We start from the raw sequence: 451,746 nt of genomic DNA, 5'->3' as shown, positions 1-451,746 counted from the left end.
GATCAGTACAATTGAGTATTTTTAAAACAGTAATGAACATCATCAGGCTTCATGTTATAATATTTCTAAGATGCCAGTGTGGTAGTCTGTTTTATAGAGAGCAGGGCTTGATTTGGTTGAATTGGGGTGGATTTTAGACCACAAATGGACAGGTGCTCTTTTCAGTTTATCAGATCATGTACCTCAGACTTATGACATGAAACTCATCTTGATCTTCTCCTCCTCTCAGCCTTTTAGGGGGGTATTTCGTGCTTGTCTGCATTTTAAATAAAGGGGTAATCTGAGCTGTTTCGCCTGCATGGAACCTGTGATGATAATCATCATGCCGAAAAGTCTGTTATTGTGATAAAGCATTAGAGCCACAGACTTTTCTGGTCTGCTCATAGTGCTTGGTTTCCATTCAATATTTAGTATAGTTTCTTGCTCAATTCCATGAAAGAACAAAGGACGTGTTACCAAAATGGCCTCTCGCCTCTAGAACCTACTTCGCACATGTTATATACACACACACACACGCGGTCACATGTCTCTAAAGAAAGACATGTTTGTGTCAGCATTAGTGCCGTGTCCCAGATTTCCCCAGGGAGACTCATGGATGAGGCATTAGCATGTAGCAGCTTCAGCTTCGGCCAGCACTATGGCAACCCCGACCCATTCACAGCAGCAGAAAGACGTTCAAACTTTGAATCTGTAAAACAAACAGCGTTTTGTATGGGATAATATGTACCAGTTTCATTCTGTTAAGCCCCTTTCAGGACCAGGATTACATTGGAGTGCGCTTTTTGCTTTGAGTGAGGGGACCCATTGCAGCCCAACTGAGAGGAATTTATACACTCGCTTTCACAGTTTTACACACACAGAGGCTTTAAACTTGTATTTGATGCAACATACCTTGATCACAAAGGTCTGAATGCTATCTAAATAATTTCACTTATTAAAGCATGAGGTCTCTAGTAGCAACTGGGGATTTCTGATGTTACCATGTGAAAAGCTGGCGCTATGATGATGTTTATTACTGTTAGTAAAATCTTGTACCATTCATAAAAATTAATGAGAAATGTGTTTACTGTGATACTCTTACAATGGAAGCAGAAAAGTGGGGTTTAAAACTAGAATGTTTTTAAAGCATGAATTATTTATTACTGTTTGTTGATTTAGTTATTTTTTACTTTTCTAGTAGAACTGACGTTATTCCTTTAGGTGGAGGTTGGAAAACTCCATTTCACCTGCTTTGCAGTTACTTATAACTTTGCACATTATAATAGTCTCATGCTAATCCAAGTTATGGTTAGGCTTTTGACCAGTGTGATGATTCCATATTTTCAATGTTTATTTACTGTGCCTCCCACTTGACTTCTAGGCTTCCATAGTAAGTTTATGACTGTAATGGTGTTTAATCGACAGCATGACAACAGATGGAATCCATAGAAATTAAACGACCTGGAATATTCATATTTGTTATTGTAAAGTACTAAAGTATAAATAATGTGCTGTTTCCAGAGAATTGTTTGTGATGTAAAATTCACATTGATAAAAATTAATGTTTTACAGATTAGATTAAGGCTAGTTAGCAAGCACAATATGGTAAAGAGCGTTAAATGGATGGCACTAACAGTTCTTGCATTTCTTGTCTTCGAATTGACAACGCACAAGTCTAATTTGAGCCTCTTTTAAGTTCCTAACACATCTCAGCTAATTTACAGCTGTTATATAGGCTGTACATTCAGTTTTGGTAATAATACGGTGATGGTGAAAATGACCGTCACTTCTGTAAAACTGTGTTCATGACTGAAGCACTGAAAATCTCCTTACCATGGTGCTATTTGTCACTGCTGCGAATCATTGGATGCTCTTGTCATTTTGTAGAATTTTCATGTTCAAATTGTTCTTTTGTTTAGATATTTACTGTGATACTCACTGTCTTCCACAAAACAGTGAATGTATCCTTGCATTATTTGAATCTGCTGTTTAAAAGACCTGTGTGTTTCATTAAGGGAAGTTAAGCATTGATGTCTCAGCACAAACTGTATTTGTGTATAGCTATTAAACCCAGCTTAGAGCTGCATATGATTATGGAAATGTAACACACTTGCAAGGTTAGCACAGACTGTTCAAATGTGTATCTATGTAATCCACCACACAAACTTTAATTCTGGAGTTCAGCAGGAAAACAGTGCCTGGGGACAAACTCCAGGAAGCAATGGCTTTTGTGCTGCGTATGACCCTTCAGCTAACCGTTTCGCCATCCAGCCATTTCTCTTCACCGAAAAGGTGTGATTTTAGAAGAAGTGAAGAGAGCACAAGAGATCATTTTTAGCTGAGCAGGTGTGAGATGTTCAGTTTTCACCATGTCAGTCACGCTTTGTAATTCAGGTCCAGGTAAAACAACTGTTTCCACTGTATTGGAAACACTGTTTTTATCAGTTTGTCTGTAACCCTCTCTGACCACAGACGGACAGGGTTGTGTATGTACATATGCATATATTGGTATGTGTATATGTATATTTATATAAAGAAAGAATACTAGACCGTTTTTAGTGGTTTGTATTGGTTTAGGGTTCATTGTGAAACAATGTTAAAAGTCAATAACAATGATGACAATAAACTAGTTCTAGTTTGATAAAATGAATACTTTCTTTGTCAGTGACTTGAATTGTCCTGCATTTATTCACAGCTCATCTTTTCCAGAGTGTTCCAGTGAATCTGTGTCTGTACACATTACTGTTCAAAAGTTTGGGGTTGGTAAGATTTTGATATAAACATTAATATTTTGAAATACTGCAATTTAAAATATGTAATGTGCTGGTTAATATTTTTGTGGAAACAGATAGATTTCTTTAGAATAATTTGATCAATTTAATGCATCCTTGTTGAAATAAATAATTAATTTCTTTCCAAAAAAAAATCTTACCCGCACCAACAGTTTAAATCATTGTGTAGCCTCTGTTTGGATACAGTATGTTTGCAAACATGAATGAAGCATTTACATAGCGTTTTCATATGTACTACTCTACACCCAAAGTGCTTTACAATCATGTCGGGATCTCTCCTCAACCACCACCAGTGTGCAGCATCCACTTGGATGATGCGACGCAGCCATAGTACAACGGCGCCAGTGCGCTCACCACACACCAGCTATATGTGGAGAGAGGAGAGAGAGTGATAGAGCCAATTCAGTGGATGGGGATTATTAGGAGTTCATGATTGGCAAGGGCCATTGGAGGGAATGTGGCCAGGACACCGGGGTTACACCCCTACTCTTTACGAGAAGTGCCATGGGATTTTTAATGACCACAGAGAGTCAGGACCTCGATTTAACGTCGCATCCGAAGGACGGTGTTCTTTGATAGTATAGTGTCCCCATCACTATACTGGGGCGTTGGGACCCGCACAGACCACAGGGTGAGCGCCCCCTGCTTGCCTCACTAACCCCTCTTCCAGCAGCAACCTAGTTTTCCCAGGAGGTCTCCCATCCAGGTACTGACCTGCTCAACCCTGCTTAGCTTCAGTGGGCAACCAGTCTTGGGCTACAGGGTGATATGGCTGCTGGCCCACGTGTATCTATGTTTGTGTATGAGGATCTATATTTCCCTCGTCAGCTCTGAAATCTCTGCTAATTGACTAGCTGCAGTGTAAGTGTATTGCACGTGGATTGATTACACTGCATATGGAAATGCATGAATTATTAACCCAGATGCACAGGCAGAAACATTTATCAGACTATATTTCCCAGCAATTGCCATGCAGTATCCCAGATCTAAAACGTCCAGTCACTTATGCATACGAATGATGGTTTATTTGGGCTCTAATTCATTGATACCAGATTCAATAATGTTGTCCCCCCCTCAGTTTTTTAATAAAAATGGAAAAAACATTAATTATCCTAATTCATAGCCATGTTAAATTGTACATTTAACTTACAAGGGAGCAAAGAAAAGAGTGGAAGAGAAACTTCCCCTTTTGCCAATCTTCCATTGTCTGAACTGAACACATAAGCCACTTCAGTTCCATTTCATATTCCACACTTAATACCGTTTATGTCCTCTATAAATCTGAGACTGTTCTCTCTTCTCTTTAATCTCTTTTTCCATCTTTGTTTTTGTGTGTGAGAGAGAAAGATGAAGTGTGTGGTCGTTATTGTGCTGCTTTCTTTTTTCTGCAGCTAGAATGTCTGTTCCTAAGACAGCCAGACTGCCCATATAAGGCAGCAGAGCTGAGCCACTGCACACTCCTGGAGAAGAGCTTCAAACTGAACAGACCAGGGCTCACAGATACACTACCATCCACACTTGTTCTTTCTTTCTTTCTCTGAACATTTTGTCCTGTTTCTTTGTCTCTTTCATCATTTCTTTCTTTTATTAATTTCATTTTGTTTATATAATTTCTTTCTTCTTCATTTCTTCCATCAGTTTTCTTTCCTTAATCACTTCCATCATTTTTGTCTTTGTCATTTCTTTCTTTCCTTCCTTTCATTGCTTGCCAAGGAATTTCTTTCTTTGTCACATTTCATCTTTTTGACACCTTTTTGCGTTCGTCATTTCTTTATTTTTAAATGTCTTTCTTTCCTTCGTCACATTTCATCTTTTTTGTCACCTTTCTTTATATTTCTTTCTTTTGTCATCTCTTTGTCACATTTCATAATGTTTATCACCTTTTTTTCTTCCCTTTCTTTCTTTCTTTCTTGCTTGCTTGCTTTCATTCTTTGTTTTCTTATTTCTTTCTTTGGTCATTTCTTTCTCTGGTCTTTTTTTTGTGTTCTGTTTCTCTGTCTTTATTTTCATCATTTCTTCCAAGCTTCGTGGTTCCCAGGTGATTGCTAGGGAGAGGGAGGAAAAACATCCTCCTAACGTTGCTAATCAGAATCACCCAGGCGGTTCCTTCTGCTTTGCTCTGATATAGATCGCTGTATGTGTGAGGGCATCAGTGTGTTTGTTTGTACTTGAAAATATGACAATGTCCATTTGGGGGGCATTGTGTACAGGATCACATCCCAAGAAAATGTCATGTGGCGCGTGCCCCTATTTCAGCCGTTCCCCAAGTCCTGCCCTCTGTGCTAAAGAGAGAAACATCAGAGCCTGTTTTGGATATGTGGTTTTTGTTTTTTCTGTATTAAAATGTTGCTCTACATTAGATTTGCACAGTAGGATGTGATGTAACACTGTAACAAAAAAGAAGAATTTTTAAGATGAGAATATAAAGGAAGTGAGGAATGAGTCCAGGGTGTCGCTTTGGGCCACTCCAGAAATACTATTATATATATTTGCCAGAAATAAATCTACTGACCTTTATTGCGGCTGACGGAGATACAGAGTGCTGATTCCAAAGAGATCCACGCACCCATTCACACAATTTGTGAGTGTGATCAAATCCCAATACACAAACACGCCGTAAAACCCATGCACTCCCCAAACCTGTTGGGCTCTCAGGGGAGGACAAGGAGCAGAGATGAGGTTGGGGAGGAAAAGAACCTTCATGGGCACCTGACAATGGTGTGTGAAAGAGAGAGACAAATCATAAAGCCAGTAGTATCTACACGTAAAAATCTAAAGAAAAGAGGATAATCTGTTGCAGAACAGTTAAAATGGAGAAAGGAGGGTATGATTTGTAGTCATGCTGAATGTCCAGTTTAAGACCCAGTAGTAAAAAGTAGCCTTCACACAATAATAAAATATTTTTTATATTTTAATATGTAATATTTTTCCAATTCATTCCTGCAAGGCTAATCATACTCCTTTGTGTGCAAGTCAAATTGCTTTTCCCTGCCTCTGTTCCTGCTATACAGAGAGAAAATGAAGGTTTTGCTGCAATGAAGCACATCAATGGAGAGCTGGGGGAAAGGGGAGGGGAGGGGGGGGAGGGGGTCAGCAGATCTATTTCCTCTGTATAAACCTTTATCAATACAGCAACAGCCCAGCTCCCTCTTTTTTTACATCATATCCAGCTGTTACTCTCACTCTGTCTATACAGTAACTTCAGAGAGGAGTGCATAAGGTAACCTTCACCTGGACAAACCCACAGAACCATGACTGCTGCACACTGTCTGTGGAACTATCACTGATGTCAACATGTCTTTGTGGGTGGGTCTATGTCACCAACAATGCTCCAATAAACATCATATTATCAACAACTGTCTCGTTTGTGTCTGTTTTTATTACTCCTGAGGAATCTATAAAGAGGATCATCTGAAGAAAGTTGATACTTGACTGAGAATCACCATTAAGTCCCGTGACATAAAAGAGCAGCCCTTCAGCTGGGTAGTTAGCATGTGTGTCACTTATGTTGTTCATAAAAACATGTTTTCTGAATGTACAATATAACACATCAGTCTATGTGATATATACAGTTCATGTAAAGATGTAGGGATATATTTTGAAACCAGGGCTTTGCAAATGTTTAGTGAAGCTGATGCTAAAGTTCACAGTAAACATTGTGACCTAGATAGCGTAAAATAGGTTAGAGAGATTCATGTCCCCTGTGTCGTTATGCATGATGCAAATGTACCCCATGTCAAACACAAAATTCTGCCTGTAAATTAAATTAAAAAAAACATTGCAGGCAGGTTTGAGGGAGTTATAAAAAGATGTTTATGTGTCTACAAACTCAAAGAGCTTGTATTATGCATGACACCTGCTGAACTTCCAGAGATTTTTCTGGGTACATGAAAAGGAAGCACAGATCCACAAAAACCAAAAGCTTTCCAATGATGCTTTGCTCAGCAGAACTGAAATGAACTTGGTGACAGAAAAGAAAGAGAGAGCATAAAGAAGAATGTATAAGTGTGTTTAGAATTTATGTATATCTCTTTATTTTTGTAGCTGCTGGACCCTTGTTTCCTCCACTGGGATGCAAAGTTACACAAATCTACATTACAGTCACCTGAAGAAAGCATCTGTTTCCTAAAATAAAAGCTTGACTGCGATGAGAATCGCAGGAGAGCATAATGATCGAATGTGTCTTTGAAATCCTCAGATACCAGTTAGACAGAGAGAGCTACTGAATGAGTTGTTTGAGAATCTTTGAAAAATGTGCAATGTATAATATGAGAAAATGAAAGTGTTTATTTTTTTTTTTTTTTACCTTCGATGTACAGGTATGTAAACCTGTAGGAGACCTCAAAAACAAAATTAGGAACCTTTAAAATAGTATAATAGGGGATCTTTAAATCTTGAAGAAGAAAAGCGGGAAATTCTACAGCTGACCAAAACCATATAGATCAGACTTTTTGCCGATACTCAAACGTCTGCAAGACTATCAGATTCATGAATCAATTTAATCTTCATTGACCCTGTCTCATAAGCAGACTGAGCGCTAAAATTGGGTGGGCATCACAAGTGGCCCGCCGCTAGTTCTAAGAGCTGAGGCCCGGGTTCAGACTCCAGAGGTCATGGTGAAGAAGAGAGGGATATGATTGTTTGCCCAGCTGTCTGCTGGTGTTGAGAACGACAGGAGTAGCTAGACCCTCTTCATAAAGATAAAAGAAGATCTCATACAGGAGCCAGGGTAGAGTGATGGTGGTGGTACAGTATTGTTTTCTCAAGCAGCAGGTCTCCATCTCTCCTCTCATCCTCCCTTCTGGTTTGTGTCCTCAGTCTGTGTCTTCTCTCGTCTAATGCGAGAGACAAACTAATCCTATCCCACAGGAATGCCATTCCTCCCTGTCTTGGCCTGTAAATCCCTCCTGTCTTTTTTTAATTTGCATTTCCACCAACATCTCCAGAATAAACAACTGAACACTTAAGGTCTTCTTACACGTACAACACATCACTTTGTCAGCCCCTAAGAAATGCATTTATATACAATCCATGTCCTCACCAGGACTAATGTGTAATTCAATTTACTTAATGCTGACATTAAAAGAATGCGACTTATATGTTTCTAGTTAAATTCATCCAGCCCTCTGGTATGGGGAAACCTTGAGGAGTAAAATTTTCCATTTGCCTTGTCATTTGATCTGTGTGTATCTGATGTGTATGGCTATCTTCTTGCAAACTAACACAATCGGAGATATATTTAAAAATATCCTGGCTCTTCCAAGCTTTATAATAGGAGTAAATGGGGGCGAGATTTTGAAGCCCAAAAAATGCACCCATTCATCATAAAAGTAATCTATATAGAGGTGGAAGGTCCAGGTTCAGAAAGTAAAAGTCCTCCTCAGTAGTTTGTTCCAATCACCTGGATTTGCTAATTAGCAGTTTTTTAGCCTGTAGGTTGAACTAATTAGTGAGATCAGCTGGCTGAGTTCATGGGTGGAATAAATTTATGGCAGGACTTTTACTTTCTGACCTCTGTCCATATGTGATAGGCTATATTGAATACAATCTATGTTTATGTTTGGACAATCTCTTTAAATTCATTATAAGATTTTTATTTTTATAATACTGCTCAATATTGTTAAATTTCTTATTTGTGCTTTATGCTAAAATAGTGTTATGTGCATTTAGTGAAATAGTTATTTTCATTTGACATACCTGCATCATGACTCATCGCTCGCACGCTTCAGTTGGGTGCGCGCATGCACTTCGTAAATATAGCCTACCATGGACTCCATCGCAGCGCTCTTCTCTAATTCCTCTTTAATCTTCTTTATTATACTTCTTTTCAGGTAACTATGAAGCATAATGCACAAAACACACTTGCGGTTTGAGTATAAACACTGTTTAACATAATACGAATGAGTTATATGTGTTGAAAGCAGTTATATTTTACTTTAGTAATAGTTTGTCATGAGTTTAGCATGCCTGAGAACATGGTTAGCATGGGTACTATAACGTTAGCAGCTACATGATAAATGGTCATTGTGTCGATGTTATTTGAGTGTATAAGAGTTCATGATTTATGAGTTATCTTAAGCTTGTGAATTTGAGCAATTGAACTCCCTTATGTAGCCTATGTGTATTCTGGAAATCTTATTCCGTTTGTAAAGGGCATGAGATTTGAGTGTCTCTGTGTCAGTTATGAATGCCACTGCCACATATGTCTTTTTGGGGGCTAGATCATGTGAACTGTATAGAGAGTATTCGTTAGATAGCCTGTTGATCGTATTTTCTTATTTCTTCTAGAGTGGTGGAAAATGTCTTTAAGTCACTTGTTTACAGTCAGTCATTACTGTGCGAAAAATTATAATTGTGTGGATAATGTAATTTGCTGAGCTTTTGTTATGCATATGAATCATATAATGACATAAATGTTTTTCTCCAAAACACATTGGCCACAATTATTGGCACCCCTAGATTTTTTTTATGAGTAAAATATCAATGAAGTATATATTCCCATTAATATTTACCAATTTTTAGCACACCAGGGTGATTAGGAACATGATATTGTCTGGGTATGACTTCTGGTTTCACAGGAGTTCAGATATAAGGAAACATAAAGGCCAAATTCCCTTAATCATCCATCACAATGAGTACAACCTAAGAATATAGATCTGATGTGCATCAAACGATTGTTGAGCATCACAAAATAGGAAATGCCTGTAAGAAAATAGCTTAAGAATTGAAAATCCCGATTTTGACCATCAGGGCAATAATTAAAAAGTTCCAATCAACTAAAGATGTTACGAATCTGCCAGGAAGAGGACATGTGTCTATATTGTCTTAATGCACGGTGTTGAGGAAAGTTTGAGTGGCCAAAAACTCTCCAAGGATCACAGATGGAGAATTGCAGAGATTACTTGAGTCTTGGGGGTCAGAAACCCTAAAAATATATATATTGAACAACCCCTACATCAGCACATGTTGTTTGGGAGGGTTTCAAGAAAAATCGCTCCTCCAAAAATAAACTCCAGCATATTCAGTTGTCAGACATTACTGCTTAAAGAGGAACTGGATTCTATGGTCAGATGAAACAAAATAAGGGCTTTTTGGCAGCAAACCCACCAGATGTGTTTGGTGCAAACAGGGGGGATAACAAGTACCCCATGCCTACGGTTAAATATATTGCTGGATCTAATATGTTGTGGGCTTATTTTTTTGCTGGAGGTCCAGCTTTTCAGATACGTGGTGTTATGGATTCTAGCATAAAGATAAAAAATAAAAACCGGACTGCCTCTTCTAGAAATCTTATAATGGGCCATGGTTGGATCTTCCATCAGGACAACGGTCCAAAACAAACATCAAAATCAACACAAAAATGAGTAACTGAGCACAAAATGAAGCTTCTGCCATGAGCGTGCCAGACCCCTAAACTGAACCCTATACAAAATGAGTAGGCTGAACTGAAGAGAAGCACCAACATGAACTTGTGAATCTGAAGGATCTGGAGAGATTCTGTACGGAGGAATGGTCTCTGAACTCTTGTCAGTTGTTCTCCAAACTCATCAGGCATTATAGGAGAAAACTCTGAGCGGTTATCTTGGAAAAAGGAGGTTGCAAAAAGTATTTAATGACAGGGAGCCAATAATTATGGGCAGTGTGTTTTGGAGAAAAGCATTTATTTCATAATGTGATTTACCCCCCACTTTCTATTATTTTACTTCAATGAAAGGTTAGATTTTGGCGAATTTTTTGAATGAAAGATCAAAACTATAAACGATGCAGATTTATTTTTTACAGCCATTTTTGATATTTACCATGGGTGCCATTAATTCTGACCGCAACTACATAGGAAGCCATTGGAACAGCGCTCTTCTCTAATTCTTCTTTAATCTTCATTATATATTTCTTTTCAGGACTATGACACATACATCTCCAGGGGGATAATAAAGCCCTTTTGAAGCAAAGTGATGTGTTTGTGTAAGAGAAAAATATTTAAATTATTAGCTATACTAACTGGCTTCTGGCATTTGACTGTACGCATACTGTGCAAGTCGACTTGCCCCACAAGAGTAACCCCTGACACGATGTATGACGTAGGATGTAGGAGTATCGTAGCTTAGACACCTTTTGAGGTTTTAGGGCTGTCCAACAAACTCATGCTGCTCTTCTCTTAATCATCGAAATCCTCTGACATTTCCATTTAAAATTTCTCGTTTTAGACTTATCATTTTTGACTAGTGTTTTGTTTTTCTCTATCCTCTGCGCTTCCGCGTTCGTCAATATGTCATGTGTCGGGTTAGAGGTCACTCTTCTGCCACAAATCGTTGTGTACGGCCGTCTGCTGGAAGCAAGTAATTATAGCTAATAAAGTTTTAAATATGGATATTTTTCTTACAAAAAACCATCGCTTCGCTTCAAAAGACCATTATTAACCCCCTGGAGACGTATGGATTATGTTTTATGATGGATGGATGCATTTTTTAGGCTTCAAAATCTCGCGCCCCATTCACTACCATTATACAGCTTGGAAGAGCCAGGATATTTTTAAATGTAACTTAGATTGTGTTCGTCTGAGAAAGAAGATAGTCATATACACCTTGAATGACTTGAGGGTAAGTAAATCATGGTATAATTTTAATTTTTGGTTGAACTATCCTTTTAAATTAAAATTCAATACCTTACAGTAGATACAGTTTGATGTTGAAAAAATATGGCCAATAGAAAGAAAGATCAAAGAAAGGCCCAAGAATAGAGAGACAGAGAACCAGAGGAGGCTTTTGCCATTGTTATAAGTCCAGCACAAAGAGACTTGTGGTCAGTCAATCCCTGGATTTCTGTATGAATCTTGGGAGGATTTATTGCATCACATTGCATCATCCTCTATGGTAGTTTTATGACTGCTGCTTTTGTGCTGAAATACTATAAAATGTCTCATGAAGGGTCTCTTGTATGAACATCTCTACTGAGGTTCAAGATGTGATCATGAGTGTACTAAGAGTAGATCTGTGACCTGGTTCCATCTGTCAGTGGTTCTGACTTTACATTAACATGCAGGTCAATTGTGATTAACTATACGGGACTCATCATGGTTGGGGAGGGGGCTGTAAAAGGCTGGAGGAAGAAGATCATGTTTGGCTGTTAATCACTGAATCAATATTAAGTCTTTAAATAACCAGATCTTGAGAGGAAATCAAAGGTTTATTGCTTTTTTGCTTTGATCAATGAGTAACGTTATAGCATGGCTGATCAACAGAGCACGAGGCAAAAGAAAAACACACGGTTCTTTGCATAAAACGTTCGCTGCTTTGATTTCATTGTAAGTTAAGCCCCACATGTTCTGCCTGGCTTGCTTACTCAGATTTTTTTTTTACATTTATTTGATTTGATTATTATTTATATTAATTTGTCGGGTCAATGAGTAGTCAAGCATTGTTTTTTAGCTTTCACTAAACAGTCACATCAGACTCTTTCTGATTGAAAGGAATCGAACCATTCAAAACAATGCAGTGAGATAAAGCATACTGCCACCTGCTGGCGGAAAGCGGGAACATGTAGCCTGTAAACGGTTATTTTCCACATTTTATGTGACATTATATCAGTCAGTATGTTATGTCAATAAGAAATATTTTATTTATTTAGTTGAATTCTATGTGTTATAACTTTAGAATAGATCATTTATTAAATCTCTCAGCGCTCGTATGGTGCCTATTTTTATCAGTGGAATTGGAATTCTCTTTTTTTCGTTCCATTTTTGTTTAAAAGTTATGAATACTAACTTCATTTTACATCTATTAATAAGATCAAGATGATTCACTCACTGTACAGGAGTCAAATCTCAAAATTGCTCGCTTTGCTCTCATCTTTGTTGTTGCACTGAACTAAATTGCCATCATTAGTGTGTGCACAGAATAACAAAGAAATATAAAAGCTCTCTGTACTGTTAGTATGAGGTCAGGACTCTTCCTCATCACACTACTCAAACACACATACGTACAGTACGAATGCAAAAACATACTGTGTGCCTCTCCAGCTTCCTGATTACCCCTAATGCAAATTAAGGTGCCAATGCACTGTTTCTTAAGCAAAATCCTCTAGCTTAGTTCCTTGAACTTTTGTCGACATTTAGACAAAATCGCAGATTCCAGTAGTCTGTCTTCTGCATTTAATTTTATGTACATTATATTTTTTCAATGTAAGTCATATTCAGGTCATGTTAAGGTCATGCATAATCATACGAGTCATATTCAGGTCATGCAAACATTGGTCTGCCACTGTTTTGGTCATCTCACCTCCTCTCTGTTCAATATCAAATTCAGGCCATTGTGCCCAAGGTGTGTTTGAGCCGGAGTGGGCGCTGGGTTTATTTAGACATGTAGAGGAGCTCCAGGCTGCACTGGAAACCTGTCAACATCATTCAAGCCAGCAGTCACTCTACTTTGCAGGGACCCACAGCCTGGTTCTCTTCTGCACAACACCATAGTATCCTCTTGTCTTCTCTATCATATTAGATTTATAGAAGGCAATGAATAATTCATTTGGACACATTTATTTTTTCCCATATTGTTTTTCACCTACTATTTAGTAGGGAAGTATGCGATTTTGGATGCAGCCTGTGTTTATGAGTCAGTCATTGAATAATTTACTCATTATCATCCGATTGATTCAAAACTGATTCATTCTAGAAGTAAACAAACACCACTTCTGCGAGTTACTCTGAGACGGTCTGTGGTCACTTTATGCTGTGGCTTTGTGTGGGTCTATTTTCGTTAGGGTGTAGCGAAATTATATAAAGTAACTGGAAATATTATGTACAAAATGTAAGTTAATCAGTACTAACATGTTTATTGACCTGTTTTATGAAAAACAACATGAGACGCACACAGTCATGCTGTCAGTCTGAACTCTTGAGTTACACATATCAAACCGCTGCTGCCTACTGTAAATGTTGACATTGTGTACATTATGACACACACACACACAAAGCTTTATGCCACTAAATTCTGCTATCTTCATATCAGCATCCCCTGTGTGCGGTTATAATGGTGTAAAATATTTCAGGCATGTTTGTGCTTCATACCCAGCACTCCCTGTAGATCAATAAGCTGCTAATCTGTCACCCTGGGGAGAAATATGTGTGTTTGTGTATGAGGATGTAGCTACATGTCCTTGTGCAGGATTGCACACTCTTGCAGCTCATCCTAGAGTAGACTGATTTGCACTGTGTCTCCCCATAAGCTTTAATGAAAGGGCAAGGGAGACTTTTCCATCCCGTGTTTGTGGTTGTATGCAAGCCTTGATTTGTGTCTGTGCCAGTGTTTACATGTAATGGAAAAAGTCTTTGCTTTGTCCTTGTGCGTTAGGGTGGTGTGATTTGTACATGTGGAGGTGTGTGTGCATGTGTTTGAGGTCATCATTGGAACGGCGAATAAAAAACAGGAAGTCATTTGACGAAACTGTTTGAAATTAAAATTCACATGATCATTACTCTACTCTGTTATTCTCCCTGGCATAAAGTGGATGAAAAGCAGAAGTTAATTTCCAGAAAGGATGCAATCATGTGCTCTGTGTTCAGTGTCTCAATGCTTCCACAAAGCACATCAAAAAGACAAGCTGTCATTTTCAAAGAACATCTAATAAGACCATGTACTCACCCTTGGCAGTCATGCACATGCAGACAAAAACAAAAACATACTTTAGTTAGTGTAATGAAACTAGCATATGAGATACATTTTAGTGTAGGCTTATATCTCAGCTCAGACAGAAACAGTATATTTTACTTATAATATTGCTCTGCAAATAATATCTCATTGCTGAGGTATATTTTGCTCTGACAGAAACTTCCGAAAAAAGATAAGTGAGTAAAGCATCTATACATTTCAGAATCTTCCCTTAAATGGAGAATACAGTAGTCACTAAGAACTGGGATTATCTGCACTGCGTCAGTCTGCATAATAATGATGACCGCCTCAATTAGCAAGACACTTCCGCTCTTTGTTATGCTCAAGTTTGGAATCACAGGTGTGATTGTTTGTGGACAAATATGCATGTTAATATACTGTATATGTATGTAAATGTTTTTTGCTTACGACTGCATAAATGCATAGCAATGAGATATAATTTCTTGGGGAATGAAGTTGCCTGTTCTTCAACTCTAGTCAAATAACTGTCATTCCTGTCCTGTTAAATGCTGCTTGTCTGACATGCCCCATCACTCTTTTTATTGCAGACTTGAAGCATAATGCAGTAAACAAGTGTGATAGGCTGAAAACCAGGCTCGATTTTCATTGGCACTTTGCCAGAATAAATGAACACACTTGATGCATAACTGACACTCCATGATGTATCCATACTATATTGAAGGTAAACTCAATATTTGCAGGCAAGAATTTCACAGCATTTGTAACTAACATAGATTTTGAGAAATACTATTTGCTAGTGGGACTAGGAAAATAAAATTCAGTTAAACTTAATTCAAAAAATATTCTGTGAAAACAAGTCCTAGTGTCTTATGCACTTCTGCTTCTAAAGTAAATGTACTTTTTTAAGGATGTGTAGACATTTGTACTGGAAAATTAGATAGAAATTGTTATTAGAATAGTGATTTTTTTAGGATAAGTATTTTTTTTTGTATTTTAAGTGCAAATCTCCCTGAAATATATTATATTTATGTGTAAAACAACAACAACCCCAACTTGAATTAAACTTAATGTAACACATAAGGCCCTAATTTAATGATCTAAGCGCATGGTCTAAGGCCCTGTCCCAAATGGCACACTCCGGACATGTAGACTTCCTCAGAGTCCACACTTTGGGGAAGTCATGTAGTGCGGACCTAATAGGGCGCACGTCCACGAGGGCGCATTGAGATGTATTTTGGGGACAGACTCGATCATCACGCCGGAGATAGGAAGATGGTCTGGTTGTTGTTATGGGCAGGAGCTGCAGGTTTGGGGAAATATGCTGCCTATTGTTGTTGTTGTTAAATATGAGTCAGTAAAGCCCTGACATTCGGTTCTTTTTATTTAAAGAATCATAATGCGATCGTATTATTCAGCGGGCTATTATTAGCCTATGTTTGAGACATCAACCACTGGCCGATGACCATAATGTTTTTAATATTTTTTTTCTCAGCCATGTTAACAATTGTCCGTGAGCAAAATCTCCTCCCATCCGTTGTCTGACTGGCCTTTCACAAGGATTCCTGGAAGTGTGGGGAGTCTGCATCAATGTGGGCTTCGCAGAAGACCACTTCAAGGGTACAAATGGGGGCGCTGTTGAGCACACTTCAGAGCGTTACGGACGTGAACTAAACCAACCACAGTCTCATCTACCATTCCTTTTAAAAGCCATTTGCGCCCGCGCCATGGCGGATTGCTATTTCCATGACCATTTACATCTCCAGAGCGCAAACAGATCTGCTCGTGCGCGAGGTTGAAGCGTGCAACCAGACCATCTATGGAACAAACCGGATTCCGCCATATCTTTATGTACTCATCTTTTACAGTGTAACCCTTTTATTTTTAATATTTGGCTAGTTTGTGTGCTGCTGCGATGTCAGGGTTCTGTCACTTCTGTCTAGTCTATTTCTTGGTTTTGTGACAGAGCCCTGACACTCCTGTTTTGTCTGGTTTGTGTGGCTTGTTTTATGTGCTTTTATGTCATGTTTCCTCCTCGGTCACCGTGATTTTGCCAAGTAAGACATGTTCCTGGATCAACATATTTTGTTGATCCTGGAACAACATTCCTGTCCCAAAATTTAGTCATTACCCTATCCCTACCCCTAAACCTAACCCTACCCATAACTTTTCCCAAAATTCAGAATAACACTGATGTTGAAGCACCTTACCCTGGTTCTAAGCCTAAACTTGACATAAACTCTAAACTTGTCCCTCAAATCTGATTGGTTGATCCAGGAACATGTGGTACTTGGTGAAATCACATTCACCTTTTGGGTCTTGTGCTGTGTTGCATGCAGCTTGTGTTTATCACTGGCTGCGTGCTTTCATATTGTCTTGTTTTGTGTGAACACATGGCTTATAAGTGTTCTCATTGCCTGTGTGTTCATGGCACGTTTTGTGTTAGCACATGGCTTGTGATTTGTTTTACTGGCCATGTGCTTGTGTTTTTGTCATGTTTGGTGTGAGCACATGCCTTGTCATGTGTTTCCTTGTGCCATGTGGTCTCCTGTCGATTGTCTAGCCCCTCCCATCTTATTACCTGATTATTGATTCATTTACCCCACCTTTACTCCCTTGTTACCTCCTTTGTTTGCTTTCCCTATTTATTCTTCCTCTGTTTGCAGTCCTGTGCTGGTTCGTTGTCAAATGTACCCCTTGTGTCCTGCTTAGACCCTGTTGCCAAGACCAGTCTTTTGTTTTCCCCCACGGGGTAGTTTTGTTTGTATTCTGGTTTATTTTTATTATTAATAAAAGCCCATTGTTCTGCACTCGAGTCCTAGCTACTTCCAACTACCCGAAACCCTGACACTGTGCGTCCCTGTGTGTGTAATAAGCAGAGTGTACGCGCATTGTGGACCAGCCTATAAATGCACATTACTAATGGGCTCTTTAAATAACAAAACAAAAATTTTCAAAGGGCCATTATTCTTTTAAAACAAGTCCTAATATACGCTTCTCCTTATAAAGTAAATTTATCTGTTCCTTTTAAGGATGTGAAGACTATTAAAATACTAATTAGGATAACGATATTTCCAGCAAAATCCTTAAATATCTGTAGCAATGAATTCAACATTCCACAATAACGTATTGGCAGTAAAATTAAAAGCTTTTGTGATGTCAATAGCTAATTTCCTCCCCAATAGTTCCAGACTCAACTGAAAGCTCCCAGAAAGGATATGTACACTTAATAAAATGACCCTGGTATGATTCACAGGCACGTGCCGCTTTGATTAGAAAGTACAGAGCGAGGGAGATGAGAATAATTAAGGGGATATTACAGAAGCAGGAGGGTAGTGTGACAAAATCATCATTATTTTTTCTCAAGGGCAAATCAGCTTCAGACTTCCCTATCTAACTCTACTTCCTGCTTTCTAAAGGAAGAAACTATGTCATTTTTCCCAGCGCACTCTGTTTCGCCTGCCTTCCCCTGTGCCTTTCATCACATACCAGACAGAGTAAGACATTCAGTCCAATCAATTCACCTTCTGCCCTCTATCTGAACGATTTTGACATAAATCAAAATCTGGGGCAGTGCACACCCTTAGAGACACAAACATTGGCATTTATTCTTATCACAAATATGTATCCTACACACATCTCAAAAGAGAATAATAATTAAAGAATAACATTCATTAAATAATATTATTATTATTATTGTTGATGTTATTATATCATGCTATTGGGCTTCACACTGCCATTTAGAAACATGATGCATAAGTTCTATCTTTAGTGCAGGTTTTAGTGCTGTTTTACTGTTTATCTGCTGTGCTCACTTTATAACATTAGACCTTGTCAGAGGCAATATCATGTCAAAGGTCATATCATTAGTGTCCATGGCAGCAGACAGACGGCCTGTAAAGACATGTCTCTGCACTCATAGAAAATCCATCATGATTAATAGATCATTACTGAGTAATTGCAAATTGTTCAGGGAAAATATCCCTTGTTTGAGATCAATTAGCATGCAGTACCAGAGCTGCAAATTGACTATCCCAGTTCTGGCCTCTGAACCTGTAGTTACTGAAATGGCATTGTGATCAATTAGAAAAATAGAAAAGGTCTAAATAGAAAACCAGTCTAAATGGATTAAATTGGCATGTATTAATTATGTCCTCATTTTAGTGATGGTCTAATAATGGGATTGTCACTGGAGTTATTGAATGTTCGTACATCTCATCTTACTGCTCTTATTAAGATAGATAGATAGATAGATAGATAGATAGATAGATAGATAGATAGATAGATAGATAGATAGATAGAAGCAGTAAGACAAAGATGCAGGTAAAAAAAGAAGAGAGAGGTTTGTGTAGTAAAAAAATATAGAAGAAGACAGTAAATGAGCTATGGGAAAAGCGAGTGAGCGCCAATGTGTTAATACGTTAATACAGTCAGAACAGGTCAGAGGAGTTACTCAATCAGCCCTGTGTTGCTCTGAAGGACAAAATAAAAGACCTGAAGAAGTAATCTCATAGATAATGGACTCCTGTTGAAACTGGACTGGAATCAATGTTGGGTCAGGCCTTGCTAAATGAAAAAGAGTCATTTCTCCTCGCTTCCTCTGCTTCTGCCAGACATTATGGTAAAGAGAGTGTTATTCATAATCATTTGTCTGCACATACTCACACGTGTGATCTAAGCATTCCTTACCCATATATGCAAATGGTTACCTGCACACATTTCCGTGTCTGGAAAATGTGTCATTCTTACGAAAACACATATAGCACAATTAATACATTTGGGTATATGTGAAAAAAAAATTCTTTATCGGCTGATTTGCTCGTAGAAAGAGAGAGACATTGAGGTTGTACATTGAGGTTCAACATTGTGTTCACAGTTTAGTTAAATCTAACTGCAGTTTAAGTCTTTACATTATGACACCCATACTGTATATTACAAAGGAACTGTATAGCATTTCACTGAATTCCCATTGCAATTCCTCCTACCTTTCCTGATGAACACAAGCAATTAATTTGTAAGTATTGTTTGGATTAAAACAAGAGTTACAAAAGGACAGACAGATAGAGAAAGTAAATAACAGTTACAATAGTATACCTGCAAAACATTAGTATAAAAAGCAGACTCAAAGACAGGATCAGTGAGGCCAGTGAGAATGTACAAATGGGACTCAATTGAGAGTTTTTCTTGCTCTTTAATTCCCATTAATTCCCTCTTTTCGTTCCCAGAATCTCTTCCACTAAACAATAGATTGAGGAGATCCAGGGAATCATGTTCTCTATAGAGGGACAGGGGCCAGATGGGAGTCTATGGAAAGAGAAGTAAGCGTTTATTGTAGTAGAGAGGGGCAACGAGACAAAAGTGCAGGGAAACCACACAGGTCAAGAGCATTGGATACACTATACACCAGCAGCTTGTGCTAACAGATTCTACTTTCATTTACTTTAGCAAAGAATGGGGAGGAATAGGGAAAGGAATGTTGAGAAAGGAGTATTGTGCCGGCAACTGTGTCAGTGTTATGGAAATAGCTGAAGAGAGAAGCTGGGTTTGCCAGTCGTATCGGGGATGTTGATGATTTCTGTCTTACTGTGTGGGATTGAAAGGCGTGTATGGTTAATTTCAATTTGACAATACAAGTAAATCTGTATCAGGGTGTCAGCCATTTAAAAGGAGAGCTCATCATTTACAATTATTTACTCACCCTCATGTCACTCAGAACATCCATATACATTGAAAGTGGTTCAATGTTATTTGGGCCCCATTGACTTTTAAAATTTCATCTTTTGTATTTAAGAGAATCATTATAGCTTTAATAATTTGATCATGTTTGCAGTGTTGTATTTTCAGGTTGTTGCTCTTTGTTCAATTAATGACAAAAGACTCCTGTCTCTTCTCTCTAAACACGTAGTTCTCTTCAGGCAAGGCTGATGGCACGGGGAAAGCAAAAGAAAAGAAAAATGAATCTATAATCAAAACAAAACAAGCATAAAAGAATATGACACATGTGAGAGGAAATAGAGAATTAAAGTGAAGGTGAAAGAGAAAGAGAAAAAGTATCTCTTACACATCCTCATTTTTCTATCAATTTTGCATCTCTTATTTTTCATCCTTGCTGTTGTTGTAACGTGTGATCTTGGGATCAGGCCCCTACGGCAGACTCCGCTCCGCTCAACAGATGGCCCTCTCTCCCAGCAGTCTGTACAGCACTTCTGGAGCTCACTGAGCGGCTAGGAACCCTAGCGGGCATCCAGATCTCTGCCTGCCTGCTGTGCCTCCATGATCTCTCCTGGGCACTGCAGCTGTGAGGCATGTCTCAAGGTCCAGGGTGTTGCCCCCCTTTACCGTGTAATCACACACAGGCTAGCTCTCATTTCTTTCAAGCACACACGCATACAATCTCCCACTTGTTTCTGATAATCCATTTCCAGCTGCTCTGTGCTTCCTCCATTATCACATACAGGCTGCAGACCTTACTAGATCGTCATTAGAAAATCCTGCACAGCAGAGCAAACCCTCTACAACAGCCACCCACCTTAAAAGCAATCAGCTCATTGCACAAGGCCTCATTCAGTCGTGGGTAAAGCCACTGAGCTCCACACGGAATGGATGCCAAGCTCTGATATCAGGTGGCTTTCAGAGGGAGGTTAATTCTGGAGTAATATTTTTGTTTAGAAATAGAAAGTGACAATGACGGTAGTGGGATGTAATCTTGTGTGCTAGTTAATATCAATAATCATGTGTACTGCATATGTGTTAAATTGGTCAAAACAACATATTTAAAGGGAAAAAGATTGCAAAAAAAAAAGGTTAACTGTAAATGATTGTTGCATTATGTCATTTTTATGTGAAATGTATAGTTTTAATATAACTACCAAAATATGCTTTGTACCAAATACAGTTGAATCAGAGTTGCCTATCCATAAACCATGGCCAGTACTCATATATACATTAAAAGAACGCAATAACCATCAACCGAATATAATAAAATGTAACACAAAACACCCTAAGTACATAATAAGATAAAATAAACAACAAAAAACAAAACTGTTTAAATAAAATATTATCATTGGTAATGTTTCACACATGGCTCTTTTACTGTTTCACTAAAAATAAAGATACAAACTATTTTAAACATACTTTACTGTTAAAGTATATGTATTTTCTTGATTATTGTGTAATTTAAATTTGTATTTTATGTTCGTTCATACTTTTTACTTTTAACCCTCTGGGCCCTAAGGGTATGTACCTGCTAATGAAATGTATTATCATTCAAGTCGTCACCATTATTTATATTGCGCTTTTTACAATACAGATTGTTGCTTAACAGTGATAACAGGAAAATAATGCAACAAAGTTTGTTTCGGCTGTACAGCAGATCTAGAAGAAAATAGTATCATTGTCCGGCTTAAGTTAGTTCAGTGCGAATTCATTTCCGTTGTAAAAATCATTAGTTATTAATTTAGTTCATTTATCTATACAACAGATCTGGAGAAAACAGTGATGCCATTGTCCAGCTCAGTTCAGTTCTTATGCAATGGTGTCCATGCAGTCAGATCAATAATATTGTTGAATATTAAGTGTAAATATATCATAATAAAATATAGGCACCGAAATGGCATCCATATTTTTTTCAACTGATTTCTAGAAACCACAGCTACCTTTTATTTTTACCATTTAGTTAAAGGTGCAGTGTGTGATTTTTAGCGACATCTAGCGGTTCGGCTGCGAGTTGCACTGAGGGCTCAGCCCACTGCTCACCCCTCCCTTTCGAAGAAGCTACGGTGTCTAACATGGGACAAACATATCGTTGTCTGAGACAGCAGAGAATATCCAGAGTAAGCCAAGAGTGTGTAACATTGTCACTGTTTCTGTACCACAGTCCATTATAAACCACACCATGGATACATTTTACAAAGCCATAGTCAGGTGAGGATCAAGGGTCTTAATATATAATATAATAATAGTAATCAGCTGATTGTCTCACAAACGTAACCAGCACATTTCCCCCACATAGTAAACCCATAATACAGTGAGGGAGAAGAAGAACCACATGAAACTATGCAACTATATATTTTTTTCTAACAGGGTAGTAAAAGTTTAGCTGGCTAAATATGAGCTGTTACTGTGGCTGAGCTGGTTAAAGCGTAAAGCCTTGTTTAAACTCGACGCGTCCGCATGAGCCCAAAGGTCCGCGCGGCAAAAATGGCATGATTGTAACAGGGCGGCGCCTCCGCATCCCCTAAACACCATTTATTACACACAATAGGCTTTTTTTCTCTGATTTTGAAAACTCTTCGCGATTGACTTAAAATGCTTCCAAGAACGACTTGTCGACCGCGATCGACGGGTTGGTGATTCCTGTAACTGTTTTACGGTCAATGACAAGAGTACTAATCAGCTGTCTCACGAACGTAACCAGCACATTTATCCCCACATAGCAAAGCCATAACACAGCGAGGGAGAAGAACTAAGTTACATGAAACAATCCAACTACATATTTTACACCACTGACAAGGGAAAAGTCACTACTCACGGTGTTTATGGCTAGCTTCTAGCTTTCTGCTGCTTCTCTTTGAAGGTAGTGACGAAACGCGCTCTGTAGCGTTGTTTGTTCGCGTTCAGCTACGGTAGAAACATGACGTCACAATATGTCGACCTTCATAGAAGGGGGTGCCCGCGGTTATGTAGATATAAATGTCTCATTCTAAGGTAATAAAAACATTACGTTTTTTTAAGTTCTTTATACACCACTGAAAACATAGTTATGGATGTCATATTGCATTTCTGTTAATAGATACTCAACAATTTTACACATTGCACCTTTAACAGGATTTTTTTAACAGTGTTGGCTGGTAAATAGCAGGTATAAGAGTTGATTTTCTAATAATGCAACTTAAGCAGCACATACAATCATCATCTCCACGTACTTCTACAATATCCCACACTTCCCTTCCCACACAAGCTCACAGTCATAAAGCAAAGATAATGACACATTCGACTAAATAAGCCTTGGCTGTTTTATTCATGAATGTTGTCATGCATACAGACTGCTTTCTCATGTTAATGCAACCACCAATAATGCATGTTTGGCTTATTTCATCCTTCCGTGTATACCTAATTGTGATGAATTCATATACACTGATGTCAGTTGTGACTGCTGGGTGGAACTGTCAGAGAATGTAAAATGTAGAATTTGTTATCCTACCACTATTATCCTATTAGATACAATAGCATAATGTCATTTATCAGATAACTTTAATTTTGTGACATGACAGTTTTAAGTCTGTGGTCGTCTGTTCCTCTCCCAACATGTACTGTATCATAGGTTGATCAGACAAATTTGCTCAAACCACAAAATCCATGTAAGCCAGAGCTGACTTTTTATTTTTTCACAATCAAATTCCGGATGCAATTAGCATGTTCATGCTGACGACATGCTAATTAGGTACCAAAACCAAGTGTCTGTATAAATGTTCTCAGTGAAAAACATTCATATTAAAGGGGTGCTGCAGGAGTGTCAATATGATGGTCCAGAGAACGAAGGAGAGCGTGCCAGAGAGACAAATCTGCAGAATAAGCTTTAATTGGGTAATTACCCAAAGTGGGAATGAGGCATTTAGAGGCTTAAATGGAAGGCAAATTGCCCATTATCCAGTGATTGTCCTTTTCTATCTTATTGCTTAGTGCTAGGATTTTACATCGACACCATCATATACAGGAGTTCAGATTCATAAATTAGATCCATTATTCCTTGTAAACATGGGACTCCACACCTGTACAAACACCCATAGACAACAATGACACAAATCACTGAGTAGTGCTTGCGGAATAAATGTTCCTTCACACACTATGTTCTTATTTTGGAAGAACATTAATCATGGCTTTTTAATTATGGCCTGGCCCTGATAGTTAGTTGTAATATTTAAACCAAATGTCTAATCATCTCATTTATTGAAACGCATGGCTGGCTTTTCTTCCTCAGCTTTCATCTTGACCTTTAAATCCCAAATAGCTTTTTCCTTATTACTTTTTAACGAAATGCTGTCTCCGCTGATGGGCTCGTATATAGTATATATGGTTTTGCCTGTGTTTATGTCAGTTATTTTTTTTTCTTAGAGCGTATAGAGAGCTGTGGGTGAAAATGATTTTTGTTTGATTGATGGCTCTCATCTAATAAGAAATTTGTCATTTTCCACAGGTGCGCAGGATGCCTCCGGCACTTTGGACAGCATCCATGCATGCACCACCTCACACTGCTACCCAGTGGTGAGTCAGAAGAATTACACAGTTAAGCTGAGGCTTTTCCACATGAGAATGAAAAAGGATCTGAATGTATTAAAGTGACATTGTGTAGGAATTTCTCCCATCTAGCGGTGAAATTGTATTTTGCATTCAAACTAATTGTGCTCTCCAGCACCTTTCTTTTTCTAATGCGTGTTGCATCTACGGTAGCTGTTATGTACCAAAAAGAAATGACAGGATGTCTTCTAATAGCACTTTGTCGAGTTTTCCTTCGGGTGAACAGGTTTGTTATTTCAAACAAACTGCAACTTGACACAACGAACAAACGAATGTTACAGTATGAATAATAAAAGTGCAATGCAGCCTTTTAAACTTGCAAGGGGCAGTGACAAGCACCTCTCACTGCTCTGCTCTTCCGTTTCTGCTGCTTTCAGTTATGTGACGCTGGCTCTCAACGAAAACGCATTGTGGAAACGTTTGCCTAGTACTTTTTGACCCTCTCTGCTATTATAGTTTTTCAAGATGGCGGAACGACATGGAAGCCTCCGTGGACCTACCCGTCATATGTATATAAAGATAATACATTTTTCGTTTACGTGGATAAGTCAGATAATTGGCAGAGGTATTTGTACACCATTGAGGACATATTTATGAATAAAAATATTGATTTTAGATAATAAAATACCTTTAAAACTACACACTAAGCACTAAATGAACAGAAAGGCAAAAAAGTTCAGGCTACTGAAATTACATTAATCTAAACACTGTAATCACCTGTTCACAATAGACCTTCTCTTGTGGAATTTCAGACAATTTCCATATGATAATGTGTCTTGTTTATACAGTCTTCCATGTGACACTCCAGATTCAATTCAATTCAAACTTATTTGTATAGCGCTTTTCACAATACACATTGTCTCAGAGCAGCTTTACAGAAAGTGTATTTCGGAAATGTACATAGAAAAATACAGTCAGTTAATCATGTATTAATTTAGGGCATAACATATCGCAGGCGTTGAGTCGTCTCTTCACAGGCGTCGAGTCGTCTCATCTCACTAGCGTCCCGAGATAACAGCAGAAAGGCAGATGGGAAATAATTATGATAGCTGATGTTCATAATGTTCATAGATTCGAACTGATTCAGCAGTAGTATAAAAGGTAAGCATTAAGTGAAAGCTTGGTTAAATAGATGCGTCTTTAATCTAGTTTTAAACTGGGACAGCGAGTCTGAGTCTCGAACAATATCAGGAAGGCTATTCCAGAGTTTAGGAGCTAAATGTGAGAACACTCTCCCTCCTTTAGTGGACTTAGATATCCTAGGAATGACCAGAAGCCTCGAATTTAGTGATCTTAAAGAGCGCGATGGATTGTAAGGCGATAGAAGGTCTGTTAAATACACAGGAGCTAAACCATTTAAGGCTTTATAGGTCAGTAGGAATACTTTGTAATTGATACGTAACTTAATAGGTAACCAGTGTAGAGATGATAAAATAGATGTTATATGATCATATTTTCTTGACCTAGTAAGAACTCTAGCGGCTGCATTTTGCACTAACTGTAGCTTGTTTATTGAGGATGCAGGACAACCAGCTAATAAAGCATTACAGTAATCTAGTCTCGAGGTCATGAATGCATGAACTAGCTTTTCTGCATCAGAAACAGATAGCATGTTACGTAGCTTAGCAATGTTTCTAAGGTGGAAAAAGGCTGTTCTTGTAACATATGAAATATGATTTTCGAAAGTCAAGTTGCGGTCTAGTATAACACCCAGGTCTTTTACTGTAGTGGATGAAGTAACAGGACATCCTTCTAAATTAAAGTTGTATTGTAAGGGATTTTGTGGGTAGTTTTTTGGACCAATAAGTAATACCTCCGTTTTATCTGAATTTAATAGCAGGAAATTACACGTCATCCAGCATTTTATATCATTTAGACACTCTGTCAAGTTAGATAAGTCAGTGTTTTCATCTGGTCGTGATGAGATATATAATTGAGTGTCATCAGCATAACAGTGGAAATTAATTCCATGTTTTCTTATAATATTACCAAGTGGCAGCATGTATATTGAGAATAGCAGAGGGCCTAGCACAGATCCTTGCGGCACTCCATAGTCTACTGACGTTATCTTCGATTTTTCCCAATTTAAACAGAGAAAATGATAACGGTCTGATAAGTACGATCTAAACCAGCTTAATGCCTGTCCCTGAACACCAGTGTAGTTTTGTAGTCGATCCAAGAGTATTTTATGATCTATAGTGTCGAACGCAGCGCTAAGATCGAGTAGAACTAGTATTGAGATACAGCCTTGGTCAGAAGCTAAAAGTAAATCATTTGTAATTTTAACTAGCGCAGTTTCTGTGCTATGATGCGGTCTGAATCCCGACTGAAATTTTTCATAGATATCATTTTCTTGCAAGAAAGAGCACAGTTGAGGGGACACAATTTTTTCTAGTATTTTAGACATAAATGGAAGATTTGAGATGGGTCTGTAATTTGCTAAGTTATTTGGATCTAATTGCGGTTTCTTAATTAGAGGTTTTAGTACTGCAAGCTTGAATATTTTTGGAACATGACCTAAAAATAAAGACGAGTTAATAATATTAAGAAGAGGCTCTTCGACTACAGATAACACTTCTTTCAGTAGTTTAGTGGGTATTGGATCTAATAAACATGTTGTTGGTTTAGATGCAATGATAAGTTTATTTAGCTCTTCCTGTCCTATATTTGTAAAGCGGTGTAGTTGTTCTAGAGGGGCCATAATTGAGGCTGAATCATAAGACATCATAGAGGATTGTATATTTACAATTGTGTTTCGGATGCTTTCTATTTTCTCATCGAAGTAATTAATAAAATCATTACAACTATATTGTAACGGAATATTTTGCTCTGGTGATGTCTGTTTATTTGTTAGTCTAGCCACGGTGTTAAATAAAAACCTTGGATTATTTTGGTTATTTTCTATTAGTTTGCGGAGATGCTCAGCCCTGGCTGCTTTTAGAGCCTTTTTATAACGTGACATACTGTCTTTCCACGCGATTCTAAAGACCTCTAAATTAGTTTGTTTCCATTTACGCTCTAAGTTACGAGTTTCTCTCTTGATAGCATGCGTAGCACTGTTGTACCATGGTGCTCTAGTTTTCTCTCTAACCTTTTTTTTGATGGCTGACATTACATCTATATCACAATAACAAATTCCCATTTAACCCATGCTGTAATAAAGAGATGCAGGGAACTACACTGCGACCAAAATGGACCTTTTGAAATGCCATTGCGACCCTAATTTTTAATGGGTCGCAAATGTATCACTGATTATTTTTGTACCTATGTTTTTAGGCAATATGCTATGCTTTACTATGAGCATTTATTAAAACAGAAATGTGTATTTTAAGAATACGTTTTATAACGTGCTCTGAGCATTCAACACATCAAGTTGGCTTCAGCCCCGCGACCGTTACTTAGATTAAAACGTACCATTGTATCAGTGCTGCGCGAGCTCTCTCTCTCAGAAACACGGACGCGCGCACACAGAGAGAGAGAAGATAATTGTAAAATGAAAATTGGCTATAGTTTAAATTTTGTTCTTGCTTGTTTTTTTTATGTCAAAATGTCAGAAAGCATTTTGTATTATCCATCCGTGTTTTTAAAATTCGTTAAATGACGGCCGTTTTACTGCTAACACAGCCCTCATTATAGGCCTATGTCGGATTCATTTAACTTATACTTGATATTATTTTTATAATAAGTGATTTGTTATGCTATTATTGGACTTCTTTCTATTCATTGTCAACTGTTTTCTATAAATATGTTTGTATTGGCTAACATTTATTCAGCTAATGCGTGTCCTGTTTAAAATGTGCAATGTTCAAACGCAAAGACAGCACGTCACAAATAGAAGCCGTTTTCCCTGGATATTGGAATAATAAATACAACACTTTTTTTTTCAGCATTTTTTTTTTTTACTCTTTTCTAGGGGTTTCTTAATTTTAGACAAGTTGACCAGCACACATTATATGCAATGCAATATAATGCATGCGTGTCCTATGTGTGACATATTTTGCACACAGGTAAAGGTGCCCAATATCAGTCATTTCTAAAGTAAAAAAAAGAAAAGAAAAGTGTTTTTAAAAATATCTCTTTATTTGATTATCAGTAAAAAAAAATTCTATACAGAGATATCGACCATAACAGCAATATTAATATCGGTTTTCGGTATCGGCCACAATTTTCACATCGGTGCATCACTACTTACGAGTTCACGAGTCTGCCCATCTGTGCAAACCATAGCATGTTGAAATCCATTTTGCTCTTTATTGTGTACAGTATTTTCTATTGCAGTAAATCTATCCCAACCAATGTTAAAGAAAACAAAAACAAGGCGGCATGTGGTTTAAAACATGGCAAGTAAAATAAAAAGCACATCTGTATGCAATACAGTTTCATTATTGTTCATTATTATCCAGAGCGGCTTACTATAAATAATTTGTGCGACCAAATCATATTTTGCGCTAGTAACTGAAAAAGTTAGTAGTGCAAGTGCCACCAGTGGAAAAGGTTAGTGTAGTTCCCTGAGATGACTCAATTTAAGATTAATGACAGAGTCGATTGATGCCGATGATAAAGAGCAGTGGTTTGAAAGGAGACTGCACACCTGATAAAGTGAATTCAGCTTTTTGTATTCTGCCTATTATTTTTATGTGTATAGAGGGCTTATAGCATCATTTGTTTTGGTTGGTTAGTTGATTGGTTTTCGTTTACAAATTCGTTTGACATTTACAGCTGCAAATGGCACCTGCTCAACATCTCTTTACAATGACACCGAGTGGTGATTTCTCAATAGTGTAACATTTCTGTTACTCCAAAGATTTTATCCCCCTGTAGAATCCTGTCCCCCATTGGACCCCACGGCCTTTTCTATTAGCTGAAAGAACTTTTATCTGAATGATTCATGACAGAACATCCTTTTAGTAACTATTAACTAACGGCAAGGTCATGGGTTTCATTCCCAGGGAATGTATGAACCAATAATATAGTTCATATGCAGTGTATGAAAGCATCAGCCAAATGCGTAAATGAAAATAACACAACGCCTTAATGCATACAAAGGATTCTGACAGCTCATTGTTTTTAAACTTTGAGTTCTGGGTGTTCATGAGTCTTACAGCATGTCTTACATCTGTTACAGAGTCTGGCACATATAGCCTAAATGTCTCAGTATTATTTTCCAGATGGCAAATGAGCGATTGAGTCCATATGATGGGTGAGAAAAGCCTTGGACTTTGATGACAGTCTTGCAGATGCTTCTTTCATTGTAGATGTAGAAAAAAAACCCTAGTGATGTTCTTAGCTGTTTTAACTATTGTTGTGAACTTTTTCTTCTAAAGTGTAGGAACTCAGAAGCGAAGACCAGGAGACTTGGTTGTATCTTCAGCAAGATTCTTTATTGAGAAACACGAGCTGTTGGTAGCTGCAGTCCTCATCAAGTCAAGTCTAACTAAGGGAAACGTTCCCTTGCAATTTATGTACATTTAGGGGCAGGGCTTAACATTGTGATGAACAAAGCATGTAAATGAGCTGAGACATGAGAAAAGAACGGGCAGGATTTCCCGCACCGAGACAGAAACTCAAAGACAAAAGGTGTAACTCAGAGCCTTGAGATGCTAATCCCATCCGTATGATTAGATCAACAAAAGCCCAGCTGAACTTTGAGAAGTGACAAGAGGTTAATGTCCGACACCTTGGTTGCCTCAAAAATGGAAAAAACAGTGTGCAACTTTCTCAGTTAAAATACTATAGTATTGGAAGCTCAATTAAACATTTTAATACATTTGTAACACTAAACTATCATCTTCAACAACCTGTGGTCAGAAACCACAGTTCCGATACCAGACAGTAACGCAGCTGGACAGCACACTCTGTACCTCCTAGTGCCACATGATACAAGAACAAACACTTTCCACATATCCTCTGTTCATGCATAAAATGTAATATGTCAATCCAATAACAAAACAGTCAAGTAAACATGGGAAATGTTTGTAGCAGTCATGTTACACAGTTGGCTTGGTGCTGACACTTGTGGTTTTCTTTGTTCTTGGATATCCTCTCCAGAGCAAGGAGGTATGTGTTAATGCGTGCGTGTGTGTGTGTCTCTGTTCTATGGAGGAGGAAATCATGGGGATTTCATTGGCTCTGATGGCTTTTACAAAGCTCTGCCTGGGAATACATGTCTGTCTGTTTGCATATGTGTGTGTTGGGGGTCCATTTATATATAAACAGATGATAAGGGAAAAAGTACTTTGTACTTTACAAAGCACTCTAATCCCACCTTTCACCCAATTACACAGATCTTTATAAGCAATAAATGATGGTATCAAAATTTCTTGTCTTAGGATAAATCCTTTCAGTATCGTCAACTTTCAGTATTATCAAACATTTTCAAAGTCGAATTTATTCATATTAAATCAAGAAAAGTTGACCTGTGTTCTGCACAGCAAGCCAGATTAAAATCACAACATTAGAAACATAAAAATAGCTCAGAATGACATCTGTGACAAATTCAAAGAACAAGTCTTGTAAGTCGAATGGCTCCCGTCTCATTGTCGTTGTTTCCTGCCCTTTATCTTAATTATTTGCACCTCATGTTTCCTGATTACTTTATATGTGTAGTGTCCTTATGGTTAACTAGCATTGCTTGTTGAAACCTGGTTTGAGGAGGCTTTTGACATTGGTTTGTACGTGTTTGGTATGTTGGACTGACTACAGGCTAGACGGGAATGAATGATAGGGATGACTTCTCAGACCTCATTGGGAAGGCAAGCAATGAAGAAATTGTCTCTCACGTGTCCTGCGACCGATTGCGACATGCCAGAGTTTGTTAGTATATTTTTGAACAAAACGTAACAGTTTTGACATAGGGGATCAGGGAAGATTTTCAGCTTTTAAAAGATTAAAGGGGTCATGAAGTAGCTACATTTTAATGAAGTGCACCAATCCACCTTATTTTACAACATAGAAGCGACAGTGAGCTATTTTTGTGAATATGCAAGATTTCTGATTCATTATAGCCGCTACATGGAAATAATGAGAAGAATAGCAAAAAGCAGTAAATGGTAAAACTGTTTGTGCTACAAATCAGTGTCTTTATAATTATGACAATATATTACAATAATATGGTAAGAAATGCCAACTTGCAATATCAACCAGCAAACAAACTGTTTTGTACAGCTACAAATAACTTGAAGCGGGTGACACAGGAAGCCAGACACATTCATTCTACAAATGGTCGTGCCCGCTCTTACGTTAAAAATAAAGTGGATTTAGAAATAAAAGGCCATTTTCTACCCTGATTTTAAGTTCATGTTCAGAGTCCTTGCATATCAAAAAGCACTGATCACAGATAAGCATTAGAATTTAAATATTTACTTACATGTGGCATTATTGTATCTTTCACTATAAAGTCTGTTTGCAAAAGACTGTGTCAAATTGGTTCACCAAAGAATCCGCTGTGAAAAGATGTATTAATATCTGTGTACCCCAGCTAACAAAATTATGTTCTTAGAATGTTTTTCTAACATTCCCAGTAGTTATTTCTGAATGTTTTTTAAACGTTAAAAACAGTCCACTCTATAATTTTGGAAATGTTATAAAAACGTTATTTCTGAACGTTCAAAACATCAGTTCCCTTTCCAGAGGTCTCTCATATTGCGCAAGTAGCTTACGCTATGGGAAAAACTCCTTTTCTCGAGAATATTGAAGCCAAATCTTCGCCGCTGTCAAAAAGCTTTTCAGCGGAACAAGCAACTGCAAAGCAGTCCGAGGGCGCCGGCTCCTGTTACAACTCGACGCCGCCTTCAGCTCGGTGTTCTGCTGTGCCATCTGGTGCGCTATATCCTTTATACAAGCTTAAGAGTGTTCGCCGCTGCGACTCTCTTTCCTAAAAGAGCAAATTCAGGCGTTGTTCAAAATGCCTCGTGTCAGCTGCGCCTCGTGCAGAGGCGATTCCTCCATTTGAGGAAATGGTGGCCGCTCACCTCTGCCCGCCCACCGCCACGGGATGGAAAGCTAAAGCGACTCACCTGTCCAAGCCTTGCCCGTCCAAGCCTTGCCACACTTCAGCTCTCGCCGGCCATGCATACACCTCCGCTGGCCAAGCTGCTTCGGCACTTCACACCATGGCTGTCTCTATAGTTTTTCAGGCTAAATTTCTCCGCTCAATGGACGAGGCTCTAAGAGACCTGCGCAGCGCTACTAACCTAGCTCTGCGAGCTACCAAGGCAACCGCACAGGCGATTGACAGGAGCATGCCGAACTTGACAGTGCTTGAACGTCATCTCTGGTTAAACTTAACAGAGATGAAGGATGCGGATAGGGAAGCTTTTTTCGACTCCCCTATTTTCACCACTGGTCTGTTCGGGCCAGCAGTCAAGGCTTTCGCGGAACGTTACACCGAAGCTCAGAAAGCGTCGCAGGCTATACGTCACTTCCTCCCTAAACGCTCCAGCTCTGCTTCAGGCTGCCACAAAATGCCGCCGCCCCGTCAGCCTTTAAAGCCAATGCCGCCGGTCTCCCAGTCTCGCCCAGTGACTGAGGTATGTCAATGCTCTCGTTCAGCGCACTTGTCCGTCTGTTCTCCCTTTCAGCTCTTGCTGGAAGTGTAATAAATGTTGGTCTTGTGCCCACAATCAAGTATGCAACCCTGCACATAAGCACTGTTTCCACAATGCTAGTTTTCTCCCCAGCTCGCGCTGGAGGTGTAATAAATGTATCTGATCTAGCTGAGAATAACCTTAGCTCTGCCTGGTCCTGTATGAAAATGATAGCAGGTACCCAGAAGCACAGTAATAGTAGCCATGTCTTTCCAGAGGGTTTTGGATCTGATGTGGAACTTGCCAATGCTTTTAACTCTTTTTATACACGTTTCGACAAGTATGATTTCAGCCAGGAGGTATATGAATAATCAACATTTCAACATCACATATAAAGATGTTGAAAATGTCTTTAGTAGGACAAAGATTAATATAAGTCATGGACCTGATAACATCTGTGGGCATGTGATCAAAACATGTTCAAAAGAGCTGAGTCACATATATCCAATATATTTTTAATAAATCCCTGCAAACGCAACATATACCAAAAATTTGGAAAGATGCGGTAGTGGTCCCAGTTCCAAAACACAGTAGTTCTAAAACTCTAAATGAATTTAGACCTGTCACTCTCACCTCAATTTTAATTAAGAATTTTGAAAAATTGATAAGGCAACATATTTTAAGGATAACCAAACATGCATTAGATCCTATGCAATTTGCCTATAGGCCACGCAGGGGTGTAGAAGATGCCACTCTTGCACTGCTTCATTTGGTCCTCAAACATCTTGAAGGAAGTGTGTCCCATGCACAAATTCTTTTTATTGATTTTTCATCTGCTTTTAACACAATTCAACCGTATATTTTAGCTAACCATCTTATTGAGCATTTTAAATTTTGTCCTAATCTTGTTGGTTGGATTTTGGATTTTTTAACAAACCGGACACAGAGAGTAAAGGCGAATGGAGCTCTGTCTGGTCAGCTTTGCTCTTCTACAGGTTCACCACAGGGGTGTGTACTTTCTCCCCTTTTGTTCACTCTATATACAAACATGTGTCAGAGCAAATATGTAAATAGGACCATTATTAAATATACGGACGATTCCGTCATAGTAAGTTTGCTCCATAAAAATGAAAGAGGCCATGGCCCAATAATTGAAGACTTCAAGTAGTTGCACCTTCAATTGAACATATCCAAAACGAAGGATTATGTACATTGATTTTGGAAAAACTCCAACTATAAATGGTCAACTAGTGGACCAAGTACAATCCTACAGATACTTAGGGACAATTATCGACTCTAAGATAAATTTCCTGGAGAATTGTGAGGTTGTCTGTAAAAAAGGACAACAGCGTCTATACTGTCTGAGAAAATTGTACCATTTTAATATAGACAAGACTATAGTGACATTATTTTATTTTATCGAAACCATCATATCTTTCTCTCTAGTAGCAGGGTTTGGTTGTCTCTCAGTCAAGCACAAGAACGACTAAACCAAACTGTAAAATGGTCAAGTAAGTTGATTGGGGAGCCCCAGTTGCACCCCACATCCCTGTATGTTAAACTACTACAGCGGTTAGCTATGGCTATCAAAAAATATAGCCTACATCCTCTGAATAGGGAATTTCAGTATCTCCCTTCTGGACTGAGGATAAGAGTTCCTGGTCATAGAACCACAAGGTTTAAAAACAGTTTTGTACCAGTGTCAATCACTCTGTTAAACAAACGATAAAATTATCTGCACAAAACGTCATGTACTGTTTACTTGTATACCTGTTTTTACCTGTTTTTATATTTTTTAATGTTTTAAGGATGTCCTGCCTCGCAGACTGTAAGACTAGTTTACCTACGGGAAATGGCCTGTGGGAAGAAACTGTTCCTATGCCGAGATGTTCTTGTGGCCAGTGATCTGAGACGCCGTCTTGATGGTAACAGTTCAAACAGGTGGTGTCCAGGGTGAGTGGAGTCTGTGATGATTTTACCTGCTCTCTTCCTCACTCTGGAAAAGTACAGGTCCTGGAGGGTTGGCAGGGGGGCACCAATAATCCTCTCCTCAGTCCGGACTGTCTGTTGTAGTCTCCTGATGTCTGATTTGGTAGCTGAACCAAACCAGACAGTGATGGAAGTGCATAAGACAGACTCAATGACGGCTGAGTAGAACTGAATCAGCAGCTCCTGTGGCAGGATGAACCTCCTCAGCTGGCATAGGAAGTACAGTCTCTGCTGGGCCTTTTTCACAATGGAGTCAATGTGATTATCCCACTTCAGGTCCTGAGAGATGATAGTGCCCAGGAGTGGGAGTCTAGGAGGGGATGGTGAATGTGTGAAGTGCAGATCAGAGCGGGTGTGTGGTGTGAATGAGGGCTTTTCAAACCTGCAACAAAATGAGTTTAAATCATCAGCCAGGTGTTGATTGTCCACAGATCGGGGTATGGTGACTTGTAGTTGGTGATGTTCCTCAGGCCTGTCCAGACTGATCCCGGGTCGTTGGCTGAAAACTGTTTTTTCAGCTTTTCAGAGTAGCCTCTTTTAGCAACTCTGATCTCCTTTGTCAGTCTGTTTCTGGCCTGGTTATACAAGATTTTATCCCCACTACTGTAAGCATCCTCTTTGGCATGAGGAAGGTGTTTGAGTTTCCCAGTAAACCATGGTTTATCATTAGTGAATAGGGGTGTAACGATATTCGAACCGAACCGAAGAACCGTGATACAGAACCCACGATTCGAATCGCGATACTCTCATGACATACCGAACACGCCCCGCCCCCTGATACCCCGGCCCCGCCCAGCCCGGCTCAATGGACCTGGAATGTGTACACAACGAATTCAGTTTTGTAGCCTAACCACCATTAACACCAAATAGTAAGCTCCGTGTTTTGTTACTTTCGATAATAAGGAAGGTGTAAAGTTAATGCAAAAACTGCCTTATGTTCAGTTTACATGTTTTCATACAATGTGTTGGGTGTTGATTATTATATCTTAAAAATAAATAGCGTCTGAATTTAGGCTCTGTTGTTAACCTTTAATGTTATAGTAATGTGCGGCTCCCAATATAGTTTACAGCATTAGCAGATTTTTAATCCTTGCAAAACGTTTAATTGTAATTGAATTAATTTAAAGACAAAGACACCATTTTTTCATTAAACCACTGTTTAAAATTTTTTTTTTAGCTTTTTAAACCGAACCGAGACGTCAAAACCGTGGGAAAACCGAACCGTCAGTTTTGTGTATCGTTACACCCCTGCTCTGCTTCATTTGTCCATCTTTTTACAGTCCTTATTACAGGTTTAGCTGATTTCAGTTTCTCCCTGTACTCATGCGGAGTGCCGAAGGTGCTCTCCTTTTTACAAGAGCTTTTGGACGCAGGGCGTTCCCCGTCTACGCTCAAAGTATATGTACTTTTCAGCCAGCTTTAGATATCTGTGTGGCGGCCGGCTGGGCCTCGCCGTCCACATTTATGAGATATTATAACCTGGAAGTTCCCTCTTTGGAAGCAAAGGTACTTTCAATATAATAAGTGTGAACCACATAACTATAAGGCCAATGCTTATATCTAGTCCTAGTTCATACATATTATATAAGGACTGGCCCTCTCTAGGCCCATTCCTTGGTTCCCTATAGAAGGCTCAACATGGGTTTGGCCTCTATTAGGACTCATAACTTTACTCTTATATGGGCTTCAGGACTTCTGCCCTGGGCTATAGTGAGGGCCGAAGTTTTAAGCACGCCCATTCTGGCAGGCTATGACGCGCCAGGGCGCGAAGCGACCTGATTGTTTCGTGCTCATGAGCCACCTCGCCATAGGTTCGTGCAGTTGCCGCAGCACAGCCAATGACCGCTCTAGATGCTCAGCTTAGTGTCTGCTGTGCAGCTGCACTGCATTTCAAATATTTGGCTTCAATATTCTTGAGAAAAGGAGTTTTTCACATAGCGTAAGCTACTTACGCAATACTCATTCCCTTCTCTCTGGGAGTTTTTTATAACATTAAGAACGTTTTTTTCATGGTTTATGTGAACATAATAGTAACATTCCATTCTATCTGTTCGACGTAAACCCAACTTTTATTTCCAACCAAAATCCAACGTCTATTCGAGGTCAGATGTTGACGTCAGTCTGACGTTGGATTCTGACGTCAACCCATCTTTCGGCACTGACACCTAGAGTACAAATAACCGCTATAAATAAATAAAATGTTTCTCATATTAAAATTTTCATTCAGTTATTATTATAATTATTATTTTACTATACTCAAAAGTAATTCATATTAATAAACGTATCTGACAACAGAAGGTTACATCAATGTTAGCTCATGTAGAAAAACTGTTACAGGCATAATATAATAAACATCTGTTTCACTTCAAGATATGGTATAAATTTGAAAAAATCATGCTGCAAAATATAATTTAAAAAGTTTAAATAAATCTAGACAATTGAAAAATTAAATGCAAACATGGCAAGGTTTTAGACTGGTCTTGCAATAACAGTTCTGTAGCTAAATGGTTGAGGTTTTAAACCGATTAAAAAAAAACCTCACTCGTTTATACTCTGCCTCTTTCTGCAACTTTTTTGCAAAGTACAAGGTGAAAGTGCAAGGCTGATGCTCTGTAATGGAATCACACATAGGCTACACATGAGCGTCGCGAGGCAGTTTCATTTCGATTGAAAGGACGCAAAAGATGTGAAACCGCACATCACACTACCATAATCTGTATGATGCGTTTCCACTAGCCTATCGTGAGCAGAGAGAGTGCTTTCAGTTCATATATAAATTAAACTTCACACTCAAGCGCGAGCTTAAAGCTCAACTTCCAACTTTCATTGGAATTAATTGAAAACACTCGATCTGCTCCGTGCCAGTGGACACGTAGACCTTATTCAGAGCAGCGGCATGTCTCATGACAGTACGAAACCGAGGCTGGAAGGAACCGACTTACTGTGTTTTCAATGGGATCCACTGTAAAAAGCTATGTAAAACTCCTAGATCACTTATAATTGTCCACAGCTCATATTGTCTGTTTTTTATTTTATTTTGCGGTTGTTGTTTTTTTTGGTCTACTGACATTTCTTGTAAAGATATTTTTGCAGTGATTCTTTAGCAGAACAATCCAAAAACACATTAAATAACCGTACAACCCACTGAAGATATGCATGCCTATCCATCACAGCCACACTTGCATTCCCGTTAAAAATCAAAGATTCGCCGCTGCTGTGAATAAGGTCTATCAGATAGACCTTATTAAATAACCTAATTTCAATAATAATTATTAAGTAACTTATTAGATAGACTCTCTATATATGGGCGTTAAAATGAAACGCGCGTGCTCACGCAGTAGTGTTAATCTGGCTGGTATAGATCGCGCGTCCACACACATAAAATAATGAAAATACTAAACTTTCAAGAAAACATTCAGGGAATTTAGAAGATTCCGAACGTTTAGCCTAGCCTAGGCTATACATAAGTTTGAGAATGAATCGCTTGTTTTAAAAGAGAAAAACATTTGCGTGCATGGTGCCCCCCTGGACGTGGTGTCCCTGGGCCCACTTGCCCAATTGCACAAGGTTAATTCGCCTATGGAAACTGGAGTAGCCTACCTGAAGGAAATCATGAAAAACCTGTTAACTCCTGGCTCAGCGTGGACGCTTCTTGCTGTGAGGTGAGCGATGTGCTGGCTGTCCTGTTTATATTTTTGTTTATATTAATTCAAGTGATAAAAATAGATAAAATGTAAGCAATTAATGTCTTACAGCCACAGGTATGGATTTCAAAGTACCAAAAACTGAGTTGACATTTTTCCAGAGTGTTTCAATTTTCCAGAGTTTAAACTCAAACTAGACGGCACACAAGTCAAATCTGACAAGACATGTGGAAAACAACACAATAGAAAAGGAAAAAAAACAAAATTGTGTTCTGTGTATATTAATTGTTTCATATGGAGTTTCAAAAATTGTCATTTTACAGTGATGCTTCAGGCTGAAGAGAGACCTTAGACTAGAGTTTGTAGCTAACCCACTGGAATGATGGTCAATTACTCCTTAAACTGATGTATCCATTGGCGTTTTATTCGTGACACTCATGAAGACACCGTAAGAGCTACAGCAAAACAAACAATACAAACAAACACTGTATCACTCAAACCCGTTAACCAACATCACAATAAAACGATACAATTACAAAAATGATTAACATTAAACTTAGTTACCTTTTAACCCTCAAGTGGGATGCGCAAAAACTTCATGGGGAGAGAAATCGTCGTGTATACAAGCTGCGTCCTTCACAGAAGTGTGCGCACATGCACATGCACATAGCGGAAATAGAGCGTGCTTTAAACACCCATGATGGCACACATTAAGGCCGTATCAAAATAAAAGTCCTTCAAAATAGCTATACAAATAAATTGATAATGACCTTGTAAATTCAGACAATTTGGCCATCACTTACACTCCCACAAAATCATGAGTTATAAAAAACGACTGATTTCAAAATTACAATGACACTTCAAACAATAAAACCCCCCCAAAAAATAATAATAATAAAGAAACAAACAAACATAAAAAAAACTTTAACAAGTCTCCAACAGTAAAACCTAACTTCTGAACAGGACGTTCAATAACAGAAGGCTTCCCTAGACATTCTCCTTTCTTTCCCATATTTTTATCCCCAAGATAAACCCTAACTCTCCGCACAAGTCCATCCGAGTCTATAGTCGTTTCTGCAATCCTACCTAATGACCAATTATGTCTAGGTAGATCATTGTCCTTGACGATGACCACGTCCCCTATTAACAGATTTCTCCTAGGGGTGTGCCAACACTGTCTAACTGCAATATCTGAGAGATACTCTTTGCGCCAGCGACTCCAGAATTGTTCAGCAAGATATTGGACATGGCGCCACCTTTTTCTGGCATAAAGATCTTCTCTAGTGAACTTGCCTGGCGGAGGTAAGGCATTGGTGGATTTCATGGTAAGAAAGTGATTCGGCGTTATGGGTTCAAGGCTATTTGGGTCGCTTAGATTATTGACAGTAAGTGGACGACTGTTTACAATTGACATGGCTTGGTAAAGGAACGCTCTTAAAGATGAATCGTCAATCCTTTCAGAGGCAATTAAAAGTGTAGACTGGAGGACACTTCTGACAGTCCTAATCTGTCGCTCCCATACACCTCCTGCATGACTTGCGCATGGTGCATTCATAACAAAGTCGCACTGATTTGAAGCCAAGAAGTTATTCAACTTCTCCGTGTCAAGTTCTTTGAGTGCTTCAGCCAACTCATTCTTAGCCCCCACAAAGTTACTCCCCTGATCAGATCTAATCTGCCGCACAGCCCCACGTATGGCAATAAAACAGCGCAAGCTGTTAATGAAGGAATCTGTTGACATTGAATCAAGCATCTCAATGTGAATGGCACGGGAAGACAGACAGGTAAGGATCAATCCATATCTTTTCTGCACCTTTCGTCCTTGTTTCACAGAAAATGGGCCAAAACAATCCATACCACAGTAAGTGAATGGTGGAGAGGGATTCGCTCTCTCTGAAGGCAAGTCAGCCATCTTTTGCTCTTCTAGTGGACGCCTGTGTTTTCTACAGGTAACACAATTACGCACATGAAATGCTACAATACGATTGATGCCTGGGATCCAAAACCCCTTTGAACGAATTTCATTGATGGTAAATCCTTTGCCTTGATGTTTAACTCTTTCATGGCAGTCAGCAATGATCATCTTAGTAACGTGATGGTCTTTAGGGATAATTTTAGGATGTTTGAGTCGACTACAAAGAGAAGAATTGCGAAGTCTTCCTCCCACCTTAAGCACACCATCACTATCAAGAAATGGATCAAGGTTGTTTAATTTACTGTGTGATGACAATTGGATACCTTTACCTAATGCCTTCAATTCAATTTCAAACACATGTCTTTGCAGAAGTTTGATTATGAGGCAGTCAGCCTTTTCTCTTTCTTCAACCGTAGAAAGTCTGTTTGACTTATCCTTACGGATCCATCGTTGAATGCGTGCGTTTGCTCCTATTACCCGAGACCAAGATGAGAACTTCAACAGGCGATTTACAATAATTTCCTGTTCTCTTACCTTTGTGTTAAGTGTTTGAAAACATCTGACTTCTGAGTCAATTGGTTGTAATTCTGGAATCTCATTGACAGGAATAACCATTTCCTTATTCCATAGGAACCTTGGCCCTGTGAACCAGTCAGATGAAATCATTCATCAACGGTAAGACCTCTTGAGACTTGATCCGCAGGATTCTCCTTTGTTGGAACAAACCCCCATTGCTGCAGAACTGTACTCAAATGAATCCTTTGAACTCTGTTAGCAACAAACGTATGAAATCGTCTGGCCTCATTATTAATGTATCATAGAACAACCTTGGAGTCAGTCCAGAAAAACTCTGTGATGTCAGTATACCGAAGTTCTTGCATAAGGATTTTACTGACATTCACTGAAACCACTGCAGCCGTAAACTCCATCCTTGGAATAGTTGTAATCTTTAAAGGAGATACACGAGACTTCCCCATGACAAGAGCAACATGGACATCTTCCCTTTCATTTTTCAATCTCAGATATGAGCACTGTCCATAGCCACTAGTACTAGCATCTGAAAAATGATGCAGCTCTACTTCCTTTACCTTTCCAAACCCAGGAGGAGCACATATGCGGGGAATATTCACTTTCTTCAAGTTGACCAAATCTCATCTCCAGCACTCCCAACTTGGCTGCAACTCATTTCTCAGTGTCTCATCACAACCTATACAATGTCTGCATACTTCCTGAAGTATTTTCTTTCCATGAAGAATGAATGGAGCTAAGAAACCTAGTGGGTCATACAATGATGCAATCGTAGATAAGATTCCACGTCGAGTTGCTGGCTGTTCCTTGAGAGAAATATCAAACTTAAAACAATCAAGTTCCATGTTCCACTGAATCCCCAATGTTCGCTCTGTCAAGGAATCAAATGAAAGATCAGGTTCTTTTACATTTATTGCTCGTTCTGAGGGAGGAATACTTTCCAGCACAGCATTATAATTGGACACAAATTTGTGAAGTCTAAGGCCACCAATGGCACAAAGGTCCCGTGCTTCTTGATCAAGTTGAATTGCATCCTCTGTTGTTTGTACACTTGTAACACCATCATCTACATCGAAATCATTCATCACAAACTGAAATCCCAAAGGGTACTGATCCTTGTTACCTTTAGCCAAATGCTTCAATCCGTAGTTCACACATCCTGGAGATGAAGACGCTCCAAAGAGATGAACTGTCATTCTGTACTCTCGAGGTTGTTCTTTCAAGTCTCCATTTTTCCACCACAAGAAATGCAGAAAGTCTCTGTCTGTTTCGGGCACGTGGAACTGATGAAACATTTTCTCAATATCACATATTAAGGCAACAGGGTGCTGGCGAAATCTGAGAAGAACCCCGATCAAATTGTTCATCAAATCGGGTCCTTGAAGGAGATGATCATTTAAACTCATTCCGTCATACCTCGCAGAACAATCGAAAACAACTCTCAGCTTGTCTGTTTTTTTCGGGTGATAAACACCGTGATGAGGAACATACTATTTTCCACCTTCACTCCCTCCATCCTTAACTTCCTCTGCCTCTCCTCTGTCAATGACCTCCTCCATAAATTTCACATAATGCTCTTTGTACCTTTGGTCCTCTGTCAATGACCTCCTCCATAAATTTCACATAATGCTCTTTGTACCTTTGGTCCTGTAACAATTTTCTCTTTTGATGGTTAAGTCTCACAAGAGCAAGTTGTCTGTTGTGTGCCAAATTAGGTCTCTCTTTAAAAGGTAGAGGCATTTCATAGTGTCCAGAACTATTTCTCCTTATACCATCACTTAACTTGTTCAAAAAGGTGATGTTATCTTGGGAAAGAATTTTGTCATCATCATTAGCATCCTTAAAATCAGATTCTAAATTGCGTATGGCATCTTCTGGAGTCAACGGAGGAATTTCTTTAACAGAAAGTCTATGACAGAGACTAGTGATACCTGAAGAGTCAAGCCTGGGTAATGAAGGTCCAACAATGCTCCAACCCAAATCAGTCTTGACAGCATAAGGTTCATCGTTCTCTCCTAAAATCACTTGTCTTGGTGCCAGTGCTCTAGCACAATTATAGCCAATCAAAAGACCAGCTTCACAGTCCTTCAAAGAAGGTATCTCTTCAACAATTGCAGAAAGATGATTCCAAAGTTTAGCGGTTTCACACGTAGGTATATGTGCATGGTTGACAGGAATACAGGCTTTAGTATAGACAGGGGGGAGTTCTATATAAGTGGCAGAACTATAACCCCTTACACGAAGTCCTGAAATCATTTCACTCTTCACTACGGTATCCTTTCCAGTCATGGTGGTCAGTTTTAACTTGACAGGAAGTTTATCTACTTGCAAGACATTGTTAACTTCTTGGTCGATAAAGGTTCTATCACTCTGTGAATCGAGCAAGGCATAAACTAGTTTTTCCGTACTTGCATTGTTGCTTGATAACCATACTGGCACAACCATTGATGTATAAGATAATCCCTTTCCGGCCACACTCAGAGACAGAACAGCTGTTGACTCATCTTCTGACCTTGGAGCAGATGCCGTTAATGGAACTAGCCTTTCTCTTTTGGTGAAGTTATCATCATGAAGGCAAGTAGTTTCCTTTTACATGAGTTACAAGAATGACGATGACGACAGTCTCTTGCTCTATGGCCAGTTTTCAAACATCCATAACAAAGATTAGTTTCCTTTATGTATGCCCGTCGTTCTGCTAGTGTCTTGGTCATCAGTTTGGAACAGTCATAGAGCTGATGTTTAGGATCTTGAAAAAATACAATAGGAAGGTTTGACAGTTTTCTTGATGATCTTTGGTCTATTAAAACCCAAATCAGTCTGAGTATTAAGTACATTAGCCTTATTTCCTTTAGACTCTCTGAGATTTTGTTTGTTAACAGATGTTAAACTGAGAGCATAAGATGACGTGACTGGATTACAACCAATCTCTGCTTCTAATCAAACGAATGCTGTAAAGGTCTTAAAGTCAGGAAATCATTATTGTCTCTCAAGGCTTGTGTAACTTGTCGATTCCAAAGTGAAGCAGCCCATTCAGGTAGTTTTTGAACTAATTTTTTGTTTTCGTCACAGTCATTTAAGATTTGTAGACTTGCAACATGAGGTATGGCATCTTGGCAGGCATTAAGAAAATCCGAAAATTCTCTAAGTCCAATAGCATCCTTTGATTGAATTTTTGGCCAATTTGCAAGCTTCTGGCGAAAAGCACGTTGAATCATAAATGGTTGACCATACCTTTGATCCAATTTACTCCAGGCATCCTTATAAGCTTCGTCGTCACTCCTGTAGAAGGTACCATCCAAGGTTTTGCGTGCCGATCCACCCACATACCTTTTTAGATAATACAGTTTGTCAGCAGCAGATATACTCTTTCGATCAATCAAGGACATGAAGGAAGCCTTCCACTCAACATACTGAATGGGATCACCATTAAACACAAAGGGCTCTAGAGCTGGCAATCTGTTCAAATTTATACTGTCTTGTAAGGCTTGAACAAGAAAAGGCAGTTCATTTTGAGATGGAGATATATAAATAGCAGGTTGGCTAGAAAGGCTTGGAGGTAGGCAATGTTGTTCTCTGATTACATGGTTTGTTAAAAGATCAGCAACCTCTTGCACTGCTATCCGATTATAGGCCTCGAACCTTGCCTGTGCTACTTTTAAATCCTTTTCTGCCTGTATCTGCTCTAGTTCACGTTTTTGAGCATCTAAGGTTCTTTCTTAGCTTTCTTGCAATTCTTGAATTTTCTCCTTCCGTTTATTTTCCTCCATTAACATTTTGTACTCTACTTCCTTAGCCGCCAATTCTGCGGCTGCTTCAGCATGTTTTGATGCTACACATGAAGATGCAGTACGATGACTTAATTGAGCACTAAACTTATGGCTAATTCGAGAAACAGTGGAGCCATAGATAGAACGAGCTTGGCTAGATTCAAGTAAATCTTTTAAGCGATGTTTTACTTGTTCTACATCGAATTCATCAATGCCTGATATTCTTTCATAAGCAACTTTTATTATTTCTGTTGTCACCGCCTCACAAGCATCAATACGACGTCTCAATTCAGTAGATGGCGTGACATAATTTCGAACTTCAACATAGATACGCATAACTTTCTCCTTTTCCTCTTCCAAGGTATCAATAAGAGTTGCTAGCTGGCTCTCAGTAATATCAGAGTTGAGTTGATCTCTAGCCTTTCGTGCCAACATTTTCCATTGTTCGTACATGGAAATTATCTTTCTTTCTTTCTTCTGAACTTCATCTTTTTGAAATGCAAGCATTTTTTCTGTGGGATTTCGTGGACGAACAGAACGTCAGGGACCTAGAGATTCTGCTAAATGTTTCCATTGGCGTTTTATTCGTGACACTCATGAAGACACCGTAAGAGCTACAGCAAAACAAACAATACAAACAAACACTGTATCACTCAAACCCGTTAACCAACATCACAATAAAACGATACAATTACAAAAATGATAAACATTAAACTTAGTTACCTTATAACCCTCAAGTGGGATGCACAAAAACTTCATGGGGAGAGAAAACCGTCGTGTAAACAAGCTGCGTCCTTCACAGAAGTGTGCGCACATGCACATAGCGGAAACAGAGCGCGCTTTAAACACCCATGATGGCACACATTAAGGCCGTATCAAAATAAAAGTCCTTCAAAATAGCTATACAAATAAATTGATAATGACCTTGTAAATTCAGACAATTTGGCCATCACTTACAGAGTTCAATGGTTGTCTGCAGATGCTGGATGTTTGGTTTAAAGATGACATGAAAAGGAGCGCATGCGCAATGGACTTGATTGATTAGTGTAATGCATTAGGTTAAATCCCAGCTAACAAGGAACCCAACAAACACAGAACTTTTCCCTAATGTTCCCATATGGTTTCCATTTGATTTTTTGGGATTCAAATAAGAACGTTCTAGAAACGTTCTCTGTAGCCTAGGTGAATTTTTTATAACCTAAAGAGAACTTTCCAGAATGTTCCCTGCAGGTTAGTTTTAGGTTTTATTTTTGTACCCTAAAGAGAGCGTTCCCATAATGTTCACTAACATTCTTTAAAAGTTATGTAAATGTTAGGACAAAACGTTCTTAAAACATTTTAAATGTTTAAAAAACATTCAGAAATAACGTTTTCATAACATTTCTAAAATGATAGAATGGAATGTTCCTGTAACATTCACATAAACCAACAAAAAAACGTTCTTAATACTTAAAGGAGCATTGCGTAAGTTCTGAGAACCCTGTTCACCAGTGGCCGTTAGAGAAACTGCAGCCAGTCTCATGCTCGTTCTCGGTGCGCACACTCATATGAGCACGACCACAGCAACCAGAGAGTTGTAACTATGTCTTACCTTTGCAGTAAAAAGAATGCCAGCTCGGGGTCTGTTTTTATACCCAGCGCTGACCTGTGCTCCCTCCAAGAATCAAATGCCGCTCCGATGTTGACTCTTGTCTTTGCCCGATGGTCACTCTCTATTTTGGCCGCACTAGATAAGGCTGTTTTTTTTTTTACTTACGAGGAGTTTCCGTGGGTGTCTGGATTGTGCTGGAGGCTGCTCGCTTCTTTCCGTCCGCAGAGTCCATTTGAAACACTAACGTTACTGCTAGCGATTGCCGCTGCTTACTAATGGCTGCCGTACGGATGTAAGCCCAAGTAGACGAGAACGCGCATGACGTCACATTTTGTGAATTTTCATGCAATTCGAACCCGAACCAGAATCCTCCCCACACAATTGAGCCTACAGGCTTATAGAGGCAACCGTGGTGGACATTAAGGTGTCATTCTTTCTATTACATTATGGTTGGCTCATAAATGAACAAATTAAAACTCTATCTTAAAGATTTTTTTAAATAAAAACCTACACATAGCCCCTTTAAAAACACGGATGTTTTGAAAGTTCAGAAAACATTCAGAAATAAGGTTTTCATAACATTTCTACAATTATAGAATGAATGTTCCTCTAACCGTTCACATAAACCAAGAAAAAACTTTCTTAATACTTAAAAAAACTGGACATTTTCGGTGCCACTGTTCATACCGGTGTCTGTGTCCGTCTCGTTGTCAGTGCTGGTGTCCGTGCCGGTGTCTGTGTCCATGTCAGTGCCAATGTCCTTACCAGTGTCCGTGCCCGTGTCCGTCTCGTTGTTAGTGCCCGTGCCGGTGTCCATGTTGGTGTCGATGCCGGTGTCCATGTTGGTGTCGATGCCGGTGTCCGTGTCGATGCCGGTGTCCCTGTCGATGCCGGTGTCCGTGTTGGTGTCCCTGTCCATGCCGGTGTCCGTGTTGGTGTCGATGCCGGTGTCCGTGTCGGTGTCGATGCCGGTGTCCCTGTCGATGTCGGTGTCGATGCCGGTGTCCGTGTCGATGCCGGTGTCCCTGTCGATGCCGGTGTCCCTGTCGATGTCGATGCCGGTGTCCGTGTCGATGCCGGTGTCCGTGTCGATGCCGGTGTCCATGTCGATGCCGGTGTCCGTGTCGATCCCGGTGTCCGTGTTGGTGTCGATGTCGATGCCGGTGTCCGTGTCGGTGTCGATGTCGGTGTCGATGCCGGTGTCTGTGTCGATGCCGGTGTCCGTGTTGATGTCGATGCCGGTGTCGGTGTCAATGCCGGTGTCTGTGTCGATGCCGCTGTCCGTGTTGGTGTCGATGCCGGTGCCCGTGTCGGTGTCGATGCTGGTGTCCGTGTCGGTGCCGGTGCCGGTGCCAGTGGCGGTGGCGGTGCCAGTGTCGTGGCGGTGCCAGTGTCTGCATCGGTGTCCGTGTCGGTATCCATGTCGGTGTCTGTGTCCGTGGCGGTGTGTCTGTGTGTCCGTGTTGGTGTGTCTGTGCCGGTGTGTGCGTGTCGGTGTCCATTCCGGTGTTGGTGCTGGTGTCGGTGTGTCCGTGCCATTGTCGATGCCGGTACCGATGTTGGTGTGTCCGTGTCCGTGCTGGTGCCGGTGTCCGTACAGGTGTGTCAGTGTCTGTGTGCCCTTGCACCCCGTGCCCGTGTCACTCACACAATAAAAAAAAAATGTTTCCACAAAAATGTTTCTTAAGCACCAAATCAGCATTTCTGAAGGATCATGAGACACTGAAGACTGGCGTAATAGATGCTAAAAATTCCACTTTGTCATCGCAGGAATAAATTATTTTTTTCATTTGTAATAATATTGTCACATTTAGTTTTGGGTTTTGTTTAGTGTTCATGTTTCATGTCTATTATTTTGAAATTCTCATAGGCATGTTTCCTGTTTGTCATGTGTTTCCCTTGCCATCATGTGATTTTTAAAAGAAGGAAGAAACTTATTTGGGTTTAAAACAAATTGAGAGAGTAAATGATGACAATTTTCATTTTTGGGAGAGTTATCCATTTAATGTTAATAAAGCAACAAAAAACAGTGAAGTCTATGTAGTGTATTATTTTTATATTTTTTCATTTAATTTCTTTCTTGAATGCTATTTTTGCCATATCGCCCACCCCTCTAAAAACACAAGTAGAAAACAAGTCATTTTGGCAGCTTGGTTTCAATGAGCTGTTTTTTATCTAATTAGATTTCTCAATTAATGACCCCATTAAATTACAAGCACTATCTTCCTTCAGATATTGTATGCTTTCAGAGCCCATGAGTAGTTTAAACTACTTTTGAAGTGACTTGTTTCTTTTCTTTTCTTTTTTTTGGAATAAATTATTGTGACTAGATTTTTATCTGCCTACATTTATACTGTTATTATGAAATGGTTAGGTTGGGATGGTAAGGATAGGAATGCAGTTGTCACAGTTATCGTCTGCACTACACTGTCATCGTCTGCACTACACTTCCCAGCATCCCTCTTGTCTTCTTCACAACTGCACTCACTCCCTCATTTACCCGCACCTGCCTGTCATCTTCATCATCCTTGTCACCTGTGCTTATCTCGTTATTGTTCATTTGTGTCTGTGTTTAATTCCCTTCTGTTCAGTTAGTCTTTGACGGTTCTACGTTGTATTGTGGTGTGTATATCCTCCGTCCGTCTGCCTGTTTGCACCCTTGTAAGTTTATATTATTTAATATAAAATAAATAAATAAATCTCTAGTGATGGGCAGATCGAGGCTTCGTGAAGCAATGAAACAGTCGAAGCAAATGTGCCATTTTGTTTCGAGGCTTCGAATCAATCCGAAACCCGTCTCCACGGTGACACCTAGTGGTCACTTGCAGGTGTTTATCTGAAACAACCTTTACAAAGAGCTAATAAAAAAATGTGTTGGTTTTTTTTTTTTATTATTGTATTTTTGTAATATATGATGCTTGTAACCTGTAGTCTCTTCACATTGCATAATGTGATTTTGTTCATGAAAAATGAATATTAATAAAAATAAATCAAGCCACAATGTCTCCCTTTCTTATAGATTTTTATTCAAAAATATTAATTTCTCTGCTGTTGAAGGACTCAGCCTACTTCTTTTTTTACAGATAATTTCTCCAGCCTTTGAAAAAATTCTCTCACAAGGGACACTTGTTGCTGGCATACAAAGATATTTTTTAGCTAGGACATACAAATGAGGAAACATTACTGCTCTCTCTTTCCAGTAAGTTAGAGGATCATGAGTTCTGGGCAAAAACGCATCGCTGAGGTATTTTTTCACTTCCACTGTGGCATCAGCTGTAGGATTGTGTATCATCTGGGTCTCACGGATACGATTGTCAAAATGTTCCCATAAACTGTCTTGTGTTTCAACTGGTGTTGATGATGATGGGCCTGATGTTGACATTTGTGGTTCTGAATTAAAAGAAAACGGCAATTAGTAACAAATCATAAACTGACAACACATATGAAGTATAAATTTCATGAATCACATTACATAAGATAACATAGACTGAAACTCACCAGGAGTTGTGTTTGAACGCATCAGTGAAGCACACTCCAGTGTGATGTGCTTTTCAGCATCCAGGGCTTTGGCAGGATTTCCAAAAGCCACATTTTTAAACCTTGGGTCCAGCAGTGTAGCCAGTGCCAAGGCTCTAAAAGTCTCGTACCCTCCACATCTGGAGTGCAGACCTTCTTGTAGATGTGAGCCTATGAGCCAACACAAGAGAAAACCATATTAATTAAAATAATGACAACAATATGAGAGTTATGGCCAATTACACGTATGGTCATTGTGTCCTACCTAATTGTACAGTTGATTCCTGCGTTGCATTTCCTTTTTTCTGTGCAAGCTTGTGCTGCAACATCCTGTACAATGGTATGAGCTTTGAAGCAGACACTCTCTGTTCCTCTGACATCTCTGTTGTTGCTAGTTTGAATGGTTGAAGAAGTGTCAATGACTGTTGAATAATGTCATACTCAAGACTTGTCAGGGGAGCAGTATCACTGTTTAAATTGGCAAGTGCAGCACCCACTGGCTCACGTTGCTCATACAAGCGTTGTAGCATGTCGAATGTGCTGTTCCATCTCGTTTCAACCTCCTGTATCATTTTCAGACTTGGGCCCATCAAGCTCTGCATCTCCACAAGCTTGTCCTTTGCTTTGCAGCTGGATCTGAACAACCCCACTATCTTTCTGGCTTTCTGGCGAATTTCATTGATGACTGGGGTTTGATCCAGGGCCTTTTTCACTATCAAATTCAAATTATGAGCAAAACATGGGACATGGCGAAGGTTGAGTAGCTGGGCACTTAGGATCATGTTGGATGCATTGTCAGTCACCATGCAGTGAACTTTGGAGGTTATTCCCCACTCAGCCATTAGCAAGGCTTTAGCCTCCGTGAGATGCTGGGCTGTGTGGGTTTGGTAAAACCTCCTTACACCCAGTAAAACAGTTGCCATTGTTGCCTCTGGTGTTATGTAATGGCATGTTACACCAAGATATCCATCCATATTAATGGAAGACCACGTCAGCCGTAAGGCTAACAAATTCCGCCTTTTGTAGGTCCTCCATTGTCTTCTCCTTGGTTGTGTTGTACCTTTCGCTGACCATTGTTTTAAGCACCTTCCGGGATGGGAGGACATAGCTTGGATCAAGCTTGTTCACAAAGGCCCTGAAACCCTCATCTTCCACGATGGTGAAGGGCTGCAGATCCTTCACCACCATGTTCAGAAGAGCCTCATCCAATTCCCTCTGTCTGCCTTTTAAAAGAGAAGATAAAACATACTTTCAGACCAATATATTGGAAAAATAGTAGCCTACCGTGAAAGTAGTCTACTGGTTCATTTGGAAACCTTCCTAAACAAAGTTATGTTATGAATATTTATGCTCAGTGTGCAGAGAAAGATAAAGTACATTATAGAAATACAACAATTACAAAAAAACAAAATGATGTCTTGGCTGTAGATTGGGTACTCATATGTAGACATATAAAATGTATATTCACAAAGTATAATATTATATTGACAACATTTGTTTTTAAAGTGATTGGCAGTTGTGATTGGGATGTTAGGCATGTCTTAGTCCATGGCCTTTCTAAACAATGGCCCAACACTTAGTTATTATATTTCACTTATAATTAGCCTATATTTCAAACAATGCATACCTTGCTTAGATGGCCCAGCAGTGTCAGTAGCAGGCCTTGGTACAGGGGGAACACTACCATCCTCTGCACCCTGCAGAATGGCAGGATGAATGCTCCTCAAATGGCGCATCATGGATGATGTATTGTTGCAGTAGGCTAGCTGCCGATCACAATACACACATCTCACTTTATTTGGGGTTTCCAAATGGAAATGCTCCCACACCACAGATGTACGGCATCTCTTCTGTGGAGCCTCCATTTCTATCTATCTATCTATCTATCTATCTATCTATCTATCTATCTATCTATCTATCTATCTATCTATCTATCTATCTATCTATCTATCTATCTATCTATCTATCTATCTATCTATCTATCTATTTTATATGTAGCCTATCTATCTAATAATCTATATGTATCTGTAATATATGTATCTATCTATTAATCTATATATATATATATATATTTCTATCAATGCATCTATTAATGTGTCACTATATGTACTCTGTGTGTCTCTAAGTCAATGTGTAAATGTAAATTAAATCCTAAATATAACTAAACAAATCGCACTATAAATGTCACTATATCACCAAAAATCCGCTATCTCAAAACCAAACTCCTCTCACAAAAACCCACGATATGAAAATGCGTTGACAAAACTTTTATACTGTGTGATTGTGTGATTTGTTCCCGAACCGACCAATCAATGAAACCCTGATTCGGAGGAGCACTCCACCTGATGAAACACTTAGACGCTTCATTTAGCCGTTGTCACATGACGTGGGTGTTTTGAATCACGCTTCGGATCAGTGTTTCGAATCATCTTTGCTTCGGGATCTCGCAAAGCTTCGGAACGTCTGTTTCGCGCCAGCCATCCTTATAAATCTCCACCATGGCCGCCCGAAGGGCCCTCTCCGCCATGGCCACCTGAAGGTTCCTCTTCACCAAGACCGCCTGAAGGGCCTTCTCCGCCATTAGCACCTGCACAGCCAGCTTCACCCTGGTCCCCTGAACTGCCAGCTTTGCCCTGGCCACCTGCACAGTCTGCTCCGCCCTGGAGGCTTCCTGCCCCGGATAGACCATGCCCTTGTCAGCATTCGGGGCGCCCACCCCTGTTGATGTATTACGGCGCGAGGTCGCGCCTTTTTGGGAGGGGGCGTACTGTCACAGTTATCGTCTGCACTACACTGTCATCGTCTGCACTACACTTCCCAGCATCCCTCTTGTCTTCAAACCTGAAATATTTGTATAATAGTATAATGTCCTCAGAATGGAGTATTGAGTTTGGATTTTAGATTGTCTTATTATTAAAAAAATATAAAAACATAAGGTTTCAGGGGTCACACTCTATGACTAGGACAGAGAAATACAATATGCTTTGATTATTATTATATTTTAATATATTTAAGAAGGCCTAGAACGTGATTAAATACTGATACCATTAATTTTACTAATAATGTCTTAAGAAGAGAATGTCAGTGTTGTTGTTAGGCTGGTGAAATGGGTTTTAAAAGCAGACCTAAATTTGTTTAAGCTCAGCCATCTGATTGTGATTTCGGAAGCCCAAACATTAATTGAGAATGAGAGACAGATGTTTACCTAGAACCTAAAGGCTTTTTTTCTGTTTCATGTGTCTCACTCTCTGTATTCTTTTTCCAGGTTTTTGTTTTTTGATAACGTGAACGCAGGAAAGGAAAGAAGGAGGCTGGCCTGGAGGTCCCAGACAGTGATGTAATCTGTTTTGTGAAAAACACACTCAAAATGTGATTGTAATAGCCACATCTTAAAGAGGGTCACTTTGAGTTTGGCAAGAGACAGACTGACTCACCACCCTGTTCACAGTTTTGTTTGGTGTTTCTCCCATCTCCCCCTCTCCGTCCTGCTATATCTCTCTCTCTCTCACACACACACACACACACACACACACACACACACACACACACACACACACACACACACACACACACACACACACACACACACACACACACACACACACACACACACACACACACACACACAACACACACACACACACACACACACACACACACACACACACACTGCTTTATTAGCCAAAGATTTGGCTATTTGGCTTTTCTAACTTTTGATTCCCAAGACAAATGTGAAAGTGCAGACAGAATGTCCAGATCCTCATGCAGAAATCCACAGGAGGTGAGCAGATTTGTGGCCAGTTTTAGCAAAGTGTGAGAATGCTGCTGTAAATAAACTGTCCAGCATAAAAACGTCTTAAGGTTGCCTTTCATAGCCTTAAAACAGCCATCAACAGTGCTGGAATTTCACTTCAGACTCATTAACAATGTGCAAAAATTCAATAATGTGTTTCAAATTCAAACGTCAACACATCTTTTAAATCCCATCACAACATATTTTCTAAACCAATGAAATAGATTAACAAAGAAAAAATATTATCATTGGTCTGAGAAAGGACCAGAGAACTATCAACAACTGTACATTTTTCGTTCACACATTTTGACATTTTTCATGCAGACTGTTTATCAACAGGTTTTATATTTCTCACATTGGTATTTCTTTTCAAAACACTTATCACTAATGATCTGTTTCTAAACACTAACTCCATTCTTATAGTAATTAGATATCAGGAAAAGCACATAAGAGAAACACTGTTTTTATAAAGGGACAAACAGCAAAATTATTTTTGAATTCTTTTCTTCAATTCAATTCAATTCAAATTTATTTGTATAGCGCTTTTCACAATACACATTGTCTCAAAGCAGCTTTACAGAAAGTGCATTTCGGAAATGTACATAGAAAATACAGTCAGTTAATCATGTAATAATTTATGGCATAACATATCGCCGGCTTTGAGTTGTCTCTTCACAGGCGTCGAGTCGTCTCTTCACAGGCGTTGAGGCATCTGAAGTCTCCGTGAGAGGCTGGATACAAACTGGAGCTGACGAACGCTATTTACCTCGGGACTAGCGTCCCGAGATAACAGCAGAAAGGCAGATGGGAAATAATTAGCATAGCTGATGTTCATAATGTTAATGCATTCGAACTGATTCAGCAGTAGTATTAAAGGTTAAGCATTAAGTGAATGCTTGGTTAAAGAGATGCGTCTTTAATCTAGTTTTAAACTGGGACAGCGAGTCTGAGTCTCGAACAATATCAGGAAGGCTATTCCAGAGTTTAGGAGCTAAATGTGAGAACGCCCTCCCTCCTTTAGTGGACTTCAATATCCTAGGAATGACCAGAAGCCTCGAATTTAGTGATCTTAAAGAGCGCGATGGATTGTATGGCGATAGAAGGTCTGTTAAATACACAGGAGCTAAACCATTTAGGGCTTTATAGGTCAGTAGGAATACTTTATAATTGATACGTAACTTAATAGTTAACCAGTGTAGAGATGATAAAATAGGTGTTATATGGTCATATTTTCTTGATCTAGTAAGAACTCTAGCGGCTGCATTTTGCACTAACTGTAGCTTGTTTATTGAGGATGCAGGACAACCAGCTAATAAAGCATTACAGTAATCTAGTCTCGAGGTCATGAATGCATGAACTAACTTTTCTGCATCAGAAACAGATAGCATGTTAAGTAGCTTAGCAATGTTTCTAAGGTGGAAAAAGGCTGTTCTTGTAATATATGAAATGTGATTTTCGAAAGTCAAGTTGCGGTCTAGTATAACACCCAGGTCTTTTACTGTAGTGGATAAAGTAACTGGACATCCTTCTAAATTAAAGTTGTATTGTAAGGGATTTTGTTGGTAGTTTTTTGGACCAATAAGTAGTACCTCCGTTTTATCTGAATTTAATAGCAGGAAATTACACGTCATCCAGCATTTTATATCATTTAGACACTCTGTCAATTTAGATGAGTTAGTGTTTTCATCTGGTCGTGATGAGATATATAATTGAGTGTCATCAGCATAACAGTGGAAATTAATTCCATGTTTTCTTATAATATTACCAAGTGGCAGCATGTATATTGAGAATAGCAGAGGGCCTGACACCGATCCTTGCGGCACTCCATAGTCTACTGACGTTATCTTCGATTTTTCCCCATTTAAACAGACAAAATGGTAACGGTCTGATAAGTACAATCTAAACCAGCTTAATGCCTGTCCCTGAACACCAGTGTAGTTTAGTAGTCGATCCAAGAGTATTTTATGATCTATAGTGTCGAACGCAGCGCTAAGATCGAGTAGAACTAGTATTGAGATACAGCCTTGGTCAGAAGCTAAAAGTAAATCATTTGTAATTTTAACTAGCGCAGTTTCTGTGCTATGATGCGGTCTGAATCCCGACTGGAATTTTTCATAGATATCATTTTCTTGCAAGAAAGAGCACAATTGAGCGGACACAATTTTTTCTAGTATTTTAGACATAATTGGAAGATTTGAGATGGGTCTGTAATTTGCTAAGTTATTTGGATCTAATTGCGGTTTCTTAATGAGAGGTTTTAGTACTGCCAGCTTGAATATTTTTGGAACATGACCTAAAAATAAAGATGAGTTAATAATATTAAGAAGAGGCTCTTCCACTACAGGTAACACTTCTTTCAGTAGTTTAGTGGGTACTGGATCTAATAAACATGTTGTTGGTTTAGATGCAATGATAAGTTTATTTAGCTCTTCCTGTCCTATGGTTGTAAAGTGGTGTAGTTGTTCTAGAGGGGCCGTAATTGAGGTTGAATCATAAGACATCATAGAGGATTGTATATTTACAATTGTGTTTCGGATGCTTTCTATTTTCTCATCGAAGTAATTCATAAAATCATTACTACTATATTGTAACGGAATATTTTGCTCTGGTGATGTCTGTTTATTTGTTAGTCTAGCCACGGTGTTGAATAAAAACCTTGGATTATTTTGGTTATTTTCTATTAGTTTGCGGAGATGCTCAGCCCTGGCTGCTTTTAGAGCCTTTTTATAACGTGACATACTGTCTTTCCACGCGATTCTAAAGACCTCTAAATTAGTTTGTTTCCATTTACGCTCTAAGTTACGAGTTTCTCTCTTGATAGCATGCGTAGCACTGTTGTACCATGGTGCTTTAGTTTTCTCTCTAACCTTTTAGAACCTCTAACTCACTATTTGTTCTCTTCAGAGTGAACTTGTATGAAGGAAATAAATTTCTTTATAAGGGTTTCACATTCTTTATAAGGTTAATAAGGTTCCGATTTTGAGGGGCACATTCTGCTCTGCGTGCTTGGGCTTGATCACGCTAGAGCAGCGTTTGTGGATGACTCACCTTCTCCCCACGGGAACGTGACCATCGCGTCATTACGGTCGAGACTCAATTATCTCATTAGAGAGAGAGTCCCCTCATCCACACCCCGAACTAACACTCTCCACGTGAGGTGCTACTTCAGCTGGTGGCCAGGGTGACCTGAGGGTGATGGTGTGGAACAAAGGCGCCGACTATCCGTCCGTGCCCCACGCCCCCCTCTTCATTGACGCAACCTGTGAGCGATCACGGGACGCTCGCGGGCCCGTCTTCAGACCCCCTGCGGGTTTCCTTTGACGTTCCAGAATCGGATCTGTTGTCCATCGCAGCATCACAGGGCGGGCAAGAATCTTCAGGAAGTGAAGATTCGACAGTGCTGCCACTTTCGGGTGTGCATATGGCATTTGTCGAGAAGGACGCATGTCTCCGTTCTCCTTCGACTCAGACCGTACCTACGGTTTCCTGTCAGGGGGGCGCGCATATCAGTACGCTGTTCTCCCATTCGGGCTAGCCCTGTCTCCTCGCGCCTTCACAAAGATTGTCGAGGCAGCCCTTGTTCCTCCATGGGAAAACGGGGTTCGCATCCTGAACTATCTTGGCAACTGGCTATCCTAGCTCACTCTCGAGGCCAGGTTTGCGAACACAGGGACCCAGTGCTCTGGCACCTAGCTCATTTGGGCCTTCGGGTCAACTGGGAAAAGAGTAAACTTTGCCCCGTGCAGAGGATCTCTTTTCTCGGTATTGACTTGGTCGCCTTCTCCACTCAGCCACTGCTGACTTGCCTGAGACAATCAAGCGCAAGAGTGCGGTCCACTGAAGTTTTTTCAGAGGCTCCTGGGGCATATGGCGTCCGTAGCCGCAACATCGCCGCTCGGATTACTCATATGAGACCGCTTCAGCTTTGGCTTCGTGACCGAGTCCCGAGGTGGGCACGGCAACACGGCATGCTCCGAGTACCAGTTACTCCGACCTGCCATCAGACCTTCACCCCGTGGTCGAACCTCAATTTCTACGTGCTAGTGCCCCTGGAACGAGCTTCCAGGCATGTTGTTCTCAACACATGCCTCCACCACGGGCTGGGGCGCCATGCGCAATGGACACGTTGCCGCCAGCTCCTGGACAGGACCTAGCGCCCTTAGCATGTCTATTGCCTCGAGTTGCTGGTAGTATGCCTTGTTCTGCACCGCTCTTACGTGTCTCAAGGTCAACGCGTACTAGCCCACTCTGACATTACCGCGTCAGTAGCGTACATTTACCATCAAGGTGGTCTGCGCTCCCGCCGTTTGTCGCAACTCGCCCGCCACCTCTTATGGAGTCAGAAGCATCTGAGTTCACTTCGAGACATTATTCCTGGAGCCCTAAACTGTGCAGTCTACGAGCTCCCACGGCTTCAGCCCCTACCTGGAGCATGGTGACTCCATCCCCAGTCGGTTCAGCTGGTTTGGGACCAGTTCAGGGGCGCACAGGTAGATCTGTTTGCCTCCTACGACTCGACCCATTGCTGTTTTGCTCCCTGTCCAAGGGCACGCTCGGCACTGGCGCACAGCTGACCACGGGGCCCCGCAAGTATGCATTTTACCCAGTGAGATGTCTTGCACAGACCTGTGCGAGATCAGGGAGGACGAGGAGCAGGTCATTCTGGTCGTGCCGCACTGGCCCACCTGTACCTGGTTCTCTGAACTAGTACTCCTCGCGACAGCACCTCCCTGGCCAATTCCTCTGAGGAAGGACCTCCTTTCTCAGGGATGGGGCACCCTATGGCACCCTCGTCCCGATCTTGGAACTTCCACATGTGGCTCCTGGATGGGACGAGGCAGGTTTGAGTACCCTACCACAAGTGGGAGACGAGATCGTCCGCGAGACATGCCTATGTGTTGAAGTGGAACCTCTTCGTCAACCCGTGCTCTTCTCACCGAGAAGACCCCCGGAGATGTTCGATCAGTGTCCTGCTTTCCTTCCTTCAAGAAGGGTTGGAGCGAAGGCTGTCTCCCTCCACCCTCAAAGTATACGTTGCCATCATTGCCGCACACCATGATACAGTAGAAGGTAAGTCTGTGGGGAAGCACAACCTGGTCGTCAGGTTCCTGAGAGTAGCGAGGAGACTGAATCCTCCTCGCCCTCCTCTCGTTCCCTCTTGGGACCTCTCAGTGGTTCTAACCGCCCTGCAGAGTGCTCCCTTTGAGCCTTTGCAATCAGTGGAGGTTAAGTTCCTGTCAATGAAGACAGCGCTCCTGGTTGCATTGGCCTCCATCAAGAGGGTAGGGGACTTGCACGCATTCTCCGTTGACGAAGCGTGCCTGGAATTCGGGCTGGCCTACTCTCACCTGAACCTGAGACCCCGGCCTGGATATGTGCCCAAGGTTCCTACCACTCCCTTTCGGGACCAGGTGGTGAACCTGCAAGCACAGCCCCTGGAGGAGGCAGACCCAGCCTTGGCACTGCTCTGTCCAGTACGTGCTCTCTGCGCCTATGTAGACAGAACGCAGTGTTTCAGGACCTCAGACCAGCTCTTGTCTGTTATGGTGGGAAGCTGAAGGGAAAGGCTCTCTCCAAGCAAAGGTTGTCTCACTGGATAGTGGACACCATTGCTTTGGCATACCAGCAGCAAAGTCGACCGTGCCCCCTTGGTGTAACCGCCCACTCCACCCGGAGTGTGGCGTCCTCTTGGGCTCAGGCGCATGGCGCCTCGCTAACAGACATCTGCAGAGCTGCCGGCTGGACGACACCTAACACATTCGCCAGATTCTATAATCTCCGAGTGGAGCCAGTGTCCTCTTGTACTCGCTTCAACCAGCTAGTACCGGACCCGCTCAGGTGTCTTCGCTTGCTCGCCATTCCATTTAACGGACTGGATACGTCCGATATGCTCCTCATGTGAGCTTCCCCGAAAGCCCTGAGTTCCTCCAGCACTCCTGGCGTCGGCACCAGTGTCTATTGCCTGCGCTTCGGCTAGGTGCCTCCCGTGTGCATGGTCCCTCCCCTGAGTGACCCCCACATGTGTATTTCCACTGTAAGCCTCTCTGAGCATGTGTCTTTCCCTTGGCAAGCCACCTTGCCCCCCCCCCCCCCCCCGGGTTGGCAATAATTGCATATTTCCTCTAAAGCTATGGGATATGCTCCCCAGTGTACCTTGGTATTCCTGTGCTAAATAGGAGTCCTTCATCCGTGCCGGTCTCACGACAGGGATCTTAGATTTACGCAGGGCACTGGAAGACAGCCGAGAAGGTGGCGTGAATAGACTGGTAACCCTATTCGTCGTCATCCGACGTATCTCGGAGTGACAACGAAAGGGAACGTCTCGGTTACGTATGTAACCCTCGTTCCCTGAGTAGGGGATTCCTTGCCACGTCTTCCTGCCACTTCCGCTGTACCGCGGGGATCGCCTGAGTTCAGTCTCGGCTCCTCAGCGAAGAAACATATCTGCATGTTGCCGGCGTCCTCCTTTTATACCCACGAGGTAAGGCGGAGATACGCTATGTAAATTCCGCAGACCCATGGCATTTCTTTGCCATCGGCTCGTTTTGTATATTCAAAGTCGATAGGCTTTCTAAGCGAAACCCCATTCGTCGTCATCCGTCGCAACGTCTCCTTTCCCTACTCAGAGAACAAGGGTTACATACGTAATCGAGACGTTTCCAATGCTCGTGGAAATATCATGGAATTTAAAAATTTTGTTTACCAGTCATAGAAAAGTCATAATTTCTATAGTGAATTTATATGTTTGTTTGTGTTTTTTAGTTGTTTTGCCTTAAAATATTTCACCAGATAGTTTGCTCTTGCGTTGAGTAAAACCTTCTCGCTAGCCCTATTAAAGTTTAAAGCATTATGGAATTTTTTTTTTCAAAATAGTTCACAAAATAGTCTGAATGATTCATTAGTGAAATGGACTGAATCAACATGATTTTTTACAAATGTTTATCCAGTAATAACAAATGACTGGAAAGGTCATTGAAAAGCCATGGAAATTCATTAATTCATCAGAAAGAGGGTGGACGATGCTTACTGATGTTCAGGAAGAAATGACATATTCTTGGAGCTCAAATAAAAAGGTTCAAAAGGCACCCTTTGACTCTTCAAAGCAATTAAAGTGTGTAATTTTATTCCCTTATGTGAAGACAGGAAGATTTGAAGCATATTTTCCTTGAAGTTTATCCTTTTTCAACTTTTTTTAGGGAGAGGGAGAGGCTGAGTCTGAATGAACAAATGGATGTTAGAAAGTTGGAAGATTTCATCTCCTCTGTATGGTCTAAGCACATCTCATCCATCTTTCAGGTCTGCCACATGTTTTCAATCTCATGGACCATTCTGCATGTCTTTGTGTTTTACAGCTGCAGGGTAGGTTCATGCTAAAAAAAAAAAGCTCTCATTACTTTTGCCTCAGGTCATGTGCTTGTGTGTAAATGTTGAACATGTCCTTTAAATGTTTATATGGCTATGTGTCTGATCTTTGGAATATTTCATACACTCCCAAGCAAATCTGGAACAAAACTTAAATGCCGGCCCTACTTATCTGAAACAGAGAAAAAAGACACAAGACAATGTCCAACAAATCTGTTTCATATGTTATTGATCCACAGCCTCAACCGATTCTGGTTTCCCTCTCACAGTGAATCATGCTACTTCAGGGAATGTGTGCATCATTCTGAATGGCAAGAGGAAAGAGGTTAACGTGTTCTTCCTGGGGTCCAGGCCCCTTAATGACCCTACCAGAAGCTACTCTGCATACTTTCACTGGTGTAGTCATTAAGACAAGCTTCCTCAAGAACCCCAGTCCCATATGATTCAGTTTGGGTCCAGACCCACTGAGTTTAGCCATCACTTGTATCTGACGGTCACGATTAGTTTTGCCTGGATAGCCACAATGAAACGTCTGGAACAGAGACCTTAATCAACACTAGTGAAAACTATTTGACCAGACACATTGCATTACTACAAGAAGCACAACAGAAGCTTTAATAAAGTCCAGTCTAAAAAGAGGTGTCTTTAAATGCTTGACTTTACCGTGACTTAAATGGACACTCCACCCATTTGCATTAAGATTTCCATTATTAGAAATCCAGTCATATTATTGAATGGTCGTGCAACACTCTTTCATTTTCCCCTGAAACGAGAGAAATCCTTTTTCCTTTTTCACTTCCTCCTACAATGACGCAAAAATCGTAATTTTACGTCATTGTAGGAGGAAGTGTAAAAGGGGGGGATTTCTGTAAAGACTACAAGCTCTAGTTCCCACCCTTTCAAACCCCCCCATAGGGGGTTGGACCAAAATGCGCTAACAGACCAATCACAGATCAGTGCCAGTGCGTTTGATTTCACCGGCAGAAACTTTTTGAAAATATGGACGAAGTTACTGAATACGCAGAAGGATGCATTATGGAGGATCTGGATTTTGACGAAGTTATGGTATAAACGGATGTTCGTGGCTACCTTTATGAGCCACGGTATTGCGACGAGCAGCTGAGGGCTATGGAGGAACAGGAGGCGGCTGAAGCTGCTGCCACCACAGCCGATGCAGACGATCTGCCTGCCGCGGACGCGGAGCCCGCAATGGCTCGAGCTGGGGTAGATTGGTGGTGCCTTTGCTCTCACTGTGCGCAAATGGACACAGAACAAGAGTCTGTCTGCTGCTGAGAATTCCAGCAGTGCCAATTTCTAATTGACGAAATTACGGAATCGGAGGATGACACAGACGTGTGTGTTGTTGCTCACCCGAGTTTCGCACCCCATATGGATAGTGGCGTCCTGGAGACCTACTTTAGAATACCTAAGGTCAACTGGCAACGTCAGCCAAAGCCTACAGGGTCAAATGGTCGTCTTTCTGTAAAGTAAGTTTATTTTCATTTTGTTAACACGCTAACGTGGCAGGTTCATTGCACAAATATCTTGCAGTTATGCTAGCTACTGTGGCACGGAGTAGTGGGAGTGGCCTGCAGAGCTGAGCATTGCAATGCACTATGGAGATTGTTGTCTACAATCCACAAGCACTAAAAAGTCATTTTCTGCCTTTTATCGGCCAAGAAGGTCCCAAATTAGAAATTTATGATACTATTCTACTACATATATGACCCACTTTCAATACATATTCATGTCTCCACCGGTGGAATGACCCTTTAAATGATAAAAATAATCTTTACCCAAATTACAGAAACTTGGTTTGAACTGAAATTATTCCATTCACTTTTCAAATGTGTTCCTTACTGAGGTATTGACGTGTGCTATTACTTGTCTTGAGTCTTTGCCTGTTGCTAGGCAACTGGCAAACCTTGTGTGTTTGTCTGTTTTTGTTTGTCTTTCAAGTTTGTCTCCGTGAGCCCACCCTTCAGGTCCTGTCCTGTTCAATTAGAGAGAAATAAGTTGTTTGAAGAGCAGCAGTCCACTTTAAAAGGCCTCATAAAGAAACCTCACAGAAGATTACAGTGCAGTACAGTTATTAAACTGCTGCTGATGGGAAGAACTGTACTGTACAATGCGTGTTCTGAATAAACAAATTCCATTATTTTATTTTTTTCACAAAAACATGGTAGTACCATGTTATTCTTTGCAGTATCTTGTAGTGCACTACATGGTAATCTTTCAGTGCCATGGTATTATTGACAGCTGGCACCACACCACCATTGTAGTGCCATAGTTATTTTAGTAAGTGATGAAAGATGAGAAAAAGAGTGTGTGTGTGTGTTTGTGTGTCTGTGTCTGTGTGTGTCTGTGTGTGTCTGTGTGTGTGTGTGTGTGTGTGTGTGTGTGTGTGTGTGTGTGTGTGTGTGTGTGTGTGTGTGTGTGTGTGTGTGTGTGTGTGTGTGTGTGTGTGTGTGTGTGTGTGTGTGTGTGTGTGTGTGTGTGTGTGTGTGTGTCACCTAAGGGTTGATTGTGGTTGTGCTCTTCATAGGGAACAACAAGAAACTCTAACCCTAAAATTCATAAAAGTGTCTTCATTGTTACTTAATTTACCTTTATGAACACTGGTATCTCAGCTGGGACACTAACTACTTCCTGTTTTTACACTGTTCTATTGACCTCACACTCTTAACAAATTGCCTTAACACAAGACGTTCATGCGAAATTTAGTGTCCAGAAACCCTGAGGTAAGATTTTATTGGTGCCGTCTACTTTTCCATTCATGCATGCTGGGCCTAAACGTTGCCTATGAAAAAAAACTGTCAACCGCATGCCTCTGTTTGCATTTAGCCATTATGTATCAGGAAGTTGAAAATGGATTTCAGCCATTTCTGTGTTCCGATCTGTTTCACAACCGTGCTCTAGTGCTGAATATTAGCCTGCTTGTGATTATCTGTAGCTGAATCACAGCCATCACCACCATAAAACAGCACTAACACTATTGCTCAAGTGAAATGTCTTAAACACATACTAATAATGAAATAATTCTTCAGGCATAGAAAAATAAAACACCACAAATCAGTGTGGCTATTTCTGGTTGTGGACTAGTAATTGCTCAGGCATCTTGCTCGCTCTTATTAACATGAGACAAGGTAATGAAGGTCATTTGAATTCCAGAGATACGAGTATACAGAGACATTCATTATGAAGTTGATGAAACATATTTTTTAGAATATGCTCTATGTCCCAGAACATCTGGTGTTTCTTAATTCAAACAACTTAGCCAGCATGATAACGGCATCACAAACATTAATGTGTCCCATTATGCCCTACATAGATAATGAAGAAAGTTATTTAATTTTTTTTTTTAAAGACCTTTGGATTTTGCAACAGTAAGTTAAAATGTCGTTATATTATGAGACTAAAGTACCATGAAAAAAAACTGTCTGTGCGACTGACTAAAAATGACTGTCCATTCTGATATATCTTAAAGGGGTCATATAATGGTACATGCACTTTTACAAGTTGATATTACTGAAATGTGTGTTGGCAGTGCCTGTACACAACCATCATATAATGATAAAAATCCATCCAGTTTTTTCGTTTTAATCTCCTTATATGTTTTCCCCTGCCTTAAATTGAGCCGTTCGTTTTTGTGACATCAATAAATCGGACGCCCCTCCCACGATTGTTAATTGACAGCAGGGTTTCAACACAGACCCGCCCTAAGCAAGCTGTCATCGTAGTCCGCCATTGTTGATACGCTGGAGCAGAATGGCGTCTAAGCGATTGTGGTGTTCTGTTCTTGGGTGTAATAATAAACACAGCAGTCATTTTAAAGGGGCATTCGGCAACTATTTCAACTTAATAAAACCGTTTAGAAATCATTTGGATGGTTTAATAACCTGTTCTGGTGGGAATGGTGACTTTCCCCGCTCCCCCCCAACGTTCCTGGGCGGAAAACCAACCTTGCAACATGAGGATTAACGTCCCGGTAAGTTGGAAATAGGAAGTCTCGTGAAAATCGAGAACGAGCGAGAAACATTAGCTGCTTTACGGCAATTCGACATAAACTCGCACGCCGCTCTCAATGTGTATGATGTATTACCCACCTCGGTAGACATAGCTCCACATGATAAAGTTGGCCGGCTCCGATAATAACAAATGCATATGTGCAGCGGTAGAAAGGGGGAGGAGGGTGCTGCAAGTGAATTTTCTTACGACATTGTTGTGAAATATACGCCTCACAGCTGTAGGGGGAGCTCGTTGACAAAACATGCGACAACAAAAGTGAAAATAACTGAAGAAATAGCTAGAGTTGCCGAATGCCCTGAATTGACAGCAGCGTTTCAACACAGACCCGCCTGAGCAAGCTGTCATCGTAGTCCTCCATTGTTGATACACTGGAGCAGAATGGCGTCTAATGGCGTTATTGTTGAAGGGAATATTCCCAACGATCTACGTAAATGCTTTTATGTTTGCGCTAATAATTTCTCACCAGACTGCTTTCTAAACAAAGGTCAGTGTAAATCTGGTTCTCTTTCATAGGTTCACTCAACGCTGCGGAAAGCGCAGTGGGATATCCTCTGGATGTGCCGATTGCCTGAAGCCCTATAGAATCACGCCAATTCATTGGCTGATGGCGCTCGCGCAAGCTGGCTCCGCCCCGACGCACTTACGTCGTAGCATGACGAACGCGCGCGCGCCATCCTCTCCTCAGATTTCTCTGCCTTCACGAAGCGGTCACATCTTTCCCTTCGTTCGGTTTTTCTGAGCCCGAATTTTTCTAACTCAACTACAGCTTTCGTCTCAACACTTCAGCGACTGGCATAAGTGGAACTCTGTTCTCCTTTCAGTGAAGTGTCATGGATTATCGACGCTGTTCTCCGCCATGCGTTCGTTTCATTTCGAACGACGACCCTCACAGTAAGTGTGTTAAATGTATGGGTTTTTGGCATGCGCGTGAGGCTGTATTAGGATTGTCAAAATGTAAATTTTGTGACAATCTCCTTCTCAAAACCCTCCGCTCTAGACTCGCGGTTTTTGAGGAGGAGTCATTAGTTTCCCCCCGTTGCGCTCCCGAGACCGCTGAGGCCTCTCGTGGATCCGCGGCCTGGGGCTCGGATGTTGAGCTCGAGGATATTGAGTACGAGCAGACGGGCCTCGCCCTTTCTCTCCCTCCCTCCCCCGAGCACGCACGTGGCGCGGTTGAATTCGCGCATGATTATTTATGCCCCAGCCCGGGAGCCCGCGAATCGGTTTCTTTCGGTCTGGATGACATGATTTACACTGCAGCTTCCGACTCCGAGGATTTCGGGCCTGCTTTGACTGATGACGTTATCCCGCCTAGCGGCCAGGACGCGCGGCCTACTCCGGCCTACACTGAGCTTATTGACGTGCTTTCGCGCGCTACAGAGAAGCTCTCTATAGACTGGCCTGTTGAGCCCCGCGAGTCTCAATCGTCCAAACTCGACGAGAGATTCCTTAGTGGCCCTAATTCTAGGCCAGAGCGAAGAAAGCTGCCCTTTTTCAGCGATCTGCATCACGAGATCTCCAGATCCTGGAAGCAGCCTTTCTCCGCACGCCTAACTAATGCGGCAGCCGCTGACTTCACCAACCTTGTGGGTTTTGTGGAGCAGGGTTATTCCGTTATTCCAGCGGTCGAGGACACGCTGGCTAACCACCTCGCCCCGTCGTCTGCACCGTCCTGGAAGTCGCGTCCCCTCCTTCCTTCCAAGGCTTGTAGGACTACTTCCTCCCTTATTGGGAAGTCTTACATGGCGGCTGGTCAAGCAGGCATGGCCCTGCATACCATGGCCATCCTTCAAGCCTACCAAGCGGACGTCCTTAAGGACATGGACGAAGGAGAGGGACTGACGCCCGAAGCTGTCAAAGAGCTTCGCAAAGCCACAGATCTGGCCCTAAGAGCCACCAAACACACTGCTCGGGCTGTAGGTCGCTCTATGGCGGGCTCGGTTGCCGCAGAGCGCCACCTCTGGTTGAATCTCACGGAGATCCGAGAAAAGGATAAGAGTTTTCTTCTGGACGCCCCTATCTCCCACTCAGGTCTTTTCGGGGAAGCGGTCAACACGGTGGTTGAGAAGTTCCGTGCCGCTAAGTCTCAGTCGGCCGCGCTCAGGCAGTTTTTGCCCAGGAGATCTAGAGAGCCAAGAGACTCCAACCCTCCCCCTTCTCAGACCCGAGAACGCTCTGCTCATAGGGTTGAATTCCCTACTAGAAGGAATGACTCGGCTCATCCCCCACCAACTACGGTTTGGGGAGCCCGAGGTTGTCCGTTTCCCCGCCAGTGCCCTCACAAGCGCCTTCAGCTGAAGCGGTCTAACAAATCGGCCGCTCCAGCCTCCTCGAGCCGTTCCTGACCCGCAGGTCAGAAGGAGGAGAGCCGCACCAGATCTACGAGGTTGGGACAGACCGCGCAAGCGTTTCTGCCCTCCTCCAACCGGCTCTCCTCCTCCAACCCTGTCACCTTCGCCACCCAGTGTGTTTCGAAGTGCAGGTCCTGTTTCACTCTCTTCACCCAGTCCGGAGCAGGAGGAAGGAGACGCGTCTTGCTTTCTCCCCTCGCTCCCGGCGCACGTTATACCCGCCAATCGCTTCCTCGGAGGCACAGTTCGTTTTCCTCTGAAGCAGGCGGACCCAGTTACTTCTATGCAGGTGGTGGTACCCCCCAGTACGTGTCAGGACGCCAAGCACTCTCCTCCACGGTCAACCACGCCTCCCCATGGACAGCGCGACACCCTATCTCAGGTATGTCCCCTGCACTGCAACACTCCTCTCCCTCTATCACATTTCGTTCAAGAATGGGAGCGTTTACCAGGGGTATCGCCTTGGATCCTTCGCACAGTTCGGCTCGGCTACACGCTTCAGTTTTGTCGCAACCCCCCCTGCTTCAACGGGGTCTTTCCTACTGTAGTCGACAGCGCCGCTCAGGCTTCTGTACTACAGCAGGAGATTTCATCCCTTCTGCTGAAGGGGGCGATAGAAGAGATTCCTTCGGGGGAAGTCGAACAAGGCTTCTACAGCCGTTACTTCCTGGTCCCGAAGAAGGGAGGCGGCCTGCGGCCGATACTAGATCTTCGCCGGTTGAACTTCTCTCTTTACAAAGGGAAATTCAAAATGTTGACGCTGAAGGCCATCATATCTCATATCCGGCTGGGGCACTGGTTCGTGACAGTAGACCTCAAGGATGCTTATTTCCACATCCAGGTCGTACGGCGACACAGGAAGTTTCTCCGGTTCGCCTTTGGAGAGAAAGCGTACCAGTACAGGGTCCTCCTCTTTGGCCTCGCTCTAGCGCCAAGGACGTTCACAAAGTGTATGGATGCTGCTCTGGCCCCGTTGCGGCTCCAGGGCATCCATATACTCAACTACCTGGACGATTGGCTCCTCTTAGCCCACTCCAGAGAGTTGGTGACTCACCACAGGGACATTGTCCTCCGTCATATTCAGTCTCTCGGATTGAGGTTGAATACGGAGAAGAGCGTTCTTACTCCAGCTCAGAGCACGGTTTTCTTGGGGGTACACATGGACTCCGTTCTTATGCAGGCCCGTTTGGCTCCTGCACGGATTTCCAGTCTGGAGACATGTCTGTCCCGCTTTGCGCTAGGCCAGCATGTGTCCGTGAGCACCTGCCGCAGACTTCTGGGCCTTATGGCCGCGGCCTCCCCTGTGCTACCTCTAGGGCTACTCCACATGAGACCTTTTCTGTGGTGGATGAAGCTCTCAGGGGCTCGGCCCACGGGGCCAGCCCTTCGCCTATTGAAGGTGTCGCGCAGTTGCTTTCGCGCCCTGTCAATCTGGCGGGACCCCCTCTTCCTTCAGAAAGGAGTCGGTATGGGTGCGGTATTCCGTCGTCAAATGGTTACGACGGATGCCTCTCTGACCGGCTGGGGAGCGGTTTTCGAGGGCAGGCCAGCGTGTGGGGTTTGGACTGGCGAGAACCTCTCGTGGCACATAAACAGCTTGGAGCTGAGGGCTGTCTTCCTGGCTCTTTGCCACTTTCTCCCTTTCCTCGAAGGGCACCATGTCATTGTCAGAACGGACAATATGGCAGTAGTGTCCCATGTAAACAGACAAGGGGGTTCACGTTCGCGCACCCTAGACAGGCATGCGCGTCACCTTCTTCTGTGGTCCCAGGACAAGTTCCTCTCTCTGAGAGCAGTTCATGTCCCAGGGATTCTGAACCTCGCAGCAGATTTCCTGTCGAGGCAGAAGCTCAGGTCTGGGGAATGGATGTTGAACCGCCAGACGGTGGCCCTGATCTGGGAGAGGTTCGGAAAAGCGGAAGTGGACCTCTTTGCATCTCAGGAGTCGTCCCAATGCCCGCTTTGGTTCTCCCTGAGCCCTCCAGCTCCGTTGGGGATAGATGCATTCGCCCACCCTTGGCCGATGCAGAAACTCTATGCCTTCCCGCCCATCAAGCTGATCCAGGCGGTTCTGTCCAGAGTGAGAGAGAGCGGAGTCCGCCTCCTTCTGGTAGCCCCATTCTGGCCGTCCCAGCCATGGTTTTCGGAGCTGATCCCTCTGTTGGTATCCTCCCCCTGGGAGATCCCGGTCAGGGAGGACCTGCTTTCCCAGCTTCAGGGCAGGATATGGCATCCTCGCCCCGACATTTGGAAGCTGTACGTTTGGCCTATCAGAGGCCGTTAACTTTAAGCTTTGATCTCCCAACCGACGTTCAGGAGACCATTGCGAGTGCTAGAGCCCCTTCTACGAGGAGGCTGTATTCCTCCAAGTGGAGGGTATTCGAGGCATGGTGCTTAGCACATGATAGGGACCCGGTTGGCTGCCCAGTAGGCTCAGTGCTGGAATTCCTGCAGGAAAAGTTTGCTTCCGGAGCGGCTGCTACCACTCTCAGAGTATATGTCGCAGCTATTGCCGCTCATAGAGAATCAGACGAGATTCCCTTGGGGAAACTGAGGTTAGTTTCGGCCTTCATGCGTGGGGTTAGGCGCCTGAAACCGGCTCGCCCCCCTGGTGTTCCCTCGTGGGACCTGTCAGTCGTCCTGGAGGGTTTGACAGAGGCTCCCTTCGAGCCCTTGGAGTCAGCCCCTGAGCGGATTCTGACTCTTAAGGTTGCTCTTTTGTTGGCTTTATCTTCGCTAAAGCGGATGGGGGATTTGCAGGCTCTCTCTATTAGTGAGTCATGCTTGGACTTCGCTCCTGGCCTGGTTAGGGTTACCTTGAGGCCAAGGTCGGGGTATGTACCCAAGGTTCTTTCCACGGCGTTCCGCTCTCAGGTTGTTAACCTTAACGCTTTCCACCCTCCTCCTTTTGCCTCTGAGGAAGAAAGGAAACTTAACCTGCTCTGCCCGGTCCGTTCTTTGAAGTTGTATGTAGATCGCTCAGGCGGTTGGAGGAAATCTAACCAGCTCTTGGTGTGTTTTGGTGCTGGCCGCCGCGGGCTTGCGGCATCAAAGCAGAGGATTTCCCACTGGGTAACGGATGCTATTTCGCTGGCTTACGAGGTGCGTGGTTTGCCTTCACCTCTTAGCATCAGAGCACATTCCACCAGAAGTGTGGCTTCCTCTCAAGCTCTTTTTAGAGGGACCCTCTTGGAATACATTTGTGTGGCGGCAGGTTGGTCCTCTCCGCACACCTTTGTGAGGTTCTATAATTTAGATCTTGACATGACTCCAGGTTCCCAGGTTCTATCTGCTTGAACCAGTCATGGTTATCATTATTTGGTCTGTTACCAGTTATGGCAGCGCTTAAGCTTGGCGAGTTTGGTATTTCGTTCCCACTGCGCTTTCCGCAGCGTTGAGTGAACCTATGAAAGAGAACGTCTCTGGTTACTTGCGTAACCTATGTTCTCTGAATAGGGAACGAGACGCTGCGTTCGCTGCCAAGCTCCTCGGGCTGCCGACAGTTCTTCTTTTCGGCAGAGAAATCTGAGGAGAGGATGGCGAGCGCGCGTTCGTCATGCTACGACGTAAGTGCGTCGGGGCGGAGCCAGCTTGCGCGAGCGCCATCAGCCAATGAATTGGCGTGATTCTATAGGGCTTCAGGCAATCGGCACATCCAGAGGATATCCCACTGCGCTTTCCGCAGCGTCTCGTTCCCTATTCAGAGAACATAGGTTACGCAAGTAACCAGAGACGTTTTGCTAAGAAGCTGGTCCTGAAAACAGAATCGGTGCTATTCGTGTTCCTGCTGCACCTTCAGATGAAGTGAGTGTAACGTTTATTAACTTTTAAATATTAATCTTTGCAAATCGCTTGCACACTTCACGATAAATGCGCCTAATATTTACACTCAGGGTATATTACGGCATGTTTTCTCTGTACGTTACGACGTTCTTAATATAATTCATAATCCCACGTTTATAATGAACAGCGCGTTATGGTTAATGTTTCAGCACTGACAGTTGTACCTAACACTGCGATAACATTACGCATCACTGACAAGCCTACATTTACCAAAAAAATGTTTTTCAACATCAATCTGTCAACAAACTAACCTATACATCAGTACACATAGCGTCTGTATCTCACTACTCTAAGTTACCCTGACAGTACATAAGTTACAAAAATAGATCAAAGTGACATTACGTTAACCAACCATTCAGAAACGTCCTGTTCGAGCCTTAACTGACGAACTTCTTCGGGGCCGTCATCTTGTTCTGGGTTCGACTCCGGTTCAAATTGGTGCAGTTGCACAGATATGTCCACAGAAACTCCTGCTGCCATTCTTGTTGCAAAATATACCCTCAACTGTTGTCAAGGCAACGTGCATGGTGTCAAAATGCCCAAAGAACAGAGGGGTGGAGTGAGCAAAGCTCATTATCATTTAAAGGCATATGCACTGAAACGGCGTGCTGAAAACAGAGCTGTTTTTGACAAGGTAAAATTTGTGTTTTCTTACAATACTAATGATAATTTTTAATAAAAGTATTACAAAGTTTTCATTTAGACCCTAAAGATTCTTGTACAAAAATGCCATTATATGACGCCTTTAAGTTAATATACAATAAGTGCTTTGAATTGGTATCATGTACATATGTGAGTATTTTGCGTAGAGAGTAAATTAGGCATTTAAAGCTCATCCTCAAGAAGCAGTTATTAAATATTGAATTTCAACAGGGCCAATAGACTGAAACTAATCTGTTTTAAACCACATAAACTTGTCCATTGCTCTGTTTAAAGTTTGATTCAATAATAAAGTCAGATTTAATTTAAGTAGGTGAGTTATGAAGGTGAGATCCTAAAAGATCTTGGTGCAAGAAGTAACACTTTCTTTTACCTAAAGCAAGACCTGATATTTTCCATCTTGCTATATTTTAGGCATATTTTGCTCTGACTTCCCATTGACCCTAGGGTCTGTTATTTCTTACAGTTTTCAATCAGACAGTTTTATGTTCTGCTGATATGGTGTATTTGTCCTGCAGAATCTGACATCATGACTGAAAAGCCACAGTGTATTGCTGTTGGCTCTTTAGTGTTACAAATCACTCATATTGTTTATCAACACATTCAGAGGGACTGATGGGAAAGAACATGCTAATGTGTTTGAGAAGGAGTCACATAATGGCTTTCATATGTTTGAAATGCATGGATGTCATTCTTGAATGGCTTTCTTGTGAATGTTGCATAACTGAACATACTCCCAGCTATGAATATCTCACCTCAGTGCTGACACAACTGCGAATCATTATGGGGAAAAAACACTGTTTGTGTGTGTGTGTGTGTGTGTGTGTGTGTGTGTGTGTGTGTTTGTGTGTGTGTGTGTGTGTTTGTGTTTGTGTTTGTGTTTGTGTGTGTGTGTGTGTGTGTGTGTGTGTGTGTGTGTGTGTGTGTGTGTGTGTGTGTGTGTGTGTGTGTGTGTGTGTGTGTGTGTGTGTGTGTGTGTGTGTGTGTGTGTGTGTTTTTGTGTTTTTGTCTCTGTCTACTTACTAAAAAACCTGACATCTATCAATAGAGACTGTTTCATTTCTTTAAGAATATTGTTCCAGGATAGCCCTGGCTGTGAAATCCAGCCCTTTCCTCAACTGTACAGGAGCAGTAGATAGTGCTAGCCTGGTCCCATGATGTTATTTCGTGGCAGAGAGCCGAATCTATGGCTAAGGGCTGAGCTATATAAGTACTGAACACGGACCTGACTTCACTATCACTCTCTCTCTCTTCTTCTCACTCCAACTATTTAGCAACTGCTCTGTAAATACATCACAGAAACAAGCAGGAGTACAAAAGCTTTCCATTTCACAGAGAAACATTTGCTTTGGTAAGGTATCATTTTCTCAGATTTTCAGCTTTCTTTTCTGTAACCACATTTTGAGGATTTGGATTCAGACTCTAATGCTTTCTAAATTTTTTACAGTGGAAAGTAATTTCCTTTCTGTAGTAGATTTTTTTTTTTATTGGTCATACGAATGTTTGAGAAAAACATATCTGTTCAGTCATGAATTTGGATGTTGTTGCTTTTGTTTTTGTATGTACAAATGATTTTATCTACATATCAGTTACAAATGCTGTCACTAGGGTGGTACCCTTCAAAATGGTACACTTTAGGTATAACACTTTATTTTAAGGTGTCGTATTTACGTTACATGTACCTAGTAATGACAGCAAATTATGCATAATTACAAGTAACAAACAATAACCTTAACCCTATAAGTACATGTAGTTAATTAATATTACTTAGTACTTGTTTGTGTAAGTACACTGTAACAATGTCTCCTCAAAATAAAGTGTAACCTGAAATGGTACTTCCCCTAGCTTTTGCTTTTGAGTGTATAGTCTGATTTTGACATCAAAACAAAATGTTGCATTTTGAAGTTTACTATTAAAGTAGTATTTTTGTGTGTAGTCTTTTAAAGCCGTTACAAATTTTAATATGGAGAGAAACTGTTAAAATTGACTGCATTTTGATTTTCCATACAGAAATTGTTATATGTGCATATGGAATGTGTAGTTAGGTCTGAGTTTTCTGGCAGGATGTAAAAACAGTTGTGCATTCCCTTGACACACAGTGATAGCTCTCACAGATGTGATATTTGAGAGCAGCTAAAATACTTTAAGCTCTTTCTCTGCAGCTTGTCTTTGTTTTAGTAGGAGTATTCATGATCTCCACTGTATTACTTCATCCTGTCTAAAGTCTTTTGGTTGTTTATGTAAAATGGAAAGTTTTTCAGTACACTAATTTATAAAACATTTTTGGTCCATTTGAGTCTGGAAAGGTTGAAATGAGTTCATAATCAGCTAAAAAAAAAAGACACATAAGAGTTTCCTGTATGATTTACAGAAGTGAAAATACTGTGGTCCATTTCTTTCTGTGCAATTTACTAATGATCTTTATATTCATATCTGATTGGCCTAGGATCTGTGTCTGGCCTATTCTTGTGTCGAAGGAGCTGTGTGTGAGAGGGTCTTTACCAGAGGTCAGAGGTCATTAACAGGGAGCCAGGATGGGCTGCCTCTCAGCATGGACCTTTCTTCTGTTTCTTTTGGAAATTACAGGCACTTTTTCTCAAGGTTTGTTTTGCAAAACTCCTGTGAACGTCATTTGAATCAGCACATTTCACACTTAATTGCTAATGCAAGTTATTGTTAATGCAGTCATCTGCGCGTCATTGCTTATGGCAGAAGCTGAAAGATTTCAACAGAATATTGACAGCTGGCTCTTAGAAACATGACTCTTCCAATACCCCAACCCCCAAACCTCTCTTCAGCAAACTCATTACTGCAGGAAAGGCAACATTGTTCTGGTGTCCCCGTATATCCAGAAGCTGGGGGTTTTGCGAGCCAGCGGCAGAAAGACACCTGCTAGCAATTGGTTCTACTCTGTGTGTGAACCACTAGCGGAAATTTCTGTTGTACTCTGCATGTCAGGATAAAGAAAAGGGCTCTTAAATAATCTGAAAGGGGGGAAATCCCAGGAAAATGAAAGGAGTAAAATTTCACTTCCATAGTTAGGCTCCTGACAATAAACCTTGATTAATCTACAATATGCTTTTTTTTTCTTAACCACATCAAAAGTTAGTTAAGCCCATCACTGGACTGCATCATAGAATTAATAGAACAATTTTTTTTCTCAAAACTTTAGCTGTCCAGAATTAGCAAGGTAAAACTGAGATACTGTGCTAAGATTTCAAGAAATAAACCTTTTGTTTCCTTTATTAGGGACATGGAGGAACATCATGGGGACATCATGGAGACCAAACCCAGCTGTGTACCATAATGAAGGTAGGTGTATATGTTTCTGACAATATGTAGCCAAAGAAATATTTCAAAAGGTGATCCAAATGGATGTTTAAAGCCATAAAAATTTAATTTTCCTCAGATAATTACGAGTGGACCACATGGTTCAATGTAGATCACCCTGGAGGAAAAGGAGACTATGAGAAGCTGAATGCCATTCGTTTTTATTATCGAGCGCGTGTGTGTGAGGTTCCTCGAGCTCTAGAGTCACGCACTACCGAATGGATCCCAGCTCGCAGCACTGGGGAAAGAGTACATGCTGACCCGGTTGTAGGCTTCTGGTGTGTCAATGATGAGCAGCCTGTTGGGAGGAACTGCTCAAACTATGCTGTACGCTTCCTATGTCCTAGAAGTAAGTAAATGCGGCTCTATAAGCCAAATGTTGTTTCAAACTACAACTGTTCCCTGCTTTTAAAGGGAATAATGCTTCTAACAATCATTATAAATATATAGTGTAATGTTCAAAGTTTTATTGGGCACATTTTCTCTGATAATAATGGTGAGCAGATTATGTATTCAAATTAAATATAGAAAAGGTGGATTTGATGATGATGCTGCAGAAATATCTTTTCAGAAATCTATTGTCAGCCTAGAAAATACATTGTAAATTAATTTATATTATCCCTCTCTCCATTCAGACATTGTTTCAGATAATGAAGAACTGATATGGGGTCCATGGTCAGACTGGAGTGTGTGTCCAGCCCAATGCAATCAGGTGGCAACACAGCATCGCTCTAGAAGCTGCAAATCCAATTCTAAACAATGCAATGGCCAAACAGTCGAGGACAGGTCATGCCAAGGGCCACCTTGCCCACGTAATGCATTTACTCAGTTTCCTAAAGATTAAAAATGATAATTTTCTTGTATAGTTAGACAAGAAATCTTTGAATCTTTAAATCTTTATTGTCATCCTTCCATTTGTTGTTAAAAAATCTCTTTCCCCTTTTCTTCCTTAGGCTGTGACCTGCAGTGCATGATGGGCAAAGTAAACGATGAGTGTGATGGCTGCATGTGCCAGGATCATACCGTTTTAGGATCAGTCCGTAGTGCCGGGGGTCTCCCTGCACCTGGAGCTGCCATTCTTCATGCTGGTTCCACGCCTAAACTCCTCACTGTTACTGATCACAATGGGCACTTTCAGGTCCCTGGAATCTGCCCTGATGGCAACAGTACTCTGATGATCAAGCTGAATAATCACGCTCCACACCAAGTCACTGTGCCACCAAGCACCGAACGCACGTCCGTCCTCCTTTTGAAGCTAGAGAGAGCAAGTAATGATTCTTTTAATGACCTTGAATGCATTTAACCTATTCTGTATTAGCATTAGAATACTACCTTAAGAAATTTCTTTTGAAGATGTGTGTGAGAATTTTTATTAAATGTTAAGTTTTTTCTTTCTTTTTCCCCCACTAAAATAATTTATCTTTTTACAAGCTAAAATAAAATACAAGCTATAAGTATGCAGCTGTTATGTAACTCCGTAAATTCAAAAACACACTTTTGCTGAAAAACAATGGCATACAATGGAAAACATTACTGATTGGTTTGTAGTTTAACACATTTGAACTGATGCTTTCGAAATGATCACAATTCCTTTTTACTATTTAGACAAAACCTCATCCATGTTAGCTAGCTATATAACATTATCTTGGTGGAAATTCTGCAGAATTTGCAGCAATGTAGAATACATAACAGAAACCAATTATTAAAGTTCATCAAAGCAAAAAAATGGGTGTACTAGATGTGTGCATATGTGTACATGTGTAGATGTGTACATGGGTGTACATGTAACACAATATCACTGTGTTCCTCAGAAAAACTGTATGTGCTGAAAAACCCTGAGAACAAGGCCAGAAGGGAAGGTCAGACAGCTGCCTTCTGTTGTAAGGTTGATGGGACACCTGAACCAAACCAGTATGAATGGTAAGATTATGCTTTCAGATATGAATTGATGTTCACTGTAGAATTTCAGCAAAACACAAGGAAACCATGTTGCCTTTTAGATGGCATTAAATGAAAAAGTAGAGAATCACAAAGAGCATTTAGTATCTAAAGTCAAACCCCTCATGTCTTATGTTCCTTCAAAAGAATGTGACAGGTGTAAATGAAGACAGTTTAAACAAACCAGGTTAACATGAAGTTATTTCTTAGCAATTAAGAATTGGTCCCCAACCCATCAATCAATCAATCAATCAATCAACTTTTATTTATATAGCTCAATAAAAGCAACAGTAGTTGGCCATTGTGCTGTACAAGAGAATAGATATCTTAAAAACAAGATCGACCGCAAAGCAAAATGATAAAGGGAGTTTACATCAGAAACACCAATTTAACAATTCAACATTAAAAATCAAGGACAATTGTAAGCTAGTGAAAACAGGTAGGTTTTTAACTTAGATTTAAAAACAGACTCTGTGAATATTAGTCTTAAAGATACAGGAAGACTATTCCACAGTTTTGGACCAACAACAGAAAATGCACGGTCACCTCTCGTCTTCAGTCTTGATTTTGAAACCATCAACAATCTTTGTTAAGATGACCTCAATGATCTAACACAGTCGTTTAATTTCAATAGATCAGAGAGATAGTTTGGAGCTAATTTGTTTATGAGTATTGGGGTAACATGTTGGGGTAACATGCTCAAACTTCCTTGTGCCAGTCAAAAGTCTGGCTGCTGCATTCTGAACCATCTGAAGACGATTAATATTGGATTGACTCATTCCAATATAAAGAGAATTACAATAGTCAAGTCTAGATGAAATGAACAAATGAATCACCCTCTCAAACTCTGCAAATGTTAAAAAACTCTTAGCCTTAGATAATAGTCTTAATTGGAAGAAACGTCTACGGTTACGTATGTAACCCTCGTTCCCTGAGTAGGGAACGGAGACGTTACGTCGGATGACGACGAATGGGGTTTCGCTTAGAAAGCCTATCAACTTCGAGTATTACAAAACGAGCCAATGGCAAAGAAATGCCATGGGTCTGCGGAATTTGCATGGCGTAACTCCGCCCCACCTCGTGGGTATAAAAGGAGGAAGCCGGCAGCAAGCAGATATGTTTCTTCGCTGAGGAGCCAAGACTGAGCTCAGGCGATCCCCGCGGTACAGCGGAAAGTGGCAGGCAGACGTAACGTCTCCGTTCCCTACTCAGGGAACGAGGGTTACATACGTAACCGTAGACGTTCCCTTTCGTTGTCACTCCGAGTTACGTCGGATGACGACGAATGGGGTTACCAGTCTAATCACGCCACCTTCTCAGCTGTCTTCCAGTGCCCTGCGTAAATCGAGATCCCTGTCAGCCTGGACAAAGGACTCCATATAACACAGGAATACCAAGGTACACTGGGAAGCATATCCCAAGCTTAGGGGAAGTATGCAATTAATGCCAGCCCGGAGGGGGGGGACTTAGAGAATACACATATGACCCGAAGGAAGCATATGGGAAACACTGGGGTGTCCAGCCGCAGGTGGAATATTTCAACCCCAGGGGTGGCAAGGTGGCTTGCCAAGGGAAAGACACACGCTCAGAGAGGCTTACAGTGGAAATACACATGTGGGGGTCGCTCAGAGGAGGGACCATGCACACGGGAGGCACCTAGCCGACGCACAGGCAATAGACACTGGCGCCGACGTCAGGAGTGCTGGAGGAGCTCAGGGCTTTCGGAGAAGCTCACCTGAGGAAAGTATCGCACGTATCCAGTCCGTGGAGTGGAATGGCGAGCAAGCGAAGACACCTGAGCGGGTCCGGTACTAGCTAGTTGAAGCGAGTACACGAGAGGACACAGGCTCCACTCGGAGATTATAGAATCTGGCGAATGTGTTAGGTGTCGCCCAGCCTGCAGCTCTGCAGATGTCTGTTAGCGAGGCGCCATGCGCTAGAGCCCAAGAGGACGCCACACTCCGGGTGGAGTGGGCAGTCACACCAAGGGGGCACGGTCGACCTTGCTGCTGGTAAGCCAAGGCAATGGTGTCCACTATCCAGTGAGACAACCTTTGCTTGGAGAGAGCCTTTCCCTTCAGCTTCCCACCATAACAGACAAAGAGCTGGTCTGAGGTCCTGAAACACTGCGTTCTGTCTACATAGGCGCGGAGAGCGCGTACTGGACAGAGCAGTGCCAAGGCTGGGTCTGCCTCCTCCGAGGGCAGCGCTTGCAGGTTCACCACCTGGTCCCGAAAGGGAGTGGTAGGAACCTTGGGCACATATCCAGGCCGGGGTCTCAGGATCACGTGAGAGGAAGCCGGCCCAAATTCCAGGCACGCTTCGTCAACGGAGAATGCGTGCAGGTCCCCAACCCTCTTGATGGAGGCCAGTGCAACCAGGAGCGCTGTCTTCATAGACAGGAACTTAAGCTCGACTGATTGCAGGGGCTCAAAGGGAGCACTCTGCAGGGCAGTTAGAACCACTGAGAGGTCCCAAGAGGGAACGAGAGGAGGACGAGGAGGATTTAGTCTCCTCGCTCCTCTCAGGAACCTGATGATCAGGTCGTGCTTCCCTACCGACTTACCTTCGATGAGGTCATGATGTGCGGCAATGGCGGCAACATAGACCTTCAGGGTGGAGGGAGACAGCCTTCGCTCCAACCCCTGTTGAAGGAAGGAAAGCAAAACACTGATCGAGCATCTCCGGGGGTCTTCTCGGTGAGAAGAGCACCAGTTGACGAAGAGGTTCCACTTCAACGCATAGACGTGTCTCGTGGACGACGCTCTAGCGGAAGTGATGGTAGCCACCACCGCTGGTGGTAGGGTACTCAAACCTGCCTCGTCCCATCCAGGAGCCACACGTGGAGGTTCCAAAGATCGGGACGAGGGTGCCATAGGGTGCCCCGTCCCTGAGAAAGAAGGTTCTTCCTCAGAGGGATCGGCCAGGGAGGTGCTGTCGCGAGGAGTACTAGTTCGGGGAACCAGGTCCGGTTGGGCCAGTAAGGGGCAACCAGAATGACCTGCTCCTCGTCCTCCCTGACCTTGCGCAAGGTGTGCGCAAGAAGGCTCACTGGGGGAAACGCATACTTGCGGCCCTGCGGCCAGCTGTGCGCCAGAGCATCCGTGCCGAGCGTGCCCTCGGTCAGGGAATAGAACTGGGCGCAATGGGTCGAGTCGTGAGAGGCAAACAGATCTATCTGCGCGTCCCCGAACTGGTCCCAAATCAGCTGAACCGACTGGGGATGGAGTCGCCATTCTCCAGGGAGGGGCTGAAGCCGTGAGAGCTCGTCGGCTGCACAGTTCAGCGCTCCGGGAATGAAGATGGCTCGAAGCGACCTCAGATGCTTCTGACTCCATAGGAGGAGGTGGCGAGCGAGTTGTGACATACGGCGGGAGCGTAGACCACCTTGATGGTTGATGTACGCTACAGTGGCGGTATTGTCTGAGCGGACTAGTACGTGTTGACCCCTGAGCAACGCCCGGAAGCGGTGCAGGGCAAGGCGTACTGCCAACAACTCGAGGCAATTGACATGCCACAGCCGCTGGGGTCCTGTCCAGGAGCCCGCAGCAGCATGTCCATTGCACATGGCGCCCCAGCCCGTGGTGGAGGCATCTGTTGAGACAACAACATGCCGGGAAGCTCGTGCCAGGGGGACACCGGCCCTGAGAAAATCGAGGTTCGACCACGGGGTGAAGAACTGACGGCAGGTCGGAGTAACTGGTACTCGGAACGTGCCGTGTTGCCATGCCCACCTCGGGACTCGGTCGCGAAGCCAAAGCTGAAGCGGTCTCATATGAAGCAATCCGAGCGGCGTGACCGCGGCTGCAGATGCCATATGCCCCAGGAGCCTCTGAAAAAGTTTCAGTGGAACCGCACTCTTGCCCTCGAATTGTCTTAGGCAAGTCAGCAGTGACTGCACGCGCTCGCTCGTAAGCTGCGCGGACATGGCGACTGAGTCGATGTCCATACCGAGAAAAGAGATCCTCTGCACGGGGCAAAGTTTGCTCTTCTCCCAGTTGACCCGAAGGCCCAGACGGGCTAGGTGCCGGAGCACTAGGTCCCTGTGTTCGCAAACCTGATCTCGAGAGTGAGCTAGGATCAGCCAGTCGTCGATATAACTCAGGATGCGAACCCCTTGCTCTCGAAGGGGAACAAGGGCCGCCTCGACGACCTTCGTGAAGATGCGAGGAGACAGGGCTAGCCCGAAAGGGAGAACCGCGTACTGGTATGCCTGCCCCTCGAAAGCAAACCGGAGGAACGGTCTGTGTCGAGGAAGAATGGAGACATGAAAGTAGGCGTCCTTCAGGTCGATCGCTGCAAACCAATCCTGGGGCCGTATGCATTCGAAAACGCGTTTGGCGGTGAGCATCTTGAACGGCATCCGGTGAAGGGAGCGGTTCAGCACGCGCAAGTCCAGGATTGGCCGTAACCCACCGGTTTTCTTGGGGACAATGAAGTAGGGGCTGTAGAAGCCGGACCTCATCTCGGCTGGAGGGACAGTCTCGATTGCACCCTTCGCCAGCAGGGTGGCAATCTCTGCTCTCATGATAGGGGCATTGCCACCGACCAAAGTGGAGCGGACTCCCCTGAAGCGGGGAGGAGACCGTGCGAACTGAATCGCATAGCCGAGCCTGACGGTACGCGCGATCCAGTGGGACAGACGGGGAAGCTCTAGCCAGGCTCCCAGGAACTGAACCAACGGGATCATGCGAGCCACAGGCGTCCCCCCGGAGGGGCAGCGAGGCGGAGTAACTGGCCCAGATGTGGACGGCATAGCGGCCCGGAGAGGGGGCACAGTTAGCAACCGCACCCTGGCAGAGGGGGCCAGGGGAGGACCAGGCTGGTCGTCCCGCGGGGGCCTGCTCTGCCAGGGGTCTGGCGACAGAGGGGGACAGGGGCGAAGCGGTCCGTGGACGGCACGCCGTGTCAACCGCCTCTGGGACAGAGGGGGGCGAGGAGAGCACGGCTTGTGGGCGGCGCTCTGTGTCGCCCGAGAACTCTGTGAGCTCAGGGAAGAGGGGATTGTTTCTGTCTTTAACCACATTAGGGTGCTGCCCACCCGTGGGTGAGCAGCGGGGAGTGGAGAACAAAAGATTCTCCCCCGGCCCTCCACCGGGGGAAGGAGTGGTCCTGCTACCACCTCCTGAGAAACAATCATCATCCCTGAGCAGCCCGTCTCAGGAGCGCCGCTTGGCCCGGCGTTTAGCGGGGGGCGGGGCAGGAGAGGGCTGTGGCGCCTTCTTACGGCTTCCTCCGCGACCGGCCCTGGGTGGAGGCTGCTGCGTGGTCCGGGCGGGAGGGGCGGGAGCCGCAGGAGGGCGCCCTCGGCGGGAAACAGGTCGAGGCGTCTGCCCGGCCGGCAAGGTGGAGGCAGCAGCGGGCCGGCGGGGCAGAATGTATTTGATGGCCTCGGTCTGTTTCTGGGCAGTTGAAAACTGTTGGGCAAAGTCTTCAACTGCACCGCCGAAGAGGCCGGCCTGGGACAAGGGGGCGTTAAGCAGACGGGTCCGCTCAGCGTCCCGTATGTCAGCCAGGTTCAGCCACAGATGTCGCTCCTGGACCACAGCTGTGGACATCACCAAACCCAGGGAGCGCGCGGTAACCTTCGTCGCCCGGAGAGCAAGGTCGGTCGCGGCGCGCAGCTCATCAAAGAGCCCTGGGTTTGTCCTACCCTCGTGCATGTCTCTGAGCATCTGGGCCTGGTAGACCTGCAGAGTGGCCATAGCATGCAGTGAAGCAGCCGCCTGTCCCGCCGCTCTGTAAGACTTCGCCACCAGGGTCGACGAAAATCTACAGGCTTTGGATGGGTGCTTAGGCTCGCCCCGAGAAGAAGCACTCTGAGGACATAGTTGCATGGCAACAGAGCGTTCAACCGGGGGAAGCCCAGTGTACCCACGGGCAGCTGCCTCATCGAGGGGAGGAAAGGCGGATGAGACCAGCGAGCGGTCCCGAGAAGACAGGGGGGTCTTCCAGGACTTCGAGATCTCATCATGCACATCCGGGAAGAAAGGTATTGGGGTTTGCCGAGGACGAGGGTCGGCGGCCTTACCCAAAAACCAATCGTCCAGCCGCGAGCGCTCAGGACAGGGTGGAGGCCTCCACTCAAGTCCGATGCTCGCGGCTGCCCGGGAAAGCATGGCCGTCATCTCCGGATCAGACTCGAGCACAGCCGTATGCACACCGGAAGGTGGCAGCTGTGACGAGCCCTCACTTCCAGAAGAGTCAAACCCGCCTAGTGATGCTGCAACAGACATGGCATCTTCCTCTGTAGCTTCAACTGAAGCCCGCGGGCCACCAGAGGGTAGACCCGCGGGAATCAGCAGTTCACTAGCGGGCACCGTCATTGAAGAGGGGGGCTGGGGTCGCGGACACATAGTCGGCGCCTTGTTCCAGACCGTAACCCTCAGATCACCCTGGCCACCAGCCGCAGGACGGGGGGTGGATGAGGGGACTCTCACTCTTGCGAGTTCACGGAGTCTCGACCGTAATGACGCGATGGTCATGTTCCCACAGAGAGAACATGAGTCATCCACGAGCGCTGCTCTAGCATGATCAATGCCCAAACATACTATGCAACGCTCGTGCCCATCAGAGTCCGATACCAATCTGCCGCAACCAGAAGTACACGGGCGAGACATCTTTAAAAAGACGTGCCACGTGTAAGCTCTTTTAGTGAGAGAAAACTCAAGTGTTGAAGCACCCGGGGAGAAACGCACCGACTGGCAGACCACTGCAACAGATCAGCAGGAAGCACGCTCTCGCCGTAGATCGCCGTCACACCAACACTCGAGGTACTCGTTTGTAAAGCTGACAATTCAGAGATGGCTTGTGGAGAGAAGAATACACTTGGCTCCGAAACGAAAACATATCTGCTTGCTGCCGGCTTCCTCCTTTTATACCCACGAGGTGGGGCGGAGTTACGCCATGCAAATTCCGCAGACCCATGGCATTTCTTTGCCATTGGCTCGTTTTGTAATACTCGAAGTTGATAGGCTTTCTAAGCGAAACCCCATTCGTCGTCATCCGACGTAACTCGGAGTGACAACGAAAGGGAACTAGATTTAACTACGGTACTTATCTGTTTGTCAAATTTAAGAGCAGAATCAAAAATAACACCCAAGTTTGTCACTGAGTGTTTTATATAGGGGCCAAATCTCCCAGGTCACCATCGGGAGTAATAGAAACACCTGAGGTACCAAAAAACGATAACATCAGTTTTGCTCTCGTTTAGATGCAGAAAATTTGAAGAATTTGAAGAACCCATTTGCAGAATGTGAAAACACAATCACAATAACTGTTGTAAATCTTTAGGTTCCACAATGGCACTCTGCTGGACAGGAGTCAATATCAGTATGATGAGACACTGGTTTTGAGGAATCTCAGTTTGGACCATATTGGAGAATACTACTGCAGAGCCAGTAATGAGAACGGAGCCATCAAATCCAAACCAGCCACCCTCACGGTTATTGGTGTGCCCTTATATCCTACTTTAACTATAAATATTTTATATTAACCTAAAAGGTATCTATCAAAATCCTTTACAAATAGTGTGATCTTAGTTTGGTATTTATCTGTTTTCTATCTAATTTTGTGTTAAGGTCAAAAGGCACTGTCATGCAACCCCAAGCCTGGTTCCCACCTGATCCGCCTACCTCATGACTGCTTTCAAAATGAGACTAACTCTTTGTATTACGATGTGGGGAGATGCCCAACATCCACATGCACAGGGAAGCTGGATAACGGCATCAGATGCAAAGACTCAGTGTCCTACTGCTGTGGAATTTCAAACATGGTGGAGAAAGTGATAACTTGTCAGGGATATCAGTTGCCCATCATGGTAGTGACTCAGTGTGGTTGCAAAACATGTGTGGACACAAAAGCTATCATTCGTGGACGTGCTATTTCTGCAGACACTGATGAGCCCATGAGGTTTGGACACATCTACATGGATGGCACAAGAGTAAGTAGAACTGGATACAAAGGCACATTCTCAATCCAGGTACCAACAAACACAGAGCGTCTAGTCCTCACATTTGTGGACAACATGCAGAAGTTCGTGAACACCACAAAAGTTTTACCATTTAATCCTAAAGGTGGAACTGTGTTCTATGAGATCAAGTTATTGAGGAAAAAGCCAGCTGTGACCATCAGCTCAAGAGAAACTAATAAGCTAGATCTTGGTGAGGTAGAAGGCCAGGATCCGATTGCTGAGATTGAGATCCCACCCAATGCATTCTATAAAGAAAATGGAGAAGTGTTTATGGGAAATGTCAAAGCCAGTGTGACTTTCCTCGACCCCAGGGATGTATCAACAGCAGCTGCTGCCCAAAGTGATCTCAACTTCATTGGTGATGAAGGTGACACTCTGCCCTTGAGGACCTATGGAATGTTCTCAGTGGACTTTAGGGACGAAGAAGGAGGCGAGTCGCTCAACGCCGGAGAGGTGAAAGTGCGTCTCGATGCAGCACAAGTGAAGATGCCCGAGCACTTGAAGACCATGAAATTATGGTCTCTTAATCCTGAGACAGGTTTGTGGGAGGAAGAGGGCCAGTTCCATGCTGAGAAGAAGCAAAGGGGGAAAAGAGAGGAGAGGACCTTTCTCATAGGTAACATGGAAATCCGTGAGAGGAGGCTATTTAACTTAGATGTACCTGAGAACAGGAGATGTTACGTGAAAGTGCGGGCTTTCCGTAGCGACCGTTACATGCCAAGTGAGCAAGTTGAAGGAGTCGTGATGACTTTAATAAATATGGAGCCCACACCAGGGTTTTCAACCAACCCTCGGGCTTGGGGTAGATTTGACAGTGTCATCACTGGCCCAAATGGTGCGTGCCTTCCAGCCTTCTGTGATGAACAGAAAGCAGATGCATATTCAGCATATGTCATGGCCAACCTTGGGGGAGAAGAGCTAGAGGCAGTAGCATCCTCTCCAAAGTTGAATCCTAACATAGTTGGCGTCCCACAACCCTATTTGAATAAACTTAACTATAGACGTACGGACCACGACGATCGCAGAATAAAAAAGACAGCATTCAGCATGAATGTGGCCAAACCCCGGTCAAACACGGCTGAGGAGGCCAATGGTCCAGTTTATCCATTTGACAAGCTTAAAGAGTGTGAGGAAGCTCCATTCAGCGCAGCTCACTTCCGATTCTCGAGAGTTGAAGGAGATCGGTATGATTACAACACAGTGCCTTTCAATGAGGACGATCCTATGAGCTGGACTGAAGACTATCTGAGTTGGTGGCCAAAGCCCATGGAATACAGGGCCTGCTACATTAAAGTAAAACTCAACAGTCCCCATGAGATCAATGTTCGTTCTCGCAATATGGGGGGTACCCATCCAAAAACCGTTGGCCAACTGTATGGCATCCGTGACACCAGAAGCATCCGGGACATGGACCAGTCAACTGTTTCAGCTGTGTGTCTGGAGTTTAAGTGCAGTGGGATGCTCTACGATCAAGACAGAGTGGATCGGACCCTCGTGAAGGTAATGCCTCAGGGCAGCTGCAAGCGAGACAGTGTAAACAGTATGCTACAGGAATACTTGGTGAATCACCTTCCACTGGCTGTCAACAATGACACAAATGAGTTCACCATGCTTGCACCTCTGGATCCTCTGGGACACAACTATGGTATCTATACAGTAACTGACCAAGACCCCCGGACAGCCAAAGAAATTGCGCTTGGCCGTTGCTTTGATGGTACATCAGATGGCACCTCTCGAGTCATGAAGAGCAATGAGGGTGTGGCATTAACATTCACCTGTGGTGATAAAGAGGTCACTAGGCAGAGTATGTTTCAGCAGATGCAGAACTCACTGGGTCAAGCCACAGCTGGAAGTGCACGGCAGGGAAGAGGAAACCGGAGGCAGAGAGGCGGCTCAGCAGTACCTCGCAGCAGTAAGAGGAGGAGTACTCGTAATTCCTACACACGTGCCCAGACCGTTGGTTGATATTCCAAGAACTTAAAAACTCTACATGAGACAAGACAGACCCAATCTCTATGGGGCTGCTCTTATGAGAGTTACTGGATTTAAGCCATTTTCAAACTTGACAGCAATAAGATTATTACAGACATACAGTACAAGGCTGGGGAAAAGTCTTTTCAAATTTCTTCAGTAATTAGGTTTGCTGATCACATTACCTGGCAAACAATTTTACAGATTTTATGAATTGCAAAGCAGATTCACATGAGAGTGGATTTTTTTATTATTTTAATAAATCATTTTTAATAATTTCACCTATTAAAAGACTAACAAAACTAAAAGCACTATTTTTTTAAGCAATTTAACTCCAAAGGAATGTGTGATTCATGTCATTTTTCATTTACATATTGTCTATTCACTTGTACTGTGGTAAATATTTTACAACTTGAAATTGTAAATAGTCAAATATTTATTGCATACTCCAGACAAAGCAGTTGAACACAACATATCCAGCTAAACAATCAGGTATGCCCTTTATCATTCATTCATTAGAAAAACTATTTAAGATGTCCAAACCCTTTAGAAAAACAATGCATTCGAGTTTTTGTATTGTCACTGCCCAATTTAAAAATTTGTAAGAAAATCCTCTAAGCTGTTTTCTTATAAACATTTTTACTTATGTTTCATTTTTATTTCATTTTAGTTCATACATACCTGTAGAATATATAGTATAGTAAAAATGGGTGAAACAAAAACATAACACCTGTTTGCTTCAGCTAGTGATGCAAATTTACCATATTATGTCATATAACCAGCAATATTAAATACCATTAATCAGCTGATTGAGTGTGCAGCAATACTGAATTAATTTAAAATATACTTTGGTGGAGAACAACTGCACAACAGGTAGACTTCTGCATTTATATGATGACAAGGTCAAAATTCAACAGATTCAATGAGGCTATCATTTGTTTTACTTTCATTTTCCCATTCATTCATTTAATCAGTGTGCCACTTCTGGGACCAGTTGCATAAACATTATGCAACACACCATTATGTTAAGACTGTGAATTAAGTCCTAGTATGACCAACTAACAATTAGTCAAGGGACAATCAGTCTTACTTCTTTGTTACCAATCTGTTTTTATTAAACTGATTTAAAACCGTTATGAACAGTCTTAAAGGAAAATAAAATGTTTCGACTAACTTGTAAGACTAGTCTTGGCAGTTTATGCAACCTGGCCCAGCTGTTAATTATGCAATGTCGACTCCAAGCACTGTCAAACTTTGATTTCAAATGCTGAATTACACTATAGTTCACATTTGGAAACTGATACTGTTTCCAAGTGTGTATAAATATGCAAGAAAAGAATAACCATACTTTCAATAAGGACATTCTTGGAAGAAAATAATTCGCATAGAGCATCACTTTTTTACTTATGTGTAACAAACTGCACAGCTTTAAAAACACTTTTAATGAAATCAAGAGACATTTTCTACAAAGTTTCCTACAAGGCATTGAAATTCTTATTTAGGCCAATCAGAGGAAATGCCTCCATCAAAGATGTCCCACATCATACAGTAAGTTTTTGAAAAAAATTCAAGGCCATCTGAATAAATTTGCCTTTCCCCATTTGCCGATTGGGTACAATGGGCTGATAGCAGCTTTCTGAGGAGTCTGTCACCACTGGAACGAAGTAAAGGGTTGACACACTGTTCAGCGTTCAAGATGGCACTGAGTAGCAAGAACGGGTAAATGTTGAATGTCTCCAGAGGTGTCTGTGCACAGAGGGAATGGGAAGGGGACGATGAACCTTCGTCACATGAAGTCATCATATTCATTGCCGTAGCCACCGTCAAATTCACCATAATCAGCAATGTCATCTTTCATTTTTGCTTTCAATCCACCAGTAGGAAGTACACCTTTCTTCTTTTTCTTATTTGCCTTCTTTTCCTTTGAATAATGCAACAGCAACAAATTATGATTGTTATTAAGAGTATTGACCATAATGAATACTTTTTTATAGAACTATAAAAAAAAATGTGTGAGGCTATACATTTCATTCTCAATCGAAGGTCCTCTAAAACCAAGTACACAAGATTAATAACAGTAAAATCATTCAACTAACCTTTTCTTGCTTTTGTTTTTCATTGAGCAGAACAGACAAAGTAGTATTTATTTTCTTCAGGTCATCTACTTCCACTTCAGGCAGACAGACAGAGAGAGAGAACACAATGATTAGCATTCAGACATGCATGCATGGTCTTATGTTTACGCTAGACACGTGCTGTATACGGTAATACGATATATCACAATAATGAACATGCACAATATTGTAATCATGGGCACTTCAAAATAACGTGAATAATTATTTATTACGAATTATTCCGCTTTTTGGAATGCATTTTAAGAATACTTTTCCCATCAACAGGTTAAACTGCACAGCACCGATGTATGCTGCGTCAAAAAGGCATGCGTGCAGTCTGATGTAAACAAGGCCAACACGCATGTTAAGCGCATGGCGGAACGAGTAAAGAGAAGCGGAGAATGAAAATGCAAATTCACTCTCTGACAGCAGATGGCGCTGTGATGGAACATCAGACATGCAGCGACAACCCAGGTAACCCGTAAAAAAGCAGCTGAACTACTTTGTTTCTGAACAGTATTTAAATGTTTCTAACCGACATTCAGATTTTTGTTTTCGAAATGGTCTTAATCGCAGCACCGAATTCTTAAATATTTAAAGATATAATAGGACATTTATTTTAAAACTTAAACATTTTTACATTTGATTTTAATCTGGACTACAATATGCCCTAGATATTGTTTGAAAATGATTTGATTTTTTATTGTTCAGTCACACTTTACAATAAGGCTTCATTAGTTAAAAAACTGACAATGAAAAATACTTCTAAAGCATTTATTTATCTTAGTTCATTTTAACATTTAATAACACAAAAGTTGTAACTGTTCATGTTAGCTCAGGTCCATTACATAATACAGTTAACAAACGTTAACAAAGAATGATAACTTCTGCCACAAATATACTATTGCTCATTGTTAATGTTAGTTAATAAACTTACTAACATTAACTAGTGAGACCTTACTGTAAAGTGATAATACCGTATACTGTGATTAAAGCTTCAGAAACATAAAAATTTGATACAGTCACATGCCTAGGTTACGCAACTCACCATATAATCTAAACAGCTGGAGATATATCAGCTGGAGATATAAATTCCTTGTCACAAACATCCAATTTTTCAGAATAAAAAAAGAAGATAATTATCTACATACAACTCAAAATATAATTCTGCACTTACATGAAATACAAAGCTCTCGAAACAGTGACTCCAAAAAGCTGGAAAAATGCACTGATTTTTCAAACTGTGTTATCTTATCTTTCAGTAATTTTTCAAATGCAACAAAGTCATCTTTGGACGAGGGGCACATGGCTTCAATTCCAGAGTCATTTTTTGTTGTCACAACAGTAGTAGAGGAATTTGCAGCAGCAGGATCAACACCTGAAATCAAAAAGCTTGTTCAATGATAAACTGTTACATTTACAATATGGACTATGAAAGATTTCAAATAAGTTTCTTACCAAAAGCCTCACGGGCCAATTCCAAGTCTGCCTCCTCCTGCAACTTTTTCAGTCGAAGCTTCTCTGCTATAAGCTCTTCTGGTGATAGATTCTCACTTATCGGGGATTCTTGTTTCTATTCACAAGTTTCAAAAACAAAGGTTATAAACAGTTTGAAATATACAAAAGAAATGAGTATCAGGAGAGAATGGGATTCATTCATTAATGAGTAAATATACAACTAATAATATTGTTCTTACCTTCCTTAACTTGTCTTGTTTTTTCTTTTCAGCAATTTCTTTCTCTTTTATTTTATCACTTAATTTTTTCTTCTCTGGAGGTTTCACTTCTAAAGGAAATGTAAATCAAACCATAAGAGTACTTTCCACATGGGTTAAAGAAAAACAGTAATAAAACACAAACAAATAAAAAATAAAACCAAAAGATCTACTTGCATACAAATATGCTATTGTTCTGCCAACAACATTTAAACTGTATAAAAATGACAGCTCAACAGAGATCAATACCGGCTTTTATCTGTTCAACTTTCTTCTCTTCCTCCTTCTCCTCCTCCTCCTCATCATCCCAGTTATCCTACAGACAGAAAGATACAGTTGTTAACCAACCATATGCAAACTAATAAAATAATTTTAAATCATATTAAATGTTTTCTTGTTCCTATTTACTTGTTTGCTAAGCAGCCGTGTGATAATTGGGACAATATATTGCCTCAACATTATTCCTTACATTTGTAACTCAATTTAAAAAGAATAATTTCTTCATCATAAAATGAATAAGAGCACAAGTGTTTTTGATTAATTTGGCCATTATAATTACAGTACCAAAGACTATAAAACAACATTTAAGCCCCATATTAAAGACCATCTTACATGGCATCAAGTTAAACGAATTCTCTTCTGCTAATAAACGGTTAATACTGACTAAATTGTTAGCAATGGTTATGTAGAAATTTAAAACAAAACTGATTAAATATAGCTTAGATTTCAGCTGAGCAATTCTACAGAAAGTTCCATGGCTTTTTAAAGATTTTATTTGAAGGCACAGAAATGATAAAATGTCAGTTCCCTGACATTTCCAGGTTTTCCATGGCCTTGGTTTCCATGAATGGTTCTTCATGGGAGAAAAGTCGATTTGAACTCTCGACGCCTCAGTTAATGGGTTCATTTAGCGAGGCATTTCTAGAGCTGCCTTAGTGCCTTCAAACAAAACAACTCGCAGTAAACGACGATAACACGTGCGCGCTCATAGATCAGACGATGGCGAGCGAGAGAATTCTAGATTTGCGCGTCAACACGACACGCAACGTGACTCACTCGCGTAATGACGTCAACAGGAACTCAACAGCAGCTGCTGCTGCCTGGCGCAAAAATGACAGCATCCACATGACAGCGAAGAACACAAACTCGTATAGTAAAAAGAAACGAAAACCTATTTAAAAAAGGATTTGTTACAAGCAAAAACGTGACATGCATGTCTTCCCTTGGGAAACTAAATTGAGGCGTACTATGTTCTCTGCTAACTAGTATATTTAACAAGTTAAAGTAGCAACAACAATTTTATTAACTAAGATTAGCAAAACGTTTAAATGAACGAAAACAAACATTAAAAGCTGCTAATCAAGGTCCACATGGCCCGGCATTTGTTCGTTGTTAAAACTGGATTCATATCAGTCAATATTAATACATTTCAACCACAGCCACTCGCAAAAAATGACGTGCTGTCAAAGCTACTATATTAGATTGATTAATCCGTAATGGACTGGCAGATTATTATTGATGAAAGAGAATCTGTCAGATAACAGATCTGTAAAGCAGGAAGATGACACGATTGCTGACGTAAACACACAGAAACTGTCAGTGTAACAGAAGTACTAAAAAATCATGAACACGCAACTTGATACAGCTGGTGAATCTCTAAATAAAACGGGCCTATTCCAGGTTAGCTAAACGGCTAAAAATACACCATGATCGCCATATTAGTGCTGCTACCTTTAGTCACATATTCGATAAGTATTTAAACGCTCATTATTGATAAAGTTTTGATTACATGGGTATTCGCACGTTACCTTCACGTCTTCCTCCTCGTCCTCGCCTTCCCATTTATCCAGCAGCGCGGCGGCAACTATGATCGGCTCACTTGGATCGAAGCTGTCAGCGTCTTCCGAAAAAAATAATAATAATGTCGTGGTTAAGACAGTGACCGACACCCTCTCTCACACACATAACCTCAAAACATTGAAAGTAATCCTTACCCCAGTCGTCGGCATCCGCCATCTTGGCTTAGTGTGAGTTAAAGTACTAGCTAAGAGAACGCATGTGCACAGACCCTCTGATCTACGCGCCTCTGTCTTTCATGCTGACGGGATATCGGAGGACTGGAGTCCGCGCGTGCTCCACTGCGCTGCAACGCCCTCGTGTGGTCGTTACTGTTCTACAAACCCGATGTGCTAGGTCATCATCATCATAATTATAATAATAATAATTTCATTATTATTAAATATACTGTTATTGTATTATGTTTATGAATATTGGTGGTGGTCATAATGATTGTTGCTGTCGTATAAATATATGATAGTTTTATAATTATAAATCCACTTATAATGTCTCTGCAATACTTTATTTCAAAGGATACATGCCCTGATTTATGCACAATACAAAATGAAAATACAGTCAATACAGTCTGACATTAGGTGGCATGAAATATGACAAATAGCCAGATTTACATAAGTAGTCAGAGAATATACATGGGTGAGTTTATAAATCAAAGAACAAGGACACTTCACAATCATGTTTTTACTTTGTTAATACAACACATTCTGATATTTTTCCAGCACTTCATTGTATGAAGTCGACTAAGTTAAGCAGTTCAAAAAGTTAATAAATAATATTAATAAAAACTAGACAAGTATAAGTCAAACTAAATACAGATCTAAAATGATATATTAATCTCCAAGCAAGCAATTATTCAAAAACAATCAAACAAAATCACATTATCATGACTGACAAAGTATTACTAAGTTCTGAAAGTAGTATTTCCATGAGTTATTCTTCTTGTACTTTTTCCAGTTTCATGTAACCCATTTTAAATTACATTCAGCATTTTAAAAGTGCTGAATACACACATTTACAGTATTAAAGTTACATCTGTAACACTTTAGTTTATTGTGTCATTGTTACACGTTACATGCAGTAACTATAGTAATAACTATAAATTATGCTTAATTACATGCAACTTACCCTAAACCAAACCAAAACCCAATCCTAAACCTATAGTAAGTACATGTAGTTACTTAATATTACGCAGTACTGAAATATTACATAATGTTTATATTACTTAAATAATTAGTACATAATTACAGAGTAACAAAGACACCTTAAAATAAAGTGTAACTGTTACATCATATTGCTCATATTTTGGAAGGATTGTTCAACTGAACAGCGACAAACTCATCCAAGAGAATCAGCATGAGAAAGCAACAGCAGCGTTATCAGGATGCTGGAGAGGTAGAGAAAAGGACAGGACTGCACTGCAACTCCCAGTGACCTGCCTGAAAAGATACACAAATACTGTGAGACATTTAACATTTGAGAGTGACTATTCTCAAAATATCCAAATATCAACCATACAACTTTGAAACTGTATATATACATAAACAATATTATTTTAATTAACGTCGTGGAATAAAATTACTTTTCCTTCTTTCACAACAGGAGTGAAAGTACCTCTGTAATCAACAGGTTTGTCCTCCCAGGGGTTGAGCACCATGTACAGGGCCGTCTCCTGAACTGGAGATAGAGCGGAGCGCTGGGCGTCAGTTACAGCAATGGCCTGATCATAGGTGAACATACGAATCTGTGCCTGGTTAAAGACTACCTGTGAAGAGAGAAAGTAGAAACGCCAGATAAGAACAACTCTAAAATGACTTCAAAATACTTTTAATCCTAATCTTAAAAATAGAGGACATCATAAGAGTATTTGCCCCCTCAACCAGACTATCCTGCCCCCTAAGTCAAGATGAATGTGGTAGGAGATATTAATTATGGAATAGAATAGACTATTTTTTAAAAATTACGTTATTGCCAAATGCATTGGCTTTCTAGAATTAATATTAGGTTACTATAGCAACATTTTAGTTAAGGATAGTCTGTTTCACAGTCACATTTTGATTGACACGTTTGACACATAACCTACATTATGCTGAACTTCCCACGCCACGAAAAATGCTGTTAAAGCTATGATGAAACATTTTCCTATGTTTAGGGCTAGATAATTGGTCGTAGTTAGTTGATTATTTCACTGTATTGTTATTGTTTACCACCGGCTGCAGTTCAGGCTGTATTAAAGGTACAATATGTAAGAATTTTGTATCCAAATATCCAAAAACCACTTGCACAGTGTTATATATTTCTTTTCATTGTGTACTTCCATTATCCTAAATGTTTCCAAGAATTTTTGTACATTCAGAGAAATTCACAATTTTAAAAAGTGCCCGTCCCTGTTCACTTGTCGCCCGTCAATGATGTAATGTCCTTGTTATCCCTGGTTTCCGCTTGTACTGCCATAGCAAACATGGCGACAGACGTGGACAACTGCGTAGTGCGTAATGTCTAGCGCCACGCTCACACTGTTGTTGTTTCACTCAAACATTATGGACCATGGCAAGCAGATTTTGGGACAAAAGTAGAACTAAAACAAGGATCAATATCAGCGTGGCGTTTTCGAGATGCCGAGAGCTCCATATCCGCGACTAACTTCGACTTAACAGAGACGCCAATCTTGCATGTACTTTATTAGACAGGTGAGCAAATGCACATAAAACTAATCAATGTTATATAGCTCAACATGATGAAATGTTAAAATTTGATCAGTATGTTATTCTAATGTTGATCTAGCTTACTGCTAGTCTCATACAGCTAACAAACTAACACATAGAATAACATTATAACTTTCAACTCACTCAAATGCTTAGTATGATAGTGTAACGTTAGACCAAGTGAAACAGCACTGCGTTACCTCACAAGTTTAATTCATCAAATAAACTGACCTGTGTGAGTATTAATTCAGCACTTGTGGGTAGTTTGGTAGAATTAAATGTCCTTATTACTTTATATCCGCGGGACTCACGTGTGGCGCTGATATCTGTCTCTTATTAGCATCTGTCTAATATATCTAGAGTATTTGTCTCTTTTTAAAATACATGAATGTTTTCACTCATCCATAAACATTTTTAGATCCATCAGCATGACAGAAAGTCCCATCATTCTGCTTATCACTGCGTCATCAACCTGCGCCTTTGTTATTGTAAGAGGTTAGCGACCCCTAGTGAAAAAAAATGCATCTGTTAAATTGGTCGAAATGAGTGTGTGTTACGTTGGTCTCAATGAACTACATGCTAAATCCGCTGAAATTGTGTATCTAACATATTAAGTCGTATTTATATCTAGTGGTCTTAAACTTGTTTATATCATGGATATAGAGTCAAATTTGTTCGATTATGTTGTTTTCCTTTTTTTTTATGTATCAATATTATTTATTGCTCTTCCATCTGCAAGTTGCTTGGTAGCTTTTAGTTGCATAGTTGTTGTAACAAGGTTTGTTTATGCCCGGCAAGTACGCAAGTAAATATGACACTTCCAAGTATAGCCTAGGATACTTTGCATGACGTCATCGCCTTTTTCATTACTTCAGACGCCCCCTCGTCTGTGCTGCGCTGGCGCCGACTCTGTCCCAATAGCAGCTATGGACACAAGCAAATAGTCGCCTGCATGCATCATATGCTTTAGGGTGAAGCAAGAGAAAAGAGATACTAACTGCAAATTTGCCCGCTGGGATGAGAGAGATGGCAAGTGGGGTGATTCCTTCAATTTGTTCCCTCACCAAAGCAGACATGGCTATATCAGGCAGCCCCGCTACAGAAAGGGGGAAAGTGCACAAAAACCCCATGTATAGACAAAACACAATAACTATGAACCAAAAAGAGCAAATAAGGCACAATGCTCTTTATGCTATTGATGCTAATAATTCACTTATATTAACTATATATGTTAATCTATTAATAGACTCATTTATCCAAAGCTACTCCCTAGCTTGTCCCTGGAGCAGCCTTGGGTAAAGTGCCTCACTCAAGGCCTCAGTGGTGATATCCGTGGGGATCAAACCGCCAACTTTCTGATTACAAGCTCTGAGCTGTACCTGCAATCGCTCCTATCTCAATAAAGACCTCTGATCCCCAGGAGCTGACCGGTCCAAATGTCAAGGTATGACTGAGCAGTCCTATCAAGGCCTGCAGCTGCTCCTCAGAACAGGACAAACGCAAACGGCCCAGCCACAAAACTGCCTTACTGGAAAGAGAAAAACACACATTTCACATGCAGCACAAGAGTAAAAAAATGTATTGTATGAACCATACAAAAAACATATTAGAGTTTGTTAGGTAATTTAACCTGAACTCCACTGGATTCAAACTGCGCATGACTGGTGCATCTATCCCACACACAATGTGCCCCAAAGCCACAAAAGTGCTGGAGTCTAACTGGCTAGGAGACTTTCTGGTTGAGTTCAGGACCGTGGAGAATAATGTTTTCAACTGCAATTGTAAAACAAAGGCCAATCACGTATACTACAATAGTTTGATGTCAATAACAGTTTGATTTTTTCTTAAAGAATTTAATACTTTTATACACATTAAATTGATCAAAAGAGACAGTAAAAACTATTTCAAAATAAATGCTGTTCTTTCTAACTTTTTATTTCTAAAAGAAAATCAGTTTACCACAAAAATACTAAGCAGTAGAACTTCTTTTGAACATTGATAATAATAAGAAATGTTTTTTGTGCACCAGACCAACATACTGGAATCATTTCTGAAAGATCATGTGACACTGAAGACTAGAGTAATGATGCTGAAAATTCATCTTTGCCATCAGTGGAATACATTATTTTTTTAAATATATTTAAATAGAAAAATTGTTATTTAAAATTGTAATAATATCTCATATTATTACTCTTTTTCTACTGTATTTTTTATTTAAAAAATGCAGCCTTGGTGAGCATAAGTAATTTCTTTCAAAATATTTAAAAATCTTACCAACCCTAAAAATTTGAATGGTATAGTGTACATTAATATATGAAGGAATGAATAAAAACATGATTCTCAAAGTCAAACAGCATATTTCTATTAATCAGTGGGATCAGTGTTGTGTCTTACAAATGGCAACTGTATCAGCAATACCAGCAAACAATGTTTTCATCAAGATTTTACCTGTCTGCTGGTCCATGTGTTGAGAGCCCCCATAGCTGAAATTGCCTGAATTTCATACAGTCTAAGAGAGGCCAATTCGTCAAGTAAGAATTGAGTGGCAATGCGACCCAACTGAGAGATCACAGAAGAGTTAAAAGAGGAAGGCATCCCATATACCTACAAAAAAACAGCCACTTATATTATATTGCAGGTATGCAAACATTAACTGAATACCACCAACATATTAGTGGAAAGTAGAAATTCAAAACAAGGCTATGTCTAATGGTGTGAAGCATCAAATGTCTCCCAACTCTAAAAAATATAAAACACTTGTGAGAGCGCCATTTAGAAACATATGAGCTGATGGAAAAAAATCAGGCACCTCCTTGGTCTTTGTAAGGAGCACTGACAGCTGGAATGGACTGAAAAAGGGATCCTGGCCAATGAGCTCCAAGCACCTCCGAAATGAGGCTAGTGGCATGTTTCTAAGGCTATCAATACTCCAGGCAGCAGGTTGTGTCACATGCAGGCTCTCACAAGTGGGGATCAGCCCAGAAACTAAGAGACAAAGAGGAAGAGATAAAATGAAGAGGGCTAAGTGGTCAAAAGTGTGAGATGAAATGGCATACTGTCGTATTATATCCATTCACATTTAAACAGATGACATTCTGTCAAGGCAGAAGATTACACTTACAAGTGGCGCGTCCCACTCTGAGGAAGCCGAGGAAGAACTGAAGTACAAACTGCTGCTTGTCAAACAGCTCGGAGGGTTTCTGACACAGAGAACCAAGCTCTCCTCTCTCCCACTTCTGCTGACTCAGGAACAGCCTCTCAATGCGCTCTAAGCTCATCAAACCCTGAAGACACATGTAGATAGGTCAAAACACAGACAGGTAGTGATCGAAGATACTTGGTCAGCTGGTCATGAGGTACAGTATGTGTATTTAGATGATGTCAGACACAAAGAAATATTGGGCTACTTACTAAGGGGATGAGTTGAATAATCTCCTTAGGAAGAAAAAACAAGAAACGGCCCACTTGGTTCAGTGTCTCTGATGTCCAGTTTTGTACATGGCTTTGTGGAAAAAAACAGTTACAGTTCTTTGTTATGAGGCATGTAATATGTTTTGATGTCATTTTAAGTTCCAGTAATTTAAGTTTTAACTGTCCTTACCCAAATGTCCTCGGTTCCTTTAGCATGTTTGCCACAAGGTTTCTTTTATTGGCATTGTAGCAGAAACCTTGTAGGAACTCCAGACCATCAACAAAGAAGCTCCTATCCAAATTCAAAAACATTTCATCTGCCACAAACGTAGCCATGACACCTAGCAAACGAAACTCCTCTTCAGTGTACAGGCCAGTGTACATATTCTGATGAGAAAACCAAAGAAAAAGTGGTTGGTTACAGATTTAAAGAGACTACTTATACTTAACCAACTGGCATTAAAGTACAGGTCACGCAATATCTTAAATTTGTTAAACAACAATGTACAACACAATCAGGGTTGTTAACCCTGTCAGAATCATTAACTGGGAAGGTCCTAAACAAAAATATATACATGACCCTTTGACCGTAAAATATGGGGTCTTTACCAGTCTTTGAACCATCTTGTCCACCAGGACAGCTTGTTTGGTGCTGGAAAGCAGTAGGAAGAAATGTGGCTTCTGTACAATCATTTTCCTCAGGGAATCCATCTTATCTGGTGGAAATTTCTTAATGGTGCTCAGCCTTTAGATAACGACATTAAATTTAACGTGTGAAGACATTATTATATGCACATGTACAGTGTAAATCCATTTAAACTGAGTTTGAATCTTGACTCACGGAAGTGACAGCGCAATCTGAGAGCCCAAATCTCCAAGTAACTCTGAGATGAAGTCAAACTCATACAGTTCCTCAGTTACACACTTTATCTGTAGTACAGAAATGAAAAAGAAACTTCTGTAAAGGGAGTGTTTTACTTAATCTACACAGTTTGTCCAATGCTAGATCCAATATTCAGGGTTCAAGACATCTCTACTCAATTTACAGGTAGGCCTACATTAAATTTTATAGATTACATTAACAATGAAATAAGGTTGACCTTAGTGAGGACTTGATCAAATAAAAAAGAAACCAAAACTGGTAATCTGTAACATTTAGGTCTTAAATTTGAATGTAGGTTTACTAGCATACCAATGAGGGGTGGAGTGGCACAGGCTGCTCTCTCAGAAATGTCAGAATGTCACGTAGAGGAGATAGAGATGCCAGGTTTTGGAACAATCTTCTAAGGTCTGTGCAATTCACTCCCACAGCCACTGTCCCCAGAGACCTTTCATGTCAGAGAGAGAGAGAGAAAACATGATTACTTAACCCTAAACTTAAACAATCACTCAATACTTCACTGAGCAGTGCCATGATTCATGTTGTAGACCTTGTTTATAATCACAAAAAGAAACTCACAAATACATAAAGTCCAAACTTACATATATTCGTGTTGTGAGAGACTTGGGTGGGCGAAGATAGCTTCTTTAAAGAGAACTTTAGCCTATTGAATAAAAAAATCAATCATAGGTTAAAGATTTTAATATAGCCTTCATTGTAGACACAAATGACAAAGCATCATTGCAAATGTTTTGTATATTAAGGCTGTTTTGAATGCTTCATATTTAGGTGTTGAATTATTCTGATGGTAGGGAAATGACTTAAGGAATTTACTAATAGGTCAGGTGGCACAATTACTGTAACCTGTTCAATATTTATACATACATTAATAGTGAAATCAGGGATTTCCTGGCTCTGTAAGCTTATCTTTAACATGAAAAGGGGATGACAAACACTTTCATGCTTAATGTCCTGGAAAAAAGGGACTGACAGTACTAGAGCAACTCAGGTTGGTTTCCATCTTATTTTCAGATAGGGAACAACAGAAGATACTGTGTCTAGTGTGCTAAACCAGACACAACAAAGAAGCATATGCTCCATTATTAATAATTAAACCAGTAATTAGAGACTGTAGTATTGTACTGATCTCTGTGCTAATGGAGTATAATGATGAAAAGCACACTTATTATGCTAAAACACAACCTTAATCAGACCAACTATATCTGAAAAATATATTTCGCCATTCAGATCTGAACCAGATTTGTAGTTCCAGAAGGGAATACTAACCAATACTTGAAAGACAGCAAATTAATAATGTTAAAAGTTTTACATAAGGTTATGTTTTAGGTTTTGGTACTGTGCTAATGAAATGCTGCATTAGAGCAGTCGTCTTCTTATCTGTCGGGTGAGCACAAGAACCACACAAGAACATTACATTGTCTATGCATTTCATCAAAAAATCCTGAAACAATATAGATCATGGTTTCCACAAAAATATTAAGCAGCACAACTGTTTTCACCATTGATAATAATAAGAAACGTTACTTGAGCTCCAAAACAGCATATTAGAATGGTTTCTAAAGGATCATGTGACACTGAAGACTGGAGTAATTATGCTGAAAATTCAGCTTTGTCATCAAAAGAATAAATTACATTTTAAAATATATTAAAATTGAAAAAAGTTATTTTAAATTGTAAAAATGTTTCACAGTATTACTGTTTTCACTGTATTTTGATCCACTGTCATCTCTGCCACAGTAAATAGGACACTGTCAAACGTAATAAAATACATCTTAATTTATAATAAAGCACAAATATGAAATGTATTAAAAGAATATAAAATTTGCAAAAACCTTGCAAGTTCTGTAATTGTATTTGATAAATGTGTATATGACTAGACTAGAACATACCTGCTGTGTGTTCCAGAGGCGAGTGTTTACAGCAGTGTCTCTGATCAGAAGTAGAGGTACTTGGGGAATCACACTGAGGAGTGGAGTGCTTGAGAGCAAAGGTTTCACTTTATCCATCCACTGGGACACAGAACTAGAACCCTGAAAGATGGGGGCAGAACAATTTACAGCATTTGTATTACAACGATAGATGCTAACATTTCTTGTTTCCCTTAACTGAATGCTCTAGTATAAGCATGTTTGAGCCGAGACATCTGTGTTCAGAAGCCTAAAGGAAATATCTGTTAGAGGGTGATTCTTACCCAGAGTTTGCAGATGACAGCGTTGACCTGAGGGGGGGTGAGCCCAGGTGTCTGAAGGCTCATTCTAGGTAAGGCTTCCAGCAGAATATCAGATGGTAAAGTCCATAGAGTCTCCACCTTTACTCCACTCACAAGAGACCCCAGCATAGACAAATGGCCAGAGCCAGGCAGAGCCAGCTGAGAGGGAGCACAAAATATCACACGTTTAATTTTTCTACATATTGTTGAGAATTTCACATAAACTGGAATCCGGTGAATCCCGGGAGACTGCAAATCTGAGAGGGAAAAAAACGTTTTTACAAAATGTATTTTAAGGGCTGTTAAATTTACATATTAATGCAATAGTCTATGCATAATTATTATTATTTTACATTCACCAAACATGACACTTTTTCATTCTGCTTTCTAAAGACTACTAAGAAATCTTGAGATTAATTGCAATTATTTTACTGTATTGACAGCACTGTTTTTTTTAAAGAAATAAGACTTGACCTTTGATACACAGTCATTTTAATAAAAATGATAGATTTTCCAGATAATATATTAACATTGTGCAATATAATAGCCATTTATTTATAAACATGTCATCTTTATATTATCACACGTAACAGTATGAATACGTTTTTTATATATATATAAATACCCTATCATTCAAAATTTTGGGAACAATTTTTTAAATACCTAATTAGCAGTTAAAGGGATAGTTCACCCAAAAATTGTCATCACTTACTCACCCTCAAGTTGTTCAAAACCTGCTGAACAAAAAATATATTTTGAAGAATGTCTGTAAGCAAACAGTTGATGGACCCCATTGACTTTCATAATAGGAAAAAAATACTAAGGAAGTCGATGGCAACTGTCAAATCATTTTTATTTTTGGGTGAACTATCCCTTCAACATCCCTTTTTCTTTTCAAAAAGAATGTATTAAATTGATCAAAAGTGACAGTAAAGACTTTTACACTGTTAAAAAAAACCTTAGAATTCAAATAAACGCCATTGCTTTCAACGTTCTATTCATTAAAGAATCCTGAAAAAAATTCAGTTTCACAAAAGTATTAAGCAGCACAAGTGCATAAAAAATAATAAGCAATGTTTCTGGAGCAGCAAATCAGCATATTAGAATGATTTATGAACAATCATGTGACTCTGAAGACTAGAGTAATGATGCTGAAAAATCAGCATTGCCATTAATAATAAAAAATAAATTCAGATAGGGAACAGTTATTTCAAATTGTAATATTATTTCAAAATATTTTTGTTTTTACTGTATTTTTTATCAAATAAATGGGAAGCATAAGACACTTTTTTTCGAAAACCTAAAAATAAAATGCCTACCCCAAACTTTAGAATGCCAATGTGTATGTATAGCAGCCTTTGTATTTTAGGAATGGGGTCCCTCGGAAAGAGATCATCATTATTTGGGGGTCGTTGTCATCAAAAATGTTTGAAAATCCCTTACAAAATCAATGTAACTAGCTTTATGTTAAATGAATTAACATGTGCCATATGTAGTCTATATTTCAAAAACAGATGCTTCTTTAGGTGTCTAGTGACACCCTATCTGACCCACATCACAATGTTCCCTTAAACCTTAGACACAAAATACAAAGGGCCAATTGATAACTTCCTTGTGCCTGGTGTAATCCTATACCTTGAGGAACTGCCAAATCACATGGATCATACGAGTAAATGTTACATGCACTTTCAAACAAGCAAAGTAAATTATAAAGAGTAACTGACGGGTCTGTGTAAGTGCGTGTGAGGCCAATGCAATTGTCCTTGGAACACCCCAGAGTTGATTACGCTGGGTTGTGGGCCAGCTGGCTGAGGAAAAGTGCCGACATCTCAAATGCAGGCACACACATGTACGTTCACAGGGGCTAGAAAATTGGCCATCTTCTCAAAAAACATCAGAGCAAACAGCTTTTCTCAACCTCACTGCAAAGATATACTTACACTCAAATTGGCTGAGATCTTGTCGATGATAACACCAGCCTTTTTGAAAAAATAAACAATACAATGATTAATAGGGAGTGAATAAGGCAGTGCATTATAAAGCAATGAAACAACAAGATGAAGAACAAATATTCTGATAAAGACTAATTAAAGTTAATTTGTAGTTACTTTTATTTAATTACAACACATATATTGACTTATACAAGGACATTCTCCCTTTCAACCAATAGTAAAGTCTACCTATGGCCATCTGAAGCTTTCTGTTTTTCCATTGTGCTCACATCCTCTGCCTTCCTTATGTTTTGGGGGCACATTGAGATGGACATTCAGAATTCACGTTTGGTCATGTAGAAATAATTAAGGCTGTTGAGCAGTGAGAATCCTTTACCTATATCAGATACCATGGCTCCTCTGACAGCAGTCTTCCATCTGTTGCAAAGCCCTCGAATTTAAACCCACTGGTCTGTTTGTGACCTTTGATCTCTACTTAATTTTAACATCCACTAGGGTTTACTCAGTGTCGAAAATTAACACAACTAATGCCAAATGCAAGTAAAAATTGCATTAGGCAAGCAAATAATACTAAGTTACATGCCAGTTGGCTCATACAGCTTTACAAGGAACTGCGACATTACATGGGATAGATGAAAATGTAAGAATGATATTCTGACTCTTGCCAATGTAACATGAAAGATTCAAATGAAACTGTGTGACTATGTTGAATATTTCTCACACTACACAACCAAAATGAAAATACGAGGAAGCAAAATCAAGATTTTGTGATAGTTTCTCAGACACAATTCATTTTGTGTATGATACGGTTTCATTTTAATTTATTATTTTCTTCAAATTTTCTTTTTTATTGTATTTTTATATTTTTTTGAGCCTTTTTATAACCATAACCATTTATAAGCATAAGCCATATTTTATAACCATGTCATAACCATATTTTTAAAATAATTTTTATGTAAAACACTTTGCATTACCACAGTGTATGAAATATGCTAAATAATTTGCCTTGCATACTCCTTGCATAAATATGCTAGAAAAAAAGAGCTCAATATTCCCGTTGTAATTGGGGCAAATAAATATTCTTAATAAATACAAAATATAGTTTCAAAGCTGGTGAGAAATATGTATGGCCTGTAAACTTCCATTCGCTATTGGAAGCTGGTTCAGAAAAATTTAATTTGGCCCCTGGATATGGTATAAGACCAGTTCACACCAATTACCAGTTACTGATTTTACTTTTTTAAGAGACCATGTTAATACTGTAAGTGGTGTACCTGTGCTGGGGTGAAAGGCACAGAGGCGAGGGTGCTGAGGGCAGGCATGAGCTGGGCTGAGGTGAGCTGCTGCAGGACGCTGGATCCTAGCAGGGGCAGAAAAGGGGCAAGCTGAGAGACTCTCTGAGGAGAGAGACTGGAGGGAGACTGTAGCTCAGATGCTTTCAAGACCAAGCTTGATATCTGGACACAAAAAAAGGAACCAAAAACACCAGAGGCTATTTTAGATGAACCACTGAGGAACAATTAATTAAAACGGGTATCGTTTTTAAAGAATAGGGTAAATATAAGAGACAATAATAACTAATGAGACCACTGATCTGGACCATGTTCACTAACCATATTGCTAGGAACACTAAATCCTTGGATAGCACATGTTCTAATGTTGTCCTGGATCACTGAAAAGGCTTCTGTTCCAGCATATGCCATCAGCTCGCTGGGGTGAGCCAGACAGGACAGATTACCTAACCTGGAGGGGTGTGAGAGGAAACAAAAATGGTTGTGCTATAATACTTAATGTCTTAATCTTTTTGCATTTCCATAACCCAAATCAGAAAAATACAAGATATTATATTTTTTTGATTTTAATGGAGTAAAACAATTCCATATTTAGCTAACCTTCTGAACTGGTCTACTGTGAGATTATTGAAGGCTCCAGTGAGACTCTGAGCGATGAACTGCTGCTTGAGGAGACCCAAGGTGTTACTCTTTAAGACATCCAAACCATCCAGCAGCTAAGAAAACAAAACACAAGAGTATGCCATAAGTCATAATGTCATTCGGTCAAATTATCATTTTAAATATGATCTAAAATGGTCGTTTTAAAACTATAATGACGTACATTTCAAATTAAATCTATTTGTGAATTATGTCCTTTTTATATGGAAAGCAATGAATATATGGAAGTGTTAGCACGACAGTCTCATTCAATGTCCAGTACACAGCCATACTTAATGTATGCATCTCTGTGTTTATTTATTGAAAACAGACTACGAGGGCGTGTCTGTTAGAATGAACCAGTGGCAAGCATTGGCATTTTACCCAACTGAGCTGTCTGAGGGTTAACCGGAGCCAGATGGGTTCAGGTATCTTTGTGAGGTGTTTGGGCTGTTACCTGAGCAGGTGAGAGGTACTGGAAGCTCTGGAAGGGCAGATAGGCGATCAGGTTACCAGTGTCTCTGATGAAGGATAAGCTGCCGGCTGTCATGTTGGGCAAGCTCATGGACCGACTGAACCATTGACCAAATGCTTGCCGCTGCTCCAGGGAAAGGTTTTTGATGCTGAAGTTAATGATGCTTAACCTGGAGTAAAGTAGGGAAGGGGAGATGTTTTAAACAATTTGAATGATGTGTAAAACCCTTAATATTTTGCAGTTAAATGTTAACTAAAACTATTAAAATCCTTTTCACTAACTGAAATAAAATAAAATATAAATATTAGATAAAAAAACAAGAAATGTGGCCTTGCCAACAAACTGACATAAAGTTGAAGTAAAAAAGCTACAAAAAACAAAACAAAAAGACAAAAAAACAAATAACAAATTTACTACAATTAAAATGAAAGCTGAAAATATAAAATAAAAGCTAATAGTATATATATCAAAATGTAGTAGTATATATTATAATGGTATATAAATAATATGAAACTAACACTGATATTCTAGTGGTTAGAAATACAAAAATTATATTAATTGTATTAACACAGTAAATCCACATTAATTATAATATCAACATCCCACTTTTTATAAAGTTTGCAATTCAAACAGCCAATAATCATAATAAAATATCATAAATAAAACATAAAATAAAAAAATAAAAATACCAGGAATTTAATGGTGTGATCAATAGACAACCCTTTTAAAGCTCTTTAAACAGGTACGTAGGTGTGTCACTCACGCATTGATATTGTTTTGTAGCGGTGGCATTGACATGATGTCTGAAGGTGTAGCCCGAGCCAACAAAAGGCCCATGTCAGGGAACAGGCTAATATCCCTAGGCAGGTGTATTTGGAAAAGCACAGACACCATGGTGCGCAGGTAATCATCTGTTAGCTTCAGAAGAGGAAAGACTCTAAATTATATCAATGCATGTAACTTCGATTGTGTATCGTTTGTACCCTCTCGGTTTTATTTGATATACAATGATGCAGTAGTGGGGATGGTTTACCTGCAAAGTGGCATAGTTCCTATTATAGTACTGCAGAACCTCCCTTACAATTATGATGTCCGCTGCACTGAGCACCGATCTCAGATGAGATAGAGGAATTCGAAAATACTCCTGTAAACCAATAATGAGAACTGTAATTCAAGCTGTTACTCTCACAATGATTTCAGAAAACAAAACCATATAGTGTATGAATGGTATGAATGCGAATGGAAGAAGTAAAACATGAATTTTGCTCCAACACCTTTAAGAATTAAAGTGCAATGCCAGTTAATTAAAAACATGCAAAACAAGATTTCCATCCAACCTTGATCAGAAAAAAGTTAGTGGGGACATCTCTTCCTGTTTGCATCAGACTGATCAGAACTTTCTGAAACACACACATGCACAGTTTCAACTGGAAATACGGTATCTGAACCATAATGTCATGTAAAATGAAAAGGGCAATGAGATCTCAACATTGATTGAAACAACAACATAGATTAGGTATTTGTATCATAGTACCAATGTAGAGACAAATCAAATGACTTTGAGTTAATATTAAATGCTAAGGAAAATAGTTAAATTATCCGGTGTCACAGCTAACACCTTATACCTTATGTTGATGAGCTAGTTCATGAGTCAATTACAAAATAGTGGTGAACCCGGTAAGGGAAATGTTTAATTAATAATCAGAACTAGAAGAACTTCCAGAACTAGTTCACAGTGTCTTTTTTTGGGGAAACACTGGTCTAATGAAAACAATGATATGAATGATATCCCCTGTTCTGCCATAATGTTCTGAATAATAATACCAACCTCAAAGCACTGCAAAAGCACACGCTTCTTGGCAAAGTTGGCCTCATTGTCCATGTAGACGACAATTGACTCCAGCACACTAAGCCGAATATTCTCTGTCACCCTCAGAGAGGTCATCTGGCTTTCTTCTAGAGCCAACAACAGGACAATCCACAGGCTGGTGGCTTGCTTGACCACTGATGTCACCTGTGTAGTCATGAGATTCTCCAAGCGAGGTTGGAGAATCTCTATCCCACAGCGCAACAGCATCTGAAGGCCCTGGACTTGACTGCCACCTGGTTGGCAGACAACGCTGAAGTCTGCGCTGCAGGTCCAGTTTAGCCTCTTAGCTAACTCCCTAGGTAGACACGGCGGGGCAGCTGTGCTCCCATTTAGACTGTCGATATGGGGAGCTGTGTACGTGGCACAGAGAGTGCCGACCCAGAGGCTGGAGGCCTCCTGAGTGATGTGGGTGAGCATGAAAGAGTCAGCACAGACAGAGGAGATAAAGTTGGCCTGGTCATAGTCCCAGCAAAGAGCGAGGAGAGCAGCATCCGGGAGGACCAAAGCCCAACTGGAGTATTGACACTGCTCAGCTGGGCGGAAACCCATCAGGCTCCCCCCGTTCCCAGCCCCACCGCCTGGGCCAGATGCAGTCAGGTTTGAGCATTGCTCCAATAACCAGGTGTTGTCTAAATTGGCCAGCAAATTCTGGAGAACTGTAACATTGGCACATACATTTCGAGTGAAGTTCTCAGCATCAAGATCGGCACAGAGAGCAAGGTCGCTCATGTCTACAATAATAGGCTGGCTCCAATCTGAATAGACACAAACTTGCGACAACACTTTCGTGGTGTCATTATTGGAGCACTCTCTAATCAGCCATTGGTTGTCGAGATGAAGAGACAACTTCTCAAACAAGTTCAAGTTGCAGCAGACGTTCTGACGAAAGCCTGTTTGATCGTAGTGCCAGCACAGAGCGACCACAGTCGGATCCACAGACATGTTAGTCCATTTGTTGTAGTTACACCAGACTTCAGTGCTTAGCTGTGGTGGGCTTGTGGGGGGATTGCGGATAGAGTAAGTGCAATATTGCGCTACCCAGGTATTCCCGCTGTTAAGCACAAGTACAGTGACGAACGTGTGGTTAACACACACCTCATTAATGAATCGAATCTCATCATTTTGGATGCATATAGATATCTGTTCAGGGGTAACTGCTCTTAAATTCTTCCATTCTGAATATTTGCAAGACTGAGCCACAATGGTGTTGATGTCGATTTGTTGAGGAGGTTCAGAGCAATTGGGCTTCAGCCAGTTGTTTTCTTCACTGGAGTACACAACCATTAAGAAGGCAATACTGTCACACAATAGCCCCTCAAATCTGTCCATGTCATTGTACCAGCAGAATGTCACTATTGATGGGTCGATGGTTTCAGTAGTCCACGTGTTATATGAACAATACAGGTTCACTATGTATGTGTCTGACGTGTTTGCGCAGAATTCCCACACCCAGGCATTAATGGGATTTCTTACCATCACTTGCATAGCTTCAACATTGTTACACACAGCAAGGATGAATGCAGCACGATCATTTTCACTGCACATTGTGACCAGAGCCGGGTCCACGGAACCACCGGCAGTCCAGTTCTGGTAGTCGCAGAGGAGTTCGCTGAGGCTAAGGGTGGACCTCGCAATACGGCTTAATTGTGCAGTGGCAGGATCACTGCAGGGTTCCATGAGAGGTAAGACGACGTTCTGGATCATGTGACACGTGCTCCTCCAGACCTTTGTCACTTCGGTCTGAGAGAGTGTGCGGAGTGCTTGACACATCTGGTAAAGGACGTACGATTCCTGAGATGTTGCTGTTAAAATTGCTGCACAAAGGGTTTCATTGAGTTGGTTCAAGTTTTGTTGGTCGCAGGTGAGACTGGATGTGCGGATGTCCACTGAGGGTGTACCAGTACGACTGAACTGGATGCTGCTTGTGGTTTGGCATTGTGGACCTGGGAAACTGCAAGGAGGTGATTCAGGAGCCAAAAACATATCTAGGGATGATTGTCCAAAAGACCAGGTCACATTATGATTCATGCCCCTGAATATAGAAAACAAGAGAAATTATTTATTATTTTAGAATAAGATTAATGATGCATCATTATATTGTAAAGTAATGTTCTTTTTCAAAAGTGTAACAGGAATATGGGCTTCCAGAGACATGAAATGCAAAAGAACCGGCACACTGCTATTTCTGCTTTAGTGACATACCACATGATAAGCTGTTTGAGGTCACCTGCGTATACAAGACAGAAGGAGAGTTGGAGAATCACTTATTGCACTAAAAAAATTTATTCCAACATATGGGGGAAAAAAACAGTATTGAAGTAACGAACTGAACCTATGACACACCTTGTTGACACTTCTTACTCTCGTCTAGGGTAGGGATCTCAATGCCGAACTGTAATCCGAGTTTTAGAAAATCCACTGGAGTTTGAAGCGCACTCAACAAGAATTCAGACACGAAGGACATCACAGGTGGAATTGTCATGTCCATAAAACTATCCCATAAGGCTAAAAAGTTGTCTGAGAGCAGATAAAGCGGGAGGTCTGAGGACAAAACATTTGTCAACATCTCCAGAACAGAGTTTAACTGAGTAATGGAGGAGTCTGCCATTCGCAGATTAGATGTTGACATGCAGGCTTGAGATTTAACAGAGGAGATCACAGAAAGTATCTGTTCACTCAATGCAGATGAAACGGTACTAGTTAAATCTGCTTGCCAGCCACAGTGCTGTCTGTCTGCCAAAACACAAATTAAAGCCTGAGGAAGAGTTTCAATGAAACTGTCAATCAGCACTGGCTGGTATATAGTGAATAAACTGTTGAATATTGTGAAGTATGTGTCTAGGTTAGTGCTGTCAATTGCGATTCTTTCACGGGGTGCTGTCATTCTGCTCATGCTCTTTTCTTCTCTTGACAAGGATCTGATGTTCTCTATCAGGACTTTCAAGTTCCTCTCAAATTCATCCTCGCTCCTGGAGCTCATCTCACTCTGTCTGATGATGGTCTTGGGTAATGAGGGTTTTCTGGAGTCACCACATGCACTCCCTTTAAAGAAGAGGCAAATATGGTTCACACTACCTTAGTGTTCATGCATTTATTAAAATACTGGGTTATACAAATGAACATCAGGTAATCCATAAATTATTAGCAGAGCTTGTTGAAATTATACATTACTTTTATTGCTATTTAAATTATATGTAATATGTGTAAAATGCCAACTATAATGTAAAAAAACACAAATGTTTATTTAAATATATTATCTTCACCCTGACAAATGACAAAGTTCACCTTAAACATTCAGAGATGCCAGGCATTTTAAATTGTACAAATGCTAAGAAAAAAAGAAATACTAAAAAGGAAACGGAAAATAAAAGACAAGGCAAGAAAAATACTCTTACCTAAAATGATGCCAAGCATGAGCAACATTAAACTTCCTCTGTGGTGCATTTTTACTGAGAAATATCCATATGTCGCTACTGGTGGTTGTTAATTTAACAAAAGCATGGTCACTACCGGCTGTGACTTCATTCCCTTTAATTACGATATCGTCGTAAAAACCAACACAACTACTTGTTCTGTAATGAAGACTCTCTTTGATTCCTGGATTTCGACTATGTTCTATCACGGATGCAGTGTCACCGCAACTCAATCCTGCATCAGTCACCTAATTAAACAACAGCAGAAAAGAGGTGCGAAACACGGAACGGATTTGAGATTGGAGAGACGGCTGAAAGTGCTGAAATATTAACATGTCGTGTTGACTGTCAGCATGTCTGTCACAGTAACATACACCCGATCAGTGACACAGGTAGAAACAAACGGTAACAGAAGTGGGTGTGTATAAGGTGACGCAGCACGACCGCGTTTACAACACAATTAACTTTAAATGTGAATAATATAAAACTGATAACGACGAAAAGTTAACCGTTGTGCAGCAGTGAATACAGTGACTGAAAATTGCGAAAAGTATGTATTAGAGCAATATTTCAAAATATGTCAAGCAAAGTAGGTTCATGTTTGCCCACAACAGTTATAATAAATTAATAGCCTCGATTTATCTGAAACCACTGGGTATAAAAGTAAAAATTTTCGTAACTTTAATCATTTAAAAACCAACACCATTTGAGGCCAATTTACATTCTCCATATTGTAGCTTATGTTTAAGTAGACTTGAAAATGAGATATGAACTTCTACATTTTGATTGATTCCTGATATTTAAAAGGTAACCCATTTAAACTTATATGACCCCATTTAGCTGAAACCACCATAGATAAAATCTATATTTAATAAAGGATCGACCAAAAAAAATGGTGTAAGATAATGCTCAGTTCAAAGTTCAGGGTTCCCACACTTTTTGTCCTCAAAATAAAATAAAAAAATCAGGCAGATGGCATACTGGAAAGCAAAATAATCTATAACTAAAAAGAAAAGACATTTCTTCCTTTTTTCTCTCTCCCATGACTATAACTGACCTGAAAAATCACACGGTTCTGGTTTCATGGTTGTGGGAACCCTGAAACTCCTATTTAATTAAAAAAGAAAATTTCTATAGGCCTCAATTTAGATATTTTTATATTCACCTACTTTAACGTTCTCTCATTCAACAAAGGCTTTCATTTCTCATTTGTGAGGTTGCATCAAATTGCATCAATAAGATGCCATTTATGTTGACAAGAGTCACACAAAACTTATACAAGTCATAATCATAAAATCTCCTTGATATTACACACCATTTGATGGTAAAATGAAGTAGCAGAAAAAGACATGAAATACAACCATCCATTCATAAGTATCTAACATGTTGTTTTGACATAAGCTAACATTAAAATAAAAGAGCATGCAATTTTCCAAAGACTTAATTTCCATTATATGAACAATCTTAAATAACACTTTTCAGGAAATGACATTTAGACCAAGAGTGTTTTTCCAATGCAGCTCAAGGACAATCGCAAGCCATATGGTTTTTGAAGATGAAGAGTATGAAAAAACAAACCTGAAACATTCATCTGCAAAAAAAGAAAGAAAAAAAAATGCCTCGATTAAACTCCCAACTCTCACATAACAGGCTTTTTACATGCGGAGAATGTTCAGTGATTGTGCCAACTACATATAAAGATACAGAATGACAGAGAAAAAAACGAAAGAAAAAAAAAACAACAACATCCTGATGACAAGTTAGATCTGCATTAATACATTTGAAAATTAATTCATTTTGAAAAATAGATATGACATGCCTTTCGAATTACAAATAATCAAAAATACAAAAAGATTTTCCTTTAACTTTTTTTTTTCATGAAGCTGCAATATGCACAATATGCTTTGTACAAAATTAATGAACATTACAATGAACTGGTTGTACATATGAAACAAACTTCTGCATCATGTTACACTTAATTCACGACTGCTTTTCGACAATCATACAAAATAATTTTCTTTGTCTTTGTAAGAAAGTGCCAGGGCCTAACAGTAGATGCAACCCGCCTCCCAACATCTAAGCTATCATTCTGGACTATTAGCATCATTCAACTATTTTGCATCAATGTAGGGAGAAGGAATAGTTGACACTAAAAAAATGCTACTTACTATGTAACACTATGTTTAACCATTTTCAAAAAGTATGTGTAACCATTATCAAATCAATCTTTGCTATGAGAAAAATACTGTGTTTGTGGCTTGTGGACTCTGTCAAAAAAACTGTCAGTAGAGCAGGATCCTTGGGATCACACTTTTTCACTCCTATTTTTCATCCTCTCTCCTTCAATTGGGAAGTACCAAAGGAAATTTAGAGTTAAAGCATGAACACCTTGCAAATCATTTTTATAGTTTTATAATTTTAAAATGAATAAAAAAAACACTACATGATCATTTCTTTACTGCATACAATATGTGTTTTTTTTTAGTCAACTAAAAGGCCTCAAATATTTTTTTAAAGGTATGAAAATTATATTTTCTGAAAAACCCTACTATGACAGGGTGACAATCCAATTTAAACAAATGATGCATTCAGTGATTGTCCATTACTAAAAATGACCAATTTATCTGAAAACAGCACACTAAAAACAAACAGCATAAATGGCACCACTGGCATGAGTAGAAAATGAACTTGTTCATTTTGTCAAAACAAAACCATTTACAGAGCAGAAAAAGATAAGGAAAAGCAACTAGCCGGGCCCTGCTTCACTAACCCTGAATGGCACTACTGTAGTTTCAACTCTTACTCTGTATTACTCAATTTTAAGTATCGCCTATAACAGTGGAATTAAAAAGGCAATATGAGAAGGATCGAGAGGAAGAAAAAAAAACATTTCACAGAATAAATATCCCTTTCTCCTCAGACAGCGATGCACACTCATTCATCTAGCTTGCATCACACAATACTTCTTGACATAGCCCCCCCCCCCCCCCACAGAATCTCAGTATAAAGAAAAGCCAGAACGTCGGGCAGTAAGGTTTAAACCACAGCGATGAGACTGGCTGTTGTTATGCTGGTGCTATAAACAGGGCTCTCCCAGGATGCAGCCCCCTATCTTCTCCCTTGCAGTTCGGTTTGAATAGATTAGATCTGGGTAATGCTACATTCACTTCAAATTTTAACATGAAAATACTTGCTTGTAATCTATCACTATAACAGAGGTAATATCTTTTTAAAGAACACCAGTAATAATAATAAAAACTAAAATATATATAAAAATACACAGGCTAAATATGAAACAATAAGCAAAACAGTATTTTTTTAAACAGTAGCTGAAATACTATTTTGAGGTGCTACTAATTAAGAAGTAAAATGTTAAAAGGTGAATAAATATCTGTGGAGAGACAATAGCAAGAAGCTGCAGAGCTCTGATGCGTCGGTAGGAAACTTCTTATTTAAACAATTGGAGAATTTAGTCACTGCAATTCTTTTTCTATGAAACAGCCATCACTCTGGTTTAAACCATTCTCATTCACACCACATAAAAACGAACGATTCCACTGTGCTGTTAAAACACCCAATTCAAGAACTGAACAATTTTCAACCAGACCAGTTCTGAGAAATTAACACATTTTGGCAAACAAAACAAGTCAGGAGTTGAGAAAACATTGATTTGAAGTAAACACCAACCAAAACGTACAGAAGGAGAGGAATGCATACTGAAATCATTAATGACAAAATGAAATTTAGAATAAAATTAAAAAATGAACAAAAATTAATTCACAAGAATCTAACTTTTGTCAGACCCTACTATGACAGGGTTTCATTCTGTTTTCTTACTGGCCATTCCTGATGAAATTGGTCAAAAGACCAACAGTGTCAACCAATCCCATTGGAGCACCAAAAGACAATCTTCTCCTCTGACTGCTACACATTCACTTAGGACGGGATGAAACAACCGAAGAGGCGACACGAGAAACTTCAAACCTCTCTGACTGCGCAAACGGCAAAAGTGCCAAAAAAGAGAGTCAAAATGTTCAGACAAATTTTTTTTGATGTTATCTTAGCAATGAAAATTTGGGGGAATAAAAAAAAAAGTTAATTTGACTAGTAATGGCAATGATGTTGTAATGCAAAATGTTTATCTGCATTTGTTGTCTTTTTTACTGTCCTGTTCCACTATGTGCACTCAGTCAGGGGGAAGGAGGTCATGCAGCCGAAACCGTTCACGGACATGTGGCCGCACATCCTCATTCTGTGGACGAATAACAACGAAAAAGTACAATTTGTATTAAGACAGATTAAAAGCAAGAAGAAATAAATATTTTTACACTTTTTTTTATATCACTTATTTTTATGTATCATAGTACTTTCTGGTAATGTAAAACAAAAACAAAGAAAAAAAAACCCCATCTAGGGCTGGCAAAAATACATTAATAAAATAACGAATATTTATGAAATTTGTGCCTTTCAGAGTACCTCTGATTAAAAAGAAACTTCATTTATTTATAACTTTATAAAAGGATATTTATTTAAAGCAAATGAAGCAGTTCAGTTAATGCAGTCAACATACTTCATGTCACCACTGAGAAACGTAGAAGCAAAAGTCACGAAAACTAAGGCCCTGTCCACACAGAGACGCGTTTAGCTGTATACGTACACATTTTTTATCGGATCGGCGTTTCGACCAGACGGATCCGGCGTTTTGGGAGACTGAAACCGCTATTTTTTGAAACCGGGTCCCAGGGTGGATAAATCTGAAAACGACACCATTGCGTCTTCGTGTGTACGGCCAATCTGTATATTTTGTGAAACGATGATGTCATCACCCCACGTGTCGACTAGTCAGACGCACTAAATCAGTAGGCTAACAGCAACAACAACTGCGACTACTTGCTTGAGTTCATGCTTCAGAAGCCACTGAGCCGCTTTTATTTCTTTATTTATTATTTAGGCCTACTTTAATGTATTTTTATTTTATTTCTTTATTTGTTTATATTTCTTTCTTATGTTATGATGCTTGTATTTTGTCTAATTAAGACATTTCGTATTTTGTAGGGATTTTGTAGGCATTTCAAGCAAAAATAATATTCGACGATCGCTGGGAATTATTTGATTATTATTCAAAAAACGCACTTCTGCCCCTCATGCTCACCGGTAACACGGCGTTCGCTAGGACATTAAATTTCTCTGTACTGTAGGCCTACATGTTGTAGCCATTAAAGAAAAGTTAGTTTCATATTTATGTTTAAATAATATGTTATTTTTTCCATTTCATATATGTTGATTATATGAAAAGTGAACAGCGTGAGTAGCCTAATCATAAAATGCGCAATATCGAGACACATCATTTTGACCACTTCATTAAGTTTTGTTTTATATAAAGCCTTTCTTTAAAGTGAATTTCGTTTTTTGTATAAATTGTATCTTAATTTTAATCAATGTTTCATCAACCAATTGCCTGGATTTAATAAATATGAAGCAAATATAGCAGACAATAGTCATTAGGACACAGAGGCGCCGGCGCGATATAACTTGCATCCCAAGTGAACTGGAGCTTGTCTCATAAATGAACAGAAACTCAGAAATATATCTAAGCTTGAAATGTCTACTTTTAAACAAAACAATTCAAAACGAAAAGAAACAGACAACTCTCTTATAATCCGTATGAAGTGTGCATTTATCTCTATAAGCACCTTCATCTACTGCGAAGGTGGCGAGTCTGCATAGTCACAGAAAACACTAGTTTATTAATAAATAATTAAAATGTCAATAATTGAATTAAAATAGGGAAAGCTCTGGCTTTGTGTGGACGTGGCCTGAGAGATGAAGAACACATTACAACATACCAATTCCACCAGTTTCTCCAAGAAAGGGACCAGCTTCAGAAGTTCGTTGTCATTCTTGTCCATGAACCAGCTCTCAATAGGGATCCCATTGGAGAGCTGTGGGTGTAACACATGGGTTGATGGTTTTATTTATAAGGATTGTCTTTCATCTCACTAAGGTATTTCTTTATTGGGTAATGTTGACTATGAGCTCAGTCACACACCTGAACACTCTACTTATTACAAAAGTAACAATGAAAATGAATACTTTGTCACTTTCTAAATTACTACATAATTACTAATCCTAATTACATTCTGGGAGGGGTAGGGGGTTGTGGCTGAATATAAAAACTTAACGAGGAGATTTTAAAGCCTTACATAGTATATTAAAAAAGGGAGATTAATCTATATTATTTAAAATTGTGATTGTTCTATTCATATATTATATATTAATATATAATATATCTATTAATATATAACATGTACTTTTCAATTGTAATTAAAATACAATTAATTTTACCTTCAAGTATGTTTTAAGCTTGATTCTTTTAATGGAGTAAGATTTTCACACATTTAACTTAAATATTTTTTCTCTGTACTTGTTACAACCTTGGGTAATATACAATAAACTGATATAAACATGAAGTGAAGTGAAGTGAAAGTGACATGTAGCCAAGTATGGTGTCCCATACAAGTGCACAACACACACACACACACACACAGTAGTGAACACACACACACCGTGAACACACACCCAGAGCAGTCCGCAGCCATTTTTGCTGCGGCACCCAGGGAGCAATTGGAGGTTAGGTGCCTTGCTCAAGGGCACCTCAGTTGTGATGAAAGAGAGCAACGTTCATTCACAGCTCCCACCTACATTTCCTGCCGGTGCTGAGACTTGAACCTGTGACGTTCGGGTTACAAGTACCAACTCTCTAACCATTAGGCCACAACTGCCCCCATGTGAAAGTAATGGTGCAACTTTATGCAAATTATGATTATGCAACCTTGGTCCGCTCACCTGATAAGCAAAGGCTTGTGGCGAGTTATCGATAATTATAGTCTTGGATAAATCCCGTCCGAGGATATTCAGATCCTTAATGTAGTTTCCTTGCACACAAACACAGTGCTCACGAAATAATCGGTGCCTAGAACATGTTGGAAACGCACACAGAGAGAAGAATGAAATAAATCTCCAGGACTAGAATAAATAATGCATTTGAAGCAAAGGGTTGACACCCTAGGATGGTGTGGAGTTTACATGTGCCGGAGACCAAAGATCTCCATCTACTGCAATCCCTCATTGTAACCAAACACTACAGAGAAACTTTGCACAGCAATGACTAATCAGAGGCAGGGTTACTCAAAAACTGACACCCTGCCTAAATTTACATTTACTCTTATGACAAAATCTGACAGAATTTCTAAAAGAAACAGAAGCAAACAAAAAGATAACTTGGTTTTACTTTGAACACTGTCAAGGAAGAGTCTTCAAAATGATTAAAATAAAGGTAAAACAATAAGAAGTCCACAGACCGCACCAGCTGTTTCCTCGGATCGAGAATGTTCAGCAACTTGTCTGCATAAACTTTCTTAGAGGCAGTGAAGAGAATGATCTATAAAAAAAGTCAACAATGGAACAACTTCAGTCCATTATGAGGAACAGATGTTAACTCAAGCGAGGGTAAAACTTTTCCATGTAATATCATCATTTATTTGGAGAAAAAGGATGAGATGTAATGTGGAGTAAAGTGGACGAAGGCTTACCTCATAAATCTGAGACATGCGTTCAAGGAACTCTCTGAAAAATGGCCTCAATCGCACATAAACCTAACAGAAATTGTGAATTAGAATTTAGCCCATAAGAACACAGGGTTTTAGCCCCCCAAAAAGAAAAGAAAAAACCCTACAAAATTTTACAAATTTCAGATCACTTAAAATAAGACAATAGCTTGAGACAAACTCCCAGCCAGTTAGTTTCTTATAATGGCTCTAGAGGCCCCTCTAGTGGTTTGTTACTGACAAACAATGTATTAACACAAAGACTGCTTGGATACCTACCTGATATATGACATCTTGGAAGAGGACAGGAAAGGTTAGTGCTGCATCATCCAGCTCATTCAAGCTACAATGGACAAGGGTTTCATCCTGTATAAAGAAAAATTAATGAGATCTATGCCAAAATTAATCCCTTGTAATAGGAGCTATTCCCCTGTGGTGTTAAAGACTGACCAGGTCAAGCACCAGGGAGAACTCAGGAGTGCTGCGAGTCTTCAGAGGGAGTGCGGGTTTGCGAGTTAGCTGCTCTTCTGTTAGCGGAGGTACATGTTTGATGAAAAAATACCTGAAAAACATAACATAAATGTTTGCACGGAAAAAGCCTTGAGACAAACACTGATGAGACATTTTTTTTTCTGAGAGGGTTTCCAAATTACCTTAAAACAAAAGCAATATTTAACTGTAATATTATTAATAAACATTCCACTTGTCTGAGGGCTCAACAATAAGGATCTGCTGGGGCCAAATCTCGCATTTGTTTATCTTGTACTTGCCGTTTTACTTCCTGTGAATTTAAACATTTGTCGTTTGTTTTGTATTGTTATAAATTAAATATTGTTCAATGTAACATTATAGAATGGAATAATCATTACTAACAAACAGGGGAAGCAAAAATCTGAACTAATGGCTTGCCCGGGCCAGCAAAAAAAAAAAAAAACCCTTATTGTGAAGCTCTGAGCACAAAGCACAGACATTCAGTAAAGTTCATCTCACGGGTCAAACACTTCCCACTCCTCCTCATATGATCCTTCAGCTGGGACCGTAATAGAGGTGTCCACATACCCCACTGTTGCAGGAGAGCCAGGAGCTGAGATAAAACAGGACAAAGAAAACACAATGTTAATATATTCTTGCCTGTGTAAATATACACGAGTTTGGGGACGGTAAGATTTTTGAATTGTTTTTTAAATGTCTCTTATGCATACCAAGGCTGGTGGGCTAAATTATTACAATTTAAAATGTTACACATGTTTTCTATTTTAATATTTTAAAACATAAGCTGAATTTTCAGCATCCTTACTCGTCTTCAGCATCATATGATCAGAAATCAGTCTAACATGCTGATTTGATGCTCAAGATACATTTCTTATTATGTCTTATATGTTGAAAATGAAGCTGCTTCATATTGTTGTGAAAAGGCGATTTTTTTTCTGGATTCTTTGATTACAAAAAAAAAGTTCAAATGAACAGGATTTATTTAAAATAGAAATCTTTTTTTGCATTATATTGTGTAATCGCTGCTAAATAAAAGAATCCATTTCTTATGAAATAAAAAACCTAATGTGACTGGTAGTGTATAATGTGTTTTAGGCTGAAAGTAGTATTCACCCATAGAGAAGTCAAGCAATGTCATGTCTTTCAAACCTGTAAGAGGAGGAAGGTCAGAGTGGGGGGTGTTTTCACTCTCCTCTGCAGGTGTGTGAGTGGAGGATGGCGGTCTAAAGGCAGATGGCATGGCACTGGTATAGAGAGGGACACATAGGGGCTCTCTAGATGTGGCAGTACTGGTGGGCATCTCTTCTACTTGCTCCATTTCTAGTTGCTTCACAATCTCTTCCGCCTCCACCGCCTGGCCAGGGGAATCCGAGGCTGACATGACAAGATGGGATGTAGGTAAGGAGAAGGAAGGGTGAAAAAATATTCTGGGTTAGGCGATGCATTATTAATCTTCATAAGGTTGCAACAGTGTTTTTTTTTTCAATTCATAATCATCAAAATAAACATTATCTGGAATCCAAAATAAGCTTTTGATATTGCCCATTATTTATCCTAATGGTAACCCTATTGTGAAAACGTACCAAACATTTTAGTACCATTGCATTCATATCAGCAGCAAACTGCACCGGAGTTCACATGAACCGTACCCCAGATCGCCCTTTTTAAGCGGACTCGGGTACGGTTCGTGGGTGCACACTCGAGTTTGGAAAACAGCATTCATATCATCCAGACAAACAGAGCTCGAACCCAGGTGCGCACCAAAAGTGACAGTGTGAAAGCACCCTTAATTTCACACAAGTTGTCCTCCTGATGGGGAACCAATTTGCCTCAGGCAGTTTTTTAGTTCAGTATTGACATTTTAGGCTAAACTTTCTCGCATGAACTGCTATTTTGCTAAATGTAAATAGATATGGGTTTTTTGTAATCATAGAAATACAAAGTAGCAACTCCACAGATTCTGCTAATCCGTCTACATTAGCATTTAAACGTTCAGGATCAGTAAGATTTTTTATTATAGAAATTAATCCTTCTATTTTACATAAATATACACCTTAATTTGACCAAATGTGACAGTAAATACATTTATAAAAAAAGATTTCTATTTCAAATAAATGCAGCAGATTAACTTTCTATTTATCAAAGAATCCAGTTCCAGAATATATATATTCTGAAAATTCAGTTTTACCATCACAGGAAAATTACATAATTAAAAATATATGAAAATATATGAAAATAGGAAACAGTTATTTCAAATTGTAATAATATTTCTCAAGATTACTGATTTTACTGTATTTTTGATTAAATAAACGCAGTCTTGGTGAGCGTAAGAAACTTCTTTCAAAAACATTACCGACCCCAAACTTTGAACAGTAGTTCATATGAGAACACACAAACTCCTCTTTTACTTTAGGAAATCTGCCATCATTACCAAGAATGATAAATGAAGAATGTTTTATCAGTCAAGTTTATTTAAAGAAAAAGAAAAAACACTGAAAAACACATGTACACTTGAACAATATTCTAAAATGAATAGTTGTTGGAGCATAAATGTTAATGTAGTAATGTCACCAGAGGGAGAATCTATTTATTATCATCATTCAAATAATTTTCAGTCCATTATGTCCAGAATATCTTGTGCATCACATCTTTAGTGTTCGGTTCAGAGTTTCTTACCATTTTTATTTGCTGGTGAGAAGAAGTTGAAGACAGGAGAGAAGATGGTTCCAAGCAGGGTGGTGCGGGGTGGACTGTTCACAACCTCCTCAGGGTCCTCCAACTTCCCATTAGGCTTGACAGGTTTACTCGTGTCATGGTTAGTGGTTTCTATAGGAAAAAACAAAACAAATTCACACAAAGTGAGCGTAATCAAATTACAAATGCAGACTATTTAAATGTCTAACTCCATATGTTGTTTGGGCAATAAACTACTGTATGATGACTACTACAATACACAAGAGAAAGTGATGCCATTGCCAGGTGTCCGCAACCATGTTCTTGTCACATATAATCCATGTCAAGAACACAGACAGGTCTGATACTTCCAAAAGCCCTACTCATTTATGATAATATTTGTTATATTTTTTTGACAGTGTAAGGCATTACACTGAACCACCAACATCAAACAAATATACACAGATGCAAATATGTTGTTCTTAGAAGTGTCACAATATACCGGTATTAACGATAACAGTGACAGGGTTGTCAAAAAAAAAAAGCAAATCAAATAAAAATTCCAGTAGTCAGTACCAATACTATACCACCGAAAAATCTGTTGGAACTTTTTTACTATTTTATTGAAATATTTGAAAAAAGATATAATTTTATTAAGCTATTTGAAATGATAATTACATTTAATAAGTTTATTATTTATAAATTTAACTGCAGCACACAAGTACAGTGACTCACCACCATTGACCGAACTTCTTCGACGGGCCCTGTAGATGCTTTTCCTTTGCAGGTCATTGTTCCTCTGTGGGGTGGAGGTGATCAGCTCGCAGCTCAGACGATTCCTCTTTGCTGGGATGTCCTGCTCCACCTGTTAAACACCACCAATCACACAAGCATGAGTTTCTAGATTTTAAACACTTTAGTCTTGTGAGGGGGACACTATAGTGAGTCTGTTTGAGGATGCTGGGGGACACTTGAACAGGACTTTCAGAGGAACAAAATATCAAAACTATAGGCACTACATGTTTAAGGTTAGAGATTATTAAAACCCTATTATAAACATTAAAATCAAACTCTAAATTAAAATGCTGGGGAAAAAAAACAATATATTTTTATATATATAATTTCTTTCCCCCTACCCTTCAAACACTTTTATTTGTATCGAAGAACAAAGTTTTTGAAACTTCTAGAATCATAAATTGTAAATTCAAACAGCGTTTCATAACAGCCGAAATACTGGAAATATTGTGTGGGTGGGTGGGGGTCCAACAATTTATTAAGGCCCCCTATATTTAAGTTAAAAAGGTTGAAAACCACTGAATAAAAATAAAAAAATGCTTTAAATAATTATCCAATTAATCACAAACTGCTGTAAAAGACATGGGGTCTTTGAATGTTGTTGTGGACAATGGGGGAGTTATACAGAACCCAAAGAAGAGAGCCTAATATCTTTACTGGACATAATATGTGAACCCCTGGTTCTTCTGCCGCAGGCTGCATGCCTGTTAAAGCCAGCCCCACCTACTGTCATTATGTGAGCGCTGTGGAACCACAGCTAAAATTAGAACAGGACTGAGCTCCTCAGACAAGAAAAGGCATTCCACCACGCATTTCTGGAGGGAATATGATACCAGGTCTTGCTTGCATTCCAATATAGTACATTCTGGTCCACGATCAGCAGGTCTGGAACTGCCACACTCAATGAACCCATAATAAATGACAGGGAGAGGGTGCTAGAGGCTCACCTTGATGGAACTTCCATGGATGAACTTCTTGATGCTGGAGAGAAGACCCTTGCTTTCACCTGAGCACTCCTCCATCTCAGTGTGCTTTCGCTTGGTCCGGGCCGGGCAGGGCCTGCGGGCGAGGTTTGGCTGCTGAGAAGCCTTGCGCATTCTCAGCCTCATTTTGTTTAGAGTTACATGTAAGACTGGAGAGGGAGAGAGAGAAGACAATACAGAGAAGCTCAAACAGAAGGTAAGTACACAGAGAAAGAGAGTAACACAGGAGGAAATCACTACGTTTAACAACGACCTTGAGAAGTCCAACTTTGCTCGCTGATTCTCACACGCAGGTAAATGAATCACACTTTTAGTAGGTTTTGAATGAGTTATGGCTCTTTTTTTATTCGGTTTTTAAAAGAGCGCTAGCCACAGACATCTGGATGTATTCAAGAAAGACACTATATATTCCAACATGGTTCATCATTCAGTTGAAGCACCTCCATAGCGAAGCACTCTCAACTACAAGCGCACTATTTCCTACATACAGAAGAATTCGGAATGGACACACTTTTATTTAAAAGACAAATCTGTGTGATTCTTTAACACAAGATTACAGATTAAGCAAAACTCTGAATTAAACCGATTTTGCTCACCCAAAAATGAACATTCTGTTATTCTTTATTAAGCCTCATGTCATTACAAACCTGACTTACTTTCTTCTGTAGAACATAAGAGAAGATATTTTGAACAAAGTTTCAGCTGTTTTTGTCCTTACAATTGAAGTCAATAGGATCCCAAAAAATAAATAAATACACAAAACTACTGGACCCGGTTGACTTTCATTGTATCGATCGAAATAAATAAATAATAATAATACTTACCATACAGGTTTGGAATGGCATGAGGGTGAGTAAATTATGACAGAATTTTCCTTTTTGCTTGAACTATACCTTTAAGGCCTACTTGAAGTTTGGCAAAAGTTAGCAAAACGTCACCATCTTTTTCACTCTTATTTTTCGTTGCTGGATCTGGATAAGTCACTAGAAAAGAAAAAGAACTACGAGGATATTGCAGATCAACAGCGAGCAGCAGTTTCTTACAAGTCAGAAAAAAAGAGAGATGAAAAAAGGATAGGGAAAAAAAGTTAATATTTTCCTGATGTGGAGGAAGTGTCCCTCTCTTCTTTAAAGGAAACCCTGTACATCAAGGGGGTAAAAATTATCCTGAAATTAACTACAGTGCATGGTCGTGTGTCCCCCTCCACAAAGCATGCTTGCGTAACAACTGTTAGGTGCTCCAGCATTTGTGACCTGTCAGGCGTTACGCCAGCCCGACTGTACCTTCCCAATACTCACAACAAAGAAATCTAACTCACATTAAATTTAAAATGAAGAAACACAGGAAATACATTTTTAGGAGAGGCAAACAGAGCTCCTTCTGTAATGGCAGAAGTGTTAGCCAGAGAAGCGAGATGACAATGAGACATACTGCAAGCATGGAAGAGACAGGAGAGGAATGGCAAAAAGTAGAGAGAAAAGGGTACAGCTAGTAATACATTTCAGCTTTTTCCTTAACCACCAAAATGGTGACTCATCCACTGCCTCGAACAGACATCATGCCAAGTCAGCTACCTCACAACACTGAGGAGCTAAGGCCTTTCTTCTACAAGAACAGAAACGATGAGATTCAACAGTCTTCAGCAGCCCAGTAAGATTCAATGAATCTTGCTTAAATGCCAAATTCCTGGTTTAATTAATATCAGTAGACATTAAACACCATTAATAGCAGGAAATAGTTTTAATACATATGATATGACAATGGCAACAATTACTCCTGTGACCCCTTCTGACCTAGGCTTGTCCATCACAATCACTTGCAGGTCATGTTCTGACAGCAAAAAGTATGTGTATATATATATACACTACATTGGTTTTAGGCATGTGACGGTATAACATTTTCATTTTGCAATAATTGCTGAAGCTTTTATCACGGTAGGGCTGCACGATTTTGGAAAAGACTGACATTGCGATATTTTGCTTTTCTGTGATGTACTGTATATGGCGATATGAAAACAATTTCACCTGATAATTTGGATAGCTCAATTTGTAAAGAATTAATCATTCTATAATGATTGGGGTAATTTTGTTGTGTAGTGCATATGCATAGAAAATAATAAATGAATTACAAGCATAGATAAATACTATAGAACAAAGACATAGATGACATAGGCAGTGCTTTATGTTTTTCAGGTAAATTAACTGTAGTCAGGTACAGATATTGAATAATCAAATGTAAATAACACTGCATAGTCTTTACTGTTTAAATTAAATATGATTAATGTTACTTAATTTTCCCTGCACAAAACAGTGCACGAGTTCCAGTCTTTTTGCACTTGTTGTTTAAACTGACAAAACTCAAAAACACAAGAAAATGATAAACTGTCAGTGTCACTCTATGATGGTTAAACTTTGCAATTAATCCGCGAATCACAAGCGTTATGGATCGGGGAGCAGCTGGCCTGTATGGATCATGGATCAACTACGAACCCTATACTACATCGCACATACTGCGATGTGTCTATCGCGGAATCTAAGCTAAAATGATATATTGTGCAGCCCTACGGTATGTGGTATTATCACGATATTGAAATAAGTTGCAAAAAAAGTGGTCATCTTGTAACATTTTTTTTTTTATATAACAAAAAGAACAATATTTAAATACAGTAGCTGGGTTTCCATCGAAACATGAAGCGAATCTTTTCAAAGTTCACAAAAAACACACACAAAAAACAACAAATGCGAATAGACCCCTTTTCAGCTGTTAAACATGGTGACGGTTTTTGTGGGTGGAGCTTAGGTGGTTACAGAACGATCCCTCTGGCCGCTAGTTTGCAAGTTTTGTTAGCTTGTTTTTTTAAACAATCACTAGAGAAAATCCGATTTTACCTTAAATGTGCAAGGTCACTCACTGACCAGGACCGCGATTGTTATTTGCAAAAGTTAATTTTAACGGACGAAACCAGATTGGCTGACCCGTACACGCTCACTCAATGGATGGACGATCTGACAGGATTAACGTTAACGCTAGACTACCTCCGGTTGAGTGGCCTGACTTCTACACCTATCCGATAGAGAAACTGAGCGTAAAGAGAAACTGAGGGCATATAAATCTTTAGATGCCTATAACTATGTGCTGAATGGTCATCTACAAGACTTGTGTGGTACGATCCGTAGTCCTGCCAAGCCAGCGCCAAGAAGACGACAATGTAAAGAGTAAAATTGCACCGTAATGTCAATGATGTGAATATTTTCTAGAAATAAAAATTCCAGATACAGCATATTCATTTTTTATTGATTCTTGCACCCAACAACACAACATGACATTTAATAATAACATTTAATCTGTGCTGGTTTTTTATAGACCAACGCTACTTTTGCGTCATCGAAGGGTAATGCCCCTTTTTTGGGGAAAACAAACGCATTCCGCTCTGAGAACAGAACTCGCTCTAGATCTGCAAAGTTTCTTGATAGCAAAAATGGCACAAACATACACGCTCTTTGCCGACCGAGGACCGTGAGCGGTATTTAAAGAAGCTTCAACTTTTGAATTGGCCGAGAAAGTTTTATTCGGTCATAAAATTTCTACGAAAAATTTCCCCAGAGAAACTTTGGAGAATGAAATGAAGAGCTGGGAGGAAATGTATAGCCTATATCAACACAAAAGTTATGCAAGTAAATACAAAACCTATTATAGACTAATCTTTCCCTGGCATCTCATCTTTTCCCATCACTTTAGGTTTGGTTAACATCTTTAATATATAATTTCACAAGCTATCTTGAACGAACAGAGGCATGGTCTGAGATAATAGTGTATTTACCGGTGTTTGATTCTCAGAAGATGAAGAAAATCATTTCTTCATCAAAATACAAACCGCCACAATGGAACATCCCTCATGGCCTCATCGTCTAGTTTGTCATACTGTGAGTGTGTTGACAAAAAAATAGGCAACATTTTGGTGATTCCACGAGATAGTGGTAGATGTCTGAATAGTCCATATTTGGTCACTGCGTGGAGTCATTAATCCAGTTTTCGACCATTTCAAAGGGACACCTGTGTAACCCCGTATCCGTTTGTTTTCCCCCCAAAAGGGGCGTTACACTTCGATGACGCAAAAGTAGTGTTGGTCTATTGGCCGCCTGCAGTTTTGCCTTTGTTTAGCCTCCAGCTAGCGCCGTGACGTAACTGTGACGTCAGCTCGAAATTGGCCAGGTATGTTTCCATCATGTTGTTCGAGCGGATGACTGTGGTATTATGCCGCGTTCCAGGCAACCTGTAACCCGTGTTTTTCCAACCTTATACCCATCAAAATGCACTAGAACGGCAGTCATACCAGTGACTTCCCACCCGTGAACTCGTACTAGATCGATGTACTCCCAGTTACGAGCTCTGACGTCACATAGCCCGCGAAACCATACAAAACAACAATGGCAACAATGAAGTGCGTGTGGTCGAGCAGTGTGGTGAAAAGATCATCCTTAATAACGGGTCAGAAAATAAGATGAGTAACAAATGCAAATGAAGTAGCATTTGGATGGATTTTAATAACAGTTTTATCTTAAAAATTCTACATTCTGCTTTTATTTTGTCTATCATATCGAGCAGGGACTAACGTGTGATTTTAAGTGTTATTTGCTTGGAATGGTTTTATTTTGGATAAAATGTTCAATATACGTGTAATACTATTTGATGGTTTTACATTAGCCTATTTACTTTTTTGCTTCTTATTACAGAGCTGAGCCAATTGATCCAGTTCCCTAAATGAGCAGGAATTCCCATAATGAGGAAACAGCTGATTAGCCACGAGGGTTTATTGTTCACTACGTCACAATTTATTCGTTTCCATCTCCCATTATTCAATATTCACTTTTTTGCAAATTAAGTTTTTATCCCCTGAAATTTGGCATTTCCAACTTTCCATCACTCGTTTCTGATGAGATACTTCAAAATGCGCATATAAACAGGGTGATAGAAACATAGCTAATAAAGCTATACACAAAAAAATTATAAAGTAATCAAATGTTTCAAACAGATTAAATTCCAAAAGAATTATAAAACATAGGTAACACTTTACAATAATGTCTCAGTAGTTAACATTAGTTAAAGCACTTCATGTTCATTATTGTGAAATCGTATTACCATATGGCATATACCAGTGTCTAGTTGGTTTGAGAGAGGAAAAAAGCAAAAAAAGCAAAAAAACAAACAAAAAAAACCCATTGACACACTGGCAGCAAATCCAAGGCTACTGACATGTTTCCAAGAAATGATCGCGAAGACTCAGTGTCTGCTCAGTTTGACTCTGAAATATATTAAAATGACTATTATTTCTCTAAGAAATCTAGAACTTCATAGATTAATAAATACACTATTAAACCGGAAAGTGTAATTTGTTATTTAATGCATTTGCATGGCATGTCAAAGAACACCACAAAATGCTACACAATAGCTACCATTGCACTTTGTTGGTAACTTGTCCCATTACAGCTGGACAACTGAGCAGTGCTTCTCTTCTCAACTGGGGAACCTGGGCCCACAAAGCAGGGATCAGTTAACTTACAATGGGAAACATGTCTTAAACTGATTTTTAAAAAGTACGTAACATTTTGCTTTGCACTGCGTCTGTTTTTTTAAAATAGTTTTTATTAATATTTTGAACTAGAGTTTATTTTCATATTTCAGTTTTAATTTTAGTAGTTTTGTTATGTGCATTTGATTAATTAGTTTTCAAATATTTATCTATATTGCTGAAATTGATTCTTATTTCAGTTTTAGTCATTTTATTACTTAACAAGTTTTCCCATCTATTATTTAGTTATTTTCAGCAATATTTCAATTAACAAAAAATATTTACAAATCAGCTGAACTTCAAGAACACAAACTTAAAAGCTGCATAGATAGCATCAATTTTGCATTTCTAAATTTGGCTTTTTACAAAGAAGAAAATAGGAATGTAACACAAACCACTGAGCTCTCACTCAGACAACTGTCTCACGGCAGGGTACAACCTTGACAAACACAACTTTGCATTCACTACCTCAAATTATCACAGTAGATTCTAATTTGTTGCATTAACTAATTTTTCCTTTAGCACGTTACAGGCTAGTTTAGCAGAGTGAGTAAATAGTTTGAGTTACAAAAGTATATTTTTTTGCAGTCACAAAATCTGCATCTAAACTTCTGCAGAATAATAATTATAAAAACAAACATGTGTTGGTATTTTGCTTTCTTTCCCTATAAAGAGGAAGAACACATTAAAATATTGAGATTTATCATGTCTAATTATTTTATTACCGTGACAGCGTAATTTCTCATAATAATAATAAAGGTTTGGAAACAAGCTTCTTTGTCGTAATTTCATTATAAGTACAAGAAGAAGAAGAAAAAAACATCCTCTGTTAGGGGCCTTCAAATATTGACATGACAATGGGGAACCCTTGCAGTGATAATGGTTGAGAACCACTGCCCTACAGTCAACTAACTACAGTCAGTCTTTAAAAGGGAGGAAAAGAAAAGACATTAAGTGCTTCCCCGCCATAACCGATGAACTTAAACAGTAGAGTTGTGACGTTCGTGAACGAACCGATTCTTTTGAACGGCTCATAAACATGAACGATGGGAGCCGAGTCGCGGCTGGAGGGGAGCCGTTCTTTCTGTCGTTCTTTTTTTAATATGCGTGTTTCACACAGATGCACACAAATTAGCTCCTCAGTTATAGGGGAAGGGGCGCACCCAGCGCAGGGGTACTACTGCCTAACAGCATGATGATAGTAGTTGTGCATGCGCGCCCATCCTTTACGTGAGTACTCCAATGGAAAAAAAAACCTACGTGCCTTTGTCATTGGGTAGGAGCGGAGTTGTGCGCGCTGCCGTCAAGCTGGCTTCTTAAAACTGACTAAATATTTAAAAAGAGCCAAAAGAGCCGTTTTTTTTAAATCAAAATGTTCTTGTGTGATAACAATGTTCTTGTGTGGAAGTGTTACTGTTTGTAGTAAAAGCTGATTTGCACAGAAATTCATTGCAGCCGGCTTTGTTTTTTATGTTTATTTGTGAGTAGGTATTGTATGAATAACATAAGTCAACATAGCTTTACACATACACACACTTTGTACTAAAGGTGAATCCAAAATAGTGATGTCACTTTCTAAACAGAGGGATGTTGTGCAACCCTATGGTATATAGTCCACACATGACAAATGAGGTAATAATCTATATTTCAGAAAAATTCAAACTCAGATATTGGTGTGTGATATCTGAGTTTAAATTATTTGACTACAAATCTCACCTCATCATTCCTCCCAGTGATTATTTCCAGGATAAACTGAGATGCCCTTAAGCTGGCTTCTTAAAACTGATTAAATATTTAAAAAGAGCCGTTCTTTTGAACGGCTCTTTGTAAGGAACGGATCGCCAAGATCCGGATCCCCTCAAAGAGCCATAAATCCCATCACTATTAAACAGACAATTCGAAAATGAAGTTCAGTGATTCACGGGAAACCTGAACAGTGTCGTGGTGGGCGGGAAACACACGCTAAAGAGATTCTCTACGGAAGACGAGCAACTTTCTCACGATTTCCCTGTTTAGTCAGACATTAAGAATAACTGTTTACACAATGATTACACGACTCAAGAGCCTTAATTGTGAACTGCATTTTTACATAGAGCAATCGCTCTTGACACATCTGTGCATGTCTATTTTCAATGTAGGACACATGCAAGCATTCTCTCCGTAGTAAACCTGTTTCTCGTGACCCGCTATTACTAGAAGAAGCCTCTAGTCTAGTGCCAGTCAAAACAACCGGCAGTATTCTAATGACAGATAAAGCGCGGGAACGACTCGCGAAGACGGCAGCTGCCTGTCCGTGCGTGCGTATAGGTAAAACAGGAGCGAGCCGAACCATAGCGAAACATTTTCGACCGGAGCGAACGGACGGGGTGTTATGGGGGGGACCCTATCACCACATGCAATTCAGACTGGGGTAATAACTTACTGGACGAAGCTCCGCGGGATCGAGTCGCAGGAAAACGGTCGATTTCAGAGCTGCTGACACTTGCTGTTGTTTGCGTGCCTCTTCAGACGAGGTTCACCTCTGTCCTCCCTGCACCTCTGGACGCCATTTCCCGCCTCCGTACCCACACAGTCAACTGCAGGTACCCGGATGAAGAGAAGACTGGAGCGAGCATGCGTCCTGCGGCGCGCGTCCCACACCCCCTTTCTGTTGTTCCGAGTATCAAAACAATATTGAGGCTTCGCAGTGCGACAGGTTTAGCTTACAGTGTCTATTTAAAACACAATCACACACTATAGGTTCGATAGTCACGCATAAAAGGTGCTTTAAACAAAAACAAAGAGCAATTCCGTTATCATTTATCAAGCAAACTAACAAAGCTATCAGGAGCGATATCAGAATACATTATTTTCTGAAGGGAATGTCTCTCAGATGAATTAGTGTATTACAACACGCCAAAGGTAGCAGACTAAGCTACCAGCTGTATGCTAGCATAAGCATCGGATTTACTTATACATTGCAAATCAACAAGAAAAACGTTTATAAATAAACAAAAATTAGAACGAGCGCGGGTATGAGATGAAAAGTAAAGGCACGTTCTGGTTGTCGTGGCAATATCGTTACAAAATCACTTCGGCAGACTGTCTGTATATTTTTGAATGAAGAGATATTTTAGTTCCATAATACTTCAGATGCCATCACATGATACGAGGGCATTCCCTATAAAGTTACAACTAAACCGATCGAATCTAACCATTCGTATGAATTCACAAACATTGTTCCTGAGTTGAGCGAAAAACTAAATGCCAACAGCCAGTAAAACTACAGAAAAAAATCGTTTATTGTTACAGTAATGTAGTCATTTGTTTGTAAAGCAGCCTGGGATAAATTAATGAAGATTTATGGGTGCTCTTTTTGATGGTACTACTTTCTATACTTCATTCACAGTGATAACATTTTTACTTTTTCCAAAACAGGACTAGTTAATTTGAAATATAAAGAATTTTGTTAATCGTTATCCTTGGATTGCACTGCACATCTGTGTAAGAGCCCAAACACCCATGTGACAGATCTCAAAAACTACAAGCTATAAGACTACATTCAGTATGCCAACCCTACCAAATTTGCTTGATTATGAAACAAACACAAACAGTTAGGTATATGATCATTATTTCCATTTGAGAGTTTAGCAATTACACAGCATCCCTTATCACAGATTCCTCCTCATATGTACTGTACATCTACCAGTAAGAAAGGAAGCAGGCCGACAGCTGTGGTGAGTTTAGTCTGTGGCACGGAGTATTGCTTTTTTCCATTTTTTAGATGATCTACAGGCTGATTTACAAAGGCTGCTGTTTGCATGCAACAATGTCCTTACAAGACTCAAATGTGCACGCTTGAGTGCTCCTTCAGAATCAGAACACAGTAGTTGAGAGAAATAAAAAAGAAAAGATTATTGTCTGGCCAATTAGTGTCATTTTTTTACCAGAGAGAGGTTAAAAGTTGAACAGCAACTTAATTGCATCTTCCCATTGTTTACACTTCCATTTAGCAACATTTGTCCAAAAAGATAAAGGGAGATTTTGCTTTTCAGCAAAAACAAAAAACTGATGTACTAGAGGTCCTTTCCATCAGTAATAATCAATATGTTCCACTTTGTGAATCACACAAAAGAGAAAAATTATTTCCGTATTATCTATTCACAGTCGCGTCCTCCAGTACCTAGAGAAGGCAATTTATTATCCCACCGAAAAAAAAAGAAAAATTACAAACAAAAAGACATTTTTACAAAATAATAGTTCCAAAACTTACTTCTGTTAGACATGTGCTACAGATGGGGGCAAAAAAAAAAACATGAAAGTAATACTCTCTAATCAAGCAAACATGTGCAAGCAAACATTTGCAGAAGATCATGAAATCACTTTCGCATTTAAGTTGAAAAAAATCTCATCCACAGTCATTGATTTCACAGTCGTAACCGCTGAAACTTGTTCGTCTCTGAAGACTGAAATAGTTTGAATAGTCTCAATCTCTCCAATTGTACATGATATCAAAAATCACAACTGAAATCCAAAGTTCTTTTTCATCTCTTGGCTACTTCATTGTCAGAAACATCAAAAACTCAATGTATGGGATTTTTGAGAGATGGGACAGGACTACAGCACATCAATGGCTTGATGTCGCTTTCCGTAATCCACAGCCCTTTCACCTGGAGCTTCCCGGTCTTCATCGTCTGAAAGATACAACAACAAGGATGATTACAATTCAGTGTTTATAAATCACAACAATGGCTGACTAGCTAACTAGCTTAACTTTCACGGCTTTAAGAAAATATACCCAACTTTTAAAGAAACATTAAACTAATAATAGTAAAAGCTACTAAAGCCACATACACACTGCAAAGTGTTGGGAGTAACAACCACATTTGAATGCGTGAATGTTGTAAACTATTCTGTGTTCATACAGAATACAGGAGTTATTCTGCCAGAAGAGGCAGTATTTTTTGCTTTTAAAAGAAGTTGGTTTCACACATATTTTATATAAATGCGGTTGTCACTGCCTGATCTTTTGGGTTTACGGACAATTTTTACGTCTCTAGTTGGTAATATTTATTTAGTCAAAAATGGCTATGCTTATCTACAGCTGCCAAAATGTTTCTATGCTTATCAATATATCAACTAGGGCTGCATAATACTCAAGAAAGATATGCGATACAATAATGCTCCAAGTGTGTAAAATAAATGTAAACTTACATTTAAATATTTAAAATAGTAAAATTATTTCACAAACATGTTTCACAACAACTTCTGAAAGTGAACAGCAGTGTTTTACTATAGCACTTACAAAAGTAAATCCAAATTAATGTTAAATCTGAGAAAGTCATTTTAATATCAATGCAAAAAACAAAACCCCCCTAGAAACTGGTGTGTCCAAACAGTCAATGTTTCTAGTGATTTTCTTAATTCATATTTTCCTATCCATACTAGTCATTCATTTGTTCTTTAGTCATTTTATCTTTGAATTCATGCGTTCCGATATTCATACTTAAGGTGCTCAAAGCGATGTTGAGTGACGTCACTTCTTGTTGACGTTCGAAGTATTGTCAAGCAAAACGGAGGCTAGCTAGACCCTCCCCCTCCTCACCCGCGCACTAACCCCTCCCAACCCCACCCCCAAATCCTTCTTGTCGGTTATTGGCTGGAAAAGTTTGTTATGTTTCGTGGTGCGGGTTAACCCAGTTTGTTTTTGTTCCCGTTTGTGGAGCCCGGGGTGTCTGCAGAGACCGTGTTTTTTTACAGTGTGTTCAGGGGACAGGCAGCTAGCAGATAGTGAGGAGATGTTTGCTGTATGTGACAAAAAAATTTTGGCCTAAAAAATGCGTGACATCGCTTAGAGCACCTTTAAAATATTAACCTCCATCATATATTCAAGTATTTACTCATTGTCACTCATTTACACATCTTTTATTCTGTTTGATTGACCTTCATTAGTATTCTACAAGAATATGCATGTTCACATGTGCATATACAAGAGATATATCTTAGTTACTTGTGTTTTGTTAAATATTGGACGCATTCCAAGGTGTCAAAACCACACCTCTATCTATTTTCATCTATCTTTGCAACCGTAGCATTTGACTGGTCACTTCGACTTAGACTTATCCATAATGTCATAGTTGGTGTAACGGCTGTTTGACCTTTTCTTATCAAAACAAAAACAAAAGTTTAGGAGGATGCAAGTTTTCCTGAATATATATATAATCATTGCTCTTTTGTTGTTCTTCTGCTTCTCATATTCTGCAAACATTTTACTTCATTTGGGCCTTTCCTAAAACTCTGATCTTCACAAACATCATGTTACAAGTCAAGTCACCTTCATTTATATAGCGCTTATAACAATATGGACTGTTTCAAAGCAGCTTTACAGTGAGAATAGCAAATTAAAGTAACAGATTGTTTTGGCTTTACCGCAGCTCTAGAACAAAGTTATTGTCCAGCTAAAGTTAGTTTTGATTGATTCACTTCCGTTGCAAAGATCATTAGTTATTAACTTTGGGGTCACTTACACGACACCGTTTCTAACAAAAAACCCTTAATGCGATCCGGCCTGCTCACCCGCACAACAACAGTGCCTGGTGGCTCAAAAACGCAAACCTTGAAAGAGGTTCCAAGGTGCAAGCTTTGAAGAGAAAAAAATTTAAAAAATTCTCTGCGCAAACTTCAAAAAGGTAAACCTGTGAAAATGCTGAGGGCGTGCACATGCGTATTATGAGTTTAGTCTATAGGTATGCGCGTTTTAATATATATGAGCGCAGGAGAGTAGTCCATCTTTACAAATTGACCTCAACAAATTACTTGTCTGGCCTTAAAAATGTATAATACTGAATTATTTATCGCTTCCAAGTACCCGTTTGTACTGGAATTATTCTGACAGCTTTTAAATGTAAACTTTTTTACATACAATACTTTGGATATTAATTCTTAGATTTAGCTTATTTGCTATATTTTAATATTATATTTATATATTTATATTAATAATTATATTTATATTTCCTTATTCAAATTTGATCCCTAACATTATCATTGCTAGTCTCCCTTGATCCCACTACATCAAAAACAACTAGGTAAACAAAAACACCTGAAACGGAGTTGTTTATTGTATTGCCTTCCTCCTATTGTCTTTCCTCATGTGACTAGCTATGAGAGCATCACGATGGCTTGTTAATTGTCTTTCCTACATTATCGGTGTACACACTCATGCACGCACACACACACACGCAAGCACACCCAGTTTATTCTCTGCTTCCTGTTTTGACCTGAAACAGACTTTTCGCCAATATAAAATTTTCTGTTATCACAAAAACACTGGCTATGTTGAATTATCACGCAGCCATAATATGAACGATGGCAGACAGACAGAATTTATTCTTGCACTTACATGCAGTTGTCATTCCCTAAACTTTGCATTGTGAACATGGCATATGAGATGTAGGGTTTACAATGGTCACAAGTGTTAAGCAATACAGGAAGCCGATGAAAAATTGGCAAGATGAAATAAGATGGCCAAGTCAGTTAACAGTGATTTCAAAGTAGCCCATTTAAAACCCCAAGCCCTAGTGAAAAGGATTCAACACAGCATTATGCCTTTCACATGCACGGACAACACAATAACTCTACACACTAGCACGCTGATTAGTAAAGACAATGACTTGAAGAGCCGAATGAGGCATGCTGGGAGAGAAGGTTCAGTCTCATAACCACATGGTCCCGAAAAGTTAGGGATCTCACACTCATATCTTTCTTTCTCATCCACACATGCTTTCAGCACACTGAGGTGAGGGCTTCGCCTGTGATTGACGCCTTCCATAAGCATTAGGCCAAATGAACTGACAGTACTTCAGTATGCTGTGAGCCCATGATGACTGAACCATCAGCTTAATATAGCAGAACAGCACCAGCACAAGGGAGGGGGAGAGGAGATGGAATAGCAAAGCAGTCGCAATCCCCCTGGCTCACCTTGGACGTCTTCCTCCCCACCATCACCATCCTCTTCCTCATTGTAGGCCAGCTCGGCCTGCTTGTCCGCCTCATACTCACCTACGTTGCCATCATCCCCATTATAGTCTGCTAGCTTATTGCCGTGTTGCGGATCTACAGGGGACTCATTTTCATCAAAAAAACGGCCTGCAGGGGCAGAGATGGGCCCCATCAGGAAAGAGAGAAAGAAAGAAAAGAGGGGAAAAAAGGAACAAGCAAAATTTGAAAGAGGTAAAAGACCGAAACAAGGGCATTAAAGGAAAAGGAAAAGAAAGTACAGAAAGGCAAACAGATCAGAAGCATATTTAAGACCATAAAGAGCAAAGAGAGAACAATAAGACTACACTGAAAGTAATGAGGTTAAAATAAAAAGACCAAAAAAAGGTATATTCCATATTTTAGTTCCAAAGGAAATGGAGGAATGGAGCTGGTGGTAGAGGTCTTTACACAGAAGAAAGAAAGGCTGGGTGGGATGGGGTACATGGTGGTGTGGAGGAGTTTAGCAGAGGGAGCAAAGTCAGGCAGCGCAGTAATCAGCAGAGAACCAAGTCTACTACCTTCTCTGTCTATTTACAGACACAAACACTACTGCTTGACTTTATGCTTGCCCAGATAGCCCTAATAGTAGTCATTTTATAAAGGTGAAAGTATTCTACTTAGGGAAAAAGACGATGACGAGTCATTTTTTGGTGCCCTGTAATTTAATCCTTACTGCCTGCATAGTAAGTATCCGTGTGAGTGTATGTCAGATATTCACAAATGCCCAAAATGCAGAAGTTTGTACAGCTTTAGAATCTGCATTTTAACACAAATATACCTCAAAGGGATTGATTTAAGGCTGTGAACTGGCTTGAATGGTGCCAGCTACTGCAGCATCAACCCCCAGTGAAAGTCTTAAAGAGATAGTTGCCTAAAAATGAAAATCACTTACTCACCCTTATGTTATTATTAAACCTTATCCATTTATCTTACGTGGAACACAAAAGATTGACAGTCTGAATTACAATCAACTTATGTTGTTGGTAATTTATCAGCAACTTCGACATTCTTTTTTTCTCAATTTGTGTTCAAGGCAACAAAGCTTAAAATCAGGTTTTAAATGACAATTTAAGTGTGATATATTCTTTTAAGATGGAAGAGCCTATAGACATGAAGGTAACCCATAGAAACTTTATGGAAACCACCAAATGATAACATACATGAAAGTGAAGACTGAGGTTCAGAGAATCTGGGAATATCAGTATCCGGATGTTAAGTCTGAAGTGTAGGTCCAAATTCTCTATCAGATGCCAATGGTGGTAAATTACACTCACGGTGTGCTGTTGTACTACCAAACAATCCTGATCCTACCTTTGTCTGGCTATCTGAAATTTCGGTATGAGAGATAGCAATTCATCTTTTCTGAAGTGTTAAATTAATGGTGTCTGGGACGCTATGAGCCCGGAGACTGTAGTGTGCACTGAGTTTTTACAAAGAACGTAGCTTAAATGTGTGTTGCAAATGAACAGCATACATAAAAAGCTGTTGAAACTCAGTATTCTCACTTGAAAGAGAGTGGAGAGTTATACCCCGAAACAGTATTTGAAACATCATGACGTAACAAGAGGATAGCTGACGATTTGTCTTGTAATCTTCAGAAACAGCCACAGCCCCATCCCCACCCCTGTACGGTTTAATACTCACTCTGACGGTGACGCGGGGGGTCAGCGTGCACAGGTTCTCTGCCATTGTGCGGGTCAATGGGTTTGGGAAGAACCTGAGCCTGGTTAAGAGGAGGAGGAGGTCCAACTCCCTCTGCCTTCAAGCCTTCAGCTAATAAAAAAAGGAAAGGACAGAAAGAGCACTTGACATTAAAGAGGTACATTTCTGTAAGTGGAGAGATTGTGTTATATGCCTCTAATCTCCATTACTTCCTGGTGAAAAACAGTAAAACAATTGAAAAGTGTTATAAGCATTGATAAATCATGACCTCTTACCTCCAAGCTGTCTGCGTTGCTCCCCAAACTCATCTGCCTTTATGCCTGCCTTATTATCCTCGTCAAACAGCATGGGTTTGTCAGCCACTGCTTTTGGAACCTGCTGCAGCACAGGGACGTCATGGTCCCCCAAACGCAAGTTTTCATCATGGGGTATGTCTGGTCGGTCCAGCGGTTGCCCACGGGCCAAATCATCCAACGGTCTGGCACCAGCTCCAAACCCTGCCCTCTCCTCCTTCAGCAGTGCCGCAGCCTCCGCTGGCTCCATGTGTTTCTGCGGCGTGATGGCTGGCTTCTTTAAGGCTGGAGAAACATTAAATGTATCTCTGAATGAAGTAACTGACACGCACCCTTATTTTAAGCATGCTGCACAGTTTATTCACTCTGTTACTCATCAGCACTGAACAAAGATGACTTGTTGGTTCTATGAAATCCTCTAAAAATGTACTTTGTGATACTCACCAAACTGTCTGTCTTCTATCTTGCCCACTTCACTATCCTCAATGCCAGGCATGCCAGCATCGCTACCAGGTTTAACCATTTCATCTTGAGTGAATGTGATAGAAAAAAAGCAAGAGACGTCAATAGTTTTTTTCCCCCCCAACCATAATGTATATGTATCTGCACATTGGGTTTTTTTCTGCTACCTTTAGGAACTGGGCCATCATTTCGCTGTGCAGCCACTGTGTGGCGCTCTGCAGTGTCCTCTTTTCTTTTGTTGGACCGATCAAGATCCATCTCCACCTTCCGATCCCCTGCATCTGCTTTACGATTCTCTAATAAACTCTGAAATGCAAGTTTTTGTTTTGTTTTGATGAAGTTGGTGAGTTAAAGGGATAGTTCACCCAAAAATGAAAATTACCCCATGATTTACTCACCCTCAAGCCATCCTAGGTGTATATGACATTCTTCTTTCAGACAAATACAATACGGAGTTATATATAAAAAAAAAAATCCTGGCTCTTCCAAGCTTTATAATGGCCGGTTTCTGTTAAAAGTCCATAAAAGTGCATCCATCCATGATAAAAGTAATCCAACCGGTGGGTTAATAAAGGCCTTCTGAAGTGATACGTTCATGTAAGAAAAATATCTATATTTAAAACTTTATCGACTAAAATAACTTGCATACGGCCGTCTGCCGGAAGCGTCGATTTACGGCAGTGTTACTCATTGCGCGGCTCGCCAAGCTTTCATTTGTGGCTCGCATGGCGGTAAATAATACAGTGATATGATCAAGCAGTCACTACAGATATTTCATAAAAACATTTAAAAAGAAGTAGGACTATAACATAACCCATGAAAAACTCAAAGTGTCAGCTCTATTTTCAAATAATTTTGATTGGATTGAAAGGGGTGGTTTATCGAGAGAACATGTTTACTTGATCGATTCAAAACCGAAACTGAAAGGACGCCGTCCGTCGCGCTGAACGCGCTGTTCTTCTGATGAATAAAGTGTCGTATAAACGAGTGTCACGTCGTTCTATGTAAAGTGAAGCAGGACAACGGCTCACCAGTCCTTGTTTCAGATTCTCATCCACAGACGACTGATTTTGGGCATTTTTACTGCGTGATCAATACAAACAGCACGGCATAACGGTTCATCATAGTCTCCAAATTATGACCAGAATTTGATATTAAGTCTGCTGTTTAAAACAAATAAAGAACCAATGTAGTAAAATGGTTATTACGCGACAACAGCGGGAAACTTTGTACATTTGTGCAGTGTGCGAATGTCAAAAAACCTATTTCCAATTTGAATCTTTTGACTTATAAACTGTGCACATCACCACGATCATGCATCATATCACTATGTTAAGCATTCATGTAAACTACAACACATTCATATTAATCAATCACAATGAATTCAGACTGATTGAAACAAAAGTTGTGCATGTAAACATATCCAGTCCCTGCGGAGTTGCCAGTTATGGCGGTATTTCCAGCTCTTAACGCCGCATGTGCTCTTGGATGAGATACATGATGGGCTAATGTAGAAAAAAATAACTTAATGTCATTCTGGGATGAATCTATTCTGGAAATCCTGCTTTTTTTGTCATTAAGGGAAATCATCTTGTCTCAGTTACAAATTTGACTGGTAAATCATTAAAAAAAATGTATTTATTGCATTGCATATTGAATGTTCAGGGGTGACATTAATAAACAGAAATGGTATTTATGACTGGATGTAACTTTTTATACTTTCCTGTAAAAATGGCTCTCCTACTGACTTTGTCCTATCAGTGCGGCTCTCATGAAAAAAATAGTGAAGACCACTGATTTACGGCGAAAGAGAAAACTTTGTCCTGACGCATTGACGATAGCGGAAGTGCAGAGGATAGAGCAGAACAAAACACCCGTCACGAATTAGAAGTCTAAAACGAGAATTTTTAAAGAGAAATATCTGAGGAGCTTGGGTTTGTTCCTCAACCCTGTTTGTTTGAACCACGAGAGGTGTTAAAGCTTACGATACTCCTACATTATACATCGTCAAGTGTTGCTCTTTTGGGTTAAGCCGACTTGCGTAGGCCGTCTGCCGGAAGCTAGTTATTTTAGTCGACAAAGTTTTAAATATGGATTTTTCTTACACGGACACATTGCTTCGCTTCAGAAGGCCTTTATTAGAGTCATTATAAGAGCCAGGACATTTTTTTAATATAACTCCGATTGTATTCGTCTGAAAGAAGAATGTCATATACAATTAGGATGACTTAAGGGTGAGTAAATCATGGGGTGATTTTCATTTTTGGGTGAACTATCCCTTTAAGACAAGCCAGAGTTTACACTATTCAAATCATTCACAGCATACCTGTCTGAGTTTTGCTGCCTCTTCTTCCACTCTTTTCTTGCTCTCCTCATATTCTGCCTTCAGTTCTGTGATTTGTCTGCCACACTGCAAGCTGCAATGCATGTTACATTTATATTATACATGATCAAGTAGTCGAACATCTTAACCATTATTACGAAGTGTACAGAAAACAAGACTCCTTCTGGGTCAGGGAAAGTCCACCAGTGACTATATTCACCTCTCATATTCCAGCTTCTTCTCCAGATTGGTGCTGTTTTTCCGCACTTCCCTCAGTTGGTCTTCCTGTCGGATAATCTCCTGTCTCAACTCTTTTACCTGTTCTGTAAATGTACACGCAAACATGATTATATGCCCCAAATCAACAGTCAAACACACTACAATCTAAAAAAAATAATAATCAGCCAACAGAATACCATGATTGGTTAACATCAGGGTGGAATAGGAAGGAACAACCCAACCGAACAAAAGTAGTAATGTACTTGCATATCCCACAACAATCCTATTTCATTGACAAAGATGCGATGCTGGGAAATAGCACCCTCTTGTGTGCACTTCTTACCCTTCAGTCTGTGAATCTCAGACATCTGGGCACTGACATCATTCTGCAGCTTATTCTGAAAAACACAAAAATTGAGTGAAGACAGGAATAGAGTAATATACAAAACATACTTTAAGAAAATATGATGACCCATGTCATATGACAGTTTAAAGGGGTGGTTCAGGATTTTGGACATCGGACCTCATTTCCAAGTTAGCCTGGGTGTTATTTATCAGTGGAGACAGTTTTCAAAAATTTTCATCCAGTCCTTCCAGTTGCATAGTTCGCTGGTGCTAGGCTAACGCGAGTCAACGGTATCTGCTAGCCTGCAATTAAAAACAGTTTTACCCACTCCACAGAACACCAAAAGCAAATAAATTATAACGCCAGACTATTGATGTAAATGTCTGTTGAGAAAATAATGTTAGAAATCAAACTACTCTTGCATCTCAATGATCGCATTCAATTTAGAGGAACTAGTTTCTCAGCAGCGGCGGAAAATTATTATTTTTTGCTCCGGTTAGTAGTACTGCGCCGAAAAGAAAACACAGAACAGAAGCGCACTACAGTCGGGACGTCTAGCTAGCTAGTATTAGCCTTGAACAACGATATTGAAATATTCGATTGTAAACGAAGGAATTGCTAACATGGTGACATACTCTGTATTTACAGACACTCATCACTACAGAAGCACTTGCGTGATTGTCATGTGGACCGGCTCTCTCGGTTGCCTAGGTAACTTAATATCACTCCACCGCTGCTGTAGACTGTGCTAATAAATACAGGGAACAAAGTCTAACTATTGCAATGCGATGAAAGGGTAGTTTGATTTCTAACATTATTCTCTCAACAGACATTTACATCGATAGTCTGGCGTTATAATTTATTTGCTTTTGGTGTTCTGTGGAGTGGGTAAAACTGTTTTTAATTGCAGGCTAGCAGATACCGTTGACTCACGTTAGGCTAGCACCAGCGAACTATGCAACTGGAAGCACTGAATGAAAATTTTTGAAAACGGTCTCCACTGATAATTAACACCCAGTCTAACTTGGAAATGAGGTCCGATGTCCAAAATCCTAAACCACCACTTTAAGGGCTTATCCTGGAAAAACAAAATTTTTTTTTTGGTTCTCATAGATTTTCACTTTCCCCCAATTTCTATGCTTAACTTCAACTACCCAAATTTGAGTGCTATAGATCAATGTTTGATTATTATATATCCATAGTCAACAACTCACATTTGCAGCTATGGTTGAATAATCTCTAAATCTAAACTTTACACAACAATTCTAAAGTTTTGGGTGAGTAATATTTTTTTTTTAAATGATTTTGAAAGTCTATTATGCTCACCAATGCTGAATTTATTGTACAGTAGAAACAGTAATATTATGAAACATCTATTTCCTGTAGGTAAATGTCCTACATTATAATATTTTAAAGTGTAATTTATTCCTGTGAAGGCTGTGATGGTAAAGCAGAATTCACACAATCCTCCAGAAATCATTCTAATAAACTGATTTGGTGCAACAAGAAACATTTCTTATTATTATAAATGTTGAAGGAGGAGAACTATTCCTGCTTAAAAATATAGTTCACCCAAACATGAACATTTTGTCATCACTTACTCACTCTCATGTTTTTCCAAAACTGTACAAGCTTCTTTCTTCTGTTGAACACAAAGAAGATATTTTAAAGAATGTTGGTAACCAGACAGTTGATGGTAGCCATTGACTTCCATAGTATTTGTTTTTTCCTACTATGGAAGTCAATTGCTACAGTCAACTGCTTGACTACCAACATTCTTTAAAATATCTTCTTTTGTGTTCAACACAAGAAAAAAAAAAACTCATACAGGTTTGGAACAACTTGAGGGTCAGTAAATGATGGGTGGAAACACATTTTCAGGATTCTTTGATGAATAGAAATCTCAAAAGTACAGAGAAATCTTTTAGTATCAATTTAATGTGCCATTGCTGAATAACAGTAGTAACTTCTTTCAATCAATCGATAAATTAATAAATGTATAACATTTTATTCCCCCAGACTGAAAAATAGCTGTCTGACTTTATTAATTAACTTCCTTCTTTTGAGATCAGTCCCTGCATTTAGAAATCAAACCATCCTCTGGACAAAAACCCATCATGTGGAACCCAGAAGAAACTTTGAAGCTGCCAACAATACCACACATTCTTTGGCATAGCCCGTTTTATCACCCAAACAGTATTGTTGTCCGAATCCTTTTCACTGAGCCACAGTAAGAGAATTCAATCTCCAGAGCTTTACTGCTGTAAGAGAGGCGGCTGTGATTTTTGCGATGGGATTGATAGAGGGAAGCTCAGAGGGAACTGTGATCCAGATGACAAATTCACTGAGGGGGACATGGACAGAGCTTGAGTTTGCTGAGAGTAGAGCCCAGTCTCAAAGCAGAAGATGATAGTCAGCACAGCAAAGTAAACTGCAAGTGCAGCGGACATAAGGACTGAGCAATGTGCAATTAAAGAGGCCCGATAAGCTTCGACCTACTGCTACCAGCAGAACAGCAGACAGAAAGACAGCTCTTATTCTATAGATTTTATACTGGTGCTTCATCTAATCAATATCAATTTGTTAAATGTGAGGGAGCCAACTTCAACAGTTAAAAGCTTCCATTGTGTTTGTTTCAAACCCATGCCTCCAACCATTACTCTTTCTACACCCAAACAGGAAACAGGGGCTTTGAGACACTTCTTGCGGTTACTCTCGGACGCAATGGAGCAAATGAGGTCAATAATATCTGAACACTTTGAAATTATTCCCATTCATCTCAGTGGCAGTTGCTGGACTGGCATCTACCAACCGTAAGCAAAAGCCAGACCTCGAGCCTTAAGTGAACCCCTACTGATAAACTAAACGGTAACACATTGCTACTGCTGATTTCACTATTGGGATGATCAGTCGCCAGATTTAAAGTAGAAAAAAAAAAATGAATTGCACAGGAGATGGGCCAGTAATTAAAGCATCAATGTCAGTCACCCTGTAGGAGAAAAAAGCCCTCCCATCAACAGGTGAGAGAGGGACACACAATCAACTTCACACAGTATTGCAAATATTCAAATGATCACAGAGATAAAAGTTTATAGAGGATTGTTTATAAGGACTGTACCAATAATATTGTTAATTCACTAGCTGGCAACAAGTTATTTTAAAAAAATGTATTTGTCATTGAATCATTCATTCAAGAGATTTGTTCAAAAACACTGATTCATCCAGTAATGAAACAAATGAAGACTTTATGAGTGAGTCATTGAATTATTCAAATGGATTTTTTTTTTTAAATAATTTGTTCAAATTTAACATTTTTAAATAGACTGCAGCAATACCTATTTTGTCAGAAGTAAATTACAAGTCATTTTGTTTAGTTGTCAGTTCAGAATCGTTGGAGAATCTCTATGAGAAAAAAAATTAAATAAATATTCTCAATTTGTCCAGGATCGTGCAACTAATATATTCAGAGTTTCAGAACATTTTTATTCCCCAGCAACATATGAAATCAAAATGTATACATTTCAGCAGTGCTCAATTTATTTGGAAATTCTGGCTTTTCCCTTGCTTGCTGCTGTATGTTGTCACTGGCCATACAGGTTTGCACTAGTGGTCGACCGATATATCGCCACGGCCGATATATGGCTTTTTTTAAATATCAGCATCGGCCGATAAGTTTTTCTGATTGGCCGATGTGTTGGAAGCGGGACTTTTATTTTGACGGCGCTGCAGACTTTTATTTTGACACGCGGCGCTGAGAACAGCACCTTAGAAGAGAACGGCAGCGCCTGAATCTGATCACACAGTGCGCACTCACATTCTCCGTCTCTCTGTCAGTCATATCTAATACTTTGTTAGACAGAACCTGTTAGACAGAACCGGTGGCTACAGAACTGGTAATCAAAGAAAGTAAATGGTATGCGAAAAAGTAATGCGTTTGCTTTTATATTATTTGTAACCGAAAGGACAAACAATCAGGGTAAAATACTTTTTAATTTACCGTCAACATTCAGCAAAAATATGCTGTGCTATATCCAGTTGCCCACTGTGTCATGTTCTTGTCGTTTTGAAGTGAAAAAAATATGATTGTCAGTGCGCATGAAATTACCAGATTACTGAGTGCCCTGTCACAGTGTTTACTTCCTTTTTATTCACATATTTTTAAACAATTACTTTATTATTGAAAAATACTGTAATGGGATTGCAGATTCAAGAAGTTGCCATCTAAAGTATAGGGCCTAAGCATGTTTATTTTAAATATTTATTAAATTTATCTAATTTATTAAATATTGATTTATATAAATATAAAGTGTGTGTGTGTGTGTGTGTGTATGTATATACACACACACACACACACACACACACACACACACACACACACACACAGGTCCTTCTCAAAAAATTAGCATATTGTGATAAAGTTCATTATTTTCCACAATGTAATGATAAAAATTAAACTTTCATATATTTTAGATTCATTGCACACCAACTGAAATATTTCAGGTCTATTATTGTTTTAATACTGATGATTTTGGCATACAGCTCATGAAAATGTCATGAATCTCAAAAAATTAGCATATCATGAAAAGGGTCTCTAAACGAGCTATTAACCTAATCATCTGAATCAACTAATTAACTCTAAACACCTGCAAAAGATTCCTGAGGCTTTTAAAAACTCCCAGCCTGTTTCATTACTCAAAACCGCAATCATGGGTAAGACTGCCGACCTGACTGCTGTCCAGAAGGCCATCATCGACACCCTCAAGCAAGAGGGTAAGACACAGAAAGAAATTTCTGAAGAAATAGGCTGTTCCCAGAGTGCTGTATCAAGGCACCTCAGTGGGAAGTCTGTGGGAAGGAAAAAGTGTGGCAAAAAACGCTGCACAACGAGAAGAGGTGACCGACCCTGAGGAAGATTGTGGAGAAGGACCGATTCCAGACCTTGGGGGACCTGCGGAAGCAGCAATTTTGCTTGTCATTTGGAAATCAAGGTGCCAGAGTCTGGAGGAAGACTGGGGAGAAGGAAATGCCAAAATGCCTGAAGTCCAGTGTCAAGTACACACAGTCAGTGATGGTCTGGGGTGCCATGTCAGATGCTGGTGTTGGTCCACTGTGTTTTATCAAGGGCAGGGTGAATGCAGCTAGCTATCAGGAGATTTTGGAGCACTTCATGCTTCCATCTGCTAAAAAGCTTTATGGAGATGAAGATTTCATTTTTCAGCACGACCTGGCACCTGCTCACAGTGCCAAAACTACTGGTAAATGGTTTACTGACCATGGTATTACTGTGCTCAATTGGCTTGCCAACTCTCCTGACCTGAACCCCATAGAGAATCTGTGGGATATTGTGAAGAGAAAGTTGAGAGACGCAAGACCCAACACTCTGGATGAGCTTAAGGCCGCTATCGAAGCATCCTGGGCCTCCATAACACCTCAGCAGTACACAGGCTGATTGCCTCCATGCCACGCCGCATTGAAGCAGTCATTTCTGCAAAAGGATTCCCGACCAAGTATTGAGTGCATAACTGAACATAATTATTTGAAGGTTGACTTTTTTCGTATTAAAAACACTTCTTTTATTGGTCGGATGAAATATGCTAATTTTTTTAGATAGGAATTTTGGGTTTTCATGAGCTGTATGCCAAAATCATCAGTATTAAAACAATAAAAGACCTGCAATATTTCAGTTGGTGTGCAATGAATCTAAAATATATGAAAGTTTAATTTTTATCATTACACTATGGAAAATAATGAACTTTATCACAATATGCTAATTTTTTGAGAAGGACCTGTATATGTTTGATATATAAATATAGGCTTTATATCGGCCACCCTGCTCTCTAAGATATCGGCCATCAAAAAACCTATCTAGGTCGGCCACTAGTTTGCACATGCCATCCAAGCAACTGCCACTGAGATAAATGCCAATGATAAAGGATAGCTTGCTCTCTAGACAGACCACATAGCACAAGTGAACAAGGAAGAACAATTGAATGGGTGTCTGTGTGTGCAGATTGGCACACTGGTTCTCCACCTTTGATAAACAATAGGAAACAGGATGACAGACAGCATTAGCATTCACAGTATGGAACAGATCCTATTCCTAATCCCATGACAAATTACACAGTGAAAAGGTACATAATTAGACTCTTTAGATGCAAGTATATGTGTTGCCATGATCAGCTGAGGAAAATAGATTTAGTTTATCAAAATGAGTAGAATAAATTGACAGCTATTGAGATAGCAGCTTTATTAAGTCAATCCACTAGCTGAATTTAGTTACTGGTTTTGTTCATGTCACTTGTAAGTGTAAGCCTAACATGTTATCTTGTTACTTGAAATTGTATATAATATAATAATAAAAATATATAAATTATAACAATATAGATCCATTTGATTTACTTTTATGCTGTGAAAACTAATATTTATATAATATCTAAATTTGAATATAATAATACGGTCTGATTAAGCGCACAACACAGCCCTTCATTTAGTATGAAGGAAGACCATTGACTATCGTTGTCTACTTTATAATAGTGCTTTTTCTATTCTTTACTCCGTCACATGACTGCCCTTCTTATCCCTAGTCCCTACCACCACACCAGAAAAGGAGATACAATATTGCGTATTTGATGCCATTTCTTTAAGCGCTTAACTTTCGCCAAAACGTAATTGAAATTTAAACCGCACAATTACTGGGATTATCTCAAATAATTGCGACTAGATAGAATAACCACGATCATACGATTAATCAATAATCGTGACAGGCCTAGAATAAGTTTACAAAGATTCATTCACATTTTACAAGTACTGCAGTAAGCAAAGACGGTAAAAGGGTAATAATCTGTAAAGGGGCCTGTGTGAGCAATACGACCAAACATTTGCTGCAGCACGGAATCAATCTATAAAGGTACGGGGCGTCCAAATGCACACGGAATATCAATGCTCATATGTCCCTTTCCCCTTTACAGGCAGACAAAACCCAAGCGGAAATGTGTATAAATCTAACTTCTGCCACAGTGACATCTTCCACATCCCCTTCTTTCACAATAACCAGGACGATCAGTCTATTTATTGTAAACCATAGGGTGAAAAAATGAATTTGGAAATGGAATAAGATTGCTATAGGGCATTAAACGCAATGCAATTTAAATTATTAATACATATTATCCCTAAATGTTATCAAGAAAATAATCAATCATGAATATCATGCATGAATAGTTATTGCCTTCTAGCCCTAGTAATGATAGTCTCCCAACAATTCTGTTGATATAATATCAAGAAGAAGAGACAGAGGACTGTGTGGGAAGAGCCTGAGATGTGAAGCCCTGTGCACACAGATGGGTTCTGACCATGAGCTCTCAGCGGTGTCACACAACCACAGGGAAGCCTAAGGCTTGAATCCATAAAGAGCAGCATGCTCTCTGTCCTGTCAGCTCACATTTTTACTATATAGATTTTAATGATGAGGGGATATTCATTTACATATAATATGTTCAGCATTCAGATTTTTCATGATTTTAAGATGCATTTAATTTCCCTTTACAATTCAAAACGATATGTGACAGAATAATTTATGAACATTGGAACCCTGTATATATTCTTATTTCATTGAAAGTACAACAGCACAGCAAATGTCAGTGCGTCCGTCACCGTCAGTCACGCAAACTAACCTGCTGACTGAACATGTCACACAAAGGCAAAACTGCATTATCTGCAGACACAACTAGTCGAACAGGTACAAAGAGAACAGTTGAAGGGACTACTTCCAGTAATAAGGAATGTTCCTGTGAAATAGTATATTCACAAAACAAGGCATTATACATTGCACAAATCACCTATAAAACTCCTCTGTTGGCATTAACTAAGTAATTCCAATAAAAAAAGAATACAAACTTGAGCCAAGGTCTAAGCAAACAGACATTCAGGATGTGCACTGATCATAATAGAGACTGCCATGGTTACTCTTTCCAACTATCTATCCATGGAGGAGATAACACAAAACATTCTTTCAAAACATCTTGAACACATGATCTGCCAAGCATTGTACTGTATATAACAGTGGTCGACTGATAATCAGTGACATTGGCTCAACTAACGGTCCACACTTCATGCTTTTGCTAAACGAACATGTTTATGCAATATTTATTCAACAAACTAAAAATATTTGAAAGATTATCGATTATACATTGGTTAACTGGCTAAGATGATGACGAAAACCTCAAAATGGCCAAAAATATATTGACCTGGATAAATTTCACAATCACTATGATACACTGTAATAACCACAATGAAAGTTTTAAATTAAAATGATTGGGCAGGCTGACTGAGGAGCCCCTAAGCAAGGCACATAACCTCAATCGGGTGCCACAGCAAAAATGGCTGCCCATTGCTCTGGATGTGTGTGTTCACAGTTTGCAGTGTGTTCACTACCCCTAATGTGTGTGCACTGATTTGGATGGGTTACATGCAGATGACAAATTCTGAGTATGGGTTACCTTACTTGACCTTCACATGTCACTTAAGACTTAGTCTAGTCTTTTATACTGGGGTTGGCTGAGAGTTTGGGTGGGATGTTTCTGGTCTGTAAAGTTTGAAACCCCTGATCCACATCAGTTTCGTCAGAAGTACCAGGCAAAACAGTTCAATCATTTGAAGGGATAAATAAAGGTATGACAGCAGCTAGAGTCACAGACAAAAACCATTCATACAGATATATTTACAGCACATCTGTGATGCATGTAAAGCTTCCCCTCGTGTTGATTTTCTTTCACCCACCTTTTCATCGGTGCATGATTTGACCAGCGTATCCCTGGCCTGCAGTTTGCTCTCCAGCTCGCTGTAGTCTCCGTCCTTCTGGTCGATCTGTTTCCGGTGCGTGTCCACCTGCATCATCAACTCGGAGTTTCTCTTCTCCAGGCGGGAGCGCGCCGCGTCCGTGCGCTTCACCTGCGTCTGCACCTCGGCCAGCTCGTCCAGCAGACGCCCGTGCTTAGTGGACACGCTCCAGTAGTTAAACGACAAAATGACGATAATCACCAATAATACGATAAGGATGAAGGAAGGGAGGCGACCTCCACGTCGATTCGCACTGAAGCCGATCATTGTAATCGAACAGGCGCACAGATTACGACCTCTGGATTTGTGTGAGCGCCGTAGGTTAAAATATACGTGATGTGGTCACTGGTCTGTCAAGTTATCTAAAAAGATATGTTCTTCCCCATTCGGCTTAACGTGTACAGCAACCTTGAGTTGTCCTGAAGTTGGTGACACAACTTCTTTGACGATTCCTCCGTGTCCCTTCCGCACAGTTGGCGACTTCTCGCTTTTCCTTGTTTGCATTCATGCAACGCCACTGTCAGTAGTCAAACACAACAACATACACATGCGACGTGGCCTATGAGAGCCGATGCGAGCTAACGGCGCACAGCCATCAGCTTTCCTTCTTCCGTCTGCCCCTATAGCACTTAATAACGCATTTTTATTTGGTTACGGTCATCTCTGCAGATCTGCCGTCATGCTCGTGCGATAAATACACTTCTGGATTTACCGTTCAGCTGCGTGTTAGCTAACGTTATAACCTCGCTAAAGTAGCATGCGTGGATTTGGTGGAGCAACAGCCGTGTGCTACATTCAGTTCAACAACACGATACCGATTTTCCTGAAAACACAGCAACAAACACACAAAGCCAACCCGAATTTGGGCATGAAAACAAGTCTATTACCATTAGCAACAAAGCACTAATAGGCTATTAGAACGTTAGCATTATCTGACACCCCCAGCAAGGCCAAATATAACTTACATGCACGAGCACCACCATACGTACCTGATATAAAACAACAATATTAACAAACTGAAAATATGCGTTTAACGCGTCTTTAAATGTAATGCTATGCAGGTTAGACTATACATGCTGCGCTAGCTTTAGAGTTCGCTAGTAACGTTACTGTAACTCAACTCCAGCCTTCCTCCTTTCTTCTCGGTCCTGCAAAATGCATGCGCAAACAATCTGTATTTGTATGTTTATATATAAGTAAACGCGTCAGCAAAAGGTAATATCTCGTAATAGTGTTGTTATAATCTAACTGCCAGGTTAGACGTCTTGATAAAAAAAAAAAATACTTAAATAAGGTCGTCCTAAGTGTAAGGTGTACTAAGGAACGTGATTGACAGTCACAACAACCAATCGGTGGATACAACCATATCCATTAGGCGTTTCCGATTGGTTGTGGGCGTACCTGCTTCTGTCGTTCAATTTTTATTGGACGCTCAAATAATAAGAGAAGGTGGGGTGTATGGTACTAGAATGAACATTCTCATTAGCCAAAACCAGAGCCACAGAGAGATGGCTCTGGCCAAAACGTCGCGTCTATGCAAGGCTTACCTATTCCGGGATGTTGCTCATCATCATGATGTCTTTAAAAAAATACAAATAATCATGCATTCATTTGACGCCTGAGGTTGGTTTGAATACAAATATAAGCCAATAGACGCAATGAAGTGCAATCCGAGGTGTTTAGAGACAATTTTGGGATTTATAAATTGGCATATATCTTCAAATTATTTCCTTGTATACTGACATTTAAGATCCACAGTAAATCAGATCTGCAGATTATTTAAACAAGTAGTTGCGATATAGTGTAACAAATAATCAGCCTCCCTGTGTAGTTTACCAAAGGCCCTTAGAATGGATTAGGAATCTGAAGAAAAACTTTGAGCACAGCAAATACACATACTGAGCCTACTCCAAAAACAAGGATTTTCACTGCAGAATCATACCGGGATAAACCTGAAATAAGCCTGCTCTTTGTTAAGGGGTATATTACAAAAAGTCTACACACACATAAACACTGAAACAAGCTGTGAAAATGTGAGTTTTCATCATTGCATTATCAAAAATTATAAATTGTTGACGTTTGCCAGTTTTTACATTTTTGCAGATATGTGTTTGATTTATAAATTAATCCATGTCCATGATATTGCACCACCACCTCTAACAATGCACCTTTCTGTAAGGACAATTTTAGGGAGACCAGGGCATCCGTTAGAGAAGACTGGTCAGTTAAATTGAAGAAAACTGTCTTTGGACAATCAGCTTTTTCATTTAGAATAGCAGAAATATGGAATTCGGTGCCTGTGAAAGTGAATACATTTAGCATTTTTAAAACTGCACTTAAATTATGGCTTAAGAAAAATCAATGATGATCATTAATTTAGATTTTTTGTTTTTAATGGTATTGTGACATTGTAATTGGTTTTATTGTGATGTGATATTTTCTTCTTTTTTCTGGATTGTAATGGAGTGCTGTCATTTTATGTAACAACATCTTGCCCAGGAGCCACAGATACAAATGAGCTATCTAGCTAACTCTGGCACAACATTTGTTGTGCATGGTTCATGTTAAATAAATGAACTTAACTAAATTAAACTAAACTAAAACTAAACAATACTCACCTAAAATTCAAATAATGACTTGAGGGGGTTAAAATAGCAATCTATAGAGAGAAAAAAATACAAACAGACACATTTTTATTTTACAACACTGGAAATAATAATTACACACTGAGGTAAACTGAATAATCCAGCTTCATAAAGGTCTCTGTCCTGAAGTGGCACACAATGACCAAGTACAGTATGTCCAATATTTCACAAAATGTTTGCAGAAGCTGTGCATTTCAATAATAATTTTCATTAAAAAAAAAAGTTTCATGAAGAGGTAATTCCATGTCATCTTCTACAGTCCATTACAGACCCACTCTCCTGTTTAGCACAGTAGCAAATTCAACACTTCAACAACAACAAAACAAATTTCTGACAATAAAATAAAAATATATACCTTTGCAGGTATTTTTTGAATATCTTTATTACGAGGGAGTGTCAAATCCATGTTAACATTTTGTTTGTTTTTCAAGAGCTACAGTTTTCTGCTGATGAAAGTTAGGACTTGGCCTTGGCACATATTCAGAGGTTTATGAGGAAAAGGGTGTTTGTAGTCCAAAGTGTCAAAGTGTAGTTTCCTTGCATACACTGATGAGACTTTGAGGCTGGCGTGGAGATTGATGACCCAGGGTGGCAGGGACATCTGTCTGACTGGATCCTCTGAGTGGACGGCGCAAGGATGAAGATGGGGAACTCAGTGCTCCGCAGCTCTGTAAATGCAGATCTTCGTGAGCATTCTTCCTCGGGCTGCTCATGATCTTCCGTGACTGCGTCATCAACTGTGTGAAGGACATGAGCAAAACAAACATCCCCAATGTTATTCAGTTGTCTTTCACTTTCAAATACTGTATTAGAGCAAAAAGTAGCATTCCTTATCTTATGGTTGAGAAGATTATCAAGAATACAAAAAATACAACATATTTTACACAAAAATAAGCCAAATTCACCTGATCAATGATATTGGCACTGAATATGGCCTCCTCCATGTGTTTCTCATCAGATTTAATGACACATTTAATGCTGTTGACCACCTGCTGGACCTCTGGAGGTAGACTGCAGCTCGAGTGCTCCAGAAACTTGGCCACCAGCACTTTGGTGTCTTTGTAAGTTTTGAGGTCTGCGAGAGATTGCGGCCGCTCTGTAGACATTGAGTGAGGGATGTGAGGTTTGAGTTGGATGTCCACCTTTCCACCGTCCTTCTGCTTCTTGCCCCCTTGGCTGCCGTGTTTGGCAGAAGTCTGTCGGGTGCTTTCAGAGAGCTCCATGAACGCTGTGAAGAGCAGGGAATTAGTATGTTTATTCTAATAACCATCATTTTTATGTGAGATGAATAACTATATCCTTTGAATACTGTGCTACATGGATAACAGAAACCAGAAGAGGCGGGGTGAAACCTTGATCACAGGGAGTCTGTGGGGAGTCCTCAGGTGGATGGACAGAAGCAGGAGCACAACGGTCACCTGCAAGTCAAGTCACATGCTTAGTTCTCCAGATTGCTCATGGGCTATAAATGACTTAATATAATGCCATATGGTATAATTTAAAAGGTTCATACATTTCCTATTCCTACAACAAGCAATGACGGTTCTTAATCTCAGTGATGAACATCAATTGAGCTAAAAAGTATAAATACTATTAAGTTCGGAAATGTCTACTTGGGACAAATACAGTCAGGAATACACTGACGTTTAAAAATACAGTAAAACAGTACCATATTATTTTTCTAGGTAAGACTTTACAATAAGGTTCATTAGTTAACATTAGTTAATGCATTTACTAATATGAACTAACAATAATCAATACATTTGTTACAGTATTAGTTCATCTTTGTTAACGTTAGTTAATACAAATACAGCTGTTCATTGTTGTTCATGTTAGTCACACAGCATTAACTAATGTTAACAAATACAACCTTTGATTTTAATAATGTATTAGTAAATGCTGGAATTAATATTAACTAAGATTAACAAATGCTGTAGAAGAATGTTCATTATTAGTTCATGTTAACTAAGGTAGTTAACTAATGTTAACTAATGAACTTTATTGTAAAGCGTTACCTTTTTCGAAATAACTGTTTTCTATTTTAATATATTTTAAAATGTAATTTATTCCTGTGATGCAAAGCTTAATTTTCTGCATCATTACTCCAGACTTCAGTGTCACATGATCCTTCAGGAATCATTATATGTTGTTTTGCTGCTCAAGGAACGTTTCTTAATATCATCAATGTTGAAAAAATTGTGTAACATTATAAATGTCTGTTGTCACTTTGATCAATAATGCATCCTTGCTGAAGTATTAAATTTCTTAGAAAAAAAAATATATTGCTGACCCCAAACATTACAATGATAGTGTATATACTATACCTAACAGATGTGCAAGAATGCGACAAGATGCTATTTAAATAGGTCATTTACTGTGTTTGTCTGATCAATGATACTGACCCCACAAATACAAAGGTTAACCTGGGGTTTATAAATGTACAATATGAAACATGGAAAAATGTTAACAATGAATGGTTTACAATTTCAGTGTGAAAAGCCCTATAGATCTGAATCAAAGAATGAAAAAAGACTCACGTACTTCTAGATATGGAAGTACAGGATGTGGGTTCACTAGTGGAACGCACAATCCTTGCCAGCTTCCGATATCCTTTGGTGGCACGGAGTGTGCGGGGCCGCTCACGTTGGCTGGAGTTGCTGAGGGTAGAGGTAGCATGGGGCTGTGAGGAAGAGGAGGATGGAGACCAGACGCTGAAGCAGAGCCGGGTTCCCCTCAGCTGAGCGGTGGGTGACGGGGAGGTGCAGATGGAGGGGGTCAGGGCAGAAGCTACACAGGCAGTGGAGGTCACTGCTGAGTTGGAAGCACATTGGGATGGAGTGCTTGGAGGGAATAGAAGGGTAAGCTTCTTATTGGTTCGTTCTCTGTGCTGTGTGCGAGACATGGGTTTAACGGCTGTAACCTCCTCCTTCTCGGGCACGTTAACAGCATCGGGTGACAGCTGTGGAGAGTGGGGCTTTGAATCCTGCGTGACGGAGGACTCGCTGCGGTCCAGTCGAGCAGGGGTGTGACGCCTCAGGGAAGAGTGGGTGCTGTGTTCCAGGCTTGTGCAGCTGCCGTCAGTAGGTACGATGCGCAAAGTGCCATACGGAGAGGAATCAGAGCCCTGTACCTCTAGAGAACACAGGTCTTCAGAGGAACAACTGTGATCGGGGATGTCTGCAGCCTCGGACACCATAAGGGAAGCACTATCAACAGAGGCTGTGGAAACGGAGACCATTATCATCTTTATATACAGACTATAATTGAAGGTTGATTAATGAGATAAATTAGTGTTTTTTTTTAGCAGATGTATAATATAATGTATAAAGGACAATTATCACTCTACCGTTCAAAAGTTTGGGAGCAGTAAGAGTCTCTTACGCCCACCAAAGCTGCTTTTATTAGATGAAAAATACAGTAAAAACAGTAATATTGTGAAATATTATTACAATTTCAAATAATTATTTTCTATTTTGAATATTTTCAAATGTAATTTGATTTCTGGAGGATCATGTGACACTGAAGACTGGAGTAATGGCTGCTAAAAAAAATTCAGCTTTGCCATCACACGAATACATTACATTTTAAAATATATTAAAATAGAAAACGGTTATTTCAAATATAAGTAATATTTTACAATATTTCTGGGAAGCATAAGAGACTTTCAAAAACATTAAAAATCTTAACAAACCCAAACTTTTAAACAGTGGTGTAGAGTAAAATCTATTTCCACAGTAAAGTCTATGTCCTGAAGCAAAGCCAGGTGTGAACCAATGTTCTATCAAACATTACAGACACAATATGCTAATGTGGAGGTAATGGTATATTTAAACAAAGATTGCCTTCTAATTCTAAATAGCCCATAGCCTACGTAGATACACCAGAGAAGGGAAAACCTCTGACTTTGTGTTATCATTGCAGCCTCCTCACCCTCAGTGCTAAGGCCAGCTGTGGTGTTCCTTTCGCACAGACTGGACTCTGTGACCTGTTGCTCTAGACTGGTGGTGATCTGAATGAGAGAAAAAACAGAGGGCTAAATTTGATTGAAAATGTTTAACAAATTGATCAATTATTATACGTTTAAAACACAAGCTTCAAACTGTTTTGAGTGTAACCTTTTGGAGAGGATGGTGATTAAAAACGGTCTTACACCTGAAGACGATAACAAACAACTGCAAAAGGAGGAGAATCAGACAGCAAAACATCTGGCAGTGAGAAATCTGCGGCGGCAGCCTGACATCTGGCATCGCGCCAGTGCTTTAAAAGGTCTATGCCATCCTGTGACCAGCAGGGGGCACTTTAAGATCAGATTTGCTCTTCTAACTTCTGCATTATTATGACTCCACATTGTGTGGTTAAAAAAAGAAAAAACTTGATTGATCCAAAACACATAAAAGACTATACAGAGAATTTATCCAGTATACAGAGAGCTTTAGTCCACAGCATAGCTGGACTTTTATAAGAAATGTGAAAATAAGCTGCAGGCTACAGTCAGTAGCTGTAAAAAGCTGACTATATCAATTTAAAAATATTTCTTCCAGTCTCTAGTATTGCTGTTTTTCTTTCAAAGCTTTTCAGGCTTGTGCTTCAGGGAAAAAAGGGCTCCAATGATTGAAATGCCCCTGCTGCTTTGTTTGCAGATGGTTATCAATCGCTTCACATGAGAAAGGTCTAAAATCAGGGAAACCTCTTGGGATTTTATCCTTTTTTTAATCACAGATTCCTTTCGGTAGCAAACAAATCTTCAAAATAACACATAATCACAAGCTCAGTCGCTGGGTTTGAAAGGTTTGGTGGTCCTTTGTGCATCTCTTTGAAAAGAGGAGAGCTCTTGTTCCCTTCCATCATGTGAAGAAGCGAAATTTGATGAAAAATCATTGTTCATAAAACAGGAACAGCTCTCGCTATAAGAAAGCCCATTTATTTTAAATGGAATGAAATTCCTGCCTGTATTACTGATGTGTTCCAGAGAAAATTATAATCCATTAAACAAAGGCACTTGTATTAATTTCTTTATGCCCCTCAAGTGCACCGGAGGACCTTCTGACTGCCGAGCTTTACACAGACAAATGAGTGTACATTGCTGAATTAGTGGTATGCATTGCTTTAAGACTGAAATACCTGCAAACTATTAGTAAAATCTATGAGAAACCAGGAACGGTCATAAAACACTAATTGATGTGACGCTCATCTATTCATTTATTTAAAAATACATCAAATGCAATTCACAAGTACGTTTTAATTTCTGAATTAAAATAAATTGACAAATTAATTGATTTTATCTAGATTAGTTTAAATTAGGGTTAAGCTTAAATGTACAATTTCCCTTCTCATACTCATGGAAATCACATTGCTGATGTGGCTGTAACATCAAAAATGGAATGAAACTGTCCACTTTTTTAACACATGTGACCAATAAGAAATGGGGTCAACTTCTCAGGTCAAATATGACAGGTGTTTTATTACAGTAAAGGTCACATATTTTGTTGTTCACAGAAACTCCTTCATAAAATCAAAATTGTTTGTAGCCACCCAAAATGACTAATATTCTTTAAACATGATCCCTTCATAGCCAATTAATCATTACAGTAGATTGTAGAAAAGGTGTCAGCTCTTACCTGGCTGGCAGGTGTCTGTCCCACGACAGATTCATAGGGTGGTGGCAGCTCAGATGGATATAGAGCACCGGGGCTGTTAATAGGCACCCCATAAATAGCACTGAAGGGAGAGTGTGGAAAGTCCAGATGCAACCCTCTAATGGACAGAGATGTTGGTAAAACATTATCATAACACTGTAATGCTTCAACAAATTTGGATGTGGGAAGCTGCAAAAAATATGAGAGGCCATTTAGGAACTGTGGAAAATTAAACCATTTCCTCTTCATCTCATTGAGTAATATATCTTATTCTTTAAATTAACCAAACTCCCTCTTTCATATTGGAGGGGAGGAATCTGTGTTTTTTCATATGTTTCTTGTGTATTACCACATCCTGACACTGATGTGTGTGTAGGGCTGCTCTTGCTCTCTATGTATTTACTGCTTTGTTGACACATTAGTGTGGCCGCGGGCTAAACAGTCTCATCAGCACGTTTTTTATGATGGGATGGTGGGCAGAGTGTCTCAGTACGAGACAGAGAAATCAATGGTGGATTTACACCAGGCCAGGGACCCTGCCGTTCCATAATTTGGATTGTCCGAGCAGTTTGCCTTGAGACCTGCACTTATACAACATGGTATGAATTCCCATGAAAATTTCCATGGGACAATTTAATTCAATCTAATCGAAACACTACAACCTCTATTTTTCAGGGTACAGAATTTGCAGCCAAGCAATCTGATCAAACTGTTTCTCAGATATAGTGCAAATATTAGGTAATTTCAAGTCAGCTGGAAATCAGTATGTTGTTTGTGTGCGGGTTTACCTCTGGCCCTCCATTACAGGTGTGCAGGTGTACTCTGGGGGGTAGTAGGGAGGAGGCGGGATGGGTGGGATGAACTCGTCAAAGTCCAGCGTCTGGTGTAAGATGGTACCATGAGGGGTCATACAGTCAGCACTCAGGGCACGTGCTCTGTGTGGCATGAACTGATAAAAAAAAGAGAAAAGAGTAAACCAGTGAGTTTAAAAAAATAAAATTAAACATGCACTACTGTTCAAAAGTTTGGGGTCAGTAATATTTTATAATGTTTTGGAAAGAAGTCTTTTATGCTCACCAAGGCTGCATTTACAGTATATGGTCAAAAACAAGGTAAAAACAATAATAATGTGAATTATTATTACAATTTAAAATAACTGTTTTCTATTTCAATATATTTTAAGAATCTAATTTATTCCTGCAATGGCAAAGTTGAATTTTCAGCATCATTACTCCAGTCTTCAGTGTCACATGATCCTTCAGAAATCATTCTAATATTCTGATTTGCTGCTCAAGAAACATGTCTAATTATTATAAATGTTAAAAACAATTGTGCTGCATAATATACTAGTGTTACGTCCAGAGCCGTAAGGTTTTGTTTGTGGGTGCCCAAGCTGTTTCTCTCTCTCTCTCTCTCTCTCTCTCTCTCTCTCTCTCTCTCTCTCTCTCTCTCTCTCTCTCGCTCTACTTGTACTTATTGTAGTAGTTTCTCTCTCTAGTACCTTTTTGATCACTCGATGATTGAGCTTTATAAAGGTAGAAGTGAGTTTTAATTTTCATGATTTATGGTATTGTTTAATCTGTTTTGCCTCTTACTTGCAATTTGCAAGTTAATGATTTCTTTTATCTATTTTGGGGTTAGTAGGGAGGTGGGTGCCATTTATTTCGACTAACTTTTTCTCCTGTTTATGTTAGCAAGGGAGCTAGCTTATTTTGCTGTACTCTTGTTTTTCTTTTAGTTTAAGTAGTTTGGTTAATAAGGAGTTTGATTATGTTTATTGTTTTGGCAGTATCCCCTTCTGAATCTGAGACCCCCTTTTTCTTTTGTTTGATTTGTAAATAAAAACTACTTCCTTTAATGAGAGAATTGTGTTTATTGTGAAACAATTCTGGGTCTGGAGACGGGGTGGCTTCATGCGGTTGCACATTCATTTCACCACCATCCACTTTTTTGCTGTTGCCTTCCTCCCCTAGACTAATCAGGAAAACGTAACACTAGTGGAAACCATGATGCATTTTATTCAGGATTCTTTGAGGAACAGAAAATTCAAAAGAACAGCGTTTACTTGAAATAGAATAGTCTTTGCTGTCACTTTTGACCAATTTATTTGACCCCACAATGAAAAGAAATCTGACTGACCCCAAACTTTTGGTTGGTAGTGAATTTGATGACCATCTAATGATGAAATCATTCACCGTACAAATTTGATGTTATTTAAAATCACAGTTACATCATTTTCATTGCGTTCAAAACAAAGACTAAGAGTAGGATGTCAGTTGGGAGGGGAAAAAAAGTTGTTCAGGTCTGGATAATTTGCAAGGATATGAGTATGAGGATAGCTACAGTACAGCCATGTCTCACCCTGTGGCTAAAGTGTTTCATTTTATGCAATTCAACCCTCTGATGCATGAATTATTAAAGGAAAAGAAGAATTGGTTACACTTAACAATAAGGTTCATTAGTTAACATTAGTTAATGTATGAACTGATATGAACTAACAATGAGCATACTGTAATACATTTGTTACAGTATTAATCTTTGTTAATTTTAGTTAATAAAATACAGCTGTTCATTGTTTGTTCATTTTAGTTCACCGTGCATTAACTAATGTTAACAAACACAACCTTTGATTTTAATGGCGTATTAGTAAATGTCAAAGTTAATATTAACTAAGATTAATAAATGCTGAAGAACTAAGGTAGTTCACTAATGTTAACTAATGAACCTTATTGTAAAGTGTTACCAGAGAATTTTACTTCAAAGCAAGGATAATCATTCCAAAATATTTTTCTCTTCTTTTTTTTATGTATTTGAAAGAATTACATAATGGTGCATCTCTATATTCGTCAGCCATGTAAAATTTAGATTGTCAGAAATAAAACAACATATGATTAAGAAAATACATTAAAAAGAGAGTCATAATTAGGAGAGAGGGTCAAAGGTGATCATGGTGATTTGGATTTGACCTCACTGGGCCTTGGATGTGACCTTCACCCACAAATTGTTAATGGAATTGTTCACCCACAAAAGAAACTTCCGCCATCATTTACTCTCCATGTGTGACTTTGATTGTATAGACAAAAAAGGCATTTCTCAAAAGGTCTTGTTCAACAGTCTTGTTCTAAGTTCAACAGAAAAAAATGTTTAGTTCAGGGTTGGAACGAGGTGAGTAAATGGTTTAATTTTCGTGTGAGCTATCCCTTGAAAATTGCTTTTAAAGTTCTGTCTAGTGTAGCGGACATCATGCATAAGATAGTGAATCTCTTCTGGTGTTTTAAACAGGGCGAATTTCATTCCACTGATCTGTCATGAATCAGCCGGTTGAAAAGTTCAGATGGGAAGAGTAACTCGTTTTGTGCCATTCCTTATGAGTTCAAGGATAGGTTTAAAGCATTTTTTTATGATGGCAATGCACTTTCCTGTTGATGTCATATAAGAATATGTGAAGCCTCATCAATCAGAAGATACTGAAATCATCACTCTGATCTTAAGCATCATTAAGGGAGGCAGTGACTGTAAATGATAGATAAGTCCAGGCAGCGGTATAAGTATCACAACGTCAGAATGTGTATCGTTTCATTACATGGTTCTAAATAACAACCACCCAATGTATTCAGAGATAAAATACAAATGATAAGGTTATTATGAAATCAGTTAATACAGCTGCAACTGGAAAAGCTCCATGCAGTGCTTCCCCTCATCCCTGCCCTCGGGCGTCTGTTGTCTTTGTGCATGGACTGTGCAGCTGGTAACAGTGGTGATTTCTCGCTTTGCCACTCTGTGCCCTGAGTCGAAACTAATCCCACAACTGCTCTAGCGATTCACAGAGCCACAGCCATGCTAATACAAGTCATCTCAATTCATCTCCCTGTGCCCATGCCTCTGCTGCAGCCATCCGTGAGGCTGCGCAATTTACTGCAGCACCCATAAAGCGCACAAAGCCCACTCTTAAAGAATATTAAAACTTTATGTCCCACAAGTTTATTTTCTCTCACATAAAACAGGCTGGCTGAAAAAGACAGATCAACTAAAAGTGAGCAATGACCGATCAGCAGTTCTCTGCCACGGAGCGTTGTAACGTCTGGGGTCTCATCCTCATTTAATCTTATGTTTAACAAATGAATAGTACAGTACTTTTGAAAAATATGCTTAAAATGAAGTATAACCGGATGAGATGAAGACTCTTGCATCAATGGCTTAAAAAAAAAGTTGTTTTATTTCCATAAGCGAAGAGCTGAATAACATGTGAACTCACATAATCTCTGTAACACTTTGGTTGCAGAATATGGGTGACAAATGTCCCTGCGAATAGGTTACTTTTATTATGCCATTGGTAACCAAATCTATTTTTTTCTTTGCATGATGTTGTATCCATGGTGATACATTAGGTGTCAGTAGTTGACTTTACTTGGTGAGGAAACGTATAACTTTAGGAAGGAACTGTAGTAACGTTTTCCTACAAATTGAAAAATATAAGTTTACTTAAACACTTGTGGTTCAAATTGATTTAATTTGTAAAAGGCAATGGGTTTCCTTACTTTAAATAACGTCAACTAATTTTACAAAGTTCAAGACCACTCTCGGCCAGCAAAACATGAAAAAAAACAAAAAAAAACAATCCATATTTAGGGGAGGTTTTGCCCTGTGATGTGTAGGATAGGAAGATCCAAAAATCAGCATTAATGTCTAGACTGATTATTTCCTTAATCCACAAGGCAATCAGGTCACGAGTTTCTCTAGGGAAAAAATAAGTGTTAATTTGAAGTATGAGATGTCATTCCATGTACTGTATATGTGTGATGTAGTCAGAGGATATATTTAATGATTTGTTTTTGTATTCCACCAAATCCACTGTGCTATTTTGCTCTGAACTGTGCTTAATGTAAAAAAATATTAGGTCAATATAAGGTACACATAATGAAATTTCATTAAATTGTCTTTATTTCTTTTGATGGCTATGAATATAGACTATACACTTTTATTCTGACATTTTGCTAATTAAACTATTACATGTTCACTTGTCTTTATTGTCTGATCTTTCCATTATGATGTTATGGGAAAATGTAATGCATTAACACACTCAGAAAGACGCACACACATTGTGGTATGGATCACACTTACCATCTGTAGTAAATCAGTAGAAACCATTTGCATACAGCACACGGCAGTGGCCAGAGCACACACAATGGTGGAGATAACATTCAGTGCACACACGCTGAAAAGCAGCTCCTGTGAGACAGAGAGAAAAATGGAGAGACACGGATTAGAAGGGAGAGGACAAGAAGGTGAGAATCAACGAGAAAGAGACAGAAGGATAGAAGGAGAGTGAGAGAAAGAGAGAAAATAAACGAGAGAATGGCAATTGTTTTGTTGGGAAAAACCTCAGGCTGGCACAAACATTTATTGTCTCGAGTGAGAGAGACGGCAGTCAGGAAAGAACAAATGTGTGGAAGAAAGAGAGAAAGAGAGAGGAGCTATGACATAATGGATAAGAGGGATAATGGTGTCATCAAAGTGGGACTTTTGCATTGCATCATCGTTCTGCAAAAGATATTAAGCACAAAAAGCTGAACTAATCAGGGAAAGTCCTTGTGCAGCTTTAAATATCGATTCCCATTCAAAGACTAGTAGGACTATTTGATTTGATTCCCACATTCCGATTCAAATTGATTTGATTCAGTCCTGTATATTTCAGTTACAATGTCCATTCCGCTTCAGCTTTTGATGTAAATATACCAGTGGCGGCTGGTGATCATTATTTTTTGGGGGGGCGGGGCGAAAATAAATACAAATAAATTTCATATAGATGTTTGAGGTCTCTTAACGTTACCCCTGTTGTTGTCCACAAAACTTCAGTGCCGACACTTTGAAATAAAAGACAGGGAAAGCAAAAAAGAGCTAACATCACATCCAGCCCGCCACCTCCGTTTCTCATAACAAGCGTGAGTGAAGCTCCGGGTGTAGTTTCGTCCTCTGTCACTGGCCTGCTGCTGGACTTGTAAAGCGGGTCGGTCCGATCCGAGATCCTTTATCCTTTTTTTCTTCCAGCGAACGTCTTGTGAAAGGTTTTTTTTTTGTAAATCAATGACAGAATTTGGTTTTACTGCTGCCATTATCTCTATGGAAGTGATCAGCCTAGCAGGGTTTTGGCAGAGTCGCCTGCGCACTCGCAGTAGTGGCTAAAAGCGTAAAATTGAATGACAGGTGACGAGAACTAATCAGACTGGATAAAATAACATGATTCGCCGGGGATAAAGCGACCTGCGGAGGAGGAGAATCTTCAAGAAACCAATTAGAGACCAGCTTCAGGTCACATGCTGCCCGAAAATTTAAGGACTCAGATAGACAACCATTTGTCTGGCGTCCCTCGCCCATGAAACACATCGAAAAACATAGAAAATAGTTAACCGGTTAAAGGCAGTTTTTATTAAATGCTGAGACTCTTACTACCAACCTGCACATCGAATGAGCAAATTATTTTATTTTTTATTTAATTTTTATATCATTTTTTTATACATGTATATTTCTGGAATTTTGATGGGGGCGACATCCCAGCGCCCTCTATTGACAAGCCGCCACTGAAATATACAGGAACTTTCTTGAAACTTGGAACAAAAATGTTCATTAAAAAAATTAACAAGGCCCAAACTATGCAGTTTAACTGCCATTAATATAACAAATATAATAAACAACCCAAAATTTAAGTTTTAAATTGACTTTAAATGCATTTCATTAGTTTAAAAATGTTACCAACAATGTGAAAAATTATAAACAAAATCAAAAGATCTAACCATGATCACTTCAGTTATCCCTTCATGAACACCAATAAATAGGTCTATATAATGTATACATCCACCTATAAAAGGACAAGGACAATTCCAAGAGTAATAATAATTTGTTCATGAATCAGACTACACTGGTTGTGCTTTGGTACGGTGTGAAGCCCACAAGGAATTGCAAGAAAACACAGGTATTGAGTTAAAGTAAATTAATATTGGGATTTTAAGAATTGATACACATACATATAGCATAACTCATTAGCATGAGTGAGAGCGTGTAGCCCCTATAGTCATCAAGAGAAAGAGATGGCTAAAAGAAAAACCCAAGGACGTCACTTGCACTGTTTGGAATTCTGCCAGACTGAGCTGGGTGGTAGATCTGCATCCACAAAATGTTAAATACATGATTCAGTATTCACGACAGCTCATCACACACACCTGCTATCAGAGCCCTGTCCGATCTCTCGTTGTGACAAGATGAAATGTATGTGACCCAGTGATGTCCTAAAGGAAAATGCTGAATTCTTAAATGTGCACAAGTCTTTCAGGTGAAAGGAGCCCATCCTAAGAAGACCGGACAGGCCTAACCGCATCTACATGACTGTAACCTTCCAAAAAGGCCAAGACCTCCTCTTTGGAGGCGGGGCATACGTTTATACAAATGCAAACAATAAGGGTCTGGAGTGGACAAATGCATATGAGACTCAAATGCATTTTTTGAAGTTGTTTTGGTCCAATTTTTATACCCATTTTTTTCAGTTTTTAATTAAAATATCAATATATAATTTAAAATTTTTTTTAAACTCAAAGGGTAATGTTTACCAACAGTACACTAGTACACAAAACTGGCTTCATTTCAAAACAGACATCCTTAATGAAAAAGTAATAACGGGCAGTTCAGTAAGCGTGTCAGATAGAAATTCAGTAATCACTCTGACTGATTCAATGAGCAAATTAGTGAAAAATTCAGTTATTGGTGGTGGTTGAGGAGATTCCCTATGGAAGGAATCCCTATGGATTCCCAATATTTAGTCCATTTTATTTCGCTTTCGAAATTCGCTTCCACAGAAAATTCTATATTTGACATCCGGGAACAGCAGGAATATCAGTAGATTACCAATTGATAATCTCCATAGCTGTTATCGGCCTCACCAGCAGGAGGTGCAAGCGGCCGTTGACGAAGAAAACTATAGATATACCTCAGATTTAACGTTTTATCTGAACATCAGCATCGGGGAATAACATTATAATCTCGTTCATGGTAGAGAAAACTGCTTACATGTGCAAAACTAACTGTGAAGACTTAAATGTAAACACAGCTTTTGTGTCTTTATCAGCTTTTCCATATACTGGCCCTGATAATTACCGCTTGCTCCATTTCTGTAAATCCGTTTTTTATGAATGAACGAATGACTCTTACCCATTGCTCTATAGTTTTCTTCGTCAACAGCCGCTTGCACCTCCTGCTGGTGAGGCCGATAACAGCTATGAGATTATTAATTGGTAATCTACTGATATTCCTGCCGTTCCCCGATGTCAAACGTTGAATTTTCTTTTGAATTTGAACCACTGAATTTGTGGAAGCGAAATAAAATGGACTGAAAATTGCCTGTTGAATATTATAGGTTGTATTTTAAAACAGAATGAATATTTTGGGAAATGAAACCTGAAAGGTGAATATGGATTATTGAATTTTTAATACTGAAAACATGAGTGAAATGTTTTGAATTGAAATATTCACAGCTTAAATATACAACCATGTTGAATTTCAGCACATAAAAATGCAAGCCCTAAAAATACAATGCATTAAAATGCAAACAGGGTTAATGCAATGCATATTTTTTCAAGTAGTGCAATTCAACAAGCTTTTTTTGTTTCAAAAACATCTGTCATTGTTTTACCTTCATAATTCCCCTTCTATGTAAAGCGCCGAAAGTGAGAGAGAGAAATAGCGCAGAGAAAAAGCGCTATATAAATGTAATGAATTATTATTATTATTCATCAGACTGATTCAAATGGAGTCTTTTTGAACAATCATCAATTGAACCAGACTTGTCACGCAATTACATTTGTCTTTGCATGTAGCCCACGACTCAATAGAGAGAGAGAGATGTATTTTCTAGCCTTTATTTTGCAATATACAGTGTTTTTATCTCACAACATTCAATTCAGACATTAAAAATTCAGACTCTCACTGGGTAAAATATTATTTTTGTTGTTGTGCTGTAGATTCAGCAGCGGTGGTAAAAAGCAGTGATCAAACAGATCAAGACCACCTACAATATGTACCTATACAACAAGCTAATGTTATGATTGGACTAACTCCAATAGGATGCAGAACTAGCATGTGCAGTTGTATTCCAGCACATCTAACAGAAGTACTAGGCCAGCTCCACTGAGAAACACCTGCTCTTCCCATTTTGAACCAGCAATTCTAACACTTGTCCCCCTGACGACAAGAATGATGAAAATACATGCTACCTTACATTCTGAAAAGTGAAAATACATTCATACAGTTCTTAAAGCAGATGGAACATGGTACCATTTCTTGCATTCACATGTTGATGAGGGTCTAAACCAGTAATCTGAGTAGTTGCTGGACAGAAAACTTGCAATCGGTTTCATCAGATATGATAGAACTGACATGTCACTGGCCGTCATTTTGTGACAAACACCTCAAGGTATTATACCTCCATACAAATGAGTCCTAAAGGAAAACGAGGCTGTCAATATAAAACACCAGTGGTATATGATAGCCCAGGACCCTTACAATGAGGGAGTCACATGGTGCAATATGCCAATGAGCCATAACATTAATTGTACTGAGGGTCTTTTATAGCCATCTCAATTGACCTGACTGGCCATAAAAAGACATGAAACCTTCAGACATCAGTAATAGCATTAAAGTGTATAAATCTTATTTATGTATCATAACACGACCCGAGTAAGTGCTACAGCTATAATATAAACCATCAATAGTCATATAGTGACGTTATTGTTAATTAAAACTAATTAACTATTCAAGATGGTTTTAAAGGGATAGTTCACCCAAAAATGAAAATTCTGTCAGTATTTACTCACCCTCATGTTGTTCCAACCCCGTAAGACCTTAGTTCATCTTCGGAACACGAATTAAGATATTTTTGATGAAATCTGAGAGCTGGATCACTCCTCCATAGGCTTCTTCAGGGATTGAACTTGCAGGCCCCGAAAAGTTATTAAAGACATCATTAAAATAGTCCAAGTGACCACAGTGGCTCAATCTTAAGTTTATCAAGCGACGAGAATACTTTTTGTGCGCAAAAAAAAACGAAAATAACGACTTTATTTCAACTATTCATTTCCTTCTCTGTGGGCCTCAAGTCAGTTCACTAGTTTAACAGCGTACGCTTCTGTTGTTGTACGTTACACGCATCACACACATGACCAGTGTCGGCCAATAGTGAGCCTACGTGTGACGTAGCTCTACGCGATCACACTGCGTTAACTGACTCGAGGCCCACAGAGAAGGAAATGAATAGTTGAAATAAAGTCGTTATTTTTGTTTGTTTTTGCGCACAAAAAGTATTCTTGTCGCTTGATAAACTTAAGATTGAGCCACTGTGGTCACTTGGACTATTTTAACGATGTCTTTAATAACTTTTCGAGGCCGGCAAGTTCAATCCCTGAAAAAGCCTATGGAGACTAGAATGGAGGAGTGATCCAGCTCTCAGATTTCATCAAAAATATCTTTATTCGTGTTCCGAAGATGAACGAAGGTCTTACGGGCTTGGAACAACATGAGGGTGAGTAAATACTGACAGAATTTTCATTTTTGGGTGAACTATCCCTTTAAGTGATTGAAAAAAAAAAAAGATTAAATAAAAATCCTGGCTTAATCTAAGCCCTGTCTGTGAAACCGGGCCTATATGTTTATGATGGCATTACAAATACCTTGCAAATACAACCCTGTATAGGGAAAGAAGATGTACTGTGCATTTTTGTAGTTTTAAACTTATAAATACATGTTAAGAAAATAATAATAAGAATAATCTGTATTATAATAATTCTACATGATTTCACACTACTGACAAGCTTTCATGAGGCAGGTTTAGAAGCATTTATAAGCAATTGCTTACAGGCAAGTGTTTTTCTTGATTTCATAAAGAGTGGTGGATGCTTTGTACAAGCCTCACATCCCGTTTCAAAAGCTGCAAAAAGCCCCGAGATCATGGCTAGCATGAGTGAATTGCTTAGACACTGGAAAAGAAACCAACGGCGAGCGCTAATTGAAGATGCATAACTAATGATGACTGAGTCTTATCTGCATATTAGAGAGAGATCCACAGTACAACGTGAAGAGACGTGTCCAATAAGACAGGCGTTTTTGGGAATAGAGTGTAATTCTTGCTCTGCTAAATGGTTCAAATACTCTCTAAAAGCCAAATGAAAAAGTGTTTGAAAATGGAGAAATCCCTGAAGGAACACAGCAAATGTGCATTGGAGCAGAGTCAAAAAATACTTCTCCAAGCTAAAAGTGCGATATTTTATGAATATATTCCTCAAAAATATAATTCAAAAATGATTGGAATTCAAAAACAACATCCAAAGCCAAACAGCAGAACAAGACTACAAACCGAAACCATTAATGCTTAAAATATCTCTTTCTCTGTATACCCAATAAGAATATCACAATCCCACAAAAACAATGCATCAGAAACTGCAGGATCGTAATGCAACCCATGTTAAATTGACTAAATGAACTCTTTGTAACACTGAAACTTATCATTTTTCATCTAAGGTGACTTACAGTGCCATTCCTGCAGGGACAATACCCTTGGAGTGACCCACAGGTATAATGGTGCCAGAGAAGCTTGAGCTCTCATTATCTCTCGTAGTTCTACATCATCCCTACCCGGGTCTGAATCTGCAAATTTCTACTACAAATTCAGACTAGCACCACTTAATACTCACATCTGTGCAATTACTCTACAGTCCAGTCCTTAATTATACACAGTACACTACTGTTTACACTGACAATAATAAGTTTAACTTAACTTATTATAAGAAATGTTTCTTGAGCAGGAAATCAGCATGTGACACTGAAGACAGGCTGAAAATTCAGCTTTGCCATCATCACAGGAATAAATTACATTTTAAAATATATTAAAAACAAATATAAACCAATTATTTTAAATTGCAATAACATTTCACAATATACCTGTTTTTGCTGTATTTGTGATCAAATAAATGTATAGCCAGGGTGAGCATAACAGACATATTAAAAGTATTAAATATTAAAAAATCTTACTGACCCGAAACTTTTGAATGGTAGTGAGTGTATATACAGAACAGCCCGCGAGAAGGTCTCTTAATTGTAAAGATGCAGGACCTTCTCCCTTTTAGTCAAGGAATATAGATAAAAGTTACTACATTGCTTTCTCTAGAGACACCCCCCATTTTATCTATTATAAAGATTATTGATGATGGTAGTTTTTAATCTGGCTAATTAAAGAAGACTAGAGATTTTCAAACAATACATGCATGATTATAAAATAATCATCATTTACATGTCTAATGCATTTATTTCACTTCATTTACTTGTCTGATCCAATATTCATTAACTGGAGGCAATCAAAAAGTCTATTTGTAATGATAAAAAATGTTAATACTTGAGTATCAAATTGATAGAAGACGCTATTAAAGTCGTCATTAAATCAAAATTGCCCCTTTTTACTTTGTTAGCACACATTTCTAGTCTTGTGGTGAACAATTAATCCATGCAAGTTAAAACACAGAATAAAATGTGTTCGTCGTGATAATCTTTAATCAAAATCTGAACATTTGCTTCCTGTCTGGAATGGTGTTCCTTCTCTGATGACGTCAGTTTGACGGCTTGGGTTGAAAACGCTTAACCACTCCCCTCCAACCGTCAGTCTGCTATGAGTTCCAGTTCACTGGGACTTTAAAGAATATAAAGAAAAATAGCTGTCTATGTTAACAATGTTCTGAAATCAATTTCAAACATCCTATCACCCAAACATCCAACATCCAAACTTATTTACTTTGTGAACAGATACAGATAAAAGCATGTTACAAACACCTACATGTACACACACACACACACACACACACACACACACACACACACACACACACACACACACACACACACACACACACACACACACACACACACACACACACACACACACACACACACACACACACACACACACACACACACACACACACACACACACACACACACACACACATCTGGTTCGCTATATTTGAGGGTACTCTATATAGACTTTTTTATGGTTTTTATACTGTACAAACAGTTTATTATATCCCCTTATATTAACCCTACGCCCAAAACCTACCCAGAAAACCTTCTGAGCTTTTACATTTAAAAAAACAAAAAAACAAACTCATTCTGTATGATTTATAAGCTTGTTTAACTCGTGTCACCATTGGGACCTAAATTGATGTTCCCATGAGGATTGTGCTTTCAGGTTCCCCACCGAGACAAAAAAAACAGAGAGAGAGAGAGAGAGAGAGAGAGAGAGAGAGAGAGAGACAGAGACGCACACACCTTCAGTCGGAGACGTATGGTGTTGCAGTCCCTCAGCGGGTTGAGTTTAAGCGTATCTCCCAGATTATTACAGGTGGATTTCAGGTGCTCGAGCTCACAGCAGACACACACACCATCACTGTCAAATTTGATCTGCAGAAGGACACAAACAAAATGGTTTCAGTTTCATGCAAGTCAAATGATTGTTTCTGCATAAAATAGACAATAGAATTGTGTGACTGCTCAAGGTGAAAACACAAACACGTCGATAGGGCAGGCCAGGGACAACTGCGGCGCACTAAATTTCCTCATAAGCACGTTACAGTGATGACACTTGTTCAGCACACGTTAAATCGAGTTCTCTGTCTGCCGGAAAGAAGCAGGAGAGAAATGTTCAACAAAAACAGATTTTGAGGCACATCCGAAATATTCTGCTGTTTAGATGCCTTTTCAAATAAACTTGTTAGTTAGAAGTTACCATGGATGACATATTAATACTGTAGCTGGCAGCTATATCAGACAGCGTCATATTTATAAAATAACAAACTACCTAAATTCAATCACTTTTTCAATGTAAATATATAATAATATGTTACTCTTACCCCTTATACTGTCTTATACTGTCGACCCCGTAGTGGCGGCAGTGGCTCAGTGGTTCATGTAGGTTGTCTACAAACCGAAAGGTTGGTGGTCCTATCCCCGGTTCCACCTGACCAAGTGTCGAGGTGTCCATGAGCAAGACACCTAAGCCCAGCTGCTCCCGACGAGCTGAGTGGCGCCTTGCATGGCTGACACCGCCGTCGGTGTATGAATGACTGAGTGAATGGGTGAATGAGAGGCAAACATGTAAAGCGCTTGGGTGGCCATTGGGTCTGTGAAAGCGCTATATAAATGCAGTCCATTTACCATTTACTTATTTGCAAAATGGTTACTACTGTCTCATACACAAAGTTGCTGCATATTTTTGGCAGCTTACTGTATTGAAAATTAAGATTAAATTAATTAATTAATTATGTCTTCCACATTACAACATTTACAGGCTTCCTATATTCTTGAACCTAACCGCTTTAGCCTAATCATTCATGTTTGTTAAGAACGATCTTAATAAATCCCATAAATGGTGGTCCAGCATTATAAATGCTTTGTGTTGGACTGAAACGAAGTCGCCATTTGACCCATATTGCACAAAAGCGATGTGTGAACTTTGCAAGCAGGGGTTAATTGAATCGAGGAAACAACTTCATTAATATTTCAGTCATGGCATGATCAAGTCTCTGAGGAGGCGAGCATTCAGTAGGCAGAGAAGAGAGATGCTTAATCCGACATGCTAATCCCTAAATCAGGTGGAGTAGAGACTGTTGGAGACAGAAGTCTGTCTTTAGCCTGGTCTGAAGCGGTAGACAAAGGGAAGGAAAATCACCTGACCTGTTTTAGCACAACAGTACAAGGTGCGAACCGCCACTGGGTTCTCAGTGTCATGTTTCCATGACGATAGGTGATTAAAGCAGCGTTTTGTTTCTGTTCAATTATTGAGAATTACTGGAGGATTATGAAGATCCTGTTTACGAAAAGGAACATGGAAAGATCACCATGTAATTAGTTCCTATATGTTTCTAAGATAAGTATCTTGTGAGACAAAACTCTCCGCCATAGATTGAGTGGAAGTTCAAATGCCTGGGATTGCTTCTGCTAATATAATAAAATAAAAACTAAAATAAACCTTAATAGGTTCCTACTAATTTCACAAACCATAGAACGTCACAATTTAAGGTTTTTTTGATTGCTGGGAGAAAAAGTATGATCATTTATATTTGATTATATGAATGCAGGATTTCATATTAAACTTCACAGTAGGCATAATGATTGAAAGCACCTGAATATTTCATCTGTATGACACGTTCAATCTATTGAACTCATGGCACATGATGTGTGTGCTCAACCCTTTGTAAGATCAATCATTAAAGCATTTGCAAGTGCCTTTTCAAAGAGCCATCAACTCTTTCACTGTGCATTCATCTAAAAAAAACATCTGATCATTATTTAAAAAGAAAGTTTCATTTTATCATCCATGTGTGTTCTTACTGACTGCCCACTATAAGACTTCACTATTTAACTCATGGTTGAATTACTCAATTCAAAATTATGAAATAGCTTTGCCATAAAAGTCGTTCAAATAAATTTTCATGTTTTGATGAATACTGCATGAACATATACTGCAGCTGCATTCACATTCAAAATAAAATGAAAGTGAATGCAGAATGTGAAGCAGAAGCTTGTGTTGAAAATGAAACCCACAAACACAACAGATCACTGATAGTAGAAAAAAGCTGAAATGAATTCAAAGCCTTTATCCATTACCTGAAAGCCAGTCATGCATTTAATTGTGTTTGAAACAAACAAATAAGACTTACCTGGTGATTAATGTACACAGAGATATGGTTGAACAATTAATAACGGTAAGATCTTCCTCTAAACTCTAGCTATTGTTTTTATAGTATAGCAATTTAGTGCTATGTTTTATTTAAAGAAATTCCTAATAAATTAATTTGCCACCCATTCTGAATACTACTTCCCAACTGATCATTTAGTTATTTATTGCTTCCACACCAGGCGGATACATGGTCTTAGAGCTGGAGAGGGGTGTCCAGTTCTGGATAACAGAAATGGGGGAAGCCATGCTGAGCTGTTATGCCGTGCTGGGCCAGCACTGGACCCACTGTAGAGCTGATAAATCAACCTCAATAGAAAGCACAGCAAAGACTGACTGTTCTATTTATCTCCTTTATAAGCCCTCATTCAAAGAACACAAAGGACGGCACACAAACATACTGTGGAATTCATTGAGGATATTCTCCAGTATCAAAAACAACAATTTAAAGGTCCCCTGACATGAAATTTTCACTTTCTGAGTTTTTTTAACATTAATATTAGTTCCCCTAGCCTGTATTTGGTCCCCTCGTGTCTAGAAATTTCAGTCGGTGTAAACCGAGTTTTGGCTATCTTTCTCTGCCTGTGAGAAAATGAGATCTCAGACGGGCTGATCTTGAATCTCCCCTATATGACGTCATATGAGGGAAAGGTTACCTCCCCCTTCTCTGCTTTGCCCGCCCAGAGAATTTGACCCGCCCATGAGAAAACGAGCTAGGAAATACGAACGCGCGCGCGCGATTTTAGTTTATCCTCGAGAGATCATGGCGTGTGACCGATCGAAGCACAAAAGTTTAATAGAGAGATATAATGGCTTGCAAACGAGCGAAGCATGGCAGTTGATCAGTGTTCGGATGTACAAATGAACACAAAAGTATTTTTTAGTTCCTTCATCCGAGCCTCTGAAGAAACAATGGGTTCATTTTATTTTCTCTGGAAATGCGCCGATAAACTTCCCAGAGTTTTGGATGGTCCAAACATTTCACCGACGACTGTTTCCTCAACTTGGGCCAATACAGAGCTGGCCTCGATGATTGTCTGAAAATAAATCGATCGAGCTACCAAGCAACAATTCAAGTTCAAGTTCAGAAAGGTAATCTTTCTCTCAAAATCGTTCGATACTGTTAATGCATCAGTAAGTCAAGCCAGTGAATAAAATATCACCTTCACATCGTTTCTTTGAGTAGTATAAATATAATCTCATTTAAATTGTGAACAAATTATTTACAGAAATCGATCAAAGAACAATTTTTCACACAGCGCGAGTTTATCTGGACAACTCGTTATGAAATCAATGACGCACGTGACTGCACAACGAAGCTCTTACTGTGTGTACATCATCGTGTTTGCATTGGTGAAGCATTAGAGAGAGTGCAGAAACTGCGTTGCAATGATAAGATCTTCAGTCTCGCGATCTACAGACTGTCATCTGCTTGCTCAATGCTCATCACAGCAACATTTTATGTGATGGGAATAGATCTAAATACTTTAAAAACTTCTCACGATTCGTTAATCTCGATAAGTGTATTAGTAAAAACGTATCAGTAGTAAAGGTATTCGAGAGACTTTCACATGTAATGCGTAGCTATTTCATATGCACGCATGTCAGCCAATCACAGCAGTGGCCGCGTTTACACTGAATCCCACAGCAGACACGCCCCTTCAAACAGAGTGTTCAAATCAGAGGCTAAAATCAGGCTAGGAAAAATGCCTTTTATTTCTAAATGATGACTATTTTTGATCTAAAAAACATACTAACATTATAAGGCAACCCAGGAAACATTATAAAATAATACAAAAACCCCATGTCAGGGGACCTTTAAAGGTATTATGATTTGCCATAATAAAATAAAAGAGAATGTTTTTTTTAGATTCTATATTTTAGATCTATAGATTTAGCTCTTTAATTTACAGCTTTCATACTGACAATTTACAGTTGAACTGTAAAATAAACATTCATTATGTATTCTCATTTTCAAACAACGTCTCAAGAATTTGTTTCCTCTCTGGCAAAGTGATCTCATGACAGGACATTCGGCACCAGCATGGCTAATTTACGTGAACTGACTTCCACTATGAAGGCTCACCCACCTCTATTCACTCATCTGCAGCACTCTTTACTCTCCCCAGAAAATTGATGATTATGATTTTTTTCTGTTGCTAGAAAAACCCTGTGAGCTTTAGCTGCTGATCAGGGACCCGTTTTAATGAGGACAAAGGTGGTGCGTGTTAATATTTATTTCTGAATAATATAACAGAATAATACAGGACGTAAAAAAGGGTCCCGGCAGACACTCTCATTTTCTCTGCCTTAGCGACTCAATGTTGAGCTAATTTCACTGAAATCTTGACAAGGGCATCGGGTTAATGAATGATGCTCTTGGGATCTGTAATTGCTCAATGGATTGATTCTTTAGTGACAGGCTACTTTTGAGAGGATGATAAAATACACAGGTTTAGGACTAAGCTATTTTCAGTTTGGACATACAAATCTATTTAAGGTTTCCTTTACAAGTGATTTCAGGCATGTGTTTGAGGACATGGCTCTCTCACCAGCTGACAGTCCTCCAGAGAGTTGACCAACTGGGCATTCTGACAGGAAAGGATGGCTCCTGCAAGGTTCAGCATCACACACACAGCAGACAACAGCATGAAGAAAGTTATCTGTGGAGAAAGAAAGGGAACAGACTGTCAGTTTCTGAGGTTATCGTGGTATTTTAAGACTCTTAATAAACAAAAAAACAGTAGGATGCCATTTTTCACCTCATTAAACAGCCTTTGCAGAAGTATTCCACATACAGGGTTCCCACATATTGGCCAACGGTCCATGACCTTTCCAGTTATTTGTGAAAAATGTTCACTATCGTTCAAAAGTTTGGGGTTGATATGTTTTTTTAATCTTTTGCTCACCAAGGCTGCATTTTTTTAATCAAAAATACAATATAAACAGTAATATTGTGAAATATCATTACAGTTTTTAATAAATATTTCCATTTTAATATATTTGAAAATGTAATTTATTGCTGTGATGTCAAAGCTGAATTTTCAGCATTATTACTGCAGTCCTCAGTGTCACATGATTCTTCATAAATCATCCTTATATGCTGATTTGCTGCTCAAGAAATATTTCTTATGATCAAAGTAAAAAAAAAAAACAGTTGTGCTGCTTATTCATTTTTGTGGAAACCATAATCATTTTAGTAACACTTTAGTTTAGGGTCCAATTCTCAATATTAACTAGTTGCTTATTAGCATACATTTTACTATTATTGGCTGTTTATTAGTACTTATAAAGCACATATCAATGCCTTATTCTGCATGGTTATTTTCTACTACCCAATAATACCTAAACTTAACAACTACCTTACTAACTATTAATAAGCAGTTATTAGGAGTATATTGAGGCAAAAGTCATGGTTAATAGTTAATAGCTAATAGTGAGAATTGAACCCTAATCTAAAGTGACCATAATTGTTTTCAGGATTATTTGATGAATAGAAAGTTTAAAAGAACAGCATTTAGTTGCAATATAAATCTTTTGTAACACTATAAATGTCTTTATGTTATTATGTCACTTATGATCAATGTAATGCATCCTTGCTAAATAAAAGCATGAATTAAACAAAATTACTCCAAACATGTATATTATGAAAGCAAAATAATAATAATGAATGTTGATTTAATAGAGTTGATCATAACTAAAAATAAAAGAAGATATATTCACTACCGAATTTATGACTTTTAAAGATATTTTTCCTACTTTTCACAACAAAGTGTTCCATGGCCATGCGAGCCCTGGAAATTGGTGCAGGATCTCTCCCTCTCTCTCTCTCGCTTACACTTTCTTCTTCATTTTTCAGTGTTTAGACTATCTGATTTCTAATCTTGCCATCTAGTTTATTTGCAAGACAATTTACAAAGTCTAATCATTACCAGAGTGCGTTTAGTTTATCAGACCAAAAATAAACCAATTGTGGTTTATGGGACTTGACGTACGAGCGTGAAAGATCGAACGTGATTGATCAGAACTATTCATCCATGGGGAAAGCGAAAGGAACAGATGTGACTAATAATTAAAGCACTCAATAATCAATGACTTCAACCAAAACAATTAACGCTGATCTCACCATCTGAGCCCTGGCTCATTACTGTGAGAGACGGCTCCTAACAGCTCACATGAATAAATGAATAACACAAGTGCACTTCAGAGCATTGGGCTATTTTTCTCTGGGTGTTGATTTACTACCTCTCCCACGATTCCTCAGTAGGCTGATACACGGCCAGTGACATATGGTCAGCTAGAGAAACCAATCTTTGCGTAATTCCCCCGTCCCACACCCTATCAATGCGGACCCGTGCTGCTTGATAGATCTCAAGCGTGGTCATTTTTCCTCTTTTTGCACCGCTGGCAGAACCGCAACTCCTGGTTGCTCTCCCCCAACTCTCCATTCAAAACAATTCTCTTTATTTCTGCGCTGACACTTCTGGGATTTCAGTCCTGAAGGATGAAATACGTTGGGCACACTGGCTGCTTTAAATCACAATTTGTGTGTGGGAGAACATCAGGTCCAGCCCGGGCAGATGACTGGCTAGGACACTGAGCCGTATATCAGAACCGTCCTTACCTCCACAACACGATAATTTACTAACGAGGCCCTCTACCTGACGGGACATTAACCTTGCAATACCAGACATGTCAGTGGAGAGAGAAAGAGACAGAGTGAGAGGAGTTGAAAGTGAAAGTTAGAGTCACATAGATGGAGATTAACGCTTACAATATGCGGGAGGGGGTGCAAGGGATGCTGGGAGATATGAATGTCAGGCTACCAGCAAACTGGAAATTTAAGAGGCTGATGTACGAGGAGCTTCACAAGTGTCCTGGGGCTGTGAGGGTCCTTGGCTCAGGCGCACAGGAAACCCACGCTTGATTTCCTCCACACTTAATAAAGTGCAGACATTGTAGAGATGACATGGTGATCCATTGCAGCTGAATGACTGAACTAGGTTGTGTTCTGTCTTGTAGACCAAAGGACACTGAAAGGTTACGAGCATAGACAGGGTGGGAATTTATGCATCCAATAAGCATTTAAAAAAATGTGATTTACACACATCACATTTGTTGTTGCTTGCTGTGAGAAACTGGATTTTCATAATTAATCACTGACAACAACAATCATGTTAGAACGTTTTTCTTGTACAAATATGAAACCAAACCCGAGCTTCAGGCAGGAAGGTGACATCTCCATCCCTTTTGAGAGAGAAAGCACATTACAGCACAAATGATGGCTGAGGACCAGGTTAAAATGCAGGCAATAATGAGGCTGATTTTGTAAAGCAAAAATTGAAAAGATGTTACTCAGAACGTGAGTGATAAGGGAAAGCTTAATGGGCCACTCTTCAGACGTCCTTTCAATGCAAGCTGAGCGTAGCCAATGAAATACACGATTCATTTCTATCTCTAATTTACTCTGCTGGTAGTACAGGGGAGGGAAAATGGTTCTTTCAACAAATGCTTTGTAGTTTGCAGTGAGCAATATCAAAAGACACATTCATTTGCTATGCTTTGAATCTACTACTGCAACTCAAATTCAATTTTTAACTTTAATTGCAACATGCTGTCTTCTCCAACTGGTTCACAGGCATTCTGCAGGTTGCCTGGGCTTTTGCAGCAGCTTTCTATACTTAACTATATAAATATGATTTCTGCAGTAATTTTTTCAGCAATGAACAACCAATTTTACAGCATTTTTTAATCTATGTCAATGTTAACTTCAACACATATATGCACTACCGTTCAAACGTTTGGGGTCAGTACGATTTTTTTTCAAATAAATTACTTTATTTCAGCAACGATACACTAAAATGATCAAAATTGACAGCATAGACATTGAAGGCAGCACCAAGTAACTTTCCTTCTGCGGTCACCCTACAGGTTGGAAGCGGAATTGTCCATTACCGCTGTCGTAAATAATTTAGCCTGCCACAGCCTGCTATCGCAGGCGCACGCACATGCGCTCTGTTTATCCAGCACTGGCTTTGGAATCAACAATGGCCACAGACAAGGTAGAGTATGATGCATGATTTTATGAAAGTATGATGTACTTTCGACACCACAAACGAGCAATTGTATCAATTGTAACGCTTGCCATAAAGCAAGTCAAATTAGTAGTTTTCTTATGTCTCATTAGAACTACAGAAACGCGACCTGATCTGGCAATCTTACATAGCGTGGATATATCAGACAAAGGACCGCAAAGCTGTGGCATAAGTGCATTTCACCATGTCACGACTTGAAGAACCACTGAAACGATTTTGGAAACATTATTTTAAGGTAAAAAATCTTACTTAGTGCTGCTTTAAAAAAAAAATCAATAAATGCTGTTCTTTTGAACTTTCTCTTCATCAAATAATCCTGGAAAACATTATGCAGGACAACTGTTTTCTATTATGGCGATGATAATAATAAATATCATATTAGAATGATTTCTGAAGGATTATGTGACACTGAAGACAGGAGTAATGGTTGCTGAAAATTCAGCTTTGTCATCACAGGAATAAATTATATTTTAATATATAAATAGAAAACAGTTATTTTAAATTGCAATAATATTTCACAATACTACTGTTTTCATTGTTTTTTTATCATCAAATAAATGCAGCCTTGATAATCATAAGAGACTTTCAAAAAAACAAAAAACATTTGAACGGTAGTGCATATAACTACAAAAATGTACGACTAACTATATTTAATATATACATTTTTTATACAAAATATATTTTATAAAAATATATTAATATAAATGAACGTTATAAAATAACATTAACCCACGTAAATGCTATAAAAACTATTGTTCATTCTTAAGTAATGCATTAGGCCTCATTACCCATGTTAGCAAATTGAACATTATAGACCAGAGTCAGGGTAGTGCTATATTAAATAGTTTGACAGGAATAAAAAACCAAGGCTGTGAGGGATGTAACAACTAGGGCTGTTTTCGACTAAGGATTTTCATAGTCGAATCTGATTCGTTAGATTTTGCCGTAGTCGACTGATAGTTGAACCTTTTTTTTCTTTTTTTTTAAATAGCAGGTAGATTTTTTCCATTTCAAACAAAGGAGCTAAAAAAAACTAAAAGAAAAACATGGTGTGTAACAAATACCTTTTATTCATTTAAAGCCAGATAAACAAAACATATCACACATATATCAAACTTCAGAAAAGTTCACATAAAATAGGAATGAATTGGCTTCAAAAACAACAACGTGCCAAAACATGCCTTTATCTCTCACTTAGGAACCTATTTCTTGGCTTTTAATTCACAGTTCACACTCGGGAATCGGGATAAAATAAATAAATAAAATTAAACTTAGCGCAATTGCCTGGCACTAGTCCAAAATGTCATAAACATTTTTCAAAATACAATAAGCCTGCCTGAATAAATAAAAACAATTACACAACAACGAAAATAAACATAGGCCTAATATAAGTCATAATCGAATGGGCTTCGATTATGAAAAAAAAAAAAAGGAAAGGATGTCTTCGTTGCTGAGACGCTTCGCACGCAGCCTTCAGCATTGTACACATTGTCCCGAAAGAAAAAGAAAAAAAATCACTTCTTCACATATGAAAAGTGTTCTACTGCAACTGTGGTTGTCTGATTCTTCTGAAGTTGTGTGCAAGGAAAACCAGCTAGTTCACGTTGGTCGGGAAAAGGATGCTCCTTGATTTATTGGCAATGAAACCCGCCTTTGAAAAAATCCTCTCTGATGGCGTGGAAGTGGAGGGGATGCTGTGAAATCTCTTAGCAACTCTTGACAACTTTGGATATCTATCCTCGTTTTTCTTCCACCATTCCAGGGGGCTCCATTGCATTTAGTGAAATCCTTCAAATAGACCTTCATCTCGCTCGTCTCATCCTGTTTCTCCTCATCTTCATCACTGGCCAGAAGCAAAGCCATTACAGCGTCCTGTTTTGGGGCAGTAGGCCCAAGATCCACCGTGTCACTTTCCTCCTGGCAAGACCTGTCAGTTAGACTTTCAGCTAGTTCTGCCATCACTGAATATGCCTCATCTCTTTGGTCATCGGAGAGAAAGGAGAGCTTCTTGAAGCGCGGGTCAAGCACCGCCGCACTGATGTAAACACTTATTTCCATTCTGTTGTTTCTGTTGATCTTGTAGTGCTGTGGTGGCCTTTGTGCTTTTTTTAAAAATGAGAAACCAAGCGCCTTGCTGCAGCAACGGTGCGGCAAATGGGGTCCTGCTTCAGAGCACTGTTTATGCAGAGTTGTAATGTGTGGCCCACACAGCGCACTCCTTTCATCTTTCCCCAGGGGGGCTGCTGGACCAACTGGTTGGTGCACACACCCATGTTTGCTGCGTTATCATGAAACACAGAAACAATCTTGCTACTTGGAATGTCCCACTCACGAATGATCTCCGTCAGTTCTCGTGCAATGTGATCAGCTGTCTGACTGTCCTCCATTTTTTTGTTTCTAAAACGAAACTCTCCAGTCGCCAGTCTCCGGTGATGAAATGTGACATGACTGTGAGATAAGCCTCCATCTGAAGTGAGGTCCAGATATCAGTTGTGAAACTGACAGCTTCACAGTCCTGTATAGCCATGTAAATGTCTGACCGTATCAATAGATATTTTTTTTGTGCACGACATCCATCACTATAGCTCTTGTAGGGACGGTGTAGCCTGGCTCAAGTGTGTGCAAGAGTTCTTTAAATCCCTCACCCTCAACAATGCGCACGGGCCTCATATCAAGTGCCACAAACTCTGCAATCTTTTCAGTAATTTCCTTTTTTCTCTTCTCTGAAAGTGGTGGTCTCAAATCAAATTTTTTTTGCGTTAATCTCGGGGTGCAAAAAATCCCGCTGATGCAGATGTGCTCCCTGAGCTGTCGGCATGACACTGCGGGTGTAACTGTCATAAAAATTATAATAATAATATAGGGTTTATGTCTGTATTGACAAAAGAGTGGTAGAACTGTTTGTTTGTTTTTGTTTGTAAAGAGAACAAGCCTCACCCGTTTCAAATGATACGCCATGTTGGTTGTCGTCGTGTGATATGAAAGAAGCTGCTGACACAACTTGCACTTAACTTTCTTTGGGTCATCTTTAACCTTCTCGAAAATACTCCCACACTTTTGATGATTTTTTAGAAGCCATTGTGAGCCAATAAATCCGTAAATGGTAACAAATGCGGTCCGGACGTTACAGGCCTCTAGTGTGCTGCTTCTCATTGGTTACATAACACTTCCCTACTATTCGACTATGAGGTTCATAGTCGAATCAGACCTCTCCGAATCGAATCGTCGAATCCTCGACTATTAGAAGTCAGCCCTAGTAACAACATACCAATTGTTCAGTTGACGAAAAATCTTCCAAAAGACTTAATAGTCGAAAACAGTTTTGAAAGTTGTGACTTTTGAACATAACATGCATTGAAAATACTAAGTACATCCCTCACAGACTCCAGCGTAAATTTCAATATGGCGCCTATAAGGTCTATTGGAAATTGTTACCATTAAAGATATTACAACTTGTTGGATCATTCAATAGTCTAAATAAGCATGTTACATGTTAGTTGTCCCTGTCTGGCTAAAATCTCCTTCAGGAGTGTTGACTCCTGAGAGCCCAGGCCCTGATGGACTAATTACCTCGCCTGGCTCCATGCTGCTGTTTTCTAATTACCGTGTGGGTTCACATATCACTGTTTAACAGGTTCTCATTAATTACAGCCCATCTGTCACCTGCATGCCAAGCAGTGCGGCGAGTCGTCTGGCACATGCCACTCACAAACGCCAGCGCTGGGCGTAAATGGTCGTCAACCATGAAACAATTCACACCTGTCAATATGGCTGTGTATAGGCATTTAGGTTTAGCATTATTGGCTCCGGTAAAAGGGGAGGAAGTCTAGCGAGATGAACTACTGTAAAGACCACAGCAAGAAGGTGAGACATTTAATATAGAGGTTTTAAAGAAAACAAATCGGGATCCAGAACCTGGAGCTAAAATGTGGGCTGAATAATAGCAGACATATTTGTGATGTTCTTGGACCACCTGGTGGAAATACAAACACATGGATGATTGTGCTCACTGTGACAAAAGAACCACCAACCGTCCAATCTACACCACCCACCCCTTATATCAGTAGCTTCTGAGCCAGAGATATATGGTTTGAACAAGAGGAGCTGGGCATTAAAACAGAATATCACTGGCAGATCGTGATGAGATACAGCTGGTGCTTATTATAGTTTGTCATCAGCACCATCAATTCTGTGTTGTGTATCCAGGGACACTTTTTATTAGGTAAACGGGACAAATACGGTTTTATATGGCTTTTATTTTCTATTTTATTTATAAACACAAATTAGAGGCGGCAAAGACACCGTTATACCACAAATGAATGTACAATATCAAACAACAGTAATTCATCATTTCATTACAAGGCCTGTTCTAATGCACAAAAGCAGTGTTTTCTCTTTTGCATTTGCACATTCTTCACTACTTGGACTACCTTATGTTTTTCTTAGAACAAGATGTACGTATACAAGATGTATCACTGTGAACTGCAGAGTACCTATCTTCATCACCCAGCAAAACATGTGTATGTCCATATGTGGTGTAATTTATGATTTATTATTTACAGGTTAAAAACAGTAAAAAAAAAACTAGTTTCTCCATTGCAGGATCAGTTAATATTATCAAACTCACTGTTCAGCAGTGGAGCAGTCAAGCATCTACCGCTCAATAAGCTCCCGAAAGTTGAACTGCCTTGAACAATAGGCTGATGCAATCTCGCAAATAAGACTTACAAAAATTTACACTCAGCCCATTTAACAGAGTGATATTCCTCCTCAGGGGATACGGGACCTTTAACACCTTCTAAGCTTATTTTTAAAAAGCAAAATTTATCAGGGCATAAATTCAAATTCAAAACACAATTAGCTTTATTCCATGTGTGTAAATTTGGGTTTGAATGGTAGAGGCATGTTACTACCAAACCAAAAGACTGTTCCTAAATGAACAATTCCTACCAACATTTGAAAAAGGATTAAATTGTGACTTCATGTAATTATCAAATGTAATCTACCTAAGTGCAAAATTAGCATATTGTATTTCCCTTTCCAAAATAAATTAACAGTTAAAAGTGTGTTTAAGCCTGATGTGTTTACTCTGACATAAACCTGTGTGCACCTCAAATTCTTTTAAAAACGTTTTTTAATCGTATTATGTATTATTTGGAAGTGCAGTGCGGTATGACGGTATATATCGTTACCGCGGTAGAAAATGTCAATCTTAACAGATTTTTTTATTCCGTGTATACCGCGACATTTAAATAAGTGGGCGTGGTTAACTCACGAGCAGTGTGCGTGAGACTGAGACACTGAGATTTGTCAAAGAAACATGGAGAAAGCAGATCAAGAGGATCCACAAAATTCTCATTCACACACAAACACACTAGCAAAATCATTTAAAGGGATATTCACAACAAAATAAAAAAATTCTGTCAATATTTACTCACCCTTATGTCTGTCCAAACCTGTATGATCAAACCAAACCTGTGCTATTGAATAAAAAAATAAATAAATCAAATCCAATCTACAATGTTGCCGAACTCGTGACTGCAAAACTAAAATCACTAGCTAGTTAAGAAAAGTTCTGGAGCAGGGACATTTAGCAAAAAGGAAACCCTTAATAACTGACTTCAAAGATGTCCAAACAAAGCCCAAAGAGACACATTCCAAAACAAAAAAATCCACATGCTTCACCATACTGTTAACACACTGGGTCCTTACCTATCTCTCACCCCCATGACTCAATTTATCAATGTCAAATACGAAAGAAAGTTAAAAAAAATCACCCCAATCAATTTGCAGACAGGGTGATGACTTACACTAAGCACATCTCTGTCTCTGTTTGATAAACAGAGGTGTCTCAGACCCCGTCAATGCTCTCAGCTCAGTCTAATGTCAGCTGCTAATTGCCCTGCTGATGGAGGATTACCTTTCATCATGCCAATCCTTTCTCTTTGCCCATCCGGCTCCTCATTACACTCATTAGCTATATGGTGGCGGAGGGAGCATGTAGTATCAAGAGCACATCATGAATACCAAAGAAAAAGCTAATGTGTCCATCACAGTCTGGGTATGCTGGCTGCATGAAGGAGATTGAAGGCATTTCTGCTGTGTTAGCTATTTGTGAAATTGATTTTTACATTTATACTACAAAATTGCAGATATGTCATTAACATCAAGCAGTAATGTTTTAGTTGGTAAATATAGGCTAATTAGCCCCTGCTGTAAGATGACATAACTATACAATTTCTCTCCTTCAAAAACAATTGATTTAGTAAAATTTTTAAATATTTCAATATAGTGGTATGTTTTGACCATTTTCTGAGGGCTCTTAAAAGCGAGAAATGAACTTCTCAGCTTCAGAGTGATTATTCATAAGTTTAATGAGAAAATATGGCAGAAGAATCCTGATAGGTGACGTGCCAATCAAGCAAATGCCATTGAGATAAATGGGAATGCTATCAGATAGCTTTGTCCATGAATTGTAGACCCCGTTGATTATTCATTTCTGGAAGATGACTTCATTCTCAGAAAAACTTCTACACTGACAGCCAATTTAAACAGTCTCCTGACCCTACACATACACAAATAACCTCCGTTTGACTTGTGACTTTCGGAAAAGAGGGAGCAAAAAGGGATAAATAAGCAATTATTGGCAGAGCTCAGAAATGTGGACTCAAAGCTAGCTTAACCTGTGAAAACCGCAAACATCTAAATTGGCCTAGCTGAATTAATGGATAAAAAAAGATTAGACCGGCAACTACGAGAAGGCGAGAGGTTACAGCCTGTTCACACTGCTGACATGCTGGTTTAGCATCCTGCCCGCCTCTGCGGCACAAATTAGTATTTAGTCTGCAGCCCCTCTGCGACAACACATCATTTATTTTCAATTATCTCTGCCCGGATGAGATCGGGACAGCGTTGTTTTGATGCTGTCGTTCTCTCTGTCTTTCTTGGAGTTTGTTTACTTCTAGGACATCCATTTTGTTTTGGCTCCTGCCAAATCAATTTCCCACATCCTAGAATACTCACCTTAAAGGCAGAGAAACATCAATCTACTGACAGTCAAAGGTGGATTCATTTACCTGTTCTTCCTCTCTTCTTTTTCTTTCTCAAACGTTCTCTCTATTACGCGTCACCATTCCTGTCATTGTTTTCATGCTTGGAAGGAAAAAGGTCTGGACCTCTACTGTCTCCCTCATTTTATCTCTTGCATTCTGTCTCAGAGTGTTTTTATGGCTTGTTAAACTAAAAGTGAAAATGACAGAACGAATGGCCAATGAAAGCCCATAAGCGCATGATAGAATTAACATTCAGGCTGGGTGAGCAAGCCTTCAGTAAAACAAAAACATGGTGTGTGTTTTGTATTGTGGGTCTTGACTTTCTGCTCTTTTCTAATAGCGGCTTTGATAAACAGAAAAGAGAAAGGTTTGAGGTTGCTTTACATTCGGGAGATTAACAGGGGGATCCGCGGACTACAGAGGATGATTTACGTGTCAGAAGAATGGTAGAAAACCCTTCTCTGTCAGCAAGTATAATATGCACAGCCACAGCCGTATCTGATTAAAGCTGTGCAGCGCCCATTTGTCCTGTCTCAGTGCAAATATCTCATAAGTGACTTCTCCACCCTGACCAGACGCTTAGCTCGCACCGTCCAAACAAACCCTTGAGGTGTTATTGTTAAGACTCCAAGGGTCGAGGCAGTCACGGCAATCCCCGCGTTCTGTTATTCACAGCCGTTGGATCTATTCAGGGGAAAATGTCTTAAACACCAGGAGTGGGTATCGCTTACACCTTCATTTATTACTGTTAGCTACTAATCCCTGAGAGGGTCATGATAAACAGACTGATCTATAGGCCACGACTGCTGAGGGCAGGCAAGGTTCCTCTCTGAGACACGAGGCAGAGAAAGGCCAATTAGAGAGTTTCCAAAGAGTCAAAGTAAATCTAGCAGCTGTTTGGGTAAAATCAAAATAATCAGTTCTTTATGCTCTGAAATGACACTTATAAAGGCCTTTAAAATAAAATGGTAGAATAGATTTGATTATTAATAAATAACATGAAAAACTACAGTATTCTTATAGTTGCAACTGTGTACTTTCACAGTTAACAGATACTAAGCATGCGTTGAGTATTTTATCATAACAAAATAATGTTACATCTTGTAAATTACAGGTAATTTTTTACAGATAGCAATACAACAAAACAAAACACTAGAAAACAAAATACTACTGATTAGGCAGGAATAAAGGTCTTATCTAGCGAAACGATCTGTCATTTTCTAATAAAAATAAAAATATACTTTTTAACCACAAATGCTTGTCTTGCACGTCCACGACTTCACATATTACGTAATCCCGCTGGAAAGGTCAGACAGTAACCTGTCGTAGGCGTAAAATGTATGGTATGGCAAAAAACTTCATTTTATTTTCTCTTCCAACTTCAAAATCGTCCGACATCATTGTTTTACCTTTTATTTTTGTAAAGGACGTTAGACTTAGTCTTTGCACGTTCGCCTTGTAAACACTACTGTACTTTCTCCTACGCCACGTGTTAAGTATCAACGTGATTACGTAATGTGTGGCAAATCACAGCTAGTACAAGACAAGCATTTGTGGTTAAAAAGTATATAAATACTTTTAATAAAATCAAATAAAAAATTGTATTTAAGAAAATGAAATTATCAGGAAATTTGAATTCTGAAGTGAACTAATCCTTTAATAACTGCTAATCTGTTACATTTTATAAATTGTAACACTATAAAACAACGACAATGACAGGCATGCAATGACTATTTTATCAAAACAAATTACTGCTGTATTACATATTTTAATTACAGGTATTTTATAGTCTGCATTACTAAAAAACAAAACAAAACAAAACACTACCACAACACAACACATCACAACACAACGGGGCAAAAAAGCCTGTGAAATAGGCAGAGAGATGTCTGGACTGTGGGTGGAGTAGTCTACCGCACCATCCTAAAGACTCATTGATTAAAATAGACTGAGGGCCACAACAGCACACAGGGGGTCAAGTCAGTAATTAACCCACACTTTTCAACTTTTAATCAGTTCCCGACCTCTAAAGATCAAAACAAAAGGCCCTGGATGGAGTTCCAGCAGAGCAGCCTGTAATGAGGCTTCACTATTATGCCTTCTTCTTCTACTTGTAGGTGTGTACCATGTTGCTGATATCCAGGGTTGAAAGAGACACACACAGAGAAAGGTACAGCGAGGTAGAAACCGCCACATGATAGAAGAGATCAGACTGTCCTTTGTTCCAGCGTTTCAATCAGGTGACTCATTAATGGCCATCAGAGGTCCAACCGCGCTGCAGCCTGCTCATGATGGCCATTAGGGCTAGAGAACATCTACAGGAGCACTTTTTTTCTCTCTCACCCACAACTGCATCACGTCAGATAATTAATACAGCAGAAAAAGCTATAGTGCAAATGACGTAGTCCGGGTTGGAGTTTGCTTGGCTTTTCATGGCTCCGTACACGAGAGGACGATGTGATTCAAGACTGTAAGATATATGACCACACGATTAACACATCATGACTTTTATAGGGGCTTCAGTTAAGCTTGTTCTTTACAATTGCTCAGAACACACGAAGATGTCAAAACACTAAAAGGACACACACTATAATATAACTCTGCTACTGAATGAAATGAGCAAGAGAAAGAGTTGACTTGCGCATGATGGATGCCTCTCATTCTGGTCTGACAGTTACTGTGAACGAATAAAGTGTCTTTCTGAGCCAATCATATAGATCTGCTCTTGAACACGGCAGAAGGTGTTGGAAAGAGGGCATTCTTTCTCTCTCAAGTAAATGAGGAGAAAACAGCAGGCTGAAAATTGTTGTTTAATATTGTTTGACATTAGCCTCACAACTGGCAAAGAGACCTTGAGTACAAATCATCGCGAGGCATCAGATAAGCAGTATAATTCATATTCTAATTAATATGGTAGCATAGCTGAGCCTCAGAGAGTCTCTAAAGGGAGGGCACTTCTCATCAGCCTTATCTTAGAATGGTGAATTATCCAATGTATTATCCCTCAGGAATATTACTTCCCATCTATATTTCACTCATTCTTTCTTACATTGCTTTCTCTTGCATGCACACAGCCCTAAATAAAGACACTTTTATTGTTCCAGGGAAAATGTCCCAACAGTGTTAAAGATGGTTACAAGCACACCATAAGCTCTTTTAGGCCTCCCTTTGCCAATTTATCTGCGGTCTTTCATTTATGTACTAATGTAGTAATCATAAATGTTATTAAACTGTCTGTGGAGAAACACAATCTCATCTCAATCTCAGGTTCTACTGCACAATATAATGCCCTTTTCACAAGATGTAAAATAACTCTTTGAAATCCCCAGAGTGTGTGTGAAGTTATAGCTCAAATATACCTCACATATATTCGTATAAAGCATGTTAAAATTGTCACTTTTTGAGGGTGAGCAAAAAGGCAAGTTTTTGTGTCTGTCCCTTAAAATGCAAACGAGCTGCTGCTCCCAGCACAGGGGGCGGAGCTACAGCAGCTTGTGTCTTTTTACCTCACACAGACATGCACTGAAATTTTCAAAAACTTTTAGCCTTTTATGTTCAAACCGGAGTCAGACAATGATGGAGAGACTCAAGAAGAGTGTTGTAACTTTGTAGATGTTGTTTATGCTCAAACAGCAATTACACACTAACTAAAGTTAGAAAAGTGAAATCATAAATGGCAACCGGCGTGGCGCGCAATCCGAAATAAAGAAATAAAAACTTCTCTGTATAGTTAAACATGGATACTACTTTATGTGGTGTATTTTATCTATAACATGTTATGTTAAAACGATACTCGGTTACTAACGTAACCTCGGTTCTCTCTAGAGAGGGAACGAGTATATAAGTTTAGCTAACGCTACGGGAAAGATTCATCTTCTCGAGATACTGAAGCCAAAAAATTATCCTTAATTTTGTATTCCTTGTCAACGCAGTGCAGCAGCTAGCAGACCTAGAGCAGGCCATCTCGCGTGCTCATTGGCTGCCCTGCAGGCAACTGCTGCAGCCTACCAGTGAGCCCGGCGTGACGTCACGCCCAATGAAGGGCGCCCGCGCCTTCATAGCGTCACAGCCCGCCAGAATGGGCGTGGCTTAGCGTATAACACTAGGGGCTGTAGGCTGACTTCCCTGGTTTTCGTCGACTGAAGCGAAGTCGCTCGTGGCGCGAGCACGGCCGGTTACGCAATACTCGTTCCCTCTCTAGAGAGAACCGAGGTTACGTTAGTAACCGAGTATCGTTCTCTTACGAGAGGTTCTCTCGTATTGCGTAAGTTTAGCTTACGCTACGGGAACACTTTGTCAACGCCGTGCGCGCCAAGCATCCACATGAGACCCCGAGCTTTCAGGGGAACCCCATAAGTGGAAAAAATAAGGTGGCCAGCCACGCGGACCATCACTTGTCCATAAGCACACATAGGGAATACAGAGCAGCGCGCCGGTCTGTATAGGCACATGGCACATACCCTACTTAGTGCAGCTCAACCAGGAGAGCTGAGTCATGTGAGAGTGATATGAGCAGGAGATCTGGGCAGAATACACCTCTCCTTCAGACTGACAACAGTTTAGCCTGCAAGGCAGGAACTTCTAGGTTATAAAACCTGACAAAGGTAGACGGGGAGCTCCAGCCCGCCGCTACACATATGTCATGGATAGAAATTCCACTGGACCATGCCCACGAAGAGGCCACGCCTCTCGTGGAATGAGCCCTGATGCCCAGAGGGCATTACAGACCTTTTGACGCGTAAGCGGCCGCTATAGCGTCTACTATCTATCTGGACAGGCTCTGTTTCGAGGAGGCGAGACCCTTGGTGCGCCCCCCAAACGAAACAAAAAAGCTGTTCCGAACGCCTGAAGGAGGCGGAGCGCGTAATATAAAACCTCAGCGCTCTGACAGGGCAGAGGAGATTCACATCACCTTCGCTGTCAGATGCTGGGAGAGCTGACAACGAAATAACTTGCGCTCTGAATGGAGTGCCCATCACTTTAGGGACATAGCCATGTCTAGGTCTGAGGATGACTTTAGAGTCATTCGGTCCGAACTCAAGACACGACGCGCTGACAGACAGCACATGCAGGTCCCCTACACGTTTTACTGACGACATTGCAATCAGAAAGATGGTTTTCAGTGATAGATATTTCAACCCCACGGTGTCTAGTGGTTCAAATGGAAAAGCTTTCAGGGCCTCGGGGACCAATGAAAGATCCCACATGGGAACCGACGGGGGGCGCGGCGGATTCATCCTTCTAGCTCCTCTAAGGAAGCGGATGGCCAACTTGTGTCTTCCCAATGACTGGCCGTGCGTCGATTCTGCGAACGCTGCCACGGCCGCCACGTATACATTGAGCGTGGATGGGGACCTTCCCTTATCCAACAGCTCTTGTAGGAAGGTGAGCAGATTCGCCACCCCGCATGTCCGCGGGTCCAGACCTCTGTCGGTGCACCATCCAGAGAAAACCGACCATTTAGACGCGTAGAGCCTTCTCGTGGAAGGGGCTCTAGACTGCGTGATCGTGTTCATCACTCCTTCTGGCAGGGCAACGAGTACCCGTTGATCAACCATGCATGCAGAGACCAGCGCTCTGGATTGGGATGCCAGATCGTGCCGCGAGCCTGAGAGAGGAGATCTGCCCTCACCGGATTCGGCCACGGAGCTGTATGTGACAGCCCTGCTAGTTCCGGGAACCAAATCTGATTCTCCCAACGCGGGGCTATGAGGAGCACCGAGTGGCGCGTTTCCCTGATTCTCTTGATCACCTGTGGCAACAGAGAGACCGGAGGGAAAGCATATAGCGGGAGGCTGGGCCAAACCTGGGCCAGCACGTCCTCGTCCTTCGAACAGACCGTCGGGCATTGAGCGTTGTCTTTTGACGCAAATAGGTCGACTTCCGCTCTGCCGAATAGGCGCCACAGTTTCTGGACCGTTTGGGGTGCAGGGACCATTCCCCTGGGGGAACATTGTCCCTGGACAGTTTGTCTGGGCCGTCGTTCAAATGGCCAGGCACATGCGCCGCCCTCAGCGAGCGCAGGTGCATCTGAGACCAAATAAGGAGATGTTCCGTCAGATTGCAGAGATTTCTGGATCTGACACCTCCCTGACGGTTTACATAGGATACCACAGACATGTTGTCCGAGCGGACAAGAACATGCTGGTCCTGTATGAACGGGAGGAAGCACTTCAGCGCGTTCTCGACCGCTATCATTTCCAGACAGTTTATGTGAAAACCCTTCTCCTGGTCTGACCACTGGCCAAAGGCCGGTCTGCCCTCGAACAGTGCGCCCCAACCCGAGTTGGACGCGTCTGTCGAGATGACTTTACGATAAGAGATGGTTCCCATCATTACTCCCTGCTGGTACCAGTCGGCCACTAACCAGGGCTGCAGAGCTGCTATGCAGGCCTGAGTCACTCTGATTTTCTGGCCGCCAGACACCCGGCGGGACACGCGAGCATTCAACCAGCGTTGGAGCGGGTGCATGCGCAGTAGGCCCAGCTGGAGCACTGCTGCAGCTGATGCCATACAGCCCAACATCCTTTGAAATGTTTTCAAAGGGAGAAAGCTGTCCTTCTGGAAAGATGCGGCTAGGTGGTGAACACGGCGCACGCGCTGTGTCGATAAACGAGCCGTCATGGTCACCGAGTCCAGTGCTATTCCTAAAAAGGAAATTGACTGGCTGGGCAGTAATGAGCTCTTGGTCCAGTTGACCGTGAGACCCAAGCTTTCCAGATGATAGAGAAGCACTGTTCTGTGAGATAGCAGTTCTGTCTCTGACTGTGCCAATATCAGCCAATCGTCCAGATAGTTAATTATTCGCAGCCCCTGACTTCTCAGGGGGGCGAGCGCCGCGTCCATGCACTTTGTAAATGTACAGGGTGCCAGGGACAGGCCGAACGGCAGGACGGTGTAATGATATACCTGACCATCGAAGGCGAATCTCAAAAATTGCCTGTGACGGGGTACTATCTGAATCTGAAAATAGGCATCCTTCAGATCTAGAGAAATAAACCAGTCCCTCGGGCGAACGTGCGCGAGGATTTTCCTGGTCGTAAGCATTTTGAACGGTCTTTTCGCAAGCACTTAGTTCAAATGTCTCAGATCTAGGATAGGTCTGAAGGCTCCGTCCTTCTTGGGTCCGAGAAAATATCGGCTGTAAAAGCCTGACTCGCTCAGAGAAGGCGGTACCTTTTCTATAGCCCCTTTGCACAGCAGCTTTGCTATTTCTGCGTGAAGTAGGTGTGCTACTTCCGCATTCACTATCGTCGCGGTCCGGGCTTGAAAGCGCGGGGGACGGCGAATGAATTGAAGTGTATAGCCCTGCTTTATTGTGCTCAACACCCATTCTGAAATCCCTGGGATAGTTTCCCACGCAGCTATGTGAGCCGCTAGGGGGGGAATGGCCTCCGGGTTCAGACCGCCGCCATTTGCGGGCTTGTGAAACTGAACCGGAGCCGAAACCGCGGTGCGCGCGCTCTCGGTTCTGGGCAATGGCTGCTCGCTGAAAAGCCGAAACCGGCTGATTTATGTGAGATGTCCCAATCTTAAGGGATGGGGAACAGTCTTTTTTTTTTTGACGCGCGAGCAGCGCTCCGGGCGGGAAAGCTTCCTGTAAGCGTGAGCGCGTGTGCGCGGGCACGAGACTTACAAGTGTATTTGATGCCCCGATCATAATGGATGGGGAGCGTTTTATTAATGCCCTGCGTTTTGTGATAACACTTAAACGCGCGGGCGGAGCCCGGGGGGAGGTTAGTGTTTAGCAAGCGTGAACGCACTCAGGCGGGCACGAGACTTACATTCATAACCTGCTTTCTTTTGTGAAACTGACCCGGAGCCGAAAACGCGGCGCGCGCTCTCGGTTCTGGGCAATGGCTGCTCGCTGAAAGCCGAGACCGGCTGATTTATATGAGATGTCCCAATCATAAGGGATGGAGAACATTCTTTTCTTTTCTTTTTTTCACTTTTTGACGCGCGAGCAGCGCTCCGGGCTGAAAAGCTTCCTGTAAGCGCGAGCGCGTGTGCGCGGGCACGAGACTTACAAGTGTATTTGACGCCCCGATCATAATGGATGGGGAGCGTTTTATTAATGCCCTGCGTTTTGTGATAACACTTAAAACGCGCGGGCGGAGCCCGGGGGGAGGTTTGTGTTAGCAAGCGTGAACGCACTCTGGCGGGCACGAGACTTACATCCATAACCTGCTTTCTTTTGTGAAACTGACCCGGAGCCGAAAGCGTGGCGCGCGCGCTCTCGGTTCTGGGCAATGGCTGCTCGCTGAAAGCCGAGACCGGCTGATTTATGTGAGATGTCCCAATCATAAGGGATGGGGAACATTCTTTTTTCACTCTTTGACGCGCGAGCAGCGCTCCGGGCGGAAAAGCTTCCTGTAAGCGTGAGCGCGGGCACTAGACTTACAAGTGTATTTGACGCCCCGATCATAATGGATGGGGAGCGTTTTATTAATGAGTTGCGTTTTGTGATAACACTTAAACGCGCGGGCGGAGCCCGGGGGGAGGTTTGTGTTAGCAAGCGTGAACGCACTCTGGCGGGCACGAGACTTACATTCATAACCTGCTTTCTTGATCGTGTAACAGAGCGGGCAGATAGTGGGCACAGACTTGTGGACACATTTCTTACATTCAACACTCGAGCGGCTTTTCTGCGTTTCATGAGAGTGTGCTCTGCGAGGTTCGGAGTGCTTATGTGTAGTGGTGAACACTGGGGCGTGGGCACTTTCATTACACTTACAACACCGACGGCATGAGCCGGACCAGACATTAAATACTCTTTTTGAGATTTTTCTGGGTCGCCGTGAAAACGGCGTTTGTGTGCAGGCGAGAGGGTAAACAAACCGGCTCGTTGGCTGCTAATTGAACCACTGCAGTAGCCTGTTTGAAGGGGACTGACAGGGAATAAACTTAAACAAGCACGTCTTTTCGGAGGCGATGTGTCTGTTAGTAAGTTAAGCGTGAGCGCTCGTGAGCGGGCACGTAACTTACATTCTTAATCTGACATTATACTCACTTGAGATTTCTCTGGGTCGCCGCGAGAACGGCGGATGTGTGCAGGCGAGCGGGTTGCATTACCGGCTCGTTGGCTGCCAAATACACCACTGCAGTAGCCTTATCTAAGGGGACTGACATGGCGAGACATTTCGACGGCGGCGCGCAAGCCCGTCCGGGTCATGCAGAGTTCCGAGAGGGCTCTGCATGACGCGCGAACGGGGACACGAGGGCGGGGTAGCCGCGGGGGCGGGGGTAGCCGCGTGCTCGGTGGTCGAGCAGAACTGGAACAGTGTTTGTACGAGGGCGCGCGCACGAGTAGTGGGCACGGGACCTACATGTAACACAGATGATGCCGGGTCATGCAGAGAGCTCGAGAGGGCTCTGCATGACGCGCGAACGGGGACACGAGGGCGGGGTAGCTCTCTTGTAACGTAAAGAGAGCTAGCCGCGTGCTCGTACGTGTCCCTCGGCCTCATTCTCAGATGCGACGGCAGTGAGGCTCGTGAGCGGCAGCTGCGCGTCGGTGAGGAGAGGCGGGGGGTGTTGAAGGCTTCGAGTCGAGCCAGCAGGGTCGACAGCGGAAGCGCTTCACAGCCGGAAGTGATAGGCGTCTTTAAAAAGACACTCGCTGCTCTTTTAGAATAGGTTTTAGCAAGGTAAAGGATACGTCGCTGGATAGCGTAGCTCGCACGGATGGCTGAAGGTGGCGAAGACGGCCGGCTTCCTGAGCGCTCTCCTAAGCTGGCTGTCCGCTGTTCGACGGCGGCGGTGGCTTCTCTCAGATCCAGCGATGCGAAGAGCTCGCTGAAGAGACGAAAACCAGGGAAGTCAGCCTACAGCCCCTAGTGTTATACGCTAAGCCACGCCCATTCTGGCGGGCTGTGACGCTATGAAGGCGCGAGCGCCCTTCATTGGGCGTGATGTCACGCCGGGCTCACTGGTAGGCTGCAGCAGTTGCCTGCAGGGCAGCCAATGAGCACGCGAGATGGCCTGCTCTAGGTCTGCTAGCTGCTGCACTGCGTTGACAAGGAATACAAAATTAAGGATAATTTTTTGGCTTCAGTATCTCGAGAAGATGAATCTTTCCCGTAGCGTAAGCTAAACTTACGCAATACGAGAGAACCTCTCGTAAGAGAACAGTAAAATAATAAGTAAGCCTGATAACTATTTAAAAAGTTAAGTGTGTTGGTGATGTGTTTTCATTGGTCAATGCAACATCAACTTAGCACTACTGCAATCAGGCGCGAACAACCAACGGTATGCTAACGTTCGCTGGAAGTGTTATGTTATCTTGATTTTTCTTTAGTATGGCAAAACAAGTTACTCACAATTTTATTTTATTTTTAAACCTCATATTGAGAACAATAATTATTTGGAGGGAACCAGTTTGTGGATTGTAATGGAACAACCGCTGGCTCTGAGAATGGAGCGGGGATGACCTCCGAACCAACGACCTCCACTGATGCCAGTGAAAGCATAGGCTACTGTCAGTTAAGTCCTATTTGGACGCTAATTGTTTCTCATGGTTTTGTATGGTATTTTAAACATTTGCAGGGGTAAGTGATTTTATTGCCGTATGAATCCAGAATGACCCAACCAGCGTAAAAATCCCTGGCCAAATTACCTACTGTATTTTGACAAACAGGTCGTGTCGTGTGCCAATTTAATTGCCGTTTGAAACCACATCTCTGAGTTTACAAGAAGAGATTAAAAAGTCACTGTTTAAATCCCTTTTGATTTTTCTGTATATTGTATTGTGTTTAACGTCTATCTGAGTATTTTTGGGTTTTATTCTTGATATTTTGGATGCATCTGACATTTAACTTTAATTGTCATATGCTGACAGTTATTTTTTCCAGTGTTTGAGAACCCATGTGATTTGAGGTTAATATAACTGCAGCCTAAACTATATTATTTTGTTTTATAATTTTGTATGCATCGTTATTTTTATTATTGGTAACTAACAGTTCTATTTCCTTGTGGAAAGATGTTGCTGTGTGCTGCATAGTGGCTGATGCAGATAAAGAGCCCAATAAACTAAAGCTTCACTGCTGTGACAGCCATGATCTTGGTGTCCCCCTCATTCATCCATCACATTAACACAACGCAGAGACATTTGGGGGAGCACACAGATGAAGAGGGTTACATATATATGTTTATTTATAAGTTGAATTTTCTTTTTTTTCAGATTCACAAACTTTCAAGGATTTCAAGGACCCGTGGGTACCCTGATGACTGAATCAAACAGACAGATATAGCTCTTTAAGGTTACAACTGCATGTTTTCTTTTCACAGTGTAACTGAAACTGAGAATGAAACAAGCTATTTATCTTCAAGAGTTCACTTAATCAAAGCAACTTTTGCAAAACCAGAGCTTCTAAAAAAATCCATAATTAAACGGATGTTGAGTTGAGTCTGAAATGTAAAAGGGATATTGAGCCTGACATGTAATAGGGATATTAAAAGTGCTGGATTGTTATGGTCGAAGAACAGTGGCGGCCTACAGACCTATATATTACTATATGGCGGCCTACAGATGTAACTAAGTTCAAGAACATATGAAATGTTCTCCATTCAAAATACTGACATATATTTATTTATCTACAGCCATGCCTCTGATACAGATAAAACTAACTTGATATTTACTCAGAGATCAGTACATGCTAAATTCAGCAGTGACGTATATATGGGTTTCAATTCAGACCCACTTAGAGGATCTTAGAGTGTCCTGAAGATTAAAGCCAGAGGAACCTCTGGGTTTGTGGGGATTATAAACATGAATCACATTGTCTGTGCTTATACTGCAGTGAAATAAACCACAGGAACAATAAAAGCTCTACTGAATGATGCTGGGATAATACACACTGGAATACAAACTGGAAACATTGACACAAATATTTACATACAAGGAAAAGTAAACATGGCCAGCCTGTGGGACCCCAGGCGAGACCATGAAAATGGACCCTGTCAGTGTAAAAAGTGTAATTACATAAAAATGTCCACAGAACCACTGCAATATGATATGTTTCTTTTAAACCGTACACGTACATTGGCATGCAGTGAGCAACAGCGAGCAATTCCAATTCATTCTTTATGGGGGTTGAGTGACAGGATTGCACTGGGGATTGTCGGATTGACAGCGGAGCAAAGCAAGTAGTAAAAGCATCTAAAAATTGGGAAGTGCTGAACTCGCAAATGAGAGGCGAAAAACCCCTGGTGGCAGACAATCTTTACAAATAGGGATGCACCGATACCGATACCAGTATCGGTATCGGGCCCGATACCAAGCTCATGTACTTGTACTCGTACTCGTAAAAATACCCCGATACCAAAGACCGATACCTCACGTATATCCTTAGCTTATATTTCTTAATTCTTATGAGCACTCTTCCTGCAGTTATAGTGTTGCTAGATTTAATAGTACACTCTAATATTTCACTTTACACTTTCGGCTGTGATTACATTGTTACTCAGTGTTATGTTAAACATTTGTTCTGTGATTTCTTTGGCACTTTATGACAAATTTGATTGTCTTGTTGTCTGTGATTTCTTTAGAACTTTGACAACTTTGTGACAGGCAGGTAAAAATTACATTCATTATGTCCTTGGTTTTGCCCTTTGGAGGTTATTGGACACTGTGAAATTTGGGCTTTGAAAATTTGTGATAAGCACAATAAGAATGATTTATTTTTTTAAGTTTATTTAAGTTGTTGAAAATAAAGATGCTGATTTGTTCATTAGTCTCATTGTGTTGTTCTTAGAAAATTGCCACATAAAACGAGAAAACCCCCCAGTACAACAGGCATCGGTATCGGTATCGGCGAGTACCAGGAAAAAAATATCGGTACTCGTACTCGACCCTTAAAAAGTGGTATCGGTGCATCCCTATTTACAAAGTAAATGCAAGTCAAGATCTGTCAGAAACATTTTTAAAATCTGTTTCTGATGGATTTGGTGCTTTTATCACATTATTAATATATTTAATTCATAATTTAAATAAAGTTTGGACACTCTCATTGTGGCTGGACTGTGGTTGCATATACACTTTAGGCACTTGTGTGTGCATTATTCGAATCATGAAACATGATATCATAACATCACCAGACATTAAAAGCTAAACCGTGCTAAACTTGCATATTTACAAATAAAGCAGCTTTTACTGATCAGTTGAAGTTAAAAGATACTGTACTGCACTATAAAATTCGACATAGCTATGTGCAATTAATAAATAGCTGTATAAATAATACTAAAATGATCAAATAAGGGCTATTTGATGCGTAGACAACATTCAACATGTTTTACAGCACCGCAATATAAACAAATCATGCAGATTCCAGTGTTACTGTTTATTATCTAACTGATTGCTGCTTTTATATAAGATAATTCTTGTTTGTTGTCACTTTCGTTACATTATTCAGAGGTCATCTTGTGCTTTCAATGAAAGGTGACTGCGTTTTCCAATCACAGCTTAATTGCAGAATTCTCTATAAATAATCTATATGTAGACTGATTTCCCCAAAAAAGTGTAAACACTGTAGTACCATCAAAACATTACTCTTATTTTGAGCATCCCAACCAGCCTAATACATCATCATCGGCTTAACAAATGGAGTGAGTTTGGGGTGGGAGTATTTGTTTGAACAATGACATTACAGGGGAAACTCTCAGGAATCCTGTGTGAAAACATACATGTATAATTTTTTTGGTCAATTCCGAATTTAAGATGATGGTGCTTTTAAAAAAAAAGATCAATTCAATAATTTATGTTGTGCTGGCCAAACTGGAATTCAGACAAAATCAATCAACTACAGTATGACTAGATGTAATATGTTCAAAACTATACAAGTGATATTTTGTGTACTACCCACCTTATTTTTGAACGTAGAAGTAAGCCATTTTGTATGAATGTGCGAGATTTCCAATTCATTAGCCGCTATAGGCAAATAACAAAGTAAGCTGTAAAAGTATTTACGCAACAAACAAGTGTGTTTATTAGACAATACAATAAAATGCTAGATTGCAATATCAAGCAGCATAACAAGCTGTTTTGTACATCTAAAAATAACTGAAAGCGGATGAACACTAGAAGCCAGACACATTGAATTTATAAATGGCTTCTTTCATGAAAAAATAAGGTGGCTATTTGACTCCGTTTTTCTGTACTCTTAAACAGCTCAGAGATCCTCACTATGTGCTTCAGTCTGATTTTTCCCCTTCTCCTGTAGCTCTTGACAGCGACCCCTCAGAGATTCATCTCCAGTCTAAGGAGAGTGGCAGGACTCTCTCTCTCGTCTCTCCAAACGGCTTTACTCAAAACAATAACACTCTTTAATATAGGAAAAGGGTGGGGAAAGTGGAGGACACTGTAGCCCCAAAACACCGGGGCTGTCAAAATGACAGATGTGTGTTGGTGTAGAGGGTGTGCTATAGTCTGAGAGAAAAAGAGAGCGCAATGAAAGAGAAAAAGTGAGTGAGTGAAGGGGAGAGTAATTTGTTGGTCTTATGACATTATAAAACCAATAAGACAAGAGCTCTGAAGCATAATAAATGGCTCCTTTCACAGCTCTCTCATTAATGAAAATGATGGAGAGTGGCAGTATTATTTAGAGGATTCAAATACCCCAAATGCCTCTGAAACAGCAGCTTTCCCCATTCACCCACAATCCCCTTTGTCAGAATGGATGAACAGAGCCATTACTATGACTGTACTGCATGAGCAGAAACAAATGCGAGACTACGCTAAGTAACCCTTCATTATGCTTCCTTTGAAAGAGCACAAAACATATGAGTAGGGAGACTAATTTGAGTGTGAGCTCGGCTTTTCAAGGAAAAGCAGCAGAGCTTGAGATTGAACTCTGTTTGGAGGTCAAGTTGTCATGTTTAAGATCATTTCAGTATTTGTGCTGATTAGTCTTAATGGATGACATTGCTATATTTATCTGAATTAATGTAATAAATAAATTAATAAAAACACTCAAACATAGGTGCCAATTTGTTCTCAACTGGTGGATTGTATAAGGAAGAAAACGTGCATCCAGTAAAAACACAGTACACTGGCGCAAATTAGTCTGTAACTTTGAAGCAACTGTCAAATTAAGCTGATTTGGACATGAACTCCACCTCAAAAATTATGAACAAAGCCTCAAAAGGTAAAAGACAATGTGACCCAAACTACATCGTATTACAATATGGGCTCACTCTTAGCAAAGATAAACATGGTTTAACTCCATGATGACCGATGTCAAATCTGTGTTTTGAAGCTAAAACCAGTTGAGAAGCACTGAACTAAATAATGCAGACGGCATTACAAGCGTTCCAGAATTCTTCCCATGAGATAAGGTCTGAGAGAGAAAGGGGGCAACCTATTATAGAGGGCATTCACACAGCTACACAAACACACACACACACATGCACATCCATGAGTGACAATGTACCGTTAAACGGGCAAAACAGCAGTGGAAGCGGCACTGTACCATCTGCCAAGTATGTAATGACTCAACATGACATGAAGACACTGTGGAGACTACAGTTATTGACATGAAGATGTTTGGTATAAGTCGGTATGTGTGCAGGTGTGGTGGCAACATTAAAGGGTGTAGTTATTTTGAATCCATTTTAAATCGTTCTAAATGACGGGCGAGCATGTACTCGTAGCGCGCTGCGCGAGCGGCGTTTCTGCAGAGGGATGGTGCCAGCAAGTCGGACTCGAGGATATTCTGCCTTTCTCTGCACGATTCTGCTTCTATGTGGGGATATTCATCTAAACCCCGGGCCTGTGGATTATCAAGATCGTGTGGATGTTCTACAATCAGCTGTTCCTATTCATGGGCTGGAAGCACCGCTGACCCATCTCCAAGTATCCGGCGTGGGAAAACGAGGTAACCAACTGATAAACTCTGCTCCTAAGTTCATTCCTGAGAAAATATTAACATCAGTGATCCACGCTGAACCAGCAGTAATCTTAAATACTGCCGCCACACTTAAACAGCAGCAAATGAAACTGTTTCAGACTGTGAATCACGCGAGCGTGCTTTGGAACCCGAAAACAAAGCCGAAGGGCATTTTTGGAGGACATTTAAACATCCGCAGCATTGTTTCAAAGACTGAGCAGATTGAACATTTGTTATTGGATTCAAATCTTGATTATCTTTGCTTAACAGAAACTTGGTTAACCCCTAATACCCCCTCGTCTATAGTGAAGGTGTCGGGATACACCTTGTATAGACGTGACAGAAAAAAGGGAAAAGGCGGTGGTGTGCTGATTTATGTAAAAGATCACATCCAAAGTAAACAACTGGACATCAGCGATTGTAACCTTGAGTGTGTGGGGATTACTATCACTTTATCTCCTGAAATGAATTTCTGTGTATTAGCAATTTATCGACCTCCTAAAGCTACTAATGATTTCTTTATTTCTCTTGGTAATTTACTTAAACAATGTGATAGAAAAGAGGTCATTCTTTTAGGTGATTTTAATTTAAATTTGTTTGAGAAATCATGTCAAAACAAACTTAAGGAAATAACAAAACCTTTCCAAATGATTCAACTATTAAGTAAACCAACTCGTATAACAAGACACTCTCAAACCTTAATAGATCTAATATTAACAAATAAACCTGAGAGAATAATTAAAACTTATAATTTAATCACAGGCATGTCTGATCATAATTTAACCTTAGTAGCTAGAAAATTTATAAAAACAAGGTGCAAGAAAGAAAATCTAATAAATAATAAAATGTCTATCACATTCATCCCAAAGAAAGATTTAAAACTGGTTGAAAAAGAGTTAAAACAAACAAAGTGGACAGATATCCTGGAGAAAAAATCTTGTGAACAGGGCTGTCATGATCTTATGGTGGCTATAAATGACATCTTAACCAAATATACAAAAAATAGGCAAAGAAATCGACATGCAAAACAAAATTTGCCATGGTTTAACAAAACTATTTGGGATATGATGAAAAAGCGAGATGTGGCGCTAAAAACATTTCTAAAATCAGGACTAACAACGGATCGATTTGCCTTTACAAGTCAAAGAAATAAAGTTACAGCTGAGCTTAGAAAGTCCAAAGCCATTTTTTTCCTTGAAATCATCAGAAATGCACAAGGTAATAGTAGAATAATATGGAAAACTATTGATAAATTGATTGGAAAAGAAAAGTCAAAATGTGAGAATATTCATCTCAATATTAATGGAAAAGTGATCGACGACTCTTTTGCAATTGCATCAAATTTTAATGAATATTTTTTAACAATTGTCCAAAAACTGGCTAACAATTCTCAAATTGCTCATCCTCCTCTCATAATCAGTGATACACCTAATTTTAATCTTAGCTTAATAACAAACACTAAAGTTGGAAAAATAATTACTGTGCTAAACAGCAGCAAAGCAAAAGATATTTATGAACTTGACACTTCTTTTTTGAAACAATATAAGGACATTTTCTCTGAGCCATTAACAACAATTATCAATCAATCGATTAGTGAGGGCATCTTTCCAGCAGCCCTAAAACCGGCGATTGTCACCCCTATATTTAAATCCGGAAACAAACAAGACATGAACAATTATCGTCCAATAAGCATCCTTCCAGCTGCGTCAAAAGTGCTCGAGAAGACTGTGGCGGAGCAACTTACTACGCACTTTGACTCACAAGCTTTTTTAAACCCAATGCAGTTTGGCTTCAGACGGAAATACTCAACAGATTCTGCTTGTTGCTACCTCCTAGAAACTATCAGGGCATATGTGGATCAGGGAAGGGTGGTGGGAGCAGTCTTCCTTGATCTGCGTAAAGCTTTTGATACTGTCAATCACCAGATACTTTATAGTAGGTTGCGTCAATACAATCTCTCTGAGCACACCCAAAAGTGGATAAGATCATATTTGAGCGACCGACATCAGTGTGTACGAGTGAATAATATCCAATCTGCGTTTAGAGCTACTTCGATGGGAGTGCCGCAAGGGTCTATTTTGGGACCCTTGCTTTTTAGCATCTATATAAATGACCTCCCCAGAGTGTGTTCTGACGTTGATGTAATTATGTACGCTGATGATACGGTGATCTTCACTTTTGGGGAAAACGAGCTGGAGGTTGCTGAAAAATTATCAAAAGAAATGCAGAAAGTTGCAGAATGGTTGCAGACGTCCTGCCTGACCTTAAACGTTGATAAAACAGTCTCAATGTTTTTTTCAAATAAACGTAAAATACAACAAAGTCAAGAAATTCAAGTAAATGGACAAAAAATTAAAAATGTAAATGAAACAAAATATTTAGGTTTAGTACTTGACTCAAAGCTTGGTTTTAAAAGTCACATAAAAAAACTCAGTAATAAATTAAAATTTAATTTGATGAACTATAAACATATTAGAAATTCATTAACTACGGAAGCCTCATACACATTCCTTAATACTATGATTGTTTCACATCTTTTGTATTGCATGTCTAGTTGGTCTCAGGCGTGTAAAACATCGCTAAAGTTTCTTGAATCATTATACAAAAGGGCTATAAAAATTCATGATAAAAAGTCTCGCTACTACCATCATTGTAAAGTATTAAGTAAATATAACATTTTAAATTTTGAAAACCTTATTAAATATAATCAAATTTCTTCTCTATTTAAAATTATTCATAACATCGCTGCTCCTCCCTTAAGAAAATTTGTGACACTAAATTCGGAGAGAAATTTTAGAACCACACGGTCGACAGTTAGAGGAGAGTGCAGCGTTCCAAGATGCAGAACCACATATGGTCAACAATCGTTCTCTTATAAAGCAGTGAGCCTTTGGAATACTCTTCCAAATGAAATTATCTCTTGCACTAACTATAGCATATTTACACGCCTGACCAAACAGTGGTTATTAACAAAGCAAACCTGTACGCACTGAATGACTGCGATACGAATGATGTAATCTGTGAATGAATAAGTTATAGATTCCTGTAGTAGAGAGTGTTATGATGTGAGTGAAGTGATGCTTCTGTGTATTATAATTCTGTACATATTTTTTAAATTTTGTAAGTATATCATCAACCTGTCCAGGGACTGCAGGCGGAAATTAGCATTTTTGCTAGAACCTGGCACATGACATCTCTTCTTTCTTAGATTAATGTTTTTTTGTGCATTGTCCCTGATCAAATAAATAAATAAATTCAAAATTTTAGCATGTACTTAAAGTTTAAAGACATACTGTTTTGTTTGAAATGACCCTACGATTGAATAAATACCATCAATGAGACCGCGCTCAGCTTGCGTCGGTGACAGAAAATAGCTGATGTGAAATGAGTGTTTTTCTGTTTTAGACTGTATAGTGAGCCTCTAAGATAGAGCTAAATGTTTATGTTGAGGAGATTCACGCACTGAAGTAATGTATGGCTCACTGTCACTAAACCCATGTGAGAAACCTGTCCATCTTATGATGCGTAACAGAAGTCAGCCGGGTTATAAACAGCAGGGTGTTTAAACATTAATATTGCAAACAGTAATCAACAATAACACAGCTCGTATTTCAGAGACAAGCTCTACTGGATGACACTAGTCTGAGTCATTTAAATATATAACAGAATCAGAAATGACATTATTTGCTTTCTTAATAAAATATTAACACATCTTGCTGTGCATGATACTAAATAAAAACATTTTCATAATCTTTCAATAAACACATTTTCTGAGCCTCTAAAAGGACTTTTCGTGTCTATTGACAAATCCAAGGCTGCAGGTAGGGGGAAAAAACGCATTAAACTATAAAATCAAATCAACAATCAATTTCTGATGTATAGATATTATACTGCTAGGAAGTGGTAACCTACAATTCTTACCTTAAAGATCTATTAGTATCACTTTATAATAAGTATAGTGTAATAAAGTATTTACCAATCTTTTGAAATAGTTTATAAACTGTAGTTAATACATGTATATACTACATAAAAACAGTGAGTTATTCCTTCATTGTCACTGTAATTAACTAAGTGTTATGGTTTAATTAGGTCATATGTAAAGAGTTAGATAATGCTTTGTTAACAAAGTATTAACTGTAAAAAGTTCTCACTAGTTTAGATGGTCATGGATAATGGGAGAATTACTTTAATTAAAGGGTTAGTTCACCCAAAAATGAAATTTCTGCCATTAATTACTCAACCTCATTCCGTTCCAAACTCGTAAGCCCTTCATTCATTTTTGGAACACAGGTTAAACCACTGTAGTCACATGGCCTATTTTAACGATGTCTTAACCTTTCTGGGCCTTGAAAGTTGCAGTGACATTGCTGCCTATGGCTGGTTTAGAAAGCTCCGGGATTTCAAAATATCTTAATTTGTGTTTTCCGAAGATGAACGAAGGTCTTAAGGATTTGGAACAACATGAGGGTAAGTAATCAACGACAGATGCCATTTTTGGGTGACCCTTTAATTAATGTCATTTTCCATGACTTAAAGTGAGAACTACTGTATTTACTGTTAATAAGTTGTTAAAGCAATTATCTAACTCTTTACATATGAGCTATACTTATAATTTGTTAAAATGACAATGAAGAACTCACTATTTGTATATTGTCTTTAGTGTATAACTACAGTTTATAAACTATTAATCAACTATAAATTATTTGTAAGTACTTTATTAAACTATACTTATTATAAAGTGTTACCGATCTGTTTATTTAACCCTTATAATTGGTTTTATTGGTGTAACTGTAACCTATCTCAGCGGTATATAGGATGGTAGTGATGTTAAATCAATCTGAAAATGATTTTAACTAAAAAATGTATACATTTAGACATTACCAAGGAAGCTGATTTTAAGGCTAATATTTCTTTAGTACACAATTTGTCCCAGTGAACATTTTGTCTCATATAGAAAATATTGAAGAAGTACGGATGCGGAAATGCGTTATGGATTTTGTTTGTTTGTAGGTAACCTTCAAAATGTGGTAACATCTAAATTAACTTTTTCTCTAAATCAACTTGACAAATTAGGTTTTAGCAACAAATGTAAATAAATACTTGTTGAAATAAATACTCAAGACAACAACTAAAGATTACTATGCATTTCAGTGCACTTTACTTGACTTATTCATTTACATTTATTCATTTAGCAGATGCTTTTATCCAAAGCGACTTACACATGAGAACAATAGAAGAAGTTAAACTAACAGTAGGACAACAATATGCAAGTGCTATGACCCTTCTCAGTTTAATCTAATGCAGTGCGTGTACTTTTTTCAATAAATTTTTAAAAAAAGATAATAGATATAGAATAGAAGATAAAGTGTTAGTATTAATGGATCAAGTGTTGAAAAAGTTTCTTTCTTTTCTTCGTTTCTTTTCACGGACACAGCAGCTCTGGTTGAGTTAAGCAGATCATTCCACCAGCATGTAACAGACTAGAAAAAGGTCAGAGAAAGAGATTTTGTGCCTCTTTGAGATGGCACCACAAGACGGCGTTCACTTGCAGGCACACAAGTCTGAAGTAATGAGTTTAGGTAAAAGGGAGCAGAGCCAGTGGTTGTTCTGTAGGCAAAAATCAGTGACTTGATGCGAGCGGCAACTGGTAACCAGTGCAATTCACCTACTTTCCTGCTCCTTCACTCATTTCCCTTCACTCTCAGTGCTGACTTGATGTAATGAGTCAGTGAACTGTTATGACCCACCTTCTGACCCCAAAGCAGATTTAGTTCAGAGGTCCCTGATCAATACACCAATCTGGTCCATGCCATCATGACTGCCAGTGAGTTCAATATGAATTGTTTAGGACTCCACTTTCCACCTGCCCTTTCGTACCCATCATGTGTGTCTGTGCGGCCAGCTGAGGACATGAAGAAAGGGATATATCTGATTTTGACAAATATGCTTTGATTACATAGCTGATATAGCAGTAACTGATATAGCAGTAAACAGTGAGTATCAGTTGACGATGGACAGGTATGTCAGTGGGCTCTCATGCATGTTAAACATAAAGCCAGGTGTAAAGGGAGCCATTCTTTCACAGGTAAATAAAAATGTCATTAATTTCTCTGTTTTAAAGAAATGAAGTGACGAAATTGAAAACGAAATGAACTAAAAAAAAAAAAAACTCCAATGAGTAAATTATAAGAAGGACAATCTAGAGGTTATATGCGAGTTGTGTTTAAAAACTCAATGCTGCAATATCTAGCCTACAGGTATCTTGCAGCGCAAGGTTCTAATCCTATAAGAAATCACATTGTGAATGCTGATTGTCCTCTCGGCTGTTTGCCTTTGACTCTTTGTGATTATAACGCTTTAACACTGCCGCTGTAATCAGAAGCACCAGGCTGCCTCCTCCACCTCCCTCCGCTTAATCAATCTGACCCAGCCCAGATTAGCTAGATCATAATCAACATCCTGCTGTGGCAAAAAAACTCCACCGCCCACTCCCTCCGGCACACTGGACACCTTGCATCCTCTGTGACATATGCAGACCGTCCTGCTATCAGGGCCTTCAAATGCAAGCGGCCCACTGTGCTGCAGGGAAATGAAGCTTAATTTACATTACATGTAATCAGAGTGGACCAGATACTAATTGCAGCGTTTACATTGAATGTGAGAGGGAGCAAATAGAACAGGACTCTATTCAAGAGAGGAATCTTGAGGAGGATCTGAAGCCCTTCAGGGTTTTTATTTCGCTCTCTGAGTGTCTAATTAATCTTCTTGGCACTTAAGACAGTGACTTCAGAAAATAGCTGTGTGCCATAGGTGTGTCATCACTTCCTATGTGTGTGTATACAGTAGAAATGAGTGGGAGCGAAAAACATAGTCTGTTAAATGTTTCACGTTACTAATTTAATTTACAGAATCCACATCGCAAAAGATCAAAGGCCATGATCTATTGTTAATTCAATGATGAATACCGTTAAGCTGTTGTAAACATTCTCAGACTGTGCGCACAGTAGGCTCGCTCTGATACCAAAATTCAAGGATTTCAACACAATTCTTCAACTAAGAACATCCATAACAACATAAGATGTTTTGTTTGCAAAAAAATATATAACTACCAAGGCTGCATTAATTTGATAAAAAAAAAGAGTAATATTGTGCAATACTACAATTTAAAATAATGTTGTAATATTATTGTTACAGTATATGGTGAATGGTGATATTTATTGAATAAACAAGGTGCAGCGATGAGGTGAGCAGGGTAGTGGAGTCCAAAGGGTGATCGAGGAAGGTGCAGGAGACAGGGAGAGTGCAGGAGACAGGGAGAGTGCAGGAAAGACTGGGAGAGTGATGGAGACTGGGCAGGAGACTGGGAGAGTGCAGGAGACAGGGAGAGTGCAGGAGACAGGGAGAGTGCAGGAACGAATGGGAGAGTACAGGAGACTGGGAGAGTGCAGGAAACTCAGTGAGTACAAGAGACTGGGAGAGTGCAGGAAAGACTGGGAGAGTGCAGGAAAGACTGGGAGAGTGATGGAGACTGGGAGAGTGCAGAAGACTGGGAGAATGCAGGAGACTGGGAGAATGCAGGAAAAACTGGGAGAGGGATGGAGACTGGGAGAGTGTAGAAGACTGGGAGAACGCAGGAGACTGGGAGAGTGCAGGAAAGACTGGGAGAGTGATGGAGACTGGGAGAGTGCAGAAGACTGGGAGAGTGCAGGAGACTGGGAGAGTGCAGAATACTGGGAGAGTGCAGGAGACTGGGAGAGTGCAGGAAAGACTGGGAGAGTGATGGAGATTGGGAGAATGCAGAAGATTGAGAGAGTGCAGAAGATTGAGAGAGTGCAGAAGATTGAGAGAGTGCAGGAGACTGGGAGAGTGATGGAGACAGGGAGAGTGATGGAGACAGGGAGAGTGATGGAGACAGGGAGAGTGATGGAGACAGGGAGAGTGCAGGAGACAGGGAGAGTGCAGGAACGAATGGGAGAGTACAGGAGACTGGGAGAGTGCAGGAAACTCAGAGAGTACAGGAGACTGGGAGAGTGCAGGAAAGACTGGGAGAGTGCAGGAAAGACTGGGAGAGTGCAGGAAAGACTGGGAGAGTGATGGAGACTGGGAGAGTGCAGAAGACTGGGAGAATGCAGGAGACTGGGAGAATGCAGGAAAAACTGGGAGAGTGATGGAGACTGGGAGAGTGTAGAAGACTGGGAGAACGCAGGAGACTGGGAGAGTGCAGGAAAGACTGGGAGAGTGATGGAGACTGGGAGAGTGCAGGAGACTGGGAGAGTGGAGAATACTGGGAGAGTGCAGGAGACTGGGAGAGTGCAGGAAAGACTGGAAGAGTGCAGGAAAGACTGGGAGAGTGCAGGAAAGACTGGGAGAGTGCAGGAAAGACTGGGAGAGTGATGGAGATTGGGAGAGTGCAGAAGATTGAGAGAGTGCAGAAGATTGAGAGAGTGCAGGAGACTGGGAGAGTGATGGAGACTGGGAGAGTGATGGAGACTGGGAGAGTGCAGAAGACTGGGAGAGTGCAGGAACGACTGGGATAATGCAGGAGACTGGAAGAATGCAGGAGACTGGGAGAATGCAGGAGACTGGGAGAGTGCAGGAGACTGGGAGAGTGCAGGAAAGACTGGGAGAGTGCAGGAAAGACTGGGAGAGTGCAGGAAAGACTGGGAGAGTGCAGGAAAGACTGGGAGAGTGGAGGAACGACTGGGAGAGTGCAGGAACGACTGGGAGAGTGCAGGAGACTGGGAGAGTGCAGGAAAGACTGGGAGAGTGCAGGAAAGACTGGGAGAGTGATGGAGACAGGGAGAGTGCAGAAGACTGGGAGAGTGCAGGAGACTGGGAGACTGCAGGAGACTGGGAGACTGCAGGAGACTGGGAGAGTGCAGGAGACTGGGAGAGTGCAGGAAAGACTGGGAGAGTGCAGGAAAGACTGGGAGAGTGCAGGAAAGACTGGGAGAGTGATGGAGACAAGGAGAGTGCAGGAAAGACTGGGAGAGTGCAGGGAGACTGGGAGAATGTAGAAGACTGGGAGAGTGCAGGAGACTGGGAGAGTGCAGGAAAGACTGGGAGAGTGCAGGAGACTGGGAGAGTGCAGGAGACTGGGAGAGTGCAGGAGACTGGGAGAGTGCAGGAGACTGGGAGAGTGCAGGAGACTGGGAGAGTGCAGGAGACTGGGAGAGTGCAGGAGACTGGGAGAGTGCAGGAGACTGTGCAGGAGACTGGGAGAGTGCAGGAGACTGGGAGAGTGCAGGAAAGACTGGGAGAGCGCAGGAAAGACTGGGAGAATGCAGGAAAGACTGGGAGAATGCAGGAAAGTCTGGGAGAATGCAGGAAAGACTGGGAGAATGTGGGAAAGACAGTGAGAGTGCAGGAGACTGGGAGAGTGCAGGAAAGACTGGGAGAGTGCAGGAGACTGGGAGAATGTAGAAGACTGGGAGAGTGCAGGAAAGACCGGGAGAGTGATGGAAAGATTGGGAGAGTGATGGAAAGACTGGGAGAGTGATGGAAAGACTGGGAGAGTGCAGGAAAGACTGGGAGAGTGCAGGAAAGACTGGGAGAGTGCAGGAACGACTGGGAGAGTGCAGGAACGACTGGGAGAGTGCAGGAACGACTGGGAGAGTGCAGGAACGACTGGGAGAGTGCAGGAACGACTGGGAGAGTGCGGGAGACTGGGAGAATGCATGAGACTGGGAGAATGCAGGAAAGACTGGGAGAGTGCAGGAAAGACTGGGAGAGTGCCGGAGACTGGGAGAGTGCACGAAAGACTGGGAGAGTGATGGAGACATGGAGAGTGCAGGGGACTGGGAGAATGTAGAAGACTGGGAGAGTGCAGGAAAGACTGGGAGAGTGCAGGAAAGACTGGGAGAGTGCAGGAAAGACTGGGAGAGTGCAGGAGAAAGGGAGAGTGATGGAGACAGGGAGAGTGCAGGAGACAGGGAGAGTGCAGGAGACTGGGAGAGTGCAGGAAAGACAGGGAGAGTGCAGGAAAGACTGGGAGAATGCAGGAGACTGGGAGAGTGCAGGAAAGACTGGGAGAATGTGGGAAAGACTGAGAGAGTTCAGGAAAGACTGGGAGAATGTGGGAAAGACTGAGAGAGTGCATGAGACTGGGAGAATGCAGGTGACTGGGAGAGTACAGGAAATACTGGAAGAGTGATGTAGACAGGGAGAGTGCAGGAAACTTGGAGAGTGATGGAAAGACTGGGAGAGTGATGGAAAGACTGGGAGAGTGCAGGAAAGACTGGGAGAGTGCAGGAAAGACTGGGAGAGTGCAGGAACGACTGGGAGAGTGCAGGAACGACTGGGAGAGTGCAGGAACGACTGGGAGAGTGCGGGAGACTGGGAGAATGCATGAGACTGGGAGAATGCAGGAAAGACTGGGAGAGTGCAGGAAAGACTGGGAGAGTGCCGGAGACTGGGAGAGTGCACGAAAGACTGGGAGAGTGATGGAGACATGGAGAGTGCAGGGGACTGGGAGAATGTAGAAGACTGGGAGAGTGCAGGAAAGACTGGGAGAGTGCAGGAAAGACTGGGAGAGTGCAGGAACGACTGGGAGAGTGCAGGAACGACTGGGAGAGTGCAGGAACGACTGGGAGAGTGCAGGAACGACTGGGAGAGTGCGGGAGACTGGGAGAATGCATGAGACTGGGAGAATGCAGGAAAGACTGGGAGAGTGCAGGAAAGACTGGGAGAGTGCCGGAGACTGGGAGAGTGCACGAAAGACTGGGAGAGTGATGGAGACATGGAGAGTGCAGGGGACTGGGAGAATGTAGAAGACTGGGAGAGTGCAGGAAAGACTGGGAGAGTGCAGGAAAGACTGGGAGAGTGCAGGAAAGACTGGGAGAGTGCAGGAGAAAGGGAGAGTGATGGAGACAGGGAGAGTGCAGGAGACAGGGAGAGTGCAGGAGACTGGGAGAGTGCAGGAAAGACAGGGAGAGTGCAGGAAAGACTGGGAGAATGCAGGAGACTGGGAGAGTGCAGGAAAGACTGGGAGAATGTGGGAAAGACTGAGAGAGTTCAGGAAAGACTGGGAGAATGTGGGAAAGACTGAGAGAGTGCATGAGACTGGGAGAATGCAGGTGACTGGGAGAGTACAGGAAATACTGGAAGAGTGATGTAGACAGGGAGAGTGCAGGAAACTTGGAGAGTGCAGGGGGACTGGCATAATGGAGAAGACTGGGAGAGTGCAGGAAAGACTGGGAGAGTGCAGGAAAGACTGGGAGAGTGCAGTAAAGACTGGGAGAGTGCAGGAAAGACTGGCAGAATGCAGGAGACTGGGAGATTGCAGGAAAGACTGGGAGAAGGCAGGAAAGACTGGGAGAGTGCAGGAGACTGGGAGATTGCAGGAGACAGGGAGATCACAGGAGACTGGAGACAGGGAGGGGAGTCCAAATAACACACATGAACAAACAAAGTGTGATATTTTTTTCAGGATTCTTTGATGAATGGAAAGTTCAAAAGAACAGCATTTATTTGAAATAGAATTCTTTTGTAACAATGTAAAAGGTCTTTACTGTCACTCAGGATGAATTCCTTGCCTTTTCATAGAATAAAAGTATTCAACGTAAAAAGGGGGAATAATTGGTGATAGAATTTTACATTTGAGATGCAGGGCCTGTCAAAGCCTGAGATGGAGTTGCAATGAGCTAATAATATTAATACAGATGTGAGAACAAAACCATGTGCCACTAGCTCCTTTGCAATAGCATTTAATAACATTTGCATGTCAAGAATTTAAGAATAGAGGCAATTGAAACATGATGCCAATACAAGCCTGTCCTGAACCTCTTTCTTTTTTCCTCTCTGGGGCACATGACTCAGGTAGCAGCATGGGTACAGAAAAACCTTCATGCAAGTGGACGACTTACAAACACCCTGCTGTCAGCGTGCTACTCCATTCGTGACAAGTGTCAAAGCACAGTGTGGAAGGGCCACCTGCTGCATGAAGATCACATCATTCCACACGAGGTGGACAGGAGAGAGAGGAGAGTAAAATTAAATAAATAAAAAACCTCTGCTATCTGCTCTCGTTTAGAAGAACAAAAAGATGAATGGAGCTCCTCTCACTAACAAATAAAGATTCATTACTGCACTATTCACAAACAAATGATTACCCTAGAGAATGGATAACAAACCTACACTGATTTAGTATTCACAAACCAACTATGAATAAATAAGAAGAGAGAAGCAGATAAGTGGAGTTTTTAACAACATAAGCAAACCATCATCTGTTATTCTCATTTATAAAAATCATAATTTGAAGATGGATTCCAGGATACAGAGGAAATAAGCATAAACAAGACAGTATTCCCAGAAGGCTTGGGATGAGCTGTGACACTGTGTGTGGGTGTTTGGCTAATTATCCAAAAGGAGTCTGCTGCTTTTGTTAACAGTTATGAGTGTCTGCTAGCTGCTGTTACACGAGTGAGAGAGAGAGATAGAGAGAGAGAGATTTGACAAAAGACATTTGACAGTACAAATCCAAACAAGCCAACCTGAGAGACACCTGAGCCCTGTTGTAAATATCTGTAGAGTCACAGTTTATTTTATTGTTATGTGTTGTTTACACCACAAATGCATTCACACTTAGACTAGATGCATTTACGTTAATTCAGAGAGGCATATGTACATACACACAAAACACGCAAGTGTGCATGAACACAGAGGCACAAATAACTTGTCTTGTCATGTCAGAAACGTTTACCGGGGTGCCGTGCGCATTGTAATCAGATGCGGTTGAGAGGGCTTTGTGGCAGTTTGTTTGTGAAGGAGTGAAAGGAGTGACGTGTTGAGGTGGAGCGTGAGAGAGACGGGGAGAAAGAAGAAAAGGAAAGAGCCAGAATGAGGCTGTGACACGCATGTCAAACTTTGTCACAGTCGAGCTGTGATTGAGGTTTCGAAGTTGCCCTATATATCCAAACATTCATTTTCAGGAAGGAGCAGAAAGCTGAGGAGAACACGCACACATCCTGCACAGTGTCTTTCCAGGTGCTTCAAGATGAAGATCAATCTCCATAAGACAAAGTATACTAAAATTGGCAAAAACAGCATGTAACATTTTAGTTTGTTAGCTTTTAGTTGTCTTTCTTTTAACGAATATTCAAAAACTCTCCAGATGGAAAGTTGGAGTTGTCTACAGAGTAGGATAGGTTTTATGACCCTTATACTTGACAGATAACTGAAAATGGCATCCAAAGAGGGTATTGATGCATTTTTACTTATTGGGTGACTATGGAAAAGAAAAGACCCAGTGTAAATGCCATCTAAAACACATTCGAAATAACTCAAACCACCTTTAGGAGCAAGAAATTACCATCTGAATAGTTTTTGAAAACAAGTTAAAAAAAGAAAACCAAAATCTTGCAGCTCCTCAGAAGATGACAGAATTTATGACACTCGGCCAAACGTGTGTCTGTTTATTCAGTCCACTTTAAACTTTAAATTAAATAAATTAAATTACTAAATATAAAGTTTTAATAATTGTTCTAATTCTGTGAGAAAAATCAACAAAATGACTGTAATGATATGGAGGCACAATATCATAGAAATAAATTTCATTAAGTTTTTTTTTTTCAGTTGATTCATCTGAATTTAAAGAGCTTAAACATTTAAAGCGGCAGACAACATAATACATTGCGTGCTTATTATAAACAGAACATCATACGCTAGTGTGGACACAAATACATTTATAATTTATTTAGTTAATGTTGTTAGTTATCTATGTTATCGTTTGAGGTGTGACCAGACCTTTACTCCTTCCGAACTAGATCATATAAATTGTGAGCCTGCAATCAATTTAAATCCACTTTAGACAAAAATCTATGTAAATTTAGTGCAAACAGAATGTGCAAACTTAATTGGATACCAAACCAGTCCACCAAAATGCAGGAAGTGACCAAGCGTAAATACCATCTATGAAATCAGTCTCAGTGAAAGTCCTAGGCTCTGTAAATAAATAATATATACAGTACAATCCACTGCATAAAGTGATATATGGTATATGGCAAATCTCAACTGCTTGATTGTTTATATCATCACAAAAATGTATGTTATCGCCTCCGACATTAAAAGTTAGATATACAGTATAGTACATCCAACTTTACCAGCATACATACAGCACTTTCACGTAAAGCAGTACATACTATATAGCCAATCTTGATTGTTTATATCGTTGCAAAATGTAAACTATATTATCGCATAGCTCTATGTATAAAATTGGATATATAGATATATAAACTTTATCTGCATAGATACTCACGTAAAGCGATACATACTATATAGCAAATCTCAACTGCTGGATTGCTTGTATCATCGCAAATTGTAAACTATACCTTAAAGGGATAGTTCACCCAAAAATGAAAATTCTGTCAGTATTTACTCACCCTCATGTTGTTCCAACCCCGTAAGACCTTCGTTCATCTTCGGAACACGAATTAAGATATTTTTGATTAAATCTGAGAGCTGGATCACTCCTCCATAGGCTTCTAAGGGATTGACACTTGCCAGCCCCGAAAAGTTATTGAAGACATCGTTAAAATAGTCCAAGTGACTACAGTGGCTCAATCTTAAATTTATCAAGCGACGAGAATACTTTTTGTGCGCAAAAACAAACAAAAATAATGACTTTATTTCAACTATTCATTTCCTTCTCTTTGGGCCTCTAGTCAGTTAACGTAGTGTGATCGCGTAGAGCTACATGTAGGCTCACTATTGGCCGACGCTGGTCATGTGTGTGATGCGTGTGATGTACAACACAGAAGCTTACGCTATTACACTAGTGAACTGACTCGAGACCCACAGAGAAGGAAATGAATAGTTGAAATAAAGTTTTTTCAACTAATAGTTTTTTTTGCGCACAAAAAGTATTCTCGTCGTTTGATAAATTTAGGATTGAGCCACTGTAGTCACTTGGAGTATTTTAACGATGTCTTTGATAACTTTGAGGAACAAGTGTCACTCCCTTAAGAAGCCTATGGAGGAGTGATCCAGCTCTCAGATTTAATCAAAAATGTCTTAATTCGTGTTCCGAAGATGAACGAAGGTCTTACGGGGTTGGAACAACATGAGGGTCAGTAAATACTGACAGAATTTTCATTTTATAATTTATAAATGAACCGCTAGTTTTAAAATCTTTCTGGTCTACTGGCATTTGTTATGACATCCGCTTCAAACATTACAATGCTCTCTAGAATAAGTACATCCACTTCACCAGCTATTACTCTTTGACAACGATGCCATTGAACTTCTGTTTTTGCAGGAGCTTTGTATATTTCTAACAAAAAATTCTAAAGATGGCTGTATGGTTGTTTCACTGCCGCATAAGGTTTATAGTCCAGCTCTAATCTGCTAAATGCGATTATAAGGCATTAAAGCTGCTGTAGGTAACTTCTGTAAAACATATTTTTTTTACATATTTGTTATAACTGTCATTATGTCCTGACAGTAGAATATGAGATGGATAATCTGTGAAAAAAATCAAGCTCCTCTGGCTCCTCCCTGTGATCACACCCTTCTCTTGCACAGCGCGAGTGCGTACCGTCGTTCAAACTCAAGATTGCCGGTGTGCTGCAGCTGTGCTAATGGCGGAGAAACAACCTAAACTGCCAATTTCTCGAGTGGCACCTGCTCATAAAACAAAGAGGTAAAAGGAAAAAGACAGATGACGATAAACAAGCGAAAAAGAAAGAATTAGAGCTCATTGACTCATAATATGTAGATAAAATGTCACGCACTGTGCTAAGCAATAACTGAAACCTGCTAATTCACTGGCTTGTCATGTTGCTGAAAGAATGTACTAGCAAACCTTATCTAGCATTACATATCGCTAGAATAATTACTTACATACTGTAACGTTAGTTACCGTTATATTAACGTTATCTTACTAGCTATTTATAACTTATAGAAAGAGAGCAACGTTATAAAGTTACATGTATTGCAAAATACATAATGATTTGAGGACCAAGTTTGTAGTCAAAGTATGGGCAGGCCATAGTCAATGTAAAGCATATTGTTGATGTTTCGTCCCTCAGGATGTTTCGTCCCACAGGAGGGCTGTAGCGCAGCAGAGAGCAAGGGGATTGGACCTGTAAGTTGTGCTTGTTCAAATTTTCAGGCTAAGTCAACGTTTTCTCAAAAAACTCCCTACTGCAGCTTTAAGATATTATAAACATTAACATCATGATTTTCTGTAAAGCTGCTTAGATACAATGTTTATTGTGAAATAAATAAACATCCGTTGAGTTTTGAACCAATGGTGTGATTAACAAAATGGCATAAGTTGGAAAATGTAAGAAAAAAATGTAGCACCTTTATATGTGCAGGTGTTTGCTGTAGTAGAGCATAAAAACAGATTGTGAACATAATGAATGTAAAGTAAGATTCTGTGGTTGAAAGATTCATGATTGTGGTGAGTCCCATCTGGACTGGGGCTCTCCTGAGACACTAGAACCGGAGAGGAGAACTGAGGTTACACCGCTGTACCGTAAATACAGCTGACACACTCATTTACTACAGGCATCACTGCTTTTCTCTCTAAGCAATCAGACCCACATGTCTCAGTGACAATGTTATTTGTTGATGAAAATAAAATCTATCCAGGCTTTGTTCTCTCACTGAAAGACAACACCAGATGTAACCCTCCACCTTCAGAAAAAAACACAAAGAACAATAATTAAATCAATCCTAGTTCAATTTCATCCATCTCTTGAAAGGGATCAATTTTCAGGCATTTAATAAGCATATTCGATTTATTTAATAGCCAAGTGGTCTAAAGTCCAAAGCCAGGCCTGATGTTTCCGGTTTTCTCTGGGAGCTAAACCAAACAAGAGCTAATGAATGCAGATTAGCTTACTGACACTCTGCTTGACTGCAGAACAAGGCCACCCTACTGTGCTGCCATACCGAGACAGGTTTAATACACTACCCACTCGCACAGCTAGCCAACAGTCCTGGAGTTATGACACAATAAATCTAATGAGAACAATAAAACCCAAATTTCACTTTATTTCTAACAGGAAACACCCAGCACTATTCACCTGCCAATCTTCACTCAAACTCCTCCCCCCTGTCCGAGGGTCTTCCTGCAGCCATGGCAGCTGGGGGGAAGAGAAGCCTCTGTGACTGGCATCTGGACTGCTGGTTCAGACTACTAATTACCTAATTTTACTAGTAATTAGCTAATTAAAATAGGCATTTAAGACCAGTGTCAGGGCTCCCGGAAACCACACGTTATTGAGACAGGAAGACAGCTGCCGGCTGTAAAAGACGGGGAAAGACTGAGCTGTAAGTAGAGCATAATGGCAGCGATGTGCCTTTTACGCATGCAGAGTGATAAGATCCGGGGTAATTGACTGTTAAATGATCAAAATTTGGACCCCACTGCGAGTCAGATGTCTTAAATAATTCAGGAAAACATAACGCCTCATCTGCCGTGCTTTATCTATAAAGAGGTGACAATGACAATAATGCTGCAAAATGCTGAAGTGAATAGGGTTTGCATTAATAAATAAATTAAAATGTTGCTATTACAGATACTACAAATTAAACAAATCCCCCATATAGGTGATGAATAAAAAAATAGGAACAGATGCTTTTGAGGTTGAGTAACTCAGTTTTAAGTCAATGACGAGCATCTGGAGCCCCAAATACAATATAGATATTGAATAAAAGTTCCAAATATGAAAATGTATCATTGCAATTATTTGTATAGCAATCAATAATGGCTCCTTATTTCTAAATATTAAATATAATTTCTTTGGCTTCAGAACCAAATCAAAATGAATAAATAAATAAAAAGAATAAACAAACAAATAAAAAAGGCAGTAAAAGGGGGAAATGCATACATTTTTTTTATACAAATAAATTTATTTAATAAAATTATGACTGATTGAAAAAAATAATTCATCAAATTTTGGATAATTTAAAAAATACCATGTTGTGATTTATAGAAAATATGGGGATAAGCTAAAAAAATTAATCACCATATTCTTAAATATTTTGGCTGATAAGCATGTTTAGTTTTCTTTAAATATAAATATGGTATTTTTTAAAGCATAATTTCTTGCCAAAATACATCAATTACAACAGAAAGGCATGGTAAATGTTTGTATGTTCACACTGCTGCCTTAATGCGATAAGGGAATCTCAACAAATTGTCATCCTTCTAACAGCAGCATTAATGGAGACTTAGGTCAGATCCTCCATTTGGCCTGGTAATCACACCCTCCTCACCTCTCCATGTTATCCCCTGTCCTTCCACTGGTCACTGCATCTCAAAAGCCCCCTGAGGTGCTTCTGTGCTAAACCAACCCTGACAAAGCTTCACACGCTACCGTGATAGACGATGCTCTGGGCATTTATCTCAAGACCACAATTTTGAGGCATTTTCAGCCGCTTTTGAATCCCATCAGCCAGCTTGACCGACAGAGAGGCGAAGAGATGCTAAAGCCCTGTAAGCTCTTGCCTCCAGCTGGACTCTACATTATGAATGCTCTTGACTTCCTGCCGCAGGGTTGCCTTGGAGACGAGCACAAATCTGGATTGGACACACAGTGATATTCAAATGTTCCCTCTGATGCAGAAAAAGAGAAACGACTAAATTGTTTCTCTTGACACTCTCACATTCACATGTTGCACTTGTGTGAATGGGGTGAAAAGAGAGAGGCACTTAATTCTTGCTTAAGAGGAATAAATAAAGAACAGGAAACATGAGAGTTCTGTAGATTCCAGCACTGCTGCTTTCCATCAAACGGGATTCCAGCCCAAACCTGTGATAAAACATCACTGATTAGACCGCAGAACAGTAATAACAAAGCTAATAGAGACACACATAATGTAAAACAGTGAATGTGAAGTGCTGGGTAGAAAATAAAGACTTGGCGTCATCATTATGTACCACCATCAATCATCAGAACCACCAAACCACCTAGTTATCAAAGTTCACTCTATGTTTCTAGCACTGGGCAAGCAGCCATCTCTTTGAGTGCAAACTTAAAGGGATAGTTCACGCAAAATTTAAATTTTCTGTTAATTTACCCTTAGGCCATCCAAGATGTGGGTTTCTTTTTTTCTTCAGAAAAAAAGATTTTTAGCTGAAACCGTTGATCACGGCAAACTGGAGCGTGAGCTTCTTGTCGCATAATGACGTATGCAGAGGAGCTCAAATGTTGGGAAACTGTGAAAAGTCAATCTTTCCGATTGATATTGCACAAGCGAACATAATCTTACTTTTTTTTTATCCTAGTTGCGGCATCCAGCATAATCACAAGTACCAATTTGATTAACAAAACACAGGCGTCCTTCCTCTCAGCTGTAAACAAACACAGCGTCAGCTCACGTGTTCGTTTGCTCCCGCGCATACGTCATTATGCCACAGGAAGTTCACGCTCCAGACTGCCATGAGAACGCTCAGGACTGCTTGCTGAGGCTGTGGATTACAGGCAATAATGTTATAAATAATGTTCAGTTTCTTGCACAGACCAATCGTTTCGCTTCACAAGACCTCAATGTATCATCAGGAGCCATGGATATTAATTTTGTTTTGGTTGTATATATTTTTTTGACTCCAAACAAGTGACAGTAGGTAGCCATTGACTTAGATGACTCACCAAGGACAACGGTTTCAGCTAAAAATCTTCTTTACTGTTCTACTGAAGAAAAATAAGACACCTGCATCTTGGATGTTCTGAGGGTGAGTAAATAGACAGCAAATTTACATTTTTGGGTGAACTATCCCTTTAAGTACTGTCAGCAGTAGATCTGAGTAATAAAAAAACCTCAAACAACACATATATCAATATAGTAACATTATGAAGTTTTGCAATCCATTTCAAACATGATTTTACATTAATTAGCAGTTCAAGTTTTAATATAAATAATATATACTTTGCTTAAACTAATAAACATAATATAAATGATTTTCAAGAAATTCAACAGACAGATTAAATTGATCAAAATTGACAGTAATTTATAATGTTACCAAAGATTTATCTCAAATAAATGCTTTTCTTTTTAACTTTCTATTCATCAAAGAATCCTGAAACAAATGTATCATGGTTTTCACTAAGGTATTAAGCAGAACAACAGTTTTCAACATTGTTATTAATAAGAAATGTTTCTTGAGAAGCAAATCAACATATTTGAATGATTTCTGAAGGATCAAGTAACACTGAAGACTGCTGCAGAAAATTCAGTTTTGCCATCACAGGAATAAATGACCGGTACAATTTAAAATAGTTATTTTAAATTAAAATAATTTTCACAATATTCATTTTACAGTTTTTTTTTTATCAAATAAATGCAGCCTGGATAAGCATTAAAGAATTATTTGGTAATGCAAATTAAATTAAAAAGAAATTAATTTGAAATTCATTTTTTAAAAGCATACATTTTGAGGGTTGTGCTGCCTACAAAAATGTGAAAACTACCTTCATACACAGGCAATAATGGGATACTCTGAGTCACTCATTCTCCTCCCGCAGGATGACACAATCCTGAACTTCAGCAATTCAATAACAGACAGAAAGAGTGAGGGGAAGCTAGAAAAAGTGTGGCTCGGAAACTGAACAAACTCACTCTACCAGGAAACACACCACTCCTGGGACATACACAAACAAAACACATACTCTCTGGCAGCGCTCCATAAGACTCATCCTTACAACAACCCCAACACCATAAAATATTAATCCAGAACCTCAGGTTCAGTTCTCAAAACATTTGAAACAATATAAGACTGAAACATCATAGAGGTTATGGAATTCCCAAATCTCACACAGTCAGGTATATTCTCCAAACAAAAGACAGTAACCCAGATTAACAGTCAGAAAAAGCAAACCATTTTCAATCTTAGACAACTGGACCAGCAGGAGGGAGGCAGCTAAAACTCCACACATACCCTTGAGAAAGTTTCGGGGAAATATTAAAGGAATGTTTGGGAGTACAGCATATGAGTGGTGCAAGGTAAATATCATGAGGTTCATGAGGAGTTGAAAGCGATTGAGTCCGTTCTGACAGTAATATCATCGCAGTCTCAGAGCGGCCCATAGGCATCAGATTAATCACATGGTACTCAGAGAGATGCATGTACGCGGCTGGAATCTGTCAGTGGAAAGGTTAATGAATGCAAAAGCAGAGAGGAACATGGGAAAAAAAGAAATAAGAAGTCATTTTACAACATGCATACTGCATGTTCCTCCAAGCAGTAAGTATAGAATATACATGCATTCAATATCACTGACCTCATATTATACATACTGTAACTGGGCTTACATGATTGGCCATGGTTGATTTTAATATCAGTCTATACTGCACTGCACCAGAGTGAGATTAGATTTATAACTTCCCGCAATCATACATACATTAGGATGAAATTCATGTTTTGAATTCTCTAAAGCACATTTGCATTTTCATGCTTCTATTCCAAGACTGGCAATTTTGACCAAAATATATCTAATATTAATAAAATAAATCTCTAATATAGGCCAATATCCATCATGATACTGATATACATGGCTCCCTAGAAATGACAACAACAAAACAAACGTTCCTAACTGACATTTACTGTAAAAACTAGGTGTAAAGTGGAGCAACGTACTGTGATGCACCAATCTGACAATGAAAATGAACTAAAAATGTATCGACTACAATGACTATAATAATAATAATAATAATAATATACATTTTCTTCCCAGTTTTAAACGCATTAAATACACATATTTCTGGCATAGACACATCAAAATGATGTAAATTGCCCCTATACATTACTTAGGTGTGTTCAGCATGCCTTGGAAAATGAACCGTACAGATCTAATCTTGTTACCAAATTTCACAATTCACTAGACGTTTTTGGGAGGAAAAACCACATATTTACACCCCTAATGAAAACTAATAATAGATGAGGAGCAGAGCTGGGCCTCTCTACATGCCTTCAGACCCACTAGTGCGTCATTCTTACCCTCCAAACAACCAAAATCAATCTAAATCAATTCAAACAAAAAGGACACCAACAAGCTTTCATAATTCATGAAATGGGATCCACATTCATTTTAACCACAGCTTTATGGCGATCATTATTGTCACACATCTGTGACATAGATCCAATAAAGTCATAGATCCATTAATCAGTTGCTTGGCTGTTTTCATTGCTTTTTGTGTCAATTTAGCTGGGGGGGTTTCAGAAAAGAGTGGTTTAATGCCACTATATTACAAATACTCTCTCAGAGAGCAGACGTGTCAATATCTGCATACATGAGGATGATGTCAATCAATGTTCTTTCAAGTTCATTCATCCTGTTTTTCTATCAAGGTCATCTTTTCTGACTAGCTGTTGTCCTGCCACGCCATACTGCCCGGAAGACGAGAGTGTTTATTAAACCTCAGTCAATGTAGATACTGTGTCGTTTTCAGTTCTGCAATAAATTAATATGGCTACTCAGCTTCTCCCTCCCTCTGTCAAACACCTTTAAAAGCTGATTTATTCCCCCCTCTGCAAGGAGAGGCTCATCAATCTTTCTCTAACTTGACAGCGTTCAACTGTGACTTGCTACCCAGTTGTTATGGGACTGAATGGACAGAGTCCTATTGATAACTCAATCATCATCGCTGGCCCATGTTAATGGAGACACTTGCCCCGCAAGGAAAGACTGTGGAATTCAGCGGCTGATCGGTGATCCCTTGAGATCCTACAGGGGCAAGTTCAATGACAGTCCTTGACGTCAAGAGAAAACACTCCGGATGGCACTATTGTCAGACCTGTACTCTTCTTTGCTTTCATTGCTGTAATAGACTACAGCTGGGAGGGATTCCTCAGGATGCCAGCCAGTCTTGAATCCCTTACAAAACCTGTCAATCATACCAGTTCTACATTTCCTGGACTGCAAAACAGCATACAGTATGTGTGGAAAGTGTTCAGGAGCATAAACAGCAAATGCAATTTAGTCAAACACCCAGGCGTTTTGAAGTAAAAAATGGAATTTAAGAACAATTCCCAAAGGATTTCATGCATGTGCGCAGGGTGTATCAGGAAATAGTATGTGGAGATAAACAATAAACTACTGAAGTGTCCATTCCCTCATAATGATGAAAGCTGTGGTCTGCCGCTAAATTACAGTACTTCATTTAGGCCAATTAATGGTGTGTTTACATGAATCCCACAGAAGGACATATCATGCTGTAAATCTCATTATTTGATCTAGAGTTGTGTACTACATCTGAGGGAGAGAGACAAAAAAAGGGGCTTGTACAGAGAAAGAGAGAAAAAGAGACTGATAGAGTGAGGGACAGACAGCGAGAGAGAAAGATAAACATCTAATGAGATGAGATGGATCTCCCCATAGCGATAGTCCAGAGATAAGGAGAAATATGACATTATTATACACATAATACAAAAAGTTGTTCAAATAAACTAAAATATAAAGGGTACAATAACCAGGCTTAGAAAAAGTTGGGAAATGGCAAAACATGGCACATCAAAATAGGAGAAACACTGCTATATTTTCAGCTCAAGACTTTTTTGCCAAATCTCAAATGGTTTGAAATAATAATACATGAGATTTATGCTGCTCCAACAATTTGTAAACACTTCAGTGATACAATGAACAGACAAGCGTGTTTATTCTGAATCAGAGCAGTGCTGGCAGTACTGATAATATGGGTTGGTTAAAGGTTAAGCACAGTGTATAGTTCCTGTGACTACTGGCATCTAGCAGAATTACAAAAATAAAGCATATTTTTAAAAACCTTGCAAACGCCCCTTTCACGCGTTGTGCCTCCCGCAACTCGAACATCACAAACACAGCTGTTATGAAGGCATGTCTAAACACTTTAAAATATGCCACTTTCAATAAAAGGTCCAACATATTAGGAATACTGTTATCTGTGTTGCTATGTACAATGAGTTCACAACTGATTAGGCTAACACTCCATTTAGAGCGAACGTGAGCGTCCGTCTTATAATAAACTTATCTGCACCGAACACATTTTTTAACATGAGGCTGTCTACACTGGATACATTAAAGAAAACATTATAAACTGGTATTTTTCTTTTTCTGATTGGATGCATGATGATGCTATATGGTTTTGAAAAATCCAGTGAGTTTTGGCTTGCGCTTCTGTAACGGAAGCCGGATTTCTTTTTCCATGTTGACATCAACCAAGCTCTCACACGGATAAATACCCTCTAGCTCCGCCTACTACAGTAGCATGTGTGTTTACATATTTGGGGGAGATAAACCCATGATTGGCAGTAGTCAATGAATAATAAACTGGAATAAGCCACCTTTAAAGGGATAGTTCAAGTAACTAAAAAACGTCATCCCAAACCAAGAGTAGGGCTTGGACGGTTAGCGCATTACCGCAGTCACGTGACTCAGTCTGAGATCGTCACCGTCATCACCGCAAAAAAAACATTGGCCTGCACATGTGCACGTTGTGTCTAATGACATGGATTCATTGATTCTAATGACATGGATTATGTCTAATGACATTGTGTCTTACATTAATTCAAGGTTTTCTAAACAAAACATATCATAAAAAGCAGGGGCGGAGCCAGGTGATGTAAACATTCGGGGCTTACATACAAATCCGACCTTTCGCGAGTTGGGGAGCGCGATGTTCCGCAAATAATAACATTCCATTCGTATTAGAGATGCGCGGATGGGCTATTATTTAATTATTATTTTGACCAATTTTCAAAACCGCACCCGCCCGCCATCCGCTGATTGTTTTAAGGTCTATGGGCGATGCAAGCCACTGCTACCGCGAGGCTAGAAAGCTCTTGGCTGTTCTAGAAAGGATACTGATCCAATGCGGCAAAGATATTTAAAGGCTAAAGTCCCTAGTATAGCCTATTGGCTATGTTGTATCCCTAGAATTCTGATTGGCGCACAGGCACAAAAATAAAAAAATAAATAGCCTAAATAAAACGCACATCGGCAAACCTGACCTTACCTGACTAGGCTACTGTAGTCTACAGTATTTTATCATTTTGTTTAAAATTTTGTTCAAAAGTAGACATTTCAAGCTTTCTATTTATTTCTCATGTCCTTGAGACAAGTAGCCTATACACTGAGTTTCGGTTCATTTATGAGACGAGCTCCGTTCACGTGCAATGCAAGAGATCGCACCGGCGCCTCCACGTCCTGATTATATGTCTGCTATATTTGCTTCTTTTTTATTAATTCCAGGCAATTGGTTGATGAAACAGTGATTAAAATTAAGATACAATTTATACAAAACGAAATTCAATTTAAAGAAAGGCTTTCTAAAACAAAACTTAATAAAGTGGTCAAAATCATGTCTGACCCATCTTATGATCCTATCTTACTCATGCGGTTCACTTTTCATATAATCAACATAGGATAAATAAAAAAATAACATTATATTATGTAAACATAAAAGGCGTGGGGGTGTATATAAAGCGGGTTTACCGGTATCCCGCGGGAATTTCTTTTTTTTTTCAACCGCGGTTAGAAAAAATCCATACCGTCCCAGCCCTAACCAAGACTTTTTCTTTTCTGGAAATAAAATGAGATGTATACCAAATTGTTTATGCTGCTCTTTTCCAGTTAATGGAGAATAGGGATGTGACGGTAAGGAAATTTCCCCACTGGTTAATCGACGCGTGACAATACTGGTAATACTGATATCACCGGGGGAGGCGGGCAGACTTTGGAGTTTTTCCCTCTTTTCCACCTCGCTTTTAAATCGCTTATGAATGCCTGTGTGGCCCAGCGCATATTAACTTTGCTTTCAAATTAGCAGCAATTTGGGGGTGGCAAGTGCTTCATTCTTAATGAAAAACAACAACAACACAGTACAATGACAAACTTGTAAGACAGAAAATTCATTTGGAATGACATGAGTGAGTAAATTATGATAGAATGATTATTTTTGGGTGAGCTATCCCATTAATGTACAGAGCTGTGGCTGCCATTGCATGAATAGCTGAGAGCAATTGTCCGTGTGTGTATGCATTTGTCTTACGTGTGTGATTTTGTGTCAGGGTATGGATTTAACAACATCCCACCCATTTTGCAATCTGTAAACTTGTACATTCTCCGTTAATTCTCCCTCCGGAGCCAGCCGATCCCACAGAACAAGAGGCATGAAAAATTCAGCCAGCGTGCCCAATCCTTGCTGCAATTATGCATGAGCAGAACGGCTGGCTGAACAGAGCGAAACCCAATGCATACACTTTACATCCCATTCCCATTTCACTGACTACCAGGCTGGATCTGTGCATGCTCAGCTCAGATATTCACACTGTCTAGAGCACTACATAACAGGCAATCAGAAGCCCCCCAGCTCCCTCCTGATAGTGCTCGCTGTGATAATGCCTTTGCATCACACAACTCTACAAATCTACTGCAATATTCAGACAGAGCAGAGGGCAAAGACGAAAAAATTACCCTTTGTAAATGAAACATACTTGTGCATGTCACACACTGTTAACAGTATATTATGAATGGAAGAAACAAATCACTAATGACTTTATGCCTTTGAGAATAAAATTGAACATAAAAATGGTTTATGGATCCAAAAACCAAAGATGTAACCATGTATTCATGACTCGGATTTATTAAATATAATAACTCATATTGTGCATCCCGTGTTGATTTTTATACATTTTTGTCCCATTTTAGAGATATTACATTTTTATTAGCTAGTATTTATAGCACTGGGCAGCGCAGTGGCTCAGTGGGTAGCACTGTCACCTTACAGGAAGGCAGTCCCTGGATCGAGTCCTTGCTGAGTTTCCTCCGGGTGCTCCGGTTTCCCCCACAATCCAAAAAACATGCAGTATAGGTGAACCGGAGGCGCTAAAAATTGTCCGTGGATGTGAATGCGTTTGTGTGTGAGTCCCTAGCCATGTAATGGGGAGGGTTTGGGAAAGACCTAGTAGCGACTTCATGATTCTTTACCAAGTAGACAATTCATGGACAGTCTCTCGTGAATGGCGAGATTTGGCCCACAGAATCACCAAGAATCAGATACGACTGAAATGGTTAATGACTGATGATTGACATGTTAATTTCCTCTATTTATTAGACTCCCATCTAATGCTCACTTTCAGGTTAATCTTTATAATGCTAATAATTTAATAACAATGTTAAATGTAATCTTTAGGAAATCTCAAAATGAATATCCATTTTTCATACTGTAAAAAATTTTGTGGTGTCAAAATTAATCTAAAATATTAATATTGTGAATTGATAGAATGTACCACTGAAAATACCATATTGGTCAAGCAACAAAGATGAATATTGAGGGCTCATGTCCCTCTTAATGTCTATGATGGTTATTACAGGGTTAGTACAGATACTGTAAAATTACATTTAAGGACTTTTCAAGCTCTACTTTTTTGTTTTTTAAGGACTACAATCAGAGATCTTACTTATCAAACAATATCTTTATTATCTTTCAAATCCTGAAAAAAGCTAAATAGATAAATGAAAATAAACTTATAAAACAAAATGGTACAAATAATATGCAGCACATGCAATGACTGTGGTAACTTTAACCATTAAAAGGATTCTATGTCTATCGCTTTCAAACTGATTTATGAATAAATGATTGACCTGAAGAATGAAAGCTGTATCATATACTTGGATATTTATATGAGCAATATTACACTCATAGCCATGCAAAATGGCTCTAGGTCTATATCTATATCAGACTAGCTGCAGCATTAATTTAGCATGAAAAGATTGTTTCATCGATACAATTAAACACAAATTACACCTATATTGTCTTTCAATAATTCAATCACTTTTCAAGTACCTTTTACCTTATATTTACCTTAATAAATATGGCTGCCTTCACGAGTTTCCCAGGACTTACATTTCAAAAAGTCATATTCAAGCACCTTACAAACCCTGTTATTAGTTATCTTAAACTCTCACACATGCACACATACACTAAAACACCACATGCCTATTAGTATAACTATAGGTTATTTCTTACCACCAAAGAAAGGGGCCTTTTCCATGACACCACTCCAATCAGTCCAGACAAAAGCACCTGAAACAAAAAGAAAACAGATTTTGAGACTAAAGAACAAAGCTCTGCAACTCACTGGGCCATTTTAAAACTGTAAAGTGAAATAACATCTCAGCATTACAGGAGACTCTCTCACAGGTGAATTTATCAATATTTCATGTGCAGGGAGTGATACAGTCATCAGATTTGTAGGGGGAATTCTGTGGATATGGTGGAGAGGTTAAAAAAATGTGTGAAATCACTTTTATAGCCGGCGTTGCACTTGTTCTTTTTTTCTGTTCTCTATCTTTTTCGCCCTCACCCTTCATTAACCAGCAGCACTCCACTCGGAGGCAGTCTCTCTTTCGCATGCTCCTTCATCCTTTAAACCATCATGTCCAGCAGGCCTCTCTCCCTCATTCACACTTTTTACTCATGGGACCTCGGATAAACCAACACGAGCAGAGCGTTAAAAGCACATGCAATGGGAATGAAACGTTAGCACTGAAGCTGATGCTGTCAGCAGTTTAGAATGTAAATTCAGGTTATGAATAATGCTACAGATTAAATTAAATATATAGTGCTTCATATGTAAAAGGAGGTGAATGGTGACTAGTGTGCATGCTGACTTCTTCTCAGTCACTAGAATGTGTTTGCTGGCGGATCAGCAAGACTGAGGAATGATCGATCTGAAGATTATAGGATTATGCCATTGTGTGAAATCATACACAACTGTGGGATTAACAACCACAAACAAAGGAAAAGTGCAGAAAAATAAATAATAATAATACAACAAGAAAATAAAAACAAAGAAAAAAATCAATGAAAAAAAGAAAGAAAGCTTTGGTAAGAACTTATATTAGTGCAGTAAAAAAAAAAAAAAAAAAAAATCTTACATAAGACACAATGTGTTCCCAGAAATTATGCTTGGGCCATTATTAAGACATTTCTTTAACACATAAGAACTTTTCTATAACACGTATGACATAAGACCGATGCTTCAAAGAGATGATGTGAGAGAAAATTCACTTTGTATTTGCTTTCTTGAATTATTGATCCTCTTTCAGTAGCAATTGAGAAGGAGAAAGAGATGAAGAAAAACGAAACCATGAGTGAAGAAAAAAGATGCTGAGAAAGAGTCAGTTAACGATAAGATTGAAAGAGAGAAACGGCCCAGCTGGTGTGTGTGTGTGTGTGTGGAAAGAGCAGCTGCACAAAAGATCTCACTGAAAGGAATATTCGGGAATCGTGCAAAATTCTATTCCTTTGGAAAATCATATCCTCCTTGGACCCCTAAATGATTCTATGGGCTAAAATAAGTTTGGGGGTTATTCCATTTTAGTGCCTGATTAAAAGTACAATATTGCATGCTGATGTAAGGTCGGAGTGAAAAGGATATTCAACCCATTTAATAAAATAATCTTACTGTGAACAATTCATACATACATGCATTTTTTTCTTGGTTTTTTTTTTTAGCACATCATTTTTAATCAAAATTTCATAACTCAATCTTCCGGTGAAATGACAGAACTCTTTCTAGTGATGTTTGCCAAACTTCTACAATCATATTGTCTATTTTAACCACACCCCTTTCTTACAATTGACTACAAACTCACATTTATATCTGCCAACATCCAATCAACAACAGACTGATAGAACCAAGTCCCTGCAATTTTTCTTCTTTCACATTTTTCTAGCCATTTCTGATATTAGGAATAAGACAAACCCTCTATCATGAACAGCTACCCAAATATGTTTACCTATATCTGACTCACAGAAAATGTCAATTTATGTACTGAGGGATTAGTCAAAATGTTTGTCTGTGGTAAATGACAGCATGCCAAAGATACTGTCAAACACACAGACACACACACACACACACACACACACACACACACACACCCATTTGAACCCTCAAAATCATCTTTCTGTTATTCACAACTTAGATTTTTTTTTTCAGTTTACAGTACTCATGAACTTTCTGGATAATGTACAAAAAGATAATATAGTAGTGCGGGTCAACATTTTTAGCTTTATTTGAGGATATCTGTGTTACATAGCAGTCATTAAACATCTGCAACCATCAAATCCCATATTCCTTACATCTCCAGAGGTGCGATAGAGAACATATTGCGCCCTGGTGGGAAACCTCACCGGTGATTCCCTGCCTGTGCGGTTGAGTCTGCGGAGAAATTGTTTTCTGGAAAGAGGCAACGATAGCAAGCAATAATCAAAGAAGGATTTCACCCTCGGCTGCGCTCTCAACAGGATTAAGACTCACCACTCACTGACATTAGCCACTAAAGCCTTTTAGCTCAGTCAGCAGCACTATGAGAGGAGAGAGAGCCCTTCAGTCAATTACCAGGGTACAGTTGCTCGGTCTAATATATGTACATGTCATACAACCCATATCACAAACACCACAAATGAAAACTCGCTTGGCTGTGAGGAGAAGATTCAGCTCAAATACAGTCTGCTGAGACTGGACTATTAGAAACAATCTGAGGGAATACAAATGGACAAACAGTGCTGGATCAAACAGTGTGGTTTGGGAAATTGCTCTTGGTTGTCAAAATCAAGACTAAACTGGCAGTGGTTTGCATTGAGTGTTGTGAATGTGGTCTGCAGAGTGTAAGGGTGCTGTGGGTGACGGTCTTTAATCACAGTGAATTGTTTGCATAGCAGTGATATACAGCTGCCCCGCTCCCCAAAAAGAGCAAAAGAGAGGCTAAGAGAGCAAGAGATACTGCATTTGAACTGAACACTATAGCTTTTTAGGGCCGCTTGGAATAACGTCTGTTCTTAAAACAAAAGAAAGAATAAATAGAGATGGACATTAATGGTCCATTTCATATATTTTGGTATTTTTGAGGAAGAAACTGTGGAAAAAATAAATGCAATTCCACTGCCAAAAAAGCAAATGTGCTTGTTTTTGATTATATAAAAAGAGCTGGCTCATTTGAGTCATTTGTTTGGGAATCAGTTGAACTGCACAGGTCACTCTGAATGGTTTTGATTTAGTCAGTAATTTTTATCTGGAATCCTTGGGCTATAGGTCATGCTGTATGGTTCTGATACACTACAAAAGGACTGACTCAGAGTCATTACATTGTTTATGCTGTATGGTTCAGAATCACTTAATATAACTGTTGCATAAAAGTCATCCGTTCAGGAATTGTGCTTTTGATTCAGTAGCAGAGTTGCATTGCAAAGCGGTGCGTTGAAATTTACTATTTACAGAATGCACATGCAAGAACTATTAGTGTAACGGAACTGTATTCAGTTTAGGAACTCTATTTTTAAAAATTGTGGAGTCAGCAAGATTTTCATTTAAAATAAATTAATACTTTTATTCAACAAGGACGCAACTCATTAAAAGTGACACTAAAGATTTCAAATAAATGCTGTTCTATTGAACTTACTATTCATCAAAAAATCCTGGAAAAATTTTTACAGTTTCCACAAAAATATTAAGCTGCACAACTAATTTTAACATTAATAAGAAGAAATGTTTCTTGAGCAGAAAATCCACATATCAGAATGATTTCTAAAAGGATTATGTGATACTCAAGACTGGAGTAAAGCCCCGTTCACACTACAAGCGACTTTGTCGCTGCATGACGCCAGTGGCTGGCGATGAGGACACTAGTGGGCGTTCCCACTACTGGTTGCTGGTTGTGAATGACATCGAATCAGTTTTCTTGCCGCTCCACTCCTATTGGTTGACGCTACCGAAAGTCGCTCTTTATTTGCATAAAGTTAAACAGATCTCAACTTTGTTGCTGTCGCGCGTGTCGCCGGAAATTGCCCGCTCACCATTTTAAATGAATGGTATCGTGCCGCTTTGTCGCTTGTAGTGTGAACGGGGTTTTAAAGGCTGAAAATTCAGCTTTGCCATCACAGGAATAAAATTTATTAAATTATATTCTGTTTAGTCTTGAAAAACATTTAAAAAATCTTGCCAACCCCAAACTTTTGAAAATAGTGTATTTTCTCAAAACAATGTACAAAACCAATAAATAAATAACACAATTGTGCCCTAAATGTAAATACATAACTACACAGACACAGATAAGTTTGTGTTCATTGAGTACGCCATCTAATATCATCAAACAAAAGCTACTGCAATGTACAACATGCCCTTGACAGAAAGACTGAACAAGCAAAACGAGATAAAGTAATGCACTTGGATGATCTTCTCATCTCAGCTCTATATCAATAATCCACACAATCTTATATTCTCTCAAACTGATGTTTTTTTCTGTTTTACGTTGTACAATGAAAATATTCAGAAGCTGCACATCTAGCACAAAAAAAAGACCAGAAGGCCAAATATAATCAAATCAAAATAAGAAAACTAGAACATGCACCACAATCTGTCAAATCACTTCTACTCTAACAGACACCACAACACAGCTGTTTAAACAGCTGCTGCTTGATACTATTGTTCCGTCTGCAGTAACGACATCAGCAGGCCTCTGGTGATGTCAGCAGGATGGTCAAGAAAGTGAGAAGATTTCAACCAGGCTCATGTGTAGCTGAACTGATGTCCATGTCGTGTGTCTGGAGACTCGAGAGAGACCAAGATTTCTCATTTTCTCCTGCTGGTTCGAGTGATAAGCACACATGTTCTCCTGACATCACCATGGAGAACGTGGGGTCTGCTTGCCTCAATTAAGAAGGAAACTATGATCATAATAGTATGTGCTATTAGATATAAATAGAACGAATACACCCACTGCACGCTGCAATGCATGCAAATGACTTCAAGGCATTTTTCTCAAGCGTAACATCCCTCACATACATACTAATGAAGGTGTGTGGCCTATCATCTTGATTTACATACATATTTATGAAGGTGCGTGCATACTTATGAAAGTGTAAAGCATCATCCATGCTCACATATACACTTAGGAAGGTTTATGGCTCATCACCTTTATTCTATACTGCTTGAGTTGAGTTCAAAAAGCATTTGGATGTATCCATAGATGTAATAATGATCATCAAGGCTATGCAAGTGACTGAATGAAGGTCCTGGAATGAGGACACGGCACACTTACACATCACGCACTAAAAGGGAGGGAAAGAAAGAGGGAGACAGAGAGGGGCGGATGGGAATGGTGGTTCTGTTGCCGTGGAAACCCTTTTCTGGACACTTTCCAGGCTTTGTAATGATTTCCCATTTACCCCTCAGAGAGGAAAAGAGTGAAGTGACTCCTTTCGATATCAACATGCAACACACACTACGCTCAACAAAGCTTCACTGCAAACCCCCGAAGACACACACGTATAATCACATGGCATAAAAACCATGTAATGTCAAAAAAAAAACCTATCCTCACCATTTTCACAGGAAAGATTTGTCCATTTATTTTCGATGTGGCAGATGAGTAGTAAATCAATTCTTCTCACACCCACTCTAGTACCAGAGAACTGAACTGAACCACCAACAGTATCATTGAGCTCCAGATGGTATTCAGAAGCTGAACTCTTGGGCAGCTTGTGTTGTTTCTCTCTAAAGTGATGACCTGCATCTTGCTGCAGATTCGCTTCTATCTAATAAAATTACAGAACCATTACTGTCCTTGTCATGGCTGTAATCGTGTTAGGGGGCACTCTTATCAGGTAAAAACATCTATCTGGAACAGCTAGCAACCATCCTAAAGAGGCATCTTCGAGCAAGTTATGGGAAAACTCGACTCAGGGTCGTGTATCTGCACGGGTGGGTGCCTGCAGGGAGGAATGTTGTGAATGTTTGTTGTACACAATACACATAATAGCCTGGGTGTCGATATACAGCTGTGGTCAGAATTATTGGCACCCCTGGTAAATATGATCAAAGATGTTTGTAAAAATAAATCGGAATTTGAAAGTGTGTGTGTGTGGGGGGGGGGGAAATCCCCATTTCCATCAGGCAATAATTAATAGGTTCCAAACAACAAAAGATGTTACGAATCTGCCAGGAAGAGGACGTGTGTCTATATCGTCCTAATGCACAGTGAGAAGGAAAGTTTGAGTGGCCAAAGACTCTCCAAGGATCACAGATTGTGCGTGACCCTTTAGCTTCGCCCATGACACATCTCCAGGAACTCGGCTGTTTTCGGAAAGAATCGGTACAGCGTGTCTGTCCTTTTTTTTTTTAATCTGATAAAACTAAAGACTCTTCGGAGATATGAAGGATGCAATACTACTCTATAGGTACTCAAGATTAGATTGGTATGAGATTAGACTGCCCATAAGATTGCCAGAAACTGCGTGTGTTATTTGCCCTTTAATATTGTGGGCCAATTATTTTGCTGGAGATCCTGGACATCTTGCTCAGATACTGTACATGGTATCATGGATTCTAGCAAGTAAAACAAATACCAACAGATAAAATAAAATCAAAACCAGACCACTTCTGCTAGAAATCTTATAATGGGCCGTGTTTGGATCTTCCGTCAGGACAACAATCCAAAACAAACATCAAAATAAACACAAAAAATGTGTCACCGAGCACAAAATGAAGCTTCTGCCATGGCCGTCCCAGACCCCAGACCTAAACCCAATAGAAAATAAGTGGGCTGAACTGAAGAGAAGAAGCACCAACATGAACTTGGGAATCTGAAGGATCTGGAGAGATTCTGTATGGAGGAATGCTCTCTGATCTCTAGTCAGTTGTTCTCCAAACTCATCAGGCATTATAGGAGAAAACTCTGAGCTGTTATCTTGGCAAAAGGAGACTGCAAACAGTATTTAATAAAAGGGTGCAAATGATTATGGCCAAAGTGTTTTGGAGAAAAAGCATTTGTTTTATAATGTGAAATGCTTCTGATTTACTTTCAATTATTTTACTTCATTAAAAGGTTAGGTTTTTTGCGAAACCTTTTAATGAAATGTCATCCTTTTGATTTGAACAATGCAAATTTATTTTTATTGCCATCTTTGATCATATTTACCAGGGGTGCCATTAATTCTGACCAGCACTGTACAATCCCTGATTCGATAGGACCCTATTTCACATACTGTCAATTTGATAGGATTCTATTTCTGATTCAATTCTAATTATTTCAGTCAAAAGTCAATTTGTTCATGTGACAGAAATTATTTCTCAACTAATACTGGAACTATACATATTGATCCATTTCGCAAATATTAATTTAAAATTAACAATAGGGCCAAACTGTTATTAGGTTTCCATGTTGTAAACAAGTTTTCTTAAACTAGCTGTTCAAACTGTACATGTTATCCCCTAACGTTCAAAAAAATGTATTGTATTAAAACATTGTATGATTTATAAGTTGTTTTCCTCATAGGGACCAGAAATGTTCCCACAAGATGGTTTTACTACACTTGTGGGGACAATTAATCCCATTAGCAAAGGGTTTAGCAGGACCCCACACACATACACACCTTTATTTTTCTCTCAAATGAATTTTAACCAACTCTTCTCATAGGAATTGCAGCTTTTGAGAAAGTACAGTAGTAATGTTGTACAACAGTGTTTTTTTCCCCCTGAAACTCTTTTAGTATCGATCCCGAGAACACCAGTCTGGAAATCCAAACCTGAGTGTTTATGAGTACACATCCAAGTTTGAGACACATCAGGGAGAAACGTACGCTCTTTTCTAATTAAATTCAACAATCTGGGGATTAAAAGAGTGTCAGTGTAAATCCACTCCTGAAGATGGTGACATTCGGCAACTCCAGATATATCACATGGAAAGCTGGCAGCTGAAAAATCCTTCTGGCTGGTTTAAAAGCAACCACCAGATCACATGACTCGCTGTGTTCAATTTAGAAATTGCATTCTGCTGTCACAGGCACACCTCGCAAATGAATAAAGCTGTACCTTTATGTTCATTCTGTGCCAATAGTAGAACATTGCTTGAATTAATTAGAGTCAAGAGTCAACTGCACTAAAACATGTTTTGGACTCAAAATGGGGAATGAGAAAACTAGAGGAACGAAAATGACGGGAAGGGTATTCTTTTGTTGAAAGGGTTGTGCATGTGTATGTGTGTATAAGAGAGCTTGTGTTTACACTGTGACCTCTCCATCACATTGGCTTCTTCAGCTCCTTTTGGGCTCTTGAGACACAGACGAGAGCTTCACTCAAATTAGATGCCCCCACTCTCAAACAGCTCTAAAGCAGCAGTTTATTCCAGCACTAACACAATGGAGCTCACAGGAGAAGGTCAAGGCCACTGTGATTGGCTGGAAATTTCTTAGCTCATTCAAAATGTAATAGACAGATTCATGGTTACTTTGCTCTCATCTAGTCACCATCTCCGTCATTCACCTCCTCTTCCTTGCTTTCTTTCAATCTACGAATCATTATTCCCTGTCTAACATCTCACTCGGTTCTGAGCTTAGAACAAACAGCTCATCCTCATCGCCATGGAAACAGTGGGACAACAGCAGGTTCTCTGGTGTTACTGGGGGTTGGGAATCTCAATCATTCTTCCCCCATCCTCTCTCTCTCACACACACGCCGTTATTCACGTTCATCCACTTTCTGCACACAGATCTGCTCTGCAACTATTTGGAGTCGTAGCTCTGACCTTTGATTGTCTTTAAGAACTAATTCATAGGTGAATCTCACTAAACCTCTTAAGAACATGTCCTGGTCAGATTTCACTCCAAAATAAAGAATCAAGAGATAATTATATTTTGCAAAAAGACCCTAAAGTCTTAAAAATAAAAAATTAAAAAAAACTTATTACTGACAACAATGTAACAAAAAAAGAACAAACTTGATTTTAACAATTAAAAATTAAGAATTATAAAAAAGTGTGTACGCATAAAGGCTAATTTTACACTACACCGACAGGCACCGACCATCTCTGACAGTACAGCACGTCACTTCACAGATATTCACAACCCAATAAACTGATTCAAGATGTTCAATTTTGAAATTTTTCAAACCACCTGAATTTCCTTGACCTGCCTAAATAGAAGTCTTTCAACCTAATGTGAAATTCCTGATCACACAGATTTCTATAAATAAATAAAAATAAATAAAAAAAGGATTTTACCCGCCAACATTTACCAAACAATGGTAAATGTGAACACACCCTTACAGTAATGAGAATTTACTCATTGCTAATGAAAGAAAGAGGAACTGGAGATTTCTTTGAAAAAACAAACAAACATAGCATACAAACATATTTTTAGCTAAATTTCTCTTAACTGAAATTATTTGAATGATGATTTTTCGCAGGAGTGATGAGACACGTAGTAGACTGTCCTCACTCAATGGCTGACTAAGTGGTGTCTGCAAAATAAAATAGAGTTCATAGACAATTGGAAAGGTTAATTTGTCTTTATTTGATATTTTCTTTTTTTTAAAACACTCAATCAAGACAAACTGTCATCACAATCAACTGAAAAATGAAATCCACATTTGAAAGGGGTTATACAATTAAAAACAACCTGGCAGCAACATTTTCCCATTTTACTTTTGGATGATTTCTGTAAAATTATGTTGAATCCAAATCAAATGCACAGATCCTCCATAGACTGTAAAGACTGGTGTAAGATGGCAGTTGCTGCTGAGGAAGGATTGGTCAGTAACATTTTGGCCGCAACTTTGCAAATGGTCAATTTGGGGAGAAATGTGCTTCATTATCATGACAATAATGTCACAATGAAAAAAAAAATCAGTTACAATAGGCTTCATTTTCCCAATTCAGTATTTCTGAATACCTTTTTTTTTTTTTTTGGTTGAATGTGTCCTGGACATTTTTCCTAATTATTATTCTAAACACCTTAATCTTTAAAAGAGTCAGAAGGAATTGATTTTTTTTTAAAATCTCCATCCCACAAGAATGTGTGTACAAACGTGGGACATTTCTGGTGACATTCAATCAGGGGACAGTGCTGTCCTTCCTCTAATAGGCCTCTCTTGTTCAGCTCTTTGAATAATTGCAGAGCAACAGATATTGAGATAGCATTAGATAAACAAAGCCAGCTGAAGCATTCACCATTACTCCCGTCTCAAACTATTATGCCATAACAGTCAAACCTACATAGTGACATGCTGCGGTCTACAGTGGTATTAAGAGTGAAAAAGAGCTTTTCATCAGCACTGTCTTTCAAAACACAGCCACCAATCTTTTTTACATGGTAGTAGAAATATGAACCATGATGCTGATGATGATGAAGGGTGAGAGAAGAGAAAGAGAAAGATGACAAACAAAGACTAATTAGGCAAGTTAAAGGAGAGAGAGAGAGAGAGAGAGGTAGAGGGGGAGGGAGAGAGAGAGAGAGAGAGAGAGAGAGAGAGAGAGGAGAGAGAGAGAGAGAGAGAGAGAGAGAGAGAGAGAGAGAGAGAGAGGGAGAGAGAGGGAGAGAGAGAGAGAGAGGTAGAGAGAGGGAGAGAGAGAGAGAGAGGGAGAGGGAGAGAGAGAGAGAGAGAGAGAGAGAGAGAGAGAGAGAGAGAGAGAGAGGTAGAGAGAGAGAGAGAGAGAGAGAGGGAGAGAGAGGTAGAGAGAGAGAGAGAGAGAGAGAGAGAGAGAGAGAGAGAGAGAGAGAGAGAGAGAGAGAGAGAGAGAGAGAGAGAGAGAGAGAGAGAGAGAGGAGAGAGAGAGAGAGGGGGGGGGGGGGGGGGGGGGGGGGGGGGGAGGGAGAGAGAGATGGTGTGCAGCAGGGACTTTTCCTCAGTAATTGAGATGGATTTTAGTGGGCAGAGGCCAGATGCGAAAAGAAGAGACTCTCACTAAAGAAACTATTCCCTCTCTCTGTCTCATACATTTTGTGCTTTAGAGATGATATTAGCCAGTTTAATCACTAATGACTTCTAAATTGTATTTAGTTCAAATTAAAAAAGTAAAATCAAATAGGAGATGGAGCGTCCTGCAGAGAGCTCTCTTAAAGCAGCTGAAGCTGGCTTTCCCAGTTTATTCTGTTTCGACTAATAAGATGGATTATTGCAACCTCTTGAAAGGAGGCCATAACAAACAATCCCAATGTAAATTTCAATTACAATTTGATTCATGTTGTATGCCAAGGTTAAAAGTGCTGATATGCAGAAATGGCATTTTCAGTTCTAATACCCCCTTACAGCCTCGGTGTCTCCCAAAAAAAGAAAAGCGTTTGATTCAAACGACAGCTAGTGGAAACTTCGTTAAAAAAAATTAAATGAAAGTGAGTCAATGGTAAAGATGGGGAAGGGACTGAGGGACTGAGGAAGCTCTTTTCATCTGTCACTCACAGCCTGAAAAGATCAAGATGGAGAAAGTGGTAGAATTTTTTTTTTTTAATTAATCCAGGGTTTTTTAACTTAAAATAATAATTATATAAAGTATAATAAAATCCATTACATCAACTATCATATATATATATATATACAAACACATCAACAATGTTGTGAACATCTGAAAACTGCAATTAGGACTAAAAGGACTTCTATAATGTAATTAGCTTTAAATGGCAACATGCTTCATCAACACAATGCGATGTGCAGACATCTAAACGCTGTTTAATTATAGTCTTCTTTTAGCAGTAGCAATCTAAATACCAGTAGTTCACTGTGACAGTACCGAGGGGCAGTTTATTGATCTTAAATAAGAGAAGATGAAGACTTATTGCTTGTGTGTGTGTGTGTGTGTGTGTGTGTGTGTGTGTGTGTGTGTGTGTGTTTGAGCATTAACTGGGCAGGATGTAGCATAAAGGCCCCCATCACAGCTGGCAACCAGAGATGTGCATTGCTTCCATTGATGCTGATGTGCCAGGCTTTAATTCATACACTGGTGGCCAATCAGAGAACATTGGCCCAGCTTAACCACACACACACACACACGCACACACGCGCACACGCGCACACACGCACACGAAAACAGGAGCCAGTAAGACTCCCTGCAGGCTGGTTAGATCAATGGCAATAAAATACCATTGCTGATTGTTGTGAGACTGAATAAGTGTAAATCCTATTTGAAAATCAATACACAAAATAAGAGCTACCACTGCAAAAATTCATTGAGGTACTTCATTTTTAACGTCTCTCAAGCAAAAATCCGAAACCTAAATACCCAGCAATTTTGTTTCAACTATACTTTGACTACACTGCTTTGCTCAGGCAAGCAGAAGCAAAAAAAGAAAGAAAAAGAAATACTAAATAAATAAATCCTTAGCTAATATTTACAAACCTGTCACAGATCTGTGTGATTTGAAATCCGAATAACTTGTGCCTCAGATTGAACCTTTAGATATGATTTCATTTACAGTCACTTTTCGGTCATTCGGACATATAAAGTACTTTATATATTGTCTAAAGCGCACAATATTGACACAATAGAGTCTTTTTTGCTAACTTTTTTCACTTACAGTTTAATGTGTGGTGACCAGTAACAGTCAGTCATGAAGATTGGATATGAAAACCAAATTGGATGTGTGTGTGTGAACAGTATTTAATTTCATGGTTGTCATAGCTCTTGATTGGCACATTGTGGCTATCCGTATCTTCCAGTTCCAAGAAATAAATAATACTATCAGAGAATTGTTCTAGTGAGAAGAGTAATAGTGGATGAAAGTGATCAGTAAATGTGGGTTATATTCTCACTTACACATAAGGCTGGATTGCTGGGAGTGCAGGGGAGAGGAGGCAGGGTCATCTAAATCAGGGATTGAAAAGGAACAGACAGCCCAAGCCAGCCACAGGCTACAGAACCCATCTGAGAGGAAGCAGAGCACTAATGTCTGCTCACAAACGCACACGTTTCTAACCCATAATGGTTTCACTATTTTAGATCCAATGGTTTTAATGTGTAGGGTTAGTGGTTAGAAAAAGAATGTGAATGCATTTATTTTCTAAACATAGATCATAAACCAACCTCTCTAACAAACCAGATAATATATCTTCACATTTAACGTAAAGCATGGATGATTCCTTAAAGGGTTAGTTCACCCAAAAATGAAAATTACTTCATGATTTGCTCACCTTCAAGCCATCCTTGGTGTATATGACATTCTTCTTTCAGACGAATACAATCAGAGTTACATTAAAAAATGTCCTGGCTCTTCCAAGCTTTATAATGGCAGTGAATGGTCGTTTATGTTTTGAAGTCCATTAAAAAAAGCATCCATCCATGATAAAAGTAAGTGAATAAAGGCCTTCTGAAGCGAAGTGATGCGTTTGTGTAAGAAAAAAAAATCCATATTTAAAACTTTGTCGACTAAAATAACTAGCTTCCGGCAGACGGCCTACACAAGTCGACTTAACCCAAAAGAGCAACACTTGACGATGTATAATGTAGGAGTATCGTAAGCTTTAACGCCTCTCGTGGTTCAAACAAACAAGGCTGAGGAACAATCTCAAGCTCCTCCGATATTTCTCTTTAAAAATTCTCGTTTTAGACTTCTAGTTCGTGACGGGTGTTTTGTTTTGCCCTATCCTCTGCACTTCCGCGTTCGTCAGGACAAAGTTTTCTCTTTCGCCGTAAATCGATGCATACGGCCGTCTGCCGGAAGCTAGTTATTTTAGTCGATAAAGTTTTAAATACGGATATTTTTCTTACACAATCGCTTCGCTTCAGAAGGCCTTTATTAACCCACCGGAGCTGTGTGGAGCACTTTTATCATGGATGAATGCGCTCTTATGGACTTTTATGAACATAAACGACCATTCACTGCCATTATAAAGCTTGGAAGAGCCAGGACATTTTTTAATATAACTCCGATTGTATTCGTCTGAAAGAAGAATGTAATATACACCTAGGATGATGACTTGAGTGCATTTTAAAGGGATAGTTCACCCAAAAATGAAAATAAACCCATGATTTAGTCACCCTCAAGTAGGTTTATGACAAAATGAGTCAAAAAAAGGATAATAATAGTAATGTTAAATATTATTTGGATACATATAAAAATGTGGACCTCACAAGTATGTTTAAGTAAAGGGTGTTTAAAAGAGTCCTATTATGCTTTTCCACTTTTTCAACATTAGTTAATGTGTAATGTTGCTGTTTGAGCATAAAAAAGATCTGCAAGGTTACAAAGCTTAAAGTCCACTCCAAAGGGAGATATTTCACTTAACAAGATCCCCCTTTTCAAGAACTACAACGAACAGCTCCGTTTGGACTACAACGCGATTTTTCCAGCCTTTATGAAGTCATAATGTTCCTCATTTAAATAATCTCCACCCACAGAAAGCAAAAAATGGGAGTGAGGCCTGGTTGAGCTGCATTAGAGAATACAGAGTTGTCGCTATGTCAAAGAGACACTGTTTTTTCCACAATGTTTCCAAAACTTATTTGTTTGACCTTCGTAAGCCTGACGAACTTAGAGTGTTTAAAATTTATTTTAAATATTGTTCCTGTACATTATAACCACAACATTTATCGGTGAACTGCACATTTTATGGAGAACATCTTGTTTTCTATAGCTTTTGTAAGACGGTTCACAGCTCCATAGGAAAGTTAACCATGATTTTGTGGGTGATTATTGTTTGTATTACCTTAGTTTTCTGAAAATATCATGACTAAATGGTGGACAACATTGTATCTGAAATGTAATAGGAAATTACAAAAAACATACCACTCTGAAACGTCCTGTGAAATATGTGCTGGCTAAAGTCTGAGCATAAAATCCGTTCTGGACGATCCTCTTGTTTGTTAACATTGTCAGAGTCTGAATCAGGCTTGAATTGGTTTGAAATTGACGCCGCTTTCCTTAATATTTTCATCTGAGTTAAGTGGTTCCTATCACAACACACTGGGCCAGTTAACCAATCACAGAACATTTCATATTTCGGAAGGAGGGACTTCATCGAAATCGACGTGTTCGAGCCAGACTGGGGAGAGTGGTGCGGTAATAATGTAAAATATGTAAAAAATAATGTGTTTAAGTAGACACACACACACACTTTAGTGTTTTTTTTTAATCAGATATTTAATTTTAAAAAAAAGTTGTGTTTTTTTTAATCATATATATATATTTATTTTTTTAAAGTTGCTGGAAGGGAAAATGAGGCAAAACAAATCCAATTTTATTTCTTGAGTTTATCTTGGAACAGATTAAAATCTATAGTCTGACAGTTTTGGTATTACACCAACAGAATTATTCAAACATCTCCATCTTTTATACGTTTCCATATCTCTCAGAGCACAACATACTTGAATTAGTAATCAAACGAGTTCATAGACACCTCAGGAACTACCATAGGGTCTTCAGTTTCCTTTAAATGTATACCACCACACACAACAAACAGGGAAAATGTCAAACATATAACCCAAAAGAAACACTCGCACAAAACATCCAATGAGAAATATAGCAATCAAGATGCTATCTGATATGTGAAAATGTTTATCCACTTATGTTCATCAGTCTCACAAGAACGCTTCGAAAAGCAAGAACTGCATGAACAAATGAATGCATTCTTCCTGTCATCAGTGACTGCATAGCGAATCCATCTTTGACACTCCAACTACAGACCGATAAAGAGGAGTAATGACCCGTACACACAGAGCATCTAATCCTGCTAATGATGTAATGCTTAATCACGAGTGCCAAGGCAGATATGCAGGTAAGTAGAACAAGTCAAGTTCTGTTTATTCACCCATGTAAAATTTTGGTTGATCAGACTAAAACTAAATTATTGATTTAGCCTATAATAAAGACTGTAATTTTCCACTTGTGCTTGAAGGGAAAAAAAAAACATTTTTAATTTAGCAATATTTATTCTTCTCAAGCAATGGAGATTATTATATATTATAGTCGATAGGTAAAAATATAAATTTTTATCTACCGTTTAACTAATTCAGAAATAATCAATTCATTTTGCCTCTCAATTTATAAAACTGCACCGGCGCAAATCAATGGGGATTATGTTCCAGCAAACAATATTGATAATATGACAGATTTTCAATAAAAAAAAATGATTGGCCTTCTTGGAAATAGCTGTAATTTTGTTTATCGATCTGGACAGATTTAAGATAATCTTTAGCACTATATAGGCAAGTTTACAGTGAATTATTGCAAATTTGATTAATTTTTAAAAACAAAACAAACAAAAATCTACATTTGTTAGATGGTCATTGTTGGAAACCTGTTATTAATACACATGGGAATGCTTGTTTTGTTTCTTGTTTTTGCATTGAACCTGTTTTGGGGGGAAATCATGGCATGAAAACAGAGACCATTTTTTAATTAAGATTCAGCGTTTCGGTTTAAGTTTATTACCTACATAATTTCATTTAGAGTCTAATTATTACACTTTTTACTTATAATGAAATATCAAAATTAATTATTTTCATTTTTTAATTATTTTAATTATTTTTTAAATTATTTTTTTATTTTTATTTAATAAATTAAACAGACCCACGTTCATTAAATCTAAATAAGCATTGCAATAATAATGAACCATGAGCAACAAACAAAAGAATGTCCGAAAAATTAATACCTAGAGGAAACAGGCTGAGTATGATGCTGATCGGGATTTTTTTTTTTTTAAATGTACTTGTTCGTTTGGATCACAAGAAAGTCCACAAAAAAATCTGACTTGTTAGTCATGCACTTTTTTTCCAGCTGACCACATAAAAAATAAAAAAAATTCTGTAGGTTCCATTTTGCGAAGTTGACTTCAATTACTTGACTGTAATGGAAACATGACCCCTAATTTCACAGATCAAAGGAGGAGTATGCATACGTCAGCATACAGACTGAGTGAGTGAGCATTATTTCAATCCCCTGTAAGCCACTTTAAAGACCTTTAAAAAGGCAGATTGCCATGAAATGTTGCATTACGAATTATTTCTCGACTCAGGAGTAAAAAAGTGACAGAATAGCATTAACATTATCTCAGGCAAAAGAGACGATATAGCTGAAAGATCAACTGAAATAATTCCAAGTCATTACAAAAGGTGGATTTACCTTATAATAAGCCACAAGACACGTTGTGACACGTTTCTAGACACAAAGGGGAGTAACTAAAACCCCCTACACTAGAGTAAAAAAAATTAAATAACAAAAAGAAATGGCAATATGATAACATCAATTTTCAAAAAAGAGTTTTATTGTATTATAATTATATTAATATTGTATTGTATTGTATTAACTGTATACTAGAAATATTATTTTGAGGGGGGAAAAACGCAATTCCACAGATATAATTCTTAAACTTAGTACCTGTAAACAGCAATGTTTATACAAAGTTTGTTTATCGGTATTTAAAAATGTCTACAACTTAAAGCTCCAGTAGGTAGCTTTTGTAAACAAATATTTGTTAAAACTGTCATTATGTCCTGACAGTAGAATATCAGACAGATAATCTGTGAAAAAATCAAGCTCCTCTGGCTCCTCCCAGTGGTCCTATTGCCATTTGCAGGAATATACCACTCCCGGTCAGAAACAACCAATCAGAGCCAGGAGGAATGTCTTAGCAGTGTCAATCACGCTCGTGTACGCGCTGATCACCCCTCTCTTGCACAGCCCGAGCGCGTACCGTCGTTCGTGACTCTTCTGTTCGAACTCGTTCATCCAAATGAACGAATCTTTTTTCGAGTCATTTCGTTCATTCAACGATCGAAATGACTCGAAAAAAGATTTATTTTGAACGAGTCTTTTTCGGAGTCATTTCGTTCATTCAACGAACGAATGACTCGAAAAAAGATTTGTTCATTTGGATGAACGAGTTCGAACAGGATCATGAACGTGCATCACAGAACAGAGCAAGGCGAGCATCTGTGCTTATAAAACTTAAAAGTTTTTTATTTAATTTTTAAATGACCGATCGTTTCGCTAGATAAGACCCTTCTTCATCGTCTGGTATCGTTTAAAGCCCTTTGAAGCTGCACTGAAACTGTCATTTGGTCCTTGAAACATTTGTGTCCTATTGAAGTCCATTACATTGAGAAAAAGCCTGGAATGTTTTTATCAAAAACCTTAATTTCTTTTCGACTGAAGAAAGACATGGACATCTTGGGTGACATGGGGGTGAGTAAATTATCAGCAAAAGTTTTTTTTAAAGTGAACTAATCCTTTAACGTTAATCTTTAATCTTACTAGCTATTTATAACTTATAGAAAGAGTGCAACGTTAGAAAGTTAGCTGCTACATGTATTGCAAAATACATAATGATTTGAGGACCAAGTTTGTAGTCAAAGTATCGGCAGGCCATAGTCAATGTAAAGCATATTGTTGATGTTTCGTCCCTATTAGTGAATGTTCCATAACTGTTTATAATCCGCCGTCATCGGTGGTCCTGCTTACTAGCCTGCGCGTTCACGGCAGGCTCCGCTGTGGGGGAGGAGCTGTGGAGGGAGGGCTGTAGCACAGCAGAGAGCAAGGGGGTTGGACCTGTAAGTTGTGCTTGTTCAAATTTTCAGGCTAAGTCAACATTTTCTCAAAACTCCCTACTGCAGCTTTAACTAAAAGGCAATTAAAAACAAACAAAACTGTAACCGAGATGGACATAAGCTTTTTTTTTTCATCCAGGATTCTTAAAGAGCAATTTAGATGATACATGTTGAATATTTTACATAGTTCTGTCATTTATTCACACTGAATGCAGAATACATGACAAGCAATATTCCATTTTGCTATTCAGCCAAACTGCTCTCCTGGATGGATGCCAATGACACTCTCCAGCACCTTTATTTAATGGGAGGATGAGGGCGCATAAAAATAGTCATGTCAAGTTGAAACTCCTCATTGTCACCATCATTAATCAATGGCTACATTTACAAATGATGTTTACTGTTATTACAGCATTAAGAACCCATTACTACATTTGTTAAAGCTGCATATGTAATCAGCTGTCAACTTCTCATCGCTCTGCTTTTCTCTAGTGCCCTGAGCAATTCTGGATATCAGCTGGTCTTCATTGCTGTCGCAACATGGGTGCTAAAGATCTCACCAAGCACAAACACTCTGTAAAGACGAACAGTGTCAAAACCATGACAGTCTCCCTACAAAAAAACATGACGTCAGTTCCAAAAACAGCACGTTAGTGTTGCGTCTCCACCACAATAAACCCCCAAAACCATCCATCTAATGCCTTCACACTATATAGAAACATTTTCACAAAAGCAGGCCTATTGGAAGATATTAAAAGACATTCAAAGGAAAAGACGTTATGACACTCTTTTTCATAATATGCAAGGAGACTGTACTTCAACCTGGCAGTCAGACACCTCACTTAACACCCTGCTCTGGGTGAAATATACTGTAATTACACACACCGCATTACTTTAGCTGGCCATTTATCAAAGAGGTTATGCAGTACTGCAGAATTATTAATGCATTTTGAAGATGTAGATGTGTCAGATTTGCGACTGAAGGTAGAAGAACTATTTACTGCACTTCGAAAGGGCTGCATTGTATCATTATGAACAATCGCACATACGTTTCAGAGAACAAGATACAAAGCCATGAAAATCTTTCAGAATCCTTCCTTACTCTCAGCTCCCTAGAATTACGGCAAAGATCCAGTGATATAAACTATCCCCATTTATTTCAACACCATCCATTATCATCATCATGGCTCCATATGTGGTGAGCTATGTGCAGTAAACTGCAAAAATTCATTTTCTTAATGAGTATTTTTGCCTTGATTTTCCCTCGCTGAAAATATCTAAACATCATTAAAACAGGATTGAGAAGCAAAATTGTGGTTTAAAAAAATAGGGTGGCTTGTTTTCAAAAAATATATTTTGAATTAATTTTATTACCCCAATGGCAAATATTTTCTTTCATTTAAACCGCTTCCACATGAGGGGAGCATTAAATTGCAAAAATAAATTTTCTTAATCAATATTTTTGTCTTGATTTTGCCTTGCTCAATATCTAAACATCATTAAAACATGAGAAGCAAAATTTTGATTTTAAAAGATAAACTGAAGGTTATTGAATGAAGGTTATTTATTACCCCGTTTGCAATTTATTAGTTTGCTTTATGCATAAACCTCTTTATTTTTTTAAGATTTATGCTAAAAACTAGAGAAGAAAATGGCAAAGAAAAATAGTTAGTTTGGAATATATTCTCTTGAACAAGTCCTGTTTAAACAAGCCTTAATATATCTTTTGCAACTTCAAGTAAATTAAAGGTGCTCTAAGCGATGTCACACGTTTTTTAGGCTACAACATTTTTTGTCACAAACAGCAAACATCTCCTCACTATCCGCTAGCTGCCTGTCCCCTGAACACACTGTAAAAAAAAGGCGATCTCTGCAGACAAACGGCAACAAAAACAAACTGGGCTAACCCGCACCACGAAACATAACCGACAAGAAGGATTTGGGGGATGAGGAGGAGGGTCTTGCTAACCCCCGTTTTTTTTTTTTACAATAATTCAAACGTCAACAAGAAGTGACGTCACCCAACATCGCTTAGAGCACCTTTAACATTGTTTTAAAGATGTTTAGATACAGTTACTGGAAAAAGACAAAAATATTGCTTCAACATTTGTTTTAGCTGGATGCGAAAATATGGAGGACAAAACCTTTGCTCACCAGAAACAAATGCACTATCTGTCAGGCACTCCATCTGCATAACATCTAACATCCTTTTAACACAGTCATGAGTGATATTGACATATTACCCCAACAAGAGCACAGTGTGATTGCTACAGCTGAACCTAAGGAATAGCAAGTGACCAGTGAGTCCTTCAATCCATGGCATACCAGCAGAGCAAGAATAGGTAGAGCTAGGTGTATGTAGGATCCAGAATATAGAGAGTGTAAGAAGACTCTCTACAGCGGCCACATCCGTGGACTTTTAAAACAGTGTAGCTTTAACCTGCAATGACAAGCAAGGAGAGATATAGCTAAAGGAGGACAAGATAATAGAGAAAGAGAGGAGATACACGGAATGAGAACGTGAATGTGAACACTAGGACAAACCTTTGTCCTCCCCAGAACAGAATAAATGACAGGAGGATGGATGCAGGCAGCAACAAAGGCACAATATTGAGGTATCCATCATCACAGGACTTCTGTGGACCTCATATATCTGGCGCTACTTCAGGATGCATGCCTTTTACCATATGCTGTGCTAAACAACAAGCAGTGTTTTTCCCTAATGCCTTTATATAGATTTGCTTGGGAGACCCTATCAAAAGGCAAAACACACCGTCCCAACTCAGTCACCCCCCCCCCACCCCCCACTGCTGGTATAAAACCGCCGTACCTTTCGTGTCCCTTCAGAAGATGCTTCAAGGGAAGCTTTGATGTTATGTGTCTCACATCAAAAGAAATAGCAGCGGATGTGATCCGCAACACTGTGTTGCTGAGGACAGTTTACTTCCGACCCATCCCCGCCAAAAACACAGGAGATAACAGGGATATCTCACTGAGCAACAATAGTGACTGAAAAAAAAGAAAAGAAAGGACGGAGAGTCTGAGGCGTGTATTGCATCACGATAGCAGATGAAGTGCTCACACTTTATATTGTCTAGACAGTGTAATTGATAATGACTAAAAATGGCTTATGTGAAATCAGTCCTCCTTGGAGGTTCTCAAAATCAAGATATAAATGAATCTTGCCATTTATGGCAACAGAATTACAGCAGTTGTCATGGAGCCGTTACGATTCCCACATGAAAGGGACGTGATGAGGTCTGGAAAAATTGAAACGATTAGTGCTAGGATGCAGCTGGATCTGTGTGCACCTGTGCATTTGTTTGCATCAGTAATCCAGTTTCTCCCAAAATCCCTCTTTTCTTTCTGTGCGGCCATCCTTTATTCTACACAGTGTCTAAATGCCACACTCTGCGTTCACAGTTATTTGGCATCTCGGGGTTCCCTCTGGGCCCTGCACTGATCCGCAGTGAGTCCTGTGCTTAGAGAGCAGGGATCCAGGCATTTCCCCATTTTCAAGCCAGCAGCTGTCAGGGAGCATATGAGTAACAACTGAATGACGCACGTCACGAGTGCAGAAGCGGGCCGCTCCTCAGAAGAATTACAATTATACTCTGGGTTAGCCAATGTGAGACCAAAACACAACTCACAAGAGTACAATGTCAAACACCTTGAGGAAAAAATAAATAAATAAAATAATATTTTGGAGAGGTTATGGATCCATGTTATAGCTCCTCCCACAGTTCCCAAAGTTATTTTTTTATGTAGAAAATGCTTAGTAAATACCCATAGGCCAAAGGACCCAATTTCTTTTTGAAAATAGGAAAAATTGTGTGCCCCCAAATAATTAAATTTAAATGAAAAATAAGCTGACAATTATAAATGAGAAAAAAACAAGAGCCTAAAATATTAGTAGGCTAATTATGTTAAAAGTTTTTATTAAAGGGTAACTAACCCCCTGCTCAGAGCCTGACTCCACCCACTGGCAATATTTGAAAAATGCTGGAAAAGTGGGCAGAGCCCAGCGGAGATAGAGGGGACGAACCGAAGGCGGGGCTGAGCCGGGGGGCGTGCACCTGAGACCCGTAGTGACGGATTAATTGACAGCTGCTGTCAGACTTAGTTCTCAGTTTAAGTTCGGCAGTTTAGTTCGGAACGGGGCACGGTTCGCATGAAAAATCGCTAATGTGAATGCTGTCATGTGGACCCGGGTGCGCATTGGGGTACCGAACCCGAGACTACCTGGAGGAGGTGGTCTGAGTTCGGTTGCTCCCAAACCGTGCTGCGGTTTGCGTGTATGTGAAAGCAACATCGTTTGCGATGACGTAAGTTGCACACAAACGTTATATTAGTGAGATTCCCAAGGTATAGCTATGAAATATGACAAGACCAGAGTGTTAAATCCAGTTAATTCATCCTGATCGTTTTCAATACTGGCAATTCTAACTCCTGACTCGCTCACTACGGTGGTTGACGAAACAAGATGGTTTTTATACTGCCATGGGCGTGGTATCTCGTACCAAGGGCGTGGTGAGCTGGAACCTGCTTACGTCACCTGCCACCGCAAACATCCAATAGGAAAATTCAAATGCAGTAGCCACTGTTCAACCTGAAGAGGGCAGCACCCAGACGTTTTTACACCATATATTGTGGAATTAAAACACTTTATACTAGAGATGCTCCGATCAGCATTTTTGGGGCCGATCACCGATTACCGATCACCAAAATCATGATCTGCCGATTGCCGATCACTGCCGATCACAGAATGGCATTGGAATTTGAATCTTTTTTCTATAATCTAGCAGAGTTTGCACCATTTGTCGAAAAGTGTTTATTTAATTGTATTTAGAAAATGAGATGTCTTAAGGCTACTGTAGGCCAGCTTTCCCAAATAAGGCATAGTAACATTAAATTATTCCAAACAAAGAGGGGTCAGGCAGACCAACACACATCAGATCAGCCTAATGGGAGGGGATCAAGTTACACTTAGGCATATTTGGAAATTGTAGCCTCTTAATACACCCACCACATTTACTAATTGGCAACAAAATGTACAACTTGTTACACCAAAACTGGCTACTGATAAAAGGACAAAACTATCGCAAGTTTTTTTCTGTCATTATTATGAACGTCTGATGTAGTTGAGCAGAATGCTCTTTTATGAAGTTACTTCATTAAAGGACATATTTAATGAGATTATGCCTGAAAAGGTTTTGGATTTTTTATCATATGTTCATTTAAAAATATATATTGTATAAAATGACTTCTTGTTTATATTTGTTTTGTTTTATTGTATTTATATGATATTTGTATTTTTATAATTGAATTTTTGCCATGAAAATAGCTTTGAATGCTGACATGGCATTAAATAAAATAATCTGAATCTGATGTAGTTGAGGAACCAACTACGTCAGATCAAAAAAAATAAAATACCACCACCACTTTTGAAAAATCTCGCGGCACGAATGTACCAATACAAATAAATAAAAACATCTCCAGTTAACTCAGAGCATTCGTTTTGTTCATTTGTTAAATAAGAGGCGATCTAGCGCAGAATTTTTTTTTAATCAAGTGATCAAAGTGCTCGTTGCCGCAGCGATCAGTGGCGCAGATACTGCGTTCTGTTGTGGCTCGCGCGGTGCACGGTCTTCACTCGGACGCGCGCTTCAATCCGTTGGGAGACTCCCTATTCGTTCCGGTGAAGGAGAACTCATGTTGCTACTGCCAAGCTCCACTCTGCTGTTGTGTGCCCGTGCGCCACGCATGCAGGTGGGAAAAAGTCGCGCGAGTAATTTATGTCACGTGATCGGCTTTTTTGATCGGCGCTTTTGGGGTTCGCCAATCAATCTATTTTTAGCCAATATCGGCCGATCATGATCGGCGTCCGATCAATCGGAGCATCCCTAATGATTATCATTATTACCCTACTTTATACCCAAATGTCAAAAAAGTTACTCGAATCAATGAACAGCACTAATAAAGCCCCATTCTTACAGATCATGAACTAAAAAAAGCTGGTTTAGGGTTTAGTTACCCTTTAACAAGATGTTGTGGAAACTAATTACCTGCATTTTTTCAGCTTATGAATAAGTTTTACTTAAAAATAATTAAAATGAAAATGCATTGTTCAGTTCTCAATGTTTTACTAAAGAGTGAAAACTTACCTTTTAATGAAAAGATGAAGTAATTTCACACAAACTTTACATCTATCATCATGTGGTACTGTAGATTTGAGTCTGAAAGTGAGGTAGTTATGACAACTAGGTGAATCTTCAGTAATAGTAGGCAATGCTGCTATTTTTTAAATACACTACTGTTCAAAAGTTTATGCTCAGCAATATTTGTTTAGTTTTTTAAAGGAATTCATACTTTTATTCAGCAAAGACACAAGTGACAGTAAATATTTTAAATTTCTATTTCTTTCTATGCAATTGCTGACTTTCTGAAAAAATATCAATGTTTCAACAAAAATATTGAGCAGCACAATTGATTTTAACACTGATAATAAGAAGCACCAAATCATCATATTTTGATTTGATTTCTGAAGGATCATGTTAGGGATGGGTGATATGACAAAATCTTATATCACGATATCTGTAATTTTATTTCATGATGACGGGCCTATAAAGATATAGTTATTTTTTGCTTCAAATAAGGTTATAATATCAAAATTGTTGATACCATTGAAATATCATAATTCTTATCACCATTTTCAATGTCATTTTAAAAACTGATACTATACCTAAAAAAACTCAACTCTTTCTCAACTGTTTACGTTCACTTAAGACATAAATGACTGTGTTTACTTGCATGGTCACATAACATAAGTATCCCCTTACATTGAAATGCGCCGAAATGTTTCTACAGTGGCCCTAAACGGACAAACGCGTTTCGTCACTATGTTCTTCTTCGTGCAAAGAAGCTAGCTTTCACATCATTTTTTTATTTATCTTTGTAAAGAAACCTCATTGCTTAACTGGCTACTCTCTGCTGTCTCAGACGACGACATCTTTTCCTGTCGGCCACCCTAACTTCTGTGGGGTGAAATTCGCAACCTCACTGCTGCTAAAATTTACACAGTGCACCTTTAAACAGAAAATAGTTACTTTAATTGCCTTGATATTTCACAAAATTACTGTTTTTACTTTATTTTTAATCAAATAAATGCAGCATGGGTGATCATAGGAGATGTCTTTCAAAAACATGAAAAAATCTTATTGACCCCAAACTTTTCAATGGTATGGTATATAACACTTATGCAAACATAAACATTTTAAAAAGTTGTGTACTACATTGTAGACAACTGGAAGGGTTTCAGAAAACATGTCAATTTGGAGAAAAAACAGTAGATAAAGCCCTTTCCAATTCAATGTGTGCCTGATCCCTTAAACTCAAACTCAAATTAAACTCTTTCTAATCAAGCTCCCTGTACAACATTTAGGAGGATCAATATTGTCATACTTAGAAGAAGATGAATTAATGAATTCATTAGTCTACCACCTCCAGAGGACCACAAAGCAGAAACTGGCGTTTAAAAAAAGGAAAACAGTACAGAAACTGATTAAATAAGATGCTATGTGTAATTGTAAGATTCAACCACTGAAATAGCCAAGCAAAATGACTCCAACTTCATCTTATGATTGACAGGGTGAGTTGTTTATTAACATTAGGGGTGGGCGATATAGCCTCAAAATTATATCACGATATTTCAAGAATATTTGCGATAATGATATTTATTACGATATAGACATTTTTTTGTTGTTGTTGAAAATTTTCTTATTATCTTTATCTCGCCTAAATGTTTGCTCACTCATTGCGTTTTTACAATGTGTTAATTTTGTTGTTAAGAGTTTACACAACACAAGGAAGCTTGATTTCAATCTTTGAATTAAATGTTAAATGTGTGTAGGTCTAACACCAGTATTCAGAAATACTACAGAAACATAATAAAGTAATCAAATGTAAAATAACACATAGTCTTTTAGTTCCGTTTCCTGATTAAATTAACTACATAGGCTAATAATTCTCATTCATTACAATTAAAGCTTTCTTTTGTTGTTTTGACGACAACATTAATGACAGAGCATTAGCCTATGGCTGCTGTCACTTTTACAGCTAGTGCACGGAGCCATTGCTGTTTTCATTATACTGTCTGTCACACTGTCACATGCGTTTTATACATAACCGACTGTGTTTATGAGTATACTTACCAAAACCGGAAGTTTTACACAATTTTGCGTTTTCCCCCCATTAAAGCAATATAATCCGCGAAAAATAACTTTAGTTTCTCGCGAGCTGTACTCTATGTATGCACGCAGTGCAATTCTCTCAGAGAGTGCGCGAGTAGCTTACTGGATAGTTTAAAACCGCTTGAATGTTTAAACTGATAAGAATTAAGAAGACTTGAAAATTATAAACTTTAGTTACGATGCACTGATGGCCCGATTGTGCAAGAGACCATTCAGTCATGTCCCGACTCCTAAACGCGCGCGTGAGAAGACGCGCGTCGGCAGCCCCGCTGAACACTCATGCTGTTTGTGAAATTGCTAAATCGTCATCGGAGGCTGACAGGCTGCTCTCGCTCTCAGACAGGTGTTGTTGTTGTGCGTGCTAGGGAACGTAAATGCGCCATACATCATTGCGTCGCTATATCATTGATATCGCGATATGACACTTTTTTATCATGTAAAAATGTATACCGGTATTATCGTGGACGTTATGATATGGCACACCCCTAATTAACATTCACAGTTTTGCGTACACCTGACTCAACCAAAGCACTGCTTGTCCGCTGCTATTAATCAGGCATTAGAAGCGGAAGCCCCATCAGCACTCACAGGTCAGACCGAGTGAGAGCTCAAGGATTTGAGTGAGCTACACGCTGCTCAGCCTCGGGTTAGGAAAAGCAGGTGAGAGCGACATGCAGACATCAGAGGAGACACATGACCTGACACCAGAGAGAGGCGATACAGAGACAGAAACTGGGAGGAACAGGGGGTCACGCAAGTTACAGTGGAATAAAAAGTGTTTTGTGCTGAATTTACAAATGAGGCCCAGACTGTATCTGCAACATTTTCATGGAAATATGGATTTTACCATGATAAAATATTATTTGCAACTGAACTCATTATCAAATTAGTCAAAACATTTCACAATCAAATCAAATCAGCTGATGCTCAAAACCTTATGAATGCCAAGACAATTTTTTTGTCGCAGATTTCGTGTAGGCCTGCTTTGTGAGGGATGTTGTCATTTACAAGGTAATAGAAAATGCATCTTTTTATATGCCTTCCTTTCAGGTTTTTGCTTCTTTTCCCCATTCTCTCTCTCTCTCTCTCTCTCTCTCTCACACACAGTCTCTTTCTGCCCTCATCTATCTTAATCTCTCCTTCTCATCATTCATCAGACACTCTCAGCAGTTTCCCGCTGGTGGTTTGGATAGGAAAGGTTTTGGCCAGGTTGTTGGTGCTGTAAAAGGTCAGGACCGCTGAGGACAGTCGCTCCTGCAGAGCTGCTTTCCTCTCTTCCAGATCCTGGCAGTACTGTACGTCCGTGTTTTGAGCCAAGAGACAAAGACCAACATCTCTCTGTAATCCAGAACTACTTCCAGGACAAACTACTCTCTTTTCTTCTCTTTCATGATGGATCTTTCACTTAGGCTATGTATACATTAATCCAGATACATTTGAAAATGGTGTTTTCATTTCAAAACGCTCTCCATCCACAATAGTGTTTAAGCAATTTACAAAAGTTTCTTGTCCACACCGAAATGCTAAAATATTCCTGCACGTGCGTAAAACATAATAAAAGCACACTGAGATGGTACAGAGAGACCAGACGTAATAAAGTTCTCATGCTATTCTTCTGGCACAATAATTTTATCAAAATATCTCACAAAATATCTCACAAATTACTAGTGCATCCAGGTCGGCCTCCATCGCCATTCCATGAATGGTCTAAAATGCAATTGCACTCATTTTTGCCACAGGTGTGAGTTGTGAGTAAATTTTCTGTAATCTTTGCAGGAATGTGATATTAAGATAGTACTTAGTACTTTGGTACAAAGTAACATTTATCTAAAGCAACACAGTGAAAGTGAATAGCAGCGCATAGCAAATGCTTCATATATTCATGCTTCATTCACACAGCAAATGCTTCAATAATGTATTCATTCATTCATTGCAGGCACATAGTGGTATAAACATACTAGGGATGGGCATGATTAATCGACGATCGATTATTGATCATTAAGAATTTCGTCGATCACGTTAATTTGTTATCGATTATCATTAAACTAATGCTGCTGCGTTGCGTAGTGTGAGTGGAAAGTGAACGTGTTCCCCGGGCTGGTCAAGTTAGCGCGGAGGTACCTGTGCATCCCGGCAACGTCAGCCCCCTCAGAGCGGGTGTTTTCAGCGGCTGGACTGAAGCCTTGTTTACACTCGATGCGTCCGCACGAGCGCGAAGGTGAGCGCGGCAAAAATGACGTCATTGCGGTATTCGGTGTTTCACAGGCGAGCGCGTCGAGTATAAACGCCTCGTCTGTTTGGGGAGGTGCGCGCGCAGTCTGTGGAGACTCGCGCTGCAGAGCCAGGCGAAAGTGTAAAGGCTTGACGGTCAGGTTGCGGTCGCGTCTGACCTCAGATCATGTCATCAACATGCTTATCTTTCTCAACAAAAATCAGTAGACTGGTGTAGAAGTTGTATGTGAGTTACTAGTTATTTTTTATGAGGCTTTGTTAAGTAGCCTAGCCGAATTGATTGTTAAAGTAGGTAGGCTAATCTTTCTCTCTCTCTTTCTCGACTCCGTTCTTGGATAGTTCTGAGTTACATTTTGACAAAACCTGTCAGATCTAAGTATTATTATGTTTTTGGTTAAGTTATTGTTTAACATGATTTTTTTTATTATTTATTATTTTGGAACAAACGAGGGTCTCTGTTTAAGAACGCAAACTCGCAGCTGCAGGTTCCGTTGCTTCCGAGCACCGCAGCGCATATATCTTCAAGTTTAGCCTAACCGAACGTCCAGTTTTACTGCCACAAGTTGATCATCTTGTAATAAAGATCCAATCGAGGAAAAACGCGCTGTATTTTTGTATTTTCATTGCATTTTTAATTTATAAAAAGTATATAATATAAAAATAAATAATGAATTTGAATATAAAAATATTAATGATTAATCGATAGTCGATCGTTAATTCTCCCGACGATCGACTAAGAAAATTTAATCGAATGCCCATCCCTAAAACATACAGTAGGCATCTATCAGTACAACATGCATAAACATGCATCATGTGTTTCAAATACCCGTTTTTCACAGTCCACACTACAACATGAAAACATAATTTTTGAATTGATCCACTTGGGAGAAAGTCTTCAAAAAGGTCAAAATGTAGAGAAATAGATGCTTTTTCAAATCCAGACTAGCCTTAACCTCATTACAGATTTAATCTGTACTTGCATAATCAAGTAAAACTCTAAATTTCATGAAAATTACATCTGAAAGTTTTTCTTCTATAAGCAATAAATCAATCTGAAAGAAATTAGTGCAAGCAACAAAACATCTTGTCAGCAGAATCACCTGAAGGTTTCTTCTAAATGCATTACTTCTAAATGTTACATCTCCTCTTCTTTCAGAGATGTCACTTGTGCATTGTAATACCTAATTTACTTTGCCAGAGCTTTGATACTGCCATAAAGATGAGACTTCTTTTGATTTTCATGTGAGCATGAGGTGTGGAAAAAAGGCCTCGAAAAAAATAAACAAACACCTATTGATACGTCAGTTTGATTAATTACACACCACTACAGAAAATATACTTGAATCACGCTAACTCTAATATAGCTGCCCATCTCCATGCCAAGCCAAATTTATGAGTGAAATGAGAGAGAAGAAGAGAAAGGTGAGAAGGGCAGGGAGGCGGATGCCGCAATCAGAAAAAACACTGACTAGGCTCCGCTGATAAGGATTTCCTGGTGACCTTTACTTTTTAAATGGAGTGTTTTTGCAACATTATTGAAAAGACAGTTAAGAAGCGACAGGAAGTGAGAGAGGCAGAATGTGACTGGCATAGACATGAAGCCTGGCGCTTGACATGTGGAGCATGTGCGCCAAGCGCTAGACCACAGCTCTGACCTGGGACTTTTTTCTTATTAGGAAGCAATAATGTGTCCTCCCACCCCATGGGATGTTCCTCCCACCCCATGCCGATGCCACATAGAGCCTTTAATGGGACATCCATCTAGGCTTGTCACATCATTTCCTTCTGCCCTTTACAGCCCAGAGCTAAATTATCTCCTCTTTAGATAAATTCCAGAAACATGGGCTGTCTAAACATAGCAATACAAAACTTGAATAATGAAAATCAGGAAATCACTACAGCATGGATGTTTTCAAGAAGTAGGCATTATAGTAAAGTAAAAAAGTAATAAATAAATAACATTGCATAGTCTCGGTGGACTTAGAAACAAGTAATTTAAGGAAGTAAAAAAAACACCACTTTAGAAGTTGGGGGTCAGTAAGAATTGTTTTTTTTTTTAAAGAAATGTATACTTATTCAGCAAGGACAGTAAAGACAGCATAAATGTTATAAATTGTTTAAAATAAATTATGTTCTTTTAACTTTCGCTTCATCTAAGAATCCTGAGAAAATGCATCAGTTTCCACAAATATATTAAAAGCAATGAGGCCCCATGTTCCTCCACAAGTAACTTGCAATTTTATAATGTTTCACCACAAATGTCAACAGAGAGTCCATAATGCCATAGTGTACATTTAAACTACCGCAGTCCAGAGTTATGATAGTATTTATGTGCAATGTCTGTCAGTTGTGAAGCGTTGTGATGTGATCACTGTCAATAACCACAAGTTCTTTCAAGAACTGAAGTGCTGTCATGACCATTGATCCCCTCCTCTACATTACTAATGTATAACCGTTTGACCTCTTCACCTACAGTATGCATCCACTCTGTCTTCAGGGCTTGAATGTCATCGATGTGCACAAATCACTCTCCACTTGACAATCTTTATCCGTCTCCTTAATTATATCACTCTTTGAACATTGAGCTTGCTGGACTGTCCCACTAGAATTAGAATTTCTTTGAAAAAACAAACAATGCGAACATATTCAAATTCACACACTCTTATCATCTTATCTTTACTTTAACACTAATTTTCCCCATCATTGGTGTGACATAGCCATAACTCAGTGCACCGCTGGTATTCAGACCACAGGTCACTCCCTTTCCCAACAATCCCACTTTCCTAATCATAGCACAAAAGAGCAGCATACATGCAGCGTGCCATTGATCTGCCTTTGTAAAGGGCCACGCTTGACTCGTAAAGGCTCTTTGTGTCAGAAGGAAGTGGAGTGAAAGTATGGTGGCAGTGGAGGCAAATCTGATTGTTCACTCATCTGGGGTGAATACAGAACACCACCTGACCCGGCCGGGATGGTCCGTTTATGGGGCATAGGTAAAGCTCGCACAGAGCGCTGACATGTTGACCTGGCCTGAAGGGTCGTGCATTAATGCCATGCACTGACAGCCAACATATTGTTGGCTCAAAACATCATCTTTTACTACTAAAATCTGCTTGTTTAGCAAATAAACTACTGCAGCTTTCTAAATAAAAAATTATTTACTTGCCCTCATTCATCAGTGGTTCCAAACCAGTTTTAATTCATATAATCACAGATCTATTCACATTATTTTTTAAGGTAAAAGCAGGGGCGTTTTAACTTAAATATGGAAGGCTACTGGCGTCAGCTTCCAGTTATTTTAGCTGCAGAAAAATAATCCATTATGCTGCTTGATATTGCAAACTGGTATTTGTTATGTTATTATAATCTATTATTGCCATCATAACTTACTGGTGTTTAGGGCAAATCATTTTACTGTTTACTGCGCTTTGTAATTCCTTTAATTATATAATTATATAAACTGGCTAAACCGACCGTCTGCTGGCGGCCTCGCGTCACCAAGGTCAGATAAATCCCATCACATAGAGGCTCTTTCACCTAGATATCATCATATAGAGACTGTGTCTGTTCCCCGAATTTGGAAATCCAAAAAACGTCCAAACCGATCTAAGGTTAAAAATGTAATTGATATTCAACAAATAAAAAATAGATATAATACAGATGAGCAAACGATAAAGCTTGGGTTGCTGAATATTCGATCCCTTACTTCAAAAGCACTCATAGTTAATGATATGATTTCAGATTATAACCTAGATGTGCTGTGTATGACAGAAACCTGGCTAAAACCAGACGATTACATTACTTTAAATGAGTCCACCCCTCATGATTACTGTTATAAACATGAACCTCGCCTGAAAGGCAAAGGGGGAGCTGTTGATTTAATTTATAGTAATAGTTTCAAAACCACAAAAAAATCTAGTTTAAAATATATTTCTTTTGAAGTGTTGGTGCTTAATGTAAAAATATATAATGTAAACGATAAATCAAGTTTGAGAATTATGCTGGCAACTGTCTACAGGCCACCAGGGCACCATAAAGATTTTATCAAAGAATTTGCCGACTTTCTATCAGAATTAGTATTGACTGCAGATAAAGTCCTAATTGTTGGTGATTTTAATATACATGTAGATAATGGAAAAGATGCAATGGGATTGGCATTTAAAGACATTCTTAACTCTATTGGAGTTAGACAACACGTGTCAGGAACTATTCATTGTCGTAATCATACTCTAGATCTAATATTATCACATGGAATCAATGTTGATGCTCTTGAAATTCTGCAGCAGAGCGACGACATCTCAGATCATTATCTAGTCTCATGTAAATTACATTTAGCCAAGGCTGCAAAGCCAACTCCGTGTTACAAGTATGTTAGACCTATCACTTCTGCCACTAAAGATTGCTTTATCAATAATCTTCCTATTCAGTTTCATCGTCTCAGCATCCCAGATAGCTTAGAAGAACTTGATATTGCAACAGAAACTTTTAACTCTCTCCTTTCCAGCACTTTAGATACAGTTGCTCCGTTGCGCTTAAAGAAGATTAAAGAAAATAGTCCAACACCGTGGTACAACGAGCACACCCGGGCCCTTAAGAGAGCAGCCAGAAAAATGGAGCGCAACTGGAAGAAAACAAAACTAGAGGTATTTCGGATTTCATGGAAGGAGAGCTCGATTGCTTACAGAGAGGCTTTAAAAGCTGCTAGATCTGCTTATTTTTCAACCCTATTAAAAGAAAATAAACATAATCCAAGGTATTTATTTGAAAAGGTGGCTACACTAACGAAAAAGAAAGCTTCAAGCCCAGAAGTTTCCAAGAAACACAGCAGTAATGACTTTATGAACTTCTTCACTTATAAGATTGATAATATTAGGGACAAAATTATAACTATGCAACCGTCTACTACAGCATCACATCAGGGAGTGCATTATAGTCTCCCCGAGGTAAAATTTGATTCATTTGTTGCCATAGGAGAGGAAGAATTTTGCAAACTCGTTAATTCATCTAAATCGACAACATGTATGTTAGACCCTATACCGACTAAACTACTGAAAGAGATGCTTCCAGAAGTCATAGATCCTCTTCTTAACATCATTAATTCATCTTTGTCTCTAGGATACGTACCAAAAACATTTAAGCTGGCTATGATTAAACCGCTTGTTAAAAAAACGCAACTTGATCCTACAGAATTAGTCAATTACAGGCCGATCTCAAATCTACCTTTTCTGTCAAAGATACTAGAAAAGGCAGTATCCTCACAACTGTGTTCCTTTCTTAAAAGAAATGGTATCTGCGAGGATTTCCAGTCAGGATTTAGACCGCACCATAGCACTGAGACAGCTCTCATTAGAGTCACAAATGATTTGCTCTTATCATCCGATCGTGGTTGTATCTCTCTATTAGTGTTACTTGATCTTAGTGCTGCATTTGACACCATTGACCACAACATTCTCTTAAATAGACTAGAAAACTATGTTGGCATTAGTGGAATTGCATTAGCATGGTTTAAATCATATTTATCTGACCGCTATCAGTTTGTAGCAGTAAATGAAGAGATGTCTTATCGATCAAAAGTTCAGTATGGCGTACCACAAGGCTCAGTACTAGGACCGCTGCTGTTCACTCTGTACATGCTACTTTAGGAGATATCATTAGGAAACATGGAATTAGCTTTCACTGTTATGCTGATGATACTCAGCTCTATATTTCTTCCAAACATAACGAAACTCACCAATTCACAAAATTATCGGAATGCATAGTTGATATCAAAAATTGGATGACTAGTAATTTCCTACTACTAAATTCTGAAAAAACAGAGATTCTAATTATTGGACAAAAAACATCCTCACGTAATAACCTAGAATACCGTCTAACACTTGATGGCTGCTCTGTTAAGTCTTCGTCGTCAGTTAGGAACCTGGGTGTGCTCTTTGATACCATTCTTTCATTTGAAAGTCACGTGTCTAGTGTCTGTAAAACCGCATTTTTCCATCTTAAAAATATATCTAAATTATGTCATATGCTCTCATTGACAAATGCGGAACAACTAGTTCATGCGTTCATGACATCAAGGCTAGATTATTGTAATGCTCTACTGGGTGGTTGCCCTGCACGCTTAATAAACAAACTACAGCTAGTTCAAAACGCAGCCGCTAGAGTTCTTACCAGAACCAGGAATTACGACCATATTAGCCCGGTTCTGTCAACACTGCATTGGCTCCCTATTAAACATCGTATAAATTTTAAAATATTGCTGATTACTTACAAAGCACTAAATGGTTTAGCTCCCCAGTACTTGAGCGAGCTCTTAACGCATTATAGTCCTTCACGTCTATTGCGATCTCAAAACTCCGGCCAGTTGATAATACCTAGAATATATAAATCGACTGCTGGCGGTAGATCCTTTTCCTATTTAGCACCAAAACTTTGGAACAATCTTCCTAACATTGTCCGGGAAGCAGACACAGTCTGTCAGTTCAAAGCTAGACTAAAAACACATCTCTTTGACCTAGCATTCACATAACACTCTATAGACTTCTATAATTCAATATTAGGCTGCTTAGATTAGGTCAGCCGGAACTGGGAACACTTCCCTCAAATCCTGATGTACTCGTTACATCATAAGAAGAATGGCATCTACGCTAATTTTAGTGTCTTTGTTTATCCCGAGGTTTTCCCGCAACCTGCTGGATCCAGGCCGTTTCCAGATCTGACGAAGGACTTTCGCCTGGACCTGATGACAATCCAGTGCTGAAGTGCCAACTAGCCTCTCCCTATGGAGGATCCCTATACCACTCTACAGATAAAGCGTTGTGGAATTTTTCGGTTCGCGTACCTACCCAAAGTGATAAGATAAAATAAAAATTCTGCATTAAAATTTATAGACAAGTAGTTTGTTTAGGCATGGTTTGTAAGGAATTACAAACCTGCGCACATATATTCAAACGCACATAACTATAGAATCAATTCTTAATGCGCATGTGAACGCCAACAGCGTCTATCACAGGTTCACGTTTAAAGTCTGTTTAGAGAGAAAGGTGTCGTCTTAGCGGCCCCTAATTTAATAACAAATGATCATTTAGACGGAAGTGAATCAATCAAAACTAACTTTAGCTTGAAAAAACATTTTTCAAGAGCCACTATAAAACCAAACCAATCTCTGTTACCTTAAATTATATGTTTATCTCTGTAAAGCTGCTTTGAAACTATCTACATTGTTAAAAGCGCTATATAAATGAGGATGACTTGACTTGACTATATACCTATAGTTGCTAATGAATAGACAGTCTTACATTTACATCATCAGGAAAAAGCGTACTTCCCTATTAAAAAAATAAGGTGGCTAGCATTTGGCATCACTGACGTCAAACCTGGTCTTAATGGCTTCAAGTTTTTAAAATACACAAGCATGAATGAGATTTTAGAGCTATGGCAGAGGACAATATCTCCTTTTGTGTTCCACCACAGTAGTCATAACAAATTAAATTCTCTCACTTAAACTATGGGATGGCTTCAGAAGATTTGGAATATAGTGCATAAATCATAATAATTAGCCTTAACTTACATGAGACTTTTTACATTTTTGCAAATTAGCATTATCATCATGCATCACTATTCCAATTTTTTATCTCTATTTCTGTTTCACAGAAGAACAAATATAACACAGGGTATGTACAACATAGAGATGAGTAAGTTATGACAAAACCTTCAGTTTGATGTGAACGATTCCTTTAACACAAACTAGAGAATGAGATACCACCTGACTGGTAAGTTTGAACAGACAGAGGAGCACTCCATCAGATTTATATAAAACTTCATGGCACATTCTCTATATTGTGAGAGCTGTGGTGTTCTAGTGTATAAAAGCTTTCTGACATATGCAGTCACTGACATTTTGTGAACAAATTCATTTTTCTTATGTGCCAAAGTGCATTTTTGTGCACTTTTTATTTTTTGGTTGGGGAATGCAAGTTAAAATTTCCACCTATAGTCATCTTTGAGAACAACAGTGTTTGTACTACAATAAAGGGTCTGTAAGTTATATTTTGTATTAATTAATAAAAAGTGCTCAGGTGACTGTAAACACATTTATACATGGTACAAAAGATTTATACTTTAAATAAAGGTTGCTCTTCTGAAACATTGATAAGAAGAAATGTTTCTTGAGCACCAAATCAGCATATAATAATAATAATTTGTGAAGGGTCACGTGACAATGAGGACTGGAGTAATAATGATGCTGAAAATTCAGCTTTGACATCATAGGAAAGATTTAAAATATATATATTACAATAGGTATCAGTAATTTTAAATTGTAAAAATATTTCACAATATTACTGTTTTTACTGTATTTTTGAGCAAATATGTATTCGCTTTTTTAAAAGCCTTGGAGAGCATGAGACATAATCACTACCTCATACTGACCCCAAACCTTTGAACGGAACATAGATTCTACCTGTATTACATCACAATCTATATCTGAAGTATTATTGCCAACAAAGAGTTAACTTAAACGTGTTCTTTTTCACAAAAGTCTCACACACAAACGCACACAACAATACTGACTCAGAACGGTACACAAATCACTGCTCCATTTCTATCAGTCACAGGAAGCCTAAGAGACCACCACATACAAGAGGGCTAACACGATAGGTCATCTTGAAATTTAAAGGGTTAGTTCGCCCATTTAAGACATGAAGTTGTATGGAATCCTTACCAGCACTATAGTGCGCATACACACTGACCCACTCTGTAGTCACCTCCCTGGTCAGAGTTCTGTCCGCTGGAAGTTTTTCAAGAAAGTACTCCCGGTTAGTTTCCGGGGCCTCAAAACTGTGCGTTTTTACGTGAAAAAATGATTTGCGTTTGAAAGCTTGATTAATTTAACACACAAAAAACACGCCGGTCAAAATTCATACCTCAGTTTTAATCGGCACTATTTTCTTTCCATTTCTATCAATCCGCGCTGCTGTCTACGTCAACAGTGCGCACGTTCCGATCAGCTGTTGATAGCGCGACTCGCTGACAACATGTCTGACTGCGAAACTTCTGATGATGAAACCAATTTTAGCACAATGTCAGACGGAACAGATGAGGATGAAAGTAATTTTAGCACAACGCCAAAGGGATACCTTTATGAACCGGAGTATACCGATGCCGAACTTCAACAGATGGAGATAGAACTGGAAGAGAGAGAGCGAGAGGACAGAGATGAAGTTGTCCAAGTTGATGCTGGGCCCACAGCTGTAGCAAGAGCCAGGATGAACGACAAATGGTGAGCACTGCACACACGATAATCCTTGATTCTGGATATTTTAGCTCCCGCAGAGTAGCCGATGGCAACCAGCCCAAAGCTGTCTCGCTATATCCGAAACAGGAAAACGATGGAATCTGAACGGTGATCCCGGCACATTCTTGTGGTCACAGCCTGGAAATTTACAAGTTCGCACCATCGTTCATTTTCTACTTTTTACGTCGTTTCGTAATCGATTGTGTAAACACTATGGAACAGCTGATCGGAATGTGCGCACTGTTGACGTTGACAGCAGCACGGATTGATAGAAATGGAAAGAAAATAGTGCCGATTAAAACTGAGGTATGAATTTTGACCGGCGTGTTTTTTGTGTGTTAAATTAATCAAGCTTTGAACCGCAAATAATTTTTTCACGTAAAAACGCACAGTTTTGAGGCACCGGAAACTAACCGGGAGTACTTTCTTGAAAAACTTCCAGCGGACAGAACTCTGACCAGGGAGGTGACTACAGAGTGGGTCAGTGTGTATGCACTATAGTGCTGGTAAGGATTCCATACAACTTCATGTCTTAAATGGGCGAACTAACCCTTTAAACACAAATCTGTCATTAGTTTCACAAGCACAAATATCTGTTTGACAGCCATATATGTGTGTGGTCTGCAGATTGTGCATCTGAGGGGTTTAGAGGGCAGGAGAAAGGGGAGGTTCTCATTAACACATCTGCAGTCCACGGCGAGAAAATATCTTTTATTGCTTACAGGATTTATCACTCCGAAGCTGCAGCACACCACAGGCTACTGCTAAAACTACTGCTCTGACTCATCCCCTGAGCTCACATACAGACGCAATACACAACTCTTCAGACGCTTAGCTTCGATCCTTAAATGCATTGGGAGCAACAAAAGTTTGAACAGTCCGTATTGGTATTTAAGAGTAATATTTCTTTCTCTTCGTCTTTGAACACTCCGTTACCTCTTATAAATGGACTTTCACACTAAATACAGAGTAGAAACTTTCAATCACGTCACTCAGGGTCAATATTTTAAGCCAAAGGTGATGTAAAAAGTGAGATGTGTGCTGTATGTTGCGTTTGATCATGTTGCGGTGCAGGTGCCCTAGCCAGATCCAAACAAGCCTTAATGATGCATGACAGCCTCAGGAGCAGACCACTTTGACAGCAGACATTGAATGCAATCCTTTAACTCAGATCTGAGAGGCAGTAGGCGTCTGCACAGAGATCTGAGGTGCATCATCCGAGGCGCAGGCATCCAAAGCGCAGATCCTAGCCCTTGGCCTGGTTTTTTGACGGACAGCCCACCAAATAGAAGCTAATACCTCCGGAGTAAAGCTAACCGCACGAGTTGATCTTGTTATGCCAACTTCTCGGTTACGCCTTGGCCGGAGCTCAAGCGTTTTCATGCTAAAGCTCATTAGATTTATATTCATGCCCTTTGGCATAGATCAGCATGCTGTATATCTGTTATTTGGGATCAATATGCGTTACATGGTTTACAGAGCGAGGTGGGAAGCTGTACAAATTTTAATCCTCCTCTTGCCTGCAGGTTTCCTTAAAAAAGCTGATCTTTTGCTGTTTGTTATAAAGTTATTCCATGTACAATTGATGTTTGCTTGCTTAGAGACACATCGATACCATTTTATAATAAGGTTCAAATCACTAACAATGCATGATACTTTTACAACATTTATCAATCTGTTCATTTCTACATGTTTACATGTTTCTACATATTTTTATGTTCCACAGACATGCAGTTATACGGGTTTGGAATGACACGAGGGTGAGAGCAAATAATGACAGAATTAGCTAAACTTTAAACATTTCAAGGTGTATAAATTACCATTAAGTATTATTATATAAACATTACACAAAATAAAAAAGGTGTTAGTTCACTGTAAGTTCATGATATCTAATGCATTGATTAATATTAACTAAGTGAACCTGTTTTGTAAAGTGTTACACTTTTGTTTCATGTTTCTGTAAAGGCATGTGATGAGGAAACACGAAGAAATCCAAGTCTGACAGGCAGGGGGCAAGAGTCATGATGGGATGGACAGTCTATGTAACTTTAAATGATGGAGAGAAAGTAGCAGTAGCAGATGAGCAATGAGACAAATATTAGTGTAGAAAGGATAGCCTGAGTCCCTGAAGATGAGACACTCAAATGATAGGAAAAATGAGCCTACTTACAATAAAGAATTGCACAATGAAAATGAATTACTACTGACCGCTGACACCTGAACAGCTTGCAGGCTCACAGGGGAGCTCGTAACGTGTAGTGATTTCTGGGAGTGCAGAAAGAATGAGGTCACCGCAAAAGATGAATGACCGAGGCAGACATTAAAAAGCTGCACGATACACTCAAACAAAATAACCAGGCGGGAAAAACAAGCAAATTGAATCATTGATCAGAATCCATCTAATTAACTGATCAAGCACACTTTGTCAGAGATAGGTGATTTAACTGTGAGTGGCGTGAAAGCAAATTCAGTAATGGAGTCTTCAGAGGAAAGTGATTTATCCGAAGAGGAGTGTCCGGTCTAGTGAGCCCAACCGGGACGGACCCTTGAGTAAACTAATTCAACTAATAAACAAAATCATCTCATCCACCCAAAGAAAACAGGTTTACTGCACTGAAACTGCAGAATTGTAACCCAATGGGTTCCTGTAAAAATGCTTGTGATTTTGACCAATGATTGTGCCTTAGATCCAAAGCTACTTTGGCCGAAACAGATTTATTTATTTATTTATTTTAGCTGTTTTTGCTGATGCCGAATTTTCGGTGCATTATTAATTGGTAGTACAAATATAATTAGCTGACTTTATGCAAATTCCAGGAGTCAGGTGTACTAGTCCACATGGAAACTACCGGTTATTGCACTTTCTTTAATGGCTCGCCATTTGCAGAAATTATGGATTACACATGAACTGCCATTTGAAATCTGATCCAAGTATGGCCACCTGCGTCTCAGAAGTTTCATTAAATGAGATCCATCCCACCTCTTCAGTCTTTAATTATGTTTCATATTCAGAAACAATTATGCAAGGCAATTTAGCCAACCCAGGAAATGAACAACTCCCATCCAGGCCTTTTCTCTCAGGCAAACTTGTAATTTACCAATTAGTATGCAAAGAGATTTTAATTCTGCCAGCTCCACACACGAACCACAAAGGCATTTTTTCCTCTTTGACTCCATGTCTAAACCATTAATCACTAATCAAAGCTTTAAATGACAGAGACCAACACTTGAATATATACACATGGTTTTACTGCTGGAATTATACTCTTTTAATGGTAGATACTTATGCATGGAAAAAACAGCAGAATAGTTCTTAAATCACCAAAACAGCCCTTGTCTTTTCATTCGTCCAGATCCAAGCTCTGATTGCTCATAAATTATATTTTTCACATGCTGAAAAATGAAACCAAATTTTCACCCAGGCGCATACAGACTGTTTTATAAAAATGATGTTCATTCAAAGACAGACACAACTGTAGACAACTGCTTTCTTCTATGTTATGAAATGAACTGATAATAAAGTAAATATTCTACAGACCTATCTGGTACTAGGAAAATCCATAAATAAATCCATAAGTTTGGAATCGGTTTTATTTTCCAAATTTTAGCCATAAAATACAATCTGCCAGAAGCTACTGAGTGAGGAATGAAAACAAAACATTTGCGTCCAGTGAACAGTCCTATCTCACTCCAAACTAAATTTGCTCAGCCATTGATTCTTTCCGATCCTGGCCTTGGTCCTGTTCTTCTCGTCAAAATGTTCCCATGAGGCTTCTCTATCACACTTTTCCAAATGTCTCGATGACCCATCAGCCAACAGACAACACTCAGAATGCAGCGAAAAGAAACAAAACAATAAGTATGATGTATTGAATGCGATGCATGGAAAAGGATCCAAAATGGTGAGTGAAGCAACAGAGGCTCTTCCTTGGCCAAGTAAGAGATGAATTCTGGGATGAAGTAAACAATGGTGACCACAATGAAATGAGCTGATTACACTGAGATAGGGAGAACTGACAGAGTTTTTATTTGTGGATTTGCTGAAATCAAGAGGAAGGGAAAAGACAGGGATGGATTAGAAGAGGAAAAGTTAATGTTTTCCTTATGAGGTTGATGCATTTGGAACTTCTAGAAATAAACCAAGTCTCGCACTCATTATCGCATGTAGACGTAATAAACGCATATGCCCTCGTTCCACCCATCATGATTAAAAGTCCAATTTAGACTGCAATGCTTCAGTGTCTTGCGTGTGAAACCACATGATGCCCACACACGGACTCCTACATGGGTCACACATATATTAGTACTGCATGGTGAAGAAAAGCTTAATATTTGAAAATATAACTTTAAATGATGAGCAGTGATTTCTAGCAGGAGTTTGATGATTTCCTTTTACATTACATTTTTATGAGTTAATCCATTATTAGCTGTAGTTTCCTCACCGCAGTTTGGGAAACCCTTATCTAGCTCACTTGTACAGTATGCTACTTGTACTGTATATGAACAAATGAACATAGCCTTGGTAAGCATAAAGAGACTTATACCAACCCTAAACTTTTGAGTAGTGTACGTCAGCACTGAAGTCATATCACAGGAAGGGCAAGCTTTGATTAAATATTACAAGGGCAAAAAAGTAGCAATCTTTTTTTGCATGGATGAATTGTTGACATTAGTAAAATCCATTAAGAAAACAGGGTAGGTATTGAATTCATGCTGACTTAAATGGATTATTGCTTTGGTATGAATTATTGCGCTGAAATTGAATCCATGTAAATGTACATTGACAAAGACAATATAGGTTTGAGTGTGCTGTGAACCCAAACACACTCCGTTTCAGTGTTGCTAGATTCACCAGGAAACAGTTCAGGTCTGTGTGGAATGTGATATGACAGAGGGCCATTTCATATAAGCCTGTCATGACTAATTTTGTAACCCTGGTGACATGTCTGTTTATGGATGTCAGAGTTCCAACACCCTTCTGTCATACCAACACTGAAGATTCTCTCCTTCAGTCTATGATGGCCTTTGAATGAAAGGATCTGTGTTTGAACAGAACAACAAAATGGCTTGTTGCATGAAGGAGGAAAAGCATGAGTTAAATTCTCACATGAAGCTGGATTTACAAATATAATTCTTTGCGCACAAAAAAATAAATAAAAAAAAATCACAGCTCTCCTGCTGATCAAGCCTCCCTGCTGTGGTCAGAGACTTGATGCAGGCTGTGTCTTTATGATGTTACAACAAAGACAGAGGGATGAGAGATGAGGGGGAGGTTGGGAACATGGGCAACAGTAAGCAGAGAGAAAAGATGTAGGGGCTCTTAACATGACCTTACAGTCTTACCAGAAAAAAAAAGCATGACACTTTTTTTCGTTTTTGACCAATGATCCTGATCTATACACAAGTTATTCTCCATTCATTTTAACCACTAAAATAATGGATTGAGGTTCAGGAACCTGTCTGATTGGTGGATCTCACATCTGATCCCGAGGGGTCTTAATACACACAAGTCTACTGTAATATATTTAGCACTACAGCATAACGACACAAAAGCTTCTGCTTTTTTTCTTTTTTTTCAAGCAGTGACAGCAGTATCCTACAGTCTAACATACTCCACCTAAAACTATATCAAAGAACTTTTTCCCATTCCTTTATTTTAAAAAAAATCCTGAAAATTTAGGATCTAATATTTCTATAGAGAATACAGTGAATATTTGTACTTTGTAAAGTTTCACAAATTTATTTTAAAATACCACAAATTATTTAGCGAACTGCAAAAAACCTAAAAGACGATTAAAAATGGTAAAAAAAAGAAACAAAAAAGAATGGTGACTAGTTCTAGCAGCTAAAATATACCATATATTTTCCCATTATGCATTCGTATACGTTTTAAAATAATGTTGATGTTGACATGTCCATGGTGTTTTACAACTATCTGTATAAGGCGAATTTAATTAAGTTTAATTAAACAATACAAAAGAAAACATGGATAAATATTCATTTTGAAATCGGCTTCATAAAAAAGTAAGCTGTCTAATATCAGCAGATACAGATTATCATTAAAAATGAAATCATTATTCGTGAAATAAAAAAATAAACTACTAATCAAACAAATATATTGGGCATCCTGATAATAAAAAGATTGGTGGGATATAATAATTGTAGATAAACAGAAAATCAAATAGATGCTATAGTGGACTTTCTTTATTGGTTCTTTGAAGAACCTTCAACATCTATGTAAACTTTCCATTGCACAAAAGGTTATTTATCGTGAAAATAAACGTTTTTTCAGGCTATTAAAATGTTCTTTTTGAAAAATTGGTTATTTTAAGGACTGTTACTCAAAGGTTCTTTGGGGAAACAAATTTGATTCTTCTATGGCATCGCTGCAAAAAGCGATTTTGGAAACTTTGTTTTTAAAGAGTGAAGGTAGGTGATAAGATGAGTGATTTAAGAAAAATACATTTTGAAGAATTTAAACCATTGCATTTTCTGCACAAGGACAAGCACACATGCTGTTCATCCAGCTGCACTGCTCACACCATTAATCCAGACTCTGATTGGTTAGTCATTCTGCAGAGCTCCATTATGCACCAGCCGTCCAGTGAGGACCATGTACACCAACTCACTGGTGCTTTAACCTCAGGCCTGGACACGACGATCTGCCGCCACCAGAACCCAGAGGCATATACAAGAAAATCCATTAAATGCATATCAAATCATACTGATACAAGAACCAGCTGAGCTTTCTCATGGCCACATGTCTCCTTATCTGCTGCATGCACTACATCAGCGTCTGAATGATCAGCGAGCCGTGTTGTTTGACCTCTGACCCCAATGCTAGTTATCTTTGTCACCACATGTCCCAGTACCTTCTATATTACTATTTCACAACCAGAATTAACACCTATGAGCTTTTAAATATGCCGTCTATTGGGGGGTGGGGGGATAAAGGGTGTGTAACTTCATAAATATTCACAGTAGCCAGAATTAAATGTTAATACTACAAAAGTTCCTTGTACAGTGGCTGGTAAGGATGAATCAGAGGGTTGTGCTTATGAGCTTATTAAGGAACAAAGGCAATGTAGTTGAAACCTCTATGCTACATAGGTAAAAATCCCACTGGGTATTTCAGCTTTCACACTTCAGCTAACCTTCTTCTCCCAAGTTTCAGAAGTTCTTTTCGTTCTGAGTCAGTTTGCTATCAAGTTAAAATCTCAATCTAAATCTCAACAAAGATAGAACATGCCAAGGTCTTTTGAAAATGCAATGCAAAAAGAAGCAACAACATGAACATAACACAATAAAAATAAACAAACATGTAAAAGATAATGTGCAACAACAAACAAACAAATAAACTAAATATGTGCAAAGTGTCAATTACAACACGCAAAAATTCAACATTTAGCCTATCTGTACATTAAACAAGAAGATTAGATGAAAAACTATGGCAATAGTATATTGGACAAAGTGCATTATAGCCATCTCTAAAGTAGGCTATGTACTGTTGCCAGGGACTGTGGAAAAGATTTGCTCTTATTAAGATTAAGTAGCAGAATTATTCCTGTCTGAAAATCGAACAAGGATGCATTAATCAATACTAGTCAGAGACTAACAGCCTGTTGAAATATTTTTACACAGAACATCAGGCATAAGTTAAATGCACATGCATTTGTCTGATCTCTTTTAATCATTTGGCTTAATTCTACTGCATGCTGTGGCAATTCACTAACCACAGCCTTTCATAGGTGAGCTCACCTGAGCCCAGGCAATAAAACAGTCCCCCTTCCTCCAGAATTATTCATAGGCCATTTAATTTCGCATTTGGTGAATATTATTCCGCAGGCTCTCGTTGATTAACAGGAGAATTGAATTATAAACTTGAATCAGGCGCGCGTGATGTGATTGCTGACTCTGCAGTTACTGGGGTTACAAATGGCGCGTAATATCACCTCTCTGTTCAGGGGAAACTAACAAAAATACACGAATTTTCAAGAATAAAGACAACTTACCGAGAATCCAGCCCAAAAAGGACACGAATGTCTCACCCTCGGAGATGTAGTAAGGGCCAAAGCGGCGAAACTGACAGCCAAAATGAGACTCCCGAGCACCATCTGTGAAACTCCCAGAGAAAGCATGATGCGAGTCCGGGTCCGAAACTCCCTCAGCCGGGAGAGACTGCGGGACAGAGATACCGGACTCAGAGACCGACCCCTCGGCATTGCATTGACGGGCATGGTCACGACTAAACTGTTTAAATTAACCAAAACTTGGGTTAAATCAGCGGGCTTTGGGTTTACAGGACACCTCTGGGTTTAGTCACTCCGACATCCACAAAGTAAAGATGAATGCATAACGTGTTGCCAAGACGCACAGACCATCATCCCGTTACACGATGTAGCTCACGATGTCCTACTCTCACTGTGCTGAGGATAAGTGCGCTGTTTTCAAGCAAGTGTTTTACCAAGCGTTATCCAAAATCATTTCAATAAGACAAAGACGAGCGCTGAATGGTCGCCCGCTTCGAGGAAATATGCACGGGATTGGTGATCCATCAAATCCGTTCACAGCCGTGACAGACAGTCCGTTGATGAAATACCTCACGACTCTGAACGGAGAAAGTCGTATTCAATGGGAACGTAATTCGCATCTATCGCGCCTATGTACGGGCTGCGTATGACGCGGTTCCACGACGCGTTCCCAGGGTCCGACTCCACTGCAAAAATGTTCGCTCTGTCTTTGAGTGCAGCCGCAGCCTCGCGCTAGTCTGTCAGTTGGGGGTGTGTGAGTGTGTGTGAGCAGGTGCTTGTGTAGAGGAGAAGATGGACTGACGTGTCGCCATATGTAGATTCAGATGGATGGATGCTTGCACGAACTCGTTTTTGGAACCATAAAAGCTGCGAATGAATTATATAAGTCTACTTAAACTTACTTCATATTGTTACTTTTCATTAAACTCGCTTTAAGACTGAGAACATATGCCATTTAAGCAACGCCACTGAAAAAAACATCTGATATTCAGTACTGCATGATTGTGAGTGTCATAATGTTCCATACAAATTAAATAACCAAGTACTTGGTATCCGGTAACTTAGGTTTCAGACCAAAATCGGATAATTTAGTTTGTGTGTGTATTCTTCGATAAAAAAAGCCATCAAGCTTCACGTGCCACCGAGCAACGCGCAGACTGAAAGCCGGTCTGGAACCACGTGTGTGAATGGAGCGGATCGACAGAGATGTCCCCAGATTAAGGCATTCTGTATTGGTTCTACTGGAGTTCCTTTCCGGGTTTTCCATTTATCACTGCTCAAATAAAGACAGCGAGAGAAACCCGTTCTGAGCTATCATGGGCCGACGATCTGATTTTTCAAAACGGGGTTCTCTCGGTGGACAAATCCACTGTACCCAGTACCCTGCGACGATTTGTGAGATAAGACACTGACATTTCGAATAAACAAACAGCTATTCGTGTAAATCTCAATTAACACTTAAAGTGACCCAATGCTGTTAGTGTCTATGCTTGAAACGCCGATCAACCAATCAAATGTTTATTTCCTGCCACATTTGAGGACCGGAAAAAGTTATACGACATACAATACTTTTTAAAATGTATTTATTTTAATCCAAATCAGTAACATATATGACCAAGATTTACTTGCAAGTTGCATGAAAATATAGTTACGTATTTTACAAACAAGTGTAGGCTAATATGCATTAAAATGCAGATTGTTCTTATTTCATGTGATCATTTTGCATGGCTGGAGTAAATAGCCACATTACCAGACCTGTTTAATTCCAGTTTGAGCCTATGCAAATGCCTATGTCAAGGCTCCTTAAAAGGAAACATTACACATGTAAACATGTCAGCAGTCACATTTGTTAACAGAGGGAAACTAAAGCGATATTTTCATTAATTAAAACTACTACTACATGAAACAAAAAGTTGAAAGAAATATGCATTTTTCTTGATAGTAAAATAATATCATCATTAATAACACTTGGTTTACAGCATTATATTATTAGTAGTTTTTCTTCGGTTAAAAGAACAATAAAACACATACTTAACTTTTATTTGCCGTTTCATTTGGGTATTCATGGAGTAGAATTGATCATTTAGCTGGGGTTGATTTAACCCTTGTTGTGCATCAATTAAAAAAAGTTACACATAGGTCCATAGAGGAAAAAATGTCTGTCAAAAAACATTCATTACAATTTGAAGCTTTAGACCACAGACTTAAGTTTGGTCTCATTTTAAAGAAGACCCTAGGCAGATTATTGCTGAAGTAGAAAAATATAGGTTTAAGTTTATGAAAATTATTCATGAACATTATTTTAAATAAAATATATTTTATGAAACAAGTTAAACTCTAAAACGGCTAGAAAATCAAAGCCATAAATCTAAATAAGTTGTGTTCCAAATTTGAGGTTGATATCTCAAAAAATGAGCTTTCGGTAAGATTTTGTTTGGCGCAGTAACAGATCTTCCCCATTGGATGCCAGCAAAACTCCACTGGTGCACACAGTGATTCGATTTGTTATTTGCAGTTGAGTTTTTCTCTCTCAATATTACAAACACACACATACAAACCACACACTGTGTTGGACATCCATACCAACACACACCCACACAATTATCATTGCATAATTTATCCAATTGACTCTATAATATGCAAAGCAGAAAACAGGAATAAAGCGAGTTATTGCTCTATAGGCCAAACTTGAAAAACCATCTGGTACAAAATAGTAAAAAAAAATATTTTGAAGCCTTGCCAATTAACAGAATGAAATCCTCTTAACAAAGATTGCATAATTTTATAGTTAAATGGCCCAGGGATTATAATTGCAGTTTTAATGGGCTTCAATGGGGATATTTTTGGATTTTGCTCATTAAAGGTGCTGAGTTGAAGTATTTTTTGTACATAGTGCAAAATAGATTTTGTTTTTATGGAAATGGCGGTGAAATAGTAAAATTCCAATAAAAATACACACCTGTGGCAAATTTTATGAAGTTAGCATTAACACAGGCAAAGTGATCAAAAAAACAAAACTGAAAAAGATAAAAATGTCCATATCGACTAAAGGTACAGTAATATTAAAATCAGTTTTATAATGGCCCATGAACGTTGTGAATGAATCTGGCAGTAAAGCATTTGCGCCATCTGCAGGCCATCAAGTGTCCCTACACTATACTGCAGTCAGTGAGTGTGCTGTCGCAATGACACATTTTGAAAGTCACCTTGCTCCTTTGCAACGGTAAACTTTATCTCTATGCAAAGTCTTTTTTGTATTGCACCAATAACTACAGAAAAATCCCTAATAAAATGAAAACATCGTGTATTTTAAAAATGATTTATTTTTTTTAATACAGTGGCATACTGGAAATTGTGTTGAAAAGGGAATAAACTCTGCCACATGTGAATAGTTAATGACCAGTCAAAGCTGTGTTATAATGTCTAAAGAAAAAAAAAAGTCTTCCGGTGTGCCATAATAAATCTATTAGTACAAAAATACATTTCAGGACACACAATGTAGCATCCAGTATCACAAATAAATGCATGGAACACATTTCAAGCACACCGTTTAAAAGAAACAGGTTTTGAGAATAGTTTACATCAAGCACTTTCTTTTGTAAATAAAGAATAAAAAGATGGTTATTATTAAAAACCGCTTACATTTAGTGTGTATCTGTAGAAAATGTGATATTATTACTGCCAAGTACACGTTCCAAGGCTCAAGGGTAGAACCAGAATACAAAGACAACCGTTTTAATTTCATTCATCCTCTTTTATAAACGTTTCCCCCCTTTAAGTTTTATACAAAATAATAAAGACATACAAAAAAAGTCATTTACAAACCAAAAATGAAGGCAATATGCTAGCTTTATGTACAACCAATTGATATCCGTTCCTCCCATCTTTTATTTGTGTTTCTCTTTAAAAGTCATGTGCATAGCAGATAAAAAGAGAAAACCTGTTCTTAGACTTTACGTTGTTCATGTGTGCAACACCCATGTTTAATTGTACAGCGGGTTGACAAAAATGTCAGAAAGACAACTTCAGTTTCTTCATAATTTATCATTAGAACAACTTAGCAAAAAGAAACCAAAAAGGTTTTTGTTATTGAAAAAGTGTGTCGTTTCAGATAAGGCATCACTGCTTTACATGGAGTGTTTGAGAGAGAGGGAGAAAGAGGGAGAGTGAGGAAGAATTTGGAAGAGAAAGAGGGGAGAGGAAAGAGCAGCAGTCTTCACACCTGAGTCAAAGCACATGCATAGATCTCGACACAGCAGGAATGTTCCAGTGCTCAAGTTCACAGGTCTGTGAGGCGGCTAGTGGTGTCTACAAAGGAGCCATTAAAAAAGGTGAGCCTTAAGTGACGTGTCCTTGGCTAGAAAATTTCATACTGTATATTCTTCATATGCCATTTCTCTCCGACTCTTTCCTTAAAGCTCTTATCTAGCACTGATCCTGCACCTTGACATGATAAAAGTCAGGAAATGTGTCAGATGTACACTTCAACTGCTCGATTGAAAATCCTAAAACTAGAATTCGATATTCTAGAAAAGTTGCACTATACATTATATTCATAATGTTATAGTGTGCATACTATATAAAGTGAAAATACATTTGCAGATGAATATAGTCTATACGTTATAAGTAGCCTAGGCTTAATGGAAGAACCTAATAAATCCTTTAAAAAATAAACAAGTTGTGTGTTGCAAAATATTACAGTTGGGTTACAGTGTAAATATTAATTGGTCAGTGGCACAGAGCATGCAGTCCATCAATGGTTAATGTCTGTTTTTGTTATCCTCGAAAGCCTTTAAAAGCACTTAAAAAAAAGAAGTGAAAGATAAAGCAGACACGAAGAGGACGATGAGGAGATTAAAACAGCACTTCATAAAATGTAACCCTCCCTCCAGTCTCTGAGGTTACCGTAAACAAAGCCAGAGCACAGTCAGGAGACCCTTCATTTAGTGTAGCATAGTGCGTAGCCTTCATCTTCTGTATGTATGAGTATGTGTGTGTTCATAAGGGGGAAGGTCCTCTCTCTCTTAAACTGGTTCCACATTCAGTAAAGGGACCTGCTGTTTCCCTCCTCAGAAATGGTCAATAAGCACGGACACACAGTTGGCTCCAACCAGGTAGTTGGGATCTCCAGGGAGAGATTTGTTCTGCCAACTCTTAGGATCACCTGGATAAATAACAGAAAATGGAGATGAATATGATTGATGAATTGAGAGTAAGATCAATCACCATGTTCATAAGTTTGGGGTCAGTTTAAATTTTTTTTTTTAATGAAAGAAACTAACTTTTATTCAGGAAGGATCAAATAAAATACTTTTATTCTGCAAATATGCATTACATTGATCAAAAATGACAATAAAGTCTAAGTTTGGGGTCAGTTTAAATTTTTTTTTTTAATGAAAGAAACTAACTTTTATTCAGGAAGGATCAAATAAAATACTTTTATTCTGCAAATATGCATTACATTGATCAAAAATGACAATAAAGTCAACTTTAACATTGTTACATAAAAATATATATCAAATAAATGTTGTTCTTTTTAACCTTCTAATCATTTAATAATCCTGAAAAAATAGCACACAGCACTGTTTTCAACATTGATAATAATTAGAATGATTTCTGAAGGACCATGTGACACTGAAGACTGGAGTGATGATGCTGAAAATTCATCTTTACCATCACAGGTATACATTACATTTGAAAATATATTAAAATAGAAAACAGTTATTTTAAATTGTAATAATATTTCACAGTATTAATGTTTTCACTGTATTTTAGATCAAATAAATGCAGCTTTGGTGAACATAAGAGACTTCTTTCAAAAACATTTTTAAAAAATCTTGCCGACTCCAAACTTTTGAACAGTCATGTAAGTATTATACATCACGTATATGCAGTGACAGAAAAAAAAACAATGAATTAAACATTAAATTAAGCCATATGCATGCTTGTTTTCTAGTCACATTCACGATGTGGAGAAACAAACAAAACTATTAACGAGGTGCATTCTTTTTTTAGCATATTTCAACAGCTGTATCAGTACAATATTGTACAATTTTAGCTATTGTTCTCTTTGGTTTGCATGAGGAAAAAGATAGGAGTGTAGCGGGACGATCAGAGATAAGACAGGCTCTCAGCATGCGTTATTTGTTCTGATAGAGATAATCAGCAGAGCCAGAGCAATAACCAATAAGCTCATAGCCTAGGGTGCTGTAATGCATAAGAACAAGGTTGTTTTACCATTCATCAAGGTGAAGTGTGCAATTTCGGTACCACTAGCGGCACCAAACAGAATGGGGGGGGGGGGGGGGGGGGGTCAAGTTTAAAACACATAAACTGTTCTGTTTGGTGCTTTTATGGTGAATAAATTAGGCACTTTTATCTTAAAAAAGGAAAACACTTAATCATATAATTTTTTAGCTCATTTATGGAGAATCTCAGTCTTTCATTGCTCTTTTGCACTCTGCTGTGAACTCCATCAGAACAACTTCTGTGTTAAAGTTGTTAGATAAACGCTCTCTTTCCAATAGAGTGCAGGGGAATTTGCCTTGAACTATGGATAAACGATGGCCTCGTTTTAAAATATGCAGATTAGAGGCAAAGGCCTGTAATGGTTTTGGATGAGGCAAGAGTCTCCGATCTCTCCACTGCACATTCAGAACGAGAGGTTAATACAGGGTGGTCCGAGACAAATGAGTGAAACGAGAGAGAGAAATTAAGACCCAGGGAAAAACATTTGCTGATCTCCATTAGCAGGACGAAGGCAATTCCAGCATCTCTGCATATTCAGACATTTGGGTGGCTGTGTGAGAATCAGTTCAATACACAAATAATATTATGAGTGAATTATGATTAATAGATGAGAATTCCCATGGGCTAATTCACGAAATCACGAGACTCAAGTGAAGATAGCAAACAACCTATTTTTTCAATGTTCATCTGCAGATCTCTGATTATTTAACTAACCTCGAGGGAGAAATTGAGTGCCTTGATCGAAAGAACACAAAGGCCTATGAAACGAATCTGCCCAGCGAAAACTACTCAGACTGAGCAAAATGCAAAATTTGTTGGCCCCTGCAAAATACAAAATATGCCAAAAACAAATGTACTTTCTCTAATGCAAAATATCCATTCAGTAAAATATAATGGATATGTTGTCATTCACTAATGGAACAATTATTTATTTTTAAATTATTTAATAAAATTCCTATTTGTCAATTTTTTTTCTTCGTAATCATATCCAGTTCCTTTTATGAAAAATCTAAATGTGTAACATTTATTCCCTTATAGAATATACACTACCGTTCAAATGTTTGGGGTCAATTTTAAAAAACTGTTTTCTATTTCAGTACATTTTAAAATGTAATTTATTCTTGTGATGGCAAAGCTGAATTTTCAGCAGCCATTAGTCCAGTCGTCAGTCAAATGATCCATTAGAAATGCTGAAAACAATTGTGCTACTTTAATACTTTTGTGGAAACATTTTACTTTGATGAATAGAAAGATCTTTTGTAATATTATAAATGTATTTACTGTCGTTTTTGATCAATTTAATGCATCCTGTCCAAATAAAACTATGAAAGTATGACCCAAAACTTTTGAACAGTAGTATATGTGCATGTATCCAAATACCTAGATGATGGAAATAATAGATTTATTGTAATGTAGGGTGAATTATCACACCCGGTTTTAAAAGAGACACTTGGTTTAAATAGACCTTAAATAAACCACATAAATGAATGAGCAGACTGCAATTAGTGAGTCAGTGAGATAAGCTAAATGACTAAAATATTAGTCATATTTAGTGGTATAACAAAAAAAAAAGGTTAACAAATGACTGGTCATATGGAGGTGTGAATAAGAAAATGCACAATGAAAAAAAAAAAGCCCACAACCAAACAAGTTGTCACAAAGCCATCCCAAACGACCCCAAAAGGACAGAGAGAGGACAGCATACCCGACGAGGAGTCGGAGGATTTTAGAGCAAAAGACCAACCATCAGCGGTCATAGACGCACAGTGAGGTAAGCGGAGCTCCACTGGCTTCAGGAACTTCAGACCGTGAGGACCACACATCACCAGAGGACTCAGCAGAGTTTCACCTGGAAATAAAAACTCTTTCCTTTAGCATTTGCTCTAAACTCAAGCACATAACTGTATATGAAAAGACAATGTTTCTCATACAGCTACAAATTTAGTAGTGATAAGCTCACTTTTCATGCATCAATAAAATAAAAAAGGGGGGGGGGGGGGGGGGGGTCTGTAACAAACTTTAAAAAAGAATCTGTATCAAATTCTGGATTGCCAGGTTTCTTTCACAGACCAGAAAAAGACAAAAATGTCAGAATCTTCTGACCCCTGAGTTAAAAAGATGCGTGACTGACCTTTCTCTTTGTCCAGAGGTGGCAGGATGCTGTTATCCCGACACACTTTGAAGTAGATCTCTTGCTCCACGCCATCAGGAATCGCTCCCTGAGGAATAATGATGCTCACCCCCGTCTCAATGGAACTCAGAACCCCGCCGTTACAGTTGAAGATGCCCCGCGCCGTCGCCACCACCGTGTGGCTGTCATCATCATCGTCGTCCTCCAAAGCACTTGGGCTGGAAAGAGGGAAAATAAAATAAGATAAACCTACTTTTTGACTCCTCTGATCTTTAATTCTTTTTTGTAAAAATAAATCTAGCTATAGCAGAAAATAATATCAGTAGACAAATATCTAGTACTGATTGTGATGTTTTTCTGTTTTGTGTCTACATTTACTTAATTTTTTACTTTATGCATTAAGTAATATTTAATTGACTTCATGTTAAGTTTTAGCACGAAAAAAAGTAAGCTTGACAATTACGGAGCTAGAGCTAGTCGTTGATGACATAATTTATGAAGAAATAAAGCCTGAACCTCCAGCTGAGATTCGAACGCGAGTTACATTTACATGAATTCATTAGTGAAAGATCAACTGCGTGCAAATTAATTCTACCTGGCAGCATCTCTCTACTAATAGTAAAGTTGGGAGTTTTAGTTATTAATAAATATATGCTAGAAGTTTTCAGTTTCTAAGCTATTTTATTGATAAATCACAGAACGTCTAGGTTACAACTGTAACCTCTGTTCCCTGAGAACAGGGAACGAGACACTGCGGCAATGACGCTATAGCGGGAACGTCCTCCACGTAAACCGGTGTCTGAAAAACTATTCAATCGCGGCAATCGATATTGACCGACAACAGCCTATGACGTCACTACTAGTGCGACCCGGAAGCATAGACAGTAAAAGAAATGGACACAGTGACCCCCTTGATTTCAACGGAGAAAACGGAAGCCCATTAAAAGCACTCACTTCCTGATGGCTGAGAGTACTACGCAGGCTCAAACTGAGCTTGACGACAGTCTGACAGTTGTAAATCTTCTAGTAGCTGGCAGTAGCTGTGCCAAGACAAATCCAAGACAAATCTGAATCACCTAATTCCTCAAAAACGTTGTTGAAATACTTTTGTCCCGTTGCTTTTACGGACTCTCTATCTATGGGCTTCTCTCTTGACTTTATGCCTCCATGTCCCCCCGATTGCCTCATAGATAGTAAAAGATTGCCTGCGAGATTCTCCTCCTGTCTATACTGTAATTTCTCTACAGTGTGACAGAGAGTTGCGTGGATATGACGCAATCGTTAGCCTATTTTTACAAAAACGACTTCTACGTGGCGTTAACGTAAGATACAAAGTAATGAAGCCTTTTATACATTGTCGAGTTTCTTTAGAAATAAATAATGGACAAATGAAGTCTTTGGATGCCTCAGATGTAAAGTTATTCGGTGTCAAAGTGACGCCAAAATGAATGGGAGTCAATGGAATGCTAACAGCAGGTGATGGTTTGCTACAATGGCGGCCCTCAGGAAGGCTTCAGTTTCCGGTTGATGGATTACCCCCTTGCCCGGAAGTATAAAAGGGGCGCCTAGAGAACACGTCATCCACTTTCGTCTGAAGGGAGTGTTCAGCAGGCATCCCGAGGCATGGCTAACGACGCAGTGTCAGGTTACAGTCGTAACATAGACGTTCCTTTTCGAAAGGGAACTCGCACTGCGTCGCTATTGGGGAAGGATGTACAATCCCACCATGCTGAGGGGAGTGCATGCCAATTATGGCTCATGACAAAAACGTAAAAACTGGCAGTTTCAACCTGAAATGCCAAGAACACACTCCCCCTTCAGGTCACATACAGGCTGTCAGTGACATTATTCCCTATGGTCACTGCCCAAGTTATAAGCCTCAAAGTGGCCTCCGAACAATGGAAGGCCCACCAAGGCCGCTCAAAGGCTTGGAACCAACAGCTTCCATGGAAGGGGTTCATTTAAAGGAAAATATGGCCAGGGGGTCCAAAAGGAGTCCCATCCAGTCACTTTCTGAGGGGAACATAAAGTCAACCCCACATGCCACCAGGGAGGCTGACCTGGTCAAATTTACTGACCTAGTCTTGCCAACAACCTGTTTGTTTCTTGAACAGTCTCTCACAAAATCCAATAGGGAAAAACTGCAATTAATGGCAGTAGTTCACTCACAAACCGGATCACAGAGACGGGCATCCTGGAGAGTAGAACTCAGCATAGCGCTTGTTAACCCTTGCAAACATGGGGAGTAGCTCTACTCCATCCTGGATCTACACAGTGCTTCAAAGCCCTGTGGAGGATGGGTACTCTAAATGGATCCTAATAATGGTGGCTAAATGGCGCCTCCAGCTCTTGGGGTGATCTAACAGGGAGGCCTTGTGAGAGTCCTTCGACCTTCCGACCAGACTCAGGGAGTTAAGTATTGAAACAGAGCGATCCTCAGATAGATTCTGGAAAACTATGCTCAACCTGATAAGTACTGACCAGGCTCTGGACTAAAATCAGGGAGGCTGATAACATGATATTTAATGCCTTTGCAATGCTAAGCATCCAACTCGTATGGGGAGCCGCCTTCAAGGAGGCCTGTTAAGGCCTAACTACTTGATAGCGAGGATGTATGCAGAGCCAATAGAAGCCTAGGTACTCTCACAGACATTTCTATGGACCTGGCTATACTTATTTAACATTTCCAACAGAAATGTACTCAGCAGAAGTGCTATCAATCCTTTAAAGAAAGGAGAGTACAATCTTTCGCTACCAGAGTATCAAGGAGGCCAACTGTAAGGCCTAGAGCTTCAAAAGTCACGGGTGTCAGCCCGGACAGTGCTTTGGCTCTAAGAGAGCATACACAACAATCCCAAGTGAGGAGTCACTAATCTGTCTCTCCTGAGCCTGGGTGGTGAAGGGAGATAACATATGAGCTATGGGTAGCAAAGTACTCTAAGTAATGACCCTAACAAGGGGAGCCTATCAGCATGACCCTGAAGGATGTATCAGAGTCGAGGCCTATTATCTTGTAATTTTACAAGACAGTAGGGATGGGCATGATCAATCGACGATCGATTATTGATCATTAAGAATTTCGTCGATCACGTTAATTTGTTATCGATTATCATTAAACTAATGCTGCTGCGTTGCGTAGTGTGAGTGGAAAGTGAACGTGTTCCCCGGGCTGGTTGGTCAAGTTAGCGCGGAGGTACCTGTGCATCCCGGCAACGTCAGTCCCCTCAGAGCGGGTGTTTTCAGCGGCTGGACTGAAGCCTTGTTAACACTCGACGCGTCCGCTCGAGCGCGAAGGTGAGCGCGGCAAAAATGACGTCATTGCGGTATTCGGTGTTTCACAGGCGAGCGCGTCGAGTAAAAACGCCTCGTCTGTTTGGGGAGGTGCGCGCGCAGTCTGTGGAGACTCGCGCTGCAGAGCCAGGCGAAGGTGTAAACGAGGCTTGACGGTCAGGTTGCGGTCGCGTCTGACCTCAGATCATGTCATCAACATGCTTATCTTTCTCAACAAAAATCAGTAGACTGGTGTAGAAGTTGTATGTGAGTTACTAGTTATTTTTTATGAGGCTTTGTTAAGTAGCCTAGCCGAATTGATTGTTACAGTAAGTAGGCTAATCTCTCTCACCCTCTTTCTCGACTCCGTTCTTGGATAGTTCTGAGTTACATTTTGACAAAACCTGTCAGATCTAAGTATTATTATGTTTTTTGTTAAGTTATTGTTTTACATGATTTTTTTTATTATTTATTATTTTGGAACAAACGAGGGTCTCTGTTTAAGAACGCCAACTCGCAGCTGCAGGTTCCGTTGCTTCCGAGCACCGCAGCGCATATATCTTCAAGTTTAGCCTACTAACCGAACGTCCAGTTTTACTGCCACAAGTTGATCATCTTGTAATAAAGATCTAAGCGAGGAAAAAACGCGCTGTATTTGTGTATTTTCATTGCATTTTTAATTTATAAAAAGTATATAATATAAAAATAAATAATGAATTTGAATATAAAAATATTAATGATTAATCGATAGTCGATCGTTAATTCTTCCGACGATCGACTAAGAAAATTTAATCGAATGCCCATCCCTACAAGACAGATATTATTTTTCTCTAGAAAACCCAAGGGAATGGAGGCCTCAGTAAGTGGCCAACGACATTTGAATTTAAGACATGAATTCGTATATTCAAAGGGCTCAGAAGAAAAAAATTTTTTTAACTTAAGGCCTTTCTGCCAGCTACCACACTCGATGCTATAAAGGACGGAGGCCTGAGCACACTGCTTCTTACTCTATAGAGAGAAAGACCTGACAACACCCATAGATATCTGCATGGGAGGCTTTTTGAAGGTAGCCTGCTACCTATGCCTCCATCTACCCTGTTTCATCACTAGCATTTACACCTAATGCAAAAGGCGGGCCTTGGAAGACGACTCTTGAGTAAGAGGAGGCTAGTACTAGGAAAAACTAGATTTACATTAATACAATCTCCTGATGGTCTAAGGAACACTACACTCAGATACTGAGAGGCTGGGGAGAATGCTTAGTAGACCGCCACCAAAAATCATAGATACTAAGCCAGATATCGAGAAGGCCCGTATGATCTAAATGAATATGAATGTTTCAAAATATCAAATTATGATGAATAATGTGAAGGATTGTTCCATTATAAAGTTTTTTTTTTTTTTTAAAGCAAGCTTGACAATTAAGGAGCTAGTTTCTAGTGTACCTGACAGGTATTGCCTTGGGTACGGCGTTGATGTTGTTCTGCTGGTATTTCGGTTTCTGGTCCATGGTGCGGGGGAAGGTGTCCAGGCCGCTGTCATGGTCTGTCGAGTGTGGTGAGCTCTGTGGTTTGGCTGTAGTACTGATAGGAGCTTTCACATTATCTTTCTTATTTTGAGAGTCATTAGGCAAGAGGTTGTGGTTGAACTTGGGGCTGTCAAACTTGCGTTCGAAGGGCCTTGCAGAGGTGGTGTACGGTTTGGGCACAAAACGGTTGTAGCTGGACGTGGCAGTGCTGTTGGTCTTTGGAGGTTCACCGGTGCCGTTAACAGGAGATTTCTCTGGGAAGCTTTTTTGAGGCAGGTAAGTGCTCTGAACTTTGTCTTCATGACTGGGAGGCTTCACTTTGGGAGATCCGTATGGGTCTAGCGGTGGGGTCACTGTGGGTGAGAGAGGAGAAATATATGTTCACCAAGGCAGCATTTATTTGATTAAAATACAGTAATGAAATATTGTGAAATATTATTACAATTTATAACACATTTCCATTTTAAAAATGTAATTTATTCTTGTGATGGCAAAGCTGAATTTTCAGCAGCCATTACACCAGTCTTGTCACATGATCCTTCAGAAATCATTCTAATGATTTTGTGCTCAACAAACAGTTCTTATTATTATCAATGTTGAAAATAGCTAGATTAATATTTGGGGGAATTTTGGAAACCATGATACATTTTTTCCAGGATTCTTTGATCAATAGAAAGTTCAAAAGTACAGAATTCTTTATACACATATATTACATTTTTTATTCTTCCATTAATCACTTACCTGCAGGTTTAGGCAGGGTCGGGGGTGGGACAGCTGGGTTGGCCAGAGCAACAGGGTTGATCTTCTCCACTGACTCTGTCCTGTAGCAGACAGACAGCCATATATTATGTCATCTTGTTTACTGCTATCTAATTTTATTTTACAAATTCCAGGAAACATGATAATTTACTTGCCAATATCCACATTTCTATACGTACAATTACACAAAATCTGATGAAATAGAAACATAAAACAGAGTTGTATTTTTGTATGGTCAAGTATTTGATTGTGTACCTGGGGTAGTACCCTGGTTGGGTCTGGGGTTGGGCTGGCTTGATGGCAGGTGTCAGCTGTGTGGAGGGTTTGCCATCAAAGCTTCGCCGGTCGAAGTAAGACAGCTGTTTCCTGTAGTATTCCTCATCCTCATCAGGGTCATTGTTATTTGAGCGAATGATATCATCTGCTCCCTTAAGGTGGGGCTGCTGTGGCTCTGGAGATCTGACAGATCAAAGTCGCATGTGTACCTTCAAATACTTTGTGCATAGAATAGTTGCAGTACTAATTTCAATAAAAGTGCACTGATATAATCAGTTGTGTCGAATAATATTTTTGTGGAAACCAAGATCCAGAATTCTTTGATGAAAAGAAAGTTTAAGAAAAAAACAGCATTTATTTGAAATTGAAATGTTTGTAAACTTTGTAATGTTTTGATTACAAAAGTGTTCTTTAAGTAGACATAAATGATATTGTGTTTGTGGCTGCAAATGTATTGATTTTAAGTGCTAGTTCATTACCTAAAGGCCTTCTCTTGGTCCAGGTTACTTAAAGAATTGGCTTTGGGCACAGAGGCAGCGCCAGGTTTAGGCACCATGTCCACAGGCTTAAGGAAGTAGAAAAAATCCCCTTAATTATACAGTCTGTAGAGTGTATATTTAGTGAGAAGAAATACAGACTATGCCAACTCACCCGAATACCAGAGTTAGCAGACTCTTTTGCTCTGTCGACAGACACGGATCGCTTGTTCTCAAATATCTTAACCCTTGTGAGCACGGACTGGGGCTTCAAGGCTGGGTCTTCCTCGGCCTGAGGAGGGGGAAGTTCAGGTTCTGCTGTAGGTGAGAGGGACTCCGGTTTGAGAGGGGACACAGAGGTCTCCGAATTCATGTAGCCCCTCTGTGGTGGTTGAGCGTAGGAAGGTCTCTGGGAGGGGTCGTAGTACTGTTGTTTGGGGGGCTCAGGGGAGCGGGAGGTGGCTTGAGTGTGAGGAAGTGGTTCTTGGTTATACTGTGGCCGCGTAGGGGGTGGTTCGTCGTGTCGGATCGGTCCAGGGCTAGGTTTACCATAACGAGGTCGACCCGTGTCGTAGCCCGTATCGTGCCGCGTCTTAGGTTGACCATACATGTGGTCCAGACCATCCTCGTAGGGCATATGAGGGTCGTATCCAGAGGTGTGGTCATACAGAGCCCATTGCTCGTCGTACGGAGGCACGCTGTTTTCAAAATGTAGGTGAGGGTCAAAGTTACGAGCCTTTGATTCCATGTAGCCCCCATCATAGCGACTGGGCTGGTGGTCGTAATCTCTGTATGGCTTGTCTTCCTGGTAGAGGGGCTGCTGGGGGTTATAGTTGGGCTGCATAGGGTTTTGGCTCACCTGCACCTGCTCATTGGTTCGGTAGATATCCTTCTTGTACATCTGTTGATAAAGCCAAAGCAGGAAAATTATGAACAAACTGTACAAAGAACTGTACATTAAACTCAAAACCACAGCAATCAATTGAATTGAATGAAACGACAGAAACCAGAAGTGATTAATATTCGGATTAAAAGTTGAAGAATGAAGCACAGAGTCAGCAGAGAGACCTGCAATAGAGGAAGACTCAGAGTGGGCAGTTATTGAACAGGTCAAATGGAGGCAGCCATTACACAGTTTCAGAGTTTAAGAAAGATAAAATGACTTATGACACACCAAGCTGCAAAATCATTGGGGTAAAATCAGCCAGAAAAAGTCCCACTGAAAAAGAAATATACAAAACCAATTTCCTTCCAAAAATAAAATGTATTTTGAGAAGTAGCCTTTTAGGAACCATTTTTGGTTTTTGGCTTTTGTATAATAAAGAAGCTAAAATTGAGGATAATTCAAATATTTTAATTAAAACATACTGTTGATGAAAATATGAATAGAAAAAAAATACTACAAGATTATTAAAGTAGAATGATCTAACAGGGGTTGAACGACTTCAGTTTTTTTTTAAGTCGACATGTATGTGATTAAAGTCGAGTCGACTAGTCGCTGATGGGATCATTAATGAACAAATCAGCCTGAACCTCAAGCTGAGACTTGAACGTGGGTTACATTTATATGAATGCATTAGTGAGAGAGCGATTGCGTGTGAATTAATTCTACCTAATAAACACTATTTAATAGTGAAGTTATGGGTTTTAGTTACTAAGAAATATATGCTCGAACTTTCCTGTTTCTAAGCTATTTTATTGATGAATCACAGAACAGTGTTGACAATACATTTCGGTGCTACTGAAAGTTTCTGTGTGCGCGTGATGTGCAAGCTACTCTCTGTATGTGTGTGTGTTACAATGCAGCAGCGGATTTGTTTAAAACAGCAATTAACCTATGTGTACAATATGCTGTTTAAAACATGCTTTCTCCCGATCAATTTTGAGCTTACATATGGTATAATCACACATATCTTGTGTTGCGCTCTCGGAGTATGGATTTATTTGTCATTTTAACTGTTGGAAACCGGGCGTAAAAGTGGACTTTAAAGATTTCTTATCCTGTTGTGCCTCTATAGGCCATGGTCAGCAACTAGTTGACGTCAAGCTTAAAGCATCATGGCAGAGATGATGATGAGCATAATGAATATGATCTAAATGAATATGAATTTTCAAAATTTCAAATTATGATGAATAATGTGAAGGATTGTTCCATTATAAAGTTATTTCAGGAGTTTTCATAAAGGAAGCAGTTTTCACATACATGTTATGATAAATGACAAATTTTCTACAGGTTTAAATTAATATATGTATATATAATTTTTGAATATTTAGTTTAATTTCGAGCCCCGCACAGAGCATGCAGGGGAGGAATAAACAAAATATTGTGGCCACGAATTATGAATTAGTTCACTTGTTTTGGCTGCATTGTAACTACATTAACACAGGGCAATTAGTTTGTTTCTTAATTCCTGGCCATGAGATGCATTTTTTTGTTCTGTAGTTTAATTTTCTACTTTCTACTGAAGTATTTTTGTTGACTAAAATTTGATGCCATTTTAGCATAAAATTGCTGAATTAAGTAATGACATGATGAAAAATTAAAGAATATAACGTATATATATATATATATATATATATATATATATATAAAGAATACTTTTGTCAGAAGACAAACTGAAAAACAACAAAAACTACAAATGAACACTGATGTAAAGAGCAAGGCTACCTTTCAAAGTCAATAGGAGGGGGGAAGATTCAAAGTTTTAAATATAAATAACGATCAATTTAATAATTAAATCAGTTTATCATATTCATTGCACCACTAGTTTTTACTAACTCTACTTCAACAGGCAAAAAAAAAAAACCAGAAAAATTAACCCATGCAAAAGTAGGCAAGCAACAGTGGGGACCTGGGCTTGCCCGAAGATTCATGAACTATATGATCTGATGCAGCAGGCCTCTGTCATGCCCACTGTTGTTTATGAACACACATACGCACAATCACAGATAGAGAACAGACGCTCTCATATATAAGCACATGCAAGAGCTAGAGGAAAGCACCGCAGCATACAGGCAGGGCAGACGGCGATAAGAGAGGGCACCGGGCTCGGGCGTTAAGTGGGTCGGTTTCAGTCCAGAGCGTGCTGGCTAGCGAGGTACCTTGGACTCTGACCCGGGTTGTCCAGATTGGTTGGGGTCGGGAGACGGGGGTTGAGCTAGCTCAGGGGCAGGTGGGAAGAGAGAGCCAGCCTCTGGGCTGAAATCCCCCTGAGTGAGGGTGACCGGGAGATCCTTGGCACTCGGGGCCCCTACATTTACATGAACAGCAGGGGGCGCTGTCTCTGCCAGCGGCTCAGGCTGCGTGGGGAGAGCAGCCTCTGCTTTCTGTGAAGGTGTTCAAAAATGTTTAATACATGCGGTCAAACCTCACCACTGCACTTCAGCTGTGATTCTCTTCTTTCTCACCTGACACCAGTACTGTTCTATTAAGGGAATGTTCCAGATTCAATTGATGTTAAGCTCTATTGACAACACTTATATAAATATTTTATCTTAATTGGCTGACATTGGATATTTGACCTTTGCTGTCATCTAATCTTTAAAAACACTAACAATGTAATACTGTTAAATATAACAGTTAGCAACAACAACAAAAATTCAACCTGTACATTACAGTGTTGATTTTAGACAATATATAGTTTATCATTTTAAACCTGCCCATTTAACAATCATCTGAATTTTTATAACAAATATGCATTACATGATTACATGCTTATTATTGCTTGAATTTTAATAACAATGGATCTCTAGTGACTACACTTTTAAAGCATTTCAAGGCCTACTGCCCTTCCTCTGTCAGTGCCTTAACTGCTAAGAGTATGCCACAAATGCTGTTCAAACAGCTTAATTTGTACTGAATTAGGAACATCCCACTAACATACAGAAAAGGATGATTCTGGGAACCATGTCATGTAATAATTTGCAACTAAAACAAGGTTCTATTTTTACTGTAATTCTGATGTCAGTTTAATTCTACAGTACAGTACAATGTTTTGGCTCTTGTAATACAAGATCTAAGACACTTTTGATATCATGGTGGACACTGGACCAATATAGATAAATACATTCACAGTTATATATTTAACACTGTAATTCCATCATGCACATAATACTTTCTGGTAATGACATCATTTTGCATGACATATAAGGGGACAGCTAGACCACAAGGATGGGGTAATCGTTACACATTCTTAAAGATACAACGTCCTCACTTTAATTTCCATTGTGATCATATTGAGATAAGAGTCACAGCATCTACGTGAAGTATAACAGCCGAGCCATATTTGAAACACACACAAACACACACACACACAGACTTTCACACAACTACACGCTCACAAATACATATAATAAATACGTGGCAACAATCATTACTTGGTCATTGTCACTTCTCTAGTACTGCAATGTACTACGGTTTTTAAAGCATTCCTCCATTAATAGCGCCGCTAGAACACTTTTCTCACGCACACCACGGCCTCCAGACAACAGGGAAGGCGTACGGCTCGTAGAAACGCTACCTGCTGAGGTGCAGGGGCCTTGAACCCTGCTGGGTCGATGCGGTTCAGCGGTTCAGGCTGGTATCCTCCGTATCCAGGAGGTTCCTGGATGACGGGCAGGTCCTCCCGCACAGGCTCCGAGGAGCGTGTGATGGCGGGCTCGCTTGGAGGTCCAACCTCGTCGTTCAGGGTCTCGTCTAGTTCCTGGTCCGTGTAGGCTCCACCCTCTGTGTCAGTGTCCTCGTAGTCTGAGGTGTGACGGCTGTCCGTGCTGTACATACTGTACTCGCTACCAGGGGCGGACAGGTAGGACAGACGGTCATCGTGAATGTCCAGATCATCGTCAGGTGCGCCGTCCGCCTACGGAGTTTCAGAAAACATAATGCAAAGAATTCAACAAGAGAGAGAGAGGAAGAGGAGAGAACAACATGTAGAGAGAGATGAGAGGGTGAAAAATTAGTTGAGAAGGTGAAAGAGAGAAATGACAACATGTAGATGAAATGTGACAGATTGGGGAATCTCACAAAAATATATATTTTGCAATTAAAAAAATAAAAGCATACATTTTATTAATATATTTAGGATAATTAGGCAAATTTTTACAAAATGTCAGCATTATTTTCAATTATTTATTCTCAATAATAATATTGTAATATCTTACAGAATAAGTTAGAATTACAATGCTTAAAAAAAACTTAAATCAGCATAAATGAAAGATAGTACTAAATATACTACAATGATCTATCAATAAAATTTAAATAACATCACTGTAATAAGACCATGAGACTGTGTTATTATGGTATTATTTACATTGTAGTATAGTATTAATCAATATTTTGAATTAGGTTTCATTTTTATATTTTCATTTTTCATTTTAACTTTAGTTTAAGTTTTAAATGTCTAGTTTTATTTATTAATTTTAGTACTTCAGCTTATTTTATTTCCAAGGCATGGCAACATTTCTAACTTTTAAGTTTTCCATTAAATATTTATGTTTTTATAACAGCAATTTGTAATAACAACACTAATATGGGAATGAGCATGGTTTATAACTTTATGTTACACTTTATGTTAAGGTTTCCTTGTTACAGTGTAATTATACATTTAAGTATAGAGTAATATTGATTAACAACATGTACTTACTATAGTGTTAGGGTTAAGAGTCTGTTTGGTTTAGGGTTAATTGCATGTATACATAATTTACTGTAATTACATGTAATTACATGAAACATGTAACAAGCACACTGTAAAATAAACAATTTCCTAAAACCTTTTTCCTCACTATGATATTGATAATCGAGGGGGTGTGCTTCATTTGTCATGAAAATGTTTTCACAAAGCATTAAAAAAAAGCTTCACATTTTTTTAAAATTAAAATGACAGTTTCTGATACAGGTTTCATAAGATTAACCTTATTATGGTGCAACATCACTAAAATAAAACCCAATCCACTGGGAAAAAGAACAGATGCTGATCAAAGAACCATACAGTGGTCAAACATAAGTGTTGTGACCACAAGAACAGATGCATGGGAAACTAACAAACTATGCTCTGTAAATACAGAACCATGGCCCCAGACAACCAGGAATGAACCCTGTCCCTGAAACCTCAAGCATCTGCTATTGAACTGAATCACTGTGGAAAAGTTCAATGAAACTCACCTTGCCCTCTGAGACCCACACCAGCTGGTTCTGCTGCTGCTGAATAGTCTCCTTCAATCCTCCATACCAGCCATCATTCATGTTGTTCATGTTAATGGTGGCTAGAGGACAGTGACAGGAAGGAAGATATCAAATCACTCAAGAGAGATTCCAACTAAGTCAGGTTTTTGTAAAAATAACAATAAGCTCAAAAACATTAAAAACAAAACAAAACTCCTCAATGTCTGTAGCATAAAACCACTCGTTTATATGCTCATTAATTCATTGAAAGATGGATTATTTTTGGATTCTCTTTCTCTTTATGACTGAGCTAAGTGATCTTTTTGCCCAGTTACATTTACATTTATGAGGCTTTTATTCAAAGCGATTTACAAATGAGGAATGATAAAGTATAATACAGCAGCCTTTATTGAGCTTAGTCAGATACACTGTGTGCCTTTCTTGTTGATTCCATAAAAGACTACGACTTGAGATAGCAGATAGGCTGCTGAGTGAGACCCATCATGTAATTTAATGTGATGTACAGTTTTATGAATAATTATTCTAAATTATTTCTGTCAACTACATATTTCAATTCACAGTGTGTGAAGTGCTGTGTGTGCGTCTGTTGATCAGACGAGACGTGATGGAGTATGACGTGTCTGGGTTAATTTAAAATAAACTACTTATTTCATTATTTAAAAAAAAAAAAAAACTAAGTAAACTATTTATTAGTTATTAAGCTATGTAAATTGTGTTTTAGTTGCAATTAGTGTATATTAATGTGTCAGTTTGTGTCTGTGTATGTATATATATCTCACAGACAGAAAGCAGCATGGCGGAGCTTCTCAACCATCATCGAGGTCATCACTACCCATGCTAATACTTGTTTTTTAAGAGAAAACAACACCACCACATTGCCCTAATGCGATACTTTGAATTTAGCCAAAATAAAATTAGACTGTGCAAAAAACATTACAATGAGGTGGGGTATTTTTTTTGCAACAATGTTGAGACAGTTGTGTTCATAACAGTAGACCTGCTGATGAAGACGTGACAGGTACAAGAAAAGTAGTAAGAAAAGTACACACACACACAAGAGAGAGAGAGTCGAGACAGAGAGATATCAGGGAAAATTAAGAGCATGAGGTAGCAAAGGGAAGAGTGCAGTTCAAGAAAAAAACTTAAATTATTTTGCACGGCCCCAGCCTAAGGATTGAAACCTTTTTTATGTGATGGCCATTCAAAAAATATGGTTCTCTGTGGTTCCAAGATTTGTTGTGGGTGTATTGGAAGTCCTGACACTTCCAGGCCTAAACATTTGTCCCAGTCCAGCCCTATCACTACCATCAGCAAACCAACCCTGCGAGCCCATCTCTTCAATACCACCACCATACTACCAGTACTACTATACGGGAGTGAGACATGGTCTCCTAAAACAGATGAACAGATACTCACTGTAACTGAAAGAGAAATGGAGTGAAGAATGCTCAAATTCACACGAAGAGATAAGATAACAAATAACCGTTTGCGGGATCAAGGGTGAAAGATGCGAGCATGGATGCAGCTAAGAAAAATCAAGGATGGGCTGGGCATGTAGCTCACTCAGACGCCCACTAACTCACTAACTCGACAAAACCTGGATCCACACAGCCAGGGACAGACTAAGATGGAAGAAAAGCTGTGACCTGCATCATTCACCGGAATGATTTATTACAGGCCAAATAAAGAATATATATATATATATATATATATATATATATATATATATATATATATATATATATATATATATCATGTTACTTAAAGTAATACTATCAAGCTTAGGGTCTACTGTAACGGTCTACTGCTAACAATAAAAAATACACAACCTCACAAAAAATCTGTGTTTACCTGTGAAGAGATGGTGGTTGTTCTTTCTCAGTTTGAGTGCACGCTCATGGAGTTTCCTGGCACTCTTCCTGGACTCAGGACACAGTCTAGTCCTCATGGTCTTCACACCCTGCTTACTGTCAGGATTCAGGAACACCACGATAGGATACCACTGAGCGTAATTCAGCCGATCCACTGCATTAGGAGTAATGTCCAACACTGCATGCTTGTCCTGCAGAAAACATACAAAAACACCTCTCACTGATTTCATGGAGTCTCAAGAAAATGTGTTGTACCATAATCCACCAGCAGGAGGCAGTAGTGCCATTCAGAAAGTTCCTGCATTGCACTACTGTATGTGCCTTAAACCATGTTGTATTTGTTAACTGTGTGTAAGAGAACTCACCTGGTCGATTATCTGTTTGATGGTGTGAAGGCGTATGATCCCAGAGCTGCGCTGATCAGTGCCGGCATCTCTGGGTTCACTCTCTACACAAGAAAAAACATAATCCATACTAGCATACACATACACTTCCTGAGCTCCCTCTGATGCAGGACATCAGCATCTTCACCCCTCAATAGCATTCAGTGAGAAGGCAATTCAACATGGATGTGCACATGCGCCCGCATACACAATATGAGCACCTGCAGACTGTTCAAATGTCCCATACGTGTAACACCAATGTGGTGCATTTTGATTAACTATTGATTTGAAAATATAAATATTCATTATATAAAGAGGAGGGAATAGGAGAATCTGTACACCACAGTGACTGAGAAGGGTCTGGAATGTCTGAAGAACGTTTGACATTACAGAGTGAAACCAGAAGGTCATTACATAGTGAAGTAAGTGTGCTTTAAACTTTAGTAGACATTGGTGGCTCCTGACATTGATAAATTATATAATGTGATAAGTTCACCCAAAAATTTAAATACCGTCAACATCCTAATGTTGTTCAAAAACCAAAAGGTTTTTTTTTTTTCACACAGTGAAAGTCAATAGGGTCCAATGGTAAATAAACAATGACAATTTTTTATTTTTGAGTGAACTACCCCTTTAAGACAGCATCTGTAGACCTACATCTGTATCCTTTTCTATATCATGGCTCTGAAAAAGCAGCAACTACAGAAAGTCTTTTCAGCAAAAAAGAAAAAGAAAAAAGCCCAAAGTATCACAAAATAACACAGGAAGCAGGTGCTTGGGATGGGGGAAATCAATGAGCAATGTGCCTTTATCTCCTCTCAAGCATGACTGAAGGGTTGGGGAGGGGGGTTTGGAGCTGTCGATAGCATGAACACACCTTGGATTATTTCTCATTACCATTTCAAGCAGTGTCGATTTGGTGTAACTAAAATAAGGGATGCCATAATAATGCACAGCCTCTAGTAACTATGGTTACTGATGGAGTGAGCTGATGTGACTACTGTATGCAACGTACTTTCCCTTCCATCTGGGTGCTGTGTCTCTGAAAAGCAAATACAGTCATACATGTTATGTAAATAAAGCCAGTGGCTACTCAAGGAATCAGTTTACAAGCTGAATTTTAAATGCGCTACTGACACTGGAGAGCAGGACAGCTGTAATTGCTCAAGTATGCTGCACAGGTAGGTGGATTAGAAAACTGAAGCGCTGTGTCTTATCTAGGGATGTGTGTTAACAAATGGACACTCACTTGCAAGCTCGAACAGGTCAGGCACCTCTCTCCCCAGTTTGTCTCGTGCCACGTCTGCGATTGGCCCGAAGATCACAACCGGTCTCAGGAACCCAGCTAAAACGAAATAGAAAAAAACATCTCTGCTTTAGTTTAAACAAAACAGAAATATAGCTATTTTCAGATTACTGAATGACCAATATTACAATTTTATTATTTCTACATAACTTACATCAATCACTTTACATGCAAAAATACGTAATAAATATGTAATGAATAATATATACAAGAATTTAGGCATGAAAATATTATAATGTACAGTATGAAAAATGGAGATTGCTAAGGGAGATTGTTGATTGAAAATGAGAATTGCTAAAGATTACATTTAACAGTTTTATTAAATATTAATGTAAATGAGCATTATATGATGGAAAATGTTATTTAAATGTATTAATGAACATTCACAATTAAACACCAATATCAGCTGAAGAGTATACAATATTGATACCGATAAAAAAAATAGTAAAAGTACTTTTTAAAACATCAGCTGATAACATATGAAACTGATACATTGTGTGTCCTTATCTAACATGCATAAATACATACAGTACATACCCTCTCTAAGAACCACCCTTTCATAAGCAGGGAACTTGGTCTGAACAGGCTGAGCTGACAAATCTTCTCTACTCTTCCGCAGGTTCCTCTTTGAAGTACGTAGACCTCTGAATCTCCAGAAGTCAGCTCGGTCACCGCCTGCAGTTTTGGGGAGTGTGTACTGTACGCTTGATAACTGCTCTGCCCTGAAGAGAAGGCGGCAAAACAAGGTCAGCTTTAGTTAGAAGCAGTGTTGGGAGTACGGCATTATTAGTAAGGAGAGTTATGCAATCGGTTTACTTTACTTTTAAGTAACTAGTAAAGTAACACATTACTTCAATTTACAACAAAATATTGGAGTTACTTTTTCATTAATGTTTTCATTTTCATTTATTGACTTATAACACCTCTCTTGTCCCCACATTGAGAGAAATCATGAGTAAAGTTGCAGAAGCGTGTGCGCTGGTTAAACATGATGGTTATTGTAGTTAATTATTGTAACTCATCTCACTTGCACAAAAACAGATTCAGGATTCCTCAAAATGAATAAAAACAGTGAAATGCAAACGCTGAATATTTAGATGTTAAATAACACAAATATGCTATGTGTATTAATCTCGCTTTATTAATCGATGTCTTTGCTGCTGACGACCTTCAATGATCCAATTCAACCATATGAATAAGAAAAAAAAGTTAACTTAGATTAACCACATTCCAATTCTTTCTAGCATCACAAACGTGCATATAGTTAATCATGCATTACACAAGATAAAGAAAAAAAAGGTATTTTAAAGTGATCTATATATGATCTACTAAACTATGTACTATTTGTGTACTGGTTACTGAGTGGTTACCTGTTCTTGTTGGGAATGATGCCTCTTTCCACCTCCTGGTGGTTCTTCCCGATGCGGATGGCCAGCCAGGAGCCCAGTTTTCCATTGTAGAGGGTGTCCACCACTCTGAACACCTCTCCCTTATTAAAGCTCAGCCCGTAAGGAGACTCTTTCTCATACTCAAAGTGTGTTCTGATGTAGAAGGAGTCGCCCACATCAGACTCCACTATTCGCCGGTAGACTGGAGGACAGGATATAAATGAGATGGTTAGGGCTGGGCGATATGGACCAAAAAATATATCTCGATATATTTTGCTAGATCTCGATATACGATATATATCTCGATATCTTTACAGGAAAAATAACCCCAAAAAAAATACTACTGCAAAAACAAATATGCCAAATACCACAGTCTTTTTTTTATTGAACTGCAAAGAGGTAGGCAGTTCATGTAGGAATAAAGTACTTCTGCGACATACAAAAATAATAATTTAACTGTGAAATAAAGGAAGAAAAAATACATATTGCCTTCTTTTCATTCAAAAATGAAACAACTCAACTCAAGGTAGGCAGTGCAATTAGGAACAAAGTGCTTCTGCCTGCATAATGTGTTTTCTCTCTAAATTCATGCTCACATTCTGTATTTTAATATAATATAATATAATATAGCCGTCGCCGAATGTCCAATAAAGCTGTTCTCATTTCCTATATTATTTTTGTCAGACAATAGAACAAGTAGCTATGATATAGTGAATGACTACATTTTTTTATATGTGTAAAATTAACTGAATTGAGAGAGTTTGGGAACTGGGTGAAAGCAATGTGATAGTGAGTATTACAAGTAATAAGCAAAAGAAAGGAAATTAAAATGGTCAAACAAAACTTTAAATATAAAACAAAAGAGAAGCAGATAAGTGACAAGTCCGTGGAAAAACAAAAAAACTGGCGCGCGCTCAACACATGAATGTGCTGCTGCTCGTCTCAGCCATTCACTGAACAAGGTAGACGCAGTTAGAGAGAGTGACGGCAGGGAGAAAGCAAGAGCTTGCGCTCGCAGAACAGTACTAGTGGCAACATCTGGAGGTTACTGAGGTTTGTCTAAAAAGTCGCTAGATTTGTCACTAGTCGCTTTTTTGAAAAAAAAATCGCTAAAGGGGTCTGAAAAGTCGCTAAAATAGCGAAAAAGGTGCTAAGTTGGCAACAGTGCACGCGAGGGGAGGGGGAACAAAAACAAGGAGGCGGGGGCGAGCACAGCACAGAGAAGGCAAACAAGCAAAGTGGCGAAATCAGAATTAAATATGAACAATATATCGATATATATGATATGTCAAAATCCATATCGTGTTTAAAAATATCTCGATATATTTTAAATATCGAGATATCGCCCACCCCTAGAGATGGTCAACAGGAAGTCATGAGGAACAGATTTATAATAACACTAAATATCTTTCTTAGTATGAATGATTGAATCTTACCTAACTAAACAATAGGGTAAGTTATACAAGTATTTATTTAAGTGGTCATCATTACAAAATAAAACCAAACATGGTGACAATGATAACCCTTAATAACCATCTGCCTGTATCGCTTCCCACTTATTACAGAAGTACTAACCAAAGAAATTGATTTTCATTTTTTATGTGAGAAGAAAAAGGCTAGAGTTATATGTGACACGATAGTAGCGCAGCTATGTGAGAAATCAAGATCAGTCATTTTAGCAATTATTACTGAAAGATTTTTGATCACAGAAGACATTTGACCGCAAAATGCTGCAACTGACCAGTCAGAATTAAATATTCTAGAGCAGTGGTTTTCGACCTGGGGGGCAGGGCCAACTAAAGCTTGGCTTATACCCGCCGCATCCAAACGAGTGCGAAGGTGTATTGCCACGTCTACTTTACTTCTCATTGAGGACATTTACTCCCTGTCCTTTCAAAGAATAGTACAATGGTGAGCACATCAAGTATAAACGCCTCGTCAGTTTGGGGAGGTATGCGCACAGTCAGCAGACTGGAGGGCACAAATAAGTCTTCAAATTTAGTTATATATGTATTAAATTATATTTATTTAGTTATATTTATTATTAATTAACAAAATAGCATAATTTTTATTACAACAGAAGTACCAGAGGTACATATTAACTTAGAATGGAGGGCTTTCGAATATTATCTGTGAACCATGTAATAAGTGATCATAGGCCAACATAATACATGAAAGCCGTATCCATCTGCTTACCATCTTTCTTCTTCTGAGCCAGGATGGTGACCTCTTCACCTCTGGGAAGATCCAGCAGGAACAGCACTGCTTCCTCACGAATGATGTTTGCAAAGTCAACATTGTTAACCTACGAACAGTAGGGAGTGCAAGAAGAAAACAGGCTTTAGATCTCTGCGGTGCTGTAACTTAACAATACACTGTTTATTGACAGTAGAAAGAGAAATAAAGAGAAGCAGAGAGAGAGAAAAAAAGAACAAACTTGTTCTGTATTTCTACTTTATCTTAAAGTCACAATCTCAGGGAGAAAAAAAAGAGTTGAGGTGAACGTGGAGTCACCCTTGACAAAATGGAAAGGGAAAAACAATGAGCTGGAAGTTTCGCTGTGAGGCAGGACCTGGAATCTAAGGAGTGTGTGTTTGTGAAGCAGGAATGGGAACTTTCATACATGTTTGTGTACGGACACTGTGACGACCTGCTCTGGGACTAATGTGGGAGAGACACAAAGCTGTCTATGTATAATTAAAATGTGCTCGGTGATAAACAAGCCTAAATGAGCCTGACTTAGACTCACTGTATTACACATAGCAACTGACAATAGTGTAAGACTACTGGAGGCTTGAGTTAAACAATGAGTGTCATTGTAGAGCCGAAGGCTAAACAAAGGAAAGCTGAAAACAGAGGAGAGACAGGCACTGAGTCAGAGCAGGAGTATGTCATGATTATTTTTGCCCACAGCCACAGGGGTCACACAGTGTCTTCATATTTTCCTGAGAAAAAGTGGGATGTTACACAGTGTTACAGTACAGAGATTAGTCAACAACAGATGTTCAGTAGCAAAACAATCAAACACATGCTTTCTTAGGACTAGCTTTCTCAGATAAGATAAAGTATGCTACTGTATCTGCTAAATATTTGATGTTTACACAAGAAATGCCACTAGTTGCAATTAAATAACATCTTTTGTTAAAATTTTTGATAAAAAACACACACACACACACACAATTTATTTTGAACTATTAACCATTTAATTTTAACAAAAGATGAATTTTAATTTTTAACAAAAGTATACAGACTTCACCTGTAACCAAACAAACACTAGGAGGGACAGAATATTATTAAGAGCATATTTATATTTATGGTCAAATTTAGTGCACGTTCTTTAAATTTATGCTAGATCCATGTTGTAAGACCTCACTATAAAGCTCTAAAAGACGTAAACGTAAAATAAGATCCTCACCCTGAGTATCTGGTCTCCCTCCTCCAGGCCTTCCTTAGCAGCAGGACTGTCCTCCAGCACACCAGCCACAAATATCCCCACATCATTTCCTCCTGCCAGTCTCAGTCCTACGCTTTCTCCTTTCCTAAACTTCACCAGCTTCATACTAGGCCTGGTAAACAGAATAAAACTAGGTCAATTTTTCATGGACTTAAATGGCATTGTTTGTGCTGTGTGTGGCTTCAAATGATTTGCACCTGTGTATCTGTACGATAATACAGAAAGCTTACTTGGCTAGTAAATCACTAGAAAGGGCAAGTGGAAATATGACATGAGTACAGATTATGCAACATCACTGACCGAAGGATGCTGTCATCATGGGCGACACTAGGCACAGGGGCATCAGAGGGGCTGACTGGCAGATCAACATCAGGTTGGCCAGGTTGTGCATACACTGGTTTTGGCTCTAAACACACATCTCTGTTAGATTTTGATGATGATGTACATCAATAAACACAGTTCTTTTACAACATACATACTCTTTGGTTATTAATCAGACCAAAAAGCAAGATCAGATCTGGGCATTCCAGATCAGGATGCAGTAAACAGTAGCAAAGTATAGAGAAACAAATAGAAGAGGACAGGTCTGATTTTCATCAGTGGAAACATGGGAGTGGGATTAGGAGGGTGAGGGAGACTCTGCGAAAAAATTAAAAAATAAACAAGAAAATAACAGTACAAAAAAAAAACCTAAACATTGTTTACACACTATTGTATCACTATTTGATTTTGCCTCACTGTGAAATATAGTTGAAAAGTCATGTTAAAAACAGTATAACAGTACGAATTGTTTGCATTGTCTACTCTGTCAAAGCCATAATACCTGACTATCATGTTTGCAATCAGTCCGCAAACTAGACTGAATGGGTCAAATCAGTGGAAATTTATGCACTAATTACAGTGTTTGTAGTACTATGTAAAAGATATACAAATATGTGTTGTACTGTATTATTCTAGCTATTACATTTTTAGGAGTAATGTGAATTTTTTGTACAAATTTTTTTTGTTGTACATTTTACTCATTAATAGTATGTTAATATTATATTATTTAAACAAACATAATATTGTAGTATTGGTTTGGTTGCTTGATCATTGTGTTGGGTAAATTATGTTCCATGTGCCTTTAACTTGGAAACTGAGTATACATCTACAGAGCCCCACAACATGACAAAATAAATATGTATATCATGGCCACAAATTGACAATTCGTTTCCACAACTTTAGTAAGCAAATTGTGTGCACGATATAATAATTTGTTCCCTTGATTTACTAAATTGGGGACATGTTGTAGTAATTCATTCCCATCATTTAGTTAAATCAACACAAGGAAACAAATTAGTTCAACATGGCCATGATTTACTAAAACAAGGGAATGAACAAAATTGTGGGAACAGATTCTTAATTTGTGATCACGACTTAACCAAAAAGAGTGAACAAATTAGTAAAAGGTGGCCACGATTTACTAAAACAAGATAATTAATTCTTAATTTGTGGCCATGACATATATTTTTGTCCGCATCTCATGTGCAGGGCTCTGTAAACATCACATTGAAATGCAACATGAATTCACATTAAACTAAAAGGAAAAAAACAGGGAGAGGTGACTGCCTTATTTAAGAAGTCTGCCACACGCCACTGGACTGGGGAGATAAGAAAGTGGAAGAGCAGAAAGAAAGACAGAAGACAGCTGATAGTCTGGAGGTGAAAGTCCCGACCTGGCAGTGGAGGGATCTGTTTGTCTCCGGGCTGATCTACAGACGGTGCCAGAAGTGCATCCTCAGCCATCTTCACTGGAGTGGATACAGCCGCTGGTTTAGAGATGCGCTCTTCCTCACGACTCCTGTGGCTATAGACACACACAGCAGCACAGTCACATACTGAGTCTGATCTGATCTCTGCTTACAAGCAGGGGTGTGAAGTAACAAATACACGTTACTGTAATTAAAGGGACAGTTCACACTCAAAGGAAAAATCTATCATTTACTCACCTCAAGTTGCTCCAAACCTATATGAATTTTTCAAGTTGAGAGCAACTTGAGGTAAGTAAATGACAGAATTTCTGTCCCTTTAAATAGTTATCAAAATTTACATTTTTTCGAGTAGTTTAAAAATGGTGTACTTGTACCTGAGTACATTTTAAATGATGTAACTAATATACTGATGTAATTGATATAGTGCAGGATATAGATGATAACTAATATACTGATGTAACTGATATAGTGCAAGATATAGATGATAACTTATATAGTGATGTAATTGATACTTATACTCTACTATTTTCCTTCAGTCTATGGTCGTTACATTGTTTGTTTTAATTTTAGTTTTATCCGCCGATGTGGCTAGGGAGAGAGTAATTGCATAAATAATTCACATTGCAAACTTTAACCAAGGCACAGTAACTGCTGTTAATTATAGCTGCTGTGGAAGCACATCGTTAAAAATACCTGCATTTCATTTTCTAATTTGAAGAAACATGTTAAGGTAAATTTTGGACTTCTGCTTACTAGATGATTATATGTATATCTACAGGGCCTGAAATTTGGTGCGAGGTTGTGGGTATTGCATACAATGTTAATAACTTCCGCAAGTGCCACGTTAATAATGCAGGAATTCCCACTCCCATTTATTTACTTGAACATATAGAGAGACGCAGGATCTGCACTGCCGCGTCACTCCATCATGCGCATCCTGCAGCAGCCGGCAGCTCGGTAGTTCTTGATGAGTGCGCAATGCATGTTGTGAAAAAGTGTTTTGGGGACATTCTAAACATTAATGTGTATTCCAGTACATTGTGAATGTAGCAATGTGAAAGGTAGGGCAGGGATGGGCAACTTCGGTCCTGGAGTGTTGCTGTCCTGCAGAATTTAGCTTGAACCCCTCATCAAACACAAGCTAATCAGTGGGTCTGATTCACTAATAATTGCGTTGATTATTTCGTAAATGTACGCACATTCACAACACGTTTGTACGAACATGAATTTGTTCTTAACATCATTCTGATGTTAGTGAATTTGGAGTATTCTAAAGGATCGGCCGCATGCACAAGGTTAGTCATTTGCATAAAACACACCCAAACAATCTCCATAATTGTCACGCTCGTCAAACTTGCCGCTGTTTGCAGATGCGCTCTCTCGCCCCAATCCTTGAGCAATACCAAGTGTGCCATTCTCACCAGTTCTCTAAATAATTTTATTTTTATACAGACCCAGATTACAGAGCTCTCATTAGCCAGCTGTATACACACGTGTATATCTGCGTTATTCAGAGAAACCTAGCAGCTGAAGCTATAACGCAGATTTTCTTACTCTTTAACTGTATATGATGGAATGTATTTAAGATTAAATTAGATTGTATTATTTAATAATTAGGGCCCAAGCCCTGAAAGGGCTCAGAGCCCTATTGTTTTCCTTAGGATTATTATTTTTTTCTCTCTTTTATTTTTCTTACGACTATTCGGGCACTTTTGGGGCCCTTAACGTGCCCGAAAACTCTTGAAACTTTGCACGCGGGTCAGAACCCGCGGCCATCAGGGTCGGGCTGAAGATGGTACCCGGGCGTGGCAGGGGGCCAGACAGCGCCCCCTGGAACGGGGTCCGAAAACTTGGTCCATAAATCAAACACGCTTGCATGTAAGAATATGAAACTCGGTACACATATAGATCTCATTGGTTCATATATACTTCATACTCTTACTTTTTACGCCAGCCCAACAGGAAGTCGGCTATTTAGGGTTGTTTGTAAAACGCATGCAATGGAATTTAAAGTACTTCTCCTAGAGAATTCAAAGAAATGGCACAAAACTCGGTCAGCATGAAGTCAATACATTGAGGATGAAAAATTGCCATGGGATTTTTGATATCTCGAACGGTTTGGCCGTGGCAAGGAAACTAAATTATGGCGACAAACGTGAAACAGGAAGTGTGTTATAACTTCAGCATACATTAACTGATCTTGATGAAACTTCAGCAGTGTGTTCGCTGTAAGAGGCCGATCACATGGATGTGACTATTGTGAGTCAAAGTTATAGCGCCACCAACTGGCAGCAGGAAGTGTGTCACTTTCTAAATGCTTTTGACAAACGTGGGGGGGTTAGTTTTATCTACAGTAACAAAACTCGGTATGTATATTGTACTCTTCGAGCCGGACAACTTTCTAATTTAGAGTCATTAGCTACGACCAAGAGGAAGTCAGATATTTTGGTTTGAATGTGGATTTCAGAGTTTTTAGCTACTCCTCCTAAGTAGTTTATTTTATTCACGCCAAACTTTTTCAACATGATGAAAATACATTAAAGATGCTAAATGAGGTAAAGATGCTAAATGAGGTACTAAAGGCACCGGGGTTGCGGTGCCACCAGCTTGGGCCCGTAATCGCTGCTCGCAGCTATATTTTTATTATAAAATTTTATATATGGATTATATAATTAAGTATAGTTATAGTATAATAGATTAATTATAGTGTGTGTGTGTGTATGTGTGTATATATATATATATATATATATATATATATATATAAATAGTATGTAATATAGTATAATAATTATAGTCGTGTTAGGATGAAATATAACTTGTTAACACGATTATAAGGAGATACAGTTAGGGCTGTCGCGGTGAAGGAATTTCCCTTGCGGTAATTTTGACTGGCTCAATAGCGTGATATGCGGTTTTACCGCCATTTATTTGTTTATTTATTTATATTTATTTGTTGCTATATAAATAGGCTACGTGTTTTGATGTGGTCAGCATACACAAAAACAATGTAACTGAAACTAAACACCATCTCTGCGCATTGAAAGGCTGTCACTCAGCGCGCAGTTGGTAGCCTACACCAACGGACTTGAGTGAGTCATTAAACCGTTCATTCAAAGAAAACGTTCAAAAAAGCTGATTCCTTAAATGATAGATGTAATGAAACAAGGTGTTAATTATTTTTTAACTTTGAGCTCCACTTTTCAAGGCTCAGCTGGCCAGCAATGCTTCACTTTTGGGCAAAGCTGAAGCAATGCTTCACTTAATAGAGACCAATGGCATTGATTCAATGCGTGACTCGCTGCTTTCCCCCCACGGCTTCCTCGCGCTGTGTAATGCTGACCAGCGCTGACGCCATTCATGGTAAATACCCTTACACGTTAAAAGGATGATAGCCTACGACAAATATTTCGCTTTCCTTGCAAACGGCAACCTTTTCACGAATATACATGACTTGACTTCAAAGACAGACGCAGGTAATCGCAAACGCTCAGTCGATCACATCACATTCACAGTCTGTTTATCCTCTGTACAAATCACCATGATAAAGAGTCTTGTTATCATTATTAACTTATTTCACATTCAATACACATGGTACGAACCACGAAGGGTGGCCTTATGAAAAAAGAAAACGCGGTTCGCGGTTGCTGCGGTTACTTGCATTCCTCTGCGGTTTGCCTGTCAGTAGCGCGGTACTGCAATATTGCGGTTATCGTGACAGCCCTAGATACAGTGTAGCCAAAGTGCTTTTTGCTAACGTGTGGTTACAGTTGTTTTTTTGTAAATGTAGAAAACATTTTATTACAACATTTTGGTGAATCGTGATTTGTTCTTAAAATCGTTTGTACACATAATTCACGTATGTATGTTGTCCGTATGTATGCTTCGTAAATGAGACCCAATGTCTTCAGGATCACTAAGGCTACAGGCAGATGAGTTTTTCATCAGAGTTGGAGCTAAACTCTGGACAGCAGCACCCCAGGACCAATGTTCCCCATCCCTGAGGTACAGGATGATGAGATTGTGTCACTTCATGGGGCCAGAAGTTAAACTTGACTCAGCTGTCATTTGATTTTTATTAAATTAAAAATAATAATAAAAAAAAATAATATATATATATATATATATATATATATATATATATATATATATATATATTAGCATAATAGCAGACAAATCAAATCTAAAGGGTTGTTATATATCAGTTTAAGGGATTTATCTTAAAGAAAAAAAATGTTTCATTAATTATATAGTCCAATTAATAGATATTAGATATTAATTATTTTTATTTCACGGGATGTTCTGACGACAATACTATAATACTACTATGTATTCATAGAATTACTTTTGTGAATTTTTGGGGTTCCCACGCCTCCGAAATCCCAGTTAACCCCTGGTTACCAGTGACATTATTGGGCTGCTGGGATTTTTGCAGTGTTAGCATGTCTGTGGGACAAGTCAATAACAGATAAAGCACTTGCATTTGGTGACATTTCAGAAACTGTGCACGTGAATTTGGTTATTATGTGTGGACATTTCTCAGAACATCAGACATTATATTTGCTCCACATGAATATGAGGATCTCCTCAGGAGAAAACAATGCTGAATGTAAACAAAAGAAAAGGATCACAAAAAAACAAAAAGCAGAGATAATGATTGCTCATTAGACAGCACCAGATGCCAGTGCTTTAGGTCAGACTGTATAATTTTTCTCTTGCTTAAAACTAGGACAGACACTAGAGCTTCTTTTAAAACGGTAAATGAACTCTTGCAGAACTATCAGATATTTTAAATGCTTTGATGCATCACAAATACTCTTTGTTGCACATTCAGACTTTTGAATTTTTACATTATATATTTTTTTACAGACAAAGAAAGCTGGAGAAGCATTTAACGAGTTCAGGATCTAGACTGCCCTCTAGAACTTTAGTCACATGACTCTGGTTGGTACAGAATGACTCAGACAGGAAACAGACCACTCCCAAAACATGAAATTTAGTCTTTGATGAATGCAATTAGCATTGATATTAGCAATTAGCATTGGCTGAATCAGTAAAAGCCAAGAGATGAAAATGAAAAAGAGAACCGTTGTTGGCAATGTACTTTGTCTTATTGTACTATGTACAATTTATAATAGTCCTTTACGACTGTTGCTTGTCAGACTGTATGAACATGATCCCCGCTGTAAGCCATGTCACACTGTATGATCTCAGTTGTCCTTAAATATCAGACTGTACAGCAGTCAAGACACGTTTAAAACAGAAGCATTCAAAAAAACTTGTGCAGAGTTTTAAATCATCAATCCGTAACATGTTTAATAACTGAGCTGCATTTAAATGCTGGATTGAAATGGTGGCTAGCAAACTAAAACAATCTCTAGCATTAATTTTGATCAGGGCTTGTTTTGAAAAGAAGAAACAAAGACCATGTGTGTGGAGCGAGTGGTGGTTTGTCGTTGTCTCACTAATTGCGTCATCAGGTTCTGCGCTGCTACTGGTTTTTGATTTGACAGTTGCCGTAGGAGAAGTTACACTAAAGGACTGTACATAAAATTTTCTCAAACTTGACAGAATTTCAGCAGAGATGAAATAGTATCGCAACGGCCATCTGAGAACATGGCAAACAAGTGTTCATAGACATCAGATTTTGGCCTAGGATCAGAAGAATTTTAGGATTCTCAAAATGTGTCTCAGACGGCCATATCGTGGCCAAAAACATACAGTGTGAACCTGGCTTTAAATCTTTGAGGCCCTGGACATGCACAAATATGTGCTGACACACACAAATGCCTAGATAAATCCCAGGCTCTCCTTTTGCTCTGTTGGTTTTCTCTGCACTAACATATCTGCACTCTGCTCACTTCATTCTGCATTTCTTTCTCATGTGACCTATTAGAATCTCACTGACATGTCTTTCCATTCCAATAAGGCCATTTGTCTCCCTGCACATTTCAGAAAAGAAAATGAACCCCTATATAAACAAACCCCTTAACACCATGCAAATAAATGATCATATTTATTTATCACTAGGTTTGAGTCAGCAAGAAATACAGATAGTTCATTACAAACACGTAAATTATTACGCCACTAGCAGCTTAATCCAGCTTCAAGATTTGAAATTAATAAAAAAATATATATAATAATTAATAAAAAAATAGCCACATCTAGTTCTGAAATTAGGCAATAATATGGTACATTATTTTACACACAAATATATATAATATACAAATATATACATACTAATTAATTATTTTATTTATTAATATTTAATTTGTCTTTTTATTTTTACATCCTTTTTATTCATTTTAATTAATTTAATCCATTTAACTGACACATTTTAGGTTCACCTTTCTTTCCCCATGCATGCAGTTTTAAATATAAGTTTTAAATTTCTATATGCTTATATAAAGCACTTTGAATTACCATTGTGAATGAAATGTGCTATATAAATATACTTGCCTACCCTAAATTAAGACAACACTGAAACAACACACTTGAGTGGTCTTGAGAAACCATGTGTAGAGGAGAGAGATTAAAAAGCTGATGGCTCAGACAGAGGGGAGAGAGAGTATCTCTGTGCCTTGTTCTGTGAGGAAAAACCCATCTGGTGATGCAAATTTCAGAGGGAATTGTGCCGTCTCTTCTGTGCCAAGGTTAATGAACACACATGCAGGAAAATTAATTCAGGCCCATTTCTGCATAACAGCCTTGACACCCACGGGCAGTTTCCACAAACACACACTCATACATACAGAGCTAGTTGCCTCTGCACTACCAGCTCAATGTGAAAAAAAGCATGCTGATTTCTCTACAAGCACATATTAATGCACCACATCAAATGCATTAAAGTGCAAATCCTAAATCATCTATATAGAACACAACATCCACACAATATAAAACAATGACAAAATGCACAAAAAAACTAATATTCATGCACTCAGACTCCATCTACAAATATTATCCACTGTTTACAGACTACAGAGCACAGCACTTACAGCGGGAGCATTCTGGTGAGAAAAGAGCCCGCCAGCCTGTGTAGAGACAGAGCAGTTATTCAGTGGTGAGTGAGTGATGCATGGCTCTGAGATATTAACCTGGCTCACTGACAAACATGTTCATCATCCACCAAAATGCCTCTGAACCTAGCAGTCCAAGCCCAGTAAACAGCTTTTTAGGCCATCAGTTTTTTAGTAAAACCCAAGAGCATTTCCACTGTTAATCATCCAGACAGTCAAGAGAGTCAACAGTCAGTTAATATATTACGTACACTACTAGTAAAAAGTTTGGGGTTGGTAAGATTTTAACTGTGAAATATTAAAATGTATAATAACTTCTATTTTAATCATTTTAAAATGCAATTTATTCCTGTGGTGGCAAAGGTGTATTTTAAGCTGCCATTCCTCCGATTTCAGAAAGATAATGTGACACTGAAACGAATATGCTGAATAAACAGCTTTTATTATTATCCATGTTGAAAACAATTGTCCTGCTAAATATATTTGTGAAAATGTGATACTTTTTTCAGGATTCTTTTGTGAATAGAAAGTTCAATAGAACAGCATTTAAATGAAATAGAGCTCTTTTTTAATTTGATAAATATCTTTGCATCCTTGCTGAACAAAAGTATACATTCCTTCCTTAAAAGAAAAACAAGGCAGTGTAGGTTTAGTATAAATCTGTGCCAGCCCAAAAAGTCTTGGTTTCACCCAAGGTTTTTTACTCATCTTAGAGAGTTTTTCTTGCCATTGTCACCTTTGGCTTACTCAATGGGTTTCTTAAGGCACCTTACTATTCTTTGCAAAGCTGCTTTGGAACAATGTGAAATGTGCTAGAAAATGTTTTTGACATGAAAACCGAATAGACTTTAGCTCTAGTACTTTCATATTCATTCAGAGGAGATTGATTCTTCAACTACTTGCCACAAATGTCTACAAATGCAAAGTAAAGGCAGACTACATACATCTCACACACACAAAAATTGCTTCTGCTGTGGAAATTCTGAAACATAAAAGGCATCAGTGTCTTGTTGAGGTGAGGGAGCCGATAATGAGGTGTAACCTGAGTTCAGATATTATGTGAGACGCAGCTCTAGACAGACAGGTGGAGGATGTGTGAGGACACGAGGTGTGAAATTTCATTAAAATACAGCCTGCAGCAGAGTGGAGATGTGGGATATAGAGAGCAGCTGCTTTAATGGCAGGAAGGATGGCTAGTCCCCTGGGAAAGGATTGGTACCTTGTGGCATTGTCATCCTTTTCATCCCTGTGTCTTTACATACTCGCAGTTCCTATAAAAACCATCTTGTGCCCTTTCTTTCTGACTTCAACTTGTTTTACATTCTCCACTTGTCCTCTCTCAAGATTTCCTCTGGCCCCCTTCTACCACTTACAAAATAGGGGTGTAACAATACATCGATATGAATCGATGCATTGATCAAACGTCTAACAATACGATGCATCGATTGCTACACGTAAAATATCGATATAAGGTACCTTTATTTTGACACTCTCCACATCCTCACGTAATGTCCGTCTACGCATTTCTGCCAAAGCGCGCATTTTTGTTTACTTACCATACTGTCTGCTGGTGTGTCTTTGTAACGTTAATCTCCCAATCTAAAATAAACGCCTGACAAGATTGACTGAACCCTAAGCACGTTTTGTCACAAAAGCCGGAATTGTTCACAGTCAAGGCATCACAGTTCATGTTTTACAGCAGAAACCAACAAGCCCCCTTGGTGTTTGTGAACACGTCTCGAAAAGTCCGTTTTAGCGAATCGTCAGGTGACAAGGCTGCTAGTCACTTCGATAAGACACGCTAGCTGAGAGGAGTCAAAAGCTGACTTTAGTCAAAGCTGACTAAAAGTGTTTGAGGATGGATAATTTCAACGAACTTGATGAACCAGTGATATCTTAAAACTGAATCTTTTTCACGCAACCTTGCTAAAGCAGCACGTTAGTGGTGAGGGAAAAGCTCCCTGTATTGCGTGTACGCTAATCACAACAACAAAGTTTTCAGGCGTCTATGTCAGCTGGAGATTTACATTACAAAGATTAACCAAGTGTTTTATTATATATCATAGCAATTACTTGGTTTTGTTTAACTCTGAAACATGAAATGTGGAGTTATCTGCTTTTGCTAAAAAACAAACTTTTAATACATAAAAAAACATACTTTCAATGAACATTAATTTTGTGAGTTACCTGGATATTTTAAAGTTATTATTACTTATCAATAAAACAGCAGATGATTTCGTTTTAAATATTACTTACACTTGCGAAATTGAACAAGAACAGAGTTATCTGTTTTTGCAAATGGACTCTTCTGTTGTAAATAATTGGGAGAGGGTGTGCAATATTCAAAGAGTTCAATAAAAAGTTAATGTTTAATATTTTGGTTGCATTTGTGAGTTAATAAAAATGTAACTGGTTGTGTAAACTTGGCACATAAAATCTAAATATTGATAAATCAATCGATTCAATCAAAAATACATTTTTTTTGAGGTATCACAAATATCGTATCGTTAGCTGAGAGAATCAATATTGTATAGTATCGTGACAAACTGTCCGATTTACACTCCTATTACAAAAATGTACCACAGTAACCACAGTGTCCGCAAAAATACCATTACATAATGCCATTGCTACTGTTAATGATATAATGATTAAGTATAATGATGAAGTATAAAATTGTAAATGAATCCGATTATTTATTTATTTATTTAATCAAATTAGTTAAGAGTACTTAATTTTAAGTACAATCAACTTGGCTATGTAAGACATTTCAAATTAAATTTAAAAAATAAAAATGAGTTGAATCTTGTATAACTTAAAAAAGAAAGTTTAAAATGGCTTCAATTATTTTGATGAGTTGAAGCAATGTAAAAACAATTTTTTGCAAATACATTATATTAGTGGAATCCAGACTACATGTGTACTTGTTGTAGCTTATTCACATTATGTGCCCACAATAGATGCTGGCACACTCAAAACACTTTATATCAGAGAAGCCCTAACTGTTCTAGTCAATAATTTTGGCCCTTCAAAACTTCTTTTTTTTCCTGCAGTTTCGGACAAATATTTTTGGGTCTTGAAATGTCGGTGCATTGTATATATCACCACATATATTACCACATACCATGATAGGTTATGAGACAATCTTCATATCTGCCATGTATCTAAACTTTTGTGGCCTTTACTGGTCTGTAGCAACATAGAACAGTTATCCATATACAAACACACTGATTCTTGTCCTTAATTGTCTCTTACACAAACACACACAGACAAACAACACTGAAAGAAACCATCAGACCACAGTGTCAACACTTCTCAGTGCACACGTCTAAAGTGCATGAGCTCAGCTCTACTGTAGTGTCAAACTGGGTTACAGTCAGCCAGCTCACTGCACCATGACCAACACTTACACTCTCATGTGAGTGCACCCAAAATGAAACGAAATAATAAATTTCATGCAAATACAAAAAAATTATAGGTGTATTTGTTAGAGCAAATCTTTAAGTGTGCAAATCAGACCTATCTGCTTCACTAATTATTCTGCTTCATACATTATTAATGACACTGGACACAAGCTCAGGGGTGAGGACACCGTGAAACCTGATACTGACAGTAACCAGAATGATGTAGCCTTACTGCTCGAGCTATACCGGAGGACCAAATGGTATATGTTGATCTCCCTAAATTAGGGAACCGGGATGAGGATAAAAAGGGTTTGAATTAAGGGTCTTGAGTGAAAAATACTCCTTTATAGAATGTTGCAGGATATTTGATACTTGAGGGGGGTTTTATTTGGTTAATGTAAGCATTTCAGATGCCTCTTACCTGCCGTTACTCATCTGCTGCGGAGAGTGGCCGGAGATGTCAGAGGGCTCAGAGCGTTTGTCAGGGGAACGGGATCTACTGCGACGGGTGCGCTCATGGGAATGATCTGATGCCAGTGAATGAATTTCTGAAATGTCTGTTAAAACAAATCATGATTTTTAAGTATCAAGTTAGCCAAAGTTGACTTTCTTTTAGAAAATGGCAAAAAATCCTACAAGAAAAAAAGAAAAGAAAATGGACAAGAAAACCATGTAACAAACATAATACAAAATTTAAAGTTGCAATTTCAGATTTACATGTTTAACATATACAATCTCACCATCTCTGTCTGAATTAGCGGAGGGAATGCTATTGTCCAAATCTGGAATGTTGAGGAGTGTCGCCCTCTCATCTCTCTGCACCACCATCTTCAGCTTGCCTTTCGATCGCTCTATAAGTTTCTTTGCGTCTATCAAAGACAGGTTCTCAGTCACTGTGCCATTGATCTATATTGAGAGGAGAGAACACCATTTTCAAACACACTATGGCTGTATACGTCTGGTATTTTGTAAAGTACAGTGTTAAATTCGTTGACGAATAATTTGTCTTAATTTTCATCAATAACATTTTTTCATTCACGAAAACAAGACTAAATAAAGACTAAATAAAACTAAATTAAAAAAAAGTTTTCAATGACAAAAACTATAATGAAAATCTATTGACATTTTTGTCAATGAATAAAAACAAGAGGAAAATGTTAGGGACGATTTAGGAAGTTTGAATTGTAATGAGCTGATCTACCCGGCGGGATATACGTAAGTTGGCATACACTTGCTACTTGTCTCATAAAATGTTACAAAATGTTAACGTGTGGGAGAAAGAGAAGGGCAGACATATGCATAAATCTGAAAAAGCATGATGACGCGAAAGAGAGCTCAATTCAGTTCAGTCCTGTTTTCTGTACGCACACAGAAACCCGCCTCTCACAGCGCAAGTGAATGTAAACGTGTATCGGATGTGTTTCAGTTTATTGGATCCGTGCATTTGGCCTTAAAGTAAAAACAGTCTAATAAACCTGCGGCTGTCCATTATTAATGTTAATTAAACAACAAAAGAAAATCACTAAATTTTCTTGACTGAATAACTTTGATAGCTTTATTAAGGATTAATCTATATTTCATTTATACAAATAAATATGTCTGTTTGAAAGAATGAAGAATGTTGCATGCCTTTTTAAAATTATAAATAATAAAAACAAACACACACACACACACACTTAGTGCTGAGCCCTGCAGATAGCAATAGGTAAATAAAGCGAAAAAAATAAAAAAATGGAATTTGTGCCCTGCATTCAAGTGCACATACACAATAGTGAACACACACACACAATGAAAACACACTCGGAGCAGTGGGCAGCCTTTTTTGCTGCAGCGCCCGGGGAACGATTGGAGGTTAGGTGCCTTGCTCAAGGGCACCTCAGCTGTGGGTAATGAGAGTGGAAGAGAGCGCTGAGACTCGAACCCGTGACCTTCGGGTTACAAGTCCGACTCTCAAACCATTAGGCCACAACTGCCTTTGACAAAAATAAACACATCATGTACTCTAACATTCAAAAGTTTGGGGTTGGCAAGATATTTTATTGTATTTGAGAAATCTCTTATAGTCACCAAGTCAGCATTTATTCAATCAAAAATACCATAACAAATTTTTTTTATTTGAAATAGAAATCTTTTGTAACATTATAAATGTATTCACTGTCACTTTTAATCAAGTTATCGCATCCTTGCTGAATAAAAGTATGGATTTCTTTCAACACACACACACAAAAATAATCTTACCCCAAACTTTTGAACGGTAGTATATAGGCGGTAAAATAAATGTGCCGCCCGTGATTTTACATTTACAGAGCCTTGCAAGAAAACAGCACCGCTGGCAGTGCACTCTATGCCCTTCAGTTTTACTCCAGTTCTGGATATGCTCTGCTCCACTCAGTAAGCACTAGACTCATTTAGCTGAAGACAGTTCATAAATTAACATGGACATGTCAAGTAATTCCCCCCATTAAACAACTAATAACTTGGTAACCAGTCAGCCAGCTGATACTTTTTAATATTGTTAATGTAGCATTTCAAATTATAATTATGAAAACATAAAGAAATTGGGTGAGAGAGGTTTAACAAACATTTAATTTTGAGTGTGCTTAAAGTAACTGTCCTTTGTAACTGTAAAAGTAAAGGTGCTTTAAGCTGAAAGACGTGACTGAAATAAACATGCTGAGATATCACACTGATCTGCCCTAGTCTCAGTAAATGGACAATAATTAGTGGCCACAAACCACTGTCAGATTCTACATTTAGCCAATGAGAAGGCTTTTGATGCGCTTTGTCTGTCAATTCTTCCACATGTTCACAGCAAGCAGTTCATATATAAGAAGAAAGCTGAGAGTGTGACAGATGAACTTGGAGTGGTTTTCTTGACTTTAGATAAAGCCAAATGTTCACAATTTTTCACCTGTCAACAACAATTTACACAGACAAACGTCCTAATAGGAACAGAAACACAAAGCAGGAAAATAAAGCATTGGTAAAGCTTTTCAAAGCAAAAACACAAGTATTGGTGCCAGCGACACATGGCTATCCAGTTCCCTTCTTTTCCTATAACCATCTTTCTATGACCCTTCCCAGACATTGTTTCTCATACCTTTAGGACGACGTCTCCCTCTTGTATGTTGCCGTCACGAGCTGCGAGGCTCTCAGGAGAAATGTCCTTTACAAATATGTGGCTGGCCAGACGCAGGCCATATTCTGCACACAACAGAAAATAGACACATGAATGAACAATAACACACATAATCTGACTACTGAGTAACTAACTACAGCATTGTTCTAGTTGAAAGCACCCTGTGGGTATTTGTGCCAGAAGACTAATCACAGCTATTAGCTAATGTACAACAGACTGTATTACACCTGTTTACACATTCTAGTGTGTCAACTTGCCAAATCCTTTGATGAAGCCATCAATAGTAATTAAGCGGTTTGTCCTCTAACTTTTAACAGTCTGTAGCTCCGCCCACCTTCATTCTTGCGGGACTTGACGAGTGTGACATTGGAAGGTCGCGGCGGGACGTTGGATGCAACTGATCGTCTGTCTGAGCGTGGGGAAATACTCCTCTCACGGGAATTGCTATGGTCCCGCCTTCCGGTGCTGCTGCTGCGCTCGTTTCTTCTGCTCGTGCCTCCACTCGCTCCTCCTGCATGTGCTGCTGGACCTTCGTAATCATCCTCCTCAGTGTCATCCTCTTCCTCTTGCTCTGACATAGTCTCTCTGTCTCCCCCTCGGCTTACTGGAATCTGCACCTTCCGCTTTCTGCGGATAGTCTGAACAGAGAATATATAAACATATTAATAAGATGATTTTGTTATTTTTAAAATATTAAAAGAGGTTATTACAACATATTTTAACATTAGCGTAAAAGTGAAATTATAAACCATTATTACACAGCTCTCTGGTATACTTGAATCTGATCCAAAAATATCCAAAAGTAAAACTATTGTATAACTATCCATATTATTCGTATTCCAGAAACACTAAAGGACTGATTGAACTTTTTTTTTAAACGTAGTCCTAAGGGTTGCGCCTCATGACAAAGTGTCTACAGACTGACCAACAGCTCCTGTACGTACATGAAGACAAATACTCTGCACTACTGCAGTTTGACTCCCAGCATTCCTCACTGATTAATATAAAGCTCAGTCAAGACAGATCACCTACACATCCTGCCTGCCTTAAGTTCTTCCATCTTCCATCACAGCCCACTACTCACATCTGAAGTCTAGATAAGACTCAAGGTTGTACAGTACTGATGCAATGTACGAGGTAAGATGTGTTAACTTACAATTTTGGCATTCTTTCCACTTTTCCTCAGCTGCTGAACAGCATAGGCATGCTCCACATTGTCCATGGAGACAGCGTTTACCATCACCACTCTATCATTTTCCCTGTAGACAAAAATTAATATTTTTTTGAAGAAAAGAAAAATATAAATACTAGTGGTGTAACGATACAGTATTCGTACTGAACCGTTCGGTACGCATTACAAACCGAACGCTTCGTTGGATCATTTTTCCTAGGAGTCGCACTGGCACGACCACCATAACGTTGCCCAACATCAAATGACAAACGTAATAAAAGAGGAACGAAACTGTGCTACTTACCGTATTATTTTGTGCTTCACAGACTGTTTATGAGTTTGGAGTGGACCAATTGGAGAGGAATTGAATTCGCCACAGAAGTAATAAGATCGCTGCGAGATCTAGTGAGAAGCACTCAAATCTAGTAGATCTCTATTAGATCAAACAGCGCTGACGTGGAAACCAGGAGAAACATTGTGCCGTGAATGAACTAGTTATAGGCTTTAGGTCCCCAGATCAGCAAAAAAAATTACCATGGATTAAATGTAGTAACACTAAATGTAACCATGGAAGTTTTGCAGGAATAGTAAAATGCTTTCAAGCACTTTTCCAGCACTTCAAAACTCAAATATTATCACATTTAAATGTTAGTTTTAATGTGATGACCAAAATATTATTTGTTCATCCTTACCCCATTTATAAAACGGAAAGTTAGGAAATTTCATAAATAATTTTTTTTATAAATATTATCATTTTTTTTTAAATCAAGGAAATTTCTCTGGTATTTCTTTATTTTTGCTGTATCGAAAACGTACCGAACCGTGCTCGAACCGTGCTCGTACCAAACCGAACCGTTACACCCCTAATAAATAATATTTAACAAATATATAAACAAATTAGAATTACATATACACACAGACATTACACACACACGCGCACGCATCTTACTGTAAAAGGGTCTCTGCTGGTCCTCCTTTGAGCACATCTGAGATCACTATAGAGGTCTCTCCACTCTGGAAATGAGGGTTGTCACGGCCCCCTGATATGGCGATTCCAAACCCAAAACCTGGTGCCTGCAAAGGACATGCACATACACACAGACAGAGTGATTTCCTGTAACTCACAGCATATCTTATACATTGGATAGAATGATGAAATGTAGGTAACTGTGTGTGTGTGTGTGTGTGTGTGTGTGTGTGTGTGTGTGTGTGTGTGTGTGTGTGTGTGTGTGTGTGTGTGTGTGTGTGTGTGTGTGTGTGTGTGTACACACTGTCTGGGAGATTTTCAATCTCCCAGGTGTCTGAAGCTCTGAGCTCTGAATCTTGCGCTCAAGCAATCAAAAAGACAGGCAGATGAGAGTTAAAAGGTAGAGAATGACAGACAGACTCCAGACAGATGGCAGGAGCTCTGTTCAGAGCCTTTTCCTGATGTCACTGGGTGTCTTCACAGCACACACACACTACTCTGTTCTACCTCTCACTGCCATCCAAACCATCTGGCTTGTGAGTGTCCTCTAAACAAACAGCTATAAATCATATTAAGAGCCAGAGCAGGGGAGGAGCACATATGGGAGAAGAATAGTCATGTTTATTGTGTGTATTGTAACACAGGCAGCCATGTAGCTAATACTGTTAGCCAGCTACAGAGATTCCACCTATAATAAAGCCCCCAATAAAAGGCTTAGTGCTCATACACCTGCAATCTTGTCTAGGATGTCAGCACATCAAAAAACGGGTCGCAGAGGGACTGACTGAAATGAAGTGTAATACAGACATCATGTTATGAAACCGATCTAAGATTTGTGTCTACAGTATCCTCACTCTTACTGATGGGGGGGCTTAAAAAATCCTGCGCCCAAATGACTTGCATAATCTCTCACTCTTTCTCAGACTCTGGTTCAGATGTGTTTGAGGCTAGGAACATGCAGGATGAGGAAAAGGAACAGGAAGTGGAGCACAGAACAGAAATTGTCCTCTCACACACTACTTCCTGCCATCTGGGGGATCGGCTATTGTGTACTCAATGACCACACATCCTGTAACTAGCCATCCCAAAAGAGGAGAGAGAGGAAAGAAAGACAAAAAGTAAAATGGTCTACTCTGATTTTAAAATTCCAAGCTAATAATTATTTTCAAGATAAATGGCCAGAATTAACATTAGAAACTACTTTGACTAAAAATATTGAATATAATAAAATAATAAATAAACTAAAATCAATCATTTTAAATAAATTAATTGAAAAATCATTTTAAGATTTGCTAAAGATTACATTAACAGTGTTTTAAAGCATTAGATGATGGCATAGTTGATCTACAACTATGCACAAATTAAATACTTAATTTTGACTGATACTGAAAAATAAATAAAATATAAAATAAACATAATTGCTAGTATTGCTTAACCAATAGGATACTGAAACCTGACAATAGATAGAAAGATGAGGAGTGGTGAAGTAGAGGGGAAGAAAATTGCAGCACCAAGTGAGAGACAGTTCAACACTTACCCTGTGAAGAGTCACCGTGTGCTGTTCCCATATTACAGTTTCCTCCATTGTCGTACTCTGTGAGAAAGACAAAAAAAATTGGAAAAAAAAGCAGACAGTTAGGAAAAAGTCTAAGCACAGAGAATGAGTTTGTATCAGCAGGTATTTCTGCTCTCAGTCAATGGCAGGAGGTGATTTTACTCTGACTTCTATGAGCAGCAGGAATTAAGCATATTTTAACAAACCAGTTCTCTATGCTTGAACTAAATCTGTATGTGTGTTGGTCAGAGTAAAGGCTGTCACAGGGCTAAACAGTGTTGCAAAGCTGATAATGGCCATAAGTGCCAAAGGCACACCACACACACACACACACTCATACACTGAAACAACAACACTACAAACACTGGAAAAGCTATAAACAGAATCTGCTATCCTCATTTTAGCACAGAGGCATAAATGAGGCCTGTAAACTCAAAGTGCAAACCAAGTTAGTTCCTTTAATTTTACAGCATGCTGATGCTCCTAATAAAAGCATGTGATTAAAGTCTGAGTCTATTAAGAAAAAATACATATAGGGCTGGGTATCGATACAGACGTTCCGATTCAATTCTGATTCGCAAGATCTCAATTTGACGCAAATCTCAATTTGATTTGAGATTTTCACTGGCCCCACCACAGAAAAAGGGGATGACATCTAGTGGAGAAGACTAGTAAAAAGATTAACGTCAATCAGAGATTATTTTCAATGATAGTGGAAATAAATACGGTAAAAAAAAGATTGATTTGTGTGATTATTGAGAATCGATATCGAATCGACCACATTTTTAAAAACGATGAATCACATGGGTTATAAGACAGGAGAAAACCCCATCAAATAGAACAGAGTGATGTGATTACTATAAGAACACCTGACCAGAATGCCCCACTTTTCCTGACTGACCAATTAGATGACAGGTGTCAAGCTAGAACATAAGAACATGTCTCTGCCTTAAATGCAAACATCGTATAAACAATCTGCTACAAAATGAACAATCTGCCCTGGTACAATTTAGATGAGACAGAGAGAAAGAGAGAGAGGGAGTGAGTAAGACAAGGAGAGAAAGAGCAGAAGGTATTTATTTATAGCTCTAACTCTGAGCTGAGGTGAATGGTTTGTGCTCCTGCTCCTTCACCCCTGTTCAGACTCAAGCTCTAATGGTGCACACTCTGCATTTGTCTCATTTGCAACGATCAAATTGTAATATATCACAAACAAATACAAAGGTCTGAGACTACTAATGAATTTAAGTGAAAGGCCTGCTATTTTGCCATGTTCTTCTAATTTATTACATTTTACTAATTGCAAATTATAATAGTAGAAAAAGAAAAAAGGAAAACATAACTAATAATAAAAAAACAATAGTTCTTTTAAATAATGAGTGATATCATTGGAAACTTGATAAAAATTATTTATTTTTATTCAAAATTCTTCTCACATACGTGTCTCTTGAAAGATACATATAACAACAGTGGCTGTGTTTCTCATTGTTCTTCATTTTGATGGACAGTCATACAAATTCTGTCTGTTATCTACCCATCTAAAAATATATTATTACCCATCATTTTAATTATCATACGTTAATGATAAGACATTAGCTTTTGTTTTCATTCACATTTTCATTTTTTATCATGAACTTACAGGACCAGCATAGGCATAAATAATATTTATGAAGAGAACAGATGAAAAGTGACTTTTAATGTTCAACACCACATGACAAAGCAGATTAATCAGTCCCTTCAAAAAAACGGAGTTTTTTTGTGATTGTTGCGGGCAAAAATCCTTGATTATGCGGCACGTTTTCTTAAAAAATACTATGTGATGAAATTGCGGGAACTTGCAAAAACTGTTTGATGGAGAAAAAAAAAGTGATTCCCCAACACCCTGTTCTCACTAGGCTACTAATGTAAGGGTCATTTCTTATTACTTCCTATGATAAGCAAGCATACTACATCACAGAAAGTGCTGATAATATTTAAGTTCTCATCTTTTTTATTTCAGACCTTAATAAACACATGGTGTTAAACACAAACTTACAAAACCTACAAAAATGATTTGCGGGCTTCATCACGGATTCATCGCGGGGTTTGCAGCTTTTCGATGATGTTCACGTCGCGTAATTACGTCACTTCATAACGTTCCCATGGAAACGGGGAAATGGCTGCTCTTGTGTGAAGTGATTTTTTTCCCCAAACCACTTCAGCGGAAATCCCGCCCTGCAGCCGATTTCATTGGTTTAGGTTACAGTGACGGGTAAGGTTTATGGATCAGTGTTTGGTGTAGGCAATCAGTACAGTGATTGACATGACCAATGAAAACTTTAGAATCGGCTGCAGGGCGGGATTTCCACTGAAGTGGTTTGAGGGGAAAAAAATCAAGCGAAGTAAATGCAACATCTTTCAACTTTCTGCTATGATATGTGTCTTTTTTGCAACGAAAATGCGGGGATTATGAAATCATGCACGCCCGGCATATTTTGCGCGGAAATCGGCAATTTATGCGGCGAAAGTGCGGTGTATTTGAAAAAATGTGGCCTCCGCATGAATATGCAGACTTTGGGTGATTATGCACTAAATCATGCGATCGCATAATCGCGTTTTTCTGGAGGGACTGATTAATGTATGTTTACGCAGTGACAGCGGAGGCTGCTAAAACACAACCTTTGTGCCTGAACAGGCAAATATGAACAACACAATATTACAAAATACAATTACTATTAAAATATCAACAAAGCGTGTAAAAACTTTTTTTAACTGAACTAAACTCAATCAACTTTCTGTATCTGCCTGAACTCAAACCTTCATCTTGATCTTCATGGACTTAAACTGGATGCCTGTGCTGGTCACTGATAAACGTTGACTGTTTGTCCTTCATTCTCCACCACATCCGCATCAGTCCCTCTTTTTTCAACATCACAACTATTGGGCCATTTGAAGAAACTTTTCACAGCAGACATTTTTGCAATTGTATGTAGCATTGGCTAAAGCCAAAGGATGCACAAAGACATCATAAAATGAGGTCAAAGACTAAACAATATTAGATCATATCTAACTTATATGTACGCTTGCCACCAACTGGATAGGGGTGGAAATTACAGTTTCATCAGTGTAATGTGTCAAAAAGACGAACGGCCTTCAGATTCAGAGTCAATGACAAAATATTTGGTTAACGCGACCTCTGATATATCACATTCACATATAGCCTAAAGATTTCATAACAGAGCACTTAAGTCTCTGAAAGAAATATGTATTTACAAGTAGGCCTCAACCGTCAAAACTGAAAATTTAAATTAGCCTAAATTTAAAACAAATTCACAAAATGAACACAAGGAAGAATATTTATATGCATCAATATAATACTACAATAAAATGATTAATTCTAGAATACCACCAAAACGGGAATACTACATCACCCACCTCTAGTGTGCTTTACATTCCACTTAAACATCTAGCATTTCTGCACTACAAACACAGTTTAACCCTCTGACCTGTTTACCACGCTGCTTAGCAAGCACTTCATTCATGGTCCTAATTGGGACAGGGGCAATATTCAGTTCATAACCCCATTTCTACCCCTCTCTCTCATGGTCAGACTTTATTGTGAGAGAATCTGCGCCATTTGAAAGGCATCCACCTCCCACAATCTCACCATGCCTATCTCCTCTCCTCTGACCCCCGTCCACAAATTCCTTTTATGTATCTGTAGGGTCAGAGGTGCTGGATTCATCGAACTGTAAGAGCTGACAGCAGGGGCCCCAACCATGAGAAAAATGCCCATGCAGTGAGCCATGTGACTGTGAAAGAGAGAGAGAGAGAGAGAGAGAGAGAGAGAGAGAGAGAGAGAGAGAGAGAGAGAGAGAGAGAGAGAGAGTGCGAGAGAGAGAGAGAGAGAGAGAGAGAGAGTGCGAGAGAGAGAGAGAGAGAGAGAGTGCGAGAGAGAGAGAGAGAGAGTGCGAGAGAGAGAGAGAGAGAGAGAGAGAGAGAGAGAGAGAGAGAGAGAGAGAGAGAGAGAGAGAGAGAGAGAGAGAGAGAGAGAGAGATGAACAGCAGACTGTAATGGCTTTAGAAGAATGGCCCCGTTACGCCTGCGTGAAAGCTGTGACAATGTAAGGACTGGAAACAGTAAAGACTGGAATACACTACATGGCATTTGCCCAGATTTTTGCCCTGATTTACAGTCTGGATGAGCTGAAAGATTTCAGAAAAAAAATCATGTATTGCATCATGATGGGCACAGACTCAGATTTTTTTAGCTTCAGATTACAAATCCATCCAGGTGGAGGATATCAAAAATATATATATATATTTTTAAGCCGATTTTAGAACACATCATTTCCATGAAAGGGCATGTAGTGCATTCCAGCCTTAAGCAACTTTAACGATTCTGGTTCTACTTAACTATTCCATTAATGAGTGTTTCATCAATTTTGAGGAATAAAGAATGGACAATAGTTGAAGAGGGAAAAAACTAAAAAAAAAGTCTTGCATTTACTACCCTCTGCAGTTAGTTGTCAAATGATTTCAATGACACACCATTCAGCAATAAGGTATAAGAGGCCAAACATGTGTATTGTTTATATACAAATATTATATGTAGGTGAGCGGCCAAAATGGCCACAGCAGCATCAGCCACCTCAGGATCAGTTTACACCAAAGACCAAACATTTAGTTCAGTCTCAAATGAAACATTATATACACATCCTCAGGGTTTATAGTCTTCACTGGTCTGTTCATGAAAGAGTGTTTACTCTCATGTTGTTCCAAACCCATAGGATTTTTGTTCATCAGTCAAGACATTGTTAATGAAACCTTAGAGAATAACCCTCATTGGTTCTCACGCATCAAACAAACATGTTTGAGATTCCGTGTTGCATTTTTCATGCGATCTGTGCGCGCTGAACAATGTTTATATAAAAGCCTAAATTAAATCTGTTCATTATATAAAGTGATTTCATCTCTTCAGAAAACATGGATTAATCTACTCGATTTATATGAATTACATTTACAATGTCTTCATTAAGTTTTGAAGCAGAAATTTGTGTAATGGTCCTTCCATCATAATGGTTTATTAAAATTTCTTAATTTGTGTTTCGAAGACCAACAAAATGGTGGTGAGTAATTGATGACAATTTAAATTTTTGGGTGAACTATCCCCTTTTAACTCAGGGAATCTCAACCCTGCTGAGAAAACATATATGAATATATGGAAGCTTATGGTCAAAAGTATGTGTGTGGTCCGGTAACAGATGGGAGAGTCACTCCACAGTGCTAGAAGTCATTTATAGTAGTCAGGCTAAGCACTTCTGATTCTCTAATCTAAAGAGATTATCATTTTATTAATCACAACAACACAGAGCTAAAAGTAAACACACTATTCTGAAACCTGAGCTATGCGAAGTTTAACAGAGATAAGACCTGAAGTCCTAAAACACTTCTTCAGAGGAACCTCTGCGAATATGAGCAATTTGAAATTAAAAGTCCACAATATTCCAGCAAAACTAGAGTTTTTGAATCTACATAGTCTATGTCCATGCAGAAGTAAATTATTTTTTGCAGCCAAACTTGTTGTCTCCTGAAAGCTAATCAAAACAAGGTCTCATTTGTAAGACAGAGTCTGAAACAGCCATGATATAGGCCTAATAATTCCCAACAAGCAGCAGTAAAACAATGAGTCTTTTTGTGTGCAAGAGCGCCTTAGTATATTTATACATTCACGTTTATTCAGGCCTGAGGACTAGTAGTGCAACGCCAAGAAACAAAGAGAAGGCATGGGCAGTCCCGCTCAGAGCCAAAAAATCGCTCTGCCGCTAAAGAGAGTCTTTGTTTCAAGCAGACCTCAGACCTGCCAGAAAGCGGGTAGGGGTTCAAAGAGACCAGATAGGCAGCTAATAGTGAGCTCTGACAGCCAGGTGAAACTGAGAGCCTTTCTAGTAGATCAGTGGCCATCTTTTCTGGGCCAACAGAATTTGATGGTGAAAAGTGGTGTCGGGTGTTTGCTATGAGCCACACTCATAAATGTTAAATAGTGAGTGTTTTGATCATTAGTGCACTCAGCACAAACTAAAACAGCACAACTATAAATTACAGTCTAAATACAGGTTTCTGCAGTGTTTCAAACAATACTGACTGGTTTGAAATGAGGTAGGGAGGTCCACTAGTACCCGAGTATTCTCTCCAAGAGCATTCCAGGGAACTCATTCTCAGGCCTATATCAAATAAATAGCCTAAGCGCTCATATTAACACAATACAGCCTTGGTTTCCTGTGAGAATTTTCAGCTTTAACCTGAACCACTAATCTATTATTGATGATGCAAAGGTCAGCATGATAAAAGCCACACATGGGCATGACCATTTTCCACATTAAATCAGTAATTATTTTTAAGGGCAAGACGTGCTAGGTGAAATCTTGGCATCTTCTATTCTTGACAATCTTATTCTTGATTCCCTGCTAAAAATTAAAGCTAATTTCTCCTCAAATCTACTGTCGGTTAAGGTGCTGACCATGTTCTTTCCGCTTTGAACAGGAAATGAACCATTAGACTTACTCTGGAACAAACCCAAACAGGATAACTTGAGGTAGAAACAGCTGAACGCACCGGTGATTTAGTGAGGCCATAAACATCACCTGTAATACTAAATCCGTGTGGCTGTTTTAAGAAAGTTGTGTTTACGAAGGAACAGTCGACACCAGTGTGAGAACGGAGCCCTGATTGGAAAGGACAGGACGTAAACCAAGAGCTGGAATTTACTGCAGGAAACACCTTCCTGTTTGCAGGGATAATTTTCGAATTTAAAAGAAAACACCCAAGCAGCATAAGCAAAAACATGTTCACCATCTCATTTGTCATATTTATGTCCAAGAGTTCTCCTTTTGTAAATGCTATGTGTCTAATGTGTCATTTACTTTTTCAAAACACAAACCTGAAAAGCGGGCTATGGCATTTTGGGACAGGGCCTATGCCAGCAATTACTTAGTTCACTAAAGAGATTTTAGGCCATATGTTCCATGCTGAAATGTACGTATTCAATATTTTGACACAAATCAATGAAAACAGTTGTGCTGCTTAATATTTTTTAGGAAGCCATGTTCTGTTTATTTCAGGATTTTTTGATGAATAGAATGTTCAAAATAACAGCATTTATTTGAAATCGAACACTTTTGATCAATTTAATAAAATCTGATCAAGCTGTTTTGGATGTCCTCGATCTTGTTAAAAAAATTGTTTGAACAGTTGTATCACCCAGCAGATTATTAGTGTACCAGGTTGAGCACAGACAAATGAAAGGAGCAAATCAAGAAAGTGCAGAGGAGGTTTATGTGAACCCTGAAGGGGCGGGCACACACCCATCCTAATTCAGGGTGCGAGGGGCAGCCCAACATCCTAAGGCTGGCACCTTGGGACTGCCCTGCATGATTCACACGTAGAAGTTATAATGCATTCACTACCCTCAACTAAGCGCCAAACAATTGTTTTACATCCAAGAGACCAACCATGTTAAATCACGTCGGCTAACAAATGGTGAACAATTTACGAAGCCGGGAATCAGATATGAGAGATTAGATGTTGGTCGGATAGTCAGATATCAGCTACATCAAAACCGTATCTGAAAGTGACCAACCTCATGTGTGTTTTTTCTGTGGACACAAGGGGTGTACCGGTTCAAACCGTACTTCACCCACGGTTCGGCACACACAGTTCCTCAGCTTGTGTGTTGCAATTCAGCATGGCAAGTGAAATTGACAAGCAGCTGATAGAGCCGCTGCCTGCATTATATAAATATACCTGTGAACAATCTGGCTTCCCCATACGTTATAACAGCTATGTTCAAAAAACGTGGACCAAACAATCATTCTTTGTAAACTTTGCTCGATTCGAGTGCCGTATGCTCCAATGTGACGAGTCATTTACGCAGTCTTCACCCAGATGTTGATAGCGCGCGAGCGCAGGTAAGGCTGAAGCAGCACACATTGCCTGTGTTTATTCGGACAGGCACAAAACATATAGGATATATACGTTTAAATATAATATAACATGTATAAATAATGAAAGCGCTGGGCAGGGCACGAAAATAATGACTGCTTGGGAACTGTCACTGTCCTGATCGAGCCAGAGCTGAATCGTCACAAAAGTTTATAATTTTCAGATGTTTATGCCTTGCCTATTTAATCAGTTGAGTACTAGACGACGCGAAAGAGAACTTGCGCACACTGTGTGATGGGGTGTAAATCGATATTTAGATATTATATAAGTCATTTAACTCACAAATGAAACCAAAATATATAACATGAACGTTACATTTAACTCTTTGACAATTGCACACTCTCTCCTAATTGGGACATTTACAACTGAAGAGTTCATTTGCAAAAACAGATAACTGTTAAAAAAAAAAGTTTTTCATAAATAATGATTTTTTTTTATTGTGCATTCCAAGTATCAATCAAACTGCAGCTCGGTTGTTTTAAATAAGTAATAATAACTCAAATACAGGTAACTCACTAAATTTAAGTTCATTGAATGTATGTTTTTATATATTTTAAATGATTTTTGATTTTTAGCAAAAGCAGTCGTTTTTGTCAAAAGCAGATAACTCCACATTTCATTTTTCAGAGTTAAACAAAACCAAGTAATTCCTATGATTTAATAAAACACTCGGTTAATCTTTATAACGTTAATCTCCTCAGCTGACATAGACGCCTGAGTCTTGACAAACTTTGTTGTTGTGATTACATGCCGCAATACAGGAAGATTTTTCCCAAACACTGTAATGTGCTGCTTTAGGAAGGTTCCGTGAAAAAGTTTCAGCTTTTATTTTCCTTTTATGCCCCAAAGAAGATATCACGTGTTCATCAAGTTCGTTGAAATTATCCATCCTCGATCACTTTTAGTCAGCTTTGACGAAACTCCTCTCGGCTAGCGCGTCTTTTCGAAGTGACTAGCAGCCTTGTCATTTTACCTGAATACTACAAGCTGATTCGCTAAAGTGGACTTATTGGGTTGTATTCACCAACAATTGGTGAATTGGTGCTTGTTGTCGGTTTCTGCTGTAAAACATGAACTTGCGATGCCTTGACAGTGGGCAATACGGCTTTTGTGACAACGTGTTTAGGGTTCAGTCAATCTTGTCAGGCGTCTATTTTAACTGAGGAGATTAATGTTACAAAGACACACCGGCAGACAGTATGGTGAGTAGGGGTGTCCATGGTTAACCGATTAACCGTTAAAAATTGCGTAACCGAGTGAAACATTTTGCTCGGTTAAGTGGCGTCAATGGCGTGCATTGAATTTAGTTGTAATACATTTTTGCACCGCCAGAGCGCTCCCAGACATTTGAATTGTCCACAAGAAGTTCACTTTTTATAATTTTAAGGCCGTAAATAGGCTTTCATTTCTCAAATATTGTAATGTCTTAATTTTAGTTTGAATAGGTCTTAAATTAAGGAAAGACGAGGTGTATTCACCTTGCTGAGGGGGATGTGATCAAAGCCTGGAGTGGAGCGAAAGCACGTTCGTCTCTCCACTCTAAGCATTCTGTAATCACTTCGCTAATAGTCCACTCCTGGTTTTCAATTCCCGCTCACAGAAAAAAACTAACATGTAAAAAGACCGCTTACAAGTAAACATTTTTTTAATAGTTGGTTGGGATGAGTAGCCTAACTGAGTAGCCTATTTAATTGGAATATCAAATAGGTTGTGCGATTATTTAAAAAAAAATCTCCATCTCCATGTTTTCGGTGCTGACGCGTTCATGTAATGTAGCCTGGGTTGCGCTGCCAATAACCTAAAAGCTGTCAAAAAGAACAGGCAAAAGTAATGATTATGAATATGTCCAATATAGCAAGGAGACATTTTAATTGTTTCCAGGCTCATTCAGCTGGAAAGATGAAGTTGACAATGCTGATTCGCGATCTTCGAAGTGAACGCGCCAGAGAGAAATGCACTTTTCATACGGATTACATAAGCAGAGAGCAGTCTGTTTTCTTTCGTTTTGAATTGTTGTGTTTAAAAGTAGACATTTCAATATAGATTTATTTATCAGGTCTGTGAGACAACTAGGCTACCTTATAGCCTACGCTGAGTTTCGGAATTCGTTTATGAGATGAGCTCCAGTTCACGCGCCGGCGGCTCCGTATTATCTAATGTCTGCTATATTTACTTATTTCCAGGTAATTGGTTGATGAAACATTGATTAAAATTAAGATACAATTAATGCAAAACGAAATTCACTTTAAAGAAAGGCTTTTTCTGTTTGAGGTCTCTGTGAAAGTTTTATTGACGCTTCCAGAACTGCCACGTCCAATTGTTTGGTCCATATAAATGCGAACACGAAAAATAAATAAAATGAATATTTTATGTTCTGGGGAGAACTGACCCTTCTTCATTCGGCAGTAGTACTTTTGGTTTATGCAGTGTAATTCACAGAATTAGGTAGCCTAAAACAATATTTTGCCACCTAAAAGTTAAAGATGTTTTGTGCAGTTATTAAAGGTGTTAAAAATGAACTACCCCTTTCTCGTGTGTCTGTATCTCGGGGTTGCGGCGCGTACACTATGGTTAACCGAGTATTAACCGCTAAGGATCTCGGTTAACGGTTAATGAAAAACTTGGAAACGTGCAGCCCTAATGGTGAGTAAACGAAAAAGTGTTACGTGAGGATGTGGAGAGTGTCAAAATAAAGGTACCTTACATCGATATTTTACGTGTGGCATTGATGCATCGTATCGTTAGACGTTTGTAGTTACAACAATTTTTGTAACTTTAATAAAGATTCATCTAAATGTAATTTATACAGTGAAAGACTATGTAGTTATTTTACATTTGATTACTATATTTAATTTCTGTACCTGAAACTACTGTTAGACCTGAAAAAAAACTGAAAAGTACTGTTGATATTATTTGTATCTTTGCTCTATTGTATTTATTGTGCTTTTACTTGTAGTTTGATTATCTGTCAAGTCAAGTCACCTTCATTTATATAGCGCTTTTAACAATATGGACTGTTTCAAAGCAGCTTTACAGTGATAATAGGACATTAAAGTAACAGAGATTGTTTTGGCTTTACAGCAGCTCTAGAACAAAGTTATTGTCCAGCTAAAGTTAGTTTTGATTGATTCACTTCCGTCACAAAGATCATTAGTTATTAACTTAGGGGCCGCTAACACGACACCGTTATGACAGAAAACCCTTAATGTGATCCGGCCGCTCATTTGCACAAAACAGTGCCTGGTGGCTCGAGAACGCAAACCATGAAATAGGTTCCAAGGTACAAGCCTTGAAAAATGTATAATACAGAATTGTTTATCGCTTCCGCGTAGCCACGTGAACCGGAATTGTTGTTATTTGTTATTTCTTTCTTTTTTTTTTATTTGACAGTAGTCCTTATCTTTCCTGAACATAGCATACCGAACTGTAACAAAACCGTGACCCTAAAAATGTGACACAAACCGAATAGTAATTTGAAAAAACTGAGTAATTTGAACCGTTACATCCCTAGTTGACACGCATGCAATATGATCCGATCTGTGCTAGACATCTAAAAAAAACATAATTGGTTGACGGTGTAAATCCAGCCTTAGTTACACAAGAGGCCACCTTTACAGCAGCCGATCCTGCAAAGCTTAAAGAGTGATCAGTCAATCTGATGACTTCAGATGCCCACCACACACTGCAGATGTTTTCTGAGGACAAGCCTCTTCATTCCATTCACAAATTGATCTATTGTTTTCTGGGGTTTTTTTTACCTAAATTATGGAATGAGAAGAACATTCACGAATTCTGAATTTATAACCCATTTAGAGACAGAAGTACAAACATTGTTTCATGTGGGAAATGGCATAATCCTCTCTGCTGCAGAGTGTAACACTCACAGTTCGGCAGTAGTTGGTTGAATCAGGTTAATAAAGATCTGTGTGTCTCTCCATGCATTTCTTCATCTTGGCGCAGATCCATACAGACTGCAGCGGTGTGCTGTACACTTGCCCGTTTATGAAAATCCACACAGAAAGAGTCAGGTGGCCGGCTGCGGCACGTGAGCACAGAGCCCGTTCCTCCAGCGTGCTAAAGATCCCTCATTAGAATGACAGACAGGAACTCCACATGTTCTTAGGATGGATGTACATTTGCGTCAGGCAGTGAGAGATGATATCCAGCTTTGTGAAAAGAAAAAATACCCTCTGCAGTAGTAGTTCCTTGCGGCTTCTTCAGCTGTGTATGCAGTGTGTGTGAGTGTGTGAGAGATTGCATAAGGGAGGGAGAGAGAAACACACCCACAATGTGTGGTGGGGGTGTTAGTGATGGGGGAAATGAGACACCGTTGCTCATGCTCAGCCCTGGACTGCTTGCAGTCCGCTACTTACAACTGCAAAACACACACACATATAGAAACCTGCAGCTTATTTATATTCACGCTAGGGAGGTGCGATTAATCATAATTGATTTTTCTATTTTAATTTTGGCTTCCAACAATTATGAAAACAAGATAATCAAGGTAAATAGATTATGGTGCCGCTGCCGCATTCTGTCCAGCGCACCTTCCTTTCCTTCACAGCGGTCCTCCCTAAATGGCCAAACTAGTCAAAGTGTTATGAAATGCAATCTACTGCTGGTAAACTGCAGGATGTGTTTGATTTTAAAGTGTTATTAAAAGCTCATAAAACCACAAAAAAAGACCCTGATCCCCAGGCGGCTTTCTGTGTGCATGCTCCAAGTCGGAGCTGAACAAGGATAAACAAATAGGCTTCGTATACGTGTCTAAACGCGCACACACAAAAATGTCATGAATGTCAAAATGCCTTTTTGGAGAGTGTTTACGTAAACAGTTTATAATGTTTAGGGATGCACCGATACCATATTTTTTCAGAACTGATCCGATACCAAAAATTCAGAGTATCGACCAATACCAGCGCAGTTTTTTTTCTGCAAGAATTAAAGTAGAATTTCTGCAACTCTGTGTTGAACTGATAATCACTCTTTTTTGTGTTAAACACAATCTACTAAATACAGACAACTTCTTTACAAAGAAATAAAAAAATAAAAAAAAATATGGTCATAATCTATGACAAAAAATGCTATTATAAACTAGATTAGTAGATAATTCAGTAGTAAAAGTTACTCTAGAAAAATGGAAAAATATTGATGCGTAGTGTATTATACATCTATCTTTGCAATAGTTTATTGAGCCTTTTCTTTTAACAGTTTTAAATTTCAGTTATTGTCCGCATGAAGAACAATTATAGTGCTCTCTACTCTAGTGTTGTGATCTAACAGACGTAACATGAATAAGGTACAGCAATAAAGTCCAGCAAGATAAAGCTGTTTTATGTGAAACCAAAGACCTTTATATACAGATGAAGTATAATAATAGTAACTGTGGTGAGCAGGACGAGGCCGAGGGATGTGAGAGAACGGCGCGAGGCCGGTGGCGTCACCTGTGAGACGCACCGGTCTCGCATCTCTCACGGAGGAGCAGAAGCATAAAAGGAGGAGCGACGACGGTGAAGATCGAGAGAGGAGAGGCCTGTCGAGAGAGGCCTGATTTTATGTTGTGTTTCTGGCTTGCACATTTGTTTTTGTATTTGTTTTATTTGATTAAAAATTGATTGTTCGCCGGTTCCCGCCTCCTTCCCATAACAACTGAACCACATTACAGTAACATTGAATCAGAGAGAGAGTTTCATCGTGTTGACTGTCGTAACCGAACGCGTCGTAATGTTTGAATGCTGAATGGAGAATGGAGAGTTTAGAAAGAAACCGGATGTGCATCATTATATTGGACCGTGCATTCGTTCTTAAAGTGACAGCAACCTATATGAATGGCAATGTCTCTTTCAGGTACCATCTGAGAATGCACTATTTAGAATTGTGAGTAGGGAATATATGAATGTAATAATGATGGTAATATTGTAATAATTTATTCTGAATAATTTTTGATGATGTTTATAATGATGTCTACGATGTTTTATTGTTTTTTAGATGATCATTGTTATGTAATTTATGTACTTTTTTTTTTATTTTTCTTGTGGACCCCAGGAAGACTAGCTTCTCACTTTGGTGACAGCTAATGGGCATCCTTTTAACAATAAACAATATATCTGCTGCTAAGTAATTCATGTTAATCAAACAGCAAAACACCGCTTTAACAAAGATTAATCTATATTTAATTTATACAGTGAACACTATAGTGTTATTTTACATTTAGGCCTAATTATTACATGTCAGTACCTGAATAAAATAAACTTTGTTATACTGTATTTATCTATGCTTGTAATTAGTGTATTTGATCTTAACACATTCAGTCTCATTTAAATTACTGAATTTCATTAAAAAGTCTAATAGTAATACAATTACACAAAAATAAGCTATAATTAAAAATAAGAATTAAAGGAGCTGTATGTAAGAAATTTATTTAAATTAATCATAAAATGGCCCTGATATGTCACTAGACATTAAGAAATCATGTTCATTTCAAATACTTATATCACTGACAACAGTAGTCCGGCCAGGATATTGTCATTTAAAAAGTGAAGTTGCAGCCCTCAACTGATGTTGATGTTGTCATGTTGTGTTTTGGTCTGATGCGTCACCCTCCACCTATCTACCAATCACGAAGTCAGTAGTGTTGCGGCATCCGGGTTGCCAGCTCTGCTAGTTACCACAGCTGCAGCTACAAACGTGTCGGAATCGGATAAAAAAAAAGTCTAACGTTGCGAATCAGATAAACTGATAAACTCAAAAACTCGTTATGAATCCGAAATACTTCGTTACAAAGTCTGAAATAAAACAAGGATCTGTATAGGAGATGCCTTTGAAAGATGGAGACGGCTAAAAACGGAGAAGAATTTCTGGACAGGTAAGATTCATCTATATTTGGCTAACTTGTACTTGATGTAAATGGACATTTCAAATATTCATGACAGTCGAACAAAGTTATGCATGTTCGTGCAAAGTAACGTTACGTTAGCTCATATGGAGGAGGTGGGTCATCGAATTGGAAGCACTATAGGCGCAATTCCACGGTAAAATAACTTTTTCTAACGTCCATAACACCAATGAAAAGCACATTGTAGCCTATGATGTGAATAATGTGTCCCACTTGGAACGTTTTGTAGCCTACTTGTTTATCATGCAAGTTCTACAGCCAAAAATAATAGAATGACATGTAATCTTTCACATCACATATTTTAGCGTTATGGACGTGTATTGCAGAGTAAGTAAAAAAAATACAGCTGGTCGCTTTCACTTATAGTGTCAGCTAAATGAATAGCTGTATCTTTGATATCGATTACACACAGTGACAGAGGCACTTGTACTTACGTTAATGACAGATACCTACCGTTACAAGTTAGACTAACAGCTACTGTTCTAACAATGTACTGTCACATACGAGCGTACATCTTTACTATTATATTTGGCTAATCGCCATTAGTAAATGTTTGCGATATATAATTACTTTGCAAAACATCTCTCATTTGAAGCATAAACATAATTAACAGAAAAAAAAAACGTAGCCTACTGTGTAGGACTCGTCACTTGCCATTGGAAGCTTCTGTAGCAGCCTACGTTCCTGCTGTATCCTGCAGCCTATCTGGCAACCTCGAGTCAGGGAGGAGAGAGAGGGGATACACCGCTCTACAGTAATCTGAAGGTGATTGCAGTACCAGTTATGGCCACAATCCTACATACTGCTCCTTTAAATCATTTTTAAAAAGCATTTTCAGTTTTCGGCCAAGAGCATCCAGGATTTTTGGTTTCAGCCCAGAATTTTTATTTCGGTGCATACCTACTAACAATAGAGCTAAAGGAAAAAATAGCCATTTTAATTTTTAAATGATACAAAGGGAGTAATTACAGAGATTTTAATATATTGTAATAAGATTGTGATTCTGCCTTAAAAAAAGTGATATGATTTTTTGCCATATCCCCCAGCCCTATATTGAACGTTAGTGTCTGTTTTTGAAAATGATTCTCAACAAAGAGATTACTATTTTGCAACCTGTTTTAACCACAGAAGTACCCTATAAAAAAGATTGAGTCTGTGGCATTACCAAGATGGCCACAGAGGGCAATAACTTCTAAATGACTTTAGAAAAGCACACATTAGAGACATAGTAGAGGAATAGTTGTGAGCTGGGAACACCAAACTACCACAATCAGGTTCATTCCCAGGTAACAAAGATTTGGCGAATAGCCATATGACCATCAATTCACTCAATCGCAGTTAGTAATCCTGTGTTTCTGGGACATGCCAACCATCCTCTATCACAGCAGTTGAAACCATGAGCTCCAGGAGAACATGAGGACTACATGAAGCATCACATCAAAAAAGTAGGGGTGAGCTGGTTAGCACTGCACATTAGCTCCAGCAGGAAGATGTGTTGGGTAACGATCAATCGCATCCAAAATAAAAAGTTTGTTTTTACATAATGTGTGTGTAGTGTGTATGATTATTTTGTATATATAAATACACACACATACATGTATACATTTAAGAAATATGTGCATGTATACTATATATATTTATAAATAATTAATATTATTTAATAACACATTTTTCTTTTGCATTCACTAGTGAAGGGTTTAGGATTGAGCACATTTTTGTGATGTCATTGGCCAGTCAGCATTGTCAGGTCACTTCCCTTCAGTGACATCCTCTAAATTAGAGTAAAACAGACAGAGAGACACTCATCAGGGGTTCAGATATTTGTTCATCTTTCTGCAATTTGCTGATGTGATCCTGAATAATGCATAGCTTCTCTAACCTATATTCACAATGATGGTTCAGCAGGATTATTTTGCATTCTCTCCTGTGTTATTTTTAAAACATGCTAAGGTCTTATGACATTTTTTCCCTTTTCCTCACAATCTGCTTTGGTCCCTGGGCCGTACCCTTCGGTCGGTCTCTCTCCCTCTCTCTCTCTCTCTCTCTCTCTCTCTCTCTCTCTCTCTCTCTCTCTCTCTCTCTCTCTAAACAGGCACTAGCTTAGACAGGCAGAAACACACACTCATATCACACTGGCACACATACACACAGCCCAAATCCAACTTAAATGCAGTAATCCTTTAACAGTTGGATTCAGAGGATCTCTGTGTGCATCTGTTCTGAAGACCTATGATTCACTGTGCTTTCAGCTTCCTGTTCATTGTGCTAATGACGACATAGAACATCATGTCAACAAAATAGTGTTATAGTATAGTGTTGTTGATACACAATATATGCAAAGTCCTCAGCACTGACCCCATTTCAAGCCATTTACTCTGGTCACTTTTGAAAAGATGTATTCCAGAGAATCAGGAAGGTTAGCTTATGCAAATCTCAGAGTAACTGTGACTCACAATTCCTTGTGATTACGTATTTAGTAGGAAAAAGAAAAGACTGTCCGAACCTTCAAAAACTAGTTTCTTAAGACTGACATCATATAAAGATGGCAAAGGTGTCCAATTTTAAAAAAGACTATGAGAGAGCGAACAAAGAAAATCATTGTCCTATCTCCCACACTCCAGTTTTCAGTTCACTTCTCTTCACCTTCAACAAATGAAGCACAAGAGAGAAGGCACTATAGTAAATAAATCTAAAGACGTAAATCTTAACAATCTGTCTACTTATACTCTGTTCTGCCTACTGACTCGGCTCAAATAGACACTATGTAGGTGTGAATCTCTGGCATTAGAGACAGTAAGCCTGAGTGGTGGATAATTCACCCAAAAATTAAAACTCTAGCTTTTCCACTGGCTCAAATAGCACGCTTAACCAGCTACACAGAAACTGGTAGCCAGGCAAAAGACAAGTGACCAATCCTGAGTGGCAACGTCACTTCACGGATTCTACCAGCACTTATAAAACAAAAAACTTCTCTGCATTTTTCCTCTTCTCTAGCTTGCTACCTAATCCAGTTATCAAATAAACATGCTTTGGAGCCTGAATAAAGTTGCTTTGGATAAAAGCATCTGCTAAATGCATGAATGTAAATTATTAGCATAAAAGAAGTATTTTAAGAAATGTTTTTTATCCATACAAATGGAAGTTAATGGGCCCCAAAACAGTTTGGATATCAACATTCATCAAAACATCTTGTTTTGTTTTCCGAGGATTTGGAACAACATGAGGGTAAGTAAAAGATGACAGAAATAAAATTTGCACTATCCCTTAAAATTGCTGCTTCAGATTTTCAGGGACAAAATAAAGCATCATTGCACCCAAACAATAAAAGTGATCCCATAATCAATGGCAAAGTAGAAACACACTAGCCAAGATGTATTATATTATCCACAGGATGCAAATGAGAGAACGACACAGAGTGACAGAGAGACATCTAATCCGGTTAAGCAGTTCTTGAAAAAAAGTCTAAAAAAAAGCCTATGGCAGCCGTGAATGAGCTGGAGAGAGAGAGAGAGAGAGAGAGAGAGAGAGAGAGAGAGAGAGAGAGAGAGAGAGAGAGAGAGAGAGAGAGAGAGAGAGAGAGAGAGAGAGAGAGAGAGAGAGAGAGAGAGAGAGAGAGAGAGAGAAAGAAAGAAAGAAAGAAAGAAAGAAAGAAAGAAAGAAAGAAAGAAAGAAAGAAAGAAAGAAAGAAAGAAAGAAAGAAAGAAAGAAAGAAAGAAAGAAAGAAAGAAAGAAAGAAAGAAAGAAAGAAAGAAAGAAAGAAAGAAAGAAAGAAAGAAAGAGTGAGAGAGTGAGAGAGTGAGAGAGTGAGAGAGTAAACAGAAAGACAGGCCTATGGGGATGGGGTTGTTACCACAGCCTCTGTCGTACTCCAAACACTTTCGAAATTAAGCATGCAGGATCACTGTCAGCCAATCAGAAGCAGGCACCTCCTGCTGAACAGCGTGCCAGCAGGGTTCTCGTGATGTCATAAGCATAACCAACATGGTGACTTTATTTGTTTCTCATGCTGGCTCCCAGTGGACAATGGAGCCCCTTTCAGACAGCTAGACATGTGGACCTCACAGAAAATATACTTGCATATTGCAGTATTATAGATTTCCTTACTCTTTGTCATTCTTGTGTAAAAAAGCTGATGAATTTAAGACTAGAGGCAACAGTTTTATTCTGAGCCATGATCCTTGGCTGTGCCTTTACAACTCATATTCATTCATATGATTGTTTGAGGACCAATTAAAAGAGTTAACCTGCATCACTATAGACCAGGGGTTTCCAACCCTTCTCCTGGAGAGCTACCATCCAGCCGTCTAATAAGCCCATGAGGGCTGGGCACCATAAAAGGTGTTTGACACTCAAATAAACAATAACTACAAGTACTACACATCTTTTTACAGCACTTCAAAACTCTAATATTATATTGAATATTATATTTAATGTGATGACCATAACATTATTTGTTCATCCTTCAAAGATTCTACCCATTTTTAAAACTAAAAGTTTCAAGATGTAGGAAAACTTCAAAAATTAATTTGTTTCACTCGTTTTGCTGCTGCTGCCCTTAAATGTTAATCTGGAGCCCTGTGAATTTTAAGATATAACTGCACATTATAATTTCTGTACGTTAGCCTAAGTCTATTTCTTAAGGCATTTGTCAGTAGTAATACAGTCAAAATGGGAGGAAATGTGAATAACTGCGTTTCAGGTTGATTTAAGCCAGCGGTCCCAAACTTTTTTTCCTGTGCACCCCCCTCTATGTCCCAACCGGATTGGCGCACCCCCAACCCCCATTTAAATAAAAAAACACAACAAAGATTTGTTTTATCGCCATATAAAGACTCATGTTTAATCATGCGCAAATAACCAGAACACGCATGACAATAACAGCATCAACAAAGTTTCAATATAATGCAACCAAGCTACGCACAAGCTTCCACTTTTAAGATGACGAGTGACAGACACAGGCTCAGTAACAGAAAGCACGGTTATTTTCAGCTGCGTAAAAGAAACTTAGCGGCTGCAGTGCATGAAAGAAGAGCAGTGCGTAGAAGACATCAGCTGTCTTCTACGTTTCTATCAAAAACTAATAGATTATAGTTTTTTTATTTAAAATAAAAGCGATTACAAAGGAAATGTTTACTGTTCATGTTTTTTTATTTTATTGTATGGAAAAATCACACTTAAAAAACAGACCGCCATTACATTTTCCCTCTCGCGCACCCTGGTGGCAGCTCGCGTACCCCTGGGGGTGCGCATACCACACTTTGGGAATCCCTGATTTAAGCTGTGCACCTACATTTTCTGCTTGTGCTCCTAAAAATTTCAGTAAGGGGCTACAGTACTCCTAGTAAAAAAAAAGTTTGTCTTGAGCCCTGTCGGGGTTACTTGAAAATTAAAGGCAGGTATATTGGAGAATTAAAATCAGAAGTGATTTGGAAAATGAATGGATAGATGATTCAGCTGCAGGCGCCTATTTTCTAGCCGTTGAGCGTATATCAGTTGTACACGTTATTGCGGTGCATTATGGAAATGAATAAGAACACACGATTAGAATCCACTATGGTTTCAGACACCACTGCAAAAGGCTGTCCCCACAAATAGGTATATATCCCCTATTTAAGGCTATGGGGGGCAATTTCAGACACAGCCAAGGACCGACGTTGCCTATCCCTGACTGGATCTGTGTCTAGGCTATCAGTTTTAATGACAAAATAAAGTCATAGAACCAGTTTATTTGTATGGTACTTAAAGCAAACTTTTATATAATTAGTTTAATAATACGGTTAATAAAATATATATTTTTAAAAACTTAAGATACATATTTATGGACTTACAAAATTTTGAGCTGCAAATAATAACTTTACACACTTATTTGAAAGTGACCTATAACATCATATGACATGAAATTCATCTAAATTTAAATTTAAATTAAATCATGGATGTGGCTGTTGTGGTTTATGGTCATAGTGGCACCAGCTTAGCTGCTGCAATAAATGTGGCGTATTCAAACGATATTGATATTTTTTTACATCTTTTACATATACCCGCCTTAAATGCACATTGCCCGTCATACACAGTTGTCCTAAAGTCACCAGAGCTGCTTGCAGCTATACGTTTTTTTAATTCATGTGCCTTTGCAATCTTTAATCAAAAGAACTTTCCCCTCCCTCGTACATCAACATCTCTTCTCTACTCTGATGATGTATTTACTGACACGAGGGCGGGACAACCTGTCAATCACATGATATCACAGCAATTGCAAACAACAACAATCCAATCAATTACCCATGGACAAAAAATATTTTTTTCTTGTTTTTCTTGTTTGTTTCGAGATACAACACAATAGGGGGGGAAATACAATTACATCTTCAGTTTCAACAGTTTTTCGTAAACTGTAATATTTCACAATATCACCATTTTGATTTATCAAATAATTACTGCATTGATGATTACAAGAGACTTTCAAAAACATAAAACAAATCTTACGGACTAAAATTTTTAATGGTAAGTGTAAACCATACACAAAAATGTAAAAGGATAGAAAGCACCAACTGCAAGATAATGTTCCCATGTTTAACTACCACAGCAGACAGACTGACTGTTTGATGTGCAAAGAGGAAGTAGAAATAGAAATAAAAATATAAAAACCTCTAATCCTGTGCAGTAGGATTAAAAACTTAATCTCCACAACGCTTCTCTTAAAGGTCCTCACAACCTGAGAAAGGCTGTCCAGCAAACCACAAACGTACAGGAATACAGGAGAGGATACTGACCTCTATCTCGCAACTTATGTGTCTGGCATCTTAAGACAGATTCCTGAATGATTTGCGCAATATGCCTAATGTGAAAATTTTTGGTAGATCTACAAGCATCTGTAAAGTCTCGCTACACAAAGTCAAAGATAATATATGAGATGTAAAGAACAACTCAAGTGAAGCAAAACAGCGTAAAATACCTCAGGGTTAGGGCTGAAACGGTTAGTAAACATTATCGACAACGTTGGCATAAAAAAATTGGCGACAAATTAGGGGTCGACTCAGTGCTTTAAGTGGGCCGGTACGCGCCGGTACTCAGTACCGCCACTTCCAAATATAGCTCTTGAGCGTACCGCCACCTCTCTGTGCGCCCAGAACGTGCTTTTAGCGTACCGGTACGCTCATTTGCACATCTGTTTTAATCCTTTGGCTGCGCTGTCGCTTTTCAGAGCGCCCTTCACAATGCACGCTTCCTAATTCGTCCCACCGAGAGCAGAGACTACATTACCCAAACACCCTTGAGTTTTACAAGTGAAAAGAGCATGCGTCGCTTTTGCCGCTGTCTATGTTTACATGGACACAATCGGAATGAAAACAATACGATTGATGAATCTGAACAAGGCAAGGCAAGGCAAGGCAAGTTTATTTATATAGCACATTTCATACACAATGGTAATTCAAAGTGCTTTACATAGAAGAAATTAAAATAATCAAAAGAAATCAGAATAATTAAAACAGTTTAGAATAAAAGATAAAATACAGAAATCAGAATAATTAAAACATAAAATAAAATACAGTGCAAACAGTCGGACGAACAGTGGCACAGTGCTCATTCAGTAAATGCACAATTAAACAGATGTGTTTTGAGTCTGGATTTGAATGTGACTACTGTAGGAGCACATCTGATCTCTTCTGGAAGCTGATTCCAGCTGCGGCTGGCATAGTAGCTAAAAGCAGACTCGCCATGCTTAGAGTGAACCCTTGGTATTTCTAGCCGATGTGATCCTAATGATCTGAGTGATCTGTTGGGTTTATATTCAGTGAGCATATCTGCAATGTATTGAGGTCCTAGGCCATTGAATGATTTATATACCAGTAATAATACTTTAAAATCAATCCTAAATGTAACTGGCAGCCAGTGTAAAGACCTGAGGACTGGTGTGATGTGTTCATATTTTCTGGTTCTGCTCAGAATCCTAGCAGCAGCGTTCTGTATGAGCTGCAACTGTCTTATGGTCTTTTTGGGAAGGCCAGTGAGAAGTCCATTACAATAATCCACCCTACTGGTGATGAAAGCATGCACAAGTTTTTCTAAGTCTTGACTGGAAACAAAGCATCTAATTCTTGCAATATTTTTCAGGTGATAATATGCTGATTTAGTTATTGCTTTGACATGACTACTGAAACTAAGGTCTGACTCCAGAGACACACCCAGATTCCTGACTTGATTTTTAGTTGTTTGACCCCTAGACTGAAGGTATGTGTTCACCTTGAGAACTTCATCTTTGTTTCCAAACGCAATGACTTCAGTTTTGTCTTTGTTTAACTGAAGAAAGTTTTGGCACATCCAATTGTTTACTTCATCAATGCATTGGCAAAGGGAGTCAATGGGGCTGTAATCGTTAGGCGATAGGGATAAGTAGAGCTGTGTGTCGTCTGCATAGCTATGGTAAGCGATTTGGTTCTTTCTCATTATTTGGCTCATTGGGAGCATGTACAGGTTGAATAGGAGTGGCGCAAGAATTGAGCCTTGAGGGACTCCGCATGTCATGGATGTCCACTCAGACTTATGGTCTCCTATACTCACATAATAACCTCTGCCTCCTAAGTATGACCTGAACCATTTTAGGACTATCCCAGAAAGCCCGACCCAGTTTTCCAGCCTGTCAAGAAGTATTTTGTGATCGACAGTGTCAAATGCAGCACTGAGGTCGAGTAGTACCAGCACTGATAATTTGCCTGTATCAGTATTTAAGCGAATATCATTTATTATCTTTATGAGCGCGGTCTCTGTACTGTGGTGCGGTCGGAAACCAGATTGAAAATGGTCAAAGTATCCATTCGAGCTTAAGAATTTGTTCAGCTGATTGAAGACAACTTTTTCAATGATCTTGCCTATGAAAGGAAGATTTGAGATCGGTCTATAGTTGTTTAATATGGTCTTATCCAGATTGCTCTTTTTCAGGAGGGGCTTGACAACAGCAGTTTTCAGGGAGGTCGGAAAACTCCCAGAGAGAAGTGAGGCATTTACCACTTCTAGGAGATCTGCTTCTAAGCTGTGTAACACATTTTTGAAAAAAAAAAAAAAAAAAAAAAAAAAAAAAAAAAGATGTGGGAAGTGCATCAAGGGCGCAGGTTGATGTTTTTAGTTGCTGTACGGTTTCTTCCAAAATTTTGCCATCAATTTCTTTGAAATCAGACATAGTGGCTACTTTCTCGTGCTGTTGTTTGATCTGCCTGACCCCAGCGCAACTCAAGGATGAGCTGATCACCTTTCTGATATTATTGATCTTCTCAGAGAAGAAAGAAGCAAACTCACTGCACTTTCTCACTGAGAGCATTTCAAGGTGTTTACATGAATGATAAATAAAGTAATCGGGTTGTGTGCGCGTTTATATGTCACCAGTTTCAAATCTGATTTTTGGACATGCACAAACTGCACGAATATACAGAGTTTCCCGCTGTTCGCGCATAAATATTCTCCTCTATTGGTTCTTTATTTGTTTTAAACAGCAGACGTAATATTAATTCATAATTTAGAGCATATTAACCGTTTTGCCATGCTGATCACGAAGTAAAAATGCCCCTCCCCGCGGCCAAAACCAGGTGTCTGTGGATGAGAATGCACAACAAGGACTGGTGGGACGTCGTCCTGCTTCACTTCACATACGCGCGAGTAAAATGAGAATTTTAGAATGACGGGAAGCTTATTACTATGACACTTTATTCAACAGGAAAAACAGCTCGTTCCGCGCGATATATTCATTATGTTTATTTAACGTCATTGCACATGTGCAGTCCTTTCAGTTTCGGTTTTCAATCAAGTGTTTACATGTTCTCTCGATCGGATTACATAAGGGATAAACCACCCCTTTCAATCCGATCGAAATGTCATTCGGATCGAGCTCAATCGGATCGATTAAGGTGTTTACATGAGGGTTTTTTATTCCGATCGAGCCGTCAATCCGATTATAAGTGTCCATGTGTCAATCATGGTGTCAAGCCAACGTGGTCTGGAGAGGGTGTGTGAAACGGGTAAAGAAATGAATGAACCATAGCAAGACTCATGTTTATGTTCTACTTTTCTATGGTTATTATGTTATTATGTTTTATAATTTATTTTATGTAGCCTACATTTTGTTCAAAATGTTTTCAATACCCTTTTGCACATTTTATTTATGTTCATTAGCTCTTTCTAGCTCAAGCAAATCCACAATTAAATTATTTTTTATAAACCCCTTCAATATAGTTGTTGTTACCTCAGGGGAGGAGGGGAGTCAGCAAAAAAAAAAAAATTATAATAGAGTACCGGCACCTCTTTTGGGCCACTTAAAGCACTGGGTCGACTGATGTGTGATTTTCAGGGCAGATGCCGATACCGATTATTACAGATCAAGTAGACCGATAACCGATATTTTAAAACCGATATATAGCCTATGTCTGGTGTAAAAATGTAAGTTAATGTCAAAATTAAGAATAACAAAGAGTTTTGACAAATACTTTCTTTAAATTATTTTAAACATATCTTTAAATCTGAGAACTGTTAATAATTACATTATTATTATTATTATTATTATTATTATTAATAATAATAATAATAACTAAAAAAATGTGCAGGGAGCACCCAGCAGCATTCTGTAAAAATTAAAGACTATTTTAATGGTTAAAATAAATTTTAGTAATCAAAAAGCATTTCCAATTAATTTAAATCATAAAACTTATTCAATTTATTTACAGTTTAACAAAAATTACGTTTAGGGCCCTATGAAAAAACGAACTTTTATTTTGACGTGTTGCCGTGGAGATATTTGAGTTTCTGTGTGTTTATGAAATGACGATAACTTTTCTCAGTTGAAGCCACTGATCTATATAGAATAGTCTGCACCATTCATTTAGAGACACGCAGGATTCATATTTAAATAGTCTTTTTGCGGTTTAAAATTTGATTTGATTTGTACTGACCTGCTTTTTATTAATTCATCAAGAAGTTGACAAATTCCGTGACATTCCGCTTTATACAGTCAATTCCGTTTTTATGACTGGATTCCGCGATTCGGTCCGTTTTTTTGCATCGCGGACATCACAGGACCCTATTATATTGAGGTATTTTGCAACTTCAGTGTAGTAATTTATTGCTACTTCAGCAAAGTCTGCTGCTGCCTTAACTTTGAGAGACAAGACAACTGATGCGTGATCAGTGCAGCAGTTCCAGTCAGCGAGTGCTGTCGGTGTGAGTGCTAAACTTTCAGTGCCTTCAGCTTTCTGCATTGATTGGCCGGATTCGTGTCAGAGCCATAGCGCATTTCAAAATTAAATTATTTTATCGGCAAATCGGTTTTGAAAATGGCCGATACCGATAACCATAAAAATGCTCAATATCGGCGCCGATAATCGGCCAAGCCCTACGACAAATATTTTTTATGTTGAATAGACTTGATCTCAAGTGATCGATTTTAAGGGCCTGCAATAACATGGTTTGACTAATGGGACACTAAAGCTCAAAACTGTTATGCAGCCCTCCTGGATGCAACCCAATAGAAGAAAACACAGCTTACATGAAACTTCTCCGTTTTATTTCTAATTCAAAATACTCCCACACCTAGTTTGTCTTTTGAGCTGTCATTTCGGGTATGATAACATGGGAAATGAGCAGCTGTGTTGACCCTCTCCACCTTTATTCATGATCACTCCTCAAGCCCCAGTTGGCCCACTTTTAACCAAAGTATTTGGCGGGCCAAACTCCCTGGCCGTTGACCCAGAGGAAGCCCAGACAAGGCCCCATCAAGCCCCGGAAGTGATAGTGGAAACGCGACTGGCACGTACTAGCACGCTCGCTTTTGGCCAAATGGTGGAGACACGGCTCATGACTAACTCAGTCCTCACTGCTTAGCGTCTTACTGTTCGACTAACTGTTATGCGTTTAAACAAGCAAGACTCTCTGATAAAACCTTCTCTTTCCCAGTATTCAACCATTCAGCATCGAGCATGTGAGCATGCTTTATTGTTGCAGTTTTACAGGCACCCTCAAAGCAAGGTCATCTGAACTCAACCAAACATCTCTGAACTGACAGCACAGAGAATAGTCGGAACAGCGTGCAAACTCTTCAAGTATGCTTTCCTGTTTACTTACCAAAGTGTAAGACTTCCTCAAGAGCAGTTCACCCACCCCTAGAGTCAACAACTTACAAGTTCAAAGCATGGTAAAGATGTATGTATTGACTACATTATCTCTCTCTCACTTTGTCTCTCTCTCTATTTTATTTTAAGTTTGCAGTGGCAAAAACCTGGCAGGTCAGGGACGATAACCAGGCCACAGATTCTGGCATTGCCACAGGAGTTTTTAAATCAGCGCTGTACTGACCCAATGAGCTCTCACAGAGTTATCTGCCAAACACACACACACACACACAAAACCACAAGGCAGGAATGTTCTGATAAGAAGCCAAGGCCCTTCACACTCTCTTTTTCTATCATTCTCTCTCTGACTGGACTGTGATGATGTTGGTCTAAAAAAACTGAATTCAACTCCCCAATTTGTTTATCATTAAATTATGATAATTGGAGTTAAAATACTTAAATGAATGAAGGCATCATTCTAACCAACAATCCAGAAAATGAATGCTGAATATCAGAAACAGAAATTGCAAAGTATGTTTGCACACACAAGGAGTTTGTTTTGGTGACAGAAGCTTCCAGTAGAGACAACAAAAGTACACAGACAGTAAAAATTAAATAAAGATATGTGAATAAGACATACATACATACATACATACATGTATAAAATAGATACTGTAAATTTGTACAGGTGTATTATATACAAATACAATAAAATTAACAGGAAATGGAATGAGAAGAGGTAGGACACTGTTAAACAAATATAAGTGGTATTGCACAGTTATTAGGGATGCTCCGATCAGGATTTTTGCAGCCGATACCGATAGCCGATTTCTTGTCATGGTGATTGGCCGATACCGATCCCGATGCTTAATATACTTAATATAAGACCAAGATAAATACAAACAAAATGGAGCAGTCTGATGCAGCCCACAAGGTTAAATTAAACATTGTCCAATAGTAAACTTCGGAGGACAACATAAACATTTAATCACCTAAAATAGAGAAGTCTGATGTAACTTAAAAACGTAAATATTCATTTCATATTTATTTTATATAATATAGTGTTCTTTTTTAAATTTCATCTATGGTGATTATATGAAAAAGGAACCGCATGAGATGAGGTAAGATAGGATCATAAGATGCCCAATATATCAGGAGACATTTGGAGTGGGTCAGACATGATTTTGACCACTTAATTAAGTGTTGTTTTGTAGAAAGCCATTCTTTAAAGTGAATTTCGTTTTGTAAAAATTGTATCTTAATTTCAATCAATGTTTCATCAACAAATTGGCTGGATTTAATAAATAAGAAGCAAAATATAGCAGACAATATAATAGGACACAGAGGCGCCCGCGCGTGAACTGCACCGCGTCTCATAAATGAACCGAAACTCAGCGTATAAGATACTTTGCCTCACAGACCTGAGAACGTATAGAAAGCTTGAAATATCTACTTTAAAAAAACACACACAATTCAAATCGATAAGAAATGGCGCTGTGTGGACTGAGCGAGCGGAGCAACTCTTCAGAAAGGCGATCTCCTTGGAGGACAATGCTCCTGCACGTGAAATTTCTTTGAAACATACACGGCAAATAGCTCATTTTTCGGAGCCCTTTTTCTCTCTCTAGAAGCACCGATAATCCTCTCAGCAGTCCGAACTGTCCTTTTTAGTTTTCTGATATCTGATTTTGTAGCTGAGCCCAACCAGACAGTAAGTGAAGAGCAGAAGGCAAACTCAATGATAGCTGAGTAGAACTGCATCATCAGCTCCTGTGGCAGGTTGAACAATGTGATTCAATGTGTCAATGTGATTGTCCCACTTCAGATCCTGAGAGATGGTAGAGGCCAGGAACCTTAATGACTCCACTGCTGCCAGTGCTGCTCATGAAAGTGAGTAATGCTGGGGTGTTTCTCCTGAGGTCCACAATCATCTCAGTTTTGAGCATGTTCAGCTCCAGGTTGTCAAGGCTGCACCAGACAGCAAGCCTCCTGCCTGATCAACCTCCTACCTGTATGCAGACTCGCCAGCATTGTGTACGAGACCCACAGGCGTAATTTGCAGGTGGGACATGTCCCCACCACTTTTTGCCAGGGTCGATATCATACCCACCACTTTATGAAACATCTCGCGGCACGGGTGTACCTAATATAAATAAATAAAACATCTCCGGTTAACTAGCAGCAGAGCATTCATTTTGTTCGTTTGTTAAATAAGAGACGATCTAGTGCTGAAATGAGTTTTTTAAATCAAGCTGATCGCTCGTTGCCGCTGCTATCAGTGGCGCAGATACAGGGTTCTCTTGTGGCTCGCGCACACAGTCTTCATACGGATGCACGCTTCAATCTATCGCATAATGCCGTTGCGGAGACTCTCTATTCGTTGCGGTGAAATAGCACAAGAAACCTTCGTGGATCTATGCATTTACTCACGTGAAAATTCTCAGCACTAACAATATTGTTAAAAAAAAAATTCCGAAAATTTTTATTGTACAGATATATTGTACATCTGATTTAGCAAGGTGGGGTAAGACATAAATTTCCCCATTCTCACTAGCTGCTATCTATCAGAAAGCTGGAGATCCACTGACAGATAGAGCTAGGGACAGAGAGCTGGGTTAGTTTGGTCTGGAGGATTGCTGGGATGATGGTTTTGAATGGCGAACTGAAGTCCACATACAGGATCCTCACATAAGTCCCTGGTTTGTCTAGGTGTTGCAGGATGTAGTGCAGTCCCATGTTGATTGTTTCATCCACAGACCTGTTTGCTCGATAAGTAAACTGCAGAGGGTCCAGCAAGGGTCCTGGGATGTCTTTCAGGTATGCCAACACCAGTGTCTCAAATGACTTCATGACCACAGATGTTAAGGCAACAAGTCTGTAGTCACTAAGTCCAGCGATTCTGGGTTTATTTGGAATGGGGATGATGGTGGCACGTTTGAAGCAGGAAGGAACATCACACATCTCCAGTGATCTGTTAAAGACCTGTGAGAAGATGAACACTAGCTGGTCAGCAAATGTTTTTAGACAGACTGGTGAAATATCGTCTGGGCCCGGTGCTTTCCTTGTCTTTTGTTTCCTAAAGACCGGACACACATCCTCTTCACTGATCCAAAGTGCAGGAGGTGAGAGGGGGTTTGCTGGAGGTGTTGATGGCTGTGCAGAGAGACCGTCAGAGTGTGTTTGAGACCAGGTTTTTTCAAACCTTCAATAAAACTCATTCAGGCCATCATCAGCCATTTGTTGATTCGACACAGTGCTGGGGGATAGTGTCATGTAATTGGTAATATCTTTCAGGACTTTCCACACTGATGCAGGGTCGTTGGCTGAAAACAGTTTTTTCAGCTGTCCAGAGTAGTTTCTCGAAGTTTCTCTGATCTCCTTTGTTTGTCAATGTGTTTTTAACCTGATTATAAAAGACTCTGTCCCCACTTATGTAGGCATCTTCTTTTTTTGATGAAGCTGTCTGAGTTTTGCTGTGAACCATGGTTTTGTTGTTGTATGTAAACTAAGTCCTGTTAGGAATGCACATATCCTCACAGAAACTGATATATAATGTTAAAGAATCTGTGAGCTCATCCAGGCCTCGTTTACAGCTGGTATTAAGAGGAGGTGGTCTTAGTTATTAGATAATGTGTTGTGTTGCGACGTCCTTGTTCTGAGCTCTGTGCTGATGACCGAAACGAGGTTGTTTCCACATCTAAATTCCATAGCCAGAGTCTGTGATGCAAAACACACACACACACAATACCCCAATGATGTGTAACTGTACAACTACAGCCTCATTCAGCAGGGGGTGCCTTTGTCGGGGTGTGTGTAAGAGAAAGAGTGAAAGAAAAAGAAACAAAGGGTGGACAGGGGCAAAATGATGAGTGAGAGCGGAAAGAGGGGGATAATAGGACACCTTGGTGCTGCTTATATCCCAGACCCACAGAAACCGCAGTCTCCCCGGACAGGCCTCCGAGACCCGAGGGTCACGTGACCAGTCCGAGCTCACTCAAAGGAATTCCCAAGCTCTTACAGGCGGCATTCTGCACCACAATGCCTGTTCTGTGGCCCAAGATAGACAGCCAGAGAGTTAATGAGGTGCAGCTAACACTAGATTAATTCCCTTCACCACTACAGCATAATTAATATACAGGATTAATTAGGGCCTCCCCTGAATATAATAATATAGTCTATATGTATGAGTCCATATAATTATATACTGATAATATATAATAATATACTATTTACACCGTGAAATGCTAACCCTTTCCTGCTTAGAACAGCAGGTTGGGATCCTGGACTACTGTTTAAACATTTTGAGTCATTCATAGAAAATAAATTAACATTTTATTCCGCACGGGGATGTAATAAATTGACAAATAAATATGACCGTAAAAGACAATTATAAAGAATTCTATTTCAAATAAATGCTGTTCAAATAAAACTTTATATTCATCAAAGAATCCTGAAAAATGTATAGGCTAAATGGCATTGTATTTTACTAAAACTTTTCTGAAATTAAAAAAGCAACGCAATAATGAGTAAACTTTACTTTTTTAATTACCACTGAGAGAAAAATAGCATGCAAGAAAATGGAGGGTTGCCCCTTGGAACTAATGATCTTGAACCAAGAGCTGCAAACATCTGAGGCCAGGGGAGGGATAATTTCCTAAACACAAAAAGTTTTTGAAGTTTGTCTCAACTCTCAACACAAACTCAGTCTTGTCTAGACTGAAGCAAAACAATACCAGATTGCATAAAACTAGAAGACTCATTATAATACACTAAATCTGCAATGGAATGCCCAATGTGGCATATGCAATTATTTCCCTTTCTGTCTGAAATAAATATAATTTATATATAATTATCAATTATCATTATGTATTTATGGATTTCACATTCATTTTATTCATTATTAGAGCTTATGATTGTTAAATGAAACCTAGTTCAGTGTGGCCTAAATATGCTGAAATAATTACTTTGGATATTAAAATATGTTCTCAAAACTAGGGGTAAATCCCCTTAAACATTATTTACACCTAGTTTTTAAGCATTTCATTTTGGGAAGATTATGTAAGTTACCTGATCATTCAGCTCACAAATCAATGGAAACTTGGGGTGATTCTTAGACACAATGTGACATCAATGAAGAGAGAAAGATAATAGAGAAAGGCAATACCTGTTTTCAGTGTTGGAAAATAGCAGAAAAAAAGTTGTAGAACTTTATATACAAGTCAAAATATAGGAAAAATACTGTTTACTGATATAACCAAGATCCTCCTACAAATCTACAATAATATAATAAAATTTCAATTAAAGTAGCTCAAGAGAGAAGTCGAAAGTCAAATTAAGTCTGCTCACAGTCACAACAGTATCTGCAATACTCTAGAACCGCTGCTTAAACTTATGGGGCAGAGCAAAATTGAAGGAAATTGCTCAAGCGTTATCTTCAAAACAGCCTTCTAGAGTTTCCCAGCTCCATAACAACAGAATAGATCTCAGCTAACCTGCTTTGTGCCGTGGACACAGCAAAGCTGAGATCACCGGACCTGGGACAGGGTCTGAGACGTCAGGGCTAATGGAAATCTGGACCGCCAACAGACACAGAGGAGCCAAGAAAAAACGCCCACTAAAAACACAAACGGAGTTTGCTAAGAGTTTTTTCGTGAGGCAGTGAGCTCGTCAGGTTGTACATTATCCTCAAAAGAGTGATCGTTCCCTTTCAGGGCCGTGCATTCACATAAAAACCACAGCACCACTAATCCACTGACTCACACACACAAACCAAACCTCCAAAAAAGAAGATCATCATTATCCCAACACTCTCACACACTCCATTCCCACAAACACACCAAATCTAGCAGCAATCATTATCATTATGCACACACGATACAATAATAACAGACTATTATCAAATAAATACAGCCATCTCAGTCTCAGAGAATGCTGTGAGGTCTATAATCTCTTCAAGCTCAGTCTGCATTTAGCCATCGCTTAAACAACAATTATACAAGGGGCAATACCGTTGAAAATGATCCACCTTATCAATGCGACTTACTCTATGGATATGTTCAGAAGACACAGAGCTAGACATGGGCAGCAACTGTTTGAAATATTCAGCCATTTCAAGCTGAGGTAACATGAAGGAATTTGCCGTGCTGAGTGAGCGTCTGGGTCACTGTAGCCCACAATCTCCTGTAGTGCTCTGTATTATCATGGTTGAGAGAAGAAGGCTCACTAAGACCCGACATGTGATTCAGATTAAAGCTCATTTTTTTGTATGTGCCCTCTCAGCCAGATTGGAGTATATCAAGTAGCACTGATAGACGTGATGGAAAATCTCTGGGAAAAACAGAAAAGGGGTTAAAGAGTAAATCAGTTATTTATCATATCACGATAGATCCAATTTTACTTGATCTTAGAGATAAAACTAGGGCTGTCACGGTTCCACGATTAAATTTTGGATAATTTATAAATCTGTGCCAACACAACAGAATACATCAATAGCCTATGTTTCTAAATATGCAAACTGTTCGTTGCTATTTCAAAATAAAAGTTTTACCCTCAATCTAAGTTTGCATGTTTTGGTGCCCACATATTCATTCAAGAAATGACGGTGTCTGTGGCATTTCTATCGTAAAGATGTGGACAAATATTAAAGATTAAATGATTAAAGAATAGGTGATAAATTAAATGTAATTTGGCCAATATTAAACAAGGATTGGATCTGCTGCAAAGTGTAACAATCACCAGGCCCTCTGCAGGCATTAGTGGTTATAATACATAATGTAATTTGATTCTTTATGTTTATTATATATTATGTATTTTAACAGTGTTGTTCTATAAAACCATTTGATTAATTGCTTTTGATACTTTATTTGAACCAAATATTATTGCCTCATTGTTATTGTTTTTTAAGTCACTTTTGTCCTAAGTGTCCTCTTTTTCATTACCACCCCAAAAAAGTTGACTCGATTAATTTGTCAAAAAATAATGAACCGAGTACTCGATTACCAAAATAATCTTTAGTGACAGCCCTAGATAAAACAACTTGATTTATTACGAAAACTAATTTTTCAAAACTAATTTTCACAAAACATTGTCCCCCAATGGAAAAGACATTTTATTGAAACTAAGCAGCAAAAATATCTTGTTCCATACAACCAGAACTTACTGATGTCATACAGATAATAAATACATTATCAAATGCCAACCCACATTTACACACAAACAATGAAAACAGTGTTCAGAAACTGGTCTAATCACGATAATGCAATAATGCAGAGGCAATGCAATGGAAGTAGAATAGATATTAATCAAACCCCAGAAGAATTAACATTAAAAGTATGGGAGGATCTACCAAACCTTCTGACTCTGTGTAGCACCTACAGCTCTGGAAATCCTTCTGAAGGATCTGACTATTAGAAATGAGCAGCTGAAGTTTACTTTTTAAAACGCATTTATAAAAATAATTTTAGTCAAGCCCATTTATCCAGCATGTTTAAAAATGGTTATCAAAAACGTATTCAATTACTGTTATCACAACAATTTTACTAACATAATCACACTACACAAATTTAAAAATCGGCAGATCGCTGTGCTGTTTAGACTACATGACATGCTCTGGAGTCTTGAAGTCGTTGTGGTGTTCACACTACTTAAATGATCTGCAACAAGGGGTTACACACTACACGAGCTGACAAGACTCTGTCACCCAACGACTGTATCCGGTCCCCAAACCACGTGTTGTCACGAAAACACACGCAAGAAGTGGAATGGGAAATTACGCAAAATAGTTGTCTATTTGAAAATGGACGCCGGGACAAAATTGGTGGTGCAAAAAATAAATAAATAAATAGTTTTTCAAAATTCATTGTTTGCGCAATGATCTGTTTAGAACCCCTCAAAAGAAAAGGACATGGGTGAAAGGATGGATAAGCACACGCGGGCAGCAGGGATTGTTTGTGCTACAGAGAGAGTTGGAGGTGAGTAGAACATGTTTATAATGAAAAAGCAGCTGCCTTCTCGTGTTGTGGTTTGGCAACGATGGTTACAAATACAGAAGGCTTGTGTAATGTAATAACAAGCTGATCATTGGCTGTTGCTCGTCGCGACATATGACACCAAAGGCTATCGAGTCGGTCGACAGCTCCAGATATTTAGCATGCTAGATATTTGTCTGGAATGACGAGGCGTCGGCGAGGTGTAAGCGAGCGTTTTTAATGCGTCATTTAGTATTTCACACTTCAAGATCGGCGAGGGCGGATCATTTGCACACGATTACAGCCCGACCTGTCGGCGAGCTTGTTAACTTGCAAATCAGACTTAAAATCCTGTAGTGTGAACTACGCATAAGTGGACCTCAAGGGACAAAACTTTTTTTTTTAAAACATACGACATGACCCCATTAAAAGCCTCTAATGTCAATTTTATATATATATATAAAAAACAGTACACAGTAGGCTCCACTAACAGTTTTCATTACAGAGTGATTAAGAGATAAACTAATCAATAAACTCAAGCAGCACACACCACAAACACACTTGCTGTGCCAATTTAATCATACATCATCACTTGAGGACATGAAATGAATGAACATGCAATGAATAGAAAAATAGTTGAAGTATGAAGTCCTAACACACACACACGTTTAAATAGTTGTCTAAATGGGGATATTACATGGATTTCTCTTGTTTTATAAATGCTATAACCTAGCCTTAACCCACATCCAAACCCTAACAGAAAACGTTCGGCACTTTTACTACTTAAAAAAAAACCACTTTATACAATTTTTACAAATGAGAAAGTCCTTGAAAGGAGGTTTTATCAGATTTAGCTCACTTCTGGGTGCAAATTTCTCCCTAAAATATAGTTAAGTAGGTGTACACACACACACACAGAGACACACTAGGGCTGGGCGATATGTAAAAAATATCTTATCGATAGTCGCCTTAAAAAATATTATGATATCCCACAGCACTGCCAACATACACCGTAAACATACATCATGATCCGTTTTATCTAGGCTAATGATAGCCACAGTGATTCAGTTAGTTTAATTTAATTATTGATGCGTTAAAGGGTTTGTTTTACTTTTCTTAGTTTGAGCTTAAACTAACAGAAAACATCAGATTTGCTGTTATGTTAGCATTGCTAATAATTTCCACACTGTTGTTATGGAATTTGTGTTTGTGAATTTCGTTTCGTGAGGATAATCAAATTTGTGTTTGAAATTAATTTTGTAGCTGATCATGTTGCCTAAAATTAGTATGTTCTGTTACAGCTGTGTACTGAACCACTCTTAAAATGTTGCAAACTTACTGGCTACTATATAGAAACCGAAGAGATGACATGCAGAGGATCACACATACACTTTTGCTTTCTCCTGTCACATGCAGTGAAGATCTAAGCTGTGTCCAGGCTGCCTCAAGACAGTTCCAGAACACTGAAAGCCCAGTGGGGAGGACTGAGGGGGTGGGCTAACAGTGGGTGACAGTAGGGTACAGCCTAATTAAGTCCTCATTAGCTAAGCATTAAACTAAGAAGAAATGTGGAAATGACAACAAATTGGGCTTTCCAATTTATTTCTACTTTTAAAACACAGATATATCTAGGGATGGGAATTGAAAAGCGGTTACTTCTAAGTTTTATGAACCATCGATATTGTATGCCCTCGACGTTAACCAGTCCTCTTATCGATGCTCCTGATCCGAGTCCCAGCCACACAGACCGTGAACTCACAACTCTCCCTTTTGTCCTTTATCGGGTACCATAGCACGGAATCCTACGCATCTGTGCGTCATGAAGGAGGGAATCATGGAGAGGAAGAGACGACGAAAGCTTGGCTTTAATTTACTAAATGGGACGAAAATTAAGCCGTTTGCAATAACTGCAAGGCTGTTATTTCTTGTAAGGGTGCAAATACAAGCAACATGCTTAAACATATATCTACCCATGGTACTAAATTGCAGGAATGCCGTGTTTTTGATCCGCTGCGTACAACTGCCCAAGCTAGCAGCGCCGTAACCTCCGTTGAACAGGGTAATGTAATGTTAAATATAACTGGCGTCTTACAAATAACAGGTATATTCTACGAAAACACTGTATTATGTATAACTATTCCATCCCTGTTTTTATAGATTCATCATAACTGATGACAGTAGAATAAGAGATATGGGGCAGCTGACATGCATTAATACTGTGACATAATACTATTCCACTAAGATATAGGCCCTGTGGTGGAGGTGCACCAGGAGCCCAGTGCTGTTCCTCACCATGGGAACCGCTCAAGCTTTCCAACAACACAGGCACTTGAGTCTGATTGGCTCTGAGCGCCACACAGGACTCTGAAAACGGCACATTACACAGTCAAATTTTGACGTTTACAGTTTTATCTTCAGATTTCTGCAAGATGCAAAAAAATAGAGTTACAGACAAAGAAGCAAACATTGCCTCTCCAGCAGAGAAAATTGTAACTGCATACCTCCTCTTTTCTATGTATGGTAAAGCAGTAAAGTGGAGATATGTTTGTCCTCTGATGATTAAAAACCCCATTCTGCAAGCTCTAAAGAGGGCCAGAGGCTCCAGCAGTAATTAAAATAACCTCTCCAGAACAGAAACGGAGGACAAGAGCTTTCCCTTGCTCGCTCTTTCTGCTTTGACTATGAATACAAGCTTGAGGGGCCTATTTATAGCATTAGGCCTAATACAACAGGTGATCAAGGCTGTATGTAGTGTTCAATATGAAATGCCTTAATTTTCATACAAATGGGACAGTAGATTAGTTGCTTCTAGATCTAATTAATATTTTCCCTGAAGTATAGACTGCTTATTTACTCAAGAACAAATATGACATGGTGTCAATCAAAAAAGTCAGATACTGTCAGAGAGGGAATGAGAGTGAGACAGTCCAATTTAACAAGTAGCTTTCTATGCAAGAACAAACTAACAACCAATAACATGGTGACACAGTGAATGAAATGAATTTACCAAAATTCAAATGAAATGGTGAAATAAAAAAAGACTTTTAATTCTGCTGTTAAATATGTAAAAAGGAAATTATGACTTCGTTCAATTATTTTTGGAACAATATATCACCCAACAAAAAGTAGTTATGACAGGCCTAGTTAAAAACAAATACATACAAAAAAAAAACTTCCATCAAAAGTAAAAGTCATGAAGAAGCCCTAAAGAGGAACGTGGTGAGCAGTAGCCATTCAATACATGTGGTGTCATTGAAGACACAAAAGATTTTTGTCTCTGGCCGCGTTTCCATTACCCTTCAACTTGGGCAAATTGAAATTGCGAATTGAAAATACGCCCAATAGAAACAAGTCAATTTCGCAAAAACTCCCATTTATCGCAAAAAAGTTTTTACATTCGCATGAGGTGGTTTTTCAGGCAATTCGAAAAATAAATATTTCGCAAAACTGCAATGGAAACAGTTTTTGCACATTTACAGGTCAACTGACGTAGATGACCCTGTATGTTTGGACACGAGACAGAGTTCTTTATTAAATTAATAAAAGACAAAAGAATTAGAGGAATACTGAATTCTAAACCTCAAAGAAATGGCACAATCAAGTGGCATACCAACGTCTGTTGCCATGATTTTTTGAATGACTTATCGCGAGAAAAAAAAAAAAAGTTTTAGTCGCATAACATCGTTTAATGGAAACGCCGTCATTTCGCAATAGTTTTTTGTCAACATTTAGAAAATAGAAGAAGAAAAAAAGACGAAAAAAACAGAAAAGTTTTGTGCAAATCTGTAATGGAAACGCACGTTGTGTAAGCTTTTTTTAAAGCTTGAGCCACAGTTCACTATTGTGACATCTGGTCAGTGCTGTGACCATTCAGTGATAACTAATTCCAAACTGAGTAGCCTATATAGTATAGTCCGCTTACACTTCTCCAAAATACCTAATGAAAACATAATCATCCACATGAAGTCTTTGTATGCACAAAGAAAGAAAGAAAGAAAGAACAAAACAAACAACAGCAGATACAGAGACAAGACAATGTCTTACAGAGGAAACAGGTCCCCGGGGAGATCGAGCTAAACTTTAGGGCACAAAAAAAGGTCGTCCAGACAGATGCACACCTCAAATAGACAAGATAAATAGTTCCTCCTGGAAAAACATAGCCATGTCTTCTTAAGCACAGCTTTTGTAGTAGGTTTATTTAGGGATAAATGGTAATATTAACTAGAGGATCTAGTGATTAAAAATACCAATAACTTAAACTAAGGACTTTCTACCATGAATAATTACGAGTATTGTAGTATAAAAATACATAAACTTAAATACATTTAAACCAATTACCATTCAAAATTTTGAGATCAGTCTTTTCTTAAAGAATTTAAGCAAGGGTGCAGTAAACTGATCAAAAGTGGTAGTGAAGACATTCACAAATGTTACTAAATATTTCCATTTTCTCTTTATAATCCTGAATCACAGTTACCACAAAAATATTAAGCAGAACTAGCCTACTGTTTTTGATGAGAAATGTTTCTTAAGCAGCAAAAGCAAAGAATGATTTCTGAAGGATCATGTGTGACACTGAAGACTGGAGTAATAATCATGCTGAAAATTCAACTTTGCATCACAGGAATAAAGTACATTTCAAAACCGAAAACAGGCATTTAAATTGTAATGATATTTCACAAGATTACCGTTTTTACTGTATTTTTTATCTAATAAATCATAATAGACTACATATGAAATGTTCTTAGTGCGAAATGTTTCCTGGATATAATGTCAATACACACTACTGCATTACATCACGTAACCATTTCACCTCATTAAGAGAAACTCACCAAACCTGAATAACTGAATGTCCTGTACACATTCCTGTTTTTATATGTTTCTCGGCACAGTACAGTGGAACAGGAAGCCAACTCGAGAGCAGCATAAACACATACACAAACATAATGTAGGCCTAGAGCATTGTACTTTGCGATGAGCTACTTTAAAACACGCACCCCTCGAAAAAACACGTTCTCCGCAGAGTGTCTCTCTTATACAGAACTAAAAAAAACACATGCAAACTGCCCACAATTTTCAGACAACAATATAAACTATATAACGTTACGTTTTAGATTCCCCTGAGTGCGCATTATCGACAGTTGGTCAACAATATTCAGTAACGCGAGAAAACTTACTGCAATGAATGCAATAATTTCACACCACTTCGACACAAGTAGCCTAAGTACTGAGAGAAGGCCATTTTTAATCAACAGGTAGCCTAAGGTTACCTAGCGAATCGCAAACTCTACCATCAATACTATCAATATTCACTTTAAACGCTTTTTAATTGTCCAATTATCTTAAAGGAACATTTCATGCAACACAAATTGAGATGCTAGTCACATAATCAGAATGGCAGTATTTCATCACATCTTTTCTCCATATAATGGAAGTGAATAGTGACTGAGTGAGACTGTCATTCTACCTTTATAGTTCCACTTAAGATAGAAAGTCGCATATGTTTGAAACAACATGACGGCCAGTAAACGATGACAGAATTATCGGTGAACTATCCCTTTAAGATTTCGGCTTTCACGTGGATTATAAGGAAAACAAGATACATTCGTGTGGAGAACTCGTGTATTTCTACGTGTATTGCACCTTAAATGGGTCAGGTCTCGTTTACCGTCAAACTGGTTGGAAAAATCATTTCCTACCTTATTTATGGCAGCTTTAGAAGACATTTTGATATCTTGTTGGCTCCCGGCGTAGCAAGTTGACTGTTGTTAAAATATCACTACACCGAAAGTTACAGCCCAAATATATTCCTCCTTCGTCCTGCCCAGCAGCCGCCACAGCGCCGGGCAAAGCGGGTTTATTTCTTCTGACCGCCAAAAGACATGTCAACACAACCGAAACCCAGCAGTCCAAAGTTCATCATCTATTATTGCGCGTGAAACTTCCACAGCTACGCGAATACTCTCCTGATAGGCTCTTTCTTTTTTTAATAAAGTGAAAAACAAAAAGGAATCAAGAAAACCTTGCTGTTCTACAGTCGACCGCGCCAGAGAGTTTAATAATATCGATTATGCGAAATGCGAAGGTCCCACAGCAGTAGAAGTTTGAAACGGATGAGCTCGATCCTCGCTTCTCTCCTCTCCCAGCAACAATCATGACATGTCTGACTGGGAGGGTCCATTACAGTTCTGCGGGGGTGGTGGGGTGGAAACCGGGACAGGGTGAGCCACAATCCAAGATATGTCATTTTAACTCTGTATGTGTATGCAGCGGTTTAATGTGTTAATTTCGCGAGTTAAGTGATAAGTGTGTGATTATTTTACAACAAACAAAAGATGCAAAAATAGAAACTAAAGGGACGCCCCCGTGCCTGATCTTTTCGTTTTGACCGGGGAGCGGATGGGATGGAGAGAGGAAAACAAGGTAAAGTGGAACACAGTTGTTGATCGCTACTTTGTTTTTGGTGTTAGAAGTTTAAGAAGTCATCTGTATTTTAACACAAAAAAATTTTGACATAAAAAATGAATAATAAATGTTTTGACTCTTAAACAGTTATTTTTAACTACGATTCCAAAATATGGGTCAAACGATAAGGAGTTTTTATAGCCTAATGATTAATAAAATTGAAATAGAAATATAATATAGGAATTAAGTGATTTTTAGTTACTCCGTAATGCAGTTCAAAACCAATATCCTTATTAAATATACTAATAATACCTACCAAAACTTAGACTTTCTTTTAGTTTTGTAGACTTATGAGACTGTGTGGTTTAACCTTTAGATCGAGTTTTTTTCGTCGATAACAAACCACTCAGGAAACCAAACGGGACATAATTGCTGTAATGCAGACCGCTTCCTGTGGTTTCCGGCCCCCTTCCCTTAGGACAGGGCCTCAGAATGCTGTTTGTATTGTTTTGAAATCAGTATTATGGGCTGTACTTTTCACTATAAAATGTCAGCTCATGTTTGCAACTGATTAAAAAAAACTCACAAATGCAAAATATATCATTAACTCCTAAGAGTATAGCCTAAACAATCATTCAGTTGTCAGAGATAATAATGCTTTAGGTCGCTGAACTATTCCCGTTTTTCTGCAAACAAGTAAAATGGTTTAATTTACCTTCAACAAGCAAAATCTCTCTACTCTCTAGTTCTTGTAACCGTCATTCAGATGGTAAACATATAATTTATGAAAACAGCCAAACCGAGAATAAAAAAGATTCATTTAAACTCTGTACCACAAATCAGACATATCAAAATAGTTCAACACCCTCAAAACAATGGTTACCATGGCACCGGCATAGTCAAAAAGAGATAATTTTAAAATTGTAATCTGAATAAACCAAACCTTACACTAAAAACACTGAACGCTGTGTTCCCTATTAAGTTAATATCGGCTAATGGTCACAAGGCCAGTCATTGTAGACATAATTCCACAAATACTTTGATAATTGACAGACAGGTCCAGGGGAGAGGCTAAGGATATTTTGGATTAGTCATGATGGGGGATAAATTCTTGTCATAGACCAGACCAGAGGGTTAAACTAAAAATAACTTTGTGTAAGAGGTCACATTCTCCCATAGCTAGGCTTCAGGAATCAGAGGGGAAAACAAGTGAGTGATAGGAAAGAGCTATAAAACAATTAAGAAAACAAAGCTTTTCAATGACAAATGCAGTATGTAAGCCCACAAATTTTTTTAAAAACCTATACATTTAATTTATTATCAAAATTCTTAGTGCCGTCTCCACATAAAATTTAAACATATATATAGAGACACACTTTTATGAATTACCATGCGCTAAATTAAGTTAAATGTTACAAGGGATGATGATGAAATATTTGCATGGGAGAAGCCATGAATGACTAGACCAGATATAACTTAAAATGAACTGAAACACAAACACATCTAATTACCAGGAATCCTGACTTTCACTGAACCCAAGAAACACATAAAAAACAACACAAAGAAATAGAATGATAAATACTGCCAAAGAGGACAACCGCTCAATCCTCCTCCATCGCATGTTACGATCCGCATCGAGCAGCGAGGATATCAGGATATTCAGCATGCTGTCTGTTAGCACAGGCAAATCAATCTCCGATTCCTGAAAACCTCAGAACGTCCCTTTCATGTCTTCAAAAACCCAAGTAAATGAGTTTAATGTAAGCCCAAGATGAAGAGGACTGCTATAGCTCGAACTGTAGAGTGAATGGTTCTGTGAGAATGGAGCAGAAAAAGAGAGTTAGTGACAGAAAAACACGTTTGAAGGCAGCATTGTCGTGCATGGTTACTCTAAACGGCTCTCGACACGGCGCAACCTGAGGCTTCGCATCAGCCAAAGAGCTCAGGTGTGCTCATGGAAGAGCAAGCACTTGGAAAACACTCCCATGGCCTTGGAAATCACACACACACACACACACACACACACACACACACACACACACACACACACACACACACACACACACACACACACACACACACACACAAACAGCATGAGGCATGCCAGTAGGCTTGCCTGCCTGTAGTTAGAGTCTAATGGACAGTGAAAAGTGCAGATCACATGCTCTGCTCCACCAATGCTCCTCTGAATGTGCATATCTTGACATCAATGTAGGTGGAATGTATATATATTTTTATTATTATCGATGTTGCGCAGCTTAACATTTTTGTGGAAACGGTAATACTTTTTTCAGGATTCTTTAATAGAAAGTTCAATGAACAGCATTTATTTGCATTCAATTTTTTTTCATTTTTAAAATATAATTTCTTAAACAGAAATATTTTGTAACATAAGTGTCTTCACTGTCACTTTTTAATGCATGATTAAAAGTATTAATTTCTCTATTTTTTATCTTACCACAAATGTTCGAATGGTATCATTGTCTCATTTGTCAACTGTTTTCAACATCGACTATAATAAGAAGAATAAATGTTTCTTGTGCTGCAAATCATCATATTAGAACAATTTCTGAAGGATCATGTGACAGTGAAGACTGGAGTAATGATGCTGAAAATCCAGCTGTGTCATCACAGGTAATATTTAACAATATTACTGTTATTACTGTATTTTTATTAAATAAATGCAGCCTTGGTGAGCATATCATTCATTACATTTATAATGACATCGCTTTTTTACTGGGTATTCAAAGCGCTTCCACATATGGAGCAACCACCACCAATGTGCAGCATCCACCTGGATGATGCGACAGCAGCCATAGTGAGCCAGAACGCCCTCCACACACCAGCTTATTGGTGGAGAGGAGACAGTGATGAAGCCAATCATGACATGTGGATGATTAGGAGGCCATGATTGACAGAGGCCAAGGGGCAAATTTGGCCAAGATGCCGGGGTTACACCCCTACTCTTTTTCAAAGGACATCCTGGGATACCACAGAGAGTCAGGACCTCAGTTTAACGTCTCATCCGAAGGACGCTACTCTTTGACAGTATAGTGTCCTCGTCACTACACTGGGGCATTAGCACCCGCACAGACCACAGGGTGAGCGCCCCCTGCTGGCCTCACTAACCCTTCGTCCAGCAGCAACCCGATTTTCTCAGGAGGTCTCCCATCCAGGTATTGACCTGCTCAACCCTGCTTAGCTTCAGTGGGAAACCAGTCTTGGGCTACAGGGTGATATGGCGGCTGGCTATATAAGAGTTTTCTCTTCAACTGTGGATGAAGATAAATTTTAATGTGTCCAAACTTTTGACAGGTAGCTGTAGTATATCTATATATATAACAGTGAAAAAAAACAATAAAAATATGTTTTCAAACCTATTCAAATCATATCTGTTCATTTTATTTTATCAGTCATGCACATTAGGGTGTTTTATTACATATTATGTTACTTAGATAATGTATATTGTATTATTTTAGTGTCGTGTGTGTTGTCGTGTGTGTTGCCCTGATGATGTTGGTTCATGGAATGAACATAATGTATAAATCATCGATGCAAACGCCAAAGGGCTTAAGAATTTTGTTTTACAGCAATTGCAACACTTCACAATCATAGGTCAGCTGAAGGAGTCCAGTAGAATGAAGCACCATGGAGAAGTATAAACATGAAAAAAGTTCAGAACTGCACCTCTGAGAACACAAACAACCAGGAACTGCCAACAGATGGGTCTGATACAGTGTTCTCTTTTAGCTGTTCTTCTTTTGGCTATACTATGTTGACATCACAATTCTGTGCTTTTTTTTCATCAACATGCCTAGGATTGTAGGCTACTCCTTTTTTTTCTTTTTATTTTTTTGTAAAATGCTCTAGGTGATCTATCGATAGATGAGAGTAGTTTGGAGTGTAACGTTATTTAATGTGCATGGGGGAGGGAAGAGAATAGACGAGAAAATGATCCAGTTTCACTGTCTGTCTTCATCTGTGCTGAATTAAAAACCAATAGACCTTATCTAGTTTCTAGAGGCTTTATTTACGTTGGAAGTTCTTGCCAATAAAGTGCCCTGTTTCCACAGCTAACGAAAACCCTCAGGAGGTCAGGTGATGGACTCGGCAAAGATTGGAGGACACCGGTATTTTTATAACCGTGATTTTTTTTACGCGGTTCGGCCGTTCGTCCACACGGGAACGCTTCAACTCAGTATCAGGTCACTGAAACCGAACATTTTTGAAAACCCCTACCAGGGTGAGGATTTTCAGAAACACCGGTTGCAGTGTTGTCGTGTAGACAGTAAAACTGGGGTTTTTGCCTTACGACGTCAGAGTGTGCGCCGTTATCCGCTGTGTTTGACTTCAGATTGTGTGCCGCTGACTGCTTTGTTGATAGCGTGTTTTTGCGTTTTCATGTAGACGGAGATTTTTTTTAAACCGAGCATGTGTGGACAGGATTTTCTTTTTAAAACGCAGGAGGAAAAACTCTGATTATAAAAATACCAGTGTCCGTGTGGACTAGGCCTTAGATGTGCATTTATTTCAATTCAAAGTGAAACTGGTAGAAAAGATTCCTCATCCTATTTCTTCCTCTAGTGGACAATATTAATATCACAGCCATCATCTTTCAGTTGAAATGGCTGCTAGTTTAGAATTTGGTGTTAACCCCCCAAGCATTATAAATTCATGAAACTAAGCTTTCTGATTGCTCAGAATCACTTGGTCTCCATATGTACAAAGTTTTGAGAAGTATGGATTTTGTACACACCAGATATAGGCTAGGCATAATAGTCATAACGGGCAACACTCATCAAAAAATCAAAACGTGGCCTATCTGCTAAACGGTTTAATGGATCTAAATTTACTTTGGTCTAGAGCAGATGTGTTTGAAGTTTAGAGAAGTTTAGACATTTTAGATAAACATAAATATGAGATATACATTGTTAGGCTTAAAGCAAGAATAAAAAGAAAGACAATCATTTTGATTCAATCACTCACGGTGGTGGAGTTATTAGCAAAAACGTAAAATAACGTATTATTGCGTCACTTTGTGGCTCATTTTTACAAAAATTGGTACACATCACACATTGGCTACTCGTTTTCACAAGATGGTATGAATGTATTAATTTTGACATTCATACAGCTGTTTTTTACATTCATATAGCTACTAACAGTAGTCCATTCGGATTTGACGTCATTAGCCGCTAAAATTTTATTGCTTGCTGGTGGCCATTTTTTGTAGCCAAAAACAAGAAGAAAATCAGTACAAATATAATAACGGTTAATCATAGTTCACAGAGCCCCAAGTGACCTGTTCTTTTAAACCTGACGGTGGTCCCAAATATAGCTATTCCACACAAAATATACCAACACACAGAACAGCTATAAATCAAACACTGGCAGGAAACAAAATTGAGCTTTAGTTCATGGTGTGAGTCGCAGGGGAATGCAGCAGACAGGAGATTGTTTATTCTGAGAATAAATGACCTCTGAAGCATGGAGCAGTGGGACACTGAAATGGTGCTTTGCTGAAAATTACAAAAAGAAAATAGGTGGATTAAAAGTGCATTGCAATTACATTATGTGATCCTTTCAGGGAAGACCCAACTGACCCAACTGAAAGAACAATGTTCTTCAAACGAGTGCATGCATGCTTGAAAAGGTAGCGCAATATTAAAAAAGTTAATTCTACATTAAAATACATTATCAAATACAGCAACATGTTGTTAATTTAAAATACACCAAAAGACAAAAAAAAAGGAAATTCCCCTGTGTCAAAATTAAGTATGTAGGGAAAAGCCTTATAAATTTTAATTCATAACAGAATGGATTCTTTTAAAAGGAGCTTAAATGAATAGAACAACAATGGTGGCTACTTCGTGACCTTCAAAACGGCAGCTTAATTGTTTGGTTCTAAATTAGAAAACTTTTTTTACATCCTCAAATACTGTGGTTACAGGCCAGGCTGTGTCAGCCCGGAGAGACTAGCTGTCCTCCATTCAACCCACTGGGTCACGGCCAAATGTGCAAGTTTAGAGCTATAAGCCATAGCCACTGCCAGAACAACACACCTACTGGTCTCATCAGTTACCAAAACCCTATTACAAAGCAGACATGATATAATAGGCTCAGACTATAAGGCTGATGCTGCTCCTTTTTTGATATTCAAAGGGTTAGTCCTGAAAAAAGTAATCTGGAAAAACTTGTGGCATGTTTCAAATGACAATGAATCTTTTTTTACAGTGAACTATTAATTTAATATGTGCAGATTGAGATTTCAGAGATGGACATGTGACTTGTTTAGAGTCCATTGTTTTATGGACAAAGAATGGCCAAGATAGCAAACAATGCTCCTTTAATCGCACAAAGACGTTTATTCAGTGTACCACGACAATCATAAATATATAACAAACAAACAGTCATTATTCTCAAACTCAAAAAAACATTGATAGAAATGGCATTAATAGAGATAAACAACAGCTTTGTTTTGTCTTATTTTTGTCAAAGAAATTTTTTCCACATTTACATGCGTATATATACACTCTTAAAAATAAAGGTTCCAAAATAGGGGTCATAGAAGAACCATTTTGGTTCCCAAAAAACCTTTGAGTGAATCGTTCTAAAATGAACCATTTTTTGAGATGATTTGATCATTCCACCTAGTGTCAGTTCAGAAATCCAAAAGCATTTTTTTTTATTAACTTTGAGAAAGGTTTGTGTGAGATAAATAATCATTCTGTTAAATTTAATGTAATGGTTCTTTATCTGCATCATTGACTCCATAAAGAACCATTTTGTTCCACAAAAGTTTATTTATAGTGGGAAAAGGTTCTTTAGAGATATTAAGATGTTCAAAAAATTGTTCTTTTTAGAACGATTCACTAAAAGGTTTTTTGGGAACCAAAATGGTTCTTCTATGACCCCTATTTTGGAACCTTTATTTTTAAGAGTGTAGACTGTATATTCCGAAAGCATTGTGGTACTTTGATGCGTGAGACAGAGCAGTGCACCCTGTACTTCAATAATTCACATCTCACACTTGGTTAGATCAGCCTATTTATAAAAATCAAAAAGAGCTCTTTTTTAAATAATTCCACAAAGCTTATATAACTTCTAAAATAGGGAGGAGATATCAAGGTTGACATTTTGTTGTTGGTATTATCAGACAGTAGCTGAAAATCCTGAAATAGTGGAATGATGTGAAGTAAATTACAATAATTAACTTTTTATGAGTGATGAGTGTTCTGCTGTAGTGAAAATACAAAATGCATAATGCATGTTTCCTTTGTATGGTGCCTATTTCTAGTGTCGCTCATTTCTAGTGTCAGCATGTCACAAATGTGATGTGGTCCGCAGAGGGATTCTAGACAGGAAGCCAAGAATATATACATGTAAACATGCAAGCTCCCACATAATGCATGAAGCACACACAAGGCTAAATGAATTGTAACTGTGACGCCGATCACATACCTCCCTCAGCATAGGCAGCTATAAGAGACTAGTCTCCAAATGGCGGGACCAATATAGCTTACTTACATATGCAACACACATTATAGACCTATGCCATTCCTCACACTATTTTCCTTCACAGTCGTAGCACTGAATGTGCATTACCGTTTCTGACTGGTAGAAAGCTGTGTCATTAACTGCGAGTGTTTGTCTGGAAGACATATAGCTTGTTTGTCACTGCCCCAGGGGAAGAATATTCTTACAAACAGCCTTGTACAGATGTGAAGAAGCAACACCTTTAGGGGCCATTCACACAGAACTCGTTTTTGCATTCCACTGCTCTGCTTTTTCATAGTTTTTTCTATGCAAACCTGCACTCAACAGACGTGAGCTTGTGTCTTTCGGCTTTCTAAAATATAGTGTTTACGTTAAAAGAAGTTTTAAAAACACATCTCTAGACCAGGGGGTTTTAAGTCTTTTAGATGCAACGGACCCCCAAATGTGATCATTCTCATGCAAGAGACCCCCATCCTAAAATTTATAAAGCAACAATATATATTTTTTTGTACAAAGGGCCAATTTATATTGTAAAATAAATAATATGAACATGCCTAAATATTATTCTGAAAATAGATGCATTATTTCAAAAGATTCTACTCATTATACTGTACGAATCATCATTATTTTCTTGTTTATTTTTTAATCTATTTTTTAAATTTAATTATTTTAATCTTGTTTTTTTTTTATCTATTATTTTATCTCGGTTTAATTTTTTTATTTTTTATTACACACTTCCATGCAACCCCCCAGAGTGGTGCACACAGTACTATCCAACCTCTGTTTGTAGACATGACACTTTGGCGTTATCTTTGCAAAAAAAGAGCAAGAACAAAGGTTTGCCTGGATGCATCCATCTTAGTTTTCCAACCCGCATACTGGACCGCGGTCAACGCGAGTCTGGTGTCATTCTCAGCTCCGACATCCCTCTTCCGACGTTAATGGAAAGCAGCATTACTTCTCTGATGGTCTCTAACGCAAATATGACATAGAAGTTATAGCTAGATTCAACATAATATACGGAAAGGAGCATGAATAACTTTTAGAGATGTGCCTCAGCGAGATGAGACCCATGGCTCATTTTAACAGGTTTATGAATTGAAGTGAGAGGCTGTTCCATAAGATCAGCAGTTAAAATGTCAGATGTGTGGAGTCTTGCTTCTATAGGGAGCCATAAGTGGATCGCTGCAGAATTAAACCAGGCTACATGTGATAAGTTGTCTTTTTATGTGCATGAAGCCCTAATGGGGTCATTTAAACAGCACAATGGAGAACATGTACATCAGTCAACAATACTATGAGTTCATCCACAGCTGCAGAGGTCTTTACATTAACATTAAGGGAAAATGCTTTCACATGTGTGCATATGTGTATGTACTGTACATATGCATAGCTGGGAGCAAACACTTCAGATCACACAGAATGCGCTTTTTGAGAAATTTCAATCGCTTTGAATAATTTTGAGAAGGAATTGATTTAGAAGCTTAAAAAGATGATCACTACCAGACTGACTTTGCTGCATGCAAGATATGTGTGCATATGTGCTTTTTTTTAATAACTACTTACTGTGCAACCCTTAAAAAGTTCTATATACGTAGTATGAATGTGTCTTCCAAACGTATACTACCTCCATGTGTCATTTACTTTCTCTCCTCTCCTGTGTCTATATGGGATAGTGTAAAGTGTGAATGCGCACTTCATTCAGGTACTTTTTATCTACTGTTTTATAAATACAGACATACTACTCTTTTAACACTCTGTTACATATTGGGATGCTGCCTGTGCCTCGAGACCCTGCGTTCTTTGGCATTCTGCTGTGCTGCATCTCACATTTTTGAACCCAAGATTGTGTTGTGTGTAAACTGCCACTAACTGTGCTAGAGGTAACACACAACTACTGTAACCACTGCAATCAGTAAGCAGAAAGAGTATAGGTCAAGGCTGTTGTAATACACAATGTGTTCCACACACTCACCTCTGCACCACAGCCTGGCTACACTGTAACTCTATTAGCCTGTAGCGCTGCTATGAAATCCATTTTGCACAGCTCTTGTACATCTCCAATCTTCACCAGTATTCAATTAATACTTATTAAGGTTCAGATGTCATTTTCATAGGAACTATGAGCATGAATGCCAACAGTTGTAACTCTTTTGGACAGTCATGCCTCAAGCTTCTAGCCTTTACACCATTTTTTTCCAGTATGTAAGGATGTTGACAAATGGTTCAGGTTACCAACTGTATTGATGATATGCGTAGCAACTGCCACTGTGATGGCTTAACTACCACAGGCCAAGTTGTGCATTGTTCACTTTGCTTGGGATTAAAGTTTAAGCTAGTCTATAAACAATATCGTATTGTAATGTTATGGCAGTGTTTACACATAAATGAGATCAGCAAGATAAACATGTTTAAAGAAGAGAGATCAGTAGTTCAACTGAGGGACAAATGTAGATGTGATATTTTCATGTGACAATATCCAGTTATATCTGTTTGTCGTTTTCACTCTCTCTCTCTCTCTCTCCAGAACTTCCCAGGAAAGATTCATAATGTCCAGACGTGAGGGAGGGAAGCGAGATATACATGGTCAAGGTCATCTGTGACGTAAATAATGACACATGACTGCAGATGCCCCTCAGCCTACATCACTAAATCATGATGCAGTCAGCATGAGAGATGAGACTAACTCGCTACCATCCACGATTCATCTGCTGCATTTTCAATAAAGCTTCCCGGATGGAGGCAAGTACAAGCAACAAAATATTTTTAAGGTGAATACAGCCGAAAACATTTAATGCTGTATACATAGTATAATTTAGTTCAAGTGTACACTTGAAAATGTTAAGCATTTGTACTCATTTCAAGCATACATAAATGAAAGCCCTAACTTATAAATAAGTATTATTGTTTGATTGTCCTGTGTTTGAGTCCTCAATAACAATTTCAAAGTAGAAAAACGTTTGAGTACGTTTCAAAGGTATGAAATTAAGTAAAATCGACTTACCTTTATGATGCTTGCTATTCCCAGCATGAATAAATAACAATGTCGTTTTTTTTCACTCTTGACTAATTTGTTGCCATGCTGTAACTTGTTTTAAGAAATATTAAGTTACTTTTCTAGTAAAATGACTTGCTCAAAATGTATCACTTTATTGTCACAATGATCATGGTTTGTGTAGAAAGAGTTTGTGTGTATGGCATCTCTTCTTTTGGTCATATTCTTTCACAGATTAGGCAACATTCAGCTTCATGCTTACTTCATAACACTGAGCTTTTGAAATATGTGTCTTAAATGAAAGTCTATTCAATGTCTGTATACATTATGTATGGTTAATTTAAATTTTTTTAAGTGAATTTCATCAGATTTGTAAGGATTTAAGTTAGATTAATCACTTTATTAAATATGTCATAAAGAAGATTTAACTTTAATTTATACCATTCAAATATCTCTCTCTCTCTCTCTCTCTCTCTCTCTCTCACACACACACACACACACACACAGGGTGCAAAAACAAATTAAATCTGAAGTAAACCTTGCATGTTTTTTATCATAAATATAGCAGAAATATCATTAAACATTCATGTTTGTACAAAGGAAATTTATGAACTCATAACTCAAATGATTAGACACAAACTTTGCACAATGTGTTAAAGTGATCATGAAGTTGGTCTGGTTGTACCTGGTTCTGTCAAGAAGAGAGGTTGTTCGGGCATTAAGCATGCCAAAGTCAGAGAGTAAACACAGACCTGGCATCATGACAGACAGGGCTCTGCAAACATTCAACTGCTAAAAGTCTCAAGCAGTTGTAAGCAAACAGAACCAGAGCACTGTTCGTCTCTGAGCACCACTAACACTGTATCCTGCTTTGAAAATAATCTTGTGGACTAATACCCCAATAATAGGATACATGAATTAACATCTTTAATCCCATCACTAATAATACATCAAATATTTCCTCTAATGTCACGCCATTTATCATACTACAACAACTGAAGAGGAATGAAGCTTGTGGGAAAGACTGCCTGTGTGTGTGGAGTGAAGGAGAAATAACAGAGGCCTTCAGTCAGAAATGTCTGCTCAGCACAGTTGTATGTGCTTGTAAGATGCGTGTGCAAAAAAAACTCATTCCATTCAATAGTTTGGGGTCATTACGTTTTTTTTTTAACTCTTCTGCTCACTTACACTGCATTTGTTTTATCAGAAATACAGCAAAAACACTAATATTGCAAAATATCATCACTATATATTATCTAGAATAACTGTTTCTAATAACTGTAAAATTCTATTTTAGTATATTTTAAAATATAATTTATTACCGTGATGGCAAAGCTGAATTTTCAGCATCATTATATCCAGTCTTCAGTGTCACATGAGAAATTGTTCTAATATGCTGATTTGGTGCTCAATATTTTTCATGGAAACTTGAACTTTTTTATTCATCAAAAAATCCTGAAGAAAATGTCTCAAAGAACAACTTTTACTGTATATGAAAAATAAATCTTTATTTTAAACATTTTTCATCAATTGAATGCATCCTTCCTAAATAAAAATATGAATTTCTTAAAAAAAAATTTTTTTACTATCACCAAACAATTAAACGGTGGAGTACATGCACAGCCATTACCATGACGTCAAACAGGGAGATAAGCGAGCAGGGGAGGTAAGAAGGAGGTGAAATTTAGGTTAAGTATGACGGGTAAAATATAGTATGAGGAAAAGTAACGGGAAGATAAACACTGAAAGGAAGAGAAAGAGGAAGCTGGGCTTGCTAAGAGTTAGAAAATGCCTAGAGCATTTTGTGATTTAAAGACTCCTCATCCATTCCACACTGACATCCCAGAGCTATGAGGTTCCTCATTCAGACACTCACTCAGAGCTCAAAAAGTATTACCCAAATCAAGAAAAAGAGAGTGAGAAGTCTTAGAAATTCTCATCTTTGCAGGTGAACTGCTCCTTAAAGAGATCACAGTAAGAGTGATTGTGGGCAGACAAGAGCAATTGGACTGCTTCTGTGTGCTGAATTGAGTTATGCTCCAATCAGAGTGGTCTGTGAGGCAGGAGGTAAGCGCTAAATCTGATTATTTAGAGGTGCTGAGGGGACTAGGTAATGTGATTCATGGTAAACCGGAGTAATAATGTTCTGATAATGTCACCAGAGTCTGCCATGATTAAAATCCTACTTCGATCAGGACTAGAGGTATCATCTCATCAATTCTGCTGGAATTCGTTCCATGCCAAAGCCAAAATGTAATCAGCCACAAACGGAGCATTTAAAGAAACAGCAATGTGATTGAAAGCTCTTTTGGGAGATAAAGGCACTCTCCATACTGATAGCCTAGAGCACAAGTAGGGGTGCACGATTCATTAAAATAAAATTGAAATCGCAATATGCTTTGATTTAATTAAATAACTATAGTGCATGTGCTGTGTCCATCAAAGTGAACAGACGTCACTGTCTTGCACACACTGCGAATGCATGTGACCGCTCTCCGCATGCTGAATATTACTTCACACAAACCTAATCTCGGAGTTGGTCATTTAAAGTTGCAATGTAATGGGAAAATTTCAGTGACACTTTTTTCCTGATGTATATTATCCTAGTGTAATGGATCAACGAATAAAAGGAAAACTGCAGGGCGGTGACTTGGTTCATTCCATCGGTTCTTGATGGATGTGGATGGAGGCAGATCTGATTGTGAGCTTTCACAGAAGGTTGAGTTAAAACAATTTGATAAAAAAAAAAAATTAAACATATGCTTTGATTATTTCATTTCATGCCAAAAACGATGCACAACCAGCTTAACTGTTTTTAAATTTGTGTAGTTTCAAACATTTTTGTGGGCAGAGATTTACAGCATGTGGCCAAATTCATAATGAGAAGCGTATTATAAACTCGTCAGCTACACAGAAAATGAAAAGTCCTGCTTTTGTTATAACAAAATAAAAGTTAAAGGGTTTAACGCATAATTGAGATATACGATATAGTATATCATTATATATCATATAATACTACTGTCCAAATTTTTTTTATTATTATTAAATGTTACAATTTTATTTTACATTTAGATTTTTCAGCACGTAAAGCATGTGTATATATATATATATATATATATATATATATATATATATATATATATGCATGTATATTATATACTAATGACTGACAGACAGTCACCAAGATAGCAGCTTGCTTATCCATCACATAAAATATGGTGTCTGGCACCAGTGCATGCTGGGACATGTTAATGTGTAAGCCTGGCCACTCTTGGTAATCTGCCCACCATAGTGGTGCCAGGATCAAGCCTCATCAGCTTTAGCGTTCAGTGGGAGACCACAAGTCCCACTAGTCAATTCTTACCACTAATGCTTTACACAACAGGTACTAATGCCAAGTGATTATCCTGTGCTGTTTTAGCACATTCACTGCTTGTAGAGGGAGAAAAGACCACAGAGGCAGTTGATCCACGTCTCTCTGAAAGGGGTCAGTCTGATGAGCTCAGCAGAACAGGGATCCCCCAGCTGAAAGGCTGTCTAAGCCCGGCACAGGGAGACCGGGAGGGACCACTGCTGTCTGGTGCTGATTTGGGAAGTGGAGGACTGAAATGCAGAGCTCACAGCTACAGTCTGACATACAAACATAGTACTTTGCATGTATAGAAAACTGAGAAACACTATTGTTAAAAAAGAGATGATCAAAGGTCTCACAATGAATGAATGGGAGTAAAAGTAAAGCGTGGATATACAGTTTGTAGAGACCCGAGACATCGATATACGTGTTGCCCATGATAGAAGTAAAAAAATAGCACATCGATATACGTGTTGCCCATGATAGAAGTTACACAATAGCACAATACTTTACACGATGTACACACTACCATTCAAAAGTTAATGGTAAGTATCATTTTTAAAATGTTTTTAAATAAGTATCTTCCAGCAAGGCTGCATTTACTTGATCAAAAATACAGTATAACTGTAATACTGTATTACAGCAATATTGTGAAAATATTATTACATTTTAAAAAAAGTTACCTTCTATTTTATATTTTAAAATGCAATGTATGTCTGTGATGGAAGACTTTTCTTTCTCTTTTGGTCTTTCTCTCTCATAAATGCTCACAAATATTCACTCTCTCCATTAAACTCACACACTCAGGCTTAGGGGAAGGTCAACAGCTCAGGCCTCAGGGAAAGTCAGCTGCTGTGTGGGAGTTTCACTTTTTTGGCAATTTTTCTCAAAGTGTGACATTGAGTCATTACAGTCCCAAGAGTATGACTACTGACACAGCCTTACGGTACATGTCCACTGGTGCGGAAGAAGCCCACTCAATAGTGCTCAGAATGCTAGAAGCCTGTGTCTGTGTGTTGGTCCATAAAATATACAGCAAGTGTGTATAGTTTATGATTGCTGTCAGTACATACTGAACATAAATCATCATGTAATACTGTTCAAACGTTTAGGGTCAGTAAGAGTTTTCTTTTAAATCAATACTTTTATTTCAAATAATTATTGCTTGTTTGAGCTTTCTATTCATTGAAGAATTGCGTGATACTGAAGACTGGAGTAATGATACTGAAAATTCCACTTGAAAAACAGTTATTTTAAATCATTGTAATAATATTTCACATTAATACTGTTTTACAGTATTTTTGATCAAAGAAATACATCCCTGGTGAGCATGACCAATCTTACTGACCCCAAACTGTTGAATATTAGAGTACAGCACATGTACAACACTAATAGTTGTGCTTGCTTTATTTAGTGTGAGAGTGAGAGTAAAGTGTTACTGAACACTGGTGTGTATGGAGCAGAATTGTCAGATGGTGAAGCGCTTATGTGCTGCTGAGCAATTGCATGATGGATTGGGAAGAAGCAGAATGTGACTGAGAGAGCTACACCGCAGCTGTTAAGAGAGAGAGAGTCATGATTCTGCCTTCTCATTTCAATTCATGATAGAATCACAGTCAAATACCCATAGCCATTCACTGGTTGTGGTTAAAATCAGTGATGTTTACAGAAATTCAGCCCTTCAGCATACCAGCATTTCTTCTCCTTCTTCTGATATCTTTACATTTTTATTTTTGTCTTAGTACCTAAATCCCTCCATTATTAATTAGTCATGGAGATCCTATCATATGAAAAGTATATGCTCTTCACGGACAAAGTTTATTTGTCAAATGTGCAACAACACAGCAGAAATACTTCTTACACTCTTTTATAAGACCATCATTAAAGAAGTTTTAGATATAATGATATAATAATAGTAAATAAGTCTGTTAAAACTCTTTCAATATTCAATAAGTCTCTCTTTGATCATTCACTACAGCGCAGATTCAAATACTAAATTAATCATAAGTAAGAGTGACAAATACTCTCTTAATTCCAAGCATCTTTTCAAATGTATAACATGTTTCTGAAGGATCCTTATATGGATTGGAAGTGTTTCCATCTGCTATAAATGAGATTTTATGCATTCCAAAGGAAAGGAAATTCCACCACTATTGGGAATGGGATGAAATTTGGCATAACACTTTAATTAATTACATATTCATGATGTTTTTCCACTCATTTGGGCTGCATTTTTAATAATACGGCACAGAACTGCAGTTAATGTCTCAAACTTTTAGAATTTCAGGATGTAAACCCTTATGAAAACAAGTTTCTACATCCTGAGGAACTCAATTAATGTTTTAGGAGAAACAACAAAATAAAGCTTTTTTTGTTTACTCTTTTAAATATGTTTTCCTTTCACATGCATCCATAAAATATGAAGAATACATAATGCATATCTAGTGATGTATAATATTAACAAAAGTTGCATAAACATCAGCGAGTCTTTCCTCTTACATTCATTGACATGTTGTTCTGCCTAGCAACTATAAAGATAGATTGACCCCTGAAGCCTAATGGGTAATGACAGGGGATTCTGCATTCAGAGAGTGTGTGTGAGTCAGTTGCTTCGCAGCATCGCAAATGCACTCTGACATCCACCAAGGCTGTGCCATAATTCAGATGACACAGCTGGTGATTGGTGCACTGGTATCGATTTAAAAACCAACTGCTCTAAAATTAGAGTCTCCTCACATCTGTGACAGGGACAGGCACAATCAGCAGGGCATTCTGGACCTTGGACTCGTTTGACAGATTGTGGCCTAGTAGAGTGGAAGGCCATAATAACAGACACATTCCCAAGCACATTCCTCACAAAGCCTCACCCTTAATTTCATTAGACTGTGTGGAATGTCAAAGCACAGGAGGTCTTCATTCTCCCCCCACACCAAGAAGAGAGGAAGAGAAAGAGTAGGAGAGAGGGGGAAACGGAAATGAAAAACACAAGGGGTCTTACTGCTGCCCTCAGGTCAAGGCACCTGTATACATGCACAAGCTAAAAAACACAAGACGCTATATGAGTATCAAATTGTATCAAACTTAAATGTTTAATAATTATATCAAAGTCACTCACTTAATCTTAAGTGAGTAACAATCTTATTCGTTTTCTCTATGAAGGAATTTTGAAGATTTTTTTATCATACCATACAAATTATATAAAATTATGTAGTTTAATTAGAGGCATAGTTTTCTGGAACAAAAATGAATGAATGAACAATTAGGTCATCAACATGAATCTTAAGCTACCACAAAAACTAGAGTATGTCGTAACTTATATAACAGAGTCAAAGACTATATTCCAATGAATTATATCCACTATAAAATACCTCAATGTTGTGTAGGGATTTTAATCAATTAATCTTTTTCAAATCAGTTCATTTATAAGAACTGCCTGAATGAACCAATAGACATGAAAGAGAGGAGTATTTTAGGATGAATCGATTCACTACTGTCATGGGTAGGTTCAGGGAAGACAGAAGATGAGGGTCGATTCCAAACTTACTTTAATGATAAGGCACGAAAACAGGCAAACAGGAGCGACACCGTGTAAACATGTAACATTGAGTGTATCACACAAACAATACCGGACACTTAACAGAAAACAGGCAGGAACTTAAATACACAATGATTATTACATTAACGACAGGAAGCTGTGAGGAAGGTGATTAGTGTCCATGGGAACAGATTGTGGCGGGAAACACAGACAGGGAAACACACGCGAGAAAATCAAAAACAAACTGAAAGAGACTGAGCCTATTGGTGACAACTACATTAGCACTTCTTGTTTCATTGGCCTGAATTTAGTCGGGGGTTTTTTTTTTTTGGTTAATGGTCTGAAATGAGGCCTATGGTTAACACAAGCTCAAGATACATACAGTACATTTTAAAATTCATTAGTAATACCCCCTTATGATTTAAAAAAAAGCATTTACTTGTCTTGAACATGGCGGTTGCTAAGTGGGAATACAGAGGTTGTTGGGGACATTAAACATCATCACACCAAACAGGTAAACTCATCTACACACTAGTCTGCTTTCACACCCACATTGTGTTTCGTAATCACACTCTTGCAAACTATTCTGACTCAAATGTTCAGGGAAAAAATGTTTGGTCACACTTTAGATTAGGGTCCAATTCTTACTATTAACTACGACTTTTGCCTCAAGCTACTGCTAATTACTGCTTATTAATAGTTAGTAAGGTAGTTGTTAAGTTTAGGTATTATTGGGTAGGATTAAGGGATGTAGAATATGGTCATGCAGAATAAGGCATTATTATGTGTTAAAGTGTTACCTAAAGACTAAAAGAGTTGTCGGTGGTGGTTATGTTGAAGTGCAGCGACTGTGGTTTAGTTTGTTTATAGCCTATATTTAGCTTTTTACTTCTGCCGATTGTATTTAGCTTCAAAGTTTTTAAAAGCCGTGCTAATATCATGTTGAACAAAACTAATTTTTAACAAAACAAATTAACTTTCTAATCCAAAAGCCAAATGGAAAAATCATAAAGGGATTTTGGCGAGGGAACACACTTCAGGGTTAAACTATATAATTACTTTATCACTGGAGCACTCTATGATTTCACAGGCATACAATCATCAAAGTGATCCCACAAAGCAAGGTCAAACATTTATTAATTGAGTATATAATGGGTTAATCCATTCCATAAGGCTTCTAGTCTTGCAAGGAATACATGAAAAGAAAACACCACAATGTACATATGTTTCTCTACATGCATACATATATACATGTGTGACTCAGTGTGAGTTGGATTAAAGGTTCACTGCAGCGCTCTGGTGTGTTTGGATGGGCCGGTGGGCTCTCAGATGATCAATGGCATCATTGATTCGCAAGCAGCTGGTCAGAGAGGATGAGCTTTAATCACCAACATTAATTAGCCTCTCCTTTCATCTTAGCCTGCTGGGCACTGGAACAACACTTTATCTTTTACGCTCTCGTTTTATCTTCTCTGCTTCTTTCTCTCCTCTGGAACCCCCTACTCTTTCACTCGCACCTTCTTTTTCTTTTCTTTATTTCTGTTTTGCAAGATGTTTGCTCCAACTCACTTATTAAAACCAGCTGTTGGTGTCATGATTCACTTCATTCCTGATGAGGGCGCGGCTCAGATATTCAAGTACTGGGGTGGTAGGGTGTCTCTCTTCTTTTGCACACATCTCAGAAAAACCTCCCTTATACTGTTCAATACAACATCTGGGAATGATTACTAAGGGTCCATGATAAGAAAAACAACGTACTCACAGATATGGATCTACTTTATGTTGGGATAAAACTGATGAATTTACTTAAAAAGTAGTTACTAAACAAAGCATATTTAGAAGATATAAGAGGAGGTACAGACGTCAACAGCAAGGGGTGGGTGGGGGGGCAAATCAGACATTTGCTGATTAACTGCACAGTACAAGAGCCAGACAGCTACATAAATCTACACCCTTTCACCTGTCCAACAGTCATCAATTCACTCCGCTGGTAGCTGTTAAATTTAATAAACATAAGCTGTAGGCTTTTTTGGTGGCAGACCAAATACTGAAAACTGTAATAATATTTCAAATACTGTTTCAAATACAGTTTTTTTTTAAATGTAGCCTTGGTGAGCATAAAAAACTTTTAAGTTTTTTAAGGTGAGTATTAAAAAAATCTTACTGACCCCAAACTTTTGAATGGCACTGTATATATAACAATATGTACCTCATTCTGCCTTTTCACATCAAGAAACAGTTCTCTTGTTCACTTGTTGCTTCTTCTGTGGAAGCACATTATCTACAGTACACAAAAATAAATGAATAACTAAGTAAAAATACAACAAAATGCTGAAATAAATAAATAAAACTAATTACAAATAAAGTGTCTATTTAAACCAAGTGCAAATAGCCCATCTTGTTGGCAGATGCCATTTACACTGACTCTGCCAAACAATTGTCTGATTAAGCCAGACAAAATTACAAAAGAAATCCCACTGATAGCAGAATCAGTGGCACGAAGAGCAAGGTAAGTGCTGTTAGCTTTTGGTTGTAAGCTGACCCGAGTTTCCGATCTCATTCTTCTTTCTTTTTCCTACCACATATCACCTCGGAGAGGATTTTATATTAAATACAAATTAAATAAATATTTATAAAAGTGGAAATAACGGGTATAGAATAGTGGAAATAAAGTGAGGGACAGGGACATTTAACCTCCCAATAAGGTGGTATCCATTTATATATCATTTTAATATAAATATATGCACTGTATATGTTGTTGTTATTATTAATAAATATCTGTCTATATAATAATATTTAAGATTGATTGAATCAGCCATTGAAAAACCCCTATTAGTTGACAAATGCGAATACTGCAGAGGATGTGTCCCGTCTCCCTAGATGTGTCCCCCATGGTGGTTACAATCCTGGCTATGATTACTGATTCAATCTGAAATCCAATGAGAAAAAGATCCCTGCATTGCCTGGAGACTGTCTCACTCTACAGTAGTAACAATAGCTTACTGAATGAAAACATGGCAGGAGACTGCAGTGTAGTGTACACTTAATCCCACAGATCAGGGGAAGCAAACACTCTTGAGGCATTAGCAGAGAGGAAGTTGAGTCTTGAGTGTTGACGGAACCATACCAGTTTGAGTAAGATAAATTATGTAGCTTGTAATATTTCCATTCAGAGAATGACGCAGTTTTGGAAAGAGGGAGAATAGGAATGTGAAGGCTGGAAGAAAGAGTCACACATAACTCTAATAGAGCTAAAACTTTCTCATTCTATTTCCTGCTTTTATTACGCTGGCTTAGAAATATAACTGCATAAACTGTGGGGTTTACTTATTTACATCTGGGTGGAGATGGATGCCAAAGAAGCTGTTTCATTAATTGAAGAAATCATGTTCACTACTAAAGTAATCTTACTGAAAGCCTGACTCGTGAGAAAAATCAACACATACCACATTACGGCACCTGCTGTCCAACTATATACACACGTCATTCTGCAGTTTGGTGATATACGGTACAGGGCATGTTTCTGTCATATATCATATTAACAAGCCTCTATTTCAATATTTTAAAGTACCTTGGAAAATTGCAGCACATAAAGCTCAAGGTCACTAACTAAGAAATGTTCAATTGGAAGAGTTGCTTCAAACAGGCTACATAAATCGAGATAAAATGACTTTAAAATATTGTGGTTGAGAAACCTCCATCTTCTCAAAAAGAACACGGACTTCACTTGCTTACCGTACACTGGAACTACAGTCTCTTATTTCCCTCTCTCCATACTTTACCAGCACAACTCTGCATGAGACAGAAAGTGAGAGGTGATGGGTGTGTGTGTGTGTGTGTGTGTGTGTGTGTGTGTGTGTGTGTGTGTGTGTGTGTGTGTGTGTGTGTGTGTGTGTGTGTGTGTGTGTGTGTGTGTGTGTGTTTGTGCCACTGTAACATCAATTGGAGTTAATTAAATCATATGGCAAGTTAACTCAGCCCGTGCCGGTGCCACTCAAAGCCCAAGAGTAAGCGCAGTTTTGAGGTCCACCCAAACTTCATTAATGTTACTGCCCCCCAAGTGTGGTCTTCTCCACTACACGTTCCCCCATAAGGGAACAAGCTCACTACTATGTGGATTTAAAGAACCCTGTTCCACACAGCATGGCAGGCCTAATCAAATTAACAGGCTCTTATTTATTGAATGTTGCTCTCAAGGTGACCCCAAACAGATCAAAAGACATCACTGCACTCAAATACAGCAATGATGCACAGTGAGTTGGAGTAGAGGAATGTGTTTAAACTCTTCTTTAAATGGTATGAAAGTATGCTTTGTGTAGTTTGGTCTCAAAAGTTTGAGTGTAGATAGAGAAAGTAGTAAAACTCTGCCCTCTGCAGGATACTATGAGAAATACGTCCAAGCTGATTGAGCATCACATCACACTCATAAATTGCATCACATGTAGTCTTCTTAAGACAGATTATTTCATTATCTTGGACTAATAATCTAATGTTTTTTATTTAACATCTAACATATATTTAATGCACAAGATTTGTGTCTCATTTTGTGCCATTGTGTAAGAAAATATGGTTGGAATGACCTGGAAACATATCACAGAGTGTGGGTTTTACACTTGAATATGCCTAATATGATATCAAGGCATGTCATAAACATCTCTCTAGCCATAAAAAGTAATGTAAATTTACTTAAGATGATGTTAATCTATTATTTTAGGATGTAAAAAGGCTGAAAGATGCATTTTAAAGGGATAGTCCACACAAAAATAAAATTGTGCCATCATTTTCTCACCCTTATGTCATTTCAAAACCGTATGACTTTCTTTTCCTGCAGAACACAAAATAATTTATTTTTAAAGAATGTCGGTAACCAAACAGCTTCGGTTCCCATTTAATTTTTTGTCTATATGATGTAAACTGTTAGGTTACCAACATTCTTCAAAATGTATTTATTTTAGTCATACAGGTTTAGAATAAAATAATGCTGAGTAAATGACAACACAATTTTCATTTTTGGGTAAACTAACCCTTAAGGCATAAAACTGAAACCTTCCATCTGAGATAATTTGGCACCATGCAGTCATTTTACATTATAAAGTAGTAACATCCAACTAACAAGTAATTCGCCACATATTTCCTTGCAAAAGCCATTTTTTCCCCTGACTCTAAACATAATCACAACATTGTTTCTGTGAGTGTCTGTGTGATAATCATTAAACATGCATCCATTTTAAGCACAAAAATGGGGAGCGAGGAATAATCTCCTGCTTTCTTCTAAAACCCAAGTACTAAACTCAGTGCAAACCAGACTCAAATTAATCATGATAGGCTCTAATAACTTAAATGATCAAGTATTGTTTAAGTGAATAATCAATCCAAAAGGACTATAAATCTGGCCAATAATAAGTGAAGCAGAAATGCTACAGCATCAGATAACCTGTGAACTTCAAAGTGACAGCATATTTTTCCCCATAATTGCTTTAGCACTTGCTTAAGGGAATAGTCGATATCTGCTTGACTCTATATGGCTCTCACTTCATCTGCTTTATTTTGTGTTCCTTTGTTCCTCCTCCTACACCTCTTTCTGTATCTAATTCACTCCCTCTCTGTCCTCTTACACTTCCTCTTTCTCTCTCACACACACAGAAGCATCCAATGACGTGCTCTGGCAGGAGATCACAGGACAGCGGCCAGTGTATTTACTGACTGAAGTAGGTCCAGACAACAGCCCACTGGTCAGCTCAGCTCAGCCTCTTTAAAAGGTTTCCATTAGACCCCATCACTTCCTTTAAACTCCTCCGGAGCTTTCTGTCAGAAAGGGACCTTAGACAAACTCTTTCCTTATTTAATGGAATTTGGCCGAGGATGCATGCAGGCAATGCAGGAAGCATCCCGCCACAGGTAGAGAACAAAAATAGCAGCTCTGATCCTAATGGGGCACAGCAGAGGGGATGGACCATGATGAATCAAGCCTGAGGGTGCAGGGCTTCACTGGGTACAAAACACACAGCTCCAGACAAAGAAAAAACACTGTTTGCTCATGAACACTACTTATCAAGTATATACTTTATAAACCCCTCCATGGCTAGTACATGATGTCCCAAAAACATTCATTGCGCTCTTTACACATATTCAATCAATTTATTTAAGTGTAAAATGATTCATACTGATGTATATAAAACAAATTTCAGAAATAGAATACATGCCTAAAACGATCTTCCTTAATCAGGTCACTTTTCTCAAGTGTCATCATCCTCTTTTATCCCTCTCATCCTGTGGTCAGCTCTTATGAGCATGAAACAGGAAACCCCAGGCCTCTGGAAAGCAGAAGGAATATAGCTTGGGCACGTGTGAGTAAAACGATCAAGGGTTAGGTGAGTTACTGACACACAATTGTTCTCTTTAAAGGTGCCTGCACACCGAGTCCGAAATTTCCGCATTGTCTCAGTTCTCACGCATATATGTCGTGGCGCTCTCAGAGGCCAACACGGAAGAAAATTATTAGTTGAATAAAATTTTTTTTTTTTTTTTTGAACACAAAAAGTATTCTTGTCACTTGATAAACTTAAGGTTGAGCCACTGTATTCACATGGACTATTTTAACAATGTCTTTACTAACTTTACTGGGCAGGCAGATGAAATTACCTTGCAGCCTATGGAGGAGTGATCCAGCTCTCAGATTTCATCAAAAATAACTTAATTCGTGTTACGAAGATGAACGGAATTCTTAAGGGGTTGGAACAACATGAGGGTGAAAATTTACAAAAACTATAACGAAAACTCGTTTCAGACTTAATTCAAAGAAAAGTATCCAATTATTAGTATCCAATTAGTATCCAATTATTACCAAAAAGCAAATATAAGAATATGAGAATATGGTCAGAGTCAGAGTCAGTATTAGTATTAGTATCCAATTATTACCAAAAAGCAAAAACGCAAATATAAGAATATGAGAATATGGTCAGAGTCAGAGTCAGTAAAATTATGGCACAATGCTTAAATTATTAATGGTCCCAAAAATAAGCTTCATTTTCTTGAATGGCAAAAAAAAAAAAAAAACTTTTTTGAGTTTTGATTTTGAGTTGAAATATGACCTGGATATGTTCTTGTGTCCATTTTTACCTACACAAAATCAAGGGGGAAAATATTGCAAGCAAACATTTTAGCCATAATGCTGAGGAAAAGCTAAATAGATAAATAAATAATAAGTAAAGCAACAAACCTCAAAATATTTGCTACATCTACAGTTCACATTTCATTCACCTGCATGGTTGCTTTTTTTAAACCTCAAAACAGCCCTGTCATCCTCTCTTAGGTTCAGATATCACCCACACCAGTGGAGGTGTAAAAAGCTCCAAGGAGGAATGGATTTGTGAAGGTAAGTGATGCGGAATGCTTATTTTTGTTATTTGTCAGTCTCCTGTAAATAAGACATGCAGCATTCCCAGCCCAAAGCAGCTCAACATGGCTTTCGTCATCTTACAGTAGAACAGTCTTTCTCAGAATCAAGAGCTTATATGAATACACATGTATGCCTAAAGACATCCCCATCTTCAGAGCCGGCTGAAATGTGAATGGGAAAGATCTGATCTAGTATACACGGTGACGGTGTGTATATCCGCTCTCTCCCTCGCTCCCTTTGACGTCTTGTATCACTTTATCTACCCCCCACCCCCCTCTGTCTCTCATTCTTGTATGCTCTCTTCATTAAATAAAAAAATTCCCAAGAATCATTCCTCTTCTCCCCCCTCTGCCATCGGCCAACTGTGTTTCCATAGCAACAGACTAAAAGACTTGAATCCTCCGGCTCACACGGAATCAGTGGTGGCAGGCGCATTTCAGGGGCGACTGAACCTGTTGGTGTTTGATGTTGCATGTGTGCATGTGTGCAGTAAATGCAAGTGAAACTAAACCAATGCACGCACATTGCCATAATAAAGCCTCACTGAGTGCATAATGACACGTAATGATATAATACATCATTTTGAGGAATGAAACACCAGGGTTGGAAATGACAAGTTGGTCTCACTGCTCTGTTTTCAAGGCATCCCGCAAACGGCTACATGTGCTTGGTCTATATTAATAAACTAACAGCATTTACTTTGAAAACACATGTAAATTAATGAGTTAGATAATCTATAATGACAGAAATCAATACAGAAGTATGGAAGGCAGTACACACACGGTAAACATGTACACGCCTAATCCACTCACAGCGACCTGCTCGCAGACATAGAGCTTGTCGTAAATCAAAATTCCATCAATCGGCTCTGAGCTTTGATTTTTCCCCCGACCTTCTAAATGTCCATGCGAAATGTATGACGGTTTGGAGTAATGGCACATCCTCAGGCACGTTTCTAAGCTTCATTTTACACATTCAAGACCCAATAAATGATCAGTGGCTCCAAATCCACTTAGTTTATTAAAACCTAAAGAAAAAATGCTTTTCATAAGAGCATGTAGTAAGCTACATCTCAAAAGAACAGCATGTTCTACAGAGCAAGAATAGAGCATTTCGTATCCAGCCTTGTTATTCCCCGGCGTAAACAATAGTGTTAGTGCTAAAAGGGGTCTAAGCTTAAATATAGTTTTAGACTCAAATACGCAGCATGTCTCGGTTCCATCTGTACGTCCAAGATGTTTGTGCAGTGATGTGTATGTTTGAGTTTAGGGGCATTTAGGGTTTGTTCTGGTGGCAGGCAAGGACATAGAAGTAGGTGGTAGAGGGGGAGGGGTGATATCTGGCGGCACAACGGTTCACAATGACTGCGTTCTTCTTAGAGAGCAACATCTCTCCAGACACAGCAGATACTGTAGCACCTGCTTGTCCATTGGTGGCATATGCCTGGCAAAAGTGCATTAGCAGCTGATCTGGTGTCCTGAAATGATGTTGTTTGTTTTCTTGCTTGTTTGCCTGTTGTGCTTATTGCATTAGATTCACTGCAATGTGTAAGAGTTTGGATACTATTTTTATTGATTTTCAGTTCTGAAGAGGAAATTGGACACAGTTATTGAGATATTAAATATATGCTCCCTCCAAATACTGATTGAGTGGTGTGTATGCTGCGCCAGCAAAGTCCTTATTCACTGCTGGGAGTCCTTCATAAAAAAATCCGCCATCAGACTAAATCAAGCACATGGATGATGACTGAATGTTGTGAGAATTTCAAAATCTTCAGAATAGATTTTTATTGGCCAAAATTTGACGGGCAGAGAAAGAAAGAAAGAAAGAAAGAAAGAAAGAAAGAACTTATGTTTTTGTCAAGACTTTTCTATATGCTTCTATTTGTTTCACTAATGAAAATAATTTCTAACAAAGCTGAAGCAAAATGAACCATATGCGCCTTTAAGCAACACACACGCTGCGTTTTCCCTACTATATAGTATTAAAACAATAAGCCAATAAGAGTAGTTTGTAATACATAGCATTAAAAAAACGAAGTACCCGGCTAACACACTACTTCCGCTGAGATTCTGTTGTATGCATTCAATGGACACTTTACTATCTCATGAGGCCACGGGAGAGGATATTATGAATGGCAGTAAAGGAACGCAACTGACGCTGGTTGGTCATGTGATAGTAATAACATGGAGGATGTAGTACTTTCAAATTTCGTCCATACCTATATTCATTCTATATACAAAATACTTTTTTAATGGTTGTAAAGTGCTTCAAAATTAAATGTAGTTGGCCTACCTATTCACACAGTATGTAATTTTGGACACACCAACAGTGTTTTGTTTCTGAATAAATGATTTAATGAATCACAGCTACTTGTTTAATTACCGAACGAATCAGTGTTTTTGAACAAATCAGTTGAGTGAATGATTCACTCAAAAACAGTTCCTTGTAGCCACCTACTGGTGTAAAGATGTAACCTGCAGGCTTACCATCGGTCTGGATCACCTAAACATGGACAAGTGGAGTGATACAAACTGAAACTCCTAGAGCTATTTTAGGATTGTAAATATGTCTCAGTACATGATACTTAATGAAAACTTCAAAACAGTTATTATTAAAGCATGAAACCTGTGAGGAGAAATGGCTGATTACATTTGACAAAGCCAGAGAAGAGCAGGCCAACGACTCAACCTCTCATGTCTCCCAGTGAGCATCCCAACCCGATCTCTTCCTCAGCCACAGTAGGCTGTTCTAAATTATTGACCCATGTTCTTTTGTCCCACATAATTCAGAAGCTATTTTGCATTTAAAGACAGATGAAGGAGTTGGTGGTTTGCTCTGAATAATTCATCATGGCCTCTGTTTGACAGTCCTTATCGGGATCTCTCCTCAGAGAGCATTTTTCTTTCCTAATAAAGTTGCAGTAATGAGACAAAAACTAGCATATAATGATGCCAGTCATTGGAAACCTTTGCACATTTTGACCACATCTATGTAAAGCTGTATATGTGTGTGTGTGTGTGTGTGTGTGTGTGTGTGTGTGTGTGTGTGTGTGTGTGTGTGTGTGTGTGTGTGTGTGTGTGTGTGTGTGTGTGTGTGTGTGTGTGTGTGTGTGTCTTCATTTCCATGTTTAGCTTTCATCCACTTAAAATTCTGCAGTCAAAACATCCAGGCCACCCTTGACATGAGGATGGTGATGTGTTGATCCCATGTGGAGGCTGTCTTTTGAAGTGATACATGATTGATGCCACTGACAGTACTACACTTACATCCAAATACACTTATTTTTATCTTCTTTATCCCTCTCTCTCTCTCTCTCTCTCTCTCTCTCTCTCTCTCTCTCTCTCTCTCTCTCTCTCTCTCTCTCTCTCTCACACACACACACACACACACACTACTTCTTTCTCACAGAAATACTCCGTCTTAGCTTCCCACATTTTTTAATCTTCTTCAACTCTCTGATGACCGTTTGCAGTTTTATTACCTTTACACGTCTCCCGTTGATTCTACATCACTGTCAAATTAGCTTGGCACACTTATCCCTATTCCTGCAAAGGGAATTTCCCTCTTTTCCATTAAGCTCAGCCCATAAGCCAAAATTCCCCACACACTTCTGAAAAAAAGTGATTTTCTTTTTAGTTAGAAATACTCTATTTGTCTTGAGGGAATACTACAAAGTAACCCATCAGGGGTGGATAAAGTGGAACAGGAAGAGATTTGGCCATCAATGGAAGCCAATCAGCAGTTCCCAGATGAACCTGTGAGGATAAGCCAACAGAAAACTCTCCCTTTAGCGAACTACACTACCTTTTAAAGGTTTTGGATCTGTGAGATATTTTAAGTCTTTAAGGCTGAATTTATTTTATTAAAAATAGAGTAAAAAGTAATATTGTAATATATTATTACAATTTATAATGCATTACTATGTAATTTTTTCCTGTGATGGCAAAGTTACATTTTCCACAGCCATTATTCCATTCCTTCAGAAATCATTCTAATAAACTAATTTGCTGCTCAAGAAACATTTTGTCTTATTATCAATGGTGAAAACAGTTGTGCTGATTAATATTTTAGTGGAAGCTATGATACATTTTTTCAGAATTCTTTGATGAATAGGAAGTTTGCAACAACGTAGAAATCTTTACTATTACTTTTGACCAGAATACGTGCAAAATAAAAAGTATTCATTTCTTTCAACAACAAAAAAAGTAACAATCCCAAACTTTTGAATGACAATATATAAAAAAGATGTGATTTATCAAGCAATTCAAGCTAATGGAGTGAGAAACAAAAGGCTGTTGCTTAGGCCATTTAACTGACTTCTATTCATGCCAGGAAAATAAAAATCCTATTACCACACTCATTCATTCTCGGCATGTGTCACATCTCAGCATGTGTAGCATATGCTGCATAATGTATAAGATGATTCAGGGATCTTATGATCATAATATAGCATAATTTCCTCTTTCAGTGAGAAAAGCTTAGTATTGATCTTTATCATCCAAATAAGTGCTCTCAGTCTGGTACGTGTGACATATTCGCCATTCCATCATTAGCTTTATGATTGGTCATCTGTAGTTATTCACTTGAGCAGTCCTGGATTAGAGGCCAGACAGGCTTTAAATTTCCCTGGCCATCAGCCCCATCTACATCCTTCACATCAATAATGAATTAACTTATGTGAACTGGAATGAGACCACTTCTAATTTTAGCTACTATAAAGTCTCCTCACGTACAGGCTGCCGACTGCCACTTTAGGGTTGCCCCTCTATCAGGATTCTAACACACGTACAAATACACACAGGAACATACGGACCAACTATCTTGGTCGATGCAGCAATTACATGTCAACAGGGAAAAATCACTCCAACAAAAGCGGTGGCAGTTGCCGAAGCTCAGGGGAGGAGAGGTTAATTACTCCACAAATGGCTAAAGCAAATGACTAAAGACTACATCAAGCACCTAGGCATCCCTAAGAGAATAGACAGAGTGGCCATCTGGATAAAGTATTCGCATGTACAGGTGTTGGTACGTCCATTTAATGGGGGCTGCAGCCACCTGCCTTTCATCTTAGAATTTTAAATATCTTACAAATCTGTGGTTGTGTGATCTCTCTTCATGTGTACTGAAAGCAGTAGCTACAGCTACATCCACCAATCTACCTACCTACACAACAACCACTGGCTCTGCACCCCTATGTGAAGCTTGCATTCTGCAAGTGAACAGTGCCTTGTGGTGGCATCCCAAAGAGGCACAAAATCACTTTCACAGGCCTTTACCTTGAGTCATCCAAGCTGGTGGAATGACCTGCCTCTCTCAACCCGAGCTGCTAAGTCTTTAGCCATTTTCAAGAAACTGGTGAAGACACATCTTTTTCGTCAACACTTACTATTCTATATCTATTAAAAAAATTAAAATAGAAACTTGCTACGTGTACTGTGCTAGAATAACTAGGTCTAGTCATCAGCATTCGCATATTGCTGCCCTATTGTTGGTTTGATTGCTTCTATTGCTCTCCTCATTTGAAAATGTCTCTGGATAAAAGCGTCTGCTAAATGATTAAATGTAAATGTAACCTACTTATCTACCTACCCACCCATCTATCTACCAGTGTACCTATCCATCGACCTACTGACCTGTCTACCCATCAATCTTTTTCCCTACCTATCTACCCCTCTATCTACTAACCCAGCTGACCTATCTACCTACCTTTCTACGATCTGTCTATCTGTATGTCTGTCTATTTATCCCTACCTACAGTACCTGACTATAAACATTTAAACTTCAGATCTTCATAAACATACTTTAGAACTTTCAAACATTAAAAAAACTAGACAAACTTTGCTCTTGTAGTTAAAAATACATTCATATTAATTTCAGTTAGTTTTAATTCTACTTCCTAACATTCAAATTTAAAACACAACCTCAATTCTACTACCTCAATTCAAATTTAGAAACTGAAAAGGCATTCTCAGTTAAATTCTCAATGATACCTGGTACAGCGTTTAAGTTAGTGTGTGTCTATTTTTCGGAGATAAAGAAGTCAGAGTCATAAATATCGATGTTTGTCTAAAACTAATGTTTGTGTCGCAGCTCTTTTAAAACACTATATTGCAGTGCATTAGCCCAATGCTGGATTTCCAAAACTGGTGGTATTGCTGCCAGAGAGACCTCCCTCCCCCTACACAACTCTCTTTTATAAGTGCACATGAGATGACCAGGGCCAGGCAAGCGGCTTTCAGATCACCGCAGATTCACGGGGATATCATGGTTTTTAGGGCTTGAATCAAGCAGCTTACACGTTGAATTTGTGAGATTACTCTTCTAATTTTTCACTAAAACAAACCACTCAGCTCCGAAATATGGAATGTTTTTAAGTTTTTCCGAGTGAAACCCAACTCAGATCTCATTGAACAATTGTCGGCTCTGGGTCACATGTATGACACTTTTACTGGCAGCTCGATTTAACTCATCTGTTAATGGTGTGGGATCTCACACATCCATACACACACATGCAAATACAGCATGTTCACAAACACATACACACAGGCATATGCCTCTGGTGCTTAATAGCTCCACTCCTCCACATCTCTGACGTCAGCAAGTTCTACACATACTCACGTGACTCACACTTTTGCTTTGCACATCACATGATCAGAGAGGTAATCTGATATCATCTGGCAGTTGGGAATATGAATGGGGACATGCCACCTACTGTGCTGCTGTCTGTCAGCCTGTGCTTCGGGGCTAAAGCATATAAAAGAAAATCTGTCCAATGTATTTTGTTCTGCTGCCTAATAAAATTTAAACAGCCTAATATGACACTCTGGGTCCTCAGGACTGTTATTCTTGGTGTCTGTAAACCCAACTGCATCATGATAATGTCTCTGCCAGGAAAGGAAGATAAAGACGACCGTGAATACACAGAAATGGACATCTAAATATATTTTACACTATTTAGTAGTACAATGCAGGGCTACAAATGAACTCCACTCCAATGAAATGTCTATTGTTGTCTTGGATCAATGAAAAGGTCTTAAGCTAAATAGACTAATCGTTACTAATTGATGTGGGCACAGTGCTAGTGACCTAATGCCGAACAAACGCTGTAAACAATTCATGAGATTTGATGTCATGCAGACCTGATGGACTGGTGCAAGATAGAGTCTGTGAGCTGGTGGCCTGTTATTGGTGGCGAGGTCAGTTATGTCCAGAAGCCATTTTCCCCACTGCTCTATTTAAGTTAGACATGTAGCCGTAAATTATAGATCGATGCAGTGCTATGTTATGCTTTGTTCTGATACAAGTGAACATCTCCAATTGAATACAAAAACTAGACTCTCGTGTTAAGTAAATCTCAGGAGGGAGAAGAATAAGAAAGAATTTCCATCTACATCTATATTTCACACCACCTCGGGACATGGAAACAGTGAGTACACTGACAACACAGTCATGATCAAACACTTATATTCAGGTTAGGATGGATTATTTTAAGATTGCTTTATAGAAACATTTTGGCCAAAAATAAATGTTCTGCCGTTATTTATTTGCCCCTGTGTTGTACCAAATCGTGTGCCTTTTTCTATTTTCGTAAGCACAAATAAGGAGAAATATATAAACAGATTGTCACTGGTGACTTTTTTCCATGTGATTACAAAGGCTTTCAAGCTTCAGAAAGCATGCAAAAGCATCCTAAAACAATCATAAAAGTCATCCACATGCACTATATTCAAAGTTTTCTGAAGCGATATGACTACTTTTTGTGGGGAACATTATTCACTGAATCCTAAATTGAAATTCCTTTCTCTATTTAGCATGCCCATGAAAGTTCATGAGAGAAGTAGCATTGTCTGGGTTGTAAACAAATCCATTTTTGAGAATTTTTTTTTATTTTTTTTTTATGAATCAGTTGATCCAGTTCACACGTTGGACTGATTCTCGCTGAGTCGATCCGTTTACAGCCCATGGACGGGAGGAGTAGGGGTGGTGGGGTGGTGATGGGGTGGTGATGGCGCAGTGGATAAGACACATGCCTTTGGTGTGAGAGAGCCGGGTTCGAATCCACTGTGAGACACCAATGTGTCCCTGAGCAAGACACTTAACCCCTAGTCGCTCCAGAGGCGTGCGACCTCTGACATATAGCAATTGCAAGTCGCTTTGGATAAAAGCGTCAGCTAAATGAATAAATGTAAATGTATCAGAAAATAACTACTAAAATTTCAGTTTGCACATCTTCCAAAGCTTGTGTAAAACTTCAGAAGACTTAAACTTTGTGAACTATAGTCGTATGGACCACATATTTTATATATTTTTAGAGCTTTTTTTAGTTTGAAGGGCTCAGTTCCCATTTTTTGTAATTGTCTTTTGTGTTCCTCAGAAGTCATTCAGGTTTAGAACGACATTAGGGTGAGTGATAAATTAATTGCAAAATGTTCATTTTTGGATGTCATTCATCTTTAAGTGACACTTTGCCACAATTTAAATGAAATGCAGCATTATTTCAAGACAGATTTGGTTATGGTAACTTTAGGTTTCAAGATAACATTTGAATATAGTGGACAGTAAAAGATGCATTTGATCTGCGTGACAGTAGCAGGATTACATAAATGCACATGAAAATCAGAAGCCCCCATAGCAATCCTTCTATAGTTTGCAAAATTCATACAGCAAAATGGAGGCAATTGTAACTCAATTATTCCATCACAAACAAGCTAGGCTGATGACACTTTCTCAGCACAGGCTCAATAGAAGTTCCCACTCTGCCTGTGAAAAACAAACGACTGAATGACATCATCTCTGCATGCACTGAAACGACTCACATTGCAGTCCAGTAGATCTATGCTGTCTAGGCTCTTGCTTCTGTGGATGCGGCCCTTGATCCTGCGCAGTGATGGTTTGCCCTGACTCGCAGCCGCAGCAGGTGCCGTCGCAGCAGGGGCAGCAGGGGCAGCAGGGGCATCTGATCCAGGCGGCACCCTGCAGTGGACAGAAATTAACACATAATCATACGGCATACAGATTAGAATTTTTTGGAATATTAAAAAAAGATTTATTTTTCAAATAAACACTGTTCTTTTGAACTTTCTATTCATGAAAATTTCCACACAAAAATAAGCAGCACAACTGTTTTCAACATTGATAATGATAAGATATGTTTCTTGCTCACCAAATCAACATACTAGAATGATTTCTGAAGGATCATGTGACACTGAACACTGGATTAATGAAGGTGAAAATTCAGCTTTGCCATCACCGAAAATAGCCATGATAATCAAATAGAATACATTTTAAGTTAAATAATATTTCACAATATTACTGTTTTACTGTATATTTTATCAAATAATGCAGCCAATGTGAGCATAAGAGACTTCTTTAAAAAAACGATAAAAAAAATATTAACACAAACTTGTGAATAGTATTGTGTATTTTATCAGTTCATGCATTCCGAAGGAATCAAACCACTTTAGTTTAGCTAGTCATGCACTGTTTGAGCTACTGTACAGGAATGCCTACCTAACTGCAAGTTATATAGTGTAGTCATAAGATTTCACAAGTGTAAATTAGGCACATCCTCTGCAATTTATTTGATGGTGCAAGAACTGTACACATCAGAGCTTAGGTGTCATCACTAGTCCCTGATTACCCTAATTCGCCCAACTAAAAGCAAAGCTTATCATAAAAGGCTCGTACGTAACTCTACTCTCACCACTAGGATAGCTTCACTTTTTTTTTTTAACTCTGTAAGACTCTGTATTAAACCCTATATAATGTGCATGCATCAAAGATTTGAGAAATGTTTCTCACACCCATATGGATCTCTCTTCTCTCACAGGAGGTGTCTACCAGCGTGAATTAGTCCAAGGAGCAATTAAACCCTCGGGACATATTGCTCATGATAGCTTTAATACTCCCATAAAAATCGCTGTCTCCATAATTAGTAGAGCTTGCTAATGCAAGCATCACTATTACTACTGCTCATACTTAAGGTAAGGGATTTAAACAACTGCTAATCCTAAGTATTACATTTTGGTGCATAAGAGCATGCAGCACTGTCTGTGCAAACTGCTAAGGACATGAATGAGGTCTTATCAATGAGGAGTGTGCTATTACTTTTCCAAATGATCAGACTTACGATTTTTCCAAGAAAATCTATATCTATTTTAGAGATCAAAATATCATAGAAAATAAGAGTACCAATTCTCTCTCCTACTTTTTCTCTGTTTGAGCCAAAATCCATAGAGCTACTGTAAGCAGGCAATCCTGAGGGAAAAGCCAGAGGGAGATTTGTTTTAGTCCTGTCATTGGGTGATTTATGTAACCTCTGCGGCCTTTAGGAATGAGTATCACCTTCCAGTTTGATTTTCCTACTGCTGTCTCTTGTCAAACTATAGAGACAAGAGTGTCTGAAGTGCACACACACCATGAGAACAGGAGAATCTCATTATGAAATTATTAAAACTGCTACACAGTAAAGCTCCACAACAAATAAAACATTGAGGATCCATGTTGTACACGAGTCTATGGATAACTTTCAGAAAAATAAAGACAAATATTAGCTTGAACAACATTTATCTGATTTATGAGCATCTGATTGGCTTTTCTCTATTTGATTACATAAATGAGTTAAAAATTATTAACTATTATACAGCATGACAACACTACTATATATATATATATATATATATATATATATATATATATATATATTGCCTATTTTTGTTCAGTTGTTCACAGAGACAGCTTTACCATTATTGAAATTAATTTATATTTCAAATAAAATAAAAAATAAAAAAATAAAATGTGTTTGGTAAAAAAACCAAACCCCTAACAAATAGGCCACTGCAATTGTGGATTTGCACGATGTATCTTCTCTATAACCCGCTTCTTTTCCCAAAGGGCAGACAGGCAGAGTGACAGAGGTCCTGCTGTCCGTTTCCTCTCATTTTTACATGGTGGTCTGGCTGATACACGTGCTCTCTTGCTCCCTGGCAAAGCATGCTCAACAATTCATTCCCCAAACCAGAGAACAGTCTGGCCAAAGTGAGAGCCTTGGATCCCATTTGCTGCTGTGAATCCCTCTGATTGGCAGGCAGAGCACCAGAGCTGAGCTTCTCTCCTGTGACCTCCACACTGCCCACGATCCCTAGAGGATTTGCACTAAACCCAAGTGCACCGTATTCAATCTGGACAAGCTTCTGTTGCCACCAAGCTCACTCTCTCCCTTTTCTCATCTCTTTCTTTCTCACACACAAACACACACTTTCTCTGTCATTATGGGGACTCATTCACACACTGTACTAGGCAAAAGCTTAAACCTTCTGCAGTGCAAGAGTGGAAGAATTTAACTACAATAATTCATAATGATCCACATACAGTAACATAAGTATAACACCGTTTGTACACCAGATGTTAGCGGTGCAATGCGAAATCAGTGACACGGCACGACAAATTCCTGACAGTGAACTGATGCCTAGTTCGACTTCTAAAGCATTTCAAGTGAACACACTTCTTCTGACACAAAGAACAAATGGATTTACAACGGTCGCTTTGTTGCGTCCAGTGTGGACAGCTTCTTCCTGTTCCGGTGTAGACATGGTGTAACTGTTTAGAAAACCAATCAAACTACTACTTTAAAGATAAAAAATAGCATTGAAAATGTTTCTATATAATATCTGTTACGATATAATAAAATATATTAAAAAAATTAATAATTTATTTTAGCTTTCGTACGATGACTTACAAAATCTAATCATTTAATTTTGGAAACATATTGTCTTATAATTTCAGAAATAGGTCTGTATATGGCAGAAGATATAGCCGTCTTTATATTTTAGAAATTCCTGGGGATCCCTAGCATTAAAAAATTTGTCCTGAGTTGAACAAAAACTCAGATTAACATGGAAGAGGAACCTTTTATCACTTGTTGCTTTATCACGTCTGGTTATGACAAGGTACAAAGTAACACAAGGCCAGAGAGCAAATCCCCAAACAGGAGTAGTGTTGGGTAAAAATACACCGTAAAATGCTGAGCATTTATCACACGCTTTGGGGCTGTAACATTACTGTGCAAAGTGAAAAATGTCTAAGTTGCGGCTGCTGAAGTGTCCTTTCCTTGGCCCTTAAGAGTAATGCACTAAAATATTCAGCAGTCTGACCGGTTTATCCACCCCTCTCAACTTCACAGCAAACAGAGCATTTCCTTCAAAAGGAAAAACACTCCTCACGACGACACAAAGAGGTGAGCTTCATGAATGTTGCAATGTTTTCTTGCCTAGAAATAGCAATTCTTCTAGCTCAGTGTGAGTGTTTTAACAGGTCGCTGGCACTGGGAGATCTGGCAAACACTGATTACGGTACCACACACATAAACTGAATATTATATATTTGTTTATGTCTGTATATAGTAAATCTTTTAAACTATATAATAAATAATATGAATTTATATTTAAATTAATGAAATTTCATTAAATAAAAAATTTAAATTATGTGCTAAAAGTGTCTTTTTTTATTTTAATTCATATATTATTTAATATATTCACACAAATACATTTAATGTATAATATATATTTACATTTCTTTTTACTACATTTAATATCATATACATACAATGAATAATTGTATTATAAGTATTATAAATTATAACAATCTTTATCTTTTATTTAAATATGTAATAATTTATTAATAAATAATATACATTTGCTAAAAGTAAACAAATCTGTTGCATGTATATCCGACATGAATCAACACAGGACGCTTACATGTTATGAGATGAAACTAAATCTGACTGGCTCATAGTCAATATCAATATATAGATACAGATAATATTTATAGTCATATGTGTACGTTTAAAATAGCCCACTGCCCAGGATGTGTGATAACTCATGTAATGCGGAACATGCTCCAACAGACGCCTTGTGCTCATGTGAGGGTTCAGCGTAAACAGATAACCTACTGTAGCAAGGCCACGCTGCATGACATTGCATGGTCGGAAGAGCAGAGACCTTGCACAATGTAGATCCATTACTCAGTTCAGTAATTGTGACACCTTATTAGGATATATTCATTCAATAGGATGCCAAGGTGAGGGCAAGGAGCTATGATGTATCAGAACAGCACATGATGTGCACAGGCACAGCACCTGATATGAGCGAATACAAGACGGCGCTTGGGTGGGTGCTTGTCGCGAGCTGAGAAAATTAAGGCTAAACTGCATGACTTAGGGGCCGTTTACACAAATTTTTGGGAGCCTGAAAACACAAACTTTTGAAAAAGGGATTCAAAGTGCAAGTTCATGAAAACCGTTATCGTCTTTGTGTATACTACAAAAACATATTTTTTTTAAAACAGTGACGTAGTGCGCATTTGTATAATGTGTTCAGTTGTCCTTTACAAAGTGACATCAAAGGGGGTAATCCATCAGCCGGAAGTTTAAGCCTCGCGGGAGCCGCCATTGTAGCAGAACTTCACCAGCTGTTAGCATTCCATTGACTCTCATTCATTTTGGCGTCACTTTGACAGCGAATAACTTTACATCTGAGGCGTCCAAAGACTTCATTTGTCCATTATTTATTTCTAAATAAACACGACAATGTATAAAAGGCTCCATTACTTTGTATCTTACGTTATGGCCCCGTAGAAGCCGTTTTTTGTTAAAAACAGGCTAACGACTGTGTCATAACCACGCGACTTTATGTCGCACAATAGAGACATTACCGTATAGACAGGAGGAGAAGCTCGCAGGCAATCTTTTACGTCTATGAGGCAATCGGGGGGACATAGAGGCATAAAGTCAAGGGAGAAGCCCATAGATGGAGAGTCCATAAAAACAACGGGACAAAATATTTCAACAACGCTTTTGAGGAATTAGATGATTCAGATTTGTTTTGCCACAGCTACTAGATGATGTACAACTGTCAGACGGTCGTCACGCTCAGTTTGAGCCTGCGCAGTCGCTCAGCCATCAGACAGGAAGTGCAATAATCGGGCTTCAGTCTTCTCCATTGAAATCAATAGGGTCCCTGTGTCCATTTCTTTTACTGTCTATGAGTGACATCGCCAACTACTGCCCTGCCAGCATAATACAGCATTTTTAGTCATTTTCGTGGATCTGTGTGTGAATGAACGGCATCGAGGTGAAAGGGGATCATTTTGACAACATTGTCATCTGTACGTGAAAAACGCGAAGGACATATGTTTGAGTTTTTAGTACATCGTTGTCGAGTAAACATACCCTAAGAGAAGAGAGTGTGCTAAGGATACTAACAGTCATCAAATCTTTCTCAGATGAAAGCAGACAAGTGAGACTCAAGTGAGATCTGAGGGACTCCTTTTCCCAAGTCCAAAATGACACTATGAAATTACATTAGGAAATTAAAATGACTGGATTTTATATTGGCATTGTACTAAAGCCAAAACTAATGATTAAAATACAAGCTGCATTTTTTTTATCTATAAATGTATATTTTCCTTTATTCAAGAATTTATATTTTTTGTATATTATAAAAGAGAAATTGGGGTAATGTACGATGACCCCAACACTCCATTAAATCTCCCTGGAAGTAAATGGCTTTTATAATGTTTTTTATTTTATTTTATTATTATTTATTTAAAGGTGCAGTGTGTAAATTTTAGCAGCATCTAGTCAAGTCAAGTCACCTTCATTTATATAGCGCTTTTAACAGTATGAACTGTTCAAATCAGCCTTACAGTGATAATAGGAAATTAAAGTAACAGAGATACTATTAAAGTAAAGTAACTAGAGCTGGCTTTACAGCAGCTCTAGAACAAAGTGTTACGTGTTTAGTCTATAGGTATGCACGTTTGAATATATATGTGCGCAGAAGTGTAGTCTTTACAAATTGACCTAAACAAATTACTTGTCTGGCCTTAAAAATTGTTAATACAGAATTATTTATCGCTTCCGAGTAGCCATGTGAACCAGAACTATTTTGACAACGTTTTAGCTGTACAGAGGTAAAGGGAAGGGAAGGAGGGCTTCACAGGGGAGAGACTAGTTGACACTTCAGGACTGCGTTGTCGTCGTGTCCAGGTGCAGGTCCTTCATCAGATCTGATACGGCCTGGATCTGGTGGACTGCGGTAAACCTCAGGATAAACAGAGAGACTAATATTACCATAGACGCCATTCTTCTTATGATGTAACAAGTACATCAGGATTTATGGGAAGTGTTCCCGGTTCCGGTTGACCTAATCTATGCAGCCTAACATTGAATTATAGAAGTTTATAATGTGTTATGTGTATCCAAGGTCAAAGAGATGTGTTTTTAGTCTAGATTTGAACAGACAGAATGTGTCTGCTTCCCGGACAATATTAGGAAGACTGTTCCAGAGATTTGGTGCTAAATAGAAAAAGGATCTACCGCCAGCAGTCGATTTTGATATTCTAGGTATTATTAACTGGCCGTAATTTTGAGATTGCAATAGACATGAAGGACTATAATGTGTAAGAGCTTGCTCAAGTACTGCAGAGCTAAAAAATGTAGTGCTTTGTAAGTAATCAGCAATATTTTAAAATGTATACGATGTTTAATAGGGAGCCAATGCAGTGTTGATAGAATCGGGCTAATATAGTGGTTCTAGTTAGAACTCTAGCTGCTGCGTTTTGGACCCGCTGTAGTTTATTTATTGAGCGTGCAGGGCATCCACCCATAAGAACATTACAATAATCTAGCCTTGATGTCATGAATGCATGAACTAATTGTTCCGCATTTGTCATTAAGAGCATATGATGTAATTTAGATATGTTTTTAATATGGAAGAATGAGGTTTTACAGATACTTGAAACGTGACTTTCAAATGAAAGATTGCTATCAAAGAGCACACCCAGGCTCCTAACCGATGACGAAGGTTTGACAGAGCAGCCATCAAGTGTTAGACAGTATTCTAGGTTATTACGAGAGTAAGTTTTTTGTCCAATAATTAGAATCTCTGTTTTTTCAGAGTTAAGTAGTATGAAATTACTAGTCATCCAGTTTTTTATATCAGCTATGCATTCCGCTAATTGATAAGTTTCGTCAGGGCTTGAAGAAATATAGAGCTGAGTATCATCAGCATAACAGTGAAAACTAATGCCATGCTTCCTAATGATATCTCCCAAGGGTAGCATGTACAGATTGAACAGCAACTGTCCTAGTACTGAGCCTTGTGGTATGCCATACTGAACTTTTGAGCGATAAGACATATTTTCATTTACTGCTTGATAACGGTCAGATAAGTATGATTTAAACCATGCTAATGCAATTTCACTAATGCCAACATAATTTTCGAGTCTATTTAAAAAGACTGTTGTGGTCGATAGTGTCAAATGTGGCACTAAGATCGAGAAACACTAATAGAGAGATACAACCACGATCGGATGATAAGAGCAAATCATTTGTGACTCTAATGAGAGCTGTCTCAGTACTATGGTACGGTCTTAATCCTGACTGGAAATCCTCGCAGATACCATTTCTTTCTAAAAAGGAACATAGTTGTGAGGATACTGCCTTTTCTAGTATCTTTGACAGAAAAGGTAGATTTGAGATCGGCCTGTAATTGACTAATTCTGAAGGATCAAGTTGCATTTTTTTAACAAGTGGTTTCAGCTTAAAAGTTTTTGGTACATATCCTAATGACACAGATGAATTAATTATATTAAGAAGAGGATCTATGACCTCTGGAAGCATCTCTTTCAATAGCTTAGTAGGTATAGAGTCTAACATACATGTTGTCGATCTGGATGATTTAACGAGTTTAGAAAATTCTTTCTCTCCTATAGCAATGAATGAATAGAATTTTTCATTAGGGAGACTACAATGTACTGTTTGATGCGATACTGTAGTAGACAGTTGCATAGTTATTATTTTCTCCCTGATATTATCAATCTTTTAAGTAAAGAAGTTCATAAAGTCATTACTGCTGAGCTGCTTGGAAACGTCAGGGGTTGAAGCTTTATTTTTCGTTAATTTAGCTTCTGTTTCAAATAAATACCAAGGGTTTTGTTTATTTTCTTCTAATAGGGTTGAAAAATAAGCAGATGTAGCTATATTTAGGGCCTCTCTGTACGCAATCGAGCTCTATTTCCATGAAATGCGAAAAAACAAAACTAGTTTTGTTTTTTCCCAGTTTCGCTTCATTTTTCTGTCTGCTCTCTTGAGTGGGCTCGTTGTACCACAGCGTTGGACTATTTTCTTTAATCTTCTTTAAGCGCAAAGAAGCAACTGTGTCTAAAGTGCTGGAAAAGAGAGAGTCAAAAGTTTCTGTTAATAAAGCAATAAAGCAATCTTTAGTGGTAAAAGTGATAGGTCTAACATATTTGTAACATGGATTCGGCTTTGAAGCCTTGGCTAAATGAAGTATACACGAGACTAGATAATGATCTGAGATGTCATCACTCTGCTGCAGAATTTTAACGGCAACAACATTGATTCCATGTGACAATATTAGATCTAGAGTATGATTACGACAATGACTAGGTCCAAACGTGCTGTCTAACTCCAATAGAGTTCAGAATGTCTTTAAATGCCAATCCCAATGCATCTTTTTTGTTATCTACATGTATATTAAAATCACCAACAATTAGGACTTTATCTGCAGCCTTTATCAAATTCTTTGATAAAGTCTGTATGTCGCCCTGGTGGCCTGTATACAGTAGCCAGCACAAATATCAAACGTGATTTATCATTTACATTAGATAGTGTTACATTAAGCACCACAACTTCAAAAGAATTATATTTGAAAAAAGACTTCAGTAATTCTGAAGATATTACTATAAATTACAGCAACACCTCCCCCTTTGCCTTTCAGACGAGGCTCATGTTTATAACAATAATCTTGGGGGGTGGACTCATTTAAAGTAATGTAATCGTCTGGTTTTAGCCAGGTTTCTGTCAAACACAGCACATCTAGGTTATGATCTGTGATCATATCATTAACAATAAGTGCTTTTGAAGTAAGGGATTGATTATTCAGCAACCCAAGCTTTATCATTTGTTAATTTTTATCATATCTGTTTTTTATTTGTTGAATATCAATTAAATTTTTACCCTTAAATAGGTTTGGGAGTTTTTTGTATTTCCTAATTCGGGGAGCAGACACAGTCTCTATATGATGATATCTAGGTGAAAGAGTATCTATGTGATGGGATTTATCTGACCTCAGTGGCGTGAGACAGCTAGCAGACGGTCGGTTTAGCCAGTCTGTCTGCTTCCTGACCTGAGCCCTAATTCATGTTTGAGCTCTAAGAGTATGTGCCATATTACTAGAGAGAAGAGCAGCACCATCCCAGGAGGGATGAATACCATCTCTTTTCAACAGGTCAGGTGTGCCCCAAAAACGTTTCCAATTGTCTATGAATTCTATATTATTTTGCGGACACCACTTAGACAGCCAGCCATTGAGGGAGGACAGTCTACTAAGTATCTCATCACTCCTGCGAACAGGAAGGGGGCCAGAGCAAATTACAGTGCCTGACATCATACTTGCGAGTCTAGTGGTGAGGTGACGAATTGCAACCAACAGAAGTTACGGTGGCCGACAGGAAAATATGTCATCGTCTGAGACAGCGGAGAGTAGCCAGTTAAGCAATGAGGTTTCTGTACAAAGATAAGCTTCTTTGCACGAAGGACAACATAGTGACGAAACACGGTTGTTCGTTAATGGCTATTGTAGAAACATGGTGGTGCAAAATGGCTATTTCAATGTAAGGAGACCCATGGTGTATGTAGATAGAAATGGTTCATTCAAAGGTAATAAAAACATAACGGTTCATTATGTTAAGGTCTTTATACACCACTGAAAACATAGTTATGTATATGATATTGCATTTCTGTCAACAGATCCTCCTAAATATTACACAATGCACCTTTAAGCAATGTCCCAGCATTCAGGGGCTCAGTAACAAGGTGTTTCCTAACAGTCTCATGTGACATTGTGCTCTATAGCCATTCCTGGCACGAAGAGCTGTAGGCTTTCTGCAGAGCAATCAAGTGCAACTTACCAAAGAAATCAAGGGTCAAAGTAAATCTGCAAATGCATCTAAATTCTTAAAACTTGACACCTCAGTCTTTGGTGAACCTCCTTTACTGACATCAAGAGAAGCAACTCAAGCGGAGGAAGCCTAGCGCCTTAGAACTTCTGCACAGAGATCATGATCTAAACAAAGAAAAAGAGATACTGACTCAGCACACGGCTTTAGTCTAAGTAGCCCTTCTGTAATGATTCCTCCTCCTTACCCGTCGTTCAGAGGTTAATCTGCAACACTGATCCCTAAACACCATTAACACTGCACAGGTTCATGTGGCCTGGACAAACAGGACATTATGTCTTTCACCATTCTTTGCCTTCTCTCTGCCTTCTTTAAGATGACCATGTAAACATGAAAACTAGATTAATGGCACCAAAGAGTTTTAGAAAGTAAAACTACCTAACAAGAAACATTACTGCAAGTATACAGTTTTAAGCATGTGAAAATCTGTGTGTTTGTGTGGGTGGTCACATTGATGGGATAACTGTAAATAATCTTAGCAGTGGACCTTTGACATGAGATGACTAGGAGAAAAACAGGAAGCGAATGCTGATTAGGTGGGCCAGACAGCTTCGACAGATGGAGAGGAAGATTAGGGATATAGACGTGTATCAAACATGACAGTACAACGGTCACAGGCCCATGCTTAGTGTTTCCCACCGTCTACACATCCTGACTGCTAGAGCAGTACAAAAACACGACCTGGCACTCGCACCTAAAGCAAAATATTTGTCTAACCACAATTTTTATTAAATAAAGAAGGCAAAATCATAATGACAAACAGCACTGATGTGGAGAAGAACAAATTACATTAATTCACTTGCCAGGTACTTTTACTCATAAGCAACTTATAGTATGTTAAACGCATACTATAAATTTTGTCTCTGGGGATCAAACTCATGTATAATAGTATATTTAAAGGATTAAATATATGTCACAAATCACCTGTGGTCAAGCAAAAACGGGGGGACTCGTTACTGACCCCAAATTTTTGGATGGTAGAGTACATACTAGACAGTTTTTTAGTCTGAATTCACAAAATCTGACTGTTATATGGAAAGATTAATTATTAGTTTAGTGAAGATCATGTAAATTTACTTTGTTTCTGTGGAACGTCTTAGATGATAGAGGCCTGTAGTGGTATAACAGTGTTATAGAAGCAGGACACTAAACATGACTAAACATTGCCCTCAGGTTGCTTCTTCAGCTTGGTGAACAACTGCATGATGTTTTTATCCTGCAGGTCAATATGGCGAGTACTATGAGTCAACCCAGCTGAAAGCAGATCTCTGACTCAAGGATCAGAGGGGTCACACTTGTCTAGGCCAGCCCACAAGGTGCAAAAACTCTTAGGCCGTATGTTATCATCCCTCCCTGTGGGCAGGTTTCATAATGGAGTCATGACTAAGAAGTTAAGGTAGATGTCTGAAAGTCATAAAGTAGGACGCCGTGTTGTGCTGTAGAACTAAACAGATTGAAATCAAGAGTAAAACCTAATGGCTAAAACAGAACAGAGAGAAAAAAAATTGTCACATTGACTTCACAACAAAAAGATAACTGTGCACTGACATTTTGTCAAAAAAATTAATTTGCGAGTTAAGTTTGCTAAGTTTCCCGCTCTTTTCCTGCTCTACCCAATAGATAAATCCCAATTCGCCACCACCTTCAAGCAGAATCTTCCCCACAACCCCTCAAACGATACTCCACATGAGAAGGCCGTGGGAGGCAGAGGAGCAAGAGCTGTAAGGCAGGGATGAGGCAGTAAACCCAGTGTAATCTGTCTCCCACAGTGCCATAAAGCATCTGAAAGGAGATTACAATCTCACGGCAGAGTGGAAACGTGTGTTAAAAACAAACAAAGAAATACAGCTATTTTACCCTGACCAAACGTCTATAAGACAACGACAACAGTGAGAAGTTGGAGAGCAGTTAGTGTCGGTCAGTGAGTGCTGAGATGCTCTCTTGTGTCTACTGCAGGAAACTGAAATTCAGTGTTTGACACTAAATCTATTTTAAAATGTGTTTCTGTGCACTCTAAAAGTTGTATTTCAGTCTGTCTAAACAGCATTAAAATGCCACCTGCAGTAAGACTGAAAGTGTACCAGTCCAGTTTTTGTGAAGTCAGATTAACAGACCTAGATAATGTGATTATAGCTCAGCTTTGTGCAGCATGTTTATGCACTAATTGGAACACAATTGGTCTAAACATTGTGCACTTGCTCCGAAAGACAGGTAAAACATGACATATCACTCAGTTATACTGTCTGACTAAGTGTGTCAATGACGAAAATTAGTATTTTGTGTTTCTTTGTAACATGGGATAGTCTAAATCTACATTCATTGTTTAATGTAAAAGGGGTCCTGGGTTTAAACTTTAACAGTTTGTTCCTTAGGGGGGAAAAAAGTCTTGCTTTTGAGTTTCTTTAGGATGGCTGAATCAAATTTAGACAAGAAAATTTGCGATTTATTGCTATGGCGTTTCAGACAAACGTTTTTGTTTATTATTTGATTTATATTTGTATATTTATTTATGTATATATATTTGTATATTTTATTTAATTATTTTTTTTAAAGTTGCACTCTGCTTAAAACTGTGAGGAGCCATGTACCCTCTCGGTTTGGGGCACGATTATTCTGGGTGAGTTCATGCATCATTAAGCAGGTGGGAGAACAATGGCTTGCAAGATGGAACAGACAGACATCTGGGAGGGTGCAATACAACGGTTGCCTACCACTGTCAACACGTTCGTTTACCGTCCGCGCGGTATGAGAAGGAAGCAGCAGAGGGCCAATAACCGTGACCTAGCTGGTTGGACAGATGCCTCCATCATGACAATAATATAACATAATTCTGATGAAAAGCCCATCTCCTTTACCAATGCACACAACTGCTGTGCTGATGGGGAAGTGGTTCTCCCAACTCATGGTACCCTGTGAGTCTTTTGAGGAGACCACGAGTGACAAAATGCAAACACACACAAATTGTGTAAAAAATTTTGAATTATATATATATACCGATTATTAGTGCAGGATGAAATCCCTTTTTCTTGTTCACCTCACAGTATTCACCTCCTTCCCTTACACATTCATCAATATGAAGTTCATTTACTCACTGCATTCCATAACAGATACAATTTTAGAACCATTAAAACAGTAAATAATAAAGTGAGTGTGTGCATAACACACAAAACATGGTTTAATCTGAATTTTCTGTATCATAGAGGACCAGTTGTGAGGAATCACAATCCACTGGTTCTGATGCCAGCAGGTAGAACAGAAATGTTCTGGATCTTTAAAAAAATATTAAGTAAGTACAATTAAAAATAAGTAAAATATAACATAAAAATAGAAAGGTCTGTATATATTATGAACTCAACACTAACCAGCTTCCACCTCCATTCAACCAGCCCACACAAATAGAATTTATATAATAAACACATACCGCGTTAAAATCTATTTAATGTTTATAGTTTTGCTCTTCCATTTGGTAGAATGTTACAAATGCACTGAGAGGTAATTGTTAAATGGATTTGAGTGGCTGCACCCATGTGATTAATAAGCTGTCTGAGTGCATTCAGTGTGGAGGCACTGAATAATGAAAATGAAAAAATAACCAAGCCCAAAGCAAAGGAAAAGATCCTTACAAAAATATTCAATTATTTTACATAATGTTTAGCATCTCCAACTCAATTATTCGGCATCAACAACATTATTTATAGGTCTACATGTAAGCTTTTGTTATACCAGTGAAGAAATGATTCAATCACTAGTGTGCGAAGAGAGAGAGAGGGGGGGGGGGGGGTTACAGCGCATCAACATATCAATGAGACAAAAATAAAAGTCACATGAACAGAAAAAAAACAATCAGAGACAAGAAATGAAGAAAAAACATGAGAAAAAAGACAGCAAAAAATCACTTTGGTGAACAAAAGAGAGCATAACAGCTGTAAAGCTCAGTGCACGTCACACTTCACTCTCCTCCCATTCCACACTCGCTCACTCACTCACTCACTCACTTCTCAAACTGTTCAGTTTATACTCACCACAGCTGTCTCTTCGGAGGGATGCAGTCATCTTTGTTGGAGGCTGTCACTCCCATGGCCATCTGCATCACTGTTATGTATTTCTGGTACTTCATATTGTCCACCACTACCGCCACAAAACCAACATAGGTGAGCTTGCGTGCGTCTATTCCCTGGCATCCGCCTGCGCTGGGTCCACGTCTGTCACTTTCAGAGCGCCATTTCCAGTGCTGAGGGACTGACAAGGAAAACACTCCTCAAGAAGCGCTACAAAAGGTACCATGCCGCTAGGACCCATGTCTGTTGTGACTCTGTAATCTCATTAGTGCTCTGAATAGCCGACTAATCCATACAGTGTTGGTCAAGAGCGACACATTGTTTCTGCGCGCTCCTCGCGAAGCACTTTCTGATCTGAAAACAATCAGAGAGAAACTCTGACAGAAGCCAGTGGCAAGTGACAGCAGCTGAGCGTTTGTGTGTGAGGTAGGAGAGAGGAAAAGTGTGCATGTATATACGCACAAAAAAGAGAGAGACGAGGGAGAGGGAGGGAGAGAAAGAGAGACGCACATGCTCGTGGAGAGCAAGAGTGGGGGTGAGAAGCAAAGAGAGGCAGACAGTGAGAGAGCGTGCATGGAGCTCTCTCAGATGGCACGGCAATAGATTTTCAGAGAATCTAAACATAATGTGAGGTGATTTACAAAACATCATGGTTCATCCAGCTCACAAAAAGGTCTGAATGCAAATGAGATCAAAATTGAGCATCCTGTGATTTGAGCTTTGTGACCGGTGATTACCTAATGGAAGAGGGGGATGGGAGACAGGAATAGGAGAGAGGGAGACGTGAAGAAGGGGAGAGAAGGTACAATGAATTCTTTAATCCCGAACACATGCACATAACTGTCAGTAAACAAATTCGATACACAGATTTAATATTGTTCAGCCAAAAGCATCTGAATGCAACAGTGCTATTTTAATCCACATAAAACATCATTCCATCCAAAGTACCAATCTAAACAAGAGCCATTACAATGACTACCTGTTGACCTTTTTCAGTCTCAATCTTCTTAAGTAACCCTCATATGATCCCGCAGAGGTCTAAAGGGGAGCCGTTGTTAGCCAGACCATCGGCTGCATTAACGGAGTTAAAGGTCAGGCTTAATTAGAATGGGCACTTTGCCACTAGACAAGAGAATGTTATTAGCCATATGCTTTCTAGGTAACTACAACATACAATAGGATCAGTTGTAAGTACCTTTGATTTCTTACTTAAGCAATTTTTTTGTCATTCAGTAGACCCTTTTATTTTACAGAACATTGATTGCAGGGACAGTTGCCTTCTAAATTAACTGCATTTGAGTGCTTTGTGCCCGATAGCAATTTTAGTAACTGCTCTCCGTTTCTTGGTTACACCCAAGCGGGCCTGAACCGGTGCTCGGGCTGAAGGACACCCAGAGCCTTAACCTTTAAGCCACAGCACTAATTGAGACAGGGGTTTGGGAGTGGGGACTCTACACTTAAAATGGCTTGGAATGAAGAAATGGAAAGTGAATTGAGTGATTAGCAAGTCCATGGCAATTACAAAGGGATGTTCCTATTGAAGAGAGATTCATTGATTATTATAATGGACCTGTTGGGTGTGCAGAACAACTATCTAACTACAAGCTATACAGAGTAAACGGTATAAAATGTGACCAGCCAGAGGTTTGAATTAGAGCGCACCAGTGCCTCAGTCCCACAGTCCCACAGGAGTGCCCATTAACCTTTTTGGGTTAAGCATGACTAAGAGAGATGCGCTTTAGTGAGGTCAAACACCAGGACACATGGAAAAATTTCACTGAGATATGTGGAACAAAAGAGACACCACCTGAGACTATTACGATATTCTTGATAATTTCATTCAAGATATTTTGCAGAATACTTTTTTTTATAAATTAATTTTATAATCATTAATATCACTCAACACTTTTTCTCCCTAACAGACCTGAAAATAATATGAACACATTCTCCCCAGCAATTACACGCATCTACACTATTGAATTGAGCCTCACTAGTGAATCATATCAGGTCATACTAAATATAGCATCTACAATATTGTATATGAGTCATACTAAAAGGTGTGTTAAGTACTTTAGATATATATTTTAAAGGAAAAGAAAAAGGACTATATTAACAATATAATGTTTAATAATACAGTTAATAAGCAGTTGCTAGGGTGTTTGTGTGGTTGCTAGGTGTCATAGGTAGTTGCTAGGTATTTTCTATGTTATATCAGTACACTGTCCAAAGTCAATAGAGGCCAATTCCAATTTACTACGGTGTTTTGATGCTGAGGTATGGCTTTTCATGTTCCTTTATGGTTGCTAGGGTGATCTGGATGGTTGCTATTGTGAGCTAAGCTCTCATTGGGGTTATACTTGTAGACTGGTTGTCAAGCCAACACAATAATAATAATAGAGAGGGGTGTATGAATATTTTATCTTTAAGAAATAAAAAAAAATAAAAAAAAATAAAAAAGATTAGTGAGGAGTCAGGGGTTATTATCTGCGAAGAAACTGAATTGAATGTCTTTGATGACATATGACAGCAGAAACAGAACAAAAGCAAATGCATTAAAGGCATGTAGGAATCACATGACCAACAGGCAAGTCCATCCTGATCAGAGAGGATGAAGGTTAGATAGAAAGTGACATGTCAGCAACTTGCATGCCCTGAGGTCTCTAATAAAAGATAGAAAACAGAAAACAGAATAGTTTCTCGGCAGGTCCTCGAGACACTTCAGACCAAGGTTTTAAAATGGAGAACTGGATAATGGCTGACCTAATCTATTCAGGAGCTATGCAGATGAGTAAAACACTATGCATTTAAACAAATACTCGACTCATATTCACACATCTACATTCACACAGAAATTTCAAATAAATTCAGATACATGTTCAAAAGCCATCGCAGGACATGTTTCATTTACTAAATTTAGAAACAAAGTCTTGGAAATGCATGTTATGCTCATCATCCTCAGTTCAGTCGGTCTAATCCAGTCTAATTACAATGATAAACACTTTATAATTCATGTTGCACTATCCTTTTTGCAATACATAATTTATATATGTTTAATAAATTCGAGCACAGAGCTGACACTTGTGTCCCAGCCAATTATCATCTTTACTAAAAGTGTGCAGGACTCACTAAAGAACTACTTAATACTTTATAATGTCATTTAAGAAAGGTCATACAATCTAAGTGACACTGTCTAGCACACTACATTTTTGGTGTTTCCTCTCTCAAATGTGTTTTAATGTGTGCTGCAATGGTCTCTCACCAGCAAGTAGGGGTCTGGGCAGCAGAAGTAGCCCAAGATCAGGAGAGGTGGTTTCTAAAATACAACGGCAGACAGCCACAGCATGTTTTCCTATTAAAACCTCACACCTTTCAGTCACAGATGACAGTGAGGTGCTTAACTGAGGAGATGGTGACTGGCAAGCTGAGCAGAGGACTCGCATTGATTAAAGCTGGCATTTAAAAACTACTTGTCGTAGTTTGTCCCTGCTTTAAGGAGCACCGTATGGGTTTAAGATGGAGATTTCCCAAGGGGGGAAACGTGTTGATTATCCCCGGCCATAAGTTACACCCTCAACTGGCCGGCGGACACAATTAATCACATGACCCACCACGGCGAGATTAACTCTGAAGCCTTGAACTACAGCCCCTTCCATTAAATCACGGAGGGAAATCTAACAGAGACGGCCAATGATACGAGCGGACACAGAGATTAATGAGGAGATGAATGCAGCTACACAGGGAGAGAAAATCAAACAAACAAATAAACAGATGCCCTTATTAGGCAGATTCATTCAAGTCCGTCCACCAGCAGCTTGTTGTCAAACCTGTTACAGCAGTAAAGAACCACAACCCTCACACAGTAACCCCCTCATAATTGCCATGACTACATGACGCCCGGCAATCACCAGATCCCTCGGGGCATGACATTTAATACTGAAATGCATGAACACGATACACAGAAAAAATATATAAACTTATGCTGGGGATTCTTTCCACAAATACAGCTTTCTTACATGCCAGCCATTTTGGCAGCTGGCACACTTGTGATTTGAAATATGCACAAAGTGATCTAATATGCATGTAAACAAGCTTTCATTGGAATAACCCACTTTCTGTTCTTCTTCCTTCTTTCACCTCACTTAAACTCTGAGGCTTTCCCACGCATGAGCCGATACCTCCAGAGGCCCTCGGGAAGTGTTATGCATTATGGAGGGGTTTGATGATGTCGAGACCCCCTTGTTCCAGTCATAGTCCTACTAGTATCTCTGAAACCTGGCTGAGGGGGCCATCGGACTCATGCTGGTTGATAACATTTACTGTTAGAGCAGGATATGGACAGATCCAAGACAGACTGAGACTGATTATGGCAAATATATATTAGAATACTGTTAAATAGCTACTCACGGTGCAGTCTGCCCTAGGTATACATGTAGTTGGCAATGCATCACATACTGAAGATGTTTTTTAGCACAAAGAAAACAAATCCCAGTTCACATTGTTGCCTGTTCATTTCAAAGAGGAAAATGAAGAGAAGCATACCTCAAATATGGGCATTTTTAGACACAAACAAAAGAACAAAGAAACAAATATGCCAAAAAGCTGTTGTTCCACTTCAACTTTTCCACACAAAAAAACAAAACAAAATGTATATTTTTTAAATACAGTAATAACGGTAATATTGTATAAATTTGAATAGAATTTAAAATACGTTTTAATATGTAAATTAAAACTTAATAATAATAATATTTAAAATTGTAATTTATTCCTGTGATTGAGTCGAATTTTCAGCATCATTACTCCAGTCTTCAGTGTCACATGATCCTTCAGAAATCATTCTAATACGCTCCTTGCAATCACACGTCATAAGATGTTGATATTTGGTTACATTTTGGTTGCGACGTCGGGTGACCAAAATTATATATTATATTATTATATTTTGTTGTTTTTAGGTTGTGTTGTAAAGATACCAAAATCCAACATCTTGTTGACATCATAATGGTGACGTCCACACAACATCAAATTCTAACATCATTAGACGTTGATATTTTGTTGTTTTTAGCTTGTGTTGTAAAGTAACCAAAATCCAACGTTGAGCCAACATCAAGCCAAAGTCATAATGACGTCAAACACTGACATTTAGTCATGAGGTATGGTGACCAAAACCCAACGTCTCCTTGACATCGTAATGGAAACGTCCACACAACGTCAAATTCTAACATCATTAGACGTTGAAGCCCTGTTTGCAAATATGTGCTAATGTTGCCAACTCTTTGCGCAGTTATTACAGACTAGTGATATCACTGAAATCATAGTGTGATCCCAAAACATTGCTTTTGGTACCATCTATTAGTGATATATTGCTCACTCAGTTGTTGTTTGGTTTTATTATTATTCTCTCTTTTTTTGTGTATATACAACAGACCCAAGTAAATGTTAAAGGGTGGTTGATTATGATTTCACTTTTCTAAGTTCAAAGCAAAGGAAGATATTTGCTTTTAAAGAAATAGTTTTTAAGGACTACAACAAACAGCTGGTAAGGAGATGCAACATTCCTCACGGGTAAGTGACATCATCAACCCTTATATTTACATTTTGGGTAGTTTGAGCTAAAACTCAATTTACATATTGTAAAAAGGGGCATTATAACACCCCTTTAAAGATTTTTTTCTAAAGAATTGCGTGCTATCAGTTGCCAGAAGACAAAAACATCCGACATCAGTTTCATTTCCAACCAAAATCCAACGTCGGACAGACGTTGGATGTTGACGTCAGTCTAACGTCATATTGACGTCTGGTGCCTGCTGGGCTGATTTGCAGCTTTCTTATTATCAAAGCTAAAAACAGTTGAGCTAATTAATATTTTTCTACTAGTAAAAAAGCCTCTGAAACATTGTCTTTCATGTCATCTGTTTATACAATAATGCACACTATATATGATACGTGGCAAAATTCAAATAATATAATAACTCATAGCAGATGATTGCATCAGAACTTTACATCACATTACATCACATTCTAATTATTATAACTTGAAATATCATTTGTTATTTTACCTGCAATCTAGTTCTTCCAAATATTGGGGCCCTTGGGACGCTTCAGTATATTTCAAACATACCTAGCCTCATGTATGCAGGAGGGACTTGCAGTCACTGAGGGCTAAAAGAAGTAAACAGGGGTCGAGGTCTTGGGCTAAGAGCTCAGTACAAGTTGAGTGAGTAGGCAGGGCTGGAGAAGTGATTTATGACAGTTGTCCAGAGGGCAGGGAAAAGGCACAGGACAGACGAAGCAGGTGAGGGGGAAGGGCAGAGTGCTGTGGCATTTCATAGCGGGCAGAAACAGAAGGCCAGTGAGGCATGAGGCCGCAGCAGTCCCACTCTGTCTCCTGCATCTCTCACTCACCCACTCTTTCATCAACTCTCCTGTACCCTCTGCTCTTCAGTCATTAATGCCCCACACTGAGAAAAGTGCTGACGGCTCCCGGAGTCTTACAGTTCTGGAGAAACTCAAACATATGATCACCTGAACTTTCTGTACTAAGCTGAGCTCTATCCCACACCAGAAACCACTACATTAAACTGCCACTAGAAACTGGATCACAGAGATGTGATCAATAAAAATCATAAATTACAATACAAAAATTATAATAAAATTAATACATTTTGTGATTAAATTATATACTTTATATAAACTTTTTTTTTTCAATTTTATATTAAGTTATTACAGTACATTACTTATTTAAAGGTAGCATAAAAGTAGCATCTTTTCTTCCCTATTTTGACATATCCGACTGAAAAGGCTTCTCGAACAAGAAAAATGTACGGTGGATTTTGTCTGTCTGTAATTGATTGGATTGTTGTGGTTTTCTATTGCTGTGATGTCATGTGAGTCCCGTTCTCGTCATCATTTGTACGGCTTTATGACTTTATTTTAAGTTCTTCTCTTTCTCTCCTACTGTCCTTTTTCTTTTACTGTATTTTCCTAATTCTATCGCACTTTGGTTCAATGTTTGTTGTTTTTAAACTTGAATCTGAGAAGAGAAGTTGCTGAAAGAGGGAGGGGAAGCTGTTCTGATTAAAGATTACAAGGGCACATGAATTTTAAGAAAATAATGATGATGTGCACGAATAAATCATTTATAATAAATACCCCAATCCCGATCTCCCAAAACCCCCACCCCCCGCCCCCGCCCAGGATAATTATTATTTATTTTTTTGAATTTCGTTTTCATGGTCTCCACAAAAAATTACTTAAAGTAATAAATAGTAGTTGTGAAAAAGTAATATACATTTATACAAAAAAAAAGAACAAAGCAAGAAGTGAGGTGTGCACTGAGACATTCTTAAACGTATACAGGCTGGAATATTGCCTTCGCCTTAACAAGGGTGTCGTCAGAATCTGACAGTGTTTCCATGGTGATGAGGAGAATGGATTTTCAGCTCTTCCAGAGGAAAATTCTCTCTAAAGCTCAGTTTCTCTTACAAAAAGCAAATGAGTGTCAGCGAGACATAGATAGAGATCGACAGAGATATAAGACAGCGTGATTATGTCATTTGCAAATGCCTAGTGTGTGTGTATGCTTGCATGTGAGTCCATTAGAATTCAAGCATGTGCACTTAGTCAATTTCAATCAATGGATAAATAATGGTCTGAGAACAAAATGGAGAGATGGTTCTACTAATGTGCAACTGACAAAGAGACTCCTTGGTGCAGTTGCAAGGTTCATGTTGTTGCCATGGCATCAGGACACTAGCTGAAGGCACAAAAAAATGAGACAGTATATGAGCATACAAATCTCTCCTACATATTTTTTTTCCCAATTCTTAAAGGAATAGTTGACCCTGAAAATTGTGTCACAATGTCATTCCAAACTTTATTGACTTACTTTCTACACAAGAGAAGATATTTAGAAGAATATCGGTAAACAAACAATTTTGGTAAACATTGACTTTCATTGTATGAGAAAATATCTTCATCAGTTTTTTCCTTTTTGGGTGAACTATCCCTTTAACTAGTGGGCGAGATCAATGTTGTAACATGAATTTTAATGCTAACCAAACTGAAATGAGTTGCAGGGATGAAATCCCTATCACACATGACCACACTGTCCTCCTGAGGTGACAGTAAAAGTTGTAAATCTCAGTGTAAAATATAAAGGACTTCCTGGAGAAAAATCAATTTTAAGGTAAAAAGTTACTTTAAAGGTTGGGGGGTTTAAAGTTAAATTTTTGATCATGATAAATTACTTTTAATGACAGAACTGGGATCAACCATAGGTTCTCACACAAGCTTTTCATTTCAAGTAAATGTAATTACCACAATAAATTCTTTCTTTTCTTTTTTTTTTTACCACCCACCCTAGTGTTGGGGGAGGTTTTTAAAAACAGCACACTTTGTACTTGATATTCATTTACAGAGTTGAAGGATGAGAGTTGGCTTCTAAATTATATTACCTTGTAGCAGATATATGAGAACATTACGTCAAAGTTGGTGCAAAACAAGCATCACAGACACAACACTCCTCGATCTACCCTTCTTCAAGAGAATGTTTGAGAGCAAGTTCTAAAGTATCTACAGTACACTCATATCAGTTAGAGTTATCAATACTATCTTGGACAACTTTATAAACTTTATAAAAAGAGACAGTTTTCCACTCTTATATTTTGGCTAACACATTTGTTTAAAATCTAGTCCACTTTTCAGCCACATCAAACAGCTTCCTTTTTCCATTATGCAAGGCCAAGCTATTTAAATTTATGTAATTACATTTTTGTTCTTGCAGGAGCTTCCTTTGTTTGAAACTTAACGTTGAGCAATGACGTTTGAGTCTGCGTTTCACTGCGATTAATTTAGCATACTCCCTTTGTTTATTTTAGCTGTTTACAGCATCATGCCTGGTTCTGACTGAATGCCAATGCCAGGCGCGGGAAGGAGAGGGTATATTTCTGCTGCACCAGCCACTTCTGCATTGGCTTATCAAGGTCAGCCAATAAGCCGAGAGCCAGAGCCTGTGGAGGAAGAAACCTGAACCAGCACAGCGTCACAGCACGGCACACACAAATCACGGCAATCCAACTTGGTCCGTAACTACAGGAGATAGGTGACAGTGTTTCAAAACTAAATACTTTGACTGGTTTAAAAGGAGGGTACTTTTGGCTGATGTTAAACTTTTTGAGAGGGCCCAGTTTCACAGACAGGGCTTCGATTAAGCCAGTAAAATAAAGCCTGTGGTAAACATAACTTGATGATACTTTGACGTTTTGTTCTGCAATGTAAACTGCACACACTCACACCCCAAACTTTCTTATCTAGTTACTTATTAAAAGCATACATTTCCAAAAATAAACATAAATGCTTTGTGTGTATTGACGTCATCCCTGCATGACACCAGACACGACTACTGCTGCATCTCAATTCAGAGGATGCATTTTTTCCCCCGCACACAGTAATTTTTATTTTGGGTTATCTACATTTTGTCGCTATCCACGATACAATACATTTTGTTGCATTTTAGTATTACGATACATTGTGACACGATATATTGCTACACCCCAACTACTAATTTTTCGGAGAGGCTAGCAATAGCAAGATAGCTTTGAAAGCATTAGATCCCATCCTCCCTTTAGAGTGCTCCCCAAAGTCACACCTCCTGCAACACACATGAATGCGTACAGCAAGGAGCAAAGCATCATGAGAGACAGTGTTAAATTACCTCATGTCTCAAAGCACATAACATTACAAGAATAATGGACGTAAATAACTTAAAGAGCACTGACCTATATCACCTGACTGCTGCGGATTCATTTTGGCATTGATAGTGTTGCTATTGAAACGCATAAGTTCAAGTCAGGAAGTATAATGTCACGGTTTTCCATCTCATACAAATTACATTAGTTATGGCGTGAACGCAGAATAAGCTGGTTGTTTTGGTTCAGGAGGAACTGTAAAAGGTGGCTGCTATTTTGGTTGCGCCGCTCGGTGACTAACGTCTGTCTACAACTCTGCATAGCATGAAATAAGCTGATGGCGTGTGATGTCTGAACAAGCAGGGTGCCTGGAGGTATGGAAATACATATGTTAACAGACAGGTAGGACATTGTATCGTTGCCCCCTTTCCAAATGCAATAATTGGACGAACATTCTATGGTCCTACACCTTCCAGATATATAAATACATTTAGACCACTTAAATTAGTGGTTTGCTAACAGGATGTGAAGAGACTTTCAACCAGCACAACAACAAAAACTTCTGGAACAAATCACCTACCCTGCCTTTAAGTAAGGAGAACATTGCGTTTCCACCAACAGCTTAGAATTTTGTGCATAAAATGCACAATCTTTGTAATCAGCCATTCTTGAGTAGCGTTATGAGCACTTCTGTGCATTTAGTTAGTGTTAGACAACCCAAAACATGTCACATAATTAAATAATTTCATAACATCTCTGTGGCCTTTTTTGAAATGCCGCTTTAAAGCATGCACTCTCAAATGTTTGCCTGTGTGGTTGGATCGATAAGGCTGATTAAAGCCCAAGCCACATCAATGCACACATGAGACCTATCAATAATCTCACTTCCAGTCAGGCAGAAATACTACAGAGAGAGGGGGGGCACTGAAATTTCAAGCTTAAGGGAGCTGGAATTAAATGATATGGGGCCCCAATCCATCACAGCCCACTCTTGATTTGACCAAGCCAGAACGTTATCAAATTATTTTTTTATAAAGTAAATAGACCTAAATCCCAGGCTGGAACAAAAGACTAAATAAAGAGTTCTAGAAGTGCATTAAGTCATTTGAAGTATCTGGAACTAAAGATATGGTATTAGTAGGGACGCACAATATATAACGGTAAATCAGTTATCACTCGATGTTAGCAATTTTTTACATTTTATTGGTATTGCTAAATCAATTGAGTATTCAAATATACATGCTCATTCCCTCTATTTTTATATTTAGATAACCTTTGTAATCATCTAAAAAGCAACTGAAAGTTAAACTTTAAAACGCTAATAATTAAAAAAAAAAGTAAAGTGCCATAGCATCTGACAAAAAAAAAAAGCTTGGAATGACAAATCAGTTTGTCCAAAGAACTCATTACATAAGCTGTTCAGATGATTTCACATGTAAAGTGGAACTTTAAAGATTTAAGATGGGTGAAACAAGCCAGATCCTTGAAAAATTCTCTAGTTGTGAGATTAGAGGGCACAGATTCATAAATATTTGTCACCCACCTCTATTCTTTTTTACTTACATTCACATTTAATAAAAATTCTGGCAGCACCACTGGCCCAAGTGAGCTCACACTCAGCAAATATACAGCAACAGACTCCTTGGCAGTCTATTCAAGGACATCCCATTAACAAACGCAAGGATTTGACTGACAAGTTGTTGATCCAATCGCAAACGTCCCTAGGAGTCTCTGGCGGTTTTCCCCACAGTCTCTGAGTCACTTGCACATTTCACAAACATGGCCTCTCAGCCAGCATCAGTCAGGAACTATTTAGTGGTGCTCTGAAAAATCTCATTGGTTTGTCCCCTAACGCCAGGAGTGGAAAGGGTAACCTAATGCAGGCTGACAGTCCTCTTCTCACCGTCCACACTTTTTCCTTCTTTTTCTTCCGTCTAAGGTGCTTTACACTAGAGCTTTTGATGTGGTTTGTAGTCAATCTGAAGACAGTTTGGTTCGTTCAGTTAGTGTGAAAGCTTTCTCCCAAAGAAAGCTTTCCACCAATGATGCCAACTTACTGTGATTCAGAGCCAAATAATACAATGGCTGCATCTTAATTTGTAATAGTATGCAGAATTAGGATTAGTGCCTCTCAAATCACAATGCATTGTAAATAATAAGCAAAAGGTTCCAGCACACTACCCTATTTCTGGTGGATTTTGAAAGTTTGCATCTCTGCATTCTGTATGAATTAATATCAGCAATAAAATACTAAGCTACCAAACCCCAAAGATGATCATAATCTTATACTAAAAGAACAACACATGTACTGTATATGCGTCTTCAGTTCTGTGCTTATAAGAGTCATAGACATTTATATTTACAATCTTGCTTCATACTTTTAAATGTGTTATTCGGTTCACTTTTCTTCATATGCCAGTAAGAGCTGAAAATGACGTGGCTATTTGTAAAGGTCGAAGAATCAGAGAATTCTAATAAAGTAAATATTGAATAATTAAATATTTATTAGATATTCAAAGACTTGTTTAAAGGATAATGTAGCTTTTCTGTTACTAATAATTGAAATGCAAACGCAACTATGCTTTTTCAAATACCTCTTACTGTCTTTAACATCTCTCTCTATTAATACATTAGAACTCTTCACTGTAAAAAATGTCTAACCTCCCCAACTTAATTTATCAATTTGCAGAATTTCACTTGGACCAGTCACTAGAAAATGTTGAGTTGGGAGGTTTTTTACAGTGTTAAACAAAAAAAAGAAACAGTATAAATTTTTTTTTTAAGTCAAATATCAAGCCAATATATTGGTCTTGCTGATATATTTTATACTATCTTCAGGAATATATCCTAAAAGGCTGTGTTTCTAATATAGGAGTCAACAGTAAAACTGGACAGATTATCATAATGAGAGGGTCTTTTTCTATGCAAGGTTTTGTAGAAAATATTTAGGGCAGGCAAATTAATTATGCAAGTATTTAGCTCGTGGTAAAACAAAAACTAAATTATGCATCTTCTTGTATCCTGACTCGTCTTAACAGTCTTTAAGTATGCTCTAAACCCAAACACAGAGAACAAACATGTGTCTATGTAAACAGAGCTGAATAAATAGAGAACTCAATCTCAGACTAAAGTGTTCAGACTGCCAAGTCCGAGCTGGAATCTTAAACTGTAAAACAGTTGAAGGGATGATGTGAGATCAAAGTGCTGGAAACCAGAGCACCATATACAGTAAGAGCTGGATTAAAGGAACAACATGAATTGAGCAGAAGAGTGTTTGGTGTATGTTTGGACAAGACTGCAGCTGTTTAGTGAGGCCAAAATGAAACAGACCCTACACTTGAGCACAAACTGAGAGAAAGCAGATAGTGATAAACAATCTGACAGAGCACTATCTGCCTGCTTGCCACAATACAGGAAGATGAGGATTTTGGATGATGCCAGAATAGTCTAGTACTATTATAAATATAACCTTAAGCATGCCTTTTATTCTTTTCATATTTAATCAGTCAGTGTTCTAGACCAACAGTAGTAGTTTTGTCTTATCTGTTTAACTCAAATGCTCTGAGTAATATCATGAAAGTTATCTTTGTGCTAACCAATAGCAGTGTTTGGTGACTGCAAAGCTAAAAAAATCAGATTTACCCAATACACAAACAGTACAAGGGGTACAATGCTTTTACATCTTCAGTTACCTCAAATGGTAGACCGATAATAAACATTTAACCTGGCAAACTTTGGCAAGTTCAGCCTTACTGGACAAACAATTCAAAAACTTTAAACTATGTTTATTGTGCGCTACATCCAGTTTGTCAGCTGCTATGTCATATTCATTGTGTAGTATGTGTCAAAATAAGCACTACGTTTTCTTTATTTGAAAAATATTATTAGCAGTTCACACTGACTTTCCATAATGAGTGCTCTGCTCTTTATAGTTCCTTTTTAGAGAAGATTACAGAATTAAGTAGTTACAATCTAAAGTGTAAATCTGTTTATTTCACAAGATATCTTTTTTTGAACAAGTTCAGTTTTTTTCATATTAGTTTTCAAATTATTCTAAATTTGTAAATATAATGTAAAATAAACATTAATTTAATTTCAGCACTTTATGCATGTGTTTTTACTATCTTTAAATTAAATAATGTTATATGTATCAGCTTTATATCAGCCATCGGCCACCCTGCTCTCTAAGATATCGGCATTTTAAAAAATCAGTGTCGGTCGAGCACTTATCATTCGCTAAATGGCTGGAGAAGTACAGGCCAGAGGTGTTCCCCATTGCACAGACCTGACAAGGGCTTTCACATCCTCAGGTGCATTAACTAGTATAGCAAGTAACGGGACATGTTTCTGCAAATACTACCCGGCAGCTGCCTGTTTTCATTGTAGTTTTCCTCTTAAATGGTCAGAATACAACATCAACATTTTAAGCAGTGAATAGAACAGTAAAATTCATATAGTAAAACTCTATAGACAGTAAACCCAGTGTGATGTTGCTTGAATGTATTTTTACATAAAGTGTGATTCTAGTACAAATTCATTTTGAAGACGCTAAAATGTACAACATCAACATATTGTGCTGATAGCATAAAAAACAAATATTTTATAGGCTAGGCTATATTAACAACATTAGAGAGTGTTTTGTGAGGTATCTTTTGAGGTTCAAAGAATAATGAACTTTGAACTATTGGAACTAGCATATTGAAATTTGGTCAACAGTGTCACTAAAGACATTAACGTTACAAACGATTTCTATATTCAAATAAATGTGTATTCCTCAAAGAATCCTGAAAAAAAATATCATGGTTTCCACAAAAAATATTAAGCAGCACAACTGTTATCATCAACATTTATAACAATCATAAATGTTTCTTGAGGAGCTAGAATGATTTCTGAAGGATCATGTGACACTGAAGACTGGAGTAATGACACTGAAAATTCAGCTTTACATCACAGGAAAACTTTTTTTTTTTCAATATATTAGAATAGATTTTAAATTGTTATATTACAAATATGTTGATCAAATGCAGCCTTGTTGAGCATAATCTATAGGAGACTTCATTCAAAAATATTAAACCAGACAGACATATTTGGGGTACAATTGTCTAAAACCATAATTTATTTAAATGCCTAAAGTTTAAAAAGCTATTAATTTTAGAAGGCAAAAGCTTCTTTCAAATACACAATAGAATATCTGTGACCTAAAATTATCATATTAACTGCTTGCTTTTCACTGAGCCACCGTTCACCAAATGCTATGATATAAATGAGAATCTGTTAGAATTACACTCATCTTCTCACTCTAATTAAAGCTTTTTTAAAAGGAAATTTATTTTAGTACTCTTCCACTGAAAGAGCTGGATACAAGCAAAATTACACTGAAAAGGAAGGCAGATGATGACACTTCAAACGTGAAGCTGAGAGAGAAAAAAAGAAGAACAATCCTGCAATTGCCTTAATCCAGAGACACCTGCCATGAAAAGGGGCCCTTTGAAGTCATTAGCAGAGCTAGAGACATTGCATTTACATTTGAAACAAAACGGCTGATTGGCTGTCAGCCTACTCATGTAAAGCTCAGCTGAAAATGCTAGCCAGTACAGAATGATAATGTCTACTTTATCACACCAAACAAACAATAAAATCCACATGCAGGGGGTGGTTGTGCCATTTACAGACTGGCCTCACACTCTGGCGACAGGCCGTGTGACGAAAGCAACAAGGCAAGGTAAAATCTCAGCTGATTAAAAAATAAAAATCTTGGTTGTGGATCTCATGACTGAGCAGTCACAGTGCAGCAGGATCTGGTGCTGAAGAGCTAAACTGGCCTAATTAGAGCTCACAGGACATCCGCACACTAATCCCCCACACACCCCATCAGCCTCACGGCTTTCATCTGTCCATGTGGACGGCTCCGCCAATCCAAAAAGCATGTGTGGGCTATATTATGGACAGTAATGTAATGTACAGTAATAACATGTAATGTGATCTTAAACAATCAGGTGGTTTTGAGGAGACCGATTTAAGGGACTACATGGCTACAATTTTGTTATACTGTATCTATACATACATACATACTCACATGCCACTTATTGGTCCATTTTAACATGATAGTATCTCGCAGTTGCTGCATATTTTTTGGCTGCACATCCATGACCTGAATCTTACTTTCCACCACATCACAAATGCGCTCTATTAGATTGAGATCTGTGGACTGTACTAGTGAACTCATTGTCATGTTTAAGAAGCCAGTTTGAGATGATTTGAGCTTTGTGACATGGTGCGTTTGAAGTAACTGTTGCCCTGTTTGAAGTAGCTATCCTCAGAAGATCGGGTACACTGTGGTCATAAAGGGATGGACTTGGTCAGCACCAATGCTCAGGTAGGCTGTGGCGTTTAAACGGTGCTAAATTGGTACTAAGGGGCCCAAAGTGTGGCAAGATAATATCCTCCACACTATTACACCACCAACACCAGCCTGAACTATTGATACAAGGCAGGATGGATCCATGCATTCATTTTGTTTACACGCCAAATTCTAAACCTACTATCTGAATGTTGCAGCAGAAATCGAGGCTCATCCGACCAGTCAACGTTTTTCCCAGTCCTTTATTGTCCAGTTATGGTGCGCACAACAAAAAGTTGAAAAAATGTTATCTTTAGGGGTACAAAAGCTTGTCACTGGGGCAGTAACCTTAAAATGACCTATTTTTACCTTATTTTTTACTCCTAAAAGCTGAATATTAGTATCTTAGAGTACAAATAGGTACCTTAAGGCTTAAGGTAATACTTCTATAAAAAAGGTTAAAAAAAAATGGTATAACGATGTCATTTTAAGGGTCCTGCCCCAGTGACTACTGTTGTACCCCTAAAGGTAAAATTTTTAGGTAAAAAAAAAAGCCTGCGAACTGTGAATTAGCCTCAGTTTCCTGTTGTTAGCTGACAGGAGTGTCCCCCGGCTTGGTCTTCTGCTGCTGTAGCCCTTCTGCTTCAAGGTTCAACATGTTTTGTGTTCAGAGATGCTCTTCTGCAGACCTCGGTTGTAACAAGTGGTTATTTGAGTTACTGTTGCATTTCTATCAGCGCGAACCAGTCTGGCTGTTCTCTGACCTCTGGCACCAGTAAGGCATTTTCACTCACAGAACTGCCACTTTCGGACCATTCTCTGTAAAATGTGAAAATCCCAGTAGATCAGCAGTTTCTGAAATACTCAGACCAGCCCGTCTGGCACCAACAACCATGCCACGCTCAAAGTCACTTAAATCACCTTTCTAGCCCATTCTGATGCTCAGTTTTAAGTCCATCTGGATGAGCAGTGGAACAGGTGTCCCTAATAAAGTGGCAGGTGAGTATATATTTCAATTTATAAAATAAATGCATTTTTAATTTTTATCAGTCATTATTGGATATTTATCTGCCAATATTGGATATTTAATTGTTCTGCCTATTTTAAGGTGCAGGTCATTGTATCTAATCTAAAATTAAATAGAAAATGCTAAGATCTATATTTCCATGCAAGCATGCTGTTGTAGTTGTCATGTGCACATACAGTAATACACGTTTGCTGTTATTTTTTTAACAAAATAGTATGGATACAGTTACAGTATATCACCCATTTATCAGTTAACAACCACGACATAAAAATAATTATCTCCTTATTAGTATCGGCCAGAATTTCATCATTCGTTTTGAGGGGCTGTTCTGATAAATTGTTTGTATCTGATGAAAAAAAAAATGTAAATGATGAATGTTGGAATATAAACAGGTTATTGCGGTCTCACCTAAAAATGTATATGATGACGAATCCTCAAGGCCATCTATTTAGCCATGTTTGAGTTATACAATTGTCACTCCAGACCTCACCTTGACCTGTCTATTCTATATGATCCTCAATGCTATTGTCAGATGCCAAGAAAATAATGTTAGATACCCCAATCAGAATATGTATTATGATCCTACTATGGTAGTGCATGTTTTCCTTTTTTAATCTACTGTACGTAACATCATGTGCAGTATTTATCACTGGAAAAAACATGTTATAATAATGACTTGCTTAATCCAACAAAAAAACAAAAACAAAAAAGAAGTAGAGAACATTATGAGATCCATCAATGATATAACCTTTGTAGCAATCACTACATTCATAACAACAACATTTATTATTCTGGGATCTTCAAATGTTCATCTCTCCATATAAACAACATGAGAGGAAACATAGCTGTCATATCCTGCAGGCTGAATTCTGTTTAAATTCAGCACATCTGTAAATCTCTCTGTCTCTCCAGTTGTATATGCTAGTAATGTTTTATGCATAGTCTCAGCAAAAGGTTCTTTGTACCGCTTTTAAAGGTTTGTTACTCATTCAAAACCTCCACAGCTTCAACAAAGCTGTGTACCAGGGTGATGAAGTTATATTTTAGCATATCTTCCGCTCTCTAATTTTAGATTTTGCTGTCAGGGTGCTGTTAGTCAATGAAAGAAAATAAAGTAGTTTTGCTTTGATGTCTTGGTCCTCTCTGATGGTTGTACTTCAGTTTGCTCCTCTCAGCCAAGAATAGACTACTTGAAAATCTATATAATGGCTCTCTTATGCCTTAGTTTAAAACGGCTACATTAAGCTATAATGCAATGTCACTATATAAAAAATATCCGTAAATACATCCAAACTATGAAGAAAAACCTACACGGTCTGCTCTATCTGATAATAGAAAGCACAAGATAATGTTCTCTCTCTATAAATAATGCAGATTATGGAAATGTTGTGTTATCACAAACATGAGCATTGAACCATATAATGCAGATATAATTGTGATAGTTTGTCCTTTGCCTGATTTAATGTTTAATCTAACACATTTTGCAGGATATAAAATTGCTGTGATAGTATGAGACTTCTTTAAACATACTATGTCTTACGACCCTAAACTTTTGAGTATATACGCGCTCACACACACACACACACACACACACACACACACACACACACACACACACACACACACACACACACACACACACACACACACACACACACACACACACACACACACACACACACACACACACACACACAGTTCACTACTACGGTGTATGGACAACTAATAGGCTATAAGCTTTGTATTTAGGGGCAGTATTCAGAGTAAAATCAAAAATATGCAAAACTACAAATGCAACAAACAAATAATTGACTCCGTCCTTATAATACCATATACAACCAGCAGTGGATTTTTCTCCAAATATTTAGGATATGTACAATCTTAAAAATAATGGTTCTTTATTGGCATCTGTGGTTCCATGAATCCATGGAACCTTTCCATTCTACACAAGGCTTTTAATAGTGGGGAAAAAATTATTTCATTTTTTTTTATGTTCTTCACAATAAGAAAAAAAAAATTATTTTAATAACTGTTCACTGAAAGGGAACTCAAAATGGTTCTAGAGTGTAGTATCATATAGCTTAGTGACCCTTACAGAAAAAACACATGGACTTCACATGTGCAAAAATTCATGTGGTCACGTGACCACATGCTCATGTGATTTTGCACATATGAAATTTAACATGTAAACATGTTAAAAGCACATTTGAAATATGTGTTTCACATGTGTTTTACACATGGGAAATGTGTGCTTTTGGAACATTTACACATGAAACACATGAGCTTACATGTGAAATGTAAAATTCCCATGTGAAACCTGTATCACTTGTGAAATGTAAAATTCCCATGTGAAACCTGTATCACTTGTGAAATGTAAAATTCCCATGTGAAACCTGTATCACTTGTGAAATGTAAAATTCCCATGTGAAACCTGTATCACTTGTGAAATGTAAAATTCCCATGTGAAACCTGTATCATTTGTGAAATGTAAAATTCCCATGTGAAATCCATGAGCTTACATGTGACACGTAAAATTCCCATGTGAAACATTTAATCACAAGTGAAACCCATGAGATCTCATGTGAAATGTAAAATATCTCATGTGAAACCCATGGAATAACATTCGGAATAATAACTCCAGACCTAATAACATAGGTCAACCTATGGCTGCTTTGATAAAACAAGCAAGCTTTTGATTGTTAACACTATACACACTTATGAAAAGTTGAGAATAATATAGTATTAAAAGCAGCAACACTCTAACTGGCTTAAACATAGATGCTATAATGCATTGTAGTTTTCAGTAAGATAATAATGTTGTGTTGTTTTACCCTATCGTAACCTTTGTGACATAGGCATCTCATCTCAGCAGGAATCAACAAATACCCAGCAAATAACACACTATCCTTCAACTATACAGTTGTCTTTTTTAATGGCCTCCTGGAGACATAAAACACAAGACTACATGACAGTACTGTCCACTAAAACAGGAAGCAATTTAGCTTCAGTGGGTGCCAACAGCAGCACATAAATTACTGACCTGTGGGCAAACCTCATGTTGATATAAAGCATAGAATGACAGACACGTCTTCCGCAATATCTCTAACAAAAGCATGTATAGACTACTTATGTGTTCCTCAAAAAATGTTTAGATCACCACAAAATCAATAAGCCCTGTTTATGAATGAGAACAGCATGCATTTGTTTTCAGTGTAAGTGATAATGATTAAAATAATCTTGTGATGATGTTTCATTTTTGAACAACTTTTGATTTCTGGTGCACTATCACCATATTTTAACAAATACTCTCCACAAGGTCAGATACAGTATCTGACCTTGTGGAGAGTATTTGTTAAAATATGGTGATAGTGCACCAGAAATCAAAAGTTGTCTCAATTATTTTAAGACATTAGGCTATAAAGTAACTGCATATCTATATCTCAATTTGTATTTACAGCACAGAGCAGTATAGCTTTCGTAGCACAATTAAATTAAAGTGTAAAATCATGTGTGTCCACATAAACTGTCAACAGACATGTGGGGAAATAACAACAAACTCAGCTTACCTAAAACATAGTTGGCATGTAATTAAGTACCAGCCTGCACAGCCGAACACGGTCAATAATTCCTGACACTTGATCAACAGTTTTAACCGTTAAATTGAATTAGCTCCGGTTGATAAATTTTTTGGAGGGCAGGATTATTGCTGCTAGTCCTTCTAGTTAACAGGCCTGAGCAGTGAGCACTCACGGCACGGATTCCATCCTCATGAATTACGCCGTTCTACTACCATCTAGTGGACAAGAGCGTGTACTAAACTGGTTTAGCATTCTCTCATAGTAACTAATCATAGTTTATATCTATAATAACTAATAATAACCTAGGAGGAGTCTCCTGCAAGCTCCTATCAAGACGACAATATTTTATTAGAATTTTTCATTTAAAAATACTTAAAGCCTAAAAACTGAGAGGACTATTTTTTTTACAACAATAGTAGTAGCCTAGTAGTGGTGGTGGTGATAATAATAATAATAGGCTAATAATAATAATAATAATAATAATAATAATAATAATAATAATAATAATAATAATAATAATATGTAATTGTTGCAATAAACTATCAATGGTAATAATATGAGTACTTCTTCAATATTTCGTCAAAAGTCATTCTTTAGTGATGGGAAACCCGACTCAGAAACTCGCGCGAATCAGTTTCGTTTAACCAATTAAAAAACGATTCAATGATTCTTTTACGTCACATTGTAACTACGTCATCGATTGGTCCCTGACGTTCCCCTAAAATATATATTTATTGGCTATTGCCTATTCAAGTTCGCCTTTAATCCTTCCTTCAAACAGCAGTCATATCCTCGGCTCACATTAAATGCTCTGTCGTCTCTTCTCCTCTCATTACAAATCGGACATGTCAGATTGAGTTGGCTTTCGGGACTGGATCTGTTGATTCAATAAGCGCTCAGACCGGTTTTTGTGAACAGATTCAGTGAAAAGATCCGATTCAATAACAAAGCAAAAGACGATTCGAAAATTGCTCGTTAAGGCCTGAGGGGATGTGGTAGCTATTTAACGCTTGTCCGTTATAGGTTATGAACGTTTTTTTTTCTTTTTCTTCCTGTTCATTTTTCAGAACTTTTCTACTTTACTATCCACTTGTTTGGTTCAGGAAAACTTTAATGATTTTAATTTGAACGCCGTCACACACATTCGACGTCTGAAGAAGGATTAATATTGCAACAAGGCCTTCGATTAAGTTACCTTCTGTGCGAACTGAAGAGACAAACACCTCCTCATAAGTATGTTTAAAGACAAAACGGCATGGTTTTCCAGCAGTGTTGGAAAGGGGCTAACCAGATTCTGGGGTGAGAGAGATGAGTATATGGTTATATGCTTCTAAAATAACTCAATTAAAGAATGAACGAATCTATTAATGTTTTGTTAATCTGATCTAAGTCATCAGGTTTTTTACCTGAAATATGAGTACATTATATACTTGTCTATATTCTTTTAGTTTCTGAAGGGGGAGCTCTTTCTTCCTGGAAAACAGCAGATTACCTCTTCAGTAATGATGCCTCTTCTGAAGACACTAAAAGGTCTATTTAGTTGACTGTGGAAATCTTGTCTTAGGGTAACTCTAAAGAAGTTTAAAAGTAAAAGAATATGTATGTATTGTGTATTTTTAATTTAATGCAAAGAAAAGTGGTAATCCCTCGAATCTGTGGCAAAGAAACCAGTCTATAGAATGACATTTAATCCAAATCTACTGTACCCTAAATCCCCCGAAATGCATGAAAAACAAGTTTTACCTGATTTCTCTCTTCTTCTTTTTTAGGATATATCACAGTGAGGACTATATAAAGAACAGGGCAACAGTTTTCCACTGCAATTTCCTGTCAGCATGTAAACCTCGCCAGAGTGTAAAATCTGTGCCTATTGGCCACTACATACTGCCTCCAGACTCCATCCAGAATGGTGAAATGTTCAATCTTTTTAGTGACGAGATCCAATGTAAAGAATGAAATGAGTCGTTGCTGCATTTAATATTTCATAATTACTGTTCCAATTTCTCTCTTTAGAAATGAGAGTGCTAATCGGAAGGTTCATTTGGGAAACGGATGAACAGGTAAGAGAACAAGCTGTAGTTAAACATGTGTCCGGCTATTCTTCGTTGTCATTTGTTAGCTTCTTATTAAAGGTGATGTGTGAAGAACAAAAAACAACCAAAATGTCTGAAGACAGTCAATCCGATGAGACTGAAGATGAACCAGTGAGAGAGAGGAACAGGTATGCATTAACTCAACATTTAATTATATCTGAATTTAATATAGATTTTGGGCAGAATGCATAAATTCATTGTAGTTTTTTCATATTGTTCCTCTTCAGTTACATAAGACACAATTAATGTCTAAATATTACTTTCACTATCATAGCCCTTTATCTTTATAAAATCCTGGTGTAACCTCATGTTCATGTTATCTATTAGCCAGGAAGATTACCAGTCTGTTGCATCACCGAACAAAGTGTGTTCATGCTGTGAGATGCGGCAGTATCCTGTAAACAACATGATCTCGGGTAATTAATTAACAGATAAAACTGACACCCTACTAATTTTCTCACATTTAGAAACTGTTTATTGTTCTGTCTCTTTTTCAGGATATGCTCATATCGACCAAATGAAGAAGTATTTAGGGGAACTTTATGATTTTCTTCCCTCCCTCCATGGCCATAATGTTTCGAGATCTAATAATGTGACACCACCTTATCGTCACAAAGAAATGTAATATAACGTGCCTCGTATAAATCCACTTCTTTGTTCTTTATATGTTTCACTGACAAAAGCATTTAATGCAACTGGATGTTCATTCTCAGTTTCTGCTCATCTCATATTAAACTTCTTCTTCAGTAAATCACACTTTTCCCAGCAATATGAAATCCAGTCCCTGTACATGAATAGAGGTAATTTGACATAGGTTATAGATAAATAGCAATAGTAATATTACAAAATAAAAGTGTATATATTTGAAACAAAGTGTGTGTCTGATTATTTTCTATTGATGGTTAATTACCTTCCAGTGAGGTGGTCTATCCATTAAAGGATTTTCTCTAAGGTCAAATTTTATAAGTCTGCTGAAACCAGGGATTAAGTAATCCTCCAGTGATCTGATGCTGTTGAATTTAACAGACAGGATCTGCAGATTTGCCATGTCTGGAAACAGACAGAAAACAGGGATTTACACCTAATAACCATTACCGATAATAACAAGAGTAAAAGAGTAACTATTAGTCCTAAAGCCTGGTTTCACAGACAGGGTTTAGATTAAGCCAGGATTAGTTCTTAGATCAATTAGTGCATTTAAGTAGCTTTTATAAACGTGCCCTCGAAAAAAAAAACATTACGGTGTGCATCTTGAGACAAAAGAATTGCTCTGACATATTTTAAAATGTGTTAGTGCAAGTTGCTTTCAGTTAAGACAGCTCAAACATGTATTTTAGTCTGGACTAGTCTTAAGCCTTGTCTGTGAAACCGGGGGTAAATGTTAACAATCTATGTAATAAGAGCAAAGCAACAGATCAAATGTGCAGTTGCTACTTGTATTAAATTGTCTCCAGTTGTCCTCTTGAAACTGTTTTTACTGTATAGGAATACATTATAGAGCTGTTTTAACTTTAGAGCTGTCTAAAGTTTCTAACCTGTTAGTTCAGTAGGGATGTGTGTAAAGCAGTTCTTGTCCAGATTCATGAAGACCAGAGACTGCAAGTGATTCACCTCTTCTGGGAGGTCTTGAAGTTTATTGTCAGCTAAGTTTAACCACTGCAAACTGTTGAGGGCCCCAAATTTTGAAGGCAGGTGTGTAATGTTATTATTATGGAGCCCAAGTTTCTGTAACTTGCTGAGTTTCCCAATAGATAATGGTATGGAGATGAGACCACATCCAACAGCCCAGAGCTCTCTCAGTTCTCTCAGGTCCCCTACTTCTTCTGGGAGAACAGATAATGGGTTGTGGTTTACTCCCAGGTAAGTCAGGTGTTTCAGTGATCCAATGTTGCTAGGAAGAACGGTCAGCTGGTTTCTATCCAGTGTCAGTTCTTCAAGCTTTTCCAGGTGCAGAATCTAACAGGGGATAGACACTTTAGACATTATTTCTGCTTGCATTATTATTATTATTATTATATGATATATGCACCGAATTCATTCACTTAGCAAGTAACGTTAGCTACTTTGTAAAACGCCGCACATAAGTTTGGGGATAAATGGCATAAATTACCTCGTCTGGTGGTAAAATGAGCTGATTGTTGTTCAGAAATAGTTTTTTCAAGTTAACGAGTCTCGAAACGCCCGGTGGCAAAACAACTAGACCCCGGTGACTCATGTTCAGACTCTCCTGATGTTTGTTGATACAGTCCAGTACCATATCATCTCCGTTCATTTTGTTTCATTTAACAAAAACACATAGGCTATGGCATACTAATGGGGTCCTTAGCTTGGACCCTTCTCTTCGGTGGGACTCATCTCTTCACCACAGCGGTACTGAACAAAGACGCATCGCCATAGTAACAGACAACTTCCGGCATTTCTGAAAATGGGACTGAATGGAAATAACTGGTGAGATACAAAAATTAGCGCAAGAAACGTCGGGGAAGATCTGTCCATATTTCTATAGTTAATTTGTATTTATTTACATTTTAAAAAACAATGTTAAAATGCAGAAACTAGTTTTTCCTCTCCATGTTTTTTGTGCAGACTGAACTCTGAGCGCGCAGTTTTGATGTTATTGAATGACCTGCTGAGAAAACAGGAAGAAGTGGGATGGCCCTAAGAGGCATAGATATATTTACGTAGACACAACATTCGACCGCTCCAGACACGTCGGCGCGTCGGCCATCTTGGAACGGTCAGCGTGTCTTCGCTCACAGTAAGAATCAACGACGCGACAACATTGCGCAGATGCTAGTTGTCAAAACCACCAAGATTTAAATTCCCGAAGAAATGGGACAACCTTTTACAGGTAAAAATGTGTTCGTTTGTGTTTGTATATGTAGTAACTCAATATTACAGGGTTTATGTGTGCTATGGTAACTTAAATAGTGCTGTGTTAGCTGACGCCTTCCTTTTGCTGTATTGTGTTAGTTTTGCTAAATCATCTGCTGAAGTCTGTTCATACATGCGTATGTACTGTTTACAGACGGCGCATTGTCAACTTTCTATTTGACCGGCGTTGACCGTTCCAATATGGCGACACGTGTCGCTCCGCCCACCCCCAATTTAATTGGTTTATAATACCTCAATCTTATTGGTGTAGACGATTCAGGTCTGAGCATGCGCATGCTTTTATGTCCGATTTTGTGATTGATTTGGTCGTATCAAAGAAATATTAAATGCTAACTTTAATCGTATCTTATTATCAGTTTACCATGGTAATTTTTTTAATATCTATTGGCTAATACTTTATAATACTTAAGACACAGTATTGATTAAGTTATTGTTTAAAACGAACGCTTGTTGACGATACTTGTAGTTCACGGAGATGTTTTACATTAGATTAGCGCGTCATTCTCTTGGCTTCTTCATATTTCTATCAGGATCGGTGGATCAGCACAAACTCGGGATTTTACGCAAATGATGATAATTCACTGTAATAATGTAAGCAGCTGATTTTAAATTCTAAAGCATGACCGTTTTTGGTTTGCATTTTTTTAACGAGACTTGTTTTCCAATTCTTGCATTATTTGGTACAAAGTGCAAATAAAATGTTTAATGGCAAACACGTTTCCTGGTTGTTTACCTATTCGTACAATATGAGGGCCTATTGGTTCTGTAAAGCCCTATGTTATAGTTTTTAAAGATTCATGTTTTCTAATAAGTGTCAACCGGTTATGTACGACTGTCTATCTGTGACTGTGACATCAAGTATATTAAAAATCCAATTGTTTATTCATCCACCATCGCATTGCGTGTTCATGTTCATGTAGGCTACGGGATAAAAATGGTTACAAATATTAACACTCAAATAGGCTAGCTGCATAACCATAAAAAAGCCCACTGCTATAAATCTGTGCAATTATAATAGGCTATAATAAAATAAATAAAACAAGGAGAGAAGTGATATGAACATGTAGGCCAATTGCTTTAATACGCTCTTGAGCACATAGCCTACATTATAATATTTGCTATAGATCGACATAACATCTGTTTTAGTAAAAAATAAAAATAATAATAATAAAAAAATTAACATTTATTTTCACATTGCAGCGCTGCACGGATTTTATTCCCATTGTACGCACATAAACCAATGGCCAGGTCTTGCTATTTGGTAGCCTGTCTTATTTGTTACCGTGGTTTTGCTTTAAAATAAAATAAAAAAACACTTTCGGATTTATCCTTTGTTTTACTGAAATACAGAGAATTATCATAATTTGTGTAAAATCCCGAGTTTGTGTTAATTCACTGAGCCTAATGGAAAAACGAAGAAGCAAACGGAAAAATATTGTCTAAATCAGCCCACATAGAAATTATCTCTCCTTTGATATGCCAATAATTTAATGCAGTCATGCTCATTGCCCACCAGAAGTGGCACTGACTAATCTGCAGGGTAAATTATATAGTATAGCTATAGGCTAAATCTCAAACAGTTTATTATTTATCAGCAACATATTTTGTGATATCGCCAAGCCATAAAACTGCTCAATATTAAAGCTTACAATATGACTTTTTGTAAGCTGCTTTGAAACGATGTGAATTGCGACTACATTTTGACAGTAACTTCATCTAACTTGATTGGTAAAGTTCATCAAAACATTATCCTATTGATCGTTACTGAAATCGCCATGGCTACGGGCCTACAGCCAAAAAGCATCGTAGATAATTCATAAACTCGTACATAAAGGAATACGGATGCTCATGCCTCAAGCGTCTATGCCAATAAGCCCCTTTTCACACAGAGATTCCGGAAAATACACGGATAAAGTGACCCGGGATTTGTCCCGGGTTCGTTTGATTTTGGTTCATTACACTGCCAGTGATTTTCAGGTGTTGTGCCGAATTCTGACCCCCGCCAAATTATTACCCCCCTAGTATGGTAGGTTTAGGATTAGTTGTGGGGGAGGGGTTAGGATTAGGGGTGGGGTTAGGATTAGGCAATCAGATATTTCAACGAGGGGGGTAATAATTTGGCAGGGAGTCAAAATTCGGCACAACAGGGGGCCCGTTTCAATAACTAATATGGGGCCCTACTCATATAAAACATAAACATAATAGAGCAGAAAAAGCAAGGATTCCTGTTGGTTTGCATCAATGGTATATTATTTTATTACGTGCACTTTCAGCTTCAAGAACAGGCAGCTCAACATAGAAGTTATCCATCCTTATTTGATTAAAATAAAAAAAAAGTATACAGCGTTTTACGTTGGAATAAGCCCCGCCCTTTCACGGACAAACAATTTGATTAGCGCGCGCTATATTTTCAGCTGTCCTGGCTGACATAAAATAAACAGCTCAAACATCCCCTCAACTTAAATTAACAAAAGCAAAGAAGAAAACGTGTCTGACTGACACTGACTGAACCGAACATAAAAGCAATGATGGGCTCCGCGTCCGTGGACAGCTGAGCTCACCGGGCGGCGGGCGTAAATTTCACCTGAGCCCTTTTTAGAAATCCACCCTTCTGTGTTTGAGTGCTGAGAATGCCCTGATAAGTTCATCTTTGTCCAGCGATTTTGTAATCTCGCCTGGACCAAAGAAAGAGGTCACTTTTGGTAGACTGAATAAAGCGTTTCTTTTGTTGTCCAATATCTTTTTCGTTTTTCAGCACCACTGGCATGTAGTCTACGTTTAATTTTCCTCTTAAAATTATTTTCCTGCTCAAAATAACATTTTAACTTAACGGCAAAAAAGGCAAATTTATAAACTAATAAACTACCGCTATTATGCTTCAGATCACTTAAGCCGTTTTCGGGGAGGTAAACGAGCTAAAGCGGTTATCCATGGTAACCGCGAGTTCGACCAATCAGAGACCTCAGTGTTATGCTTAGGATTGAGGGTAGTGTAGTATTTCCATAGACAGTAAAATAGTATTTCTCCAGAAGATAGCAAATAAAACACGTTTTTCTTAAAACAAGTTTGATTTCATACTGACTTGTGGTTTTTATAGGAGCAGAAACTTTCGTTTCACTATCTCGTAGCTTGTGGTCAGTCTACCTCGGATGGTTTAGACATTATGGCTGAAATCAATATCCTATGGAGAAAATGAATGGGATTTTTGCCGGTGTTTTGGGGGCCCCCTTGGAGGGCGGGGCCCGTTTCAATTGAAACGGGTTAAACATAGGTAAGGCCGCCTATGTCTATATGATGTCTGTGTTCACACAGAATGCGTTCTGGCAATTTCCCGGCAATTTTCCGGGATCAACGCGCTGTGTGAAAGGGGCTTAAGATTGCTGTATTATAAACCAATAAAATCGGGTGTGGGCGGAGCGACACGTGTCGCCCCATATAAAGCTGTCGCCCCGCCCCATCGTCCAGACTGCACTCTGTGGCTACTCACTAAAACTGCAGCTATAAGGATCTTATGTAGGCCTATATAATCTATGTGCGTCGTTGCGCGTTTGAGTGAAAGGGTGCATGATCCGTACAGGAGTCAAATAATAAGTTAATGAACTGTCAGAACACGCGTTGTCGTAAGTTGATCCGTTCTTCTGAACGTTTATACGAGAATAAAATGGATAAAGACAACCTCTCCGTAGTCCTGCACTCTAAAGGAGATCTCAGACTGGTATGACATTTCATGCGTTTTAGTGAGGATCTTGCAACCCTTGAACTCTGATTGCATTTGCAATTAATAAGAGCAAACTTCTCTGTATCTTTTACAGGAACAGCGTCCGATCCCGGAGCCAGGACCAAATGGTATAGATTTGTGAATAAGCAATATTTCTAAATGCTTTGCATTGGTGATAAACATTGTAGCATTATTTATTCATTTCTCGGGCTTCTCTATTGAAGACGTGTTACTTCAGATGCACTCTGTGGGCATTTGTGGATCAGATGTCCATTATTGGCAGAACGGGCGCATTGGGGACTATGTGTTGAAACAGCCCATGATTCTAGGACATGAAGCCTCTGGTTGTGTGGTGAAAGTGGGATCTGCTGTGACTCACCTCAAAGCAGGTCTGGATATTCCTCAGTTTGTGATATAATGGCCTAGTTTCACATACAGGGCGTAGATTAAGCCAGGATAAGGTTTTAGTTCAATAAGGGCATTTAAGTAGCTTTTATAAACATGCATTAGAAAAATAAACACATTACTGGTGTGCATTTTGAGACAAACAATGGCACTGACATATTCTAAATTATGTCATTGTAAGTTGCTTTCAGTAAAACAGCTCAAACATGCATTTTAATCTGGGACTAGCTTAAACCTTGTCTGTAAAACTGGGGATATAACAATTAAACTTGGATTAAGTTTGTCTTTCATTTTTGTAACCAGGAGACAGAGTTGCAGTTGAGCCTGGAGTTCCTCGTGAAGTAGATGAGTTCTTTAAATCTGGACACTACAACCTCTCTCCCAGCATATTCTTCTGTGCCACTCCTCCAGATGATGGAAACCTGTGTAGATACTACAAACACAACGCTAGCTTCTGCTACAAGTCAGATCACTATTACTGGACGAATTAGAAATCCATGGTCCTTTAATTCTATGCGTAATAATCATATATATGGCTGTGTGCATCCAGACTTCCCGATAATGTGACTTATGAGGAGGGAGCCCTGATTGAGCCCCTGTCAGTGGGCATTCATGCCTGCAGGAGGGCAGGAGTCACTCTTGGAAGCTCAGTGTTTGTCTGTGGTGCAGGTCAGTCATCTCAAATGATTGCACATATTTATGCAACTGTTACATATTAACTTGTCAATCAATGTAATGACCTCTGACTTCTGGGGCTTTGCCACTTTTATAGTGTGTCAGCACTGTAAAATAATTGTTGCTTATTAATCTAATATCACAGAAACATTTTAGAAATGTTATCTTTGTAATATGACTTTTGAAATGTGACTGGTTACAAACAAAGAGTGTGTGTGTGTGTGTGTGTGTGTGTGTGTGTGTGTGTGTGTGTGTGTGTGTGTGTGTGTGTGTGTGTGTGTGTGTGTGTGTGTGTGTGTGTGTGTGTGTGTGTGTGTGTGTGTGTGTGTTTATCAACATAGGACCAATTGGACTAGTTTCTTTGTTGGCGGCCAAAGCCATGGGTGCTTCACAAGTAATAATAAGTGGTAATGTATCACTATTTATAAAAAGTAATAATATGTATAAATTGTCCATATAAAATACATTTTTAATCTGTATTTGTAGACTTGTCCTCTGATCGGCTTGCCAAAGCTAAAGAGATCGGAGCAGACTTCCTGCTTCTTGTGAAAAAAGAGGATACACCTCAGGACCTGGCCAAGAAAGTGGAGGGAATGCTGGGTTGCATGCCTCAAATCAGCATTGAATGCACTGGAGTCCAGAACAGCATTCAAACAGCCATCTATGTAAGTTTGATTACAAAAAATAAAGTCACACTGCTTTCACATTATTGGAAAACTCCATTTTGCTTTCGTATTTGTTTGAGTGTTTAGACATGCTAAAATGATTATTTGCCTAGGCTACCCGTTCAGGAGGCGTGGTGGTGTTGGTTGGGCTTGGTGCTGAGATGACCACCATACCTCTTCTCAATGCAGCAATCAGAGAAGTTGACATCAGAGGTGTATTCCGTTACTGCAATACGTAAGTAGAATCACTAAGGTTAGAGATTTACTTATGACTGTATCAATGGTTTGAGTATAATGTAGATCAAAATATATCTATAAAACATTTTTGGGTAGATTTTACTGTTTTGCACCCTTTTACCTATGATACGTAAAAACAATAACGTTTTTCCAGCTGGCCGGTAGCCATTTCTATGTTGGCGTCTAAGAAGGTGAACGTCAAACCCCTGGTCACCCACCGTTTCCCGCTGGAGCAGGCTGTGCAGGCCTTTGAGACCACCCGTCAGGGTCTTGGGGTTAAAGTCATGTTAAAATGTGACCAGAATGACCAGAACCCATGAGATCAACTTCCATACCCACATCTGATTATTGCCTTGCTATAGTCACTTCAACACATTTGTTTAATTCAGCTAGTTTTGAGAGTAACCTCACTATATGTCTCAGGTACAGCAGTCACAGGAATTCAGTGATTCTCTTCACAGTGGATGCAGTTATGTATCATTTAAATTTCATTGTAATTTATAAATCTAGCATTTTACATTAGTAAAATGAATATAAATAAAGAATTTATAGAATCATGAAAAGTGTTCATTTATTTTTGTGGCAAAAATATGGCATCTCATAATAGCAGGAAATTTTTCCAATTGAATTAGCCTTAATCTTTTTCACAAACAATTAGTCTTATCTCCACCTAAGATTTAGCGTACTAACTTGTTTGTCTGTGTAGTTACTTTAAGCACAGTACTGTTAGTGAGCTCTTTTTATATATTTATTCCGTATATTTGGTCAATATTTAATTTGATCATAATAAGTAGAAAAAGTTGTGCAAGTAGTCCACAACTGGCCATCTTAATCAGTGAATATATGGAGAAAAACTCATTTATACACCATTTAGGTACGTTTTTATTTAACTTTATTTATTCTTTTAAGGACATTGCTGGAGTGCAGAAAGATTTTCTTTATCATAGCCGTGTTTTGACTGCAGTTTTGATCAACTTGAAGGATGAGAAAACAGGAAAATCTGGGATGGACGTAAAGGCATTAGTGCGAGTGTGTGAGTGAAAGTGTGCATGATCCATTCAAGTGCCAAATAATTCTGTAAAGTAACAGAACTTATCAGTTGTTCTGTACATGCATATGTGAATAAAACGGATAATGACAACATCTCTTTGGTCAAGCACTCTAAAGGAGAGCTCAGATTGCTATGACATTTCTTGAATTTTAGTTTTGTATTTGTAGGGTTTTCTGTATCTTTAACAGGAACAGCATCCAATTTCTGAGATGGGAACAAATGGTATTGGTTTGTGACAATGTTTCCAAATACACTGCAATGGTGATTAGCACTTCAATATTGATCTTTATTAAAGATGCGTTACTTCAGATGCACTCTGTGGGCATTTGTGGATGTGGGCATTGGTGACTATAATTTTGTATTCAACAGGAGACAGAGTTGCAGTTGAGCCTGGAGTTCCTCGTGAAGTAGATGAGTTCTTTTAATCTGGACACTACAACCTCTCTCCCAGCATATTCTTCTGTGCCACAGTTATAACTGGACGAATTAGATAATGAAAGAGAGAGAGAGCCCATGGTCCTTTAATTCTATGAGTAAAAATAATCATATATACTGTGAGCAGGCTTCAGAGGGAGCCTTCATTGAGCCCTAGTCAGTGGGCATTTAAGCCTGCAGTCTGTTTGTCTGCAGTGCTGGTCAGCCATCTCTATATCGCACATATTTATGCAGCTGTTACACATTAACCAATCTGTAATGACCTTTGACTTCTTGGCCTCTTTTCTATAGTGTGTCAGCATTGTAAAACAGTTGTTGCTTATTCATTTAATATCACTGTAAGCATACTTAATTTTTAGAAATCTCATCTCTGTAACACGACTTTTGAGATATGTGACTGGTTATAGAATAAATAGACTATGTTTGTTTTTATTAACGTTGGACCAATTGGACTTGTGTCTTTATTGGTGGCCAGAGTAATTGGTGCCTCACAAGTAATGAAAAGTGGTAAGTTATGTTTCCAATATATTATATAAAATTAACTCATATTATATACCGATGAGCCAAACATTATGACCACATGCATAATATGCTGTTGGTCCTCCGCGAGCTACCAAAACAGCGCTGACCCGCCGAGGCATGAATACAAGAACTCTGAATGTGTCCTGTGGCGTCTGGCACCAAGACGTTAGCAACAGATCCTTCAAGTCCTGTAGGTTGCGAGGTGGAGCCGCTGTGGATGGAAATTGTTGGTCCAGTACATCCCACAGATGCTCAATTGGATTGAGATCGGTAGAATTTGGAGGCCAGAGCAACATCTTGAATTGTGTCTTTCCTCAAACCCTTCCTGAACAATGTGTGAAGTCTGGCAGGGCACATTATCCTGCTGAAAGAGGTTACTTCCACTGGGGAACACCATTGTAATGAAGGGGTGTACCTGGTCTGCAATAATGGTAGGAGTTACGTGTCAAATTTACATCCATGAATGGCTGGACACAGGGTTTCCCAGCAGAACATTGCCCAGAGCATCGCACTCCCTCCCCCGGTTTGTCATCGTCCCAAAGTGCATCCTGGTTCAAAGAAAAAGAAAATGTTGCTCCTCGGATCAGGCGACCTTCGTCCACTGCTCAAAGGCCCAGTTCTGATTTTTGTGTGCTTGTTGTAGGCGTTTTCAGTGGTGGACAGGGGTTGTCATATGCACTTTGGTTAGTCTGCGGCTATGCAGCAGAGTGCAATACACTGTGTTGAGACACATTCCTCCCATATTAACCATCATTACAATTTTCTGACTTGTGCCACATTAGACCTTCTGTTGCCTTGAACCAGATAGGGTAGCCTTTGTTGTCCTCATGCATTGAAGAGCTTTGGGTGCCCAAAAATGGAGAGCTAATCTGACCCAGTCACCTTGCCATAACAATTAGGCCATTGTCAAAGTCTTCTCAGATCTTTATTCTTGCCCATTTCTCCTGCATCCAACATGCTGATTACGAGAACTGATTGTTTACCATCTAATCTACCAAACATTAATATGTGGCCATGTTAGGAGATGATCATTAATATTTGTTTTATTGTGTTATAAAACACAATTATATCTTTATATATAATACAGATTATTGTGTTAACCTTTATATTTGTTTGTGCAGAGTATGGAGATGTATTGAAAAATTATACTCAGACCTTTTTTGTGCTGATGATGGTGTTTTTGTCTAGGCTGCTGGTTCAGGAGGATTGGCTGGTGGTGTTAGTTGGGCTTGGTCCTGAGATGAACACTGAGATGACCTTGGTACTGAGATGCTGTTTTTAAACTTTACAAATGATATCTCATACTTTTGAGCTACATTAAACGGTATATATTTTATTTATGCTCACAATGTGTTTTTGTCAGTGTTCATGAAAGTATTGTGGTGTATTTTAATAACCTCTAGGGGGAGCAGTGATCTGCAAAATTGGAGAACAGTAATAAAAACCCACACAAATATCCTGTCTCACAATCTTGCTCTAAAGCTTGGCAATGCCTCTTTAATCTCCCCTAAGATCAGATAAAGGAGTTTTACTATTGAGTGTTTTCTTCCCTTATTCTTTCCTTGACTATGTCAAAGCCTGGAAATCTGAGATGGC

General features: G+C 39.0%; 10 protein-coding genes across 39 annotated transcripts; 3 read left to right on the top strand and 7 right to left on the bottom strand.

Annotated features, from left to right (window-relative positions):
* Positions 1-8,549: 8,549 nt before the first annotated feature.
* cilp (cartilage intermediate layer protein, nucleotide pyrophosphohydrolase) lies at positions 8,550-87,720 on the top strand. 5 transcript variants are annotated; one of them, XM_077228639.1, is made up of 10 exons: positions 8,550-8,602; positions 24,588-24,655; positions 74,648-74,802; positions 75,451-75,513; positions 75,611-75,880; positions 76,167-76,343; positions 76,485-76,799; positions 77,343-77,451; positions 84,763-84,920; positions 85,050-87,720. In XM_077228639.1, exons 3-10 carry the CDS (start codon positions 74,736-74,738, stop codon positions 87,404-87,406), a joined length of 3,516 nt encoding a protein of 1,171 aa, XP_077084754.1. In that variant the 5' UTR covers positions 8,550-8,602; positions 24,588-24,655; positions 74,648-74,735; the 3' UTR covers positions 87,407-87,720. The 5 variants fall into 5 exon arrangements, with proteins under 5 accessions (XP_077084754.1, XP_077084755.1, XP_077084753.1 ...); XM_077228640.1 differs by lacking the exons at positions 8,550-8,602; positions 24,588-24,655 and adding an exon at positions 61,151-61,252; XM_077228638.1 differs by lacking the exons at positions 8,550-8,602; positions 24,588-24,655 and adding an exon at positions 64,002-64,059.
* Positions 87,721-87,830: 110 nt separating this feature from the next.
* On the bottom strand, positions 87,831-93,368 carry eif3jb (eukaryotic translation initiation factor 3, subunit Jb). 2 transcript variants are annotated; one of them, XM_077228652.1, is made up of 8 exons: positions 93,236-93,368; positions 93,050-93,141; positions 91,491-91,557; positions 91,224-91,312; positions 90,985-91,099; positions 90,704-90,904; positions 89,509-89,582; positions 87,831-89,333 (listed from the first exon to the last, which is right to left on the bottom strand). In XM_077228652.1, the coding sequence occupies exons 1-8, from the start codon at positions 93,255-93,257 to the stop codon at positions 89,199-89,201; spliced, it is 795 nt and encodes a 264-aa protein (XP_077084767.1). In that variant the 5' UTR covers positions 93,258-93,368; the 3' UTR covers positions 87,831-89,198. The 2 variants fall into 2 exon arrangements, with proteins under 2 accessions (XP_077084767.1, XP_077084768.1); XM_077228653.1 differs by lacking the exon at positions 91,491-91,557.
* A 213-nt stretch (positions 93,369-93,581) lies between these two features.
* Positions 93,582-112,144, bottom strand: strc1 (stereocilin 1). The gene is made up of 28 exons (XM_077228636.1): positions 111,942-112,144; positions 110,890-111,588; positions 110,749-110,773; positions 108,505-110,578; positions 108,014-108,076; positions 107,710-107,820; positions 107,440-107,594; positions 106,659-106,845; positions 106,163-106,278; positions 105,884-106,013; positions 105,545-105,727; positions 104,259-104,297; positions 102,301-102,477; positions 101,999-102,139; positions 100,691-100,752; positions 100,401-100,536; positions 100,050-100,138; positions 99,818-99,953; positions 99,399-99,595; positions 99,209-99,299; positions 98,919-99,081; positions 98,607-98,782; positions 98,246-98,401; positions 97,428-97,570; positions 97,177-97,325; positions 96,796-96,893; positions 94,707-94,857; positions 93,582-94,531 (listed from the first exon to the last, which is right to left on the bottom strand). Exons 1-28 carry the CDS (start codon positions 111,988-111,990, stop codon positions 94,431-94,433), a joined length of 5,997 nt encoding a protein of 1,998 aa, XP_077084751.1. The 5' UTR covers positions 111,991-112,144; the 3' UTR covers positions 93,582-94,430.
* A 1,023-nt stretch (positions 112,145-113,167) lies between these two features.
* Positions 113,168-132,711, bottom strand: ctdspl2b (CTD (carboxy-terminal domain, RNA polymerase II, polypeptide A) small phosphatase like 2b). The gene is made up of 13 exons (XM_077228651.1): positions 132,501-132,711; positions 124,474-124,658; positions 123,467-123,596; positions 122,735-122,884; positions 121,208-121,432; positions 120,557-120,650; positions 120,017-120,128; positions 119,846-119,932; positions 119,552-119,614; positions 119,321-119,400; positions 118,806-118,932; positions 117,806-117,901; positions 113,168-116,211 (listed from the first exon to the last, which is right to left on the bottom strand). The coding sequence occupies exons 2-13, from the start codon at positions 124,633-124,635 to the stop codon at positions 116,146-116,148; spliced, it is 1,392 nt and encodes a 463-aa protein (XP_077084766.1). The 5' UTR covers positions 124,636-124,658; positions 132,501-132,711; the 3' UTR covers positions 113,168-116,145.
* Positions 132,712-133,341: 630 nt separating this feature from the next.
* golm2 (golgi membrane protein 2) lies at positions 133,342-153,581 on the bottom strand. 6 transcript variants are annotated; one of them, XM_077228648.1, is made up of 11 exons: positions 153,224-153,565; positions 152,175-153,057; positions 143,397-143,451; positions 143,055-143,157; positions 142,838-142,928; positions 140,679-140,817; positions 140,494-140,577; positions 140,032-140,334; positions 139,739-139,867; positions 138,035-138,202; positions 133,342-134,751 (listed from the first exon to the last, which is right to left on the bottom strand). In XM_077228648.1, exons 2-11 carry the CDS (start codon positions 152,499-152,501, stop codon positions 134,675-134,677), a joined length of 1,476 nt encoding a protein of 491 aa, XP_077084763.1. In that variant the 5' UTR covers positions 152,502-153,057; positions 153,224-153,565; the 3' UTR covers positions 133,342-134,674. The 6 variants fall into 6 exon arrangements, with proteins under 6 accessions (XP_077084763.1, XP_077084762.1, XP_077084765.1 ...); XM_077228647.1 differs by having other exon boundaries at positions 152,175-153,581; XM_077228650.1 differs by lacking the exon at positions 138,035-138,202 and having other exon boundaries at positions 153,224-153,496.
* Positions 153,582-154,909: 1,328 nt separating this feature from the next.
* fam189a1 (family with sequence similarity 189 member A1) lies at positions 154,910-280,058 on the bottom strand. 2 transcript variants are annotated; one of them, XM_077228642.1, is made up of 12 exons: positions 279,330-280,058; positions 233,261-233,317; positions 178,831-178,941; positions 173,872-174,003; positions 165,637-165,744; positions 161,304-161,464; positions 160,498-160,633; positions 158,810-158,888; positions 157,421-158,098; positions 156,232-156,297; positions 155,785-156,107; positions 154,910-155,616 (listed from the first exon to the last, which is right to left on the bottom strand). In XM_077228642.1, the coding sequence occupies exons 1-12, from the start codon at positions 279,552-279,554 to the stop codon at positions 155,401-155,403; spliced, it is 2,292 nt and encodes a 763-aa protein (XP_077084757.1). In that variant the 5' UTR covers positions 279,555-280,058; the 3' UTR covers positions 154,910-155,400. The 2 variants fall into 2 exon arrangements, with proteins under 2 accessions (XP_077084757.1, XP_077084758.1); XM_077228643.1 differs by lacking the exon at positions 165,637-165,744 and having other exon boundaries at positions 279,330-279,810.
* Positions 280,059-282,652: 2,594 nt separating this feature from the next.
* On the bottom strand, positions 282,653-417,288 carry tjp1a (tight junction protein 1a). Of its 19 annotated transcripts, none has more exons than XM_077228616.1 (30): positions 416,791-417,276; positions 402,544-402,700; positions 327,599-327,655; positions 326,044-326,168; positions 325,080-325,182; positions 324,258-324,561; positions 323,885-323,988; positions 321,525-321,690; positions 321,206-321,341; positions 310,335-310,465; positions 308,920-309,025; positions 308,581-308,731; positions 307,362-307,470; positions 305,148-305,367; positions 304,315-304,499; positions 303,721-303,816; positions 303,487-303,513; positions 302,454-302,536; positions 302,069-302,279; positions 300,197-300,297; positions 298,557-298,895; positions 297,139-297,363; positions 294,212-294,937; positions 294,040-294,125; positions 293,540-293,743; positions 293,267-293,346; positions 292,443-292,878; positions 287,728-287,945; positions 287,302-287,445; positions 282,653-284,511 (listed from the first exon to the last, which is right to left on the bottom strand). In XM_077228616.1, exons 1-30 carry the CDS (start codon positions 416,883-416,885, stop codon positions 284,417-284,419), a joined length of 5,220 nt encoding a protein of 1,739 aa, XP_077084731.1. In that variant the 5' UTR covers positions 416,886-417,276; the 3' UTR covers positions 282,653-284,416. The 19 variants fall into 19 exon arrangements, with proteins under 19 accessions (XP_077084731.1, XP_077084733.1, XP_077084734.1 ...); XM_077228618.1 differs by having other exon boundaries at positions 287,341-287,445; XM_077228619.1 differs by having other exon boundaries at positions 287,362-287,445.
* Positions 417,289-438,285: 20,997 nt separating this feature from the next.
* On the top strand, positions 438,286-440,420 carry terb2 (telomere repeat binding bouquet formation protein 2). Its single transcript, XM_077228614.1, has 7 exons — positions 438,286-438,753; positions 438,903-438,984; positions 439,224-439,363; positions 439,468-439,514; positions 439,587-439,675; positions 439,875-439,963; positions 440,045-440,420. The coding sequence occupies exons 1-7, from the start codon at positions 438,690-438,692 to the stop codon at positions 440,170-440,172; spliced, it is 639 nt and encodes a 212-aa protein (XP_077084729.1). The 5' UTR covers positions 438,286-438,689; the 3' UTR covers positions 440,173-440,420.
* LOC143737335 (uncharacterized) lies at positions 439,677-441,963 on the bottom strand. The gene is made up of 4 exons (XM_077228613.1): positions 441,658-441,963; positions 441,083-441,503; positions 440,458-440,597; positions 439,677-440,331 (listed from the first exon to the last, which is right to left on the bottom strand). Exons 1-4 carry the CDS (start codon positions 441,817-441,819, stop codon positions 440,299-440,301), a joined length of 756 nt encoding a protein of 251 aa, XP_077084728.1. The 5' UTR covers positions 441,820-441,963; the 3' UTR covers positions 439,677-440,298.
* Positions 441,964-445,905: 3,942 nt separating this feature from the next.
* On the top strand, positions 445,906-448,705 carry sord (sorbitol dehydrogenase). The gene is made up of 9 exons (XM_077228612.1): positions 445,906-446,157; positions 446,255-446,288; positions 446,385-446,549; positions 446,869-447,028; positions 447,116-447,234; positions 447,582-447,647; positions 447,727-447,905; positions 448,019-448,140; positions 448,297-448,705. Exons 1-9 carry the CDS (start codon positions 446,038-446,040, stop codon positions 448,460-448,462), a joined length of 1,131 nt encoding a protein of 376 aa, XP_077084727.1. The 5' UTR covers positions 445,906-446,037; the 3' UTR covers positions 448,463-448,705.
* The last annotated feature ends 3,041 nt before the right edge of the window (positions 448,706-451,746 follow it).

Source organism: Siphateles boraxobius, unplaced genomic scaffold (genome assembly GCF_051911475.1).
Source record: "Siphateles boraxobius isolate OS27281-9 unplaced genomic scaffold, OSU_SipBor_1 130, whole genome shotgun sequence".
NCBI lineage: Eukaryota > Metazoa > Chordata > Actinopteri > Cypriniformes > Leuciscidae > Siphateles > Siphateles boraxobius.
The sequence above is the reverse complement of the archived record's forward strand: the minus strand, read 5'-3'. Positions and strand labels throughout refer to the sequence as shown.

Coding starts and splice junctions, on each gene's coding strand:
- golm2 (XM_077228645.1), bottom strand. CDS start 152,501: ATGATCGGCTTCAGTGCGAATCGACGTGGAGGTCGCCTCCCTTCCTTC. Junction 140,335..140,493: donor GATAGAAGACAGACAGTTTG/GTGAGTATCACA, acceptor ATGTTTCTCCAG/CCTTAAAGAAGCCAGCCATC. Junction 139,868..140,031: donor GCAACGCAGACAGCTTGGAG/GTAAGAGGTCAT, acceptor TTTTTTTATTAG/CTGAAGGCTTGAAGGCAGAG.
- cilp (XM_077228639.1), top strand. CDS start 74,736: ATGGGCTGCCTCTCAGCATGGACCTTTCTTCTGTTTCTTTTGGAAATT. Junction 75,514..75,610: donor AGCTGTGTACCATAATGAAG/GTAGGTGTATAT, acceptor AATTTTCCTCAG/ATAATTACGAGTGGACCACA. Junction 84,921..85,049: donor AGCCACCCTCACGGTTATTG/GTGTGCCCTTAT, acceptor TTTTGTGTTAAG/GTCAAAAGGCACTGTCATGC.
- sord (XM_077228612.1), top strand. CDS start 446,038: ATGAACTGTCAGAACACGCGTTGTCGTAAGTTGATCCGTTCTTCTGAA. Junction 446,289..446,384: donor CCCGGAGCCAGGACCAAATG/GTATAGATTTGT, acceptor TCTCTATTGAAG/ACGTGTTACTTCAGATGCAC. Junction 448,141..448,296: donor GTATTCCGTTACTGCAATAC/GTAAGTAGAATC, acceptor ACGTTTTTCCAG/CTGGCCGGTAGCCATTTCTA.
- LOC143737335 (XM_077228613.1), bottom strand. CDS start 441,819: ATGAACGGAGATGATATGGTACTGGACTGTATCAACAAACATCAGGAG. Junction 440,598..441,082: donor CATCCCTACTGAACTAACAG/GTTAGAAACTTT, acceptor GTCTGTTTCCAG/ACATGGCAAATCTGCAGATC. Junction 440,332..440,457: donor ATAGACCACCTCACTGGAAG/GTAATTAACCAT, acceptor ATTCATGTACAG/GGACTGGATTTCATATTGCT.
- terb2 (XM_077228614.1), top strand. CDS start 438,690: ATGTTTAAAGACAAAACGGCATGGTTTTCCAGCAGTGTTGGAAAGGGG. Junction 438,754..438,902: donor GGGGCTAACCAGATTCTGGG/GTGAGAGAGATG, acceptor ATATTCTTTTAG/TTTCTGAAGGGGGAGCTCTT. Junction 439,676..439,874: donor CCAGTGAGAGAGAGGAACAG/GTATGCATTAAC, acceptor GTTATCTATTAG/CCAGGAAGATTACCAGTCTG.
- tjp1a (XM_077228616.1), bottom strand. CDS start 416,885: ATGAAGTACCAGAAATACATAACAGTGATGCAGATGGCCATGGGAGTG. Junction 402,701..416,790: donor CCTCCGAAGAGACAGCTGTG/GTGAGTATAAAC, acceptor TGTCCACTGCAG/GGTGCCGCCTGGATCAGATG. Junction 287,446..287,727: donor ACCTCTGGACAAAGAGAAAG/GTCAGTCACGCA, acceptor TTTTATTTCCAG/GTGAAACTCTGCTGAGTCCT.
- eif3jb (XM_077228652.1), bottom strand. CDS start 93,257: ATGGCGGATGCCGACGACTGGG. Junction 91,100..91,223: donor AACAAGACAAGTTAAGGAAG/GTAAGAACAATA, acceptor ACTTGTGAATAG/AAACAAGAATCCCCGATAAG. Junction 90,905..90,984: donor ATTGGCCCGTGAGGCTTTTG/GTAAGAAACTTA, acceptor TTTTGATTTCAG/GTGTTGATCCTGCTGCTGCA.
- strc1 (XM_077228636.1), bottom strand. CDS start 111,990: ATGCACCACAGAGGAAGTTTAATGTTGCTCATGCTTGGCATCATTTTA. Junction 99,954..100,049: donor CAGATTGCGCTGTCACTTCC/GTGAGTCAAGAT, acceptor CGTTATCTAAAG/GCTGAGCACCATTAAGAAAT. Junction 98,783..98,918: donor CAGAGTGGGACGCGCCACTT/GTAAGTGTAATC, acceptor TTTGTCTCTTAG/TTTCTGGGCTGATCCCCACT.
- fam189a1 (XM_077228642.1), bottom strand. CDS start 279,554: ATGCCCGTCAATGCAATGCCGAGGGGTCGGTCTCTGAGTCCGGTATCT. Junction 158,099..158,809: donor AGCTGGCCTTAGCACTGAGG/GTGAGGAGGCTG, acceptor CCGTTTCCACAG/CCTCTGTTGATAGTGCTTCC. Junction 156,298..157,420: donor CTGTACTTCCATATCTAGAA/GTACGTGAGTCT, acceptor CTTGACTTGCAG/GTGACCGTTGTGCTCCTGCT.
- ctdspl2b (XM_077228651.1), bottom strand. CDS start 124,635: ATGAGGCTGAGAATGCGCAAGGCTTCTCAGCAGCCAAACCTCGCCCGC. Junction 121,433..122,734: donor CTCACCAGCAAATAAAAATG/GTAAGAAACTCT, acceptor TTGTCATGTCAG/CCTCGGATTCCCCTGGCCAG. Junction 119,401..119,551: donor GCATGTCTCAGATTTATGAG/GTAAGCCTTCGT, acceptor CTTTTTTTATAG/ATCATTCTCTTCACTGCCTC.